Source organism: Seriola aureovittata, chromosome 16 (genome assembly GCF_021018895.1).
Source record: "Seriola aureovittata isolate HTS-2021-v1 ecotype China chromosome 16, ASM2101889v1, whole genome shotgun sequence".
NCBI classification, from domain to species: domain Eukaryota; kingdom Metazoa; phylum Chordata; class Actinopteri; order Carangiformes; family Carangidae; genus Seriola; species Seriola aureovittata.
Window position 1 is genome coordinate 17,659,363 of NC_079379.1, and position 576,716 is coordinate 18,236,078.

At 41.3% G+C, this 576,716-nt stretch overlaps 22 protein-coding genes and 2 long non-coding RNA genes across 33 annotated transcripts in view; 11 read left to right on the forward strand and 13 right to left on the reverse strand.

Annotated features, from left to right (window-relative positions):
* Positions 1 to 1,468, reverse strand: part of LOC130183241 (homeobox protein Hox-A4) — a 3,327-nt gene extending 1,859 nt beyond the window's left edge. Inside the window, exon 1 of the mRNA XM_056398503.1 lies at positions 1 to 1,468. This exon is cut by the window's left edge and continues 178 nt beyond it. Within this exon, the coding sequence (XP_056254478.1) occupies positions 1 to 240 (240 nt within the window). The 5' untranslated portion in view covers positions 241 to 1,468.
* Positions 1 to 3,095, reverse strand: part of hoxa3a (homeobox A3a) — a 20,503-nt gene extending 17,408 nt beyond the window's left edge. For both annotated transcript variants that reach the window (XM_056398497.1, XM_056398495.1), the window contains exon 1: positions 1,748 to 3,095. The gene's annotated coding sequence lies outside the window, so the exon portion shown is untranslated. The remainder of the gene's footprint in view (positions 1 to 1,747) is intronic.
* Positions 3,096 to 8,380: 5,285 nt separating this feature from the next.
* hoxa5a (homeobox A5a) lies at positions 8,381 to 11,736 on the reverse strand. Its single transcript, XM_056398502.1, has 2 exons — positions 10,265 to 11,736; positions 8,381 to 9,631 (listed from the first exon to the last, which is right to left on the reverse strand). Exons 1-2 carry the CDS (start codon positions 10,932 to 10,934, stop codon positions 9,381 to 9,383), a joined length of 921 nt encoding a protein of 306 aa, XP_056254477.1. The 5' UTR covers positions 10,935 to 11,736; the 3' UTR covers positions 8,381 to 9,380.
* Positions 11,737 to 15,124: 3,388 nt separating this feature from the next.
* On the reverse strand, positions 15,125 to 17,960 carry LOC130183242 (homeobox protein Hox-A7-like). The gene is made up of 2 exons (XM_056398504.1): positions 17,484 to 17,960; positions 15,125 to 16,528 (listed from the first exon to the last, which is right to left on the reverse strand). The coding sequence occupies exons 1-2, from the start codon at positions 17,848 to 17,850 to the stop codon at positions 16,215 to 16,217; spliced, it is 681 nt and encodes a 226-aa protein (XP_056254479.1). The 5' UTR covers positions 17,851 to 17,960; the 3' UTR covers positions 15,125 to 16,214.
* Positions 17,961 to 20,956: 2,996 nt separating this feature from the next.
* hoxa9a (homeobox A9a) lies at positions 20,957 to 23,313 on the reverse strand. Its single transcript, XM_056398641.1, has 2 exons — positions 22,494 to 23,313; positions 20,957 to 22,049 (listed from the first exon to the last, which is right to left on the reverse strand). Exons 1-2 carry the CDS (start codon positions 23,044 to 23,046, stop codon positions 21,808 to 21,810), a joined length of 795 nt encoding a protein of 264 aa, XP_056254616.1. The 5' UTR covers positions 23,047 to 23,313; the 3' UTR covers positions 20,957 to 21,807.
* Positions 23,314 to 26,739: 3,426 nt separating this feature from the next.
* Positions 26,740 to 29,527, reverse strand: LOC130183350 (homeobox protein Hox-A10). 2 transcript variants are annotated; one of them, XM_056398664.1, is made up of 3 exons: positions 28,621 to 29,527; positions 27,538 to 27,820; positions 26,740 to 27,381 (listed from the first exon to the last, which is right to left on the reverse strand). In XM_056398664.1, exons 1-2 carry the CDS (start codon positions 29,483 to 29,485, stop codon positions 27,546 to 27,548), a joined length of 1,140 nt encoding a protein of 379 aa, XP_056254639.1. In that variant the 5' UTR covers positions 29,486 to 29,527; the 3' UTR covers positions 26,740 to 27,381; positions 27,538 to 27,545. The 2 variants fall into 2 exon arrangements, with proteins under 2 accessions (XP_056254639.1, XP_056254638.1); XM_056398663.1 differs by having other exon boundaries at positions 26,740 to 27,820; positions 28,621 to 29,522.
* A 4,307-nt stretch (positions 29,528 to 33,834) lies between these two features.
* On the reverse strand, positions 33,835 to 37,295 carry hoxa11a (homeobox A11a). The gene is made up of 2 exons (XM_056399545.1): positions 36,550 to 37,295; positions 33,835 to 35,719 (listed from the first exon to the last, which is right to left on the reverse strand). The coding sequence occupies exons 1-2, from the start codon at positions 37,217 to 37,219 to the stop codon at positions 35,487 to 35,489; spliced, it is 903 nt and encodes a 300-aa protein (XP_056255520.1). The 5' UTR covers positions 37,220 to 37,295; the 3' UTR covers positions 33,835 to 35,486.
* Positions 37,296 to 41,483: 4,188 nt separating this feature from the next.
* LOC130183820 (uncharacterized) lies at positions 41,484 to 65,098 on the reverse strand. The gene is made up of 3 exons (XR_008829883.1): positions 64,981 to 65,098; positions 59,492 to 59,571; positions 41,484 to 41,652 (listed from the first exon to the last, which is right to left on the reverse strand). It is a non-coding gene; the product is annotated as an uncharacterized LOC130183820 (long non-coding RNA).
* LOC130183819 (homeobox protein Hox-A13a) lies at positions 47,596 to 49,121 on the reverse strand. The gene is made up of 2 exons (XM_056399540.1): positions 48,461 to 49,121; positions 47,596 to 47,913 (listed from the first exon to the last, which is right to left on the reverse strand). Exons 1-2 carry the CDS (start codon positions 49,119 to 49,121, stop codon positions 47,666 to 47,668), a joined length of 909 nt encoding a protein of 302 aa, XP_056255515.1. The 3' UTR covers positions 47,596 to 47,665.
* On the forward strand, positions 58,676 to 61,754 carry evx1 (even-skipped homeobox 1). Its single transcript, XM_056399539.1, has 3 exons — positions 58,676 to 59,039; positions 60,091 to 60,236; positions 60,779 to 61,754. The coding sequence occupies exons 1-3, from the start codon at positions 58,676 to 58,678 to the stop codon at positions 61,304 to 61,306; spliced, it is 1,038 nt and encodes a 345-aa protein (XP_056255514.1). The 3' UTR covers positions 61,307 to 61,754.
* A 15,054-nt stretch (positions 65,099 to 80,152) lies between the features above and the next one.
* Positions 80,153 to 104,180, reverse strand: hibadha (3-hydroxyisobutyrate dehydrogenase a). Its single transcript, XM_056398889.1, has 8 exons — positions 104,059 to 104,180; positions 99,761 to 99,921; positions 99,369 to 99,478; positions 99,080 to 99,201; positions 88,538 to 88,671; positions 87,710 to 87,786; positions 82,527 to 82,683; positions 80,153 to 81,720 (listed from the first exon to the last, which is right to left on the reverse strand). Exons 1-8 carry the CDS (start codon positions 104,126 to 104,128, stop codon positions 81,562 to 81,564), a joined length of 990 nt encoding a protein of 329 aa, XP_056254864.1. The 5' UTR covers positions 104,129 to 104,180; the 3' UTR covers positions 80,153 to 81,561.
* Positions 104,181 to 104,365: 185 nt separating this feature from the next.
* Positions 104,366 to 125,528, forward strand: tax1bp1a (Tax1 (human T-cell leukemia virus type I) binding protein 1a). The gene is made up of 17 exons (XM_056398888.1): positions 104,366 to 104,757; positions 106,260 to 106,474; positions 109,792 to 109,894; positions 110,592 to 110,782; positions 111,096 to 111,251; positions 113,981 to 114,129; positions 114,752 to 114,842; positions 114,979 to 115,164; positions 115,356 to 115,607; positions 116,020 to 116,211; positions 116,335 to 116,407; positions 116,857 to 117,371; positions 120,288 to 120,374; positions 121,482 to 121,668; positions 121,761 to 121,969; positions 122,767 to 122,849; positions 123,861 to 125,528. The coding sequence occupies exons 2-17, from the start codon at positions 106,286 to 106,288 to the stop codon at positions 124,069 to 124,071; spliced, it is 2,874 nt and encodes a 957-aa protein (XP_056254863.1). The 5' UTR covers positions 104,366 to 104,757; positions 106,260 to 106,285; the 3' UTR covers positions 124,072 to 125,528.
* Positions 125,529 to 127,304: 1,776 nt separating this feature from the next.
* On the reverse strand, positions 127,305 to 140,378 carry jazf1a (JAZF zinc finger 1a). Its single transcript, XM_056400380.1, has 5 exons — positions 140,069 to 140,378; positions 133,404 to 133,476; positions 131,639 to 131,835; positions 130,048 to 130,217; positions 127,305 to 128,653 (listed from the first exon to the last, which is right to left on the reverse strand). Exons 1-5 carry the CDS (start codon positions 140,181 to 140,183, stop codon positions 128,477 to 128,479), a joined length of 732 nt encoding a protein of 243 aa, XP_056256355.1. The 5' UTR covers positions 140,184 to 140,378; the 3' UTR covers positions 127,305 to 128,476.
* Positions 140,379 to 144,788: 4,410 nt separating this feature from the next.
* Positions 144,789 to 162,655, forward strand: LOC130184086 (cyclic AMP-responsive element-binding protein 5-like). 6 transcript variants are annotated; one of them, XR_008829928.1, is made up of 11 exons: positions 144,789 to 144,913; positions 147,403 to 147,469; positions 148,051 to 148,144; positions 150,113 to 150,222; positions 150,647 to 150,903; positions 153,921 to 154,047; positions 155,512 to 155,583; positions 159,090 to 159,446; positions 160,378 to 160,650; positions 160,740 to 160,941; positions 161,708 to 161,802. XR_008829928.1 is itself a non-coding variant. In XM_056399864.1 (11 exons), exons 2-11 carry the CDS (start codon positions 147,416 to 147,418, stop codon positions 161,842 to 161,844), a joined length of 1,590 nt encoding a protein of 529 aa, XP_056255839.1. In that variant the 5' UTR covers positions 144,789 to 144,913; positions 147,403 to 147,415; the 3' UTR covers positions 161,845 to 162,655. The 6 variants fall into 6 exon arrangements, 5 of the variants coding, with proteins under 5 accessions (XP_056255839.1, XP_056255842.1, XP_056255841.1 ...); XM_056399864.1 differs by having other exon boundaries at positions 160,740 to 160,848; positions 161,708 to 162,655; XM_056399866.1 differs by having other exon boundaries at positions 144,870 to 144,909; positions 160,740 to 160,848; positions 161,708 to 162,655.
* Positions 162,656 to 163,663: 1,008 nt separating this feature from the next.
* tril (TLR4 interactor with leucine-rich repeats) lies at positions 163,664 to 167,053 on the reverse strand. The gene has a single exon (XM_056399862.1). The coding sequence runs from the start codon at positions 166,740 to 166,742 to the stop codon at positions 164,265 to 164,267; it is 2,478 nt and encodes an 825-aa protein (XP_056255837.1). The 5' UTR covers positions 166,743 to 167,053; the 3' UTR covers positions 163,664 to 164,264.
* An 8,569-nt stretch (positions 167,054 to 175,622) lies between these two features.
* Positions 175,623 to 194,131, forward strand: LOC130183982 (oxysterol-binding protein-related protein 3-like). Its single transcript, XM_056399696.1, has 22 exons — positions 175,623 to 175,753; positions 181,519 to 181,702; positions 182,029 to 182,145; positions 182,916 to 182,969; positions 183,043 to 183,156; positions 183,351 to 183,503; positions 183,622 to 183,712; positions 183,906 to 184,009; positions 184,158 to 184,247; positions 184,351 to 184,510; positions 184,661 to 184,785; positions 184,889 to 185,020; positions 185,464 to 185,557; positions 187,175 to 187,410; positions 188,528 to 188,665; positions 189,155 to 189,218; positions 189,735 to 189,813; positions 190,008 to 190,152; positions 191,488 to 191,632; positions 191,744 to 191,870; positions 192,650 to 192,772; positions 193,308 to 194,131. Exons 2-22 carry the CDS (start codon positions 181,640 to 181,642, stop codon positions 193,402 to 193,404), a joined length of 2,451 nt encoding a protein of 816 aa, XP_056255671.1. The 5' UTR covers positions 175,623 to 175,753; positions 181,519 to 181,639; the 3' UTR covers positions 193,405 to 194,131.
* A 7,889-nt stretch (positions 194,132 to 202,020) lies between these two features.
* Positions 202,021 to 210,479, forward strand: LOC130183348 (gasdermin-E-like). The gene is made up of 10 exons (XM_056398661.1): positions 202,021 to 202,578; positions 204,166 to 204,404; positions 204,587 to 204,779; positions 205,076 to 205,253; positions 205,511 to 205,631; positions 205,820 to 205,939; positions 207,057 to 207,178; positions 207,408 to 207,552; positions 207,678 to 207,748; positions 208,133 to 210,479. Exons 2-10 carry the CDS (start codon positions 204,194 to 204,196, stop codon positions 208,364 to 208,366), a joined length of 1,395 nt encoding a protein of 464 aa, XP_056254636.1. The 5' UTR covers positions 202,021 to 202,578; positions 204,166 to 204,193; the 3' UTR covers positions 208,367 to 210,479.
* Positions 210,480 to 210,751: 272 nt separating this feature from the next.
* Positions 210,752 to 216,185, forward strand: nup42 (nucleoporin 42). Its single transcript, XM_056400251.1, has 7 exons — positions 210,752 to 211,065; positions 212,009 to 212,423; positions 212,525 to 212,613; positions 212,736 to 212,812; positions 213,049 to 213,135; positions 213,247 to 213,349; positions 213,878 to 216,185. Exons 1-7 carry the CDS (start codon positions 210,861 to 210,863, stop codon positions 214,399 to 214,401), a joined length of 1,500 nt encoding a protein of 499 aa, XP_056256226.1. The 5' UTR covers positions 210,752 to 210,860; the 3' UTR covers positions 214,402 to 216,185.
* Positions 216,186 to 219,730: 3,545 nt separating this feature from the next.
* On the forward strand, positions 219,731 to 257,740 carry rims3 (regulating synaptic membrane exocytosis 3). Of its 2 annotated transcripts, none has more exons than XM_056399356.1 (7): positions 219,731 to 219,932; positions 232,988 to 233,313; positions 249,609 to 249,750; positions 249,829 to 249,941; positions 250,564 to 250,665; positions 250,768 to 250,907; positions 251,537 to 257,740. In XM_056399356.1, exons 2-7 carry the CDS (start codon positions 233,049 to 233,051, stop codon positions 251,747 to 251,749), a joined length of 975 nt encoding a protein of 324 aa, XP_056255331.1. In that variant the 5' UTR covers positions 219,731 to 219,932; positions 232,988 to 233,048; the 3' UTR covers positions 251,750 to 257,740. The 2 variants fall into 2 exon arrangements, with proteins under 2 accessions (XP_056255331.1, XP_056255332.1); XM_056399357.1 differs by having other exon boundaries at positions 219,731 to 219,925.
* A 965-nt stretch (positions 257,741 to 258,705) lies between these two features.
* On the reverse strand, positions 258,706 to 276,282 carry smap2 (small ArfGAP2). The gene is made up of 9 exons (XM_056399189.1): positions 275,828 to 276,282; positions 266,084 to 266,217; positions 265,249 to 265,413; positions 265,052 to 265,111; positions 264,753 to 264,810; positions 264,203 to 264,360; positions 263,856 to 264,036; positions 262,406 to 262,902; positions 258,706 to 262,286 (listed from the first exon to the last, which is right to left on the reverse strand). Exons 1-9 carry the CDS (start codon positions 275,931 to 275,933, stop codon positions 262,161 to 262,163), a joined length of 1,485 nt encoding a protein of 494 aa, XP_056255164.1. The 5' UTR covers positions 275,934 to 276,282; the 3' UTR covers positions 258,706 to 262,160.
* Positions 276,283 to 276,930: 648 nt separating this feature from the next.
* Positions 276,931 to 282,555, forward strand: trappc3 (trafficking protein particle complex subunit 3). The gene is made up of 5 exons (XM_056399190.1): positions 276,931 to 277,095; positions 278,229 to 278,326; positions 279,384 to 279,483; positions 281,213 to 281,395; positions 281,620 to 282,555. The coding sequence occupies exons 1-5, from the start codon at positions 277,054 to 277,056 to the stop codon at positions 281,737 to 281,739; spliced, it is 543 nt and encodes a 180-aa protein (XP_056255165.1). The 5' UTR covers positions 276,931 to 277,053; the 3' UTR covers positions 281,740 to 282,555.
* Positions 282,556 to 288,657: 6,102 nt separating this feature from the next.
* On the forward strand, positions 288,658 to 319,569 carry LOC130184073 (uncharacterized). The gene is made up of 3 exons (XR_008829924.1): positions 288,658 to 288,777; positions 295,670 to 295,819; positions 318,575 to 319,569. It is a non-coding gene; the product is annotated as an uncharacterized LOC130184073 (long non-coding RNA).
* Positions 319,570 to 347,147: 27,578 nt separating this feature from the next.
* On the forward strand, positions 347,148 to 394,753 carry col8a2 (collagen, type VIII, alpha 2). Its single transcript, XM_056399518.1, has 3 exons — positions 347,148 to 347,912; positions 383,556 to 383,747; positions 389,389 to 394,753. The coding sequence occupies exons 2-3, from the start codon at positions 383,585 to 383,587 to the stop codon at positions 391,290 to 391,292; spliced, it is 2,067 nt and encodes a 688-aa protein (XP_056255493.1). The 5' UTR covers positions 347,148 to 347,912; positions 383,556 to 383,584; the 3' UTR covers positions 391,293 to 394,753.
* A 2,089-nt stretch (positions 394,754 to 396,842) lies between these two features.
* Positions 396,843 to 417,197, forward strand: ptp4a2b (protein tyrosine phosphatase 4A2b). 2 transcript variants are annotated; one of them, XM_056399522.1, is made up of 8 exons: positions 396,848 to 396,996; positions 402,349 to 402,430; positions 412,206 to 412,502; positions 412,845 to 412,953; positions 413,040 to 413,132; positions 413,228 to 413,358; positions 415,070 to 415,144; positions 415,893 to 417,197. In XM_056399522.1, the coding sequence occupies exons 3-8, from the start codon at positions 412,498 to 412,500 to the stop codon at positions 416,002 to 416,004; spliced, it is 525 nt and encodes a 174-aa protein (XP_056255497.1). In that variant the 5' UTR covers positions 396,848 to 396,996; positions 402,349 to 402,430; positions 412,206 to 412,497; the 3' UTR covers positions 416,005 to 417,197. The 2 variants fall into 2 exon arrangements, with proteins under 2 accessions (XP_056255496.1, XP_056255497.1); XM_056399521.1 differs by lacking the exon at positions 402,349 to 402,430 and having other exon boundaries at positions 396,843 to 396,996.
* The last annotated feature ends 159,519 nt before the right edge of the window (positions 417,198 to 576,716 follow it).

The window sequence follows — 576,716 nt, forward strand, 5'->3', positions numbered from 1 at the left end:
GTGATGCCCATCGCCGAAATCATCGAGTCCGGTGGCGGGGACGTTACCGTAATCGTAGCCCGATTCCGTGTAGTTTGACCTCGGATAGGATGGTTCGTCGTGATGGGGGAAGCCCGTATCTTTTGGCCGCTCGTAGTAATCACCAGGGTTGGGGATGTATCCGCTCTGCTGATATTCGTCGCATGGAGGAAAGGAAGGCTCGATATAGTTGGAGTTTATCAAGTAGGAACTCATGGTCATTAATTTGTGAAGTGCAACAATACTAATTTTTATCGCGCTGTCGTTTTTCTGATCTCCACAAAACCCTCCTACTCCCTGTCAAATGTACAAAGTTGCCTGGTCACGTGTGAAGCGCCACCAATCACCGCGTGTCCTGTGGGCATCATGTAAACAGGAACCAATGGAAAGCATGGCACTGGTACCACCAACACTGGTCGGACTGGCTTACGTTGGTGTTTTCCTTATTAAATCACAGTATATAAAGCAAAACCAATCAACTAACTTGTTTACTGCATGAGGCCAAACTTGTGTGGGTGAGGCTTTCCTGCATGTGAGGGAAAAAAATTATGCTGCTCTGAAACAGAAAGTGAATATGAAAATCCAGCCCTGAGAAAATACTGATTTTCCAGAAACAAAAGACTGTTTCTGACCCTCAGTGACATCAATATGTTGTCTGAGTTTGAATTCTAATAAAGACATCAATGAGAGAACTACAAATAGGTAGTGGGTTGTATTGACCATTGATCCTATTCAAATGGTCGAAAAAGAAAATAGTGGAAGAGGAAAAGCTTCCTAACCAAGCACTGACGAGCCGCTGCTCTGCGGCCATCCACGCCTGCATATAAAGCATATGACCTGTGTATCAGTAAAAACCTGCTTCACGCCCGCTCATGACACACACACACACACACTCACACAAACACACAAACAACACGAACAACGCAAACCATTTGCTTCTCAAGTTGAACCACTGTGCACGTGAACATGGCCCATTCTCTGTTCATTTCATGCATATAAATGAAAGAACGACCAGAACATACAGCAACAATTTCAAGCCTCTTTTTCTTCTTTTTTTTTGGTCTTCTGATACCACATGAAACTTATCTGACACTGATCGCACGGTCATCACGCATTATCAGTTTTCTTGTGTTAAGTGCCTTTGAAAGGCTCATCCAAAAACACAAAACTGGACAGACACTTGCAGACATGTACTTTGCATTAAAACCAGATGCCAACACAAACAGTGGGATTTGAAACCAGAGCAGCTCATTTAGCAAGAGATGTCAGAATTACTCTGTACAGCACAGATAACCTCACATCTAATAAATACATATCACTTCATCTAATAATTTTTCAAATTTGAAAACATTTGGAAGAACACAAAAACCTTTACCATGAATATTTTTTCTCTCTCGACATGTCAATATAAATCTGCAAGATGTTGGTAAAGAGAGTCACTGCTGCGCTTCCTGCAGCAGCCATCACTTTACTGTAAACAGCAAAGGCTGCACAGAAACATTGTCATGTGCTGGAACGGTGAAAATATGTTTTGGAGATAATAACGATAAAGTAATAAAGTAATAATAATAATAATAAACGTGAATTTTTTTAGGGAGAAAACTATGCAAATTCAGGATAATCCTTTGTCAGAATCACATATATTTAAATATAATTTTTTTTTTTAAAATAAACTACATTTTTGAACTACATGTTTATAAGGTGTAGAATAAATATAAAAGTCTCTGACCGTGCTCCTCGCCACCAGCCGTCACGTCCAGGTCCTGTTTCCTCTCCATGTCCGAGGTGGCTCACTGTATCTGTGTCCCTTGAAGATGCAGCAGCTCTTCACAAAGCGGATCCACACTGTCCACGTCAACAAGGCCTCTGCCTGCAGAAACAAGAGGCCAAACTTCAGAAATATTGAAAGCACTCTTTTTTCTCTTTTTTTTTCTCCCCCTGGTCCCCTCTATTCTATTCTCTCCCCTAAACAGAGATAACTTCTGCCTGACCCCAAAGTGACACCGTTTCCATTTTGTTTCTGATTAATCTTGCCCATTGACAGTCTTTGTTAAACAACAAGGCGTGCCCCTTCTCCAAAGAGGCGACATTTTCATATCTGTTAGACGCAGTGACCTGGGATTCACCCCGGACTTGGACTTCAGTTTTGCAGGGTCTGTTGGGGAACACTTATAGTGCGGGGGTCAGCATCCAAGGGAGGTCCCCAGAGGATTTTTTTTTTTTTTTTTTTTTTTTAAATGTGCAGAAAACCTGCAACTATCTATAAAAACACACGAACTGTGAAACTATGAAGATCTGTGAAGAATGGAAATCTCACCAGCTACAGAGGCAGCCTATATATTTCATATTAAAAACATTTTCTTTTTCTTTCACTACGTCGAGCTTCGTCTCTGAAATTCGACTTTTTTGGGGGGGAAAATGCTGATGCAGGAGACTTAAAACAGGTGAATTCTTCTTTTACTCAGCAGCCACAGGAAGGAAGGGAGGGCCTCTGCTTTTGCTCTTCAAGAAAAAAAAATGCATTCTTGTTTTTTTTTTTTTTTTTCCATGTTAGCACACTGTTGCTGTGAGGCAGAGCTGCTGCTGTCCTGTGTATCTTACAGGCCTGCCTGACTCATTGTAGATGGCAGCTGGTGTACTGTCTACCATATATCCACTGTATCCCTATGGCCGAGAGACCACCTGAGAGGCAATATGTCAACATAATGTCAGCGGTAAGACGACTTCACATGATATCTAAATTTACAGTCTGCTGCCATTCTATTATATATCGTCCCTGTATAAATATGGGCCAGGTCATCTCGGCTATTATCCACTTACTGGAAGTTATTCTAGCGTGGATAACGGTTCTGTTTTTACAGGTCAGTCTACTTGTTGCTGTGTGGACTAGTTTTTTTTTTTTTTTTTTTTCTTTCATATTCGACTGTGGATAACTTTATTAAAACATCAATAAGATTCACACCTATAGGAAGCGGTTTAGATAACAAGCCTAATACCTATGTTATCTACCAGAGGCCTGGGAGGTGCTGCTGTGTGTGTTTGGATGTAATAAAACATCTGGAAATCTCTCAAACACCTCCGTTTATAGCAAAATATAATAGGACCATAATCATCCAATTGACCGTTAGGTTTGAAAAAAAAAAGAAAAAGAAAAAGAAAAGAGGCAGCATCTGGAAACCATGTTGAACCAGTTTGCTCTATCTGAGTAATTTTCCACAAAATTTAAAGAGCAATTTTACTGTTGATGTTGAAGAAAGAAAAAAAAAACCGTTACAGGATGGTGTTAGACATTTTGATTTCAGGGGAAATCAGCTAACAAGCCGGACCATGGTGTTCCCTTTCATAGCCTGTGCTGTGAAGTGAAGGTCTATTTAAGCAATATACATCATGCTGACAGTTTACTGTAAATTTAGATTATCAGAGAAGTGCTGGGACGATGGTGACAGATTGCAGATGGCTCTCACAAGGTCTCTTGTCTATCCGGAGCCCTGCATGACGGGCGGAATAAAAAATCCCCTCTGCATTCAAGATGTGCCAAGACAACACCTCTCATGGCTTTATGGAAATATTTTCATATAGGTAAACACTGGTAATAAAGTATTTTTTTTCTCTCTTTTACAGTGTGTCACATGTGAGTGTCCTTTACACCACCTGCTTACTGAAGCCAGGCTGAGACAGAGTGGTCACCAGCTCTGACCTGCAGCTGCTGACTTTGATCAGACGTATGATACAGTGACCTTCAGAGAGTGCCAGAGAGTGAAGAGGTGAACAAGAGCAGCCACGTCCTTATTCCTCTGAGGGAAGAGCGTCGCAACTGAAAGTGCTGAGGCTGAATTTTTACATTTTCAGACAATAGCGATGCAACATAAACAACCAATGTTCCCCAAACACTAAAAACTATACGCGCCTGGCTGCTGCAGAAGCTGTGTTTAAAGGATGAGGTACATTTCCGAAAGTTAAATCACTCGGACTGTGGATTTCAAGAGGAGAATATTTGAATATTTGCATTAAAAGAAGTCAAAACATCTGAACTATTGGTGACCGATTTAAAAGAAAAATAAGACAAATAATATGAAACACTGGGACTTTAGTCAGAGCTATTCAGCAGCTTATTGGGCCGCTTCTAATCTTCATTAACTATCTTTAATTTTTAATCCACCAAACAAAGTTGTGACTGAGCGACCGTGTGATTTATTCTCTTTGAATTTTTTGAACATTGTTTGATTGGTTTAAAACTTGTGTCGTTTGCAGAGCGCCGAAAACTCTGCACACATGGACGCCGCGCACTGTGACGTGAATTTCCACAAAATGTGTTGAATTTCTATACAAATTGATTTTCCTGGATTTTTTTTTTTTTTGGGGTGTGTGTGTGTGTGTGTGGTGATTTGGGGAAATAAAGTGTTTCTTTTCAAATGATTTCATTTCAACATGACAATAAAAAGAAGTTTCTAAAAAACGAAAGTGAATATATTGTGATTTTATTGGTCCGTTTCATCAGAGGAGATGTAGCTGGAAAGTTTTATCATTCTGGTTGGAAGTAAAATTAATATATTTCATTTGATTTTTAAAGAGAAGCTTGTTGGGATCTTGTCTGCTGTGTTGCCGCTTCCATTGTATGAGTTTTACGATTTACGGGACACAGTTTTACTTTATGTTTTTTAAGCAAAATGTCGACGAAATTACTTTGTTCTTGGTTCTTTCTTATTTATAGTTATTTTCCAGTGCGCCTTTACACCTCCAACTAAAGGTTCAATATTTTAGCTCGCAAAAAGATATAACTTTATTTTTCAGTAGCGCTTTAAAAGGCCTGGTGAAAAATGAAATACATAGACTACACGTTGACACAAAAATACATACATTTAAACTTTCTCTTTATGGGTCACAAAAACATCTGTGCCATCTCTGTTTTCCTAAAAGGCTTCTATTCAGCTTATCAGGAAGAGAGGGGCTAAATGTTTTTTAAGGGGTCCGGGAGCGCAGTTTGGGGGCTGTGGGCCTTCCCATTACCCTGTGACCGGGTCGAGAGTATCAATCCTCAAAATGCAAATTTTGCCCTCGTCCCTAAACATATCAAATGCAATTTATTCAAAAGAAATTCACCAATCAACCGCCCTAATAAAACGCCAGCCACTCAATCTTGTTGCCGGGGACGGGTGGGGGGTCCCCTCCCCCCGGTTCCAAACGCGAGGTCACCGCGCTTCCAGGGTTCACCTGGAGTGCACCGTGCAACATATGTAATTCAAAGCTATTCTCTCTTTTGTGTGGAGAGTCAAGATCGCTATTATAAGGCTGGCATCAAGCTCCGAGTGAACAGATGACGGAGACTTGTTCAGCGCGTAAACTTTTGACCCCAATTTTTCCTCCTCTTCTGCAGCTTCCTCGCTCTCATCAGTCCCAGCCCAGTGAGATATCTCTATCTCTTGAAACGAAAAAAAAAAAAAAAATCATTGTAACAGTGTGTGCACCTCTTGCCATCGAGATGATCATTTTCACAAATTTCATAATTAGAAAAGATGCCAACACAGGACCTAAAATGCAATTGTGGCTTTGTGATGTTTCCAACGTGGGAGTGAAAAGACAAATCCAACGGGCTCCCACTCAAGACTAATAGGGCCGTAAAATATGCAAATCATTCATTAGCTTTATAGAGCAACCAAAGCAGCCAAAAGTCTTTGTTGGAGGCAGCACCTAAAGTTAGACTGTGCCTCTCTCTCTCTCTCTCTCTCTCTCTCTCTCTCTCTCTCTCTGCGCTGCACAGTCTTCTCCTCCAGTGCAGGGTGTTACCACAGGCGCTCCGTCCTTTGGTAAATTCATTTGTTACTATGCATTATGCTTATAGGCAACGCCATGCAAACGTGTCATTAACGTGAAGGCGTATGTGTGTGTGTTTGTGTGTGCGCGGTGGCGGGCATGTGTGAGTGGTTTTCCTCTCTCCATACAGCAGGGTGACAGTGAACTTGGCCTAAAGCGAGCTCTGCTGGTGGCTCTGAGAGGATGCAGATTTATCTTTGGTGCTGTGGCTGACCTCCAGATGAACCTACAGCGCTCCTCTCCCTCTCTCTCCCTCTCTCTCTCTCTCTGCCTGGTAGCATGCCGCACATGGGGCCCTGTCGAAATTTCTCCTTTTGAAATATTGGCAAAGGGGTTTAATTTCCAAATATCTGCATCCTCAGTGTGTCTTTATTTTATTTTGAATGTGTCAAAAATGAAACTGGAAAGAGGATAAATCTGCATTTTGTCTAACTGGTGACTCCTTTACACAACAATGCACGAAATGTGTTCAGCAATAAAAGCGAGGGGTGCCAGAAAAATGGTTTGTATCGCTCCAAACAATTTGACAATCAATTCAACAGCCAACTTTATTTCTGTTAGATAAAAAAAAATAACCCCGTTTCCCTTGAATGTATTCTCAAAGGTGATCAGCTCTCAGTTAGATTTTCTCTGCAGCTGGAAAGGCTTGATGAATTATTTAAAGTTGCGCAGTGATGGGGACACACAGTTGTGAGAAACAACCTGTTTTGCTTTTTTTTTTTTTTAAATGGTTGGAAAAGTTCGTTCCGGTATATTTACTGTGTGATGTAGGTCTTCGCACCAAAACTGAAATGTTTATATTTAGGTTAAAATGGCAGCGTCAAATTTTGCAAATCCGACAACGGAACAGCAAGTTTACAAAAGGCGGGTTATTGAAGGCCAAAACTCGTGAGACACAAATATTCGTCCTCTGTCAAATTATTTGGTTATTTTCAAGCATATTTAGTCTGGAAATTCTCCGCTTATAGAAACAAACCCACTGATGCAAATTCTTCACGCATGCAAAAGGTCAGGAAAAGAAAAAGATAAGGCCAATGCGTCCCAACAAAAGCTGAGGTTTTGTTTTTTTGTCCCATTTCCAGTTGATATTTTTTGGGTTCAGCACCCTGTGGCAGAGGTGACCGCTCTGACCACGGCTCTGCTCGGACAAGAGGTCACCACAAAGCGAGAGTGACTTTTTGAGAGGTCATCTGAACTTTTCAACCCCAAACACAAAACGACTTGGCTGACACAAAACGGAATTCCTTCTCAGCTGTCTCCCTGCTGTTGTTTGTTCCCATGTTGTGTTTACTTGACACTGTTTACAGCCTGTCCTGGAGCCACATACGTGGTGCCAACGTGTGGAGCGAGCGAGCGCGAGCGCGTGCGCGCAGCAACACAACAACTGCAACTTTTTTCCAGAGATGGACCCATACAACTTCCAAAAGTCATCAGCACATGCAGAATCCAATCAGACGGAGCTAGCTGTAAATCTGTAGGCCTGCATTAGCGCTTAACTTTATCAAGGAAATCTACACACTCCACACACCCCTTGGAAACTTTCTGGCTCACGGTCTGTGAATTCTCCAATGTAATAAAACGACAACAACTAGAAGTTTGTGGGGGTGGAAATGGACACAGAGATAATTATCCAACATGTAAAAATGGATTATGAGTTACACCACAGATGGAGGGAAACAAGTTACACGGGGAAGGAAGCAATTAAATAGCCATGAGCCGGACCCAACCCTGCGCAACATCTGCCGAGACCAGTATTCAGCACTGCACAACTGACAAATTAGTGTAATGGACTAATAGGGACGGATAGAGGGAGCGAATACAATAATAAGGCTGTCTAACACAGGCTGACTGTTCTCAGGCTACCGGCTAGTCTGCAGAAACTTACCCAGAGACGCGGTCCTCATCCTGGAGAGCGTCCGGTCCACACTGAGGCAGACTGAGCAATAGAGACGGTCTCTACCGGTCAAGTAACACTTACAGCCTGCAAAGAGAGAGTCAGACGAAGCCTCGCCGTCAGTGCGATTATATGTTATGTGCAATATACTGTCAACTCCCCAAAACCATAAAACTTACTTTAATGGCTACCACGTGACCGTTTATGGCCAGTGAGCCTATCTGGCCGCGCTCCGGATGATTTTTACGATCTAATTCATAGACAAAACCCCCCATTCATTTAGCACCCAAATGTCAGAGAGCCAGAATCGGCCCTAATAAAGTTTACAGCTTGAAAAAGTCGAGCTGATTCCCCGGGAATAGCCCAGGAGTCTGTGCGCAAGGGGACGGCCCCTGGAGCCTGTGTAGTGGCCAAGGACCCCCCAAAAAAAACCCAGCTCCACAGAGAGGTGAGTAAAACTAGAAGCTTTCATATAAGGGGGACCTGTTGAATTCAAGATTTAACTTGAAGAGACAATGATCATTTTTTGGACAGATCATATGTGGGGCTTAGAGATTTTGGAGAAAAGAGCAAACTGCATCTCTTCTCTTCCACGCAGCAGTCGAGGCAAAAGCGCAAATAAACCTTAGATATTTGACAAAAAGGTAAACTCAGCTGTGATGTTGCCGTTCCAGTAGAAAGTTTATTATGTCCATCATCATCATCATCATTATTATTATCATTATTATAGTATATTCTTGACTTCCAGTCTTTGAAAAACATTTACAAAAAGCTTATCACGATGGAGTTATACACATAGGCAATGGAATTTACCGTGGGAGCCTCCACATAGAAACAGCTAGAAAACAAAGACAAAACACGTTTTTTTTTTTTTTTTTACTAAGATGTTGCGCCCAGGTGAACAACGCAAACAGCAGCTCCTGCAAAAGAAAGTTAAAAAAATTTAAAAAAAAAAAGAATAAAAAAAAAAAGATACAAGGCACAGCTACTGTACATACAAGACTGAGTCGGCTCCTCTGTCCATACATGTGTTCACAACGCACACAATAACCACACAAGGCTTAAACATACTCTGCTGACTCTACTTTTGGAAGCAAGTTATCTGACAAGTTGGTACAATACATCAAACAAATAAATACATACATATACAGTACATACATAGAAAAAACGAAGGCTAAACACAAAGGCAGCTCAACCTCAACCCTCTATTTGTTAGGCTGTTATTGTTCCGAGTGCATCACACAACTTTGACTGGATTTATTTGCGGTAGTTAGGAAGCATTTCAAGCTTTGACTTTTTTTTTTTTGTTGTTGTTTGTTTGGGTTTTTTTTTTTTCGTCTGAACAAGAAATAATTTAAACAAACATTTATTTTGTATCTTTTTCCTCTAAATCTAGAATGAACTGTACATAATGCATTTTTTTTTTACTCACATAAGCATTACCACGGTGGAAATAAAAAGGAAATAATATTAAGGAATATAATGGGACTGTTGTTGGACATACAGTGGGCTGCATGGGGTGTCCACCTGTCCCGCACACAGCCCCGTGAACAAGTCTCTGCGCTTTTTGAAGGAGGAGAACGAGGAGAAGTTGATATGACAATCTTTGTTTTTATTTTCATAGTGCTCGTTATCAGGGAGGGTAGAGGAGTGAATATCAAGGCCTGTAGCCTCCCCCGCCTGCAGCCGCCATGCTCATGCTCTTCAGCTTGTTGTCCTTCTTCCACTTCATCCTGCGGTTCTGAAACCAGATTTTGATCTGTCTCTCTGAGAGGCAGAGGGCATGGGCTATCTCGATCCTCCGCCTGCGGGTCAGGTAGCGGTTGAAGTGGAACTCCTTCTCCAGCTCCAAGGTCTGGTACCGAGTGTAAGCAGTCCTGGCTCTCTTCCCCTCTGGTCCTGACAAATCTTTTACAACAAGAAACACGTGAGATACAGGAGATGTTAATTTAGAAATACATACAGTTCAGCTACTTGAAAAAAATAAAAAAATAAAAATTACATTTCGCAATTCTTTCTACATTGCCTGTGATTTCTGCAGGTATGATTTCAAACAGGTTTTAAATGGCGCCTAACAGAATCCAAAATCATGCAAAACAACAAGTAGCAAAGTCAAATACACACCTTTGATCATTTCAGTTGCATCTTGCGAAAATGAATTAAGACAGTAAAAAGGTGCAAAATGTGGGACACTTGACTCTCAAAAATGTAACAGATTAAACAAGCAAATGCAAACACCCTGTATATCCTATAGATTTTAAACTAACTTTAATATCATATGTTATGTTACTAAATCATCCCGTAGCCTACCTGGTCTATGTTGACAGCACCAAACAGGTGAGAGGCGCATAGCAAAGTACACTTACTTTGAGCTTTTCAGTATATGAGGCGAAATTGTCACATTTAGCTTTGTTTTTCTTGCAGGAACAAAGTCCCAGGATAAGATACAAATCCGATTATTCATTTTCTAAACAATAACACAGTGCCAGGTTTCTAAAATCAATACAGGATCATTAATAAATGGAAAGAAAAGCTGTTTACCATGACTTATGTGAAGTTTTCTCATCCACGGGTATATCTGAGGCTGTGCTGAGTCGGTGACATTTTGAGGAGTTGTCGGTGCACTTCCCGCAGGCTTCTCGTCCTCCAGGGGGGAAGCTTTGGACACACAGTCCCGGCCGAGCAGCAGCGTGCCTCCGTTCGAGCTCGAGCACGGGGTTGAGCACGGGGTCGTTATGGAGTTTTTCACGGCTCTTTGTTGAGAATGATTCTCGGTGACCGGGGACGAGCTGGCGACCGAGGAGCACGGTAGAGGGTCAGGTGGTGGCGATAGAGACGAGGTCCCGGTGCTGCTGGCGGACTGAGTGTACCTGACCGGCTCCACCGAGGGTGTCGTCGCCGCTGAGTGACTCGGGGAGTAGCCCGGTGTCCGCTCGCTGCCCACAAAGTGTCCGGTACCAGCCCGCCCGACTGTTAAGTCCATCCCGTTGTAGCCATAGCCGTACCTGCTGGAATGCATGGCTGTTGAGTCTCTGTATTGCTCGTTTGCCGTACTATGGTCTCCATAATTATGTAACTGGAAGTCCGCGCCATTGGGATAGCGACCGCAGAATGAGTTCACAAAATAGGAGCTCATTTGTTGACAATTCCACCGTTTGCCCGTTGTAGGTGTTGTTGTTGTTGTTTTATTATTTTGGAGGTAAAATAGCATAAACCTGTGTGCTTGATTTGTGGCTCTTATGGTTTAGCGCGTCCTATAGCACCCTTGCACAATTTATGATGAATTATGGAAATGAGTGGGACATGGACTTGATTCTCTCTTACGTAGGCACCCAAATATGGGGTACGGCGGAGAATCACGTGCTTTTGTTGACCAGTCGTAAATCCTGCTTGGTGACCTCCAGAGGTAAACTCGTGCACGCAGGAAATACTGGGTGGGATAAGAAGGGCGCGCGCCTCCATGCGCTCGTGGCTCGGGCAAACTCAGAGTAGGGGCTCGGGTGTTTTGAATTGTCGTGGTGCGCCATCCTCTGGTTCAACTGTTGCACTGCCCGTCTGCGGCGCTTTCTGAGGCGTGGGCTCCAAACACGGGGTCATTCAGAGGTTAACGACCATTGCGGCAAAAACCAACGGGCTCCTAAACAATACAACAAGTGACATGCTGAGAGTGCAATCTCTGCGAGGGTAGTGTACAGAAATAATTCGATCAGACTCTGTTATGCATGTTATGATAGGCGATGAGTGCAAATAGTCTGTGCAGTTAATAGAATAAAAGCCCATTCAAAAGAGGGCTGCGTTTTTTTTCACGTTTTTTTTCTTATAATCATAAAACAAGTGAACAATCGCACATGTGGGAAGAAGTCTAATGAATAAATGTTTCGGGGGAAAGATAAAAGCTAAACATCACATTATCGAGTGATGCCGCAGAGACTGCCATTCAAGGCCGCTCCTCTGCGCCACTTTTAAAAATTAATAACTGCGAATATGGGCTATATATGAACATACATACACCCACTTTACTGCCTGTATAAGATGGTTAAAATTTAACGATGCCAAACAACAAGGCATTTAGATGATATTGCAATTCTTTTGCACGTAACCCGACGTTATTCCGGGTCTGATTCAACGGCGAATCCTCCGTCATGTTAACTTTTAAACAGGCACTCTGATCGAGAATAACATGTCATTCTTTTGACAAGCAGCTGTACGGCCTGGAGCTTTTTAATGTCCCTCTGAAATAAAAAAAAACAAAACAAGAAAGCCAAAAGATAAAATTTGAAATTATTGAAAAGGGAAATATTTGAAACGATTACTTGTTAAAATAAAGCCATTGTATTTGAAATGCCTGAAAAATACACTACAATATTTTAGTAGCTCATATGTTTGACTTTCTCTTTTTTTTGTTGCAAATGTAGCAACAAAAACCTGCATATTTATTGCATTTTGCGATTTTCTTTGTGTATTTAACTTTGTTAACATTGTAAAGAAGTAGAAGCGTCCCTGTGATTTTTCTACTCCTTTCCCCTTGTTAAAAAGAATAAAATTACATTATATGTGATATTAGAGAAGGATTCCAAAAACAATGGTATAATCGGTCATTTACATAGCAAGAAACAAAAAAGCAAAAATAAGAAATTTTGCAAAAGAAATGTTAAAAGCAACCCGTTCAGAAGTCGTTCGTTGCTACATTCAAAAACCTTGACAGACATCTGTCCAGCTTTGCGTAATTTTGTAACCTGGGCAATACATTTATTGAAAAAGTGTAAATCAGCTCTCGTCTACTCTGCATAGCTTCAAAATGTCGCCTCCTCCAGCGCTCTCCGTTTGCTTTTCGTCTTGTGGAATTTTTATGGCACCTTTCTTCTCTTGAAGGCAGTGACTTGTCCTCTGGTTTCCCCCCACATGCAATTTCCCCACAGCAGCACATCCACCCAATACAAGCCCAATCCTGCGTTACTGACAAAAACACTGAGATAGAGATTATTTATTCTGTTCCAGGTATGTGTGCCCTTTGCGCTCACAGACCCCCAGAAGGCACGATGCGAGGAAGGGTGAATACCAGGCTACTACATCCAGTGGGCCCACAATGAGGAGAGTAAGACCTATACGAAGTCCCTGTTGACTTAACAATCGTGCTCCTAACAGCTGATTTATGGCTGGCCAATGGCAACAAAGTTCCCACGAAAATGATTTCCTCGAGCCGAGGAAGGGACACACCCAGGAACTAAATACGGACCAAAAGAAAGGAGAGGAAAGAAGTGAGTGTGCGTGGTGTCAAATATGTCGGGCTGGGAGCGAGGGGGTCACTGCTGCAGGAAAAAGGAGGGCAGTGCACTCTGCAGGCATCCCCGCACACTAGCACCCGTGAGTCCAACAGTATACAGATAAAATCTCATGTTATTTTTTTTTATTCCTTTTCTGCATAAATATCATTACGCACGGCTGTTGCACAACTAAAAATCACAGCACTCACATTCAGGATAGTTATGATATTCTGTGTAAATACGACGTCAACCATATAACAACAGTCATAGTCTGCTCCCACAGAAAGAACACGGTGTCTGGGGCAACAGCAGTCAACGCAGTCAGTGCGCAACTTTTCTTTTTTTTTTTTTAAGCAAAGAAAAAAAATGAAAAGAACTAATCCTATAAGCAGATATGGGATAAGTAAAATGAACAGCTCCTCACAGAACCTGCTTGACCAACTAAGAATTTATGACATGAAACAACTACAGTGTCACAACACAGTAAATTATGCTTCGCTGAGTGACACAAACAGAAATATTTGAAATTGTTAAATTCCAATGTCAGACACTTTCCTGAGCGACAGTTAATGGTTACTCAATCCCTGAAATAATCTTGGTTTGTTCTCTCGCAAATACCCCATTTATCAATGCAAGGTATAGTGAGTCAAAGTCCGCACTCACACATATGAAGCACAAAAGCATTATGCATGGTCACACAAGTACAAAAACAGAGTTGTTTTATGACTAATCTGCACCACAGACATTTGCAGCAAAAGAGGCAGAGCTGCAACAGCAATAACCCCCGTGTCTCCACATGAGGGCGTCAAAGAGCACATCATTCGGCCCAATGGATTATGCAGCCGAAAGCTCATCCTCATTTAAATCCAACAACAAACAAAAAAAAGTCTGGACAACATGCAAAAACCAAAAGGACGACCGACACGAAATTAATACCAGTATACAAAAACTCATGATTTCTTTAATTCACATAGGTTAGATTTACCACGCAGCTCCTGAAATGACAGCAACATAATCTGTAACATGAAACCAGTTCCTCCACAGGATTTCCACCTCGCTCTATTTAAACAGAAACAAATGATGCCCAATGTTTAAATAATGAGCTGGTTATTATTTGTTTAAGAGCTTCGAATATGGAAATGGATAAAAAAGCAAACACGTGCAGCTTACTAACAAGTTTCAGATGTCTTACCTTGTTAAGGTTTCTGCTTGTAAACAGGGGAGGGAGCTGGCAGGTGCAGATGTGCAGTGACGGGGGTAAAAGTATCCAGCTGCGTCCCAGGACGGAAACTGGGGCTCCCGGGGGTCAGTGACGCACCGGGGCTCCTTCCACTCATCTTGCCAATACGTGTCAGGGGTGAGACAGCCGGGCATCCAAACGATCCAGTCATATCCATAACATAAGACAAGCTCCTGTGCGACGACAAAGAAAAAGAAATCCAAACTCCAAAGAAAAACTATAATAAAATAAGGGGAAAAAGGGGGAGAAGTGAGGGGGATAAAATGTAGAAGGTCGCTGGTGAAAACAGCCGCGTGGAAGCTCGACACCGTTAAATGGAAGGCTGCTCTATTCCGCTATTGGAAATTATATATAAAAAGTTCATGTTCACGGCTCCCCGCCACGTGACGAGCCGCGACCAATAGGAGGCCGAGTCGAGTCGTAAAGTTGTATTGCTATGTTGTAAATTTTCATAAACAACAACGGATTTATGACCCAGCGCTGGAAGGGAGGGGGTGAGGGGGGTGGAGGAGGTGTGTGTGTGGGGGGTGGGGGTGGGGGGGTGCGCAGAGAAGGAAAGGGGGCAGGTCACCGTCAGGCGCCATCTTACCGAGGGAAGAGGGAATGCAGAGTTCAACAGTAATTTCCCTTCATCTGTAGCCTGCCCCATCTCGCATCCTCATAGTTCACATTCCCCAACTCCAGTGTTTACCTACAGCCCTCATAATGGACCGCAACATGTTTCATTGCATGCAACCTGATACTGGACACGGCAAACGGCACTTAGTGCTGACTGTGAACAACATATTATTATCAGCCGGCGCCTGATTACAGTGTTTGTCATCATGATTGTGAAGGTTACACAATAGTAAGTGCGCAAATACTGAACGCAAATATTAAATGCAAGCAAATCAGCAGGTGAAAGCTATTTTATTCAATTATTTTATTTTCATTTACAGATTTAAGACATTTCAAAAGGTTTAAGGTTTGTTTATATTCATTTGTTCACATTTTACTTCACAATGAAAACGTGGGCACTGAGCCTAAATATATCACAGTATTTGCACATCGTGGATTGGAGTAGCCTACTCATTTTACACCGTCAAAAGAAAGAACCTGATACTGAAAGGTAATGCTGCCTAAATAAAATTTAATTTATTAGCCTATTGGTGTTCACAAACACGCAGGAAATTCTGAGCCTGCAATTCTTGAAACATGAAATATACAATAACAGTATATAGCTAAGACTTCATAACATTTACATTAGGGTATTCCTGTTTACAGTATAATAAGCACGTGGAAGCATCTGGGAGTCTGAGGTAGATTACATAAATTCAATCCGAAATTAAACATAATTCTGTTCACTCTGGTTTCCAACAATAAGATAAAAACAGGGATATTGCTATTCTAATGAATAAAGTGGTTATAAAGAAACAATATAACGATAAACGTAGGCCTATTAAAACTAAATAAGCACCTAAAACACAGTTGGAGGCATTTAACTAACAAAACATTCCCTTTTAATTAGTCTATTTTCAAAATAAGGCACATTTACGACGAATGTGGTGTTTGTTCCCTTTGGAAAAAGGCTACAAAAAAAAGAAAAAGAAAACTAGGTAGAGCAGATTCATTTACAATCAATTTCAACATATGTTGAATTTGCTGCGTCAGTGTTTTTGATGTTAGCAGGTAAAAAGTTAGGTAGCTTTTCGTTAAAGGAATGTTGGCTCAGTAGTATAATTAGGTTAAATTACATACTGTGGTTGTATATAAAAATAAAGTTTGGATAGGTGGGTTAATATCGCTCTTTCATGCAGAGCTTTTTTTTTTAATGCATTTCGGGTTTTTAATTTTGAAATGCAGATCTCACAGTCTATACTGATAAATGCTTAGTTTATAACTGCCTTCAGCTGTCATTCAAGCTGTAGTGCATGAATGGTATGTCAGTTATATTCCAAACCATACTTATCATAACAAACCCACAATTAAGTGTTTTAATTCCCTTGCTTTACTTTGCAGCGGGTTCTGACTCCAAACCGGAGCTGCCGGTGCCTCCAGCTTCCCCCACTCTGGCCTCAGACACCGCCTGGATGTCACCGTCATTTTCCCCAGGGTTTGACACCGGTTCGTCCTTGTGGTCTTTCTTCCACTTCATCCTGCGGTTCTGAAACCAGATTTTGATCTGTCTCTCTGACAGGCAGAGGGCATGGGCTATCTCGATCCTCCTCCTGCGTGTCAGGTACCGGTTGAAATGGAACTCCTTCTCCAGCTCAAGGGTCTGGTACCGGGAGTAGGTCTGCCGACCACGCTTTCGAGTTGGATCTGTTGGAGAGAAGATACAATGCATGAGCTATATGCAGAAAATTAATTGTTTTGTTTCTTTTTTTCCTCGTGCATGAAATATGATACTGTATAAACCCTTAATTACAGTGGTGCTAACAATAAAAACTTGCAGCAGGAAATATCCTGGGTCTTATTCATTCATTTGTGATTGCGCAATTAATTTTTGCTCATATTTTACATTTCCTTCTACCCCAACACACTCATTCACAGAACACACTCCCCTGGCACACACGCAAATCTGTAGGAGAGACAGTTCTTTTTTCTTTTTTTTTTTTTTTTAAATCTTTTCAAATTCTATTTTATTTTTGGAAGTTCTCTGCGTCTATTTAAAGTAGTCCGGTTTGACTCATGCCCCCCCTCTATACTCTGCATGCCTTTCCAATTAAATGCCAGCAATGTTTTGCGCACCAAAGGAGCCATAAGTAATTAAATTCCCAACACCTCCAAAATTATAACTAAGGTCTACTGCTTGAATTCTAAATTCACCTGACTTTTTTACGCAGCCTACAATACCGGTGCATATTGATGCAGCATTGTGTGCGAAAGAGTTTCAGAAAATAACAGAGGCTCTGCTGTGCCGACCCAATTAGAAAGTAGCTGAAGATTGCAAGAGAACTGATTTACACAACAGGCCGGTGCTTTTTTTACAACCACAAAGGGGAGAAGAGGCTATAAGAGTAATAGGAGTGCAGAGAAACCCCCCCAGCAGCAAGGTCTCTGCGTAGTGAACACACAGAAGCGCTGGCCAAATGAATTTATGGCCGCAGAACTCATTAGTTGCGCAATAAAAGTTTTACGATTCTTTCCATGCAACACCAATGGCTTCACGAAATTAATTGAACCACTAACGGTCAGTGTAAGTATCCCAATGTTTTGTAAAAGCATTGACCTGAGGGCTTAGAAATAGCACATAAGACACAGTATCAGTACATACCTGATGCTCTCATCCACGGGTACATCCGGTGTTGTTTGTCCGGCGGCGAGGTGAGGGGCCCCGGCCCCGGATGGCAGCAGCTGTCGGTGAACAGGCGGCTCTGGTCAAACGGGTTGCAATGCAGTGTGTGTGCGTCCTGCACCTGGCTATAGCCCGAGGTAAACACGGGGCGGCTCTGGAATACTGCATTATTGACGCTGTAAACTGCAGACAGGGACGGTGAAAACGCGATGGCCGCTGCAGTCCGAGCCGAGCCATAGTCCTCTCCACTAGGTCCAATACCGCAAGAAGCCCGGTCTCCGTTTGGGAACAGAGAACTACCCGCCGTATATGTGCTAAGAAGACCGTCCACATAATAAGAACTCATATTTTTCCTCTCTGATTTGTTGGCCCAGAATCCTCAGTGTCGTTTTTACGAGGTAGTGTGATATATGACAGCAATACACCCTAGATTTACACCAAACCCCATTTTTTCCTCTGGACCAAAGAACTCACCACGTGACACAGGCCTGGCCGCTCTCATCCAATCAGCAGGCAGACATAGATTTCATCATGGCGCAGGACTGCAGAGTGGGACTAACGCTTCACACACAACACACACGAGTGAAATTCAGACAATCCACTGAAAAAGCAAATTTGCGCAATTTAACTTCATGCCCACAACTGTTTTACAATTAATCATCGAGCTTCATTCTTTTATTTTCATGCAGCTACCTTTATGGAATATTTAACCGACATGATAATGATAATCATAAGCTCACAATTACACTACTATGATAATTGGTTATAATAGTTATCATAAATAAATAAATTAAAAAAAAATACTGTCCCAACAGAAAGTGATTTTGTTCGTTTCTCTTGCTTTTAAAAACAAAACCTCCAGTTTCGTGTCATAAAATATACATACAAACAGTATTTGGATTATATTTAACTAGTTCAGTCATCAACAGTGCAATTAATCCACGCTCTATAGAACTATAGGCTACGGTTTATTAAGCCTATATATTATTTTTAATAAATAAATAAATAAATAAATAAATAAATAAATAAATAAATAAATAAATAAATAAATAATAATAATAATAATAATAATAATAACCGCCTGTTAATAGTAGTAAATCCTCTAAAAAATGTTCATTCTGGTATTACAGTGTTAGCTAACTGCTCCATAATTGGGAAATAATCTAGTAAAAAGTGCGACTGCAATGCACACACACGCAGGATGAAAAAGCGAATAGTCCGAAATACGTAGAAAAAACTATTATTAATATTATTACCATCATCATCATTATTATTGTTGCCTAAATTCACTAAATTATTTGTAAACATGGAAAACTATTATTGATAGTGACTGTGTCGATTGTGGTTTGTTGTAAAATATATCTCGATAGGACATAATGCATTCATTCGTGTGGATTATGTGGATAAATTGAGGGGAAATGCTCCAGATTTCCTGCTAGTCATAACTCTGTTATCAAATAAATTAATCTAGTTTAAAATTGTTACGTCTATAAAAGCGTACGAAATCATCCCAAAGAGAGGGGCAGCGGTGAACAGAGCGACTATTAGAGAGCACAAGCAGTGATGCAGCAGTCACGGTGTGTGCTGGCTGTTCCACTCTTCTCTGCAGAGCCGCAGGCTGCAGAAGCAGCTTCTGCTCTGAGGCTGTAAATGGTGTGAATTTATTCTGCTGGACTCTTAAAATGTTACTAAAGTGTTTTTCCTCAGTGCAGGTTCATTAGGGAGGAGTGTTGGTTAAAAGTAATGTGTGTGTGATGTTGTGGAACAGTGTCGCCACTCTCTGGTGACTGAGAGGGACTGCAGGATGGGGAGGCAGCAGTGCGCGGGTGTTTTGTCTTTCTGTCGCAATCCGAGAGAAAACACAAGGTACAATTCAAAAGTAAGAGAAATGACTATCAAAGGTAACTTTGTGTTTGTTTGTTTGTTTTTAAGCAAGGCGACGGTGTCCTCCAACAGACTTGTCCAGATGGATTTTGATATAAGCATCTATATAGTAAGGCCTGCTACTCTGCTGCAGGCTTTATTGCTCCTTCTCCTTTAGGTCGAGCCCAGCAGAGGAGCAGAGGGCGGAAGGTTCCCAGGTAGGAACAAAGGATCGCTCCAAATGACCGTGAGTCCTGCGCGTCCCCGTCGGGGAGAATCCAATAAAGCTGATCATTTCCGCTCGGCCTTTTGTCCAGAGCGCAGTCCCACAGAAAGAGAAGAAAAAACAAATGGGTGCCATTCTGGAAACGGCCTAATTGTGTCTGGACGGCCATAAAGCCATTAAAACTGGAATGCCAGACAGTATAGCAGACCAGGCGTTTTATTGCACTGTCTCTGTACGAGTCTTTGAAGTTTGGGTCCATCTGCGTCCCTTAACGCGTCACAACAGCACTCCAGTTCGACCAAAGTCCGACTTAGCCTACCTTCTAATTACAATAATGTATCCGTCTCTGTACAGCCCTTAATGTGAACTAAATTAGGTCTACCTGCTGCATTTGACGGAGATGGGACTGTCTCTGGTCGAGCAGGAGAATTTGCAGCTCTGAAGCCGTATGTTCCATATCTTTGTGCCAAATATTTCCTCCAACATGCAGAGACTTGAAACAGTTTTACGCAGGGAAACCATACTTTAAAACTAGACATAGTTGACCGAAATCTACGCTAAAAAACCTTTTGGATTGTCCATCTGAGCTCATGTTTTATTTTTTTTTTTTACCTTTTAACTGAATCTAAAGTTGTATGTCATCATAATCTGTCACAATGGGCTTGTTGTTATTGTTAATTGTGTGAAGATGGCGCTAATGACGGAGCTTTAGGCTCAGAGGCCTTGTCATATCTGAGCTGAACAGAAACACATCAGCTGCATTATTTTGGGCTTCAGCTGTCGAAGCACTCGGTGTCTTTTTTTGTTTTGTGTCCTCTCGCCTCGCAGCGCTTTGCACCCCATAAAAGGTTATAGCGGTAATTGTCTTTTATGGCTGTATACAGCTAACAACATCCTCTGCCAAGACGCAGCTCTGTCCCCAATCCAGAAACAGAAACAAACACACACACACACACACACACACACACACACACACACACACACACACACACACACACAAACAAACACACACACAAACAAACACAAACGCACACACACAATTATTCACTTATAGGCGTCTGAATTTTGATATGTGTGTGTGTGTGTGTGTGTGTTATAATATTATATTTATAAAAAAAACTATTAAACGACTATTTAACTATTAAAAGAAATGTTAATTTGCACTATTCATGCCTAGTAAAGTATCCAGATATCATATTTTTTTCGTGTGTGTGTGTGTGTGTGGTTGACAGCAGTAACCTTGATCATTTTTGCAATGCAAATTAGCACCGATAAAGACTTTTTGCGCACCAAGAATTCGTGATTTAAAAAGAAAACATTTCGATATGAGGCCAAAATGAAATAAGGATGTAACGTGCATGCATTCGCAGATATAATTTGTTTTATTTAATAAATAAAGTACAAATTACATTTGTGAACCAAAAGTCAGACGGTCAAGCAGACCGTGAGGTATTCATTAAGTAGCCTACAGTGTTTTAAATCATTTTCTCTCACTAACAAACATTATGTTCTTTCAAAATGTTACTCCCTGAAATTCAAACATAGTTCAGTATCTAATGCAAGCAAATCTACTATAATCCGCCAACGGAAAAAGAAGTTATTGTAGGTAGTTGAAAGACATATAGGTAGTCAACAATGTCATGTAATATAGCTTCTATAACATCTTTTAATTCACTAAGCATTTTCAAGAGGCGTGTGAGGTTTATGTACCTACTTCAAAATGCGATCAGTCGGTTTTTCTACGGTTCCAATGTTAGATTCAAACTCATGGTCATCAGTCATAGTTCTAGTAGTAAGGGAGAAACAATAAAATTAACACAGTTTACAAACTAGACGCTCAGGTGACCCAGAGATAGACAACAAATAGAGCTACAAACCAGAGAACACACACAGCTAGAAACATCCATTCACAAACAAGCACAGGGATCAGGCCAACTAACAGCCTACACTTTAACGAGGTATTAATTCAACTCAACATAAGAAAAGAACAAATTAAAAAAAACGAGTGGGCACTGTTAAAATTGTGCAATATAAAGGTAGTCGCATCAAACTGAAGCCCAACATGCTTTTTTTTAACAAGACAATTAAGCCTAGTAGCTTCTGTTATATAGAACAATAAGACAATGAAGTTTAAAAACAAGGTCCAGCAGAATTCAGAGCTTTCACACACAAAGCTCAGCCATCAGCCTAAATACTCTTTATCTACGGTTTCAGTCACTCGTCTTTCGGTGCGCCGTCTTTATTAAACTTCTTCATCTTCATCCTGCGGTTCTGGAACCAGATTTTAACCTGTCTCTCGGTGAGGTTTAACAGCCTCGCCACCTCGTACCTACGGTCCCTGGTCAGGTAGGTGTTAAAGAGGAACTCTTTCTCCAGCTCGAGGATCTGGTGCTTGGTGTACGGACAGCGCTTTTTTCTCGTGGCACTCGCGTGGAGCCAGTTGGACACTGGGTTATCTGAAAAGAGTGGGGTGCGACACTGGTGTGAGGGCCCGGTGCTGAGTGGCCAAATGTTTAAAAAAACAAAACAAAAAAGCAAAACAAAAAAAAAAAACATGCATCACTCATAATTTGGCTCAAACCAAAAAAAAAAACCAAATAACTTCCTATACTGGTGAGAAGAAAATGGCTACAAATGTAAAGGCAGCTACATCCAAATAAAACTCACTTCTATTTCCCTCTCTCTCTGTCTCTTCACGTTCACTTTAAAAGCTGCAAAAGGTTATCTAATATAGCAATGGGAGAGCTGGGCCATTAACAGTCCCCATAAGGAAATGGCACGTTCATGGCACGTAAATGGCATCTGTTCAGACGCGCACCCCCATCACGCACCCCAATCCTCAAAGCTTTATGCGGTATAAATAGGCTACTATAAACATAAAGGATTCTGCAGCCACTTACTTGGATCCAGGCCCGGTTTCTCTTCGCCCTCTCCGCTCATGTCCCCTGCTTGGCCGGACAGGGCGTCCTTTTCAACCGGTGATGTCGTCGCCACCGTCCCGTTGGCGTAATCAGAGAGCAGCAGCGCCGTGTGGGAGCCCGGCAGCGCTCCGTCAGCTCGCGTCCCCAGACCCTCCGGTTTGATACCGTAGTGATGGGTCGTCGGTAATCCGGTCATGGGCAGGGAACCAGACATGGGCTCCAGCAGCCACGACTGATAACGGCCATCTGTATCTGCACCCACCGCGCCTTGGGGATGCCCATAGTGGTGATGATAAACAGAGGAGACGGTGCCTGGAAACTGAGCCGGGACGTGGCTCCATGACGGCCCGAATACCGGAGGTTTGGACGGGAAGGTGCAAGTCCCAAGCTCGCTGTGGTCGCTAATAGAGGCGGGTTGTCTGGCATGCTGGAGCCCAGGACCAGAGGAGTATCTCGGCACGGAGACCTCCTCGCTCTCGGGCAGAATGAGGGAATCGACGTAGTAACTAGTCAGTGTTCCGGATGTCGACATGGCAGAAAAATTATACTTTCACATGTACGCAGTCATTTAGCAGATGCATGCAAAAGTAAAAACGCGCACACACACCACACACACATACACACGCAGTAAACCCAGCCTCACAAAATAACAATGTGGAGAAATCAAGTAGCAACTTGGCCCCACAGAGAACTACAGTGGGCTAGTAATGGGGAGACAGGCTGCCATGCTATTGGGCAGCAGACACACGTGATCATAAAGGCTGAACAATAAAGGATAAATCAATCCCTTTGGTCATTAAATACTCACCCGCTCTCCTATAACAACCTCCACTTTTAAAGCTAAGAATTATCAAGATATGAGCGAGATCTGCTGTTTGTGAGATGAGAAATATGAATGACTGAAGAAAAAAACTTTTACTTTTACAGTGCCTCAGCCAGTTGTTGCTGTTAAAATCCGTCCTATGTTATCCAAAACGATACAGTATGTTTTTGGAAGTCTTATTTTACGATCTACTTTATAGGACACGTAAGCACCCTACCACTGCTGCTCACCAAAACACATTTTAAACACCATACTAAAAAACTTTGCAACATAAAGCTCAAACAACATCTGGATCTCAAATCACGTCCGTACAAATTACGTTTGTATTTATTTTTACTCTGTTTCTGCTGCATCAGACATCTTCTAAAGACCGTATATTTTCCTCTTTTCAACTTCAAATATCAAACATAATTTACAAAGACAAAAGGTCATATTTATAATAGTTTTAGGCTAAAATGGTTATTTTCAGTTCAATATTTATAAATAACACATTAATGTCTAGGCCTGTGCAAACTGTGTTAAAAACAAAGCATATGCTAATGTTTATCATATGGGAATATTTTTCTCCAATAACCTAATTTCTTGATTTAGACACAGATATTACACGTCATCGTATAAATTGGGACTGGGCTACATATCTAAGATCTGAAAATCCACATTACAGCATATATACAGTTTTATCTAAAACAAAACAGGACTATATACATTTCCTATATCCGAAAAAAACTATAAACATGAAATTTTTTTTTATGAAATTTTTTTTTATTCTGAAAATTTCAGTCAGATTAACAAAAAGAAAAAAAAACAGGTTTGTTATTTTGAAGTTTGTTACAGTTTGAAACTATTAAATGTGGCTCTAACTACGGCTCAAAAACCATGATTCAATATAACAAATAAAATAACTAAACATTTATTGGACAGCCTATGACTGCGTGATATGAAATATAACGTAGCCTCATGTGTGATAGAAAATTGTCACAATAGAAAATAGCACAATATCAATTTAAAACGAGCAAAGAAACTGAATGAATTGTGTGTGTTACTGATCCACATGAAGTGCGATAGTCGAATATTTATTAAATATTTTCAACATAACATGTTGATGTCGGATCCCGGTTTCTCGATGCCTGACCTGCCGTTTAACCCGTTTATAATTTGCACAGCCGTTATCACTTGTGTAGGCCTATATGTTGGTTTCATCACTGCCATTAACAAATGAACTCTAATGCCCGCCAGCAGCCAGTGCTTTGGTCTAACGTTACACCTAAACACTGCTACACATACGCGTAATGTGGCCTTTGCGGTTTCCTCCTTTTAAAATGTAATGGTGCGAGGAGTGGTAAACACAACAAGCACATTTTAAACATAGGCTACTGTAGGCTATGTGGTGGTGCTTTAGATTCTAAAATGTATTAAATAAATGCATAAATTAACAGAAGAAAACTGCCCGTTAATACGGTATAATATAAGAAGGTTTATATATAAATACACAGGGTGCATGTTTGATAACCTATAACTGAAGCACGATTAGTACAAATGTATTCAGCCGAAAATGTATTTTGTCAACCAGAGAACAGAATAATCACACTGATGATACTTAATGTATATTCACTGGGAGAAAAACATCAATAACTTAAAATCAATGTGAATTTTAAGGGAAAGGGAGGAGGCTAAGTGCGTATAAATGCACATTATATCCTAAACCTGAACCCACGTTGCCGATGCACTAAGCAGCAACCTTGAGTTCTCACATATTACCCTGCGTGTTTTATTTATTACCAGCAAATAAACGGAGAGCTTGGCCAACACCCCACAAGGCCACAAGCAATTCAACACACAGCTATTCTCAGCATTTAGCAAAGGAGCACAGAAAAAAAAAAAAAGACAAGGTGTCCATAATGTGCATTCTGCTTGCAGACAGACTATCACCTCACTGGTACTTGCACATTATTTGGACAACAAACATCAAACAAGCCGAGGGGGGGGGGGGGGGGGGGGGGGGGGCGGCTGCGCGCCTATTTGTGCACTAAAAGTTAGAACAGACAAACACCTTCAGAGCAGGAAAAGACGCCACTGTGCCAATGGCTCTCAGGCTGTAAACCTAAATCAGGGTGTTTTTTCACCCAGTTTACCGCAGGGGCTATTCACTTCTTTTGCCTCTGCAGATAACAGCCTGTCTGGCGGATCTAAATATCGCCATAAAGCCCTTCCCCTCCTTTTGTCTGAGCCTACTATTGCGCAGCGGAAGCATCCGGTCTCATTGCCCACGGAGGTCGCTGTTGCCCCATTCACCTTCCCCTTCCCCTCCACTGCAGTGGTCGTAACCGAGGCCTTGTCTGGCGTGTCTGCGTCACTACTACTCACGGAAAACACTCACGGCTTAATCCCAAGTCCACGACGCATACTGCAGCTCAGCTTTGATCATGTTTAAATTCAGCACACATGCCCACTCCGGCTCAGAAGACAAAACAAATGTGGAATTCTACAGAAAACATCACAGGAGACAGGAGAAGAATATACACAATAACAGCCAGCCAGCCAGCCAGCCAACCCCTCCCCGCTTTATAAGCCAGGCAGGTTTAGAACATGCTTCCAAATCACCTCTTCACAATTTTCTACAAATCCCATCATCTTTATGTCCCCGATTTGCTTTCCGTTTGGTTTAGATGTATGTAACTGGGGCAATTAAGACAGTTTCATGTTGCAGAGTTAGAAATGGACCCCAACAACATGAAACTACCTAAACCACTCGACAGTCGATCCGGGCCTCAAGTGAAACACAATCAGCCAATTCATAATGCACCGTGGTCGTCGGTTCCGTCATCAAGTGTCCACAAATTCGTCTGTACCGAGAAAGTGCAAGTGTGTGTTGTACACACTAAAGTGAAGCCGCTGCAACAGGGCGCAAAATGGACAAATTCACAATGATGAATAGACTTACCCGATCCCAGAAATGTTAATCCCAGTATTCCAAACTAAAGCCAAAGGTAATCTTTTATCCACAGTGTATCTGTACAGTTCAGATTTCTAGCTGAGAGCCGGGCCTCCTCTCCGTCTGAAAGGCTCTCCCACGACTGAAGCTGCTCTTAGAGGAGAGGGAGAAACCTCATATACCAGCCAGTCATAAAACTCTACAATAGCCGGCTGGGCATGCAGCTAGACGGCTTATAGCCTAATATCTTAATTATTTCCGATGGCCATTACATTAGCCCCCAGAAACATTTCTAAGCTGGTCCACGAAAAAACAAGCCAGTCCCCAGTGGAGGAGCATGTATTATTTTGGACTTTGAATTTCAAACAAAGCCTTTTTCTGTTTCTGTGTCATATTAACTGAAAAACTAAAAAGACTAAAAAATATATATATAAACGCATGGTACAAAAATACAAAGAGCTAGTCCTTAATGCGAGCTGATAATTTATTAAGCATTACACAAAAACACAATGTCATATATACACAGAAATATACAATAAAAACATTCCTCCTACACTTTGCGCACCGTTTTCGTGTAAACGTCCTCAACGTGAATAAAGACTCAATTTATACATTTAGCTCATACATAGAATAGACCTATATGTTGGTGGACTACATCTAATGGTCATAGATGAATTATTCCTCCCTTGGTGAAACATGGGCATTATATTTATATTCCAGGGTGGTTTCAAATTACTAAAAAACAAAATGTAGGAAAACTTTATATCATGCAATTCCAATTAAAAGTAAATAGATTCATATTTGTTTGACTAAATTTAAAAAAGGTTATTTTCCAGCGGTGGGGTGGGGGGGTGGACATTTTAAACCACCTTCTAGGGCATAGTGTGTGTGTGTGTGTGTGTGTGTGTGTGTGTGTGTGTGTGTGTGTGTAACTGCATTGATTTAACTCCACTGACGACACTATCCAACCATACGACAGACGTGACAGAAACGTGTCGACAATACAAAAACACAACATCAGAAAACAATCAAATAGAACCTCTAACATTCATTTTTTGCCTTTTTTTTTCCTTTTCTCCGTAGCTCACAGAGGACGATGGCGTTGAGCGTGTCTGGAAATAAAAGAAAGTTGTAGACCCCACAGTGAAATGAGTCATGTGGACAAAGTGGTGAGGGAGGGTGGAGTGGAGGGGAGGGTTGGCTGGAGAAGTGGAAAGGGGGGTGCAGTAATTGATTTCACCAATTCTCTTCTATTTCAATGTGATCACCTCGTTCATCACGAAAATCCGTAGTTGGAGGTGAGCTCCCGGATCCTGTTTTCCCGCGTCATTTTCTTCAGTTTCATCCTGCGGTTCTGGAACCAGATTTTAACCTGTCTGTCCGTCAGGTGGACGCTTTTACTGATCTCTAGGCGGCGCTCTCGGGTCAGGTACATGTTGAAGAGGAACTCCTTCTCCAGCTCCAGTGTCTGGTGCTTGGTGTATGGACAGCGTTTCTTCCGGCCGCTTTTTGCTGTCAGCCAGTTGGCTGTGTTTTCACTTTTTGTGTCTCCTAAAGAAAAAAATGGCAGATAGATGGTTTTACGCACTGCAACATGACTCACTGTGCTGTGTGTATGTGTGAGGGAGAGACAAGGAGAGGTCACCTGGGAGTGTGTGTAACTATTATGTACATATTACACTAATTGTGTGTGTGTGTGTGTGTGTGTGTCTTATGCGTAAAGTACGCTTTCTTTGTCAGACTCACCACACTTATAAGTGAAACGTGTCAGTAATAATTACAAAAATATCACACAACACTGCATTTAACATTTTACACCAATAGTCCAGTGAAACATTATTTCAGTGTCACAAAAGGAGTCAAATTATAGAAACGTTACGGCACGGAAAAAATATGGAGGCCTACATTAATAGGCTACATATAGGCCTGTGTACTAGTATATTTTACGCAGCGGTCAACAGAAACACTGGCTAAGAGTACATTTAAAATTTATTATTTTGTATTATTTGAAAATAATTACTTAGTGTCATATCACGTCAAAGGAATGGACCACTAAACCCTAACTAAAGCCCTGTATAATCCTTGACTCATTTTGAAATTTTACGCATTCTACGTCCGGACGTATTCGTGCACAAATAAACTATTTTAATGCATTTATACCATAGAAACGTGTGTTATTAGAGCGAAAACAATGATAAGTAAATACAAAGTTTTCAGACCTGTTTCTTGACTTGTCACTGCAGCCAAACCAGTAAAATAAAACTTGACAGGTGTCATTAATAAAGCCCCACTCTACCTGCATGCAATCAAAACAACAGTGCAGGACCACACCTATGATGATCCGTGATTACCTTTACTGGTCTTTGCTGGCCTGTCTTTGTCATGCTCTTCCACCTCGTCAGCTGAGGACGCTTCTGCATCCGAGGACTCTCGTGTGTCCTCGGCCCCCGGTGCAGCGTGAGGCTGCACGTCTGCTTTTGCCGAGGACACGGGCTCCTCGGTGTTCCTTCCTTCCTGCGCCGTGGCTGGAGCAGAAGTCGAGGTTGGTGGCGTGTGGAAGCGAGCAGGAGCAGTGGGGTGTAGGCCAAAATGAGAATGGGAAGGGTTCGGCTGGGGGCCGTTGGTGTTGTAAAGTTTATGAGAATGTGCGTGCGTCTGAGACAAGCGGAAGTAGCCCGGCACAGGCACTGAGCCCCCGCCGCCGCCGCCATCGGTAACTGTACAAGAACTCGACCCGAGGCCGGCCGTTGTTAACCTCGAATATGTAAGATCTTCGGCGGTGGAGGCTTTAGGGCACTTCGGCTGCTCATACAGGCAGTAGGTGCTCTCTTCCTTAATGTTCTGCGGGAAAGAGCAGGGCGCGACCTGGGGACCAACCGGGTGCTCTTGGTCCATACGACATGACCTCTGCGCGTCCATCCACATCTCCATGCTGGGCATGTACGCCCCTGAGGCGGAAACCATGTTCTGGGGACCCACCTCGCTGCGCTTACCCATACCTGGGAAGTATCCATAGTTGTGTAGTCCGTAAGGCACTTCTGTAGCGGTGCTATGAGGCACACACACCGCGCTCCCTGTGTAGTGACCTCCGCCGCTCTCGGTGCGGCCACTGATCAGAGAATCCACTAAAAACGCATTTCCTGACGGGCTGTCTGAACATGACATTATTGTGGTGTATTTTGGCGAAGGGAGAAGATAGCCCTTTCTGGCTGACATTTCTTGTACAAAACATGCTGGATATGATTAGAGGCGCCCCCCTCTCCGCCGTGCGGACTGTAAAACCAATGGAAATGCTGGAAGATGGGCAGTCCCTCCCACTCCGAGGCTACGTAGCAGACGGAGTGATATCCATCATGGAGCTGGGGCAGAGAAAGGGGACAGCACAGCAATCAGTGTGTTCCCTCACCTCGCCTTAATGCACCACCACTACTCCGGACAAGGGGCAAGGTCCAACGCGACACAAAGTTTCAAAATACATTTTTGTGAAAAATCTGCAATTCATGGACGCATTCTTTAAACAAACACCTCAACTGTGCAAACTGCCAAATGATGCCTGATTGTACCTTTGCAACGTGCAAATCAATCACAGCACATACAAAAATATCTGTTAAGCATCAGATTTATAAAACCTGAGACCCATGTGTTGACATATGAGTGACTGGCCTCACATTTGCATACACATGACAAACAAAACAAATCCTTTTCAATACAAAAAAAATAAATTGATTAAAAAAACAGCCTACATTAGGCAGATATAGTCTAAAGGTGGCAAATCAAGTTTAAAAGTAGCCTACAGGGCTGCTGAAACCCACCAACAAAGACATAAAAAAACAAAGCCATGCAACTTAGTGGTAATAAAGTGTTTTGAACTGCGGGGAAAATTCGCCTTTGGCAAAAAAGCCTTGGAAAAAAGCCGTTTTATAAGGTGCACCCTTTAGCCAGAAGACATTCAGAGTTCTTCCGCACTAAAAACAAATATGTTAAGACTGATGTCTGGAGTTTGAGTGAGTAATATCTAATACACTGCTTCGTTCAATTTTAAGATTTTCGTTTGTTTATTTTCCACAAGGAATTCAATCTCTAATATCAAGTTTACACCATTTAACAGTTATTTTTCTGCGCTGCCAAAAATACAGTGTTACGTCAAACATAATCTATTTAAATTTAACAATTTAGACGAATATTGAATTATGTAAAATCCAAGATTAGCACAGCTATGCCCACGCGTAAACAAAAGGCAGAACATTTCCCTGTCACAAGTAAAAGCAAATTAAAGTTACAGTAAAGGGGGAAAATCTTTATACAAAAAATAATTCAGTCAATGTTGAACGGATTATGGCCTTAAATAACCTGCCTAACAGGAAATACAGAGATTCTCTGACAGCACATTCATACCTTATTAGAGGCTGTGTTATACACTGGTTCTCTTTAAGATTTATAAAAAAAAAAAAAAAAAAGAATTATGCGCATGTAATTTTACATTTCATATTAAACCATGAAAATCGTTTTTCATTTATCTATTTGAAATTATGATTTGTATTAGTAGCCTAGTGGTTGTATTTCTGTGTATTTTCACTAACTCAGTAGTCTATCTGGAAATCATCTGTATCCGGAGCCATTACGCACAACGCAAGAAAAGGTTAAATCTGCATTTACTTTCGTTCAAAGGCCATACAGCAAACATATAGTTTTGTTTTACTGCAGCATTAATCTGCATTTCATACAAACATCAGATAATAGAAACTGCGCTCAGTATACAAATTTAAATTAGTGCAACTGCTAAAATATTGATCACGGTGTTGTGAAGGAACAGTCACAGTGTGCCAGAGCAAAGCAGGCATAAAGCTTGCACATACAAGTCACCCTGTCGGTCCAATTTGGGGCAATAAGGGCCACAATAAAACTCTCCTTCCATCTCGTAGTGTCCTTGGCCATGTGCACTCTATTGCTCTCTCCAGGTTGAAGTTAATCTCGGCCAGCTTTGCCATTACCAGGCCCAGGTGGCCGCCATAGCCCCCCGGGTTTGTTTGCAGCCTGTTGTACTGAAATGAGCAAATTTGGGGAAAATTCATAAATTGAGCCCATTTAGGTTTTTCAACCGCTGCTGTCATTGACAGCTCATTTATGTACACCGGCTTAGATAGCGCGTCGACGGTGGACATTTGTCAATCACTGCTGCTCAAAACACACATATTTCAAATGACTTAAATGACTGCAAGTTGCTCGTAGGTTATTTACGTCTATATGGATATAACACAATAACCAATTTTCCATAGCAAAATGATATATTATAGAAATGTATAAAATAAAGCGCATTTTCTGGAGTGCAGGGGTTTTAAAGACAAAAGCCGTACGCCGAGCGTTTGTGCCTGTTTAAGAAATTCCCAAAAACCATAAAATAATTCACTACAATGTCAGCCCAGTAAGAACACACAAACTAACAGCAATAAGTCTAAAGTCTGTGTACTCTTCCCCACAGTGGCCTGTTCCTTATGGGACATATGATCCAGTAAGGAAACTAAATACATCAATTAATTATGTTCGCCCGGTATTAAAGTGTTTTGGCCCTGCACACTCCATGGTCTTGTACTGGCATGGAGGCCTATCGATATCTTTGTGTTACAGTTATTAATTGTAGCTATTAAATCTTCATTTTCACAGCTGCCCGGCTATTATATCCTCAAAACAGTTTACTCTGACCACTGGCTTTGATCAGGCCCATATAATCGTAGCCGAAGAGGCAGTTTGAGTCGTATCATGTTCGTCTCGAGTGCAGTTATGAACAATAATGCGGCGTTTTATTACATCCAGCGGAAGCATTTATTTTTCACGAGAGACAAAGGAGAGAAAGAGACTCGGTCCACACGCATTAAGGTCCAGAATAGCCACTCGCCACTTGGACACCGAATAGCCTCATAGTGCAGATCTATGTCTATGACAGGAAGGAAAAGGGAGAAGGGATTGCTGCCTTATCACAATCAAATCTACTATTCTAATAACTGCCTTTAGACACTTGGCACGTTCAGAGAATCAAGTGTTTTGGAAGGACGTCAAAATGTTGTGAATGGAGGAGGAGGAAGACGAAGAAGATTGAGCATACAAGGCCAGCTGTTGTGATTTAAGATGAGCTGCATTACCAAGAGCTGAAAAAATGAAATCATTTGTTTTGTGCCCAGAACCCATTGCTTATACTGCTGTATCTTCAAGATACTAACTGCATCCATTTTTTTTCTTAAACATTGAGGCAGACTTTCCCAAATCCAAAACATTTGTGGTTGGACTGGAAGGGGTTGCGGATCTCTCCAGGTACAAGCCGGCCATGCTATACTTCACCCATTAAAAAGCTCAAGCTCAGCAAAATGAATAGCACATGCAGCATGAAGGCTTGGCACAGATGTGTTGCCTTATTAGGGCCCCCAGGAAGACTTTCTCTACCGCACGGCCCAGTGAGCACGAGAGCTAGAAATGTGGAAACTAAACACAAAACGGTTCCTATCTCAAACCATCAGACCCCGCGAGCAAAGAGAAGAGTCCAAGAACTGAACACGTACATCTACCGAAGTTTGGTTCCTGCAAAGTAAAGCGAACTATTCAAGCTCCAGACTGTGTTGACAACAACTTTTACCTGCATGCATTTGAGGTGAGCTTGGAGACGAAAAGATCCACGGCAATGACATTGGTCCCAATAGCGCCGCCTGGTGGTAGATGAGGGTCTAATCCTGGTGCAGCTGTTGCCTCCACACCGATTCGTGGTGGATAAACCACACGAGGGGGAAAAGCCTCTCAAATGAAGTAGATGCAGCCAACAAGCAGAAGCTTTTCCTGTGCGTCCTCTCCCTGTCGTTGCTCTCGCCTCCTTGGTAACACAGTTAATAACCTTGGGTCTCAGACGGTTTATTGCACTGCACTCCAATTGTACAAATGCTCCAGACTCTCAGACAGCTTTTATGGCCGCGTTGCTGCGGCAACGGGGAGGATGTCCCGTAATTAGGGACGGAATTCCAGCGCGCAGTAAAGGATGCGCAAGGCAAGGCCGGACTATGGCAGAGAGAGGCAACCATAAACTTCAGCCTCTCTCCCCGCGTTTATGGCCCTTTTGACTGTCATATATGAACGCCAATGCGCTGCGGCTAGCTCCCATAAACACAGTGATAACAACAGCAAATATGGCGACCCTAGCCAAAGGAGAAAGGCTGTTGGAGCAGTGTTTCCAAAGCCAATCAGCGAAATGACAGTTTACACACACACACACACACACACACACACACACACACACATACATACATATATACACACACTACACAGAGAGCGCGAGACAAATAGAAAACAAAGTGTGGATAGTGCAATGTTGAATGTTTGGTAACATTAAATGTTATGGAGATAGATAGGCAAAGTGTGGGCCTATAAGTTACCCACATTGGTTCAATAGCACAGATTTCCTTCACCTGGAATGAAGAGTTGTAAAATAAAATATCTTAGATTGCTCAAAGTATTGTGGGACATGGTTAAATTCATTGGAAACGCAGCAGCTGCAGCATAAGAAGGGAGCATGAAAACAGGATTTCTTTTTTTCTTTTTTTATTGAAAATCATAATTAACCACCGCACAAAAAAGAATATCTTGCATATTTATGTTGATCTACATTTGTGTAGTACCATAATTAAACATTTAAGATTATGTGACATCATTGTTTGACAAAGCTGACAGCTCTAATAATTAATTCGTCACTGTACGAACTTTCATTTTCAAAAAAATAAATATACGTTTAATTTGCATGAAGTAGTGAGTATGTGTGTGCGCGCGTCTGTAAAGTCGCACTGTTCACAATTTGCATGCGAGCCACTCAGCTCTGCCGCACTGTCATGTCTTAACTGTTTTCTACACATAAGCGTGGGTTGAATGTGTTGGTTTGGCGTAAAATGATTGTCAGGTGCGTATTATTCTTCAGCAGACCTACATTTAGAAAAAAATTAAATAAAACAAAAAATGTTGCGAAAAAAAAAAACGAATGACCACGCAGGAACTGATTTTTTTTTTCAATAACCTTTTCATTTGTTTTTTTTATTTGGAAATATAGTATAATACACAATAGATTGGGCAAACCAAGCAGTTGATTCAATGCGGTGACCCTGACCAGCCTTGCCCTGACTGCACACTTGAAAATGTATCTTTTAAATCTTTACACTGCAAGTACCAAAGGATCACAAGTCATGAAGAAAAATATTCTGTTATGCGTATCGATATTAGACCGAAGAGGGCCGCTGCATATATATATACCTGTGTGAACATGTTGGGCGTGTACCTCAGTGCAACTCCACACGGATCCAGTGGACGAGCTTATCTCTCTGGTTTGGCCTGCATCATCAATACTCGCCTGATAGTCTCCAAAAATCAAAAGAAGAGGACAACACGGATTTGGGCATTGAAGGGTACTCAAAATATAAATACTCAGCCCTCATATTCTGCAGGTCACAGGAAAGACGACAAAAGCTTGTTTTGAGGTCAGCCCAGACTCACCACGAATCCCAATGGCTTGTCTGTAATAATGGACTTTGACTTGATTAGACGTGGCATTAAAGGGGATAGTAAACGAGTGGCTACAAAATAAATAAGCTGACAAAACAAACACGTTACATTCTCATCCTGTTCGGACTCATTTGGTCACACCAATATAGATTCAGTCACATATCCGCCATCATCCTAAATACACAACTTTTCTGATTTTAAAAACAGAAAAAAGCAAAATAAATCTTTTGATTACAAAATACACTGAATCAGTCAATTAGTGACTTAATTTTTTTTTTTTTTTTTTTTTTTTTGCCCGTTTGAAAAAAACAAACAAACAAGGCGTCTGTGAGCCACAATAACATTAACATGGGCCTTCGCACGCACAGTCTTGGCTAGGACAAAAAGTTTCCGTTTCTATACACCCCCCACCCCCCCCTCTCAAAAAAAAAAAAATCAGAGTCTGAAGAGCGATATCAAAGTCCACGGACTGTCTTAATTCATGCTCACTCTTGAGGTTATTCAGATCACAGGATACTGTTGTCCTCGAACTTGAAATTAACCATTGAGCAGTGTTGCTTCTGCTGCTGCTGCCGCAGCCATCGTGGTACACAATGTACACAGGGAGAGTCACAGCCGGAGAGTCAGTCTGTGAACGCACTCGGTCCCACAACAGAGTGCTATCTGAGCTGAGACGACGTCGTCTTGACCTCTAAAGCAGAGGATTTGACGTATAATACTGTAATCTATCTCTGTTCAGTTTCTTCTCCTTCATGCGGCGATTCTGAAACCAAATCTTCACTTGCCGGTCGGTGAGGTTGAGCATCCGAGACAGTTGCAGGCGTTTCTCCTTGTTAATGTACACACTGAAAAAGAATTCTCTTTCAAGTTCTCTGATCTGATATTTGGAGTAAGGACATCTCTTCTTGCGGGTCCTCTGTCCATCTGGAAGCCACAAAAAAAAAAAGTATTATCGGTCATAGAAAATATAAACATTTCAAATAAGCCATGACTATGTAACAACAAGATTTATACACCCTGGATGTTGCCCAGATTACGCATGAGCGGATTTCCTCTACATAAAGCATTAATAACATATTTCCCATTTCAACAATTCAAGTGTCATATATACTGATATTATATTACACTGGAAAGATTACCAAACCATTCGCTGTTGGTTCGCTAGACAATACACTTGGGCTTTGACCTTTTCTAGCAAATGAAAACAACAAGCTCACTTTCAAATACAAGCGCCTACCTAGCTACAGAAAAAACAGAGTGTGCTACATTAGACAGTTTATATGAAAATATTGGTTTTATAGAACACATAAAGGGGAAAATGTACAAGTGGGAACACAACCTCCATGATAGCTTTAACACAAGAGCTCATGTGTGTGCTAAACCTTAAACCAGAGGCGCCACCCTCATTACATGCAAATGCGCTTTTAACGCTAAGAAACCGTGAAACAAGCACGTTTATAATAGATGGAATTAACGCAGGTCTGCAGCCGGTAGGAATTCACATTTATAACTGGGTGCTTTTTTGGAAACGTCAGGGAGTGTTACAGAAAAATCACGGCCTGTTGTCTTTCACGGCCAATTTCAATTCCAAACACGTGATCCTGCAGTTTATAACAAAGTTTTGTTGGGAGTGGGGGGTCTACAGGCCCTCTATAAACCTTATATGCTTATAAAACAGCATATAAAATTTTTAACAGCAGCGCGCAAGATTGCAAACTTTCTCTCATAACCAAGGCGCTGACTTTAATACGTACTGCTGCTGCTGGATTTCTCCTCATTGTTGCCGGAAGACAACTCCGGGCTGCTTGTCTCATCCCTGGGCTCCTTTACTTCGGTGTCCCGGCACGACGGAGCTTCCTCCGGCGCAGAGCCGGGCTGCTTGGTCGCTGTTTTGTCCCCTGAGTAGCCATTTGTGGAGGAGCTCTCCGATGCGTTGCCGTACGCCGTCTCGTAAAACTGATCGAAGGCTTGTGGCAGCACGCCATTTCTGCCCACGTTCCCGTAGAAATTGGAGGCGGCGGACCCGGCACTCGTATGGTGGTGGTGGTGGTGGTGATAAGCGGCGGCGGCAGCGGCGGCTGCAGGGCTGTTTTTACCGAACATGTCCCCTACGACGGCGCTTTGCGCCGACAGACAGTCCCGGTGCACCATGTCCTCTGCGCTGGGGTAGCACTGAGGCAAGTTCCCTCGGTGCGGCCATTTACCGGACGCGTCAATGGCTGCATAGTCCCTGAACGTCACCTCTCTGACGGGTTGGACCTGCGGCAGGTTAGAGGAGTAGGAGTATGTCATGGGGCGGGTGGACGGGGACTGGGACAAAAACGAGGGAAGACCGGAGAAATCAGCCCCCGCCGACACGTAATAAGTGCAACTGGGCAAATACATGTTCGATCCGACGGGGACCCTCTCGTCAAAATCCATCATCGTAGTTCACCCTCTACTATAACTCTATGTTGGGGTTTGATTCTTCTATAACCGCCCTGAACATGGCTCTGAAGCGCCGTGCCTCTTGCCTCTTTGAAGCAGGTTCGCTAAACAGAAATTTGGAGACGTAAGCTGACGTGGAGAGCCATCTCCATCCACTCCACGGAGGAGGAGGTCACGTGACCACGCGGCAGAAATTGACAGATTTTCAGGCTGTGTGTGTGCTTGTCTTGCCTCTGTGTGTGTGTGTGTGAGTGTGAGTGTGAGTGTGTACGTGTGTGTACGTGTGTGTGTGTGTGTGTGTGTGTGTGTGTGTGTGTGTGTGTGTGTGTGTGTGTATAGGCAAGAGAAAGAGTGTGTGTCGGAGTGTAAGAGACATGACTGCTGTGTGCCCTAAAGCTTGACATTGGTGGTTTATCGCCATGTCGGCTTAAAAATGAATTCCTGTACATGCAACGAAGTCAGAAGAAGAGAGAACTATAACTGGATGCTGGTAGTTAAAATAGAGAAGAGGGATTTCTATCGAAGCTTTAGCAAAAATATCAATAACTATTTCCCAGATGCTCTGTGCGCGTCCACACTCAGTCTGTCCTGGAATAACACGTGTGCGTATTTTAAGCTTTTCTAGTTTTGCTTGTTTTTAAATGATATATACAGTGCTTGAAAAAGAAAATAAAAAGATTCTGCGTGCTAACTCGTCCGAACCCTACCTGACAATAACATTAACTAAACTAGTATTAAACAGTACATAGACAACACTGACCTAAATTGGAGGATGGGGACAGCCAGCTTATCTCTGAAGTCTCCTTTAGAAATGTCTTAGTCATCATCATTTGGTGGTTTTACAACAGAGCATTTGGCCCAGTGGGCATTTGGTTATCAGGGTCATGTTCAAAGTAGCGGCTAATGTTTCAGCTGGCCACAGCCTTGTGTTCAGTGACAGTATAACTAAGACCAAACTGAATTTTTTTTTTTTTTACAAAATCAATATTGGAGAAAATCTTCAATTTTATAGTAACACAGAATTGCAATTTTAAGAGTGTCGTTTGTCGTTTTGTTGTTGTAATATTTAGTTTTTAGTCCCAGCAACAGAAGAAACCGACAGATTCTTCTCAGAAAAGACCACAGGTTTATTGAGGAAAAAGCGCATGAAGTGAGGGTTAAAGTCTGACGCCTACAATCATTAAAACAGTCTGCTCAATAGTCAAATGTTAGAGACTCTTTAGAAAAATAAACGTATAATATTTTAAAATGATCCCTTTCCCTTGTTCCCCCCCATATTAACATTTAATGGCTCCACTAACATCTCAAAAAAGTCGCGATATTCAAGCTCGATCCACTTTTACGCACGGTTATTTCTTTACGTTTTGGTGCAAATATCTATTCATTTGTGCGTCGTTCAGAAATTTACAGGCACTTTTGTGTTCTGTTGAATAATAAGTTCCATCAGTTCACAGGGTTTTTTTTCTATTTGTTCCCATGACTGATATATAGATACATTTGTAAATCCCATCAAAATCAACACACAGAAATTCAAAGGGCAAAACATTGTTTTAAAAGAATAATGCTGCGTAGGACTTTGAAATGCCTGCAGCTGCATTTTGCAGTCGTGATTTGAAATATCTTAGCAACACTTTCTCCAGAGATCTATTCTAAATCCTGAATGTGAATATAATCCAAATATTTTGAGGCCATAAATGGACATAGGCTAAAGGAAAACGCAGATAATTGTGGACCAAAAGTTTACTTTCCATAGAAGCTAAAGTAAATTATGACAACAAATACAGAAGGCTGGATATTTTGAATTGCAGAGATTTCTTCTATTTGATTTGGTCAACAAGTCACAGTGCACATTCCCCTGCTCTCTGCTCTGAGGCCACCGTGGAGCTGGTTTTGGAGAGGCTGCAACCTGACTCTAATGTGCTGTGAATGAGAGACCTGAGCTCGGATTAAGACCGTCGCGGCTGGCCTGGCCCCACAGCCCGCTGGTGCACATTGGGACCCAAGGGGCTCCTGATGGCACATGTGAAACACAACCTTAAAATATCACACACACTAAGACGGTGCAAGTACCAACTAACACCCCGTGAGTGTATCAAAACAGGAAAAACCATGCAGCCTCTGTGCTATCCACTGTTATGCTCGCAGGCCATTTTATTTGGATAAATTGCAGGGACACAAGCAACTCTAGTGTCTCTGCGACCACACGCTCCGCCTCTCGGTCAATCCAGACAAATTCTACGAGTTGTGCTGAAGCTTTTAAGCTGTAATTGAGCACAGGATGCCCAGGAAAACCAAAGCCAGCTCTGCACAGACCTGCGTTTTTATAGCTGCTATAGTATTCTGCAGGGCTTTTTTTTCCTCCCCGGCCAGACAGACACCACAAAACTGGCCAAGCGTGATAGGAAGTCGCCACCTACACGGACTCAAAGTCAGCAGCTGAGGATTTTCAACGACATAGAAACATTATGTCTGCACACAACTAAGGTAAGATTTCTACTTATAAATAATTAAGCCCTATCTCTGATCATTTGTGCAAAAACTACTTGAATTTAAAAATAATAATAATTGTCCTAAAAATAGAAACAAATATTAAAAGGTTATTTTAGGTCAAATGTGTTTTGTATTAAAGGAATTCATTCTGCTCATTCTCTGACTATGTTTCTTGTGCGGTTTTTCTTCACCAAAACTGCAGTCTGGCGCTGCGTAAAAGCCCTCAAAGCCAAAGCTTTGTCTGTACGGTCGACTTCAAGTTCGGGGGAGGGAGAGAGTCCTTCACAGAGAGCAAAGAGCCCACTGTGCCCCGGATGGAGTTCCTTTAATTGCTGTTGCATTAACGCAGGCTTTAGGTTACAAGATTGGTCGATAATGTGCGCTTGTGACTGTAGGCTGAGGAAAAGTAACATGAACTCTATCTTCGCATTAACAGTGCATCATAAGAGATGTGGGCCATCAGTATTCTCTCTGTTGTGGGTTAGGATTCAACTCTAAATAGTAAACTAGTGACACCGACGACTCATGATTTTACTTTGGAGAATTTTCATCAAACCTCAAAGTCAATATTCACTTCATATTTTCACATTGTGGCACCGAGGTAGACAAAGCAGTGTATTTACACTGACACGGTTTTCTTCCAATTAAAGTCTTATTGTTTTGTTGTTTTACACACACACACACACACACACACACACACACACACACACACACACACACACACACACACACACACACACACACACACACACCAATTTACGTTTTTGGATTAAGCACTTGAATCGAAAATGATATGACCTCACTGATAAACACAATATATTTCACTTGAAATGAAGAGGAACTACTAATCCAGAGTGATAAAAGTGCAGCGGTTGAGTCAGGAAGAGAATGCGACACACAGATTGCCCCATCCTTCTGCCATAAAACCTTGTTAGACAACAAGTAAACAATCAAGCCTGCGGAGGATTTGAAAGTACAGTTTAACGCCACGTCAGGTAGGCCTATAGGCTGTAAAGGAGGCTAAATAGGCGCATTCAGTGTCTTGCAAAGAAACCTCCTGTAGTTTGAGTCTTTAAGTGGAATAAAAAAAGCCCGGAGTTTTAGTACAGGCTGTTTTGTTTTCATTTTATGGTATAGAAAAAAAGAAAGCAGCCACCACACCTGCGCCTCAAAGCATCAAAATGAGAACACTGTGTGTAGTCGACTGTAGTGTGCTGAGCAGGAGGAAAAGATACACGGGCAGTCTTCTTATTAGACTATAAGAAGATGGTGCCAATTGTGTGTGCGCCATGTTCTTATACATGCATTCAAAGGTCACAAAATACAACTTTGCCACACAGGAGTTTTGTGATACGTTAGCAGTGGTCCTATCACCACAACAAATGTAGACCAGGCTGAGCTGAATAATAAATGTATCATTTTTCAACCAAAATCGATTTAGTTAAAAAAATATAAACATATGCTACGTGTTTAGTTGCGTTTTTATTTGACTGCCCGTTTTCAGATAAGATGTTTTTTTTAAAAAGTGGTTTTGAACTTGAATGATAGGCTAAACGGTCTTGGCACAGCCGTTACTATGTTGCTGGATACACTGATACAAGCCTGGAGTTGCTTGAGGATTATAAAACCATCAGAGTGAAACATGAAACAATCACAGCTTGCACTGTAGTTGAATAGGAAGTGAACGAGCAAGAATAATCTGAGTAAATTTGAACCTGATTCAGCGAACAACTGTTGATTTATCCACAGGTGACAGAAATGTGGGCCGACAGCGATGGCGACGACAGAGGGGCCCAGGCGGACCACACAGGGGCCATGCAGGGAAACTGACCAACTCCACGGTCAACGGGAGCAGCCACCGAAAAAACCAGTGGAGACTCACAATGCTGGATTAGCCTGCAGAGGGTATCCTGGGAAACAAGACGTCAGGAGGAGCGGGCCTGGACAAAAAAAAGGACATAAAATTGACTTCAGTGGGAGAAGAAATGAAATCTTACAAAGGAGAAAAAAGGAGAAACAATGACAGAAAGAAATGGGTCGCAATTCAAGTGTAGCGAATGGCTTTGAATTTAATTAAAACAACAACAAAAAAGGAACTCACTGCAAAAACTAGGCTATGGCGTCAGAAACCCGTGTTTTACGTTAACAAAATATTAGAAATTGAATTTCCACTTAGATCCAAGTCTTCTAATTGTGTGCCGATGCTCAAAAACAAATAAACCAAAAAACAAATTTCAAATACTTTAAAAAGAAAAGAAACTTAATTTTAAGGGTGTCTTCTCCAGTGGATACGTTGATTAAGAAAAGTCTATATACTGTTGGATCTTTAGTTTTCATCATCTCATGCTACATTCGGCTTTAGATTGATCTTATATAACAAGATACAAAAGAATATTTAAACAGTAGATGACAACATGAAATTTGGAAAATGTTCAAGTCAAACCCGCGCGACGCTCGCAGACTATTTAGATAAGAAAGTTTGAAACTTAGAAATTGAGAAACTCGCATTGTGTTCATAACTCCCGAGACATTTTTTCGTCTTATTTTAAATGCGAAAATCTCGGTTAACGAGCACAGATACTGCGCCAAATATAGCATTTAGATCAGGTCTATTTGTACTCAGGATAAACAAGTTTATTGAACGAAAACTTCGCAACTGAATTAAATGTCTCGCTCTTTCCTTTGATGTACATCTCATGAGCACCATGTAATATTTCATAATCCATTGTGTCTCACATTTGCTTCATCTAAGATCAAACAATGACGAGCGAATCACCGATCCCACCTGATCCAGACTCTTATGGAGGATGGCCACAAAATAATCAGACAACCGTTATCTGAAAAGATCCAAACGTGAAATTATTTTTTGGAATTAGCCTTTTAAAAAGTTTATTTTGGATTGAAATAGGTTAGTAACCCTGTCATATCCGACTAACATGAGGTGGTTTTTGAAAGTTACACATATTTCCATATACTCTACAATCTTGCTTTTTAAAAATCTTTTTAAAATCAAAAGAAAAGCATGGGTTAGCGTGCTGGCCAAGTGCAACCTATTTAACAAAGGTTTGCTCCACAAATAGGCCCGGATACATGACCTGCAAGTTTATTCTTATTCTGGTTTATTCTTGAACTTTAATTTAACGTGAACTATGAAGGTTTATTTTGTGTAGAGAGAATTGATTTAATTTCTATGCGAAACAAAGGCCACGTATTCGACGCACACACAGCCAACTCCTTGTGCATCTCATTCAAAACAGTCTATACACCCTTCATAAATGAACACTGTAAATCATGTGGCATTTATATTTGAAAGCAAATGAGATGATCTACGGGGGGAATCGGGACATGAAAATCAGGACAGGACTATGGGGGAATAAGGCGCCGACTGGGACATGGAGGAGGCTTTCACATAATCTCGGTCAAGTGCTTCTATTTGACCGCTGTCACGGTCCTGGATAAGCTTATGTCTGCTCCGGTCTTTGTGGTGTATTACGAGATTAACTTCCAAACCAAACTCGTGTTTTTCAGGCTTGACCAGAGGTATATTGCTGAATGAGTGAAGGTTGTAGGCCTAGCCTCCATTACGCACGGAGACAGCGAAGGTCAATGTAAAGAGCAATGCTCCTGTCTGTGTTCAACCGCGGCTGACAGCCAGGCGAGAGACATGCAAGACCAGACGAGGCTCCGTCTTAGATATGTGGTCTGTTTGACCCCTTCACTGATCCGAAAGCCGCCTATGGTATCAGTTTATTCAGTGATTCGGAGTTTCTTCCTCGGTTATAGAGACAGCTACTGTCTGTGAGGGTGGAAAATTGACCCGAAGAGCCGAGTCCTGTCAATCAACTCGACGGAAAGGAACCACCTGACCTGATTGTTCTTTAAAATCAGTCAGGCTATTTTTAGTGTTGGTGTAACATGGTATTGAACTGTAAAACGGCACAGACTACAATATTTTGTTTGAAAACTTGAATAATAGTAATAGTAGTAATATTTTTCCTTTTTACTTCATTTTCTTCACCTGCTGGTGATTAAAGTAGGGAAATTAAATTATAACGCAAGTACAGGTGTGCCTTTTTGCTTTAAAAATAGGTTAATTCGTCCTTTTTTTTAAAGCATTAAATCAACTGTAATTCACTGTTTGTCCTTAGTGTGGCAGCAGAACTCAATTCTTGAGCAGTGAGTCCAGCCTCCTGTGTTTTCCTGCCAGCCGCTGGGCTGTCCCATCAGAGATGGCTCATGATAGGAGAGAGGGATAGGCGGAGCACAGCGCTGTGAGCTTTGGACTGTCACCTTATGCCTCGGGCTGGAGGCGGGACTTACAGGCTTGTTTTGCTTCTGCGCAAACCAATGAGACGCTGCTGTGCTCTCTGAAAGCCAACCAGCTGCCGCTCACTCACGTCACTGCAGTAAACTTCCGCTTTAAAGCTTCAACTCTTCCGTTCTTCTGTGTTTTTGGACTCCAGGATGCGCCGAGCAGTCACACATCTCACTTTCCTCCTATCTCTGAGCTTATTGTATAAGACGTGCGCGCTCCGCGCTCTGCCCTACGTCAGAAGGCAACGCAAGATTCCGTGAGCGCGCGCACATAGACTACTGTATCAGATTTCTCTGAATCAAGCAGCTGGCCACGTGCGGGTCATAAGCACAACATATCTGACTACTCACTGTTTAGAAATAGCTACTCCACAATCAAACCTTTAGCTGACTGCAAACGATCCTGTCGTAAATGCAACTCTCACTTTAATGAGTAACTACTAAAAATATGCTTTAAAATGTCTTTTAAAAATACTCCCATTAGGATAAATTAGGCTATTAGACCTTAAAATATAAATCCAATAAATAAAACCAAGTTTAGTCGGAAAATGATAAAACTGTTTAACTACGATTGAGAACCACAATAGCATTATTAATTCATCACCACTACAACTATTGGCTACTGATGCTGCTAACAGCCCTAATGATGATAATAGAAGGATAATAATAGGCTAAATAATAATAATAAATATTACTACTAATAATACTAATAATAACGGCATTCAATATAATAATAATGACAAAAATAATGTAGCGCCAAGGGTCTGGATAAGGATTTATAGAAATTAAATATTTTTGTTTGAGTGTGCGTAATCCTGTCATAATAAACAAATATATAAACACTATATAAACACTGCAGTTGCCACCGTGACAGTTAAAGATGAATTCAGGCTTATATGAAGAGGGCCCGGAGAGGGACAGGGCACAAAGGACATGGCAGGGGCCCAATGGCAAAGGCAAGGTGAAAGAGAGAACACCATGTGTGTAAAATACTGAGAATCGGTTCAACAAATTCCACTTGTGTTATTTGCCAAATTATTCAAACCAGAGTCGGAAAACCGCGGAAAATCAATCATTTTATATTTCAGTGACGAGGGCCATTCACGTTTAGACTACTTAACCTATAGGCTAAATCTATGCGCTTCAAATTACTGGGAGAGTAACGTCCAGTATAAGCCTCTGTGCTTGAAATTAATGGGACAAGACATAAAATGCATAAAGCTGGCACATTTCACAAAACCAGGCTAAAACCGTTATATCAGCCTAACAGCTGGGAAGGCCAGCTACAGGAGCCGGGGCTCTGAATAAGGACGGATTTGGTTTCATGTCTGACATTTGACTGCCAGTAAGACTGAATCATATTCATTAAATGGAGCCAAACCCAGCATGCTGAGACGATGGGTTTTTGGCTGCAGCTGCGTTACAGCTGTACAGTCACTCAAAAAGAAAATCTTTTAAAAACAAGTAAACATTCACACTCTGCCACCAAGTAATTATCGACACTGACCGTTGCGTCAGGAGCAAATCACTCTCATACAAGCACCGCATTTCAAACAAAACAACTTGCAACGATACTTGGAGAATCAATTCACATTCAAATCTCTTAAATTAAAACTAGGCTACAATTCATCTTAAATAAAACCGCCTATTGATTTCCCAATATTTGTTTTTAAAATATGACATTACCACGACAAACACACATGTCTATGAAGCCACCAGAGGAAGCTCGAATTAAATTCATTGTCCTTTATAATAATTATATTTTCTCATTACATTGCCCGAGAATCGTTTTCGGCTGTTGATACGTTTTGCTTCTTCGTTCTCGTTAGTTTTCAGGGAAAGTGAACTGAAATTGTAAAACTAAAATCAAAAAGATAAAGCGATTCCTACTGGGATTATTAATATCGTTATACATATATGCCTACACTTTAAAAGATAGTAATTAAAAAAAAAAAAAGAAAAAAAAAAAACCAGCAGCACAAAACAGAATGATATTCAACCGCCTGCGCCGTTTGAAAGCCACAGACCAACCAACCAACCAACCAACATGTATAAATGTATGATTATAATTATTCTAATATTTCAACGTTTTACGCGTAAAAACGCAACATATTGTGGCAACGTAAAATATTACAGTAACTTAATGAATGGATACAACGGACTGTATGCATTTCACATTTAACGTGCAATTATGAATTACACAAAATTAAAGCACAAAAAAAATACATATGTTCATGTTAGTGTGACCCTCAAGATTAAATGTCCTTGTGATCACTATTTAATCGATTGTTTTCACTGTACTGTTGCACCAAGAGTGAGGAAAAGATGGAATTTGAGTGTTTATGTTCATTATTACAATTATTAAAAATTATAAAACTTGGCTCCCTTGTCTGTTTATAACGGCTATCGTATTATTATTATTTTGTAATTTTCATTATTATTGTTTAAACTCTGAGTATATCCATGTGAGTATGTCACAAAGTCGTCGCTAGATGGCGATGTCAGCCTACATTTCAGCACAGACCAGCCTCGACCGACTTATTTCCTCTGCTCCCAGAGCCACACAGGGATTCACAATATACTTTCAAATGTTTGAATTTCAAAATAAAATATTTAGGCCCATATAGCAGGCTAATTTTGGATAAAGAAAACTACTACAAACCCAGTGAACACCACTACAAGACACCTTCTCTATTTAAACCTAGTTTGTCAAATACAGCGAGAGCGTGGGCCTTGAGGATTTCAAATTCATGTGCATCAACAATGGAGGGGTCATGTCTTCCAAAAGATAAAGAGGTTGAAACTGAGCTACGGAGCAAACGGGTCCATTTTCAACATAATTCAACCAAGTCCATATTTTATTTGAACGGACTTTAAACACCGACATATTGGACTCACACACAAATAATCTGGATATCATGCCGGAATTTACTTTATATACAACCACATGAATACGCACACATTATAAAAGTTATGATTGATATGAACACATATCCCGGACGATTATCTAAGCATTATAATAAGAATTGCACCATGGGCTGGATAATGAATGAGAGAGCACGGATTCATATGATAAGACAAGCTAAGCATGTGAGTAGGTTTTAAAAAGGAAGGCAGGAGAGGATTAATATTTAACATTCCCAAGGTCCAAATCCGTATCACCGTCACTTCCTGTGAATCTTCGTCTTTATCACTCTCGTTAAACTTGCAGATAAAGGCGTAGCTCGGTGGCGCACACATTTCTGAACTGGGGTCAGTTTTCCTGCGTTGAGAGTGAACATGCCAGAAAAAAAAAAAAAAAGAGGTCACACATACTGCAGCTAGATATATTTTCCCTTTTCAATCCACTTGACTCCTTAAACATTATTTAACAACAAGTGGCAGGAAATGGAGGCTCCAGCTTTCATGGGCCTCCGAAATTTTGTTCCAGAAGCTCCGGGAAATCATTTGGCAACATACAAATAAATCATGTTCAGTTTTGTTATTCCAATCCATGAGTCCAAGTGTGTGTGTGTGTGTGTGTGTGTGTGTGTGTGTGTGTGTGTGTGTGTGTGTGTGTGTGTGTGAAGTAGTAGTAGAAGTTTTATCTCCAACAGATATTGTCCGTTTAAAAAAAAAAAAAAAAAAAAAAAAAAAAAACTAGCTGATGGTTTTCAATTTGTTGACAATTTTCTTCTCCTTTACGCGTCTGTTTTGAAACCATATTGTGACCTGCCTCTCGGACAGGTTGGTCTGGGCAGATATCCTCCTCCTTTTGTCCTTCGTGATAAATTTATTGGCGGCGTACTCGCGCTCGAGTTCCTTCAGTTGCACCTTGGTGTATGGCACGCGTTTCTTTCTTCCACGTCGATAAGAGCCGGAGTCTCCACCGGCGTGAGACACTGCGTCTGAGGCAAAAAATAAGACACAAAAGGAGCTGTCATAAGCTACTTCTCAACAAGTGGCTCTGCCCCACAGCCACTCAGAATGATCTTCATCTACATCTACAAGACATAAAATTATGTTCACACGTGTCCACTTGATTTCAAATAAACTAAAATATTTCAAAGTTTGCTGTGTAGAATAAACAGTTAAATCCCTAAAACAAGAGGAAAAAGTGCTGACTACTGTGTGATAATAACAGCTGATAATATTTACCAGGAAATGTGTTCGAATATTTTATTGTATCATGAATCATCTCAGCGGGTAGTGCTTTTTCTTCTGTTAAGTAAACTGGAAATTTTCAAGCTGACTTTATTCCTTACATTATTTCACTTATTTTGTTGTAAACACATTATCATACTGTTGGCTGTTTGTTTTGTAGGTTGACACACTAACTAACATTTCATTCACCCCCATTCTATAGAATGTGTATCCTGTTTGCTATGAAGTAACAGTGAAGCACGTCAAACAGCTCTGTCCCGTAAAGGCTGAACTCACAGGGATGTATCCTACCTGGTATGGAGGACTTCCACATGTGTCCAGGCTGGGGCTGCTCCTTTGCGCAGTAAACCTGGCTGTTCCAGCCGTTGGCGGCGAGAGTCCATGGTTGGTAGCTCTCCATAGGCAACAGGGAGTCATGTCTGGCTTCTGACGGGGCACTGATAGTTGGCACCACAGGAACGTCCAGGTAACTGGGAACAGGTTGGTATGGGCCTGAAGGGTAGGTCGGATAAAAAGCGAATTCCTTTGCCCGAGAGGTGAAGTCGTCGCCCGAGGCGGACGTGTCCATGTATTTTTCTCCATACGCGGAGGGGGGCTGCGCTCCGCACGATTTTATGCTGCTGTGATGCGACATTCTGCACGGGTAATAACTGCTACCGAAGTACCCATATGGCAGGGACGCGCTGGATGAATTCTGAGCTGCAGAGCAAGGGCTGCACTGTTTGACTGGCTCGCCCATACCAGAGGTGGGCACGTCGCTGGAGGAGTAAGCCGTGCTGGGTGCCAGGGACGCGGGGTGCGCCATCAGATTCCTGCACTGGTTCGCAGCAAAGTTGCCACCAGCAAAACCCTCCATGTTCTTGCTCACTTCATCGGAACCTCCGCCGTTGTCGTAGAGGAACATCACCGACGGGTCGACCCAGCGAGGACGGAGCAGCAGTGACGTTGTCATAGCACGGCATCCAACATTGAAGCTTCTGGCTCTTTTTTAAAAAGCCCAGAGACTGAAAAAAGGAGATACTGGTTCCCAGAGAGTAAAGCCACTCTGACGCGCACAAGAGCGCCGAGATTGCGCCGTCATTGGCCAAGATGTTGTCACGTGATCGGCCTATGCAAAGAGGACGGTAAACATCACCCAGTACAGATAATTAAATGGAGAAAAATGCGGCGAAGTAAGGTGACCGTAACCTATCGAGAGATTTAGCTTTTATCGTGTCTACTTCCTTTTAGATGGATATTGCACCTTCATTTTTTAAAAAGTAAGATCCATATTAGTGTAGGTTTTATTTTATTTTATTTTTTAATTCATAAAAAGGTTACATTTCAGAATCCCAGAGGCTTAAAATAGGACCATTATGGCTTTACATGGCTGCTTTCATATGTGAAGTTTAAAAGAAGGTTGATTATTCAATAATGGTCGAGAATTTCTAAAGACAGGTATGATTCACTATGAACTGATATGCAGCCTGTGGCCTTAACGGACGCACACTGACCTGCCTTTGTCTGCGTCGCAGTAAGAACCAAGTATCATTACACAGCCATTTACCAAAAGAGATTCCCCATTTATAAAAACATAATGTTGAGGTATTGTATTCCGATGTTGCACATGATCTATAAGGAATTAAACACTTATTTTCCCCGCTGGTGCATAGGCCTGGATTCTCTGTAGCATGTTATACTTGTCCGTCTGTATTCTGCACAAACGGCGCATTCAATAGGCTATGGGATGAAGAAGTAGCTATAGAGAGACCGTGTATTCCTGGTAACTCAGATGCATGCAAACATTTCTGCACAACACTTTCATACAAACGGCCTCCTCAAAATAGCTCTTCACCAGTTTCAGGTAAAAACCAAGGAAAATCAAACGTAACGTCGTGTTTAAAAGTGGATACTCCAGGCGCTCGACTTCCGACATGTTTACAATATGCAAAGACAGAAAGCAGCTCTCCACTTGGCAGTGCGTGCGTGGTTTTTACATAGGAGGTAGACGCGGCTGGAGGCCAAGGTCAAGTTGAAAGTTGCTGTCTAGCCATCCAGCCTGTCGGGCTATTCAGGCTTTGAAGGAACCGTCTGAGCTCTTGAAAAGAGCGGAAGAGGGGTGAGAATTCCTGTCCCAATGAAAGCTATTGGAGGACATTAACTTTTACTATCATTTTGTTTTCTGCACCGTTCAGTCTCAGGAGCTAGTCTGTACCCGCTTCAGTTGGGTGGTGCATACCCGACGTCAGAAATATAAAAGGAATGCTAGTGGGGTTTTTTTTGTTTTTGTTTTTTTTTGCAGATCTTTGGGAGTGTTTTTGGCAGATAAGTGTGAAAATGATGTTGATCTCTAAAAAGAGGGGACGGGATAGACGTGTCGTGTGTGGGTGTCCGGTCTGGTGCTTTGTGTTTACGACCAGTGGCTCTTTCTCTATTCTGTGTTGGAGGAAATGGACCTGGTCGAGCTTCCACTAGATTTGTTACCAGAGTTTCAAAATCCAGCATGAGCTTTGGCCTGGCTTGGTGTAGCTGTGTTAGTATGTTATCTGCAATAAAAGAATAAAAATCAGCCAAACAGAAGCTGCCACTCAAGTGCGTAATACGCGGATGCAGATGTTTGATTTCCAGCCTATACACGTATAATGTTCATGTTAAGTCTAAAAGGCGTCTTCGGTCTCATCTGCTTCTTTTGATAGCATATATCACATACCAAACTCCCACGCAGTAAATCTCAGCGCAATGTTGAGTTAAATAACACATCAAATCATTTTAAAGTACACAGGTTCTTTATAAAAATATATCACAAACGAAATGATTTCAAAGCCCCAAATTAACTGTGATATTGATATAGGCTCTTGAGCTTTATAATGTGAACCAGTTTAGGTTTTGCGTTGTTGGAATAGTGGCGCAGGAAAAACAATACTTTGCAACTTTTGATTTAAAAAAAAAAAGTGCCGAAAAGAGCAAACAATGGTGGACTTACTAGGCTATACTTTTCAACAATGAAAGTCTATGCGACAACAAAAAATTATGGGGGAGGTGCATCATTTCTGTTGAATAAAATGGAACTAACTGGATTGTTTGTGTCATTTTATTGAAGGAATGTGTCGCCTTTGATTCAAATAAGAGAAACCTGGTGTTTTTTTCTTCAAAGGTTTTTTATCATGTTCAAAGTTTAATTAAAATGGTTATAAAAAAAAACAAAACAAAGATAATGCTTTTTTAAAGTAACATTCATTAAACACCGACTTGTACTGTTTTATTATTGTCCCTTATTGGAACAAGTGAATGATAACCACGTAAAAAGGCAAGATTAGTAAACAAAGACCATTGTTTCGTCGTTCTGGGTTCAGGATGAGAACTATCTTCCTTTCCACACTGGAATTACGCGGCCATACTCGTTCAAAATGTCTGTTTATTTAAGGCTTTAAAGGACTTTACAGGGACCATCCCCTAGTTTGCACTCAATCAAATCAATATCATGTACAATATATAATCAATATTATATGCAACATTCTTAATAAAATGAGACCGAGTTTCTGTTTTCACAGCTTCCTGCGGCGGAATCTAAGATAAAATGCAAAGGGACGTATTAGAAATAGGCTATGCAAAGTAGTCTGGATTTGACCTTATCATATAAGAGGTTAAGTAATTAAATCATTGGGTAACAACATGCAGCAACAACAATGAGTCATGAGTAACTGTACGAGGCCTAGCCTGTTGCACACTGTCCCTGTGGCGTTTTCTTCGATGTAGATGCATCAAGCTTTAAAATAGGCCTAAATACAGCTGCGGTAATCAATAACCGGCCCATGTGTTGCAGCTGTCATGTAATCAAGTTCGATTTTTACATCTATCCGCATTATAACCATCATATCAGCACTTTTGGTTTCTTACATGCTGCAGCAAGGTGTTTCTATTGTGGATCATTTGCGTCTTTGTGTAAGTTTTACCGTCACAACAACCGTGTGTCCCCGACAAGGTGGCCTCCGGCGCGCACATGTGGTCATTCCAGACACGAGACATCCCAAAGTACAATGAACACACACACACACACACACACACACTACAGGAGGGGCGCACAAATTGTCCCGCCAAATAGACGCACATTCCACCATGGACCTCCACTTAAACATTGTGTGTGCGAAGAAATTTTCCTTGAAAACACTCATGCACTTAAGCATTGAATTCTTGTTAAAGCATCTATGGAAACCCCAGAGAACATGGCAGTGATCAGGCGGAAGCATGATTTAAATACTATCTAAGTAATCTACGTTCCAATGGAAATCACCAGGTAATCCTGAAATTATTCCTCATTTTCATATGTACCTCCCCTGATCCATCTGAGGGATCATTGGAAGTTCCAGGACTCCACTTTGGGACTTGGCAGCACGGCCTGGAGGCTTTTCTCTAAGGTCATTATCAAGGTTCAACCCCCCCTGTTTGTATTGGCATCCAAATTACGCAGCCAGAGAAAGAAAGAGCACATTTATTCGGCGGCCTCAACGCCTGAAGCCTGGGTAAAGTCAGCAAAGGTCTATATAAAGTTATGCACAGCTATAAATTTCTATCGTTAATAGCATAAAATGTGTTATAAACGGACTGCTGCGACAAAGTACATGCAGTCAAATTTCAGTTTTGTTGATGACACGTGTTTAAAGCTTACGGCTGTCAAAAAGTTGTCAAAACATAACAGCCAATATGTTTTTGTGGTCAGAGCAGTGAACCACAGGGCGGTCACACACTTGACTTTTCCATATTTTCTGGACGCTGGCCCGCGGTGTGATTATGAAGGATTGCATTAAAAAAAAAAAAAAAAAAAAAACACAACAAAAACTGAGGCACTTCATTGTGGGACACACACTGGAAACCACCTAAAGGTCTACATTTAACTGCAAGGTTTCACTCCCAGTGTGATCCTAATGTGTGTTTTGTTTGACTGACACATTTGCTGCAAATTTTCGGTCTGTTTCAGTTTCTCCGGCAGAAGTCTTAAATGTTGCGTTAACAGCCTGCTAAAGCCATAGCCTGTAAGCTGCACGTGAAATCATTTACTAGCATACAAGAATCTCAGTAAATATAAAGGTCTGCAGTTTGTTTCACTGAATGTTCCGCCGGTACTCAGTTCCACATATGTTGTATTTTGGCTTTTGCAGCTGCTGGGAGGTAGCCTGTAATGGAGCATCCCCCTATGATGGAGCATAGTGGCTACTTTTTTAAATGTCATCATTGAGCCAATGGTCTGCCTGCAAGAGACTTTTATATTCATATTAACACTAAAACATCATATAAGCACTTTCATTCATTTATTCTCTGGAGGAAGTGGTTCTATGAGACTAATCGTCACAGTATAATTATTATAATCATCATTAATATCATTATCATTATTATTATCAACATTATTGTTGTTTTCTTTGTGTTTGTTTTTTGGGTTAGATAATTACCTTTATTTCCAATGCACAAAAGGCTTTGTGCAGGCAGTATTGTTAAACAAGGCCGAAGTGAAATAACATTTGTGAGCTTTAGTAGCCACGTGCTCCACAAACATACGCTACAAATGAAACTAAATGAAATTTCATCACTTTATGCACCAAATAAACCAGTGTACTGAGGCTAAACGAGCAGAACTGTTGCATTTCAGACGTTTTGTTTAGTTAAGGAAAAAAATGATGCGAATACAGTGAAGTGATGGCGCCGCTTGCATTTCTTTAGAGATATTGTAATGAGTTCAGTTTAGCTGTCTTTTAGCTCTGTGAGGGAAACAGTCAAAAACAAAACGAAAATAGCCGCAAAAGTTAATTAGCATATTCAACATTTAAAGATCAACCAATTATCAAAATATGTATATGAGAAAAAGGCAGCTCTAATCAGTCTAAGCAACTCAACTGGAAACATTTACTTTGCAACTAGCTGTTGAAGATTTTTTTTGTGGAAGAATTAAACAAATAAATGATTTTTTGAATGATTTGTTTGATTTGATTACCTTTAAAAAAAAAACATAATCCATGGTTTCATATGTTTTTCTTAATAAAACGCATTTATGATTTATTAAGTTTTGAGATTCATAATTTTAATAAAGAATTGTTTATTAAATTGCGGCTGTATATTCTGATTCATTCATTTACACTGAATGCGCATACAATGATGCGTTCAAGATTCAAACCCTTGCAGGCTTCACAGGACACAAACTAAATCCAAATTACACGCAAAAAAAAGAAAAGAAAAAAAGATCCGACCATTCGCCGGTTTCACAGAAACTCAAAAAATAACACATTTTCAAGTCCGTTATCTCCATTTCCCGCGGGCCATACTGTTTATATTAGTCAGCTTAGGTGTGGGAAATGCTTCAACATGTAAGTCTATGTACATGAAATACCGAAAAGCTATGATTCAGAAACACTGAGCTCAGTTCACTGTCGGGGCTTATCTGTAACACCTTCAATCACAAGCGAATCAGCTGGAAGCCATCTGAATGCCGCAGTGCACCCACACAACATCCGCACCCGAACTGCATTCATCGCACAAACCCATGAAATTACAGGATAGTTCTAGAAATCCGTTATTAGCAGCTGAAAATTACTAGACAACATATAGAAAACAGTAAATGGGGACATGTACTTCCAGTGGAACTGATGACAACAACACTCTAAAAATAAAAACCCATTTGCAACCAGACAGACTTGTAAATATCACCTTCCCCAGAGATGCCAGGGACGCAGAGACCAGTCTAAAGAATTACATGCACTCTTGTGAAACGTCAGGGCTTTGCACCTGGTGTGTTGCCTTGCTACTGCTGAATTGGTGGTAAGCCATACCCCATGATGTTTCCCCCCTCTTAATGGGGTAATACAGGCCTGATCTCAGTGGCTTGGTAAGCCCTTCGTGTAATAGAACAGGAGTTTCCAGAATGGAGCAGGGAAGAGCGATAAAAGCGGGTCTTACAGCACTTACAGCTGTATAGTCATCAGGACATGTTTCGCTCCCAAGGTCAGCGAGTTAACTCTCTGGTAGCTGCGTCATCCTGTTTCAAGGCCAAGTTGAAGCAACGGAGACGGGAGGGGCCACGGTAATGAAGGAGAGGCTGGATTTTAATTTTCTTCCAGGTTCTGACTCCCTCTGTGAAACGCGGTGCGCCTCAGCCAGCGGCAGACTCAACATCCACCAGACCCATTCATGCGCTATTCTATCACACACTGAAACACTTTTTGTGTTAAAAGCAAGTATTCTGGCAGGTCTGCTCTGCCAGGGCCGTGGATTGGATTACATGCGTACTGCGCAGGCTCCATGGTCAAGTTCAAGTTGGGCTGGCTAGTAAAACTGAGGGGCGCATTCTGCAGTGTCTGCCGTGGGGGGAGCTCCCCCTCTTTGATCTCCCCTTGCAAAACTAGACACTGAAGCAGAGCCGTGACTGCAAGACCGCTTTTCTGTTCTTCTGCCACCAAGAATGTGCAGGTTTTACACATCTTAAGATAAACTGTGCACGGTCATTCTTTCATGTGCACAGGGGGAAAAACGGTTCCACAGTCAACAGCTCTCCAAACCCATCCACTGGCCTTCACTATCTAAAACACACACAATATAAGTGACACTACTGTAAACCCACAAGGTCATTCATCTGTTGCGCAAAAGTGTTATCTCTTGATGATCACAAGATCACATCTGCCCTGGCCACGACCCATTGCACAAGTCCTGTTTAAGTAGCAAAACAATGGGATCTTTGCCACCTTGGGGCGTTCCTCTAAAATACTGCATAGTAACCCATCCTTATGATTTGGAAAGTAGAAGTAGGCTAAATCAACCCCGTCTCTAAAACCAAGGGAAAAAAGTCAATTTTCAGTCGACCAAAGGCTCTGCCCATGCAGCCTCGCATGTGATCAGATTAACTCCGACAGCCTCCTTGTGCACATTTTAACAGGCAAACAAATACTGACTACGCTAAATGTATAAGATTAACCATAACTCATCAGTTTATATAGGCTATAGCATACATCACTAACTAACCCACTAGTAGTTACTGGGTTAGTTAAAATGTAAAAGTTACAGGGGCCACTTTTATTTTTGCGTCTGGACCACAAAGACCACAATTAAACAATTCAAAGTTGCCTTTTCCTTCTGACTCAACATGATATTTATGGATCTGGTACATTTCCATTAATAACTCACTAAGCTTCACATCAGCAGATAGACGGATGGACAGATAGACTTTCAGAATGATATAGAGGCAAAAGCAGGAACAGAGAGAGAGAGAGATAGAGAGAGCGAGAGCGAGAGCGAGAGCGAGAGAGAGAGAGAGAGAGAGAGAGAGAGAGAGAGAGAGAGACAGAGAGAGAGAGAGAGAGAGAGAGAGAGAGAGAGAGAGAGCGAGACAGAGAGAGAGAGAGAGAGAGAGAGAGAGAGAGAGAGAGAGAGAGAGAGAGAGCGAGACAGAGAGAGAGAGAGAGAGAGAGAGAGAGAGAGAGAGATTTTTACTTTTTTCCTTGGCAGGCCAGATGAAAGAGTCGGGGGAGAAAGCCAAAGGAATTTCCCTCACTCCTCAGTTGCCGGGCTGGGGGAGGGGGAGGCCGCTGCTCGGGGCCTTTTCCCTCTTTCGGACAGGCGAGGGCGCACAAGGACAGCGGAGGCTGCTGGAGCTCCGCACTCTGCAGCCTGCCTCCCTTTCCTCTCCGTTAGACCACATGACTCCACCTCTCCACACAATATCAACGTAATCCAAGTCAACACCGCCATGCCACCATGCCCTGTAGCTGCAGACCTCACAAATCACATGAAAAACGCTGAAGTCTTTATGTCGACGCATCAGGGGATGTCAGGCTCTGGTCATTCTCAGCGAAACCTGCAACCTTGCTTTAACTGAATACATGTGAGGACAGAGTGGTGCAATATTCCTATAACAACTCAGTGTTAACAAGTGTAGACATTCAAAATATTTCCAATAAAGGGAAAACAGTGTGATGTTACTTTTTTTAAGTTATAGTTCCCAAGCTAAACTCTTTTCTAATATCTACTCCTGATTATGGCTACAGTGCATAAAATATAGAGTCACTTAGAAATGTGTGAACACCTGTCACAGTCAGTTGCTCTACTCATTTCTGTTATAGGTTGCCAAGTTAGAATACAGATGGAGTGAACTTAATCACAAGTTGAAGAGGCATAAGCTTCATAAAAACATCCAGTGCACACTGTGTAAACTGCATCCTTCAGTTAATCAAACATTAATTAAATTAAATTTGCTACAACTCTGTTAAATCCACATTGTTCCCTGGAAGCACATTAACTTCAAATAAGTTAATCATCCTGCTCCGGCCTCGGGACAAAATACAAGCTCTTTATAGCCTATAGCAGGTCTTCCTTTATCAGTCTTCATTGACTTTTTACTTAAAGGCTGCATAAAACTGCATCAAAGAGCTAAAAGAAAAAACAACCACCACCCTCAACCACTGCAAAGCAGCACCCATCACTGCTCCCTGCTGAAGCATTGTCACAGCACCGAACCACATTTTATGTTTTACTGTTAAAATGTAACATTTACAAATGTAAATAAGTAACATATTTATTTCTTGTAATTGAAAGATTAAGTCAAAATATACCAAATATGGCTTCATACATTTACATATTATATTTACATACATAATAACAGGCTTTATAACTTGTTTCAGAGGCAGAAATAATGAATTGAGATTTCTGCCTAGCTGTCGCTCTGGCCCATGCTCTGTTAACTTTTAAGACTTCATGTCAAATGGCTTTTTATCTAAACTCTGACCACTAGGCTTGACCTTTGAGAACTTAACTTGACTCCACTTAAGGCGAGAATGAGAGGGGCAGGACAGATAAGGGAGGCATGGGATGGGGGTCGGGGTTATTCACCAAATGCACTTTTATTATCATTATTATTATTATTTTATTATAATGTTATTGTCAAAACTTATCATATCTCCACATCACAGTTGTTGCAATCAATTAAAGTGTATTTAAAAGCATTACCTGGAAAATCGAAATTGGATTATTAGTCTATTGTTATTATTAGCAATTTTTCCCTTCGTTTTTGGTGGAATTTGTTTTCTTAAAAAAAAATACTGGAATCTATTGATACTGAACTGCAGATGGATAGACAGATAGATACATATGCTGCTGCTTGTTGTACCCTCAGATACACCCCCTCCCCTACGCATTGCACCCTCTGTTTACCCATATATCCAATCAATGCGTGTCGTCATCAGGGGGGGACCATCATGACGACTGGCCTATTAAGAATGACAGCTCTGGAGAAAGAAAGAGAGAGAGAGGGTAAATGGTGATCCCTCCCAGAGCTCCCTCTCCGCACTCTGGAGCGCTCTTCTCTCAGGGTCAGACCGGATTGCATCCCCTCTTTTCGAGAAGCCTCTCCTTCTCCTTGGGACTCATCCCCCCCGCCCCCCCACACCCACCACAACACACACATACACACACCCCTCCAACCTGAAAATCATCGCCTTGGTTTTGACGGCTCGCACTCTCCTGCGGAGTCGAGATTTCTAAGTCGTGCTTGTGATGGAAAGCAGAGAGGAAATGGTGATGCTGACGGAGGGAGGTCAGCTTGGCAAGAGCGGCTCTAATTTGTCGGAAGCTATCGGGAACCCCGTGCGAGAACCGCAGGGGAAGCCGAGCCACAGGAGCTGTCTGAGCCCCGGCGCTGCGCCCTATTCCCGGGACAGGACCGAGCTGGTGGTGGAGGAGAGCGCACGGAGGAATATGTGTGCCGACATGAGGCCAGTTGGCACGTCCTCCTCCGCAGAGAGGCACCGGACTGATCATCCCCACAAAGACGGCAGCAGCTCAGACACCGAGTCGGACTTCTACGAGGAAATTGATGTGAGCTGCACGCCTGAAAGCATGGACTACCCAACAGCAAAAGGTAGGTATAGGCTATGCCTGGGAACTGCATGCCACTGCAGGTTTTCTGTGATTGCATGGTGGCGCGTAATGAAGTTGATTGAATGCCAACGACTGAATTATGCCAGTCAAAAATGTCACATGCAGCCTGGACCATTCAAAAATTAAATTCATCATATCTGAAAATTTACAGGGGAATCGAAAATAAGAATCTGTGCTCGATGAAATACGGTGTAGCCTCATTGAAATACAGTATAACTGCAGTCGGTGCTGCGCAGCTGTTCTGTCAAGTGACCAATGTGGCTGGAAACACGCTGAGGTGACACCCACAGTCTAACCAGGCATTTTCCCCTCTGAGTTTGCCGAAGTCACTCGTACAGCAAATGTGCCTATACGTGTATTTACTGCGCGAGGAAGAATGCAGGATTTTATGTAAACCACAAGCTAAAACGTGAAGAGAAAAAGGCCACTCACATGGGAATTTTCTGGGATGTCTTTCTGGCGTTTTCCAAGATGCAAAGTCCGAAGACTGCTTGCAGCAGATGTGTTAAATCCTGTAACGAAATCATATGAAAAAAACATTTAAATATTTGAGTAATTTGTGGGTGATGTTTGCCCCAAAATAAAAAGGATGACAAAAAGATTAACGAATGAAACCAGCATTTTAGTGAACTAATATTATGGTTCAACACGTCAACACACTCTGAAATTTTTTATGATAATAAATAAATATTATATACATAAAGGTAGGCTACTAAAACTCCACAAAATGAAGACATGAGCTTCCTGAGCTAAATGTCAGGAAGGCCCTTAATTTTTTTTAAGAGCATTTGAAATAATGAAATGATCAACTTCACATGCCAACTCTCAGGAAAATAGCTTATTTAATATGAAACGTCTCGGTGTGTGTTTGCTCTGTCTATATTATTCTGCTGAACACTGTATGTTAATTCTATAACGAATTATTCTGTACACTGATTCAGGCAGAAATGGAGATTCTCCGGGTCACCCGAGTGATACTGGTGCTGACCCGGGTAAGACTGTCCCAGGTCAGAGCTCTCTATCCTACGCAGCGGACCAGATTCGCCGGTACCGGACAGCGTTCACGCGGGAGCAGATTGCACGGCTGGAGAAGGAGTTTTACCGGGAGAACTACGTGTCCAGGCCGCGGAGATGCGAACTGGCGGCCGCCTTAAATCTACCTGAAACCACCATCAAGGTAAGATAAGTGGATGATGTCCAAGCAGCAGAGCTGACTCAGGCCTCTGAGGCATGAATACAAGCTCATATTGTGTGAGCTTGTATTCGTAAAAAGAAAAAAAAAAAAAAAAAAAAAAAAAAAAAAAAAAGGGTCATGTGTTTAAATAACTGATTCTGAGAGGTAATTTTATACATCATATGAAGGGGGGAAACAAAACATAATCCAGAGACTAAGAATAATCTAAAATCAAATGTTGAAAAGAGACATGCAGAAAACATGCAGACTGACATTTACTGGGAGCAGTAATTTTTTTCATAATTTTTTTAACTGGACCAATAAAAAGTACAAATTGTAACTGCTTTAATTTAATTTTGTCATGGGATTTAGGAAAATTTTACTTTAACATGCAAAACACCACTGTAACTCAAATGCAATTTTGTGCGTAAAAGCGAAACTGTATGAGCTACAGATGTGTTGTTTTTTTGTTTTTTTTACTGTGGTTTGTTTGTCTATAAATATGGGTTGTGGTTAATATTTGACCCGGTGTGTCTCTGTACCAGGTGTGGTTTCAGAACCGCAGGATGAAAGACAAGCGCCAGCGTCTGGCCATGACGTGGCCTCACCCAGCCGACCCGGCCTTCTACACCTACATGATGAGCCATGCGGCGGCCACGGGGAACCTGCCTTACCCCTTCCCATCCCACCTGCCGCTACCTTACTACTCCCACCTGGGTGTCGGAGCCGGCTCGGCTCCGGCCGCCACACCTTTCTCCAATCCCCTGCGCTCTCTCGACAGTTTCCGGATGCTGTCTCATCCCTACCAGAGACCGGAGCTCCTGTGCGCCTTCAGACACCCCTCCCTCTACCCTGGTCCGACCCACGGCCTCGGTCCCGGAGGAAGCCCCTGCTCCTGCCTGGCCTGTCACTCCAGTCAATCCAACGGTATCTCAACCAGGCCCTCTGGCTCGGACTTCGCTTGCTCCCCAACTAGCAGGACTGACGCTTTTGTCACCTTCACACCTTCAGTGCTCAGCAAATCCTCATCTGTGACATTAGACCAGAGGGAAGAAGTGCCTCTGACCAGATAAAACCAAAACAACTCTTGTTCTATATAAGCCTTTCCCATAAGCTTTTTAACCTAACATATTATATGATCAGGACTGAAACAGCATGAAGAGGTAGCCTGTAAGCAGTGAAAGCCAGCTTAAACTTGGGACAAGACAATTAGCCAGAACTTCAGCTATGTGACGCACAACAGATCTTCCATTACTGAAAAATAATAATCCCATTGCAGAGCCAGGACAGTGGGCTGAAATATGATGCCACGGACACAAAACCACATTTGATTTTTAGAAGATTAATTTGATGTGAGAGAGAAAGAGGAGGGGTTCCAGAGAAACGTTTAAATCTCCGTGATGGATGGCGTTAAGGTTTTTATCATTACATGTCGTCTCTTTACGTGTCCAAATCGACCTACATGTATTGTTAGTTACGCGAGAATGATGCTTTCCATCTCTCTTTTTAACAAGGGGATTTGTTAACAGGCTGCGGCCGTCTCATTATAACCAGCTCTCCACACCGGGGCCCTCCACGGCGGCCCGGGCCGAAATGTGCAGATGCTAGTGAAATTAGTAAGTGATGTATATGTACGACCCGGTGAATTTTGAGTGTTGAATTAATGACAATAGCAGGAAGGAAGGGATCGTTGCTGCCAAAAGGTAACAAGGCGCCAAGGGAACGGATTACTACTACAACCCGCACTGTTTGACGAGGGAGGGAGGGAGGGAGGGAGGGAGGAAGGGGGAGGAAGGACCCAGAAGAGGATGGAGAGACACAGAGAGGGGACAATCAAAATGAAAAAAATAAATTCTTAAGGCCATCGAACACACTCTCCTCCAGTTTCCTCCCAGATGATACAAGAGCCAGTTCTTAAAGCGGATGAAATGTGATTAAATTCTGCCTATAGGCCTCTTTAAATATTTGTCTCGCTTTGCACTGCTACAGTGGCACCGGTTTAGTGGCATTTCGTGGAGAAAGCGGAGTAACAAGTAACTGATTATGTTCCATTTTATTTTATTCTATTTTATTTTATTGGTCGTTTTGATTTTTTTGTCTGGGTTGTCCTCAACGTCTAATTTGCAATAAACACTGTCAAAGAATCAATAGAGCATTGGAGTGTCTGTCTTCTAAACACCATTATGATTTGTCTAAACCGCCAATAAGGATTTATTAAACAAAAAATAATATAATAAAATAAAGAAATGTGACTTTAATCAGAGAGAGCAAAATAAAAGATCAGATTCAAACAAGTATCACGTCATCTTATTTCGTTTGATTTCGTTCAGCAAAAGTAGCCTGTTATGGATTGTCTATAATCTGGACTGGAGAAACACCCCCCCCCCCCACCACCACCACCACCACTCCCTCCAATAATAACACTAATTTTGTTCTCAAGTGGCCGGTGTCAAAACACCCGAGTGTGCCCCCATCCCTCCTCATGGGATCACTAGATTGACCGTGACAGTTAAGTGGTCCCCGGGCTCCGTTAACGCCACTCATATTTTTCTCTCCGACCACTTAATAGACATGGCAGAATTAGTTGTCTGGAGATATTAGAAATGCAAAGAGATCGATGATTCAGAGGGGTCCGCCAACCAATAAGCGGTGATCGTAATTGGCCGCATTTGACCGAGGCTGCGCAAATTAGAAGAGTTTTTCTAATAGGATTGGCGAGGCGCTGTGCCCCGCAGAGAGACACACAAATCAAGATAAGGTCGTAGATGGGGACAATAATGTGCGGAAAAGTGGTTGGCATTTAGCATTGGCCCTCAAGTCCAGTTGCGTAATTGTAGCTATAATCTAACGAGCAAGAATGCAAAAATAAGACATTTTAGATGAAATACTGTCTTCAGCCTGTGCACTAACGAATAATTCCCAAACGCACATTTATCCTCACAAGTTAGACCCTCCCATGAACAAAATCGAAAACCAGACAAAAAATGTCTTACAAAGTCAGTAGATTTTCATTCTCCTCTGATGCTTCCTGAGGTAAAAGATTCATCCTAATCAGACTGTGCTGCACCCACACACACCGCCACAAACACGCCAGCACCCCCACCCCCTCCCGCACAGGCGTTTGATTGATGGCCTTATTAACTGGAGTTCTTGTAAGTGTGACCGAGCTGATTAAAATGCATATGTTTGGAATAATACACCGTTTAAGCCACCCGGGTCGGGGCGAAAGCACAAGGCAGATTTATGTAAACTATCAGGCGGTGTCTTTAAGCCTGATAGGGACACGGGTCATGCAGGAAAATGGCTTTGGTTTGTGCATAATAAAATGGTGCCATAAAATAAAGATGAACGGATCAACGGGTATAGCTGAATAGGCCACTCAAATGGCGCAGCCTCTCCAAAATTCTGTTTTCATAGCGGGTTATTTTTAACAGGCTGGAAAAAGCTTGGAGCTGATTCTCATCTGGTTACACAGGAGCAGCAGCACTATACGATCATCTTCTAAACCAGCGTCACACTGTGCCAGAATGACACATTTAAGTGAGGCAAATTACAACCACATTTACCCAGCCACGCATATGGATCTCCATCTCCCCTCAATCCTCACAGGCCTAATCCAGTACCAACATGCCATTTAATCGCAAAAAGACTGCGTATGACTGAGCTTTAAGATATGATGGGCTCATAGACAGCGCGCATAACAGCAATTACATCAGGCTTGTAAGATCCTATTAGTGCGAATTGGCTCAGGGCTCTCCAGCTCCCACAACTAGCACAAAGCATTTTGATAGGGGCGGTGCAGTGCAGCTGTCCACCGACAGCAAATTCAAAAAAAAAAAAAAAAAAAAACACCAAATGGATCTGTGGCTGCTGCAACTGCTGTTTAAATTGGATTACATCCTAATTTACAGGCCCTTGTCGTAACGCAAGGGGCTGGCGGAGGCGTGGACGGACCAATCACACAGTAATGATGATGAATGGGAGATTAATGCGCATACAAGAAAGACAATTTAAGCCTTCATCTGTTTAAATAGGCTTCCAATATCATTTGGAAACGGAGGTCACGTTAAATCAATTGGGGGACGCGTGAAAGTCGTTTTCGGCTGCGTCTTTATCAACATTATTTACGGTGCACCGGAGACAGCTATATGCAGCAGGAAAATGGACCGGCTGCTACGTGCGTATGTGACATACAAGAGCAGCAAAAACAGAGCAGCATGGATTCAGGATATAAAGAGACCCCCTTAAATCCTCTCATTTAGGCCTACTTGTTCAAAATTCAGTAGAGCCGAAGGTGTTTCTAGAGGTTTCTGTGCACAACCATGCTAAAAATTCTCCACGAGAACTGAAAATTAATATCTTTAAATTCAAATACACTCACAATGTTGGGTTTTTGTAACATAGGTTCTGTGGAACATGGCAGCTCGTTGAAGGAAAGGTAGAATTTGAAAATGAAATGGTGGCAAAAAATACTCGCACATTCAGAATTGAATGTATAGGCTGTTTGTGTTTGAGGAGTGATTCATTTGGGCTACAAACCAAACTTATTTCAGAGCAGATAGCATACACTAGGCCTATAGCTAGCTACACACCAGGCTAGGTATATGGCAACACCAACACGCCAGTTCATTTGGTAGGCCTACACCCAAAATCTCACTGGCGCCAAAACAGTTTTTTGGCGGCTACATGAAACAAACTCTTTCCCAAGTTTTTCCCTCGAACATAATAAAAAGTAATATATGCTTACACATGCAGAGGTTGTTGGGTTGACCTTTGGCGGCTGCAACTTTACACGATAGAAACTGAAACGGATCGACTTCGACATTTTTATCGTCTTTTGTGACAAAACTGACTTAGACACCGAAACAGAAGTCACCTGAGTGATACTTTTTATAGCCTACTTCCTGGTTGCAGGTAATGATTCGGGAAACATTACAGCGCAGGTGGAACAAAAGAAACAAAAAGAGTAAAGATTTGCTTAAAAGCAACTCAAATATATATATATATATTTCAGATTAAAATAAATAAATGAATAGCCTACATAAACAGAAATTCATATGTGATAAGTGATGCAGTGACATAAATTAACCAATTTAGGCACACAAATCGATACTATTTCTGCCACATACTCCCCTCTTTAATTAATATGGTCTGCCCCAGGAGCTTTTTAAGCAGGTGTGTGCACCTGCGCACGGATTTTGCCACCAAGCCATGTTACTTGAAGATACGACCGAGGTATGTATTTGGCCTACACCCATAGGTGTTCACTGTTTTTCACAATACAGATGGCAGGTTTTACATTCAGTTCTCACAATGACAAATACTCACAATCTGCGACCTCAAACAGTCAAATATGAATATGTAAAAATTGTGATATTTATAAAAAAGTAAAATTTAAAATAAGTGAAAATCAGTATCTTTGTGTTAATCCGTTTATAGCTCAATATAGGTACACAACACATATTGCATTGAATCATATTTTATTCTCTATTGAAGTGTTAACAACTGAAATTATGAGGCTGCTGTTGTGACAAATAATCAACACCTTTTACATTTATTTTTGAATGTGGAAATATTTGAGATAATGTCATCAGATTTATGTTGTATATCGGACATTAGCTATCCTCTTAAAGGTGGGGGGAAATAGTCCTTTGGCAAGTTCAGAAACACCTAAGGTTGTTGACATACAATCACTTGTCTGCACTGACAGGATGTAATTGTGTTTCTTTTTGTATCACTTGCATGGTGGCACTGGAATGAACCCTGTCCAGACACCCACACTGAACCCAAGTTATTTTCCATGATTTTGGCTAAAATTTGTACGATGAGCTGTAGTCCTTTCAGGCTATTATTATGCATGTTTTAGATTTTTCTGAAATGCTCTACCTTGGTCCCACACCCTGGTTTTTAAACATTTAAGACATTTAAAAAGTGCTGAGAACATTTTTATCTCATTTTATTTTCCCTTTGTATTTGAGCAGAAATGGAGCTCTGAGTGACATATTCCAGATCGCCATCTTCTATCAGTGTCCAGTGGGCCACTGATGTACCGAGAAAACCCAAAGACAGAACACAGAGTACAATGAGATTCCTAATGTAAGTACAGGAAAATATCCCTTTCTGAGGCAGAGAATTACCAGGTATGGTGGCAAGGCTTTGTGCAGACATGTAAAGCAGATGATGAATATATCAGAGAAAACAGTTTAATTATCTGTTGATTTTACTGAAATTAAATGTTTAAGGTGTAAAGAGAGCTGGTTAGAGTGTCACCTCTTATTAAGCAGCTGTTGGGGTGATGGGTAGTGAACCAGAACAGTCTCCTGGGGAACCTAATTTGGGCTGCAGTGTTGATATCTCCTCATTTTTATCCTCTTTGCCATCCTCATCCTTGGAGCCATTTCGGGCTAGGGGATGGCTTTTGTTGTTTTAAAAAACTAGGCAAGGTTGGACGTCCTTTGTTGTAGCACAAGGGTGTGACTTCAAAGGATTGAAATCATGCTCATCCATCATGTCAGGGAGAGTACTTCTCCTTTGTATGTGGGCACACTCTTGAATGCAAATGGGTGTTAATATGTTTTTGTGTTGAGAGAAGATGCTGCATCCTGTGATGCTGCAGGTGTTTTCAGAGTTTATTACTTGTGGGGGTGGAATTTAGACTTTTCCCAATTTATTTCTACAAATTGATCATCTTCATATTTGTTTACATGTCCAGTCTCACTAAACTACACAAAGGAGTTTATTATTATGACACCATGTTGCATATTCTTATGATCGTTAATACTAAAATCCACAGATGAGAAAACTGAACATGCTAATTTTTCTAGTTTTCAGTTTTGGTTGTGGAATAGAAAAGTCCCAACGAGCAATGAGCGAGGTTCTATTTTTAAATTCCTACGTTGAGAAGTCAACAGACCGGAAACAAAAGTTTCACAGCAAGATTTAAATCTGTGATACCAGAAGTAAATGACATGTGCCTCAGTCAGCTGAGCCACATGCATAACTAACACCATCTTACTTTTGAAATTATTATGCAGTAGTGCACACTTTTTGGAATAATAAGCCCAGTACATCTGCCTCTACAATATATAATGTTTCCCTTTGCCAAAATCAAGTGAAACTCAAAAGTACACTGTTGTTGAGTGGCTAATAGAAATATTCACTTTATAGCATCAAGTGATGGTTTAATTGATTATTAAACAAGTAGACTTTTTAAATGGAAGTACACAGTGGTTAATATGCAATATAAAAACTAAAAAAAAGAAAAAGAAAACTATGGGTCCAGTGACCAAAGTAAAAGAGCATGAGAAAGCAGCAAATTTTTTTTTTTTTTTTTAATTTAGTTTCCATCATGAACTAATTGCATGCGGCGCCCTGTAGTTGACAGTGCTGCTTTCCTAACCATTATGCTGCTCATATTGTCTCTTCCTGAACAGCACCACTCTAAAGCCTCTCACTGCTGGTACTGATGCTCACATCCATGTTGTAACAACTGCTGTCAGAGTGACAGTAATCAAGAGGTCCCACTCCTTTATCAGCCCTCCACCGCACTGATAGTGGCAGAAATCAGATCACTGCAGGTCAATGTAGGAGGAGTTTTAATTCACGAGGCAGCAAGTGTGAAAGAAAGATTGTAGATATTATATAGATTAGGACGTGTGTTTTTTGTGTGTCCATGCCCTATAGGCCACCAACCAGGAGAAAAGTCTGTCGAACTTCAGTATCACATAGCCTATAATATATTGTACACAGTAATTGTACATGTACATTCTTTGTGTATGGAGTTCCCACCATCACACAGGGAAAAAAAACCCATCACAGACTTGGTTTAGAAAAACACAGAAAAGGCTATATGCCTCTGCACGTGTGATGTACTGTTGTCACTTAAAGTCCAAGTAATGGCCACATAATGGCCAAGTGTCACTTTGATAGTGCTGGTAGGAACTAAGCCTCCAAGGTCTCCCAAAAGTCTTACTCAGCGTTGTGATGATGATCAACTTATTAAATGTCACTTGATTGTTCAGCTGCTTTCCCCATGAGATCTTCTCTGTTTTGAGGAACCGCTCACAGAGCACGCCACATTGTGCGATATTGTTTAAAATGATTTAATAAGCACTTTGTTTTACGACGCAGCGTTATTATTTTACGACCCTCTCGGCAGCCAATGGCTTTGCAGATCAGTCCAATTCTCTCCACACCTCATTTTATTTTACTGCACGCTGGCCGCTTTACTGCTCGGCAATGGCGGTGGCTGAGGGCGACGGGAAAAAGTTGTGCCCTGTCTTTCCCAGAGAATCAAACAGACTCCAGAGCAGAGTGTAAGAAAAAGCCCGTTCCCACAGTCTTACTGGACTTGCATCACTCAAAATGCAGCATGTTGTCTTTTACAGTGGGAACAGGCTGCAACTGAAACTCATTTGACGTGTTCTGCCACGATTAGAGCTGAAGTTTGATGGCAGTGTGACGTCTGTGTGGGCGACTGGTGATGTGGCTGCACCGTAGGTGTCTGTCTGCTTGTGTATGCCTGCCTGTTGGTGTGTGTGTGTGCGTGTGTATTTGTGCGTGCGCCTGAGATGGAGCATCTCATTGCTGCAGTGATGTATCCTCATTATGTCCCCGTCCCATGACCGTCACACTCAGCCTACTGGTCCTCTCCTGGGGGACTGGGCTGTCTGCATGGGCTTCCCCTTCTATCCACACCTCCATCTCCCAACCCCCCTGTCCTGCTGACTCCGAACCCCCTCCATCCCCCAACCTGCACTCAGTGTGAAATGCTGAGTCGTCCTGCTGAACTCTGACTGTTACTGCTGACCAATAGCTGTGGTATGGTGATGTTAACTGTACATAAAAAGCCTAAATGTCCAAACGTACTGTGGGCTGAACTGAGGGTCATGTGTAGTGACTTCACAATAAAGATTTGAGCAGAAGAAGAATAAAGTCTAATGCGGCAATGGGTTCAACTGCAGTGTCAGTGTCAGTAACATACAAGCTGCTGGAAAAATGCTGTTCATTTCCCTGTACATAGATCATCAATCATTTTTCCTAGGATCTGTTAAGCCTCAGTCTTTAAGCACAGTATAAAGTATGTTTATACCCATCCAGATATTCAAAAGACCTTTATGTTCTAAAACCAAAACAACTCAACTGGAGACATTTAAAAGTCGCCCAACTCACAGAGCTAATGGCCCACGATAGTTTCATTTTAGTTGGCAAAAATCGATGGGCACCAACTAGAGATGAGAGGCCCACCAAAAAATGTAGACAGCTCCTTCTATTATCGTAAACTGCATTGTGCAAGAACGGAAAGCTCGACAGGTGTAGGAGCAACAGCAACTCAGGGATCAGGGCTTGGCAAATGGTCAATTCCCAAAGGAGCAGCTCATACTAAAGATGTGCATTGTGATGCAAGTGCCAGTGTGTACGAGTGTGTGTCCTGAGGAAAGATAAGTTTGGGAGGTAAGGTTACACCATGGGAAAGGGAGCAGGGGAGATAGTGGTACCAGATAGTGAGGGCATCAGAAGAGGAGCTAAGAGCCTGTGCTTAGTGCTTTAATGGATGATTTGAAAGAACACTCGCACTGTTTGGCCGGGAGCAGACCTCCACAAGACTATAAAAACTCTGGTGATTGAAAAGGTAGAGGTCAGGCTTTCCAGGATTTTTTTTTTTCCATAGGACAATTCCATGAAAAAAGAAACATTATCTGCAGGGTTAAAGTTAGGTCGATAGATTGTGTGGTTGTAGGATTAAGGGTGAAATGATCATGATTTGTTGCTTGATGCCTAATTACTAAGCTTGATGATATGATGTACTATGATCAAATTTTACTGTGTCTGTTTTATGTCAGAATCTTGTATACAGTAAACATCTTCCAGAGAAAGCAGCCAGAGACATTCATCCCCTCTGAGGGGCTTTGAAGGATATTTTTTTAAAAATCTTTCTTAATATAATACCCATATAAACACTGAAAGAGTTATAGACTGCTGCAGGATGATGTATTTTTGTAGGTCAACCCAGAAGTTAGCATTACCCTGGTTCTCTCAACAAAAAGCAGAAAATAAGATCAGTGACAAAGCAGTTTGATACTTACACATTCAGCACAATAATCTTCAGAAATGAACAGCGTTAAGATTTTTGAAGCCTAAATACAATCTTCAGAAATAAAAATTGCAAATTAGCTATTGTTTTTTGCATTTCTGCTTTATTTCATAGCGACAATAGAGATAGACAGGAAAGTCGGGAGAGAGAAGGAGGGAATGACATGCAGCAAAGGGCCCATGCTGGACTCAAACCCGGGCAGCTGCGGTAAGGACCCAGCCTTAGCACATGGTACGCGCTCTAACGGGACACCAAGTGCTTACCTCTTCTTACAAAAGCATTTCCTCTTACAAAGTTAGTAATAGTTTGCAAAAGTGAGTACAAACACAACAAGGCTGTAAAGTCAGACTGGTTAGTAGATCGGTTTTTGTGTGCAGCCTGATGATGTTTAACCTCCTCAAAAACCATTCATTTAGCCACTTGTTAGCAACTGGCCCTTTTTTAAAGGCATGTAAAAGCTTTAAAAAAAAAAATCACGGCTGGGGTATTTACTGACTTATTTTATGTCATAGAATGAGATGTGAAGATGTCTTGAGCTTGTGTTAACCACACACCTTATTTTAGTCATCTAAGCAAAGAGCCATTCCATAAACCCATCGACTTCAGGACGAGGGAACCAGAAGTGCTAAAATGCTAACTAATTTCTATGGTTTTAGGATTCATTCTTGCATCTTTCTGTTGGTCGCTATGACGGCTCCTCCTGTTCATTCTGGCTATGGAGAGATCCCTTCCTAACGCAATGAGATGACTGAATTTGATGTCAAACTCTGCAGATTTCTATTGTAACAATATGACCAGTTTATACTTATTACTCTTGCTGGTAACTGACTGTTATAGCCCCGTTATGTTCCAGCTCTTACCCTGTTCACGAAAACATCTGCATTTCCTACGTCATTTAGTGAAAAGCCAGTGTTCCCCTGGCGAACAGGAAGTGAGGTCTTTTGTTTCTGGTAGAAGCCACAGTGGTTTGCTGCTCAATCAAAGAAGAGCTGCTTAGTCAGCATATTGGAACAATAGAAAGCAGGACTGTGAGTTTACAGTGAAGTGAAGCGATGAGCTCATTACCAGAGATAAAAAAAAACAATGCAATCTCAGATTACCACCGTTAAATCTAAGAAATCTCCTCAGTGTGTGTGCACATCTACACTGATTTTGTCACTAATTAATTAAATGTATGTGTGCAAACTGAGCACAAAAGCTTATACTGTGTAAACAGACTAGTTTAGATTTTTCTCTCTTTAGATCAGCCTGAAAGCCGTTAGTGAATAGACGTGGATGAATGGTGAGCCAGTTTAATAAGACAGACATACTGACGCTGACAGATAGGCCTGTGGCGTCTTCAGGTTGTGACTCACAGACCAGGAACCCGGATTAAGGGGGTAGAAGGCGTAACGAGGGAGTCCTGTTTTGGTCAGTCAATCGGGGTGGGGGGGTAGAGGGAAAGAGAGTGTAAACGCTGAAGGAGAAGAGGGAATGGGGAATCCTTGTTTTATAGATTCCAGTTTGTAATGTCTGTGCTGCGGGAGGAACACGAGTGCAATACTGAAGACCAGGAAAGAGAAGAAGAAAGGAGGACATGTAAATGATGAGCAAGAACAAGGCAAGAGAGACTGTGGGAGCGAGGGCTGTGGAGATCAAGAGGAAGATGGAGGAAAGGAAGGAGGATAGGGTTTATGGTGATGCTCTGTTTGTGATGGCTGTCTGCTGGATCAAAACAGGGCCTCTTTAACTCCTCGCGGGTTAATGGAACTTTTATGAGTTTGTCCTGCAATCATGTAACCCCTGGCGTCTCCTTTCCTCTGTTTCTCTCTCGCTCTCTCTCCCTCTGTCCCCCACCCCCATCGCAGGGCAGATCAGAGGTGAGCCGCTCCTGTGTTTTTGTAAACACTGCTCTCTCCCTCTCTGCACTGGGTTTTATGAGGAGAGGAGGTCTAAGACAACGGGTGAGTCACTGCTCTGACTTAGTTTACATTAGGTAAAGACTTGTTTAGGCAGTGGTTAGTATAGACAGGTGGACGACATGGACAGCAGCAGTATAATGGCTTGAAGGCTGTGGTGTTAAGCAGGCGTGGGGCTGTCCAGAGGTCTCTTTTGTCCAACCGTTGCCCCTGCTAGTGTGGGGAATAATTGGTCCCACTTTCCAAAGGGTGCTTCATTAAAAATAAAAAAGTAGTAGCTCATTTGTTTTATTGCAATAACCACATTTGCAACCCCAGACACCAAGACTTCTTTGACACCACTTGCCCAAACCCCACAACTAAAAACTTTCCCACCACTTGGATAAAAGTGGTCAGTTGTCTGACAGCACAAGGTGCATTATAGGGAGAGGGTGGGGGTGGATTGATTGAGATTGGCGCAGAAAAGCGATGAGAACCCGACTAGGTCTCCCATCATAAAGCACGGCTGAGCGATGAACGACTGCGGGCCAGACGCAACTTTTAAAGCCCGACCATGACTCACGCTGACTGTCAGTAATGAGTTTTATTCACTTCCATCATTTGAGTGTCGATTGCGATCATGGGGCTATCTGAGAGGCATGATTGACGGGATGGAGTCGGAGGTGTGGGGCGGGAGAGTGGGATGAAGGAGGACAGGAGGGAGCTGGACACTGATGCTGATGCTGATATGTACCTGCCATTGGTGGCAAGTGTCTGCAGCAGAGAGAGAAAATACACATGATTCAGGGCTCATTTTACAAACTGGAAAACTAATCTACAAGACTACATATCCATATCAGGCGCTTTCCCGTGTGTTTTCTATATCATTTCCATTGACACGTCCACATCCCCTTTAAATCACAAAACCCTCAAATGATAAGCCCAGAACAAAACCCACTGCAGCCTATTTGTTGTTTCTTCATATCCTCAAACCTCCACTCTTCCACAACACTATCAGGGTAGAGGAGCTCCTGGAGCACATGGTCAAAGACAGGCAGTTTAAAGATGATAATCAATATTGATCCCAGTTATAGAGTGAGTGTGGGGTGATGGGAAAGGAGAGGTTGGGGCAGGAGGTGGTGGGGTGGGGGTGGGGGGGTCTTTACTCCATCTGGATGTTGATGGGGATCAATGAGCTTTAGAGGATCCAGAATGGATGGTTCCTTGTGTGTAGGCTCTGTTAGCGGTGACAAGGCCAGAGAGATTACACAACCTGGGCTCCACATCTCGCTCATCATCTCTCTATTTCTACGTTTTTTTGGGGGGTTTTTTTTGCTGGTGACTTGAGATGAAACATCAGCCTTATTTTTCACCCACTCGGGGGTATTGATTTGGAGGCAATAAGGTGGTAATCTGCTGGGCAGTTGCATTAGGAAGACATGACAGACACACACCATCTTGTTTTTTATGGATCAAGGACATTAGTAGTAAATTAAAAGGGGTGCACACAAACACCTCAGACACATTCTTTTGTAAATAAAATTACTATGATGAAATAAATTGGGAAGCACCACATCCTAATGGATTGTTAATAGTACAGAAAAGAGGTGTGAAGGTTTCTTGGATTAGCCGAGGACGACTGTTGGACTTGGCATGGAAGGGAAGATCCATCCCGATCGGTCATGCTTACCCCTGAGAGTAACAGAGCTTTTTCTATTCTAATAAAGCCTGTCCTCGCTATATTTACCTGTTTAGCACAGTCCAGTGCTCTGGGGCCACAGTGACCTGCCTGCCCGTGTGTGTGTGTGTGTGTGTGTGTGTGTGTGTGTGTGTGTGTGTGTGTGTGTGTGTGTGTGTGTGTGTGTGTGTGTGTGTGTGTGTGTGTGTGTGTGTGTGTGTGTGTGTGTCGGAGGCAGAAATAATGGTGACTTAGCACCTGGACACGTCAACGATATGTAGATTTAGCGATGTTGATACAGCATCTGAATTGGCAGTGAATGCAAATTTATTTGTGGCCCAGAGTGTGGGGAGAAAGTTCACTTTGTGTGTGTGTGTGTGTGTGTGTTGTACAGCATGAGAGGAAGGGATGAAGATTCAGCTGTGTGGGTGAGAGTGTTGGATTAGAGATGACAGCCAAGACCGAGGAATCCCATCATTCCATGTCCAGGGAGCGCTCCATTCAGTCAGTGACACAGGCCTCTGGGGTGGGGCGAGAGAGAGAAGGGGGGTGCCAGTTACGCCCTGTCAGGGGGTCTTATGACCTGATGGATGTGGTGCTACGGGACGCAGGGAACACCCTGAATATTGCCTCTCACACACACTGTCATCCAAGAACAGAGATGGGCTCGCCGACATCAGTGCTGCAGGATGCACAGGTCTTACAGCTGTCTCATTTTCACTGTGTCTTCTAGCCTTGCTCCAATTGTGCTTTATGTTCCAGCACAAATGCATAAATGAGTACACACACACATACACACACACAAACTGGATCCCATTTGACAATGTTGAACAGCCCTCCACAACTATCATTGAACTGAAAAGCCCCAAAGTTGCATCTTCTTTTTATTAGAACGGCATAATAACTATCCATCAACTCAGCCAGCCAACCGTGTCTCTCCCTCCTGACGCCCACAGCCAATCGGCTACCTCCATATTTGAGAGCTAATTTGTCACAGTCAGCAGCGTCCCTCCCATTTTTTCCTTTCCCTGAAGTGAGTGTTATTGTCATCCCAAGTCTCTGAGGATGGTTTTATCATTCCTGCTTAGTACAGCACTGGGACATATGAGACAAACGCATAACACACACACACACACACACACACACACACACACACACACACTGGCAGGCATCTTTCCACCCACACCAACCACTCTGCAAGCTTGTGATGCATTTTATGAGAATTTAATTTTGCTCCTCTCTTCTCTGTATTCCTCACACACACACACACACACAGACAATGATGCCAGCGTTTGTGTGTGTGCTGTTTCCCTCCACTCTGCTCTAAACGAACCAATTATGGGTGTTTATGTAGCTTTAATGCGTGTAAGCGTCAGGAGAGAAACATTGCACCGCTCACCACCTAATCAATGAGGCCTTGCATGCTACACCACCCCTCGCTTCTCTCCTCACACTCGTCCTCTATCCCATCACTCCTTCCTGCTCAGGCCCCCTTCATTTGCTCACCGTCTCTTCCTCTCCCTCTCTTTCTCTCTCGTTCCTTCTCTGTTCAATTAGCAAGAGACAAGCGTGAGGTATCAGGTCAATTGGCCATGAAGAGAGCTTTAAACAGAGCAAGATGAGGCCATCACAGTGTTGCTATGCTCAGGGAAACTACTGTAAGTCTTAGAGACTGGATTTCTTTCACATTTCAGACAGGACAGACCTAAACAGTGTTTCAAAAAAGGTTACGTCTTCTTAATCAGAAATATTGTGTTAGGGAAATAATGAAAAAGCTTCTCTAGAAAGTTTCTCCAATACCTTTATGCTCCCAATGTGATCACACCTACTGTTAATTTGCTGCTGTCTAAACCCTGACTTGATAAAAAGTCTTGTGAGACACTATAATTTTCTTACTGTCAACCAATCACATGAAAAGACCAAAGCCAACTTTGAGCTGAGGCTAATAAGTAAAGCCTAATAATAGCTTGCCCCCCCCACCCCACCCCCCTCGTATTTCATTTTGAGTCATAATTTCCTTGTGTTTGAGTAATCTGCAGTGTCCTGCTGCTTCAGTCTTTAGTATTTTGCCCTCTAAAAAACATTGAAAGTATAGGCCTTATTTGTGTTAAAAATGTAAAGTAAGAACAAATGGCCTCGGAGCTAAGAGCCACTCACAGGCCAGGGAAGTAGGAAAGTATTCAGAGACACAATTGTGGTTCTCATTTCATGGGATTTGTTGACAGTAACAAAAAATAAAAAAAATTCACCAGCATTAACCATTAAAACAAAATACACAGACTAACAATGTTTTAATAATCTGCAACCACACAGCGTTGATGTCAAAGATTTCATCTCTTTAGCTAAAAACATTTGTATTCACTCTTTCCAGTAATTTAATTTCATTCACTTTCATTGTTTATACCAATTGCTGTATAAAAGGGGTGACAAAATAGCTCAGCATCAATCAAGACTTTGGCTTGACCGTTAATTCATTTTGTTATTTTCCTCTTTAGACAATACAACAACTGCTGAGTAAGTACCAGCTATCACATGTCTGCTGACATCCATAAATACTTCGATTCTAGGGCCAGTGCTTGGAGTTGGTTCAACAACTCCAAAGTGAGCCATTGTTTAACTGATCCTCAGTTTATTCATCCATGCCCTTATAACACACTGTACTTCTGCTATATCATTTACATGTATTCAGTCACAGCCAGGCCTTACTCAATTTTTAGTGCCAGTCCATTACGTTATATGAAAATGATTCCAGTGAGCATTATACAGATTTTAAACTTGGACTGGGACTGCTGTTGTGTTGGATCAGGATCCGCATACACCTTTCTGGGGGATTGTTGTAAAACAGAAGGTGTTATTCCCTTCTGACTGAGACCCCATCCACTCTGCTCTCACCCACAACAGGTGTGAACCAGCATCAGCAGCCTCTGGATAAGGCCCTACAGCTACTGCGTCCCCCAGCTGTTGGCAGAGATGAATGTGGCTCAGCGGGAGCTGCACCCCTCTGGATATTTAGGGCCCACCCTGGTGGGTCCGATGGGAATGGCGGGGGCCGGTGCCCTGTTACAGACACCGGTGATTATTTACCGGGCCTGTGTCTCTGTGGGAACCGGGTGGTGATGGATTCTGATGGGGCTGATGATCACTCTTCCAATGAGAGTAATTAATATAATGAAGAGCTACTGAGCATGTGCAGCAGCGTGTGATGAATAGAGTGTGTGTGTTGTTGTTACTCACAGGTGACAGAGGGTGTGTGGGGGGTAACGGGAAGACAGAGGTGTACTGTGGAAGAGGATGTAAGGGTATAAAGAGAGAGGCAGTGTAGGAAAGGAAACCATGAATGAATCAATATAATGTAGGAGGATAGAGGAGTGTGAACATCTTAGAAAATCAGGGGAAAAATTGATTAAACTATTTACATCCTCTTGAACACCACACATCCAGCTGGGAGCAAGTAACAAAAGAGAAAAGAAGAGGTTGTGAAGACAGGAAAAGTTGAGAGTAAAAGTGAGTGAAAACCAGAAAAGCAGGGGCAGAGTTTACAGGGTCCTTTTCCCCTCAGATGCTCACTTGTATTGTTGAGATGCACCCTTTTAACCAGGTAGTTGGGTCCATGTTTCACAACAACTCACCACACCCTCATAGATATTCTAATGAGGATTTCATAGTTATAATTAGCTGCCGTTATGTGCCTGGCTGTCATCGTGACATGTTATGTGCTGACCCGCTGTCTGCAACGGAATTATCTTCACTAATGAACCTAAGCGGAGTCAGTGACTCAGGATGGGAGAATGTTGTCTACAAAACAGGAAGAAGACTTGTGTGGGTGTTGTGCTTATGTGCAGACGCAGTGGGTGTGGATATGAGCTGTACAGGCTGAACAGCCCCGACTATTATTGGTGGGTTCATGCAAAAGATATCAAGGCCACATTACTACACAGTGAGACAGTGGCTCGTTACGCACTGCCGAGCGAGCTATTATACCTGCTAGATTCCAGCCACTAATTTAGCCACATGCCACTTAGCGTGCGTTTGATATGAATCACAGGGTGCTTGGAGGAGCCTTGCCCCCCCTCCCTGCGGCGTGACCCCACCGCTCTCACTTCCTTAAAGAGCGAGTCGTTAAACAGCCGAGAGGATCCACCAGCAGTTATAATGGAGAAATAATGAACGCTGTTGCCTCAGGTATTTATCACAGCAGCAACTCTCGGAGCCGAGGCTGTTTTATTCTCAAAATGGCGGGGGGTGGGGGGGTTGGGTTAACCAGGTGGGCAATTAACTTCAAAGCCTGAGAACACACCAGCCGAACAAGATACGAAGCTTGATCGTCTGTGTATGATGTACAAATTTAATTTCAAGATAGTTTAACTGAGGTTAATGCTGGTGCCACGTATCTATGATCAGAAGTTGGGATGCACAATGTTTGAAAAAGTTATGATTCCATTTATCTTCCAGCTTAGTATTGACTGACTAAGACTGGACTTTTCGTCAAATCCCACAAGACAAACACAAGTCAAGCATCAAACAGTGAACTCCTGCTGACACATCAGACTGGTGTTGTGTCCTGGTGTGGACACAGTCAATGTGGTGTGTCTGGTGTCCCGCCACTGGCTGCCTGGCTGAGAGGGTGAGGCCCTCCGGCTCAGACCGGCTGGCTCGGGACTCGGTCGATCCCTCGGTCGCTCATGTCCCCTTCAGACGTCAGCGCAGGCCGGTCTCACCACGGCTCCTTTACAGCCTGCTTTCATGTGTCCTTTAATGAGGAAACCGCCGGCTCAGCAGCCTGCTATAAAACACAGGCAAATTAAAACACCCAAATATGAATCAGCTACGTAGCCTAATTCAGCAGACCAGGCCAAAGGCGTAGCTCTTCTTAAGGACCTCAGGAAGACCAGAGACTGTCTGCAATGGCCAACATGGTGTTGGAGGCTAATGGATGTCAAATCCTGCTAAAAAAAGCTTATTACATGGGAAGATATAGTGTATGTGGTAACAATGGATTCTTAATAAGATTTCTGATCAGATACTAGACCTATAAGTACTTCCCCTCTTTTATAATCAGATGAAGATAATCTTTAAAAGCACACAACTGAGGCAAGTGCATAACTTCCCAAAGAACAATAACAGAGTGAGTCACAAGCCCACGACACAACCCCTGCCACCAACGGCTCGCCACAGTCTGCTACAACTGCGGCTGCCACTTAGACGACAGCAGCTCTATAAAATGTTACGAAGAAACACCAGGCCTCAGGAAAAAAGAGCGTAAAATAAAACAAAACCGCATTTGTTTTTTTCCTCTCATTTCATTGTAATGATGGAAATAAGGGCATCATTCTGAGATTAGTGCTGCTATTTCTCCCCGACTGACGTTAAATGTTACGAGTGCCTGCTGAAGAGCTTTGGAGAAACAATGGAACAACAACCCACTGAAGAGCAGGATGGTGGGATCATTGGCTGGTTTGCACACTTCAAGCTGTAACTGTCTCTGAAACATGGAACTAGAAAACCATGAAGATGTGAGATGTAGAGATATTTGAACAGTATGACACTGTTTAGCCCAATATGAATGTGGACAAACTTAACAAATAAAACTTTATCTGAAAAAATGGGAGAAACTTAAGGAAGAGTAACCAATGAGCAGAAAGGACAAATAGAGTAGATAACAAATGTTAATTTTTCTGCAAACACAAGTCCAGTAACAGTAAATGGCCGGTGTGATTGTATGAGTGAAATAGAAATTTGCTGCTAAATTATGATTGGCTGGTATATGTTGATCCACCACTAGGTTTAAACTGAAATATCTCTATTGGACAGACTGCCATGGTTCATGTCCCCTTCAGGATGAACTGTAATCACTTTGGTGACACCCACGGCTTTTTATCGCTAAATATCACCATGTTAGCATGTTGATGTTAGCGTTTAACTCAAAGCATTGCTGTGCAGCTTCACTGAGCTGCTAGCTAGTCTTGTCAGTAGGGAGCATAAACATGTGTTTTGTCATCTGGGTTCATTTTAAAATAAAGATGGCCACATCAGCCATCTTGATTTGCTGATACCCTGTTTACTTTGCACAAAGACACACAGTAGGTTCAACATGGTTGCATGGCCACTCTCTCAAAAGCGCTGTATTTTACTAAACTAATCACAGCTGGACTATCTCTAACAAATGTAATTTGTAAGCTCTATTTTCACAATGTGCACCTTTGTCAATAAAGCAAACCACTGAGAGGAGTTTACATAGTGTACTTATCATAAAAAAAGGACAAACACCTCATACACAGAACATCTTTTATTTTAGGCTACAGTATGACTGAGGATCTGTTTCACAGAGCAAAGACAAACTGTAGACACTATTAATGGATTTTACTAAAAAAAAAAAAAAAAAAACATTATTTCTTTAAGATTCCTCTTCAATACTACACAACAATGTGAAATATACATTATGTACATTTGCTCATGGCAAGGAGGAACCTTTCCTCACCGACATTTTACACATGGGTCATACACACTGAGAGAGAGGAGAAATATGCAAGGACAGACTTTAATTAAAGTAAAAATGGGCAAGAGAAAGTGCTAAACAAAGAGAACAATATTTTGTAGTGAACAGTATAAAATTTAAACAGTGTTGGTCACAAAATAATACTCCAGTGGCTCAATAAGCAGATGTAGACAGTAAAGAAGAGAGGTCATTTCAAAGAGATTCTGTAATTGTATCAAAATAGCCCAGCACATCGCACTGCGATGCACACAGTGCAAAAATAACCAGATATTTATCTCAAAGTATAGTAGAACAGAACTGGTCGATCCAGTGAGACTTAAATGTAGTACCAAAGACCTGAAACTACTGTAACGTTAGTGTATTCACATGCTAAAAATAATAACTGGATGACTGAACAATGAAATGAACAAGTATGCACGCTGGCAGGAAGTCTCAAGAGGCACCAAAGTGACTGACACCACCTTCCTGCCAGAAACAAAGAGATGTAACAAAACGAGTAAACTTTGAGCCTATAGTCTTGCCAGTTTTGGTTACCTTAAATATAGTACTGAGAATGTAGGACTTTTTTTTTCCACCAGCGAAAGTATCACCCAAACCTGTTATGCACTGCCTCTTCAAAAACATTTCCACCACTATGTGACTCTTTATTGTATCTTGCTTCTGTTTTTTTTTTCTTAATTTTTTGTCCTCTATCATTTAACAGGGACACATCCAGGTTATTTGGGTAGTAGGCAAAAAGCACAAACCTGACAACAACATACAACTTTTAACATTTATGAAATTATTACTCATCAATCATCCTGAAATACATACTTACATGCAGAGTTACATGTAAACCTGCAGCGCTTCATCCTACCTCTCATTTTCCCAGCTCTGGCCTATCAGACCAGACTGGGAAGAGAGTTGCTTTGTCTCTAGATACTGATCTAAGGTCAGTTTTAGCATTTCCCCGCATGCAGAGGGAGCGCCATGAATTGAAAATATGATTCAGCTAATGCGATGAGGGGACACGTGTCGACATACAGTATGTTAATTGGACCGCAGGTCTGTGCCTGAGAGCAAGGCCTTAGTCTCTCCTGAGCATAGTGGGATAAGGGGCACTGGGGTGTGTGGTTGTGGTGTGTGTGTGTGTGTATGTGTGTGTATGTATGGTAAAATCACAGTCAGCTGTGCTCCCCCTACATTCACTGTCCTTCCTCCTCGCGAAGGAATTGGAAGACAGATGAGAAGTCCTTGTTAGCGTAGCCGCGGGAGCACATGACTCGGAAGATCTGGTGGGCGAGGGAACCCAGAGGGATGGGTGTCTTAGTGTTGGTGGCAGTGGTTTGGGCCAAACCAAGATCCTAGAAACAGAAGGGAAGAGAGGCAGAGTGTCAGATAGATGGATCAAGATAATAATCTCTTTGTCTTTATCTAACGGCTGATATGCGATTGTAAGTAAATATTTCTAATTATCAGATTTCTTAAGCTGTGATAGAACTACACAGGCTACGTATCCAGAACAGACATTGTAAGTGATTTAACAGACACCCAGATCCACTAAATAATACACAGACTAACCATTACAGAAGAGCTAATGCAGTGACAGTAAAGTCAAGAGGAACACAATGAGTCACAGATGGACTGGTGAAGAGGAGAGCAGATAGTACCACGCTGAGACAAAAGAAGAGTTAGAAGTGAAACAAAGCAAATGACACAGTTGAGAGACGGACAAAAAAGACACTACATGAAGAAAAGAAAGAAAGAAACAGAGTTGGAGTAAAAGCTGAAATGATCAGTCAGTTGTTCAATTTAGTCAATCGCAGCAATTTTAATGAATTTCAGGATTGAATTTCAGTCATTTATCGAGTAAAAATGGCAAATATTTGCTGATTCTAACTTCTCAACAGAGGATCTGTTACTTTTCTCTACATCAGTGTAAAATGAATACATTTGTGTCTTGGACTGTTAGTTGGGCAAAACAAGACATTTGAAGATGTCACCTTGGGCTCTAAAGTAATTTTTTGTTATTTATTGAGTTTATAGACCCAAAAATAATCAAAAAACAGATTAATTGATAATGAAACAAATCATAATGATGCAGACCTAAGTCACAGCTGAAGATGAAATGACAGCGTGACACAGAGACAGAGGGCAGCAGGTTTTGTACCTTTGCCATTAGTGTGGTTCCAAAGCCGCCCTGGTAGTTGTTGGCAGAGGGGACTCCCTCCATGACCCCGGGGACTGGGTTGTACGTGTCGCTGGACCAGCAACGACCTGAAGACATGTTGAGGATCTTCGCCAGCAGCTTCGGATCCAAACCCAGTCTGGAATAAGAAGGTGAAGAAAATGGAGGTCAGTTTCTCCTTTGGAATTGTTGCCATGGGTAATCATCAGAGTGAAGATCAGACTAGTGTCTGGAGGTTTGACCACTACAATGACCACACGAAGGAAACTTTTTACAATATTAGCCGGTGAAAGCCCAGAGAACATCCCCTTGTATGAAGTGCAGTAGAAATGTCTCCCAAAGAGAAGCATAAGTAATATTACTGACTCTTCTGTGAAAGGGGAAATTAGAAAAAGGGGAAAAGAAGATTAATAATCGATGAACAGATAATTATATTTCCATTTTACTTTATGAGCTAAGTGAATACATGGTAGAGGTAAAAAAAAAAAAAAGGAGAGAGGAATTATGCAAGAAGTAGTGAGGATATAGGACACACAGGGATGGGAGGAACAAGAACGCCGATTATAGAATTCATTTTTACAACAGGGCGAAAGAGAAACATGGAGAAAGATGGGTGTGGGGGCGCCTGGTGATTGTAGTGACCCCCATTGAACCTTATGCCCGGCTGCGACCATTCCTCAGTGTTAATGGCTGAAGGCTTTGTAATGCTGGCTAATGCAGTATTGATGTTTACCAGCACATCTATCCTTCATCATCCCCTCTTTCATGAAAAAAGAAAGTGGAGGAGGAGGAGGAGAAGTGGTTAAGCAACACTGGGGAGCCATAAACCTCGCCGTCACATATAGAAGCGCGTCACATTACTTCTGCTGCCCCATTTTGCAGCAACCTACTTTCATATGCAAGAGGACAAATCTCCAGGCTGTGGCATGAAGAAGCAAAAAGCAAATGAGACAAAGAGAGTAGAGACAGAGAGAAAGCAGGGAGTGAAACAAAGTGCCGCGCTTTACAGTAGGGAGGGAGCCACTATCTGCCTGTGTAGTGCAGCTTTTGTATATTAACAGTTTAAGGGCCAGTGTAAAGCTGACCACATCAAGCCCTGGCTGCCTCACTTCACTGTTACTTACAGGCCTGTAACTCTATTCTGCTCTCAATATGACTATTAAACCATCATAGGTCCTTAAGGCCAGCAGCCTCCCTCCCTCCCTCCACCTGGCTCTCATTCTGCCATTACTACCACAGTTTTTATTAGCTGTCTACTGACTAATTAAGAATGGGAATTGCATTTACACTCTCTCCACGTCTCCTTCCTCCCTTTTTCTCCGTCTCTTTTGTGTCAGACTCCCTCATTTTTTTAAATTCTTTATTGGAAATGTGGCATAAGTGACACTGCATGCATGCATGTGTGTGTAAACATGTGTTTTAGCTCGCAATTTCTTCTCGCAATTTTTTTAATGGCAGTTTCGCTCATGATGGCTTTTTTAGTTTATGTCTATAAGCATCCCTTCGCCATCCTGCTTCTCCTCTCCTCCGCCCCCCCACCATCTTCCCCGCTGACACCTAACTGTCTGAGGACTCTGGGGGACATATGTTTGACATCGCACACAAACCCCCCATCTCTCCTCACACACACACACACACACACACACACACACACACAGACAGACAGCCCCTCCCTGCGTTCTGGGTCAGCAGCTGAAAAGGTTACTGGCTGAGCTACAATAAAGCGCGTCCGAGCGCACAGATCGTTTGTTATAGCGACCAGAGACGCTGACGGGGAGCTGTTGTCCTCTGTTAACGATAAATCAATGAAGTTCCCCTCCTGCTCTCCATGCACACACACACACACACTCTCACACACACATACACAAACACATACACACAGCCATGGTTATTAGCTGACGCAGTGGTGTTGTTCCTCGCCTGCGGTAATTTGCGTGGAGAAGAGGACATGTCACGCTTTAACAAGATTGACATGGATAAACACACAGACACAAACGGTAAAACAAACGTGTTGCTGCTCGATGCCGCTGTTGATTAAAGAAATGTGAGAGAGATGGAAGTGGGGATGAAAATACGAGGGGAGGGTAGTTAGGTGTTTATGTGCTGGGAGCTCGAGCAGGTGGAGTTCATTTGCAGCGCTGATATTAACTGTCTTTTCATTGCGATTAGCTCCTCGTCCTGGTCTGATGCCACGAGAGAAGCAGCCCAACCCGTTCCCCATTTATTATTACATTAAAGAGCTAACGAGCACGTATACACACACACAAGCATTTACTATCCCATTTATAGAGGCAACAAGCACATTTATCACCCAACTTTAATCTTCATCGGAACATATGCTCACAATTCATTTGAGCTACGGAGAGAGGAGGAGGAGGTGTTAGTGTTCCTGTGTGTTGTGGCAAACCTATTTCTGTCTCTCAACACAAAGGATTGTGTCACCCTTTGATTCGCCTGCCGTTCTCCCCACAAAATGAATAAAGGAGCAAATGTGTGCGTTCCTACTTGTGCATCAATGACCGCATGTTTGCATGCATGAATGAGTGCAGGTACACAGTCGTGCAAGGTGAACCGTAAACCGTAAAAGTCTCATATCCCTTCCTGAGCCAGTCGTCTCTCTCCTTTCATCTTCACGTGCATCATTAAAATCACCACTGCCCCTCTCTTGCTACAGTCCCTCAACCCCCTCTTTCACTCACTGGATGGCTGCATACAGAAATTACAGCGGACAGAAAAGAGGCAGATGAAGGGATTAAAAGAACAGGGTAAATTGATGAGGTAAAGCAAATAAGGATGGAGAAGAAAAGCTGAAAGAGGAGGAAAGAAAAGAAGGCAGAAAGACAGGTTGTGTGTGTGTGTGTGTGTGTGTGTGTGTGTGTGTGTGTGTGTGTGTGTGTGTGTGTTGTGTGTGTGTGTGTGTGTGTGCACTCTCTCTCTCTCATAATTGTCATGCGTGGCCATTCCTTGCACTAAGAGAACGTCACGCTCTGTTGGAGACGGCCCGAGCTTCCATCTGAGATCAACAAATTAGCTCCACGAACAGAACTGTGTGTGTGAGAGTGTGTGCTTGTGTGTCTGTCTGCATGTACAGGTAAGGAGACACACACACACACACATATTTGAAGAAAGGGCAGCTCTATCAGGCCCAAGTCCAGCATGATAAAATGTTATTGCCGTTTTCCTGTAAATTGGCTGTGAGTACTTAGTCTCCTTTGTGTCGGACTGTATCGTGTGTGTGCGTGTGTGTGTGTCTGTGTGTGTTGTGTGTGTGTCTGTGCGTGTGTGTCAGCACACATAACGCCTAAGAGAACGTCCTCTCTGCATAAGAGGCCGCAATGCAGCATGGGAGATTTAAGGGTGTGGGCTCTCTTTAAACGATGACAGTCTTTGTCAAACCCTCTAATAAAGCCCCAGAGATTGGCTGGTAAGAAGACGGGGAATCACAGAAACACACACACACACACACACACACACACACACACCACACACACACACACACACACACACACACAATGAAGACTGAATATGGGTCAGACTTACAAAGATATAAAAAATAATTCACATTCAAAGTGAATGGGATGTTGTAGTTATTATTCTCATTTTATTTCATAGGTATACATTATAATTATATGCACTGTGAGTGAAGTTGTTGTAGTTTGGTAGAAAACTGCTGCCTTCAGTGTCTCTAGATGTAAATCTGTGTGTCTAAGTGTGTGTGTGTGCATCACAGACACTGTGGCAATGTGTAAATCTGTGTCGCTCCCTTAATGCCTCCATATTTCAGAAGCCTAGTGGGGGGATTTATGTGCAACTGCTCATGCCAATTTTCCTCCTCTGTCTCGGCGCAGATAAATCAGCCGCACTAACACAGCTGCACTGTGAGAAGAGTGGCGCACGTACACGCACGTACACGCATGCACACACACACACACACACACACACACACACACACACACACACACACACACACAAAATGGGTGCACACACCATTTAAGTTGCAAAGCCCATAAAACACATATAGTAAGATGGTGAACAGAGGAAACAGTCTATTATTGACAAGGGATATGTATAAACAGAGTAGATAATAAATTCACACTCCTAAGGTGAAAAACTAATCTGACGACGCTGGTAATTTCATTCATGTGAAGAATAACTGATGTGTAGGACCACTGTAGAAAAACTAGTTCCCTTCCAAAAAAAAAAGGGATATTCTGAAGGAAATCAGTACTTTAATGCAAGGTCAAGGGGAAAAAATATATACGCATAAACAGGTATAGTTTCCTAAAATGATTTAATTGAAAATTTGGCAGCAATCACGCTGATCAAGAGCTCTATTTTCTCAATCTTAAATTCTCCCATAGTCATTTTGAATCCTTAGATGATTTTGAGCCCTATCTCAGTGTACTGCTTTAATTCAGGGGACTTCATATCCCATCATCCTTAGCCGTCTGGCCAATGCGGCTTTGTGCAAGGATGAGGTATTCTGAATGATGGGATTTCTAGGCGGTGTTCAGTGACAGGGGTGTGACAGGATACTAGTGAGAGCTCAATCAGCAGATGTAAATCAGAGTCTGTGGCTCTGCCCCCTCATCCATCTCTTTCCAGCACAGGCGGCTCCGACTCTGGGCTGGACTGACCCCTTTGCACTTCCATAAACTGCACACACACACACACACACACATGCACGCACACATTTCTAAACCTGTATTGAAGTAGTAAATTACTGCTACAGTTACAGCCTTATCACTGGTATAGTAATTGGTTTTATAGTGATGGCTATATCTGAGGGCGACTTCATAGTAGTATTCATGCAAGGCTAAAATGTAGGAGCTTCGCATGTGCCGCTCATGCTGTTCATGGTACATCTCTTGATCAAATGTAGCAAAACTTTTTTGACTTCACATCTCCACATCCTTCAATAAGAAAAATGAACCCCAATGAACCCTAGTTAACCTAAGGCTACATTTCCATGTTAAAAATTCATTGTCAGGGTTTATATAGGCCAGTTACAGGTAACCCTGTGTCAGATTTTCTATCTGTGCTCTCCTACAGAAAAAATAAAGATGCCCACGTAAATGTAGCCACTAAGAACACGGTTCCATCTTGCTTTTTCCCTTTAGCAGTACAGGTGGGAAAAATGTTAGCGCAGCAATGGCTGACAATACCTAATGCCAAGGTTCATGGTCTCTGCGGTCCCAATCATCCCGATGGCCAGCAGCATGTTGTTGCAGATCTTTGCTGCCTGGTGAGGATTGAACAGAAAGAGGAAAGAGCATTTTATCTGTAAATGAATGGGGTCTGTGAGGCAACATGTAAACAGATAATATAATAAAATAAAGGTACATCAGACATAAATGTGAGATAGTCTGACTAGTGAATAAACCTAAACAGATCTTTAACTGGGACATTTTGCACAGACTAATCCCAGGATTAGTGAGGTAAAATCTTTAGGGTTATACAAATTGTTGTTGGACAAATTGTTCTATAAGGCAAAAAGGTCCTTAATTGCAGCCTTACGTGAAGAATCTTTTAACCAGTAGTGTGTGTGCACAGTTATGTCAAGCTACATTATGATGATCTATAGGAACAGGCAGGTTTAATGGTCTCCCTAAAGAGAAAAAGCTTTGTTTTTTATGTGATTTAAATGAGACTGAAGACAAAGTCCATTCATGTTCATGTTTTACACTTTCTAAACGTTTCAAGTATATTGCTGATGAGTTCTTCAATTTGGATAATTATTAATTCAATACACTTGTATGTTACTATTACCACACTACTACTACACTATTGTATGTACATAATAAAAATATAACCCATAATGTCTGTGTGTATGTTTGAATGAAAAAAAAAACCCAATTAACCTAATTATATATTTGCATATGAGTGAGTGTATTTATGTGTGTGGGGTTATTTGTATGTAAGTGACAGAAATTAGTGAAATAAGGAAAAAGAGAGAAGGCATGTAGTTTGTATGTGCTTGTATATGTCCTTACCTGTCCAGTGCCAACCTGTCCACAGTAGACAACATTGGCACCCATGCAGGTGAGCAGCTCCTGTGCAGCGTTGTATTCCTCCTCTACTCCACCTACCATGAAGGTCAGTTTGGCCAAGCTGGCAGCCCCGACACCTAAACACACACAACATATGTTCAAACACAGGGTTGAGGTTAACTGAGGTGAACACATACTTCATAGGACACACAATTGACATATCAATCCCCAGTATCCGAAAAAGCCCGACCCAGGTCTGTAGGCCTACAACACACGGCAACTTTATATTAAGGTTGAACAGTAAGTTAAATTTCACAAAGTGCAGATGGATCATACTGTAACTCAGCAGAAGTAGGTCTGTCCTAATAAAGTATATGGATTTGCCACACAAAAGAAGACAATATATCAACCTCTTGACTGTTTCAACTCTACCAACTGTGTCTAAAAGGTCAGCTGTGCACTTTTCTGTGTGTGTATGTGAGTGTGAGACTCATAGTGGGACAGGCGTGTTAAGTAGTGGTGCACCAGAGGGACAGAGGCATCTTTAAAAGCCGATTGTTGCCATCATCCACTACACAACTCTCGTGGGAGCCCTTGCCTTTTGTCCTGTCACCCGACTCTCGCTGTCTCTCACACACTCACACACACACACACACACACACACACACACACACACACACACACACACACACACACACACACACACACACACACACACACACACACACACACACACACACACACACACACACACACACACACACACACACACACACACACACACACACACACGAACAGCTGTGCCTGAGGCCAGGCCGTCTCATGGGGGTATCAGTGACAGGCGTGAGGGGTAATTAACTTTACACTTTATCATGTTCAATTAGGTGTCCCTCCCCATGCCCGATGGTTTAAGGAGCGTGCCATGTTGTAGGATGCAACACCCCCCCCACAGGGTCCTTAATGCAGAAATAACCCCTTTTCAGAGTGGATTCCACCCAGCACGAAATGGCACTGTCACTTAAATGCGAGTGATGAGCCCCAAACATTAACACAATCAATTGGTCGTATACACATATACACTTGATCACATACTGTTATTTGAAAAGTACTACAGAGGCCAAAAGTTGTGGAAATTCAGAGAGAAGCAGCTCTTTCAGGAACACGTACACAAAGTGATAGACCAAAGGAGAAAACGAAGAGGCAGAGAGGGAAGAGAGAGATCAAATCTCTCTTTAGGGTGTCGTCAAACTCTAATGAAAGGCCTCTTAATAGTGAAAGCCTAATAATGTCAGTGTTAATAATTAAAAGGGAATTACCAGACACAAAACAGCTGAAACCACATTATCAGACTTCACTGCAGAGGAGAGGAGAGGAGAGGAGAGGAGAGCAACTGAATATTTTCATGACCCATAAACATAAATGTACATCTCTTTTTTTCCCCTCCCCCTTCTTTAATTGGCTGTACTGTTGTCAAGTATATGATGATGCCACTACACTGTATGTGTATGTTGTGTGTGTGTGTGTGTCAGTGATGAGCTGTCAGGAGGTCATTAGGGCCACATAATGAAGCCCAAAGCCCACGCTGCGGCAGCTGCCGATGGACCACAGCAAACGCACGCCTAACATAAGGCCGCCACACACACCAATCATACACACATATGGTCCACAGACCATAGACATCATAGATTTATCACTTTTCTTGTTACTTCATGTCGTCTTTTCTTAGTTTTTATTTATTAGCAGACAAGCTCAGAGATTGTTTAGACTATATTATCTTCATGACCAAATCATTTTAAACACCCATGTAGTGTATAAAGTACAGTGGTGAAGTAGTCCGAGAACTTCTCCTGACAATGTTAACTTTACACTTAGAAGGAATAGATACAAAACTATTCAAGAGTTTTGTTTAATTACAGGTAGTTGTGAAAGTTCAGCCAATAATATCAGCTTTCATCTGATTTTTCCCTTTTCATTTTTTTGTTTTCATGCTGCAGGCTGAGCCCTCTCTCTCTCTCTCTCTCTCTCTCTCTCTCTCTCTCTCTCTCTATCTCATTCATTCACACACTCACACACACACACGCACACAGAGAGAAAGAGCAGTGTGAAAACTGCGCTGGCTCATTAGTGGAGATCACTGTTCGCGGACGACTAAAGAGGAGATTATTGATAACACAGTCAACGTGCTGATCAATATATCTCACTAAGAAGAGAAGGAAGAAGGAGAAGGAGAAATAGGAACGGGGGGGAAGAGATAGAGAGAGAGAAAGAGAAAAAAAAAGAAGTAGAGAGATGTAGATTTGACAGCAGAGAAGGAAAACAATCTTTCTCTCTCTACCTCCCAACTCTCCCTCCCTCAAATTAACTAATCACCCATAATAAGCTCTTATGATCTGTAGTGGATTTCTATAAGCAGTGACATCGGGATGATGGAAGATCCTCTGTGCTGGAAGAATAACACATCATTTGCATAACAATGCGTATGTATGAGTGCGTGTGAATGCGTGCGTGTGTGTGTGTGTGTGTGTGTGTGTGTGTGTGTGTGTGTCGGGGGTATCAGTGAGTCTGTTTATTGTGCAAGGACTAAAGTGCACTAAAGTGTTTGCATATGTGACATGAGTCTATGATAGTGTCTATACTTCTTTTGTGTGTGTGTGGTGTGTGTGTGTATGTGTGTGTGTGTGTGTGTATGAGGGGACGTCCCGTTCTCGAGCTGGTCCTGTCAGAGACGGATTAAAGAGGAATCCTAATGAGGCTTCCTGAACACCGGGTCCACCGGCTCATCCATCCCAGCGGGAGTGACAGTCCTGGATCGTTAGCACTGCACAACTACAGGACGCCCCCTAGGGGGGTAGACAAGGTGTGTGTATGTGTGCGTGTATACGGGGTGGGGGCACCTATGATAGAATATATAGGATAGAGAGATGGAGAGGAAAGAGGAGAGGAGGGATGGAGGTACATCCAAGAGAGAAAAAGTTATATAGGCTATACTGTATAATGCCACACCAAAATCTACTTAATACATTCAGAATAATATAATTATGTGAGCGTGCTAAAACAAGGCATACAGGGAAAGGGGAGTAGACTGAGAGTAAAGACGAAAGTGTCACTTTAATGTCGAGAAGGCAATCCGTCCTCTGGAAATAATTCCCCTGGGAAACAGTCACGCCTCTCCTCGGTCACTTTCTTTCATCCTGCTCCAAGGGACAAGTTTTGGTTGGCTCAGGAGTGGGTGCCTACCTCCTCACCCCCAAATCACCCAGCACAAATATTCTCTGCCCATGCTAAAGCTGGCTGGACTATTGATGAGCTACTCTGCGGCTTTTTCTTTCTAGAGTGTAAGGGTGAGGAGGAGGAGAATGAAAATGGCTCCCACAGTGCGTCATATGACGTATGACGAGAGGCGCCGCGCGGAGTGTAAATATCTCTATGTGTGTGCACATGTGTTGTTGTGTGTGGTCCGTGCTTCTGTTTAGTTGCAGACACATATAGACAGCTCCTTCATCTGATCTTCTCTATTAACAAGATTCAAGTTAATAAGCAAGCAATCAAACGCTATTAGGACAGATGCTTAACAGCAGGCTTCTTACAACAGGCATTAACCATCAGCGTAAGAGGATGAAACTGGTTGTGTGAAGGCAAAGGAAGATCAGAGCAACAACTTTGGTTTGGCCTGTTTGTCGTGAACACTGAATTCATTAGCACTTCTTTCATTACACACGAAAGAATCAACCAAAGCAATTCATGACAACCTTATAACCATTTAAACTTGGGCTCTTTTTGAAGTGGCGTTTGTGCATACAAAGTAAGTGGGAATGTTTGCGTACATGTGCATGCAGTATCTGTGTGTGTGTGTGTCCCTGTGTATGTGTGTGTGTGTGTGTACCAGGGACAGGTGCAGATCCCAGAGCTAGCCGCCAATAAGACGTCAGTTGGAGCTTCTGAGGCTGTGTCTCAGAGTTACGAGCCGCATGTAAACCAGTAGGCACTTTTTATTGGCGGTGGGTTTAAATTAAACTACATTTGTGAATATGAGGCTACACAAACAACACAGAGTCACGGACACACATACACACAGAAGAAGGGATGTTCCCAGAGTTTGGTAATGAATGACGCATTTGACAGAGTGCCACAACCCTGCTTTTTTACCCCAGAGTATATGGAAAAACACTTAGAGCAAAACAACACCTATAATATCATTAGCACTCCTTCAAACACCTCATTTCCTCAAATGATAATGTAACTGCTCTAACTGTGAGAATGCCAGGAAAGATTTAAGGATATGCCAGATTTCATGTCACACCTTCAAGTCCAAATGTAGTTGGTGTAAACAAACTCTGGCCTTGGCAATATATTACCTCGTTTTCTACGAAGTTTTTAACTATATGCACATGTAAGGTTAAAGTTTTGGCTCAGATGCAGTCATCTATAATTCAGACTGAAAGAGCCTTCACACATAATAGTGTTACAGCCTTGAGTCAATGGGAGTTGACTTCTTGCAGTGTAAGCCAGTAGGGGTAGGATGTTTACAGGCCAACAACGCAGCCTCATGTGGTCCACCATTATAATTACACCCAAGGGCAGATCTTTTTCTCAAACAAATTAAAAACCCAAACAGGCCCTGTAAAAAGCGTAACGGATATCGAGTAAATAAGTGAAACAGTAAGAGGGTATGCGTTAACCAAAATCACTCACACACATAAAAACACACACACACAAAAAATCAGCACTCTCAATAGTTCATCTGCCAACTTTGCTAATGCTCCTCTGTTATGTTAAAAACAGACTCTTTATCGGCTCCAGTTAACAAGCGCAGAGCCATGAGAACTCCTGACTCCTGCACACAAACACTCCATGAGAACTCTGAGCGAGCAGACGACCGGAGAAAGTTTGGGTTTTGGAAAAAAAAATGAGGAAAGAGTCAACATAGTTTCTACAGCCTTAAGGGTTTAGTTTGCTATGTCTTTTCATTGACCACTAGACCAGCCCACATCATCATCATTATCATCATTATCATCATCATCATCAGTAACTGCTCTATTCCGTAGGGGAGAGGCTGGTCAATGATAGGTGACAGAGGATGGAGGGAGCAGGAGAGATCCACAATCAATCTGTTCCCTGGCCCAACGAGACTCATCTAGGATAGAGCAAGTTAATAATGATCCCCAATTAGGCTGTTAGCAGGCAGGGACACAGACATACACAAACACACACACAAATACACACACAAATACACACACTCACACGGTTGAGGTGCAGAAACTGTCCTTCATAAAGACAGAATGCTAATTCCCTTTTAGATAAGTGACATGCAGTGTGACGTTTGGGCTACATTTGACGGACAGCGACTTTTTGAATGACTCATACACCAGCTGACTATTTGTCCGCAAACACACTCACATGCGCGCACACACACAGACACACAAACACACACACAACAGATGACATAGGGGCAGAGATGTAAGAGCCAGTCCCCAGCTGCTGTGGGTCTACCTCCATCTGGAGCATAGGCTAGAGTCCCCCCATCACCACCATCCCTGGTCACTTACATCCTCCCACTGGCCCCCCGCACACACGCACACATTCTCCCTCTGTGTCACCAAAACCCGTCAGTGAAAGCCTTGTTATGCTAATCTAGTCTTTGGACCACTGACTCGCTCTAGTGCTGGTTAGCCATCAACATGACAGACTGCGACAGCACCACCCCCTGCCCATCCAAGCTGATTCCTTAACTCAGTGTCACAGAATTATCACTAACCTTCACTAAACTGCCCTCAGGCTCCCCCACTCATCTTGTCAATTAATCCCATTCTCAGACCGGATTAGGTTGGCCTGGGTGCTCTCCTGCTCCTTCCTCTGACCACACATACCAGGGGCAGGTTTCACAAAAACACGTTAGTCTTAAAATGTGTCCAGAATCACTCCAAATCTGCTGCCTAGATCACCAAATGTATTTTCTGCCATATTATTTAGGTTTGAACTTTATGCACTGTAATAAATTCCCAAAATGCAATGAAAAACGTACTATTCAAAATATGTATACTGCTTTGTGCTAAAAATACAACAGTGTAATACTTTGCCTTTGACTGATGTAGAAATTAAAGATAGTATAAAATGATGCGTGTTCAAAATCTCAATTTACTGCTTGACTGTAAACGGTTCTAGGGCTGCAAATAATAAATATTTTCATTATCAATTAATCAGGAAATTATTTTGTCAATTAAATGATTCATCATTTGGTCTATAAAATGTAATTAAAAAAAATCATGACTTCATAAAGCCCAAGGTGACATCTTCACATGTATTTTTTTGCATAACACATAAATGCTAAGTTTGTTATCATACAACACAAAGAAAATCAGGAAAATGGTTGCTTGCTAATTTTCTGTCAATCCATTAATTTATTAGTGGACTAATCATTTCAGCTCTAAACAGCTGAGTATTTATTATGCTGAGAACAATAAGTGGGTAAGGGGCTAATTTAAGTTTGTGACAGAAGCAAAGTGACTCTTTAGGGAACACAATAAGCCCTCAGGAATACTGTGAATTCAGCTGCTGCCACAATAAATGAATTCTCCAAATCCAATGTCCATTTAACAGTTCTTCCACTTCAGTTAGTTCTCCTTAACACTGTCAAGAATTACAAAGTTTGACAATCCCATAATGATGAGCTTTTTACGGAGCTTTCAACTGTATTACAAAGTCTTAATCAGCAGATGGAGTTTGCTCAGTTGTCATTGCAATGGCCGTGGCTGATATGCAAGCTCAGTAACTGTTCGGATTTTATAGCACTTTTAGACTTTTTGTCTATGTTGGCTTCAAAGTTAAACATGAAAGTTGATTCCTGTCCTTTAAATAGTGAGTATACAAAAAAAATCTAATGATGAAGACCATGTAATACAGTTGAAAGTTCTGTAAAACTGAATAACAATTATTTGAATTTATCTCCGTTCTGCTGTTTGAACCAGAGTGAAAGCTAAAGTCAGAGATGATCTTTGTGGAAGGAGCTGCAGGTCCTGTAGGCCTGGAGGGAAAAACAGAGCCTAGATCAGTCAGGAGAGGAGCAGACTGGCAGTGTTGATTGACGAACAAACTGTGCCAGCGTTGGCTCGAACAAGCTCCTGCAGGCTGGAGGATGACGTTCAAACTGTCAGCAAATGACACACTGCAACACTCAGGCTTCAGTTGATGTGGTATGGATATGATTAGAGTGGTGTTGAGACTCAGCCTAAATAGGTAGTTAGCCGAGGATTATAAGGCCTCGCAAACAAGCAACATTAGCCCGAGTGCCCATGGTTCCACAACAGCGAGGCTCCTTCTCGCTTTCATTTGAACCAATAGCTACTTTCCCAGCGCTGGGAAAAACACAATGAAAGGTTTTTTAGGGCCTTTTTAAAGCCATCGTCCGTTAGCAATGTGGCAGCCCACCATGGGCACACAGACACAAACACAGGCATTCTGGGTAATTACTGCTAACGACCCCATCGCTTGTTAGCCAGACCTCCTATTTTTGCCATCGCTGTGCCAACACCCTGGGTCTGTGACATCAGAGCTTGTTTTGTTGTGGGTCAACTTTGCATGCGGACGCGTTTAATGACACCAGACAGTGGTAGAAGTGTGTGTGTGCAAGCATATGTTAGCATGCCTGAAGAGCCAGTGTCTCAAGTTAATATAACTCTGTCTATTCAGGAAAGTGTTTGCATGAAGATTACAACCCTGTGTGGATGTGTGTGTGTGTGTGTGTGTGTGTGTGTGTGTGTGTGTGTGTGTGTGTGTGTGTGTGTGTGTGTGTGTGCCACACGGCTGGGTCATGCAGGGCTAAAGCCAAGACACTGGTCAATGTGCAAGAAAGACAGCCAGCAGGATGCCAATGAGAAGAAAGTGAAAGTTTTTTTTTTTTTGATTGCTGTTTTTAAGAAGGGTTATGACTGCAATTCAGATCCCACGGGTGGCTGCCAAACCTCTAGTGACGCACACAACATACAAATACAGATTTCTGTGTAAAATGCACCACCTCACACACCACACACACACACACAGACAGACAGACACAGACGAAAGGATTCATTTTATATAAAAAAAAAAATCTAAATTAAAAATAAAGACAAATACAGAAACCATAAGAATAGGCTGCGTCTGCAAAAGTTTGAGAGCACAGGAGATCACAGTATGTCTGTACTGAGTGTTGTTATTCTAAATGAACAAAAATACAATTTGAATGGACTGTGTCTTTCCTTAAATCAACTAAATCAAATGTATCCAATATATATTAAATTACGTTATTAAAATATAACATGGATATAATCACATATAACTGTGTCTCTGGAATCCAACTGAGACAATATTGAAGTATTTCCATTTTACCTTTATGTTATATTGTATTAAGAGTGCTAGTGGTCATAGAGCTGAGCTGACACTGATCCATACATTTCTCTCTTACACACACACACACACACACACACACACACACACACACACACACACACACACACACACACACACACACACACACACACACACACACACACACACACACACACACACACACACACACACACACACACACACACACACACACACACATGCAAACTTGGGTAGGGTGCCATCTCCTGGTTGGAACACAGCATGTAACCTCATATCCCACCCAGACATGTGGAAAGTGGGGTGAGGGATTCAAGTCTCTGCTATTTCCCGTTGAGTTGCCACATTCATCCTGGCTTATCAGGTTCACACCATCGCCACCAACTTTCATTCCCTAGCTTAGAGTGGGGCTGAATGTTTCAGAGTGTGCATTTTAGGTCGGCAACCTACCTCATTAATCAATCAGTTGATTATTTTTTAGATGAATTAATGAATTGTTTTGTCTATAAAATTAGAGAGCATGGTGAAGAATGCCCATCACAAGTTCCCAAAGCTATAGGTTATGTCTACAGAAACAAAAGTCCAAACCTCAACGATTTCCCATTTACAATAATATAAAATGCTTACATTTTAGAAACTGGTGCTCGTGAATGTTTTAGCATCATAAATGACTTAAACTGATTATCAGAATTACAACTGAAATTCAAAATTGATCTGAATTAATTTTCTACTATTCTGCACTAAAGTAGCTGTATGCACTTATGGATATGACTTATGGATGCCCAGAGGTGACAATGAGTGGGTGGGTGCATGCAGCATGTGTGCATGTGTGTGTGTGAGAGAGAGAGAGAGAAGAGTGTCTGCAGAGCTAGTTGCAGAGGCCAGAGGTAGCAGGTAAATCATTGGTCATCTCAGGCTAGTAAAAGAGGCTTAGTTAAGAGACAGGAGAGGAAGAACCGTCACAGAGGACTGCACACACAAACTGTGCACTGTCTTTAGTATGTAAACAGTGTGTGTGTTAAGGGAGAGTAACAGGCTTAAGGCGCTGATCTCACTGACTGCAGTCGGTCTGTTCTGTTGACGCCAGCTGGTAAACATGCCCGTGTGGGCCAAGTCTATGTTTGTATGGGAGAGGGAGGGAGCTACAGTGTGTGTTGTACATGGAAGAAAAGACGGTGCAATAAAAAGTAAATAGACTATGATCAGAGTTAGCAGTCTGATACGCGGGAGTATCAGGATGTAGAATACCATAACTGCATGCCTGTATCAAAAGATATGTGTGTGTGTGTGTGTGTGTGTGTGTGTGTGTGTGTGTGTGTTTAAAAGAGAAAGAGAGTAAGACAGAGATAGAGAGATGGACAGTTTTACTGCAGTGTGTCTCCTTCATGTCTTATCTCCCTGCTCTCCTCTCCTGCACTCCCTGTGAGGGCAGTTTCTCTCCTCTTTATGACTCTTTATCTGACATGAAAGGCACTAACATGGGATACCCGCCATTACGGCTCCATCAACATGAAAAGCTCTGACACGGGATTCTCCTCTGCGGCTCAGCCCATTAAGGACGACTGGTGATCCTGTGCTCTGTCAAGGAGCCGTCACAAGCAGACAGCACCAACATAATGAGGACTTGAAACCTTAACCTTGCCTTTAAGACCCCTGGTCAAAAGCAGCAATAAAAATCTCCGAAGGGCACCTACTGGCTGGCCCTGCTCAGTAATTACAACCCATGTCCTAGCACTAACCCAAAAGGTCCCATAGTTTAGATATACAAAAGAGTGTAAGACAGTTCAGAAGCAAGTCTGAGGGGGTCATAGGCCTAACACCATGAATGGTATTCTCAAATGAACAAACTAGCAGTCTGATCCTGCTCTTGACACTGTCTCCTCATTCCCTTTGAATAACCTGTTCAGTTGCAATGCTCTTAGAGAGAGAAAGAAATCCTGACAAACCATTTACAAAAATGTAGTGTCCTCTCTTTAAACACAGCTTGCATAAGCAGCATCATCTTCCATTTTTGTTGAGTCAGGCACTATGACAAATTGCCAATTAACAGTTGCCATTATCAAAAGCTGGGACAGGTTTAACACAGTGTTTAAGGCAGAATCAAATTTGCAGAGATGGGCTCCATTGGTGTAAGACAGCAAATCACAAAGACGCACTTGTTTACTAATTCTTTAGGTGAGACATTACCTCCTGACACTGGAGCATCCATGAACACAGCACCCATCTTCTCTGCAGCGACTGCCATCTCTTTTGAAACTGCAGGGTCAATGGTGGAGGAGTCAATCAACAGTGTTCCCTTCTTCACCTTTCTGAAGAAGGCAAAACAAAAGGGATTAGCACTTCATGTACAGTACAGACAAGAAAATTTGTCAAGCCAAGCCTTTCTGTTTCTACATTAAACACATTTTTATAGAGGTAGGGTTGGGTTGCATGAATGTCACAACTGTCAAAGAGTGTGATAGTAAAGTTTGCTCACTTGAGGATGCCATTTGGGCCTGTGTAGACCTCTATGACATTGGGACTTGACGGCAGCATTGTAATGATGCGGTCTGCTTTCTCTGCCACCTCTGACGGGGAGTCCACTACCTGAAAATTGGAGTCATCATTGCACGTGCATATTATCATCAACATAAAAGAAACACCTTAATTATAGCTCTCGCTTGTAACAACCTGTCAGCTCAGAAACATGTAGTTTGTTCACCTAGCAACTGTTCTTAGAAGTACAGTGAGTTTCAAAGAATAAGTGGGAGAAGGATGTATGTGTATTCATCAGTTTGTTAATACTTGTCAATATTGAGTGTATTCTTAGCTGATTTGGCCTGTTAAATAAGGGTTTAAATGTGTACATGTAATGTGTTACTGCATTACCTGGGCACCCAGGTCCTGCAGCTCTTTGCAGGACTCAGGGAAGACATCAGTGGCAATAACAGGATAACCGTTTTTTAACAAGTTTCTGGCCATGGGACTGCCCATGTTTCCCAGGCCAATAAACCCCACTGGTGTTTTTGAGGCCATTGATCGCGTTGACACTAAGAAAGGAAAGCAAAAAGAAGTGTGAGAAAAGTGGTAAGATGTTTCGTTTATCTTATAGACAAGAAAAAGACAAATGAATTTCACACTAAACATCTTGACCTTCAGAGAAGCTGTAGAGAAATTAAATGATTTGTGCAATAGCATACATAAGTTATCTATAATGACATTGTGTTGTTGTAGCAGTTATAGTTTGATCCTACTTGCCTAATAAAGCCATTTACAACTGTAGTTCAACTATGAAGAGCTTGGGTCTCCTTGGCTAATGACTGTCAGGTAAAATGGCAGTGAAGCAACTGTAAATATGCTCTAATTATGCTGGAAATGCTGTATTTAGAATCATTAACAACAGAGCAAATCTTTCTGCTGTAACATACCACCAGCATTTTGGCAGTCTGGCCAAGCTATTAAACACTGCTGGCTCAGCCAAGGTCCAGCCAGGTTAACAGATACTAAACAGAGTGGAAACTCTGGCGGTGGGCCAACCAGACAACAACAATGGCCAAACAAAAAAGCCCTACCTTTAATTGAGCCAACCTTTCAACATCTACTGCAGAAGGATACCACAATGCTGTTACATCTATGATGATAAACATTTAACACTGACTTCAAGAGAATACAATATTCTCAAATGCTGGCCTAAAATTGCCAAAGCAAATACACACACACAGACACACACACACACACACAGTTAATGACACATCAGCATCTAGTAAGGTGAGTATCTACAACTGTGCAATTATATTATCTATAAAACAAAAACAACAACTGAACAGATGCTTACACCAGGAAGACAAGTGGCCTCAGCATATATTTTGTCATTGCACCCATTTTTCCTAAATTGAGTATCATATCATCCTTATAAAAAATAAACATATCATATTTCATATCACATTGACAATTACACTACTACTACTACTACATGCTCCCATTATCAGAAATTATAGAAAACTTTAAGGTTTCTTACCACACATAAATAGATGACACACAAATATACTTAGCTGTGTCAGCAAACAAGTACAGTTTAATAGACTCCCTGGGACAGTGCATGAAACAAATTAGTAGTTGGGTGTTCCAAGATTTTCTCCAAATAAATGAGGACAAAACTTAAGTCACAGTTTTTGAAGAAATTAAGAAAGACTCTGTTCTCACCATCAAACTGGTTTTGGACTACTGGTTGTTCCGAGTCAAAACTAAAGATGGTGAAGCTGCCTTTAGCTTCTCTGCTGCACAAATGTGGAACAAATTGCCAGAAGAGCTCAGACTTGAGGCAGTGCTGACTACTTTTAAGTCCAGACTAAAGAAATACCCGTTTACCATTGCTTTTTATTAATTGCACTGTAATTTACGTGGGTGATCTATATTTTTTTAATACCTGCACAGCTGATTTCACACAAACTTGCACTTGTTATTATTGTCTTTGAGTTTTCCTACTTCTACAAACTGCTCTATTTATCTTTTGTATTTCCTTGTATGTTTTTCTTGTTTTTACTCTCTGTCTTTTAGTTTGCTTGTTTTTGTGTTATTCTTTGTGCATTTGCCTGTGTGTTTTACCGATTTTATTCTTTGTGCATTTGCCTGTGTGTTTTACCGATTTTATTCTTTATTCTTTGTGCTTTGTGCTTCTGCCTGTGTACTCTATGAAGTTCTTTGGGTTGGCTCTGGGTATGAAATGTGCTACATAAATACATTTATTCTGCTTTGCGATGCTTTAGTATATGATCATTGTTCCTGTAGTTAAAGCTGATGACATATTTCAGCTGTCCAAAATATAATTTTTTTCTGACCATATTTTCTAGCCTGTTCTTTGCATGGCCCAAATATATATTTATGTCAGTCTTGTATAGTCCTTAGTAAGGGTGCAACACTCACTCAGGGTCAACACTGACTTGCACATGGTGAACTGAACCAACAATGGTACAGTGTAAAACAGAAGAGAATACAATACAATACAATAAATACATTATTATTTCCATTCCAAATTAATATGTTGATTATGTTTTGTGATTGTTTAGTCCATAATTTCTACTGTTTCTCTAAGTCCAAGGTGAACAAACAGTCTAAAACTATTCTAAATTTTATTCAGTTTACAAAGATATAAAATAGACAAAAAGAAAAATCTCATATTTGAGACGCTGCAACCAAGAAATGTTTTGCACTGAATAAATAACTGATTTGTTTTTAGTTTTCTGCAGATTAATTACTCTACAATCTATCTGACTGACTTGTCCTTTCAGCACAAATTTTTCAATTTTAGCGTGTAATATAAGCCTAACTAGTGAATGCCTAAGATCAATTTACTTAAAAAAAAAAAAATTAAATATAATTTACTTACTTACTAACATACTGGAGGTAGAGAGACATAATTTTTTTAACCATACTAGACCCACACCAACCAAGACAAAGCATTGAATATAGGGTCATTCCACGCCAGCTCACCCAGAATTCAGAACTTTGCCTGTGTCAGAAGAAAATCATATAAAAACTTTTCACATAATAGTTGTTTCTGAATGTTTGACAGCAATCAAATGAATAAAAATGAATACATTTTTACCTGAACAACAATATTTAACTTTCAAAAATTAATATGTCCACTAGTTTTCACTTTCTTGCAACCAAATTTTGCTTGTGTGTAGTATTAAGTATATTTTGATCACATCTAGAAGCTATTTAGTCCTGCATAAAAACATCATATATTACATACTTACAAATAATATATGTGTATTGAGCAAAGGAACTAAGATTAACACTTTGTCCAGACACACAGAACAAGTTGACATCATCTAGTATACAACAAACCAAGCCATTACAAGCTATAACTTGCAAATTTCCTGGTCCCAATAAAAACATAGTACAAATATCATAACTATATTAGTACTACACAGAATCAAAATTTGGTTTCAAGAAAGTGACAAGTAGTTGAGTCATTACTTTTTGAAAATTAAAGAAAAAGTTTTATTAGGCTAGTTTGATTACTGTAGAACATCCAGAAACAAATTTTTACATGAATACATGTTGCAAATTATCCCTCGGGTTTCTGAGATGTTCAGTACAAATTTCAACCCCATCCAGTGAAAATCTAGTTCAGAGGGACAAACTTCAAAAGTTCATAACTAAAAAAGTATTTGGAGTAGAGCTATAAAATTTTGTAAGGTCCCATGAATTTCTTTTTTTTTTTTTTTCATGAAAATCCATTACATGAACTGGGGAGGTCCACGTGAACTGATATGTACTGACCCAGGCAATGTTGTCAAGTGCTATCTTAATATGTTCACATTAGCATATCAACCAATTTGAGGCCATTGTTGGCATTACTTATTCCAAGTGGACTTTGAAAGTGACTGTACAGGAATGGGATAAGACCACAACTGTTTAGCAAACACACTACTGGGTGAGAGTGGGAAAGCATTGTAATGTGGCTCCAAGTTGTGGAGACTTAAGAGGAAGGACCTTCACTGAAATGATAAACTATAACATACAGGGTTCATAACAGAGTTACGGACACCACTATTTCAACACCAGAGGGTTACATGCAGATGGTTACATGTAGGGAAGCAGGGGCCATCCTGACAGTGGACCCTGAATTTCACTAAAAATCAATATTCACTGTTCCTGATCCAGAAACATAGTTGTGTATTGCACTGTGGGATGGGCAGGGAGGAGTGGATTGAGTAGGGTTTGTGACAGTGTTGCAGTCCAAGCTTAATCCGTGATTTTGTGCAGTGTAGAACAAACTACATTATAGTGATTGGCATCGCTTAAAGCAAACTAATATAATGTGAAACCCTAAACAGACCTAACGCATAGCTACATAGAGGTCTATAAAGAGATCATGTCAGTTAAATTAGCTGTTGCTGGCCATAGCATCATATTTCACTATGCTCATGTCCGTTACGAACAATGTCCTAACGTCCTGACTGACCACCACACAGCAGGTGACCATCTCAGGGACATTGTGTCCTGACTGAAACACTTAACTGACATGGGCAGCAAGTACTCATACTTTCCTCAGAGGGCTAACAAGCTAGCTAATAGGCTTTAGCAGAACATGTTCCGCTTGCATTCCCCCCTCAACACACACTCGTAAAACGGAAAAAACGGCACGAGGAAACTGACAACATAAGCGAATACGTTACCAGAGGCAAGGTTGACATGCTTATTCCACCTTAACAATAAATTTCGTGACCCTCTAAACAACGCAGCCATGCTTCTTTCCCCTTGACCTCGGCGTACAGTGACAGCTGTCAAGCCAGGAAAGCCAAACCGAACTGCTATGATTGACTGTGATTTTCACCAATCGGATCTCTCGGTCAGTTCCGACAGCCAATGGTAATGAAGCAAAGGCGGGACATCCTGTGCTTTTACTTGTTAATGCCCTTTAGCCGCTACTGTCTGTACAGTATTCACTCCATACCGCCGTATAAATGCAAAAATCAATAGAATTATCAAATAATTAACTTTACAATGTATTGTTTGCTTTGCAGTGTTGGAAACTGCAGATGACTTCTACAATACAACTATTTATAGACTTGTGGAATTGTTTTAAGCCACAAGGAGAAAAATATCAGGAACAAATGGAAAGATTTGATTTAAATAATTTCTAGCAAATAATTAATGGAGCCTTTTTCGGCTTTATAGACCACATCTGCCTTCTTCTCGTGAGCATCCTCAGCATCCTCGGCGCTGCTCAGCATCCCGGAAGTTCAGCATCATCTGCTCTTTCAGGAGGAGACGCATCATCGTCAGAGCTTTGACAACAACGGGGACAGTGGCAAAAACATCGGACTGTCCGACAACAATTCTCTCTTTTTGCAAGTGGAATTCATATGAAAAGGGTACTCTTTCAATTTCAATTGAAATCAACGCCTGTAATTCCGTCTCTTGTTTCTCTAGGATAGTGTTTAGCTAGCTAGTGACTTGACACGACATGGCCTGTTCGCAAGCTAATGTTAGCTGCCTAGCCACCGTAAATAAGATTATCCTCTGGCTAACTGAGCCAGTTTTACATGACAGAGCTGTCCCGTAACGCTTTTGTCGTACATTTGTGTGAAGCGTTGGTCGGTGTGACTCAGTGTACAGACAATGATGTGTGAGCTGGTAAGCCTAATCGAGCCCCAGTTATGACTTTCACATGCGTGTATCTTAGTCAGGAGTCCAGGGTTGGGTCACATGGAAATGTAGGGCAGGATCGTTTGTTGTTTTAGCCTCTTTCTCATTAAGGGGATGGTGAACAGAGGCCAGGGATGCAAAGCAGCTGCATCACTTGCAAGTAGCTACACATATTTAGCACTTGCCTTTTTTCCTCCGCTTCTCCCCACCACCAAAACAAAGGCGTAGTTTGAGCAGTTTACAGTCAGCTGTCTTGTTGTAAGGTCCTCAGTTACAGTGGTGTGTTGTTTTCTTGGTTAATAGGTGCAACTGTCCTCAACTGATTCAGTTAGCATTGTATTTAGTTAGTTTGGTGACTTGCAAGGGACAAATTAAAAAAAAAAAGATTGTTATAAGTGATGCCACAGAGATATCCTGACTTAAAGTCCCTTGTATATATCATGCTCCGGGAATACTTAATGCTATAGTTAATGTAATGCAACCTAAAAGCATCACTCCTTAGGCTGTCACTTCCTGGTTAAAGCCCACGTCCTTTACTCTCCATGACATCACCATCACTGAGGACAAAGCACACAACTGTTTTCACAGGCTCACCATGACTAGTAAATTGATTTTGACTAGAAAACTCATGGAGTTCCCCCTTAAGTAAAAGTGCATTACCACACTATAAATATACTCCTGTTACTAAATGTCCAGCATTCAATACCAGTAATCCACTCATCCATTTTGTCCTCCTCCAGAAACCTTGTGGGTTATAGAAAGAAGGCTGAGAAGGGATTTTCGTTCCCAGAGAAGGACAGTGCTTGTCCCCACACTTGTTGCTGTTTTAAGGCACTGCCTTAAAGGAAGACTGAAGTCAGGCAACAAAAGTCTTCTGTGCTTAGTAAATGTCACAAATTACAAGAGAGATTATTCAGTATAAGTGACTTTAGCTTTGCTCTGCAAAATGAACAGTGATATGTGTCCTTGGCAACTTTAGGTAGATCTAGAGTACTGTAAATCCCCATGCCATATATCTTTTTATACACATCACTACACCTCTGCTTTGTTATTGACTTCACTCATACATATTTTCTGAGCTGGTTTAGGAACTTGAATGAAAGAGCTTGATTTCAGACAAATTAAATTTTGGCTTTGTGTGCATGACTCAGTGGAAGAGTTATATATTTCCATCACAAATTTTTTATTCTCAGTGTCTCTTTTCCTCTTTGCTGCTCTTCCCTTACAGACAAATGAAGTGACCAATAGGATACCATGTCGTCGTTCCAGGTGGTGGACTCGTCGCCGGGCAGCAGCGTCAGCGTCATGGAAACGTCCAACTTTGCCCACGTCATCTTCCAGAATGTGGGGAAGAGTTTCCTGCCTCAGGCGCCCCTGGAGTGTCGCTACACCCTGACCCCTTACATTACACCCCACCCCAAAGACTGGGTGGGCATCTTTAAGGTACATCACACACACACACAAACACACACACACACACACACACTCACACTCACACACACGCTCACGCACACTACAGCTGCTATGACTCAGATCATCCTTTCAAAGACATAGCCAAGCATAATCAATTCAGGACCTTAATCTGAATCACTTAAATTACAAAGAGATACTCAGAGATTGGAGCTATTCCCAGCCCATTACACAAGTGTTTTTGAAATGGATTATGTGTTAGGGTTTTATTAATTGGCCATAGGTTTGAGCTTGGCACATTTAACACATACATCCGCCTTGACACTAATGCCTCAGCTCTTCACTACATGCCTAAAACCTCACCGCAAGCTTTGGTGTGGTTGCACTGCTTGCAGAAAGAGGAAGAGTGTACATGGTGGGCTGGTTACAGTAGGTCTCGCTGGGGGGCAAACATTTGGTGCTCTTTATGAACCACTCTGATTCTTATTACGACCTCTTTTCCCCCCACTTCACTTGTTCGTTTCCCTCTGACTTTCCATCAGTCTTTTCTCTACTTCCTGCTAACCAACCTCCCCCTCAGCTCCGCTCTTTTATCAAGGCCATCAAATCTCACACGTAATTAACAGGAAATGTGAACTAGGAAACTTAATGTCTCGTAAAGTCAAAAGACAAACATTTTATCGTTGTTTAAGAACTGACTTCAAATCCACCAGCTCAATTAAAAAAGAATAAAGATGCTGGGTTTATTTGGAAAAGTCAATTGGAAAATTTAATTGTTGTAATCCACGCTAATGAAACCTGTTTGATGGTTAGTGCTCCATGTCAGGGAACAAGCAGACTACACTTCCTTAATCCTTTTAACGTAAATGTCTGTCTTTCTAGAGAGATGTTAGATCTTATTTAATTCTGTGACAATATTGACAGTGTGAGTGTATATATTATATAGGATAAACTAATTTTACTTGTGATCATTTCTCCCTTTAAATCAGAAGGGCATGTATGAACAGATCAGTATTTATGTGTGCTTTTATAAATAATAATCACCCACTTTAATCATAACAGGAAATGAGCTGATACCACCATACAAATGCTTATCCATCTTCTGTTTTGCCTTGGGTGTTTGGAAGCGATACTGTAAAAATAAACAGGTTGCTGTATTATTATAAATGAGTGATTAGATTTGACTTTCTCACCAATGCTCAACATTGATGAAAATGCTTGTCTGCAATGTTTGTCTTTTTTCCTCCGAGAGGCAAAACCTGTGTGGTAGATGACTCAGGGAGAGAGCATTTCCCCCCTCTTACCTTTCACATCTATAGGCGTTACCTGTGTCAGAGAGAGAGAGACAGAGAGAGATACACTGAGCAATAGAGCTGACTTGTGAGGATGACTCAGACTGCTCAGACAGACACTGTTCATTTGAGTTGAGCACAGACACCACCTAGTGGCTGAAAATGTTCATAGTACAATAATAAGGATCCTAGTAAAACGAACTTGCTGTTAGATGGTGGTGCTCTCAAGCAGTCCTCACATGCATTGTATACACAGTAAACATGAACAGTGTACACTCTAATCAAGCTCGTCAAGTTTTCTTTTGTTTTCCAGCATGGTGACTATTTTATTCACATAAAAATTGAAAAACATTGTTTTTACCTTCATTTGTCCTGTGAAAGTTTGGTTTATCTACACACACATGCACAACACACACACGCACGCACACACATACACACACACACACACACACACACACACACACACACACACACAGACACACAACTCCCTCAAAAGCCCTCTGGAGGTTTTTTTTGGTTGTGGCATGTTTGTTGGGTCGGCAGGGAGAAACCCGTTGTGTGAGTGTATAATTAACGTGTCATCGTGCTGTTCTCTCACACCTTGGCTGAATGATTGATAGCTGCTTTGCCTGTGATTATTTTATAACATCACTCCCGTGTTGGAATGCCACACCATACCTAACTCACTGTCAGTCAACTTCACTCTGCAATTAGCAAAATTATTTATGTCTCCTCTGTCTTAAGCAAATACACGTGAGCACACAAGCAAACTTGGCAGCAGTTCACGGCAGCCAAGCCTCTCACTGAGATACTGTTGGAGGTGGAAAGAATGTTCTTGGCCTAGGTTTCCACACTGACTATTACCATTTGCTTGGATAGCATTATGTTCAATGTAATGGGTTGATAGGGCAAACACTGCAATTATGTATCATGCAACAGCATTATCCAACCTGAAATTTTGACAAATGTTTTGAATAGCTTAGTTGATTTACTGTCACTGGTTAAGGCTTCCAAATTCTTTGTCACATATTGGCTTATTCTTATTTTTCCTGGATTGTTTTTTGTTACTTAAATTCATTAAATTGTTAATTTATTCATTGTTTATTTAAATATTTAACTGCAGTAATGGTTCATGGGAACCTGTTGAAAGTTTACTGCCACTTTATTATCAGATTTTTGATTGTGAATTGAGTAACCCCTTCCAGTTTTTCTTGCATCTGTTTAGCATAGTTTCTAAACTGTCTGAACAGCTGTCCAAACGACAAGGTTTCTCTCGGTTGCCACTTTTCCTTTCGTTTTTTGAAATGTAAAAAAGTCCCATAGTGCCACAGGTGGTTGAGTTATCCACAGCTGAAGTGCAGTTATGTAATGTTACAAACATGTGATGTGTGAGCTGAAGCGGGGTGTGTGTATGTACATGAGCGACCCAGACAGGGAGAGTGTGTGGTTGTGTGCGACAGATTTACAACGCAGGACCTGAGTTATGATGTTCACAACTCCCTTTCATCATCTGTCACCTAACAACACATGAAATTCATGGAATTACATCTCCCTTGCCATTTTGTGTAAAATTTTCACCTTTTTCCCCCGTACTCCCCCTCCCCAACCCTTTCCTCATTACCACGTAGGACGTTCTCTGCCGTCTCACCAGTCTGCGCATGTGTGTACTCACACACAAAGCTATGTACAGCCCTGCTTTCCCGCCCCAATCTCACACCTTCGCTCCCCCTCTTTTTTTTTTTTCTTTTTTTTTTGTGAGCCCAAAAGGGGCAGGAAGTGAGGGGAGGAGGAGGTGTGTGGAAGAATGAGGAGCCATGGTTTTAAATGTTTCCATTCTTGCCTCGAACATTGTATCTAATCCTCCAGGTTCCTTTATCAAGTGTGTTGTTGAAAAATGTAATCGTGACGAAATCAGCCTGCTTATCATATATGTTAACGCAAAAGAAATTTGAAATTCATGATTTTACAACATAATATCGATTGCTTCACACTGTGTAGACAGGCACTATTTTTTCTCGTGGATCAACATGTTCATTTTTGTTTACATTGCCTCCTCAGGTCGGTTGGAGCACAGCCAGGGATTATTACACCTTCCTTTGGTCTCCTATGCCTGAAAACTATGAACCAGGAAGTACTGTTCACAGGACTGTTGTGTTTCAAGGTACACACACACAGACTCACACTATGTAAACCACTATACAGACTCAGTGTATTCCAAAGTAACTCCTCCATTTTACGGCACATATAAAAACCAGCACTTTTATTTAATAAGGGAACACAGCCGCAAACGGCGGCCTGGGACCTGAGCACCTCTCAAACCGCACACATACACACACATACACACACATACACATTGAGGGTCTGCAAACTGGTTTTACTGGGTCTGGAACGGTCAGATATTACACAGTGAAAATATGAGAGCATGCTGTGGTGTGTCAGTAGTCAGTAAAACCAGTTGGCTGGCGGATGTTCTGTACTTACTCCTCCGTCCCAGAGAACCAGGCCTAACACGTCAGCAATGTGCTCCAGTGAGCTCTCAGAGTGTAGCTGTGGGCTGTTTGAAATGTTAGCATATATAAATGATGTGTTACCTATCGAAACGTTCAGTGTTGTCTGATAAATTTACTTCCTACTGTGCTGTGTGAAAGAGACCGTGCTCACTGCTTTTCACGCAGTGTAGTAGTTTCTCTCCATTTGAAGCAGAACAGATGTAGATATTGTTTAAATGTTTTTACCGGGTTTACTTTCAATTCTTCCTGATCAACTGAAATAGGTACTACTTGATGAAGTGAATATTAAATCAAATTAGAAACAAAAAGTTGATTTAACACACACACTCTTATCTCTTTGCACCATAGGGTATTATGTACCAAAGTCTGACGGAGAGTTTTACCAGTTCTGTTATGTCACACATGCCGGTGACATCAGAGGAGCCAGCACACCCTTCCAGTTCAGGTCAGCCACGCCCACCGAGGAGCTGCTGACTGTTACCGAGGACGACAGCAACTCAGACATACTGGTCGTCACCACCAAGACCGGTCTGCTAGAGGTAGGCCACAGAAGACGAACATATTTCTTTATCAGTTTTCCATCTTCCTGGATCTTGATCCCCAATAAAGGGTCTTATAGCGAAGTACTACATCCCTACTAGATTCTCAAGTGCTGTTCTGGACCTGACCCTGACCTCTGACCTCACTGAGTAGGTGGTGGATGGGAGGACACATTCCCCTTTTGGCATTAATAAACTATTACATTATTGTCCCTCTAGGCTTCCATAAAAACAGCACACAATATATCATACAACATCAGTTGCCATTCTCGCCTTCTCTCTCTTTACCCTTAACTTCTCTCCTGCTTTATAGCGAGTGGAGGAGGCGCAGCAGGAGCGCAGGGAGCTGCTGAAGGCCATGCGGCTTCTGCAGGAGGAGAAACAACAGCTCCAGGAGGAGCAGAAACGACTGGCCAGGGAGAGGGAGCAGGAGAGGGAGACGTGCTGCCTGCTGCGGACACACAACCAGGTTAGAGGGGGGGGGTGAGGTCACGAGATGGCAGATGCATGAAGACAGAGACATTATGTTTTTTTTCTGCACATATAATCAGTAACGAGGATTTAGGACGGACTAGATATAGTTTAGGTGTCTGCACGTGTATCTGAATAAATAAATAAAAAATAGTTTTTCTAATCAAAATTTAATTTTTTGCGCATTTGAAATTGAAGGTGAGGTAGTTTCAGTGTGTTTGTGCATGTGTGCAAGTGGGAGTGTGTACATGTGCAGAGGTGAGTGCATACATAGACGGTTAGCTTCTATTTGCACATGTGTTTGGAGCCGGTTCCTCACCAGTGATCACAGGTTTGAAAACTTCAAAAGCCCGAATTTATGAATAATCTGTGTCCCTGTTTTAGAGTCACACAAAGAGCCACAGCGCGTGCGTGCTTGAGCGTGTGCGCGTGTGTTTGCATGTGTGTGTATGTGCATGCCAGTCTTTCTCTCCTTCTTTAACGACCTGACTCAGTGGGCCAGAACGGAATTGGGACGCAGTTTTCTTGGGCATCTGGCGTCAGGGACGGTGCCATCGCAACCACAGTGAACAAACATGACGTCAAACACACAAACACACACGCACACGCTCATACACATGCACAATCTGTCCCCCCCCCCTTTCATTCTCACACTCACATTCGGGTTCCACACCACAGGGCCCCTCTAATGTGCATTCACACATGCACAAGCTCGCGTGCACACTCACACACAAACACACTCATTATGCCACCCGCTTGCAAACCCTTTTAGTCTGTGTGTGGAATGAGAGGAGGGTAGTCCGCAAAACCGCTTGCCTGAAAAAAGAGCCCTGCCCAGCCTCAGGGACAAACACCACTCAGTCACGCGATTCAGTGGCCACTGCTTTCTCACTGTCTGTCTCTCTGTCCCCGTCTTTCTCTCTCAATTTTCACTGATTACAGTTCAGAGATACCTATTGGCATGAAAAGAAAATCAATTATTTTGCACAAGCAAGGTAGATAAAAATACGTTTAGAAACCTCTGCCAAAATTTAATAAGAGTAATGAGTCATGCTCCACATTGATTTAATAAACTTTTTCTCTCATTCGTTCACCAGGATGAGTCAGATATCAGATTTTAGTATTTTATGACTTGCTCATTTGATAAGCAGTAGCTTGGCACACACGCCTAAAACCAGTCAACCCAATGAAAGCAGAGAAGGGGGTTTGCAGAGGAAGGGAGAGGTGAAACACTGACACTTGCCAAGAGTTTAGTGAGTTTGAATCTAGTCTCTTATCGCCCCCTAGTGCAGCCCTCAGGTCCGGGCTCAAGAGTAAGAGCAGGCTGCTTTGAGTTAGTCCGCTGCTCCTTTTTACGAAGGACAAAATCGCCATAAATTACGTGGCAATACACACACACACACACACTGTTATTACCGTGCTGCTTTTCATTCAACAGGCATGTCCATCTGCAGATATACGACTTGTGTGAGTAGGTGTGTGTCTTTTGTAGAGTATTTACAGTAGGTGCGTTAGCTCATGCCACGCTGATGAAAATATCCTTTGAGTTTAACATGAAAACATAAGTACATATTTTGTGGCTGCTAATTTTACGACTACACTTTTTATAAGGTCTTTATGCACTGCTAAAGTGCTTCCCAAACGCCAGCCGTAAAAATCATACAGTAATCTACGCAGAGCCAAGCCCAGAGGGAGACAGGCCTGAATGCGTTGTGCATGTGCACTGTATATCTGTTGTGGATTGATGGCTGTGCTCTGTGCTACCTGTCTGTCTGCATATGTCCTTGAATGTGAAGCTGTGTGTCCGTCCTCTTGAGTGTGTGTGTGTGTGTGTGTGTGTGTGTGTGTGTGTGTGTGTGTGTGTGTGTGTGTGTGTGTGTGTGTGTGTGCGCGCGCGCGCGTGTGCAAGCTACAAATAAAAAAGGATGGTGTTTGCAGAGGTATGTTGCTCTGACACAACCAATATTAGTTGTGAGTGATTTAATGTCCTTCACTGCTGACTTGCACCAAGTTCAAACAAGGCATTTCCTCAGCAAGGCGCACCTCATAGGAGAAAACTGACCTCACAGGATCTGTTGTACAATAGCAGGAATTTGAGTTTTTAGTTCACTGATATTAGGCAGGTTATTCCTGCACGCATTCACTCCACACTGCTGCTGTGTGTTCAATTAAGGAACATTACAGCAACTTCAAATGCTGAATGTGTGTTTTGATGCCATCAAAGTTTCACAAGTTGCAATTTGTAACTTTTGATTTCTGATTGATGAGATAAGACTGTCCAGATCCCCAGAGGGGAAATTTACATTCTATACCTGCACTAGAAATATGCTTTGGAGGTAGTAAACAGAGAAAGTATAAATTTATATGAAATAAGATTAAAAACACTTTGAAATAAAGAGCTACATATAATACATGTTTTACTGTATCCTAGACTGTAGACTGTTTGCAGATATTTGTGCAGATATACATGTGCTAAGATGATTAGTCCTTTATATTCCAAATAAAGGGCTGTATTCCAAATACAACAGTGCAACATACATTATGTAATATATGCAACATGAATGTCATGCATCACATGAAATATTACCATATGTAATAAGTCATGAGCATTGCATAAGCTCCTGACGTAGTCCAGCACTTTTACCTCCTCTGCCAAGTTCAGCGTGCTGATTCAGCTGCAGAGATTGGCAGGTCAGTGTGATCCACAGCTGCCTCTCTGTCCCATAGGAGCTGCTGCGCTCATCGCAGGGCCTGTCAGAAGAGAGGGAGGAGGTGAGGAGAAGGCTGACAGAGGCCACGGACCGGGTCCGCCAGCTGGAGGAGGACCTGCTGGGAGTCACCCAGAGAGGCCTGCAAAAGGAGACGGAGCTCGATTGGTGAGTGGAGAATGCTCGACCATCAATCATCCAATCTCATGCATTTCTGTGAGGAGGTGACGGTTTGAATAACTGTGTTTGAGGGGGATTTCTTGCCGGCCTTCTGCTTCCTCAACACCTTCATCGTTCCACTCATATGTACATGCAGCGGACGAAAGAACACAAAGCACAAACTAGGGCCTTGAAAATAGTCTTTGAATGGAATCAGTGCCACTCAGACAGAAGTTTTATAAGATTCATAAACATATTTAATGAAAGGCTACTGTGTTAGCCTTCATTAAATTGGAACAGCTTTCTGTTTTTCTTCACCCCACCCCTGTTAATGTTTGCATGCATGTGCACTCACAACCAAACACATACAAAATTTTGCCAAAAAACATGCCAACCAGGAAGCATTACATATTGCACAGAAAAACAGATGTTACTGTCATTTGATGGTCATTTTACAAATGCAGTACCATGAGTGAGGCCTGCTGAAGTTGCCTATGTAGCTAGTGAACAATAAGCGGACATTCCCTGACATTCCATCTGTGGCTTGACATCCTGTGCACTGTGATGCCGTAGTTTGACAGGTTGGCAGAGGAAAGCCTCACAAATCTTATTTCCATTATTTCTCTCCCAGCCTGCGTGATCGTCTCAAGAAGCTGACAGCAGAGAGGGACAGTCTGGAGAGTCAACTGAAGAACGAGAAGGATGAGAGAGACCTCTACAAGGTGGGAGAAGGCTCTTCATAACTAAAAGGCTGGATAAATGGAAAGGTTCATTTTGGAAATTCAAAGCCTGTGTGATTCTCAGTCTTTATTCTGACCTTGGCAGTTCTCTCTTTCTCCGTGCTGTTTACATGTTTAGGCTCACCTGCGCAGCACTGAGCTGGAGAACACTAAGCTGAGTGCAGAGCTACAGATGTTGAAAGCAGTGGAGCTGAACCGCGAGGTGACCATTGCCCAGTTCCAGGAGGAGCTGGAGAGGCTCAGAGCCTGTGTTGCTCAGCGGGACAGCCTGGAGAAAGAGCTGCTGGCGCATAAGGCCGACAAGGTAGTAGTGGTTGTTTGTAATATTGATGCCAGCATCAAATAAATAGACAGCCAAAGTATAAACACAACTAATAAATCCTTTGTCCATATTCCTGTGTGAGTATCCAGATTCATTACATGTTTATGCACATATATCTCCGCATCCTTTTAGCAAAATCAGTTCATCTATATATAAATTTTAAATGTGTTTAGGCAGAGCTGGCCCGTGTGCGTGAGCAGCTCCGTCAGGCCGAGGAGCAGCTGCAGGCGTCCCGGCAGCAGGCCTCCCTGCTGGCTTCTGAGCTCCGTGACTCAGCCAGCGCCCGTGACCACACTATGACTGAGCTGTACCGCGCCCGACTGGAGGCTGACAAGCTCCGTGCCAGTCTTGCTGATGCTCAGGCCGAGTGCCAACGCATGGAGAGCCAGTTAGACCGCATGAGGAGCACTGCACAGAAGGAAGTGGTCAGTGTTCAGACTTCCTTCGTTTTGTGTCTGTGTCTTTCACTTCCTGTGATTTGGTAGCCCAGGAATGAGGGGAACTTTCACACTTTTCAGTTTTTTATTAAAGGAGCAGCTTTTCATCTGAGAGTGAAGGAGAGCCAATGTGAGGAAGATGAAAATAATTGAAAGAATGACCGAGCGCACCTATTTTTAAATATGAGCTACATTTAGCTCTATAAAGGAGTGCACATGAATGAACCGAGTAATCACAACAAAGAAGAGAAGTATCACAGGTTTTAACAGTGGTAGAAAACAAACTTCTTGCAGCTAAGCATAAGTCCTATTTTTGTGTTGCTTTAAATCAAACTCAAGTAAAAATCCACAAATATTGCATCTTTTCACGTTTTCCTCTCTCTATGTCCTTCTGTTTCAGGGTGTTGGGACCAGTGGGGAGGTGACACCCAGTATGATGGTGGTGTCAGAGGCAGAGGCTGAGCTGCAGAGGGAGGTGGAGGAGCTGAAGCTGCGTCTTCACATGGCTGCTGAACACTATAAGGAGAAGTACCGCGAGTGTCAGCGCCTCCGCAGGCAGGTCGCTAAACTGAACACAACGGAGTCACAGGGGGTGAGTGAGACTAAAAGACACGTCCGAAAAGAAATATTACCTGCTGATGGATTTACACCTAAACAACTACAAGTTAAATTGTGCTGATGTGTTAATGTCGTTGCTGTGTGTCTCCATGCGCAGGAGCCAAAGAGAAATGCATCCACTGAGACGACACAAGAGCCACTGACCCCTAGTCCAGAATCACCCACAGCAGGTATGCATGCATAAAAGCAGGCACCAACAGTATCCTCAGTAGACCATAATGCTTTGCAATTGCCAGACATATTTTGCTGTCAGCGATACGGCTCACTTTTGCATGACTGAACAAAACTCTATGCTATTACAATTGCCCTTTTCACCCTAGACACATCAACGTGCACATCCTAAAACAACAAGCTGATGCAGATTCTCTGGAAATTTTCAAATATCATTCTTGGAAATGGGGGATAAATAAAAGCAGAGGTGGGGTGATGGAATGATGAAACACTAAAAATGTTAATTACAAATCTCTGAAATTACTGATAAAATAAGTCCCAGTGTTTTATATTATATATTAGTAATTATAGTGAAATATGCATAATTAGGACTTTGTAGAAAGTATTATTACTTTAATCAAATCTGGGAATATCCAGCTAACTATGTATATCTTCTGTGTTTTTACAGGGAACATAGTTACCGCAGTCCTACAAGAAGCAGCTGAGATGACAATCACTCCAGACCTCCAGAACAGGGAACCCCCATTCAGTGACACACACATCAGCACAGAAAAGGAAGACGGGCAGAGACAGAACATGCAGGAGGAGAGGGCCGAGGCGGAGGGTGAGGCAGAGGTGAGCCAAAAGGAAGACATTGAAAAAGAAGAGAAAGAAAAAGAGGAGAAGAAGGAGAGCCTGCCGGAGGAGAGCCTGAGGATGACGAGCTGGGTGGAGGTGGAGAATGAGAGGCAGAGTGCCGAGACCATCCAGGTGGAAAGTGCACCAAAGGCAGAGGAAGAGAGGGATGGTGCGGAGGAGCAGGTGCTGCTGGAGATGGAGGGGATGAGCATGGGGGAGGCAGAGAAGGAACAGACTCGCTCGGTGGAGGAAGAGCTAGCGATGATGGAGGAGAAGTGGAGGGAGCAGTGCGCGATCAACGAGACACTCAAACAGCGGCTGGCCAATGAGGAGGAGCGATTCAGAGTAAGGCACACACCTACACACCTACACACGGACACATACACCATATATCTCAAAGCTGTTGTGACTGTGGATGTTGGTTGAACTCCAGCAAGCAGATGTTGTGGCTGGAAATATGAGGTAATGCTCTCTCAATGGTCAGCAGCTGTGTACAAGCCCTAGAGCGAGGCAGCTACTGTACCCCCAGCTCACACTCAGCAGAAACCTTTCCTGTGTTAATACAGGGTAAAGGAACACACATGCTCCAGTGTAGATTGGCAAATGTGACACAGTAGCAGTGTGGGCACAGGTGTATATGAGCACAGTGCTGTGAGTTGGCAAAATTAGGGCTTTAACTTATAATTACTTTCACTATTGATTCGCCTAAACATTTTTCAATTTCATGTTAGTCAATTCGGTCCATAAAATGTCACAAAATAGAAAAAAATCCCATATTCCCAAAGCCCAATGTGACATTTTCAAATGCTAATTTTTAAGAAGCTGGAACCAGCAACTGCTTTTTTTTTTTATGTCTCCGCACTGGCCGGCGTTATATTTTCAGGTTGTCCATACCATGCTGTATCTCAGTAACGCCATGAGGGAATTTCTTCAAATTTGGTACCCAGGTTCGCCTGGACTCAAGTAAGAACTAATTCGATTTTGGTGGTCAAAGGTCAAGGTCACTGCGGCCACACAAAATACGTTTTTAGCCATAACTCAGGGAATTCACACAGCAATTATGACAAAGTTTTATAAATACGATTAACATTTTATATGACTCTAGATAAACAGGGATATAACCTGAAAGTAGTCTGAGCATGAAACCGCGAGGCAGCAATTCTAGTTTCTTTGATGAACTTTGCTTAATAAAGTTACTTAAAAAACTTCTTATCAAATCAGTGTTGAATCATTTTCTCTTTTATATAGATTATATAAAGCTACAAATCTTTTGAAGAGGGTACCATTCAAGGATAAAGGGTATACCATTAGCAGCACAACAGTTTTCTTAATTGGTTTATAAATGGCAACAATAGCACTTTGTCTAAGACTATCAAATATACTGTACATAACAGTTTACTTGAGCATGCATTTAACCAGAGTAACGAGGTCACTGTCTGCGTGAACACATAGCTGCTGTGTCCATGCCACACATGAGTCAATGTGTGTGGTATGAGTGTGTGTGACTCAATACAAGCACTTGCGCTTGCGTTTTGCGTGCGAACATCCGCCAAAGTACCTACCGGCATTTAATCTCCACGAGTGAGTGTGTGTTTATCAGAGCTGTAAATAAGGCTCTCCCCTGTCTTTGATAGAGTCTCCTGTCTGAGGCGAAGTGGCCCGGGCCCAGAGCGGCTCTTAATGGCCCAGGAGACTGACAAGAGAGGCATCCGCAGATCGCCATGCTTTACGGCTGTTTATATCAGCCGCCCAGAGGACGGAGCGAGGGAGAGGAATAAGACAGGGAGAGAGAGAGGAGTGGGAGAGTGGAGCACAGAAATTCACTGTTGCAGACTCCCTTCACCTGAACTTAACCCTCTAATGCTGCGCCGTAAATTTATGAAAGAGGGGGGAGAGCGAGAGAGGACAAAAGGAGATGAAAGAGAACAAGGAGGAAAGCGAAAGAAGGATAGACAGACAGACATGAAGCAGAAAGAGAAGCCGCGGGAGAGGAGGGAGTCGGACCCTTTGTAATGGGATGAAATAAGAGAAGAGCAGGCAACTAGTCATGTAAACTATCCCACAGGGTCAGTCCTGTTAGAAAGTAAGAGATTTACTACGATCCCCTGGTCTGCTCCAGTCCGCCTTGCACACAGGTTTCCGTCTGTGTTTCTGTGGCTTTAGCTCTGTGTTTTACAGTAAACACCGCACATTTGACACAGCTCCAGCTTAAATAAAAATCCATTGACACCCGTTAATTCATTCACTTGCTTGCCTGTGTGTATGCTTAGAGATATTCATCTTCATCAGTTGACACCAGTGGAGTGGAAATACAAACCTGGGAGCAAGAAAAAGGGAAGAGGATCTTATCAGTGCCAGAAAAGATAAAATATGTCCTTTCCATCAACTGAGTGAATCTGTCAGTAATTATTTTTAGTTAGTTATGTTTGGAGCGGGAACTATTAGTTGACTAATCAATTAGTCAATTGGCAGAAAATGAATCGACAGCTACTTTGAGTATTGATTAATTGTTACAGTCATTTTTCAACCAAGCAATCCAAACATTCCCTTCTTTGGAATTTATCAATTTTCTACTGATATTTTATAGATTAAACAATTTATAAATTAATCAAGAAAATAATATTAATCAATAATGAAAATAATTGTTAGTTTAAGCTCTAGTTATTTAACTATTAAACCTCTGCCTTTTGCGTTTCTACTATTCTAGAGCACTGGGAATTTATAATGATGTCCAATGTACTTTCCTGTAACATGCACATCAAACAGCTTGAGCTAATATCTTCTTACATCACAATCCTCTTGAGACTGTCTTTCATTATCACTAATCAGTCAGTCAGCAATTTAGCTTTTTTTTTATTTTACATTTTTTTCTTCATCAGATGTCTGACAGTACAGAGATGAGCGATAATGAGGGGGGAAAGAGATGTGAAATGACATCCAAGAAACCAGATCTGCCCCTAGACCCCCCAGGGGGCGCAGCGGCTTAGCAGTTTTAATGTTCAAGCATTTGTTACTCAATAAATACACCAGACATCACAGAGAGCAAAGACAAAGTTACTGTGGCCGGATAGACTGACGGTTAAAATACAAGAAAAAGTCACAACAGTAAAAACTGGTGTTAACAGAAAAGCTTTGTTTTGTTACTGAAATCTGATTGATTATTGAAATGGATACAATCATTTTAAGGAAAACTATTATGAACTCTGCACTGATGTTAGTGGGGTTTTTTTTTTTTTTTTTTTTTTTTTTTTTAATCTGTAGGTGCAGATGGCAGAGCGAGCCAGTGAGGTGACAGAGCTGAAACGCAACCTTGCCCAGGCCCTGAGAGACAAGGAGCAGCTACAGGAGGTAAAGCATCAGACATGTTCGTAGTACACAGAACATTCTGGCTTCTCAGCAGGTATTAGCTATGTATAAATAAGTTAATACTGGATCAGTTCTTCATAGTTCAAACTGTTTATTTTAACTATTTTTTTAAAAACTATGTAAATTGCCATCTCTGCATAAAGCCTCTGACTGTTGAAATCACACTGTATGTGGATAATGTCGGCCTTTTCAATTGAATTCCATAAAAATATCATCATATTTAAGTACAGTGTCTGAACGCTTTTCTTTCCCTTCTCCATACTCCCCACTACCCACTAATTAAAACATCTATACTTGCTTCTCTCGCCCGTCGGTACAGTGCCATTAGACAGTGCAAATGCCACGCGACGTGTCTGTTTCACCTTCCCAACCCTGGTTTAAATGTTAAACCTGATAGCAGCGCACTAATGAAGTCATCAAGAGAGGAGGTCAGGGGGGGGATAGTGAGAGGAAGGAGGGGGTGTAAAAGAGAGAGAGGGGGCGAGTGCCTCTATCAGCAACACCGGAGCAGAGGGAGCCAGAGTCTGACACCCATTACAGTAATGAGTAGGGTACTAATGCTCTTGCTTCAGATATAATCACAAAGGGCAGTAACAGTGTAGAGGGAAACTTAACTCTGAGCTCAAAGTGCTTACTCTCTGTGTGGTCCCAACAATGAAACTGTGCCATGGAAACGCTGACTGAATTTCTTTCACACAGCTCTCCTGATCAGTCCCTCACTCTTCAGACAGATAAACACGGTGGTTCTGTGCTCATATATACATTGAGCATGCAAGTAAACTACAGAAAAGCGAAGGCAATCTAAACATAACTGTAAAAGAAAAACATGAGAAAGCAAGTAGGGTGAAAAAAATCCATAAAAAAGAATTGAAAAATGATGAGGGGGAGGTGAAAGGGGGCGGGGGGGGGGTTGCAGGACAGATTTGAACTGTGGACATTGCAGTTATGTGGCATGTGCTCTGACCATTCGGCTATTTTCAAAGGTTTCCTGCTTAACTGGAGAGCATAGAATATGTGTTTAAATACATAATATTTGGTTTAGCCCACTGAGGTACCATGATGCTCAGGGATGGGTGCTCTCTCCTCCAGGAGCTGCAGCGTTATGTGTGCAGGCAGAGGGAGCAGGAGGCTGGTGTTCAGGGCGCTGAGGTCAGGCAGCCAATGGTGCTGCGCTACCCCCTGCCCTACCCCCAGGACCCCTCCCCTCCGCCACTGGTCCCACAGAGGCCGGCTGAGCTGCAGTACGGCAACCCCTACTCCACCGACACCACAAGAGGTGGGAGGAATGCAAACCTGCACTTGACTATTCCCCCTAAGTTATATTTTGCTGCTGTCTGTTAACAGTTCCACGTGTTACTGTTTTTCTAGACCGGGTGGATGTCGCTCTGTCCCCGGAGCACATGACCCGTCCACCACCAGAGGCTCCACCCTGCGCCCCTCCATGTGCACCCCCAATCACACCTCAAAGCCCTGACCCCGGGGCACCTGGCTGGGAACAAGAGGTGGTTTGCATCCAGCCCACTCGCAGCACGAGCCCCCCCGAGAGCCTGGAGCATCCACCGGAGGAGCCCCGAAGTGTATGTGCATATAAACACACACATGCAGCACAGAAACACACGCCAAACTAAAACATAGGACGGTGTCTGGCAGGCATTCTTAATTAGAAATTTGTTTGGCGTATGAATTCATGTTTTACATGTATTAGATGATGCCTCGATAATACTGTTTCGTTTACAAGTTTCCTGTTAGTTTTCTCTAAAGGATTTTGTCAATAAATTGCAAGAGCATAATTGATCACAGCATCAATTTGATCTCAGTACAGCAATATGTCTGGATATTTTTAAAGCGGCATAAATACATGACACTAATTTTGATCACAGCGTTTCTTTGCTATCCTTACTTTGTGTTTCGCAGCCAATGAATCCTGTCATGGTAATCCCTTGCTTATTTCGCCTCCGTCTCTGGAGTGCTCCTCCTCACTGAATGAAGGGAAATGCAGTTTGCCCTTAAACGATGAAGCTTTGAACTCATTTGCATAAAGCTCTAATTAACGTCACTCCTTCAGAGCTCAAGAGAGACGAAGATAACAAGGGCCAGGAGAGAGTAATTAGGGGAGATTTTGCATAGGGACAGACCTAAGATCAGTTATTGTCGGATTATATCTTTGGTTGTTTGGAAGCAAACTGAACAGGGACTCTTGAGGAAGGTTTACTGTGTGATAATCTTTAAATAGAAAACTAGCTGCACGTGCATACACATACTAATCTTTGCTGGTTCAGATAATTCTGTCAGCCCTTTTGTTTTGTTTGCATTCATATACAGCTCTTAAGAAATGGCCATCCTCTTCACATTGTGCTTGTGTTGTGTATCATAGGTTGCTGACGGGGCTCAGCCGTCCTGTGATCATCAGTCCAGTAGACGCAGTGAAGCCAGGGGCAGCTTCTGCTTTGACTCCAGGTAGCACACCTTCTCACCGACATAAAAAGTAATGTTAGAATAACTTGACTTTTACAATCAGGACATATAAAGAAGGAAAGAAATTACACAAGCAAACACGAGAGCGTTGATTAAAAACAGACGCCAAGACGGTGGGGGTGGGATTCCTTCCATCCTTCTTGTGTGCTGGTGGTGAGCCAAACAAGGCTAATATGAAAAGACCTGCAGAGCGGCTAACTGACTCCAGAGAGAGGGTAGCTGTTTCTTTTCAAAATTGTGTAGGGCTGCAGGTAATGATTATTTACATTATCGATTAACGTGGCAATTGCTTTCTTGATTTTTCTATTAAAAGTTTAAAGTCTATAAAACAGCGGAAAATATAATGTAATCATCAAAACTCAAATCATGGGTACCGCAATGGATAATTTTCTTTTCCATACATACATCATATATAAAATCATATGGTACTAAACTGGCAGGAGGTAACACAGTTGTTAATTAATACCAGTAACTAAATTACTTTTCTAGATGTTGAAATTCCTTTCATTAATTATATTATGGTCTGTCGAACAAAAGAGTCCCAATCCGCTGGAGAGTCGAGACACTCACAGCCATCACAGCTTCATAACAATGGAGCACAGTGCTGTAGAGCCATAGATTTTATAAGAAAGGGACTTTGTTCGACAAGCTAAGAACACTTCATTGTTATACAGTACTTCCACTTCAGTTGACATTTCCATTAAGTGTCTCTACTGTTAGCAAAAGTGGACAGTATGGGTTGGGTCTGAAACCAGATGTGTGTAAGCCAATCAAGGCCTGTGATTATTGAATAAATATTGATGACTGTTAAGAGGTTTAGTTGTGGGATAGACTGCATGCAGCTGTGCTGTGGCAGCCTGGGCAGCAGTAAATCCGCCATATTAAGGTACAGATTATCACTATACCATATACCATACACTGAATCTCTGAATCTCACATTTCTTTTTGCCTCACCCTCGTCCCCCACCCCACCCCACCCCCTTCTTTTCCCAGTAATGACGTTCACAAGCGCTGCCCACTATGCGAGGTGATCTTCCCGCCCCACTTTGAGCAGCGCAGCTTCGAGCAGCACGTTGAGAGCCACTGGAAGGTCTGCCCCGTCTGCTCCGAGCAGTTCCCCCTCAACTGCCAGCAGCAGCTCTTCGAGAGGCACGTCCTCACGCACTTTGACGGCCACGTGCTCAACTTTGAGCAGATCGAATGAAGGATTTCGAGGGCAAACCTAGAATTCTGTCACACTGTATGGGTAAATGTGTTGTCAGCTATTAGTTCATTTTAATTGGGGTTCGGTTGTCTTGTTAATATACAATCACTAGCACTTTCTTTGCAATCTTAAAGGTTAGAAAGAATGTAGTTCGCCTCTGAAAGGAAGCAGAGTTTGTTCTACTCCACCAAGGTGTTTATTTAGTAGAGTAGCTTTCACTTTAATGCACAGTGGGTAAAAGGATCATTAACACTTGGGAACAGTGCCACGGTCCTTTACTTTTCTATCATGCTCATCTTTATGCTTCAAGGGACTAAAGCACCATTGGAAGTGCATGCATTTATTCTGTGTTCAAAATCAATTCAACACTACAAAATTACAGCTGATCAAGTGAAAAGAGTGAATTGTAGCAGGAGCTTTGAACCAGGGATTGGAAGAAAAAAGCATTCTAGTATCTTAATGTCCCTGTTCTTTCACTACCCTGAATATCTCTTTACAGTAAGTAGGATTCTCTTGTGGTAAAGCAGCCAGGACAGTACTTCAACTTTTAATTCTGATTCAAATCGCGGAAAGGCAGAAAAGATAAGAAACATTTTTTTTAGTGTAACTGCAGAATGATCTGAATATGTGACATCTTAAAGAGTCAACTGATTGTGTGTGCGTGTGCGTGTGTGAGTGTGTGTGTGTGTATATATATAACTGAAGAAGGGTGTGGTGGAGATTTTCTTTTTTTTTTTTTTTTGACTTGGGAAGTGATCTTTGATTTCTCCCGAGCTACTGTACGTATGATAGTGTTTTACGAACAAAGACGTCAGATGGTTTCAACAACAACAGCACTATGTTTTCATGTATCTGCACTAAATAAGGCTTTATTCTGAATGTACTGTACATATGAAAATAAGTATAAGTTGTGGAGAGACCTGTGAATTGCTGTCGTGACCCTGCCTCCCCTCACTGTTACCTCCCTCATGTTTTAGTGATGAAAGAATGACGGACAAACAATGTTTTACTTCCTGGTGTGCACTTTCTAGTCTGTGGTCGGTCAGTAAAAAAGCTGGGCTGGGGGATACTGTACCATGTTCAAGGTAAATAGACTGCAGGACACTGAGTTACAGACACTTTTATTGTTAAGTACTTCCACGTTTTAAAGTTAGAACTGTGAAACGTCATTGCTTTGTGCGCAGCTCCATGTTAGCCCTCATGAGTGAATGTCATTTATACGTGTCTCCCCACAGGGCTCCATACCACCACTTGTCTTTTTTTCTGTCATTACAAAGTAACCCCTGACAGTGTTGTGTTCAGGCTTTAAAAATTGCACATGCCCAGTAATCACAAGGCAAATGTGTGTGCGTGTATGTCCGATGCAGCCCTTTTCACGTGAGAATGTCTGGACGATGGTTTAAGTGTGTACTGCAAAAATCTTTATGAATAAAGTAAGCTTGTCTAAATGCATTTAACTAACTGTTGTATTTCATTTTTTGGGTTGAAAATGGAAGAAAGAACTCCACCATCAGTCTCAGCTACAGAGCTTTATTACTTTATTTTGCTTTTTTTTTTTTTATTTTTTTTTTTTTTATTGTCATTTCGTGTTTACATTTAAGCAGCTTCTCTTTTATATAGAAAGACAGTTTGACATCATTTACAAGTCACTCTGCTCACAACCTGTTGTTCCCCCATACAAAAAGGAAACATTGGTCTCCACATTACATACGAAAATATAATTTAAAAGCACTTGACAACAGACACACGTTACAATACATTCACTGTACATGGTATATTGAAATCCCTCCCTCACCCCCCCCCCCCCACCTGCACACAGCCTCCACTCCTCCTTTCCCATATGTTTAATACTGCAATGGCCCCTGTGTAAAGATCTAACTATTGCCATGGTGACGGCAGTGTCCGTGAAGCAGGGATGGTTTTACGAGTGTGACCACAGACACTCTTCCCCTTACACTGACAGTCAGGAATGAAGCATTTCTATCACACGCACACCATTATCTCAGGGTTACTTCAGGGGAGTAAGCCCACAGATGTACTTTGAAACTGATACCAAGATTTTTACAGATCTTAGTTCACTTATTGGTGCTTCAGAATAGACGTGGATGTCTCTCAGGCAACATTTGTGCTTGCTTGTTAGATAGCACACTACTTCAAGGCATTGCAAGCACAGATGCACAGTGATTACTATAATCAGAACAGGATATTAAAACAGAAATTATGGGGCTAAATCATTTTATGGAACAACTGTTTCTTTAATGTTGTTTCTGGTACCTGCTTTGTAAAGACAATGAAAAATTAAGTCTTGAGAAGAGAACAAACAAAGGTCTCCTTGCCATGCTAACCCAGTGGTTTCCATGGCAACAGCAGCTAGGAGGACAGGAGGGTGTGTGCATGTCAGAGGGCCACGGTACCCACCGAATGAAAAGAAGAGAAAAGCTCACACTTTGAGCTTTCTGCTCAAACTTTGTGCGTGATGAGGGAAATGATGTCATGTGTCTTGGCACGCGGCGCTGCACTGCACCACTCTTGTTTTTCTAGAGGCAATGAATGATCAAATCCCAGTCAGGGGCAAAAACACTACATGACGCAACGCTACCAGCCGGCCAGCCAGCAAGCCGACCATCCTGCTCCACAGGAGTCGAACCAGCGGCCTGGCACTTAAACACACTAAACACAGTAACTCTAACAGTAACTATAGGCTGATGACTTGGATACTGCTGAAAACACACACACACACACACACACACACACACACACACACACACACACACACACACACACACACACACACACACACACACACACACACACACACACACACACACACACACACACACACACACACACGCTCACACGCTCACACGCTCACACGCGCTCACACAGCACTCATACACATCACACATCACACACATCCATGCGTACAATGAACTGGAATGTTGTTGTCTACAACACACACAAATGACAGGTTGTAGGTGGTAATCTCTTGCAAATACAAACCCACCCTCTTCTTTCACACATTGTTTCTCGCGTAACGACACAGAAAGCATGCGCAAAGACATTCCGCCGACGTACATCCACTCATCCGCACATTTCGGAGGCGCGACGAACAAGAAAACCATTGCCACACGTTTGGCGACCTCCTGGTTGAAACCATCACAACTCCCTCCCTCCCTCCCTCCCTCCCTCCCTCCCACAACCACCCACCAACCCACCCCCCTCCCTCCCCCCTCATCAGGCACATGGTATGGTCAATGTTTGGCAGTGGAGAGCTGATGGCAACGATCATGGAAAAAACAAAAAACAACGAAGATATTGGCAACTGGAATACATTATGATGCTTAACCTGATTTCAAGGCTAAGTCTCTTGAATACAGCTCTGGCACTCTGAATGAGGAAACACTGGAGATATGAAATACATGGATGGCTTTCTGTGGGGATGAAATCTTTAAGGTGTGGATTATTGGCCTGGCCTTTGTACAAATACTCTTCCTGATCAACAGTGAAATATCGCATTCAGAGTGTGTCAAACTGAAAGGCGTATTAGCTCCTAATCTCTAGGATGTGTGAGAGAAAACGTAAAGTCAGCCAGCTGTTTGACCTTTGCCCTCTGAGGTGACAAAAACTGGCCGTCTCAGCAAATAGGGGATGAAAGGAACACTTACTGATACATTGGAAAAAAAACACTATCTAAAACACTGACAAAATATATAAAATAAAGCTTGAAAATAAAGTGTAACTATTTATGTATATGCTCATGAATACTTATATATTTTTATGTACACATACATATCTGTCTATTGTTTATATATATCAATATATCTATATAAAGTATAACTTAACTCTCGCACTTAAACCCCCACAAGTTGCTGTAAAGGCACAGACCTAAGCTCAGCAGACTGCATCTCACGGAGGAGTGTAAGAACAACTGAGCTCAGATCAGCACTAAACTCAACTTCATCCCTCACAGACGAGTGGGAAAATGGGGGCAGGGCTTGGTTGCACTTCCTGTTTCACTTTCTCCCTTTACGTTTCCTCTCTCTTCTTCCATTTGTTTTTTTTGTCTTTTCTTTCTGTTGTTTTTTACAGTTAGCACCTTATGTAAGTCAAACAATAGAAAAAAAAATAACGTGATAGCATATACGAATGTGCAAATGTACAATAAAAATACTACAAAGATACTTTTTTTTTTTTCAAAAATACAAGTGATATAACATGGATAGAAAAAATAATGTAACACAAACCAACAAAAAGATGAAAAAAAAAAAATAATAATAATAAAAACAACTTAAAGCATGCACTTGATCCTTTAGTGTATGGGATGGGTATAAAAAGGGTTGGGTAAGGAAAAGTCAGGATAGAACAGGGCTATGTTTGGGGCAGTTGACTGGCGTGACCACAGTCTCTAGCCTTGAATCTTGCGCAGGATTTCGGTGGAGACAGGTGGGTGGAAGTTGATGGTGTGGTGTCTCAGCCCCTGCGAGGTCTTGTAGCTCTTGCCACAGCGACACTTGAAAGGTTTCCTCACACGGATCTGCGTGCGGTGGCCGTTCTTGGCGTGGTACTTGATGCCATTCACATTCTATTGAGATGGGAACGGGGAGAAGAGGGATACGGAGATAGACAAGGAAGGGTGTTACAAAGGGTTACATTTACCACTTTCTATTAACTCGTGTTGCATGTCAAACCCCTTGTTTAACATGCAGTACTGAACATGGATGCAGTCTGGTTATGGTTACAGTTCAATACAAATCACTATAATCATATTCAATAAAGAATACATGCATACTACACACAGGATCAATCCACAATTTGAGTAAAAGACTACTGTCAACCTGTAGTTTATTATGCCCATTAGGTAGACCATTAACCTCATGCAAAATCCCCAATTTGTTCTTAGAGACTGTTCTGGAATTGATCCTAGAGACCAATTCATAAACTGTTCCATCATGTTAGACCCCAAAGCACTGTCTCTAAGTGGTTTAATGGTTTAATGCAGACACAAACTGGGACAGACAGACAGACGCAATCCCAGTCCTCCAATCCCAGTCCTGCAATCAAGTCAGGGACATTACCATTTGCATATTTGCTTAACAGAGTTCACCACTTCTTAAATGCATTAAAAACAAAAAGTTTCACTGCAGTGTTTACACATTTGCACGTTTGAGGAACTTTTTGAAGCTTTTTCTTCTGTCTCCTTTTGAATAATAAACATCAAGTCACATTCAACATACATCATGTTCAAGGACCTGAGACAAGACAAGCATTCTATAGTAACTCTTAAGTTATCACAAAAACCTTTCTTAGCCACATTGGCCACATTAGCAGTGTAGCTGTAAGGATGACGATGTTGGTCTGTTGTTCAATCCACCACTCTGGTCCAGACTGAAAGATCTCAAAATCTACTCAATCAATTGCCATGAAATATTCTACTGACGTCTGTCGCTCCAGGACACTGTGTCCTTATGACTTTGGTGATACCCTGACTTTTCCTCTGGCGCCACCATGAGGTTGACATCTGTGATCTGTGCCTTGGTAGAGCGTCTCAAAGCTGCTAGTATGGCTGTAGACTCTTAGTCTTGTTGTATCAAAGCTAAACAATGTCAGACCATGGAGAGAGGCACGGTGGGTAAACCACGTTAGATAACATATGTGGGCTCATTCAGATCACTAATAAATGTGGCTTTATTCCACGTCACTGTTTTAATTTGAAAAGGGTATTAAAGGGCAACATTCCCACACTGTCCATTCGTTAAAGAGCAGGCACGACAAGCTGAAAGAGGTTTTTGTGAACAGTTGTACATAAATTCAACCAAAACAAATTTGTCGTGATATATTTATCACAGCTTCCAATCATTATTCTGGATTTATAACATGCTTTTTCAAGCATTATGTCCAGCCATGTGATACTAAGACAAAAGCTCTAGTGTGTCCTGTGGGTGTGACTTTTGTCTCTGTCCTCTGGTGTAGCCTTACCTTGTATCTCTTCTTACAACCAGGGACGGGACAGGCGAACGGTTTCTCCTCTCCTCCGTTCATGCACATGGAGCTGAGGATTGACTCGGAGCTGATGGCGCTTTCTGTGGTCCACGACTCGTCACTGTCCGACTCCTCGTAGTCTACCTCCTCCTCATCATACTCACTGCCTGGAGACACATAGAGGATGTAGAACAAAACTATCTAGTCATCCTCGGATGAAATATGTGTGAGTTTTTACCCAAAAGGACAAAATGCCCTGGGACTTTACCAAATGGAAATGATATATGACTGTTTATTAATACATCTCTCTGTATCCTGCTCCTACTTTGATGGATTAGCGGTCCACTTGTAAATGAAAGCACTGCTCAGACAAAACAGCAGTGGTTTGCATGTGTGTATCTGCTTCTGTGTGTGTTTGTGTGTGTGTGTGTGTGTGTGTGTGTGTGTGTGTGTGTGTGTGTGTGTGTGTGTGCCTGTGAGTCAAAACACAGGGATTGGCACTGAGAAAGAGATCATTAAGTGGGAGTGATCCCCATTGCTCAGCCTGGAAAAAGTGCTTTGCTAAGTGCAGAACATTTTCCACTCACATGCATGCGCACACACACACACACACACACACACACACAAGCATCCACATGACACATCACTGAAATGTTCAGGCACACACACACACACACGCACACAAACACACATAAAGGCCTACTGACCCCCCACCATCTCACAGGAAATGCTGCACCTCAGCATGAGGAAATGGATGGCACCCTGGCACATGTTGAAAGAGGGCGTGTGTACGTGTGCATGTGTTTGTGTTGTGTGTGTGTGTGTGTGTGTGTGTGTGTGTGTGTGTGTGTGTGTGTGTGCCTGCGTGCGTGCATGTGTAGCCATGCTGGTGTATAAGCCCAGACCTAACGCTACGTTTGGAACCATTTGGGCTGGAATTGGACATCTGCTTCTGGGCTGTGCAACACACGGCCCCATGCGAACACACAGCGTGACAGCTGCTATGTAATTAGCAGAGTGTTGACTGGTCTGCTCACTGCAGGAGCCACCTAATCTAACACACAAAACAACACACACACATACATACATACATACAGCAGCAGCAGACAGTTGTTGGGGTTTTAGCCTCTTCCACTTTCTACTCTGGAAGAAGATTTTTCCTCATGATTTAAAAAATTGAGGAAATACTGCCATGAAACATTTCCAAGCTATTACACAATAGCTTTTTATGGTTAAAAGTGAAAAATTTGTGGTTTCTATTTACAGGTTAAATTGCTAAATAAAAGGTGAGCTGGCGCATGCGCTCTTGGCAAATTATCTGAAGTTATGTTTTGAATTTTCCTGCTCAGTGACCAGGTATAAAATAAGCTGCATTCCATTTAGCTTACAAACTCCTTCGTTTGTTCATCAGCACTGCCGGAGTTTGATGAATATGCTCCCGATGGCACAACCGTAACTCTAAGCTTTTTCTGTTACTAACAGTAAGGTTCATTTGCATTAGTTTCAACACCTCCATTCACTCAACACATATAAGCAATCCATCTGTCTTACTCTCAAATACACATTTCAACACACACACCTGTCGTACCTGTAGGTGTGCTGCTGCGGAAGGAGGAGGAAGGGGTGATGGGGGGCGTGACAGGAGGCGTCAGGTTACCGCTGGTGTGGCGAGGAGGCGTGGCTGTGCTGTTCCTGGACACCCCACCCGTGATGGACAGGGACAGTTTGGGCGTGGCCTTCTTTTTCATGGTCTCCTGCTCCCTGCGTGCCGCATCCGTCATGAACCTGACAGCACGAATGTGGTTTTTTCAGAAAATCTGTGATGAGTCCCCCTATAATCCAACTGACACTTTTTTTTCTGCCCATTTGATATTTGGGAATTCAAAAAAATATGGTAACAATTTATCGGCTGATCATAATTTTCTATAACAAACACTCTTGATAAGGATTCTTTAGGTTTTTGCTTTTTTTTTTTACATTTGAAAAATCAATTTGTTGATACTCCCTAGTGAACAAACTACCGTATTTAAGGATAATACTGTGCCTACTGAAAGATACTGCAATAAGATAATATCATCATCATCATATTATCAGTCAAGCTCTAGTCCTTGCATCTAATATTATTCACCAACAAACCTTCCACGTGACAGTGATGTTGACGTCAACTTATAAATGGAGGCAATGTTGGTGAAACAAATGATCTCATCCTTCCAAGCCACTAAATATCCAAATGTCATTCCAAAAATTCCCATTTGATCTTTCAATTTTTCTTTCGATTATTGTTTATGACTTAGAGGAGCATTCCGGTTTATTTCAGCTTGGGTCTTATTTTTTTGGTTTTGGCCATCCTTAACAGTTATGATACTGTTGAGATCATGGAACAGACAGATGTCACTACAATGAAGTCATATGGGACATGAAAGTATCCAGGTTATCAAAAACACTTGGAGGTAAAACAATAAGCGACCACACCTGAGATGTTAGCAATAATCCCTACTTGCCACAACTATGGCAAGTTTGCTACAAGAACACTAAACTAAGAAGTCAGTCTTTAAACTGTAATCATCTTACCAATCACCTCTGTTTTCTTTCCTAAAAAGATGCAGGTTTGTTTAAAACCTGATCAACTGTCTAATCTCTTTTTAAAAATGCAGTCAGCAATTTCCTTGGTGAGTAAAATATATTATGGTTCAAGTTATAAATAAGTGTATTTATGCCTTAACAAAGCCCTACTGTTTGTGATATTCTTTATACTTACTACTACTTGTTTGTGTTTGTTACTTTCTATAGTGTCATTTGTTGCTATAATTATGGCTGTTCTGTAGACTGTTGATTTGAAAGGGAAGTCTGAGCTTTACCAAAACATAATTCAGCTGCTGAATGAACTGCCCCTTAAATATACAGTCATCACAACATTGTTCAGTAAATACAGATGACATTTACAACCTCGCCACTTGGACAATTACCACAGAAAACAAACCTCACTCTCTCTTTCTCTCTCTATGTTTTCCTGTTATCTTTCTCAATGTTGCATCTTGGAGTGATTTAATGGGACATTAAGTGGGACGTGACACCACCACCGCATAACAACACACACGCTGTAATCCTGAAGCGCCGCCTTTGGTCGAGCCGCTTGCAGAGCAGGGAGTCAGGAGTGACTGTCTTGTGTGGTTTTTCTGTGCCGGTCTGTGGATGAGTCACTGCTGTGTCTATGGGAAGACATCAGCAACTTTGAGCTGCTCCCCGCAAGCCACATGAACTCTCACACACACCAACAGGCTTTCACTGGTGGAGCAATGCTGCCCTCTATAGACGGACACCTTTGGGTTAAGTGTGTGTGAATGTGTGTGTACCTGTTTATGTAGCTTAGGGCCAGATAGGTGGGCTGCTGTTGCTCCTGTTTCTCCAGAACTCGCGGATCTGTGTCTGAGAGAGAGAGAGAGAGAGAGAAAGAGAGAGAGAGAGAAAGAGACATTCAGATTAATCACTGCTCTCTGTGGAGGGAAAATGTTGTGTGAATACTCTTAGTATGTATCTGACTCATACATCTATTCTTCCTGCCAGACTGGCTGATAGCTTACTGGATGTTTCCCACACTGCATTCTCTGTGTTAGTCTGTGCTACATGGCAGCTTCAGATACATTTCAAATACTTTCATAAGCAGCGCATTATTACACCAGTGCCAAGCCCTCCCTAATTTAGTAACTTAGTGTCTTTCCCTAAGTGACCCAAGTCTGCTTAATCATCGGCAGGGACTGAATGTGGCAAAGAGGAAATTTGTCTGAGGTTGAAAGAGTGACTTGGGGGCTGTGATGAATGTACATAGTGTATTACTCGAAAACACACACGCTCACGCTTTTTCCAGTTGACTTGCTACGCCAGTAACACTACAGTAGGCAACTTCCACTGCCTGAGGGAAGCAGTGTTAACTTCAAAGCCCCACCTTCCCACCCCCTGGAAAACAGGAGCAAGTGTGCATGAAAACACTGCGCCTGGATGCATCTGTGAAGTACCGGTGCCATCAAGTGTTCAACAGGGGAACATTCAGAAGGATACTAACTAAAAAACTTGTAGTTTTATGCCATGGCGTGCATGTCCATGTCTGTGTGAGAGTGTGTGTGTATGTAGGCATAATTGAAGCTGTGTATGTAATGGCTAGCAGATGTATTGCAATTTAGATCCAGGAACTGGATCATCTCTGTGCAACAATTAACAACACACTCCTGGACACTCCCTCCCACTAATCCCAAGTGTGTGTGTGTGTGTGCTTGCGTGCTGGCCTTCTCAGCCCTTTGGTTTTCAGGCTTTCACACCTCATAATTAAAAAAGAATGCAGACTTCCCACAGTGCAGAAGAACACCAAGGAGAGCAGCAAACAAGAAAACAACCCAGGACAAAAATGCACACTACTGCTGCTGTACAGACCAGAGTCCTGAGTCCTGAACACAAATATATACACACACACACACACACACACACACACACACACACACACACACACACATACACACACACACCTGAGGTGGTCCACAGAGGTGGTCTTTGACAGTCTTTTATAGCTGAGACTTAATAATCCTACCTGCTGCTCAGATGTAGAGACCAGAGCTCTCTACATACAGACACATACACGCACACACACGCGCACACACACACACGTGCGCCTCGACCTACAGCATTGGCAAGGCTAAGTCTTGGGACATCACCCACCATCGTCCTTCTGCAAATCCTTGAGTTGAAGCCTTTTTGTAGCAGTGCTAGGGAATTATCTACTACAATGTAAATTATTATTAAACATTAATATAACTCTGACTCTCTCCAGATATTTACAATCAAGAAAAAAAATGAAAGATAGCGTGTTTAACAACAAACAACACATGTTTGACATCTTTATTGTTCCACCTTTTCAAATGTGGGAATTTGCTGCGTTTCCTCATTTTATGATAGTCAACTGAATATATTTAGGACTGATTAATTTCTCTCAATCTGAAGATTAATCAATAGTAAAACTTTTGATGTAGAGCAGGTATGTAATATGGAAATGAACAAAAAGGTAGGCATTCACTGCTCGTTTCACTAGAATGTTAAAACAAGCTCAGAAACTTAGATGTGTTGTTGCTTTGAAGACCAGCAAATTTCAAGATTGGTATCATAAACTAGTGATTATTTTCGTGATCAGTTAATGTGTCGTTTTGTGTGTGTGTGTGTGTGTGTGTGTGTGTGTGTGTGTGTGTGTGTGTGTAGAGGAAGGGGGGGAGGTGTGGTGTTGGTGGAAATAGGGTAAGCCAGGTGCACAGAGAGCGCTGCAGTAAATGTTCACTGGTTTTATGACTTCCGCTCACCTAGCAGGACAGGAAGCTAACACGCTGCTGATCTAGCTAATGGAGCAGGATGGGAACCTCCACACAGACACACACACATACACACACGGAAAAAACTACATGGATATCAACTTTCACTGATTTAATTCCAAAGCTTTATATTAAACAACTTACTCTGTGTGTTTTCACATATTTGCGTGTTTCAGTACATGTGTGCTGCAGGTCTGAGACACTGCAGAGTCTCCAGGGTCTATAAATATCTCCCTAATTAGCATTCCTGTCATTAAAAGCAGCACCAATCAACAGCCCCTCCAAGTATTTCAACACAGACATCCATCTCTCACCGGCGGCACATTGCTGCCCCCTGCTGAATACAATGTGACCATATGTACTGCATGTGAACATGTGTATGGCTCTGTGAATGTGTGTGTGTATGTGTTGAAACCAGGCCAAGAATGCATGGCTTGTTTTGCAGGCTGCTAATTAAGCCACAGAGAGCATTTTAAAGTGTTTCTAGAGCAGCAGGCAACCGGATGGAGGGAGAGGAGAGGAGGGGGAGGAGGAGAGGGAGCAGGGGGGATATGGGTGGGGGAAAAGCAAACTTCTCTGTAATTACACTTCCCGGGGCTTGGTTGGCCGCTCGGGCCCTGTGACTTCCGAAAGGTGATCCGTGTGACTGTGTGTGTGTGTGTGTGTGTGTGTGTGTGTGTGTGTGTGTGTGTGTGTGTGTAGTGTGAAAATAGAAGGGCTGTAGTTTCCAGTTTAGGATGCCAGTCCACTAATTGCTCCACTACACCCTGACAGGTCATTTAGTAAGTATGGTGAACACACTCTCTCACACGCACAAACACACGCCCCTTCCCCTGTCACACCTCTGAAAGTGGGATGAGAAACAAGCTGGCATCTGGGAGTGGAATATAAAGTTTTAATCATTATCATGACAGTATATCTGTGAATTTATTTATTTTTGTGTTTGAGACTATCGGTGAGATAGAACGAAAAATTTAAAGACATCATCTTGGACTTTAGGAAATAGTGGTGGCCATTTTCAATATTTTCTGACAGTTTATAGATAAAATAACTGCCCCATAACTTCATAAGAAAAATAAACACAACTTGCATCGCAAAATGTAAAATAATCTAATTTAAAATCAAAGCAATGAACTGTGACACATGACACCAAACTCCTCTTATGTCTAACAGTTATTTATGTTTACATTTTTGCTCGCTGATTTGGCAAACTGAGAACTGCAAGAGAATATTATGACGTAGCTAGCTAGCTAGCTGTCCATATTCATTTTGCTGTCATGTAAGAGAAAGAAAAGCAGCAATTATTCACATTCAAGATGCTGGAACCAGAGAAAGTTTTGAAAATTTGCTTGAAAAATTACAATTGTCAATTAATTTTCTGCCTGTCAACTTATCAATTAATTGACTAATCATTTCAACTCTGAAAATCATATCACAAAATGATTAATTCTTACCCAGCTCTACTGGCATCATCAAAGACACAAACACTGCACAAAGACCATTTCTGGTAATTCACCTCATAACTCCTTAGTCATGCATTTATATCCTCATTAAAAAAAACTAATAGCAGCTGGAAAGGGGTTTTCCTCTCTGTTAATGTCAGACAGTTAACACCTTCTTCACCATATTGTGTTTGCATTTGCCTTTTCTTTGAGCCAGGGCTGATAAAATGCTACAGCCAAACTAACCCTGTGGGCTGAGTGATTGCGCCTTTTAAAATTACTGCATGTTCATTATCAGCATGCTTAGGCAGACCCTACATTATTACAACACAATGCTGGCTTGACTCAAGTCACAGCTCAGATTCCAGCTATAAAATCAAATCCAGATGAAAAAAAAGAATCTGTCCAAACAAATCTGAGATGTTTGGGATTTCCCTCTTCTCGCCCCCATATTTTTTGTTTCTTAACCTTCTCTTTCAAACCTCTTCCCTACTTTTAATCTCTATCTACCTCCCCCTCCTCCCTCCCTGCACCTATTTGTTGAGGTAAGAGGCAGGTATGTGCTTGTGCAGGTGAGAACACAACGCACTGCTGCCACGCACGCAGGCAAACAAGCCTGACATCATTGCATTCCTCAGACCTTACCTAGAGTCACAGCACAAAGCCTTCGACAACAACCAAACACCACACCAAACACAGTTCACCTAACCCATTTCCTCTTGTATTCAGCAGTGATATAAACAGTGCGGGCATGTTATTGGAGGGCTGCTATCCTATCGTCTGGGATGAGGTCAGAATTGAAGACCCACACATTACCCCTTTTTGTCACGGAAAGGATCATCTGGTCTGTTTGCTGCCAGCTATTGTATGCTGTGTCAGAGCAGGCAGGAGTCGAAATAAGTAACAAGGTGAGATAATTGAGATAAACACGGTGCCAAACCAACGTCTCAACCAAAATCTGATTTTTTTTTAGACTATGCAGCACATGGGATGTCCTGCCAGAAGAGGGCAGCACAGTCTATGATAATGACCAAATGTTTCTGGCACAGGCACACACTGATATCTGCACCCTGACCTCAGACCCACTGACTCACTTTTACCGCTATTTATGTCTGCTATCACAAGCCTGTTATCACCTCTAGATTATCTGATTTATGGGTAGCACCGTCTTTTTTGTAATCTGTTTGCACACTGCAGGACAGAGCACAAATCAAGGCAATCTGTTATCTTCAAATCCTCAAACAGCTTATCCAACATCTCATGAGAAGATGCTAGGAGGATCAAATTAGCTTATCTTTTGATTGATTATTGATCACACCCCATCGCACCACTTCAAAACCAAAGAGGAGTCAAAGCTAAATGCCACTACCTCCCCCCATCTCCCACACTCTCACCTCAATCCCCTCCATCTGTCACACTTATCCCTGTGGTAACTGATCTGCGCGCAGTATTGATTAGACTGTGTGTGATCTTGACACTGCTGATGACCAGCCGCAGTATAAAGCAAGCAGGAGGGCAACTCATTAATTCAAGTGATCTGACTAGTAAACCACCATTCTGTTGAGCTGACGGTTGGGGTCAAAGGTCAAGCTAAGAGCCAGATGGGGGCATATATCAGTGGATGTGCAGTCTGGGTTGTGTGACTGAGAAAGCAATATCTATCCTTGCCTTTCTGTCAGTTTTGATCCTTTAAAATGTGTTCACTAAAGAGTTATGGGAAACATTGTGGTCTACAGGTGTTTGTCAGGGTAGGAAGGGTAAAATAAATAAATAAATAAGTAAAATGGCAGACTTTATTTCTCCCCTCTTTGAATAATTTGGAAGAGATCCCTGGAGCATACGGTAGGATGAAGCGCGATCCACAACAACACCACCACCCACCTATTCACCCACCCTGCTCCACTTTCCCCTACAAGCACAGTCAAACAAAACTTCACCACTTTTTTAAGCATCAGCACATCAGTCCCAGGCCACATGTGATGTGACATCACACGCTGGGTGTCCTCACCACAGCTGGCTGCTTGGTTAGCGCTCTTTGTTAGTGAGACAGCAGGTGTGCAATAGCTCAGCCAATATACTGCCCCCAACCCCTTTAGAGACTGCCAGTTGCCATGGAGACAGGCTCAATGAAGCATCCATTTTACCCCCCTCACCCTGTCGCCTCGCCCCCTTCAAATAGCCCCCTGATGATGTACACACACCACAAATAATGATTAGCCCACATCAACGTTGTAACTGATTTTTGAGTAATTTGATGGTAATCAATTAAAATTAGAATAAATAAAAAACTTAATGCTAATGACTTCAAGTCATACACACTGCTAAGATTTTATTTACTAAGCCCTCATCTAACAGCTATATCTGCAGCTATGACATTTTAATTACAAGTTAATATCAACTTTGTTTTTCATGACAATGAAATGTGATGACCACATTATTTGTCACATTCAGTGATGCTGGTAGCCTAAATATAAACAGGTAAAACTAAATAAAATATATGAATTTAATAAAGCACTGCTGATTATCTTATTTCTTTGCCACGGGTTAAATCTTTTGCATTAGGTTCATATTCCCAATTATTGTGGTGATCAGAGGGTTTACTGTCAGATGAAAATCTAATAAGCAACAAGTTGAAGCTTGTGCATGTGGAATAAGATCTAATTATGTCGCTGAATGTCTGCAGCATCTTGGTTTCATTTGATACAGTGTCAATGGTAATTAAGTGACACCAACATAATCGGAAAGCATTGCAGAAGGTGATGTCTCGACGAGTTGACACACCTGAGGTGACAAAAGCGACAGACTTTTAGGCAGCTCAATACACAAGCAGTGTGAGGGAAGCCCCGGCTGCAATGCATCGGGCCTGGCGACGTAAACACACTCCTCTGCAATGTTAGCTGTGAAACCGCTGCCTGGTCGGGATGCTAGTTACACCTATGAGACCTACGCGGCCCTCGTAGTCGAGTTACCGCTGCAAAAGGTAATTATCACACCTACAGCACAATAAAACAGAAAGACGACCACTTAATTCACAGGGAAGCAGTGTTTTTCGAAAGAAATAAAGTCTCATGGTGCTCAATAACTCTACGCCGACGACCCTCGACGGGCAGTGAGCAGAAGGAATAGCGGAATGCAAACCCGAGCCTGTCTGCGTTTAGCTAACTAGCTAGAACGCTAGCTAACACCAGCTAGCTGCCTAGCTCCGTCTCCCCCTCTGGCCCGACTCACCGATGTGATTGTCCTCGATGTGGACGATGAGCTCGGCGAGAGACTCAAACTGGAGACCGCAGCCCCCGAACCTGCAGGAATTGGAGAAGAAAGAAGCGGCGGCGATGCCCGTCATGTTTTCGGCGCTGGTGCATTAACCGGGTGAGGAGGGCGGGGGGGTTCAGGGAGCCGGGGTGGTGAACGAGGAGGCAGAGGCTTCAGGTCCGGGGTGGGAGCGGGGCAGAGCGCCGAGCGGCGGAGCAGACACCGGGCGGACAGACAGGACAGCGGCGGACGCAGCTGGGAGGCAGGCGGGACAGTGGGGGTGGGGATGGGGGGAGGAGGAGGGCTAGCTGGTGGGAGGCTACGTCACGACCTGCCTACCTGTTGGGATCTGACCTGACTGATGACATCAAACAAAAAAAAAATCAAAGTTAAATCTTAACACACACCAAAGAAACACCTAGCATATATGCAAATCACGGAGTGCTCCAGACTGCATAGGTCTATAAACGTAATCATGTTTATTAGTTTTTTCAGATATTTTCTTTTTGCACATACACACATGCATATATTTTATTTATTTATTTATTTATTTATTTGGTTATAGCTAAAGCAATGTAAATGTTTCATTGTAAATGCCACAATTATCCATATGTAAGGAATAGATATTAGTGAAATCAGAAACGTGTAATATTTCCTTTGATGGATTATTTGATATAAATGCTGATTACCATATAACCAGGTAATATACTGTATTTTTTGTATTACACTATCTGTTGTTTTAACAGATTGACATATTCCTGTTTACATTGAAACAGTGTTTATTACGACCAGAACTCACCAACTCACTGTACACTGAGGAATTAAGCAGCCATCCAAAAATTGTATGGAAAAGTACGAAATAAAATTTATTATGAATTAATCTGATGTACACCATCAATGTGAGGAATTATCATGAAAAAGATCACAAATGTCTGAAACATTTTTTTGAACTGGAAATCATCAACTGTAGAGCACCTGTGGCAGGTAATATACTGTACATTTGTTCTACAGATGTTGTTTAACCTGTGCACCAGCCTGTAATAAAACAATAAATATGAGTCCCATTAGGACTTGAGAGCTTTCCAATTAATAGGCCTGAGCAGTCATCCTCTGTGTCATCTATGTGGATAGAAATCTGGAGGAGGAACCAAGCTCTTGGTGACCACACTCTAGGAAATGGGAGTAGCAGCATCATAGCCCCAGAATAACAACTGGTTGTGAACAGGACAGATGCTGACAATCTACATTCTTCTTTTTATATTCATCGTGGTAAATGGTTGCTGGATTACCCTTTTTCCAAATATGAATTTTTAGTAATATGCTTAGCATAAATGCCTTCTGCTGTATTTCTTTGTTAGTGTCTTTTATGCCTTTGTGTATGAAATGTGCTATATAAATACTCGCCTTGCCTTACTTTTTTGTGCCTGTTTGGGCTGGAGTTGTTTATAAAATATGTCATGCACCCGCTTTGAAAGAGACCTATATGAAATTATGGAAATATGAAAAACATTTGTTGTTTGTGACATTTCAAATTATTGTTTATTTTCTATCATTGGCCTAAGTTAGTTAATTTCACAATGGAATAAAAATGAGGGGGTGTTATATTGCAACTGTAAATGTATCTGTGTGTGTATCAATATATAAATGATAAGTGTTGCATAACCCATTGACAAAAGAATCTATTTTATCCATAAAGTTTACTGATTAATGTTACCCTATAATGGTTCAGTGATGGGGAGAGAACTTTGTGGTGTGTGTGTATGTGTGTATGTGTGTATGTGTGTGTGGCTCCCAGAGAGAGGAGAATGTCCTTAAATCACTGGGGTTGGCTAACCAGGGCCGGCTGGCCTGTGTTGGACCTGTTAATCGAGCGTTAAAATGGCCTGTCATAAACCACTGGCCAGGGACTTCAGCAAACAACTTTAAGACCTGGGAGCACACTCGCTCTTTTTCTGACTGCCTTCTGTTTACCCAACCATATAAAACACAGCAACATACACACAAAATACTAAACACATACAGATTCACTGCTACCAATCAGTATCACACAGACTCAAAGAAACAGCATGACATCACCAGCTTCCACAGCCTCTCATACACATACAGTATAGAAATTCAGTGACTTCATCAGCCTAACACAGATGTTCTCTCTTACACACAAACATGTAGACACACACTCAACATAAACACACTCATTACACACACATGGTGTATCAGACCTGTGACAGTGACGCAGTTCCCAAAACCATTACGTAAATGAGAAGTGCTAGCATGTGTTGTGAAATGCAAGAGAGAAAGGGAGAGACACAGAGAGAGTTTATGGTGCATGACATCATCTGATCTGAGGTCTGTGGGTGGCGCACAATGCAGCAGTTTGGGATACATTTCAAACTAGCATGGATTTTCTGATTATCAGGCTCTTTTCGCTGAAAACAAACAGTCCAACCGGTGCGATGGCCAACATTCAACTCCAATTTACACATGTTGTATGGTGTGCTTGGTGCACACCAGTGGAGTTGCTCGTGAGTGGATCTGCATGCGAGGGCAGAGTTGGATGTAAATTTAACTCTAACTATTACATAATCGGATGACTGTAACTTGTATACTTGGATGCTGTTTAAAGTGTCTGTTTCCATTTACTTTTAAGTCGCACATTACACTTCAATTCAAGGATAGAAGTAGTCAGAAACCACAATGTATCATGTCAACAGCTGAGCCAGATAAATGATGTAGCCACAGTGAGCATAATGCTGCATGGACATTGAGGTCACTAAGTTTGTTTGGCCTTTGACCTGAAACACCATATTTCTACAGCCAAGGTGACATCAAGCTCTGAGCAGGCAGCTCTCTAAAAGCTCCCAGTCTGACTGTTAAAAGCCATGCTGAGGTGAAGATGCCAGATGGTAATGGCTGGTATTGCCACTGAGTTATGGAGGTAGTTGTAATCTCAGTGGCATTGTCTGCTCCAGGGCACCAGCAGGAGACTTCCTGGCTGCCGTCATACACTTTTTAGTGTGACTGTGCACTCTTCACAGACACACACACACACGCTGTAAAACATCCCCTATCTGCACTGAAAACAAAACACAGTGATTCACATCCACACGGGGAAGAGCTCAAAACACAGAGTGACATCACCACAACTTCCTGTTTCTTCTTGTTGCCGCGGCTACCAGAATTTGCATACTTTAGACGATTGGTGGATGATGAGTCAGAAGGGTTCGGTCCCATGTTGCACTTCAACCACAACAAAACCATATCCCTCTGTTCAGCTTCAGCCCGGCTGGAGTGCCGGAAACCCTGACCAAACATGGCAGAGATATTACTCCATGGCTTAGCTCACTGGAGATGTGAATGACTGAAATCCTGGTGTTTTGTATTGCCAGTGGGATTTCATGGCATAACATAACAAATCTCCAAACAGTGGTCATTTATATGTTTTTAGAAACAGTAAATTAAATCAGTGCAGTTTGACCGAAAACCATTAAAGGGGACAAAAATATTTGAAATCTCTAATGAAAACCACCAAACTATACATCCTAGAATAAAAAGTCTTCTTTTAATACAAAACACAATGAATGACAACTAAACTGTGAGAGAGTCCCTGTGTTAGATCTGTGTCCTCTACACAAACGTGCAACTCTTTGCCCTGATCATGACTTATGACATCATATTAAACACACAATGGCAACCAGTGTGTAACTGTGGATCTACTGATGGTAACAATAAAGCCAGTCTATCACAGAGTGTTACACTTTATCAATAGGAATCTTGTCACATCCCTTGGAGATTTTAAAGCTCTATAATCCCTAATGAATTTTATGATCACTGCAATACAATAGCTAGGCCTGTATGTATATAAATTGTATATATTAAGTCTGTTTGTGGCTTGATTGTTGTTTGTCTGACTTAAGATTTGTTATTCCTTATAGGCTATGCTGGTTGCATGGTTGACTGATTATAGACGTTTTTGTTCTCAGGTCCTTCTTGAAAAAGAGATCTTGATCTCAATGAGAGTGTTTGATAGAGTAAATAGTGGGGTAGAGAGGCAGTACAATTATATTGCTTCATTAGAGATTAAAACAGAGGGTCACTGCACAATTTATTATGGTGATGATGATGATGATGATTATTATTAACATTAATAATAAGTATTTTTAATTTATTAAAAATGGTTAATTGTTGTTGTCGTTATGGTAACATTACTTAGTCGCCTCGTATTAGCACTGCCATTAGTTCTTTAATCATAGTTTCATAATTTCTCAGTTTCTTTTATGGGCATCATTTCGAGACAAAGTTCGACCTAATTTTTCCTCAAAGCCTGTTTGTGTTTCGTAATAAGAATTGTATCTGAACTTAAACGCAACGAGATCATAGACTTCAGAAAACTTTTAACAGAACTCTGGGGGCTATTACTCATTTCAACGCATTAACTCGATACAGTCGCTGGGACGTCCCGTTCGCACAGACACTGAAAGTGGGTAGGAAAAAAAAACTGGGTCTCATCCGCCCACCCGGTCTGCCCCGTGTCCCGTCACGTTGCCGCTGGTGTGTCTGACTTGGTTTTTGTGTCGGTCCAGTTCCACCACCATGCTGCTGTCCTGTCCTGTCCCGTCCCGTCCCCCTACCGGCCGGTGTCGTAACCCCGCCCCCCTCAATCCCTCTCTCCGTACGGGACCGCAATGATTTAGAAGTTCAGGAATCCCACGTGACGTCACCGGGAGGGTGATGTAATGCTTCTGTAAATAGAACGTATTGTAATCTCGCTCCAGTCCAACGTGGTTCCTCTCTGGAGCGCCGCTTGTCCCGCTCTACTTGTAGGTAAGCCTCATCTATTTTCATTCACAAAACTTTAAACTGAGCAGCCACCGCGCTCCTAACTCTAAACCATAGTCTGCTGGAATTGTTTTTACACCTAACATTTTTTGAACGGTGCCGGAAAGTTAACGGGGCAAGTTTTTGGCTAGCTGTCCCGGTGAAGTCTCATCACCAGGCGGACGTCGGGTTGAGCGCGAGTGTCTATTTGGGGGGTGTGACAGCACCCTCCATACAGCTGTGCCGGGCTTGTTTATGAGTTGAACAGGTTGCTTTATGGTTGGAGCTATGGGCAAGGAAACACACCGGGTCATGTTCTGGAGACACATACAGGCACTGACCGCCCGCCTGTCGGAGGACTTGCTGGTCAGAACCGCCGCTTAATTTGAGCTGAATGAGCTCCAAGCCGGTTCGATGTTGTTGACATTCATCCACCAAACATGGGAACTTTAGAGAAGTAGTAAGTAACTGAAGTTGTCTGATTTATTTTAAAACTGAACATTGTGTGATTCACACAAGCACAGGGAGATTTTAAAAGTTGTGTGTGTTATGTCATTCATCATCATTGCTGTGATGATCATGAGTCTATAGGCAATGACAGAGGAAGAGGCGGGAAAAAGCCTTATAATTTCGTTGCCCCAAAGACTGTTTTTTTTTCAACAGACATTAATCCGTCTTAAATTGGCAACATGTTGTCTGGTCTGTTGTTGGATTTATGTATTAAGGATGACGTCATTGTGATTGATGTAACCACTCTGACAGAAGGTTTTGCTGGAAATGTGCTGAGTCTGCTCATCTTGTACAATTGCTGCTGAAAGGAGGAAGGAGAGGTCAAAACTGTTGAAGACAGCGATGACTCATTCAAATTATCAAGTTTTAATTTTTCTGTGAAATATGAGATTACGTAATATAATTGCAGAAAAAGGACACACGATAAATTGTAGTTATGTAAAAACTGTAAAACAAAAATCTTTTTCAACTGAGTTTGTAAGTTATTTAAATATTATTGTAGTGTCGTGAGCACTTGATTGCTCATTCTGTCTTATAACACACAAACATACATGCTCACACATACACACACACATACACACACACACACACACACACAGATGAAGTCACCTTGCCTGGGGTTGGAAAATGGGGGCTGAGGCAGGTTCAAACCTGTCAGGAGTAGGCCCAGTGCAGTCCTCCCTCTGCCGCCTCCCACCCTCATTCCTTCTCTCTTCCATTCATTGTGTCCTCCTCCTTCTCTCTCTCTCTCTCTCTCTCTCTCTCTCTCTGTCTCTATCTCACTGCCACTTGCCCTTTCCATTCCCCTCTCCATCACCCTAATGTCACTCCCCCCCTTAACCGCCCCCCCCCCCCCCCCCCCCCCCCCCCCACACACACACTTTCCATTTCTTATGGAAGCATGTACTCTTGCCCCCTCTCTCCTCTCTTTAGCTCTCACTCTTTCCCATAACATCAGGACCCACTTTGCTGTCTTCTCAGGTCTCTCTTTGCTCACGCAAACTCAAAGTTTCAGCGCGCATGTGTACCTGTGAATATGTATCCAATACATTTCTCCAAACCAGTATCTCCACCCAAAAAGACACTTCTTCTTGTTCTTCCTCCTTGCTGGAGCGAAGAGGATGAAAGGTTGTGGATGACCCAATGACCTCTCCGTCTTACTACAAGTGTGTGAATCTTAGTTGATGACATGCAGCTCAGAGGAATGCCTGAGGTCAGGGAGTTGGAGGCTTCTTCCTTTGCACTCAGTGGAAAATGAAGGGCCAGCAGCAGTAGCACTTCAAATAAGTCATAATTACCCCCCATCACTGGCTTAATATCCTCACTGAATAGCTGGCTGGGTCAAGCCTGGGTTAGTGCGCTGCAAACGGGTTCATTTATGTGCTGTATTCTGCGTTTGTGCTGATATTTTTATCCTATGGTGACTTGATTTATATGTATGCGAGTATGCAGCCTTTCATCACACTCGTATTATTAACTGATGTCCCCCGATGAAAGCCTAATTGTAGGCTGAAACAATTGCACTACACTTAGCACTTTAAATGCTGTGATGCTGTAAGACTTTGATGCCCTTTGGTGCTTACATGTTATTAGTAATGAGTAATGAATAGTTAGCAAAACACAAACAAATTGTATGTATTATAGTGCTTGTCCTAATAAAAATGACTACCTTCAGTATACAGCTGGCACCAAAGGGATCATTTTCCCTGAGATAATTTTGTGTCTCAGGGTGAAACATCCATCATCTGTGGCATTTACCTCATTACACATTGCTTCCACTGCAAGATGTGATAATAGGAGGATAACTGTATTGTACAAGCTTGTTGTGTGATTTATCTGAGGAAAGTGTCTCTGTGTAAACAGAAATATAAAATGGAGAACTGCAGGCCACCTGCTAAATGAAGTCATCATACAGTTACTGTACCCTGAGACAGTATGATGATGCTGCAGGTTAATATGTTGTTCTTTCTTCTCCTGTTTTCTAGGCTTGTGGATGACATGAATGACAAACAGGACAGGCCTTATGTGTGTGGCGCCCCAGGCTGCTCTCAGGTCAGTTGGATACAGTAGACCTATTAAAGGCTACAAATCCTAAAGAAAAATAATGTATATTATTATATTGATCTTGACAGAATAAAAAAAAGTAAATGTAAGTTAAATAAAATGCTTTAATGTTGTAGATATTATATTATCACATGGTTATTAATTATGGAAACTATAAGTGAACAGTATGTAATTATGTGAGTTCAATTGGTCTTGTTCTCTGTATGCTGGGAAAAAAGAGTGGGCAAATACTCCCAGGCTGATAATTATAGGATTTTTTATGATCTAAGAATAAATCTTTTATTTGTCACATGATCATTAAATATGTGCATTAAAATGTACGTTGGCATACCATTGAGGCTTTGCCAAAAAGTCTACTGAAGGATAAAGAATTAAATTATTATAATAATAGTAAAAATAAGAATTAGAAAAAAATACAAGGGATAAAAAAATCATATTTATATATGATCATGACTGATGAGTTAGCCAAGAGGCATCAGCTGATTTAACTGAGCATCCCCTCCCATGTGTCATGTCGTACAGCTGCACGCATCTCTTCATATCTTTCTCACTCTGTCGGTGTGCTGCAGCGCTTCCAGTTAGAGGAGCACCTGATCATCCACAGACACAAGCATGAGATGACCCTCAAGTTCCCCGCCATCAAAACGGACACAGCTTTTACAGGTGAGACTAGCACAGAACCATTCCTCCCACATCCACCGGTGTTCAACATCACACTGGCTTTCACTTCATGGGTTTTGTGTGTGTGTGGTTTCTCCGATCCTCTGGGGGTATTTTGCTTTTAATTAGCAGCTTTCCCCCTGATCTTCCCGTAACAACAAATAAGCTTTGCCCTTTTTTTTTTTCACCAGACATGCTATATGTTACTCTGTTCAGCTGTTGTCTGGCTGCATGTGTGTGTTGTGACCTCTGTTCAGGATCAGTGCTTGATGAAAAAATTATGATGCCACGTTATACAGTATGAAATCAGATAAGCTTGATACACGCTTACTTCCCTCACATAGTCTGTGCTGTGAAACAGAGCTGCTCGTGTTGCAACATGTATAGAATACGCCGCCATCAGATTAGACCGAACATACTGATAATGGCATCATTGAAGACCCACCTTGATTTAAAAAAAAATGGGGAGGGGGTCTTCTTAAATATTTTACAGGCAAAAATAAGGGAAGCAGGAGACAATCTACTGGGAGGATAGCACGGATGTAACCATGTATTTCTGAGCAGGGAGACTTTACCAACTAGCACCAAATCCTAATTTGTTGTTGTGTGCAACAGCGTTTGAATGAATGAATTAGATTATTCAAGGAAAGATAAGGTAAAAAAAAAATGTCTGAAAAATGTCAGAAAATAGAAAAAAAGGGGATTAAAGTTTCCACTCAGATACCCTTTTTTTGTCCAAACAATAGTCCAAAATCCAAATATGTTCAATTTACTATCATATCATAGTACAACAAGGAAAAGCAGCAAATACTCACATTTAGGAGACAGGACCCAGAAAATGTTTTGCATTTTTGCTTGAAAAATTACTGAAAAAATGTACCTTTGTTGATCAACTAACTGATTAATCCACTAATGATTTAATCTCTATATTACAGTTGCACAGAAACTTTAAAATTATATCTATACTGTATATATATATATATATATAACCTCTCTTCTTCTTTAAGAGATTTACAAGTTTTTCATCTCCTCCCTTTTCTTTCAAGGCTTATTTTTTTCCAACAAGTGAACAGAGAGGTGTCATCTTGTTTTAAAGGGCTGCTAACCCAATGAGAATTTAATTATCATGGGATTTAGGGGAGTGATTTTGTGTCTTGAATCGAAATGCTTTTTGTGATTGAAAAAATACAAATTTGGGAAAAAATTGCTTTCAAAAACTCAAAAACCATAGTCAGTACTGAATGTAACAATGCATTATTGATAATGCTGTGGTTGTTTCTCCACTGAGAGATTAAATAAAACAAATTTGCAGTTATTTAAAGGCAAAATGAATAATCTTGTAGCCAGTGATTTGAGACATGTTTTTGCTTCAATATACTAATGTAGAGGTATGTCACAGCATTAAGGTTGTAAATATAAAAGCATCTACAAGCTAATGAAGGATGCACAATAGATGCATGACAAGTAGCTTTACTATCCAAGTATTTCTGTATTGTACCACCATGATCCTTTCACTAGTCTCATGGTCGGAACACTGTCTGTAACCATAGAAACAGCTGTCTGTCGGGACATAAACATCAGCATGACATCTAACCTCTGCAGACTCTCTCTGCGTCTTTTCTCTCTGTGTTTCTGTCCTGCAGCCTGTCACACCTCCTGCAGGAAATCTTATGTCAAAACAAAGAACCCAGCTGACCTTTGACCCCTGTTTAGACGGCGCAGAGAGACAGACTGATGTTATCACAGACAGAGACAGCAAGTGAGCGAGAGAGAGAGAGTGCGGCTGAGAGCTGATTTGTTTCTCCACTTGGCATCGCAAATCTCAGCGATAGTTGATTTAGGAAGCAAATAAGCTAAAATAAGAGAGGCTATTGTGGCAATAGGGCAGCGATAAATTAATGTCTGCTCATTTTTTGTAACCTGTCTCTTTAAACCTTTTTGTGTGTGTGCATTTGTATCTAATGCTTCCAGACCAGACACCGACGCCAACCCGATTTTTACAGAACTGTGAAGAGGTTGGTCTGTTCAAGGAGATAGAGGAAGAGTTTCTTCAAGCACAAGAAGAGGAAAAGAGCAAACAGGTAAATTTACAAGAAAATATGAAGCAAAATTAAGCAGAATTTCTCACCTCTGGCTGTGGTTAGACATACACAGACTTGTCCCTTATTACTGCTAGGTGTTTGTCAAGACTGTAAGGTTTGTGTTTTGAGTGACACTTGAGCATGAGGGAGATAAAAGCAGTCAGACCCAATTAGGTGACTGCAGATATCTGACCTGCTGCAAGGAAAGACACACCGCGCGATCACATTCTCCTCTGCAAATGAAACAGCTAGACATCAAACACACAAGCACATGCAGACACACACACCTTAAAAAAATTTATGCATGCATGCACAATTCAAAATCACCTCAGATCACAAAAACGCACACAGATTGAAAATGGAGACTTCCCTCAGCGTTCAAAAAATGGTCCCAGCTGTTTGTCGCTCCCGCTTCTCCCCACAGACGCTTACCCATAATGGGCCACCCTGTATGAACCAGCACCAGCTCAAACCCCAGCTTCAGCTCCAGCACCCACCCCAGCCTCAGCACCCACATCCCCAGCCACCGCTGCACCATCCCCAGACCCATCCCCTGCAGCATCCCCAGTCCCATGGCCCGATGGTGGGCCCAAGCTGCAGCCTGGCTGCCCAGCAAACTCTGCCCTCCTCCCAGTCTGGATCAGTCATCAACCAGGCTCCTTCCACGCTCACACACTCAGGGTGAGTATGAGTAAGGGTGCATACATACATACCTTCATGCATGCAATCACCCAAACACACAGACACACACACACACACACACACACACACACACACACACACACACACACACACACACACACACACACATAGATCTTACTTCATCTATCCATACATGCAGCATCGCATCCCATACACACATATTTCCTTTTAATGTTGCCTTTTCTCACTCTTTCTTCCCTCCCTTCACCCTGTCTCGCCCATCCTGTTTTGGACGTATTATAACTCATTCTGTCTGGCACAGACTGGCATTTCCCCCCTGCATAATTTATCACTGCACTAATGAACTGAGAGAAAAAGGGGGGAAAAAAATCAAACATCAATTTACTGAGAGAACAAAGTAATAGCAAAAGAGATGGAGAGCCACTGCGTAACACCCACTCAAACCCACTGACACTACCCACTCTACCACCCGACTGCTGCCTCTGTTATGTCTTTTAAGACTCAAAGTCTCTCTCTCTCAGTGTCTGGGCAGCTTCCAGGCTCCTTGGTTATCACCCAGTTCAAGAGACAGATTAGAGGAGTTCCTGTCTTTCATCTGACCAGCTCCCAGCAGCTGCTTCCACTCTTCCTGACAGTTCAATTTTGTGGATTTGTGAACTGCAGTAGACACTCAGTCATCTGAATATTAGATTATACAGACATATACTGTGGGTTTAGTGTAAATTTTCACAGCAAATTTAATCATGGCCTACTCTTTAATCAGAAAAAGTGTTTTGTTAGACACTGCCCATGTCAAATTTAAATTTATTCAATTAATAGAATGTAATAAAATTCCATATACCTTCAGGCAATGAAAATAGGCTGGAAAATTGTAATTGATAATACAAGCTGCTCTTTAATCATGCAGTGTAAAAATGAACACCATTGCTTTAATATAGATCACATTTGGAACATTAACACATTTCAAAATTTTGAATCTGACAAATTTGCAAATTCCATAATTCATAGATATCTGAAATTCTGTGTAAGACTGCAATGACAACATGTTTTCCAATTATAATCATATATAAATGAATGAAAACCCCAGAATGAACTGTTTTTCCCTCATTATATTTTCTCAAAATGTGGTGTTCCCTTAAATCAAAACATCAAAGTCAGTGCTTACACTTAGACTGAAGCATCTTGCAGCATGTCTATAATCACTGCCATTTCAAATTCTTTTGCTAATTGTAATTTTAAATATGTCAAATGCACTTTTTCTTGCAGAAACATTTAAATGTAAATTTTGTTCAGTTAAGGTTTTGTAGTTTTTGTAGTGCTGAGTCAAATGCCTAGTCATCGATGAATAAATTAAATTACACTTTTTCACATTTTCTTTTTTGACAGCGTTTATGTTTTTTTTTTCAAATGCTTTTTGGGGCATTTTATTTCTTCATTGGAAAATATAAAGTGGTGACTGACAGGAAATGATGGGAGGAGGAGATGGGCAATCATGCAACAAAGGTCTCCAGTCGGATTCAAACTGGGTGACTGCGGTTACATGGTCAGCACTTTAAATCCCACCAGGATGCCTAACATTTATGAGACTGTTCTTAATGCCTTAAAGGCTAAGAAGGAATTTTGAACTTTTCCCAAATCTCAGTGTTACAAAAATAAAAGACTTTGTATCTCCCTCCAACAAACCTATTACTGATTTCTGCTTTAAACACATACTGCAGATAAACCCAGCCTCTGTCACATCTCTGCAGTTGATTAGATGAGTCAAGGTACCATAAGTAAGTCAGTGACATAATAAGGCCCAAACATCTGTCCAGGACCAGCCAGGACGTGACAGGACAGTGAGAGATCTGACAGTCGATCATGCTACAGTAAATCAGTGCCAGCTGTATCCAGACAGACATGTTAGTCAGTGAAACCAGCTAAGTGTTACTAAATGAACCATGGATCGGCTGTCTGACTGTTTCCCCTTGTGTTTACCACCGGTTTCCATAGCAACCTGGTCTCTGAGTGTCTGGCTGTAGGCCCGGTGAAACTGTTGTGGTTACGTTAGGAAATGTTGTTTTGGTTTGTCTGTACTGTGTTGTATGTTAAACGGGCCGCATAGCCCAGATTCAGTGATGACATCATTACCGATGACCTCAGCGCGGCCACGGAGGCCCACGCTGTCCGATTGGCTGCGAGCCAGAGCAGTTAGGTCAGCACATGGCACCCTGGGTCTCTGCATCCCCCGCTGTGATCCCTTAGCTTCTCTCCTCCCTCTCAAGCTGTCACTCTTTTTTCCTTCTCTCTGTTTTCTTTCACTATTTTCACCTCATCATAGTTTCCCTTGTCATTGCTTCACTTCAAACTTCTGTTTACGCCTTTTTACTCACATACAATAACATTTACATTTTGTTCTCATGTTTTCACCAGACTGCCTAGAAGTATTGGTTCACCAGATAACAAAACCGCATATTTTCTCACTCTCTTATGGAGGTTTGCAGCCCGGTAGTTTCAATTTTGAGCCCACATTTTTGAGATATTTACACTTACTTCTTCCACCCAGTATTTTTAGATTTGACTGACATTAAACAGCCCATTCAGTACCTCAAATACGTCCAATCGTTATAAAAGTAGCCCAATAATTGACCTCCAATTAGAAGATAATTCACAGAACAATAGAATTCTTGGGAACAATTTTTGTGCTAAAAAGTAGTTCCTTTGAAAACTGTTCACAGTAAAAAAAAACAAAAAAAAACTAGATTGGTAAGGTAAAGGTAAGTTTGAGGTTACATTTTTTTAAATAATGTCGGTAAACCAACCTTTTAATTTAAGCCAGTTTGTTCTAGTGGATATTAAACAAAACCCACACCGACTTTTTTTTTTTCATATCCATTTATCTCAGTCTCATCTGTCATTAAAACCCAGCTATAAATGTTTCAATTTGCACCTCTCTCTGAACCTGGATTAGTGAAACTTTAGCTGTGGATAGCTCCCTGGCATGACCTGTCCCTCTCTCTTTCTCTCTCTCTCTCTCTCTCTCTGGCTGACCACAGCCCAGTTCCCGGGCCACTGTCCTCCCTCCTCCACATGCGGAACAGACACAGACAACCGCTGCCAGCCTCTTTACCTGGCACCCTGCCAGACCCCGCCATGCAAGGGGCATCTGCTCAGCACATGACTGTAAGTATGAGAGGCCGGTTACTCACATGCAGTCGCATTTAGACACGTATGCATAATGATTTTTTTCTTCATTTTCTTCTCAAAACAAAGGATTTAACAAAACAAAAATACAAGCACACAGACATTAGAACATTAATAACAATAAATAAAAGAAAGAAAGAAAAAAGAGCCAGAATATTGTGGGTTATTTTGGTATTTTGAGTTGTCATATGAGGGTTGAAGAGATCTGAGTGAGGGTAGGAAGTAGACCAGGTGTTAAGGATGGAGTCAGATTGTTCTGACCAAAGACCAAAACTGTCCAATGCAGAGCCATAACGAATGGAAGTGGTTGTCTATTACAGTGGGAGAGTGTGTGCAGGTGTTGCTGTCTGTGAGGCCCGTATGGGACATTTTGTGAGTAATGGTGTGTACTCTGTGTAGGACATTAAGTTAGTTGGATTTTTGGTGCGAAATGAGTCTCTGAGTTTATGAGTTATGGAAGTTATGGACATCAATTTTTCTTTTTTATGGTTTATTTCAACTGTATGTACTGGTAGTGACAGAGTTGGGGTAAGTTGTATGTTTGTTTGAGAAGATCAAAGGTCACAAAATAATTGCCACTGGAAAGGTGCTCCAGGCTGGTTATTCCTCTCCGTTGTTGACAGGTTCCTTATTGATTTTAAACTTCAGGTTATGCCAGATAGGAGTGAGAGTAGAGGGAGATAGTTTGAGGTATATGTCATTCGCTTTTCACCAGGCAGTGAGAGTGGTATTTATAGTGTTAACTTTGAAGCAGCTGCGGGTTTTAACTGATTTATCTATGAATGCAATATGCTGAATGGGGAGATCTTTACAGATGGTCTGGTCAGTATCAAGTCATGCAGAATTGGAGTTGTTTGTCCAGTGTCGGATATACTGAAGCTGGTGGGAGAGGAAGTAGTGGTAAAAAATTTGGAGCATCAAGCCCTCCTTTTGCCTTTCCAGTAAAGTGTATTGACTGCTGAATTTAGAGAGGAGAACCAGCCCAGGGGAGGATGAACAGCGGTCATGGCAAACAGATAATTTATTTTTGGGACAATCTTCATTTTAACAGTGGATATATAGCCAATTAGAGAGAGTATGAGTTTGTTCCAACTATGCAGTTCTTCTTTGATTCTATGTAGTAATGTGGTAAAAGTTTAAATATATCATTGGGGTTTGTTGAGGTATTTAATGGGTTGAGTTGTGTTGTTATAGGGTAGATATGCATAATGATTTATAGATGCAGGTATAGTGGCCAAAGTGGTCAAGATCCCCCGAGTTAGAAATATTCATGGCTGACAGAAAAATGAACTTCACTCTACTGGATAAATTAATCAAAAGTGTCAAACTCCAGATGGATGTGACCTTGTGGGGAGCTCTTTTTACTTGAGGTTATGTAGGTGCTGATGCTTTTTCTTGTCACGGTTGAAAGGTTATTTTTATGACAATTTTTTTCCTCTTCAGCTAGAGAAGCAGATGTCTTGTCTAATGGGTATACCAGGTCCTGTACACAACCCCTCCTGTTCCTCGCCTCAGGTACTGACCAGCTCAGATATTTTCTTCCTGTCTCTGTGGATTATTCCTTTCCCCTCTGGTAATAACACATTATAGAGTCTGTATGAGCATACCATAAATTACTACTGGCTTTTTGTAAAGTGATACTAACGCCTTTGTTTTTGTCATAAAGATGATTTTGTAGCTTTGCATTATTAAACGAACAGTTCAATATTTTGGGAAATGCACGTTTGCTTTGCAGCAAGTTGATGACAAAAGGGAAACAGGGAAACAGCTAGTTTAGCTCTGCCCAGTGCTAACAATACCAGCCTACATGCATCTCTAAAGCACACAAACTTTATTAGTTAGTACAGTTATATTTTATTGGTTTAATCCATACAAAAGTAAAAATGTGTAGAAAATGAAATTTAAAAATGTAAAAATTACAATTTGCCATTTTAGAGGAGGCCCTGACATAGTCCGACACATAACCCTTCATAAAATGGTGAACTGTTGTTTATACATTTTGGTTTTTGTACAGATTAAACCAATAAAAGATAAGATATTAATAGGCTAGCTGTTCGTATCTGTCTAACTGTCTAACTATCTCACTGTTCCCCTGTTTCGAGTCTTTATGTTAAGCTAAGCTAACTGGCTGCTGGCTGTATCTTAATATTTGAAAGTAGTATTGACCTTCTCATCTAACTCTCTGCCAGCAAGTGAATAAATGTTTTCACTGAAATGTCTAACTTTTCCTGTAACTTTTTATGATTTCACCTCCTTTCACTGGATGGCTCATAATTTAATATGATTTTTCAATAAAGGTCCTATAAGTGGCAAAACCAATTTAGTACTTGTATAAAATTAAACACACGCACATTCTGTCTTTGGCTTATTCTTTTCTAATTAGGATAGGCAGGAAACAAAGGGTAATTCTACACTTTTAACACACACACACACACACACACACACACACACACATACACAGCACAGGAAGTCACAATCTACATGCTCTCCCTGACTTTCTTGGTTGTTTTATTTACCTTGTGTCAACATGCCCTCAATCTCTTCCCGTGTAAATTTTACATTTCCTCTTTCTAGGTGCATGTACTATGAATTGTTAAATATATATGTGCTATCAAAAGCAACTTCAACGGGAAAACTGTGAAATCACCCTGTGTCCACACAATCACTCTCTCTCTCACACACACACACACACAGACACACACACACACACACACACATATATACATAAACACACTCTCACAGGTTATGACTCCATGTGAAGAGCTTGTATATAGAGTGGCAGATGAAAAGTGGTTTCAGGTTTCAGAGCCACTCAGGTCACGGGTTCAAATCTGAACCTCTCTTCATCTCTTGTTCTCTCTCAATCACACGCATGCACGCACGCACGCACGCACGCACGCAGGCACGCACGCACGCACACACACTCACACACTCTCTCTCACACACACACACACACACACACACTTCTCCAGACTAACTTTATTCTATTTTATAGTAATTTAGTCTCATCGGGTGTTGTGTTTTGCATTTCAAGGTGTGAAACAAGACTCTGCTTCTGTAAAACCACAGGAGATATATTAACCTCTGCTGTATAGTAACTCCACACTCAGCTCAAGTCGAAAAGTAAACATTTGACAAGTGGATCAGTGTATCACGTACAGTTTCATGTCTTCATTCACTGATCCCTCCTGACAGAAATATCAGTGTGGTGTGTCATCCAGGCCAAGGCGATCCATGATGTAATCACCAGCCCCAGTGTCAGGGTGTTTCTATGTAGTAAACAGAGAAGAAATACTTGTGTCCCGTCCTGTTCAGTGTGTGTGGCTGAGCGTGTGTGTGTGTGTGTGTGTGTGTGTGTTTGACTGGCTTCCTGGCTGGCTGGCTGGCTGGCTGGCTGGTAAAGCTGGCATAGACAGCTCAGTGACCTCATCCTTGGCAGCCGCTAAATGTGCTCCCTTTTTTCGTCGCTGAATGGTTGCGCGAGAGAGGAAAAAAAAACTCAGCAGCTTCTTCTCTTAAAGAAATATTGTGTAACTGGGAGCAGATAGCAATATTGCCAGAGAGGGGGGGTGATGTCATGCTCCAAACATGACCTCTCCCTCTCTCCCTCTCCTCTGCTGAGTGTAGGAGAAAGGTGAGATGAGGTTTAATTTAGCTCTTACAGTGTGTTTAGTCAGATGATACATGGGAATGATAAAGTGTGAAGGTATCAAGCTGCAGACGGCTGCATTTACAAGAACAAATTATCCATCTCATCCACAGTTGTCTTCACGGTTGTGTTGTGGGCGATTAGGAGAAATGGCGGAGATTTTGACTGAGAGCAATTAGTTAGTGTCCAGTTTATTCATTTCTAGACATTTTGCGAGGATGCTGTGGGGATCTACATTTAAGGTTTGGCTACTTGGGCTTGTTTGACCTGAAGTGACTCAAGTTGGGAGCTTATCTGCTGTTACGAATTTAGCTGGTTCCTGGGGGTCAAAGACACTCTACCCACAATGACATGGAGATGTAAAATGTTTCCGTGGAATCACAAGCTCCTCATATACAGTGTTTTGTTTAAAACATATCATCATATCACATATGATAATGCTTTGTGGAACATAATGAGAGTACTAAGGCAGTTTTTTAATATGTGTTTTGTGTTGCTATTTTTTAATTTGCTGAACTGGGGTTAAAGAAATATAAAATGGAGTTCACACCAATACACTTCTGGAAACTGTTTCATTTTCTCAATTTCCATAATTTTCTAGAGCAAATTATACGTATTAAGATGCTTGATTATACAAACAATACTTTTATAAAATACCAAAGTCGTCTTAAATTCATTAAGACATAAAATGCTTAATGTTATGTTTACCATACAAATTTTTCTTGCCATAAATAATACTCTAGGAATCATTTGCAACAGCCAGCTTCTATTCAGTATTACCGGAGGCTAGGCTCTAATTATCCCAGCATGCACTGGGAAATTTGGGAAAGGCATGTTATATATAAACAGAAATATAGTAGATTTACACTGAAGAGAAACAACTAACAATATTAAGTAAGTTAAGTGCAAGCATATGTAAAGAATGTGGATTAGAGAAGACTTCAAGCAACTTAAAGTGCTGGAGGGACCTGGAGTGCAAAACCTTCTCAAAGCTGCAAAATCAGATGCAATCACTTGTCTTTCTATATTCTTTCTACCCATTTCCAAGGGTGGGCTCCTCCTACCCGAGTTTCTCATATATATCAGAGTGGAGAACTGAATGTTTGCATGTTGTACCTTGGTTTTAGTGATTGTCCAGATGGCTGCACGTGTTGAAATTCAAAGCTCATTTAAGGTGCTCAGCGTTATAATATGCACTACATCAGCTGGACACTCTACATAACTGCTGTCGCTATTTGATGTTTTCTTTAACTTCAAAAGCTTTGCACAGTGCGTCAAATATATACTTTCTCTATATAATGTATAGATATGGAAGAAAAGTGAGCACAAATTAAGTCCCTTTCATTTTTTTTATCTTACTATCTCCACTCAGAGATCCAAACAGACACTGGGCCATCATTTCCAACAGCATCACCCAGGAATGGTCGCCATTAACAACCCTGTTTCATCCATGGGTCATATGATGGAGATGATTTCACAGCGCCACCAGGCACCTCCACTACAACACCACCATCATCCTCATCACCATCCTCATCATCCACAGCTTCCGGCTCCACCCCTCCCCTTCCAACAGCGATGTCATGCCCCTCCTCCACAGCACCTGGGAAGCTCGCACAGCCACCAGCTTCACCAGTCAGGGAATGTACCGCACACTCAGGCTCACCAATCACCGCCTTCACACCTGCACCAGGCCTCACCTCCTGCACCTCCACTGCCTGTTCCAGCACAGGTACGGTGCTTCACATTTACTGATTATTTTAATGATGGTCATAGACTGCACGTAAAGATGGACGTAGCCTCCGTGACGTCACCCATAGGTCTCTGACAAGTGGTTTTCAAGCTCAAAATGGGCTGCTCCGCCATGGCCATCTTGGCAGTGACAGATACTGCCTAACGTTCAGCTTATCCAAAGATGGGCAAAGAGGTGGGGCATATGTAGAGCCAAGACTACAATGCATGCCGATTTAACAACTGTGGCATATTTAACACAGCTGGGTGTCTTGGCTGAAGGCTAACTCAAGGCCAATTCATTTGCTTGCTAATTAGCTAGTTAACAAGCTAAGCTAACAAGCTAGGCATAGCGAGTGCAGACACGGATACCTGCTACTTAATGCTAACATATGAATAAAATAATACTAGAATTTCACTCACCTTAAAGAACAGGAACAGAGACTTCTCCACATCCTGTTAATCAATTAACTGCACAACAAGCCATATTATTTGTCTGATATTTGCATGAAAAATCTAGCAGCTAGACACCGAACGGCTTGCCAACAGTTGCGTCACCCACTCAAAGCAGCCACGGCCTCATTTATACATAACTATGCTTTCATAACTTTTCAACTTTAAACTTTTTATAAGAATTCACCACCCGTACAGTTGTCATAAGGGGGGAAATTCACTATAGAGACCAAAACCATTTTTTGCTCTAGGGTGTATACATGTTTTTTGCTGTATAGTTGGGCATTTTAAAATGGGAGTTTATGGGTCTCAAGTGGCCATTCAAGTTACTGCAGTTTTTCATACTTCAGTGTTGGCTTCATTTGTAAGGCCTGGAGGTTGCTGCTTGGTAATGGTACAAGTAACACCTGACCTCATATTTCTGCATTCAGGCACAATGGTTAATTTGAAAATGTTTTTTTTGTTGTTGTTATTTGCAGTTATCACCAGTTGCACAACAAATGCAGCCCTCGCAACCTTCCCATTCCCAGCATGCCGTGCAGGCAGGTGGTAGCTGCAGTGGTGGTGGGACAGGAGGAGGAGGCAGCAACCGCCGCAGGAGGACGGCAGAGCAGGACCCTGACGAACGCAGGCAGAAGTTTCTGGAACGTAATCGGGCTGCAGCCACCCGCTGCCGACAGAAGAGAAAGCTGTGGGTGTCGTCGCTGGAGAAGAAAGCTGAGGAGCTGACGCACACAAACCTGCAGCTGCAGGTGGGACACGCTTTGTACACAGACAAGTACTCACACACAAACACAATCCACACTTCAAGGATACTTAGCATTTCTCTATGTGTTCCCAGAACGAGGTGACGTCATTGAGGTCGGAGGTGGGTCAGCTGAAGCAGATTCTGCTCACCCACAAGGACTGTCCTGTCACCGCCCGGCAGAGAGAGGCACAGGGGTACCCCAGTGAGTAAAACCCCCATACCCTGTACCCCTCGCTAGAAATATCACCAGCTTTTCCAGACGCCTGACACCAATCATCTCCATCCACCACTGAGGGTATAATTCAGATACATTATACCTTATTTGTGCACATAAGGGAATACCCCATGGTTACCTGTTGTCTTGTTATAACAAACCGACCCTCTACACACAGGAACCTTAAACTTTATCTTACCACATGCAACTAAACAGCACTTAAGAGTCAAAACTCTGCTTTTATCCCCACAGTCTATTAGTACATGCACTTTTATTCCTGTGGAGAACCAATCAGGGGGAAGCACTGCACTCACCATTCAAAGGAATATATTTTTCATTTTCATTCTCATTTAATGAACCAGACCTTGATGGTGTTTAAAATACCCTGGAGTGCAGTGCTGTTCTTGCACTGGCTGTTTTGCCTTGCATGAAGCTAGCATGGAACAAAATGCAGACCATGCCCATCTTGCACTCGAGTCAGGCTGAAGTTGATGTTCAACAATAACTGAACCTGTAACTAATCAAAAATAAAAGATACTGAAAAATTACTGCACCTTGTGGCTTAAATGGAAAGCAGCCATTATGTTTTAAGTGTTGAGCTTTGGAGAACAAAAACGGATGCAATATTGGCATGTGTTATATTCATATATTTCTATTGTCGTCTTTTTACCTGTATGTACAGTATTAATTTGTTAAAATAAAAGAGATATTTTCCTTTAATCTCAACTGTAACGGGTTTTCATTCATTTGTTGCTCATATAAAACCACATGCACACAAACCCAAATCATAGTATGGACAATCCACACAGGATCAGTGACTTTGATTGACAGCTGTCTCTGTGTCCAGCTGCAGGGGTGAGCCCAGGAGGAAGTCCCACCCCTGTAGGTCCTGGGTCTCATCTGCAGGCCATCCAACACAACAGCATCTCCACCTCCTCAACAGCTGCAGGCGACACAAGCCACGACCCCCAGCCTGGACGCTAGCTCTCATCATGTAGGGGAGGGGCTGGGACTGAATGGCTGAATCCAACCAGACTGAAATATCTTTCTGTCATAACTACACTAAAGTCTCACCAAACTGTGGATCCATGTCTCTTTACGTTGTAGATGAAATACTAAACTGGATAGACAACTTTATAAATCCATGTGAACACTGAGGTATTCTCATCTTTTCTGGTTGGAGAGGATACGCCTAGTTTCATTTCCATAACAGGTGCAAAAATGTCCTTTTCCAAAAGCCTTGTGAGAAACTGTGACGTTACATGGCTACTCGATTCTGTGTTTGTTCAGAAAATGTCTGTTTCTGTTCACAGCAATCTGAGCGTTGCCTGCTACCCACTGACTATGCACACAGACCATCATAACTCATCGTTTCAGTCTTCTCTTGCTCTTTTATCTTGCACTAATTCAAAACAAACAAAGCCTATATATTAGTTTATATTTTTAACTGAGCAGCTGCAGGGGCACACCTTATCCCTTCTCTTTGAAAACTAGGTATTTTTCTACACACAATTAAAGACAAAAACGTTTATTTTAAGATTTGAAGTCAAACCCTGTCAAACTCTGTCTCTGAAAAGCCATTTAAAACATTATTGTACAGGTTTTCATTTTATGGCCTCCTTTTTTTTGTTATTACACACAACTGCCCTAAAACACTAAATAACTATAAACTGCACCTCATGTCTAAATCCATGTCAGATTAATTTAATTTACACTTAAATTACACTTTTTGTACTGTAAAGATGTTGACAATCGCTGTAAATCAAATGCTAAAATAAAAACACTTATTCTGGTATTTTCTTGTGAAATCTTTATGATATAGAATCTCTCAGAAATTGTGTGGACACAGTAAACCAGCAGTTGTGAGCCATGAGATTATCAGTGTGATTCTGTACATACAGTATGGTCTAGTCTGCCATCTAGTGACTGGTTTTGTTAGTGGTGGTTGACCACGATAACGTCAGCAAAGCAGATCACACCGTGTTTGATGCTTGGCCAATACTATTATTTCTCAATATAAAACATACAAAGAAGCAGCTGAAATGGGCTTTTCCTTATTCATTTAAAAGTTGAATTTGACTGTATTCATCATGAGGAAAAGAAAGTGTCCCAAACTGCAGAACGTCATTTTCATAAATAACCATCTGTGGTGCAGAATATTACTTTCGACACCTTGATGTTAAAACTGCTATGATGATTATGAGATCTTGTCTGACGATATGAAAATTTTTTTGCTGCATGTGTGCACGCATGAGTGTGTGCATGCGTGCTTGTGAGAGTGTGTAACGTGATTTGAACTAAGTGTGGGAGGCACTCCACCCTGTCTACCCAAACAAAGAGACTGCTTAACTATTGCCAGATCCCATTCTGACACGCATACGAAAGCATGGATGCACATGCACACACACACTTACTTCTCTAACATACATATGCTATTATCTTCCCCACACTCACAAACTGTTTAGGTCTCCTTCTAAAGCACTAAATATCAGTTGCAAAGGAATAACTAATACTATAGCCAGTATTAATATGCTGAAAATATGAACATCTTGCCTGCTTGGCTGAGGCATATAATGACTGTATTATAACAGCAAAAATAAAGGGAGCAAAAACACAACCTGGGGTTCAATAGGTTAATACAAATAATCCTTGTGTATGTATTTTTATATACAAATATATAGAGTACTCTATATATTCCCCTATTCCTAGAATCATAATCCCCTGGTGCTTTCCGTAATCAGTGGATTGCGTAAAAGATATTTGAGCCACAGATATATATATAGACACTCAAATGACAAATCAATCACATTGTTGGGGATTTTACTTCATGTAATGCAAAATGATACAAAGTTCCATATAAAAGTATAAAACATGATAGATGTGATACAAAACAAGTGATTTTTGTTTTCCTGCCAACCAGCAGCCATCATTACATACTGTACAAATATGAGACAATATGATGTCTGTGAACTCAATATTAGCACCATAGTTGAAATCAGTGGTCCATCATTCATGCGTACACACTTGCGCTCACAACAAATCACACATTTAGAAACACTCACAGGTGCGCGGAAATGAAAGAAGGAAGGACACAAAGCAAGAAGAGGAAGTCAGAGGGATTGGACTTCCTCTGGTTTCCGAAAAGGCCCCGATGAGCTCAGCTGTTCTGTTGTCACTTAAACAGTTTTCTTGTGGTTCAAATGAAAAAACCGAGCTCAAAATTGTGGGGCTGTTGACTTGGTTTGTTCATAGCCACAAACACACCAATGTTTTTAATGCGACACTGCACTGTGTCAACTGAGAGTTCTTTCTGTACTCTAAAGGCATGACTAAAGGTTGCAGCACAAACCAATTCACATACTGTTCTGTTGCACAGTGTCAACATTTTCAGACATTTTATTGTCCTAGTCAGAGAATCTCTGCATGTCACTGTCTCTGCGAGCACTGCTGTCCAGAAAGCGGTCACAAGGGAACTCTATGAGATCCCCCTCCTCGAGCGGTGCAAGTCGTGCTGGACGACTGCTCTGGTAGCTGGTGAAGTCAGTGGACACGGAGGCCGTCGCCACATTGGGACGAAAAGGCCGCCTGGTGGAGTACATGTGGCGCACGTGCACGGCCGACTTCCTCCTCTGCAACCTCCTCTTCAAGCTCCGCCCCAGCCAGACTCCACCAATGACGAGCAGCAGCACAGCGTTCCCGGCCAGTGTCGCCACCGTCACCAGCTGGAGGTCAGAGGTCAGCGTGCCCCCACGACTGAACACCTCGGGGAGCGTGATCAGTCCTGCGCAGTGGTCACGAGGGGCGACTTGGCAGACAGATCCTCCGACTACTCCCTCCACGCAGACGATGTAGGTTAAGTCTGAGCTGAGTTCTCGAAGGGTTACAGAGCGAGCTGTACCGCGGGCATAAACATAACGGGGGAAACGCTCTGGAGCCCCAAACCGGTCAAACAGAATCCGGTAGTGGACTTCATCCAGGCCTGGCCCAGGTCCTGGTGTGTAGCGGTGATGATCCCTTGTAGTCCAGTAGACGGTGACAGTACTAGATGTCACTTGATCCACTGAAACATTGGTGATGAAATGGCGGTTGAATACGCATGGATCTGTGATTACAGGTAAGGCCTCCTCCTGATCTGACGTCAGAAGATCAAACTTTTCTCCTGACTGCGCAGAAGGAGTTGCAGTGAGCTCTGTGTTTGAATCAGTGGAGTTTCTGTGACTTGGTGTGGAAATGGCTGGTGGATCCGTTCTAGAAATTACATTCGACCTCCGTCTGCCTTTGGCACGTTTCCCAGCTGCCTCTACGGCAGGCCGTGACCTTGGACTGAGCGACTCCTTCCTTGGTTTCTTTCTTTCCAGTGAGGAAGAGGGTTCTCCCACCTCTGGACCCCCCTCGTCTCCCTGGATTCCCACCTCTTCCTGTCCCTCTCTTTTCCATTTTTCTGCCTCTTTCCTCACCATGACATCATCCATGTTTCCCTGCCTTAAATATACAGTTTGTGTCTCTTCCACCTGGCCTTCTCCACCGTTTTCCTCCTGCTTTATTGCATCCGTTATCTCTTTCCCCTCCACTTTTACCAGTACACCCCCTCCCCGGCTCTCCTCAGGCCCAGCTTGGCTACTACACAAGTGGGTCCAGTTCCCAAGGGGCTGCAGCTGGGAGCTGTTCACATAGTCCAGATATTTTCCCCTCAGAGTTGCAGGGTGATGACATTGCACAAAAACAGTCAACAATTTGCCCTGAGAATGTGCAGCAGTCATCCATCTCTTCAGCTCCTCCAGGCGACAGTCGCACGTCCAGTTGTTGCCATGGAGATCCAGGTCGTAAAGCACGTTGTTGAGGGCAAAAATGTCGCCAGACAGGCTGGTGAGAAAGTTGTTCTTCAGCCTCAGCACCTTTAAATGTTTAAGTTGCGAAAAAGCCAAAGAGTCCACGTTGGAAATCCGGTTGCGGCTGAAGTCGAGCTCCTCGATGCGCTGCAGAGGGTCGAGGAGACCAGCGGGGATTTCCTCCAGTCCGTTGCCGTCAATCAGGAGCTCTCTGAGGCTCGACAGCCCCTTCAGAACCCCGCTGTCAAGACGAGAGATTCTGTTGTTGCTCAGGGACAGTTTGGACAACTTTTTCAGATTTTGGAAGACATGGTTCCCAATGTATTGAATTTCATTTTCAGACAGCAGCAAAGTTGTCAAAGCTTTGAGTTGGGAAAAAGTGAGGACATTGCGCACGGCTGACTGCTTGTTGTGGGCCAGGTTTAGAAAGCGCAGGTTGGCGAGTTTAGAAAAAGCGTTTCTGTGAATATGCTGCAGTTGGTTGGATTCCAGATGGAGATAATGTAGACTGGTCAAACTTTTAAAAACAGAGTCCTGCAGAACTTCTATTGAGTTGCCATCTAGGCGCAGTTTAACGAGATTATCCAAGTTGGCAAAGAGCTCCGGTGTGATTTTCTTAATGTTATTATTATTGCCATAGAGAATAGTTAATTTCTTCAGGGGTTGTAAAGTCCCAGTAGGTACATTTGATAAAAGATTATGTCCCAAGTAGAGCTCTTCTAGCTTGGAAAGTTTCTCAAATGCCTTGGGGTGAATAGTTTGTATCTGATTGTACTGTAAATTTAACCTGACAAGGCCACTGTACCGTGTGAAGTCGAAGGCAGAGATGTTACTGATGAAGTTACCCCCGAGGCTGAAGATCAGCACCTCCTCGGGCACCCGCATGGCGGGTTTGGGCAAAGTGCGCAACCCGCGGTTGGTGCACATTAGGTGCTGCGGGTGCTGACAGTCGCAGCGGTCGGGACAAAAGCTTGTCGCCGGCGAGGAAGAGATGAACCCATTGAGCGACAGCAGGAAAAAACATAGTCCTGCCAGGAAATTGAAGGTATCCATTCCCACAGCGCGGCTGGCACAGCCAGAGACTGACGCCGCATTCGCTTTGTGTTGTTCAGGTGCAGTCGCCCCTCTCCTCACTCACGCTGGAGACCATAATCCACTTGTTGCTGCGAAAGGTGGAGAGAAAAATGCTGTATTGATCAAGCACGCGGCGACATCATTGAGTAGCATCTTGTATAGAGCAAATTAATTTGTGCAGTGCCGCTCTGATGCTGTCTGAGGAAACGCTCACCTCCCCAGTAAAACCTCCATCCCCCCAAGTGGTCATCTGCTGCGAATTACAGAGTTCCGCAGAAAAAAAAGTAGAGTTCAGGCGCAGAGTGTGCTCACACACACACACACACACACACACACACACACACACACACACAGAGTGAAGTAGTCCCTCCTCCGCAACTCTGCGACCCTGCCAAAACCAGATGTGCACAAGTCTTGACGCACGAGATCCAGAGTTTTGCGCGTGCACGCAGGTAATCAAACACACACACACACACACACACACACACGAGTCTGCAGTGAGAGAGGGAGGGCGAGAGAGATTGAGAAACCCTTTGACCGAGTTTTCTGCGCGCCCCCGCAGCCACCGGGGGTCTGAGATCTGGATCGGATCCCTGGTATGGACAAAGCAGACAGGAAGATTTCCTTCCCACGGAATCCCAAGAGAAGCCCAAAGTCTTGGATTCCCTGGCAGGAGGGTGCACGCGGAGCTAACCAGTCACTCATAAAACAAGTTTAACAAAACACTTATATTCAGATTGTCAGTGCTTTTGATGATGTATGAAAAACGATTCATTAAAGAGCTGTTTGGTAAACAGCTATACGACCCAGAGGACATTCAGTCTGCCCTGTGCAGACACTGCATACACAAAGTGAGTAAGTAAAGCAACAATCAACACATCATCATCTAGTCTGTACAGTAGGAACACCATCATTATGCAGCTTAACTACAATTCACTATTCTCTCATTAACGCACCCTGTGTCGCCGGGGCCTTCAGGAGCACAGATGGTTCACATTTAGAGGATGAGGAATTCGGGTCGTCAAGCGTGTGTTAAGACTGAGGAGGAGAGGTGCCAAAATCCGAGTTAAAGATCTCCAACTTAAAAGAGGGGAAATAAACGCAGGGTGAGTGGAGCATGTGAAGACCGAGTGCAGAACTGTGCAGACTGGAGAACGATGCTCTGCAGTGTACATGAAGGTTCCTGTTCCAGTGCAGTGTAAAAAGCATGCAACGTTACTGCCAAGACATCTGCACATTTATAGCACAGGAGGCAGAGTGCTTACCCACTGACATAGCACACACACAGCTTAAATCAATGGCTCCTAACCTTTCCTGTGTCATGTACCTCCACAGCCTTCACTGTCATGTTTCTCATCATTTTGAACTATAGAGATAGATGCTGTTAGCATGTTTAAACACTCTCAATTGCAACGGGTGACGTCAATGTTGATGAATAGAGATATGTCAACCATGGGAAGAGAATGCAGTCATGATTCACTCAAGTACACAAAGTCACACACTCATGCACGAGCACACATTCAAACTTCACGTGTGCTTTTTCAACCACCCTTGAGATTCAAGTGATACAATGGTTTCCAGAGCCCAGCTAATGCACCGCTGCTGTAGCTCATTGCATTTACAGCACTCCCGGATTGGCCTCATTCTCATGCATATCTACTTGGAGACATCATAGTCAGCCATTATAGCTGTGGTGGTGTGTGAGCGGGTGTCTGTGTGTGAGAGAAAGAAAGACAGAGAGAAATAACAACCCTTGGGGAAGCCCCCTCTCTCTGGGAGGTCATTTCCTGTCTGGCCATTTCTCTATAGTATTTCTGAATCTCTTCTCTCCCCCCCCCCCCGTCTTTCTAGTCTCTCTCTTTCCTTCTCTCTGAGGAACACACACATTGAGAAAACACTCAGAGATCTGGCCTCAGACACAGCGGGACCAATCCAGTTGTTTTATGGCAGTCGCCTGGTCTGTGTCAGAGATGAAAAGAATACACAAAAGATTTCATCAGTGTGGATTCGCTTTCACTGTAGCATCACAAATAACTTGAGATTAACTTTAATGTACTAACATTTAGGGCAGGATGAGGGTGAAGGAGCCATTCCCGAGAGTGCAGTGTGGAAATGAGATGGACAGATAGAATGAAACATGGAAAACAGGGTAAGAAAAGAGAAAACAGTGTGAGGAAAGTGAGAGCCCGGGATCAGAGGAGCTGGGGGAGAGAGTGCAATGTTAAACTGATGTTGACAGAGATTGTTGTGCAGGAAAAGTGATCTGGACTTGACCCAGATTCACATAGACTTTGGCACAATAGGCAGCATTGAGGACCCCGCAAAGAGCTGTCTGCCACTGTGCCTGCACACAACAAAGGCTGCAGACCCATCCTTTCATCACCTCTCTCTCCTCTCAGCGGGCCTCTCACTGTCCAATCAGCCGGCCATATGACATTTCAGTCTCTCAGCAGAGAGAGAGAGAGTGTGTATGTGGGAAAGGTAATTCCATCAGGGGAAGGGAGAGAGAGAGAAACTGAGCGAGAGGGAGACAGAGAGAGAGAAGGGCTTGTATATCTGTCTCCACCTTAATGTGCCTGTTCCTTGGGACTGACAAATGTCTCTGTGTGTGCTAATAAGTATGTCTGCATGAAATAAAGAATATCCAGAGCGAGTGCAGGTGAGTTTGTGTGTGTGTGTGCATGTAAATGAGCTGATGTCTTGGAGTGTTAGTTTTCTCCTGCAGTCTCCAGGTGTTGAAACAACAGTGTCTGGTGAGGCTATAGAGCCAGGTTTATATTCCATTAAATGTATCCTTAGAGGAGGTAGAAAGTAACTAAATACATTTACTTTCCATAGTAATTTAGTATTTACATTTTGTAACTATTTATATTTTTACTATACTATAATTAAAACTGAGATATTGTGTCTTTTACTCCGGGTGCTTCTGTATTTTTCGTATTGAATAAAACGTGGAGCATTGCATTGTGGGAGCAGAAAGCTGTGCACGGGCCATGAACTGTACACTCTTTTTTCCAGTGTGCAATAGTGAAAATTGTGAAATTTTTGAAGGCTCTACATAGTAGATACATTTAAATACTCAGAATTCGGACACTCAAATTAAATGGTGGAGGGTTAATATAGTGCACTATAAAGGAAATAGGTAGTAATTTCAGACTCACCACATGCCAAATGACAAACTTCATCTGCTGATGATGACAATGTGACTTAGTCAAAAGCTCCAGAACAAGTGAGTAAGTGGAACTTGATGAATGAGTGGATGAATGAATGAATTTATTTGATGATTTAGAGCATTACAGTCATACTGATGTTGCTTTGAAGTTGAAACAAGCATGGACCAGTTTAAACACATGGAACCATACGATGTAAAAAATGCTGATTAGATTAGTGCATTAATGATGAAATATTCTGTGAATATTATTACTATAAGCTACATTTTATTTGTGACACTTTCTGAATGCCAGACCTAAACTTTGAATTTAGCAATTTTGTATTGAGGTACTGCTTCACTGAGGTACTGAGGTTTGAGATTTTGAGATATGTAGCCCACTTATTCGTGGCGTGCAGCAGCTCTTGCTTAATCCAGATCTTCACTGAAATAAATACATTTAAAAGCATTCAGCCATGGCTGGAATGCTTTGATTTAGCATGACATGACAGATAATGCACACAAACATGCACACAATTACACATAGGACTACAAAAGCACAGAGGACACAGGGGGTGAAACACTGGAAGTGATCATTTAGCATGTATACCACACATACAGACACACAAAAATTCACCAATAAAGAAACACAGCAGGACTCACAGTGTAGGAACTAATGAGCCTCACACACACAGTCACAAACTTGCAGGAAGTTGTGCTAGTGGAAACATGTGCATCCTATTGTACCGCAGAATGCAGAGATCTCTGCGGATCACTTATTCCCTGCGGGCCTAACATGCATCACAGAGACAATCCGTATGGGACACGTCCTGGTAACATAACACTGCATGAAACCAGCACATATCAGGGGCTTATCATAGTAATCAGTGTAATGGATGGCCTGCAATGAATGAAGATGAACAGCATCTTTGTTCAGATTAGCCCTCCTACAGTTCTCTAATCAATAGGAAATAGTTCAAACAAATAACACATTGTCCATGTGTGTGGCCGGGTTAAAAAGCATGTGTGGGTCCATTTGTGAAAATATGTACTTGCGGATGTGCGCATTATTGCCATGTGTAGAAGTACTGTATATGTGTATATGTGTGAACTATAACTTGATGTATTCTTTAGGGCCTTTAATTAATCAGTATGCAGGGATAAGGGCGGGAAGACAAAGCAAACGGCACGAAAGATGGAATGAGGAGGTGGGATTGTGTGTGTATGTGAGTATCTTTGTGTGTGTGTGGGGAGAGTTTACATGAGCAACAGCTGCTGGGATCATTAAGTGCTTTAGCTAGAGTTAGGAATCATAGCTCTAGTCCATGCTCACAGACATTAATGGTGTGTGTGTGCCTGTATGTTTGTGAGTGGATGAGTGAGTGTGTTTATGCACTTAGAGGGAGATGGTGAAAGAGACTCCATCCCCTCTCTGCAACACGTGTCCGCAACTGCACTGACATGCCTTGAGACTGAAGACTCTCTGTTAGACAGAAGATGCAGCCACATTTTAGGTGTACCTAAATGTATATGAATGAGAGAAAGAGAGTGGAGGGAACACCTGGGCCCCATGCCTGCAACCCTCCACATTCCCAAAGCTCCCCTGCTCAACTCCCCCCAGCTGGTTCCCATCTCTGGAGGGAGAAAAGGAGGGCAAGATGGAGCGAATGAGTGGAGGGGACAGAGTCCTAGTTGCAGCAACTGAAAGACAGTTCTCTACAAATCACTGTGCATAAATAATAATAACAGTCACATCAAAATCAGATCAAAAGAGCACGTCATAAACAGCTGGCACTCTGGAAATGCACCATGGACCAAAACGGCTGATTGCAACAGGCCATCATGCAATGTGGGAAATGCATTTGCGCAACATTCCTTTCTGCTTTGGGAGACCTGCAGCCTCTCTTGCCAGACCTCCAGGGGTCACGTTTTGTCTTTAAGACCAACATGTCGAACAAGCCGGGGGGTGGGTTGGGAGCAGACAGAAGAGGAGGAGAGAGAGGGTGAGAGAGGAAAGGAGAACTTTCAGGGTTTCAGTCGACCCTGTGAGAGTTAAGAATGGAGGGAATAGAGCAAGGAAAAGAGGAAGGGAGGTACTCGACATCTGGAAAAAATTACAGAGTATGCTATTGCCCTGTTGAAAGGGTGGAGAGACTGGAGGGGGAGATAGAGGAATAAGGAGGGTAGTGTAAAGGATAGTGTGTGTGTGTGTGTGTGTGTGTGTGTGTGTGTGTACTGGGAGGGCAACCCTTTGATCTACGAAGTCTGATAGAAACTGTCTGCATGCACATAATCATCCTCAATCACATAATGACACTGAAAGAACATAATGCCTTCAGATCTTAAGATCACTGAGCGGCACAGAAGATAACACTCATTCTCAGGAACTCAAACACCCTGAAAAGTGTGATAGGCTGTGCAGGGCTGCACGAGTGCACACAAAAACATGAAAGCAAGCACAAAAATGCACATGTGCACATGAACTCCTGATTAGGATCTCTCAGTCTAACACAATGCAAAACAAGTCACAAACAAGAGTACAAAAGATGTGGGCTTTATGAGTCATTAAGACAAAGTCGTCACTCAGTAATTTAGAGAGCTGAGACATCTGATCTGCAGCTGTCAACTCAGAGTCCCCACACTGCTTTGCTTTTGTACAACGTCGCCCTCTACAGACATGGAATATTACAGCATATGGAAGCAACAGCACAGTAATTTTGTAACCGAGTGCTGATCCGTTCTGAGGAACTTTACTTTTGCTTGACCCCTTCCTCACGGAGAGGCAATTAGTTTGTGGTGATTTAATTGGAAGCAAATTCAATGGATGGCAAGCCACTCAGTCTATCACTTTGCTCCATTCTGAAATATCTGAACAACTATTGGATGGATTGAAATGAAATCCTGTACAGACATTCATGATGACCAGAGGAAAACCTGACTTTTCCTCTAGCGCCACCAGCAGGTTGGTGTAATTAATTAGGAGTGAAATGCATCAGATCAAAATTTCAGTTTTCCCAAAACTAAGGATACTGCGATCAGCCTCAGCTGCACTTTGTGTTTTGAGCTAATTAACAACTGTTAGCATGCTAAGAAACATTATGCTGTACCAGAATTTAGCTGAAAGTGCTTATGCCTGAGTAAAGCCTCACAGAGGCGCTAGCATGGCTGTAGATTTATTTAATAACATATGTGCCACTAAATTATGATATTATTAATAACTTATCTTGAGGCCCCATCTTGTTGCAGGGCCCCAAATTAAAATATTATTTTAAAGCCTTTGTTATTTCAGCATATAATGTGCTTACATGGTGCATTCCTCTAAATAAAATGAAATAAAAATAATCCAGATGAATTACCACAAATTGCTTAACATTGAATACATAGGCTATATACTACTTGGAGATTGGGACACACCTTAGTGGGTTAATCTAACCCAGGATCAGGTTCAGCAACAAAACAGAGACTCTGTCAGTGTCTTGCTCAGGGGCACCTCAATTTCTAAGACCAAGAAGGACACTAAGAGGTCTTCTAGTAGAAGGGTCTTGTCTCTCTTTATTATCCCCTCCTTACAGTTAGAAGTGACCTTCACAGTGCATGTAGCCAAGTAACTTCAAGACCTTGGGATGCCGTGCAAAACAATTTGAACACCATAACTGCTATTCATGTTCTTCATGTTCCTCTTTGTTAAACAAAAGTCCACATCATCTGGCTGACAACCGCAGCAAGGCTCTTGCAGCCTGAATACAAGCTGCTCAGTGTGCAGTAACCATACGTAACCTATAGATGACACTGTCATACACAATCTGCTCCCACAAGATGTGTGTTTGTGTCAGTGTGTGTACTGTGAGTGGCAGGGAGGTGATAGGTGATATAAATAGCTACACTGGCACACCCAAACTTGAAAGCATATGTATCACCCTTTACTACATTTTCTTATTTATGTCTGTCTACACTATCTTATTTATGTCTGTATGTCTCACTGTGTCTTCTTCAGTATTCTCTTTCTAAAATAAGATTTAAATTGTGCTATTAGTTGAAAATCCTTGAAAGTCCGAAGCATCAGTGTATCCCTGGTGCATTTTCATGATTACCACCTCACTGTATCTATAGACAAGCCTGTTTATGAGTGTGTGGCTCTGTTGTCAGGTATGCATGGGTGTGTTCCCTTCGGCTACAGTTTTGCACTGTTTAGGTAAGTGCAGGGGAATCCACCTGGGTTGGACAATGAAAAGATCTGTGATACAAACACTGATAGCAATATCTAAAAATGTTTCCTGTCTGTTCTATCTCTAACATCACACCACATCATGTCAGCAATCAACATTCAGTTTCCCTCAGTCAGTCCTCACGCAGAGACGCATTCTTTTAAAGTCCAAACACTACCATTAGTTTTGTCGGCTCTAAGTTTCTGGACACACCCAGCTCTGCCTCTCCCTTTCAAAAACATTTTTTTCTCCCTTTTTAAGTTTTCCCTTCCCTCTGTTGCCATAGAAATAAGCCCAGGCAGGAAGTGACAAAGTCGTGCCTATGCAAAGGAAGAAATTTGTTTTGTTGGGTAAACAAATCCAAAGCATGAAGGTGGTTTAGAGCGCTACAAGGACAATAGAGGTGGACGGACTGAGCAGGGCTTTCTCCAAAGAAAAACATGAGGCGCATAACTTCAACAAGGAAAGATGGACATTAAGTAGAAGCACGCAAACACATGCTCATAAGTCACCCACATGCTCACTCCGCCTGGGTGCAATCACACAACTTCTCTCACTTACTCATCGTTTCAGAAAACAGTCAGCACTTGTGGCTAGAGCCATCTTTTGCAACCAGAATGTCTGTGGAAAAGCATCAAACAATCTGTCATTGGATTGTGCATCATGTTATGAAGCAATGAGACCAGAGAGATTATTAAGACTGTTTCTCCACACCTACTGGCTTTTACACTGTATATGAACAAAGTGCTACTTCTTATGACCCATAAGTGGTAATAAAGTTAAAGTAATTTGTTGGTGAGCTGAAGCAATACATGGATTAATCAAATGAATTTCGAAACAGTTGGCAACTATATTGACAATCAATTTGTGCAGAAATACCAAACATTTCCTAGTTTCAGCTACAAATTAGCTGCTTTTCCTTGATAATAAACTGCATATTTAAGTTTTCACGATTAATCGATAAAATAAGTGGCAGACAACTCAGTAATAAAAAAGGGTTCTTTAGTTGCGTCCCTACTTTGTTGAAGGCCCACTTTCTGGAGCTTAGAGCTTGTTACATGATGATGGATGGTGTATGAGTTTCTGTGACCTCTGAAACGTTCTCTAAAAGCTAGTTTCAGGCTATGTAGTAGGCCTACACAAGTATGTGTAGCCTGATGGTCAGCATGTAGTTAGTTTGGGTTACAAGGCAGGACGGACGTGAGATAATGTAAAACATTCATGAAATTGAATGTAATATCTTTAAAATACAATGATACATTAGCAAATAGTGCCATGATGAATGTGTATTTACCGGTATTCACATGACTTTACGTCAGTTAGCAACTGGAACTTACCTGACGCTCCATTGTCTGACGCTAACCCTCACCTTTTTTTTTTTTTTTTTCCTTTGACACGTTTGTCGACGTCACTCTATGGTCCGTTCAAAAACGGAACCGCCCTACATTCTGTTCCCGCCCCTTTGCTATAACCTCGATTGTGATTGGCTATGAGGAGCGCCTGTCACTCCTGCCCACTAAAGAAGCCCCTCCCCGTCCACAACGCTCGGGCATTGAAGCGAGGAGCTGAAACCTCAAGCCAGGTTACTGTATGTCCTTAGTACTGGGATAGGATGCGGTAGCTTTCGCCACAGAACCGTAAGTATTTCTTTACCTTAATATTCATAACTAATGTGGGTTTATATCTGTGTTTCTGATGTTGGTGTCTCGCTTCTGTTTGAATCAAGCGGCAGAGTTGACAGCGCTGCTGTCGTGTCTGTAGCTGGACGTTTCAGCGCTGAAGTCTGATATCGCTCTCGATAGAATTACTAATGGACTTCCTCCTGACATTTAGTGCTGAATTAGTATGTGAGTCTTCTTGTAAAGGGTCCCTGTGATGTTTTTGGGCTCCTATTGAGGCTGTGTGAGCGCCGAGTTCACGACCACATGGTTTTTATTGGACATTTTGTCTGCGCAGACAAGTTTTGATTGCTGTGTTGGCAACAGGAATTGAGCAGGGCTGTGCAGTTAAACGGGACACCTGTGTTTTCTCGCCTTGAAGTTTGTCCCCATTAATGACAATCAACGACCAATCTGGTTGCTGTGATAACATCAGCCCCAGCACAATCAGACTATTCTTCTTCTTCTTGTATACAGCAAATAGTTAAATTAACATAAATCAAGAATATAATTGGCCGATTAATCAATAATTTAAACAGTTGTTGGTTGCAGTCCCGCACACCATTAATTAATGAAATATCATGAGCCGGTCAGTGATGTCTTTCACCTCACTGTTGTGGTTCTTGAGTGATTTTGTTTTTATTACACTGTAAATCAATACTTGGCTTTAACACCTCTTAGTCCAGACAGGATGAGTTTGGTTTATGCATGAGTGGTAATGGCAACACTATCACTGTGCCATTCACACTCACATGATTGCCTGTGGGCACACATTGCCAGCCCAGTGCTCAGGCTGATGTAAACAAAACTGTAACCCTGAAGTTTTTGACAGTGGCATGGTTAATGCTTAAACAACTTCCTATTTAGTGTATATAATGACTGAGAGAAAAAAATCTGCAAACAATTTTAATATGCAAAACAATGAATTGTTTACGTACTGTAATCCTTTGATTCCAGCTTCTCTATTATTAGGATTTGTTTCTTTTCTCTGTTTTATATGATATCAAACAGAGTACAGTATCTCTGGGTTTTGGACTAGTGGTCGGACAAAATTAAACTTTTACAGATGTTACCTTGGGCTTTGGGAATTTGAGATATTTCTGACTTTTCATAGCCCAAATGGTTAATTTATTAATCAAGAAAATATTTGTAACACCCATCAATAATGAAAAAAAAATTAAGCTGCAGAAGTAGGCAGAGCAGTAGTAAGAGGAAACTATCCAGCAGCTCAGCTGTGTGGGTTCAAACATATATGTTGGCATTCTTCTGACAAGTTGAAGTGTCCTTGAGCAAGACATTGAGACTTAGTCAATACAAGCTGCAGGTGGCACTGTTCAAATCTGCTCCCCTTCCACTCTAGTGATCCAAAGCAAAAGAGGATTTTGCTGAAGGCATCAATTCTCAAGTCTATCAACCAACTGATCACTATCAAGCCAAATTGTTTCTTCTTGCTGCAATATTTCTGGTCATGAACATCCAGCGTGGCTGACATGACTCACTGAGTTATCTCTATGTCACTTTCTCCTTTACGCAACACCCACTTAAAAGCTGGTAAATACCGAGCACTCCTGCTTTGACTATTACTCCAAGTGGCCACTCTGAGAACAGCGTGCCTGTGATCTCCCATGGTTTTTAAGGTAATGGGATGTTGTGGCCTACTTCCAGCCAAGCTCGCTGGTCGGCACTGAGACTCATGTGAAATCATGTTTCTGCTGGTAACAGCGCAGGTTCTATAAATAGCCCCATGTTTTATGCCCTCAGATTTTCCATAAAGAATAAACAAAGTGAATATATTCTCGCCTTTGGTTTTTTTTGTATCCATAGCAACCCATGATTGAGCGGTACTACAAAGTGTCCCTTGTCTCAGCAGGAAAGAGACAGAAAGAAATCTTTTGTCTTTTTGATGCAGAATGCATTGGTCAGAAATCTATGGACATGCTGATTCTCAAGCCTCTACTCTCTCTGTCTGTCTTTTGAGCGCACGTGAAAATAACTGATGGCTGAATGGCACATTGAGGCTGCTTGTTACATCTTTGATCACTTGCTGATATCCACATTAGTTTTTCTCTGCCCGCATACAGGAAAGACGTGCACTGTATTGCTTTGAGATGAAAAATGCTGTTAAAAATATCTTCAAACAAGCCACCGCTATCAGCTGCTACACTCTGTCAGAGATAATGTCATAGGTCAGATAAGCTGAGTGCTACTGCCACTAACCAATCCAAAACCATATGCTGCCACACATCCATCACACTATTTTGTTATAAAATTTCAGTGTTGATGCATGAAGTAGCCAGATAATATTGCCGGATGTGAGTCTATTTAAAGTAGCTTATGCTGGCTCTCAGTTTGATAATCAGTGGATCATGCACAGCCTTAACTCCATAAATCTGTGAAGGAGCTTTACCGGAAGACTCTGGCGCTTTATTGGAGGTAGAGTCACAGATGGGCCATCTGCGTGGACCTTTTTGCAGTCCCAGTCAGCCAGTAATGGGGAGGATATACAGCTATGCAGACAATCAGGTTGATGGCAGTCCTGCTGCTGCAAGAATGTGTATAGGCAGAAAGCAGATGGACTGGCTGCTAAGTCAACGTCTGTGTGTTTGTGATGCCAGGACTGGAAACTCCAGCCTGACTATTCCTCAGGCTTCAGCCTCACTGCATTGAGATCCTGTCATGGAAACTGGAGAACAACAGACGAGGCTTTGCTTTTTGTAAGCCACAGGGCTTTCTGTAAATATGAACAGTATGTGTTGCCTGTAGTCATGCTCAACTGAAGAAAGCATGTAAAGGTGGACTTAATGACTTTTGAGTGTTGTTTAAGTTTTTGTTGAAGTATGCCTTTTTAAAAGCGGCATTCCTGAGCCGTTTAGTGTATTTACAGTGTGTCTGTGCACAGCTTGTTGCAGCAAAGCTTTGAGAGAGCGCAAGTGGTGAGCGTGGCAGGCCTTTTCAGGAGGCTTGGCACTTCAGTGGTTGCTAGGAATGGAGCAAGTGGAAGAAAAGGTCTGTTTCCCAGTCTCTTCAGTGCAGTGAAAGAGAAAATATTCTGGGTGGAATGAAAGAAAAACATACCCAAGTTAGATTAATTCACTTTACATCGGTTGGTTGGTAGACCGCTCAGCACCTATGTTAGGCAAAATGTTACCCTCTGGTCTCCCATGAAAGACCCACTGTCATCACACTGTCATACATCCAGATAAAACCAATCCCTCTTCTATTTGCATCTGTTTTATCTCTTCCTCCCTCCCATCAGCTGATTTCATGCATGCTGACACAGGAAAAGACAAAAAAAAAAAAAGAAAAGAAAAGAAACGCACACAAAGTAGTCACATTTCCATCACCTTTAAACCTTTTATTTCCTCATTTGGGACTTGTGACTCTGCACCATCGACCCTTGCTGTGAGAATGACCCCTTTCCATCTTAACAGATCATTTACAAGGTGTTGTGTCATTAATGATTGACTCCTATTACGTAACACCGAAGGCAAAACCCCAGCACTTCTAGTCTTACAGTGCAGGAGCTGTCAGTGGTGTACAATACTACAGTAATCACTCAGTCGAGGTAAGTAGGGCACTCAGTGGGATGTTCGGGGATTCACATCTCCCAGTTTCATTTACAGATCCTACAATGCATCTGTGGCAGAGAGATTTATACACCAATACACACAGCAAGTTTTTAAGCTAGTGAGGTGAGGAGGTGTCATAGGGCAGTGACACTTCAAACACATTTTTTTTTTTTTTTTGCAAATGTGCTCTGATTATTTTTGAGGTTTTGCTCTAAGGAAGTGTGTTGTTGCAAGCTTTGCTGCTGAGTTGTATCAGAGGGAAAAATGGCTGATGAATAGAAGGCAGGGCTGACTATGTTATGTAAAGCTGCTGCCCTCACTCACCACTTATTGTGTGTATATAATAATGGTTGTATTCTTTAAAGAATTCATTTAGAGCTGGAAATTTCCCGTCACGGCCCTGATCTCCTACAACATGCCAATACCTAATGTTTTATGGCTGGATGCACCTTTTGTTGTTTTAAGTCCACACTATGCACAGATGTATTAACACAGACATAACTATGCGGGAGTTATGTGTGATGAATTCCATAAAGCTTCAGATGAAGCAGAAGACGCCAGCTTGTAAAGTACAAAAAAAAAAAAAAACAACAGCTTGATGAGCTAATTCAAGCTCCCCGAGTTTATCATCTGAAGCCTACTCAGAAACGTTGCCTGTCCTGCTCCAGAGCCGTGAAGTAAGTGGGCCATCCATGTGTTTCAGTCTGCTTTTAGCCCAGTGTTGACTGTAGCTAGCGGTGTGTTATGGTGTGTCGGGGGTATCGAAGCATAGAGCACATTCTTTCCTGTTGATGACTCACGTCCTGGGCATGGTACTGACTGTAAGCAAGGCCTTGGGGAACTTCAGAACACACACACACACTCACACACACACTTAAAACCACCAGACTGTTTGCAGGGGATGTAGTTATCAGCATACTTAAAAGCCAGAAGTTTACACAAATTTGCATGCGTGCGAGCGCACACACAAAGACCACAGGCATTCCGTCAGTGTGTTAGTCCACCATCAGGCTTGGTTGTGTCCGGCGCACATGTATTTCACACACCCACATAACCACACTTGAATTCAGTCTTTAGCAGCACCAGCATACACAGGGAGTGGCTATAAAACACACATAGGGGGATAACATACACATGCATACAGCCAGGTTGGGGCATGTCATTTGTGGCAAGGATAGGAATCAATGTTGCATAACACTGCTCACCCCATACAACCATAGACATGTACAGTACACCTCTGTAATTATGTAGCGGCATAAGACAAAACTCAAGAAAGAAACCTTTTTAAATTCACATTCAAATCTGAAATCCTGGTACAGGAGGAGGAGGCTGGAGGAAGTTAAATTTGCTGAAAACAGCCAGTGATTAAGGTTGGTTGAGGATTCATTCTTTTCAGTTTTGTAGTATGTAGATGGAATGAGTGCTAAATGTGAACTGCTTAGTGTTAGAAATAGGTTTTGGACATTAATGACTGGAGGATATGACTTATATGTGACTACAAAACACCTGCTGAACTACTGAAAGATTCCATTATTATTATGGCCTCATTTTTAAAAATATTTTTCCTTTTTATTGTGTTTTCACTAGTTTCACACTATGTGGTAGTTACATGCACATGCTAATGGAAGAAGCCACTGGAGTCATAACTTTTTATTGTTATTTTTCACTGACAGTCTTGCTTTGTATGATGCTCTCCACGTTCCAGTGGGAATTTTTGCTCTATTCCCGATGTCCACATGCTTGTTTACAAATAGACTTTTGATCATAAAACATGTATGGCACTGCCATGGTCATAAATACTGACTATGAAACTGTGAACTGTGTGTGTGTGTGTGTGTGTGTGTGTGTGTGTGTGTGTGTGTGTGTGTGTGTGTGTGTGTGTGTGTGTGTGTGTGTGTGTGTGTGTGTGTGTGTGTGTGTGTGTGTGTGAGCTCATGATAAATGTGTTTTTATTCAGGATATTTGTGTCTAGCTTCCGTAAATCAAAGCTGCTTTGGACTTTCTTGGGAATTTCATATCCACAATTAGCTTTGTTCACAGTTAGTCAGACACGGTGACTAAGTAATTCCTCCCTGTTTTTGTCTGTCTGTTCGTGCGTGCTGCTACTCTTCTGTTTAAATTGAGAGTAACCTTTGTGCTGCTCCGACATCAGTTTGTTTTAACCTTTCTCTGCAGTGCTTACTGTTGCGGCGTGGCCTTCAAAGGTCAGAGTGATGCTCCTGGCGGATCCGCTGTGACCTGTGTTACTGCGGTTTCCACAGAAACAAGACAACGGTGTGCAGAAAGTCGCAAAAAGATGACGTCGCCGTCGCCCACTCACAGTGACAGCAGCGGCTCCTCTAAACATGACAGCAACCAGGTGTGTGTGTCGCCGAGTATCTATGTGTGTGTGCGTGCTGTGTGAATAAAAATGGCTTGCAGCCACTGTAAGCATTTCAGCTTTTGTTTTTCCTCTTAGTTAAATTTATCTGACCTCAGATTTGCTTAATTTAATGCACCATGTACCGCAGTGTCCCTAAAGCAATGAAGCAGGTCAAATATTGTAAATGTGTCTTACCTATATGGTGTCTGTGATGATATGTTTACTGTTTACACGGTTAGATTGTGGTATACCTCTTAATTTAAGGGAGAGAATATCACTTGTCTGTCTAACTCTAACAGTGTTGCTCCCGTGTGTCCCTCCAGGACAGCTGGGAGATTGTGGAGGGGCTCAGAGGGGTTCCTGCCAGCATGCAGGAGCCTGACAGACAGGAGGGTTTCCTGCTCAAGAGGAGGAAGTGGCCCATGAAGGGATGGCATAAGGTAAGCCGTGAGGTCACACTTGTTATTACAGTCTCGGTTCTTGTATCAAAAGCAAACTCTGGAGCAAAGCAGACTTTTCCCCACCATGTTCAACACACATTTTAAGGGTAATACTGTATATGGGCTTTGGTGGTACTTTCTTTCCTGCTTGTACCGAGATTGGACCAGCAATACTTTTAGTCCTCCCTTAATGTCTAACTAGAGTTCTGACCTGCTGTCTTTTAGTACCTCAAGCTATTTTTACATTTTCCTCCTCTTCACCATTATAGTCCTCTGTCTTTCCTTCATTCCATTCTTTTTTATTCCCTACTGATTATACTGTAACCCTGACTCATCTTCCTCCCCCTCTTCTCTCTGTGAGTGTGCTCATGCATACCTGGAAACTTCTGCCTTACAACACGAAGGAATTTCCACTTTAACAGGCAACATTTAAATCACATGGAGGCTTCAAAGTGCCTTGTCAGTGTATTCCTTTTTATTGTAAAACTAAAATGAGCAAAGTGTACTTAAAAGCTTTGGTTATGTCTCTGCATGGTCATTATCCACACTGCCGATTCATTGCTGCTGTCGTAAAATTTGAATGTCAAGGTCAAGGGAAAGTAGTGTTATTGGTGCAAAACTGCACAATATTTGCAAACCTTTTTTATTGGTGTTTTTAACTATTGTATAACCAAAAAGTGCAATACATCTATGATTCAAAGGTGTCAAGAACTGAAAATGGAGTCAATTCTTGTGCTGATTAAGTTTGATTTGTTTGACTTCCCACCCAGAGATACTTTCTGTTGGAGAAAGGCATCTTGAAGTATGGAAAGCGTGGAACTGATGTAAGTATCACCGCAAGAGCACCATCTGTCATTCTTGCATACAGACACATGCTAACAAAGTGTTTTTGCACAGCTGAAGAAGGGAAAGCTTCACGGCTGCATAGATGTTGGCCTGTCTGTCATGTCAATCAAGAAGAAAGCCATGTGCATTGATCTGGACACAGAGGATAACATCTATCACCTAAAGGTAATTCTTGACACTGAAATACTATATGTGAGCCAAGCTTAGTTGAATCCAGTGTGATTCTGTGTCATACACAAATGCCTCGACACCTACAGGTTTTTTTTTTCCCCTTTCATTTCCTGTGTCTGTTTCATGTTCAGACACTCACAGCAGCTTTCTCCAAGTTGCTGCTCCTAATTTGACTTTGTGGCACCCAGGTGAAGTCTCCAGAGCTGTTTGAGGAGTGGGTGTCAAAGATGCGTCATCACCGTGTGTTTCGACAGAATGAGATTGCCATGTATCCCCATGAGAGGCACCTCTTCCACCCCCATGCCTCTTCCTCTCCCTCCGTCAATGACTCTCTGAGAAAAGTAAGTTGTTCCAGTGCTTGCTATTAAGAAAAAAAAAAAAGTCTCTTAAATTTGTAGCAGTAGGGATCTGGTTATGTGATATCACCTTTCTTCATCTGTATCTTTCTCTCTCAAAAAGAGGGCTACTCTTACCAAGCAGGCGTCAGTCCACCAGGCTAAATTCAGTTCTTGGCTCCATTCCTCAGAGGACATGGACAGGTGCTGCAAAGGTTGGTTGCTCTGTGCTGTTTTGTCTTTTTCTCTTGTGCTTATCAAACTGTCATCCTCGCTTGTCAACAATTTTGATTTTTTTTCTTTAAGTGTGTCTCACTGCAGCGAATCTCTCATGTTCTATTCTATCTCTCATTACTTCCCCTGCATGCATCCAAACTTTCATCTAATAATAATCCGTCTTTCACGCAGACTTGGAGGAGTGTGAATCGTATCTGCTCGAACTCAACCTGCTGCTGAAGAGCATGGAGGTCCTCCACCGCACGTACTCGGCTCCAGCCATCACTGCACTACAAGTAAACAAAAGCACACAGATTAAGTTGGCCGTGGTGTAAAATATGGTTTTGCTCTTTGTGTTTATTAAAGCTATTTACAGTGATGCCAAAATGAAAATGCAGTCATTTGGTTTCCTACCCTGTAATACATTTTTTTGTGGTGCCACAGGCATCTACTTATGACATCCCCAAAAAGGAGAAGAGGCCAAGGAGGTGGCGATCCAAAAACAGTGGCAAAGAAACCAAATCCACGCTACAGGTACATGTACATGTTGCTCATGATTATTGCATATTGGCATTCAACGATGAGAATGAAGGGAAGATAATGGCTAATATTTCATCTTTCTCTGTTTGTCTCACAGGTCCCAAGCTGTATCTCCTCCAAGTCTCCTCGTCTCCATGCCTCCAACCCCAACCTCTCCACCACTGAGTCCAACGCCCAGGAGGTCTGTCCTGAATCCCCAGACTCGCCTACAGATGCGAACCGTCTTCAGGAGGATTTCTGCAGGCTGGCCAACAACAGTGAGTCCTTGCCTAAATCAGCACAAGATTGGTCAAGAGATCTATTTATTTCAGATAGAAAATGTTGCTTTTTTTCTTGTTTCTATATGGTGTAATGGTTTCCATGACAACTCTGTTATTGCCCTCTTTGTTTCTGTCTCTTCTCTCCAGTCCACACCACACTGAAATCAGCCTTTAGTTCTCTGGTAGCAGAAAGAGACAGACTGAGGCACACCATCGACAAGCAGGCACCGCAGCCTGTGCAGGTCATGGGCTTAAAGACTGCCTATGCCTCAGTGAGTGAATCTGTGATTCAGATGTAATTATGCACAATTAGACCACAATGACGTTATACCACAGGCCCAATTTCTTTCAACTGGCTTCTTATCATCTAAACAGGAATGTTCAGGCGGCTCCCACTCCTTGGTCCACCAGGTTTCTAATGAGAGCAAAGCATCTATCCCAGAGTCCATATCAGAGTTCTTTGACGCTCAGGAGTATCTTCTCTCCTCTTCCTCCTCTGAGAACGAGGTCAGACACCATCTTTTACCTCATCCTCTTCCCATTCTTCACGTTTAAAGCTAAATGCTGTGATATTTTGATAGACTGATTGAGACTGAGTTTATAAAATGTGAGAAATTTTGAAAAATCATTTTAATCACTATCACAACTTCCCAGACTAAAAGGTGACACCTTTTTTTTAAATGTTTGGCTTTGTCCAACAAACACCCATAATCCAAATGTATTCAGTTTAGAATTATATAAAACAGAGGAAAGATGCAAATTCTTACATGTGACATAGAGCTGGTTTTAACAAAACTTATATCTGAAGGTAACAATTATGCAACAAGTACAGCGGGTGCCTCATTTGTTTTTCTATTCTGGTGACTGAGGACTTATCAGTTTGTGTTTTTGTCTTTTGATTCTATGTTTGGACGCTTGCTGACCTTTCACCATTGATTTTCTGTCTCCAGGTGTCCGACGATGACTCGTACATCAGTGATGTCAGTGACAGTGTCTCCATGGATACCTGCAGCAACGAGGGAGGGAGTGAGAGACACAACTCTGGTACGTGATACAGTAACAAGTTACGTGTCTGTGTATGTGTGCAGGACACGGTGTAAAGAGACCTTATTCTGTCAAAGAGAGGCAGGGCTTGCCTGTCTCTGTGCACTAAGCCTCTGCGTGTGCTTTTGTGTGTCAGCATGAAATAAATTATAAATGACTGGAATCAGAAAATGTACCCACTTGTTCAGAATATGTGTTGAACATGACCATGGCCAACTTCCAAAAAATGTTTACAAACTCCGTGCAATGTTTCATCTAACAGTATGTGACAAAGCATCTGTGAACAGGCATCATTAATTCACTGCTACAGATGGTGTTTGCTTTATGTTTTCACTGCAGAAAACTCCAGGTAGCACAAAATAGAAGAAACTGGGAATTAATTAAATGCACAATATGTGATTTTCTGTCGCTAGGGGTCTTTCGATCGAAACAACAACAAAAGACGGAGTTTGGTGTCAGTGTGAATTAGCATGGGATTATTGGAGTTGTTCTCTTCACCAGCGTTACTGTCATTGGAGTCAGCTTGTCACGGTTAGGATTCCTTCAATCATTCAGGAGGGTTTAAGCAGGAGCTGAATTATCCACAGTTTCTCCAACACACAGGAGGACTCGGAGGGGTGAAAGCTGACGCCAAAGTTCACTCAGCATGTTTTTCTGATAACTCAAGACCCAGATGACTAAAACCCTTCACCTGGTTCAAATATATAGTTTAAACAACCAAGACCTAAAATGTAAATTGTAAAAATGTAGTTTAAAACTAAATTTTAAAAAAAGTCAATTTTGATCATTCAGACAGACAAACACAATGCTGACACATGTGTAAAGGGGCTATGATGTCATTGCAATAATAAAATGCACGCTTACCTTGATTAAAGTACACAAATTAAACAAATATATAGCATAGGTTTAGTTGTTCTTAGACATTTTAATAATTAAAAGTTACATATTATACCTTTTTTTTAAGTTGTTCAGTTGCAAATAGAAATTGGGATAATCAGGTTTGGATTGTATGACTCCAGCTTGTGCAGAGGAGGGAGTAAATGAAAATCTCAAGACATTTGTGGTTTAATATCTTCTTTTTTGTGTGTTAATACATTTGTTAGACTACGACTAAATCGGTTTTTGAATGCATGTGCCAGAACAATGAGTATTCCTGAACTGAAGCTGATAAAAAAACAACATTTGTGTTGATATACATATTTTTTGTTTACTTAAATTTGACCATTTTCCTTCCAAAAAACACCTAAAAAACACATTCAGTCAAACTGTTTCATAGCTTTTCCATGAATTTCCTTATTTGCTTTCATGAAAAGCCTCTCAAAGAGCATTTAGACAATGACAATGACGGGACACCAGAATTCTCCACTGAAACAGTTATAGTTAGAGCTTCTCCACAGTGGGTGAAAAAAGTTTTAGTGCTGGCTTTAAGTGCCACCTGAAGCTACAATATATCCTCATCTCCATCAAATCAGCTTTTAGAATCAGAGACTTTACAACATTTAATTTTAGACAATGTGCACATTGAAGCTCTCACACTGCTCCGTCTCACTTGTTACTGTTCTAAATATAATTTTCTTCCTCTTGTCCCACCGCTCCTCTCTCATTTCTCTCCTCCAGTGAGCAGCGTGTTGACCCTGACTCGTCGGCGCTCCACGCTGCCGTCTCCATGTCCCACCAGCAGCGTGAGCCTGTGGAACATCCTGAGGAACAACATCGGAAAGGACCTTTCCAAGGTGGCCATGCCAGTACAGCTCAATGAGCCAATCAACACCCTCCAGAGGCTGTGTGAGGAGCTGGAGTACAGCGAGCTGCTGGACACTGCCAACCAGACCCAAGACCCTTACCAACGCATGGTGAGAGGATACGATAGTACTGCATTATAAATCTGGAGGAGCAAGGTGGAGCCTTGTCAACAAGTACTAAGTCTACCTAAAAACTTGAGATGTCATCTACACGCAGACATTTATACATCTACACACATGCATAAACTAGTCTCACTTGGGCACCGACTCATACACTGATAAGCCAAAGAAAATGAGAAGATTTTTAGCTTGCAGAAGGTTGAAATATTTATTAAGTCCTCTGATGTTCACGTGAACAAAAGCACACAGAGAGAAAAAAAAATCAATATCACAGTAGCTGTAGCCAAATATAGATAGATGTGTTGTGAATTCAGCACTCTTCCTCAATTATCTTTATTTTTTGTTTCTATCTGTGCCTGTTTGGCAGAACCTGAGTATTTTAAACACTTTTATAGTCAAATAGACACCCAGTAGTTTAATATAGACACATACTGTACACACACTGTACAGACATGTAGTATTAATCATATTTAGTTGCACACAAACACACATTTACATGCACCTCAATTGTTGTCATGTATAAACATATACACACACACACAGTTTATACTGTATGTCCATACATTGGTTCATTTAAAACCGGTTAGTATCTGAAACACATTGTGGCATCATACATACACTCAGTATTATCTTCACAATATTAGGTACAGGTATGTTTACAGTCACATACATGAACAGCTAGAGTGGCACTCAGTAGAGGACATATCTCTGCCAAGACCAAACAATCCTACACGTCTGCTGTTCTCAGGTATAGCTTTATGTATTTATTGTCTTCAATCCTTACGAGAGATAGCTGTATAGTTTTACTGCCTGTCAGCAAAATGACATCATCATTATACAGTTCATTCAGCTCTAAAGCCATATGAACTGTGTCACTGATATGTCGCAACCGCTATTGTTATTATGTAATTTTATTACAGTAGTTGTGTGTTGACTTTAAATACTGATGTAAGCATTCCACAATGCTGCTGGTGCCATTGTTACTTACTATTGATAATTACAACTCTGTGTGTTATGCAGATCCAGCATTTTGTTCCACCTGCTCTGGATTATTATTATGTCGATTTTCATTTTCATTTTCATCTGTCCTCTCTGATTTTCTACACAGGTGTATGTTGCTACGTTTGCAATATCTGCCTATGCCTCCACCTACCATCGAGCAGGAAGCAAACCATTTAACCCTGTCCTGGGAGAAACGTATGAGTGTGACAGACCCGACAAGGGCTTCAGGTTTATAGCTGAACAGGTAGAGGTCACACAGTTTACAGCACGCAGCACGATTCACCGCATGGGAATACACCCCCTTCTCAGGATAGGCTCAAATACACATTTTGAATTTGATATGTGAAGTGATTGAGATAAGACTGATTTTCTTACCAATTAAAGGTACTGAATGGCCATATGTATTTACGTTAAAGTTGTTACATTTAGTAATTGTCACACCCTGGTTAGGTCTCATGTCAGAGCTTTCAAATAGGACATTGTGCACTGCAAGAACAGCGCCCTCTTCCTCTTGTAAACACTAGAAGTCCCACAATGACCCACCAGTCTTTGTGTGTCTGTGATTGTGTGGTTTGTTTACAGTAATTATACTAAACTCTCAAAATATATGTAGTAATACTCTATAGCTGGCAGCCTTTCCCACCTTTTGTGTTCGACTGATTGATTAATACACCTTTGTGAGCTACAATGAGTATTATTATCTCATCTCCTATCTCTTCTCTCCATTTCCCAGGTGAGTCATCACCCACCTGTGTCAGCATGTCACTCTGATTCGAGGAACTTCACCTTTTGGCAAGGTGAGCAGGAGAGGACATGACTGGAATAAACATCCAGTTCGCCCTCTGTTTGGCTGGGCTTACTTGGAGACTGCCTTAGTGCTGCCACACCTTTATTTCTGAGAGTCTGATACGTGGTGTAGGTTATATTTAAGGTCAAAGCTGGTGTTATGCAAGATTAAGTAACCTTGTTGAACTTCATGTGGCCTTGGTGCTCTCTCTGTAATTTTCCATTGTGTGATGATTAGGCACTTTATACATATTATAAGAAATTAGTGTGTAGCTTATACTAATGAGACCTCATTTGTTATCTCTGCCACTTTAAACTCAACAACTGAACAGCCATTGGTAGTCAGAGAAACTGCAGACCATTGCCTTGTTTGCATTTTTGCCCATGCACATGAATAAAGACGCTGATTTATAAAGAAGAAACTATTGTTTGTTGAATTGACCAGAAAAAGAATGTTTAAGATCAAAATTAAGATATTTCCATTGTCACAAGCGCACACATCCATTGACATCCATTCTCCTTTTTAGATGTCCGATGGAAAAATAAATTCTGGGGCAAATCCATGGAAATTGTTCCCATGGGAACCACACATGTCACACTACCTGCGTAAGTCCTTCACTCCTTTACTTGCTCTGTGTGGGTGGGTGTGTGTTTGTATGTGCATGCGTGTTTGTATTCTTCTGTGTTTAACACAAGGTTTCACAACACCATGCACAGCATAGGCTGTGAGTGTAAGTATTAGGAATGAAACCTTACATTTTTTGGACTTATTAAATACAGTATGTGTGTGATTTCTCCAGTTTTGGCGACCACTACGAATGGAACAAAGTAACGTCCTGCATCCATAACATCCTGAGCGGCCAGCGCTGGATCGAACACTACGGAGAGATGTCCATCAAAAATATCAACAGTGACGCCTGCCAGTGTAAAGTCACATTTGTCAAGGTCAGGAAACATAAATGTTTAAATCGCTGTCATGTTTCAAAGCATAATGATGTAGAAAAACTTCAGTCTCTGTGGGAAGTCACTTGCTCCTTCTTGTGTAGTGCTATTATAGAGACAAACTAAACCTAATTGTAAAATAACTTACTGTTGTTTCTCCTATTAGTATGTTTTGATTTGTCACATTCACATGAACCTCTGTAAGTGACTTGTCATCATTAGCCCTCTGACATTTAGCACTAGACTTTTAGCTTCATCATCCTCTGAGCTATCAAGAGCAGACAGAAAAGAAAGTAGTGCTTTTTTCATGCAGTGCTGCCTTCTCAAACAGACTCACTCCCTCTATTCTGTACCATCAACACTATCAAAGCACACAGCGCCCTCTTCTGGACAAAAAGAGGAACTGAAATATCAAAAGATAAAAACATGAGAAACTAGAATGGCACTCAGTAGAAGACATACCTACCCCAAGGCCAAACAATCCATTTGTTCTCAGGTATAGCTTTAATTATTTATTGTCTTTAATCCTTATGCAAGACAGCTGCATGGTTTCATTACCTGTTAGGAAATTATGACGTCAGTATCATACAATTCATACAGCTGTAGAGCTGTATGAACTGTCTCATTGCTATGTAGCTACAATCGAATTTACCAGCAGGTATTGGCATTACTTCTCACATCACATAAAGTACTTTATTCATGGCTCGGACGAAGTTGCTCGTCATTAACAACTCTGCCTCTTTCTCATGAGTCAACGGACGGACGGTCTTAGGCTCAGTGGAGCCAGATAATGAAAAGATATCCTGGGTATGTTGAACTTGCTTCGTAGTACAGGCCTCTGATGTTTTTTGGTGTTTGTTTATGTAGCCCGTCTTGTTTAGTGATAATGTACTTTGTGTTAGAAGTTGCAGTAGAGCTTCAGCAGCTTGCAGTCACGGTCCCACAGGCAGCTTAGTAGTTAGTTTTTATGTTGCTGTTGACAGTGTGGTGGCAAGAATAAGGATACCCACAGTGATGATGCCAGTGGGCAGAGCTTTTTCCGTAGCCATTAACCACAGCTAAGCCACAGAGGTTCTGCAGCAGGAATCTCCTGGAGGCTCTCCACTTCGTACCGCTCTGCTGCCCTCAGACTGTCAATCTCTCCTTGGTTTCTCTCTGTCAGATTTACAAGGAGGGTAGTCAGTGTGGCACATGTTCGTCTCACTTTCTGATTTCTTATTTTCCTGCCGAGCATGAATTACTGCCTCCAGACATTCAGCTGCAATTTTTGTGGTACTCTATTAGACTAAATATTAATGTTTTAATTAATATTTTTGCCTCTGTCTTTTACTCTTTCAGGCAAGATCATGGAGCTCCACGGTGAACGAGATAGAGGGAGTGGTTACAGATTCAAATGGAAAAGTTGTACACTCCATTTTCGGAAAATGGCATGAGTCTGTGTTTAAAGGAGACCCACCTTCTGCCACGTGCATCTGGAGAGCAAGTGAGTGATTGGTCACACACCTTTCGCACGACAGCAGCTGGATCAAAAAACAAAACTATACTGGACATGACATGACATGACAGCTGCAAATTTGTATGTGTGTATATGTAGACCCCATGCCAGTGGATCAAGAACAGTACTATGGCTTCACCCAGTTTGCAGTGGAGTTGAATGAGCTGGACTCCACCCTGAGGCCTCTGCTTCCCCCAACAGACACACGCTTCAGGCCGGACCAGAGGTTAGCACTCTTTATTTGTCTGTAATGTTGATTTCTGTTAGTGTTTCCACAGACCTCATCCCTACCCTCTACAGAAACCTTATTAGTTCAGTTACTATTTATCTCTATATTTATTTTCTATTCTAATGCCCTGCACAGATGACCATGTTGTGTAAAAGGATTTAAAGCTACCAAAACTGACCATTTAGCCCCAAACACTTTTTTTGCGAACATGATTTTGTCGACCAAGTCCATGTGGTGTAAAGTACTACACTTCAGAAATATGACCATAACCATGGCAACAGTCTATGAGAGTTTAGATCCATGAGCATGAAGTCACCACCATCCACTCATAGAAAAAGATTATATTATATTTACAGAACATAGTAAGATTTTACTAAAAAGCTTGGATAAAAACATACCATAATTTGTCCACATAAGCACATGAATGAAAAAAGTAATAGGTGTTTTTCTTGTTACGGTGTCACTAGAAAATGAACCTTCAGAATGTGAATGCAATCTGCAGATGATTGCATTTACAATGGTACATTCTAAATGAGACTGACCAAGGCTGAACACTTTGAAAATTAAGTGGGATAAATTAGGAGCTATACTGGGACAGATACATGAAGTCAGCTACATCTACTTCTGCTGCTACTGTCCATTAGGAGGGAAAGCACAAAGTTTTCCCGTTTGCGTGGGAGGAAAAAGTCGGATAAATGGTGGCGGTGCTCTAATAAGACCAATGTTCTACTGTTCTTCATCCTGACTCGCTCACTGTCTCCGTCCTCTTTGTCCAGGCTGCTGGAGGAGGGGAACCCAGAGGCAGCTGAGGAGCAGAAACAGAGGATAGAGCAGCTCCAGAGGGAGAGGAGGAAAGTGCTGCAGGACAACAACATGATGCACCAGCCACGCTTCTTCAAGTATGCGGCTCTATATGTGTTTGTGTGTTCTCTGCATATGAGTCTTTGTGTGCAATCAGACACAGTGTTCACATGTTTTTCCATGTAATCATTCTGTCCCAAACGATAAGGGACCGTTGGTCAGAGATGAAATAATTGTGACTAAATTTCAAGCTCATCATGACAAAAAAAGTCATTATTACCCTTTTATGTCATTGTCCATTATGTCACATCCATTTCAGAAGTATTATATGCAACTCATCAACTCATCAGATGCTCTACTCATCATTGTAACTGTATGTTACACCCAGAAAATATACAAATGCAATCCTCCCTTATGTTTTGAATCAGACCTTTAGTATGAAATTACAGTGGATACACACAAAGTTAATATTGATATTTATGTTTAGTTTCAAACAAAATAATTTCAGTGTAGCTAATATTATTCTGAAAACTTAATATGTCGTTTAATATGCTGTGCGTTGGACAGGTGAGTGATGTATCATTCAAAATGTTTCATTGATAAAAACAGGTTTCATTCTTGTTGTGTCAACAGGAAGTCTAAGGATGACACATGGGTGAGCAACAACACTTACTGGGAGCTGCGTAGAGACCCCAGCTTCAGCATAATGGATTTCCCTGTGTTGTGGTGACCTCTGGATTTGACCACACTTCTCCACTATGACTTCTCATATAGAGGGAAGTGTAAAACAGAACTGAGACCAGCCTCCAAGAATCCTGACTTGGTTAACATGAATCACTCCATGTCATGGTAACCTAAACCAATATGGACTTCCTGCTTCCACTTTTGGGACAGAGCCTGTAGAACTTCTGTTGTAGTTTTTATTGTTTATTATGTTTCTCCTAAAGGGTACATTTTCCCCACTCATTATTGTAACTGTACATTTACACAGTGTCAGAGTAGAGTAAATATTAATATCATTATGTTCTGTTGCATCTCAGCATTTACCAAAGTGCCTTCTTATTGCAGTGCTGCACTCAATCAACTGCTTTAGCAGTTATGCAAAAACACTTTTATTAAGAGACTTTTAAAACTTCTTGTCAGAAGATGTCGATAATATGTGGACTTTACTGGAGGAAATCGGATCAGGGTTGGAAGTGAACTTGTTCAAAAGGTCAAAAATTGGTTGAGTATTCCACATCCAGTCAGTATCATGACACCAGGATTTTCTGATTGCTTTCAGCCAGTGGCTGATCATAGCAAAAGAGGGACTCAGCCTTATTTCAGTGTGCTGCCTTGTTGTAATCAGTCATGACTGTCATAGGACTGTAGATACAGTTTTTTACTGCGGGGGAAAAAAGCAATAATACTCCATGTTAAAAAAAGACAATAAAGTGTACAATGGATAGACAAGTTAAGGTGTGTCACATGTTGTTTGTCTTTCTATGTGTGAGGGATGAGCCACAATTGTGGTTACTTGATTTCTCATGCTAAAAATAAGTGAATCCCACCCAAAGATAATGATCATTGGAAAGTGTTTTTAGACAATTACACGTGAAAGACTGATTGCAGATCAATGCATAATTTCCAGTTCATCCATTATCTATACTTACTCATCCTTTGCAGGGTCATTGAGGATACACCCTGGACAGCTCTCCAGTCTAATACAAGGCATACACGGATACACAGACAGTCATTCCCACATACAGGCAATTTAAAGTCTCCAATTATCCTGCATGTCTTTTGGACTGGGCAGGGGGGGGGCTGAAGCATCCGGAGCAAACCCACACTGGCACCAGCTGGTCGACAGGTTTTTACCAAAACCTTTTTCCTGTGAGGCGACACTGCTAATCATTGCACAACCTCCATGCCAGCCTAAATTTGATGTTTTCCACATGTCCTTGTGTGTCTCCATCACTTCCTCTTTACTGCCTCATCTTCCTCGAAATCTTGTCCAAGGGGCAAAAAGTGCATTATCTTGTTCCACAGGCCCATAAACTCCTTTTGTTGGATAAGTCCCTGGATAATCTTTGCCCCTTGGTTCCTGTGCAGAAATACCTTCTTCATTTAGGGTACCAAAACCTACAAGGTCATAAGATTTTAACTAAGATTGAATGAAAAGCATTTTTTTACAGGGGCCACCAACCACAGAGATTATACAAGTCTTGGTAACCCACCTGACTTCTATTGCAGGATTCAGCAACATCTTACTAACAACACAAAGGAAACCCACTGCGAAGCTCTTCCCTGCTGTCAAGATTTGATCCTCCTCTCGGAGAGGATTCTGGGCTCTGTCAAAGAGCAACTGGAGGCTGAGGTGAGGAGACGGGAGCCCCGCTTGATGCAGGGCCCCAGTCTCTCCAGAACAGTGTTGCAGTGTTGGCTTAGTGTGAAGCACACAGCCCCTCTCAGTGTTGAATTAGCACAGCTGTCATAGCCCTTTTAGCTCTGTAGATGTCCAGTATCCTGGACTTGTTGCTGGAGATGCTCTTTTTACTGTGGCTGTCAGATCGCTGTGAAAAAAATATAGACATCATTTTATCTTTAAGTTATTTGAGTCAATTGGTAGTTATTACATAAATTATAGTGTATTCTACTCCAATAAAGATTATATACTGTATCTCTACAGCATACTATACTATATTATACTACATGCACTACATGCCTATACACACTGTACATTGTATAATATAGTAATATAAGGATGGCACTATTGGTTAGCACTTGTTCCTAATCAATACACATTAAGCACAAAAGTAAATAGCAACTTATAAAATATATTACTGTATAAAGCTTTCTAATTCCCTAATTTCTTTATTTCATTTAAGTATAAAAACCTTGTTTTAGAAAGATATCATTGCTGAATCGTGACTTATGTTAGCATGTATGAAAAACCTGAGGTTTACCATCCAAATATACCAGACACTAGCCAGATGTCTTTGTTTGTTGGTTCACTCACGTATTATTTAGCCACCAATGATCATGAAAAGAGGCTCTACGCAGCTGTTTGTGAAAAAGACACATACAGCAGTATCTTTCACTTACAGTTCTTTCAAAGGAGTTATTTAGAGTTAATTATTTATGGCAGTGAGCAGGTATTTTACAGTATAGTCTACATTGTTTGTGACAAAAATTTATTGATATGGCAGTACTTCATTTTTGTGCCAACAACCTACTTGTTTTTTAATGTCAGAATAATGTACAGAAAAAACATACTCAGTTGTCTTTTTATGTTTGATATTTCAGATTAAATACTGTCTAATACTGTTTCAGTAAAACAATGAAACGATGCAAGAGCGTGTTTCAGTTCCCACTTACAGCTCTATGATTTATTGTGAAAGAAACTTTTGAAAAAGGATCCAAAGTGGCCTGTGTAATTCTATAATATAGCCTCAAAATGAGATTTTTTTTTTTTTTTCCTCCTCTCTTTTTTTCTCTATTTGGCACAATATCCTCTGTTGTGCTGTTCCTCTTTGGGCGTGAAGTTTTCCTGCTCGTGATTTGATCACACAGGTTAAATTCTGATGTTTATTCTTTTGCTAAACCTTGTGGTGAAACGTCAAGTACCGTTGCTATGGTTACCTACAAATAAATAGGGGCGCATTCATTTCAAACAGCAAATGGTATGTGTCCACTGCTGTCTGGTTATGAAATGTGTCAGAACTGAGGCCTTTCCATGTCACTTTATACTTATTACTCCACAGCTGGAGTTACTGAATTAAGACACAACAAAGTGACAATCTGATGAGATGCATACACTGTTTTATTAGATTAAGTTATTGAACAGTGCATAGAATAATTAGTATTACAGTTTTTGCCCGTTGCTTGAACACATTTTGCAAAACTTCGCTCATTGTGCCAAAACTCTACACACAAGTAAACATGACACAACACTGGGAAATATACCATTCACATCTGTGTCAAATTGAAACTCTACTATCAAAACCTAAACTCTGCTATCAAAACCTAACAATCCTTTGTCAAAATGTAACTCTGGTGACAAAATGACACACACTTGCATCATATGCATACACTTTCAGATCAGGGGGAACACACTAGTCTACTTTATATAAAACACTGCAGTCTTTGATTTTCACTGTTTATTCAGAAGCCACATTTTCAGGAGGCACATTTTCAAACAACCGAAAAAGCAAATAGGCCTACTCAATATTGTACATTACAGCACTGTACATTGCAGTAACATGAATTCAGATAAAGCAAAAAAAAAAAAAAAAAGTAGAAAAAAACACTATACTGTAAACACAGAAAATCATGGCAATTGTGCTACGTGGGCTCATGGATCCCGCTGTCTGTTGGGGTCTGGCCACAGGACCTCATCGACATCGCAAGCAATGTCTTCTCCCGCTAGGCACCGGGGAAAATATCCCCTTGCATGTCGAAACCATCCATGGATTGCTGTCACCTGAATGTTGCCGCAGGCCTGTTCCATTGCCTGCAGAAGAGGCATGCGGGCATGTGGTTGGCGGTCATATACATGCCATCTCCAAGCCAAAAAGAATTCCTCTATAGGGTTTAAAAATAGTGAGTAAGGGGGCAAGTATAACACTTCAAATTGATTGTGGTTGGTGAACCAGGCCTGGACCAGAGCAGCCTGATGGAAACTGACATTATCCCATACCACCACAAACCTGGGCTGATCTGGTCTGTTCTGTACAACTATATTATGGAGAGCATCTAGAAATATGAGTATATGTTGGGTATTGTGTGGACCTAGTTTTGCATGATGATGCAGTAGCCCTCGAAGGCTCATGGCGGCACACAATGTGATATTTCCCACGCGCTGCCCCGGGACGTGCACAATTGCCCTTTGGCCAATTACATTACGACCCCGTCGTCTTGTTTTGCTCAGGTCGAATCCAGCTTCATCAATGAAAATTAATTCTTGAGGCTGTGCAGCTCCATCCATGGCCAAGATTCTCTGTAACAAAAAAAAAAAAAAAAACATGTTACTAAAGTGCTACACATACAGAACCCCCACCCCATCACACAGGTACCTGTGTAGCTCTCCGAATGGATCCATGTGGTACTGATATGGTACATATTCAGCTGCTACTGGATTTCACCAATACTGTATTGTAAATGTAAAGGACAGTTACACTTACCCGTACATATTCACGTCGAAGTGACCCTGACACTGTTCCTCTCAAATGGGACCCTGTAGAGCTGCTTCATGGTGATGTTGTGTTTTCCCAAGATGCGTCTGATGGTGGTGATGCTCACACGGTTTATGTTGTTGAACACTTGCCTGTCTGCAAGTATTTTCTGTAGTAGCTGGTGGAGACGGATGGCATTGTCTGCCCTCACTAGGTCCACAACGGCAAGTTCCTGCTGTTGTGTGAACAGGCGTTGGCGTCCTCCCCCAGAAGGTCTTCTAGTCATTCTAGAGAACCACAAATTGTCATTGGTTTGCTTCTTTTTCTTACAGTACTATATATACTGTACTTTACTGTATATATTGTATCATCCACTGTACTGAAACATCTCAATATAAGTAATCATGGTATGTTTCACAAAAACTACCACTTTGGCTGCAAAAGGAGCATTAGCACCCTGCAATACCCCGTACACGTGATGTGGTAATGTGATATACTGTAGTACAGTACTGTAAATACATTCTGAGTAGAGTAGAAGGTAGAGAGGTGAAGACATACCTGTTTTCCAGTAGGATTGTTCTTATTACAGATGCCACTGTGAAGCGGCTTAGATGTGGGTGGACTCTCTGCCCAGCTTCCCTCATAGTCAGGCCATGGTTGATTACATGGTCCACCAAAGTTGCTCTTATATCATCAGAAATAGGGGTCCGTGCATGGCCTCTTCGACCTTGACCTTGTCCTCCTCCTCCTCCTCCTCTTCCTCTTCCTCATCCTCTTCCTCTTCCTCTTGCTCTACCTCTGCCTCTCGCTCTCCCTCCATCCATGCTTGCAAAGTTCTTGAAATGGCTAAACTGAGGGCTTTTTGTAGCTGGCTGATTGGTGTTCAGTTTTGCAAGTAAGTGTCTTCAGGTGTGTATTTGAGTGGTTGCAATTACCCGATGTGTTTTGTATTTTGGATAGATGTGTTTTCCAAATGGCACCCTGAGATTTCATTTTTGAACGAAGTGTTTTATGTATGAAATAGAGTGTAGTATGCAGGACCAAGTGTGTTGCATAAAGGAGTAAGTGTGTTGCAGAATTGCAACTAGAGTGCAAAGCAGCGCTTTTGTTTAAGGTATGGGTACATGTGTTTGAGGTATGGTAACAAAAGCTTCAAGTTGTGTTACTTTAGTCTAAGCATGGGTCTATAGTGTTCAAGCAACGGGCAAAAACTGTAATTTAACCTGAAATTACGTTATAGAAATTACTGCAGTGAGGGTTTAACCTGCAGTTTCTGTTATATAAAAAAAAAAAAAAGTTTGTGGTTATGGCAGTTTTTATTTTTTGCATTCTGGCTCATTTTTTCATACACTCATTCAACACATTTACACTTAGCTGTGCCAACACAGTAAAAAAGCGGCATTAATGTGAGATTGCTTGTATTTTCAGACAGCAGTGGAGGGTAACTAGGTACATTTATGGGGCAGCTGTGGCTCAGCAGGTAGAGCACCACATCCTGTAATTGCAGGGTTGGTGGGTCCATCACCAGATCCACGTGGCTTTGAGTGACACACAGACCCCAAAATTGGTCCTGATGACCTTAAACAACGCCTTGTATGGTTGCTTTTCTGCCATTGATTTTTGTGTGTGTGTGTGTGTGTGTGTGTGGGTACCACTCAGTACAGTTTCGAGGTGCTTGCACTTTACTTGGGTAGTTGCATTGTATGCTACTTTATACTTCTGCTTCTTCACAATTCAGCAGGTTATGTTGCATTTTTATTTTATTCCACTTTCTACTTCCTATTTACTTTGGAGATTTGGCCTACCTACAAAAAAAATGATCAGTAGCAGATTTAACAACCACACAGTCTATTAAATAGTTAAAATGACAACATTATATTTCTTTTAATACATGTAAATAATAACTCTCTTAAAGTGCTTCTGTGCTGATTCAGTTGTATTGTGAAATTATTGCTTCTACTTAAGTAAAACTTGTGAATATCTCCTGCGTGAGCACCAACTGTGGTCAGAGGGCCCTCAGCAGACTGCTACAGTAGTCCTGGACCAATTATGACTCTATGGTGTTTATGCATATGGGTGCATCCATTAAAAAGCCCTTAAAAAGTTACTTATCACCACCGACAAGTATAAAATGCACTCACGCACTCACTCACTCCTAAACCTAATCTTTACAATGTTCAACTTTTAATCTGAATGCCCATGTTAAATATGGGCCCCAACAACAGTTACACAGACTATAATGTTCTTCTGTCACATATACAGGGGATTGCTATACCCAAACCCTTTGCCACTCTTTCAGCTTCATGTTAACCTCTGGCACTGCTCCATGGAGAGTAAATAATTTAGTTGGCTTGTGAGATATTGTGTGATTTAAAAATAAATAATATTATAACAGATTTTTTTTTTTTTTTTTTTTTGTTATGTTCTACATTAGAAAGGATGTAGTGTGGTCAGTGGCAACCTGTGTCAGAAAGCACTTCTGCATTCCTACTTTCTGTAACATAACTGCATTGCAGGTTGGCAGCAAAGTGAGAGATATGAATGAATCAACAAGATCTGATTTGGAAACATTTAACAATATTAATTTACCGATAAAAACAAAAAAAAGAAAATCATAGAGACAAGTCTGCTCTTGTCCTGAAACACACGCCCACACACACACACACACACACACACACACACACACACACACACACACACACAGAGAGGAGTTCATATGATCATAATTAAGGCTCAGTGAGAGAGGGAGGAGGAACATGTGGACAACTGTACAGCCCTACCACTCAGCCACAGCTCTGACCTAACACTGTCAGTATCACTGGTTTCCGTCGCTGTTATCGTTGCTCTGCCTTCTACTACTCCTAGTGTTGTAATTAACACCGTGAAAGAGGTGTCACTGAAACCCAGAGGACTCCTTCTGCGTTTGGACACCTTCGTCTACTTTTACGCATGGCAACCTGGCTGACGATCCAGGAGTGAAAACAGGATCGCAGTTCGCACGACGTAAAGTCATCTTCATAGAGTTGTTTGTTATCTTATTTGAGGTAAGAGAGATCTTTATTTATACTAACAGTCATTTACGACTAACAGAGACTCCACTGTTAGTCTAGTTTACTCAAGCTAACCAACATGGTCGGTTTGTTATGCTTTTGCGGTCAAAACATGATCTTTACTTTAATAATATTCACAGTCCGACCCACAGGTTCTCCTTAAGGCTCGTGCGCAGTTGATGTCACCGTGCTGGCACGCGCGGTGCAGCCTGGTATGTTGGAATAAGTGGGCTGCCGGGAAATACTCGGACTCTGTCTGGCACACACACACGTGTGTGTGTGTGTGTGTGTGTGGGTACCACTCAGTACAGTTTCGAGGTGCTTGCACTTTACTTGGGTAGTTGCATTGTATGCTACTTTATACTTCTGCTTCTTCACAATTCAGCAGGTTATGTTGCATTTTTATTTTATTCCACTTTCTACTTCCTATTTACTTTGGAGATTTGGCCTACCTACAAAAAAAATGATCAGTAGCAGATTTAACAACCACACAGTCTATTAAATAGTTAAAATGACAACATTATATTTCTTTTAATACATGTAAATAATAACTCTCTTAAAGTGCTTCTGTGCTGATTCAGTTGTATTGTGAAATTATTGCTTCTACTTAAGTAAAACTTGTGAATATCTCCTGCGTGAGCACCAACTGTGGTCAGAGGGCCCTCAGCAGACTGCTACAGTAGTCCTGGACCAATTATGACTCTATGGTGTTTATGCATATGGGTGCATCCATTAAAAAGCCCTTAAAAAGTTACTTATCACCACCGACAAGTATAAAATGCACTCACGCACGCACTCACTCACTCCTAAACCTAATCTTTACAATGTTCAACTTTTAATCTGAATGCCCATGTTAAATATGGGCCCCAACAACAGTTACACAGACTATAATGTTCTTCTGTCACATATACAGGGGATTGCTATACCCAAACCCTTTGCCACTCTTTCAGCTTCATGTTAACCTCTGGCACTGCTCCATGGAGAGTAAATAATTTAGTTGGCTTGTGAGATATTGTGTGATTTAAAAATAAATAATATTATAACAGATTTTTTTTTTTTTTTTTTTTTGTTATGTTCTACATTAGAAAGGATGTAGTGTGGTCAGTGGCAACCTGTGTCAGAAAGCACTTCTGCATTCCTACTTTCTGTAACATAACTGCATTGCAGGTTGGCAGCAAAGTGAGAGATATGAATGAATCAACAAGATCTGATTTGGAAACATTTAACAATATTAATTTACCGATAAAAACAAAAAAAAGAAAATCATAGAGACAAGTCTGCTCTTGTCCTGAAACACACGCCCACACACACACACACACACACACACACACACACACACACACACACACACACACACACAGAGAGGAGTTCATATGATCATAATTAAGGCTCAGTGAGAGAGGGAGGAGGAACATGTGGACAACTGTACAGCCCTACCACTCAGCCACAGCTCTGACCTAACACTGTCAGTATCACTGGTTTCCGTCGCTGTTATCGTTGCTCTGCCTTCTACTACTCCTAGTGTTGTAATTAACACCGTGAAAGAGGTGTCACTGAAACCCAGAGGACTCCTTCTGCGTTTGGACACCTTCGTCTACTTTTACGCATGGCAACCTGGCTGACGATCCAGGAGTGAAAACAGGATCGCAGTTCGCACGACGTAAAGTCATCTTCATAGAGTTGTTTGTTATCTTATTTGAGGTAAGAGAGATCTTTATTTATACTAACAGTCATTTACGACTAACAGAGACTCCACTGTTAGTCTAGTTTACTCAAGCTAACCAACATGGTCGGTTTGTTATGCTTTTGCGGTCAAAACATGATCTTTACTTTAATAATATTCACAGTCCGACCCACAGGTTCTCCTTAAGGCTCGTGCGCAGTTGATGTCACCGTGCTGGCACGCGCGGTGCAGCCTGGTATGTTGGAATAAGTGGGCTGCCGGGAAATACTCGGACTCTGTCTGGCACACACACACGTGTGTGTGTGTGTGTGTGTGTGTGTGTGTGTGTGTGTGTGTGTGTGTTTTATCATCTGTTTATAATCAGTTCATTTCAGTTCAGTAGCTAATTTGAACTGATAATATTTGAGGTCACACTTGCGTTAAACGATGCTTGTAATGTGTATTGTTATGTATTCTGTAATTCTGTATCTATTATTGAAAAGCATGGGTATTACTCCTCTAAAAGGTGTTTGCTTTACAGTGAACAGCCTTAAACAACCATTATATTTGCCTTTACATAACTGGACAAACACATGTTACTATACCTTTGCTCACACATACTCCAAACCTGGTGAAATTTTTATGCATGCCACCTTGACCACATGTACTATATGTTTATTCAGAAATATTCCTCACATGTTAAATGCCCCCCCCCCCCCCATCTTGTTTCCTCGCTCCAGATCACTCTAAACAAAAGAGACATAAAATATTTAGAAGCAGCATATTTGCGCTTTGGGAATTCGAGTTTGGGGTTAGAGAACGGTCGTCCTTAACGTTACGACAACACTTTAATTATTCAAACCAACTGACTCAACACACTGAAACCATGTCAGGGGGAGTTTGTGATGTTGTTCAGAGTGGGTGGTGACATTCTTGATTTCATTCATTGGTCTTCTGTTTTACATTTATTTCCCCACTAACTGGCTGTTTTGTCAGTCCCTCGGCCAAGGTTTCATTCTTTTGTTTACCTCTAACATTACCCAAACCAGCAGGAACACAGCTCAAACTTTCTTCTGTTCTCTCTCCCTCTCTTCCCTCACAGCACAAATCCCCCTTACGCCTGATTACTTTAAATATTTAAGCTATGAAAACTGAGCCAGCACAATTAGCGCACTGAGGTGTGTGTGTGTGTGTGTGTGTGTGTGTATGTGTGTGTGTGTGTGTGTGTGTGTGTGTGTGTGTGTGTGTGTGTGTGTGTGTGTGTGTTTGTGTTTGCATATGTGACCTATCTGAGGTCACTCTAATATGTTAATGACATGCAGGGGGACTTCCTTTGGTCCTTGTGAGTCACTGCCTACAGTTGGTTGCAGTACACAAAACAGAGGTTTTGGGGTTATGTGGTGCTCACTCACACACCCATACAGGGTTTGCTTAGCTGGGACTTGTCAAACCTTCATAAACTTTATCATGAGGGGAAATATAGGGAGAATACCAACTGGAAATCACCCTTAGTGTTTTAGCATTTCAGTGAAAGCACTTCAGAGTTCTTGTCTTTGCTCTCAATTCTTTCCAGTGAACAAAATAAACTCAAATTGAAGCCTTAGAAGTCTCTCTCTCTCTTTCAGCTGTCTGCAGTTTTCATTTACTGAAGCCATGTTTTCCAAGGCCACTGCCAACTTCGTCCGTCAGATTGACCCAGAGGGAAGCCTCATCCACGTGTCACGAGTAAATGACTCCCAAAAACTGGTTCCCATGGCACTCGTCGTCAAGCGCAACCGCCTCTGGTTCTGGCAAAGGCCCAAGTACCACCCAACAGATTTCACCCTCAGTGACTTGTTGCTGGGTGACAAAACGCTTAGTCCTGGTATGTAGGTGTGCATGCACAAAAAAAATATTAAAGCTTTATGACCATTATATATATATATATATATATATATATATAATATATATATATATATACGTATATGTAACATTTTTCACAAAGTATATATCGTCACAGTGCATGGAGCATTTCTCAAACACATCTTACACCACATGTCTTGTCAGGATTGTGTGAGACAGAATTCCTGACCTACAAGGGGACGTTTGGTGACAAACTCTCCGGGAAGCTGAAAACCAAGGCCGGCTCTGTTAGTGTCGCGCTGGAGGGGCGGGGCACTACCATGCTCCAATCATGTTTTGGCAAGCTGAAAAAAGAGGAACTGGATGTGATCAAGCTATTACGTGACTCCAGAAGCAGGTGATAAATAATTCCCTTTCATACTGATTGCACACTGCGGCTAATCAGAAGAAGGTAACAGGATGATGACTTTATCATTGATGAGGTGAACAGTTTAAAAATGTAGTTAGACATTAGACATTTGACCCCTCAGACCAGTGTCATGCAAAGACTTAACCACAACTAACAGAGATCAGTAGTGTTATAAGCCTTGAATACACTTCAGTGAGTCTCTACGTGATCTGTTTCATACCTGCCCCTTTTCATAAATGCACACTTTGCTTTTGTAGATTAAGACCTGTTTGTCTCTTTTCCAGGTTGGTGGACATGCAGCACGTGCTGGTGCAGCAGCTGGAGAAGCGGGCTGATGTGCTCGCAGTCGTGAAGGAGAGGATTGTCACCACCAACTCCTGCTCCATCACCCAGACGAAGAAGGAGCAGTGCATCTTTCAGGGCGTGGTCGGGCTGCTGGACATCCTGGGGAGCTCTGTTAAGGTAGGTGTGGATGGGAATTCATTATTACATATATGATTATTTTATACATTTACGTATATTTGGTAGGTTGATTTCATAATTGGGGGAAACACTGAATATCTGTATTTTTTTGTTGCTGTAAAATTGTTAAAAGTCTATTTAAACAGATACCAGAGCTTCAACCTCCAAAATAGTGCAGTCAATATCAGTATCTCTATAATATCAGTCTCTCTTTAAATCATATGTGTATGTGTATGTGTTTATATGTGTATCCTCAGGTGTGTGTGAAGGACACCAACAACATTGAGATGGACAGTGATGTTTCTTTGGAGATCCCCTCTGACACCGTCATTGCCTACAGCATCCTGGAACTAGAGATTAAAAAGAATGGACACTATAGTGAGTGTATGTGTGTGTGTGACGAAAGAGTGACTCAAAGGATAATTTCTCTATTATGGGTGTTACAACAGGCTAATGTTCATTTCGTCTTTGCTGATATGCCTGTGTACTGTGCTTGTGTTATAGGTGCATGCATCCATTTGTTTCCTCCTCTCTGCGCTTACCTGTGATGTTGTGTGTATTTTTAGATATATGCCTACAACCTGGCACTATAGGAGGTTTTGTGTCAGACACCTGGCCATCCCAAGATTCCTTGAATGTGGTGGATGGCAAATGCAATGGAGAGAATGTTCCAACACTGCAAAATGGTTTGTATCCATTCACGCAAACATTTTCTTTATTACTTTTTCAAACAACCAAGACATGTCATACACAAGTATGACAATGGATAAGCTCAGGAGAAATACTGATAAATTAAAGGAGAGGAGAGAAACAAGGGAAAAAGAAAAAACAAACAAACAAACAAAAAACAAAAACAAAAAAAAAAAACACACATATGTGTACACATACCATACATACACACATATACAGCAAAACTAAATCACTAAGTAAATAACAAATGTTTCTCCTATGACTTGTAATAACCAGTGTCCAAGTCAATCCCTCCATACAGTCATTCACTCAAACATTTAGCTAGTAACCCGGTGATGACAAAGAAATTACGGTTATTCAGATTCCATTTACAATGCCCATATTTAGAGGAAGTGAAATAACAGACCTGAAGCAGGTTCCTTTTCTCCCATACACACATCACAATGCGGATTCAATGATCTGTTGCATCAGAAGTTGCAATTGTAATTTGTTCTGAAATGTTAGTAAAAACTGGGACTAAACTGAACTATAATACACACCATGGAATTATCAATTGTTAGTTAATCGGCATTTGGATTTGGATCTGCATCAAAATCAATTATTTTTATTTTTTATTATTAAATTCTCTATGTTGCTGTAGCACCACCTACAACTATCTACCTAACTTATGGGCAGAAAGTCATCAAATTTTGCAGGATTTGTCAGAATTGATATGCGCATGTATCATCAAATTTGGTTGCATAATACGTTCAATAATTATGGTAACAGGTTGAGTTTACAAGACCTTGGTAAATACTTGTAGGTAAAAAATTTGGAATATCAAAAACAAATGGGAATTATATGTTGACCAAAATAGACATGGCCTACATGGATAGATGTATGTTGAGCATTGTTTATCTCACTGTTTAGTTTATAATGAGCAAATACCTAAAATGCTTTATGATACCTTATAATAAAAAAGTCAAACAGTTGTGAGCGAGGTTGTTCTCTAAACCATCCTGTGTAGTGCAGCTGTCATGTCATAGGAAGATGACTGAGGCTAGTACCAAGCAAATACTGTGTCAGTGTAGCCTCAGCTTAAAATCTGATGGAGTATCTCCCGCTCTCTGACAGGATCACAGGAGATGGACTTGTCTCCACTGGCAGAGCTCAACCAGTCAACTAGATGCGCCTTATTCAAGAAGTTACAAGAGACAATGAGGGACAGAACTGCTCTGTCATACCTGCAGTGTGTGGTGAGTGACATAATGGCATTACCCCAACATCAAGACAGCGCACCAGGGTTTGGGTTAATCCCTACAGGGTAACTGTGTGACAAGTCAACTAACCCAAAGGGACACTTTCCCAAAACCACTGTTTATTCTCTCCTAGACATATTGAGGCAGAAATCTCAAACCATTCCTCTGCTTTTACATTTTCTGTTTTCTCCATTTTCCCGCTTCTCTGTGCCTCTCTTTCTGTCAGCTGGAGAAGTTGTGTGGTGATGACACACTCGATATGGCCAACCAAGATATGGATCGACTCAGCTCAGACATTCATAGCGAGTGCAGCCAGGCTGCCAGTCCTGCGCACCTGAATGCAACTCACCTGTTGGTCAGTGCTATGGAAGGTGAGAGGAAACTCCCGACTTTGAGGGCTGTAAACATTTTCTTCACTGTGCTCTGAGCAACACATGGTGGTACGCTATAAATGATTTTCTATAATTTAATCTTGAGGTGTTTAATGTTGTTTTAGAGTTGCCTGATGAAACACTGAGCCTTCTGAGTGAGAGCCGGGCTGATTTTCTGGAAGCCTTCAACACACTGGTTAGTTAACTTGTTTCACTCATTACACATCTTTAAATTGTTAGCTGTTACAGATGAGAACGTTCATTTGTTTTAAAGGAATGGTTCAGTATTATGGGGAATATGATTATTGGCTGTCTTGCGGAGAGCCATACTAGCTCTTTCCATCTGTTTCCAGTCTTTATGCTAAGCTAAGCTAACTAGTGGCTGTCTGTAGCTTATATTTAATGTGCAAACATGTGGGGGGTACAGATCCTCTAATCTCACTCTCTGCAAGAAAAGTTAGTAAGCACATTTCACAAAATGTTGCACCATTCCTTTAAGAAAGATAAGATTTAATCCTTAAAACCAAGACTTTACAACAAAGAGTTATTTATCTATTTGTCCATCTAAATGTTTCACCAGATGTGCAGGTTAAAGGAGAGCAGCGGGACTCTCTCCATCCAGCATCTTCCCATCCTGCTGCAGGACAACCAAGCTTTCCAGCTGGCAGAACAGCTGCTCAGCTCCACCAATGTAACACTGAAGAGAAACGCTGACAGTCTGTGGACGGAGACAGGAGATAAAGCAGAAGCTCTGCCTTTGATCCTCTGCCTCAGCACACATGGATTGTCTTTGCTGTGCACTGGGCTGAAGTAGGAGGAGTTTCAGCATGCACACTTGTTTTTCTTTTTTTTTTATGGACTATATTCTGTCCATTTCTTTCTTTATTGTAAAGTTTGTTGAGTCGACGCTTACAGTAGTTAATTTCCTAACATCTTTATATTTTACTATTATTGTTTTTTTAATATTGCTTGATATTTGTTACATTATTATACAGAGAATATTGTTATATTACTTTTCCTACATATATTTTTGTTACTTAAAGCACACTTAGAGCAAAAAGCACTTCATTTTTTGTATATTTAAAAAAAATCGATATATATTTTATGTAATGACTTGCCATACTGTAGTGCAGCTCTGTCTCACTGAGACACATCAATGAACCGTGTTTGGTACTTGATCAGGCACTTTGGATAAATATTTCCAAAACTTTATTATTGTTTAGTATAAATTCAGTTGTTTTTATTTATTCAGTTTTAGCTCACATTCAAATGAATGTTGTTGATTAGTAAATTGAGAAAAACCCGTGATTAAGCTGAAAACAGTTCTTATTTCTTAAGAAAGATTCATACGTCATAGATTTTATGTTTTTCACTTAACAGCAAAATGTGAAATTTGATGCTTGCCAACGGTACACAAAATCAACATTTCTACAGTGTGCTGAAAAGTGTTGCTCACCTCTTCTTGCTAGGATTTTGATTTTGAATGAAACTGCATTTTATTGCTGCTACTGCTTATAATCAGATTTTTATGAAACTATCTGTATTTAACAGAAACATTATCTATTGAATACCAAAAATATCATATTATTTTAAAATGGAGAACTTATATTTTTTAATGAAGTCTATGTGTGTTTATACATGAGCAATAGTTTTATGAAGCTATCTTTTCAATGGCATGGGCCACTTTCCTATTTGACAGTAAACATGTAATTTATTGTAACTTGAAAAAAAGCTTCACTTTATCCTATATGAAGGCATACAATAATTAGTGTCATACCTAAATTGCAAATAAAGTAGGCTAAATAAAAATATTCAAGGAAAATGTTTACTTTTGAAGTTAACTATTGTGCTCTGTGGTGAAAACAACAGACAACTGAAACTCTTATTAAAAATCTTGTCTCATTTTAATATTTTTATTTTTATTACTAAGATCCCAAAGAATAGTCTTTTAGTGCCTGCGAAATTATTATCTAGTCTACATGAAGTTGGATAAAAATGAGTGAATAATTAATCATGACAAGGTGTGTAAACCTTGATGAATGGTGTGATGCTGCCCTGACTGGATGGACCCCAATGTAGTTATTTTACAGCACTTCAGTGCAGTTAACACTTTGACTTTCCAGGAAGTTAACTTCTTTATTCAAAATACCAACCATTTCTCTCAAGTTTTAGGTATTCCGGACTCTTGTGCTCACTTCTGTACAATTGTATGTGTTTTATGCTCATACACAACATGCCCACGGGTGTTTTCACTTATGGCTGATTACAGCTTTTGTCAGTATAGTGAGTGTATGTGTTCACAGACCATGAATCATTTAAATCTCTGAAGCTATTTGCTGCACCTGTTCGGGCGGGACAACTTACATCGCTGTCTGTTATTATTAGTTTGTTCATGCAGGTGCCAGTTTATTAGGTACACTTACTGAAAAATACAAACCATTTCTGAATTTGATAGAAATGTTACCAATTTGCATCAGTAAATTATATTGGCAAATACATTGTTACAACATATCTTGTTGTTTAAAGATCTTAAATAGTATATATCAGTGTCACATGACGCATACAGTATTTCTAAAAGTTTGTGTTTAATCAAATTACAATAAACGTAAGACACAGGAAACCTGGGTTCTGATCTAATGTCTGAGCATGTAATGGAGCTGTTATATTTCAAGGGAACTTAGAGGTGACGGGGTATCGATGTATGGTGTGTGGCATGGGGAAAAAGTGGCCGACACATTGATGGATGACCAAATGGGCCTATTGGGCACAGGACCCGGGTCCTGACAGGTCAGGGGGCCCCTGGCAAGATCCTCTGTATGAAATAGCAGTTAATATTTCTTGATCAAAAGTCATAGAGCTCAGTTAAAATACATAACATGACCACAAATGACCACAAAAAGGACATAAAATAACCAAAAAGCGTATGCTGCCAGCCCATGAAGTAGATAGTTTGTCACATTTTATATCTTCTGTGGTGCGAAGTATGACATTTAACATCTATGCGGAAACTCCTGCTCTTGCTCCTGAAAACATTCCTATGGAGGAACTGCTGACTGGATGACGGGCCTGTTGTCTTTTTTTCCTGACATCAACAGCTCCAGTTACTGAAAATGAACTCCACTGCCACATGGGGTCGCTGTTGTTGCTGGTGCTTTACGACGGTCAACGCTGACGTCAATCTGCTGCGACCCGAGCGTGTGCCGTCGCCTCGTCGTGAGTCTCATGAAAACATTGTGGAGAGCGGGAGGGAGCCATTTGTAGCTCAGAGGATAAAGGCTGGATTTGACACAGACAACACTAAGTGAAAAATGACAGTGTGCAACTTTTTTCTTCAGGGTCGTTGTCGTTACGGCGAAAAATGTTGGAATGAGCATCCGAGGGGAGGAAGCAGAGGAGGAGGAGGAGGAGGAGGTGGTGGTGGTGGTGGTGGTGGTGGTGGTGGTGGTGGAGGAGGATACAACAACAACAACTACAGCCGCTCTTCTGGTCAGCAGCAGTCCAGAGGAGGTGGAGGTAACGTTAACGAGAAATAAATATGAACTTAATCTTCTCATAGTGTTGTTTTTCGGTAAGCAGGTGCGTTGTGTGGTAACAGTTACAGACCAAGTGGTTGTTAACTTTCGTTTCTGGACAATTGTGTGTTGTTACGTTAGCTAGCTAGTCGACTCAAGCATTTTATTTGAACTTAACCTCAATTACCATTTCAGTAAAGCTAGAGTGAATAGTCGAAACAGCACCACAAACTACAGCAGGTTAAACAAACGAACAAACAAACTGAACATTATAACCTTCATGATGGTAAAGTTAGTATTTCCAGGTAGTCGCACGAGACTACATTAGTTGCATATACCTTATAAAATGGTAACTGAGTGTAAAGATGACTAATTTTATCAGCATCAGCCATCAAACATGCCCAGTGTTGTGTATAATGTTGGCTGCATTGGTGACTTACAGAGACTTTGTATTCTGGTTTTATTTTATGTGAAACAGACAGAGTCTTACCAGTGTTGTGACCAGTTTGAATTCACAATGTGAGGACAGCAAGCAATGCTAGTAAATATAAATAAACAAGCATTACTGGGCAGCTAAAGATAGTGAGAATTGGGAAGTAAGACAGAGTAGAAGTAAACAATATTTCCTGTTTTCTGCTCACAAATATAATGTTCAAGTTCATTTTATTTATGAATGCCAAAATCACAAATATATCTCAGGGATTTACAATCTGTATAACATATGGTATTCTCTAGCTTTAGACCCTCAATTCTCCTAAGGAAACATATGACTCACATACACAGCACAAAACACACACATGCAAAAATAAATGTATTGGGCTGTTAAAAAGGAGAATCAGAGGAAGAATCCCTCTTTCAGGATGGACAACCATGCTATAGTTATTGTATATGCAGTGGAAATGGAACTTGACATTGACTGGTATTGGTTTGCATGCGTGTTTCAGGTTTTGGGAACCGAGTTTGGGTTAATCCTAACCAGCAAAAAGGAGGGTATATCCAGCCTTCATCCTTCTCATCTCATGGAGGTGATGACTGGGGCCGAGGAGGAGGTGGAGGTGGCGGTGGAGGAGCTGACTGGGGTAGAGGAGGCGGAGGAGGAGGTGGAGGAGCTGACTGGGGTAGAGGAGGCGGAGGAGGAGCTGACTGGGGTAGAGGAGGTGGAGGAGGGAATGACTGGGGTCGTGGAGGAGGGGGAGGAGGAAATGACTGGGGCCGAGGAGGAGGTGGAGGGAGAAGAGATAACGTGAAGAGCTCAGAGTTCAGCTTCAACAGATTTTCAGCGCTGAACACTCCCAGCAACTTTGACAGGGGAGGAAGAGGAGGAGGAACAGCTGGTGATGAAGATGATGACAAAAAACTGTGAGTCTGCTTGTTTTTCAAGATGTGCAGAATTAAAAATTAATGTTTATCCGTCATGAGAAATTAATTTCAAGTGTGATGTCTGTTTCATGATCACCCAGGGAGATCATTCAGATGGACATAGAGGTTTGGGAGAGTTCACGGCAGTGGTGCTTCTCATGTTATTCTAACTCCAAGGCACCTTTAAGTGGTCTGTATCAAATATACATTTAATTACATGATTTCTGTTGTCATTTGTAGCCCTACCACTAGTTGTAAATGATGGGTTTATTATATCAATCACCAAGAAATTTTATTTTTTATCTTCTTCAGGTTTCACTGATCTCTCACCAGAGGAGCTCAGGCTGGAGTATTACTCCACAAGAGCTTCAGGAGATCTGCAGGGCTATGTAAGTGAAGTGTTACTAATTAATGTTGTTCCTAATATTTGTCTTCAGGCCAATAAGAAAGTCAAGAGGGCATTAGCTTCTGTGAAATTCTTATTCATTTCAATAAGATTAATGTATTTCAATATTTTGTCACATGATCTTGAATTAATCCAGTGTTTGTTCAAATGTAAAATAATGAATTGCAGGAATTTTAAAATTTGCAAAGTCTTAAGAAAAACCTGTTTCATGTGTTTTAGATTAATGGTGTCAATCAGTTGCTCAACCAGTGGAGAAGCAGAGTCCAGGAACTGAAGGTTATGAATCCAGCCACACGCGCAGCTTTGGTAAAACACTCATACAGTCACTGTAACAATATTCCTATATGTTTTTCTGCATGGCCTTTTTTAAATACAGTGAACATGTTTTGATATTTAATATATTTATTTTCCCTGCAGCTCACAGAGTTAAACAACCCAGCACCTGAGGCATCTTCAAGTGGCTTTGGTTCAGTGACAGCGACTGGATTTGGATCCTCTACATCTGATTTTGGAAGCAAAGGTTAAGATTAAACTTGCTTAATGTAACAGTATAAGAGCATAAATTCAACATTTTAGGAAATATTCTAATTTGCTTTCTTGCTAAATAATAAAGGAAGAGACTCTTCACAGCCCAGAAGTAGCCCCTCTTAAAAAACAAATTTAAAAAAGATGTAACATCCGGTCTTTGTGCTACACTAAGATAGCTAGCTGCTGGCTGTTGCTTCCTATTGAACAGACACATATGAGAATGGTATCATTTCATTCTCTGCAAGAAAGAACTATTGCATTCAATTTTCCCTTATCTGTCATGAATCCAGTGCTTGAGCAGATGATTAGACTAAATGTAGTACAGTGTTTGAGATTCCAGTCAAGTGGCTGATTTGTGTGGAACCAATCACATGAATGCATCTAGATTTGAGTTGAGCAGATTTATTGAAGAAAATGCATATAAAAAGCTTTTTGTCCTATCAGAATACACTGCTGAGGGAATCAAATCCATAATAACCACTTCTCCTGTTTTATCTCTAATGTCTGTCTGACCATGTAGACTTTGGGGCTCCACCACCAGTGCAGCCCAACAGTTTCAGCTTTGCTGCTCCAAGTAGCGGATTTGGTTCCTCAGCTGCACCGTCATCTTCAACAGGCTTCAGCAGTGCCATAGCAGCTCCTACACAACCTCCTTCAGGATTTGGTTCTTCCACTGCTTCTTCAGCTTCAACTTTCTCCTTCGCTGCCCCGAACACCAATAAACCAGGCGCCACTTCAGGATTTGGCTCTGCCTCGGGCTTCAGCTTCTCCTCTACAGCAAATACCGGAGGAGGATTTGGGAGTGGTTTTGGAGCTGAAGCACAAGCAGGAAGCAGCGGTGCTTTAGGACAGATGAGTGGAGGGTTTGGGGCAGCTGCTGCTGCACCTGTAGCAGGAGCTGGGTCTGCTGGTGGGGCGTTGGACGGTCTGTTTTCACCTGAGAGCAAACTGTCTCCAGAGGAACTGAATCAGTTTAAGGCTAAAAGGTTCACTCTCGGTCAGATTCCTTTAAAACCTCCTCCAGCTGACATGCTGGTGGTATGATATGGGCGGAAAGTTTACAAAATTTTTGAAATAAAGACTTATAATTTATACAAACATTTTTTTCTGCATAGATCTTTTGTTAAATCCAAATTCATTAATTTGTTGTTTTTAACATACAGCTGATATTGAAATAATTAAATCAGCTCAATCCTTAAAATACGATCAATTTCAGCTGGGGAAACTTGCTTTGGTTCTATTTTGTACAAAGTATACATCATGTACAGCTGCAGTATATATTTTTAAATTGACTCATCATAAAATACTATATTAGTGTTATTGACTGTCTTAAAATACACAGTTTGGATGCTGTGAGGCAGGACTCTGGGTTTTACATTTGTTGATATTAGAAGTTGATGAGAAAAGTTTTATCTCCATGATTATGTAGTGTTCATATTCATGTATGAGTATGTGTTTAGTATACATATACTTGCATACTCATGGAGATAAAACTTTTAAAATATGGTTATGACAGCAAAGCATTAAAAACATGCCTTGAACTTGGTTGCAAACACAAATCTCTTGCAGCAATTCAGACACAATGTCTTCTTACCTACAAATGTATTTCACCGCGTGCTTCATCTGAGAATAAAAGTCCTTTAACACACATACTGTAATCCTACATCAGTAGGGTTCCTTTTGTGAAGATTGTAATTGCACAACTCTGCCAGGAGAGGGTGTTGGAATACAAGCCCCAAAATACCTCTGGCTTTACAACATTTGAGCACAAAGAGATACTAGGCAAGTGTAAATAACTGTGTATCATAGGACTAAATTGAAAGGTAGAGGTGGTTTCTTCAGGGTAAATATTACTCTCCCTCTGTTTATTTTTTTTACTCAGACTGCAATGTGAGACAATATTGAAACGACTGAACCGAGGCCCATCGTCCACCACCCACTCAAACCATCCATCTACATCAGCTTGTCGGCCTTAATCCAGTAGAAGAGAGGAAAGCGCGGTAGAGCGCAGATGACAATGAGTGAGTAAGCTATTCAATGCGTATTCATTAGGTGTTGAGAACCCAGAGGGACCACAAGGAAGAGGAATACAGCGACAAAGAGACGCCACTAAGCTATTTTGCTGCTATAGGGGTTACAGCTCTGCTGACTGGAGCATATTTTCAGCTGATAGGGAATTTGTGATATCGGCAAGGGGTGCAACTGAGCTGTGTGTGTCTTAGTGTGTTTTTGTGTGTCGAATCATCCCAAGTCCAAGTCTCACGGTTGGGGCAGAAGCATTGTGCACACAGCTAATACAATTTTATGCCTACCTATAAATGGTAACACAGCATTAACTGCCAGCAACAGTGTGCAACATAGTAATTTTCTTTCCTACTTCTCAGTCTGGCAGCAGTAACCTCCCATCCACCCCCTGCAAGCAGATAATGCATAAATAATTCAACAGATTAATGAACGATTAAAATAGAGACTTGCGTGCTCATTTTAGTGAAACTTGCTTCAATTGCCATCCGGTGACTCTTAAATTCATCTAACTGAGATACTCTAGGCATTTCTGAATCCTTATTTCCAGGATATACAATATATTCCAGTATTATACAACAGTAAATAAGCAGATCTAATCAACTTGTGAGTCTGCCTGTGTTTATGTAATGTGTGCATGAGCTGCACAGAGCAGATCACAGCAATATTAAAGATGAGGGATGGGTCTTTGGATGACACAGTCAAACACAGAATATTTTACTGGGAACATTTAATCACTCTGGTGTACATTACTACCTGTGTAAAGTTGTGCAATGAAATTCTATAAAATAAATGATCAAATTTCACTCATCTGACCTATTGTGTTTAATAGTGCATTTGTGAATGAAGTCTCTTCCTCCTCTTTCCCTCCTGGGGATTGTTCAGTATTCCCAGGAGGGAACCTGGATTTAGAGACACTGAACCACACGCACACACACACACACACACACACACACACAAACATACCTGTCATCTACTGTGCACACTCCTGCTTTAATCCTCAACCTGCCCCACCCTCCTGTGATATCATATCTTACACAAACCCGGTCACATGACCATAATACGTACTGTAATTCAATGAGTCTGACCTGACTATAGCAAGATGGAACAGACATACACTGTATATGCTGCTCTAGTACATTTAACACACTTTTCCATAGGGGAAATAGGGGCAGTCTGTCTTGTTAATTCCCCATTTAGACCATGTACTGCAGCTGTGCATGTATGTCGGAGTGCTGAACCGATCAATCCTTTGATTTATAACTTCTGCCTGCAGCTATTGAAATCCCCCCCCCCCCCCCTTCCCTTGCTGGCTTCTCCAGATCAGTGTTTTTTTTTATGACATACAGTACTTAAACACACATTGTGTTCATTGCTATTACACGGCCATTTTGGTCACTACATCAGCTGATGACAGCAACAGATGCTCCTACCACCACTTGAATCCCCCCTCTCTACAGAATGCCGATGAGCTGATTCGGATTCAGCGCTGGTATTAATGTTTGATGGGGGCTGATTCCAGTCGACCCTCCTTACTGTTGCAGCAGAGAACGAGGCTTAGTAATTGGAACAATGAATCCCAGGATAGAATTGATTGTGTTGTGCCACAGCGGTTCGCCTATGGGAAACAAGGCATTGATCCAAGGCCTCTAATTTGTGCCTATTTGAGTGGCTTGCTGCATGGGTGACTGAGTGGCACATATTTCACCTGCAAGGGTCTGGACCTGAGTTTCTGTGCTACACATGTTTATGGGTTTATATTAGAATCAGAGCACCGCGTTGACAGTAATAACCTACTGTAGTGACTGAACACTGTCAGGACGGAAAACATATCGACACCCTCTTAAAATAATGGCCTAAGTCATTTTTTCAGGTTTTTCAGGAAACACAAAAAACTCAACAAAAGAGTCACACTTTTGACATAGGCCATTATACAACCGGGGGTAGAATTGCATGTTCCCCTCAACTGAGGATTCAGGCGATTTTACCAGAGGTGGCCAGCATCATGAGGGGGTGATTTAGGCAAAAAAAACATTTTTGTCAAAACATGACTTAGGCCATTATTTTAGGAAGGTGACGATATATGTACTGTATTTGAGACCAGATTGGGCGAGGCCTGGATCATTTGAACTAAAGTGGCACTGAGGTGCTGGGCAGAAAATTACATTACATTACATCCAGTACATTCATTTTATCTGTGAATGCAGACTGTGCTGTATGCTCCCTGAGCAAAGAAGAAAACAATGAAGCACTGTGTCTGTGCGCATGCATCTGTGAACCGCATCAGACAGGAATAGACCGTGCTTTGAGTGTTTTAGTGTATTTCATTTTTTTTCATTTTTTTTTTCAAAGTTACGTTATTTGTGGTGGGGTGACCGAGCTACAATGATGTAACTTTGACAGCAATAATGTGAGGGATGACTTCTCTAAAGCAAGTTTCAAGTCTACAACTGTATTGTATAAAATACCGAAACAGAAAAAACATATCAATAGCACATCCCGTCGATAAAACTGTGAACCTTAACACTGGAGCCACCCGAGCCCATGATTGCTTAGCAGCTATCTAGGTTAGAACAAGCAAACTTCTCACTCTTGCACTGGGCTATAACTACCACAAATTTCCACTCTCACTCTTTTTCCATTCTTTAAAATCCCATTTAGTGTAGTAATGTGTTTTGTGAATCATTCTCAGTTGCATAAGAAAAGCAGCTGTTTCTCTACACTCTGCTGTGAAGTGATCCAGTTTCTCAGAATGTCAATTTTCATAACTTCACAATGATGAGATGTTTGGATGAGATAGCTTTACAGTAAGTCTGTTGATTAATAGAAGAAACTTCACACTGTTAGAACTGTTGGATACTGACAATCAGCAGGCACTACATATAGCCTACATAAAATTTTTTATATCAAGTATTCTTCACCTCTGCAAATCTGGACTACCACCTGTGCAATGGGAGCCACAGACCCTCTTTATTGTTTGGCAGTTAGTTTGGAGTGATTTGATTCACTCATGTTTTCTTGCAGAAATGCACCAGTAAATCGGAGTCTCTCAACTGGTCAAGACTATAAGAGTAATTTAAAAGAATAACTTGACATTTTTGAAAATATGCTTATTTGTTGTCTTGCTGAGTATTCAATGAGAGGATTAATCAATTTATATAATTAATATAACTCTTAACCCTACACCTGTCGTTAACTCTAAAGAAGCTATTTGTAAGATTTGCTACTGCTATACATTAGCATTAACAGGTATTTATTTACCAGTCTTGCCAAGAGCTTCAGCCATTGTTGCGTTTACAATATAAGAGGTTATAATTCATCCTCTGAGCAGTGTTATGTCGTCAGGCCAGACTGGGAGCTATGGTAACTCAGTATTAGAGCTGGTTAGCATGCTATCTTCAATAAAAGAAAAGAAATGATACAAAAATAGAAGCAAAACAAGCTCTTGGTGAGTATAGGGATGAAATTTGATGCTGGACTTGCAACGTTTCTTCTCAACTGATAAGTAAACAGCTGTTAATACTAATATTGGCTATGTAGCAATAGAAAAACTTACAAATAGATCCTTTTATACCAAATATGAAGCTACATACAGCAGGTAGTTAGCTTATAACTAACTGTAAAGAAACAGCTTTGTCCAATGGTAAGAAATCTACCTACCTAAAGCTCACAAATTAGCGTGTTTTATCTTATTTGTTGAATTATATAAAAAAACAAAGTTAAAGAATAATAATTGCAGTTTTGCTGAATGTTATATAACAGATTATTTCTTGACAATGACTTTTTGTTTATGATCAATTAAGATAGTTAGCTGCTAACCTTTACTCTAGCTTTATACCTAAATGACAACTAACTCAAACTAACTAAGCAAATAAGCATATTTTCCAAATTTGCAAACTATTCCTTTAGCGCCACATTTAATGCTGCCTTACACATATTTAGGCTACATTGTGCAGTAGGGACCTACTTTTTTGCCCTGGGGCCAGATAGCGGATTGATCCCGGTCCTGTACCTCTGCCCTAATCAGGTTTTGAGCCTTGCTTACAGGTGCTATGAAGACTAGGCCCACAATAGCTATTATTGTCAGGCAGAGGATGACGTGCATGTGCAAGTTCTTGTTGCGGACCAACAGAGTCTAACTCATGCACTGATCCATCCGCCTTTCCTTCACACAAAAGAAATGTATGTTTACTCATGCTTGCCTCATACGGCCACACGTTGTCGCTGCTTGCCATGCCGCTGAAAAGCACCCAGGCCCAGTAGTAATCGCATCTCCACCCCCCCCCCCTCCTCCCTCCTCCCTCCTCCCTCCTCCCCTCCCCTCCCTCCTCCTTCCCTCTCCTCTCCACAGCGCGTCTCTCACCGCGCCTCGGATACAGTGTGACCAGCCGCGCCGAGCAGAGAAACCGTCCACAGCAAACCACCGTCCGCACACCAGCACAGCAAAAATAAAACCCAAACGATGACATTCTTACAGATACGACAGAATCAAGCAATTATTTGACAACTTCCGACCCCCCACACCTTGCCTTCGCCGCTCCTTGCTGTAAGTGGTAAGTGCTCTGATTCCTTTTTAATTGCAGGGCTCGAAGTGCTCAATTTCCGCACAGGGGCAATGATAGCGCCAGTGGACCGTTATTGTGAATAATGCAATTAATAGCAGAGCAGATTATCAGTGAGAAGAGGAACAGGTTTAAAATAGGGGGCAGTCATCTGAATTTGTCTAAATTTGTATTTATTGTTACAACGTACAGGCCAGTCAGAGGTAATGGTAACCAGATTAGATGATTACTATCAGCTGGTAAGACTTAGTATCCTCTCACCTTTGTTGCAGTAGAAGCTTGGCATTGCCAAAATGGCTTACAGTTTACAGGTTTATGTCTTCTCACAATCTCATTAACTGTTTAAAGGGATTGATTTGGTTACAAGAGATGACATAAGATAATGCACATTAAGGCTGAATGGAGTGATTGTAATGTGACCTAAATACTTATAGATGTAATTTTTCTTTATTTTGTTGATTTTGTTTTTCCAGTTTGGGCATTTAAATTTGGTCTAAAGGGAATTTTACCAATGTTGCTTTAGAAATAACTTATTGTCTCTATTGATTTAGCCCAAGTAAGGAGAGAATTCAGCCATGCCAGAGGTCAACTGTGTACTTTAGCTGGTTATCTGCATGTGGGAGGTTTGTGTGGGGGGGTCAAAGATGTAAAAAGGTGCCTCAGGATATGTCAGCTATGCGCTCCTGCCCCTTTTTGATTGTGTTTGTTTGTGTGAGCGCATGTGAGCAAGGGTGACAGTAAAAGGGAGGGGGAGGAAGTGAGGGACTGTGGGGGAGAGAATAAGCATATTTTTGAAATGCCTGTCCTCTGCCAGCGCTCAGGTCAAGCCAAGTGCATGCTGAGGTGTGAGATAATATCAGATGGTCGCACGCACATATATGTACACACACACAACCACACAACAATGTCCGGATCTCAGCTCAAACTGCGTTCCCCACCTGTGGATGGGGGACAGAAACCAGTGCCAGGGCTCCAGAGATTCTGTGTCTTCGGGCTCATGTGATTTCTCTGAATCTTGCTCAGAAAATCTGGCAATCTTAAAGCTGTTTGAGATTTCTGTCATGTGTAATTGTTGGTGTTAAACAGTGTGTCTGAAGTAGAGTTACTACATTAACCGGCACTAAAGGAGTGGGCTTTCTTAGGTGCTATTTAAGGAGAAAGAGAATAATTATCCATGTGCTTAACTCTTGAAATCCTCGCCTGACTCACGCTTGATCCTTTGAATAATCCATTGAGACAGTAAAAACTGGAATAGAGACTCAACACTGACTTGGGAGGCCATGTATGTATGCAAATAACTCCAATATTTAAATGAAGAAGCCATTTTCCACATATTCCGCATATTATACAAGTAGAAAAGATGGAGAAAGAAAAATGTCATCCCATTTTATGTCCTCAAACAGCTCTCGCAGCTCACATCTCTTGCATTTGTGTCACAGCTTGGTAGCCACACCCATTTGCATGGGTGTGGCTACCAAGCAGCTTTGAGATGTCGGGCACCCGAGTTCAGAGGGCAGAGAGGTCCTTGCTCTTCTGAAATATTCACCTGAAATATATGTGTATATGTCTGCGAGTAAATGGGTTTGAGTCTGAGTGGTAGAGAGAGATGCGTCAGATAGTATCAGGTAAGCTGGCTACTCGAAAGGCCAGCCTGACCGTTATGCACTGTATCATCTTCCATCAAAGAGCCTCTGCTCACATTCGCACACACACACACACACACACACACACTTCAAAATTGATACCTGGAAAAGGGCAACGGTAAAGTCCAGTGCAGCACGCACACAGAGAAACACTCACATATGCACTGACACATCTGACCACACTTCAGATCTATAGCTGGTCCTGGTCGTCTTTGAAATGAAAATAAAATGAAAACAACCGAGCGGCAGAGCAGACACTTGTCATGGTGATGAGCAGGCTTCAATGTGTGCGTCTGGGTGCATCTTTATATCTGTGTGTTGTTGTACCTGTGGACAAGAATCTGTAATGCACTATTCACTGCCCAACTGGTATGTATCATCAAAGAGAGTGGCTCTGAGTGGTTGCAAGTGAATAGCTGGTTGGTATTATGCTGCTGGACTTGCTAATCAGACACTATAGTCCTGTATAAGATTATTTTGCACACTCACACTCGGACTGAATTGCATCCAGAAAATGGGTTTTGACCTATATTTTTGAAATTTAACAACATCAGGTGATCATCCAGTTGGCAGCCAGTATATTTTTTCTAAGCCATGCTGGTCTCTGCAACAGCAGTCCTCAGAAAATCAATTCTACTCAAAACCTGATATGTGTTTTAGGCTGCTGCCGGAGAAAAGGTGACCTCCATTATATGTATGTGGGTTACTTGTGTGCGAAACCAAATACCTTTCAAGTAGACAAAAGTCTGCTATTCTTCCTGCTAAAAGAAGTATCTAATAATATGAAAACAAATGTGTGTTTTTCACAGGGTTTTTTTTAGTTCACTTTATTTATAAAATATGCAACCAGCCAAAAAACTTACGCATCAATGATGCTAATCATGCTTTTTCTCTGATCTATTACAATTTTTTTCATGCATATCACTGGACATTGTGTCTTGCCTGACAGTATGCCTTTAAATATGGCCATTTAGCAGGATGAAAAAACCCATTTGTTCCAAGAAAATGTCCCTATATGATAAGATAAGATGTACTCTATTTTCCCTGAGAGGAAATTTGCCTAAGACCTTTGTGCTAAACCCCTTAAAACAATAAATACTGAAAAAGATAGAATAAAGAATTCACTATTGAGATAAAGTGATATATACGCAATTGCCTACATAAGATGCGTAAATATTGGCCGTCTTATAAAATAGAATGTAATAAATAAGTGGACATTATAAAAAGGAAGTATGAAGTCATGAAACCATAAAATCAAATTTACAGAGCATAAAAACTACACAAGTCCTGAGTGAGGGTTGAGTTGGTGTTTGTTGAGTAGTTTTGAAGAAGGGGGAAAGATAGCTTGAAACAGTTGTGTAATGTCTCCCTGAAGTAGTTCATATTCAAAGTTTAGAATGTGTGAAGGGTCTTTCAGGATTTTGTGTGCATGTCTGATAATCTTACATATTAAAGGACTTCATGCACATTTGTAAAATGTATATCATCAAACATTAAAGTCATGTAGGTCATAACCATACATAAACAGTGTTATCAACCTGCATCTGCTGGGATTGAAATTCTGTAAAAGAGAAGAGACATGATAATAATTAGAAGACCTCTCACTATTGTTATATATTAGAATATCAGTGGTAATTGCAGTCACTTAGTGTAGTTTGTGTTCCTCACAATGGACTGCGTGATAATTGCAACAAGTCATTCTGGCGGAAATCTGGCTTAGTAATTACTTTGTATTTTTAATTTAGACAACATAATTGCATATTATGATTCACAATATTATAATATAATATTACACATTGGCAAACAAATCAGACTAACTGCATATTGTACCCATAAACACTTATCAGTCTGACAAATCATCCAAACACTCAAACATGCAAGCAAAAAATTAGGTCACATATAAAAGCCTATGATAGAAGTCGTAAAAACATAAGTGGGCAGAGAGATAAATATACAGCTCTTATCTTGTCCTCCCTCAGGATCGGACTATGTTCCAATGCACACATCCCTTCTAGGGGTTTAGAAGTAAATAAGACAGAAAGGCATGCTTTGTTTGACCCAGGCCATGTCCTTACAGGCCTGTTGCAGCCCCAACTCCCCTTAGCACAGCACTACCCGTGCTGTCTAAGCTGTGACTTGGTGATCCGAACATGGTAAGTAGGATGAGATCCCGTGTGTTACTCCGCCCCAGGCTGGCTACCAGCATCCCAGGTGGGATGGAGAAATGGAAGGGGGTGGCTGAGGGGTAGTGAGAGAGATGTCACTGACCACATTAGTCACCAGAGAAAGCAGGCCATGAGTCAGGAAAGCTTCCAGTCTCATCTATCACGCCCCTCTTAACCCACTTTCCTTCTAGCCAAGCCACTCCACCTTTTTACTTTTCTATTTTCTGCTAGCTCTCCACCCCCCTGCTGCCTACAGAGTAACTTCACCATCCCTCTTTTGGTGGTGATGAAAAGGAGGAGAGGGCGCAAAGAGAATGGTTCAGTGCTGGACAGACTGGTGAGAGATGAGAGCGAGAAGACATTTAGGGTCAACCTTTGTAGTGCACCAAGAGCAACAGCTGGGAATTGGGCTCAAACAACTTTTGCATTTGAAGAAAATAAATAAAATAATTAGAGGGAGTTTGTTTAGTCTGTGTCACTGCAGGGACAAAAAGAAGATAACATAGAGACAGTGGCAGTGGCTCATTTTCACACCAGATTTCCCATGGTGGTGTGTAGAGAAACCCTGTGAGCTGCTGAGACGGTTGAGGGCCGATAAGTGATGATATCAGAGAGGTCTCACTACTGCAAAAGGCTGTTGGCTCAAATCCGGGACAAGGTATTTGATTCACTGCTGAGAAGAAAACGTGTTGCTAGCTCAGCTGTAGGGGGGGATTAGCGTGGAATATAGGGGAAGCCGGGGATGAGTGAATGACCTTTTGAAATGATACTCCACAGGGTAGTGATTTAATAGCTATCATTGTCTGGCTTCATGCCGGCACTTGATAAAGTATTTTCATGTAATTGTTATTGCTATTAACAGGTAAGCACTTACCCTCCAAAAAGTGTGTGTGTGTGTGTTTTTCCTGTATGTCAGGTTCATGAACTCCAAAAAGAGGTGGAGGGTAAAACAAGCTAAGCTTTGTTGTCTTTTATTATTTATTACTTTATTTAGTACATCTCAGGTTTTATTTACATAGGTTTGGCCATCAGTTGCACATTGTAGACTACACAGTACACACTAAATCAATTACTGAAATTTTGGACTAGATCTCAGCAACTAGTTTGGTGAGTAGCCTACCACATTTTCATAACCATTAGAATTGACTGTGATCTAAGTTGTAATAAAACATTATTATCCTTTAATGGTTAACGTGTTAGTGTGATAACAAACGTAAAGCTTTTATGTATGTAAATTCATACCAAGCTATTTTTTTGCTCTAATACCAAAATATTAGCAAACAGCACGGTTACGAGTACAGGTTTCATTTAAAAAACAAACAAAAAACAATAGTTTACTGGAATATTATTTTAACAACAAGAATTTACAGAACTAGCATCCTGAAGCACTAGCCGTGGTCAATGTTTTGCATGAACGTAAAAGACTGTTTTTTTTATGAACATGCTCATGTTTTTGGTGAATGGTGAACTGAACACATCACTTTGCAACTGATGAACATGAACGTGACGCTGATGCAACAGAAGGTGGTGGTAATTCACCAAAAAGCCATTTGCCAAATGCCAATAAATATTAGAAGAACAAGAACAGTGTTTTTTACAGCAGCGCCCGGGGGTTTCACGGCACCCAGCACGCACACTAAAACCATAATCCTGCTTTATGACACATTGTTTAAATGGAAAAACATTTACTCACATTGGTAAAAGTAATCTCTGCCTGTGATTCTGTAGTAGTATACGGTAACGTGGCAATGATTGGGGGGCTGGGGGTGGATTGGGAGGAGGAGGTTCTGCTGACAAAGAACAGCTAGTTCTTGTGAAATGAAGACTGGCCTCAGTGGATGCCAGTAAGCACAACCGGCAGCTGCTAGTGTCATACTTAATTCAAGCGTGCATTGAATAAGTACTTTAATTCATTTTGGTTTTATGACAAATGGTTAGTAAAAAAGATGACTGTTATTTGCTTATGATAAGAAGATGTAACAGCTTATTCCCCTGTTTTATTTACTGCACCATCACCGGTCACTGTATGTGTGTTGCATATTTTAACTGAGCATTTCAGTTCTCTGACGGGCTAATATGACCCTTTAATTGTAGCTCTGATAGAGAAAATCTAAACCCTTGCTTCCCTGACGTGGCTCACTCAACGCGATTCATGCAGTTTGTGTGAAAACATGGTGTGACGGATCGGATTTATGTCTGCTGTCACAAGGTGATGTAGAAGGAGTGACTCAATGACTCGCCTCATTAAAGATTTTATTGGATAAAAATGGGATTGGGCCAATGGGAGAGGCAAAGTGAAAGCTCCTTATGAACTCCGTTTTCTGTTCATTTCACGCCTGTTATGGTTTGATTCAGATGTTTGTGTGTGTGTGTGTGTGTGTATATGTTCTCCAGGCATAATATTGCTCTGCAAAGTGTGAAATAGGAAAATTGTGAATATTTAATGGTGCTGTGACCGTATCTGGTCAGTTTGTTTCTGATGCGCCGAACTCTCTCTCTGTCAACGTGATAGTGAAATCTAATCTGTGTCAGAGCTGAGTGTTTTACAGAAGATTTGGATGTAAATTCAAGTTCATCAGCCAAGACATCACTGTCAAGGCTCTCTGTCATTCAGTATTTTGTCTCTGTCTTCTGCCTCATTCTGGCACATACATTCAGCACAGCATATGTGTGTTTGCACTATGCTGGGTTTCTCTGTGTGTGATTTTGTGTGTGATCCATTTGGCTCTCAGTCGTCCCACAGCCTGGCACTCTTACTGTCCTGTGTGTGTGTGTGTGTGTGTGTGTGTGTGTGTGTGTGTGTGTGTGTGTGTGTGTGTGTGTGTGTGTGTGTGTGTGTGTGTGTGTGTGTGTGTGTGTGTGTGTGTGTGTGTGGTGTGTGTGTGTGTGTGTGTGTGTGTGTGTGTGTGTGTGTGTGTGTGTGTGTGTGTGTGTGTGTGTGTGTGTGTGTGTGTGTGTGTGTGGGGCGGCAAAACCAGCCTTCTGTTTTCTCGCCTTAAGAGACCCCTTATAATCAGAGAGATAGATCAGACACACACCAGGCCAAACACAATTGCAGCAGGCGCCATACAGTATCATAACCTGGGAAGTTTCCATGGTAGCCTCAGCAGGAAGTGCATTACAGCTCCTGCCTGACCTTGCTCACTGCCGGTGTGATGTAAAACATGCAAACAAAATGTACAGATGTACACAAATATGACGTGAAACCCTCACCGATTTGATCTTTTCAAACGTGCTCCTTTGTCGTGTTCTCACACCAGAGTTTTTCAGCTTTCACTGATAATTTTCAAAACCATGCTTTTAAATATGTTCATTATAGTGCATGTACTGTATCCTGTAGTTTAGGTTTTGATACCAATTGCCTGGGAGAAATGAAACAAGCAGACTTGGCCTGTAACAAAAATATCAAATCTTTTAATTTAATTAAAAATACGCTATCATGTTTCAGGCAGGGTGACCTTTATCAAATTAAGAGGGACACTCTTCATGGTAAACACACGACATTCAGGCAACCACACATGACAACTCAGTAGCCGAGACAGCTCATTCAATAAGATAAAAATTGTGATTATTTGGAATTTTTAGATATCTGATGACATTTCACTGATAACAAATGATGACCAACAGAAAAATTACTGACAGACATTTTTATCTATTTATTTATTTACTGCAGTTAATTTAGCTGTGATTCAGCTCATTTCTCCCTTTACTGTCCCACATGGGAAATGTGGCTTGCACCAGACAAAAACACTTGGCAAATACACATCCAGTCTCGTCCAGCAACGAACACAAAAAAATGATCAACTAGAAGCAGTAGTATAAGTAATAAGTGTATTCAATGAGTAAAAACGGATTAAAAAATAAGTTAAAACAATTAATGAGAACAAGTTAAAAATGACAATAAGACAGATTTTACTGTTTGTTGGTTTGTCGTTTCCTGACAGGACTCTCAGACCCACAGTATCTCTTTACCATCTACTTTGCAGCTAAATTGTAGGTTAATTAACAGAGCAGCAGTGGCAGTGTGGCCTGCATACCAGAGAGCAACTTTAAAGAGACCATTAATGGGAGCGCTCAGCCATATCTAATTACAAGGTTGTGGCATTTGTGTTTATGGGAGAAACTGAAAGGAGAGATCATGTTTTCACTCCTGTGCTCCTCTGCATCACCTTACAAGTAAATTATACTGACTGTAGACACTCAAGCTGGGCTGAAACACACTGAAGTTCATGCTTTGGTCCTCTACACTGTAGCTTGCAAAGTGTTTTCTGCTAGAAAGTTTTAAATCAAAGCATACTCCAACCACTCGGGGCATTTGCTGGTCCTTTTTTGGCTTTTCCAGTTTAATCTGTGAAATATTAATATCTAACTATGTCCGTCTTTGCATCTTACTGAACTTAACACCACCACCCCCCCCCCCCCCCCAAGATCTGGATTTTTCTTGCTTTCAAACACTGACAGTAAAAAAACATTTAGAGGCCAGATCTTACACAGCAGGCGTCGGCGTGGGATGGAGACGGGTGCTGTCGAGGTGCGGAGGAGGAGCTGATAGTCACCAGGCTGGGGGGGTGGAGGGGTGGGGGGGCAATTTGCTGACGAGAGGAGAAATAAATGAGCTCTCAGATGAGAAGTTAGAGAGCACAGAGACATATGGCAGGGGAGCTGTCTAGCACAGAGATGAAGATAGATGGGCTCCATGTCTACCTTTAGGTCCAGTAAAACAATGTGTGGGGACAGGTACATGGTGGCATCCTCAACACTGACACTACAGATTTTACAGATTGAAAGACTTGTAAACGCACTTTTAGGTTTGGTGATTGTTTTAATTCAAACCCTATTCATATTCAGCAGTTAGATACCGTCTGCACAGTGGTAAGAAAACATAAGTGAACCCTTTGGAATTCTCTTTATACATATAAAGATTTGTCCTAAAGCTTGGTCAGAGTCCAAGTTAAAATTATAAACAAATTCAATCTATTTTAACTTATACCACAATCATGATATTGTTCTTGTCCATCCAAAAAAATTCAAATATTCACAGTGTAGGCTGGAAAAAGCATGTGAACACCTCGGCTAATGGCATTAACAAAAGCTAACTGGAGTCAGGAGATGTCAAACCTGGAGTCCAGTCAATCACACAAGATTGGACATGTGGGTTAGAGCTGCTGTGACTATGAAAAACACATAAACAACACAATTGATATTTTGAGTTTGCTGTTCACAAGAAGCATGTTGATGTGAACCATGCCTTCGCAAAAAAAGAGATCTCATGAAGAAGTAAAATTGTGGGGGGAAAATGAATCCCCAGGTTTACCTAGATATCTTGCAGGATAATGTCAGAATGTCTGTCCACCTCTTGAAGCTCATTAGAAATTGGGTGATGCAGCAGGACAAAGCAGGACAATGACCCTAAACATCAAAGTAAATGTAATACAGAAAGACCTGGAGAGGAGCTCACACCAGACATCCTAAGAATATGTGTGAACTGCAGCAGCGCTGTTGGAAGAATGCTCCAGAATTCCTCCTGAACATTGTGCAGGTCTGATCAGCAGCTACTGGAAGAGATGTTTGAGGTTACTGTTGCCAAATGAGGTTTGACCAGTTATTAAATCCAAGGGTTTACTTACTTTTTACTAATTTTCTTGCCACTGTACATAGAACTTCAAATGTTTGTTTTTCTTAACTTCGTATTGACAAGGCTGCTCCATTCCCCACATCAAATAAAATATTCAGGCTTGATTTATAATCTATGGAGTATACCGCATAAGATAAGAAACTCTTAAAAAGTTGAAAAATGCTGTTTTAAAGGCACACACAAAAACTCAAAAATAGCTGTGCTAAAACATGATTGGGAAACTTCAGTACTCAGAATCGTAATTTCAACTTTTTCGACTGAGTCTGCTGCACAAGAATACATACTTCATAGTTAGAAAAGGGATGCTTACTCACTGTTCCAGAACTTTTAACTGCATCAAGCTGTCTTATAGGTCAAAAGCTCCACAATTTCAACAGGAAGTAGAAGTTGAGTCAAGATAATATAGGTCATTTTTCTTAGCCTTCAACACTGATCATTAAAAAAATAATTCATATGGATATTCTCTAACTAGCTGCCACTAATGCTCATCAATGACTGCGTTTTACAGTTTATCGTACAACAACCGAAGTCTAAAAGCAACAACTTGTGGTTTTATGGGGGGGGGGTTATGTGCAGGACAAGTCTTCTCTTTTCGCAGTGAGGTTACTAGGCAACCAGCTGAGACTTCCGGAGGGGCTGGTAGTCAGATTTTAATAGTTATGGACAGAGCCAGTTTAGCTGTTTGCCCCTGCTTCCAGCCTTTATCCTATGTCGAGCTCAACTGTCTCTAATTGGCTCTAGCTTCATAGCATAAGTAAGCAAGTAAGCATATTTCACAAAATGTTGAACTATTCCTTTAACTGGATGAATCTCTCTATGTCAAACTCGCAACTAAGCAATAAAACTTTAGCTCTGCGGATATGAAACCAGTACACTTATCAATGTCACTTGTCAGTGTAGTTCTCCTCCGGGTCTCCTCCGAAACATATATATAGTACACTTCAGTTCATCCACACCCACAGTTCAGTGCACACACACACACACACACACACACACACACACACACACACACACATAAAGACAGGGGATCTCATCATTAAGAGGAAAAGAGAAATGGATGCATGTCTCAGTTGTTGTCACTATCAGTGTCATATTCGTCTCCTTCTCTTGCCTTCACTCCATTATTCCCACAGATCAGGCCCCAGCTTCCTGCAGTATTTTTCTCTGTGTCCATTCATTATGAAGCATGCTCTCCTCTGACATTTCTCCCCCTGTCCTCTTTCCTCCCTCACTCGTTCTGCTCCATTCTCATCGCTCACTTGTTCTCCTCTGTCCTCATGCCTCTCTGAAAGCAGAAATTTTTATTCTGTTTATCTCCCTTCTCTTGCAGCCTTCACTATCCCTCCCCTATCCTCATTTTCTCTTGCTCTGCTTGCTCTGCTTGCTGTGCGTTCAGCCCCCCCCCCCCCCCCAGAGACCCAGAGAGGACTGCACATGGACTGGAATAGAAAACAGAGGGAAGAGAGGGAACGGGAATAAGAGAGGGGAAGAAAATAAGGGCATATACACTCACCTGAATTTCAGGTTTCAAGGCCCTACCTCCCTATCTCTCCTTCTTTCTTTGCACTCAGTCACCCTTTTCCAGTCATAACGAATGTCCCTGCAGAAGCTCTGTACAAAGCATGCAGTGTTCCCTCCTCCTCCTTGGCAATTATTATGAGTTTCATTGCAAAATGTCAGAATTTGCCTTTTGCTGCATCAGTTCATAGTTCTTCAATAGCAGCTCAGTTATTGTGGTAAGACTGAATGCATTGCTTCAAAAAGTGCTGGTCAGCAAAGTTTTTTAAGCATTAAAGCATTGTGGTTATGTTGATGTCACAAAGCAGGGCAATAATGGTGGTTTACTGAGACATTGGAGGCACAGTACATTTACGTTTGAGTTTTCAATTCTAAACATGTATTAAGGGCAAATTCACTGTACTTTATATGTATTATTTATGATTTCCAGCTACGGCAGCGAGTGTTTTAGTAGAATAATGAATTTGTACATCATTCCCTGTGATCTCTGGCTGAGTGCAGTTTGTAAAATTAATGTCTTTTAGCCAGATGCTGCTAGTTGTTTGGTCTGCACATTGGTCCAGACTGAAATATCTTTTGGGTGGACTACTATAAAATTTTGTAGGGATTCATGGTCCCCAGATGTTGAATCTCACTGATCCAGTACTTTGTTTTATGACCAGATACTTGCAAAACGTTCCCCTCAGCGTTAGCTGTACCCATGCTAACGCTAACTAGCAGCGTTAGCATGCTAACATGCTAAACTAAGATGGTGAACATGGTAAACATTGTACCTGCTAAATATGTTAGCATTGTCATTGTGAGCATGACTAGCATTTGCATTTAGCTGAAATCACTGCTATACAACCTCACAGAGTTTCTAGCATAGAAATGGTCATGCATATGATGTTGTCAGGGTGATGAAGCATGTTTACCAACTGAGTTGGACTAGCCATAAAGAAAGGGCACTTATTAAATAGGTTCTGAGACAGCAAAAGACTGCATTGCTGTACTTTCTGTGTAAAAAGGTGAGAGGAAAAAGAAAAAAAGTGATAGCAGGGGATAAACCAAGAGAGAAAGCAGGTGGAAAGAGAAGAGAGATATGCTGTGAAAGAGATGCTGAATAATAATAATAGGCCATTTTTTTTACTGAAGACATTTTCACATTATTGACTGTAGGAAAAGCTCAGTGTAAATAGATAGAATTAAAAATGGCTGAATTCTGTTTAGCAGCTTTGGTTTCAGGCTGCTGGTATTGCTCATGCTGGCTCACTGTCATGCTGTCATGGCTTACTAGGACACCCTGAATAGAACTGATTTGTTGTTATTGTTTTTAGTTTTTAGGAACACCTGTGCTTTTCCTTCTATGATAAGTCAAACTGTCTGCTGTGAGAGGCCTATAATGACAGTTTGAACCTCCGTGGGCAAAGACTGCTGCGTCCATCGGTTTGATATTACAAATTTTATCAAAGTTCAGCAAGTGTATGCGCACACACTGGTATCCTCTGAGGATACGGCCAACCAGTGATGATTTGAGCTGCAGAGTTTATCATCTGTCACTGTTTAAGGTCAGACATGAAATAAGATTCCAAAAAACAATACACGAGACAAATACCAGCTGACAGGGTCACCCCTCAACAGCAGGCCAGCCCTGACGTGTGTGTGTGTGTGTGTGTGTGTGTGTGTGTGTGTGTGTGTGTGTGACTGGAGATATTTCTTAACTCACTTGAACAGTGTGCTGCCATCTGCACTGTCCTCGCTTGCTGACCTTTATGTTCTTTGTTTTCTCAGTTAGCAAAACCATTGGAGATCAGAAAGACTTTTTCAGAGCTTTTCACTTTTTATTTGGCTTTTATATTGTAGGAAGTCATTTCTGCTGCCGTTGCAATAAGTGGAAAATTTAATTGAAAACCAAACTGTGGTTGAAATTTAAACTCAGTGTCCTTCAGCCCTGGAGAGCTACTGCAGCTGGAAGACAAGCTATTATACTATATTTCATCAGACACGCTTTTTATTTGAGCTGTTCTTCCCACCTTCAACCTCCAGTCTGTACTTCTACCCTCACTTTATCGTCCTTTTTTGTCCTCTCTCATCTTTTTTCCTCAGCCCCGGTCCAACTGTCCGGTCCTCCCCTCCCAGCCCATCGGCCCTCCTGTCCAGCGGGACCATGATGCTAAGCAGCTCTGTGGAGGTGCCCAGCCCGGGCGGGATGAGCGGCCTCAGCGGGTTGAGTGCAGCAGCCCGGAACGTGGTGCGCTCCTCCAGCATCTCGGGGGCCATGTACAGCCTGGAAAAGAGTCCTGGCAGCGGCGGCCCGGACTCTGGATCTTTGGCTGGCAACAAGAAGCGGCGCTCCAGTCTGGGCGCCAAGATGGTGGCCATTGTGGGTTTGTCGCAGTGGAGCAAGAGCACGCAGCAACTCAACCAGCAAGGTCAGTTTCGAGTTTGAAATGCTTTTGTTGGATGCAAACTCTGAAATAGACTTTTTCCCACTCTTCTGTATTTCTTCTCATTTCATTTCTGTCTTTTCATTAGTTCTGTATGCAAATTTCTTACATCTAATTCTCTTTATCCCAAGATATTTTTCTTTTCTCCCTTTTCCCCGTTGTCACCATTTCAGCTAGGTCAATGAGACTTCAAACTCTCTTTGTTCCTTCTCCCTCTTCCGTTCTTCTCATTCTCAGCTTCCACGGTTTTCCTCTCCCTTGTCCTCTTTCTCTTTTTCCTCTGTCTTCTCTCTCCTTGGCCTCACTTTGCTTTTCTTTCTTTAATCCTAGTTTCTAAAGTTTGTGGATATCAATCATCTGTTTCAAATTGGGTTTAGATTTCAAGCTGCAAATCATATTTTATTTCCAAATGAAGACAGATTTTTTTAATAGGTAAGATCTTTAGTCATCTTTATCCTCCTGGCTTAGTTTTAAGATTACAAAATATTCCACGTACCTTTTAAAATTATTAAATGCTTTTCCGCTGCAGTTAAATTGTCAAAGTCAATACTAATACTGATCTAACACAACAGTGATTGTTTTAGTGTATGCACAATAACATTAGCATAATCCACTCCAAAGGGTTTTTGGTAGTGCGCTGCCTCAGTTCTGATGCCTATAATACTATAATATGTTATTCAACAAGCTCTCAGTGGCTTTACCTTTTGTGGTATTATCATTGTAATGAGTCCTTTTTAAAAGGTTGCAGCACCGTTTTGAGCATCATTGTGTGCTGAACTCTGAAGTGGGTTTTCTGCAGTAGCAGCTAGTATGCACGGTGGCTGTAAGGCAATGATAGTGGCGTTATGTTCTAATAAGTCTCCTGTAGGGCATAATTACAGATACTGTGCAGCTGCAACAAAAGTCTTTCTCTCTTTGCGCCTCAGTGGCAAACACAAACCCACTCTCTCCTAGTGGGTAATAGGAAAAACATGTCACACACTGAGACTTGGTAAAGGCTGAGAGGCAGGGCCAGGAGGGCCAGAGGATGCAACTCATTTCAATGCAGTGAATATTTTCTCCATTCTTCTTCTGTCTGCCGAAGAAACATGTTGTTCATCCCTCCACATCCTTCTGAGCACATTCTGTTTCTCCTTCCAGTACACTGAACTGCAACCTTTTCAGAACAGTGTGTCCGTGACTGCACGTGTCTTTCTGCTTCCCTGCGCACTTTGTGGTTCAACAGCATGTGTGTCTTAATTCTGCGAAGATGTTGAGTTGTATTGCAAGAGCTCTGTTGCAAGGCTTTTCTTTGTGTGGTGAGCTGAGTACCTTTTGAAATGTATCATTGTATGTAACACTGTTACCATTAGCATATCTCTCTGTACTGAGACTAGAATTATACTTCTTCAGTTTCTTAGTTTGAGGTGTATATAAACATTATTTTATTTAAAAATTGATTATCGATGTAGCTTTGAACATTTTTTTTTTGTTTAACAAAAATCCCAAAAATGTATTTATGATAATAAACTGAATTTCTTTAGGTTTTTCATAATTTTTTCATAATTCATAATTGAGAATGAAACAATCGTTAATTAAAGCACAAAATTACACAAAAATACACAGTCCAGTGTGACAGGGTTTATAGGGATTATAGCAGGGATTATAGCTACTATCCAACAAACTAACACAATAAATATTAGGGGTGTAACGATTCTGAAACTGAGACCAAAACAACATCCACCATCTTGTGTATCGATACTGGAAGACAGAACTTCGAACTGCGGTAAAAGGAGGGTTAGTTAAATTAGCTTAAGATGGATAATAACAATGACATTGCAACCCCCCCCCCCCCCCCCCCCCAAAAAAGAAAATAGTTCACAACCAGGCCTAGTTCTAGGATGTAGCCCATCCTCATCTGTTCTGCTCTAAAGACAATTACACACAAAGCAACTCTGTCTTCATCTCACTGAAATGAATTTTCAACATAATTTCAATCCCCTTGGTTCTTTATCGGACTGTGACTGTATGAAGTAGATATAACAAGACCAGACAGGTTTGCTTTAGTCTCTTACCCTCAGCAATGACATCTGTGAATTGATGTCATCAAAGATAAGTGAGTAGAAAGTGACTGTTTTGGAGGAAAATGGATGAAGGCATCACATAAAAAAAAAAAAAAAATGATAATGAAAGTGTGAGTTTATTTCATACATGTTCTCATGCCAGCTCTGACGTGGTCACCATATAGCTAATAGGCAATGTACACAGGGACACACATAGTCCTTCACCTGCACACACAATCTCCTAAATCCTGGATCATTATCCTGTATCATTACCTGTTTTTGGCATCCATCAGTACACACACACAGAAAGAGCTCAGCGCGCTCAGGCACAGCTGACACTTGTCTGACACAGGCTGAGCTGTCGATACTTTCACCACAGGGGCTTTCATGTCTCTGCGTATGTGGTGATGAGGAGAGCACAATGGAGGAGAAAGTGTGGATGAGGGAGGCTAGGAGGGGCTGAGGATGTAGAGAAGAGGAAGGGGAGACGAGGGGTGTGTCTAAATTTAGATGTTCTCAGCTGCCAGAGGAACACATCGCGCCTGGAACAAAAACACAGTATCATGCACTGCTTCTTCTTCTTCTTCCATCCATACCGCATCTCTCCTTACTATAGCAGCACCATTTTCAGCTCCACCTACATGATAGTTTCCTCTTGGTCACAACAGGTTATGTGATGCACAACTGCCTCTGATGAACTGAGCTTGAGAATGAAACAAAACTGAACAGCTCGGTATCAACCTTGTAGTATCAACAGTATCAATCTAATGTTTTCAATTCTGCTCCATATATTTAATGCCATGAGCTAATTTTGATGAGTTAAGCCACTGCTGCTCATTATGCCTTGCATGTGCCTCATAATAAATGTATACATTTTAATGTGAGGGCAGTGGTAGCCACCATCCAATCTTTCTAAAATGCATTCTTAGCACTTATTAACAGTGGTTTCTTACAAAGCATGGACACAGCACATAATTAAAGGAACAATTTTTTTTTTAAGTTTTGTTTTTGCTACATAGCCAGCGTTAGCATTAACAGTTTATTAACTGTTTACTGACCAGTAAACCAGCTTTTAGCTTTTCTCCTGGAGACAAACAAGGTTGTTTACTCAGTGACCCAGTGAGACATAATTGGGCTGCCCTAATCTGTTGTTTTCAATACCTCATAATTTACACCAGCTAGAGGCAAGAAATGGGGTGCATATAATTAGACAGGTGACTGACACTGACGGACAGACTGACAGAAGGTCACACAGACAGATGGGCAGAGTGACAGGCAAACATTCCTCACTGCTTGGTCAAGTTCGATTAAGGTCGTCTCTTTGCTCCTTCCTGCCGTTCATTAATCACCTAATCGGGCCAGCTGTCAGTGCTCCATGTTCCCAGTGACAAATGCATTGATTGGCTGATGGGGTGGGTCGGCCCAGGTGCTGGCCCCCTGCTTCACTTGGTTGGTCACCTAATATCCAACAAGCCACAGGTTGAATTGGTCCCCAGAGAAGAGGGAATGTGTAGGGGAAGTAAATTTGGGGCTTTGGGTGCAGGAATGGCAAAAAGAAATGGAAATTAGAAAGGAAAACCAAGGCAAACGTATCATCTATTGATTGACATTTTAGAACTTTTAATATCAAAAACTTAAGCACTGTTATATTTAGTAAGTAAAATCTGTTTCTACTGTTTTTTTTTTCTCTACTCGAAATAATAAAATGTACGGGCAAGGACGAAACAGAATGAAAGGTGGTCACAGAGGAAGTGACTTGGCACTGAGGTGGGTGATAGGGACACAAAGATGTAAAAAAAAAAAAAAAAAAAAGACAAAGTGAACGGAGACAGCAGGAGAATATGTCAGCGTCTCACCATTAAAGCACTATTAGGAGGTAATGTGGTTATGGTGTTGTTATTATGTCAGAGTTTCTGCAGGGTATGTTCTAGCCGTGCTCCATTTTGTGAATTGGATCTAGTCAATTCTTTTCTAGTTAACTATCGGCAGAATCTGTCCATGTAAGATCTTATGCAAGCCAGGTAATGTTCTTGTAGATGTGTCCAAGCAAGAATTGGTTGTTATTTTTTAAAATAACATCATTTCCAAATAAAAAAACGGCCGATGGTCAGTGTTTCCTGGAAAATAGATGTTTAGACTATTTGAAAATGAGAACTGCTGTTTTGTATTTCAAAGTGCAGCTGTTATCTCTTCAAAATTATAAAAGCCTATGTCATCTGAGGGTCTTAGTGGGCTTAGGACTTTTGGGAACTTTGGCTTGATTACTGTTCAGTGATCTTGCCTTTTACAGTAGTCATCATTAGGGGTGTAACAACACAATCTGCTCACAGCATTTTGTACGATAAACACCGCAGGGTTCATGGTTTGATACAGTATTTGTAACAAGGATGGAATGAAAACAAACTATCACTCACTTTGTATGTTTAGGGTGAATTCTTTGTGTGCCCCTGGCTTCCATCAGGCTTTCACCAGCGGTGGTCATACAGTCACTTGAGACTTCTCCTGCATGACAAGAATCTACTGATGGCAGCTCCTCGTAGTTTCCAAAACAGAAACATCATTAAGGCGTGATGGTGTTAGGGCCACACCCATCCCCCTGACCTGGAAGGGCCGGTGTGCTGTCTGTCGTCAGGCACTTTACCTGAGACCAATCCAGCTTTAACCTGCTGGAATAGCTCTCAAGATTTTTCAGACACACAAGCTTTAATGAAAGCAAAGAATCACTGTCCAAAATTGTTTTGAGTGCAGAATGCGAAATGAGTAATGAGAGTGGATGATTCTATGTCTAAAATAGGACAAGGACATTTTAAAGACGGTAGCCTTGTCAACAGCAGCTGAGACCTCTGACAGTTCTAAGTGTTAATGATGCCATCTAATTGTGCCCTCTGGTGTCCACTTTATAGCTCAGATCCACTTTTTATAGTGTTCCACAGCGCTGCAAAATATTGTGACATGTCTAGTCCAGATTAATATCCAGCTGACCTGTCTCTGCACTTATTTGCCAAAGATAACCATGTGAATAAAGGCGTTAACGTTGGAGATGTAACAAAATAGAGATGTAGAACACCAATAAAATACAGACAGCAGAGAGGATACGGTTAGAGAAGTTCCTTCAGGTGGTAACAATCTAGTACAAAACCTTGTCATATAAGGTGTTTGTCCATGTCTAAATCCCTCTAGATCCTTGATATAGGCTATTTCCATGCGTTCCTAGATATAATCTATGTTTTTCTTTTATAATGCTTCTCGGTTTTCCATTCATAGCCCTAACTCCCACTGTCATTGTCTCATTATTCTTAGTTTTGTAACAGGCGAGTGTTGGGGATGGCATTTTGGTTCTGTCTGTGTTCTATTTATTACCTGCTATTATTAGTACCAGTGTGGAGAAAACACACACACACACACACACACACACACACACCACACACACAAGCAGTTTCCCAGGTTTAATGGGTGACTCACTCCTCCGCTGAACACTGTCTTAGCTCCTGAGCAGGTTTATCCACGACTGTGAAAACAGAGCTAGCAGAGCAGCTCCCAGTACACTGTCAGTCTGCATGGAGGGACGTGGCTTGCAGAGAAACAAGCGCCACTGATGAGATGCAGTGCACCAGGAGAGTTAGATTAAAGGAAACCAGGCATGGATGTGTGTCTGTTTTTGGTGAGCGTCCCAGTGAAAGGCTTCAGCTCCTCCAGCTTATATATACAGTATAAAGTGTGTGTGTGTGTGTGTGTGTGTGTGTGTGTGTGTGTGTGTGTGTGTGTGTGTGTGTGTGTGTGTGTGTGTGTGTGTGTGTGTGTGTGTGTACGTACGCACGCGCGTGCATGTTAGGTGTGTTTGGCTGGTGCACATTCACACTCAATCACCTCACTCTTTTCTGCTCCATTTAGCTCTCTCAACCCACTCAACACCCATCCTCTTCTTTTCTCGACCTTGCTTTTCAGTTCCTTCAAATATTCTTTATTTAAATCTTTCTTCTTTCTGCGTGTTTATTTCTGTGATGCTGTAGCTACTGCTGGAAGTACACCAGAGACACAGAAAAGAAACAGACAGAGGAGGAAGAATGTCTGTTTGACACAGGAAGAGTGTTAGTTTGCTTAATAAATTGATTCCAACTTTGTTCTGAGACCAATAGCAACCACATTTCTGTGTTGTACTATTGTACACAAATTACTTTGAGTTGGCTGACAGTAACTCTAGCTCCAACCTAGGAGTGAAGATACGTGCACGGGCTTTCAGCATTGTGAGTAATGTTACACCCATTTTCCACTCTTCTGTTTGTCTTGCAACAGATTAACCCAGGTGTTTCTGTTTCATTCACCTCGCCTATAAAAAGCTATAAAAAAAAACAAAAAACCCTGTGATTCTGTGGCACAAACTACTGTACAGTGCTATGCATTTTTATTTAGTTGTTTTGTTATGCCAAAATTAAAAACTTTGCAAGCTTTGTAACTCTGTGCAGAGCAAATTTAATTGGTATTTATCTCACTATTATCTCATTATTGTGGATGAGGGTCAGTCAGTGTAACCTACTCGAACAATGTATGAGTGTGATGCGACTTGGTTTGGTGCTGGTTTGGTTCTCTGGCTTATGTTTTTGAAATTTTCGTAGTAAATTTTAGTTAATAAAAAGTATGTTAACCACTGCTTCTGTTAGCAATGCGCCGTTAAAATATCTGTTAGCGTTCTGTTTGTTAGCTAATGTTGGAGCAAATTGCACCCACAACATCCAGCTAGCAGTCCTTGTTAGTGTGAAGCTTATACGACTGCTGTTTCTTTAGCAAGTGTTAGCGGGCAGTTCCTGTAACTACTAATGAAAAAGAGCAGTGCTGATGCTGTATATCTTTGACTGTTGACAGGACAATGTTTGGCTAAAGCTTTACTTCAATCAGTTAGCCTGTACTACAGTGTACATAAAAAGTCATTTTAGTTTTATGAATACATGCAATGGGGACATGTGCTCCCCCACATCGAGATAGCTCTGCGGGACAGGCTGATGTGATGCAGAGGGGAGATAGCTATGAATAACATTTTCTTAGTGTTTGTTTCTATCCCAAAATAAGTCAAACGTGCTGGGTTATCGGTTCTAGACACAGTCCACCACCAACTCAAACACAATGCTCCAAACAGTACTACAGTTTCATACTGTGTGTACAGATCCGCCTTTTGTTTGAATTTGTTTGTATACAATAACTGAAAAGTTTTTTTCCAAGACAATTTTTTAATTCCAGTCTCTTATTCTTCTTCTTCGCTATTATGGCAATTGTGTATCATGTTTTGTATGTTTAGTCAAGACTATGACCTGCTCTGGTTGCAATTCTCCTCATAATGATAGACTGATTTCATCATTTTGAGGAAAAGTAAAGTCATTGTGGATGTTTTGGCTGGAGAAAAACGCCCAACACAATAAAAGGTCACAGACTAGTATGTCCACTGTTTAAAGGAGTCGGCCTCTACATGTGTTTTACACTGTCTTAAAGTATACCAGAGAGTAGTCCTGGCATTTTAGTACTCAGGGTGTTTTTGGGGTGACTCACTCATGCCCTACTTCTAGCTCTGTTTCTGAGTCACAGCTAGGAAACACACTTAAGGAATTTTGGCAGAGACATTTTGGAAAGCTTACGGTGATCGGATCCTTCGAGGGAAAACTCACCCCTCAAGAGAAATTCTTACACATCAAGACAGCTCAGAAAAAACCTGTGAAAAAAAATGAGCAATAGCGGATAGAAAAGCTATGAATTGCTAGAATAGTAACAGTGGGAGCTGTTGAATCTCTGCAGCATCTGAACTATGGTAACACTTGAGCTGCCCTTTCATAACAATAGCTATTTTACTGCATGACTACACATGATGGCTATTCATATCCACTGTGACTAATCAAAAAATCCTCCTTGTGTCTTTCGAGCTGCTATTTCAGGTGAGACCGCTGCTCTGTTGTCTCCCTCACCTCACCTCCTGCTCCACCACCGCATTTTTCTTTTGAAGTGTATTGAGTCACTGGCTCTCCTGACAGATACAAACTGAAACCTTACTCATGTCTCTAAAAGCTTTCTCTTCCCCACTGGTGCTTTTAGAGGCTACCAAACACCAGCTAAGCTGACCGGCGATCACTTTTCTCTCCGTCTCTGTTTCTTATCTCTGCACTTGCCATACTCCCTCATCGCGCTCTTTGTGTCTCTCCCAGCTCACTGACATCTTAATTTTCCCTCTCCTTTATCTCTCCTCCCTTCATCTCCATTTCTTTAGCTCTCACTTTCACCCAGAGCTTCTATCATGTTTTCTCAATCTCGCCCACAGATTTCTCCATGCTCAGTGCTCTATTCTTAGCAAGACAGATTGGTGAACCATTCGAATGGGAATCTGTCTTTCTTTGTGCCTGTATACCTACTATTGTGTATGTATATATGTGTAGCTTCTGCATATAAAACAATGCCTCTCAACCAGGTGTGAACTTATCTGAGATTTAAAGCACTACACCTAGAATCTAATGCAGCCTTTATATTCAAAGGCATAGCTCGACATTTTGGAAAATACGCTTATTTTCTTTCTTGCTGAGAGTCAAGAAGATCAATACCACTCTTGTCTCTATGGTAAATATGAAGCCACAATCAGACTGGAAGAAGGGAGATACGTCTAGCTCGGCTCTGTTCAAAGGTAACAAAATCCACCAACCAGCGCCAGTGGTTTCCATTGTAAGGTTGCCTGGTCACACTAGCATTTAAGATGGCGATATTTCATCGCAATATTTCAATAGAATTGCCGCTGACTATTTTTTGGTAATTAACTTTGGTGAACTTTGAACAAAAAATTTGTGCCATTGACAAGTAGCGAGCCTTCACAGTGCTGAGCTTCGACAGACCTGAGACCCGGAGAGTCCAAAATGGAGTAGGCTATCGTAGCGTATTAGCTCAATTGCACCATCCACTTTTATTTGCCATTTTCTGTTGAAGTATTTCTGGTGTGACCAGGCTTTCATTGCACCCTGACCAAGAAATATAATCTTCCGCATAAGTCTCACCGCAGGTTGATGTTTTCACACTTTGGTTCTTGCACAAATGTCAAAATGTATATTTAACACGTTAGCTAGTGAGTTTAGAGGTAAGAAAAAAATGACTTAAAGCGCAACAAGATGCAACAACAAGTTGTTGAATTGTATTGTATTATTGTATTAAATGGCATATCAGTGTTTTCACAGAGCAGATCGAGCTGAGGTGTTATTTCCTATATATACTGGAGGCTGTTAGCTGATTTGGCAACCTGCTCTAATAGATTAAGAGCTCTCAGATTTAGCAACCTGGGTCGAAAATGAGCAAGAGCACTCAGTGGCACCCCAGCAAGGCTTAAACGGGCAGTAAGTTGCAGTGTGTGTCACCGAGCTCAAGAGTGTGTGTGGTGAGTCACTGTGTTGTGTACGTGTATGAACGTCTGTGTGTAATAGACCTATGATTAGGGTGTCATCACCACTCATCTCGACATAGAGTGCTGTAAACACATACTTGCACCGAATGTACACAGGTATGCTGCTGTCTGCTGTACGACGCTGTGAAAGAAAAGGTGGACACACACACACACTTATAGTTGCCTCTCAGACAATGCGAACATGCAGTTGATTTCTAAATCAGTTTCATGGCACAGGGAAGCTGCTTTACTTGAATCTTGTTTAATTTTGACACCACTAAATGTTATTTTCTCACAAATCAGAGCAAATCTGCCAAGATGATGGTGATATAATTTCTTTTCAGCGCAATGTAAGTGAATTCATCCGGGGGAATTTTCTTGACCTCAGCGTAATTTTCTTCACACAAAAGGGAAGTGTTGGAGCAGTTAAATTAGATCAGACGGAAATGGAAATATCTCATCCCACTGGCAGAATTTCGATTTAATTCATGATGCGAGATCTTGTTAAGATTAACCTTTATTTTTAATTTAGCAGATATTATCCTGTACTCTCTTTGTCTCACTGGGTATGTTAGTGGAAAACTACGTTCGGTGCTTAATGCATTTGAAAGTTTTGTGAAATGTATAAAAATTTTGTTCGTTTCTGGTCATCTGAAGTCATCTGTTCTTCTCATCTCCTTCTTCCCTATAAATTGTTTGGCCATCTTGCATCATTTGGCAATCAGCTACAGAGTTGAGTAATAAAGAGGAAATTACATCTGAATTGGATTACTGTTTTCCTCATTGTAATTAATTGTCACGAGACAGAAGCCTGTGTGGCATATTAACTCACTGACAGACTTCCTGCCATACATGAAGCTTTTAGATTTCAAGAAATCATTTCCTATGCAACATGATGCTGTGAAAGGCTAATCGCCTCAAACTGACCACTCCCTGGCTTATGCCTGAGCTGTTAATGTGATTCTCACACACACACACACACACACTCAAACAAAACACAGGAGATTAGTTTTGTTTAACTCCCATGCATTATCATTAAAGACAGAATAACTCTTGGCATACGAGGCTACACTTAGCTCTGCGCTACATTTATTTGTTTTTGCACGCCCTCTTATTGTTAAGTAACTGGTTTAGAAAATTGGACTGCTGGCAGAGTCTCATAATGGTTGAATTATAGTGAAAATGGTTTTAGGAACAGCACAAACACACACTCATCCAGACATAAATACAACTAAATCGACACACCGAGATTCAGAAGCCATGTTCATCAACCAAACTTCCTGACCATTTTATGCTACAATGATTCTCCTCACGCTGTTGATGTGTCTTTAAAGGAACAGTTTGACATTTTGGGGAATATTCTTATTCAGTTTCTATCTGAAAGTTAGATGAGAATATCTATACCACTCTCGGTAAATATGTAGCTAACGTAGCTTAGCATAAGGACTGGTAACGGGAGCAAACAGCTAGCCTGGCTCCTTCTGAAAGTATTAAAATCTGCACACCAGCACCTCTTAAGTTCCCTGATTAAAACGTTCATCCAACCTTCAGCAAGAAAACAAATAATTCCCAAAATCTTGAACTATTCCTTTTAACACTTGACTGTGTGTGTGTAGTTTGGTCGTCAGATTCTGATTCGAATGTTGCTAAATCCATTATCACTTTTTCATCAGATTCATCACTTTTTCTCAGTTAAGCCCCGTCAACTTCAAATTAGTGAGAAGATCACAGTAAAAAAAAAAAAACAGGAATACAGAAATCTCCTCGTGAAAGAACCAAACCTTTTCTAACTTTGGTCAAAAATATTGTGTTTTTGTAGAACACCATCGTACATAGTGAGAAGCCAACTGAGAAAAGTTTTCAAGGCCTTTTTGGCCTTTTTATCCTTCTAGCTGAATTGTTGCCATTACTTTTTACTGTGGTACTATGCAGGGGTCTCCTCAGGCTGTTGATGTACCCTTTAGCAAAGCACTAGAACAATGAGCTGATTTCTCAAACATAATGAATGTGTTTACAGGGTTATATTGTATTTTAAGCAAGGATGTCCCGGAGGGTAAAACCATTAAACTCCTTCTACATAAGTTTTGAATTTGCAGAATAGAGTTTATTCTGATATTATTGCTTTTGTTTGAAATTCCAAGAGCCTGCCATAGAAAGTAATGTAAACTGTTTAAGGTTATATACTTTGTAAGATAATCATAGTTTATATCTGTCTATACTATATATACACTGTGTTAACCACTGAATCAGTCTTACATAACTGTATGATACATGATTATGGCTCTGAATCACAGATTTTATATATATAATCTCTTGTCTTACTTAAGCGTCTACCTTGAATCTTCCTTTTGTCCAAATTTAGCAGGGGTCCGGCGGTGAAGATACCACAACAGATCTTTCATCTCCAACACCCATGCTTGGTTACTGTTGCTATGCATGGTAGATCGTTGCCGTCACCGGTGCATCCAATAGGCATGTCAGCGCAGCCAGGGAGTCTAAAAACAGCATTGTGTATTACAGCATATAATGAGAAAGGCTTCATCAGTGTTCTCTCCAAATGTCAGAGCAGCTTTAATGATCTACTGAGCACACACACACACAAAGCTATACTTTATGTGTGAGTGTGCGTGCAGTCACAGTGTGTGGCTCTTTTCTGCATTGTTGGCGTTTTCTGTAATCCCACCTTTCTTTATTTCCCTCTCTGCTATTAATTCTCTCTGCTCAAGCTATTAATTCTTTCCATCCCCACCACTTCATTCTCTCTCTCTCTCTCTCTCTCTTCCATCCTAATCTTCTTCCCCGTGACTGGATCTGGCCTTATCATGATTATCAAACATGTGGCTTGCATAAGTAGCTCCAGTGAATACCATGGTTTTTACACGCAAAAAAAGAAAGTTTTGAGTGTGTGATTGCTTTCCTCCTTGCTTTCATGAGTGTATCTTCAGGGACAAAGTATTACTCATCATAGTGAAGCCAACAGGAGTCACTTTAACAAGAAACCCTCTCCTGTAGCACAGTGAAGCACAACAGCTTATGTAATGCTGTTATTTTAGCTGCTCAAATGGCATATATGTCAGGCTACCTCTAATTACTTCTTCCAGGACGTGTGTGTTTGATGTTACCACTGTATAACAAAAGTTAATTCAGCAGAGAGAGAGCGAGATAGAGAGAGCGAGATTGAGAGAGAGAGAGAGAGAGAGAGAGAGAGAGAGAGGGGAGAAATACCCTAAATAATTTAGATGGGATGGACCTGGAAAAGAGATGGGAGTTGTGAGATAAAGAACTAGAGAACTACCAGAGAGGATGAAATGAAAGTGAGGCTGATTTGGAAAGGCAGTCAAAGCAAACAGAAAAAAAGGTATCAGTGCTTAGGGAGTTTGTGTGTGTGTATAGAAGAAGGGAATAGATAAGAAAGAGATAGCAAGCAAACAAAGAGCTGAAGATAAAGAGCAGCAATAAAACACAGAGGAGTGTTGGGAGATCTGATTTAAAGAGAGAGAGAGCAGAAAAAGACGTGCCGGCTGATTAAGGAATGAGACTGGCGGAGAGGACAATATGAGCGAAGAAAGACACAGTGAGAGGGGAAAGGCTTATGAGCGAACATGCCGGCCGGGGCTCTTGGTGCAATGCAGACGGCATTGCCATGGAAACGAATGTAGGGAAAGCGCAGGCGAGGAGGAGGGGATTAAATAGGAAGGAAGAGATCACTGCTTCGCACCGTGGGGAGAGGTGGGTGGGGGGCTGTTTTGATGAGAGGGGAGGGGCGGGCTGACACATGAGCAACAAGTGTGGATATGAAGTTAAAATAATAGCGACTTGATAGTTGAGAGATGGATTTATACTGGAGGTGTCCCACTTGTGTATATGAACTCACGCTCAAGAGTGTTTTGACAGATTCACCATCATCGTAGAAACATTTGACCACCATGATACATAAATCATACACACTTGTAGCCTAATGATATTTAAATAATAAATGTAAACACTATATTCTTGAACAGCAGGCCTGTCAGGTCAAGTTACTGTTAGCAGTGGCAGTGTTAGTCCAGATTTCCGTCTGATGTACAGGAGTTTCCGTGAAATGTTGCTTCAATAAATTTAATTTTTTTTTTTTTAAGTGATGGGGGATGAGCCTGTCGCCATGGCGCCAGTTGTCTCAGGTGGCATTGTCTGGGTCCAGATCTGAGGGCGGGGGTTGTCATGGCAGCTGGAGTTTGTCTGGGTGTGATGCTGCGTACACTCTCACACACACACACACACACACACACACACACACACACACACACACACACACACACACACACACACACATATTCTTGACTGCAGGATTATAAATAGAAGGCAGCAGAAGGCAGCACCCCTCTCCTCATCTCCAGCGCCCATGGGACCCCATCATTCTCATCTTTCTCTTCACCCACCTCTCCTTAACACTGACATCTACTTGTCTTCCTTCTTCTGTAACACTCCATCCTCTTGTTAAATATCCTGTTTTCAGGCCCCTCAAAGTCTCATTATGTGGCTTTGTTTGCAGTCTGCTTATCTCCATAGTGATGGTGGTGATGCAGGGTGTCTGTGGTTGTCATGGCGATGAGAGGGGCACAGTGAGGATGCTTAATGAGCTTGGAGTTGCTCAGGCTAATGAAGTGGGACGGCTGTACCTGGGTGTGCGCTCAACTAGCAACTATGAGCGACTGCTTGTTAAAAGTCTCCTCTGGTGACTTCACTGCACCATTCGACTATCCGGGCTCCTATAGAGGAGAGATGTATGAGTTTCTACAGCAACCATGACTGCAGCCATAATGAGCTGCACAGATGCAGCACTAAAACAGAGGAAGTTCACCAGTTTGTGCCTCTCAATGTCGCTTTGTTAATCTGTGATTTTCTTCCACATTAACAAGTTCAGTGAGGGACAAAACTTACAGGTGTGTGTAAAAGGTTTAAGACATTTTTAAGAATCCCAACTGCAGGATTCAGAAAACTGCCTAGAAAGCTCCTGTCAAAGGGAAGTCCCACAAATTAGTTGGACACTTTGTAGAGGTCTTTATATAAAGCAAGCTTTGCTGACACAACTGCACACACAGGCTTTCTCATCCTCCCATCTGACTGAACTGTCACCCTGTAGCCCAGACTGCTTACGTGCAGACACTGTGCATGAAAGTGTAAATGTTGCTTGGAGGTGTGAATGTACAAACACCAGCGCTGTCTAGTGTCAGCATGACATGTCTCTACAGATTATTGTGTTAAATAGCTTTGAGAATGTAAAGTTTTATTGTTTACAGTTGTGGACATCAGGGAGAACTAAAGTGTTTCTGTTATTCTTTTATTATTTGTTCTCAGCCTTTAATGTTTTAATGTAAACTCTCGTTAGCATCCTCTTAAGAATACTCAATCAACGTAATATGGTGTAGATCTAATTAATGACTCCTGTGTGCACTGATAATGGGCGTGGAACTAATGATTATTTGCACTCATTTCGTTTATTAATCTGTGGATTATTTTCTTGATTAATCTGTTTTGTCAATGAAATTTCTAAGTCTGAGTCCAAGGTGATGTCTTCGGATTCCTTTGGGTTTTTCACCACCAGTGCAAAACCGAAAGAGATTCAATTTACCAGCGTGTGTGACAAAGAGAAGCAGCAAATCCTCACATTTTAAAATCTGAAACCAGAGGATACTACTGCTTGAAAAATTACTGAAACGATTGGTCTATTGATTAGCTAAACGATTAATTGACTAACCATTTCAGCTCTAGTATATATGTGTGTCTGTGTGTTTGTCAGTGGTTGTGTATATATCTATGTGCAGTCCCCTGAAAGGCTCTGCTAAGATGTGAGCTTGCATTGACGAGCTGCCTCTTTTCACTCTGAGAACAGATAGCGTTACAAAAACGAGAGCACGGTAGTGATAGGAGGGATAAGGGAAGGGTTGACTGCTAAAACTGCGTGAGTGCACAACCTTACATGTCACATGCTGAACCCAAATCACCTACGACTTTGAACTCAGCACGTCAAGATAGTCTGTCATTACAAGGGATGATGTCCTGAAAGCTTCTTCTGGGGTTAGCAGCTCTCCAGCTCACTCTGTTCTCCTTGTGTCAGCAGAGTTGTGAAGCCTAAATACCTCGCCTACCTCCCTCCCCTGCCCCTCCCAGCTCAGCCTCCTGACTCTCTTTCTGCCCCGACACTCACAACAATCCTCAAGCCGCCAGTTTGTGTATGTTTCTACCTCGTAAGTGAGGCTCAGAAGTCCCCCTAAAAGCCCATCGAGCCCTACCCGCAACAGCCATTGTAGTGTTTAAAATGCGATATAGTAATAACCTGCGAAGTGGAGAGATTTTCCAATAGTGCAGGGACATCCCTGTGGATATTAGGTGAGATTGCCTTCTTGCCTGAGTGAGCTCGCTTCAAAACAAAGAGTGGTGAGATGGGTGTTCTCAAGGCTAACCTAAATTCCTCCTCATTTCTAGTTTCAAGTTTTTAAGTGAATAAACCAAACAGTGTATTGAGTCGTTTTGAAAAAAAGCAGACAGCCTGGATAGCTGATGTAAAGCCCATCTCACAGAGATTTTTGCAGAAACATCTATCCACTGTCAGTTTCAGTTACAAATAGATTTTGCCTGAGGAAATGTATACCATAATATTAATATCTGCAGAAAAAAAAGATGTGATGGGGTTCAGATCTTTTCATAACACATATATGTGCCTGGTGCTGGCCCTGTAATAATACCTGACTTCCTTATCCGAGAGCGCAACGACTTCCTGTGATTATTATGCGTTAGTGGATTATCCTGCTGAAATTTAGGCCACTTAAAGCAGGAGCTGTGACCTCTGTGTTTTCCAGACGGCGGGACAAAGAAACTTCGCAGCACCATCCGACGGAGCACAGAGACTGGCATCGCCGTGGAGATGAGGAACCGAGTGACACGGCAGGGCAGCAAGGACTCAACCGACGGCAGCACCAACTCAAACAGCTCCGACGGAACGTGGGTATCCAGCAGGAAGTCATCCATCCATACACAGTATCCATCCATCTAACGTTAGCTCTGTTCTGTCTCTCTCAGGTTTGTCTTCCCTACCACACGCCTGGGGCCTGAGAGCCAGTTCAGTGATTTCCTGGACGGACTAGGCCCTGCTCAGATTGTAGGCCGGCAAACACTAGCTACACCCCCCATGGGTAAGCCAAGAGTGACATACACCATCCAACTTTACGTGTCAGTCAGTTTAGCTCTGGTGATTCAAAACCCTGTGATTAGAATGTGCTTCAAATTGTCTTTGCTCTCATGTAGGAGCAACATTTAGGTGTGAAACATCAATTTAACATTGACAAAACAGCACGTTACTCCATGATCAGTTTCATTCATCAGCAATGAGACAATCACTTCTATATAAATAAATCTGTAATACCAGAGTGTGTGAATGTTTTTGGACTGAATACGTCGATTAGATACAGCCATATGCAAACATACAAACTGTTGGATGCACAGCAGTGTCTAAAAATACTACACAATACTAGTGTTTTCACTCAGCACGAATGAAGTTATTCTTGCATGAGATATAAATCTTTCATGCAAAGGTCACTGCTTGTGGAAAACAACAGAGGAGAGAGCAGTGTGCTCCACCATTCCTGATCGTGATGACAGACTGACAGCTCTGCGTCGCCCCCTGCTGTTAGATATTTGCAACTACAACATAACCGAACGCCACAAAGCTCAACTGCAAACAACGTTTTGCTTCTTTTTTTCTGATTATTAAGGTTATTATAGGATTGTTAGAGAAGGTGTGTTCTCCCTCCACAGGGGATGTCCATGTAGGCATGGTGGACAGAGGAGGGCAGCTGGAGGTGGAGGTCAACCAGGCCAGAGGGTTGATCCCCAAACCGGGCTCCAAGAACATACCAGGTACTTTGAACTGACTTCATGTGCTGGGAAATTTCACTGACTTTGACGCTGATGTAGCAGCTTCACTGTACTGTTTTTTGTTCATGTGTGTTGGGTCTACAGCGACCTACGTAAAGGTGTATGTCCTGGAGAATGGAGTGTGCTTGTCCAAGAAGAAAACCAAAGTAGTGAAGAAGACTCTGGACCCCACCTACCAGCAGGCTCTGTTGTTTGATGAGAGTCCTCAGGGCAAAGTCCTACAGGTAAGCGAGACCTGGACTTTTTCTTCTTTTCTACCTTTTATCATTTTCTTTTTGCTTTGAGTTAATTCCCACACCCAATACACAACACAACTTTTTGAATTCTCCGTCCTTATTTTGGATTAAAATATTTGTCAGAAGATCTCCTTGCAACACTGGGGAGAGAATTTAATTTCCTGTCAGAGCAAGCAGACTTGGTTGAAGAATTTTCTTTAATCTAGTAATGTTTTCTGTAGCAAGGTGCCTTATTCAAGACATTGACCATATCACTAGAAGATTTATTGAGGAAGTGACAACAAGTAAAATTCCCTTTATAATGAAAGGTCCATTTATAGTGTTAAGATCACAAGTTTAATCAGTGATTTTACATATTTTCAGGGTGAAGGAATGATCTGCAGTTTTTTTTTTGTTAGAAAGTTTTGATGCTTTGCAGAAACAAATGCAGGTACAGGTTTAATATTAAGATATATGAAAACGATTAAATATTTTGACAAATAGTTTCATTGACAAATACCAACCGAGCAGCACACAGTGACACAAAGTCACATTCTCATGGTATCTTTAAAAACATGACGTACGACTTGTATCATAATAGGCCTACTGTATTTCTTCATGCCTCATCTTCTCTGTAGGTAATAGTGTGGGGAGATTACGGGCGTATGGACCACAAGTGCTTCATGGGAATGGCCCAGATCCTTCTGGAGGACTTGGACCTGTCTGCCACAGTCAGCGGCTGGTACAAGCTGTTCCCTACCTCCTCTCTGGCAGACCCCAGCATCGGACCCCTCACCAGACGGCTCTCCCAGTCCTCTCTGGAGAGCGCCACCAGCCCCTCATGCACCTAGACCCCCCCCCCCCAGTAGACACCCACATGCAAGGACACAGGCAGGAGTCATGCAGACACAGACACACGTACTGTATATACACAGCGACTGTATTTGAAGTACAAGACAGGTAGACATACACACACACACACATATATACCCATGCGCATCTGTGCAGGAATACACATGTGACACATAATAACTGATCTCATCCACGTGAATATACACACTTGAGGCGCCGCCACATCCTTTACTGGACATTACACTCTACTGAACGTCCATATCATCACCCACTGATCAGTGTTTTTAGTCGACTAAGCAGTGAGCAAATCCAACTTGAAGTAGGCATAATTTACCAGAACATGTAGCATTTTTCACCCTCTCATTTCAACATCTCCTGCCATGACACAACGATCCACCAGGTGCCATATTCTGCATTCCAACGTATCAGATCTCCGTGGCACGATTCATCCCAGGGCCATCCCGATGCCAGTTTCTAAACTCTCTATGCCAAACTAAGAAAAAAAAACTTTATTTTTTAAAACCAAAGCAATTGTTATTGTTGTTATTATTACTATAAGTAGTAGGTGAACTAGTATACAATATAAAGTATGGATATGTAGCAGAGTCTATGACTTAGATGTAATGCAAAAAAAGAAGATACATTCTACATATGTGAGCTGAGAATGGTAGGTCAAACACGTAAACATACCTGGGCAGCAGGCTTGGATGTTCACATAATGGCTATTATGTGAGGTAGCAACACTGCTATTCTATAATTTTCACAGGGCAGAGTTTATATATAGATATACATATATATACAGTATATCTATATATAAATAGATAGATAGTTAAATACTTATTTGTGTTTACGTATCGGCTGCATTCTGCATGTTTGCTTGCAACCCTTAGTAGAGACATTTTAAAGTGCTTAAATCTTTTCATTTAGCTTGCCTTGGCCAATGTAACAGGAATATAGTGCCACTTTATTTTGCGATCCGTCCCGAGAAGAGAGCACTGCACTGAAGTTAGGGAGAAGGATGGGGCTTTGGTGACAGGGAGAGCGCTATCATTGCCACCCGCAGAAGAAGAGAACAAATTAGTCAGCCAGCTACACATTTCGCTGAGAAACAAATTTCTGATCCTGCCTTCATCTTTAGAGCAAAGGACTGTTGTACCACACGGCACTCAGCACAAAAGCTCTGGTCTGGGGTTCTTGTGTTCCACATCCAGGGCGGTGCCGCAGTCACACTCCCTCTCTCTCTCTGTATACCAGCATCCTAGACTTTGTTTGGACTTGCTGTTTGATTTCCCTGTTTTGATGTCATCTGTTTTATCGGACTCTTCCTAATTGACGAAAGAGGCAGGGAGGTGGCGAGCATGCCTCTGTCTCCTCTCCCCGTCTGGTGACATCACAGCCAGACATCCAACCACAGGCAAACACGCACACACCTGATATCAACTACAACCTTTAACCCTCCTACTTTCTCTTTCGGTCACTCCTCTCCGTCACACTGACTGTAACTAAACCTTTTGTAAAAGTGTAAACATGTTACGCCAGTATTATTTTGCTAGCAGGGTGATTGTTAACCTGCCATATAAGGTAGTTTTACTTGTTTCAGGTGCAATATGTCAAATCTAATCCATCTTTCCTGTCAGGCAGTGTCTGTGTGTGTGTGTGTGTGTGTGTGTGTGTGTGTGTGTGTTTAAGATAGCACTTTACTGTAAAATATGTGTTATGTTTGAATTCTGAACCTGCAGTTGTTGACCACTTGTTAATTTATTTTTTTATTTTATGTGGTCACACTGCACTGAGCATCTCTGAATCTTTTAATTGAACGCCAGCATGCAAAGTGTAACCTGAGCGCGTGATGAATTGCAGTGTAAGGGCCCGCTAAAACAGCGGAAACAGGTCATATTTGCCTATAGCATTTACATGTAAATCTGAGCTCTCATGTAAGTAATTTATTTCCATAAAAAATATATGCTTGGAGAAAAATATTTTTGGGTAGGAAAAGTCAAAATAGTGTTTTAAGTAATAATAAGCCAAGACATTTACTGTTGCATTTGCAGTTGTGTTTGATTGATTTAAAGAAATGGTTCAGCTGTCAAATGTCTTTCTCACAAAGGTAAGACTGACCTGTTGGCTGTTTTAGTTAAATGTGCAATGGTTGAGTCTTCACTGACAGCAGAGGAGTAGCTACTGCTGTTTCCTGTTTTCTTTAAGATGAAGACAAATTTATACCTGTCACTTCAGTGACTTTTTTTTTTTTTTTTTTTAGAGTCTTTTGAATCTGTCTGTCTTAAGACCAACACCTAACCGTGTTTATGGATAAAGACACTAAACACAGTCGTATTTCAGTAGTGTTACGAGAGCTGACAGTCTCAAGCTATAGCCTATTAAAAGCTTGTGTGTGTTTACGAGCTCGCATTTGGTTTTATTACCTCCATATGTTCTATCGTCTGCTAAGAACTGTCATTCCTCTTTTCATGGTTCTGCAAAAAAAAAAAAAAAAAAAGGGAAAAACTGAGGTATTTTATCTTCTCAGCACCTCAGACCAACAGAATTCACATTTCAACGCTCTTTGAACTTTGCATAAAGGGATCTCTGGCAATCTTGAATTTTTGGGAGGAGGGTGATTGTTGTTTTTGACCCTCTCATTATGTATACCACCCTTTTTAAAAAGAAAAAAACTTTAAAAAAAGACCCATTAAGGTCTGAGTTCCAATTTCCTTTATAGTTTGGAGCTCTTCCTTGCTGGATCTTTACTTGTATGGTCATGTATATGAAGTAATTTTATGTACCTTATTGATTTGTATCTATCTATTTTTGTGGACAGCTGGCATGATGTAAAAAAAAAAAAAAAAGGACTTATACTCTTGGTATTTGCACACGTTCTCTTCAGTGCGCGCGTTTTATGAAGACAAAAAAAACCTTGGTTGACGAGAGAGAAACTAAGTGGAAAGAACATAAAGCTTAAAAAATAAAAAAAAATAAAAAGAAACTTCAAAGGAATTTCTAAACCTGTATAACTTCCCTGCTGAATGTTTAGTCTTTGGTAAACTCTATGAAAATACTGTTAATATTTTTCCATGTGATTTCCAGTATTCTGGAGCTTGTATGAGACTGTCTGTGTCCCTTTTGCTGTATTGAGAAACCCAAAACATTTAACAGTTCTGACTATAGAAAGTAGAAAAAGACACAGACATGTATAATTATCCTATAAGAAGTGTATTTACAGAGAGCAGAGAGCATTTGCCAAATTTTGTCCAAAATCCTTTGATCCCTGCAACCAAAAAGCAAAAGTTGAAATGTTGCCTTTCTTCAAAGTGTAGTGCGGAGGTGTGTGTCCTTTTAATGAGGTGCATTTATTGTACTGTGTGATGCACAATGAGTGGCAAGGCAGCAACATGAGTGAGTGAGAGAGAGATTTTAAACGTGTAGATATTTACTAAAAAGTCACTTGTAAACTCAAGTTGACAGTGGACCACAGCGAGGAGAATTTAAGGGATCAGGGTTTTCAGATATGAGCATTAACACCTTTTTTCTGTCGTCATGACATTTAACACAGATTAGAAAAATGTACTGTAGTGTCACATTATTAACATGGATTGTCTCACAACATGATCATTTTATTTGGACACATGTTTTAAGTCCCTTTTTAAGAAAATTATTGTAAAGCTGCAAAAGAGGGCTTAAAGAGAGTTTGACGGTTCACAGGCAGCAGAGTCGCAGCAGGTCGTCTGAGAGTTTTTATGGTTTTCTTGAACTGAAAGGCTTTTTCTTTTTTCTTTTTTTCAACATGAAGGAGCAGGTTGCTAAATTGTGGGACACTTGAGAGTATTTTATTTCCAACAAGCACGGAGCATGTAGAGCAGATAGGTAAAGATAGTATTAGCTTGACAGTATTTGGCTCTGCGGAGATTTGAATGTAAAGTCTGGATGATGCTTGGAATGTAAACCCACACACTTGCTTGTTTCCCTGTAAAATCCACATTGAGCATTCTATAACCCAATTTTATTGCGTGTGAAACTTTTTATAATGTAACTTTAATCAACCCGAATCGTCTCTTGAGTGCTATGTTTGAAAATGTATTTTATTTTTGTAAAGAAAGAGAGGTATTATTCAGAGAAGGAGGAGGGAGAGTCAGAGAGGCGGTGTGGGCGAAACCTGCCTTTTTTTGATTCTTGTGAAAATGAGGGCTTGTTCAGTTTACAATGGCCTTATTTTGTGTAGGAGACATTGCTTCACTATTGTAGCACACAACTGAAAGTTTTGACAAATGTATTTTGCTTGAAATATTGTACTGAAGTTATATATGTGTATATGTATAGTTTTATGAATGTATTTCTTAATCCTTACACCAGAACCGAGTGTAATCTTTTTCTCATCTTGTTTGCTACACTGTCTCTTTGAAGACTTTCCAGGGAACCTCGCCTGCATTCATTCAGGTGGCCCCCAACTTTTACTGTACTGTATGTCTTATTCTCTGTGTATTCATTTAAAAAGAACAGCTCTGTGGTTGAAACAAGCATGAATTCTGTCTGGCTAAATGAATTTTTATTTATTTGAACTGCCACGATGGGTTCCAAGCTAAAGGATTGCTCCCCCCCCCCTCACCAATTAAGCTATCGATTTAATCTATCAAGCTGATGGAATTGTTTTTGATTTTTGTACTTTGCACTAGAAAATGTTTGCCGCATGGTTACTCTGATGATTTTCTCGTATTTAATCTTTCTGATGGTATGATAATGATGATAATTATTACGATACTAACAAGTGGCGATGATGATGAAGTCAGTTAGACCCAGTACCACACTGATGGGAATTTAATGAGATGCAAAAGAATTGTCAAATATGCTGTATCTTAAAGTAGCATGGACTTAGCCTTCCATTTTCTTTACCTTTCCTCTGGCAATAACCATTGGCTGTAGCCCCTTACTGTTGCTGTTGCTCACTCTTGGCTTCAGCCTTTTCATCTCTCCTAATATTTTTGGGGATGTGGTATCAGTACCAGCTGAACTACCACGATGACAAATACGATATAATGTCACATTTGCAAGAGCTAGAAGAAATTTAGACTTGACAGAGCATGCGGTGCATTGTGAGTAACTTCTATTTCCACGATAGTCCCCCAAGAGCAACAGCTATTAATTTAGTTTTTTATTTCTGCTTTTCCTTTTCTAACGAAGCATGCATTCCATATGTCTGTTTGCCAATGTAGCAGGTGTCACCGAGAGCGAAAACAGACATCACTGCTGAGTTGATGGGCAAATTGGTTGGAGTTTTTTGCTGCTGAATACGCCAGTTTGTCCTCATCCACGTCTATAAATGTTGGTAATCACAGCACAAGTTTCCTGAGTAGCCATTCAGTCCTTTTAGATGTCTGTCAGACTATATGAAGGCCACTGTAGCTTCCCTCCCCCACTGTTAAGACAACCATTATCTTATCAAGCCCAGCAAAGCACAATGTGTAACCCCAAAAATAAAGCAAATCCCTGAAAGGTTTTGATAATATTTAATGGACCACAATTATATTTTTAAGCACACGTTGTAGATCGATGACTTGGAGTCAAATGTAGAGATGGATGAGAACGTCAAAACGTTTAGCCCAGTTAAATTGGATTGCTGGTGTTGGTAGATGAGCGGTTGTCTTTTCTTAACTGGCCTTAACCTTTCCACCAAGGAGTGTTCACAGAGTATGTTTTAAAGGGCAAAGCATAGCAGACCGTCTGATGAAAGGATGCAGTTTATGGCAAAGAAGAGAAAGGGAGCTGTAATTTTATACCTGTGCTTTGTAAATGTTTTCTATGTGCAGTATTTGATAATGTAAAACTGGTATTTTTGTGGTTTGTACGCTGCAGAATTGATTACTTAAGGTGCACGTAGTTTTGTAAGAAAATAGAACCAAACTGAGGAACAAAAAGAACAATTTCGGATTCAGAAGCCTGTATTTGCATGCCCTTTGACATCTGGACGCAAAGTCAATAAAGTTTATTTGAATCACAAACGTTTCTCAAGTGTGTATTTTAACATCTTCAGTCCCAGGTGGGCAGTAGTAGTTTTTTTTATTTTTTGGTAGGGGGAAGCAGAAACAAGTTTAAAACACAACATTGACATATTATCACCTTTTAAACTGATATGTAGAACGTGTCCTATACTTACACATTGGTTCAACAATAGCATTTGTTTGTGCCTCTGGCTATCTGATAAGTTTAATATTCCCACTCTGTCTTTTTGTCTCCACCAGCTCCTGAGGAAGAAAATCGGCTCTTAAAAAGCTCGACTATGTCCAGCAGCCAGTCACTAACCTTGTGTCCGTCTGCCATTTGGTGCTGAGCAGGGTTAGCATTCAGCAGATTTTTAGAGCTTTTCAGTTGGAAACAGCTGGAAGCTGGAGCCAGAAATGTCACTATAAGAGCCATGAGACTTAAAACAAACAGAAGTTGTGACCTCTAAAACCAAAAATATGGGCTAAAAGAACCTAAAATCTTCCATAGACCTGAGGGAAACTGCAAAGTCAGATGATGAATCTCTGTGGGTTCATCAGTTCGCAACCCCTTTGACAGTACATCATCCATTATTATAAAAACATTGATTGTAGCCACTTAAAAGCCTCTCATTACCTTCAGCTATGTATATTTTGCACACAAGGGACGTTTAAACAGTTTGCTGAGAAGAATTGAGTTACAAAATGTTAAATATGACAGATCAACACAGAACAGTAACCCAACTCTTACAATAGGATTAAAACCAATAAGTAGCTGCAGGCAAAAATGTATTAAGTGCATAACGAATTGATAACATTCTCAACTACTTACAGAGTGACACTTTATAGCCTGAGGCCTTGCTTCTGGAGAGTGGGAAATAACGTATCTTGACGTGTGTGAAATGCAGCCCAAAGCAGCAGAATGGCTGATAGTGTACATCTGAGTAGGTGCAAGGATGGTTAAAAACTTAAGTCAACACAACATATACAATATAATCAAAACAATATTTATTTTGTATGTTTTCACAGGGACATGTATCATATGTTACATATTGTCATATTTAATTGACTAAAGTGTGAACATGAAATCAAAAGAGGCATTTGAAGCATATGGGGAAAGAAAGAAATGCAGAACTAATATACAGTACATGTTCATCAATCTTGTTTAAGAAGCATAATATATTCTGATAAAGAATAAAGTACACAATGTCTTGATTGACAAGTACATAAAAAGATACATTCCTTTATTTGCTTTTATTTCACAGAAAATATACCAGACAAAAAAAGGAACTGAGTACAAGCAACCTAAAGTTAATCACAGATGAGAAAAGCTCAGGTGACGCCTTGTCGCCCCACAGAGATGGATTTTTACTCCTTCTCCAGAAACGTCTCACGGCTAGCTGACAGATCTGTTGTTCCAGTGCAGAGACGACACATCCTCTTATGGTAATATTGGTCTCAGCAGAGAAGGCGACTGCTGCTGTCAAAGTATTGCCTCAGCTGCCGCCAAATGAACTCAATTTGAAACAAATGCCTGTGAGGAGTAAATGACAAGTTGCTGAGATGTCAAGGCTGTACTGCTTGTTGTTTTTGGCAGCAGTTAATAAAAAAAAAAAATTGTTATGCCAGAGTATGTTGATTTGTTTCTCCATTTACATTCTTACCCCGTCAAATTAAAAGTGACAACACCAAAGTGCCTATTTTTAAAAAAAAAAATAAAATGGAAAGACTGAGATTATTTACAGTAATGGCTTCATGCAGATATAAGAATGAACATGTTAAGAAACGCTTTCAGAGAGATCAGGACTGAGCTCATGTGGGAGAGGTGTAGAAGGGTGAACTAAAACATTGAGAGGTGACAGATTATGGTCGTACAATCGCTTTTTTGCTTCACAATGTGGTTTGGCCAAATTGTAAACGCGTTAGTTACGTCACAGTTTGCTCCTGACTTGATGGTAAGACATTTTATAGTAAATCTTTTACAATTCACCAAAATCTGGACGGGACGCCGTAGATCACAGGACATTTAAAAGACACAAGTGTACGTTGCTCGACAGAGTCAAAGAATATCAAAAACAGACACACCCCAACAATACTGAGGTGTGCGTGTTTAAAACGAGTCCAGTACAATCGTGAACACATTCAGGACACACATTCATTGAGATTTTTTTTTTTTTTGTTGTTGGTCTTGGTCAGAGACTGATGGAAATGTATAGTAGAGAAACATTCAGAGATACACATTCCAGAGACACATTCGGATATCGTAATAAGCATACAGTACATACACAGCTAGATAAACATTCTCCTCATGCAATTCAGTAGAAGCATCTGTTAACATGACTGATCTGTACCTTAAAGTTTTACTTGTCTCCGTCCCGACTTCTCTCTTTATTTCTCTCTTATTTACAGACATTCAACATTATTTGAGGCCTCTATTGTACAAGGTAGATTCTGAACTTGAGGTGTGTGAGCGCTTACATGATTACATTTGCATGCAAGTGACTTTTTTAAGTGTCCCACCGTTGCTCGGGAAATAGCACAGTGAATTGTAGGAGCAGGTATGCCCAGACAGACTGTTAAAGGACTGCTGAATTGATTTTTCTACTAATCACTAGTTAAGTGGCTATACAGTAAAGCATATTGGAACACTGTACAACCATAATAAAGCTAGCGTTGATCTTTGGTCTCCTAAAATGCAGTTTAGGACTTTTGACGCTTAAAGTCGCAATTAGATATTGATTCTAAAAGAAGCTCTCTGTAAATTGAGTAGAAGACATCATTATTAAGGGCTGTTTAGGTTTCTGCAGCTCAACTTATCAACACTTAAAGGGATTTCTGAACTTTTAATATTGTTGGATGAGTAGAATAACTTACTTAGATAGGTATATATTGTTTATTCTAGGATTTTACTAATTTTCCTACTTTCAGAGCCAAACAAATGCATAATAAATACCTTTCGCTTTATTGTGCAGCTTGAAGGTGTGATGACTGGGGTGACTAGCCTAGCCTAGCCTAGCCTAGCCTAGCTTGATTTCTGGATTTTTATATGGGAAACTCTTTTTTGGTTCACCACTGTATGCTTGAGAGGTGAGTGACCAAAAATAGTAAATGCTCTTTTGCTGATATGTTTGCAGCTAAAACGAAGCTAATGACTAATGCTAATGTTCACTAAACCTGAAGTTCAGCAACTCCAGCCTCTGCATTATTTGAGATGCAGAATTATTTGAGTGATACTTTGCATAACACATTAGTCCTCATCCTTAACAAATTTTCTCTAGTAATGTTAAAAATCATACAGTTTGAAATTATGAATAATAAAGAATAAACCAACGTCTGTGTTGCATGTCAAAGTACTGTGTAAGCTAATTGAGCAAACAGGGTTATGTTGGAATACAGTCTGATCTTACATTTTCCCTTATACATGCAATGTTTGGACTGCCTGACTAGGAATGAAAAGGATTTTTAGCCCAATATGGTTTAGCATGGTGTTATATGTAGCTATCAACTGCTTACTTAAGGTTCCTTTTGAGGGTTCTCATTTTAAAATGGGTCAGCTGGTAACAAAAAATTTGCCGGAGACAGGGTTTGGTCAAACTCTTGTTTGAAAAATAATAACATTTCCTTATGGTAAATCTGCACCTGTTAACATTGTTAGCACCATACGTGCTGTGCGGACTCGGAAAGCTCGACAGGTGGAGCAGCAGTAACTGAGGAGGCCAGAGCTTAGCCAACAAGCAGTTGTTGTGATTCAGTAACAAACAGAACCATTTGTAATAGATCGGCAAATTAGACAATATTAAAAAAAATCCTGATTAGCCTTCCAACAGCAAATATTTCCCTACTTTGAGAGGATATATTACTTGTTCCAATAAACATCAGTATTCAAGCACATCAACCAGTGAAGCTAAGCTAGGCTAACCTCATTGTACAATGCACCTTCAAACTAAACAAAGAGACAGAAAATGCATTCATGCTTTTTTTCTGACTCTGATCAGGTAAGAAAAACTGTAAAATTCTCCAAAAAACCAAACTATTCTTTTAAGTCGAGCAGTTAGTTGACACCTACATATAGCAGACGTGCGCACACTCTCACATACAGGCTAGGAACAAAGGAAGATGTGTAGTCCTAACCAGTGGCCTCTGAACCCTGTTGTCTTGGTCATTATACCAAAATGTTTTGAAGGCAAGCATGGAAATCTGCAAAAACATGGCCATGGACGAGACAAGAAGAGGAAGCATGGGCAGAGAGGAGAGAGAAAGAGAGGTAGTAGTGGTTTCCCAAACCATCCTTCTTCACACCTGTCTCCTCCTTCTCCTCCTCTTCCTCCTCCCTTGCATTAGAAAATGTCTTATGGAGGGTCTAATCCACAGATTCCTACAACTCAGTTTCCCCTCTCTTTTGTGGGTTATTGGCGTTACATCACTTCTTGGATAGATGAGTTCATTTCCAGATGTGTGCTGTCATGTGCGCTGAACTTGGAGTTGTTGAACCTCCCATGTGTTGACTGCTGTATCCCATCATGCCGTTGGTGTTGTAGAGATTCATGCCGGCCATGTGCTGAGTCATCTGAAAGCCACAAAACATACATTACTCTGTTACTTACAGCGCTTTTATACTTACATTATATTGTCAAAGAAATCAATGTGAAAATCTAGTTTGAACAGTGTAGGTTCACAGTAACACACCTGGGTGATGTTCCACTGTAGCTGTTGGGCTTGCTGCACTCCATAAACCTGCTGGTGGGGTAATGTGGTCAAACCTCCAGCCTGCTGCTGTCCCATCATCCCACTCTGCTGCTGTCCCATCATCCCGCTCTGCTGCTGTACCATCATCCCGCTCTGCTGCTGCCCCATAATGCCATTCTGCTGCTGTACCATCATTCCACTTTGCTGCTGTCCCATCATGCCCTGGGTCATCCCCGTCATGTAGGGTGACGCCACAGCACCGCTAGGCTGAGCCATGACACCCTGGGCACCCATTATGCCATTCTGCTGTCCCATCATGCTGTTCTGTTGTACTCCAATCATGCTGTTTTGTTGAACCGGCATCATGCCGCTCTGTTGTTGTCCCATCATGGCCATCTGTGATGTCATCATGGTCCCTCCCATTCCACCTGCCTGGGCTAAGGAATGGTACGAACCGTACGGGTGTGTCGGGTATCCCATTTGGTTCATGTACAAGCCTGCCGAAAACAATCACAGACAGAAAGTGGCCGTTTAAGTCCCTGGTAACCAATAGCGTGCTGCAGACATGGCGTACTTTTGTAGGCCAGTGAAGTTAGCATAGCCCTGGTTCCCTCAACAAAAAGCCAATGGGATTTTTCTATTGGCTTTTGGATCATTGCAGAAAATAAGATCTGTGGCAAACATAAGTTTAGGATACTTACACATTTTCTTCAGCAAGATAATCTTCGGAGGTGAATACCTCTTTTATTATTTTTGAAGCCAAGTTGTAATTTGATTTAGCTTGCTTACCACTTCTACAAAAGCGCCTGTATAAACACAATGACGCTGTAAAGGCAGACTGGTGAGTAGATCAGTTTTTTCGTGTTCAGCCTGTTCCAACCAAAATCCCATTGACTTTGGGACGAGGGAACCGGAGGTGTCTGACACCTCATGAAGTTGTATAATGTCTCTCTTTGCAAATATTTGTCTATTTACAGATCCAGGAACAACGTTAGGATCCATTTGCAGTGGAGTATCTGTAAGTTTAATATTCACTCTTCTTTTAGCCTTGTTTAATCTCCACCAATTTCTATGGGACACGTCTGGCTCTGTAGTTGCTAGATGCTTTATTATGCTCACTAGCTTGTTCATCTGATTGCCATTTGGTGCTGGGCATATAGCAAACAGTGGGTTTTTAGAGCCTTTTCATGGAAAACAGACTACAAATAGTAAATTTACAGGCCGTAAAACCTAAACAATTAGCTAAAAAGGGGAAAAAGACTCCATGGAGTTGAGGGGAACTGCAGAGTTTGGTGGTGATTCTCTAATTCTAATTGTCATTACAACCAAATCCTCTCAATTTACACATGGTTATTTGATCCATTCTTAACACAACAATATTTTTAGTGCAGCTTTAAAGAAATATGGAAAAAAAAAAACAACCCGTGACAGAAATTAATATAGTTCTCACCGTGAGCAGCCATACTGCTAGCGTGCACTGAGGGGGTGGAAGCATACAGGGAGAGAATAGAGTCCTTGGACAGCTTCCTGACAGTGCCCTCCTCTGCTTTGGGTGTCGGATCCAGGAACAGACTGAGGTTTTCAGGCACAGAGGCAGTCACTCTGCTCTGAGGCATAGAGTTGAAAACAGGCTGGGGGGATGGCAGGGGGCATGGGCAGAAAGACACGGTGGCAGGACGCAAGCAAAGGTGACAAAAGAGGCGAATGAAAACACAGGTGTAGGGGCAGATTTACAAAAACATTGGGTTTCTGCGGAGAGCATACAGTGTACAGTATGCACAGCGTTTTATCTCCTACCGTAGTTTTAGTGGAGGAAGCGGAGGAGGGTGTTGGCAGAGAGCTGAAGAGATCCAGGGCAGAGTGTGCCAGAGGTGGATTAGACACCGCTGGGCTCTCATTACTGTCTGGAACACATCCTCCACCATTAGACACCACAGCACTCGGAGCAGGGGCATCTAATAGAGTGTAGATGGAAACATGTTTATGATAATAATTGTGTCAAGTATAACCCATCCATTTCCACATCAATTTATGTAATCAAACCTCAAATTCTCAAACTTAAACTTGGTATTTGTTAGTGCTTGCTTGCCTTTTATGACGCAGACAAGCTTGAATTTAGCTAGATTTGAGATACATTGATAATAATATGAGGGTCCAGGTGGAAATGTTTTGCTCTTTGGCTGCTCTGATATTTGGAAAGGTCACTGCTTTATGTTCTTTTGCTATGCTAATCAACAGGCTTCCCAATTTACTGGTAACGATCCATCATACAGTTCTACGCATTGTACTGCAAATAAGCGTCGGTGTGTGTGTGTGTGTGTGTGTGCATGTGCATGAGGTAAAATACCTAATCCCAGCAGGTCTGTAACGGACTGCGAATCTGTCTTCGGGCTGATGTCTTTTTTCTGTCACAACAGACAAAGTGGACACCATTTATGAAACACATCTGCACTGATGAACGAGCCTGAGTACAGAAATTTTTTTCTCTAGAGTGAGAACAGAAAAGCTACACCAAGTTTTTTGTCTGTCGGCTGAAAACTCATATCTTAAGGGTTAAAAATCAAACAATTTAAGGACAGGACGGGGACAGTTCCACTCTCTTAATGTTGTGATACAAGCAGTAGGAATATACAAAGATGCTCTCACCAATTTCATCTTCTCAAACACAACTGGTTCCTTGGGTATATTGTCGCAGCTCTTTTCTTTCTGCAAAACAAATGGATTTTCACAGTTTTTTTCTGCCTGGATTAAGACACAAGTAAAAGCTTTTTCTGTGTGTGTGTGTGTGTGTGTGTGTGTGTGTGTGTGTGTGTGTGTGTGTGTGTGTGTGTCTGCAGACTCACTTTCAGCATCTGGATGTCAATGACCTTATCTATGTACTTCTTCTTATCATACTTGTCCCTGATGAAGATCTCTGCAGACTGGTCTGTCTCCGGGCGCTGGAAGCACTCAGGTAAGAAAGCCTCATAAAGACGCTTGGCCTTGGCATTTCCCATCTCCTGAACACACTGGGGACACCGACACACAACAAACCAAATCAAATTGTTACACAATCTAATAAAGGAAAAATACAATATTCAAGGCACTATTCCTTTTACGGTATCAGTGATATAAAAAGAAATGGACTCCTGCTTATAAAACAGTGGGAATTTTTTTTTGGTGTATGTAGAGAATAGAGAAGAAGAAGAAAAATGCTGACTGTAGGATATTATCACACTAGGAAGCATAATGCTGACTTCCTATCAGGCCCAGACAAGATGAGCAGCATACTAATAAGACAGTGTTGACTTGATCTACTGTATGTGAATGTACAAATATTAAAATTACATCCTGTCCCTCCTTTCCTGCTCAATCATGTTCAGTCCTTGAAAGATACAGCTGCAGTGATCAGACTATCAGAAATAGAAGTATTGATCCAACAAATGCTAATTTCTGATGTGAGGTCTTGTGTCATAATACTGGTGGTACAATATAAAAAAAGTAATAAAGGACGAGGCAGTTTTTTGTGTTGAAGCTTATACATACAGTATATGGTTCAAATTGGACACGTAACTAGGGATCGAGATGGATTTTATAAAATTTTACATTCCAGGTCTATTATATGTGTTTTGTAGAAAATCATACTAGTTTGTTAAAAATTCCCATCTTGATATCTGTGTCTGCAGCGTGACCTCTGACCTGGACCTGCTCCTGCGTCCACTGATCCAGGTTGACGGACTTGACCTTGGAGATGTGAACCCCCAGGTTTCGATGGATACCAGCACAGCGGATGCAGATAAAAATGCCCAAGTTCCAAGACGCCCATCTCGGACCTGGTGAGTGAAAAGAGACGGATGAAGGGGAGTTAATATTTAGAGTAGAGAGTCTTTAGAGGATGCCGATAAAATAATTGGGCAATGAAACTAAAATTGAGGAAAAAAAGAGAAGAAAAGTGAATCTTAGAGGTGTAATAGAGAAGTGGAGTGAGGGTGGGGTGAAGAAGCTGAAGAATGATGAGCAAAGCTCTGATTAATTCCAGTCCAATTATAGAGAGACAAGCCTGAAACCTCAATTATGAGTTTGAATTCAGCTGGGAACACATCTAATCCCATGTAAGTCATTCGGTGTCCTGACACATAATGGGATCCAATAGGAGGGTTAGCCTACATAACTGAGACTAAGAGGAGAGAGGGGGAGTAGAAATTTAAACAAACACACACACACACACACACGCAGGCAATCACACACAGTCAGAGCCTGGATACCTGCAGGGATGATTACTCATTTGGTCATGAGCCTGTGTGTGTGGGTGCAATGTTATCTGAGTGGGCCATTTTGTCTGTCTTACTGCCATATGCCATATCTTAATGGATGCAACTGAGCTTTATGTGCCCTATATTCACCCCTTTGCTGTATAGGTTTAAGCTTAATATATTGCGCTGTGTTTGCCTCTGCGTGTCTTCTTTCTGTCTGTAGAGCTGTCAGGCTCCTCGTCTGAACAGGCGACTGAGGGGGGAATAAAAACAACACTGTCAGGCTATTTTTCTGCTCAAATTACGCAACCGCCCTCTTCAGAGTACAGTCAGCTTCAAAGAGAGTACTGGTGCTTCTCTCCCCATCTCTCCCTACATCCCTTCTCACCCCTCCTACTCCTCCTCTTCTTTTTCCTCCATCTCCTTCCTGCTGCCCCTCCTTCCCTCACTCTAGTTGGCTGAACCACTCTCTGCCTCTTGTCTCCACCTCTCCACTCATCTCCATCACGAGTCCTTGCTTGCAACCTTGCTACGAGTTGATGCGCTGTGGCCTTTACACCACTAGGTGGAAGAGAAGCTTTTAAATTTGAAAGTGTTATCCCCTGTCAGCTGAAGTCATTGTGCAGTGTTTAAGAAAGGCCATTCTATGCAAATGAAAGAGGAAGCTGAGTTTCAGACAAGAAAACATGCAAAACCTTCCCGTTTGCGTCAACAGCGGAAACACTGCGTCTGGGTCCAGAGGCAAATAATAGCTCCTTGAATTGGTTGCATCCTGAAGTATTCATGCTAAAAGTAAGCATTATACTATTTGCATTATTAACAGGAAATCATTGGACTGGGAGTGATTTTTCATGTTTCCTGTTCGCTCAGTTTTTGGACTTCATTTTAAAATTGAAAAAGGGACAGGCACAGTGAGGCAAAAATGCAAAAATCCACACAGAGAGCAAAGCCAGTAAACATAAGCAGAAGGTTACCAGACAGACAGCGTATGTCCATCATCCTGACCGTCTGGCTGCAGCATTAGCTGTCATGCTGGCTAATAATAGTAGAATTACTCCTGCAAAGCCAGCTTAACTGCTGTAAACACTGGCACCGACACAGAGAAAGCGAGAGATTGTCAATTGTGTTGAACTCCCCGAACACTGGAATTAGTTTGTCCTCCTCATCTTTATTCTTATGCTCCCCCTGTGTCCCGGCTGCCATTTCTTATCTCTCTCATTCACCAACACCACTGCTCCTCCTCTTCTCCCCTGTCCGTTCATATCTCTCTCTCACAGCTATAATTCTGTTCCTATTACATTCTCCACCCTTACTGTCTGAGGATTCGCCCAAATGCTGTACTTTGTGGATATTGTACCAACTTTATTCTCTTTGCGAATTATGAATTAGATAAAAAAAATTCTAAATCCTTCAAATTGTACAAACTTTCTTTAAATGATAAGAAATGAAACTACCATAAATCTAATACTTGTTTTTTCATTAGAAATACTTCTATTGTAATAATAATCTCTCAAATCTCATGAGCAAGATTTCTTGGTGTTTTGTTTGATGACAAATTAAGTTGGAAAGAACATACTCATCTGGTTTGCAGACTGATAATCAGTTGCTACTGTCAATAAATGAGGTAGTTTGGTTCATCACAAATGTTTGTTTAAGTCTTTACTATAGATTAGTTTACCATCACCTCAAATAGTGCGGTATTGTTTGGGCTGCTACTTATTCCACTGACTTCATTGAGATACTTTCTTTACAAAAAAGATTGTCAGACTGAACGCTCAGCCCCGCTCTTCTGTGAATTGAATGTTCTTTCTATTTTCAATATGAATGTACTGTATTTTTTTATATCTACAAATGCATGTACCAGCCTAATTTGGATTTTCAATAATTTAATAGATTCAGTCAAAATTAGTAATCCAGACACATGATATCAGACATGTGCATCATTTACATTTTCCAAGATTTAGAGCATCTCACTTTCAGTACAGTAGTTTGAGGAAGGATGACAGACTTGGCTGTTAGACATTTTAAAGAGAATCCCACCTGCATTCTGCACCACAGTAGGATCTTTGGCTCCAATCAATGCAGTGTTTAAGTCAGAAGCCATATACAGTATGTCTGTCCAGCAACAGTGCACACCTCCAGGTACTTTGAACAGAGTTAGTAGGAACAGAGTAGGAGGAATAGACATCTAAAAAAAGGCAGGAAAGGTTGAACAAACAATATCTACAAATCAGATTCCCTGTGTTGCAGGGTTTGCATTGCAGTGCACATTTCTCCACTAGTGAGTTCCTCTTCCCCTTTTGTAATCAAAGATCAACTGCACACACCTTCTTTGATGTATAATTTAATACTCCAGATTCTTCTAATAAAGCCGTCCTTTGTTTTTTATAGGGCAAGTCATCCAAAAATAAAGGGTTTGCATTGGCGATTGATGAATCACCCTGGCTGTGGTTGTGAAACATGCAGTTTGAGGCACATTAGGGGAAGACAAGTCAGGGACAGGACGAGAGCCAAAAACTGAGACAAACAAGAGTGGATTTTTTATATTCATCAAATGGTGGACTTCAGCTCTTTGATAACCTGCTGGGATGTACGGAGGGTATAACAAACAAGAAGTGCAAACAGCTCTACGATGAAGCCCTCTGCCACTCACCCAAGTTTGCATTTATTTGTATTAAAACACTTACTACATGTGTTCTCTATCCCCTTACCCTAAACACATCTGTTTAGTTCACTTATAATATTTATCCTTTGCTTAAATAAAATGTTAAGTTCAAAGGGCCATATCAGTGAAGTTTTATCCATTGGACTATCCACTTATATCTATGAACACTGTATATTCTTGTCGACCATTTCTGAATACATGCTGTTTTTGACTTTGTACATAGTTTGAGCAGTTTTTTGTAGTTTGTTGATTGGTTTGACAAAAAATTAACCCTAGCCCAGACTATCATAATGATAGTGTAGAATTTAGTTGATTTTCATTGTGGTGAATGACTCATACATCAACATCATACAGGAGGAAATGAATGGCTGCCTAAAATGTCTAACCCTACTCCTTGAGAGATTGCCTCTCAAACTACTGATCATCTTAAATATGGAAATACAACAATACACACCAGTATGATGCACTGACAAACAAACAAGTATGAGTATTATCCTAGATGGTCAGATTTCTTCTGCCAAACCCTGTCTGTTACAGATTAATCTGTTTTGAGGGAGCATCATAGCAATAAAATCTCCGGGGAAAGTGAACAACAGACAAAGCTTTTTGGCTAGAAGCTGATTCAGTTCATAAAGGAAGTCTTAGAGTGTGGGCCAATTCCTCTGCTTTGAGCTGCTTTGACTGCTCATGCTCTGTTCATGGTTTAAAGGTCTGTGACAAAAGCAATTCCAACAGGTCTAACAGCGCATCGCTGTGTAGTACATCACATTCATAATAGAGCTCATGGGGGGAACTCATGCCCGGCAGACTAGAGCTAGTGTTGCCCACCTGTGCTTCCCAGGGTTCAACACCAACATGGGCACCTGTTTATTTAGGTCCTGTGGTGCCAGCAATTAGTTGCTTTTGCGTATTAAAATAATAAATAACAATTTAGAAAGAAGGTTATATTATGGCTTATGGGAAAATTGGAATTATTAACTTACCATCCTAGTATAGTATAGTTTGGTTTGTTTTTGGGTTTTTGTTTTTTGGATGTTGGACTTGGAGTAATTTGATGTTGATGACAGAAATTATTGTGTTGGTTTGGTTCATGGTATGAAGTGTAATGATGTGACATTTCTGTAGTTTGACTTCTCATAATGTCAAACAAACTAAACTAAAACGTAGAATCATACATTAACATGCACACCATTTTAACATCCCCCTTCCCCAGGGGAGCTTTTTTTCTGATACAAGGTGACACACATAAATGCAGCATGTCATACAAACACATTTGTTCATATACACACCCATTAACTTGCACGCACACGTGCGCAAGCAGGTGCATATGGTTCATTAGCCTATATCCCACAAGGATAAACGTCTCTCTCTGCATGCACCCAGTTAATCCCACAGAGCCTCAGTCATCAGTGGGTTCTACGCCCTCCCACACCACCCACACAAACACACACTCATGTCTACACAGTTGTCCCATCCTCAAGCCCCTCAGCATCTAAACCGATCCAGAAACCCTGAGGCCACGTGGTGACCCAGTCCCTGTCTGAGCTTAACAGATGGACCTCTATTGATAATTTACTAATACACCCCCACCATCTGTGTTACATTGTGGATGTCATGACTGTGATGCTGCAGGTGAGTCATTGAGGTTGAGTGGATATTACATCAAAAAATGAATAAGACGCTCCATCGCTGTAAGCTTTAGATTCTTCTCAAGAATTGTTTTTATGCCTCATTTTGTCCTTTTACTGGCCCATGTGTTCACTTGTCCTCTCTGTTCCGACTGCTGACGTCCATTTGTTTCGGTATATAATTTGCTTTTGCACATACAACACCTCCACAGCACATATACCACTCATCCATGCACTGCTTTCATGACTAAACCAGCTGATTTCCACACCTCATTGCTTATTTGTCTTAATCAATGTGATCTCCCTTATTGTCACATTCATTGAGCCATGTTTGTGACATCATAAACATGAGAGATAAATCTATGCCATCTCCTGAACGTACTTCTACCTTTGTAAATATGTTGTGAGTTGCATCAACTCTATGGTCATTTTTGGCTGGACCACAGCAGCAGGGCCAGCCCTATTAACAGGTCTGTTGCTGACTGACTGAGTGATGAAGTTACACCATTGGTCACCCAAATGCCACGTGACTGAGTGATAAGGTTATACCATTGGTCATTGCTCTTTCAAAATGATTTGGCATGAACAAGCAGAGTTGCCTTTGTCTTTAGATGAACCGAGTTCTTTAGCAACGACTTTTCAAAAAGGCACCTGACGACAAATCGAGCAAATTTTTGGACAAACCTTATCTACCTTCCATAGAAGAGAGTCGCCAGTATTGCGCCGGGAGCACAAAGTCGGACTCTCCCTCCACAGGCACACCTCTCAAACCTGGGACCATGTAATATTCCAAGAATAATGTCCACACTACACACAGAGTAGGAGGAGCAGGGATGTTAAATGGTGATCTTATTTTACCCAGGGGCCCCTAGCAGATTAATCCAGCCATGCCAGTGTATTAGACAACTGTATAAAATACTGTGTACTCTAACACTTTGCCACCCAATGCTTTGTATTGTGCAACTCTGAACTCTGTGCCAGCCAGGAGACACAACTGGCCAATCACCTCCTCGTGTCAAAGGAAATCCCTGCTGGCTTCTGATTGGATGAGATTAAGGGTTGGAGGGATAAGGCATGACATCGACAGGTGATATCTCCACAGCAACCAGGGCCCGGTATGTACGTAAACACAAGTACAATGGAGACAATAAAGGAGGCAGGCTTTTATACAAGCGCAAACACACACACACACACTCTCTCTCTGATACACACACATACAGCCCCTTGAGACTGAAGCCAGAGGTGGAAGTGTTGACTACATTATGCACCTGCCTCACCCTCTCTCCCCCATTTCTTCATTATTTCCTGGCAGTTCTGAGAATTTACTGTACAAGTGTCAGACCGTGAGGAAGTGATTAAAAAAAAACCCCAAAAAACAAATACTAAAGAACACCATACTGTACAGAGGAAAAGAGACAGACAGGAAGTTGGGCAGCACAAATATAGTTTCATTGTTGCGGTAACGCCACAGTAAGCATAGGTAGGGATTGCCTGTTAGCAACAAACACAATCCGTGTGTGTGTTTTTTCATGGGCTGTTGTAAACGTACTCTTTGCTCCATGCATCTCGTCGCTTCCTCTTTCAGTCACCCAGAGGGAGGAAGGTGATAAACACACAGTAATCTGTGTCAGAGCAAACAAGATTAGACCAAACCTCATCACAGGGCAAAAGCCTGACTTGAGAGAAGGAAGGAGAGGGGACAAAGGCATTTAGCGTGTGCTCATGTGTGTGTGCACGTGCGTGGTTCTTGTGGGAGTGTGTGCTTGTCATGGCAATGCAGGAGGTAAAACATCTCTCTTCATACATCAACCTACATCACAGTGTCAGTTTATTTATTAGCACAGTTACATGAAAGAAGGTGAGAAATGACAGTGATGTGTGACCTTTCAGAAAACACGCTTCTGGGTTGTACTCACCACTAAATAATACAAGAAAAATGTCACTTTTATAACCTTTACAGCTAAAGCTTTAGCATCTTGGTGTGCCTGTGGTGGCTATTTTCTCCAATAACCCCTAATCTCATCTGCAGTCTAATTAGACGAGTCTTTTGCACAGTCACGCCAATCAAAAAAGGGCACCAGCATGCTTGATGACTGCATGTGTTTTATGTGTGCGAGAATAAGAAAGAAGACAAGCTACACGTGAGATGCAACAGGGTATCAAATTGAACTGGATTCATCCTTAACAGCAATCAAACTTATGCAAATGATTTAAATGTCCTTTCCCTCTCGACACGTCCCTGTCTTGGATCAGAAAGGTCAACTGCATCAAATGCAAAAATAATGCCTTGCTTTTTATTGTCTGTGCACAGCCACATCTATGGATAAGCTGCAAGGGCCTGATCACACTGCTTTTTAAAACTGACTTCTGAGCAGTCACAAGTGTGTTTTCCGGAAATTTAACAACATCTGCACTTCTATTTGTGTCTTATTAAAAGCCCATCCAACAGGCATATCCACAGGAACAAAACCTGGTATTGTAAAACTAGGCATTCGGAGAGTCCTGATGACGTCTCTGGTTTGAATCCAAGCGAGACCTTGACGTCACATGTCATCTCAACAAAGTACTGTACAACCTTGCCATTGTCTATGTACTGTGTTTAAAAGAAAACTTAATGAATGTTTGCTTCTTCTTAAGAGCAAATGAAGAATCGATCATAAAATAAGTATAAAGAATAAAACTAAGAAAGACTGCATTGAATTTGTATTAGCATAATGGTGTTGTTTTATGTTAAGTGAGGTTGCATATCTATAGAAAAAGAATTGCATCTTTGTTTTCTTTTTTAACAGCCATTCACTGTGTCTCATGAAATATTTGTGATGCTGCATCAGCACGGATCATTTTTACCTGCATTTGGCAGATAAAGAAGCTGAAAGAGATACAGAGATGCAGACACTGTGATACAAAACAACAGAGACACAAAGGCAGACAGAGAGTGAGAAATATAAAGAGAGACACAGAAAGAACACCCAGATACTGGCATTAATACAAATGAACAAAACTCACACACTAAGTGGGAGCACTGAGACTAAGGTTAACTCATTTTCTGAGGTCAAAAAACTGTCTTTCTGTCTGTGCCACCTCTCCTGTCTGCACATGTTTGCACCAAACATCAGAAATGTGCTCTCCTGACATGACAGCCTTGTACATAAACCCACAGAAGACTTATTGATTTCAAACTTTTTTTTTAAGCCGTGACAAAACTAAGATACGAGCATGCTTTGTAGACTTAGTATTTCCCTGGCGCTGTTTGCCGGCTAATTTGTCTGCCTGCTTGTCAATCCCTGTGTCAGTCAAAGAAACAAACACAGCTCTAAACCTTTAAGCTGCATCTACCACAGAATACATCTTACTCCCTGTTAAATATGGAAAGCTGCTTACTCCTATCATTCATAAAGTTTTCATAAGGAATCCCAAGCCTGTCCCCTGCATGACAGCGTGCAGGGATTTACGTACATTCAGGGCCTTCACTTGACAATTTATGAGTGAGCTGGGAGCAGTGCCGGTGATGTGGAAGCATACGCTGATTGACATGCAGCTGCACTGTTGAGTCATTTCTCCGACCACGTATGACGTCATAAGGCCAGTCTCATCAGTCTCAACACCAAGTTACATCAGAACAAGCTGGGACTCCAGCATTCCCTTGAAAGCTGAGATGCTACACATAACAGTATCATATTGACCATGGATGGTTCTCTTCCTTTCATTTACCCCACATATCTTACAAAACAATCCAACTAATTTTGCATTGAAAAGATGTAACATCCTTCTAATAAAGATAATTACAATCAGATGACACAGGAGAGCTGGCGACCAACTGTGGTTGGGAAGTGGTTTTAGTGCGTGACAATTTACTTGTCGATGTGTGAATCTGCTGTATAGTATGCACGTTTGCTCTCAGAAATTTTGAGTCAAAGATATAGTCAACTTTTTTGAGGCTGTTGATCCTGACAAAAAAAATGAAGGCAAAATGTTAGAGAATCAGTTTGTTGATTCAGCCCCAAACTCAGTGTATCTGTGAGATAAATAGCAATGTTTACCCACCAGTATGGCAAAACAGGTTCAGCAAATAGGTGAGGACATAGTTCAAGGCCTGACTGAGGCTACAAACATACAAACAGACTGGAGGCTCAGTAGGCATGCATACACACGTAAAAACCGAGAGTCTGGTTTTAGTGATTCTTGTATCCAGTGCATAAAATAATTCCCAATACATTTCAGAACTACACTGCAGAAGCACACTATACCAACATCCAAATAAATGAGGAAACCTGAGGGACAGTATGACGTCATATCAACCAAATCACTAATTAACTTTAAGTATTACACAATAAGTCATTACTGAGGACCATTAGCCTTTGCATTAGCCCTGTATAATGCCATTATAACATGAAAGTAATTGCAGTGCCTTTTTTGTAAAGAGTTGGCCTTGTCGGTGTCCCATTCTGCACTCAGCCTGCAGGAACAGTCTGTTCAGGGTGACTCAAAGTCAGCACAGGTGTCTCTGTGTCTATCTCAGTGTCTGCTACTCTACTGGTTTTCAAACTGGGGCTCATGGAACCCAAAAACGTCTTGCAAGTATTCCAATAGTTACTCATTTCATAATTAGTAACAGAATCCGTCTTATATGGGCGTATTCCTACCTGGTGATTAGAGATAAACTATTACTTGGAGAGTAGGGGGGCATGGTATGGTGTAGCTGCATGCCATGCTCCAGCCTTGTGAGGATGTGGCCCCGTGTCTTGCACCATAGTACAATGTAATTGGCCGAGAGATGATGAATTGCAACGCCGCATTTCCAGGCGTAGTAACTGAGACTGAGGGGTCGATTCACGCGCTGACCATTCGCAGGCTGTACTCCATGGACAGACACTGACACAGGACCAAAATCACCTACCTTTTGATTCGCAGTCGGCGCAAAATTTATTCTCCTCCAGCGCCAGCAGAGAGTTGAGGACAGCCTGGTATCTGTCAACGTCTTTCACAGATTTGCCCGTCATCATTGCACTACAGTCCGCCTCCTCCACAGCCCCTACAGCCCGTGCCGGCTATTTGTTAAATAGCCTCTTATATCACAAAATGAAGCAAGTGTGTGCAGAGGCGATGCGCTCCGTCGCTCTTCCTCCTCCTCGATGTGGAGCACAGCGTGTTTGTTTCACCACGATGGGATGATTGCCTTTCAGCCAACCAGCATGCGGGTTAGTCGAGGCGCAAATACCCTAAACAAGACGTAAGGTGTAGAAAAACACCATGTGATAGCTAAGATTCAAAATGTGGTGGTGAGTTTGAGGCGCATCTGTAACCTGAGTCTCCTTGCTCTCAAATTGTCATCTCTCTCTCCCTCTCTCTCTCCCTCTCTCTCTCTCTCTCTCTCTCTCTCTCTCTCTCTCTCTCACTCTCTCTCTCACACACACACACACAAACACGCACGCACACACACTCACAAACAAGGATTCAAACACCTTATTAAAACATAGTTGCTAAAGTGCGAGTGGTTATTCCATTTATAAACAAACTATGTTTTAAAGTTGTATTTTCCTGCTTTGTAATGAAACGTAAGGTCGTGTGGTTTATATTAGTGGCAATATATTACGTATACTGCCATCATGTGGTCAATCATGAGAAGTTTATGAGCAGTAGGTCTCGCTGTGGGTTTCTGTTCCCCTCCAAGACGCAGGACGGCGATAAAAGTCACCTGCCAAGAGTAAAACAGCAGAAGAGAAGTTGATGAATCAGCTGATGGAAAAACTGCATGAAGCCAGTAATGATGTACTGAAGCAACACCGGAAATTACATGCTTTGCGTTCAAAATAAAATGCTTAATGTGTCTCTGCTATACGCAAGAACAAGATAACAGTCGCTTGTTTTCAAAACTGAATGTATTTTTTCACTTTTCTCAAATTTTTCTTCCATCTCCGTGCATTGTATTATTGACTACTTTCCCTTTATAATTATTTTGGTCTAAAGTAAGACCGGAAGTTTATAATGTAATGTAGCTAACTTGACATTTGTGGAAGCGTGTGACTAAACTGGTGATTACGGAAATAACTGTTCAGCCAGAATCAAATAAATAAAGGATTAATATCGAGTGGCCACCTGTGTAAGCCTATAACACTGTCCACAATGTCCAGGCAATCCAACCGAACAACAGACAGCAAGAAGATGGTAGGCGACTCCCGCAGGATTAACATCAGGCGAATCTAGCTAGCCTAGCTAGCAATATGCTAACCGTAGCCAAATAACGTTAGCTCACTTAGCAGCGGGCTATGTTATACCTTGGATAAATTCCTTGTCAGCTATGTATCTTTGTTCGACGAGCGATATATTAAAAGCATTTGAAACAGCCGAAAAAATACTAAAACAATTGTTGAACATTGATGGCTTGGCTAGAAATGTAGTTTGTTGTAGCGCAGATGCTAAATAGCTCCGCTTTGTAAATGTATATGATTCTCCTAGAACATTCACATTAATACAGCCTGAAAACTAAAATTCATAATATATGATTATAACATTATTGTCGAAATGCATCTTATCAGGGCAAATAAAAAATGACTCGACTAATCTACTGAGGTGAACTACACTGCAAGTCAAACTTTCTAGTTAAGAACTTATTATTTAGTGAAACACTTTAATAGCCACAAAAAGGAGCCTGCACCACCTTTGTGGTGGGTCAGTAATTACTTTTAGAATGAGACCAATTTTTGTTAGCACTGCTAAAGTGGGAGGTATTATTGTTTTATAGCTGCTGTGATGACACTGCGTGAAAAATGACTATACATCAAGTTAATGAATTATAAAGTGCATAAGAATAATTTTTATTATGTGTTAAAACCTTTTCTTTCTTTCTTTTTATTAATGCTATTAGATGTCATTTCAGCACCAGGAGCTGTCCATATCTTGACCTGTTCAACCTCCTGGTGCAGGAAGTAGCCCTGTGTCTGTTAGCATGCCTCTCTACACTGCCTTTTTTTTTTTCTTCTTTACCTGACCTGTGCCAAAATTCTGGGTGTATTATAAACTTAACGCAGGCAGTGAAAGTGGTTACGTCTTGAAAAATGTGGAAGCTTGCAGTTATTTTAACCCCTATATCACCAGGAGCCACTCGCCACTATTTGTGTGTTTTATATAACTTTACCTGGATGCTTTCTGCTGCGTTCAACATATTCTTTAGGGTGGCTTGGTGCTGTCCTATGCAAGAAGAAAAACCACATATATTGGTCTTAGGACTTTTCCCAGAATCATTCATTCAATTTTGGGCAGCACAAATAATAAGTCAATTTTGTTGTTTATGCTTGTAGAACTCTGAGCTGTTCACACTGACTTATGGGGCCCTGGTCACCCAGCTTTGTAAAGACTATGAGAACGACGAGGAAGTAAACAAACAACTGGACAAGATGTGAGTATCCCTGTCTACTTACATTATCTTCACATGAAAACATTACAGTTTACAAATAGTGTAAATGCTGAGCAAGTTCTCTCAAACTTGCTGGTGTGAAACAAATGGGGGAATTTTGAATAGTGCTACATTAGTAATACATCCTTAAAAACATCTTTACCACTGATGTATGTCCACAATACTTCACATAATTCACATAATTTATTTTGTTTTATTAATGACATGGATCCTTTATTCCTCACAAATATAAACTAGTTATAATCTAGTCTTATAGAGGCTCTTAATGCGGAGTTGCTTCTCTCCAATTTGTCAAAATTTAGCTCGTTTAATCAAGGGAAGAAAGGGAATGTATCTGACCTCTTGGGTGTCCCCCGTTAACTTGTTGTTTCCTACCACTCTGACATATTCTGCTGCCCTCTATTCATAATAAACTTGGACACAAACCGAAATACAGAGGTGACACAATGAGTTTTCTCAATGGCTTTCTTTCTCACATTTCTGTGTCAGAGGTTCCCTGTACTCTTGTTATTTCAGAACATATGGAAGCCTCTGAAGAAGAGAACAGTGATATGTGTTTTTTAAGACAAAAAAAATCTCTGGAAAACCGTACTGGACATAATGCTCCCACAAAATAAGATTAAGAACAAAGGATTGGTTTATAACTCAAAAATGCAAAATATCCTGTCATGCTGACAGGTCTTTGGACTGGATGTACTTTGCTTTTCTGGTTGTGCGGCAACCTTAAGCTCTGTGAGATGAGGCTTGTCTTACCTGGCCTTAGAAGGCATTGAGTCTGCGCTGCCCACTCTGCCAGTTGCCAGCCAACTGGTCAGAGACAGACCATGTTAGGATTGGGATGCATCAGTTGGCTTCAGACTCTGCAGTTAGGATAAGTTGACTTGACCTTCTAATCACAATTATCATAATTTTCCAATTGTATAACTGTCTTCTATGTCTTTACGGTGAAGTGCAGTTGAGCCTATGAAGACTATGAAGAGGCACAATGACTTTATCTCGCTTTCTCTTACTTCTTTCTCCGCCTTCCTCTCTTTCTTAGGGGTTATAACATCGGAGTGCGTCTCATTGAGGACTTCCTGGCACGCTCCAGCATCGGCAGGTGTCAGGATTTCCGAGAAACAGCCGATGTCATTGCTAAGGTAATTGGAAGGTTCCAGGCCAATCAGAGCGTGACCGTGGATTTCTCCCAAGATTGAGGGGAGGAAGGAGGAGAGGGAGAGAGGACAGATTAGAGAGAGAGAGAGAGAGAGAGGGAGAACTTGATGAAACACCCTAAAAAATGATGAGAGAAAGTGGAGAGGCATGGTGAGAGGAGGAAGAGGGAAATGCTTGTGATCTAGCATATGAGAAGAGTCCCAGAGAGCATTACTCTGCATTTTCCTAAATTTTAGGCCAAGATCACATTCCTCTTTGCTTTGTGTGACAGTTACAGAAGGTGAGGATTCACTTACATGTGGAATGCACTGTAATCTCATCCCTCAGAGACGTGCTCCATGTTCACTGATACTCCTTCTCTTCTTCACTGTCCATGCTCATGTCCTCTTGGTAAGGCTCTGAAACAACTACAGCATCTTGTAATGCGCCTTTCTTGAAAGGAGTCAGTCATCTTGTCATTTACTGATCATCTTACTGTTGTGATATGTTGTACCTCAGTCTTCATCACTGTATTTATCCCTGGCCTGGGAGACAGAAGAACAGAGGAAGGCTTCATCAAAGGCCTGATTGTGTGTTCAGCACTCCAGCTGTTTTCAAGGTGTTTGCTGCTGCTGCTGCTGCTTGCTAGGGAAGTCCTGCCGCAGATGTAACCCCACACTAGCTCAGGGAACTGGCTCGTGGTCATGAAGTGAAATGGAGGACCACTGTGGGACAGCGATTTGGAAAGCACAATGTCAGCTTCGCCTCAGGTTATCATGTGACCTGTAGTCAAACTCTGAAATCACTTCAGTCATTGTTCAGCTAAATATATCCAGAAGAGGCCTACTATGTGGTTAGAAACAGATTTTCTACAGTTATTGATCCAGAATAGTTTCATTGTTGTTCTGTTTTCAGTGTTTTTAAAAGGTTATTTGATTAAGGCTGGACTACCAGATGCAACCATTTTATATATACGAGTAAAAATCTGCCCAGTGCCACTCTTACTATTGTAATTGATTGGACTGACAGTTGGAATTTTGCTAGCTCGATCGAAATTTGATTGGTCAGTGCCTTCCTGGTACAAAGTGCTGCAGAAGAACAGGAGCAACAGACAGCAGTTACCAGAAAGCAGGTGTGCACAGATAATACTGTTAGTATTCCAGTAACACAAACTCACTGTAAAACCTTCCAGCAAAGAAAAACTGATTATAACTTTTAATGTGTAGAAACTGCAGGAACTGCTGAGTGATAGTCAGTGGATTTGGTTAGTGGATCCGCCAACCTGCTTTGGCAGTGATGTGCAGGCTCAGTTGATGTTCAGAGAGAAGCCCAGATAATAAAACCTTTGAAAATTTGGACAGGACAGAGCAGAACATTGGGCCGAAGTAACCTCTTCCACCTGCGTCTCCGGAGCCCAAAAATAACACTGGACTCAGAGGACAGATAATAATCTTTTAGTTCAATTTAGCATGCGTCTTGAGTAATCGGCAGATGTAATATGATAGAAGAATCTGGCACAGTTCATTTCGGCACTGCAGCTAGTTTATTTTGGTGCAAAGAAATTTGTATTGGAGCCGTAAAGCTGTTGCTGAAAAAAATCAAAAAATGTATTTTTCTTATCTTCCATGGATGGGGCACCTCAGATAAACTAATGTACAGTGAAACACAACTGTTTTCAATTGGGTAATCCTGCACTGTGTTTTTAACCCACTCCTCTGTTGTGGTTGTTGTCAGGTCGCATTCAAGATGTACCTGGGAATCACGCCCAGTGTGACCAACTGGAGCCCAGCAGGAGATGAATTCTCCCTCATCTTAGAGAATAACCCGTTGGTAGACTTTGTGGAGCTACCGGATAACCACAGCACGCTGATCTACTCCAACCTGCTGTGTGGGGTCCTCAGAGGAGCCCTGGAGATGGTAAATTCAACACTTCCAAGTTTTTACACAGTCTGAATGTGTGTTGCTTCTTTCCAAAATGTTACACACAGTTATAAATATTAACAATAAGCAGTTCGGGTACACCAATGAGATATTTGATAAATAAAACAGAAGCGAATGAGGATAAATAAATGGCTTTCTAGCACATGTATGTGTTAGTATTTTTGTGCATGGAATTGTAACTGATTATAAATCTGTTTCAGGTCCAGATGGCGGTGGATGTGAGATTTGTCCAGGACACTCTGAGAGGGGACAACGTTACAGAAATCCGAATGAAGTTCATCAAGAGAATCGAAGAAAACCTCCCAGCAGGAGATGAGTAATGGAAATGAAGGAGAAGTTACACAAGGCAAGGAACACTTTCACCTATAGACTGACAGGATGAACAAACCAAACTCAAGACATCAAGCTGAGTGGTACATCTCAATCGTATGTTCCCTTTCCTTGCAATCTTGAATATTGTCAGTGAGTTGAAAGACTGTATTAACATCATAGCTTGGATCTCTCACATTAAAAGTTTGAAAGGAGTCAAGGTTGATATAAAAAAAAAAAAAACTCCTCAATTTCTAGTATCTTCATCTCCTTTTTATTCTATCTGTGTTGTTAGGAGAAGAATGCTAGGAGTTAGTTAGGCGAGACTATTGAGATTCATCCCGCAGAAAAGACACACTGTACACTATTGAAACACCACACCAAGATCATAACACGGCTCCGCTACCTTGAATATTTTATGAATGACAAAAAAAAAAAAGTCTTGAGAGATCTGCAGTGCAGTTTGAGAGTTTCTCCCTAATGACAGCTGTCAACGTAGAGGGTAAAAGAACTCGTCCCGGACCATTTATCTGTCACCACCCCACATGAAAAGTCACTTTTTCTTCATTTGACGTTAAAATTTCTGTCCTGTTTCGCAAAAGAATGATGAGTTTTGATTTGGCCATGTGTTGGCTGTTTTTTTTTTTTTTTTCTTTGGTGCAAGGCTGGAAAGCCCTACATTATAATGTTTATAATGTTTTCATGTTTGTCATGATTCTTTCTCTTTTTTTTGTTAAATGAAATCACATTCTATATTCCTGCCAATTGTCTGGCATGATAATTTATGTAGATGCATATGTCAAATAAATGCAACATATTTGAAATGATGGTTTTCTCTTGTGTTTGTGAAAGGTTAGAGTTAGGTGACACTTCACTTCACTTTAACATGCCTGTTAGGAGACCTGGAATAGTTTTAACTACACACACACCCACTCACACACACACACACTCACACACACACATGTACACATGCACTGAGTCCTCTGAACCACCCTGTGTTATTCCTTTGGAGTACCACAGCCACTCTACAAAGGCAAACAATAACAGACCAAATTTCTCTCTTATGTTTGTTCAGGGTACATGGAAGTAATCTGTGCATATGTGTGTGTGTGAGAGAGTGCGTGCAAAAAAGGAATGGAGGCCTAACTAAGTGTCACCAGTGCTAGGTTCTGGTTGTCACACCTGTGAATGGCTTTACATCAGCCAGAAGTAACGAACACAACTCATTTAGGTCCACCGCACACCTCGTCAATAACTAAAAGCACAGATGGCCATTCACGCACACATGAACACACACAAACAAATCATCCCTGCTCCTGCTTTAGAAGCAAAAAAATCTGTTCTGAATACTATGAGATCATTAGCCACGTTTTTCTTATTCTTTTGTCTTTTTTGATTCACTGTGTAACAACACAAGTGTTTGTGTGGAAACTCATGAGTCTGCTGAAAGCACTTAGAGGATGAGCTTGTCAGACAGGGATTTCCTTTTGGGGAAATCTGTCAGCTATTAGCTGCTGGAACAGGCTCTTAACATCCTACCATATAGGATGCTGTTTTATTATAGCTGCTATTACATGACCCAATTTCTGGTTTTATAGTTAAAGTATTCATACAGCTGAAGATATATTCTCCCAACGGCCACCAGAGGTTGCTCTGTACATTATGTTCCTCAGCTGCAGGCTGCATTGTTCTTTTAGAATGTGGCTCAAGTTATGTACATTTAGCATTTTTTGGCCAAAGATGGATATTGTGGGAGAAATACATTCTCTTTTTTGTGGGAATAGAGGCCATAGCTGCCAGTAAACATAAATAAAAGGTTCATTTTCAGATTATGACTATGGAAAGTGCAGACAATTCGCAGTAGTTGAGCTGAGTGACCGATGCCAATTTGTGGACCCTAGCTTTGATTTGGCTCAAGATTAGAGAAACGATGACAACATGCAGTCTTTGTACTTTGTAATCCTGGGGAAGATGTATTAGGGTGGGATTTCTTAGTATTATTTACTGTCTTAAGCCTCTGCCCACTTCTGTCAGGGGTAGTGCTCATTTAAAAGGATAAAGAGTGGAAAGTGGAAGCACCGCGAGGGCCGTCAGCATGCAATAAGCCCAGTGGGCCATTAGGCAAGCTCTCAACACATTACGTGCACATATCTATGCACCCTGTAGGCCCGTGATGTGGATGTTGGATGGAAATAGTTGCAGGAAATAGTGTTTTTTGTGAAGAAGCTCAATGTAAATGACTTGGCAGAATTAGAGCTGTGTACCGGAGGGGTGGGGGTGGGGGTGGGGGGGTGGACAGCTGGGTGTGTGTGTTTATGTGAAAGACTGTATCACTTTGCCATATGTTCACAAGAATTTAACTTGACAAACGGACACACAGATATATACACATATACTATACACGGAGGCCAGAGTGAAGACGAATTTATTACCACCACTGTACTCACAAATAGGTGTTAATACACACTAGAAGGACCTTGTCCAAACACGCAGATAGGCCATTTTCTGTTTCCCGGCCCCTTAAAGTTCTACCAGCATGTCTAGTGAGAGTTTTGTGTTGATTGTTTCCACAGTTTTATCCATTAAACAAGAAAGTATGAAGACTACAAACTAACTAAAGCTCTGTTATGACTTCACTCCTCATAACCTGTACATCTGTGATTTCTATTCCCTTTGCAAGATTGCAGATGTTGTCACAGAATGAAAAAACAAGGAGACAAAAAAAAAAATGAGTTGTTGGGGCACTTAAGACTTTCCCTGAGCCATGAGGAATTGCTTTGAAGACACTATTTATATCTATTGTTTTCCCCCCTTTCTTATTTCTCTCCCATAGTTGTATAAACCTCACATGTGAACATGCACTCTGGGAGATAAACATTTCCCATCACTCATATCTCACACACAGGTTGTTCACTGTCTCCCACTGGCAAATCCTCCGCGTTTACTGTATATTTTATTTTATGTTATTATTATTAATATTATTTATTGCAGCTGACTACATTTTTTAGAAAACTTTATTAGGACAGTCCTGGAGAACAAGTAGCAAATGTTACGGGCCCGAGACAACGTGCGCCGATCTGCTTTAAGCCAGCTAAACGTTTCCATGTGGCCTTTATGGGAAACAAATGGTGAAAGGCACGCTGTGACAGTAAAGCCCAGTGCACAGCCTGGTATTGACCTGCACTTATTGAATACTGCATCCCTTTCTTCTACCTCCACTTCATCCATTACCACTGACTTGGTTTTCTCACTTTATTTTCTCAGTCTTTTTCATTGTTGCAGTCATTCCATCTTTTTCCATTTTCTTAGTAATGTCTTGCTGATGTGCTCAAGGTAAGCCAGCGGTCTCTAAATCAAAGAAAGGATATGTGATAGTCAAAATTTTGGGAATGTCCTCCGTCTGATGGGAAATGTGTTGTCTCTCAGGTGAGGTAAGGGCTGACTGAAGATGCAGTCACCCAGGATTTCCAGAGGTTTCCGGAGTGTGTGTTTTGTGTCTGGTCAGTGGAAAGAGTGGAGATGACAGCAAGATGGACAGCACTCTTTAAGAAGAGAATGCAATGAGTCAGCAATGAGTCAGTGTTCATGGTAAAAAACAAAAGCTCCAGACAGCCTGAGTAATGTTCTTAGGCAGTGAAGCGGTGGGAAGAGGTTGTTGATTTAATGAGCTTGTCGCTGGTGTGCACCTGAACCTGCTCTCATGAAAACAAGACTTGTTGTTGCATTATTCACAGGCTCTACACTTGTCCGCTGAAACCCTGTGAAAGTGTGATTTTTGTGGTTCCTGCGGATGTATCTGTGGGATTTATGTGCATAAACACCTCAGTAAATAAACGTGGATGTGGTTTTGAGAGGTAATTATGAGTTGATTTGGTATTCAGTCACAGTATGTACCCACTGAAATCTGCTGCAGCATCTGCAAGCCATTTGGAATATGAATCATCACCCACTTCCAGACAAACTGTTGAGCACTTCCTATAAATCTAATAACTCATGCTTTGTTCAGCTTTTTAGCATGACTTGTACATCCAACAGAAAGTGAAAAGTTTTGAGGCCTCCCGAAGTTATGTTTGGGTCATCAGGAGTGTTGGCAGGAGGGGTGAGATGAGAAACAAAACTGGTAAAACACACCTCTGAAAGCTTAAAAACAAAAGAATGGATCAGATCCGGCTAACTCGTACAATAAAATCCTGGATCACCAGTGTCACAAGGGATTTGTGTTAACAAAGAAAACATATTTTCAGCAGGAAGACATGTCAGGTTGAAATCGGTTCAAAGCTGGGTCTCTTTTCTGTATTAGCAGTGACCTGGCTGGTTCCAAGAGGGTTTCAGTCGGAGCCCTGGACGACGCCGAGCCATTTAATGCCTTGTTTTTAGTTTTGCCTCCTTCCCTTTCTTCTAGGCTTTTTGGATGGGAGCTGCTAAGCTGCTTTCACTCTGCTTCCAATTTCCTCCTGCTCTTTTTGTTCTTCCTCTTTTCTCCAGGATCTGATGAAGAGGAGTTTTTAGACGTTTCTGATGATACAGATTTTACCCGTTCCAGATCCTCTTTATCTTTGTGCCTCATTTTCCCACAATACACTCAACTTTTGTCTTGTTTTTCTCTCTCCTTCCCTTTTTCCTGACCCCGCAGCCGCTCATATTGGAGTTTATGTAACAGCGGCAGAACTTTCCAGCTTGGAACGGCCTCACTTGAAGATGGAGCGAGGAGAATGAGAGGGGGAGAAAGAAAAAAAAAAGTGTCATGTATAATTTTACACTGGCTAGCCCTGAGGGCAAACGGCACCTAACCTTAGACTTCATTATTCCAGGGCCTTTTCCTCCAAATGCACATATGTAAGCATATATTTATATCAGTCTCCCAGGCAGTAACAAATACGTTAATTCCAATTGAAAAGCAGGAATGTGAAAGTCCTGGTTTGCCCTGGACTAAAATCAAACCAGGCTTCCCTCCCAGAGCACAGGGCTGCCTAGAGGCTGCACACCAGCTGCACTGGACGGGATATCTCCGCTCACCACTGCCAAGCATGAACCGACCGTGTGTGTGTGTGTGTCACATTAAAATCTTGGAGTGACAAAACACACACCATACACTGATTGGAGAGAAGCACTTCTGATGACGCATGTCTCCCAAGCAGGCCATCTATCTAACTTTTAAAGCATGATATCTGAGATAATATCACAGCATAAATCTAGACACCAGCTCTGAGGCTTTATGTCTTCAGCAAGTCATTTATTATCCGCCCACTACAAGCACCTCTCACACCAGTCAGTGTGATTGTAAAGGGTCTGGATGTCCTATTATGGAGGCTAGACATTTCAGGTCTGTGAGTATGACTTTCCATATAAAACACCTCAAGCTGTCACACTGGAAAACGAGACTGGAATTTGAAGGGTGGACTGGGATTTATGGCAAATCCCCAACGTGAGAGGCGCATGATGGGGCATCATTAGGTATATTTCCATGCAAATGTTGAGTGAATTTTATGGAATCTTTGAAGTGCTGAAAAAGTAAAATGCTAATTAGGTGTGTTTACAGGAAAGTGAATATCCTATGTTAATCACGGTTAATCAGACATACTTACCTGCAACAAAGCAAAAAACACTTTTAAGAAGTTAATTATATCAGGTACTTTGTTATTGTCCATTACTGATTGCAAATGTTACTGATGTTTCATGCTTTTATTCAAAAATGAAAATGCACTTAGAAATGGCCATTCAGCTATTGGATTGGGATATGGGTATTGAATCTTGAACAAATTACAGCTAACATATGTTTGAATTAATTCAGTCTCAGACCAGGTAGTTTATGTTGTAGGATTATTGTGGTTCAGTACATTCATGTTGCTCCATTGTGCCTCACTTGCAAGCCAGCAGCGTGCAAAGAGGTAAGTACAGATTTATTGCTGCGGTAAATGTTAATGTAAGGCAAATGTATTTTTAAAAAGCAGCAAACAGCCTTATTTTATCCAATATTTTTCAACTGTGTTGTTGAATTATTACACAAATTACTTCTTAGATGGTTTATTTTCATGACTATCTGGTCAGCACTGATTGCTAGTTTCCACCTTTTTGTGACAGCAAGTGGTCAGATACTTTATGAACGACCTCTCAAGAATGTTTATCTGTTGTTGTGTAATGGAACTGAAACATTCAGGTGGTAAAACATGCCAAACCTGTCACTATTTATACACCTAATGAATTTTCTTTACCGGCCATCGTGCCATTTACTTTTCAACAAGGATTTCTCTGCTCCTAGCAACAAGACTTTATGGCTGTCTACAGCCAGGCCAGCAACTCTGTATGGCTCTACAAAGACAGCTATGAGCAAAATGCTAACATCAGGATGCTAACATGCTCACAATGTTAACATGCCAATGTTTTACACATAAGCATGGTCACTAACTTGTTATGATGTTAGCTCGTCATTATGCCGAACATGAAAACATATACTCACTGGTCCGCACAACCTCGTATTTATACTCGTTCTGTAAACTCTTACAAACTTTGTAGGAGGAAAGGCTTTTGTAGAAGAGGTAAATGTGCTAAATAAAACTACAAGTTGGAAGTTTAGTAGTGGTGTCGATTGTTGTGTTGTGCGACTGATCGTTTATATTAGCTTTTAACTTCTGGCAATTATGTTTAGGCTTCAAAAATCATAAAAGTGGTGTACATTTGTGAAGATTATCGTGCTGAACAAAATGTGTAGGTATCATAAACTTTTGTTTATCGCAGAAATTATTTTGTGCAATAATCTAAAAGCCAATGTAAAACTCCCATATGCTCTTTGTTGAGGGAACCAAGTTGAACGGCACATGCGAGAAGTAAAGCTAACTTCACCCACCAGCCATGGGCATGGAGCCGGGAGGCCCCGTACTGTCACTACGCAATATGCGTAGGGTCCCGCAAATTACGCAAGCGCTTCGTGTTAAAGCAGGTGTCAATGTTTACAATTATTGAGAGGAGGAGGTATCCTTCTAGTCAGGAAAAAAGAAAAAAACAACACCAGGAAAAACACCAGGAAAATGGATTTCGGGAACAGCAATCAGGTAAGGTTTAATGTTATCAAATACCAGTAACATTAAGTTGATGTGCATCTCTCTAATCTTGCTAACCGAGCTGGGCAGGGGGTCTGTTGGTCTAGCTGTGTCTTGCTCACCAGCCACTTCAGGGCTGTTCTTTGACTTTGTGGATGACAAAAGTGAGAGTGAAATACAAATATTTGTTACGTTTCATAAACGCAAACAGGCAGCGGTGTTTATAAACTGCAGCTCGGGGAAAGATAGCCGCGTCACATGTTTTTATACGTTCATATGCGCATGCATGAAATGAAACTAGCACTTTACAACACCAACCTGTGTGGGGACAGACCAGTCTAGACAGTATATCATGCACATACGTTTATAACGAAAATGATTATCTAGACACTCAGTCAAGGTTTAGTAACAACTCTGGACAAATGCAAGATGGAAAAGCAATGGACTGACACTGACTATTGATTAATATTATTATTGATTATTTGGACATACTGGGCAATATGGATGCACATCTCTCAGCAAATAATAACCATACATGAGGAGTGGACCAGGCAGCAGCCAAATCTCAGTGTTATGTTTGATTGTTTTCCATATTTTCTGTTTTCTACAATTTCTTATTTATGTTAATATTCTATAGATTCTATAGAAATTATTTTATTCATAAATATAGTTTGTTTATACCTCATTCTGTTTTGCATAGGTCTATTCATTCTTAAACCAACAGATGGAACAAGCTGTTTAAAAGGAAGCAGGATTGTAGTGGGAACACTGGGGTATTAAATGTGACTGTATGGCAATGGCAAATGGTTTACATGGCTCATGGGTCAGGTGTGAGGGCCTCTTAGCGGAGTTTTGCTTATAGGTCAGGGTCGGCTCTGCATGGGGAAGTGCAAATTCAATGAAAATTGGCTGTTCAACCAAGATTTCGTGGCATATAAGTCAACTAAGGGAGTAGGAGGTATTTTGCCAGACTCAGACATGTTTGCATTCTGAATTGATTTTAAATTTCATTACAAGTGGCATTAAAAAAGTCTTAAATCTGATTTGCCTGAAGCTGCAGGAACCTTGTTATGAACCTTGTTAAAGTGCTGGTTTGACTGGCACTTCCAACTCTAGAGCCACATCACTAGTGTTGTTAATAAAATAATAAATTTGCCCTATCATGATTAACTAAACTAAGTAAACCAACGCTGCTGCTGAAGGCATAATACTATCATCTCTGCTCTTTAACCTTTTGTTATTAATGACATGGCAATTGTTCACATTGTCACTCAAGGCATTATTTTCATCAGGTGTAGTGTTTTTCCATCACAATATTGCTGAAGTCTGTGGTGAAAAGTTTGCCCAACTGTAAAGTCTTCAAAGTCTTTCTGTTGTTGCCAGGTTCAAGACCTCTTGTTCACCTGCTGGGCACAGACACAAAGGCCTCGGGGGAGATAAGAGATTTATGTAATGGGCCGTATTTATCGGACAGGCTAATATGCACAGAACGTGCTTCTTTACTGATCCATGATGGAAATCAAAGGTCAGATGAGATTATGAGATGCAGTAGATTTAAAAACGCTTGTGAAAGATACAGTGCTAACACATCCAGCACAGGAGACGCTCCGTGCTTCTGGGTGTATGATGTTACAAAATGTACAGTTTTTGGAAACATGCAGCTATAACAAGATGTAACAACAATATGATTTATGCTAACAAAGTGGGTTTTTGAGCATCCCATTAGCACGAGAGAGGATGTTTTAATACAAGAAAGGAGTTGTACTTGAGTTTACTTGTATCCGAGAGAGAACATGAGGGCACGTATACCTGCACGTATTTATTGTCCATATATTTGCAATGCTTAATGCTAGCGTATTCTCAAATGACAATGTTCATGCCAAACATGTGTAGCTTAATGTTCAACTTTTGCCTTTCCCATTTCCTTGCTCATGTCATTCAGTAATGTGAGCACTATGCCAAAACTTCTTAATTTTTAAACGTAATGCTTGTGCCTGCGTGCGTACTGTACATGCTGTACTGTAGATAATTTATCCCCACACACGTGTACACGAGTGCATCTGCTTCACCTGTGTGCCTCCCCGTGAGATTTCGTTGCTCATTCAAGGCGGAGGTGCTGAAAGCGCTCTCCGCAGGCCTCATAACGTACGAATCTTTTTCCAATTAGCCAGCCAGGTTGGGCTCAGTGGTGCTTAGATCTACTGTAAATCTGGCCCAGACAAAACACCCACTGGGTCCTGTTCCAAAGGGACAGATAGAGAGAGAGGAAGAGGGAGGAAGCTGTCAAAAGCTGTGTAGCGTTTTGTTGGATGGTTTCCGGGCCTCTCATGCTGCAGGTCAGTGTCTGGCCCTCTGTCTGTCAGCATCCACATCAGTCAGCCAGTTAAAGGACTGTCATATGGTTTGGTTTCATGCAGGAAAAAATTAAAAAGCCACACAGGTTTTTATCTCTGTTGCCAAGTTACAACCACACACATGGGCCACAAACAGACCCACGCGCAAATATAAAACTGACTGGACCACAAGCATGCCTCATGTTAGCAGAAGGGTCACTTTTTTTCAGTAAACAGTGATTATCTGATTGTCACCAAGTGAGATTCTCTTTGTGTTTGTAAGTCTTTCCCGCCACTGTCATCTCAGCAAACTGCGGTTTATGTTTCACGGTAACCATGAACCAAATTTGTTGTTGATATGTTGTGAGACCATGCAATTATTTCCTATTTCCCCTCCTTTAATTCTATGAAAGTGTTTCTTTGATTCAGAAATTCAACCATAATCAGTTCAACCAAAATTGTATTGCAAAGAAACAAAGCAAAGTGAAACATAATCATTGAAAACAATCTGTTTTCAGAAAACCACATTTGGTTTCTTTTGCACTCGGTATGCAGCAAACACCATGACATTTGAGACATTTTCAGTGGACATAAAAGCCAGTGGAGCTGAGTGAATGAAACCTGGATGTCCTCTGAGATGTGCTTTGGAAGACAAAAGCATGACTCCAACTGTGAGGGAGCATCCAACATTCAAATTTTTTCTCTTTACTTTTATCTCTCCTTTGTCCTCTGTTTTATCTGCTTCTTGGCAGGTGTGAACCAGTGCAAATAGATGATGCTGTGAGAAAAATGAGGACGTGCGTTTGCCAAGACGAAAGCGATGACACTTTCTTTTCAGAAGTATGTTCATCTGGCATGAGTAACCAGTTCATGACTTTGTCAACACAGCAGTGATTCCAAATCTTTTCTTCAACACCTAATAGTCTTACCACAAACAGAACATTAAACACATGTTACTCTATTGAAAAGTGTCTATAAAGGCTTTTTATTATTTATTCGTCTTAAAATCTGAGAATCAGTCAACGTTTATTTAAAGGTAGCAAATGGTAGTATGAAACATTACTAATGCAAAAATATAGATGATAAAAACACCAACAGCAGCACAGTCTTTACCACTTTTACCAAGGTTTTAGCCATGCTAACAGTGTGGCTCTAGAGATGGAAATGTTGGCCGGTCAGTGTCCCACCACTTGATCCAGACTGAAAAATTATAGGATGAATTGCCATGAAATGTACAGACATTTATGGTCCCTAGAGGATGGATCTTACTGAGTTTAATATCCCCTAGCTTTTCCTGAAGCACCACCATGAGCTTGACATTTGTGGTTTTTATCAGCCATCTCTACAGCTATTTGATGGATTTCCATGACACTTTGTGTTGCTAAAATCCTGAACATAGGTGGTGAACATTTGACCTGCTAATGCTTAGCATTGTCACTGTAAGCATGTTAGCTTTTAGTTCAAAATGCCACTGTGCAGAGCTGAGTCAGACTCTTTGTAAATTATATTAAGGGACTCCTTTTTAAAGTAAAATGTGAACAGCATCGTCTTGCACACTAAATGGAACAACTTTTTGCTTTGTGTTTTAAATGATCCACAGCTTTTACAGCATTCTCTTAGAAGAACTTCAGCTGCTGAACTTATGTCACAATAATTTGATCGCAATGAATTTTGCCACTTACGTGTCACAAAAAGGTTCCTATCCCTGCTTCAGGTACAAAACTGTAAATCATAAACTATCTCACTGATGTTGCTGTAGTTTATAGTTATGTGATGCAATGAGAATTTGATTGAAACACTAAATCTACTCTTAACACCTGGGGCCAGAGGCACCAACCATCCCAGTGGCGACACCTCCACCATGAATGCTCGATCTACCAGGGTGGACCTGGTTATGGAAACTCAAAGAGCGGACTGTTCAGAGACACAACCCCCCCATTCACACCCAGCTCCGGTGCTGCATGGTCTGGTTCAACTTTACAACATGAAGGGGGGTCTTAAAAACATGCCCTGTCACTACTCAACCTCCAAAAAATGTCACTGATTTGCTCATACATGCGCACACACACACACACACACACCTGTGTAGGTGGGGCCACAGTGCTAGCAGGGTTAGGGTTATATTTATGACATCATGACATCATCAGACCAGGTAATGGAGTGCTGTGTCATGCTTTGTTTGGTTTTCCTGCGCTAACCGTATTAGCAATAACACCAGCTTTGGGAAAACATGTCAGTGGAGGATATAACGGAGATTGGTGCACAAGTGTGAGGAGAGGAAAAAAAAACATAAAATAATAAACCTGGGGGGGGTCCAGAAGAAATCTGGGGTTGAATGTGAATGTGTAATTATAACAAGGTGCCGTCAATCACAGTCTCAGCTCCCTCAACCAGTGCCCCCTCTCTACCTTCACGCCTCAGTGACATCTCACCCCACCCAACACATACACACACACACACCCCACAACAGTAACACTGTGCTTCTTGTGACACGAGGCTCCTCTCAACACCGTCATACTCAACATACTGTATGATGGTCACAATACATTTAATATAGAGCCGAATACACACATATAAACCTGCAGGTGCATTTGCTTTAAAGCACTGTGCCAGTGGTTCAGAATGATTTAGACCGTTTTTAACTACAATGTAAACACAAATCGCATATACTGTGTAATCTTCCAAAGCATTTCATATGTTTTTAGACTAGATTTTTAACCTGTGAGGCAGCCATTGGTTTGTGTTCTTTTGTGTATGCTGCAAAAGGGACTTTAAAAGTTAATCTGTCACAGTCAACATTTATTTATTCATTTTTGACAAAGTTTCGTGCCATAATACTGTGGTTGCAAGCAGGGCCTGTTCATGGAAATGTTAAAATTCCCAAACAACAACAAATAACCAAAAACAACCAAAAATGTACATGATGCCTTCCATAATTATTGTTTGACTTCTTTTTAATTTCACGGTAACATTATTTTGATGCTTTTTTGCATATGAAGCCGTTACCAATACATTTTTATGATGTATAACAATTAAAAACCAATGGTTACTTTTAAAGGTAGAAATTTGATGTGGTTTTTAGCTAATGGGCTAAAACATCCAAACCACCAGTTTCTTAAAATTCATGAACAGGAAGACAGAACAAGAATTGCTTTGGATTATACCAAGTTCAGTTTTTCTACAGCTTACAGCAATGAATATGAACCCAGAGGCTACCCAGAGAGTACAGGCTTAATGCAATTTGTAGCTAATTTGCTAAAACACATCCCAAACTACTGGTATGGTTCTCTAAAGTCCATGAACAGGACTCTGAGAGGGTGGAACTGGAGGGAGTGAAGGGCTGTTGGATAGAGTGATGAATGAATGGATGGATGGATGAATGTAACCTAGTATTCTCTTTGAGCCATAATATCATCACGTCACTTCTCAATAAAAACACTGAGACGGTGAACATAAACAGAAATATTTATGAATACGATGAAAACTGCAGAGTGACTGTAGACAGTGGCCAGTGGTGCAAGGTGTGGACACTTGAATCAGCAAGGAAAGACGTAGTGGATGGTTCCATGAAATGTGAGTCATTCATCAGCACCTCTTTATAGAGTTTTGTACCTTTTTATTTTGAAAAAAAGGTACCCTGTACCTAAAAATAGAAGCAAGTGACATGCTTGGAAAACAGCATGTGATATTTCCATTTTTACATTTTGTGCACTTGCGTAAGCCATGTGACGTGGTTAAAACTGAAATGATGGTGTGATGTGTTCAAAGACCCACCCTTGCTACTGTTGGTCTACAAGCCAAGAAGGCCTGTAGCTCTAACCAGCAGCTCCAAGGAAAAGCATAATTATTTCCACCTCCTGAAATGACTGAAATTATATATGTCTTTTTTGTGTGTGTGTTTTTCAGTGATATGGAATAATTAAGATCAAATAATGTGAATAAAATAATAAAATGTATTTATATAATACATTTAAAAATCAGAAATTACAAAGTGCTTTACAAGGATAAAACAACAAAACAAGCAACAAATGCATGCAGGCAATTTACTCAAAATGAAAACAAAAACAAAACAAAACAAAAAAAGTTAAAATATGTGAAATATTTAAAAGAAATTATTCAAAAGCTTTGTGAAAGATGTGTTGTACATGCAGGTTGATAGGGGGCAATTCATTCAGAAATGTAGTTGGGCTAGGTCATGAAGCGCTTTAAAAGTCAAAAGTAGAATCTTAAAATGGATTCTGTAATGTACTGGTAGCCAATGTCAAAACCTTGAGAGGGGAGTGATATGATGACTTTTCTTAGTTTTTGCTAGTAGTCTGGCTGCCGCTTTTTGTACTACTTGAAGTCTATGAATAGTTTTCTGATTTATGCCGGTTAGGAGACGATTACAACAATCTAATCACAAGGAAATGAAGGCATGTGTTGTGGTTTCTGCGTCTCTGATACATCTGCAGTATTTAATGTACTTGAAAGCTATCTAGCATCAATGAACTTTGTATTTGCCAACAGACACATGTAGGAAGGACAGTGGGATGGTAACGGTGCTTCCTGTCGGATGTTTCCTTTTTCAGGGCACCCAGAGACTACGCTGGGTGGAGTGTCGATGTCCGCCACAGCTGACAGATGAGGTCACTGCAGGAAAAGGAAGTGGGATGCGCTTCTGTGACCTGTCAAGTGGGCGTAGGAAATGTGAATGGTCATCTGGGTCCAAGTCAGACAAGGTCAGTCTGTGTATGTCTTTCATGCCTTGCAGTAGCCCCCTGCTAAGTGTTGATAAATTTGGAATCCGTTGAGGAACTTACATAGTGCACAGGGCCAATCTTTCCTCGAGTTGTACTCATTTGTACAGTAGAGATGTCACAGTAATTGAGATGAGTTAAAGAAGAGAGCTGGAGAGAAAAGTTAAAAACACTGCTAACTTTCTTATCTCTGAACGCCTGGCAAATGTGAGCGTGAAAGTCAAGTTGTTGATTTTGGAAAGTTACACAAATTGTTGTAAAAGAAGGATGAAACTGTCTGGCACTAGCCAGGTCACCATGGTTGAAGGGTATTGTAACCCCCCCCCCAAAGAAAAAGTAATAATGAGTCCAGTGGTGCGAGATAATTATCTTCTATTATCCTTGTCTGGATGAGTGAGGGCAAACAAAGCTGTCCTGCAGAAGAGGGATACAGCTGTCATCCCTCTGCCCGTATAATCTGAGGTGAAACTGGAGAGGACGTCCCATGCTGTGGAAGAACTTGGGATAGTTGTGATTTAGGGGTTAAAGAAGAGAGTATAAGAGACAGCATTTGGCATGATTATTTAATAAAGGTGACGCACATATGGTTAGTGGATGCAGGATTCAGAGGACGGATTTAAGAGTTAAATAGACGAGGTTTGGCTTGAATCCGTGTATTTGCAAACCCCTATATACATTAAGTCATTCCTGAGCTCTAACCACTGATTCATTTTCCGTCTTTCTGATATTTTACTCCATCCTCATCTCCTACTCACTGAGCTTCTCTGCATCATTTTCTCTTCATGGTCTTATGGTTTCAAAGTGATAATTCCAATTTACCTTCACAACATAAATCTCTTTCACTGGTCTCCAACATGAACTTACCACCGTGTAGCAAGGCCCAGCCCAAACACATTTTCCTTCATAAACCTCTCGGTTCTATTACCCAGATTATTATGCTTGCATATTTCAATCGGCATGGAGTGCAAGTGAGGGGTGGAGGAGGAAAGGGTGAGAGGGAGGTGGGAGAGGGGAGGAATGAAAAACACAAGGAGGTCAGCGAGAGAGACATTTCTTTCTTTCACACCATGTGTTACTGTAAGATATTCATTTCCTCTGCGATCCCTCTCCCTCCCTCCAGCCCTTTGTTTTTCTTCTCCATCACTGTCAGTGTGCACTGGCTGAGGTAGTCCAGGTCGCATCAAGTCCACTGGATCCCGTCTCTATCTTGGATCCATCCCTTTCAAATCGGTTTCCCAAATTGTAAACCGTGCAGAGTGCAGCTGTGGTAACCCGAGAGCTTTTTGTTGTAGTTCTGAGCCGCCAAAGTCCATTAAAAATGAGCATGTTTGACTTCTGAGCCTGGTTTTGTGATTGAACTAAAGGGACAATCTTATTTATCAAATCGAATCTAGATAGAGATCTGTTGACTTCATGTGAGATTTCTAGTCAGACTTGGATTGACTGGAAAGCAGCAGCAACAAGACCTGGTAACAGGGCTTCGATTTGCAAGCCAGGGAAATGTTATTGATTTATGTCATACAGTAATTAATAGATTATTTAACAATCAAGGCAAATGGAAAAAGGGATTCCCCTCCCTCATTTCTGTGTCATTCATCTTCTTTTTGTCTTTGTCCATTTTAACCCCTTGCCTGTACTGCGCACGCAGTAAGCTTGAAGTTATTATTTAATAGTGCAGTATGGCTCTGAGTTCAGACGCTCTCATCATAAGATCATAAAAACACGACTGTGGTTGTACTTCAATATGCAAAGCGTTCTGGCTCTCAGAGACCGAATATAAGTCATTCCATGTGGAGGGGGGGGGGTTGCTGAGGATGAAAGTGTCACATGCAGCTCTTTGGTTCTCATGCACAGTAGCCAAGGATCCTCATTAAATGGTGCATTTTCATTTTAGTGTCAGAGTGCTGTCTCCGTGCTGTCGCTAGTCGTCATCAAGCCCCATCAAAATAAAAGAAAAGGATGTTTTTGACATGCAGCATGATCCAAATATGATCCATCTTTGTACCAGATGTACTGTGATAAGCAAATCAGAGGTTGTATAGACACGGGTGTTCACAAACACTCGCTCATTGGTTTGGTATGCTGACAGGAAGCTGAGCTGTTACTCAGCGTAACTGTAACGTACCATACACCTCTGTCCTGCTTGTGAATTATCTTTGCTTATAGACTTTTTGTGGTGTTGGTGAGGCTCATGTCGGCACCGAACGAATCCACCAGAGCCCTGCAGTTGTCCAAAAAAATCTCCATTATTCAGGCTCCACCAGTTGCTCTGTTATACTTCTCATTTTCTCAATCCCATTTTAGAAACATTCAAAAACTGTAGTTTGAGGCTCAGTTTTCAGCCCTTGATGTGTTGTTTTTTTACAGTTAGTTCAAAATGGGCAATGATTTCACAATCCCACAACTGGCCATTCACTAAACCTTTCCCCTAAATAGTATTTGTCCAAAGTTAGCTTAGCAACCATAAGTAGGCATGTCAGTTTCACTCTTGCATATGTTATAACTCAAGTATTGTACTTCGCTACATTTAAAGTTGAAATCATTACAGACTTAAAACAAAGGTCACATGAAGTTATGATTATGAGTTGTTCAGCAGCTGCAGCAGAGAAGAAGCTGCTGGTGAGTCTGCAGCATCCTTGTCCTGATCCACTCTCAGCCCATGGTCTACATACATACATGTTCTAAATGTTTACATTCGCCTGGGCCAGGTCTAACTATGCACATATATATATATATATAGATACAGTATATATTTTAGATAATATTAATTATATAAAACTGCATTAATTAATATTAATATATTTTCAGATTATGTAGGACTTTGTGGTGCGCAAGACATAGAGTGACTGTCAGACAGGTGTGTGCAACAAACAACTGATTGTTGTAACTCACTGTACTGTACAGAGGGCATCAGCAACTATATACTTTTACTTTTTTAAAATGTAATGTTAACTTGGATTTTAACCGACTTACTTTAAAGCCCTGCAACTTGCACATCTACTGTGTTTGAACAATATCATGTATGTAGTCATTAAGTTCTTAATTAATATGCTAATGTTTGCACAAATGTTCGCACAAATGTCAGGTGGAGATGGAGTTTCCAGCCCTCTTATTGAGCAAGTGTTAGATTTATTAGCTAGCTAGCTGCAGCTGAGGGAAATGAGAGTTTCTGGCTAGAAATGAGAATTGGTAAATCTATTACTGTCATCATTGTAAACTGAGTATATGTTGCAGTTTAAAGGAGCACAATAGTGAGCAGCTCGTCATTAATCACAACAGAGACTCTGCGAATACAGTCGTGTTTTCTGAGGACATCACCAAAGCATTGCTGAGATAATATTTAACCAGGTGCTGAATGTGGATCGGGGGACGTTTATAGAGCTGAGTGCTTTATGGAATCCATACCCCTCCTCAGCGGGCCCTCTTTGGGATCAGAGCAGTAATACAGAGGCCTGCCTGCACAGTGTCCCCCAGAGAGGGACAGAAAGGGAGAAGAGGGAAGATGGAGTGAAGAGGAAAAGAGCAGGACACAATGATGGAGAGAGCGGAAAGCAAGAGAATACCAGATACAGACGGAGACAAATATCCCCGTGTCTGACAGTGACATTTAAATCCAATACCCTGCAATGGTGCAAATCAGGCCCTGTGCCCTTGCTGTTCTCAAATAATTTGTAAGACAGATAATCACATTTCGGATCGAAAGAGCTCTACGCCGCAGTGAAATAGAACTAAAGAGCTCTGCTGAATTCCTGCCTTTGGTATTTGGATTCCTGTGTATGGAGACATATACTTTATATACGAGCCCTGGACGGGGCCCGCGCACTGCTTTATTTTCTTAACCAGACACCCACTGGCATGTAACGTAACTGTGGTCAAAAACAGGGAGAGGCTTTAGCAATGTCCAGACCCCACCCCGCCAACCGACGTCCGTGCACGGTGCCTCACCCCACGTGTCCGCCTCGCTCGGTATCCGTATCCGTGAAAGTGCGAAGGGCTGAGAAATTCAGGAAGGAGAATAGTAGGATTTGGACCCTACCAGAGGGCCACCTCGGCGGCTAGGGTTTCCTCCGCTCATTCTTCTCTCCCCTCTTCCCTCCTTTTTTCCACATGAACAGGAAAACCCTGGCTCTCCCTCCTCTCTGAGTAGTGGTGTGTAACTCTATGTGTCTATGAGAGAGAGGTGGGCCAGGCTGGATCTGCTTGGCCTTGGGAAAACCACATAGAGTGTGCCCAGCCTCCAACACACTTCCCACTGAGAAACGCACATCAGGGACGTCCACATCCCCCTCATGAAATCTGCACCCCTCTTTCATCTCCCCTATGTCTTTCTTTGTTTCTTTGTGTCTTTCTCCCCTTCTTTCTTTCTTGTTTTTCTTAGGTTTCACCAAGTTTAGCATTCTTTCTTTCCTTCCTTCTTTTTCAAACATGCAAACATGTCAGTGGTAATTCATGTTGATAGCGGCCTTTTGTCCAAATATTTCCACTGTAACTTTAACCAAGAAATCAATGGTAAATCCTTTTAATCGAGCTGTTTGCTGAGGTGGCCACAAAGTCCTGCTTTCCTTGGCTAGTTGGCAACGACCTGTTTAAACATACGCCGCTCCTCTGTTTAGAGTTGAGTTTTGGATTTAACCCCTCAGCCCAACAGTCATCACACCTGATGGGAACAGATAGGCTGAATCTGCTTAAGCTGTCAGTCAGAGTTGGTCTTGGCTGCAAGTGCAGCATGTGTGTATTATGCAGTGGCTCTACAGTGTGTCTCCGTGTTTGTATTGTGCATATGGATTTGTGGGTATGGTATGTATGAAGGCAGTGTGTAGGTCATCTGGACGTACAGTGATTAGAGTGTCAAGTATGTGCTGTGTGTGTGAATTGAATGTGCAGTTTGCATATGTGTAGGTGTGTAGGCTTCTTGTGACGATACAATATGCTCTGTTATTACAGTGTGTATTGTCTGGACAGTGAAGACTTAGGATCTTAGTATGAAGTGTATTTTCCCACAACACCAATCCAATAGCTTTGGTTTGTCAATATAGGTTGTTTGTCTCATATCAGCTTTTTATAAGCTGTCACCAGGTTAGGTTATGTTTGGGCAACTACAAATACTATTAATGTTGAATTGTCTGATGAAAATCACTATGCACTGCTCCTTCACCGGAAACCCATGTTGAACAAAATATTAATCATAGCAGAGAATTTTTAGTAGTTAACGCTTACGTGATACAAACTACAAACTGCCTCCAGAGACTTTGACAGTAAAAAACTGACATCCCAAGTGTGTAGTGTGTGCTGTTATACGATGAACTAGTCTGTGTTTTATGTGTTTTATTTTATTGCTGGTACTTAAAACTGAAAGCAGTATGCAGTAAAGGGAAGGCACAAAAAAAAAACGAACAACAGAATTAATGTTTCATTTAGCTGTGTCATTTGTTCTTTGACAGTACTGCTGATGCTCCGAAAATGTGAATAAGGAGTAATAATGGCATCAGAGGGACACACACACCCCCCTCCTTTTGCTCTCCTCACACATATGATCCCAATTACAGAATTATATACCCTGAACAGGCGTACTTTCCCTAGTGACTGATGACTGCTGGGTTTTAGGGAGTCAAAACTGTACTATTTAATGGCACACATGCATGCACACATGCACACACACACACACACACACACACACACACTGCTACAGCGACACACACTAATACAGTAATACCAGTAATTAGGTGTCCACAGAAGGACTTATACATGTTATACATACATAAACTTAAATGCTATTTGACATAAATCATAACCTACCCACCTATTCATTCAACCACACACAACCACAATCTCTCTTTCACACACAGGCGCACACATACACACACATACAGCGCAGTCTGTTCTCATCTGCAGCCTGTCCCAGCCCACAGATGTTCCCTCTCAGGGTGATCTCCAGGATTTGGGGAGTGTTTTTGAAGCGTTGGGCCAATGACGCGCTGCAAAGCCCTGGAGATTTCAGTGGCGGGCCCTAAAAGAGTATTTGCCCTACCTGCTGAACTCCCCAGAGATGCTGAGCTGGTGCTGACCATGGTATCTGGAGGGACATAAATGAGTGTGTATTTGTGTGTATGAGTCGAAAGGCACATGAATTTTCAACTTTACTCTTTGGAAATAAGTGTTGCACAGGGGTCCTGTGAGCTTTCATTCTTGAAGTCTGTAGACCTTTTTGGCTGGACTGCATCATCGAGGCTGACTGACTGAGTGATCAAGTTACATTATCAGTCAGCTGAATGTCGCTGACTGACTGAATGATAAGGTTACACCATGGGCAGGCCGAGTGTTGGAGTTTGCCCATTGGTTGCTGCTCTTTCAAAATGATTTAGTGTGAACAAGCAGTTTTGACAACTCAGTGCCTTTATCGCTAACTGACTTTTCAAACGCCTTTGGTGACTTTTTTCTTCAAAAAAGCACCTAGTGATGAATCTAGTGACTTTTTGGACAGACCTTAGCAACTTTACATGGAAGAGTGTCACCAGTATTGCCCCCATAGAATGTATATAAAGATGGATGTAGCCTCTGTGATGTCGGCCATAGGTTTCTGAAGAGCAGTTTTGAAGCCCAGAGTGGACTGCTCTGCCATCGCCATCTTGGCAGTGCCTGACTTATTTTTTCATGGAACCTAAGGTTTCTGCTTGATTGCCTCGAGAGCGTGAGGTCGGACATTCCCTCTGCAGGCACACTGCTCCATGCTAACCATACAGCTGACATGAATGAGCTTCTAACTTTCTCTCTTACTGATAATTTTATAAATAGATATCGCCGAAATCACAGCACAGCCGTTGTTTTTAACTCATACGTTTTTTGATTTAGTCAGACAATGTAGCGATAGTAAAATCAGGATTTTTGCAGCAGATCGGCAGTTTGGAAATGTGACTGCTGGTTAACGTGTAGTCTTAATGGGCTGCGTTTCAGTCATTATTGTTAATGTTTATTATTAATTAATGGTGTCTGACAAAAGAAAGAAAACAACTTTGTTGGGAATTGAGCTGTATTAAAGTACTGTATATTTGAGCACAGAGAGTAGAAGAGAAGCAAACAGAAAAAGGGCTGAAACTGGCTGACACTAGGCAGAATGCAAATAGGACATGGTCCAGCCATATACTAGGTTTTTACCTGGTCTTGTTTATGTACAGATTACATGCTGGCAACCTTCCTCTCATACACATGTTTTCTATTCTGTAATTAGAGAGACTCTACATTGACCCTATTTACATCTTTTTCTCCCTAATAGCTGATATATTTTGTAGATTCGGCCTCTCAATGTGAGGGCCAACGGGGAATGTTCCCAATAAAAACCTGAAAAACCATTTGTATAAAAATCTGTGCCTCAAATGTTTGTTTTGGTCTGCTGCACACTTTGAACTTTTTTTCATATTCAAATGTTTTTATGATAGTTTCCTGACCAGTGAGCATGACATAGGGCATGCTTGTCCTTTATTATACACTGGGATAGTAACAGGCAGTTTCACTGTGATTTGTCATGCTTGCCTTGAGGGTGGTGGATGAAAACATTTAACCAGTCAAAATTTGCACCATATTACCATTTAGTTTTTTCTGACATCATGTCTACACAACCAAATAGTTTTGCTTTGATAAATGCCACAAATAAGAAAAATAGAATGATAAGAAAAAACATAAAACAAGTCCAGATTCAGCACACTGTCATAAACATTTCACTAAATTGGATTCTTAAGGAAAATCTGTGAATGATTTTACAATTTAGTGCAACACAGATTTTTATCAATTTTTGGTTTCTATAAAGTATTTTATAGTGATTGCGCAACAGGCGGTATGTAACAAGCCTGCTTTGTCAACAAGACTGAGAGTCTCCAGCCACACCAGCAGCTGTGTGACACTGCACTGAGTCACAGCGCTGCTTTGAACTGAATGTTAAATCATGCTTATTTGGTACCACTGAACATGCTCAAACGTAGCAGGTATAATTTAGTTTTAGTGTGTTTGCATGCTAACATTAGCTAATCAGATGTAAACACAAAGTAGAGCAGAGGCTGATGGGGAATATCATTAGTTTTCAAAAAATTGGTTTTGATATGATGATTGCACTACAGAGGAAAAGTTTGAAAAATTCATATTATTCAGCCTGAGTGGAGCAAGAATGTCTGTACCAAAGTTCATGGCAATCCATCCAGTAGTTGTTGAAATATCACCACAAATGTAAACCTAAACCAATCTCGGGGGCCTTAAGGTGTCGTATACTGGGAATCATGAATGTACCATGATGTACCAATCCATTTGTAGATGTTGAGATAACATTGACCTGCTGGTGGCACCAGAAGAAAATTCAGGAGATCACTAAAGTCAGTCGGTGTCATTCTCCTAGGATCATGAATGTGTTTAAAAAATTTCAGACAATCCATCTAATTATTTTGTGGTATCTAAGTTTGGACCAAAGTGTTGGACCAGTCAACAAAATGACATTGCCATCCCTAGAGCTACATCACTAGCATGGCTAAAAATAAAAAACAAGAATTACCCTGTCCCTTAGTCAAATGTATTTCGCCTGTACCCATCCCCTTGATTTTCCATCGATCCCCTGTTGAATGCAACATGGACTCCTATGATGGATGGTGACATAAAAATGAGACATGTTTGGTGTTATTGTGATTCTGCAGTACGGTAAAATCATTTCTGCTCTGACTTTATGGTTTGATTTTATGCAGATGCAGAGCAGAATATGCTTGTCTGCAGTCCCACTTTGGGTTTGCACAGCCTGTGGTCAATTTGGCCTCCTTCCCTTTTGAATTGAATGCTGAAAACAGAGGACATTAATAATTTGATCATTCCCACCATTACCATGGGAAGGCAACAAGACGTGGTCGGTGTCCAACTGTGGCTGTGGGTTCACAGAGCCAAACTGGCGGTGCAGGGCCCATTCCAGACCTTGATTATACACTGCTCGCTCCCTAAAAGGAGCAAAATATCAAGGCAGATAATAGTACTTAAACACCAGAAATACAGTGGGATCTAAAAGTCTGACACTGTTTTCCCACTCACTTGAATCGGACCCCACTATATGTAAGAGTTTTCTCACAGCTGAAAGAACTAGAATATCTTTAAGTTCTCATTTGGACTCAAAGCAAGGCTGTCACACAACTGAGACGACCAGGGGCATTTTGTTGCCCTGAGTCTCAAGGTTTCGCAACTTTTGTTATGTAACTCTCTCTGATTCAGCAGTGCTCACAGCCGATGAAGAATGTACACAACTAAAAGAGAGCTGGATATGTACCGAGCTTTCAATATGTTTCCATTTTGATCCTCAGAACCCACACTGGAAACACACGGCTCCAGCCAAGACCATTTTTGAAACAAGCGCATATGAGTGAATGTTACAACTTACAAACACGTTTTCCTCTTTGTAACATACAGAATGGAAAAGGAAAGAGCAGAGCACTGTAGGACTTACTACTAATGACTGACTTTAAATAGATCAACTCATAGGAGGGTCAGGATTTGCTTTCATGAAAACAACACTGCTGGCCGTCAGACTACTGGACCATTTTCTCAGTAGTTTTTTTTTTTTTTTTGGTTATGATCTGCGCAAAACTCTGTCAGGGGTTCATCTATGTTGACATAACAACATGAATGAGGCCATTTTGCTTTTAGTGGACTGTTTCTAACACCTCATATTGACACTGAAGTTGTATTTACTAATTTTATACAAGATAATCAGCCCGGGAGATAATTGTTTTTCAAAGATTTCTCTCAAAATTTCCACATTGCACTTCATGATCAGGACATTGACATATAAGTCAATGAATTAGTAAACAACACTTCACAACACAAATATCAAGTACATCCTACCTAAATGTGTCTCTAGCTGGTGTTCAAACACAGCCATGTTATATTTGAAGTTTCTGAAATGTCTACATCAATAATGATCGTTCAAGGACCAATCACTTCAGGATTTTATATGTATAAAATCCTATATGAGTTCTATTCTCCGATTGTACCAAATGCCTTTGTTTCTGTGGTTCTGAAATTTTCCACTGAGTCGACATAGAGTGTAACTATCTCTCCAGGCCATGGTGTGTGTGCGCCTGTGCGCTTTTAAGGGATGAGGATGGGATTCATTGAGGTTTGAAATGGGAAACAGACTAGCAGAGACTCTTCCAGGGGTGATTATATCTGTGGGATAGTGGGGTCCATCCAAATGTGTGTGGCGTCTTTGTCTCTGCTTGGCTCTGTAATGCCCCTCAGGGGTGCAGAGAAGCTCGGGGCTGAAGGGTCCTGCTTTATACCTGCGTCTCTTCAGACTCAGCCATCAGCATCTTCCATGAAACGGGCCTTTTTCTATGGAAGGACTGGTGTTCTGGCATGTCCATGATCAGACCCATTATTTACAAGAACAGATTATATGTGTTTTACTATGCCAAGGAAAACAGATAAAATACCAAGAAGCACTCCAACAGAAATCATGAAATCCTAACTTTAGGGCAGAGGTTGTCTTTGCAAAAACTGAGAAGATGATAAGCGTTTTGTAAGGGAATATGAAATTGAACATTGTGTATCTGTTGTCATAATTGTGTTACTAAGGGCGTGATTTTCTCAGCATGTCCTTTTCCTCTGTCACACACTAGTCATAACTTCCTCTTTGTTTGTCCACATGATGCTCGTGGTCTTCTTCTGGATGCCGGTGCCTCCTTTTTGCTTTGAGTTGGAGCTTGGAGTCGGAATTTTTTGTTTTGTTTTCTTGAAGATCAGAAACAGGCCCCGTAATAGTCCGCGTACACTCTGGCCTCTATTAGGAACAAATTCAGAGACTACTTTGCTTTGATTGCTTCAAGATGAGAATATGTGCCTAGTCTCTGTTACCTGTTTATCAGTGGTGCATTAAGACCGCAGAAACAAAAACATGGAGCGTTTGTGCAGGAAGAGGTGTGCCCAAGCCGTTACTCTTTTTGAAGTTACAAAAACCATGAAAGCAACCTTTCCGTTGCCTAATTGGCATGAATTGATTACACATGATTAGAAACAATGAATAATTTGATGTTGTTTTTCTGTATACTGTTTGCAAATGACAGCTGCATTTTCCAAACAGTTTATTTAAAGTCAGATGTATGCTGACCTTTTGCAATACAATGGGGAAATGAAAGGCCTATGGGGGAGTAAACAGTTTTTGTTTGAGTGTGTAAATGTTGTTGGTGAGAGATGTTCCCCCACAGGAAACAAATAAATGAACCTGTGTGCTGTTTGCGCTCTGTTGTACCATGCTGCCAGTGGTGCAGAACGCTTATGCCCCCTCAAATACCTCCAGCCACACATTGCCAATTTACTTGGATCAACACACAAGCTTCTCCTTTTGGGATGTTCATGGCATCGAGTCATAATCTGAACTGCATGTCGGAGTCTTGGTTCCACTCGCTACCATCTTCATTCCTCCTCTCTTTCATTCCAACTTCCTCTCACTCTCTCTCTTCCTGACCCTGCAGCTGTTTGGGGGAATATTTCCTTTCTTTCTTTCATTCTCTATTTGATCAGTGTCTTAACATATAGTACCTGGTTGAAGAGGGTATGTGATGCTTATCTCTTACTCTCTGAACCTTTTCCTTGTCTAAAACCTCCCTGTTCATCTCCACTGGCAAGTGGATGTGTGTATGTGAATATGTGCACGTGTGTATGTTGTGTACTCCATCCATCCACTCTATTCAGCACATCTGGGCCGCAGCTGAACGCTCCTTCGGGCAACGTCTGCACTGTTTGGTTTTCAACATCTTGTATGTGTGTGTGTGTGTGTGTGTGTGTGTGTGTGTGTGTCAGTGTGAGAGAGAGAGGATGTGTGTGAATGTATGTATGTATATGTGAGTATGTGTGAGTGTGTGTGTGTGTGTGAGAGGATGTGTGTGATTGTTTGCTCTATAAGATAAGATGACCCCAAATGGGGAAAAAGGATGGATGGATGTCTTTTATGTCTCAGCGTGTGCACTTGTGCTTTAATCATAATCACAGTGTGTGTGTGTGTGTGTCTGTGTGTGTGTGTGTGTGCGCATGTACATCTTGCATGCATGTATGTAGAATACAGGTGGATGTCACTCCTTTATGAACTCAGTCACCCCTACTTCTATACAGCTTCCATACCGTTCCAGGGCCCTGCAGAGCTAATATTTTATTAGGTAACCGAACACAGCCAATACGGGGGAACTGCACATTGCAGACATTGCATTCTATTTTATTTTTAGCTTGAGAATCAGACCAAGGTCCACAGACAGCGCTGATGGCTTTTAGAGAACGAGTCATACACACCGCAGCCTTAAGACTCTCATGCAAGGTTTGAGTCTTTGGCAGGCGTCGGGGCCTGTGTGAGCCGAGCCAGGTGATTGTCTTTTTGCCTGTGTATTTTCTCTCTATTCAGGTATAAATATTTATTATACGGAGAAACAGAACAGAAGAGGCTGTTTGTGTTCACTTCCTCGGCCCCCAGATGAATTTCTTTGTTCATGTGTTATGGATTTTGGTTGATAATTTAGATTTGCTAACATAGCTTAAAAATGATAGTAGCTGTACAGAGCATGGGGGCTTTTGCTTTGTGCTTGTCACAAATGAAATTGTGAAAAATGTGAGAACTTTAGGGCTGATTTGGGATTTAGTTTCTAAAATTTGGCTGGCTCATACAAACACACAAATGCCTCATTCGTTGTTGTGGATATTCAGATGTCCTGACTGAACTAGTGAAACGTTTTGCACATTGACCACCAATGCGTGATTTTCTGTGATTTGTCTCAATTTTCACACTTGTGTTGCCTTGTAAATGTAAATGTCTGTTTCCTGGCGTCATTTCACTGCTTACAATACAAGGTGGGCGAACAAAACAAAGCTGCAGCAAGTACATTTGTATGTGGCAATGTTTTAATCAGGTTTGCCGTCATCCAAAGTATACCAACAGTTTTTCAGTGTAATCTAATGTGATTGTTTTTTTGTCTAACCTAAATCACCTGGTATTAAAGTCAAGGTGGAATTACAGTATATATCTTCTTGACTTACATTGTCATTACTTTTCAGTTTATTCTTTTTTTTTTTTTTTACTTTTTTTTCACACTAAAAAATCACACCAGGTTTAAAAAGTAATCCAGGGTCAGGTCAATACAGCACGTACACAATACTGGGTTAACTTTACCTAGAACCAGTGGGTTGTTGTGACCCAGTGTTGATGATATTTATACAGAATATTACCATTGGGTCACGGTTTTTCTACCCATGGGCACTGGGTAAAGTTAACCCATTATTTTGCCAGCGCTATATTGACCAAATCCTAATTTTTAGGGCGTTTCTACGGTGATGGCGCCCCCTACATTAGTGTTCTTCAGGGTGCATAAATTTGTGGTTTCAGCTCCCATTGTCAGTAGTGGTAATGTGATTGGTGCAACATCTGTGTGCACTAAGACAGACAGCTAACCAGAGGTGGGCAATATTGATAGGTGTTGTTTAGCCCCATCCCTGATATGAGCATGCACTATGTCATTCCACAACTCCGTATGTTACTCTGTGTCATGTTTCAAATCACGGTGTAACATAGAGCCAAATTCACAGGACTACTTGTTGCTCTGAGTTTTGATAGTCTGGTCATTTGCCGTCACAACTGGCCCCCACGAAAGAGGGATTAACGGCTAACATTAGCTCAACCCTGTCCTCCCCCTGTATAACGTGGGACTGACACAGCATTCATTGCAGCCAATGGCTCACAAGGTGTTATAGCAACATGAATGAAAGGAACATCTGATGGAAACAGAGTTAATGTTAGCAAGCTTGGCTAACTAGTTAGCAGAGTTTGCTAACAGTACATAACCAACGCTGCATCTGCTGTTTGAAAAAGAGAAAGTAACATCTTGTATCAATACTTAGAATCTATAGCTTACAAAATTGCATGCTCCGGTCAGTCACGCCTACAGAAGTTAACAGCATGTCTCTTAGCAACCCAAGCTTCGACACTGTTTCCACAAATATGTCCAAAAACAGTTTTATCCTGTTTTGAAGAATTGAAAAATTAGCACGACAGCTGAACTATCATTATATTTCTTTAGAAAATAGTTAAAGAGTTCAAATTTCAGTTTGACTTCAACAAATAAACTTCCACAAGTAAGTGTTAACTCATTAACAGTAGAGCAAAGACTGTGCCACAGAGTGACATGCCAATCCTGGTTAGAATGAAAGCTCAGTTAAGGCTTTTGTACATGCAGGGCATTTATGACCATGTACACACTGGGCACATGTTTTCGATCTGCAGTGCTGTGTGACTTGTCTTGTTTCTAACATGTCATGCATACTGTTATTCCTCAATCTAGCATTTCTTGCTCCTGTGGCAAAACAAACTGTGGAGCGACGGATTTGAATGAAACGTAGATAGAGGAACAAGAGACAGAGCTGAAGGGAGCAGGGGGAAAAAAAGCACAGTGAATTTCCTGAAATGATCCCTTACACTTTCTGCACAGGATTCCAGTGATTAATGGGCAGGGAGCACAGTGATTTGGTGTAATCGAGGTGGCAGGGATTGGTGCTATATACATCCAAATTGAGATTAATGGAGAGGACTGTATGTACTTTGCTGAAAAGGTACCCTGCACTACCTCACAGGGTGGGTGAGACGCTTGCCAAGATTATGTATGAAATTAAGTAATTTGAGTGTCTGTAAAAGCAGATATACTGTGGGGCCCACCACAAAATTCATCAGAGAATGCTTCTCACAACTGAATTATTTGCATTGAACCCTCTTATTTTCACATTTGTTAAAATATATTTTGTTTAAACTGTGTGTAATATTTCTAAATGGCGTTTCACATTTACTTGAGTAATTTGAGTTACTCTGACTCCCACTATGGTTCATTTTTAAAATTTATTCTCCGCTCTAACCTCAACATGTGCAGAATTTCTTAATGGTCCATTTCACAGATGGATTTCTGTTCATTTCTCTCTTATCAAATGTGTATTTGTGTAATCTTTTAAAAACTGTGGGAATAAGAAGAAGGCTGATTGAAATTATTGACCTCTAAGGCAGACATACACACACACACTGAAGTTTGTCCTTATCACTGTCTGTGTTTGTGTTGATAACATGCTGCTGGGGTCAAGAAATACACCACTAAACACTAGATTTATGACACAGCGGGTTTACTCTTGTCATATCAGTCAGTCCCAGGTGTCAGACATTCATTGCAATGAATGTCACAGTATCACACACATGCATACAAAACTTTCAACACGTCGAGCGGTCATAACATGGGAATGCAAATCCAAACGAAAAGAGGAATTCTTGGAACAAAAGGGAAAACAAGCCAACAAAGCAGTTAACTGTAAATCAAGAGTGTGTTCTGACCACTGGATGATGGATGCTGGCTGCAGTGTTTGTGTTTACTGGGGTATCGAATGCTATTTATGAGCACAGGCGTTACCATGGGAGCAGACAGACCATCCGGGGGTCGTGTGACGGAGGCCTCGGGCACTCCGTCATCACCGAGTGGAGCTCTCTGCTTTGATTTCCTTTATTAGGTCCCTCATGTTTGCCTCTGTGTGCATGTGTGTATTCGTGTGTGTATGTGTGTGTCGGGGTTGATTCACTTAACGGGTGCTCGCGTCCCTGATGATTAATTTAACAGTGGAATGTTACCCATAAACGCTGAGTATCATATCAGAGCGTTGTTAAGTTTTTTCAGTCGCAGCACTCTGGTTTCGTACAGACTATCTGTCTTTGATCACACATATAGTGTGTGACAGACCAGGCCACGCATGACACATACTGCAGAAACACAGTAAACTGTTTGCTGTGGTTAGTACAGTACATGGGCCAAAGTCTTTAACAAGCTCAGTATTGCTGTTTTGGAGTTAGTACCTCTGTGTTGCCTGGTGCAGGCTAAAGCCAGACATGAAAACAACGGGCTGATATTAATTCATTTCAGTGGAATCGCCCCTAAAATTTCCCTATTCTGTAGGGTTCAACTGTGCAAATTTGCACTGTGCAAATTTGTTAACAATCCTGACCTTTATGGGAAAAGGAAAGTCCTAAACAAAAGAAGCTATTGTATCAGATGTGTTGCACCATCCAGTTTTTATATAAACCAACAATACACAACTCCAGCACCTGCCCCTATTTTCTGTAGCCAAGACTCTTCCATTTTGAAATGGTAACTTTGATCTTAAAAGAGTTGACTGAGTGGAGACTTCACATATGTATTGACATGGTTAGAAAAAGCATACGTACGCTCTATGATACAAATGCACTCTGGACCTATCACCATCAAAGTTTTAAATGACTTTGCAGCTCATAAGCAAAGCTGCAGAAAACCTTACTGAAAGATTTAAACACTGCGGCAACAAGACCCTCAGCTTCCAAATGTTGTTAAAGTCAACAATCATGGTCTTCACCATGAAATACGTCAATTACATCATTCGAATATGCACATTCCTCTGTCATTGGCTGAGGCCTCGGCTAACTGCGAAATGGGAGGACACCAAAAGAAAAAAAAAATTGATTTATCATCACACTAATATGAGGAACATGGCCACACAGTTATTTTGATTCAGACATTAACTCAGTATATCTGTCTACTGTATCTGTCAATCACTTGGCAATGCTAAAAGAATTTGGGGAAAATGGAAAACTGAAGCTCACTGAATATGAGAGCTGGCAAAGGAGATCTTAGCAAATATAAAGAAGTCTAAACATTTTTCCTACAGTGACAAAAAAATAAAAAGCCAACACCACAGTTATATAGTTTACTTAATTAGTTAAGGAGAGGCTAGCCACACTATTTTCCCTGATTATGAATTATGGTAATGAATGAAAGCAGAACATCTGGTATATTTATTTACTGCCTTTTTTCTATTTTCTTCCATATGTCAATATCTTTTACTTTCTGCCTCTGATAAGATTTTCCACTTCGCAAATTTGCATCGAAAAGCAACAGTTTGACTCTTTAGCTCCACCTGTTGAGTTATAAGCAATGAGATCACGTTTGCCTCCGGAGCAGACTCTGACTCTGAGGTGTTTGTGTAACTAAATGTCCAGGCTGAATGCAGACAGGATGTTATGATAGGCCCACTTTCACAAACAGGAAGCATTTTAACCCAAGCGACAGTGCAGTTTGCAGTATTTTCATTATGATTTGTTTAGACCCCAGCAAAATTCCCCCCCAATAGTATTGTATCCAAATGCATGATTTATTTTGTTACACTTGCTTGCTGCTGGAAGTGATGAAACATGGACGCTGGATCCATTTAATGCGATGAAAGCTTTTTTTTTCTTTTTTCTTTTTTTTTTTTTTTAACATTCCTTATCAGGTGATGTTTGGGTTTTTTCGAGCTGATACGGAATGTGGGAAGTTCATTGTTTTGCAATGTCACTCAGGCCAACTAGAGTGGAAATGAACACTGTTGGCTGTGGTTTTATTTTGAAAAAGAAAAAAAAAAAGTTCATATCAGAATGTTAGCTATGAAAAACTATCCTTGAATAGTTTTGCTAAAATCTATTATTTTTTGCTCCCTCTTTTGTCCAATACAGTTTTATATAATTACTTGAATTTATGCCATTACACCCATGCATCTCGTGCATGTTTCTCTTTCTGATTTGCACCATTGCAGTAAAATTGATTTCCTCAGATTGTCTGATCGCGCAGTAAGAGCAGGAAGCAGGAAGTGCTTGTTGCCATGGCACAGCGTGAATGTTATGCTCTGACAAACACTGCTCAGTGACACTTGGCAAGCAGCGTTGTTACCGTCTGGACCGCCCTGCGAAATGTGCAGACGCGTGTGCGTGTGTCCGCGTCTGTGCGAGTTTTCCGGCCTCCTTAATGCGTCGCTTCCTCCGTCTATTTGTCTTCTCACAGACGGGCGGCTGACTTTGCACAGGAGGCTCACGGGAGATAAGCCTCAGAGGTCACGGAGTGCTCATAAAGAACTCCGCTCATTGACCAGCTCGTTGTTTACAGAGTCTCTCGACCTTTACATCGATGAATGTCAGTCCAGCTCGTAACAAAAATTTAATGAATACTGGACAAATGGAAGGAATAAATACAACCTGTCACATTTCTGGCTCGAAGAAGTATAATCATTGATGCTAAATCAGTTGGGTCTCAACCTGAAGGCCGTCAAGAGAGGTCAAGAGAGATCTGTGATTTACAGCATTACTGAGCGGGAGTTTGGAGGGGGGGGTTACAGGCGCCCCAGGGAAGATGGATTAAGTGTGGGCCCCGACCTCTGCCTCCCTCTCTCCCAGGAACCCTCTGCTCTTTATCCCTGGAAGTCACCCCTGACAGAGGCCTTATTTGTCCAATTCACATTTGCTCTTTGTCAAAAACAAAAAAGTAATGATAGGATGAAGGACAGGAGTGTGTGTGTGTGTGTGTGTGTGTGTGTGTGTGTGTGTGTGTGTGTGTGTGTGTGTGTGTGTGTGCGCGCGCGTGTGCGTGCGCGTGTGTGTGTGTGTGTGTTACGTGACAGCACTTTGATAGCTATACCCACAAGCTTAATGCAAAGTGGTGGGCATGTTCAAGAACACATGCAGCGGACTGTCAAAAAGTGCCTTTGATTGCACCAAGGCTGGCTAGTGTCATGTACCCCAGTGTGGGTATATGTGAGGTCGACAGTCTAACTACACACTGGGGAGCAGAGACTTTATAACCGACCTGTAATCACCTGTCACCCCGCAATCCTCTAACTACCTCTGAGGTCACGCGAGCATGTGTGTGGTTTTCAGTCTGAGAAAAGAGGCAGACAGACACATGGGAAGAAAGAAATACTTAAACCCATTTATCATCTTAGTTACAAGACAAATGCACAGAGAGAATTAGTATTAGCTTGAAATTTCTTGCTAGACATTAGAGTGCAAAGTAAGTGAGTCTCTTAAAGCTTTTGGAATGTATAACAAATGTTTCGGGCGCCGTTTTTCAGTGTTTTTACATTCCAGGCATACAGTGATGAGGGTCATTTGTCTTATGTGGTCATTTGTGTGAGTGCATGCGTGCGTGTGTGTGTGTGCAAATGTGCGCGGGCGGAGCACATAGGATGGGAAACAAAGCGATTTTGGCCAAGGGATTAGGTATAAATGGGTGTACTGCGAAAGACAGCAAAAACAAAGTGAAGATAGATAAAGTGAGAGGGTGGAGTGAGGCGGAGAAAATTAAAGGAAAATAAATGGGAGGGTAGAGAGGCAAGAAGAAGCGGAGGAACGGAATAGGGTGGAAAATAGTGGAAAAAATAAGGAGGGCAGGAGGAGGGCTGAGGGCCTGAGGGAGTGGCAGCGAGGGTCGTTTGAGTTGGAGCGAGAGGAGAAGGGGCTTTGGGAAGGGAAAGGGAGAGAGGGACACTGTGAAATGTTGAAAAACCTCACAATTGATGGTGTTTGATTTCCACAGTAATTACCATTCCTCTGGCTCCGTGCATTCCCAATCTGGGCCTATCTTATATCCACGCCACATTCCGCAAATGATTAGCTGGCCCACTGCTTCTCCCTGCTGCCCACGGACCGAGTCTGCGAGAATAGACAGGGAGAGTTTGGGTTTAGATGCTCCTTGGTGCAACAGAAACGGGGGGGAAAATTTGCACAAGTACCTTAAAAACTCGGCTGTCGCGTCATACTAAAAAAAATACCCGTGACATGAAAGGTGCAGGACCATTCCTAACAGCATTGGCCACGGGGGTTCGTAATATCCTTGCCCTCATGTTGAGAAAAAGAAAGAATGAAATGGAGGAAAAAGAAAGACAGAAAGAGAACACGAGAGCTGCTGTGCCAAGCTTATTCGCACACAGCTCCAACAGCAGCCATGCTTAGCTGTGTGAAAAGAACTGGCTGCAGTCGTTTAGAAAAACGTCCACTTCACTTTTCCCTGTTGATAATTCTTCACCAGAGCAGAGCTGGTGTGTGTGAGGCCAGTACATTCAGCCCATCAGAGCTGACTGCTGCCGGATGATCAGTTTAGTGTATGTGTGATATTTGTTTGTGTATACAAGCTCTTGCAGTGTGTATCCTCTTGTGGTGTTTGTGTGCGACTGCACAATAAAGAGTTAGTGTGTGAGAGATTTAATACTGCCACATGCAGAGGAGCAGACTGTAGATCAGCAGGCCCCGAGACCCACGAGCACCTGGAGGTCTCCGGCCCCAGCCACTATCCCATCAACCCTGTCATCAATCACTGCCCAGTTACACTACAGGGGGCTTCATTGTATGTCCCATAAGCCTGCAGAGCAATAAAGTGGCCCTCATAGTTTCCAATATTGCACAGGGCAGCATGAGAACGGGCCCATACCGTAAGCTTCTGTACGCTAAGCAGAGTGAAACTATAAAACAGACGTACACATATGTATGCAGACCTGCACCTCACATGGATATATCAACTAGGCGCAAACAGGATGACCTTCTCGGATAGCAATGTTCTACACCCAGGGGTGATTCTGCACCACTGCAGTCTAGACAGAACACCCCGAGGTACCCTGCTCTGTTACTTATTTTCCCCTTCCGTTCTCACTGACGGCCTCTCGGGGACTGTGGACTGAACTGTTATCTAATATAACCAACACGGCGGTGTTGACGGGTGTTTATTTATTTACTTATTTATTGTCTTCTCCTGGGTCTTGGACTATGGATCCATTCTCAGTGGGGGTGGGAAGCATGTGGGCCAACTGTGCTTACGGTACTGTGAAATTTTGTAAATGTCTGGAACAATGCTTCTGCTTCCTGCTGCAGTGTGAGTAACAGGGTCACAACATGCAACTTTTTAATATACACTGTTGCCCATAAAGTTGGAATAATTTTGTTTTCAAACACAATCCTCTGGTTATTCCTATTTAAATACATCTGTAATCACTTTTGACCAGGTGCAATGATTACATTATGTGTCCCAATTACCCGGGTGAAATGAAATAAATCACATTGTCACAATCATTTCATGGAAAGAGGTATAAAATATTTTATTCCAACTTTACAAGCAACAGTCTACATGTTAACATATATGTGTTGTTGGAGTATTACCCAGTTCTTATAATCAAAGCTGCTAGCAATTAAAACAGCCTGATCAACTTTTCATGGTGTTTTTAAGCCTGAATTGCACTATTATTTCTTTGGATTCAAGCCTCTGTTGTGCTTTGTTTATTTTCGTTTTCTTGTGAAATGAAATGGAAGGGGTAATCCACCGACAGGCTGAACAGATGGATGGAAACTTAACAAAATTTTTGATGTAAAGGTATCCTGCGGAGTTTGTGACCACTAGTAGCGCTTTGGAGCAATGGTCCCTTGTTTTGTTTTTATTTTGCACACACGCACATGTACAGCACAAGCCATTCCGATCCTGCTGTCGGTGTTATAATATCCAGTTGATTGACAGATGATGGCTGTAACATGGCAACAATGAGAGTGAAGAAGATTGTTAGCAAAGAGAACATGGGTGTAAACAATGCATGATTTAAATAGATTTAAAAAAATTGGCTTTGCAGATGAGGAAAGGAAATGCATTCAGTATGTTTGTTGAGTGTAGGATACGCACATTGGATTTTGGTGAGAAACGCTGAATGTAAACAAAACTGTTTACAGGAAAGCTCCTCAGGTACCTGAGGATAGACCAGTGAGAAACCTTCATCTCTGAAACATATTTTCATCAAGTTTGAGGATATATGTGTGTTTTCACAGAAATGGGGACTTTTTCCTTAGAGTAGTTTTATGCTAAGACCATACATGGAGTTCGAAAGTCGCTTGTAGTATTTCAGATTACAATTTTACACTGTTATTCAGTATTTTCCTTTGCCAAAACTAAAGAAATCATTGTGGTAGGAAAATATTTTGGTTTGTTTGTCCTTGAAAGAGAAGCCATGCGAATTTCTGCATTAAATAACAATGGAAACACATTTCGTGAATAAATAATGACACACCATTTATAGCAAAGTGTTTCCTGATGCAGCTAAGTTCTTTTTATCGGCCCTATTTTCTTTGCCAGTCAAAGCACACCTAACTCACATTACATTGTTTAGTTACATGTTTATGTAAGATTGCCTGCACAGCTGGGTGGAAACATGATTATGAATTACATCTACCCAGACTCTTCAAACATCTCTGCAGTGGTTTTTGTGTTGTTGATAATTTCTGACTGAAAAAATGACTAAATATGTTTATTTTACTCTAAAGAATTGCACAATAGAACTTTCTACAACATGTTTAAACAGGCCCAGTTAAACCCAAAGCTGTGGATTCCTGTATAAATGGGAAATGACGGATGAAAGAGATGGGGCTGCTGCTGTTGGAGAACTTTCGGGCAGATTATCAACATTTCTTCTCCCTGAGACATTGAATATTTGGAGAAGTGACAGTTGTGTATTTGGGTAAGGATGAGAAAATTCGTTTAAGCCAAAATAGAGGAGGGAAAATGAAAGTGAGAAAACAAACAGTGAATTCGGTTGCACACTTCAGTTGTGCAATGATTGCAAATATGAAATACATTTTCCCTCACTCTGTCGTTCAAGGACAAGCTCGCGCTTTCCCTCTGCCTTGAATTCTCTCTCTTTTATCCTTCTTTTATAATCCTTGCTTCAACCCCACAAAGCAAGTTTTTTTTTTTTTTCTCCACCTCTTCTCCTGGGAGCTAGGGTAAATATTTAGTGTTTCCCTGTTCCATGCTTGTGTCCCACTGTATCACATGCTTTCTTTTACCGCAAGTGGTCACAGGTGTAGCTACGCTCACAGCTTTGGAAATGTTTTCCCTCTACTAGGTTTGATCGATATATCCGGAAGAAGCTCGGAGCGATGCCACGGTCTGGGATTGCACAGGATTTTGGAATTATCCGCTGATGGGTTGCAAAGGGTCTGGTGAAACACTCGTCAGCAACAGGCTTTGATCAGGCGTGCCGGGAGAGGACAGGAGCGACACTGACCGAATATATTTTGACTGGCCCGAGTGAAAAAAGGCTGGCAGCGAGTGTTAGAACGGGCACAGAAAAGGAGAAAGTGTAAAACTGAATTTGTCAGACCTGACGGGACTTTTCGGTTTCATGCCGTCTGGGTCTTATTTTATTTTTTTTGTTTTGACCATCCTTCCTGTCCATATTCATAATATTTTACTAAGTTAACTGCTAGGATGTTGAAACATGGAGACTAAAGCAAAAAAAAAAAAAAAAAAAAAATCAAATATGCGGTAAAATTATTACCAAAACTGTAACCACTATAAACATAAATCACTATTAACAAACTGAAACTTGTATTGAAATTCAACGTACTTACCCATAGTTTTTGTCTACAATGATGGGTCATTACTAACATTTTTGGGTGTGCTTAGTTTTGGTTTTATCTCCAAATAAAGTTTAAATAATGGTTTTTACACACAGGAAATTTGACCTCTACATCTGAAAGTAGTGAACACACACACACCTGGAGCAGAGGGCAGCTGTGGTGCAGCGCCCAGGGAGCCATTGGGGAGTTTTGTGCCTTGCTCAAGGGCACTTCAGCCATGTATGTTGAGGGAGGGGAAAGTACTGCCCCGCAGCTGCCCCCGTGGTCTAGAGGTTGTGTTTATGACCTCATGTTTCCTGCCCTGTCAGGTTTGATTGTAGAAACATCGTCTTGTTTCCAGATTGGAGCAGTTTTTTCAGCGACGTCACTATTGACCAAAACTATGTAAATGCAACCCAAAATAATCAAGAGAGATTTGACTTGAAAAGCCAATCCACCCATATCACCCCTTGTGGTAGCCATTGAGATAGTTTGATTTTACTTGCCATGGTTTTGAGCTACCCACCAAAAATTGGGACCTGTGAAGGACCAAGCAGCAAAACACAGGACACAAAGTTTTGGATTTTTTTTGTTTTTATTCGCTCAACAAATGAGAAAAAGGCAAGGCAAAAGTAATAGTTGAACTTAGTGGCTTAACTTGACCTCAACAAACATCAAACTGAAGTCATCAAAGACAAAACTGACCTAAACGAGACATGAGACGACACAGTTTATACTGGCTGAACCAACATTTGGTGGTAAAATGAACTAAATATGTGCACTTCATCTTGAACCCAAATACAAAATCATCAATGTTGGTTCTTTAATCATATAAATGATGCCTGTAACTGTAGGTAAAATCTAAATGACTACAAAGGTAAAAGTGAAAGTGAGGGTCGGTGCTGGTGTGACCATCACAAGGACATTATTTAGAGAAAGACAAGCTTGATGAAGCAGCACAGACAAAGTTTCACTCTTCTCCATTGTACTGAGATAGCAGAAGAATTCTGGGCACAAGAAACTGAAAGTATGTGCACAGCCGGATACACAACAGGTAAACAGAAAAATATCTGTAATTTGGGTGATCTTACCCTTTATCTGGTGTATAATGAGGAATGTTCAGTAGCAGATTTGAATGTGTTTTCTTTTAGTAGAGGAGGGATTTCTGTCACCACTTCACCTCCTTCCAAGGTGAGTGGAGAAGTGGAAGTGTCTTCAGATGTCACTCACTTGTAGTATAAAGAACAACATCATTGTGAGACCAACACATTTGAGTTTGTGGTTTTAATTAGGGCCGTTGCATTCGGCTTGGTTTGGAGCTGCGGAGCTTTTGGAGCTTGTTGTTTTTTTTTGTTTTTTTGTTTTTTTTTTTTGGAACAATTTGTTTGTTGAAAACTTTACTTGTAAAGCAGGCGTGTGCACTGAGACGCTGTATGTCCTTCCTCACAAACACCGAATCACATTGGCTAAAGTCCTCTGTCTTGCTGTGTCACTCCCAGCATGAAGCAGTAGTTTCATTAAGGAAACTGAGTTTACATCATTGCAGTGATAAGCTGTGTTTTGCTCTCATAGGACACATTTATCATTTAACTAGACAGCAGTGAAGCAGTCACCTCTCTCTTCTCTTCATGAGCGACTTGACAGCAGCCAAATTAAGGCTGGTGGATGATTATGTTTATTTCATTAAGCAAATGCTGCATTCTTCTGTCTCTCTTTACACTCGTCTTTTCATGCACCATCGCACATGCACCTCATAATCCTATCTTTTACAAAAACTATCCACTGTAGCCTTTCAGGTTTCTTTCCTCTATTCTGAACTATGGCAAAAATGTGTCTGTGTTTTTCCTTTTTAGGAATTGGAAAGAATTCTCCAATCATTCTCTCGCTTGTCTTTTTTTTTTTTTTTTTCCACCCACCTTTCATTTACAAAAGCATCAGCAGTGACGAGGAGCATGTCTGGACTTCTGTCAGGAGATAGCAGTCAAAATAAACCCAGGGGAGATGCGCTGGACCAGATGAAGTGGAAAGGTACGCCACTGAGCGACTATGAATTGCTCTGTTGTGAGAGGAATGGGCAGTTAGGCGGCTGGAATAGTTGGCATTGTTGAGAGACTTCATGGGATTCTGGGATGATAAAATAATTCCCCCAGCCACCATTCATCTGTTTTCTTTTTCTCTGGCAAATTATGTCATCACCCAAACTGGACCTGTCATCCCTCCATGACTGGTTAAGCAATGATGCATGATGGATTTGTTTGCCCCCCCCCCCTCATCAGACCAGTGGCATCCAGTGATGCTTGACTGCATATAAGTAAGATTTGCAGAGAGCAGTGGAACAAAAGTGAGAGAGGACATAAAGATGAAAAGGAAACTCGCACGTGGTATCTGTTCGTTTATTTGGCCCAGACAGAGAGAAAGGGAAAGCTGTCCAGGGAGCAATATGTGTGTTTGTTTTAACTGCCAGGTCAAATTCAGGGCAAGGGTCATATGTATTTAAGTAGCCCCAAGGCTGTTCTCACTGATGTGGGAGAGGAGGAGAGAGATTTGAACAGGGTGGAACGGCACCCCCAGTGATCTTTTATCGCTGGATCCTCCGCCAAAGTGTTTGACCTGCAGCTATCAATCGGGGACTCTCATAGGTAGTTCAGAGGACATGGGGATGGTGGGGGGTGGGGGGGAGTCATAGAGTGTCCATGTGAAAATAAAAGAGTTTGAGTTTTCACAACTTAGATTCTGCATCAAATGTTGACTGCGCTCTCTGTTCTCCATGTTTATAAAGAACGATGTGATGTTCACCCTGATACACTGTACATACTGTAGCCGCCCTTCTGAGTTACATTAGGTGTAATCCTCCACTGTGCTTCGAGGAAGATGCTATCAATGGCAACAGATTCCAGTCTCACCCCCTGCACTCTCCAATCCAATCACAGCGATTCCTGCAACATTTTCAGCATTCTTTGCCCACACTGGCATACCTCCTGAAACTTGGCCCTTTGACACAGACAGCGAGGGGAAAAGCCAACGAGCGGTCACCCAAAGTTGGGAACGATGAGCGTGTTATTCAACAGAAGCAGGGACGTCTGGATATTACAACATAATGGCGTGTTAAAACACAGGTTTATATGAGATCCCTGATGCACAGGCTCAGACTTATGAGTCACAGACCTCGAATAAAAAGTATAAAAATATGGACATTGTTTCAAAATGATCTAATGCTTCGCATGTCATTTTCTGCCTCTGAGCAGGCAGGTATTTGCCATAGAAAGGTTCACAGCTTATATAAGCTAGATGGGCCTATAAAACTTAGCCTAAGGTGTATTATGCCTCCTGAGTGGATACACCTGGCCGGGCATTTGCATGTGCACATGCCAGCGTGTGTGTGTGTTTGTGTGTGCATATAGTACAGTTAATGTGCTTTAGAATTTTTTCACTCTGCTTCTGTTTGAGTTGCTGGTTGTGTGGCTAAGTCAAGACGCAGTGTCAGTTTAGTCTCAGTTTTGACATTTTGACATTAAAACTAATCACCTCTTACTGAGACCAGGCTTCTAGCCACACTTCATTAAAAGAGCATTAAAGCAAAACCAAGTCAAAACCCCACTGAACATTCACAGGGCACAGTCATTTTGTTTTTAAAGTTAGTTTAAACTTTACCTTTTCACTGGAGCAATTTTTGATGAATTCCATTTTTTTACGAAACAATTGCATATAAAAAATAATTGTACCAACAATAGGGTTGCAACATTGAGAGGTACTGTACAGATCACAAGTAGAGAAATACAAAATAAAATGGCCTGGAAGATGTTAAATGGAGCGTCCTAATGAACATTATAAACACAAAATTGGTTTGACAAACAAACTCTCAGCCCGTCCACTCACTAGATTTCCTTTGGAGTGCTTTGGAGTTTGTAAGTTCATTTTAGTAAACTTGAACTTGAGTCAAGTTCAACTCCCTCCGCATTAGCATCCCACTGAGCCAGCACAGTGTTCCCATTTAAATGAATTGGATTTTTCACGCAGTGTTGTTGCTTGTCTGAACATGGCTTTTAAACTTCTTATTGTATTACCCCAATTTAAACCATTTGGTGAAATAAAAACTAAAAACTAGAATATTTCCCTGCTATTCACGTGTGTGGGATCAACCATAGAAGGATATTTCTACTTTGTCGGTCCAAAATTGAAGAAGCTTGAAGAACTTTTTTCGGCGTAGGCACCAGGTAAATGGTGTGGTGATGTGTACCTAACCCTCAACATTTTAAATGACAAATTGTCAAAGTATGACTTCTGGACGGATTGTATGCCCACATCTTTAGGAGAAACACAATCTCAAAAATTACACTGGATTAATGGTGGTGGGCAGAATTTCGGTTTAGCTCAGGTGAAGAGCACGTTAAATGACCTTTCAACTTTTAGCTCCCAAGGCCATTAGTCAGTCCGTATCTCCTTCAGATATTCATCTTTTTATCTGTTTCTTGGTTTGAGGTGGTGATATGTGTGTCAGTAAAAGCTGACATGCTTGGAAATGTTTTCTCTTGCTTTCCCAAGAGCTGCAGTTTGATGAGCTTCCAGCTCCTTCTCGTGTTCTGAGGCAATGATACACTGCGATGGAATGTTTTCATTCAGCATTGGCCTTTTGCAGCGACCTGACAAGCATTTAAATAAGAATAGGATTGGGAGTTCTACTTTTGGACTCCGATTTTTAAATGCAATTTGCAGATATTTTGTTGTTCCCCGTTTGTAATGAAAGACATGTACAGAAAGACTAAAGACGATGTGTGATGAGAATCTGATTTTCCTTTATTGAGACTTGGCTACAGAAGGATCAACAAAGCTGCTGTTTGAAACTTTCTGACGAGTTCAAGTCGGTTGCTGGCTGATCAGGACAAGATCAACTGTCTTTCTCGGAAGTCACACATATGACTTTTATTTTCTTCTGAAAAAGGGAACTCACCCAACACACAGAATAACACCTAAAGCAATGCGTCTTTGGCACTCCGACTGTTTCCTGTTACATTTTAAATTGATGATAAGGCTGTTTCTCACCTCACACAGTGTGTTTTTTATCCCTGAAAAGATATGCAGAGATGGAAGCAGAGGAGAAAGGGCCCCCACAACAAAGAGCCGACCATAAACTGTGGGATTCTTACTCATATTATGGTGTCGAGTGTCCTCTCGGTGGCTTTTGATCAGGGGCATTAGATTATACTTTTAGCTCCTCTCTTTGCAAATTCCAGTTGTGTGACTCGGCCAGTAGTGTCTCCTTTAATATTTCCACACACGCAGGCACACACACACACTCTCTCAAAAACACTTCATCAGCATCAGCAGATATCTGGACACGTTTGGCTTTGTATTTCATCGGTTTAGTGTTTCTTTTGTTCATTTTACTGCTAATCAGACCTGAGGCATAACTCACACAAAGAGGAAAACCCTGCCACTTTAGTGTGAAATGCTGCACCAACTCCCGCAGCGAGCGCAGCTTTGGTGGCCCCATCCAAATAAACTCAAATCTGCAAGCCACGTTTTTTTCGGCACATCTTCAACAAGAACCCTTGACGTCTCCTTTGTGATTTCACCTCATGGGAACCCATGAAACACCTGGAGCATTCCTCAGAAACTATTCATAGAGAGAAGACATGAAGAAGGTATGAAGGTAAAGGTTGCAGCTGCAGGCTGTTTCTCCTGCTGAAATACAGCGCAGTTCCTCATGTTCCACCCACTCTGTCTCTCTTCAGGTCAACAGTAAACCAATCCCACTAATGAGCAGGCTAAAGACAACACGAGGGGATCGAAGCTGAGAAAAATCAGCTCTGTTGCAGCATAAACTTGAGAGGGAAAGCCATCATATGCAGTGTATGTATGTGCGCTTCTGGCTGCATGTCCGTGTGCAATTCATTCATCTTTTATGGCCTTTACAGTCAAGTGCTTGGTATGTTATATGTGTGTTTTTAATGTAGCTGAGCCCTAATTTATGCGCGGCCCAGTCTTCATGTGTGGTCTCCCAAAAGCACTACATGTGGCCGTGGTTAAAAGTGGATTATTTCAATTGTTCAAAAAATTTAGCAAATATCTTCATCCCCCTGCCCTCCCTCTGCTTGTCACCTCCGTGGAAAACAAATGGAGTCTAATGGCATTCTTTGCATTCTTGGTGCGCGGAGCTGCTGTTTCCGTATTTCACGGATCTGAATGGTGTGGCCCAGGCAGTCTGGAATTCCTGGCTGGGAGATCAGAGGCCTTGATTTATCAGGATGTACTCTCTGTGAGGTGTGTGCACGGTCAGGGGAAACTCGGATACACACACCTGCTCGAATTTAGAAAAAGATCTTTTGCATGAGTGTAAACTGGAGTGAAGCACCCGTCACTGATTCATGAAGTCACAAAATCGGGGGTTCGGTGTGGTCTGGTTAGCATTTGGTAGAATTTGTGGTAACATGCACAAAGAAGTGGCGGCACTGGTGTGGTATTTTATGTCTGGATGTGCACTGTGTACTGGAGGGTAAGGGTGGGATTATGAAAAATCTGTCGTGCATTGCCAGTGGGTGTGATGGCCTAGTAATAACTGTGGCAAATCAAAACAGCTCTTCTCATCTCATTTAAAACAGCGTCCCTTTTCACCAGTGGAGATTTAACTCTGTAACTCAGTGCTGATGGATGCGTCATCCAATCAAAAACATGCTTACCAAATAAAATAATTGCTGCCTTGATAACTTTTGAGCGATGTAAAATTCTTCCTCCTAATATCCTAAACTGGTGTGCAGTGTTTTGGCATCTAATAAGCCTTCAAACCATGGATCTGTTACTCAGACTGAATTGTAGATTGTATTTCATGTCTCAGCGGTAAGTAAAACCACACACAGCCGTTAACGCAGCCCCATGCATTTTCTTAACTCAGGGCAGAACAAACCTCATACATGGTGATGGAGAGACATGAACTTGTCAATGGTCTTTAGTCTCCTCCTGTATAACACATACTGTAATTCATGAGCTAACGTATCCCTCCTCTCCCACAACGAAGCAACTAGCTGTATGATGTTTTCCTGCCTTGTTCTCTGATGACCTAGCAGTGTTTTTCTTCATGTGACAGTGCGACCTTTGTGGCTTTACAAGAGGATTTTGTTCAGTCCTAAGCATTGGTCCACCCCAAATTACTGTACATGAGCCAATCAGTGTGGTTAGCACACATGGCACAATACCAAATATGCTACAAAATCTGCTAAAAATAATAATGACTTAGGGTCTTAGACTGGCCATATCAGACTACGATTGATTCATAAGCATACTGTATATACATGTAATTATATGTGATTTTAACTGATTTTATCTTTAGATTATATCTGCCACATGCAGTTAATTTGTGTTAAGTGCTTCCAGAAGCACTAGTTTAGAAACTACAACACGTTACCTTGTTTTATATTAAAGTAGGTAAGTCTGTCTTTTGTGTTTGGGAAATTAAGCTCCAACAGAGAGAGGAGAGATGCCATGAATAAAATGAAGAGATATATACAGTATTAGTGAACTAACAGTGCAACCAAATGCACCCAACCTCTCCATTTCATTGAAGAAAAGCTTGGCAATTTGCTGTAGAAAGCCCTCTTTGCAGTGGGAATGTTACACCATTCATTTAGACAAGACCAGCTTGGATATGTGTCCCTGCAAGGCAAACACAGTCAACACAGTTATGATGCTGGGGGCAAAATTAATCACCAAGTTTTCCATACAGGAAGCCGCCTCATTCACAGAAGTCATGAGGTAAATGCCCAAAAGGTTCTGGCTGGTTATTTTGGGAAAGCACAAGCTTTTAACCTTTTGAGGGTTGGCGTGGAAGAAAATGATGAGGGTAGCAACTGCACACTTTGCCGAGCTGTTATTTTGAAAAACAGTAACGTTAGGCTGAAGTGGCTCGAGCAGAGTCGTAAGTGGTATTCTGCCAAATTTGCTTGTGTTTGCTCATAATGTCAGTGACAGTTTTGACTGTTGAACACATTCCCAATTTGACAGCTTCATCATGGTGAGTTTTGTTTTTCCTCCTCCAGAGTGGGGGCCATTAGGGAGTGCTGAGTCATGGCTTTGAGGTGGCTGGAACTCTGTAAAAAAAAAAAAAAAAAAAAAAAAAAAAAATCAGTTGTTCACCAGTGGTACCCAGGTCCCAAGCCCAGCACTTTTACTCAATCACAACCAGCTGTCCACATGCCTGAAAACACATAGTAAGCCACAAAACTTTGTTAAAATAAAGAGTGAACCTGCTTTAAAAGCCCCAGATGTATAGCTGCCTGCTGTTTTCGCTGAGGACTGGAGCCATTCCTGAAACACCTGCAGCTTTCAGGAGAGTGCTCTTCTGAGGCCTCTTAGTACATACTTACCGTAAATGATGCTTTTTGCACATTTTAGTGGCTGTAAAGAAAAATTAAAATGTTTTGCTTCTGATCTTATTATTTATATGTTAAATGTACGAAAGATGTCAAAACGGCAAGATTTTCTGTTTGAAATATCGAGGTGCACCAAATATATAAATTGTAGCAATAAATTTTTCATTTAATTGGCAAAGTTGAAAACTCTGCTTCATGTCAGAGAACAGTATATGTTTTCATTAAATTCTCTCATAGTTGTGTTTGAATGTAACAGTTTTTCAGGTTAAGGCCAAATACTTACCGGTCTCACTGCGGTCAAACTTAGCTTGTGTTCCCCCGCAACCTCAAGGCCAACACCAACGGCACCATGAAAATACCAGACGGGTGACAAACCAAAGGGAAAAGACTGAATAAATGAGCAGAGAAACATAATGAATACAGCTGTTTCCACACACTGCATGGTACAATTAAGCAATTAACATCCAGTCATGCTCTGTGGCATGTGTAAAAATGCCGAGCAGACCCAGCTGATTCTCATTTTGTTTTAAGATGGCAAGAAGAAAAGAGGGTTCGTTGTTGGGGTTCGAATGGCAAGAGCTCCAGTCACAAAGACTGCTCAACTGGCCAGGAACAGTGATTAGAGTGACATCTGTATTTAGATCTAACTCTCAAAAAATAGGGTCGGAGGTTGTGGTCGACAACGCACGTTTAATGGCCGTGATGCTCATGCGATATATAAAAAGAAACAGGAGACTGAGAATTGATGTGACAAGGCTGAGTTAGCAAGAACAGTCCATCAACGGTTACATAGAGAGGGATGTTTATGCTAGGGTTGCGGTGCCTAAACCTTCAGTACGTATACAAACCATTGGCACTGGTCTACAGAGATGTGTAATGATTTGATCAGATGAGTCATCCTTCACCATGATCTCCACAAGCGGGCGAGTGTATGTGTGGCATACATGAAGAGAATGATACAGACCTGAATGATTGTGACCCCTGCAGTGAGGGGAGCCAGTGGCTCTGTTATTCTGTGGGAGGCATTTTGCTGTGTGGTTAGTGTCCAGCTGTCCGTTTAGAGGGACGGGTCACTGCAAATCAATACAAAGTTGTTCTGAGTGATGACCTTTATCCTATGATGAAACCATCTAACCTGATGGGAGTCTTCTCTTCCTGTATGACAAAGCTCACATCCGTAGGGCAACAGGGGTCGCTTAATGGTTTGATGAGTGTGAAAATAAGCTAACCAAACTGTCAAACTACAGTAATCTTACTTTTTTTTAACCAAAAGAATCAATATGATTTTTCCATCATTATTGATACATCATATTTTTGCATTTTTAGTGCCGGAAACCTACTGTCCTGTACATCGCAAAGAAGGCTAGTCAACATCAGCATCAGTATGTTATCCTTGGTAGAATAGAACTGGGAATCAGTCACAACTGACGATGTTTGACACCAACACCAGTAGTGCTGTTGCAGTGCATTTAACACAAAAAAGTTAATGCAGAAGCTCTAAGGCCTTCACACACATCCTGTACTAGCAGTAACATGCGAATTACTGACTAAGTTATCTGAGTGCACACAAAGAACAATCCGTACACCTTAGTTACACATCTTTATTTAGTTGGAAATGTATTCTTTTAAACTTTTGCCTGTTTTTTCTCAGTTCCATTTGAAGACTTTTAATAGCTACAAGTGCTACATGCATGAATCGTAAACCAGCTTCTTGAGTTGAGGTCATAGTCTGAGGTATTTCTGAACACATTTTTGGATATAGCCACTGAAAAGCCACACACGTGCTTAAGCATGGGAGAAACTCGGCGGGTCTCACAGAAATCATACTGTCAGACACTCAGTCATTCAGGCTAACACACACCCACACACATGCACACCCACACACACATCATTCCACAAGTTTAACTCTCTAGCTAACTCAATAATGACCTTTAAAAAGTATTCTCATTATCCCTAAAGCAAACAGGCATCCCTATAAAAAAAAAAAAAAAAAAAACGGTTAAATGAGATTCTGTAAAGTCAAATATACATGTATTTTACGGCCTGCTATTGGATCCACATCCCAGGGGTAATTTAGGAGAGAACACACTTCTACTTCTGTATCCCTATGACTTTTTGATTGTTACAATTACATGTGCATGGCTCTTGTTAAGACTCCTGACCGTTTATGGTTTCCGGCTGAGTACACAGGTTCAGATATTTTTTTCCTCCTCATTCAAGCAGGAACATTAAAGCCCGCCTCTGAGACCTTGTCGCAGATGGTCCGATGATCTGTACGCAGAGGACCCCACACTAAAATATTTGTACCCTTTGCCTTTCTTCTCCTCTTCCCTTTCCTGCGCCTTCTCTGCATTTTGTCATTTCTCCTGCCAACCAGTAAAGCTCAGCTCCCTGAGAGCTATAAAACCAGTGTTTTAACAAAAAACACTGGCATGCCTTTGCACTCCTTCAAAGGCGACTTTTCTGGCACTGGACACAGTACAGAGACTCCGCTCATGTCTCGTTGGATACTCTCAGACACGTTCTCAATCGACAAACACAGAGGGGTGGGATATTTGCATGGCAATTCCAAGCATCACCACAAACTTCAGACACATGGTGCACAGAGACAAAAGACGAGAGTGACAACTTATTAAAAGGAACTAAAACGCAAAAACCTCCAATAGCCATACATTTATACCTGAGATGGCCTTGAGAGTGAGCGTTCCCAGGACTCTGATGAGTGCTGCGCTCTGGCGCTGCGGTTCCCAGGAGGTTGTGTGCTCCAGTCTCTCTAATGAGAGAACCTTCCACGCTAGACATTGTGGGCTCTGGCTCCAGCCTCCAGCCCATGCTGTTCTCACCACAAAGAAACAAGCCAAGTTATTCACTGATTCCTCTCTGACATCCCTGGCCAAAATGTCTCCAATCCCATCCTCCTACTGCCACCACTCTCAGCTTTCCCTCTAACACTTACCCTCATCTTTCTCTTCTCTCTTCTTTTTCTTTCAATTTCTCTTCTAAAATGTGGTTGAAGTTGTTATTATGACTCAGAGAGCTCATACTCTTATATTAAAGAGGGTAAGAGACACACAATTTGAAAATGTGAGGGCACAAATCCTACATGGGCAACTCTCAGGCAAACTGACTCACACATTCAAACTCTTACAGGAGTGCTGCTGCTGTGCTTGGCATGTTCAGCCAGCGTCAGTGTTTACACAGCATGTGATAGCTCTGGCTAACCGGAGGGAGGAAATAGCATCTGCAAAAAGGGTGGCCAGTTCTGAAGGAGGAGGTCCATCTGTGCAAACAACACCTAGTTAAGGGAGTTATTAATTACCCCGGGTCACCGGCCAAACTTTTGGCCCGGCACAGGAGCAGGAGCACAGGGAGGGAGAGGGGTGACGTTAAATAACAAAGGGAGAGGGAAAAGCAGGGGTGAGGACAGTGGAGTAGTTGATGTGAGGAACCATATTCTGTGGTGTTCCTCAAGATTTTTTCTTCGTTTACAGTGATAAAAATCAACCACAAAGAGAGCAAAGTAATCAAAAGTAAGTTGTAAACTTCTTTGGAACATTTGGCACACCTTGTCTTATCCTACAACCACATGCCCTCCTTTCTCCTTCACTTTCTATTCCTCTTAAATTTGGGAGAGAGGGGTCAATTGCTCTTTTTTTTTTGTTGTTTTTTTGCCCCTCCTTTCTGCTTTCAAGAATGTCCGCAATGCTTCCCAGGAATCCTGCCTTGTTGACTTTGGTTTGGGATAAAAGGTATAGCGTTCTCTGTTCTCCGTGCTGATCCGAAAGGTGATTAGGCCGGGCCTCAACATGAGCCCATGCATAGCCCAGCACGTTGGCCCAGACAGATTACCCTACGTTCCTGTGTGCTCCTGTTATTCAGGGGACCCAGGTGAAGAGATAGATGAGAGGGGGGAAATTAAGGGAAGAATGTTGGTATCTTGGTGGTGGTAGAGGGGGACACATTTTTTATGGAGAGTGAAAGTGCAGATGCTAATTGTATTGTGTTGAGGTTCTTGTGGGTCATGGCTTTTCTTTTAGTAATAGAGCTGATTCCCTGACTGACCACATCGCAGCCAGGTTACAGGAGGCTATTATCAATCACTTTGCTGATAGATTGTTTTTCACTCTGCGTAAAGATTTTTTGTCACTGATGGTATAGTTTTTTGTTTATGTATTATTTCATTACCATTTAAATGTACATCAATACAGATGTACAAACATCAGGATACAGTTGAATCTGATTGTTGCTTCTGAATCTTCTGCTGAGTTTTGGATTCTGAGCAGGTTCAATCTGTTGCAGGTTGTAACTGTTTTGTCCAATTTAGTGAAAGACATTCAAAATTCATATACCTGCCTCTCTTCACCTTAAAGGTTTACTCTTAAACACGTATCTCAGTTGTTCAAAAACCGTTCAAACTGACAACTTCTTGAGTTATGCACCTTTTCTTACCTTAATCCTCTTCATCCCCTGAGGGACTGAAGACCGCAATGAGCTCCCTCCTTGGTTCTCTATTTTTGCCAACACTTAAAGCTCCCTAAAATTAAATTCATTGTGTCTGGTTCACCCGTCATAGTTCTGTACCAGGCTATTTTTGGTCATCCAGGTTTTCTTTTGCCTGGAGGAGTCCATCCGAACACAACATAACTCCCCAACCCCTAACCCGATCTGCCTCAATCAGAAAAAAGAAAATCTTCTTTAGTCCTGCAGAAGTGAAGAAGCCTCTTGGACAAGAGGTGAAACGTCTACAACCAAGTCCAGTTGTCCTCAATTCAACTTTTCTTTGATAACCATGACCTGGATGACTGAGAATCTTCACAGACATCTTGCTGAGCATTTTGGGATGAACGCCCTCAAATTGGTGAAAGGATAGCCAGGAAAAAAATACAAAAGCGTCTTGGACGAGAAGCGAAACGTCTTCAAGTATCTACAACTAAGTCCAGTTGCCCTCGATTCAACTTTTCTTGGATAACCATGACCTGGATGACTGAGAATCTTCACAGACACAGTCCTATCACTCATACTTTTCATGCAGAGCCAGTCCATCAACACTTTCTTATTGCCACTGTATCAAGGTGGTATTTCTTCATCTCTCTGAGAACTTGTGCTGTCTTAGATGTCAGACAGATGCTTCGGACGTTCCATGTTCCTACACGGATCTTGTTATTTGTTTTTTGTCCCAGCAGGTACTCTTTCACACCCCAGGCTTCCCGCAGGTTTTCACCTGGGGTCATACAGTTACTGAATACTTCCCTTTGATTCAATGAATTAATCATTGAGGTTTAGAGGTGTCGGTAGGTGCATGTATTTTCAAATTTTAGACGGAGGCAGGCGAGCTGTTTCTCTCTGTTTCCAGGCTTTATGCAAAGCTAAGATAAGCTAATCACAGCATGGATGCAGGTATCAATCTGCTAATCTCACTCTTGGCAAGAAAGCGAATATGTGTATTTCCCAAAATGTCAAACTATTCTTCTAACCACAAACTATGCCACTGACATCATAAAGTGTGCATTGATTTCAGGGTGAACCAACTTAAACTCTTTGCTTTTTATTCCTCTCTCCTGTGCAACACTTGATTTTGGAGAAGTATTGTTTTTATTCCCTTGCTGCTTCAATATTCCTTTCCTCTCTGCACTGTAATTACCGTCTCCCTCCTCCTAACTCTTCTACCCAAAACTACCATCAGGAAGCTGTAAGTAACCGGTGTTCTGAAATAAGGGCTATTTCCACATGCACTGTACTCTGACGCATGGGTGAGAGAAAATCGTGATTAGCTTGCATGGGCCAACAATAATATTGTGTTTAATCTAGATATCATTACATGCAAAATGAGCAGGAGAAATTCAAGGGCACCATTGTTTGCCTCGGCCAGTTTTTCAGGGGTCCATTGATGGAGTGTTTCCTTTAGAAATCCAAACCAGGAAAGAGGTGGAGGTGCCACTTACAGTATTTGAGCAAAATGAAGAGAAAGACCTAGAATCAGAGCGACGGGAGGGGAGAAGGTGAGGCAGAAAATGCCTTGAAAGCAGCACAATAATCAATTACCTTCTAATAGCACTTTCATACATGTGTTGACAGCATGTATGTGTGTGTTCTGCGTGACAGCATGGACGACCACACACCCAGTCTTTCGGTGCACTTGAATTTACTTCTACATGAAGTTAATCGTTGCTATTTTTGCCCCTATTGTTCAGAACCAATGTCTGAACAAATATTTTCTTGCTGGGAATTAGATGAGAAGATCAATGGCCTAATTAATCAAAAGAGACTAACAGCGTTGTGCTTACCATAATGGTACTAAATGGTGTGTGTTTCTCTAGAGAATGGCCAAAATATTAAACACTGACAAACAGGGCAGTTTAACTAGATAACAGCCAAGTTTGTAGTTTTTACAGCTCATGTTATTGATGCTAATTATCTACAGCTAATAAAATCCACAGTGACAGTTGTTATTTCAGCCAACAAATTCAAAAGCTAACCGCTAAAACGGAGCCTGGGCCTGATTTTTCTCTATTTAAGGTTTTCAGTTGCCAAAGGTCAGGAGAGGGAACGTGAAGTGGAAAACCCAGTGCTTCTACTTGGCGAGGGTTTGTCCTCATGGATGAGGCACTGGGACAGAGGCAATCCTCTGCCGCCCCGTTTCTCATCGCCTCTATCCAAGAGGACGAATCAGGGCCAAGTGCAGCAGTGGAGAAACAGGAGGAGGAAACAGAGGCAGGGACATCTGTAGGTTCCCCAAATTGAGCCAGGAAGACTGACAGAGACTTGTTGGAGCTTATTAGGAGGACACTAAGTCCTAAGGACCAATCGTCCATTCACCCCCTTTTGGAAAAACATGTAGAAAAATATTAATAGCTGCACAAAATGTGGAAAAAACATATTTTTTTGGAATATAGCTGCAATATTGAATATTTTCTGCATCTGTCTGTGTTCCTCCTTGTTAAAAGGACTTCACTGAGTTGCAACACATCAAAAGACAGATTCTTACATAATCTTCTTATACTTTTTCCATTTCTGCCATTGTGTGTAGAATTTGAAAATGTCTGACTTTGGCGACTCCCAGTGGTAAGTATCCAAAAAGACACTTAGACACACAGCAATGCACACAACACTGCAACACACCCACATAGACTGCACATACACATCAACTGCCTGTTTATCAGGTACACCTAGCTAAAACTAGCGCCTGCGTACGTGAAGGTTATAATGTTCAGATTTTGTTGGAACTGTTTTACAGAGGTATTGATTCAACTGTATGATCATTTTTGGAGGTTGTAATTTGTGGTGCTATTGAACTGCTATACTGACAAATGTTTCTATTATTTTGTCCACTCCATTTGTGTGTACATAATAAACTGCCAGCTAAGTGTATTGCTACTGGGTTTGAAAGATGCTACGATGAATTTTAAAAGGGTTTAACAGCATCCGCTTGGAGCGACACTTGAATGTCGGTCGAACCTGATCATTTGTGTTACTTGGGATCTTTAAGAGCACCTTGCTGCTGAAATATGTCATAATAAAGAATTCATGACCCAAACACTCTGTAGCTATCCACTTGAAAGAAGCACTTCGGTGGTATTTGTGATCAACAAACAACATGTGAGAGATTTTTCCTCATCAATCATGCAAATTTAAAGACTTTTGTTCAGATTCCACCAGCATGTCGTGATCGCCATAAAATATAACAAGTAGCTGGAAGAAGCTAAAACATCCCATAAAAATTGGAGGAACTGCAGAGTCCGGTGATAATTACCGTTGGCTTCATCACTAGCAACCTCTGTTATATTACACTTTTCATCCACTGTTAATATCAAAATATCGATGAGTGGAGTTTAAAAAGTTTATTGATCTGCACACACTTGGTTTACTACTCTGTGTGCTTAGTTAGACAATAATCACTTATTTTCTTGAATTCATTAGATATTTGATATTATGACCAAAACTTTCAAACAAACATGGAGACGAAAGTGATACTTCCACCACCTGACTGTTGTTAGAGTGTTATCACATACTCACTTGTTTTGAGGGAAGATGTGTTTTCATTTGAAATAGTACTTGTGTGTGATTTTTCTTTCCAGTCCATTTGCAGGGCAGAAACAGATTTCTCTCCCATGTGTAGTGTATTGCAGACATTCAGCTCACACCGATTAATCAAACTTTAACCATAGCCATGTTCAACATCCTTTTGTTGGGAGAAATTTGGGGTATAGCAACTGCAAAACAGAACAGCCCTTTTATGCACCTAATCCTTAACATTTGATGTATTTATGTATTTGTGGAAATATGAAACACCTTTTCTTTGGGATTGGAGGCAGAGGATCAGATAAGAGAGAATATTTGCCAACCACCACAATCTGATCCTTGATTTCCACAAGTGATTTACACCATTATATTACACAGGAAAAGAAACGATAAGATCAGCTAATGCTCTCGGTCTCCCCATGCCCTTCTTAATAACTCCTCAGAGAGGGGCGAGAGGAAGAGGAAGAAGGAAGAGGGAGCTCAGAGAGGGTGAGAGTGCCACGGGATGTGATTAGGCTGGACCTCCCGTTTATGATTTCTGTATTACAGGCGCTTGGTGCCAGACATTCCCTCCATGGAAGGAATGTCTTCCTAACCAGTTCCATGTGAATGGTTTAGGAGGGAACCACAGCCCACTGGTTGGGTTGAGGGCTCAGCCTTTAAAACACACACCAAGAGAGAAATATGTAGAGGATGCAGGGCAAGAGGCTGGAGAGGAGGGAGAACGAGAGAATAGAATGGGGAGAGATGATGAACAAAAGGTCAGAAATGAGCGGAGGGATCTAACTTGTTATATACCACATGCACATACATACTTGTTTATACAGTATGTACAGTATTCAGTTCACTTTGTCCCCAGCTTTTTTTCTTTTTTTTTCACCTAAAACTACTACCCACTCCAGCTGCTGTGGGCATGAATTAACATGGAGTGTTGAATTAAACGATATTAGGTGGTAGTGGTGATTCAAATAAAGTTAGTGATGTGGCTTTAGGTTTCATACATAACACAGACTAATATCTTTTCCAGGATAGCATGACTTCAGCTTTATGAGGCATATATGGGGGGGGGGGCATATTTATAGGCTACAAAATCTGTTGGCTTTCTATAGATGAGATCATTGAATTTATTGTGTTAAAATTGTTTTGGATGAGGCATCATTTACTGTCTCCTCTATATGTAGTAAATCTGATCCAAAGGTCATGCAGAACATACAGCGATTTTCTCTGAATTTTCATTATTGTAGACTTCTATCACACAGACATCTAGACACTAATACACACTCAGACATTAAACAAAATTAGACATCATAAAAGCTCTGCCCGCTGTCTGTGTTTAAATGTTGGACTTCATAAATTCCACTGACTGCACTTTGTGACAATTTAACGCAATTGAATTGTAATTGCAACACTAACAAATCATTATTATGCTTTTAAAAAATGTTGTTTCCTCTGCAGTTCACATTCTGCTTCTCTTCCCACGAGAAAATGGCCTGGAGAGAGCACAAGCTCAGCTCCGTCCCTCTGCAAATTATTTGCATTTTACGGCCTGAGAGTAGCACAGTGTTGGATGCAAAGTGTGAATGTTTGTTTGTCCTGGAATTTGTACTGGGCTGGATTAATCTCCTTTGTGACTTTGGCCACGTGTAACATAGTGATAACAGTGGCGTTGTTGGGACCGGCTGCAGTCACTGAGCAGCAGCTAACAGCAGGAAAAAGCTTCACAGAGTAAAACTGTTGCAAAAAACATTTATTTGGCAACTTAAATTAACAATAATGTGCTATAAAAAAAAAACAAAAACAAATGTACAACCTGATACATAACTGTACAGGTGCTGTTAATAATGTATGTAATGCCTGATTTGGCTCTTCTATTCCCTCTCACTTATTTTCTCATTTCTGTTATTCCATGCATTAATACAGCCCACCCTCTTTGTGTCTTTCTTCAACACACACATGCATACACAACTGACAGATGTCACGACCTTGTCCTATGCAAGTTACTGGCCTTAGCTCCAACAATAATGTTTATTCGTCTGTCTCAGGAAAGAAAAGACACGCCTGCCGCTAGCAGCTAGTCAAAGCAGGAAATCTACAAGAGAAAATGAAGATGTCCTGCACATGTCCAAGCCTCTACATTTCATGCACATAAACACTAGTAGGTGTGCAAACAGACAGACACAAGCGTGCAGAGAGACAGGCTGAAGCCCCAAGCCTGTGGCAGCCAGCTGTAATTGGTAATTGAGGAAGGTGCTAATTGGTTAAGTGGTGGTGAGTTGCTTGGCCATGTGGAGGGTCTGGAGGCATGTTAGTGAAAAAGACTGCAGAGGATAAAGACCTTTTCCAGGTCTCAGCTGCAGTATGCAACCCGTACACCAGACACCGATTCTGTAAACCTTGGATTCAAGTTTTTAGCATTCAGTGTCAGTGTTCTTTTTCTTCCTGCGATATCCCATGCATGAAAGTATGGTTGCAATAATGAAAAGATTGTACTTGTGGCAAATAAACAATGGTTAAAGCTAAGATTATCATGAAACCAAACCCCATTTTTATATTATTTGTGGTTGTTCATTCTATTTACATTCAGTAATTACCTCTCTGTATAGTAGATTTATTGGTAGTGGTGGAGCCCGCCATTCCTACACTGCTTTCAGATTGCAGATTGAAGGTATTCACAGGGAACAATGCAAGCATGTAATCCGGCAAATCCAGCAGTAAACCATGCTGTTTATGGTTTAGTCTCTTAATGCTGTATCAGAGCTTTATCAAGTAATTACTTCTAGAACCCTAACATTTCCTTCCGCTGCTGCCTCACATTAAAGGAGCTACTTGTAAGTTTTGCTATTGCTACATAGCCAGCTGTTTGCTTACCCATCTAGAAGAAACATTGTGAGTTCATCATCAAAATTCATTCCTCTATTTGCTAAGAGCTGTGTCCAACGGTGGAGAGCAACACCAATGTTAACTCTTGTCTCTATCACGTCTTTTCTTCTACTGAAGTTAGCACGCTAATCAACTAGCATTGGCCCGTCTCGTCACTTTCTGATAGTGACTCACCGGGCAAGAAACAAATTACCAGCAGAGAAAACGTACACATGCCCCCTTTAAAAGTGTTGAGCTGGTGAATCACAGGATGGCTTTTATTTTGAAGCAGTCACAATGCAATGTATTTGTCACAGACGTCATCATCATTCATCAAAAATGCAACAACAAAACAAGGCAACAGTCATTTTCTGCACTTTCTAACTGTGAATCAATTAAACACTGCAGGGGATAAACAATAACGGGCCACAGTGAGCTGTTAGATGAAGAATCCTCACGCCATTTGCAGCATGAAATTAGATCATGGCTTCAGTTATATTTGACTGACATCTTTATTAAAACAAGCTGAATTTGTTTGGCTGCGTTATAAACAGATTCACTTGTTGCTCCTCTGTTGTATTTCTGACATAAGTGCCTCCTCAACTAGTGTATGCTGTAGTGTTAGACCACACTTGTTGTTGCCACGGTAACCATTGCAATTCCTACGCCTACTGGGCTTCATTATGACATGGCCACATTTCCATTTACTCCCTTTTCTGTCCTTGTTGGTTTTTTATACTTTCAGCTGTTTTTGCGGCACATCTGTATCTGACTCTTTATCCATCCATGCATGTCGTGCTCTTTATCTAGTAGCACCCTGATCCAAGATGCTGGTTTTGGTCTTGGTTGCTCACTTGCCACCTCCATGGGTGGTCCTAGCTGCAGTTTTTCCTGCTGTGGTGTTTGTACAGTTCGCAGGTCTTTGTTTTTCTGGCATGTCTCTCCATGCTAACCAAAGCTGGAGAGCCTGCTGCCTGTTTTCTTTTGCAGAGCTACATATCTGCAGGCTTTCGCAGAGAAACCGGGCAAAAAGCAAAAAAAACAGAAGGAGGGGAGAGAGGCAGAAAGGCAGAGAAACACAAATGCTTTGCCTTCAAAAACCAAGTTGTCCCCTTACTCCCTGTAGGTGTATGTGAGAGCAAGAGTTATCCCTGCTCCGCTGACATAAACTGTGGTTTGTTGGCAAAGGCCTGGCACACATGTTGACAGCCTCATTATTTATACCCCATTTTGACAGCTTGTTTTGTGTCATACACACACACACACACACATATTTCCATCTTCGCGTGGCCCTGTCTTCTCAGTTTCACAGGAATAAGTCAACTAAATGAATTTTGTATGAAAAAACAGTGTTTCTCCAAAGGGTGCGTTATGGATCAAACAGTCACTCAGTCACCAGCGCTTAATGGCTAATTCCCCCGACTCTGAACAAAGTCATATTGTTCCCTGTTTATACTCCCAGAATGATCAAAGGTGAAAAATGATCCCTTCCGACAGTTAATATTTCTAAATGTCTCACTGAGAACTAATTTTGTGTTATTCAAACTGGTTTCCCAGATGCATTTATCAGGACATATTACCCATTCAGAAATTGAAATTCATGATGTGATATGCACAGACTGTGTGTGAACAGAGCTCTGAGACAGTGACTACAGTGTAATTTCTCAGTTTCCTTGTGTTTGGAGGATGGTGGGTGGTGGGACACGTGGAAACAGCTGTTTAGGGAGGAGGTTCCTGTGAGCATCAAGGTCAGGACACATTCACAAAGCTAGACAGGAAGCCAGGTGGGACAGGACGCCAATATACTGTATATGAATGTGTGTGTGTGTGTGTGTGTGTGTGTGTGTGTGTGTGTGTGTGTGTGTGCCCTCTCACAGACGGTACCAGTGACAGCTTCACAGTTAAAGCTCAGTGGGAATATTTGGCTATAAAGGGGCTGTAACACAAAACAAACAATACTAGAAAGTTCCCCAGGGTCAGCAAGTGGTCAAGTGAGTAAATGAGTTTGTTATAATAGGGCTAAACTCACAACAGCGGGTTTGAGAGGACCGCACTGACCTCCTGAGGCATTTGCAGCGGGAACACAGAAGCTACTTAGTGTGAACACAGAGGGTAAAGGTTAGGAAAAGGATTGCTTCCCCTCAAAAGGTCATAACCCAGGTTGATGTAGAGCCCTGAGAGAGCAGGACCTACAAGTGTAATACAGCTGGGAAAATTATCTCAGTGAGACATTCCAGCTGTAGCACTGAACTATTGATGGAGAGTTGATTAATCATTTAGTTAATTAATAAATCAGTCAATCGACGAATTGACAGCCTTTTCGGTGATCGGTTAATCAGTTGTTTATTCAAGCAAAAATAGCAAACGTTCTCCGGATCCATCTCCTCAAATGTGAAGACTCACTATTTTTATGATTTTTGAAACTTGTCATGAGCATTTTTCACAATTTTTTTCTCATTTCATAGACCAAATCTTTGATTGATTGAAAAAATAACAGACGGATTAAGAAATAATTAAAATAACCATTAGTATCAGCCCCTACGTAAAAGTTAAACTCATTTTGAACCACTGAAAACGACATGTGATCAGAGAGTTTCACTCTGGGAGACTCATCTCTGTTCAAGTCTTGCTGAACTACAGAAATGACGTGTCACTACTTAGCAGTGTTTCTTTCTCTAACAAATAAAACAGCTTTTGCTCTAAACAGTTTCTCATTGACATGTCCTAAGATGGTAAGACGCGACAGACAGTTTGAGCACACCTCACTTTGCTTAAACTCGCTGACAGTTAACTGTAGCATCTTCTCATTGTGCTTATCATGCTTTTGTTTTCAAAATGGAAAGTCAGCTGTGGCTGCTTAGCAAGCTTGTTTGGCCTATCGAGAGCTTAATTACCTTGTCATCAGTATATCATACTGTTTTCTGATATACAGGACTTAATTATCTAATTATCTACACAAATGATATGTATATATTGTGCCGTCGGTTGTCCTGGGAAAATAGTTTATATCATTATGTTGAGATATAAAATGTTATTGTCTCACGATTAAAGCTAAAATATCTCATTAACTTGAAATAAGCCTGATTGCCCCAGTAATGTGTCTTTTTGGACTCTATCCATCAGACTGACAGAATAGACTATGTCAGTGGGAGTGCTAACACCACGGATCATTTAATACCAACTCATTTAACCTTTGTCTTACACACGCAGAAATGACACCAGGTCTTTCTGTTGTTTTTAGGCAATACATCTTTGTCGAGTCTCTGTTGAATATATATATCAAGTGCAACTTTATCTGTTTCCCGGCAGTTAAAATTAAATTTGTCACTACCATAACATAACGTATACATCACAGTGATTTATCCAAGTGATCACAAGAACACAACACCCTGTTAACATGTTTGACATCTTGCTATGATTAAAATGGTGGATGTTAATTAATGGGTTTACAAAATGTAACAACTGGCACAGCAACACTGCAAGCTAATGAGATAATTGGGTCATGATTATGAGAAACAGTTTGTTTTGAGAGTGAATGATATAATTAAGATGTGATCTCGAGATAAAGGACCTAAAAAACATTTGGAGCCAACTTTGTCACTCTGGGCTTCATTACATTTTACCTAAAATAATAAACCTCCTGTACTCAGAAGGCTTAACATTTTCCTGTCTTAACATTAATTCTTGAGGGTTAAGACACTCATGAATGAACTTTGCCAATCCTTGGACCACAGTGCCAGCCCCTCATATCTGACCAGGGCGGAGTTTTGGATGTGCCGCTGAGATGTCTAAACTCCGGCAGTTGACTTTATTTATTTGGACCTGATTGTTTGGGTTTGGAGATTCTGTTGCTGCTGCTGTGAGGGGAAATTGCTCTCGTGCCTGCTGGTCCTGAAACGGAAAATGGTTTTTAAAAACTATAACAAAACAAACCTTAACGTGTCTCCGTCTCTCTCCTCCTGTGTTTGCGAAATGACCGCCGTTCTCATTGCCCCGTCAGGGCCCGGCTATAGCCGAGACGAGTCTGTCGACAAGAGGGAGGAAGAAAATAGGATTTGAATTGTTGAATAGCTGGTAGAGCGATGAGCTTATCAGTTGAGTACAGATCTTTGGGTGTGTTTGTTTTTGCATGAGAGTGTGTTAGCAGAAGACTGGCAGGATATTGGTTCGGGTAGTGGCCAGGGAAATTACAGTTGCAAAGTGCGTTTGTGTAGGTATGCACATTTGAGAATGTTACATTGAAAGATGAAGAGAAATAATGAACTTAGTTTTTGGGACTCACCAAAACCTCACAATAGCCTCACATAATATGACAGGTTGGCTTAACCTCAAAGCACTGACGCTCCTTTTGGATTCCTATCACTGGGTTTTTCTGCTAATGCACGTATCTCACAACCTTGACTTGTGCTACAGTAGATGCGTGTTCGTGTACGCACACACACTGCAATGAAAGTTCCTCTGTTTGAGATAAAGCAGCACTGTTGCACTCTGGAAACAATTACCCGGCAATAATCTTCACATTCTTTCATCCCACCACCAGCTCAGCTGATTGGGATATTCACTGGTACGCAAGGCTAACCTCAAACACGCTCACACACACTTGCACATTTTGAAGTTTCTTCCATACAGTGCAGTACAGTAGGTGAACTCGCTCCCTCATTGGTTACTGACCAACCCTCTTCTCTTTCTGCTCACACACACCTGACATCTGATTCCCGACTGATGATTAATGACCCTAGAAGTCTTTCAGCAGGGACCACCCAGGGTCAAAATAACTCGCCATAAATACAGAAGCAGTAAATTACCACCAGTCAGTCTCCACTCTTCTATTTGCACGTGCTGCGGCATCTCGCATGTGTAAGCGTGACCACGCGCACACTGTAGGTGTGTATGTGCCAGCGCAAGAATGGTGGGAATTACTTTGCTTACACCTTTCAAACCGCACCGCCTCTTCTTCATTTTTCTCGCTTTTTTCCTTTTCTCTTCCCCCCCAGTCTCTTCTTGCCCCTTTCAACAGACGGAAGAATTGCCCCGGCTGTCCTCTAATCTCTCCAGAGAGCTTTTTCCCAAGGTGGAAACACTGCCATCCTTTTTCTCTGCACTGTCCCCCCCCCCCCCCCCCCCTTTTATCGGTGTCAAATGATTACCCGAGGGGAAACCGAGCTCGGCAACAATACACGTCAGGTGAGCCTGGGAAATCCAGCCAAAAACTCCCTCGCTCCATTCATCCAACCATCCATCCATCCATCTATCCGTCCATCCATCCATCCCTACACCACCCCTACTGCTCCTCTTGTGCCCTCCCATCACCCCACCCACACTCTTCACCCATGTGCCAGCCGAGCCCAGTGGCAGAGCCCCAAGTCCATCTCACAGGAATTTCCCTGTTGAAATTTATATCAGTTTCAGAGGCCTCAAGTTTTGTCCACAGCGTGTGAAAAACTGAAACTCCCTTCTCCCTCTGTCATTCACTTTCCATCCCTTCCCTTCTTCTTCCTGCTTCTTTTCTCTTCCTGATTGTCCTCTCCTCATTCTCCCTCTTTTCTTACTCTTTTCTTCACCTCAGCCGTGCTCCTCAACTATTTATCTCTATAAAATTCCCTTTCCTTTTCCCTTTCTCCTTCACCACCTTTTTCCACTCACCTTAACAGCCCTGTGTAGGCACAGCCTGGTGAATGCCAGGCATTCCTTTGTAAGGTTAGAACAGACAAAGGTGGACCACATCACCTGAGAGAGAAAACGGCCCTTTTTGAATCGTTGCCTGAGGGGAAGAGAGGCTGATAGCGAAGGAAAGAGGGACTATAAAAACAGAGGAGCAAAGAGAGAGATGGAAGAGAGGAACACCTGTCCTCTGCTGTCCTCATGTGAACCTTCAACTCTGACTTTTGTTACGTGATATCGATGCCTTGTTCGAATAAAAGGAGCTTAGCTGAAAGGAAGTGCTATAGGTGCAAGCTGCCAGTCTAGTACTGAAAAAATAAGGTGTTTAGGAGCTTTTAAGGGGTTTTTTGCATCAGAGCGATGAGATTAAACACTGTCAAAACCATATTAGCTTATGCTATCAGCGTAATAACTACCATACAATACTTTACTCAGAGAGCAACCACTGACTTGAATAAACAAGGTCATATTACAACCTAAAAGTTAATTCCAATCAAGCTCACAAACACAAACAGCTCCACCCTTCAACACACTCCGTCCATTCACAAAACCCACTCAAGGAACATACACGCTCAATGCTCCCACAAATAAATTCACCCCACCACCACCTTTGACTAGAACAGACCCCTACACGCCAACACATAGTGGGTCTATGTTTGGTGACGCTAGGTGTGGTGTAGGGTGGAGTGTATCGGTGACGCCAACCTGCCTTTTCACAGCTTATTTTAGGGCTTTCTGACGAACATCAAGGGCAAAGCCTGTGTGATGCAATGCAACGGTTTTCCAGTCAGTAAATGGCTGCTGTTTGTTTTTGCTCTTACTAATGGAATGGAGCGAAGGGGAAAAGTGGAGTGAAAAAAGAGAAACTTATGACAACCAGGTGTTTTTTCCCTCTTCTCGGGAATGTTTCACCTTGTAAAAGCAAGCGAGTGGGAGGGAACTTGTGTACCGTGCTGAAGTGAATGGTTTGGGGATTTTTCAAGGGGTGTGTGCTGACCAAAAGGGGTTATGAGTGAGAATGAATGTGTGTTGTGTGAAAGTATTAGAGGGTGAGCTGAGTTTTTTTTTTTTTTTTTTTTTTTTTTTTTTTGAGGAGCCAGAGGCAGAATTCTTCAGTGGAACTGTACCATAGCCACGACTGGAAGAGGCAGAGGCTTTCTTGTGTTTGTGTGTTTGTGTGTTTGTGTGTGTGTGTGTGTGTGTGTGTGTGTGTGTGTGTGTGTGTGTGTGTGTGTGTGTGTGTGTGTGTGCGCGCCTCCACCAAGGCCTATTGAGCTACAGAAACCTGTTGCTTTTGTGGTAAAGGGTGTGATCAACAACAACACAAACACACATTCTCATACAGAAACACACACCTGGGGGATGAATGAATGAATGGCAGGCCTAACTACCACACAGGGCTGCTATTGATGACATCATTGCTGGGCATCTGGTCACTCCACCCTTTCCATGTTCAGAGAGCCATTCAGTCAACCTCCACTGCACCATGGCTCTTTCACAGACATGACGCCTTTTGCTTATTTTTTTGAGATTATTCAATTAAGCCGGCTCCAGTTGTGAACAGAATACTTTTCTGTTGACTCTGATGGCATAATCAACAATCGGCCAAGTTTATGACCCTCCATCAGTACAGTAAAGACATCTGTGAGTAGAAAGAAATGAAATGAATTCCATGCTTTATTACTCTAATGCACGATTAATCACTTTGCTATCTTGATATTGATGAAATTTGCCAAAAGCAAACAAAAGAAACACATAAAACCCCATCTGCATTGTAAATTTTGCCATAATAACATTCTTCAAACGGCGGGACCCATTAAATATAGTAGACATTATCCAAATACGTCCTTATTGAGATGTAGCCGATATTTCTCATGCGAGGCAAAGCTGGGTTCAGCCTGACTTTGGTTCTAATGTTTGGTAAATTACACAGTCTGGGGACGTTTATTAGTCTTCATGAGCGAAACATGAATGAAAGGAGTGCAGCGGGACTGCCAGCTCTCGATAACTAGCTGGAATTTATGCAGTGATTGAAGTAATGAATCAGTGGATGTTACTGACATGACAGACCTTTTAATAAATTAGTCCCAGCTGGCACAACGTGATGATGAGCGGAGCCGCAAAAAAAAAAAAAACTTTGGACAAATGTTGGACACTTGCCTCTCTTTCTCCTCCTTGCTGCAGCGTTTCAAGATCCACTTGGAATCACTGTATCTATCTGATCTCCAACTCCAACCAATGGCTTAGTCCCAGTAGGTCTTTCAGGAAAAGGCTAGGCCAGCTTCCCTCCAGCTCGTCCAATCACAAGCCCAGAACTGCTTGCTCTTCAAGGTCCACTACCATCGCACAGGGCCAACTAACACTCTGCCAATTAAACACTGAATGCTAAGCCTGTGCTGGTCTTACTAGACCTCTGCTGTGTTGGAAGTTACCTGGTGAACGATAAGAAACAACTGTAGTTCGTCCAGGTTTTTAGCTAACGTCCAAAACATGATTTCCAATTACCCATGCTGATGAGAATTTATGCATTTTCCCAGCAAATGCTTGGCACGTTTTAAATGTAAGGTCTATTTGATACTTGTAATACATCTTGTAGCAATGAATAGCAGCGCTGTAGCAGTGAAATATGAACCGATGTCATTTACTGCTGTGCTTTGGTGATTAACCCCGAGAGAGTGCTATCATGTAATGATTATACGCAAACTGCAGCAGGTTTTAGGCGACGACACAATGCTCCTTTATGTATTACACTTATCCAGTGTTATGTCATGTAAAGAGATTATTAAATTGCTGTTGGAACTACAAGACAAGTGAAGAGAGAAGTTTTTTTGTGGGAGACTCTAGGATTAAAATCTCTGTGGTGTTTCATGCCAGTATCTACAGGTTAAATTCGATTTGATGATTCGATTAGGGAGCTTGTCTGAGAAGCAAAAGGATAAAGGGCAGGGTGATTTCTTGGAAGGTGAGTTTGGGAAGGAGAGGAGAGTGGAGGGAGGCAGAACATGAGCGAGAGACGCCTGCCAATTCCCCTTTTCTCGTCTCTTTTCGTTCCCTTCCCTCCTCTTCATCCCACCCCACCCCTCTCTGCGTGGCTGCTACCCCACCCCTTCCTGCTCACTCCCCCCTCTGTGCAGCCAGCCACAGACACTTGCTTTTTGTATGAAGGGGGTTAACCCAATGAACAATCCTGTCTGTCTTTCCCAAAATAAGCCAGTGGGAGAGGGATCGGCGAGTAAGCCAGGGAGATTGGAGCAGCGAGGTGCACAGCCCCTGGTTATAAGTCCTGGGAGTGGGAGTGCAGCTTGCTTGGACCCACATATACACTGCCTTGCTGCCTGCCTGCCTGCCTGACTGACTTGACTGACTGACTGAGTCTCACTCCACTGTTACTCACTCTCTCTCCCTCTCTGTCCTGCTTCCTCGCTCTTTCCCTCCTACTTTCCACCCTGAAGAGCGAGAGCACACAGTTTGGGAAGGTGCTCTTCAGACCTGCGTCTGGACAGCGTGAAGACGGCACAGAGAGGATTTTTCCCTCTTCTCTCATCTTCTCCCTCTCTTTCACCGTCTCTGCCAGACAGCCCATGGATGAACTTTTTTGCTTTTTGCTGGCGGCAGAATAATAAAAGTTAAACAGACAATTTGCTCCACCTGCAGTTGAAAATATCCAATTTTTAACTTTTGTTTTTGGGTTTTTTTTTTATTCCTCTGCACTTGTGAGCAGCACTGGACCAGTTCAGGGTGCCAGGTCTTTGCCCAGGAGGACACCACTCCTCTTTTTTGGCTGCATGTTCATTGAATATCTGATGCCATTGCATCCCATGGGAGACACGCGTGGCTGAAGCAAGGAGGGAGGTAGAAGAGAGACCCACCTGACGCTCACACCTACCGCTTCCCTTACCCGGTGCATCCACCTGCCCTTTAACGCTCTGAGGAGAGAAAGGTAAGCCCTACCTGCCCTCAAGTTCCCTCTGGCTGTGTTAGCATCCTCGTGTCCTGTCATCTCTTGTCTTTTCACTTTTATCACATGTCGCTGCAGTGAGCAGGGCCAAAAGAAACAGAAGGAGAAAACAGGAAAGGAGGAAAAATATAAAAATAAAAAACAGACGGTGCAATATCTCAGTCATGGGACCTGCATAATTCTCCTCAGTCCTAAGCTAGTGCACAGAGTAACAACTTGCAGATTTAAAGGAACTGGTACAGTTTGTTCACCGAGCTCCAGCCAAGACACCGTATGGTCACTGATTCTAATATTTAAGTTGTAGCTATGCAACTTCTGTTGATCTGCTTTGAGTGTCCTGACGTTCTCTGCAAAGACAGGGACGTTTCTCTGCACTGAAAAGTGGTGTTATTGATCGTGGATTCTGCCTCGTGTACATGAATTTTCCAGGTGTTTGGGCTAAGACACTGTCGATGCATCCATACCCACACACATCTGGGACTTTTGCTGAAGATGTTGAGGTGGTCGTGGTCTGTATTTGGCGTGTGTTATTGAGGCGGAGCGGCGTGTGGTAGTTGGATATGTACAGCGGGTTTGGCTCTATAACAGATATGCTGATTATCCCCTGAAGAGGAGTGTCCTCCATGCGGACAGATCCTGTGTTTGTATCTGTGAACCATGAGTGACCAAAGCCATGACTCACTGTCACATGCTCTGTTGGCATGGACTGCCACTAGCTTGATAGTTTGTGATAAATTTGGTAAACAAACATATTGTGACGTGGAGGACTACTGAAAATGACCGCATGGTCCTCTTGTTTTTTCTCTTCTCTTCTCTTCTCCTCATCCCCCCGTTGCTTCACTCTGTCCATCCACTGTGACGTCTCTGGCAAGCGACGCTGCATTCCATTGTAACGACATCCCTCCATCGCAAACAGAAAGAGAGGAGAGATAGCCGCGACTGCGAGTCCTCAGGTACCCCGCATGACAAAATAAGAGACGAATAGGAAGGGATGAGCAAAAAGTGAAAAGGAGAAGGGAGCAACAGGAACACATTAGTGAAGCTGAGAAAACGTCCAAAAATAAAGAGAAGATTCCAAAATGCATGCTTTGCTGAGATGATACACTTCTCGATCACATGTGTTTCAGTGCAGCAGCAGCAGGCTTTCTCAGGAAGGAGAGAGATAGAGGGAGACAGAGAGAGAAAGAGAGAGAGAGAGAGAGAGAAGTATAGCTTGAGAGAAAGAGAGAGGGGGGAGAGAGTCTGGAAAAGACAGTGGGCTGGAGTTCTGAAATCCAAAAACATTTGGCAGCATCCCTCTATTTCACTGGCTTACGGCAAGAAAAGTCAACTGGATATGTACCTGTGTGTGTGTTGGTGCACGTGTAGCCACACATGCTTGCTCTTAGGTGAGTGAACCTGTGTGAGTATCAAAGTGCGTTACACAATCTTCAAGGGGAGTGGGTGAATGGATACACACTAAAGCGTGAACTCTCCCCCCCTGGCAGCGAGGTTCTACAGGAGTTCTGCGGTCTGCAGAGCTGCTGCACAGCAGCGTGTGCTTTACTGTTCAAAGTCGTATCTGCTCACAAGGTTCAGGCCCTCTCATACAGATTTAGTGGTTTCCAGTCAGCTTCCCACCCCCTCTTTGTTTCGATTCAAGTACCTGAAGTTTGAGAAGATTTATGCTTCCCTTCTCCTTCTGCAAGCATCACTCTCCGTTTTTTTTTTTTTTTTTCATGGCATGTATTTCAATGTCTGGCACAGGCGTGATGACAACATTGTGCGGTGACCACTGCAACCCCCACGCCACTGACTGGGGTTCTGTGTTCTCAAGTGGGTGGCGACTGGTCAGCAGTTGGTTGACTGGTGGTTACACGCAGCTCAAGTGTGTATTTGTGTGTGTGTGTGTGTGTGTGGTACATTATTTAACCACAACTAACAGCCTCCAACCAGCTGCCCATTCCAGTCTTTTGATCCTCGCTGCCAAAGCGTGACCAACCATACACAAACACCAGTTACGCTGGATGCACATCGGCACACACATGCAAACTTTATGCCCTGTGCAATGCAAACATCTACATGGATTTAACACTCCTTACAGACATACACACACACACACACATACACACACACACACACACACACACACATACACAAACACGCACACACACATCTCAAACAGATGAACACGCTCACACTGTCCGTTGCCAAACCGCCTGCTCATATAGTGCTGAGCTTCTCACGCCCCACTGCAGCTACTTTATAGGCCAGAACGTGTTGAAGTTGAGACTTTTAAGACTCCAAACCTGACATCAGCTCTTCCATTTTTTGAAAATCTTTGCAGATAATTCCTGCTCTGATGTCAAGGTCAAAGAACAAGGGCTTCTCTGTGGATCTCTAAGCTTTTTTGGTGGAGGCTTTCATCCTCATTAGAGCAGCAAAAGAGAGGAAGAACTGAAAGGAAAGAGCACTTGGATGGCTCAGATGTAAGACACTATGGATGTCTCTCTACTCAGTCAGGAGCCTGATTGTGGTTCCTTCTTGCTGATTCTTGCTGAAGAATGTCTCACTTCTACTTCATCAGAGGGATAGAGGCTGAGTCGATGCATTTGTAGAAGCCGAGAGCAAAAGAGACCAAAGGAGGTTGAGGGGATTTTAATTGGACTTTGTATCACTCTGTGTCTGGCTTGTAAAAGAGTTTACACTTTGCGGCCACAAGGAGGCAGAATACCAGGCAGTTCAACATATAGAGAAACATAGCATCTTGTAGTGAAGAGAACCTGTTGTTGTATTTGTGAACACTGGGACTTTATGAGTGTTTTTACATTTGGCAAATGTAACGCTCCACTAACTACGCTCTCTCATACCACCCATGCTATTCAATGTAAATGCTCACTGTTCTGTTTCCAGCTGTCACACCACAACTCGAGTAAACAGATCGCTCAATCTCACCCCTGATGCCTGATCACTTTTAAGATGAGCTCAAAACGTTTATGTTTGGTTTGCTTTGGTTCATCTTTGTGTGTGCTTTTGCATGTGTGTGGGTCAGTCTTATGCCATGCTAGCAGGAAATGAAGGAGAATGCCACTCATTCTCAAGGCAAAGTAAACGCCCACTTATTCCTCAACTTCCCTGGACACACACACACACACATGCACACACACACACGCACACACACACACACCTTTTTCCTTTTGTTTCATACATACTTTGACATAAAGAGGAAAGAGAGTGAAAACAGGGCACTCCTTTAAGGGTCTCTCCAACAAAGAGTGTGTTTTCTTCAGTGCTCTTTTCTGCCGGAAGGCCGTGCCTGTAATTACACACACACACACACACACACACACACACACACACACACACACACACACACACACACACACACACTGTACCTGCACACACTCTTCGGCACATATTATAAAGTTTGCTAACTGGTGCTGCTGATATTCTGAATGAGGAATTGCCGTGACGGGCGGTGGAAACAGAATACAGGTCCTGGTCTTAATCATTGCCTGGACCATAACATTCAAGATTAATAGGCCGGATTTGTTTTTCAGATAAAAGGAGGGGGGAGGGGGGAGAAAAAGAGAGGGAGACAATAAAAGGCTGAAGCATTTTCGCAGGCACTTGCACGAAGATTTGTATGTTGTCTCCCTTTACCTCCTTTTGACTCTTCTGTTTATTGTCTCTGAGCTGTTTATACATTACCAGTAGCCGTTTTGGCCTGGACATGTAGCTGATATGTGATAGTCAGTCAGCTATATGGCAGATAGGGAATCTGCATGGCCCTCCACAGTAGATGGAGGAGCATGTTATTAATCAGGCCCTTGTATTGAAGGACATTGTTTTGGCTCTCTGCTCTGTATGAGCTGTGAAGAAACAGAGTACAGGACAGGCGGAGGTGGAGGAAAACAAAAAACAGTAGACAGTAGACTTTTCCATGATTCTAATTCTGTTTTATTTGTATTAAAATTCTGGCAATTTAACTTATTTAGGTGTGTGTTTGTGTGTGTGTGTGTATGTGTGTGTGTGTGTGTGTGTGTGTGTGTGTGTGTGTGTGTGTGTGTGTGTGTGTCAGTCTCTGATTCATTTGTCTGTCTCCCTTTATCTGTGTTTATCTGTCTCCCATTTGCACTTTCATTCTCTCATAACAGTGTCTGGACCAAAGGGAGTTTTTCCACTGGGCTGGCAGCAACAGGGGGACAGAGAAAGAGAGACAGGGAGACCGAGCAGTGGGGAGGCTTGGCAGACGCCCCTTGTTATTTTTCCTCCGCCTCCCATTGACTCTGTCAGCGGCGTCTCAGTCTTAGAAGAGCCTGCAGGCTCAGAGGGGCTTGACAACATGCCCTCTTCAGCTATCTAGAGGAAACTTATCGCAGGCACGCTTACGAGACAGAAGCAGGAGGAAGTGGGGACTTACATCATTGCATTGCCACTTTTTCCCCTCTCAACATTCCCTGTCCTTCTTGAATTCATTCCAGTTGCCCCTGCTTCTTCCCTTCTTTCTGTCCTTTTCCATCATTTTTTACTGATGTCGACTACAAATCCTCTTGAATCAAACCCCCATTCTTCACCAGGCTCAAACTAAAACCCCTGCGGTAAAGCAACCTTGTTCTCCAATTCCAGACATTGCTTTTAGTCAGCAAGGCCTGAACAAGGCGCAGTAACTAAGCCACGGACAACACACGCATTAAGCAATGCTTCCTGGAGACAAATCTATATTTTTCCAATGTGTGTTGGAGTTTTTTGGGACGGCAGCTTGTGTTTTCAAAGAGGATCCAACAGGAACAAACAGGAACGAGAGCCTGAGTGCTCATCCAGCAACAGTGCTGTTGCTAGTTAATGGGATGTGACATCTCGCGCTCTTCCGCTGAGGCTGAGTTTTCCCTCGCTCATCGCTGGATGCAATGGAAGCGAGAGTTTCCCCGTGTCTCCTCAGGATGTGTGTGACCTCCCCACTTAGTTTCTGTTATGGGGAAGAAAAGGAGGGGGGGGATCCATAACACTGAGCAAAGCCAAATGAAGATTGTTTGATGTTAGTATGTTCAGGTAGCTGGTACAAATGAGCATGTGCGCACAGTGCATATGGGTAGGTTTATTTGCCTTTGGCTTTTGACTCTGCTACCTCTCATTCATTGCCCCTCAGTTCACCGTCTGGCAAGAATTTTGTTTGGGGCTTCCAAAAGCAGGACGTTGGGCCAACTCTTAACAGGGGTCAACTCCGCAGTATTAAACTCGCATTATCCCTCTTTTCATCTTGTTGCAGATGTACTTCCCAAGCCAACTGTTTATTTTTATTATTTCACTTCAGATGCGGGATGGATATATCTCTCTCTGATGGGTCAATATTGAGTAAAGGGTTAGAAACAGCTCTTCTGAGACCATTCGAAAAGCTCCAGACTTTGTTATTGTTCAGTCTGAGCTTGATTTAGACGTGTGCGTAGGTGTTCGGTAAAAAGAGAAAAGAGACCGGGGTTATTGTGGTGTTATGGTCCCCTCGGAGCAGGATAATAAAAAGCATTTTATTTCACAGAGCCAGATTTTCTGGAGTAGGAAATGGATGCTTACTAAGTGACACATGTACTGTACGCTCAGACACAGCAGAGTTTTTTTTCCTAATCCTCAGTAGCAGACAGCAACCTCATTTCTACCATGCATCAACAAGTTTTGTTCCACCAAATACCTCATAGTTGAGTTTGCAACTGTTAAAGGAATAGTTCAGCATTTTGAGAAACACTCTTATTCACCCACATAGAAGATCTATACCGGGTAACCAGCACCTCTAATAAATTAATTAATAAATAAGAAATAGATCCAGACTGAATTTTTCCACTCGTATGGATTTCTTTTTTCATCTAACTCTTGGCAAGAAAGTGAAAGTGCATTTCCCAAAATGTTGAATTTACCACACTGAAATTTTTTCTGCATGGTTACATTTCTGGCAACAGTTGTATTGTTGCAGAAAATGTTGGTCAAGTCGGTTGATATAAAATAATATAAAAAAGAGCAGAAACATTTATAACACATTTAAAGAAACATTAAACGATTTCTTTTTTTTGGCCACTTGGGGGCAGCAGAACAAGCCGTAAACACACTATTAATGTTACTGTGTTATGGAGTTGATGGTGAACATGTGAGCACAACCTTGCATACTTACACATCCAGTGGAAACGGAACCACACGAGCATTCATTCTTTTGTGTTTCTGGCCACCTGAGGAATGCTAAACTCCAATATTCACTTCTAGCTCTGTTTTGGTCTTCACCAACTTCTGAGAAAAACATCTCATTCTTTAGCCGATGAATCCCACCACTATGTGGGCGAGTACCGAAGTACAATATTGATTAGTGCAATGAGCGTAGTGCAGTCACCAGAACTGAATCTAAGATATGCTTTAAAAGTTAACAGTGGGAGGTAATGACATGAACTACTTCGATATGAAATGGAAACATTTAAGACTGTCAATGCGTTTCCTATGTCCTTTCACATATTAATCACTGTGGCGTCTCTCACTAGCAGGTGAGGACAGGTGCCCACCACATGGCCACAGACATCTGTGAGCTCTCTTTCTTCCAGCCTTAGACAAACTGGCAGGGGTTGCCAGTTTCTGCCCAGATAAACACCTGAAGTTTGGCTTGGCTCTCACTGTTCCTCAAAAAGATGGATTTAAGAGGACTTATCCCCTACAGTGGACCACCTTGGGCTTTCGGTTTGTTTCTTTTGAAAATTTTGTTATGTCACACTGTATTATGCATCCCAAGAGCATAAATTACGCCTCAAGTGGGTCATACAGCCTTTGTGTACATTGATATATGTTTACCTTGGCTTCAATCCCATGTGAAGACAGCAAATCAAAACAACTAATTAGCCAGAACACACAAATTTTGCTCGAGCCATCACAGTATCCCATGATTGTTCAATGCAGGGTGCCGGTTCACTCAGACTTTATGTTTAAATGGCTTTGGCTTAGAGACTTAATCCTTTCTGTACAGACTTTGAGCTCATTGGGCAACATGTGTTTCATAATGCAACGCTCAGAGGCATTAGGCAGCATACAACACAACCAGGCCTTCAAGGCTTTTGTCCTAATCATTTCCTGTAATCAGCAGCAAAGTAGTGAAACGATGAAATGAAAAAGCGACTTTGTGCTCATTCCAGCTCGTTTTAGGTGAACACTGTGTGAGCTTTACTGACTGCATTCTGCGTTTTTTGTGTGTGTGTGTGTGTGTGTGTGTGTGTGTGTGTGTGTGTGTGTGTGTGTGTGTGTGTGTGTGTGTGTGTGTGTGTGTGTGTGTGTGTGTGTGTGTGTGTGTGTGTGTGTGTGTGTGTGCGCATACGTGGTCTTAACTGCAGTTCTCTTGTTTCTGTTTATCCCTGCAATATATGTAATGCTTCCTGAAGTTCGACAGGAGAGAGCAGTGCAGTCTGGCAGCATTCCTACGCGCTTAAAGAAGCTGTTGAAGAAGAATTATTTTGTTTCATGCTCACAAGACAGGAAGGGTTATTGCTCTGCCTCCAGTAACAATTTAGGAGGGATACAAGTGGAGTAGAGTTTCATGGAGAACATTTGAGATGATGTACAGTGAAGACTAAGATAAACAAGCACAAGACTAATCGGATGACAGCCTCGCTGTTTGCCTCTCCATCGCACATTAGCTCGGTTTTGTCTGTCAATGTGACCTTAAGTAGGTAACATAAGTAAGCATGCGAGCAACTATGGAAAGCTTTTCCTTATAAAACCTGGAATTTAAGTTAGTGGTGTCTCATTCACCATATATAGCGATGACGCTAAGTATATTTATGTAGATCAAATACAATACTCAGCTCATTCATCCATATGAGTGAATTGTTTTTTACCCTTTTCCATGCATGAGAAGAAGATTAGAGGGTTTAGGAAGCTGCTGTTGGCTGTAAGAACACAGCTGTCGTTGCATAAAGCACCACAGCAGTGAACTGTCTCGTTAAAAACTGAGGAAGGTCAAAGATTTACATGAGCTTAGTTAAAACCCGGACGTTCTGTGGATGATAGATTGCAGAATGAAAACATCCTTTACCTGACATTAACCATGCAAGTCTGCAGTTGTTTGGACAGTGAACGCTACAGAAGTACAACCACTTCTGGGAAGATGTTCATTGGCCAACCAACATAATACTTAATTAGAGAGGGCTTTGAATCAATTACCACGCACTTTCATGTGGTTTGCAGATGGCTACACAATCTCTGTTCCCCACTTTTTCTGCTCTTTCCTCTGCGAGCTGCCAGCAAAAAAAAAAAAAAAAAAAAAAAACCCTGTTGCGTTGCCTCATTGCTAATTTGAACCAGAGAAGTGGTCATTTCCTAACAGTGGGCCCCGGTCTGCTCCACAAGCCGAACCGACAACCAGCCCAATGGAGCCTGAGCTGGAGTCCTCCCAAAGCTGGGCAGAAACCACACAAACCCAAGTCTTCCTGACATGTGGTGAAAGTGTGATAGGGATATAGGAAACATCAGGAAGGGTTAGGAAAGAGCAATGGCGATGGATCCATTTGGAAAAGAAGGAAAGATTCAAGTGAGACACGATGAAAAACGGGGATAGAGGAAAGTGGAAGGGGCGATGATTGTGGGAAAGAGGCAAGGGGAGGTGAAAGCACAGGAAAAGATTTGAGGGTAGAAGACGCAGAAAAGAGAAAATAAGCTTGGTCTGAGGAGCACTCGGTTTGTAGCAACCATGTGGCGTCTTTGATCTGGCCGAGGATTTGAACCAGTGTCAACAGAAACATGCAGGGGCCGTCTGTTTGCTCCCAGACACAGATCATTCCTCCATGAATTACTCTGCTACAGTTTGCCGCAGCCTCTTTACTACTCCAATGTTTGTTTACCCTGTCGGGAACACCCGGCCCATTCCTTAAATTGAGCAACAACCTTGGTAATACCTCAGAACTCCTGCAATCAGCTAAATTTTCTATGCCGTTAATCTTTAGGGGGAAGCAAAAAATCTGGGTAGTTTTGAAGATTTAAAAGATACATTCGAGTCAACAGTGCTGCCTTTATATTCGGTAGTTTACTCGGCAACAGAGTCATTTCTCATTTAGCCCTGTAATACAGGATCCATTCATACTACTCCAGTCACTGTCTTCCATCATAGGGACGAGGCATGTTCTGTATCCCTCGTAGTCTGGAAGGAAGAGGGAGGGATAACAAGGAGGCGGAGGAGGAAGACGAGAGGATGTGTCCTGAATGCTGCATCCCTGCCATATGACAGCCTGCTGATTCAAACCGCATGTTGGGAGCAGAGAGACAGAGAAGAGACAGTAGAGTTAGAGGCTTGTTCATGGTTAGATTGCAATGTCCATCTAGAGACGCTGTTGTAGGAAAGAGAACCTTTTTGTTTTTAAAGCTGCACTCTGATATGCATCGATATTTTAACATGAACATTGGGTCAAATGACTTTGTTCAGTGTGAAAGGGGTAAAACCACAGAGTTATCACCCGACTGTGGTTACACTCAGCTCCACAGACCTTCTTAGCATCTTTCAGCTCATTGTTTTGGGTTTATGGCCAAAAACTTTGGCTTTGGACTGAGCTTTCTGAAGTTGGCTCGAGTTTGCAAAGTGCAAATTTCTAAGAGAAAGATCAAGAGATGTCTTTGAGTTGGATTATGGGAAGTGTAGGATCCAGTGTTTTTGGATCTAGGCCATACAAGTGGCTAAAAGTCAGGATTTTTTGGCATCTGCTGCATTTATTCTTTTTTTAATCGGCCTCTTGCAAATCCCCCCACATTATGGAAGAGCAATCATAAATCATATAATCTTTTATATTTTATGATTTATGAACATACATAAACAGAAACAGTTGCTCGGATATCTTTTGATGGTATTGTCCCGTGAAAGCAGGAAGATATGCAGATATGAAGAAATTCTATTTCAAATTTTAAGTTTGAGCCCTGTCTTTGGTTCTTGGATTTTCATAGTTTTCAGTATAAAAACAGACATCAGTGTTGAGTGAAAATGGTTGAAATATCAGAGACATAAGGAGAACCACATATCCGTGTGCTTAGTCCCTCTCTGGGAGTGAATCAGCCAGGACATCTTGTCTTCAGGGATGCTGAGGAAGGCCAGCTGAGACAAGCCAGGCGCAGCGAAGTAGGGAAACGCACAAGCAGCCATCCTCTGTCACGTGGAGACAATGACAAATCCAGACCTCTTCAACACTTGCGGGGAATGTGCGTAGACCCCCTCCAAGCCAGCACAGTACACGGGGCCTTTCCCCCGTGGGCTGTATACAATATGTCTGTGATCCGAAAACCAGGTTCGCGAACATTTCTCTCTGTCTTGTGTCTTTTTCTGTTCCCATGCATAATGCTGTCGATCACACGTCTTGCTGTTTTTCTCTGGAGTTTTGCTTGTTGAAAGACGTCTCCCAGTGAGCAGAAAGTGATGATAGTCAGGTTGTCATAACGCAGAGCTCATCTCGAAGACATATAATACTTCTGTTCTCCAGCGCCATATTACTGTGGTCCAAGAGCTATTGATAGTAATGGAGAAGAATCACTATCATGCAGGAGGCTGCAGTTTATCCTCAATCACAGACCTGCAATGAACTTTTCCCTTTTTACATACTGTGAAAATAATTAACTTCAATTTAACCACACCCGTAGGTGCCATGTGCAGAAGTTATAGAAAGTGACCCTAGATATTTTTAACTCTTAAAAAGTTGACATTGTCTATAAAATAACATTAACACCCCCACCCCCCTAAAGTAGTGCTAAGACAATTATTTTAAACTCATGGTCCCACCCACACACACCTCTAGAGGCGCGTATACTGTATACAGTGGTTGCCAAAGTCTAGGGGGAACAAAACTTAACAAAACAGAAGCTGCGTTGTGGGGTTTCTCACTGCTGCTCTCCTCCTTGAGCAGTGATGCATATCAAACAAATGGGAGAACAACGTTGAGGTATGCACTCCATGGAGTCTGCATCGATTAATCTGCTAATCTACTCCATGTGACAGTCCTCCTGCCTTCGTACCTACCCATTACACTGCACTCAATACGATTATTCAGAGAGGAGAGGAAAAAGAAAAGCATTAGTTGTAATGCTGCCAGGGTCCAAAAATTGGCCAAATAGTTCTCAGGCCTGCCAGACACAACAGCATATTCACAGTCTCGGCCTGTCTGTGGATTCAATTCTGTCTGGCACATTTTGATTCTGTCCTCTGTTGTGTCCCTTTGCTATTTTGGCAGTTTGCTAAAATACTGCCTACATATCTTGCCTGTCTAGTCTCCAGAAACAGCAGTGAGAGTGCTGCATAAGCATGAGCCCATGTTCCCATGCAGAGACTCAAACTTTACGTCTCCTCAGTCCATTACATATCCTGAGCTCCGGGGAGGAAGGAGTCTTGTCATGCCTCATCTGTAACCTCAGATACACTTCATCCTATGTCCTCTCTACATCTTCTCTCGCTCTCTATGCTTCTCTCTTGGTCCATCGTTGACTCCGCAGAGGGCGTGTGGAATGTGTCTGTAATCATTTTCAGTGCATTTTTCTGCAAAAAGAGGGAAGCTCAGACAGTAACACAAAGTGTCTGGTGGGTGGGAGCACATGCAGAGATTCAGACAGCACAGACAGGCAGACAAAGTAATGGATGGTGACGTTTGTTAGCTGAGAAAATCATCTGATCTACAGATACAGAAATTAAGACTGGCCAGGACAGAACAAAAAACATCTTTGTTCTGTTGACTTATGATGCTTTGGGAAACACAGTTTTCAACCCAGATGGTAGGGTTTTGTCTCCACTATCAGTCTAGACTCCATTTATTTACACATCTGTGCTTGTGCGATAAGCAAATTGTAGCCATTATCTTATGAGTGTGAGAGGGCAATTGTGTTTTTCCCCACGGTGTGGATAAAGAATCAGAGGCAGAAGGAGAAGGAAAAAAAAAATGCACACAAGCAAAAATGAGTGTGACCACTGTGGGAGATGTGGTGAACATCAAGAAGTGGGGGTGGAGGTGGAGGTCTGGGGGGGAGGGGGGGGGGGGTTGGGTGGGTGGATGGGTGGGTGGGTTGATGGGTGAAAGAAATTTGGCATCGCCGATGGAAACGGGGTCTGGAGCCGGCGCGCACACTCACGCATAAACACATACATACTCACTCTCAGAGGACGGACACCAGCACCCATCATTCAAACAGCATTTTAAGGGCCATTTAAGTCATTCCAATAAAAACCTCAGCCGTTATAATACGTTGTCCAGGGGAGACAGAGGGAGAGAAAGTTATGGCATGGGCAGGCTAGGGGTAAGGGCTAGTAGAAAGAAAATGCAGGAAAAGTAAGTCAGACAATGTTTGTTTTCAAGTCTGCACTTTGAATCTTTTTCATGTCATTCTCCCTCCCTGCTTTCCTCAGTGAGAGGGGAGGCAAGTTCTCCAGTCTGGGAAAATGATTTAGTAATAAGGTGCGAGGGGTTTATATTCCTGTCAGTCTTATCAGTAATCACTTAAGTTCCTCTGTTAAAGCAAGTGTAGTTCTTGAATGTAGTGATTTATCCAAGGTGGCCAAATACTGACCCCATGTTGACCTTTTGCTACTTGCTACTACCTATTTACCATGATGTGTAATAATCCATCTCCAATGTGCTACTGTTTTTTTTTTATTCATTTACCCCCCCATTAAGACCCTAGACTACCTTCAGACAACAACCTCCTCCAAAAACTAGCAGACCAGACCAGCATGTAGCAGAAGAGCAGGGGGAGTTTATCTGTCTGCCTCACGACCTTAAATCTCCATCCAAGGCCAACAACCGCATAAGCAGCGTTGCATTCCGACGACTGTTATTTCGGCATTATGTCTATTTGCACTGTACTCAGTTGAGGGGCTGTGAGAAGCCGTCTAAACACAGCTCCCTCATACCACGCAATCCTGGCCAGTGTTAGCATAGACAGCCGAGTGCAAATATGGAACAGGGCGATGGAGATGTCGGATAATTGCTGCTCCTTGACTTCATGGGCTGTGTCTTGATCCTTTTTCTTCCAACTCTTCTTTTATCCACCTGTCCAGTAAGTCTCTGAAGCATTCAAATCCTCATGCCTCTTCACCCAAGTTACAAAATACTTTCTCTTACATACTTCCAGTGGTGCCTAGTCGTTAAGGTAATTTTGGTTCTGTCCAGGTTTTGAGATTTCCATCTTTTGAGGTTTTTGACTCCACTCAAATACAGTGCTGGTGGATATAATTTTATCTGTGGCGTTTGCAGCAATAAAATAATAATAGTAAAAAATTCAACTGCAACCTGACTTCAGCTGAAGCCAGACTCCGGTCACACATCTGGTGATTTTAGTCTTGACTTGACAAAATGGAAAAAAGACTTGCAACTCTACTCCAACACTACTGATTCATGACTTTTAGACCTTTAACTTGGAATGACTTGATATTTTTGCCAAGCCTAAAGATTTTTAAATGATGTTATAAAAAGTGTGTGGTGTCTGACAACAAATACACTTTTAATCAACCGAACAGCATCCAATCATGTTGCATGAGTAGGAGGGATACAGATGTTTGTAGTGCAGACCAGCAGACAAACAAATAATGACTTGCAAGGACTTGAAATACAAAGTTTAGGACTTCACCTTGACTTGGGACTTGTTGGTCTTGACTTGGAACTTGACTTGGGAATTCATAACCAAGACTCTAGATGTATTTGTGACTTGCAAAACAATGACTTTGTCCCTCCAGCTTGTTAATCTGGATAATCCAGAGAACCAAATAGCACAAGTTTTCCTGGGAACATTTCTTTGGTAGAAAGCAGTTCCAATGAAAACTGTTCACAGCAACTTCTGTTGGCTATCCAGAGTAATGAGGACCATGATATATGAGAGCGTTGTTGATATTGAATTTTTTAAATGTAATTTTTCAATTCTGCAACACCACAAATAAAATTTCATTACCTTCATTGTATTTAATGGCAGCAGAAATCTATCCTGGATCTACTTATCAGCTATATACCACTACAGTTATTTTTAATAACAACAAATTCAGTGACCAACCCTTAAAACAGTTGGTGCTGTTATATTGCAATGGACTCTGGCTGTTCTTTGCACTCTGAAGTTTGGCCCACTACCATAATTTATTCTTCTCTATTTTTACTTAGACTCACATGTCTGTGATGCATATGTATGCACACACACACTCACACACACACAAACATGCACATTGCACGCGTACAGGCACGTATGCACACCGCTGACATGCTAAAGCCTCAGAGCATTTTTACAGACCATTCAAAAGCCATTACCCCTGATCTACAGTACACGTATTAGCTCGTTCTCCTTTAAACCCACCTACCACAAACCTCACTCTCGACATGCACCACCTCCACCTCCAACACACAAAGTTTTCTTAAACTTATGGTTTGAGCATGAGTTGATGTCTCCTGTCCCCATCTAGTTTTGCTTTGCATATAAAAAAAACACACACACACACACACGAAGAGTGTTGGGGTTTTCACTCCTACCTCTCCAGACCTAAGTAAACACGCCGGCTTCCAAACCATACAGAGTCGTGCTAAAGAGACGCGTCAGACGGGGGCCGGGGTTATGCTTTCTCAGCAGTGGATGAATGATTTGAAAGGAAAGAGAGGTTTTGTGGGCAATTTACATACGCGGGACTTTGAGTCATTTCGGGGTCGTTTGCGGGCTTCAGGCAGCCATTTTTCTGGCTCTGGACGGAATATCATATCACTCTGTGATGGCAGTCATTCACACGTGCCCTTTCACCACTCAGTTATGATCGCACAGATGATTGCATCTGCAAATAAACAGACAAGGGAAACAAAACAGAAAAACCTAGACACACAATCAGTTTCCATTGCGCAGTGCATGCCCTTAAAGCACAGATTTCAGATTTGGTTGATGAGTCTTTCACCCACCTCCCTCCTCTCTGCGTTGCCCGCTAGCATGATATTGCTCAACTGGAAAACAATGGCAGAAGTCTTCCATCTGGTTGCAGTTTGTATCCCGTGCCAGTTTGAACGGGAGTGATACAGAGACCTCCAAGGGGCTTAAAACAACAACAGTTCGCAGTCGAGAAGACAAGTTGCATATTTCCAGCTACTGTAGCAATAAACACACACTCACACACACGCGTGCAGACACACGTTCATACACACAGAGACTCAAGTGTATAACTATTAAATTGATATAATTTGAAAATCTGGTTACTGATTATGTTCAGGGGAATGGCAGAACGGTATTGAAAAGACATTAAAATCATGGATCGTATGATGAGACAGAGGGATAGAAAGTATGACATGTATTGGGCCCATGGTAAGTGCAGTGGTGGAATGTCCTGGGGTGTTTTAATGGAGTTTGTCTCTCCACACCTGTGGAACTAATAGCGTGCCACTGAAGTCAGATGTCCTATGAAAATATTTGGTGGAATGAGAGAGGGGGAGAAGGGGGCGTGGATCAGTTCGGAGGTTCATACCTAAAGACAGGCGTGTAGTTTGGCTAAGGCCTAGGATTTCCATTAAACGGCAGGTTTGAGGAACAAGATAATTGCTCTAGCAGAGTCTCCAGACTGAACCCCATCTCCTCGTCTGTCCCTGTTTCTCATAGAAGCACTCTGATCCATGTGCTGCAGAGTCTCTCAGAGGAAAACACACTGTTTATGGGCAGGATGTTGTTTTCAAGTTTGTTTGTTTTTTTTCTCAAATTAATTAAAATCAATGACTGGTTAATAGGCATTCTTGCAGTATACGTGTGTCTGTGGAAACTGCACTAGCCGTGTAGATATGCACATATTGTTATGTAAATATTCTAATGAATATTTGCACATTAAACTGGATTTAAAGCTCTTTTATGGATTGAGCAACACGTTTCCTCAGGGTGCATGAAACATTTTTATTGCCAAATAACTTACTTCAAAAATGTAGGCCTTTCAAGCGAAAAACACTTTTTCTCTTCTTTTTGTTTTTACCCAACAACAGTGATATGCCTACAAAGGTTTTATGAGGTCAGTGAGGATAAGAAGCCAGAATGTGGTATGGAAATGGGCCTGGTAGCATTAGGGGATTGGTTGAGGCTTTCCACTGATGCAACCACTCCCTCTGTTGCTCCCTCTGTCTTTCTTTGAAGTCAGTGATGGGAGTAGTTATCTCAAATGATGGTGTTCCCAAGTTCCTTTTATAACTGGGGAGTGAGTTGTGGTAAGCAGTGCAAAATATGTATGTTATGACTTATTTTTCTAAATATCAGCCAATGGAGCGAGATATTTTCATGTGCAGTTGAACTTATTTTGAAAAAGATTCTCAGATCATTTTATTGAAGCCAGTGATGTTAGATAGCCTGCCTTTTAAACCGTTCTAGTGGCAGGGCTTTAGGGATGGCAATGTCGGTTGGTCCACCACATTCAGACTGAGATATCTCAACAAGTATTGGATGGATTTCCATGAAATTTACAGGTACAGATATCCATGATGCCAAGGTGATGAATCCTAATGACTTAGGTGATCCCCTGACTTTTTCCCTCTGGCGCGACCATGAGGTTTATGTTTTTTTGTTTTTGACATTTGTGAAATGTTTCACCACATATCTGTGTCTCCCTCAGAATGAACTGTAGTAACTTCAGCAATCCATCTATCTACGTAGCGCCATCATCAGGTCAAAATGTTAATCTGTTCAGTACTGTGGTGTGTGACCAAATGCTGAAGTTATACTTTGTGTTTACTGCTAATTAACAAATGTTAGCATGCTAACACACTAAAATTAGATGGTGGAAATGATAAGCATTATTCCTGCTAAACATCAGGATGGTAACATAGTCATTGTGAGCATGTTAGCATGCTGATTTTATGGAGTACATGGAGCTGCACCATGGCTCCTCTTGTGGTCTTGTTGTAGCCAGTGATGTTGGAAATTCTGCCTTTTTTTCAAGACATCAAAACAGTTTCTCCCCCAAATTATGAAACTCATTCAATAGGATTATTACATCTGTTTTGGATTTTTGCTGTTCCTGTAAAATGACCCTCTAAAATGATGTGTGAGACAATACAGGCCAACTGTCACAATTTGTATTGACTTTTTTTATGTTCCAGCCCTGGAATTGAGACTACAGTGAAAATGTAAATAAAATGAACTAATTTGCTGACTGTGGAAAGAAATAAGATTTGTCTACTATTGTGGACGACCAGTAGCACATGTCAAAATTCCTGCTCCCAGTTAGGGTAAGGCCACTGAAAGCATACCATACATGAAAATAGGAATGCTATCGATATTAATTTGAGTGACAAACACTCAATCCTCAAATTACATGATAAAGAGAAGGCCTCACAGTATCTCAGGAAATCTTAATTCACAAAACAAAGGCATGATATTTGGATGTTGAGATCTTGCGACCTGAAGAGACTAAATTTTTACCTGCATCGTCTTCATAGAAACAAACAACGTAAAGACTAAGAAAGCAAAGGATCACAGTGTTCTGCATAGTCATACAAAACTACTCAAAAAAGTATTTAATACCTTCTGCAGACAGATACAATTGAAATACTATTTTCTGTGTATGTGCTCAAGAACTAGCGCAGGTGAACATAGAGTGACAAGGGTAACGAACATGATCCTTAAAAGTGACTGACATGAGATCTGACCCTATGACTCTTTCTACTGCTCCATAATTGGTGACATTTCCGAGGTCACGGTGGGTCACAGTGGGTGCACAGTTGGAAACGAGGTAGAATTGATGGTCTGGTGGCTTTTGACGGACAGGTGCTTAGCTGGTGGGCAGATGCTGGTTGATAAATGTAAAAAATGGAGAGAGCAGACAGGAGGTTCAAAGGGAAGCTTAGCCATTGCTTGCTTTTACAGTGCTATAGGGTCACATTCCACCCAGACACAGACTTTTAAATCCTTCCAGAGATGTTAGAGCACGAGGTGTGAATGGATAATGGAGGATTTTGCTCAAATGAATATATCTTGAGAGGAAAACCGATGTAGCGCTGTCAAATTGCGGTGAGTATGTCAGAGGAAACAAAAGCCCTCCTTCATTTGCCAGCCATCTTCGGTCACCAGAACAGTGGGCAGACAGAGGGCGAATAACTCCATGGATCAAGCCCCATCTAAAAGCTGTGGCAAAGTGCCGGGCTGCCCCATACCACACAGCTCTTCCCCTCACCCAGACTTTAATCTTCATCCCACTTTGATATCAAAGACAGAATCACTAATGTGGGAGGAATGGAAGAAGGGGGGAGAAGAGGTAGAAAGAGGGGGGAGTAATGGGGGAATAATTGAGGAATATGGTTTCCAAAGCCGTGTTATTTTTTTTATGAAGCTGAGGGACGTATTCAAGTCTGGAGATCAAACGGTGTGGTGCTTTTTATGTTCTCAGACCACAGTGAATGAAGGAGCTGAGGTTTCCCGCAGCGGCCTGCTCTGTGTCATCTGAGGAACTCGAGCAGCTTTCTCTTTCCCTGTCTACCTCTCTTTCCTCCTTTCTCTCTCCACCGTCTCTCCAGTTCTTGCCATTAAGCTGCTGTGTCAGTTTTTGGAAGTCAGTCTGGACTTTGCTTGGTTCGATGGAAGCCATTCAAGTCCCTTAATCAGTCTGCAGATGATATCTACTATCCTGACAGTTAAAATGGCATACCATTAAACCTGTCTGCCATGTAGGTCTGCACTACTACCTTTTATTTCAAAATAAGATACAAAGCTTAACTTTACAAAGCATCACATAAATCACTGAAGAACTGACTAATTCTGTGTAGCTGTATCAGGTGTTTAACAGAACATAAAGCCTGCTGTGTGTAAAATTTGACAGATCATTAACAAGGGTGTATCCCAGAGGAAATGACACATTCTCTCATGTATGATCTCACTCGCACACATGCACATAGGTTGAAGGCATCTGCCTGGGCAGGGCAAGATCACACAGTCAACCTAATCTGACTCACTGTTGCCGACCTGCGGTCTTCCGACCACATTTGGCCCGAAGCTCCCTTAGCTTTACTTTGCACTTATTTGCCAACTGACAACTTGTAAACAAACTTGGTGAAAGAGGCCGCTCAACACCCACTTCTCCCTCAAATCCCCTCTTCATCCTTGTCATTCCTTATTTTGGCGGGTCAGTCATTTAGGTTTGTTTGGAGTAATAACACTGCAGAGACTCCCACCCTTGGAGGGATTAAGTTCACTGGAAGGACTGAATATGACTTCATGAAGGTATACCTTTCACTCTTCCTTATTAATGTTTCATGTTTCTCATTTGACCCTTTATGTGTCATACTGCACAGAAGAGTTATTGTGCTACAATGAATGTACAGTAATTAAGATTTTTACAACTTCTTAAATCTGCAAAAACTGATTTTTTTTTTTTTTGGCCGCTTGGGGGCAGTGGGAACAATTTGTGAACACAGCACTAACATTTTATCACCTATTAAATATGGCCAGTTTGTCAGCAAACACTTACATGTTTGCACATCCAGCAGATATAGAGCAAAATTAGCATTCATTTGAAATCATGTCCTAATCCAATCCTAAGGGAAATATGTGGCTTTTTAGCTGCTAAATGCTCCTCTATATTCCCCCGGCTTAGTCTTTAATTCAATATGTCTATTGTTTGGTTCTGGGCAGGTAGCATATAGGTAGCATTTTTAAAGCTTTTTCTTACAAATTAGCTGCCTGTTGCAGTTGAAAATGCTGTTATCAGTAAACAATAAAGTTTCAAACCAGAAGACCCAAACAATGAGCTGAAAATCACAAAAAAACTGAGAGTAACTCCAGAGCTGGGTGATAATGCTCTGTGGGTTTATCACCACAAGTCTTCACATACAAATAGTAGCCTAATGCTATTCATGGTTGGTGTAAAAGTAATGACCTTTAAATAGGAGAACTTGTAAAGTTCAGGCAGTACAACAGCTGCATCACCCAGATGTTTCAAAGTTACAAACTATTTTTTTGAAGAACACGTGCACCTCGGGCTTCCTGTAAAGACAACAGCACCAGTCTCTGTGTCTGTTTGAATTTATTTGCTCTGGATAGGCTCTGTTTAAGGAGCCTGGCTTCCACCACCTCTCACCATCTCTCCATCCTCCCCCACTGCTCCTCTAGTGTCCAAGGATGTGTCTCATTCTCATGTCTGTGGTGTAAGTTTTATTCCTCTCTAACTCTCATATTCCTCCCACCAATCCTCCCGTCCCCTCGAGCTGCCAAGTGGAGACAAAGAAGCTGCTTCAGCCCTCCTTTGGTCTGGTGATTATCTAAGCAAGGGCCCATCAATCTAAACTAACTCCAGACTCTCAAGAATGTCCCCTTCTCCTAGCTGCCAGGTCGGAGATAAACACATATCTGATCTTGAGAATCAGCCCTTAATGAACCATTAGAGTCATTAGATGCATGAGGACTGATGTAGCCTCTCCTAGCCTTATCATAACCTCCCAAACTGTGCTCCGTCATGCTGGATGCACTGATATAATCTGATTGAGGCACTGAGCACAGATCCCACTGTTCAAAAACAGGAAAATACTTACTCAGTGTTGCTTTATTTCCACTTAATTTCGCCCATTTGCTACATAATGCATAATGAGAAGGTTATTATTGCGTCTAGCATCGCAGAGGTTGAATGTGCTGTTTTATTGGATCTTGGCAGCCCTACAGGAATTCCATGAGGCAGGTGAACAAGGAAATGGAGTTCATTCAACACTACACAATTATCTGAATGTTTGTTGTCATTAAATTCTCTTTCGTTTATTTTTTCCTCCCCCCTTCCTGATGAACCACACTCAAACTTGACATTCTGGGGAGCAGACCAGACACTTTTACAGCCCATTAACCATAAATTTGCCCTGATTTTGTTTTGTTTTTATGGCAATAACAGATGTGCAATTAATTCCTTCTCACTAAATTAAATCATACTTAAGATGCACAGTCTCTCTTATAGCATGCAGACATTTCTTTTAAAGTCACATCCAGATTGTATAAATTTGCTGTATTGTTACGCACCAAGCTTTCTGTCCCCCCTAAACTGTCCCAGACTGACACTGTCGCCCGACGCCGACTTTGATCTTTGTCATTATATCTTGTCTCATAGCAACTGGAACATTCCATCGTGTGTCTCTGATCACCTCCTGATGACTGGGCCTAAGAGATAAGAGAGGAAAAAATGAGGAGATCTGGTTTTAATATGAAAAGGAGCCCTGATGAAATCAATCACAAAAACGGGAACTGAAACAGGGAGTCACCCCGATCGCGATTAGTGTCGAGAGAGCGGAGGGGTGTTGACAGGACGGGAGGGAAGGTCAGAGGGAGAAACAGTGTCAGAGAGAGAGAGAGGGAGAGTGAGACAGCGAGATAAAGGGGGAAAAAAAGGGACGTCTTCCTCCCCATCTGCGTCGTAAGTTTTTAGGGAGGAAATATTGAGTTAACCTCTGTATCTACGCGGCACGCTCCGCCTGTCCTGCTCCAAGCTTGGACTGATTTATTTCTCCTCTCCTTCTTTGTCTCACCTCCCATACTCCATACTTTTTTTTTTTTTTCTGTCCCTCATTCTCCTGGGTTCAGCTTAACAGACAGGATGATGCGCAGGATATGATAGATGAGAGGGACAGCCAAGACAGGTGCAGTGTTAACATGAGATGAAGTTACACAGTGACGTTGCTATAGTTATAGTGGAGCTGATACAACCGAGTGATGTTGTTCTCAAAAGAAAGCACATTTTGGGCTTTGTTTGCATCACTGACTTTATTTTTGAAAGTGAATCCATTATTCTAGCTGTGCTCTTTGTGTTGTCTTGGCCTGGCTGCAGATCCACTTTTTGTTTCCTCCTCCTCAGTGTACGAAGTGTGATTATTGAAACAAGGTGCAATGCTTCTGGCAAACCAGCACGTCTCTGTCTCCCTTCCTTCCTTGATATTTAACAAACACATCTGTCGAGCTGCACTGGATCACAAGCAAATTAGCAGACAGCATGCCCAATTTGTCCTCTGTCTAAAATCAAGAATGTTTCAGCTAATGAGTATAAATAGCCTGAATATGATTTCAGATATTTTAATGAATACATTGGCTGTTGCATTTGCCTTTTTTTTTTTTCTTCTGGAAAGGTTATTATCATGATAATGCCAAATTTACATGTTGGCCTATTTCTAATTGACTGAAGTTGAGAACACTGTGTACTTCCACAAGGAAATGTCTTTATTACCTCTGTGAGGTAAGTACTGATGACATTTTTAGTATCCAGGGATTATCTTTTTATTATGGGATTTTCAAAGAGCTATAGACTGCAAAATAATACCATTCCACAGTTTCATAGAGCACCATTGTTGTCCTGCATTAACAAAATACTATTAACAATGTGCTACATCCTTGCACTGACTGTCATGTTCCCTCATTATAATGAACATGGGCACTTTGGTTTATTTTGAGTCAACACCACATACACTGTTCTAGTAAACATTCACTAGTGCACCAAATGTGTGTTAATCTACAACTGAAAATAGTCCCAATAAATGCAAGTTTGCACATAGTTTTTGTATGAACCGCAATCCCCAGCTGTATTAGTATTTTTAAATGAATCCAGGCGAACTACACAGCAGAGTCTAACACTGAAACTTGGCATTTTCCTACATTCAAAGCAGTCAGGCAGTTTAACAGTGAAGTGTCCATATTCATCACCAAGGTCTAAAGATAAAAATGTATCTGTTTGCTTTAATTTAGGCAGACCAGCCTCAAAATTGGGGTGAGCACTCCTCAGCTGGTGGCAATGAGCAGTAATGTTTTATTGGATTTTGTATTGTAAATCATATTTAGATTCAGAAAATACCTGATATCTTAGTTTTATTTTGACATCATTTGCAATATCTTAAACAAAATTGTCTATCTAGACAGAATCCATTAGTCCGTAAAGCTTATTAGTTAAATGCAGCGTCAGTAAGGTGTGTTTAAAGAAAATAGTCCTGATCAGTGTTACTGCATTTCATGAACATGTTGAGAACTCTTGAAGTGATCTAATGAAGCCAAAACTATTCACTATTCATTTTATTTATTTCCATTAGCAGAGTGATACAGTAGAACTGAAATAACTCATAATCTGTGCATCAGTGTGACTTCTTCAATATACACTGCATAGAATAGGTGTGTTCATGTAATTATACATGAATGCAAATGTTGCTTGTATGTGCATGTACTGCTGGATGTATACTTTAGTACACTGTGTGCATGCGATTTGTGGGCACACGCACACACACACACACACACACACACACACACACACACACGCAAGACTGAATCTCACTCAGTGTGAAATCACAGACTACATCAGACATGTAGTAATATGCATGTAGTGTCCAGACATGATCCCAACCCTCCACTTGTCCTCCTCCTCTCCCGAGTGTCTGACACTTCCCAGACCTCCTAATACTGTCTGGTCTGACCTGTGCTCCCCTCTGGTGGCTGCTAAGGCCTTCATGGGGCCCAGCGTGGGCCGACAGTACACTACTCTAACGGGACGTATCACTTGGCTTTCTCACAGCTTTTACATGACCCTATGGGTGCAAGTCTTCAGCCAAATAGCTTATTTTATGTGTTTCATGCAAGAAAAGCAGACTGAGTGTGACTGCGCAGATGTAGCCACAGCAAAAGTCCCACTTATCACATGCTTGCTCCACCGACACTAGAAACTGCTTGGAAACTCTTAAAAATTATTGAATTATATGTGAGGGATGATATTGGGATATTATTTTCTGTGCTGTTTCCCACATCTGTTTCGGTGCCTTTACATTGTTGCACTGCAGTTTTTTTTTTTTTTTAAATGTGTTCTCACTCTGATGTTTTGACAACTACCTAACATTTTATTCTCATTTTCGAATTTCCATTTCTCTCTGTGCTCTTGCTTTTTAATTCTTGCATCTTCACACCATCTTTACAGAACTATAGACAGAACTTGTATGCACACAGACACACACACACACACACACACACACACACACACACACACACACACACACACAGAGCCATGTTTATTCAGCCCAGCGGTGGATTTTGGGAGGTGTGAGGCCAGAGCTGGCAGGGTCCTTTTACACAACCAGCGCTCTTAGCCAGCAGCTAATAAAGACTTGCATTGATCCTGATGGGTGGGGTGGGCTTCAGTGAGGACCACAGACAGAGGGGGCTATGCACTGTACGCTGGTGGTCTGGTTACTATGCATGGATGTGTGTGTGTGGGTGTGTATGAGGCACTTTGTGGGTTCTTTTCTGTTGGCTAGCCCTGGAGACTGAAACACCCAGCTGGGGTCAGCGGTGTTTTAAGTGAGTGATCAATCAAGCAGAGGCCAATGAACAGTTAATGTTCCTCAACTGGGATTCATACCATCCAATGAATTTCCATTTCAAACATAGTGTGAGGTGGAAGAGGGGAACAAGTGATTCCTGAGCAGAGTGGGATTCTGCAGATTTTATTGTGCGCTCTACAGCAGAGTGAAGGGTAAAGAAGTAGAGGGAGTGTCACAGTTTGACTTAAAATACTCTTCATTGTGCTAAATATGCACAAGCAGTTAGCTGAATGCACTGTTTGATCCAATCTCAAAACCATGTTACAGTAGCGCTTATATAAAGATTCCCAGGTGCTAACACACTATACAAACACTACACAAACACACACACACATACACTATTGGGAAGACAGCGACATAATTGCGATGGTGTCCAAGAACTCACAGCACATCACTTTGTGTCATCCCATCCCACCTCCTTATCCTCTGAAGGCCCTGTGTCACACTGTCTGAGCCCTGGAGCAACAACAGCAGGATACATGCCAGCTCATTTCCTGGTAGCTGCTTTGTTTTTTTTCTCATGATACATTTAGTCAATCCCATTATTGTTGATTTTCAAGAGGAGTTGACACTTTACAGAGAGATCGGAAAGACTGTTACTCGAATTTAGTGGTTTTGTTAAATAGTTTCCCTGATGTGTATTTTTTTCTTCCTGGTTTTAAAGTCAGACTGTGTAACTTTTGAAAGACAAAAAAACACAAACACTTCGTACAAATGGAAGGCTGAATTCATAAGTAATAAGACACGCTGACTTTGCACAATTTTGCATGTCACGGATAAACATTTCAATAAGTACAAGTTTGTGCACTTGTTTCACTCGCTCTCAGTCCGGTTGTCAAACCACTGTGTTTTTAATAGAAATGACTCAAGAAAATCCTCTCAAAAAAATAAATGGAAATTCACTGTGCCATTAATTTGCAATGGCCACCTACTTGTGGCCACAGTGGCAGCTTTTCAGCTGTTAGGCAGTCTCACTTTTTCAATCGACATTCAGTGGTGGCATCCTTGGTGCTAAGTGGTAATAACAAAACTGTTTTTTCACTGCGCTTCCTAGAGTTTCAATCCATGTTTTGTTAACATATACTCTAAACCCATACTTCTGAATTTAAATCATAATTCTGCCGCTTTTATAGTATTTTATTTTGGCAAACATATTGAATGGTTGCTTCCTTTAATACAACATTTACTGTGTTTGATGAGTTTGGTTTGTTAAATGGACAAACCATAGAAAAAGTGTTTATACTCCCTAAAGTAAGGTGTGGAAAAAGTAACCTTTTTGTAATAAGTATTGACCCTCAGGTATCATCATATTGACACCAGTATAAAACTATTTCAAGCAATAATCAATCATAGACGAGGTAGAAGCTAAAACTGATGCATGAAAATGTGTGGAGTTTTTAAACCCTTGGGCACCAAGCCTCATCCACTTACATGCTTCACACAAAATTCATCAGTGTGGATCCAGCAGAAATCATGCAGCTGGATTTACAAATTGCTGGTTTGATATTTCTTATAGGAATATGGCTCCAAACCATGGTAGGGTGGGATTTCTCTCTTCCTGGTCTATTGTCTGCTTTTTTAGTTGTCCGCCCTGTCGCCTGTGCCAGAGAAGCCCATTCAGATGGAGCCCAGTCAGTCTATAGTCCAGTAGCCTCCAGCACGGAGGCATTTCAGCTCCTTCAGGTGGATTTGACCAAGATTTCCTGCCCCTTATTAAATTATAATCTCCCTTCTACTTCTCCTTCTTTCTCTCCTTCTCTCCATTTCGGACAGAAAAATAGGCCTCCCCCTCTGTTTTGCTGCCAACTGATGTGTGTGTTTGTGCGTGCGCGATGCGTGCATGTACGTGTGAAGCTGTTTCGGCTGCCAGCGGAAGGAGTGTGCAAGATGATTGGCGGGGCACGCATCTGAAGTGGGTCAACAGAGAGATCAAGAGCTAAAGCTTTTACTTTCTGCTCCCTTTCATTTTTCTCGTCCATCTCCCTGTTTTTCTTTCTGCCTGTCGTATCGACTTCATGTCTCCTTCATGGCATCTTGCTTCCTCCTCCTCTTCTGTTACTTCGATTTCGTTTACGGTCTTAAGGCGCTTTCCTCTTTTTCTTCCTTCTTTCTCTGTCCCTTGACACGAATTTCCATCTCCCTCCATCGCCACCAGTGGTAGCCTTTGACAATGTGATCTGTAATAGCTTAGTGTTTTCATGGAGTGTCAAACTGTGGAATCCTTTGATAGAAACAGACTACGAGAGGACTTTTCTGGGCTTTTCCCTCCTGGAAGTTAGCCCCAGCTTCGTGCAGCTTGGGACTTTTTCCAGTCCTGGCAAAAAAGAATGGAACAATTGATGGTGTGCGATTGTTCCTGGTTTAGCCCCCTTATTTCAGCGCCCCAGAACATTTCTCACCTTCAGACCGCTGAATCTTAAATAGACCCATGCACTCCCTCTCCACATGGGCTTTGATTCCTCGCCACAGTCAGCTTTGCCTTAGGATGAACTGCCACCATGAATATTTTGACACAAAGCCAGGAAATAACGAAGCTGCATTGCAAAAAGGCTCACTGCAAAACCTGATATGGAAAAAAAAATAGTGGTGGCTTGTTTTGAGCGCTTTTCTTTGTTTCGACTTTTGTCAGTTTTCTGTGTGTTCCCTGGCCTGTGTGTGTACTGCACATTTCAGAGGCCCCATTCTGGCAGACTCAAAGCCACCCACCCAGTGAAGGGAACAAGGTAACAGCTACTTGGAGACATGGCACAGAAACTCAAAGACATAACACAGACCAAACCAAGCCCAGTGCATTAGAGCCCCATGAAGTCCTGCATCCAATTCCTGATGCTGGACAACACCATGACCTGACTATTCACTTAACCCTGCCCCTATACAGTGAATGTCCACTCATAGCTTTGCAGCTCTATCTAGACACAACAGGCCTGTCAAGCTTTGGACATTTCCAAATGCCAAAATCCACGTGGCTCTAATAAAAGTACAAGTGTAACAAATGTGTAACAAAGTGTAAGGAAAGGATTGAACTGTGTGTTTATCTGTTTTTATATGAGCTGCAAAAGTTAGAATGCTCAACCAACTAGCCTCCTACCTACAGTTAAAGAATGGCAATAGCTAACTAGTTACATTTCTCATGGGGTTATAGATTAGGTTTGCAAAGCGCCAGGCTAGAACATCTACTGTGTGATGCTAGCTTAAAGAAATTATGATACCCTGCTCTTCATTTTGTGTGAGGCAGTATAAACTCAATCAAACGTATTAGATAATACCAGTGATAACTAGTGCTACCCTGCAATACAAGAACAATGCTGCTTTATTTGCATGCTTCTAATTGGATCCTCAACTGGTGATGATGCAGACATTTGCCAGAGACCTGTTAGCTTTAGCATCTTTTAGCATGATTGAATATATGTGGGCATTAAGCGCATATTTAAGAGTTCTCCCTCTTAAAAAACTCAGTTTGAGATAGAGTCACAGAGTTTTAGCGTTAGCATTAGGTTGTGCTAACTTCATTTGATAAAATCTGCAAGGGGCAATCATTGTTTCAGCCTACGAAATCCATGCTCATCGACTAGAAATGTGAAGCTGTTTCTGTTTACTTGTTGGAAACCCATCGTTTAAAAAAATTAATGACCTTTAAGTGATGAATGTGTCACTGTTACTTTTGTTAACTGCGTATGTACTGTGCTAGAGTGGAAAGCGTCATTTTCACTCGCTGTCCCCTCTCGCTTTCTCCTGTTTTCTCTTTTCCTCTCCAGACCTTTACTGTTATGTTAAATTAAGAATAACAGAGAGTTGGGTATATGTCAGTACCAGTGGACTTACAGAGGGGAAAAAACGCCTTGCTTGGTCAGGTCTTGGCAGCAAACAATAAAAGTATTCACACCAGCAATGAGCGTCACAGAGAGCGGGAGGCTTAAGGAGGAGAGAATAAGGAGAATCGAGGAGGAGGAAAGAGCTGGGGCTGCCAGTCGAGACAGAGTGATCGTTCTGATTTACAGGCGATTATATGACCAGGGGTCTTTGAAGTTTTCCCTTTAGAGGTGAGGTCATCTCCACTGTGCCCTCTAACACACAATCTACTGTGCAGTTATATATCCCAACACATGAATCTCTATGTTTGTGTTAAGTTCACATTTTTCACATGATGAGAAAATTATACGAAGCCAGGAGTGTCAGATGTGGATGTGTTCTTTCAGTGGCCTGTCTTCCTGGATTGAAAAGCAGAACATTTATTGCTCTGGAAAGGTGGAAGCAGATTGGCCTTTATAAGATTATTTTTTTTACTCTTTCCTCTCGATTACCTAATCAGGCACTCATATTGGGTTTAGGTGCACCACCGGGTCAGACGAAACGGTATAGCTGTGTCTTTCTGCCGACAGAATCTTGCTTTCTCCTGTTCTCAGCTCCCCCATACTGCACTGTAACCGGTTTCTTGGCGGGTCAGGGGTTAGTCTGGATCTTTTACAGACTTTCAATCTGTCTCCCTTTGGCTTTATCCTGAACTTACATGCCTCACAGAAAGATGAGGTGATAGAGCATGAATCGGTGAAGCAGCAGGGGGCCAGTCTGGCAAATATATTGTAATTAATATCCTTTTACTGGCCTGAAAAGGCGCCTGCTCGGGGCTGAAGAACAACTGACGGTCATCTTTAACCGCACATGCAACTGTACATGTGTGAGGTCCTTTAGGTTAATAATCCTGTGACTAATTAGCCTCACTTGGACTGCTTCACCCTTTGTCCCTGAGTACACGTACACTTTCATATGCACAATCCATCACCCCCTCATTCATACGATTAGCACGTCTGCTTCTGCACTTAAGTTAAGTGCCCAGGGGTATTAAACGTGCTCCTCTGAATGAAGTCATCAAGAAGTGAAAACCCTCTATCTGACCCCTTCACTCCTTTCCTCTCCCCATGTTTTGTTCACACCCCTCTAACCTGCCTCGCCCTCCACAATTTCCCACCTTCACCACCACTTTGTTCTACTCTTTTACTTGTTCCCTCTTTTACCACTTCATCAGCATAAACTCACCCCTCTTAACATCTCTGTCCTTTTCACACCCACTCTGACCGTCAGGGATTTAAGGAAAACACAGCCCGGCTCCACAGATACCATGTCCTGAACCGATGACTCTCTTTTCCTCCATCTCCTCTATGTTTTATTAGTTTTTTTTTCTCTGCTGAAGCAAAATTAGGCCTTTTTCAATTCAGTCTTCAGTTCACCCATTGGTAAATTGATGACTGTCATCTTCTGTTTTGCTTCTTCCAATAAACAAGGTGGCACAATCATATCAGTTTATACCGTCTCAGTGGATTCCCGGGTTTCAACAGATGACGGACAGAGGCAGGCGTGACGGATTCACAAAAAAAAGGAGGATATGATTGAATGTGCATGTTCTCGCGTTTGAGCAGGCAAGCGTTGCATGTGTAAAGTTGAGGAGTGCCCTCTGTGTCATCTGCAGCACAGATATACTGTAAATCATCATTATTCCTACCCAGAAAGAGGAGAAAGAGGGGAGATGGATGAAGTCTGTGTGCCTGTGTGGCTGGATGAAGAGACATGGCACGAACACACTTTCTCTCTTTGACTTGCCATCATTTTCTGTCTCTCTTCTGATGAATGAACATGTCACGTGCTGTATGCTACTATAACTGACGCTAATATTCTTGAGATTTTGGAAACTTTCTGCAAAGACTTTCCCTCATACATTAGTGAGGTAGGGCACTGATGGTCTGACCTTTGCTTTCTCCTTTTCTTATGGACTTCACTTTGTGCATGGGGGCAGTGTCATGTAGAAACAGGAGAGGGCCGTCCCCAAACTGTTGTCACATTGTTGGAAGTAGGGCTGAATGATTAATTGAAATATTATTGAAATCGCAACATGGCCAAGTGCTATATCCAAATCACAGGTGCTGCAATTTTTTCGATATAGGTAAAATGCGGCACAACATAGAAGTAAAGCACCCGCTACAGAGACACCCTAGCCTACAAATCATGTCCTCCATAAGAGACATAAGAGAACGTGTTTGTAAGTATGAGCCCATTTCAATGAAAGATGGAAAATTTGGTGTGTCTGTATATTATAGAGTTGTACTGTGTACTGTGTGTCGTAATTGTATGTGAGTAAATGTGTGGTTGCACACATGTGAATCAGCACGTTACAGCAGAAGTATACATCACGTCTCGACATTAAAAAGAATCATTTATATTCCTTCTCACGGCTGCTCTGTAATTTACTAATGATTCAGTGGAAACGAAGAGAACATAGGGGCTTTTATTGTGGCGATGCAGAGGGAACTTTTTCCTAAGAAGCAACCAAACAAAACCTTCAACACACTTTCCAGCTGGTGGCAACTGAAGTAACACATGTTAATGGCTCATCGCATATGCATTAGCTTAGTGCCCACTTTTATATACACACACAGGGACACTTTACGTTAACAGCCACACTGTTTCCCCAGTGCTTATTTGCACAGTGTTGAGTAATACAGGATGTGTTCAAAGCCACCAAAAACTGTGACCACCACTCAAATATTATGCGGTTTGCTGACACCGGAAAGGTGTAATGGCACAAGTGCTTCTCGGGCAGGAGGAGGGATTACCTCATTCAAAAGAAGGTGATTCTCTAAATAAAACCCCACATGCTCCGTTCCCTCTTCCCTCCCCACACACACACACACCCTCAGACTCAATAAGAGCTGTATGGCTCTGGCTCCCACCATGTTGTGTAACTTCTGCACTTACTTTCTCCCTTCTCTAATATTTCCCTGACTCTCTCATGTATGTATAGAACATATACTCAGGTCAATGGTCAGTGGAGTGCTGTGTTGCCTGGAACCATAGTAGTGTTTAGGCCTGTTTGTGTATGTTTGCCCAACGTCTGCAAGTGCATGTTTTTTATACTACAAATCTGTAAAATCCGTTAATACTCATATGTCTAGACTACAGATTGAATAATAAACCACAGATGTATGAATTGAATTTAGGTGTATAAATTGAATTTGCTTTTAAGTGTGCCTTTCTTCCCCTCTAGTGATGGAAATTCATTCCTGCTGTAAAAGGGTAGTTTCCAACATTTGCTCGCTGAATTTACAAGAAAGGATTTTGGTAAAGGAAGTCGGCTGTGGTTGAATAACAGCTGACCACTCCTGTGGCTTCATGGTCACCGTTAGGAATGGTTATGGTCATGGTTGTGGCTTAGGTTTGTCAGAATTGGATGAGTCAGCTAAAATATGTGGTTGGGCTTTAAGTGCAGTTGTCTGCGAGACCTGTGGTTGTAACCAAACTAACCATCATGAACCTTGGTTATTGTTGAACCATTTGGTGTTTTTGTAGAAGTAGGCATTACGCGGTACATGATGTTCAGGTGATGATTCCTCCACTCAAGGAGCGGCTCAAGTATTCACCACAAAAACAGCCGCCTCCTCTTCCCTGCATGACATTAAATCCTCGCACTCGGTCTACCTATAATCTCTCTGTGGCACGTGGTTTAGGAAATGCCTGGTAGTCTGGATCCACACATGTACCGCGTAAGGGAAGTGGAGGCAGAGCACCTTCAACCTCACCTCCCCAGTGCTGTTGATTTCATTAGCGGGTAGACAGAGCAGTTAGGGAAGTGTGTGCTTGGCGTGAGCTCAGCTGCGGTGTCTGTGTCTCTTCTGCCTGTCTGAGCAGGCCACTTGAGATGCTGCTGAGTATGGGTTTGGAGGCCGACGAGTCTGCTCTGGCGGCCCGAAGCCTTTGCAGATTAGCATTTCAGCTCTGTTAAAAATGGCATACAGCACATGTTTGAGAAAGACGACGGTTGCAAGTTTCGAGTGTAGGTTTGTGTTGGTGACTCAGATTACCAGGTGGTTTGGAGACAGATCTGTGAGGTGTATCGTGTGTGGGAAAGTTCTGTCTATATTCTTCATGTGCACTTTCCAACGTGTGTCTTTGTGTTTGACGTGGGCATGGATGGATTACTGAACAGGCCTACCAGGCAAAAATATTCTCTGTCAACCAATAATGACCCAAATTTGTTTTTCCTTATTTTTTCCTTCATATTGCCGCTGCATACTGAAGCTACAGCAACAGTTCATTAAAATACAGTTAAGTTAGCCTCTCAGGCTTTTCTTTGATGCTTTCCTATAATATTTGTAAATAGTAGGAGTGTCAGTGTGGATCTGCTGTGGCAAGACGAAGTGGTTCAGGTGCAGTTTTCCTCATTAGATATTGCGCATCTTTAATTTACCTGCAAAATGTGTAAGAGATGCAAAACAACTGCAAGAAAGAGACAAAAAATGACTTCAAAGAGACAAAATGGTCTACTATTAGATGCAAAATGACCACAAAGAGAAGAAAAACAAGTACAGACACAAAAGCAACAACAAAGAGATGCAAAATGACTACAAAGATATATAAGATCATTTTAAAATCGAAGCAAAATAGAAAAAAACTTAAAAAAAAAAAATGCTGTGTCATTCGGTCACTTTGTGTCTCTTTCTCTTGTAGGGCGGGTTGGGGGGAGGTTGGGGGGGTCGGGGGTGGGGGGTGGGGTTACATGCCTGTGACCAGAGGCGTATTTTCTCACAGTCCGTCCATGGATTTGGGCGTCAGACGTAGCATTCAGTAATTTGACAGCTGTCTGGCAAAGCGCTGACTGTAAGAATGCGATGGTGGAGCTGGCGTTGCCCTTTTACACCCGAGGGTCAGACTCGCTGCTATTTCCTCATTAATGCTACTTTTCTGTTCTGCTGTTTCTTCCTTTGTGTATTTTTGGATCTGTTGCCGTAATATGTGTGTGGTGATTTCTTTCTCAGTAAAATCTGTTTTATATAAAGTGTCACTGGGCCTGCCAGATGAGGCTTTTTCGCTGTAACTTTGGATGCTGCTCACGTTTAATGACTGAGGGAGGCTTTGATTCACCATTAGCTCCTCTCTCCTCTCGGGCCCAGGGTTTTGTTATGGTTTGTTTTGAATGGACCGGTTTTATGTGAAAATGGAGGGAAGTTAACGAGTTTGAGTGTTTTCAAGACACCCCGTGTAACCACTTACCAGAGGTATATTGTGTTCTCATGCATGCCGAGAATGTGTGTGCGCGCTGTTTTCGTGGGTGTTCTTGTGTGTGAGAGCATGTAGGAGTCTTGGTCCAGCAGTTGCCCATGGTGGCCAGCCAGAGAGGATTGCGTGAGACTTTTTAACAACGTCTGCAGAGCTTTTCAGCAAAAACATTTGATAAACAGATTGTGGAGGTCTGTGAACGGCCCGTTTGTGGCTGATCCCTGTTCATGCACAGCTTCTGTGTTTTAGTGCGTGTTGCTCCGGTTCTTCAGAGAGTTTGACGCCTGCAGAATGGTGGGCATCCAGAGCCGCCTGTTAAATTACATCTGCACCAAAACCACAGACCCCCATACCAGACGAGCCTCCCTGCCAGCCAGCCAGCAAGTCGGCCAACGACCAAACACTGCCCTCCCAGTACTGGTCTCTCTTTCTCCTGTTTATTTCCCTTAACATCTTTGTCTTTGCTTTCTTCAGTTTTGCTGGGTTACACTTCAGTGTGAAAATTTTAGAAGTGTTATTTGAGTCATCGTGGCAAAGACTCACGCGACGCAAACATGCATAAACAGACACCGCAGACACACACACGTATGACTAATTACAAAAAAAAAAAAAAACTCAGAAACCTAGAGCAACACTTTGGTAAATGGCTGTAAAACAAGAATTTGACTGCCTAGCTATGTGGTTGCTAAACAATCACAGACGACAGCGAGGCAAAGCTGTAAAACAGACCTGATCTCAGCACACATGGTGGCAATGAACACACCTTTTTTCTAAGTACTTGTGATTTGAAGTCTGCTGTGAACTCCCGCATTACTCCCAATACCTGCTTCCAATTAACTGAAGTGTGTTTGATTTGATGTAATTTTCAAATTAGAAAACGTCAGATCATTTTCAAATTAGAAAATGTCAACTGATGTTGGTGTAACTCCTCCTGTGCCTCAGAGGGAAAATCTCCTCTACCTTGCGCAATCCAAACTGAGTCCATCTCTGCAGAGACACGGAAGCCTGTCTCTCACACACACACAATAACATGATGAGTACTATATAAAGCAGGAGAGATTAAAGGATGCAAATGATACTTTTATGTGATCAGATCAGGTCTTGATGTGGCTGGATGCCTAAAGGCAATATGATCAGGGTCTAACAGGGGAAAATAAACAAATTAAGTCTCTGTTGTTTCTTATTTGATTTGCAAAATGTCACCAAAACCACAGTTATCCCTGTTATTACTGTGACTTTGCAGCATCGTCCTGTAGACGATACTCTATGTCAATTAAATCAGTAAATCCCTGGCAGGTGAATGGAAAGAAACTATACAGTTTTTCACAGCTATGCACCATTTCATCCTCATCCTTCGACAATTTCCATGCCTAATATTAGCGTGACATTTCTGGCGTTAACTCCTGACAGTCATCAGTCCACAGAGAGCTGTTGAAAACAGCTCAGGGGAGACCTGCAGTTGAAATTTATGCCATTTTCACACATCACTCCACCAGTTAAAGCCGGTCGTGGACTCTTACAGTTGCTCACTTATGACACACAAACACACTGTGGCGGTTTCCTGTTCGCACCTGACCACGGTTGTGAAAATATTTGGCAGAGGGCGATGTGGTCATGTCTTCCTGTAGTAAATTAAAGTCAACAGATCTGCCTGTCGCAGTTGCTTGAGGGCCATCTAGACCAAACAGTGCCCCAGCCAAGTACTTACCACACACTGTACCTGAGCAGCAGCTGACAGCAGGGACATACATAAGCAGCACGCTTTCAAGTTATATTTGTGTGCATTTGCATCTTTTATTTGCACATATAAAAGTGCACCACTGCTGGAAATAGTGTGTGTCTTTAACAAATCGGTGCATAGAAGGACACACAGTTATGTATGCTTTTGTAGATGCCAGCCAACCTTTTATCCCTTTATATTTGTGCAGACATATCAAGCACTTCCCATGCTTTTGTGCAAGAAACGTGCTTCCTCGGCTTTCTTGGTTTGCTTTGGCCAACTGTCTGTGGCTGGCTTGGATAGGACATAGAGGATGTAGAGAAAATGTAAGGGCAAATCTTCACAGCAGAGGAGATTTGATATCACGGTATGCCTTCAAAATGCTTGGAAGTAGATCAATTCAGTCATTTCAGCTGATAAAGAGTAAATGCATCTTTCAAAAGTCTTTCAAGTATTTCAAATGAACCCAGTGATTTCTCTGTGACTTGTTGCGAACTCCAGTCCACAATAAAAGGCAATGAAGCCCATAATATGCACGCACATGTTGCATCTGGTCTTATACCCCCTACCCTCTTTTTCTCTTACCTCCAGTTCTTTGTGTGTGACACGTGAAGCCTGGGATGCTGGTGACCATGCTGTTGGCTCCTGTCTGTGTGCTACTGATGCTGGGGGGGCGTGCTCTTGCCGGAGGCTATCCCCCCATACCCCACGTGAAGTACATGCAACCCATGATGAAAGGGCCTATCGGACCTCCATTTCGAGAGGGCAAGGGGCATTATGTTGGTGAGTAATCCCTGTGGGTTTAGTATACGTGTGTGTCTTTCACTCAACAACTCTGCAGGCCGAAAGGTCCACTTACACACTTTAGCTACAGTCCACTGGGTCAGTGGAAGCACTGATACTTTGAACTGATTCAATGTGATTTACCCCTGTGTCTCTCTGTCTCTCTTATGTTAACTCAAGCATTCTGAAATACATTCATAAAATAGGAACTGGCTCAAAGCCATTTTTCTGCAAACATTATATTTCCTTGTAGTATCCTGTTGGCAGTAACCTTAGAATTAGATATTTTTCCAGCTATTTGAACCAAAGTGAGCATGATAATTATCATATGATAATGATCATACTGTACAAAGAGTTCTCCAACATTGCAGTTTAAAATGTAATTGATATGGAGACCACCCCATGAACCGGACAGGCTGAAGCCACTGGTTTAGTTTGTCTTCAGTTAAAGGGCTCAGTGTGAGTCTTCTTGCCCTGTGGGTCCAACAGCATTTGGCCTGAGTGCCCACTGGGCCAGTTATTCCTCCTGCCATCTGGATGCTGTTATCACATGTTTATCACATGTTTCAGCTGTTAGATGGAGGAGAGAGAGTGTGAAGTACATAAAAATAGATTAAATAAAAGACTCGGGCAAGGGAACTTAGAAAAGGCAGGGGGCACTAATCATCCTGCAAAAATGTGCACGTTTTAATTGCCATCATTATCAAATTTGACTCAAGCTACAAACACGAAATCTGGATCAGATGAAATGCCTTGTTTTATCTTCTTCAAAGCGAAATCCAAAGCAAATGAGGGGCACATTTTTATTTCAGTATCATAAAATGATGACAATGAAATACTCCAGAAGCTGGATTCAGATCAAATTCAGGCATGAAATTCATCATTTAAATTCCTCACAGAAACATCAAAGATCTGCTAGAATAATTCACCCAGTCCTAAATTATGCTTTGTGGGATTGGATGAGAACACTACAAGTGGTTCACAAGAATACAGTGCTTTTACTGCCCCTCAGTGGTCACATGTTAGTTGCAGCTCACCAGAATGTAACTGTGTGAAAAAAGATATTCCATGTATGATTTCAGCTTTTGATTTCAAGTGATTTTAGTTAACCATATACATGTCTGTGTCTTTAAATATAGTTTATGATTGTCATAAGATCTGTATTTTGTCGTTGTCACAAACAGGGTAGCACAGCCATGACAAAAGAGGGAGATAGCCAGAGACAAGCCAATTAACAAATGTTTTATTTAAAAAAAGAAATTGGCAATAAATGTAGGAGAAGAACCTCAACTAACAACGGCGTGTGTAATCTGTAAGATCAGCAGTGTAAGTGAGTGCATGAGTGAAAAAGTGTGTGAATGCAATGTTGTATGGTGCAGCAACATAAACAACAGAAACCAAATGCCAACCAAACCAAATGGGCGACTCAGGGAGGAGAGAGAACCAGAACTGAGCTCCAACATGGTTTTAAAAGCACCAGCACACAGGGCACAGCTGTGCTAGGTCTGCCGATGAGCCCAGGTACTGACAACCCTTTGCCACACCCACCTCTATACCTCTGTAAAGGAAGCAGCCACACACAGGAAGCAACAGGTACACAGGTGGAGAGAGTTGTCACATTGGTGCAGAATCAGAATCCTGTCATGTGTTTTAAATCAGCCTTTACAGAAGTATAGAAACATTTATTGTGCTGTTACAGAAAATAGATAAAGATGTAACGCATTGGTATCATACCATCAAAAAGACCATGATTACAAAGCAGATGCCAGGATACTGATATTTATTGTACCACATGTAAAAATTTTCCTACTGTAATAATTTGAAGATATTTGTTCTGCATAGGTCAGTGAGAAGAATGCACCCACGTTAAAATGTGATCAGTATGATTAATAATAGGTGTTGAGAGGTTAAGAGAGGTTAAAGCCTAAATTATGACTAAACTTCAAAAAATGTCAAATGTTTCAATGAACTACTCATTTCTCCTCCACCGTTAGTCCTGTGGGAAATATCAAAACATCAAACTAGAACTTTACTTACTGTATTCAGTCACATTTTTAAGCTGTACTTGTTTTTACTCTGCAGTCTTTGCTGCATTTTCTTTTTTTATAACTATTGAATTTTTCCTGCACTCAAGCACTCATGTGTTTCAGGTTATATATCAATATTATATATCTTGTAATAACCCTCTAGCCTGTTGGATATTCCTGTTGCCTTGCTCTTACAAGAGCATATTTCAATACAAACGTATTTGAAAGCACAAAGCAAGTCCTTCCTGGGGAGCATCACAACAAGAAATCAAGAAGCATTTATAGCCTCTGAAGTGTGAAGCACCTTATCTTTCCTCTCTGAGTGATATATTAAAGTGGTTTACAGCAGAGCTACATGACAGGGAACATGAAAGACTACAAATGAGGCCATAATGCTCATTGCACATTTGAAAACAATGTTTTTGATGGATGGATGAAAAATGAAGAAGCAGCCTTGCTATTCTTAGATCCAGTAGTGGTGAAATAATATAGTTTGGCCAGAAGGTGGCACCCTTACTTAGGTAGACATATCTCATTATTGTACATCTGTGGTAAATAGATCAAAGTTAAAGCTGGGAGTCAGTCATTGAGTGAAATAATGGACATTGGCAATGCACAGATGGGATATTCATTTAATGGCTGCCATATTTTCTCTTCTTTAAAAGTACAGTATTTTTGTTTAGTCTGCCTGACATTCTGATCATCCACAGGTTTTTGCAATAAAGTTGTGAGGTTAAATGTAACAATAAACAATAGGAATAATGGCCACAGCCCCAAAAGTAAGATTCCGTCTGTGGGGACATATGATCACTAGATATAAAATGTGTGAGTGTGTCTTCTTGAATTTTCCATATTATTTTTTATGCTTAAAACTACATGATGCAGACCTACATAACAAAGGTACAGCATGCTGCTCACATACATGACTGTTACAACATAACTGGAATCATATAATACTATTACCCAGATACAGTTGAGGATCAATAAGCTCTTCTTACCGTTGTGTTTGATTTTATTTGTTGATCATAAAAAGGCTGCATGTCTCATTACTTGCCACTAGGGGGAAGTAGTGGCCTATGGTTACATTACAGGATGGAATGGGAACTTCAACTTGAATTTCTTTGCACCTTGTGACAAGGAAAGGAAAAGAGCAAGTTTTTGCTATCTCTCATTTATTGCTAATGAGGTGCTCTTAAATAAGACACCTGGGGCATTTTGGTGATCAATTAGAAATAGTATATTACTGTGGTTGTATTTGCAGGTGCCAGGTTTGAGAGGCCATGCATCACATATTCTAATGCATTTATTGGGATATGGTTGTAAAATGCAGAGGAATTATTCACACACAACTGAATCTTAGCCTTCAAGCTTTCAGTGGGGGAGGATGGCAGTGGTTAGCAGGATAAGCTGTGTCTTCTGGACATATATCCCACCTTGAAAAGTAACATTCAGACACAGTGTTGCTGAGATGAGGCACTGGAACAACAAGTCAATTTATTAGTTTTTTTTTTTTTTTTTTATGGTATACTTGTTTCTCTCTGTTATACAATGAAAACATATGCATTTTACAAACACTCTCAAACCCAATAGCACCCCCAGATCAGTCAGTTGGAAAACAGAAATGTTAACTCCTGTCCAATTGTACCATTACATAACAACTGCTCAACTCAGGAACGAGAGTACTGTTTTATATATGGATTTACGACCTGTGCAGAATATGCTCTGCTTTCCGCTCAGTTCCTGAACAAGCAGTTATAAAAAAGAATGGATGAATGACCTGAATAGTCAAACATCATCAACATGATCATTCCTTTGATGGAAAAGGTATAAAAGTGAATTCAGAGGACCATTTCCATCATGTTTTGAATTTCAAGATATCAGTAATTCCCAGGCTTTATTTTGACATGACTGAAGTTTGAATTTTCATTTCCCCAATTAAGGATGTTGTCAGATGTCTCTTGTATGTTACTCCTTAATTCGTGGTGGTTTTTTTCTCACATTCCTTCTGCCCTGCACACCTTTTTTTCCTTTACTATGGACATGAAATCAGACAACCCCAGGTGTAGTTTTTAGGGATTTTCCGATTAAGTATTTTTGGCCGCAATCTGAGTCCTTTAAATCTGCTTATAACGAGTCTCATCTGAATATTAAAGTAGTAATTTAGTTAAATATAAAGTTTATAAACTTAAATTAATGCCACCCCACCGCAGTATGTGTCACCATCAGACTCAATTCACTTGCTAAATTGATGAATATTTTGAGCTACTTTTGTTGGTCAAAACGAGTCAGAAAATATGTCAGAATCTCCTAAAGATTACACACATTGCTCTGCTGATTTAATTTTGAGGTGGAATGCATGGAAACTAATCCAGGATGATAAAGGAAACCTTTAGGCAGTTATTGTAAGGCACCTACCAAGGAAGATGGAGGTAAAATAACCTAATGTTGTTGTTTCCCCCAAATGTATCTACAGCAGAGACATGTATGCACTTATAAAGTATCCTTTTCATTACCAAATGCAATTTTGGGTCAGAAGATCGTCTTCAAAATAACAAATTGTTCTTATACATCAATACCTCATGATATGGGCTTTAAGACCCCAATAAAAACATTTACATTCAAGAAAAAAGGCATTGTTGGTGAAATTTCTGACCTTATTGTTTTTTTTTCTTTTTTGACCCTGTTTAAAAACTGACACTCTTATCACTAAGTAGTAGTAATGTGCAAAGTCCAGTGTTCCAACCGCTTTTAATTCTTACATGAGGAAAAAGTCATGTTGCCTTCTGAGTAGAAAACAGGTGGTGTAACTGCACTACTTGCACATAGGACCACTGTAACTCAACACAAATGCAATATCATAGCTGCTTTTTTATTGCATAATATTGTTTTACATCTTATTGTTTTATAAGTTACAGTAATGTATACATTTTATATTTTATTTATATATATTGAATTTTAAATAAGTGTAGTTTGAACTCTTATATTTTTATTGGGGCTATATGTAACTATTTTAGTTTAACATTCAACATTACATTACATGATCAGATTGCAATGTCATCCTGTATGGAAAACAGCATTCACCAATACCTGCAGGTTTGGCAAAATGTCAACAACTGTCCTCTGCTGAGGTTAGATTTATTCATGCTAATCTTCTCTCAACATAAGGTTATGGGTTGAAACTTGGTTGTGAGTGTCCATTCAGCCCCTTCACTGAACATACAGGCAGCACACTCTCATGCACACCCAAGTAACAGGCACACAGATATCCCATAGTGCTAGTTCTGGACTGGTGCTAGTGCCAGTTTGGAGTTGGTTCAACTTGTGAACCTTCTAAGAGCTAGTTTGCTTTTCCACAGGCTAGAGAGCCACCATAGAGCAATGTTATCATGTCACTGTATACATGTGCATATGTGTGAGCCTTGCCAGCAAGGTGCCAAGCACAACAACAATGATGAAATACATTGTCTCTTCACAATTATTTTGCATCAATTTCACTTCCATTCTGAAATTCACTACAATACACACATACAACTTTGTCCGACTTTTTGTTTTCTACTTATTTTTTGTTTTGAAATACATTATACTAACAAGATGATCATCTTCTCTTTCTTTAGATATGCCACCCATGATGGAAGTGAAGGGGGAACCAGGCCCCCAAGGAAAACCTGGACCAAGGGGCCCACCTGGGCCACCAGGACTTCCAGGAAAACCTGGACTAGGAAAGCCAGGTCTCAATGGCCAGGTAGGCCCTCAGGGGCCTCCTGGCTTTCCAGGAATTGGTAAACCTGGACTACCAGGTCTTCCAGGAAAGATTGGGCCAAAGGGGATGTCAGGGTTTAATGGTGAGGTTGGCCCTCGTGGTGAACCAGGTCCTAGAGGTCCTCCAGGGCAGCCTGGCCTCCCTGGCCCAGCTGGCCTGTCTCTGAATGGGAAACCTGGACTTCCAGGCATCAGAGGCCCCCCTGGGTCTCGTGGAGAGCCAGGAATAAAGGGTATTTCTGGTCCACCAGGTGACCGTGGGCTTAAGGGCGAGAATGGAAATGGGAAGACTGGGCCTCCAGGTATAAGGGGTCCTCCTGGGCTGAAAGGCAGTACAGGACCACCTGGTATTCCAGGAATAGGCAAGCCAGGACCAAAAGGTTTGCCTGGACTGCCTGGTCTTAAAGGTGATTACGGACTACCAGGGGATCGTGGAGAACCAGGAGAGGGTGGGGCCCCAGGTCTACAAGGTCTCCCAGGGCCAGTTGGGTTAGGGAAGCCTGGGCTAGATGGATTGCCAGGAGCACCAGGTCCACTAGGACCAAAAGGTGAGGCAGGAGGTAGGGGTCCTCCTGGATTTCCTGGGACTCCTGGCTATGGAAAACCTGGTCTGAGTGGGCCAAAAGGAGAAAAGGGCCATGGTGGGTTGCCTGGACTTCCAGGGGACAAAGGAGATCAAGGAATGGTAGGCCCAATTGGGGAGCCAGGGCTTGATGGGCAACCTGGGCCGGCAGGACTTCAAGGCCCAATGGGACTTCCAGGAAAACATGGAATGCCAGGACAGAAGGGAGAGCTGGGGCCCCAGGGCCCTCCGGGACTGCCTGGCCTCAGAGGTGACCAAGGCCCCAGCGGACATGCTGGAAAACCTGGCATCCCTGGGGAAAAAGGCATCCCTGGACTTAATGGTCCGTTTGGAAAACCTGGACCCAAAGGTGAAGCAGGTCATATTGGCCTACCTGGAAATCCAGGGCTGACGGGTGCTCCAGGGTCTAAAGGTGAGACAGGGTTCATAGGGACTCCGGGCCCCAGGGGCCAGTCAGGCATTCCTGGTCTTCAGGGGCCCATGGGTCCCATGGGGCCACAGGGTGCTCCTGGCCCAAAGGGTGAACCTGGACTTCCAGGGTCTCCAGGACTGGGTAAGTTTGGAGAGAAGGGGTCTATAGGTCCCCAGGGTCCTCCAGGAAAACCAGGCCCTGTTGGGCTTAATGGTAACCCTGGCCCCCCTGGGCTACCAGGGCCCCCTGGTCCTCCAGGAAACGGCCAAACAGTTGTTGCAGGGCCAACAGATACACAGTTGGAAGGGGATGAAGTACCAGGGGACAGGAAGGGGTCTGTGTACAGTCAAGTTCCTCTCTCTGCCTCTGTAGCACCAGCCTTCACTGCCATCCTCACCACACCTTTCCCTCCCTCTGGTATGCCAATCAAATTTGACAGGACCCTGTACAACGGGCAAAATGCCTACAGCTCTGCTACTGGCATGTTCACTGCTCCTTTATCTGGTGTCTACTACTTTGCGTACCACATGCATGTAAAGGGAACTAGCCTGTGGGTGGCACTGTACAAGAACAATGTACCAGCCACCTACACATATGATGAATACAAGAAAGGCTACATGGACCAGGCGTCTGGTAGTGCTGTCCTAGAGCTGAAGGAGGGTGACCAGGTATGGGTCCAGATGCCCTCGGATCAGGCAAACGGCCTCTATTCTACCGAGTACATCCACTCCTCCTTCTCAGGATTCCTGCTCTGTCCCACATAACCCTGTCCTTTCCTTCAAACATGTTCCTGTATTGGCACCTCAGAGCAGCCCTAAACCTAAAATACCTGCAGCCATGATAGAAACACCACAAAACCCATAAAATTCTCATTATTACTGCCAACATCTTTAAATGTCTCACCCTCAATATCATGAGTGAAAGAGAAAACAAACTTTGTGAATGAAATATGGAAAGTTTTAAAAAAGCAGGGGGTGGAATTTCATACTGTGTTCTTTGTTTCAGTGTCCTTCAACTGTGTGTTTTTGGGTTGTATTTTATGTTGGTGTTTTTTTTAGCTTATATTATTTTAATTATTATATTGTCATAATTTTATTGTTATTATTTGGTCCTTGTCATCATTGTTGTTGTTATTGGATTCAGACTATTAAGTGCCTTACTTTGTAATGTGCTAGTAACAGACCTTCCCATGTGACTGCACATCCTGCCCACATGCTCTGACATCATAAGGACAACATCACCAGACCCTGGGGGGTGAGTGGTTCCTCTGGCTGCAGTCACGTCCCCCTTGTGTTCTTATTTAAACCGTGAATACTGACATAAAGAGCAACAATACAACATAGAAAATATAGACAAACAATAGCAAAAAAATGCATTTGGTGCTGTAATACCATTACTTTTAACTTTTCTTTTGTTTGACCTTTTTGGTACTTTAAAATTATTAATGGGATTAAATCTTTGTTTTTAGCGTGAGATATATATTTTGACATTTAGCATCTGTTGGATGCTTATTTCTCTACATCTTTCTGAATTTAGTAGCTGACCATTTAAAATGATGGGTCTTTGTCTTTTTTTTTTTATAATTTACCGAACTGTCCAGAAATGCAACCCAAAAAAATACAATCCAAGAAAATGGCCTCACAGTATTAGAATTATTAAATTTAAAATGTCCATTTAAAGAGGATCAGCTACATCATGCAAGGACAATGCCTTTTTTTTAACTTTCAAGACAATATTAGCTGAGGATGATATGTATGTATACAGTCAATGTTTACATGTCATAGAATAGATACTGAGAGCAACTGCAGATGGATTGTAAGGACACAACTACAGTATGATCGATAGCCTGTTTCCTTGTATCGATCTAGTTTTTCCCATTTGCACTGCAAACCCCATCACTATGTTGTAGGCATCCTCTTCACATACTCTCACCATGACATCACTGCTTTCTATTGGTATACTACCTATTAATAAATCAGTATCGCATTAACATTACCAGTCAGTAATTTGTAATTCCATAACATGGAAGTTCCATGCTGACCACGTATTGCAAAACCTGTGAAGGTGCTATAAACTCAGTTTTGCTTATAAATGAGCAACATGGATAACAAGTTAAATACATCAACTTATTCCTTCAATGCAAGTCTCTGTGTAACTTCTTGCTGGACAAATGAGAGCAAGTCTGAAACATTTGTAGTTCTGAATGAAAAGACTTTTTGTTAATTCCCAAACACTTGTGTCAAAAATAGCTGAATTATCATTCAGCTAAATGGAACATCCGTGGCTACAAGGACAGGATGTTTCAGAACTGAATAATGTCAAAGTATACAGCTGAAAATGAGAATCAATCTGCATTTACTGTATGAATAAGTAAAGGGACTTGACTGAGGCCCACAGGTTGTGAAATACAGGTTGTGTAACTTTTAACAAATTCCTGCCAGATTTCTGGGAGAGGTGGTGGGCCAGAGGTGAGAGCTGTGTATTTACCCATTTCTGTTGGATAAGGCATTAAAGACACGCTGTGTGTGTGTGTGTGTGTGTGTGTGTGTGTGTGTGTGTGTGTGTGTGTGTGTGTGTGTGTGTGTGTGTGTGTGTGTGTGTGTGTTGTGTCACATTATCCCCCTCACATCCAGGTCATGAACACTTCAGCAAAGATAATGATAAACTCGAATGAAGTGACAAAACGTTAGGAAGAGCCAACAGGTCCTGTCAATGTTCCACAAGAAACCTGACTTTAGAACGTTTCAGCATGCTTTAGCTTTTTAAAAAAAGTTCCACACTCTCTAATGGTGCCTTTGCAAAGTAAGGGAACAGGTGATGAATGTAATGGATAGATTATGGGAGACAGAAAAACCTGAAATTAAATTGACATTATGAGATAAGGAGATAACATTTCTGGTTAGCACTGAATGGGCTATTTTGCGTATTGTTCCAATGAGTGGCCTAATGGTGTGCAATAAATCTGTGTTGTACCAAGTCATGAACAAAAAAAGAAGACATTCTGGGAAGTGTGTGAGATCTTTATTTAGTTGTTGCAGTTAAAGAAGACAGAAGATAAAGAGGTTTGACAAAATTGTTGTGATTTAACAATGAGAAGTTGGTGTTTATATTACCACCTCCGTGCCTTTACATGCCTCAGCTCAGACATGATCCCAATCTAAACTTGTACCGCCCGAATGCTATCATTACACTGAATTTCGACTACCTTACACCCTGATGGAGGAATGTCAATGTACAGGAGGATTGTGCCAAATTTTGATCTTCGCAATCAGAATGAATGTATACTGTTTGAGTGATTTTCAATAGTATCTACAAACCATGCTGTGCTATTATACATGAACAGTAACTTTTCAAGTTGCTCTACAGAAGCAGTGCTAGGATAAGGCCTAATCAGTATTTTACATCTATATAATGCAAACAATGCACTTGCTCTTGCCCTTTCTGTCTAATAACATGAACACACCTACAACTGCTATGTGTCATTATTGTTATGTGAGTCTACAAGACAGTCCAAGGCTCGTTATGTACTGTATGTTGCCTTTTTTTTTTTTGTCGCCTTCTTTTTTTGAACATATGAAATGGTGATGTGAGTTACATGTGGCTAACACTCGCTGTCCTTATGTTTTCATAGACAATGTCACTTGCTTGCAGAGTTTGCCCTGTGCGCAAATCATTTAACAAGTGTCAGTAAGATCCATGTACCGTCTCAATCACAAATTGCTTTGAAGTGTTTTCTGTTTTTCTTTATAAAAAAGAACAAAAAAACAAAAAAGACAAAAAAAAAACAGCCTTGCTTCGGTTCTTAAGGGATATTTGTTTGTTTTAGTTTCAGTAAATACAAACGGCCATTCCCATTTGCACATGAAATTAATGAAGATGTATTTATACATTTATGATAATTTAATAGGGATGCCAAAACCGACCACCGAAGCCTAGAACGTATAAATGGTATTTAACAGCATTGATGAGTTAAGAGCATTTACAACATGTAGTTAGCATTCTAGTGTTGTTTGTGAAGGATTATTTGTGGACTTTTATTTTCTATTTGTGTAATGTACAATGTATCAGCGTATAGGATTTTTGTCATACAAGGCTATTGCGTGCACTCTATGCAATAGAATTTGGGTATAAATGCACTCTTTTTGATTGAAAATGTTTGTCTGCTTATACAAAATCTACAGTACTTGATTGTATTGATACCACATCAATAAAAAACTTTCTTGTATGTTGGCGTCAGACTCCCATTTCTGTTTGCTGTAACTGCATATGGATACTATAAAGAAGATGTAAAAATCACTGCAACACATAGGAGTCACTCCCACAAAATGTTCATAATAGTAGGATTGGTAGTGTTCGTACCCACAGAGTAGTAATTAATCTTCAGTAAAGATACCTGCGTGGCACATTTGGTGCAGAAATCTGTTGCAGGTAAAGGAATGGACACTAGAGGGAGATATACAATAATAGGAAAAACAGTGTTTCAGGCCTCTAATTTATCTGAAAGATCCTTGTCAGATCTGCCAGTAAGCTCAGAGTGGTACTGATAGGCTTCCGCCTATGACTTCCAATCACTTACTGTAGATAACAAAAGTGTTAGTCAGTTACTTGAAATGTAATTTCATTACAGATAACATCACGTGAGTTGGCTTAAAATGAAAACATACACACACACTAAGCACTTTATTAGGAACACCATACTAACAATAGTTAGGCTCTCCCTTTGCTCTCAAAACAGCCTCCATTCCTCATGACATGAACTCCACAAGATGTTGGAAACATTCCTCTGAGATTCTGGTCTATGTTGTCAGCTCCACATTCATACTGCTAATCTCTCGTTCTACAACATCCCAAGAGTGTTTTACTGGATTCAGATCTGGTGATTGAGGAGGCAACTGAAGTTCACTGAAGTCATTGTCATGTTCAAGAAACCAGCTTGAGACTGAATAATTGATCCATCACACTGGACTGTTGATACAAGGCAGATTGAGTCCATGGATTCATGTTGTTCACACCAAATTGTGACCCATCTCAGTGCCTCATGGTTCACCTTGTTGTGCATTTTGATAGTCCTAACACAGTTGTAAAGAGTGGTTATCTGAGTTCCTGTAGCCTTTGTGTCAGCTCCAACCAGTCTGGCCATTCTCCTCTGACCTCTCTCATCAACAAGGCGTTTTTTGTTTTCTGCAGCATTTTTGGTAAACTCTAGAGACTGTTGTATGTGAAAATCCCAGGAGATCAGCAGTTTCAGAAATACTCAAACCAGCCCGTCTGGCACCAACAATCATGCCATGGTCAAAGTCACTGAGATCACATTTTTTCCCCATTCTGATGTTTGATGTGAAAATTGACTGAAACTCATGACCTATATCTGCATGATTTTATGCATTGCACTGCTGCAACATGAGAGGCTGATTGGATTGCGTCAATAAGCAAGTGTACAGGTGTTTCTAATAAAGTGCTTGGTGAGTGTATAGACAATATCAATCTTTATCTCAGTTTGTGTCTGTGTTAAGCCATCCCAAAGACTGCTTGTGGCAAATTACTTCAGGGGGACTTATGGAACAGAGTTAAATGTGTGTCTAATTTTATCGTTCTAGATTGATGTTATTTTCTCTCCTGTTTGACAGGGTTGTCTTGTTTTAGATTGGGTGAAATTATAGACCCCTTGGGTCTATAAAAGGGGTGCCTCAGTTGGCAATTGGAGCTACTTGAAATTCGATTGGATTAAGACATTAAATTATAAAATATTTGTTACAAAACAACCCATGAGCACATAGATAATAGTGTACGCTTATTTCATGGATGTATTATAAGACCTTTTCTGGAACTGTCGTCACTATGGTGAGCTGTCATCACGCACCCGGATTCTTCTTACGTCGTACTGACGCCAGACCCTCCATGCTGCATTCGGGTGATCTCGGTAAACTCGAACATCTTGTCAAACTACTTGAGAATACGAGTTGACGAGCGTGCATGTGCTTTTGTAGAGAAAAATATCAGCAAACGTTGCAAACAACCTCACACACAATTCGGAGAAAGACAATGTCGTCGGAAACATCTGGAGAATGTTTATCCATTTCTTTGTTTTACTGGAAATGTATTGCCTGTGGTCACATTAGCCTGCATCTCGCTGTGTGTGCGTTGTAAAAAAAAAAATACAAATTAACAATTACACATTCAAAGAAATTAAAGTTGCTCTTACAAATGAACATTTCCCAGTAAAATGTCTCTAATTTCCTACGGTGTTACCTTGCCAACAACTTGGGCCGCCTTGAAAGTCACATTTCCGACAGCGCCTGAGGGTGTCGGCAAACTGAGGAGGCTCCTCCTCAACAACAGTTCCGACCTCCGACGAGAACTCAAGCTGCCACATTGAAGAGGAACAAAAAGGCGACCTGACAGCGCTTTCTGCACTCCCTCCACTTTCTCCGGGGTAGTCACGGGATTTCAATGTTCAGCTTGCTCTTTGTAAGTAGCTAATAACCCAACTAACTGAGAACTGACCTGTAGAAACTTGTCTCTGATACGATCATACACGATAGCAACACCACAGACCCGCTAGTGCCCGATTAAAAGTTGGGTTACATATTGTTGGATGTATGGTGATTAGCATAACACAGGGCAGCTAAAGTAAATTTCATGAGAGTCTGAGAGTCATCTGAGTAGTTGGACCAGTGTGTAGCCACGTTAACGTTAGCTCGCTGAGTAAAGCTTGGACGGTGGAGTGTTGGCTACGTACACTGTTAAATTGTGTTAACGTTTATTAATAACGATCATCATTGTTTTTGCTAATTGCTATCACCCAGCCTCATGTTAGTTGACTCTAATTTAGTGAGTGTTGACGTCTGGGCTGGTTACTAAATGTTGTTGGGAAATGCAAAGTACGGAGCTGAGCTAACCAGCTAGCTAATGTAGCTATGTTAGCTTGCTATCAGGGCTAAGGCTATTTCCTAGAAGGAGAAGAAGCATACGAAAAATCTTTAACGTTGCGAGCATTAGGTTATATCACCATGTTCCAGCTGGCTTTTATTGTTATTTTGGAACACGGCACATTAGGTGTCGTATTATCCCATGTTATTGTCCAAATTGTACGTCGACTGCAATTTCATAAAATAAGAGCTGGCGTTACCCGTAGCTGTACAATGAGCCCTGGGTATATCAGTATAGGTAGCATTTCTCTTGGACAACATCTAGCTTAACGTTAACGAATGCTTTGGTTAACATTTTAACAGCTGTCTTGGCTAACGTTCATGCCAATGGCTTCACGTGGGTGTTTAAAGTATAACCTGTGCTTGTTATTTTCGGTATTTTCATCTTATCTTGGTGTTAGGCTGTGTGGTCTCGACAGGCTTCGGTAGCTGGGAAAAGCTTGGCTAAAGGTAGATGGCGACTGAGCAATCTGCTTTCCGCCCTTTGTGACAAATCTTGACCCACAGTATGGTTGACCCATTTATATGAAGCCATATGCCAGGCTAACGTTAGAACAGCAAAGCAAAGTGATCGACAACCCGATATTTCCTGTCTATTGGTTGCTATGCTATCTTGGGTTTCCGCTTTTGTATTATCAACTGCTGCCTTCATTGTTAACTAGCCGGTTTGACTCAGTAAATTCGATATGCTTCCATGTGGAAATGTAGCTAACACTGGGGTTAGGTCGGTCTATAATTTAGCCTTGTCTGGTTTCCTAAAACAGAAAGCACCCAACCATTTAGCCATGTGGGCTGAAGTGAAATGAGGAAATGCACTTGGGGAGGAAGTTGACTAGAGCAGCTGTGACACTAAAGGCCTCAGCACATTCCCATGCCTCTCAGTTTTCAATTTATGACCTTCCAATGGTTTCAGCCTCCACTTTGGTAGTAAATTCTAGTGGCTAGCTAATACAAAAGAAGAGCATTGATCACACCTACCAACATGGGCGTATGAGTCAATGCTTAACTGGTGTAACAGGTAAGCTAATTATACATTCCTGCTTATGAGTCACTGCAAGGTGACCTAATTCGCTTGCAGAGTATAAGAGATGAGATGTCTTAATGCAATTAGTTATCAAAACAAACAGAAGCCATAACAATTTATAGTGGAAGTAATGGAAGTGATTGTTGTTGTTGTAATTCTTTAAAATAAATATTTTTAATGCAAATCTCGTAATTATACTGCTTTGAGTATTGCAAACAACAATGACATACACTTGCTTCTTAAGCCTAGGATTTCGCAACTCTTACAGAAGACTGCTCAGAGTCTTTATGCGCTATTCACATTTTATTGTGGAAGTAGGTCAGTCGTACTTGTGACCTGCTTTATATTATAGCTAATTGACACATGATGCACAGCCTAATCTAGAAATAGCATAGCTCCACTCTGTCCACTTAGAGCACAGCCTGCAGCGAAAGGCAGGCCTATACACTGGTAGGCACTCAGATACTGCACCTCAAGCCAAACTCCCATTACCTGTGGGTCCACTCTCTATGAGTAGTGTTTATTTTTGTACAGTACAAAACTTCTAGGCTAATCTGCAATTTCTGTCTGTAACTCTTATTAAATAAGCATAAACATACATTATTTGGTAATATTTTTGTTTGGAAAAAAAATCATAACTAATATGCAGCCTGTTGTAATTTTGGCATTGTATGCTTTGTGTTTGCAACACGCAGTTAAGAACCTCTCTTAAAGATCTGGCTGATGGCATATGCTACATCTAAATAGAGTTGAAGTGTGATAGTAGGTATAAATATAGCTGGATGCCGACATGATATTTTACACCAACAAACGGGTGGTTCCTCTGTCTACAGCCAGCATAAAAAAGACAATGTGACAAGTGAGGAAGTTCTCAGCCTTGGTTACCGTAACTGTGAAAGGTGAGCCCAGTGTACAGTAACATGACGCCAACTTGCCAAGGAGGGTTACTGGGGGAGAAGAACACCTATGTTGTAGCCTGCTGGCATTCAGCCCATCTAACCACAGGGTGGCTGTGTGTGTTGAAAGGTAGGGTTGGAGAGGTCTGTTCAACAGTGACTGGCTTAACAGATTTGGCCAATTTAAAATCCAGTTATGCCCCTGGGTGTCTGGCTGTGGTGAGAATGGAACACAAGCTTTGGTTTTACTATGTGTTAGCTTGCTAAGATCCCTGGCTCCAAAGCAATTTTGTTGTTTTGAAATCAGCCCAAAGTGGAAAGCTAGGATTAGATGCCCACACTTTTTTCTTCTCATTTCAAGCCATTAAATGAAAACCCATATATAATTATGCATTAGTCGCCATGGGCACCTTGTGTTTCTTGTGCTGTGTGTTGGTTAATGAATCATGTCCTGGTCGGCACGGTGTTCGTTTACTGTTGTTGCCACAGCGCTGGGATAAAGCAAAGGCACAAGCTCTGTAGCACTGGCAGTATCTGACAGATTGACGCCTCTTCTAGATGCTGCTGCAAGGCTGCCTACTGAAACTATAGCAACAGGTAGGAATAGGATCTTCCTTTGTTATTAGTGTTTTCAGCTACCTTGTCTAGCTACAGGTGCCAGAGCTGCAGTTAGCAGGGGAAAACACAGTCCTTTGCCAAAACATGCTATAGTGAAGGGTGGTGTTATTGTTATTAGAGCTGTTGTTTGCAGGTGTTTGTAGCTGCTCACTTTTGCTGATCCAGAAAGTGTTATAGTTTTGAAGCAACTATAGTCTAGAAAATGCTGGGTTATTGCACATAAACAAGCTTGCTGTGTTTTCCTATTGCCTAGGCACTGTGTTGTTTCTCAGTGGAGCTTGACTTTTCCTTCATTTCTGTAAGCGGTTTATTAAACGCATGAAATGTGTGACTACCTCTCACAACATGACCTCAAACTAATGTGTTCATTGTGGCCATAATCTTAAAAAGATGGATTTGCTACCAGGGGCTAATCTGAGAACACAGCGTATACTTAATTCTTCTGGGAAGGAGGTTGGATTTCATTGGTTAAAAAGTTCCTAGATCAGTGTATAAGTGCAGCCATCCAGTCTGAACCCTGACCCTCTTCAATACTGCACCTCCTACTGCTTCTTTGGCTTTGCCTGGTGAATGTTTAAAGAGAGCACCATTGCTCTTCTCTGATCTCTTCACAAGGAACAGCAAAAATCCCTACAGGAGAACTTGTTGCTACCGCTGAGAGAATTGTTGATATGGCAACAAGCATCCCCTGATGCTGCTGTCAGAAGGCCATGTTAGTTTCCAAATGTCAGAAGAATTGATGTCGCAGTGGGACTCTGCACCTCTCGGCAAAAATGCGAGCAGACATTCTCCTGTCTGTTGATGAGTGTCGGCCTTTCCCCAAGTTGTTTTCTGTCTTGGTGAACTTGTTCTAAATTGACACTAGTGCATATTTCTGACATTTGGAGAATTAGTTTAACACACAATCCAGACGCACCTTCATACCTTTTGTCTATATAGAACTAGTTTTGCCTCAGTGGAGGTGCCTTTCAATTATTTGGCAGAATGGAAGTAATTGTGAGCTGGAATGTGGAAGGAACACCTTGTATTGTGATTGACTAATCAGCTCTATAAATGTGCAGATCTTTGCTCTACCTGATAATTTCTTGTGAAAAGTCAGTTTTATTCGTGTGTTGGCCAACAGGTAGAGGTGTCACTCACTGCCATGATGCATGTGTCTGTCTAGGCTGGGAGACGTCGTCCTGGAGCCGATTTGAGGATTTTGACATGAGATTATGACTTATCAAAGGAGCTCAGAGACGGCCGAATATAGTCCATCGACCCATATTCCAGATCGGTAGAAAACTTTCCTCTCCCATCTGGGGAGATGTAGTGGTATTGAAAAGCAATCAACAATCTTGATGCACATTAATGCAGACAGATATGTTAATGGAACATTAAAACACATTGGTAAAAGTGCAGGTAGGTACTTCAAGCACTTGTAGTCTGGTGAAAAGTGTCCTCTTGTCAGATTCTTTCCTTGAAATTTTGAATTTATTATGACTTTGTATCTGTGGTTGTTTTGAATGAATAAGGCTCAACAGTCATTTAGTGATCCTTTGAAAATGTTCCAATAACTTAGGTTCAAACAGTTTAATGTTTCCATCATAGAGGCTCTGACTAGGGATGTCGCAATTAAGTTTCTTTTTTCAATCCCCAATGTAAACAAGTTGTTTCATAATAGTTGAACTGTATAGGTATGGCATAAAATAATTAAGTTCCCTCTACAGTTGTAAGACAAGACGACAACAACTGGTCCAGCTTTCCAGAAACCCTGCATCAGATTTAAACTAGCCTCTGCCTATCACAAATATAGTTGACATTTGATATTGTTTAGCCTTTGTTGAAGCATATTTTTGGCAAGAACACTTGTCCATGTTGAGAGCCTAACCTCCTTTGATTCCATTGTCAGCAGATAATCAGTTTTCCTGTGTTCTCATGCTCGATCCTTATTCAAATCATAGTCAAATGTCAGTGTTATGTCTGGCTTTGTTTCTCTTTCAAATGTAATTTTTCCGGTGCTGGTGTTTAATTTCGTGTTAAGTGTGATTAAAAGTGCAATTAGGCCACACTGAGGAAAGAACAAGGCTTTGTTCAGATATGTTTTCCCCTTTTCATTTCCATTTCTAAGGTACTGAGCCCTGGTCTCTTTCAGCCCTTTCCAGAGACAGATCAGTCCTTGTCTCAACCTCCCCGCCCTCCCACTAAGCGCTATCGTAGGCCTTTGATCGTCACACTGTTTATCTGTACTCACTCAGAGGCTGCAAAGCAGTGTGATAAGTGGGCTTTGCCATGTGCGAGTGCATGTGTAGGGGGAGTTCGTCTGTTCGTGGAAATAGGGGGAGTTTCATATTCTCTCACCTCCTTTCTCCAGCCTGGTTTACATGGACACAAGAGACCAGAACAACAAGTACTCCACTGGAAGATTAGCTCCTGTCCTCTGGGAGCACAGAAAGGTAACCTGTTGTGCTGAATAGGTGATAGAATGAGGATGTCCATTCATCAGGATGTCAACAACACTGAGTTGGACAATGAAAAAATATATATTAGCATTTTGAACTTTTGATATTTTCAGCAAAATAATTAGTTTTTTGAGATTTGAGACTACAAATAATTTAACACAGTCTAATGAAGCATTAAATATAGGCTTGGCCTAGCAACACAAGAAGCACTAAAAGTCCAATAACACAGCAATATAATAAGCCCTGTTAAGGTGGACGTGTACTCGCAACAATATCACATACTGCGCTACCATCAACGCGGCATACATTAAGTAATAAGTGGATCTAATCAAGAAGATGCAAAAATAAGATTACATTACAACAGCAGTAACATCTCTGTCACATGGTTTAGCAAACTCACTTCTGACAAACCGCGGAACAGAACTTTGTAATACGCTGATGGAAAGTTTTAGGACTTTGCAAAAATGTTTGCAGGCCTTTAAATACCAACAGCGCTGAACTCAACCCAAAGAATAATTAACTCTGTAAAACTGATAGAAGAAACAGACTTAACAATCATGTTAATTTTATTGGATTGCTTTTGATATATGTATCATCTCTGTTGTAAGGTTATGTGACCCATGTGTTATTGGCTGGTAGTTCAACTGTTAAGCAGCAGGATATCGCAAAATCTTCTATCAGATTTTGGTGGATAGATGCAGGATCATAATTTTTAGCTAGCAATTGCTTTTACTGGCACATTTTTATCAGCTGTAGCTAATTAACTCTTAATTAAGTTGTGCAAAGAACAAAAAGAGTTTTGACTGGGTTCTGGTTAGTGTGTTCTCTGCAAGGCGGTGTCTATGCTACAGTATCTATATGACCAAATGGTTTCCAGAGAAACAAACACCACTGTCTACTGTTTTGAGCTTTGGAATGAAAGCTAGTGAATTGTTGCTGGTAGGTAGAGTCACAAGCCTTTCTTAGAGAAACAGTCTAGTAGTTAAACTTACAGTTAACTTTAAAAGCATTATGATATTTTGAGCTTGTCAATTTAAAAAAATCTCTGTAGGTACGGCAGAGTCAGGTTATTCCCATCTGCCTTTATTTACAGCCATTCATATGCTGTTAACCCTTATTCCAACCAGCTGGCTTTAAATTGAATGTACGCTCTTTTAAACTTGAATTAGCTCTCTACTATATTTTGGGGTTTGGTCAAAGCAGAGTGCTTAGATAGGAAACTGGGCACTGATCATTTCTGCCCCACAACAGCGTTCCTTATTTAAAGACAAATTCACACCTCAATACAGCATTCCTGTAAGACATTTGTCAGTACAGTGACCATTGATGCTTTTCTCTTTTAACTCTATTCCTACTTCATAGACTTTCACTTTTGTTTTGAACAGATAAAAAGCCTGTGAACAAGGCTAGGTGAGAGATTGTGGTGAACCTATAAACCCTTCAAAGAGGTCTGCTCTGGCTGGAGGAATAACTTGTGGGCAGCCCTGAGGATTTTTGTGCATCTGTTGGGTTGTGCTGTTGCATTTATAGACGGGTCATCCTGTACCCCCAACATATTTCTAGGCTTGATCACAGTCCACCCACACTAAAACAAGAGGAATATTTGTCTCTTTACAAGCAAGTGCGAAAAGCCTTTTATAAAGTTTTTTTTAAATTTTTTTTTATGTATCCTCTGAGTGTTGCCATTTCAGTTTACATTTTGTCAGCGATGCAAGATCTTTGTGTGATTAAGTGTAAGTCTGTCACCAAACCTTTTGGCTTACAGGGTTTTAAAGGTATTTCCCAAGCACACTGCTAAATGTTTGTGGCTCTATCACCACATTTGAATTTTGGACTTAAAGTACTATTCTCTCTTCCAACATAGGGATGTCTTGCCCTGTGGTTTACTTTTGAGTCCATTTCAAAGTAGTACTACCCACAGTGGGCAGTCTGTTTATCTCGTGGGTCTGCAGCAATAACTCTGAAAAACAAGGGTTTATTATATTTCAAACCGAGACAACCACAAGCCTGAGTCAGAGTGTCTGTGCGTGGTTCTACCTTCACACAGGTAAACACAGACATGATCAGTTGTGACTCATGTCCCAATTATAAGGCTCTGATTAGATGACCCGGTACAAAGGGCGGGTAGTGTATTATTTTTTCTTGTATTCACTGATTCACGTTTTTGCACTGTCCATACAAGTACAAATATATTGAAACTCCCGTGAAAATGCACAAAATATCCAGTTTAGACAGGCTGCACAACCACATTCACTGTACATCATATTTAGACCTGGGCTACTTGTAACTGCTTCAGTTAAGGTAGTATTTACGTAATATTTTTCAAAGATGGAGGACACACCAAATAACTTTCACCCATTTATTTCTAATATTAACCGAATTAGTTTTTAAGCATGTGATTTTTTTTTTTTTTTTTTTTTTTCTTAATTTTCTTAAGACAACTTGAGCTGCAACTAATAATGACTCCTGTTATCAATTAATATTTCCATAATTATTTAGTCCATGGTATGTTAAAAAAAAAATTCCATTTAATATTCTCCATGCATGTAGTGATGCCTTCAGTTTTTTTGTGTTACCCACTTAGCAGTCCGAAACCTAAAGATATAAAATTTACAATCATATACAACACAGAAAGGCAGCAAATCCTCATGTTAGAAGCTGACAAAGAGTAATTTGGATTTAGTGGTTTGGTCAGGCTGCCAGTAGTAGCAGCAGCATTCCCCACATAGCTATAATTGCGCTTTGCCGCAACCATCCCTCTTCCCCTACCTGCATGACAGGTAAAGTAAAGAAGCTGTTCTCAGAAAAGTGTTGAATGAACATGTACCAGTTCTTCCCCGATCCATGACTACATTCTTAGAAACCCATAGGTGGGCACGTTATCAGAATTCAGTCAGCAAAGCAAAAGGGCCACACAGAATCTACTGATTTCAAGTATCACTTTCAGCCTGAGGCGCTTGTTTGCAAATCCCAGGAGTGTGCAGCTCATGGGAGGCACAGCAACAGTTTGGGATCGCTGCTGGATTTCAGTTTTGCATATAAACCTCCTCTTCTCCATCTCTCAACACTGTCTTGTCCAGGCATGCCTTGGGATTTTGGTGTCTTGCACGTTACACTAAATAAACTGGTGAGGCTCAGAAAAAGGAGTAGAAGCTTAACTAGTGTAGTTTTTTTTGTAGGTTTGTGTGTGTGTATGTCTTTGCTTTCTTGCTTGTCTGTTTGTCTTTGTGTGTTTTCAAGTATGACTGATGGTGAATGAGGGCTGTGCACACTATTTCCTTTATGTGTGTACTGTTTGCTGAATGCTGTGGTGACCTGTCACCATACCCCACATTGACAGGCCCCTTCAGTCTTGGACTGTCTCCCGGGAATCTGCAGCGTGCATTTTTCTTTATTAAGCATGAAGTTAATTCTCTTATGTACTAAGAGCTTTGAATGTTACATTAAGAGCTTTTTCAGACCTCTAAGATGCAAAATACTTCAGTTAAAAGCAGAATTTGTTTGGTAGATGTTACTCAAGGTTTGCTTTTGTATGTGACCTGTGGACTGATTGTGCAACAGGCGTTCATGGCAACAGAGTAATGCCAACTACGTCACACTTGCAAACACTGAAAACTTAAAGACACTTTTCATTTTAATGCCTGTTACTTCGGTCCAGCTGACATGCAAAGAAAGATGAAAACAAGTGTGTGGTGGGTGTGTGGCATTTCCCAGTGCAGCTGCACCTTCACACTAGGCTAATTTCTTGTTTTTCATAACAGTGCAGGCTTTCACATGACATGTGTTTTGTTCTGTGGTCTTTCTGCATGGACTCAGACTGTGAAAGTAAACTCATTGCATTGTGGTCTTGGTTTTCCTAATAGTTTCATGCTGTCGGTACACTGTAGTGCGGATGACTGTAGTGTGACACTTGAAACCAGTTATGATAATTAGCTTTCACTGCGTGAAATGGTTGTCCTTCATATTTGAAAGTGGACACTGCTGTTGGTCGTGGTCACCCATGCCACCTTTTAGAAGTGGACCAGAGACTGCTTGTGTGGCCAACACCCAAGTTTGACACCAACTTTCACACTTAACTCAATGTTCCTCAGTCAGCGCAAGTGCCCTCGGGCCCTCAAGAACCTCCCCTGTTGGCCCATGTGTGAAAAACACCCCAGAAGTTGGGGTGTGTGTGTCAACAGGGCTTTTCTTATAAAGTTGGCCTCTGCTCAACTTTTCTCTGTCACTAAGCTATCTCAACCTGCCGCTGCTTTTTCTCTGCATATCCCAGCACTTGTTTGAAATGAATAAAAGGTTCCTTCATCCATTGTTGCTGTGAGCAGAGTTGGATTGAGTACAGCTCCAGTTTGAGGTGAAATCCACCCACCCAGCCTATCAACAGCATTGACGTCACTGCAAATAACCAGCTGGACCTATGTTTTATCTCAGACATAGTCACTGCCAAGCTCTTGGATTGACTGTAGTTTTTTTGCTTTTACTGTCTTTTACTTTCTTTTTTACTTGTTTAATTTTGCTTATCCATTATGTCCTCTTGAAGGTTTTTCTCTTACCAGCTTTCTTTGTTACTATTCCTTTGTCCCCGACCTCCTTGACATTACCAAGCCTATCAGTTATCTCTTATTTGGCACTCACAGAGGCCACAGGAATGGAGACATGCTTCTGTGACACTTGGCCCCATTTCTGTTCCCACCGATTTATGGTTTCTGTAAGTTTAAATGCAGCTGTCAGTGTTTCCTACTGACTCTCCTTGGAGAGTTTGAGATCAGGCACTTAAAAGAAAAAACATTTCTCTGACACCTTGTATTTATGTACGTGTGTATTTTTGTTTATGAAAGCGTGGAGGATGAGTAAGTAGTCTAAATGAGACACTAAAAGGAGAAGTGTGTGCTGTGGGTGTAGCAAGCAGGTGGTATCTGGGGCAAGTGTATCTGCGCTATTATTTTTCTTGTGCCGTCCATGCTGCTTTCAGTGCAAGGAGAACAGGGGCTTCCTCCCTCCTCCTCTCACTGTCCATCCTGCCATGGATGACAGGCGCTCCCCCTGCTCCTTGACTCGGCTCCCACACAGCAAATTAGCCCTCCAGCTGCTTCAAGGCAGTACAGTCTGGTCATGCCCAGTCTGGCTCCAGACAAAACATCAGTGAGACTCGGGCACAACCTCAGACCACCAGACAGGGTTGGATGTAACACTAACATCTTTCACAAGGGGGGGAAGTAGATGGACTAAGACATTCCACATTTTGCATAAAGGTCTGACGTTTTGCCACCTTGCCCTTCCAGCATGTATATGTCCAGACATTTTGCTCCGTCTTTTTCTTTCTAATTTTAGAATAACACCCCTCGCCTTTGTGGCAAATGTATTGCCCCAGCCAGCTTGTGGTGGTGCAGTGATGGAGATAGGACATCTGACATCTATCAGGTGTCCACACAAGATGTGCACAGCCTCAGCTCTACAATTATAGAGTCCCATGGCAGTAAAATCCTTAACACAGTGAAAGGCTTTCAATAAGCACTCCCACTGTAGCAGTTCAGTTTCTCCCCATGCACATTAGCTGCGATAACTTTACAACTTTCACCGACAGTGTTCCAATCTTTAGCTGATATTATGAGCTTAAAACTGACATGTCTTTATAAACTGACACACTGAATCATCCTAAAATGATGAGTTAGCAGTTGTAGAATACCCATGTCCCAGTTCTCATTCTTTTGCCACTTTATCACCTGTTTAGGTTTGCGTGCCCTTTTCTGAGCCGAGATACCACTGTCCTTATCAGCTAGTACTGCTACTCTCTGCTCTCTCGCACCCCCCCCCCTCTCTTTCCCCTTCTGTTCTTTCTCCTTAGTCACTGTAGGAGATTTCTGGGAGAGGCCAGCTGATTTGGGAAGTTCTCCCTATCATCTCAGTCAGTCCCACTCCCCACTCACTCTCCCTCCCTCCACTTGCAGCTCTACTCCAACATTAGAACATGTGATGAGGAACAGGGCACCAAGGGAGCTTTCTCTGGGCCACTGCGTGGGCCTCTGCCTTTACTCCGTGACCTTTCTCCCAGTTTAGTATATATACTTGTACATAGACACACATGCACAAAAGGCCGGATGTAACCCAGTTGTATTTTAACAGAAGTACATTAGTGTGTGTGTGTGTGTGTGTGTGTGTGTGTGTGTGTGTGTGTGTTTTTTTTTTTTTTTACATCCACAGCTGGGTAATTAATCCCACAACAACACAAGCAGGCTTTATTGGCACCTGTCACTGTAACTCCACCACCATCAACTACAGTATGATGGGTTGTGATCATGATGCTTTGGTTGTCAGTTTATACAAGAAAATGATTATTTAAGGTGGGATTGGTAATTAAAAAGGTGTTCTGACAATATAGTTAATACCATGACTGTAGAATGGAAATGATGAGTCTTATTAACAGTTTAAGTAATGGCTAGACTGATATTTTTTATGGAAAAAAAAATGAAATGACAGTTTTTGTTGTTCCATTTTGTCAAATGTGAATATTTGTTTGAATCTTCTATTATTGTAAACAACAAAACAAGCAATTTATAAATGTCAGTTCGGATTTCGGAAATTGTGAGTGGCTATCTCCTTATTTGTGGACATCTAGGACCAACTAAATAGTTGTCAATTGTTGAAATAATTGTTAGTTGCAGACAGTAAAGTGGCATGGCATTTCACCCATTCATGTTTAAGTCTAGTTTTCAAGACTTTTGTATACACTGCTTCTTGTTTCCTGTGTGGTTAAACATGTTTTTGCTTCTACAAACAGATTTGGTTCTGCATGTATGTGTGTTTGTTTTGTCCTTCCTGCATCTGTGCAGTGTGTAACTGCAGAGCGAGTTTGCAAATTTCTGAGTGATTTGCATGTATTCTCGACAGTGTTGTGATGGCAGACTGTGTGGCAGGCCAAAGTTTACTCACTTCTCTATTGAAAAGCTTACTCAAGAGGGCTAGCTTTCAGTCGTCTATTGTCGATGTCTCAATATACCTGCTTTCAGTTGACCTAATACATCAAGTCAATGTATTGTTTCTATTGTGCCCATCAGATAGGAGAAGTATGTTGTAATTTAACCTTTAAACATGATGGAGGGGAGGGTGACAACCAATACAGGTGGTCCAGTGCACACTGCATGCATTATAACTGTCGTGTTCCTTAGCCACTTCTCAGGCTTCCCACCTAACCCTGATACGCCTCAGTTCATATATGCCAGTGTTAACTTTGAAATGGTGTTTTGGTGCCTTTTGCGTCTCTTATTGGCTGCATTTAAAACACAGACTGTATGAAGTCACTGTGTACATCTGGACAACCCTCTGCAATCCAGTTGCTTTTCATCTTTTAGCATAAGCTGTCATTGTGGTGACCTTGGCGTGTCTATTGGCTATTTCGTTCTTCAGTTTTTCCTCCATGTTTCAGTCTGTCTCAACAGTCTGCTCTCCTTTCCACTGTCCAGTTTCACAGGTGAGAAGCACATGTTGATTTCCCTCCCTCGCCCTTTGTCCATCCATTTCATCTCTCGGGGGATTAGAAGCTGATTGAAACGAGCCTTGAATGTCTGTTGCACTTTGTCCAAGCTTCAGTTGTCTGCATGCAGCAATGCCACACTGTGTTCAGCACTGCTCAGAGGTGGTAATTAAAGGCGTCACGAAGGATCTCAGCCATCACACAAGGGGAAAAAAAAAAAAAAAAATCAAGGCTGTTTTGAGAGCCCTTGTGGGTACTGCCAAGTATAAAAGATGGAGGGGAGGAAAAAAATTTAGAGACGAGAGTGGGTTGATGCATCTTTTTGTCAGTGGTTCTGAGGTTGGCAGTTAACTGAGAGGGTAAGTGACAGTGGGTTAGTGAGTGGGAGCAAGAGGAAGAAGGAAAGAGTTGGTGTCGTTTTGAGTGACTTTTGTAAAATGAAAAGGTTTATACTGTCATGCAGTTAAGTTAAATATCCTGAGTAAATTGACGGAGTGAAATAGGAATGGAGAGAGTACAGAGAGTCTAGTGTCAGTCTCAAGGAGGTGAAAAGAGGGAGCGTGGGACTGAAATACTTAGGCTGTTTGAAGCTTTGCCCACCCTGTAATCCTCACCTTGTGACTACTGCCTGTGACACGGTGCTAAAGTCCAAGCCCTTTCTCTCTGTTTCCCTCCTACTATCGTTTATACATGGTCGGCGTAGTGACAGGCAGCTCTCGTCATCCACTCTCCCGCTACTCTCCTTCGTCCCCCTTCCTTTCCTACCTCCCTCCTATGTTGCCCTGAGACGGGTTCCAGCCAGTCTGTGGCGGCTGAGTTTAGACCGTCATGGACTTGGCAGAGTTTGACTGCTCCCTGGCTGGTTACAGACTAGACATTACCTGTTCTGTAAGACACCCTTGTGTGCTTATGTGTTCACTCCATACTGTGCATATTATTAGTTTCCATTTTGGGGACAGGTGGTGAATTGACAAAGTGATGTAATCCAAAGGTGTAGTCAGTTCACAGCACTGTGGCTGCAAGGTAGAAACTGTCATGATGGTACTATTTTAAGTTTCTGAGCCTAGTTTTATATATCCAGAAAGCTGAATTTCCTAAATCAAGGGGTCTAATCAAACCTGCAGCTTTGAGCATACTGCAGATTATGTTTCAGTCAATCAAGACTTGAGTAAATACAAGTTGGCAAAAGGATTGTTGAAATCAAAATTAAATTATGTTGAAAGATGAGGGAAGAGTGCAAAGATTTGAAAAAAACTTTTCATTGCAATTTTTTGACCAATATTGGGATTTGAATTGCAATAATTTTCTAAAAATTTAACTCAAGAAATTTGTTTAGTATTTATGGCATATTAAAAGTGTCAAGCATAATCAGAAACTTGCTGTGTGTCTACTATAATAGGGTCATATGAAATAATCCAGTTACTGTTGTCAATGTCCTCCCATGGTTCAAATGAATCAGTCAGAGAAAAGCCAAACTCCAAATAAACTTGGTGTTCTTTGGGGAAAAAAACTGACAAATTTTGTCCCACATTTATTAAGATATCACATTTATTGTATAATTAACATTACTCAAGAATATTTAAATATAATCATGACAAATTCTATTAATTAACAGCTGCAAATTTGGCGAGCTATGTTAGTAATGACAAAGTGCTGGTAGGTCACATCTGACAGTGTTTTCACACCTAACCCATACAACCCAACGTTACTGTTGACAGGTCTTTACTGTAACTGCTTAAGCTAATGTTATTACTTCCGACAACTCTTTTCATTAGCTGTCTTACCATTTACTTGACAAATACCAAGCGACCTGCTAGCTACCTAACCCAAAGTGACACATGGCAATCATCCAGAGTGTTCCATGTATGAAAAGGCTTCCTGATCTGTTGGTCCTTTATGAATAGCAAAAAGACACGTCTGTTTTCATCAACAAACCTATTATTGGTCATTTGTAAATGTACACCAGCATACAGAGAGCATATTTACCAGACAACAGGCAACACTTCTTTTTTTTAATTTTTTTTTTATTTGCTAGCACACAAAATTAATGTTGATGAACTACAATTTACCAGTTGTCATTTTTTTACCTGGTGAAATTGCTGGCTCAAATGTGCCGTTTTAAGACACTGGTGGTTATGCAATTAAAATAATGGCTCTTCCAATTTGAAAGTCGTTAAAATCCTAACTTTGATTTATTAAAAAAAAAAAAAAAAGCATATAATAGTTTAGGTCTGGGTGTGTGTGTGTTATTACAATTAAAAATGGCATATACTCAGTCTGTTCTTTCTCCTCTCTTCACAGGGTTTCTGTGTTAACTTGAGCCGTACCTATATGGCGTGTGTGAGCGGAGAATTTTGCCAGGCACAGCACCTCACCTCTGTGGAGAAGTGAATCGGCCGCCCCCTGAGGGACTACGCTACCCAGAAACCCCCCTGACTGCCAGCACATTAGGAACTGCAGACTCTTCTTCCAAAGGCCCCCCTGGGATATTGCGTAGTCCTTGGCCCGACTGCCCTGCCCTGTCCCAACCAATACGAAAAATCTTTGCATTCTACTTTCTCCTTGAACAGCCAATCACAAACAGCTCTCCTGAATGGGGTAAACTGATTGGATGACTCCTGGATAGTCTCTCCATCTTTTTTCTTTTTTTTTTTTTTTTATTCTTTTAAATTTTTGGTTTTGTATTAATTCATTTTTCTCTTTTTTTTTTACATCTCGGAGTACTGTGGACTAGTTTATCCTTTTTGTTACCCTTCTCTGTGTACATCATCCCATAGCTGAACACTTGTTGTCCTCCTGACCCATCTTTGTCCACGTGTTGTCATTTTTATTTATTCTACCCTTTCCTCAATACATAAATCTCCTAGCAGTCTTTGCTGACTTCTGAGCCAAAAGTCGCTTTTGTTTTGTAAGAGTATTGTATTGTAATTGTTTTTTAAGCCGTCTCGCCAACATGAACCGCCCCGCTGCAGTCGAGATTGCCTACGAGTGCATGAGGTTCCTCATCACCCACAACCCCACCAATGCCACGCTTAACAAGTTCACCGAGGTATGACCTCATCTGTCTGTTTGTATCTCTGTGCGTCCTTTTGTAAGTCCTCTACCTAAACTCCTGTCTCTTTTGACATCTGCCAGGAGCTGAAAAAGTTTGAGGTGAACACACTGGTGAGAGTTTGTGATGCCACCTACGATAAGGCTCCCGTAGAGAAGGAGGGGATACAGGTCCTGGTAAGAGTTGACTCACAGCCACATTTGCAGCAGCCTTACTTATTTTACATTAATCCCTCCCAATTTATATTTTTTTGTACTTTTGTCTGCTGTAGGACTGGCCCTTCGATGATGGTGCCCCTCCTCCCACCCAGATTGTGGACGACTGGCTCAAGCTGCTCAACACCAAGTTTCGAGAGGAGCCTGGCTGCTGCATCGCTGTGCACTGTGTGGCAGGGCTTGGCCGGTGAGTGGCAAGCTGTGTTTGTTTGTCCAGGGATGTGACAATAACTCAGAAGGCAGAGCTGACTATTTTGTCTCATCTTATGACTGTTGTATTGTTTACTGTTGCTAAAACCTCTGCTACTCTGCTACTAACAGTTCTGAGTCATGAAAGATACATTGACTGTAATATGGATCAGGTAGGGACATGAAATACATGATTGGACACAACAAAAGAGGTGGGCGGTGGCAGGTGTGTGGATGTGTTATCCACAGATGTTTTTTGGAGGTTGGAAACTGTAAACTTCTCCCTGGTGTAATGCATCCCATTTGAACTAACCTCTCAACCTCAGGGTACACCAGGGTCTGCTTTATCTCCACTAGAACAAAGAGTCCAAGGAGATGTGTGCCACCTGTAGGAGTCGGCACACACAAGGCCACAAAAAGCAATAATTAATCAAATGTTACAGGTGTCTAAATAAGTATGTTTTCTCCTAATCTTCCAGTCTTTAACTGTCTTCTGACCCTTCCTCCTCCTTGTAACACTTGTTGCTCCTTCAGCATTGGTCACACAGTTAAGGCTGGCTTGACTAAATGTGCTACATTGTACCTATATTTCCTGTTCTTCTGTATCTAATCTTAAAAACCAATGATTCATTCAGTATCTTGAATGGTCATCCTCTCTTCCTGCTCCTGTTAATGCTCTGTAAATAGATCAGCTGGTTAAGTTACTGTATCTGTCATCTGTGACGACAGTGTGTTGCAGTTGCTTCTGCAGGCTTGGAAAGGGAAGGCAATTACATTTGCATGTGATCTGTCTGTTGGTCATGAGGTTGCACAGGCGATGTGGAGATATGCCTAGTCATATTCACAGGCCAATGTGACAGTGAATTTACAAATGAGTTATGCAGAATAAACAACATAAGTGTGAAAACAGAAGACAGAAGCACATGACGTGGGCAAGCTGCTGTGAAAATGTCTTTCCTGACCACAGACGCACAATAAGCCAATCAGTTCCCAATGGCTTCCAGCATTTAGCATTGCTGTGGCATTCGGGAGGTTGTATAATTACAAGTGTTGGTTGGACTGGCATTTTCTGAATCCATCTCCTCTTCTTCCCTGTCCGGTGTTTATTGCAGTCATCCTGGTTTTCCATCGCCGTACGGTCTCATCTGCTTTACACCAGTCAATATTCTCTTAAGACCCTCAGTGTGGGAGGCTGCAGCTATTTGCCTTGTTGTTGTTGTTTGTCTTTTTTAAACAATATTTCACACTATTGCACTGTTTTTCTTCTTCTCATTTTCTCTCTATCCTTTCTTTCTCACATACTGTCCCTCAAGAATTTTGTGTGAGAAAAGCCACTCAAGGAAATGCTCTGTCAGCACTGGATTTGACCTGCCAAGTTGTCTACAAAGTTTTTATATTTATTTTTTCCCCCTCACTCTATCTCCTCTGGTGATAAAGGAGAAGGTTGTCTTACTGTAACTTATCAGAGTTATGTGTGTGAGGCTCAGGGTGTGAGCACAGGGCCCCAGCAGGGCAACGGTGAACTTGTGCACCCCTGTTGATTTCCCAGGCCTGTTTCCCAGATTTAAGCACCCCCCACCCCTACCCCTCCACAATATTACTATGGAACCGTGTGAACCTTGGCATTTAATCTTCTCTTCTCCTTCTCTCCTTCTTTGATTCTCTCACTGTCTCCTTGAACTGGTCTACTGGATTTCTTTACCTCTCAGAGCTCCAGTCTTGGTGGCCTTAGCCCTCATTGAGTGTGGGATGAAGTATGAAGATGCTGTGCAGTTCATAAGGCAGTAAGTACCCTCCCTACTTTTCAGCTTTAAGGTTTAAATAAAAAATTTAGCATTAAGTCAGTAAATGGTGCATAAATAGAAACAGGGTGCATGTGACAAAAGCAACTGGCCCAGCCAAAGATTGACATTGTTCATGAGGTTATTCCTTTTGTTGACAACTTATTAATTAATTAATTAACAATTTAACAGTAATTCCAGAGTCTGCTACTTAAGAGTCTTTGGATTTGTTTCTAGAGTCTGGTAGTCCCGCTAGAAACAAAGCTGTACCTTGGAAGATGTCTGTTGTTAGAGGAATCCTTGCAGAGACTCCAGGAAGTTGCTGCTCCCAGCCAAGAAATAGTCTGGCACATAAACCTCCTGTGAAACCAGCAAATTGTCGTTTTTACACTTCAGTTTTAGTACAGATTAGACAAACAAGTTATAATGTGTTAATTAGTGAGTTTAAGGTGCTGGCAGGTGGATTTTGTTGCCTTTGGAGAGAGCCAGGCTAGCTGTTTCCCCTTGTTGCCAGTCTTTGTTCTAAGCTAAGCTAACTGGCTGCTAACTGTAGCCTTGTATTTAAAAGGTAAGAGTGGTATTGATCCTCATCTAACTCTCTGCCAGCAAATACAAGTGAGTGCATTTCCCAAAAATGCTGAACTAATTCTTTGATCACTACAGTAAAGACAGTGTGTTGAGTGTAGTGCGGTCTATTGTGGATAGCATTGTTTTAATCATCTGTCCCCCTTTTTTCCTATGCTTTTCACAGGAAGAGACGTGGAGCCTTCAACTCCAAACAGCTTCTTTACCTCGAGAAATACAGACCCAAAATGCGTCTGCGGTTCAAGGATACCAACGGCCACAACTGCTGTGTGCAGTAGGCTGCCTGTCAGTGCATCTTTCTTATGCGCATCTAGTGGGGAATCTTCCAACAAGGGGAGATTAAAAAAAAAGAAAAAAAAAAAATGGAGAGTGCTATCAATAATTATTGTGATGATTTGTTAACACTGAGTCATGGTTAATTGATCAGAGAGCAAGCGAGTGATGGAAAGAATGAATCCAGATCTGGGGATCCACCAGCTGAACCAATGAATGGAAGGTCAAAGCACACAGATTGGCCCGCCTCCCGGTTATACTGTACAACCACGGGCCAGAATTCTTTCAACTTGAGTCCATCCTGTGTTTTTTTTTTTTTTTTTTTTTTTTTCCCTCCTCTCTCTCAGTTGTAATCATGGGATAACATTTTCCATTTTGTGAATTTTTATTTTTACACAAACAGTGGTGATGAAAAAATGTATTGTTAAATGATATTCTGATTTTTATTTCCACTAATTATTGATATTATGATTAGGCCAGAATAATGTACCTTTTAAAAACATTTTTAAACTTTGAACACATTGTGATTGTCCCGTTTGGTATTGGGTGTGTTTTTTTTTTTTTTTTTTCTTTTTCTTTTTTTGCACAAAAACTCAAAGGTTCACCTGAAAATGCAGTAATGTTTTTCTTTTACCCTTCACTTGCTTAAAGTCACTTTCAGTTTAGGGGCTCACTGAGTTTGAATATGTCTGCAATATTTATTCACAAGATATGCTATGTGTGACAGTTATGCGTTTGGCAGGGGCAAGGACACTTTGTTATCCAATAGTTTTTTTTGTTTGTTTGTTTTTGTTTTTTTTATTAGCCTTCAAGAGCCATGTCTTTCTTTTTTTTTTTTTTTTTTTTTTTAAATCTTGTTGGAGTGCAATAATCAGTCCACCTCAGATAAGCCCACCAAACCTTGCTGAGCATCCTACACACATGCACACATACACATACACTCTCATCCAGGCAGTTAAACAGGAAAAAAAACTTAACTCCTACAACAGGTACTTCTCCTGCGTTCATTCATTCTCCCTAAGGGGGCTACAATAGGACTTCCCCAAATATGCATATTTTAACTCATACACAAAGATCCAATCTGAAAGACAAGGTGGAGCAGAATGAAAATGGTCAGTTTTTTATCATTGTACCCATTTTGAAAACATCCCCAATTCGTATTGGTTCTTACAAGATAAATAAATTGAAATAAAAAGCATACATGTCTTTTGTGTCTCATTTGCACACATTTTAGTGGTACACAAGAAGTTGGACTCCACGCCCATTAACAAAAAATGAATATTGCTGGATATATAGCTATAAACCTTACGTGTCTGTGCTAGCGGATGCTTTTTATATTTTAGTTGAAATATTTTTGTTAGGCTTTCTATACAGTGTTACATTCATAAAAAGGCCTCAACAAAAAGGAATTTTCATCCTGTGTTTGAAAATTAGTTAAAATGTTCTCACCTTGCACTAGGTGATAAACACACTAAGTGTTTCCCCGACACTGCTCATTGTCAAAGGCTGCCCTACATATCCTTTCCCCAGTGGAGAGTGAGTCAGCACCATGTGGAATGCACAGGACAGGGTTGTACTGAGAAATGACTCACAACCTCAGCTGGTAATCACAACTACAGCCATTACCTGAACCAATTGAACGTGCCCCCTCTGCTGTTCAAATCCCGTCATGACGAATGCAAGTCAGAAAGCACATGTTGACAATGGGTACTAAAATATACTAAAAGGTAAGATTGACAGCACAGTTATGTAGAAACAGAGACCAGACACAGTAAGTAATTGGAAGCTGCTACAAAATGATCAGTCATCCCAGTTACTCTAAAAGAAGCCTTAAATTTATCCAGCTCATGTCTTTTGGGATATAGTTGTGTTTTGAGTTACAGCTGGCTAAGTAACAAATTCAAAGGAAGGTGTAATTATAGACTTACAGTACATGAACAACAACTGATACACTTCTTAGTACATTGCAGACCGCCGCTGTGCCATGCTCCCCACCAACATGTGGCAGTAAGAGCAAACAGGGTTTTAGTGGTGCTGTAATCGATGAAGCCCAGTAGATAAATGACTCACCATGTTGTAATTGCTGGGTAAGATAATGATCAAAGCCATTAACATGTGCAATGGGTTACTAGCCCAAGACAAGGCAGTGGCCTGCTGAGTTTCTTACTTGGCAGGTAAAGAAGACTCATCTTAATGAGAAGTCCACCATCTTGGCCATCTTGGCTATCTGACTTGGGAAAATCTGCCTTAGAATCATTCCTCTCTGCAATAAGGAAATAATATTTGCAGTTAGGCTGATTTCAAAGATCACATTTATAAAGATGGATCACAGGCACCACAGTTTTTCAGGGCCACTTATATTCCATGACTCAGTGAAGTTGGTCGCCATGGATACCATTGAGCACCATAACCAACACTTTTTATCTGTGCAAAAATAATAATAATACACTCAGGTTACCTTGACTTGAAGTTGGTCACATCTGAGGGACGCCCACACAGATGCTCAAACTCCATACATCTAGTGGATATGAACCCAAGACCGTAGTGCTGTGAGATGAAAGTATCAAAGTATCAACCATTGTTATCGATACATGTAACACAATAATGATGAATTAATGTTTATAATCTGTCTCTATATTTCTTGTATAAAGGACTATGATAAATATATTAGCTTTCTCTAAGTAAATATAGGACATCAAATTTTGATACTCCTTTATCACAGCAGACATTTTCAGGCAAGCACAGGCATAACAATGACAGCATTTCATTTAGCTGCTTCAGTTTCTGGCTTTTTGGACGTGGACGCAGTGGCATAATCAAACAGAATGAATGTTAATGTTAGTAAATATTACAAGTCCAAAATGTCTGCTGTAATAGCCTACAGATAAACAATATCATTAATACATCCTGTTGGCATCATTGTTCAAGACCAAAGTTTATTCTCCTTCCTAACTTGAAGTTCATCAAGTCATTTTTTGCAACGATACATATCTACATATCTACATACATATAATAAATATATGCTTTCAAATACCAACATGACTTTGATAAAGCCTGCATGGTGCTGGATAACACTTGTAAACATTTTAATACCTTTCTACATTCAAAGACTATCCAAATGCAACTCAAAACTAAAACCTTTTTGTCCAAGTTGTCCATCTGTTTTTAGACCAAAAAAGATGGCAGCCAGAATGTAACAAATCTCCTTGCTCCTTTTAGATAGATAGATACTTTATTTATTCCATACGGGAATTTTGCGTGATTCAGGGAAAATATGGGATTAACATAAATAAATTATCACCAGAAGAAATATTTATTTTAGTTATACAAAAAGATACTCCATATGAGTTATGTCACTTCCTGCAGCCATCTTGGAAAATACTAACTATTTCGTCGGCGCCACCTCACCTGCCATTTTTTTTGTTCTTGCCCGACAGAAGAATCCTAACGTCGGCTTAAATTTATCTGAAACCGAATTAGTATTATTCGTAGTATTAGTATCATTAAATAAAAGAACTTGGCATAAGTATCAAAATCGTTTGAACGTTCTCTATTAAACAATTTAATGCTTTGCCACCTTAAATTAACAGTAGAGCAGCAGCAGTGCTCTTTTAGCAGAACGCATAGCTAACCACCTGCACCGGTGCTAACATTGGTACCATAATACATCCATGATTGATACATGGAAATTGACATTTTGAAGACGAGGAGACCCACTACTTGCAACTACCTGTCGCCCCACACAGTGCTAGCAGAGGATTGTAGGATTTTCCATTCAAAAGTAATCTGCACGGACCTATTAAAGTTTCTGCTGTTTGAAACCAGCAAGTACCTGTGAATGTAAGTCGGAGACTCAGACAGGTACAGCGACATTTTCGACACAATGGACATAACTTTTACAAAGAGGAGGCGGACTTATGCGACGCCGCAGGAGACTCACACAGTCCAAAAGTTCGGCGCATGGTTTCGATCTGGTCCAAGAGAAGTTGAATCAACAAACAGTAAGTGTAACTTCATTTTTATGAGCTGTGTTGTGGTGTGTTGGCCGCCGGGCCGGGCTATCTCTCGAATATGTGTCTTTTTAAGCCTGATGCTGTAATTGATTTGCTTGGCCAAGGGGGCTCGTGTGTATAAATGTCTGGATTTGGGTGATTATTAGTGTCATGTGGTACATGTTAGGCCTGAGGCATTTATATATTTTTAGTTTGATTGAGTAAATGCGCTATTGATTTGCCTGTATAATTGTTCAGAAATCTCATTTATAGAATAAGTATGGTAAAGTGGAAGATAGTTAAATGGGGGATGTGTGGAGTTGTATGTAAAAAATTCATTTATTAAACTGGAGCAGCTCTGGATCTCAGAACCTGATTCTAAAGACTAAATCTGATCATCACAGCCTTCATGAAGGCAGGTTTTATCGCAGGACTGTTGGACTTTTTTTTTCTTAGCTACATGTTCCTGGCAAGTGTAGGTCCAGGGTCTTAGTGGCATTTGTTCAGATCATTATAACACTTGAGGCATCTCCTCTCTGCATCTATATGAACAAGAAACGTGTTTAAACTGTGTCTACATGTCTCCATGGCTGAGATTGGCAGTGTGTAATATTAAACCTTATGCTTGAAGCTTGGGATGATTTCATTTTAAGAGTCATTAAACTGGCAGATAAATTTATACATGAGATTTCTTAGAACGGTTTGTGACTCCTGCGGCCATAAACATGTCACTTGCATTACAACATCTAATCTCTTCAGTAATATCCTCATGGGATCATTATAAGCTACTTGAAGTCTTTGTAAACCTGCTTTTCTGTAGTTTCACCACAAGTCTGCAGTATGTAGTAGTGCACAGTATACTCTGAACAGAGACATCCTCACTCGATCTGTCTCCATGCTAAATCTGTGTAAGACAATGTTTGCTTGTGCAGACATCATGCAGCATTGCCCATAAATATCTTCATCATGTGTCATTTCTTATGTAAGAAAATGTCCAAGTCATTTTACCTTATTATAGACACTAAGATTATTTTCAGTCCTTTTACACATTTGTCCTCTGTGGTTCCACAGATCATGACAACATTCTTCCTGGCATTGTATTTGATATGATATTGAACTCCATAGACAGAACATATAGTAAGGAGCTGCTTGAGACCAGTGCTACATTGAATCAGATCATCTGCATGTATATTATGGTTCACTAAAGTACCATGCATCAAGTATTGCACGGTTTCTAATACTTGGACAGACAATCAATATAAATATTACTATTGCATTGCTAACCCCAAATGGATCTGAGCTTAGACACTATTGCCCCATTTTACATGCATAGTCTGGTGTGTGTACCAGTAACCCAGAGTTCTCATAATTTATGTGGGCACCCCTCTTTGACACAATTTAACAAACAACTTTCTTTGATTAACATGATCAAAGGCTTTGAAAGCATAGATAAAACACATGAAAACGGATGGGTTTTTAGCTCTGTATTTGCTTACAGTTTCCTTTAAGGCATATGCAATTCAGTGCTGTGTTTTGCTTTAAAATCAAACAATGGACTCATATCTATTCGGCAGAATTCTTTGTAGTATGGGCCTGTCTGGGCTGCTGACTTTACCTGCTTTGTCCTTAATGACTGGCATTAACAGAGCAGACAGCACTGAGTCTGGTAACAAACCATGAATCATAAAGCCAGTAAAACAAATAGCAAGGAGAAGAGCTATTCTCATACTGGCATATTTAAGATGTTCAGCAGAAATATGATCTAAGCCACTTGTTTTGTTGTCAGACAGCTTGTTTATAGCTTGGTACACCTCGTGTGACATAAGCACAGTTGAATCATTACTCTCAATATTGTTTGCTGCCTTATACAAATCGCTTTGGACAAAACTGAACACAGGTCGCTGATGCCATAACTCCGCAACCTTGTCTGTTGTGGAGATTCCACCTACAGCGCCGGGTGGAGATATTTTGCAGTTGTTCAGAACTCTCACTTCCTTCCCATAATCAATATCATTGTTACTTAGCAGCATCTGTGCCATGGGATCAGCGCATATAGGTTGCTAATTTTTTACAGTTGAAGCACACTTATGTCTTGCATTAGTGAGCTTCCTGTACTCAAGCACAGGTCCCTGTCTGGATCTGCCTGCTATGGGACATGATTTAGTGGCTTCATGGGCTTTGAAATGATACTAAACTACATATTTGTTCCAGCCAGGCCTGATATTATGTCATTTTGATGCTTCTAGTAGGGCTTACTGTCTTCATACAAAGCACTTACTATATCATTATACATGGCGCATATATCTCTCCCATGCATCACATCCTTACAATTAGCATCATTACACATAATTTCATCTCTAAGTAGAGGAATGGGACTTGATTTATCTTAAAGAGCATAAAAGGCTAAGATGTCTTCCTTTTGTCAGGGCTGACCAGTCTTGTTTTTCTATGTTGCGACTATTTCGATTTCTTGAGAACAAAGGAATATGTTCAACATTTATAGACATAGCAACAGGTCTATGATCAGTTGTTGTTGCCCCATACAGGATGCTCCAACACCCCAATAAAGCATGCACATCAGCTGTACTAATACAGTAAAGTAGTAAAAAAGTACAGCATATTCATTGACCTGAGAATATTCACCGTTGTCACTAAAGGCATCAGAGTAATTGTGGCAATGGTGGGTATATAGTTTAAATTAACTTGTAAATTTATTAGGCCAAAGCTTCTCTTAACTCTCTTAAAGAGCTATGTCAGTCCTCTCTTTAACCCACTAACTGGACATCAAGAGCCCAAGGATTGCTTGGGGCAGGAGAAGGCCAAACGGTTTACATTCTTCTACAATAAGACCTTGATCTCATGCAACACTCAGCCCTCTGCATAGCTGATCTGGGCCACACTACTAAGCAGCCAACTCTGTGATATGCCATTGTGAATCGTGGCCCTTTAAAAATGCATGTTCGCTCTTGGCTCTGTATCTTTAATGAGGTGTGTCTGAAATATTTGATAGCCTTGTGCTCATTTGAAAAACAAATACGTTTATTTTCATTAATATTTGATACGGAAATGAATATATGTAAAACACATACATTAATTAGTCTGTTTTGATCAATTGTCTCCGTCTAATGCAGACCGAATATTTCCGCACAGTAACTCCCCACAGGCAACACTGGTGCATATCATTCTCTGGTGCTTCAGAGCAAAACCATTTAATTTTCAAAGTGGGATTTAGCATCTTTTAAGACTATGCACACTCAAAGAAATTATCAATTTTCACTCAGCAGTGCGGCAGATTTGTAAAATGGATGTTTGTCACATTAGAATGTGTTGCTTGAAGGATGAATGAATAGGAATGTGAAAATCACAAATGTGGCATTACAGATATAGTACTGTGACAACTAAGAACTGATTTTCCCTCAGAGGCCCAGGAACAAGGCTATAGTGTCAAATGAGGTTACTGAAGTCGGGGGAATCTTTTGCAACTAGTGATGTTATATTGTATAAAAAACTAACATGCTGGGTATTTAGGCCGATTACAGACTCTTGTTTATTTAAATCTGACCACTTGTAGGCCAACAAATACTACCAGCATTCAGACCTTCACATTGAAGGGGAAAATTAAAAGGAAAGTGTAACTAATATGGGTTGACAACAAATAATTAAAAAAACAGACATTTGATTGTGGAAAAAAAGCTGCTGCCTGTCTCTCGACTTTTCACACCAAATGCGCTGGATAACAGAGAGTTCACAACCCAACTCAGGCCCCAGAGAGAGTGAGTTGCACTTCGAGTTAGGTAGTTTGGAAATACTTTGGATTTTGGTCAGTAGATGGCAAAATTGTGGCACCTTGAGAAGTTGCATACAAGCTGTATAAGCTAGAGTTAGCCTAGCCAACTACACCAGCATTAGGAACCTGATTGGATGCCCTCCTATGGACATTATGTGCAAAAATAGATGTTTTTTCTTTTTTTTAGAATGAATAATCAAAAATTTTGGGCAAATTTTGACAACGCTAGTAACTAATGTGTTTATCACATTACAAATATTAGGAAAATCCAAATAGTATTTTTCCAAAAACTTGAGTGGGGTGTGTGATGTTGAGGAGCACATGGACTGTGAACATATTGGAATATTATTAGTATGCTCTCTTTCACTGATGCAAACTCAGACTCTGTTTAACAACAACAACAAAGAATGTGCACACACAGTTCACTCTTACTGCTTTCAGTGCTTACTTCAGTCAATACTTTAACTGACATCTTCATTCAATTTATTCAATTTATACTTTTGAACTTGCACTAATTTCTCTCGGGACTTCTGCCTCAACTGACACTTTGAGCTCAGTTTGTCACCTGAGCTTCAACTCCTATAAGTGCTTTGACTTTGAACTGAATCTTCAGCTTCTTTTTGCACTGACATTTTAATTGCTCATTCAACTTCTGTCAGTATTATTTAGACGGCAACTGCAAATTTAACCCTTTCATTATTTCATCTACTTCAAATGTTTCAACTGAAACTTTTCAGCTGTAAATACCCTTGTCTAGCTTCATGTTGTCATTGCCCGTTATTCTATTGAATTCAGTTGACTAATGGCCCATATTAAAGACAATCAAAGTATTTAGTATCAGCTGTTAGTGGCAAATGAATGAATAAATTAATACACCTCTTGGATTTCCTCATGCCAGTATAAACAGCTTTGAAGCACAATGTCTGTACATCACCTCTCTGTTTCTACACTCAAGCACAGAAGGCCTTTGAAATCAAAAAGTGTAATGTCTCCACTCCCCACCGGATGGTGATGGAGACCTACATGAACAGCACAGTAATACACGTAATGACCACTAGAGCGCAGTGCTAATACACCCATCCCTCAGATGCCACTGGTGGGCTGCAGTGTTGAGAAGTGTGATGTATTCTCTCTGGCAGCACCTTGGACAGCGCCAATCTGGTGAGTCATTCTGCCACTGTATTCAGGATGTTTGGATTCAGCAGCAGAGGCTGTGCAGTAATTAATAGCCACATATTTACTGTTTGTAGATCAAGGAGAGAAGGAAAATGGAGCATGTTTAACTTCTAAGTGACTCACTCTTACCTAACTCAGAAGAGAGACTTCAACAAGGAAAAATGTGCTTCAGATTGTACGAACTGAAGTTGGTTGCAGGTTGACTTGGCACGTGGAAATTTTCACTTCTTACAAGTTGGAAAATCTGCAAATTTCTTGCAGAAGCTTTCTCTAAGATTGCAGCTAAATTAGTGTTTGTTTGTATCAGAAATGGTTGACACAGCTCTCAGATGTCTTGCCAGAATAACATGGATGCTTATTGAAAAAGAGCTGAGCAGGGGCAGGGAGTTGCATATTTCAAAAGCTCCTTTTATATGCGTTGCAGCTCTTTGGCATAGAACAGCTTTATGTGGGTGACTCTTATTGTGCAGTGCTGCTTTCTGCCCTTGGCTCCATCGCAGGGAGCCCAGCCAGTGTTGATGCGTGTGAGTGGATGGTGAATGACAGGCCGAGACACTGCCAGTCAATCATCAGGGTTGTCTGGACCCTCTCCTTCACTCTCTAGGGGATAAGATATATGTCATCCTCCCATGAGGCATCTCAGTATGGCGCTGCCTCCATCCTCCCTCTACTGTGCCAAGTCCTCCCCACCCTACTCTGCTTCTCCCTGCTAGTTTGATGACAGTGTTCACCCCTTCTGTTGTATCTCTGAGTTTCTTCTCTTCTCTTCTTTAGATACCCATTTGCTTATTACCCCAGCTCTCATCTTCAACTCCAGCTGCTTCTTTCCCCTTTTACTGCGGATTTGCTGCTCTGTGGTTGCTTCACAGCTTCACCCTCTAACCACGTCGATCTCTCATTCACTGTTCAATTTCTACCCTTCAAGCACCATCTCTACACCCTGCCTTCCCCTCTCAACTCGTTCCCTTTCTCTCTAAGCTGGCACAAGACAAAAACTGAAGTAGCAAGTACACAACGGATGAGTGGTTTGTGGTTGCCATTTAGCCGACTGACCTTCATGCAGTTGATTCAGATCCCCGTCAATTTTTTCACATTTTGTTATGTTGCAGCCCTATGCTAAAATAAAATTTTGTTTTTTTTCCCCTCATCAATCTACATTCCATTTTCTTTTGATCATCTCTGCGATGTTTCTACACCTTGGTTGGAGTCCACCTATGGTAAATTCAGTTCATTGGACATTATTTAGAAAGGCACACACCTGTTTTTAAATTTTTCAGCATAGCATTTTAATTTTAGCATAAGGCTGCCATACACAAAAATGTGAAAAATTGAAGAATTGAATTGAATACTTTCCAAATGCAATGTATATTTGCTCATTAAAAATGAAGTAGTTATTCACAAAAGAATACCACAACAGAGAAAGGGACTTGGTTAGACCCAAAGACTTTTTTCTCCTCTCTTAATGCACTCGTTAAGAGCCATATCAATAGCCCCAAAGCAGCCATGAAAGGCCAATCTATCCTGACACAGCATGCGTTAAGCGGCCGGTTTAACAAGCACCACTACTAATTGGCTGTGTTTGAGCTCTCTATTCATTAGCAGTGAGGGTCATGCCATTCCAGTAGGCAGGTGTGCGCGTTTCTTTTGTTTTTAATCTCTGTCTTATCTCTCTCTGTCTCTTTTTCCACTGCTTAACTTTTGCTCTTTCGCTTTCTGTGATAAGCGGGAGTTCTCTTGTGCCACCCTGAGCATGTCGTCTACTTGAGCACATATCTGATTAGCTCTGGATAGAAACAATATGCAAAATGTGTCATGTGGCCACACACATACACACACATGAAATGCTGTCTAATTAGCAGCCGTTCATCATTCCTTCCCCACCTGTGAAGAAATAAGACAGTGGGAAACCAGGTCTGACCTGTGCTTGAAACAGAAAGCAGAGGAGAGGAGAGAAACACGACCGTATGGCAGCAAAAAGCAGTAGAGACTTTAAAATGAGCAGTTTAAAAAAAAAAAAAAAAAAAAAAGTTTGTATTTTTTTGTGGACGGGCAGTGGTAGGGGAAACACCGCAGTAAACACACAATATATGAATTAATTCAAAATAATACATAAGTAAACAAGCATATGTCTTTTAGATGCGGAATTTATTTTCATTATTGATTAGTCAAATATTTTCCTGATTAAGCATTTTGTCTATAAAACTTTAGAAAACAGAAAAAAAAAATGTGTCGCAGTGTTGTAGAGCACAGGATCCAAATATCCTAAATATTCAGTTTATCCAAATTTGAGATCAAGAAAAGCGTTGAATTTCCACATCTGAGAACCAGGAACCAAAGAAAGGAATGGCGGGAATCAAACTTTTGACATTTTTCCTTGAAAAATGACTTTAACGATGAATTGACCATCAAATTAGCTGCTAACTGATTAATTAACGTATCATTGCAGCTCTAATAATCAAGTAGAGGAAAGCATCTTAATGTGGATTGCTTACAATTTATTTACTGATCCTTCTGTTCGCTGACAACATTTTTTGACCAGTCAGGCTTGATGAAGTGAATCAATACAATCAGTTTGATGTAAAAAGAAAATAATTTATTAATGCTCATGTTTGAGAATACAGTAATAAAGTTTGTCCAGTGCCACACACTCTCTCAAGTACCTCCCAGGATTTAATGTAGCATGAATTTGTATGCATCCATACCCAATTGTCACACCTCAACCAGTGTTCCACCTAGTATGTATTAACTCTTTGGTACACTGGTGTTTCCAGGAGAGATCACCTTTTTAGGGTCAGCTGTCAAAACACTCTCCGGAGATGGCGTCAGTATCCCCAGTGTAATCTGTTCTGGCAGACAGCTGATCCCTGCTGAGTGAAATGGCTGCCAAGGAATCCGGTCTGAATGCCAAGCCTCCCCTCCAGTCTCTCACTGACAACGAGCGAGCCAAGACCATCTCTGGGGTCAAACTGCTAATCAAAACAAAGGCATTAGTTATTCTTTTGCAGCTTACAACAAACACTCCTCTCGCTGACTTACAACCTTGCTTCACACGAGTGTGTCTCCGGGATAGTCCTTGTTTCGACTTCGCATTGAACCACATAATTTAAGTAATGTTAATCTCTCATTATTGGTCAAATCGAGTCAATAATGCTCTCTTTTTAGTGCTGCCCTTTTCCACTATTGACTCTTAGTACAATGCGTTGCTCATTGGCTACTGCCAGAGTGATATTCCAGGGAGTGGATGATAGGGGGTTGGAGAGGTGATCATACCATTATCTCTAAGCTGCTCCTCCATTGTGGGCAGATCAAAGTGGTATTTATGCTAGGCCTCTGGATATGTGCATGCCACGCTGCTTTGGAGAAGGTAGATACTCAAATGTAGTATCAAAGCTTCTCCGTTAATGGATGAAAGGCCTAAATCATCAGATGGAAGTTCAAAAGGGCTAATTAGGCCCTGAGCAATCCAGTGAAATGTTACTGTTGCATAGTATCAGCCACACAAGGATGTTATGTTTTAAAGGAGTAGTTGGACATTTTGGGATACTTATTTCTGTTGTTGCTGAGAGTTAGATGAGAAGATTGAGTCCACTCGCACGTCTGTGTGGTCAATGAAACAGCAGCCAGCCGTGTGTTAGCGTAGTTTAGCACAAAGGCTGGAAATAAGGTCACCAACACCTCTAGCTAATTAACACGTTATGTTTAATTTATACTAAAATCTAGGGGTAAAAATTCAGTGCAACATTGTTGTTTAACAGGGATTTAGGTGCTGGAATATTTTGTTGCTTTTTGGTTGCCAGGAAACCATCAGCTGGCCAATAAATTGCACATATGTAAATTAGCTTTGCATAGATGTTGGAAAGTTGGTGAAACAGCTACTATGGCTCTCTCCAGAGTTAGCACATTATATCCTGTTTGTTCAATCCGTACAAAACGGAAGTGTAAAAAAGACGAGTTGTGGTTTAAGGAGCTTAACTTTTTGTTAGCCAGGTGCAGTAAATGCCTGGAGTCTCTGTTGGTTGCCTGGCAATCAAAAAATAATGCCAAAGCTACAGGAAATTGTTACGCCACGCCATTAAATAGTCCCAAATACAACTCTTCAATTGGAATCAAACAAAATAAGATGTGTTAAAGACACTCAGAGGTGATGATAGGTACATTTTGTTAGATTTGGATAGTCAGTTTCAAGTCTTAATACTAAGCCAAGCTAACTAGCTGCTGGCCAGTGTTTCATGTTTACCCCACAGATGTAAGAGTGGTAACACTCTTCTCAAGTAAATCTGTGTAAGAAAGAAAATATACTTATTTCACCAAATGTCCAGTTATTACTTTTACGATCCTATGTATCACCAGAGTGTTCTTTTTCAGCACTTCTACAATATAGAGGATCCACCTTTCACAGTTAAAATTTATCAATGAAGGAATTAAGTCATTGCTTTGACTCAGATACTTTCATCTGGTGCTCTCTGCTTTCTAAGAGAAACACACGCAGTGAATGAATCGCTTAAAGAACAGTACACTACACTAACCTAAGTACACTAATCCACTCAACTGTGAAACTTTGCTTCAAAGTTATTTAAATGTAGGCTCGACTGTAGCCTGCACAGTTGGAGGTACATGTGTAGCCCATCAGTGTGTGAGATTGAGGCTTCTGTAGGAGCTCTGAGCCTCTTGTGGTAGCTGTGATCACTGGTGATGTCTGACTTTTCACGAGATAAAAGTGCAGGTGCTAATGTTTTCATTAAGTGACAGACAGCATGCATCTGTCTGAAAAGAAGCCTTTAATCTCTGCAGAACCATTCCTCAAAAGAGGGTTAGACAGCAAACTTGTGAACCTGTCAAGAAACGCAGCTTTTCTGTAATTCTGCAAGGATTCATAGAGAAAATGTACAAATGGCTGTTAAAATTTCAATAATGAAGCACTGTTAACTTTTAAAACTTTAAATGCAATGATGTCAAAGTCAAACTTTAATGAGTGCAAACCATCTGTGGCTTGGGATTTCTTTAAGTTAATGTAAAATGTAATTGATTAAATATGATATTCCAATGTTCCTATGTACTCATTGTGTAGTGAGATGACAGGGTTTTTCTTTCATTTTAAGCACCTGAGCTGCAATGACAGGTGTGTGTGCCTTTAATTGCATGCCTCAATGTCTGCATTCATTGACATTCATTGCTTTATATACATTTTTCCCCTTGTCAGTGTTCAGTTTTCTGTCTGTTTGCATGTGTTAGGTTTTTTTTTCATCCTGTCTGTAGGAAAAAGGAAAGAGACGGTGGCATTTGCTGATTGCTGATAGCGAATGCACCGCATGCAGCAGGGCTTGCATACTTAATGCCGGAAGCCTGGAACTCCGACTGCAATCAGAGGGACTGAGCATAGGGAGGTGGTGGGAGGGAACAAACAATAATACATCCAAATTCAACAAGTGCAGTTGACAGAGTGCACCAGAGACAGGGAGAGGAGTGGGTGAATCGGAGGCCAGCATAATTGACAGCTGATTCTACATATCGGACCTCCGACCTATTTTGCTTTGTTTTTCTCTTCCACTTTTCCTCTCCACACACATTCACAGCGATCTCCAAATGCATGTATAATTCAACCCTGTTTCTGCAGCAGAGCCCGTATAGAAGCATTGTACAACCCTATTTAGTATTCCAACCATTTACTGCGCTGGCACGCAGGCAAACACCCGTCACTGTCAAGATGTATAACAGGTTTTCTGTTGGTGGAGGTAATAGGAGTGGCCGGGGAGGAAATCAGAGGGTGACGAGAGGTTGAGAAACTGATGAACTTGTCTTCATGCAAATGCACTAGTGCACTATTCTGTGTGTGTTTCCTCAAATGCATTTGTGGAGCACCACCTTGATGGTAATATGCTGAGGCCATGTTAGTCTTGGAGGCAATTTTCCCAGCAAACAAACAGCAGGATGTAGAAATAAACTGGAGAGGGACGGAAAGTCAGGAAACGCATGCCTGTGGGGCTGTTTGTATGTATGTGTACAAATATATATATATATATTTATTTACATGGAAAAGTTGATGCAGTGTGTCTGCAAAGTAGAGCTCCATAGTACCACAGTGTTTACTGTTATAATATTATTATACATTCGGGGCCAGGCACCTAAGGCTTTCTTTTTGCCTGTCTCTAGAAGCCAGTGAAGGAAGACAGGAAAAGGTCTCAGAAAGGTCTGCCGAGGGCTTGGCCTCTTGTAGCTAATCAGACTCTCTCTCCAGGCTGCTTGTCCATTCAAGGCCTTTGCCTCAATCTGACTACATACAAAGACTTGTTAGGACATGAACTACTGGTGACAAACTGTGTCGCCACCCTCGGCAAGCGCACATGAAGGGTTGTGCATAGTTTGCACACAGTACGCTCAGTCATGCAGAAAGGCAACAGGATAACCAGTGGACTTTTTCTTTTTTCTCACGCTACCTTTTCTTCTTACCAACCTTTGAAGCATCCCTAACTCTGCCTGAAAAGACTAAATTCTCCATTCTCTTTACCCATCTTTCTCCCTGAGGCTGCAGTCTATCCTCTTGCCCTATCTCGTGTGTAGCTAGAGTGATGTGGACTAATCTTGAGTGACAGGACTCAGAGCCTTATGTCCTGGAATGCCCTTTGCAGAACCTTCACAAAGGGGTTGCACAATGTTGATGTTGACTTGATTGAGTGTGGCTCTGACAACTGTTTTTATACCACTGACAATTTGCAAATCAGTGGCTTTAAGGGACAGACTTTTGAGGAGAATGTTCAATTCAAGCTTGGAATGTGATTATATGTTTTGCAAAGATATTCAGTGTTGTGGAGAGTAGTGCTGCGTTACGGGGAAGTCACACGATGGCTATCTTCATTTCATCAAGCTGTGCGAATGAAGTCCAGATCCAGCTCAAATTAGGAATTGCGGAAACACAAAGCACAAAAGTCTTCTTTGCTGCTTGCAACGCCACCACTGCTTCCCCGAGTGCTGCAGTTAATAAATATCTGAGACAATCTCCCCCTTCCTCCCTTATATCAGGCAGACTCTAAATCCAGTCTGGGTTGCATTCACTGCTATCAGATCCCTTCTGTCACATTCCCTGCAACACAAAGTCACACACATATATATATACACACACACACACACACACACGTCTCAGTGCCAACACAGTACCTACCCAGCTTGCATGGTTGCCTCTATATTTCATAATGCGTCATGTACCAGTGTGAGATATGGTCCCTGATTTAATTTCTGTGGAGCAATGGTGGATCTCTTATCTGTGCTGGAGTGAAATAGCTGTGGATCAATGTCGTTAATATGTCAGTCTCAAACTGATTGAGTGTTTACATGCTGTACAGAGCTACAGTGAAGCATTTGGAAGCTGCGCCAATACAGGAATGTGTCGGATAAATGCAGCCGTTTCTTGGCTTTTCCATGCTGATGTTCACCCTGGATTTGAGTTTGACCCAAATTCTTGATTCAGCCTGAAACTGTGACTTCTGGATTTGGTTTGTTTGATAGTAAACCAAGATTATGTGAGAAGATTTAATCAGTGGTTGATTTTCACATACGCAGATATTACTCGAGGAAGTCCATTTACATTCTCCTTGACCAATCACCTTTGTAGCATGTTTACTGATGAGATTGATGATGACAAAAGCAACGCTATGCGTTAAAAGCCAGCTGAATGTCACTGAAGGTTGCAACTTCAGCATTCAATGGATTACAGTATTTTGTTTAAAAATAAAAATGTTTAACACATTTGCAAGACTCTCTTAGGGACACAAACATTTGATTCTGAAACTAACTCTTCAGATTTGTTGTGTTGTAATTTTTGTTCTGTTTCCACATAGAAGCACAACTAAAGGTCCGGTGACAGCTTTTACATGTCCTTTTCATCCCAATTTTTCCCTCCCCTGATTAAAGATATGTCAATTTCCAGCAGATTCACAGAGACAAAATGCTATTTGGCTCTAGCTGTGAGTAAGAGCCTGTCTTTATTTTTTTTTTGTTCAGGCTTTCAGACTGCTGCAAATCATACAGAAATAAAATATGATAGAAAGATGGATAGAAAGCAATCATGATATTTTTCAATCAAAATACCTCATGAGGCATTTTCCATTGTCTTAGAGTTTTCTTTTCTTTTCTTTTTATGAAATCATTATTTATTTCCATCCATTATTGAATACTGTGGTTTTGTGCTGCTGTGGGCTTTGTGCTCAGTAATTGAATCTGATGGTCTGGTCCAGATGGAAACTTTGTATTCTGAGGAACAACAAGCGGAGCTGTTGGCTTAGGGAGATAGTGAAAAGAAAGCACAGACATCCAGCCAGCCAGCCATCCCAACCCCGCAAGTATAACGAATCATCACACAGCTTACTGCCTCCCATCAAAGTAGCAGAAACATGTAGGGATTTTTAAGATGACTGTAGTTGAAGTGTTTCTCTGTGAGATGTGTAAGCATCAGTGTGAATTCCCAAATATAGAGTGGTGCTGCGTATACCCGCACTAAATCAGTCAGCTAAAATCTCAGTTCCAGTCTGAGCTGGAGCGCCATGCTGCGAATATAAACATCCAGACATGTGCCTATCTGTCAGGATCGGCACTAAGCTCACAACTAGATCAAAATCCTTACAGTGCCATACAGTGAAATATGACAAACTGTCAATGTGCATGTTGAGCTAGAAATCACTTTTGCCTCACATGGACACTGTGTATTCGTAACACTCCATCATAGCTCAACTTAAAAGACCTCTCTATGAGACTTCCTGGTTTCTTGCCATAATAAACTCCACTACGTTCACTAGTTATCGTTCTTGTTCTACAAAAGCAGTCCACTCATTCCCTAAGGTTCAAGCAAACCATATAATAATGAATACCAGATATGGAGTTTTAACATTTGAAATTATTCCATAATTTCTGACTAATGCGTGACTAATAGCTTTCTTGCTCTTTCCGTCTTCTAGCCTATCTCGTCCCCTCCCCTCCTTCCTCCCTCACTTGGCTCACAGTTTCTAATAGCCTTCTTTCACTGCTTCTTTCCTGCAGTTTGTTAAGAGATGTGGCAAAAAAAGAAAAAGAAAAACATCGCGAGGGATAAAAAGCTGCCACTTTGCCAAAGGAAGTTTTAATTGGGGCCCAGGGGAAAAGAGCTCCTCCTGTTTTTGCAAATTCTCTCTGCACTTTATGGCAGAGATGAGCAGCGATCTAATACCCAATAGGGATGCAGTTACACTGACAAATAATTCAAAAAACGGACGCCGCTGCGCACGTTCATAAGACGCCTTCTTGTGTTTGTATTTATAAAACAGCAGGGCTTTCTTTCCCTCCCTAAATGATGCAGTGCTTTTGAAATCGGCCATGGTGTTCCACTGTCACTCAAAATTTCATCATGTAGTCACAGACGTCTCGGAGGAGTTGGACGAGGCTATCTGTGGAATAAGATGTTATGCATGTAAATAGAAATTAAAAGACATTGGCATGAATAAACCATGGCTGAATTTCACTACAACCCCCAGAACAAAGATTTTCTATGGGAGCCATTTTTTAAAATCTGTCTCTCCCTCTGTGTCACTTCTAAAAGCTGTTGTCTCACTCCCTCACCCTCCATTGCATTCTTTCCTCCTCCCTTCGTCTCTTTCTCCAAGTTCATTCATACAAGTACTGGCCTGTATTGAGTTTCTGTCCAGGCGCAGCCACAAACTGCCAGCAACGCTCGGCCTAAACTCTAAAGAAATGTCTATCAAAAGTCGGCCGAACGGGAGGAGCAGTGCATAACAACAATGGCGGCGGGAGTGACCCCTTGACAGACTGACATCACCAAGAGTAATTGCCTGTCATGTGCCGTACTGTTTCACATTTCACATAAAAGCCCCCTCTGTTATTCATTTAAAGTTAAGCCGGGGTGGCCAAGGTCGCCGCACTCGTCCTGTAAAGAGAGGGATAATTGAACACCCCACCTTCTCTCCGGACTGCCACAGGATGGATTGACGGCCGTGTCAAGAATGACTAGAGGTTAAGAAGAGAGGCATTTGAATTTGAATAAAGCTGAGATGTGTCGGTGTCGCTGGAGTGTTTACACCCAATGTGTGTGGGCTCAGGATGACTTTTTATCCTGCTTGTTATTTTCTCTAACTCCCTTTCTCAGTCCCTCATCTTCGCTCTCTTTCCCATCCAGCCCTGCTACTGGGAAAAGTGTGTGTGTGTGGGGTGTGTGGGGTGGGGGGTTTGAATCTGTTTCTTAACTGAGAATTTTATCATTTCACAAGGAAGGAGATCCATTTCTTCCTTTTCTTCTTTAGGCCAATGCCGCTGTGTTTCTTCTGCCTTAGCCATAACCCTAGACAGGCTATCACGTAATTCTGTAGCTGTGTCACTTGCTCAAGCACACAGCTCTATCGTCTGTCATTGGAGTTCCTCCAATAGTTTTGGTTGTTTTGCTGTCTGAACTGGACTTTGTTAAAATTATACATTGCATATCAACAGTTGAATTGATAGTGCAGCATATCCCTATGATCTCTCAGCTACATGTATTTCTTATTCATCTCCTCCACGTAAACATGACAGGCATGAGAATAAGGTGTGAAATACCATACATATGGTTCATTAAAATTTAACAATTTGACATGCAGTGTGCCATAGATCCATACCTGCACAATAACCTGCTATAGGACAATGTGAATAAAAATCAAGTCATTAAGGAATGTGTATTTTCATATAATGAAATGATATATCATACCCTTTTTAAGACGTTCATTTCACGTAGGCATGTTTTATTGAAGTCCATCATGATGAAAAATGTAATTAACTGTTGAGTTTTCTCATAACAGAAGTCGTGCCCAGCTCAATACCTCCCCATTGCAGTGATATACTGCAGGTTAAAATATATAATCAAAAAAGTTATTTATCTCTTACATAACATTTATAGGTGAGGCTTAATTTCTCATTCCAGGGCTATTTTGCTGTTTGACAATTTAAGTATCTTTACTGATTTTAAAGCTTGCGCTTTGTCTATACAGGTCATAGTGAAAGTAGCAGCAGCTGCAGTCCTGTGTCAGAGTCCATCTAGGAGGCATTCAGTCAGAGCAGCTCTGTCAACTCAGAAGTGTTTTGGCAGTGAAATCAATACACAATCGATGTAGTTACTGTACAAGTCGGAAGACAATGGACTTCAGTGTTTCCCCATACACAGGCTCTACTTGGACGGATCGCTCACGTAGACTAAGACCTGCCCACTTGGTTTCAACTGAATTGCATGCTTCAGTAACTGACGCCAGGCTTCTGTATATGCAGCCGCCTAGCTAGTGTCTACCTGTAGGCTGCATGTGAGGTGTTTAAGGAACATTGGTAAATTGTAACATCTACTGATAGTCTACATGTGTGGGAATTGGGAATGGGAATTGATAAGCTTTTAATGATAGCATTGCATTATTGATTATGCTTATCGAGCCGATTCTTTATCGATTCCCTCATCAATCCCTTTGGATTTTCTGTGTGGAAAAAAGTAAGCCTTATATATAGGTTTTCAGTGTCAACGCAAATTTTATTATGAGTCCTTGAACACTGAACAAGATAGATAAATGCTCTGTAGTTGTTCAATCCCTCGAGGAGGGGGTGCTGTCTTCCTTGTATTCATTTACTAAAAAAGAAAAAGAAACGGCTCTCGGACGGCTCCCATCGTTCACTTAAAAGAGCAGGCTCGTTTGCAACCGACACATCACTAATACGTACCTTTACTGCTCTGCTGAGACTGGGAAGCACTCGTTGACCGGCTGCGTAGATCATCAAACACATGGCACTCCTGATACTTAATGCCGTGCTGAGTCGACAAATGTTTCAGCATGTTGCTGGTGTTTCCAACCTTGCTTGAAATCTTAGTGCCACAGACATTCTACGTTGCGCTGTTAGTGTCATTTGTGTGAGCCACACTTCCTGCACTCCTTCGTTGTCATTTGTGCTGAGTGTCTCTCGTGAAAGCGTGGTGTTTTTGTTTCGCAAGACTAAGTGGAAGACATCGATAAGTGAATCGTTAAGCATAATGGCAAATGATGTCGATGAATCGAACCAGTTGGAACCGGTTCTCGATTCCCATCCCTACGTTTAGGGAACATCTGTACATTGAAGCAACAGAAAATGACTGGAATACACCCTCCCCTTCTAAACTGCATGAGTCTTTGCATGCATGTTGGTCACACGCTGCTCCACCCACCACCACAAGTAAAGTCTCACCCTGTGGGAAACACTGGACTTGTAGCCTAAAAAGATGCTTTGTTTTCCGGGTTGCTCGCATAAAGCGCAAGAGAAATGTGAGCCTTTGCATGTCAGGCTGTATTGATTTATAATAAAATCATATCTGCTTCATTGGACAAACATGACATCAGATTATTCATCCCGATTATTATTACACAATTATTTTAAGGAGAAAATACTTTTTCTTTTCACTTTAACATTTAAAAAAACCAGCACTGTTTTCACTTCCAGGCTTTGCTACATTCCTGCTAATGTACAAATCTTTGAATCAAAATGAGACTTAAAATAAGGTTCTTATTCATCTGAATTCATCTCCTTGAAGCAAAACATAAATAAAATTGTGCCCAAAATATAGGCTAATTAAAATGAATATGCCATATCAAAACACAACCAAATGCAAGAACATTGCGTTTACAGGTTTTTGGCATAAAACACAATTCTGTAAATATTTTTCTGGCATGAGAGACAAGTGAGTGCAGCTCACTTTATCCCCCCTCAGTGCTAATCACCCTCTCTGAAGGGGAACTTGTGGCCAGAATGTGCAAGTACTTTTTTTTTTTTTTTTTTGCCAGTTTTAAGAGTCGTGGGTAGATTCTCTGGTGTTCCCAGTCCATAGGGTCCTCCTCACTGTCAAGGTTGCCTAATTGTAAGACTAATCTCAGAGACTTGTTGTTCCTGCTGGGGAGAGGGTCTTGCTGTGGTCCCCTCAGCGGTCTTGCAGAAGCTCTCCAAGGTCTTCTATTTTCTTTGAAGTGGGTGCATCCTCAGTAGTCTCAGGTTGGAGATCAGTCAGATCCGTGTCCTTGAAAAGAGTAGGGTAGATAAAATATGAATACCAAATTCAATCTAATGAAACATATTTAACATCCATAACCAGAGAGTAGATTACAGCACATTTCAGCACTTGATTTCATAGCACATTTTAATCCACTACATTTAATTAATTTATAATAATTTCTGTATCTGTATGTAATCACAATAATTACTTACTATGATGCCCGCAGGCACAATCCTTGCCATCTCAGAAGTAAGTCCTGCTTGGATTGGTGCAACAATGTCCTCACTGACATACCTCACCTTGATTTCCTACCTGAATGAAATGAAGTAGTAGAAGTATCTTAACTGGTAGACATACTCTCTAAATATTAAGGAATGGTGATTCAATGCTTCTTTTCTTATCTCCTTTATAGGTTATATGGGACCATCCTTAATGAAAGCTGATAATGTCGTCCCACAATTCCTTGCAACAGTAACATTTAAAGTGACACACCGTTGTAGTTTTGCCATGGCAAACCAATGTAAATGTAGAAACAGACCACCAATTTTTTATTTTTTTTAATGCTTGGCACACGTTTCGAAACTCATGGAAATCCTTGCATGATTGGCTGAACTCCAAACCAATAATATAGATTTCTTCTCTTTCAAATCCGTCCCATCAGGAGTCATCTTGAAGGACAAGCATATTGAATGTTTTGTTAAAGCATAAAGTTTCCTGCCAGGAAACTCTATATACTTAAGAATATAATTTGCTCTGGCCTCTTGCTCAATTCCTTATTTTTATGTACCCTAAGTATAAATTGACAACATCCTTTCTTAGGAAGTGTGATTCTGTTTTGGACAGGAAACCTTACTTGAGTTGTGGGCATACAGCTTTGAGTTTGTCACTGTATTTATCTTCCATGTTTTATAAATAAATAAAGTTGCAAGGCTCTCTTGCACTGCATTTGTCTTTTCCTAAATCCTTATGAATTCTCCTACACATCTGTCCTTGACCTTGTGACATTCTCAATCATAGTCAAGGAAAAGTGGTTAAGAAAGGAGATCTTTTAAAAGTTTTGACCACAGCCCTCATATTCTTCCTTGTATTCTAGTCTTGATGGTGCTTGTGTAGTCTGGGACATCATCCTTCACTTTCAGGATAGAGCAGCTGAAAAGGTGTTGGATTGGCTTTAAAAAGGAAACACTGACATACTTGAAAGTGAAGTCAGTCAGGAGGAGGGATTTGTTGATGGCCTCTAGGATGTCAGTGGCCTTCCATGTGGGGATGAACTGTCGGCCTTTCTGTCAGTGGACAAGACATGAGCAACAGCCCTTTGCTGCTCCAGGACTCTTTCCATCATGGCCTGCCTCGATCCCTACCTTGTGGGGCAGTCTGTCTTCAGTGCATGCTCTGGAACCTCCAGCTCCGTTTGTGCCTCTGCTAGTCCCTTTTTATGCCTTCAGCTGTAGGAGAAACTGCTCCCCAGCTTTTTGCAGAGGCCCACTGCACCACCAATCTGAGGATCTCTCAATGCATTCTCTAAAAAAAAAGAACATTCATATATAAAATTAAAGCACACATTAACAGAATCAGTACATATTGCATACAATGAATCATCACATATTACACACAATATTTCAGTTAATTACATGCACTTTTTTCTTTTTTATTTGTTTTTTTAATATATAATGCTACTCACTTAGTCTCTCATAGCCAGACCTCTAAAGGTCTATGTCAGTGCTGGAGAATGGTCTGTCTGCACCCATTGTCATTCTTCTACTGCAGAAAAAAACACTTTGGATTTTAAAAACGGCAACAGGCAGGGGAAGCGGAAAGAGAGGAGAATGCCGCCAGAAATACGCGCTCAATGGCAGGCTTATACCTACAGCTTTCTGGTGAGTCAGACTACTACTCGCCTAATGGAACCTGTGGCCAAAGCACTGGAGCCTCATCCATTTATTCAGAGAAGCTGCCTAAACAATGTTTGATGTGTTGTCTGTTGGAATGCAGACAAGTCTCTCTTCCTGCAAACTCCAAGAGGCCATCACTTCCCTCTGTCCCTAGGCAATTGACTCTCCTGTGTGGTCTCGTGGGAAAAATGAAGTTTGGAAGAATCAACCCTTCATTGTTAAATCACCTTCTGTGTAATGAATTGTCTGGCTCATGTTCGGCTCCATTGTTCTGCTTGACCATAGGTCAGTGGTTGTCGTGAAGTACTCGACAGCTGTGACATCCCTCTCCATTTCCCCTTGGCATTTTGCATACAGCGCAGGTAATTCTACTTTGGAGAAGTAATTGCATGAGGGGATCACATGTCTGTAGTTCAGTGTGTTGGCCTTTTTTCCGAAACGCCTTAATTGCTCACAGTGTTTATTAGACACGCATCTTTGCCAAATGGAATGTGATTGCATGGATTATTTCAGTCTGTCTTTGGTGGCTGGATGGACACGGTGATGCGTTGTACAGTGTTGCTGTTGTGTCTGAGTTGACACTGTACAAAGACAAGGATTCACTGAGGTAATGTTGGCAAAGTTCTTCTTCTTGGCCTTCATGCATTCATCACACTGCAGTTTATGGTGTTTTTTTCAGGTGCTTGAACAAATTAGTTGTGTTGGTTTGCGGTGAAGCCAAAAGCTCTCGATTGCCCCGCTGGTGGTTGGCTGTTAGTTGAGGAAGTGCTTTATTTGATATGTAGCAGGGTTTTCTATGAGCGGAGCATGCATTCTAAACTTCAATATCGCAGTCAATCACGTTCATTTAATTATGGGAAAACTAAAACCGTGATTGAGATTAATATTTGACTAATTGTGCAGCGTTAACATGAGACAGATTGACTGAAAAATACAGCTGAAAATCATCCTTTTTGCACAGTACAGCTGTTATTAATGAAAAATAAGCAAAAGTGATGACCCTTGAAGCTCAGCAGAAACGGAAATCATAAAAACAATAGATTTAATGCAATCAACTATTTATATTTTCGTATACAGTCAGTATTGTTGGGGGCAGAGAAGTATGAGAAGGACATGCATCCATATTGTGGAGTCCACCTGTTCGGTGTCGATTTATTTGTTTTGTAGGGAATGAGACGGATCTGCCATTTGACCTCATTTACACCTGGCATTAACATGTGATCTGTACGTGGATACCCTGGTTGGAAAAGGAGAAATGCATGGTAATGCAAGGCATAAATTCACGCAGAACACATTGTGATTGGAAATGCAATCGACTCAGACGGACCACATGTGGAGGTGGTCTGACTCGCATTGTGATCAGATCTCAGCAAGGTGTAAATGCAATCTGTAAAGCGTGACCACATTCTTAAGAAAGAAATCTGCCCAACCAGCTGAAAGGTCACCTAACTCTGCCTCTTCCTGCTGAATTGAGCCACCCAGCAAAAGCTACAAGGTAGTGGCTGTAGCTAGCATGTCTTCCCTTGCAAAAAGTGATTTTAAAATGAATTTGCATATTAAGATCCTATCACTATGTGGGCAAAATCGAGGCAGTGCGAGCGCTTACCCATAGAGTTCAAGAGGCTGATAGAGGTTGATGGTCGTCTTGGCAGTGGTGTCAGTTGTTTATGGAAATGAAACTAATGCCTCATCATTTATATGGTAATGATTTATTAATGTTAAAATGTTGCAGCCTTTTATATGGTTATTTTTGCAGTGGGATGATGAACAGGAAGCAGAGACGGGGAGAAGGGAGGGGAGGGCAGAGTGGAGAGAGCAACGGTTGCAGAGGTGATGTGATAAAAGATTCATAGCGCAGCGGAGCCCAGGTCAGCAGGGGCCTCTGCAGCCTCTCTATATCACCAGCAGCAGCTTATCCAGCTCTCCATGCAGCGGCAGGGAATTTGTGTATATGTGTGTGAGTGTCTGAAAAATATAGACAGAGACAGAAATATAGATGGAAAGATACAGGTTGTCTGTTGAGAATCAGTTTCCGCCTGCAGGAAGGTGATCTGATTAGCTCTTAATACTTGGTCATTTTAGTCATAATGCCATAATGCCAACATTAAAACAACTCTAATGTATGTTTGCGACTGAGCTTCAGCTTCGAAAAATCGTCAATATTGTTTGAATATGCAAATGATATATCAACTCCTCCGTGACCTGAACGCCTCCGTGTGAGCATCTTACACAGCTCTCTGTGTGTGCTGTATGGAAATGCCAAAAGTTGCACATGGGTTTATTCAGATAAGAGCATGTGGCAACACTCCCCACCTTTAGCCCATAAAGCAGTCTGTCTGACAGTGCCAATGAATATGTTACCGAGTCTGTGAGATTAAGAGGGACAGGCAGTGCGTTCCATATCAAATCAGGTGGAAGCCATTTCCACCTCTGCCATACATTTATCATCCCATGTCAGGAGTTTTTTTTTTTTTTTCTTCCCCATCGTACTCTGCCGCTCTCTCACACTGTCAAAACAACACCTTTGGCTCTTTCTTCACTCTCCAGAGAGAAGCAGAGAATTAGAGTTGGGAGCGAAATGAGTGATCTTGTGATGAGTTAGGTGTGATTTATAATAAGGTGTTCCAGTGCAAAGTGCAAAAAAGAAGTTTCATTATTCAAACTTTTTTTTTTTCCCCAGGGATTCTGTAATGATGATGTATCACTGGCATTACCTTCTTGCTCTGATTTGACGTTGGCACAAGCGACCGTATTGAATTTTGTTTTCAGGTTCTTTTCCTGGTGGTAGATAGAGGAGAAAATGTACTTTACCATCGGTGAATTCTCCTCGCCTTGGTGTTATTTTTAGGGCGACAAAGACTTGATGGCATGCAGGGGAAAATGTCATAGGATTTTCTGTTGCTATTTTTCCAGCAGGAAGAATACAACGTCAGGCTTCTCATACGGCAGCAGAGCATGGAGAAAAGTTAAGTTTGACATATTTTGATTAGAAGGAGATGCAATACTGCTGACTACTATGTAAAAATGTGTATCAAAATGTTTCAAAATGTGCCTGGAGTTTTTTTTTTTTTTTTTTTTTTACATGATCCTCTTTTTTTCTTTTTTTTTCCGAGCTGGGTGGTGGTGCAGATTCACAGTCCCAGAAATAGAATTTATGGTAAATCAACACTTTTTGAAGTGTGTTGCAGAAAAGTTAACTGTGTGTGTGTGTTTATGTAAATGTTCGCCCGCTTGTATTTGTTTATTTGAATTTATCTGTGTGCACATGTGTGTGTGTTCCTATGAGCGTGTGCATATTGCATCTCTGGCTATGATCAAATATCCATAATGCCGGTGTAGTGCCGTCACTTCTGATTATGTTGAGAGCTCCTAACGTTGCCTGAAGCCTTTGTGTGTTTTCACCATCGCTCTGGTTCTTCTGTTGCCTGCTCCCACTCATTGTCTTTTTCTTCATTACTTTGAATATGGTGAGAATTTTTCAGTAGATCTAACATTGCTCATGTTTTTCCATTCTTGCTTGTTGGGGAGAGAGAGTGATGGAAAAGGGATGGAGAGAAGGGGGCAGAGAGGAGAACTTGGTGTTGTCTTGTGGAGGACAGGAAGGATTTAATGTTTAGAATGAGGGTATACGCAGGAAATATGGACACACGGACAGACGGCGTTTAATCATCCCTGCTCCGTTGGCTGTATATAGTTCTGGTACAGGCTTTTAAAAGGATTGCTTGCTTGCTGTAGACACCAGACAGCTAGACAGCCAAATGAAAGAGGGTACATGAATTGTTAGAGATTCACAAGACAGTGTTATTGGAATAAACCTGTGGCCGGTTTACTGACAGAAATGTATTGAACAGGAGTAGCACCGAGGCTCTGCTGAAGGACGACATGGCATGTCACAGGTTCAGAAATACAGCTTTTATCATAGTGTATTATGTATACAGTATATTGAGTGATAATTTGGAAGTGGGTTATTGTTGAGAAGTGGCCTTGAAAATTACCCAAAGATGTCTATTGAAATTGGAACAAAAGAAAATGATTAAGATCTTGCAGGACAGACACACATCTTGGTGAAACTGAAGTGGTTTCATATCACCTTCATTTGTGCTGTTTTACTAGCAACGACAGCGTGTGTCTGGAACTCTTTTCCACCTTGTGAGTCTGTGTGTGCGTGTGTGTCTGTGTGTGTCATCATGGCCAAATGTGGTCCTGGAGACACCTACTGTAGTGGGAACTACCACAGAGGCTTTTGAGTACTTTGGCAGGTGTTTACATGTCTGTGGACAGATTTTTGTCAGCATGATAGTGTCACAACTGTGCAAGATGCAGTCACAAAATTTTACAGGTGTGTAGTTGAGATCAAGAAGAAGCCTGGATTCAGGGATGTTTCTGGTCTGACCCATGAGTATAGAGTGAGTACTTGTGTGTAATAATGCCCAAGGTAATGTATTTAAAAAAACAACATCCAAAACCCCAAAATAAGACCCAACATTTATACAAATTCTCAGCCAGATGCTGGTTGCCTGGCAACCAAAGAAGACACATTAACCCCTGTTAAGCCACAATGTTGCACTGCATCTTTACACTACTTTTCATTAGATTAAACATTACGTGTTCACTTCACACGTGTTGGTAGGGGGATTTTGTTACTTTCAGACAGAGGCAGAACAGCTGTTTCTCTGTAGTAGTCATTGTGTTTAGCTAAGCCAGCCCGCTGCTAGCTGGAGCTTCATTTACCGTACAGACATGAGAGTTGCATCAATCTAACTCACGACAGGAAAGCGAATAAGGTTATTTACCAAACTGTCAAACTATTCCTTTAATGATTACAGCTGGAACTAACAGTTATTGTCATTGTAAATAAATTGGCTACATATTTTCTTGATTAATATATGAATCATTTGGCCCATAAAATCAAAAAATAGTAAACAGTGCCCATCACAATATCCTACAGCCCAAAACGGCATCATTACATTATTTACTTTTTGCAACATATATTCAGATTCCTGTCACATAAAACAAGCCAAACAAACAAGTCTTTCTAATTGAAAAGCTGGAACTAGGGAATGTTTTGCTTTTTGCTTGAAAAATTACTTAAAAGATTAGTTATCAAATAGATTCAGATAAATTTTCTGTCAGTCAAATAATCGGCTAATAGACTAATTGTTTCAACTCAAAAATGGTTGTCATTCAGTGATCAGAATTGTTAATTGTCTGTTTTCTGCAGCAAAACAAAGCATTTAAATGTTTATTTTTGCCCATCTGGGGAAAAGACTGTGGTTGCAAGTGCTGAATTTTAAGAAGTGTTTGTTTGGTGCTTTCGATGTAGAAATAAGCCAGAGAGAACTGTAAATCTTGTCTTGAGACTTTACGAGTGCAGAAATCCTGCATGTATGTACGATTGATTACTTTATAATAAGTCTAAGCAGCATCCTCTGTAAGCGTAGCCTTTAGGGGAATGTACAAACAAACAAACACATTCACAACAACAAGTTGGAATCAAATACATATGCGAGCACCATTTCATTTGTTCTGCTACTGAGATATAAAACCCCTTTTTATAGATAAGTTTGACAGTGAATAGAGACATAAACGACAACGGCATGTTTCCCTGGTAATAAAAATCACACTCTCTTCTGGATGTGCCTATGGTAATTACTCTTCATGAGACATAAAAAACCACTCTGATATTGATTACTCTCATATTTCATTTTCATCTTATGAGACATCTCTACAGGGAGAGAGTAAAATATGCTGGCAGATGAGCACTGCGTCCTGAGCTGAATGTTTTTCCCAGCAGGCTTTGAGGTAAAAGATTCCTGCTGCAATAATTAGTGGAAAGGACCAGGCCTCATGGCAGTGCTCACAGTAATGCTCACACAAACTTTGGCATCACCCACAACTATTAAAACATTTTCTAAGGATACACAGACAATACTACAGACAATGTTGTTGATTTGCTCTGTCTGGGTCGATTAGGCAAAGCAATTCCTTCTGTGAATATTGTACAAGGCAAACACTCGTGAAGACAGAAGAAGTTTATAAAGTTGAGAACAGCCTTCTTGTTCAGCTTAACCAGAAATGTGCTTTTTCAGTGGAGTTGAAATAATTGAAGATAAAATGATCGATTGATGAGAAAATTCACCTGCAACAACTTCTGCAAAATGAATAGGCCCAGATACTTCCTTTAGAAGAGTTGGTTAGACAAAAACATTATTTTATTTAAAAAAAAAAAAAAAAAAAAAAAAAACATTCTTGACTCTAGGTCCACTTAGTAGCTTTTTCTGGGAGTTTTGGAAGACATCTCAGGTTTTATATCTGGGAATGGAAATTGGTTCAGTTGTATCGTGTGTGTGATAACTAATCCGTCTCCATGACATCTGAGCCAACTGCAGTTGACTAATGAAGACCATGAGTTGGGGTTTAAAGCTCTGGAAAAGCTAGTAAGTGAATCATGAGTAAAGAAAATGACCAACGTCAAGAATGAACTTTCACTCTCGAATAGCAGGCGTTACGGTTCGCAATGAATGGATATGAATTAAAGAACCTGCTCCGATTCCCTCTTCTTTCTTTCTTTTATTTTTTATATTCATACAATACATTTACAATTACAAATTGGATTGGGACTTGGGAGGAGTGGGATAAGTGGCAAGTGTGATCCTCAAGCCGAAATCTCTGCAGTGTAAACAACACAAGTGTCCATGTCATCGACATGTTAGAGTCAGGGTTCAGGGTTTTATCAAAGTCATACAGATTAATCCTCTGGAAACCATGAATTTTTGTTAAAAAATGTAGTGCCAATCCATCAAATGGATGTTGAGATATATAGTATTTTAGTGAATATGTGAAGATTTTTGACCTGCTGCAGGCACTGGATAAAAAGACAGGGAATCACCAAAGTCATTAAGAATCATCTTCTGGGCATGATGAATTCAAAATATCATGACAATCCATCCAGCAGTTGTTGAGATATTTCAGTGTAAAGAAGAGTGACAGACAAAGACATTGGTGTACTGACTGACTGTGCCATCCCCACGAGCCATGGCAGCTAAAGGTTCAAAAGTTTGATTCATTTCTTGGTGCGGACTCCAAAAGAACGACTCACCAACAGTGTCAGACTGCCCGGTACTGCGTCAGATGAGATGAATCATCCAGACGTGAAGTTAGTCCTCATTACAAACCCCCCCCAGTTACAAAATGGCATGCGGTTGTGATTGAAGCATTTGGCTGCACACTTATGAAAACCCATGTTTTTCAATGAGACACTTGTAATCAAATGAGTTCCATGATTATTCCGCCACAAAACAACCAGGGAAGATAAGACCATGAGTCTAATTTACAGAGTGGCTGTTCTCTCTCTCTCTTTTCCTCACTCTCTCCCGCTCCCTCTTGTTCTCTCTTTCCCTCCCCGTCCGTCTCGTTCTCTCTCCGGTCCTTTTTCTCATTTTGCATCTCAAAATTAGCCACTCCTAATATATCTGAGGAATCTCACACTCACATTTGTTTTTCTTTCCTGTCCATCTGTTTGTTGTCTCTCTGCATCTCTCTGCCCCCCCCCTTTCCATCTCTTCTTCCATTCATCATTAATTCATGTGATGCAGCGCAGCAGAGCCTTAGTGAGTGATACACTTCAACCATAACAAACAAGCCCAAATATCTGCACTCAGCAGGAATGATCTGCATCGACCATGACTGATGGGAGGGAGTGAGCTGGGCATAAAAATATATTTTCAAACTTTTGTTTTTGACAGTCAAAAGCAACAACTTTTGCCTGCTTCATCAGAACTTTTGATCTTTAGATTAACTGTCAATTTGATGAGAGGAATTTTCATCATATTAGATTTTTTCCAGCGCTATAAAGGATATTCAAATGTTTTACTGAATACCAATAGCCTGAAAATCACTACTGCTGTTAAAGTAAATTTGCCCTCTTTTGAAAAAGGAATGAGGCGCTTTGTTAGTTTTACATGAAAATCATCAAACTTCAGAAGTGTTCTCACTATCTGCCACAATACCAACAGCATCTTATGCATAAAACCTATAACTTAATGACTGAGAGCTAAATTAATGAATAAATAAGCAGAATGTTAAAAAGATGAAAATAAATTGGCTAAAAATATTAAAATGATAAAGAATAGTTTACAATCTCTGGTTTTCCTTTTAAATAAACCATGCAGCTTAGTTGACCATTGAAGCTAAAGTAAATGTTTTGTTTTCCCATTCATATGAATCATGTCTCTGTTTTGTCATGGCAACCAGCATGCCCTTTAATTTTCCCAGTAAAGGGAAAATAAGAAATAATTGTCAGATCAATAGGTCTTGACACTGCCCCACACACACACACACGTTTGTTCCACTTTCCTGTGGGGACTCATTGTACATTCCCTAAGCACTTACTCTAACCTTAATCATCACAACTAAATACCTAACCTTAACCTTAACGTAATTGTAAGCTGAACCCTAAAAACAAGTCTTAGCCCCTATCCAGGGAAACCTAAATTTTTTTCTCCATGGTGCATCCCCATGGGTTTGTGTGTATACAGGTTGAAGTCCTCACTATTATGTAAGAACAAGTGCACACACACACACGCACACATGGACACAATACAGTCACATCATCAGAGAGTTGGACTCTACAAAACACTCCTTTCCAGATTTTCGATTAGCAGTCCTTGTAAAATTACTGCTCCAGTGAAAAGCCCTAATTTGAGTCTATTTTCTGATAACTGCCTCATCAGCTTATCACGGCCTCTCCCTGACAGAGCCCTAATTTTGTGTTACGGATTTGTCCACAACAATGTTGAAAGTTCGGCTTGACAGGAGCGGCCTGAGCACTCGTGTTCAGATGGAGGCTTGTCCTTGAAGTTGTGCAGCCTTCCAGGACATTGAGCAGATTTCATCCCCAGAAGAGAACGCTGCCCCTGAGCACTTTCTGCTGGCTCATGTCCCCCCTCTGTGGACAGAACAATTCTGGCAGGCTGTTTGTCAAAATGCCACAATATTGAGTGTGCCTATAGGAATGTGTTCACCCAAACCGAGTGCCTCGTCATTAGTGTCAAGACTGCACCGCTCATGGATTAGTCTGTCAGATTTGCGAGTACGTCTGCATGTTCCTGCTTTTGTCTGTTTTTATGCTTTTTGTATTAGTCTTAAGTTCAAGTGCTGTCTCAAGTCTGCGTCATGCTTACACACAGTGCTCTGCGTCTCGTTTGAGGAGTTGGTGATAAGTATTTACCTCCTTCAATGGTACAAAAAAGAAGAAAAAAACTGAGTGTTAAGATTCACAGACTCAGCCTCAGATACAACAAATCCTGCTGCCCACATCCATTAATATTGCATGGCATTTTTATAACATTACCCCACCTTAACCCAGGCTCATGCTCTGGATAAGCCTGGAATAGCCCTTACACAAGCATTCAGAAAGGCGATGTAAGACCAGGATTGCGAAAATATTGCTTTTGAATGCGGCTTCACCTCTTCTCCATTATTGTTTTCAATGTTGACTTGCATATTAACAACTGGACAAGTGCACCACACTGTAATGTGTATTGTAATGTTTGTTGTTAGGTGCTTTCCTGCATTGATACCTCAGTATTCATCTGTACAGTAAATATGAAGCTACCGCCAGCAGATGGTTGGCTTAGCTCAGCACACAGACTGAAGGCAGGTACAACTACAGCTACTGTACGTCTCTTTCTTTTGTCCGTTTTGCTTTTACCCAAGGTTACCTCACTCAGATAGTTTCATGGCAACCTCAATAATGTAACACTCTACATCCTTTGAGCTCTTGCTGTCTCTGCACACAGCTGAACTCTGAGCTTGAGCAGGAAAGATCTACGCCCTATGTTCAGTGCCCAAGGTAACACAGTGGATGTCTCCATTCCTGTTTAAAATGCTGATAAAATCTGAATGATTGACTGTACATATTCTCGAGTCTTGAGCATGTCTTTTGTTTGATTCCTATGAGTGCTGGGACTATTTCTGGACAGCATCTCTAGGCTTGAGGTATGTTTTATTTTCCACTGGCATTTGTTTGAAGTATCATCAAACATGACTCGCAGGCTGAAGAGGGAAAAATACTGAAGATAGACGGTGGCTTTGTGAAAAGATACTTTTTGTTTGCTCTATATCCGTTTTATTTGGGAGAGAAGTTTAAATATTGCTATTTTATGTATATGCAAATGAGCTGCGGAATCAGTTGCATAATTAGTGACCGTAACAAGTCCCTGGAGTGCCACCAGCCCTGACATGAGAGATTTCCCAGTGAGGAATTCACCTATGCAAACTGGATGACCCTACATGATTAATATGCTCACTGCTCTTAAGGTTTGTGTCAGAACTTTGTTCCAAACTTCATCTCAGAGTCCATTTTATCACTTTGGGGCTCCTTTGGGTCTTTGCAAGTATAGCTTTAACTTTACTGCAGACTATCTTTTTACCTTGTATCCTGACTAAAATATTTTGATTAAAGGTCACATGTGGCTACACATCTCCTGTGATGTTTTAACACTGTCGCCACATCCTTCTTAATTATAATGGGTATAAGCACTGTTTAAAATGATATTGACAAATGAAATGATATGGCTTACTTACATTTCTTTTAGTCTATTATAATTGACGTATGTTTGACAGTTGATGCACTTGAATTACTATAAAGAAAAAAAAGAACTGGTTTATCTACACTGAATGTTTTGACCTTCTCTACAGAGGTGTGAATGTCGTGCAGTAATGCCCAGCTACTGAGAATGAGGCCTGTGATTCACTCTGCAGTCCTTGTAGTCGATGAAGGATAAGCAGCGTTTCCTACCGAAACAGCCTCCAGGCCAAATAGTGAACTTTCATGTGAACTTTGTTTTAAATATTGCTAACCTCATCATTAACTGAACGCTGGCAAGGAAGATGTGGAGTACACAGTTGTGGGCTGACCTGTTATCTTTAAAACATTTGTCCTCAGGTCCATTACCAGGATCATTAATGGGAGATTGCCATCGGAAAGTGTACCATAACAACACCATTAGTTTTCTTCCACTTTTTGTTTGTTCCTAAACACACATATTTTTAGTTAGCAATTTGCTTAATCGCCTGTAAACAATCATTGTCCTGTCCCTTAGGAGGGTTGAACTCTGCACAGTGTGTTTGAACAGTTATTGTTATGGCATGGCTCCAAAAAGAAATGCTCAATTATCCAATCAGCACTTTACCCCTCCTCCCTCTGTTTTTTATCCTCTTTTTATCCTTTTACAAACAGCATGCACAAGACCTCCCCCATCCCGTCCTTTTACTCCCCCCCTCAACACATCGTATTCAATGCTGCATTACACTTGCAAATAATCACATTATTGCCAAAGACACCCTCTGATAAACGGAGCATGTGTGCATGCCAATGAGTTTGTGCATAAACAGTGTGTTATTATTTTAATGAAGATCTGTCACTGTTGTCAATTTTGTTAAAGTGCGTATGTGTCTTTTTGCAAACTGCCTTTAATTTGCCACAACAGTGCCACTGGGGCCAGTGACAGAATAATTGAATGAGATAGAAATAATGAATTAATATAAATGCATTAAAAAGATCCTTCTGTGGAGAAAAAATATTTTGAACAGCTTGATTAGTCAGGACTAATTTGATTGAAGGGAAAACTGGGATGAAGGGAGACTGTAGTTTATAGCAATTAATATTCAATATTCAGTCAAACAACTTTCCCAGAATTATTAAGTTTTTGCAGCTGTATGCATAGCCAGTGATGCCCCTTCTTCATCACTCATCACACAGCCACAGTGCTAATGAACAACAAACTGGATAAATCTAATTTCTGCTTGTCACTTATCCACTAGTCATGTTGCAAGTTTCAGCCAATGATGCAGAAGAAAGAAAGGATGGTGAAATGGTGGGCTAAGAGACATAAACCAATTGTGACAACTAATTAGCCACTAATTATCATGAAGAAATAAGTGAGATTCAGACAGTCGTGTGAAGAGCACAAGTATTTTTAGTGTAACACATGGAAGCTATTTACTCACTTTTATAATGGTTTGCCACAGCAAATTGTTATAAGGTAAAATATATGCTCAGCGAACACTTTTTTAGTATCACCATGCTAATACTGAGTACGACCTCCCTTTGCTCTAGAAATGGCATCAGTTGTTAACTGTATTTACCTTAACTATAATAGCACTTGAAATAACTTCATCACAACAGTATTTAATTTGACTTAATTACAACAGCACTTTATTTACTAGATTTACTAATTTCTTTCATTAGCATGGCTTTAAGAGAGAACCAAGGGGTTTATAGCAATGATGCTGCTGAAATAAAACTCGTGCATTGTTTTTGGAAATATGACTCATGATGATGTCTCTAGAAGTGTATTCTCCCATTGTCTAGTGTTAAAAAAAAGTACACAGAAATAACAATAAATTCAAATATTGAATCATGATACTTGTAGAATCTTAATACTTAAAAATTGCAATACATGTCAAATCAGCGCCCAAGTAATGTGATTGTATGAAATCAGCAGATGAACATATGATCCCAGCCCTAATGAATTCATGCTGTTGATGGCTCAGCAGAAATCCTGATCAGACCAGGCTGAGTTTTTCCAGTCTTCAGCTCTCCAGTGTTTGGTCAGTCTGTGCCCACTGCAGCTTCAGACCTCTGTTCTCTGCTGTATGTGCATCATTTTATGCATTGCACTGCTGCCACATGATTGGTTGATTGGAAAATTGCATAAACAAACAGGTGCTCCTAATAAAGTGCTTGGTGAGTGTAGATACATTCATTTTGTCAGTATAAATGCTTATATACTTTGCTGCTACATCAAACAATGATTTTTCTGCTCCCTGTGGTTTCATGCTTTTACTTTGAAGGATAAATCCCTTAAAAACATTTCTCTCTCTATCATGTATTTTAATGCTTGGGGGTGTTATTTTCTCCTTGTGGCTTAATGTTGTGGTAGGAGTTAATACTGTCTTGACGTGTTGTTTGCTTTTGCTAAATCTCATGTTCCAGACTGCAGCCATAACAGCTACTTAATACAATAATTTCACATTTAACATGTCAGTTTTTCTTTATCCAGTTTCTGGCAGCATTTGAAGAACCTTTCCAGCAATAGATGCATAAAAAATTCAAAGGAAGTATTTTATTTATAGTAAGTTACATAGATAATATACACTTCTTTATGGATTTGGACTTCTGGAGCCTTAGTGATTGTTATTTGCTTTGGCTCTGTTTGTTGCAAGTGGGACGGTCACATTACAACCATCTGATTGTAATACACTAAAGATAATGATTTTGACGCTGCGTCTCTGGCTCCTGAACATTACACTTGGTCTGTGGGGATGCCACCGTGTGGAAATTTTCCCACTGCGTAACAAAGTTGTGTCAACACCGTTGTTACCGACATTTTACAAGAACAGACGTGTTGGCTCAATATCTGCGGATTAGAAGTGTTACTTCCAGATGCTGCCACTTTCATCAGACACAGTTTGCAGATTGCCTCATTAATGCTATCAGGTTCCCTTTTGGCATTGGGTTTACATCTGAAATATTAGAAATAGGCGCTTTTGTTTTGCGCTTTGACAAAATATATAAAAAATAATAATATTTAACAAAATACCTAAAAAAAAATAACTGAAATGCTCCAACGACATTACAATGAAGCCAAGAATTTTGTGTGTGTGTATTTTTTTTTAAAGTAGACAAATTGATGTTTATGCCCCCACTTGAATTGACTTTTATACTTTCAAGTCAGACTTCAACTCTTTGTGTTGGAGTTCAGGTCAAGTCTCAAGCGCTGATTTAGAGCAGATTTATGGGTAATTATCAATGTGGATATTAGGTAAGGTGATCAATAGCCAAACTTCCAAATATTCATTGTAGTTATTTAATTTAAATCTCAAGTGACTTAATAACATCTTTTTTTTTTTTGTCTTTGACTCAGCGGAAGACACAGATTGTTTTGTGACCTTGGAAAGACTTTTATGTTCTTTGACTTCTGTTTTCAGTGCTGTAAAAAAAAAGAAGAAATAAAAATCAGCTTTCTTGGAACAATCCCAAAGAAGGGATGGACTTTCAACTTGATGAGAGACACTGAACTCTTTCAGTAACTGAAGCAGAGTTTGACTCCTCCATTAGTCCCGGGCTTGACCGAGCTTGTTCTACAACTTGGGTTGAACATTTGGCACTGACAGTTGACCCATATATTTCTTATACACTTTCACAACAGGGAATGAAAGAAGAAAACTTCTCAGTTCAGTCCGTGTTACATTTGAAAGGGTAGTTATATTAATGTAGTAAAAACCACAGAAAAAGGGGCTTGAATTAAATATATCTGCAGTATATTTGTGTAGTTTCTGTGGCATTGGGTATGTTTGGAGACCTTTGTTACTGCTGCCTCTCTATCACCAGAATCACACACAGCCCTGAGTGTACCTGGATGGAGCAGGGAATCAAGACCTGAAAACAGCCTCTCAGATAAAGAGCTGAAGGCGACGGGGGGCTCACGGTTGACGAAAGGAGAGAGAACAGAGGGAAAGAGAGAGAGAGATTTTTCTTTTTCTTTTTTTTGAGGTCTGCAGGCAAAATGACACATTTCAATCGCAGAGTGATTCTGTTAGAGGACATTGTCATTGCAATAGCTTAGAGTGTATTTGAGTTGGAGTTCTAATGCTTGGTGCTTTTCTATATGTTCAGAGTACAACATAACAAAGTATAATGTTTAGTTCATGTCCTAATGTGTGTGTGTGGTGGGGGTGGGGGGGGCTGACATGCCAGAGAGGCCACGTAGGTGGGAGGAACGAGGGTCGGGAGCGCAGAGGGGGAGCAGTGAGCGAGTATTTGTGTCTCAGGTGCACTACAGGAAATGAAAAATGAAAATGAAAAAGAAAAAAAAAATGGAATACGAGGAGCACTTGTCATAGGAGGCGGGTGCCATTTCTGACGGGAAATTAATAATGTATTCTTGCAAATTTGCCGTGTTACTCAGGGTTGGGAGGTTTGGTCGAGGGCTGCTGCGGACTAGAGGAGGGGTGGAATGCTGATCAACTGAAGGAAGACAGATATATACACACACATGAAGTGTAGTGCATGACATCACACATACAACAAATTCTGACATTATTGACTACTCCAAATTTATATATGAAGCACATGAGCTGTAGTTGATAGGATATGTATATACGTATATCATTTTCATTCCTGTGAGCTACGTACTCAGCATTAATTGACTGTAACTGATGTTATGTTTTGTGAGTGTTTCCAATCAATTGAAAGTATTGATTTGCTAAATGCAGCAGGTCTCGAAGGGCAAGTAAAGATATTGAGAGTGATGGGTTGCAGGAAACAAAGAGAAATTGATTGACAGAGACGTGTAAATGCTTTCCTTCATTTTCAAGCATCTTGCAAATGAAATCTCTCGAATAAAACTCTCACAATCTCATTAAAATCGACACTTTAACTCTTTACCTTCTCCAGAAAAACGAGACAAAAAGTATTATGAGAAAAGAAAATTCCAAGAACAAATCCATCTCATGAAGCCCCCCCCACCACCACCACCACCACCAAAAAAAAAAACAGACATACACAAGGTACACACATATTGACAATCCCTGGGCTTATTGCACTTTCATTAGCTCCTAAATGTGTCTGGCGGCGGTCAGCTGCATGCACACAGCAGTGAAGTACAGCCAAATCAGTCATATAACAGATGCCTGAATAAATGGAAATGTGCATGTAAGCACAGCTGAAGCTGCCCAGTTATTACCGAGGCTGTGGATTTGCATTCAGCTCTGTGTCAGTTGGATATTGCTTTCCTGAGCATGGAAGGTCAGCTCTCATTGCTTTACTAATATCCTCAGGTCCCTTTTTCATCTTTTTAAGGCATCCTCTTGTCCGTCCCGAGTGCGTTTGTGTGCGTACATGCATGCAGGAGCAGCCGCCGTGTCTCTAAGTGCTCTTAAGGCCTCTCTGTTCAGATTAATTTCATGGCTGGCTTCATCGCAGCTTCACGCCGCTTTACATACATGAGCTACGCCGCAATGTAGTCGTATGAATGCGGCAGTTGTTGTCGACTTTTGCAGGCTCTCATGTGGTAGTACAGTTTTCACCTCCCGCCTCATACATGCAGGTTCATGTTCGCTCTCCCTTCTTGGTTGTGATTTAACTGTATTCATTAGCAGCTCTGGTTTTAAAATCCCATCAGGCAATTGTCTATTTCTCTGGGTTTAGTTTTTTCTCATTTCTCTCTGTTGCTCTCCCACTCCGACTCCCACTTTCAGTTCGATGCGATCCATCCCTCAATTGACTGGCTAGGTGTTAAATATTGAGTCTCACTGTCAGATACTGGTTACTTAAGGGCATGGTGAGTCAAGACTCCCCTTTGCTTTCGGCTAAGTCTTCTAACAAAATACGACCTCTGTGATTTAAAGAAAAGCAGTATGAGAGGGAGATGCAAAGAGCAAACAAGACAGATGAAAGGGGTTACAACATCTTATCACTCTTTGACTAAATGGACACATTCATTAATTATTGACACAGGCGCCTTGTCCCAACATTTTATAGTCTCTTACGTGTCATAACGGATGACTCAATCCGCGAGGCAAAGAGAGATCAAGGGCAGGGCAAAGTGTGACTCTCACTTTGATATCACCATCAACACAGTCATGTAGAGCGGAACATGGAACTCAGCCATCACATGAGGTTTCAGATAAGACCTCTTAGATCTTATAATTCACAGTAACTCTCCATGAATGTCTAGTTTGAATTAATTAGGGTGGGTTGATATGACCAATTGTCTTTTCAGCTTCAGGAGAATGAGTTTTAATTATTTTTCTGTGCAGTGAATCCCTCATGAAATCTTTCCTTCATGTCCTTTGTTCAGTTCTTGTCTCTGCGTCTCGCTGTGACACAAAAGGCACTGGCAAAGAAAAACAAAAAAAGGACAGATGTATATGAATGCGTAATACCATAGCGATGCTGTGATAAACAAACAAACAAATTTCTTTAAATTTGGCACAGGCATTCATTTTGACTCGAGGATGAACTGATTCGATTTTTGTTGTCAAAGGTCAAGGTCACTGTGACCTCACAAAACATGTTTTTGGCCATAACTCATGTGGCACAGTTATGACAATTTAACTCAAGTGTGTCTAAGGATAAAATGAAGTGATGACATTTTATATCCAAATGGTCAAAGATCAACTTCACTGTGGCATCATAATACAAAAACACGTGCAGCCATTATTCAGTGCTCTAACTTAGGAAGGGGCGATTGTGACCATATTTCCTGCAACTTGGCTGGTGGGTGGAGGCATACAACCACGAGGCGGTAATTCTAGTTCTTGACTGTGATGAGGTGACCTCTGTTAGGCGATCATAAATTCTTGCCTTGACCGGGCTGTGACACATGGCAGACTACACATTGGATCCCCACCTGTAATAGCTCGCCCCCTTTACGACTTGCACAGGTGCTCACTGGCAGCACCAACAACAAATGTTTACGTATGTAATCACAGTTTTTATGAATGAAAGTGAACCTGGATCATTGTCACATGGAGGTCTATCATTTTATTGGTAGGAAGCGGGCGAGTGTGTGGGTGAGTAGCATACATATGGTGTACAGAGGGTGACACCTGCCTTTATGATTAATTTGGTATGATGCTTCTGACCTTGTCTCAGGCCAAGGGATAACTGTTGGGCTAATTTAATATAGTCTAATCTTGACATTAAAATCCTATCATTTGTAAAATGGGTAAAAACAAGTGGCCATGGGCTGAGATGATTTCAATTTAATTCAATACTTTTATTTAATCTATAGGAAGCTTGGTTAAAAAGTGTAGATGGCACCACAAATATACCGAGAACACCACTGGAGATAAAAGGTGTCAAACGAAAGGCCAGCCGTATTAATGACACTTCTCTGGAATCTTCTTACTGGCTCCATTAGCCAGCAACCCATTGATTTGATTTCACCTCTCGCGCATGGAGTGCATCCCAAGGTCACATGTGGCATTTGCCCTTGAAATATGTAACCAGTTTTACAGATGGAGCATGCTGAGAAGGTTTGTCCCTTTGCTTACACGTGTTGCCTGCAGAGAGGAAAGGAGGAGAAAGAAGTGGTCATGGGTGATTGGTTTGGTAATTTACAGCGAGGATTGCTATATGGAACAAAGTGAGTTCGAAATGTCATGTGTCATTTTCTTTGATTGCATGGCTGGAGCTGCTTTTGCTTTTCCACACATATTCTTAACCCTCCCCTTCTCTCTCTCTCTCTCTCTCTCTCTCTCTCTCTCTCTCTCTCTCTCTCTCTCTCTCTCTCTCCCTCCCTCTCCCCCACACACATAAACAGGCCGACATACTCCCTTTTAAATAATTGGCTGTTTAAAAGTCAAGAGAAGGTTTTGTGTAGTGCGTCACAGTCTCTTTTTAAAGGCTGCTAACCACGTGAACCTTTCAGCTGAAACCTTCTCAGAATCACAGATTGCATCAGTAAAACCTAATCCCAAAGAATTATTCTTTTTCTGACCTTGACAGCAAGCACGTAGTGTATCTGTGCCTTACAAAGACTGAAACAATTCATTACAAACATTACAAACATTTCTCTATTCCTTCTTTTCTCCTTAGATCTATGGAAAAAAAAATTAAGGCAAATGTTCTTTTCCTGCAGCCTTTGATTAAGACATCACAGTTCCAGGCCTTGCCTCTGTTATATTTTTGTGAAACTCAGAAGTAAAATGAACTGAACACATACAGAGGGTCCTTGAGTTTCAATGAATACACCTGGCATGAATGCAAGCAAATTGACTAAAATGTTGCCTGTAGTCACTTGAAAGATTTGTTCTCTGCATTCAGAGAAGGTGCAGTGTATCAAAGATGTTCAAAAGCAGCGAGACATTGTTATTCCTCTGAGATGAACGGTTAAATGCACTTTTAGTGTTCAGATTTTACGGAGCACAAGCATCTGATAGGATTACACTGTGGGACTTTAGTGTTCCCATGTGTGCGCTCTGCAGACCTTGTGACATTCACACTGGAAGAAAATGGAAAGTGCTGTGACTCAACTGACTTTGTGTTAGGTCTACAGATATGCAGAAATGGGATATACAGGAATACATGTATTCCTAAAGCACAGGCTGGGCTCCGTTTTTCCACCACTATTGTGCAGTGGCATTACTGGTATTAATGTCAGCATCCTTATTTAGTTTCAGCTACGAGTAGTAATGTATGTTGCCTCTGCATACCAGGTGACTGACTAAATTTAAACTCTACAATTTAACTGAGACAAAGGAAAAGTAAAGTAAAGCCCAGCTTGAAACAAATCTATGATGGCTGAATAAAGATGAAGCATAAAAAAACCCAATCTATAACAGTGTATAGCAGCAGGTCATAAATTCACCATTTTGTGAAGCAATCCTCTGATCCTTTGAAACTAAACTTCAAAGCTTTCCTGAACTCTCAGACTGGACCTCAGATCAGATGTCACTGTATTCATCATTCAAAACATTGTGTTTTTTCATGTCTTTTCTCCTAAGACTTGCATTCAAATGCATCATTGAACGACTACCTATTAGGGTTAGCAACATTTATTTTGGGGGAATGTCAAACTTCATTTACTTGACTTTTACACAAAGGATGTATCCTTTTGGAAAACCTCCCATAATTCAGTTTGTTGACATCTTTCTACAGAAATAATTGGACATTTTTGATGTTGCGAGTTAATGGGGAACATCCTAATACATCTTGAAGCTAGACTGTCCACCAAGTCAAATTAAGTGATAAAATTTGTTGTCTGTCCTTGTTTGTGTTTCGTTTGTCTGTGCCTCCCAAAACAATTATAAATATTGGCTGAAAAAATCATGTGTTATGATGTGACAACATTAAAGTTAAGGTTTGGTTTGGGGATTACACATCACCTGGGAATATAACCATCCTGACCAACCAAAAGGATTTGCCAGAGCACTGGCAACTGCATAATCCCTCACCAGGTTCCCACCCAAAACTGCCAGTCGTGTTCGTATATCTAAACCAGAGGCATCACTGTCAGGAATGGAACACAAATCCCTGTGGTAAAGGGCATTAATATTCTGCCCATATCCCTTATTGTGATTTTGGAGATACATAGGTCCCTTATCCTCTCTACTGTTGTTCAGTAAAAGTTGTATTTCCCCTGATGTACAGTGGTATCTCCACAAGCTTGTCTTCATTGTAAAGAAAATTCAGCATTACTTAAGATACACTGTGACTGGGAAGACTGTAAAGATGATTATTATAGATAACAACCTGTTACTAACATTTACAAATCAAGACTGTAGAAGGCTTTGGGGATAGAGAGAGGTCAGTAATTCCACTACCTCCCTCAAAGGTTGACATAACAATAAATGAAGGGATAGTGTGTAGTTTCAACAAGGGGTGGGCATGATTAATCGATGATTGATAATTAATTGTTAAGAATTTTGTCAATCACATGGAATCTGATAGATCTAATGCGTGTATCAACATTTCACTACGTGGCAGCAACCAGCCAGGGCGCAATTTAAATTTTCAACACAGAGAAAAATGAATACTATGCTGCTGGTGCACAGGCTGCCCTAGGCTTCGCAGGAAGAGAGCAAGGCGAAGTTTGGCATGGGAACATTTTGAGCTGAAAAAAAACCGAAGCTCATTGTAAACATTACAATGCCGTGTATAAGCGCCATAGCGTTGGCTTGTTATTTGTGAAGAGATTTGGCTCAGAGCCTCGGGCTCCGCTGCCATTAGGAGCGCCGCATATCTGTTTTGTTCTGTTTAATAGTTAAAGAATTAAACTTTAACTGCCTTGTTTAAGAGGATTGTTGTTGGACTACAATTTCTTGGAATAAAGATTTCATTTAGGAAAAAGATGCTTTTTTTTTTAGTATTTTCTGCCATAGGCATTTTTAATATAAAAAATGAATTGAATTGAAAATCAATTAATAATTGATTTCTTAAAGTGCCCATCCTTGGTTTTAACCAATCACATCGCGTGGGTGAAACTACATACTACGTCAGTCCCCGTGTGGTTTCTCTGTAAATGCTTAGAGAAACGTCAAGGATCTTGCTGAGGTATTAGAAGAGCACCACTTGAGTCAACTTAAGAACAAGATTGTATATTCAACAACAGTGTATTCTGGAAGACTTGTTTCTTTGATTTTAGTCTATTTCATCTCTCATGTCCCTCTTATGTGGTTGTAATAAAAGTACTAATTTTTTCTTGTCATAAGCACATCTTGTGATAAATTATGTAAAATAGTCTCCCACATTTTGAGATCCATCAAGTAGATTTAGACTTTTAGATTTCACATTTTAGCCATTTATCTGATGCTCCTTTCACGGATGAGCTACTGAAGCAATTAAATTCCTACATTACCAATATTACCAGCAATCTGCAGTAGAGCCACACAGCCCTTGTAATGCAATAATGATAAAACATTTTGGAAGAAATGGCGCCAAACTTAGATATCACAATGTTGACGTGTGTGTCAAAGGATAGATGATAGTTTGAGTGCAATGCTGCAGATGGTAAGAGCTAGCTGGGTTAGTTACACCTCAAGGGAGAAGCTGTTGTGATTGGTTAAACCGGGGCACACCACTGTGAGCTGTAGTGAATGATGCAATGCTAAAGGTTAAGGGGTACTAGATACTTGTAGAGAGCCATCACGGAGTCTGAGGCAGGTTAACCTTTGCTTCTCCCTATTGATTCACCCCACCAAAGAATCCCTATTGATTTGGCCCCTGAACCTCCTGGAATCAGTGACTTTTTCTGTAAACAGAACTGGGATGCACCACGCACACACATACACCCAAGCAGAATCCAATTTTATTGCATGACTGGATCGCTCCAGTATGTGATTATTACCCACGGAAAATGAGGAGGCGTTTCTTCTGACACCTCTTGTTAGTTTTTCATGGAATGGAAGAAGACTGCGGACGAGGTGATGGTGCTCCTGTGGGAGGCAAGACGTTGGTGCAAGCATGTGTTTTGGCCTGACATAAGATTGACAGTGTGAGTGGTTGCCTGAGCTGATCGGTGTCAGTCTTACTTTTTTTGGCCTGATGCATCTTATATCTCACAGTGGAACTGTGACAGAAATAAAAAAACAAAATAAAATGTAAATTGAAGGCCAGAAAAGCTTGGTATCTCATGTTCGCAGCTTCTGCTTTTAATGCAACCTATAGCCAGTAACACAACAGTATGAATGAGAACTTGATATATTTGAGTGCAGTAGGTGTTTTTGGCTTTAAGCTGTTGAAACATACACACACACACACACACACACACACACACACACTCCGACCAACTGACTGGCATTTAAGCAAAGCCCTGTGCCGTTAAATAGGCTTCGTGTCTTAGCTGTTGTTCAGAAACATTTGTTGTGTGTAGGTGCCCTTCTGATGGCACTGAAATGGAGCAGAGGATATCAATAGGGAGACGGAACACGTAACTGAGTTAAGTTTCTTATTTTGCTTCCTTTTCGCAGTTACAAATAAAACTTTATGCCCTCATTTCATTTCCCCCCAATCCACAGACAGAAGGGAAATGACAGGGAAATGAAGGGACATAGAGGGGGAGAGAGAGAGAGAGACGGACCATAAACATCTGTTTGTACATTCCTCCAGCTGATTTTGAGTGTTTATTGTGCATGCTCTGATTAATAAATGCAAATAAATGACAGCTTTGTTCAGTTTAAACATAGCATAGCACATTAACATAAAATGTTAAAGATATGATTAACAATATTAATTAAAAAAATAATCATTAATGATTATTATAAATATATAACAATTATGTTCAGAGCCAAGCCAAGTCCTGCTGTGCAGCACGCTCTGCGCACTCTGAATGACAGACACAGAGAGGGCTGGTAAAGAGACGGACAGATGGTAAAACTATGCATTTTTTGACAGTCCATCGGCCCAGCGATATGGGGGGATTTCTCCCAGTGCTTCTGGCTCCTGATGGCCAATCTGATTTAGAGATGGGAGATTGGTCTGTTGTCAGTGTGTTTGTGTGTGTGTGTATGTGTGTGAGAGAGAGAGAGAGAGCGAGCAGGCCACGAAGGGGCTCAATGAATCAATGTGCTGTGCGCAACTCTGATAACATAAGAGTTTACCCATTTTAAATGGTAAAAAAAAAAATGAAATCAATATGAGGTGGTCTATGACGATGATGTATGCATCAGCGCATAAAGTAGCCTACTGGGTCTTGGCAATTTCACAGGGTGACAATATAGGACGATCTGACTATGTAGACTTTTGTGCTTGTGTAGTATTGTATAATTTTCCTTAACCTCTTGTGATAAGCTGTCACTGACGAGATTTCTCTGTTCAGATGAAAGATGGACAAAGCGAGAGAAGTGGTTGGTCCAGGAAGGCCGACTTATTCATTGCATCCACTCGCTGCTCTCTTCAATCTAAAGAAATGTCAAATACCTCTCACTTTTTTGTCGACTGAATGAGATGCGTAGGTGCTGCTCACCTCAATATAATGACATACTGCAGAGGTTGGACAGCCGATGCTCTGTGATAGGCATCAGTGGAAAGGGCCTGGGTTGCCACTTTCCTAGGTTTCAGTGTTTAGTTGCTGAACCACAGACCACTCAGAAGTGCTGAGTTCCAAATGGCACATCTTCTTTTCAAAAATGTCAGCTGTCACTGCTGCTTGTTGCTCAGATCCACAACAGATGCTTTTTTTTGCTTTAGTCTGGAAAGGGCTGTATCAACGGCTTTCACCTCGAGCCCCTTGTGTACTTCCAGGTTTAGCATGTGGGTCCAACAGGGTACATTTAATGAGTCCTATTTGTATTTGCCCTTTCAGAGCACAGGAGATGTTGAATTCATCCAGTGTGCTGCCGATGCTTTCGGCAATGTGGGCAGCTGTGTGCTTTCCTCTCAGCTCCTAAGTACACAAAACATAATTGTCAAGTTCCCATGAGTCTCAAATACAGTGAGCTGTGACTGTTACATAAACATGTCCAGCGATGTCCATCTGTCTGTTATCCTTTGCTATAGTCTTTATGTTTTCCTCGTGTTGTATCATGTAGTTGTATTATGTGTGTTGAGTTTATGGTGCTACTTGGAATTTTATATTATGGCTCCATTTTCCATCATGAGATCCCGAAACCCTCAGCAGAGGCAATACCAATGGGCTGCGCATCCACAGCTTGCTATCATATCAGTGATGGAATTTTGATTAGCTTCTGGCAAGGTGCCTCCCGAAGCTGAGTGTGCTGAATAGTAGGCCATCAGATGAGGATGTTCACTTGATGTTGCAGTGCTCGTCTGCAGTGACGCTGCCTCACTTAGGTGGCAAACAAGCAAGTGAGCAAGTTTATCGTCACCGTAGAGTAAAATAGCCAGGACGGCTTTGCTCGCTCGTGTCATCCATCATCCAAGCATTACTTTCATAGTTTACTAGTCGAAAGGGCAGGCCATAGATCAGGTGAATAGTTAAGTGTTAGAGCGCTCTCTGCTGAATGACAAGGCAAACTACTTGTCTGCTGTGTTTATAGGCTGTAAATTTTATATTTGTCATTCTTGTATTGACCCAACTGGGAATGTGTTTTTTTTTTTGTTTTTTTTTCATTTTGGCCACTTGGAGTCACTGGAACAAGCTAAATACACAATCATTCTGTTAGCCAATAGCAGCCTATGTACACATCCAGCAGACTCAGAGCAATGATGGAGCATTAGCATCCATTTGGAGCTTTGTGTCTGACAAATGCAAGTCCAACATTCACTTTTCCTTAAAGTGAATGTTGGTTTGGTCTCAACCAACTCTGGAGGAAAATATATAGCTGCTAAACATTCCTCTATGGTCACCAGCTGTTTGCAGTAACATGGCTGGGAAACCAAAAGAATGACCTGAAATGGGCTGAAGAGCTCTGTAGAGCTGAGGGGAACTGCAGAGGTGGGTGGTAAATCTGTGGGTGAATGATTATTTTTTATATTACATCCAGTCATCTGATACATTGTTAATACTGACTGATGTAGCTTCAAATAAAAGATGACAATAGCAACCGTAACAAAAACAAAAAGAGGTAGAACGACAACCACATCCACAACAACCTAAGCTGTTACAGCTACACCCAACCACAACTGTGTACATCTCCCCTGGTGACGAGAAGGAGAAAGCACCCAGTTTCCTACACTCCCTTCAAAGCACCACTGAAGTATTTGGCAATTTATTAGATTAATGTTATTAGTTCTACTTAATATAAAGTGTTAGGAGGACATTTGAGAGTAATCTGTTATCCAATTTCACAGGCAGTCTAAAAACGGCTCTTGGAATCTCTAGTGTCTCAATCTGCTCCTCCCTCTCGCTCTAATCTCCTCTCCTCCAGCTGGAGCCCAGGGAACAGGGGAGCTCCAGTGCCACTCTGAGGAGGGGCTAATCTGAGCATGGGCCGCCCAGGATTGCTGCTCTGGTCCTGGGCCAGTGCTTTTGGCTAGCTCCCTGCTCCAATCATGAGGCCCGCTCTGCCTGAAGCGTGCTTTTTCTAGACAGCATGTCGACGCAGTGGTGGATGGAGAGGTCAAGAGGAGAGATGTGGAGGTGGGAGACGGGTGGGCTGGTGGTGGTAGTAAGGAAGTGATAGATGGATGATGAGGAAAGGCAGGGTGGTTGTTATGGAGGAGGGACTATATTAATCTAAGGGAAAATGTGGATGACGCTGTTCAAAGGGAGGTAGGTGAGAGACAGGCAGGGAGAGCATGAGCAGTCACGGCTGTGTGGGCTTACTAAAGAAGAGAGAGAAAGGCGTGCACTCATCTGTTTTATCAGCTCATTAATTAAATCTGTTGACCACTGGCTGTATTCTAAAGAGAAAGTTTAGGCTTATGAATTCATATTGAATTAAAAAAAATAGAGAGAGGACTTTTATGCTGTTCACAAATACTTCCTTTTGTGGAACAATGCTCGTGTTGTCAACTTAAAAGTACACTTAGAACTGATGGCAACATATTTGCACAGTTTAATGGGTTTTATTGAAGCTAACCATAGCTCACACTGCTACAGTGTTGCTGCAGCTGTTGACAGTACTCTTTGGTCTGTGCCTTTGAAAGTGAAGGCACATTGCAATTCTATTAAAAACACAGGTCTGCAGTTGTAGAATAACAAATGTTTTCATGAGGTAATCAGTTTCAAAATCTGAGTCACTCCTTTGCACACATCCTTTGGGTTTTTCAGAATTTCTTTTCTGCAACCAAATGAGTTTTAAAATGTAATTATTTGTCTCTAAATGCACATCATCTACGACATTTCTATTACTTGTTTTGGAAAATATTCATAAAATACAAAAAAAAAAGAAAAATAAATGGTAAAAGTAAGAACCACACTTATTTTAATGGCTTATTTGTGAACACACAAATAAAATCTCACAACAAAGACTAACCAGTAGCTGCTTTTGATCATCATTTGATCATCACACAGTCTTCCTCAGGAGTTGCCCAGTTGTTATGGAAATGTGGGTGTGAAAATTTCTTGGCTGCTTCTAATATTTTTCCTCAAACATAATATTGTAGCTCCAGCTTTTGATCATTACGCCACTTTTCAGAATAGTTGCATTCTTTTCTCAGCTATCTAAGGCTGATAAAAGATCACAGGAGAATTTTGTGAAATGAATTTTATGCTGCGTGCTAGATTAAAAATCAGAAAAGGGTTGAATGTGATGTTGGTTTATGAATGGCTTTGAAGCGAGTATGAGGTCTTTGTGGGAATTGAAATTAAATTCCATTAAATATCTGTCAGCCCCGATGAAACAATGGGTGTTCTATGTTTAATTTACCATATTACCCATTAATTTCACTTAAACTAAAAGGAATCTCAAATTTATTATATGTAATATAAAAAAAAACATATCAGAGTGACATTTGTGGTGCTGACTTTTCTGGTTTCTGTAAGGGGAAAGTGGAAAGGAAAGGAGGAGGAAGGAGATGCTTGAGATCTAAATAGAAAGTGAAACATTGCCAAACAGAGAGGCAGAGGAAAGAGGAGATGCTCAGAGAGGTGACAGAAAAACAGGAGGAAGAATAGGAGGAGGGTCTCAGACAGATGAGAAAAGTTTCTGGACCGAAATGAGAAGAGGACAGAACAAAGTATAATGAAGAGGTGCAGATAGTGAGGTGTCGGCGTTGGGGGAAGAAGTGTCAGTAAAAGATAGAGAATACAAACAGGATCCCCCACTGTCTGCATGTCCTTTTGTGATAACAGAGCCAAAGGAAGGGGGTGCAAGTGCACAAGTAAAAGGGTAGACTGCCTTTCAAATAAGAGTTACTGGAATAACTCTTTATTCTTTCTCGCTCACCAAAGCCTCTTAGATTAAGTGTTTACTCTTAGCTTCCATAGGGGAAGCAAGATTCAGTCCCTGCTTTTTAAAGAAAAAGTAATTACTTGCCGTCTACCTCAAAGTAGGAATGCATAAAAAAAATGGGATTTTCCAAAGCACAAGTATGCAACTATTCTTATGAAACTGGTCCTGTATACACACATACACACACACACACACACACATTAGACCAGCTTTAAATGTGTCTCTGTGAGGCGGCATTTCAGATTATGACAGGCACTGGCACTGTAAGCTTAGGCTGGCTGGGTAGCTGGCAAAGCTTAAAAACCTCTACAGGTGCTTGGGCAGATGCCTGTGTGTGTGAGAGTGTGTGTGTGTGCGCTTTATCAGGGTGTGAGGCAGCATGCATTTCCTGTATTACGATGAGATTGCAGCAGGTGGTCTGTAGCGAGGAAGGCTCACACACCCTTTCATCATAATGTAGACTAATATGATAATAAAAGCAAGCACTTCTCAAAAAAAAAAGGTAGTCAAGCAGAGCATCAGAGACATGGCACTTGAGCATGTGAATACATTACAGCAATGATGAAAAAAAAAAACCAAGTACCTCATTTCTGCTTTCTGCTTTTTGCTTATGCATGTTATTTATTTATTTATGGGGTTTTCACCACTAAGGCAGTGTCGCTCTTTCATCATGCAATCAGCATCGAGCAGCCTCTCTTGGTGTGTCTTTGAGATCTGGTAAACATGAATATCAATACACACCGTTACAGATGTCATTAGAGATGCTGTTACTCATCTGTGCATCACAGAGTGCCTGTCAAAAACCCTAAGCTTCACAGTCACAGCCTGCATGAAAATGTTGTTTTCATGTGTTTTTTCCTGTGTCAGCCTGTATGAATATTTTGTTATTTTAGAAAAAAAAATCCATAATGAAAGTAGTTTTGTAATAATGAACCCACCTGGGTTTTGTTTATTTGTAGTTATTCTATTTGTGCTCTTAACGTATTTGTAAAATGTAAGATTATGTCAGCTTCTGGCAAAATATAAGTATCATTTTTCTCTTTTTTTTTTAAATAAAAAAAAACCTGGAATTAAATCAGGATTGGGTTCCAATCTGGAACAGTTTATTGCGTCTTAAAAAGTGATTTTCTACTATTCATTTTAAAGTAGGATTGGTTGCTGCTGAACTACGGGGGGGCCATGGCTTGGGTGGTAGAGCAGGTTGGCTGCTGATCCCTGAGTTGATGGTTCGGCTCGCCCACACTCTGTTTGCATTAGGAAGGGCAACCCCAAAAAACCTTTTGAAAATAACATATGCAGATGCTGATCCGCTGTTGCAACCCCTCACGGGAGCAGCCGAAAGACTACTACTACTTAACTGCTACTTCCCGGACTGACTTTAACAAGATTAATTTCAACTTTTTGTAGTCCATAGTATTTACACATCTCACTGGCCTGACAGCATTCACAAAGTCCATAATTTGGTTAAACTTTAAAAACATAGACTAAAGACATGAGAACATGTTCATGAATACTTTGACAAAACCCATAAAGTCATCATTACTTGTAAAGGAGGAGGTAAAGGCTTTCCTCACCGCCCATCTGGACATGAGCATCCACTCGCTCTATTTTTGAGTCTGCATTTTCAACATTAAAATGTTCTTGGAAACGGATTTCATCACAATTATTGACTGCATTGCTCCTGTCAATAAGCACTTGCCTGGCTGGTGGGGCTCACTGTTCTTCAACGAAATTGAATGAATGGGGTGACATGCAGCAAAGGGGCTGGAAGTTTTCTCTGACAGACGTTGTCGAGGTGCCATGCACATAAAACACGTCTGATCCTGAAGACATTCAACGGTGAGACGTCGCTCAGCAACCCCACACCCACCTCACTGACATGTATTTGTGTCATCATCATCAGTATTATTATTATTTTACTGTTGTGTTACACACCACTCTCCTGGTCACCGACAATAGACCTATCCTTTTTTTTATATTATTTCGATTGAGGTGGTTTCCTATGTTCTGCACAGCGTCCTGTCAGTAATCTTCCTGTAGGCCTATTGATCTGTTGTCTAAGCTTTGGATTGGATTCAGACAGCCTCTTTAGCATGGATTACATAAAATTCAAATCTAGATTTCAATTGCAGCAGTTAAAAAGTGTGGTTTTGTGATGATTGACAACTCTGTGCTGTCTTTCTTGATATCTATGCCATTTTTTATGATTCATATTTCATGATTTGCTACATTAAATTTGAACGTAAATTGCAAATACTCTGTATGAATCTATCTGTCCCTGAATTCTTGAATTCTGATTTCCAATATTGCTGAGATGAAATGGAAACATTGACAGTATTTTCCTTATTTCCCATCATTGTTTTCATTGATCTAAACTGCAAATAAAATGGGGCTGATCTGGGGAATTCAGATGCCTGTTCAAGATGTTTTCTCTGGCTCCCTGGGCTGGAGTGTTTGCTCTAGTCATAATGACTTGACATGTTTTGGTTCACCTACTAGCTTTTTGATAGAGCTTATGCCTCATTTACTAGAAGTGTCATTGTGGTTCTAAAACAATGTACCTGTTGTTTATTTTATAACCAACACAAATATCTTTTTGTGTAATAGATGCAGTTGCAAAGAAAACCCCTGAGTCTAACCCGCAGGTTCACTACCTGACATTCAGCCCAAGCTTGGTTGCCGCTTCTTCTTAATTTCCATAATTGTTTTGACATTTTATCAGCCCAGCAAAGCACAGGTATCATTTACACAACCTTCTATATATTTTTTCTTTTCCCCAGGAAGTCGGTATGTGGCTCTAGCACTGTCCGCTGAAAAAGGGCAAAGTGAGCGTGAAATCATGAATAATCCAGCACCCAGCTCTGTTAACTGTTCCCGTCTGATTTTGGTCAGTAGGCTAAAAATGGTTCTCTCCCCTTAAATGTTAAGTGTATCATTTAAAAAATAATGATTTTTGTTGGTCATTTCAGATATTGTGAATCTGGCTGTGTCTTCGGTGCTGTCATCCACATTTTGCAGGAAAAAGAAAAGCAAAATAGGACTTGTGACTGGACCTTTTGCCGTCCAATTAAGGACACATTTACATTGCTTTCTGGTCAAGTCATTGCCACATTGGGTAAAACTGAGGTGGGCCTATTTAAATTTTGTCTTCACTACTCTAAAAGTTAGGACCATGACAATGTGTCAACAAACATTTTCATGTTTTCCTTTTTTATATATAAATGTGTATATATATATATATATATATATATATATATATATATATATATATATATATATATATCCAAGTCAATACAGAATGTACAATCTAATAAGACAGAACCTAACCTTAACTCTTCTTGTTCCAAATCAATCTAATTATCACATTGTCAATCATGTTGTGTTGTTCTTCATGGTGGTGACAATGTATGAACTTGGGAATGAAAAAAAAAAGTGCTATGGTGATGGGAAGAGGACAGAAGTCCATTCTTACCAGCTGGAGGTGTCAAAATAGGAAGACAATGTGAAAACAGAACGTAACAATGATAGAACTCATACTGAGCATGTTGTGAATTGGTATTCGCAGCTCAATTACCATTAAGAAACAATCCTTATAACTATTCACCTTGTCATCAAAGTTAGATGAAAGAAGTTAACTTTTCCAGGTGTAAAACCGTGACATCCTTTAAGGGGATGATGTCAATCTAAGCCAACGTGAGACAAGTGTTGAAGGAATTGTCACTTTCTGTGACATTCTTCGCATTCAATGACCTTCATGTCAGCATGTGGAAAAGACTTATGAGCAAATGTTCACTGGAGGAATTACTTTTTTTTTTTTTTTCTTCTCCTCAAGGACACTGTAGCTGTTAAGTGTCATCAATGTAGTCAATTTGATGCATGGATTGCGCAACAGATGGTGGTGAATATCTCAGATCCTGTGCTCAGCAGTGGTTTATGCGTGGATGCACAAGTGGCTGATTGTGGCTGCATATATGTATGTGAGTGCACAACTGATATTTCATTTGCTACACAGGTGTATGCTAATCACCTTGTATACAGTAATTACCAACTGCTACCGGAGCATCGTACAAGCAGACACGGACTTCATTTGCATGTTTTACCATCCTTAACCAAGGAACAAATAGCTACTCCATTACTGAGGATATGAAGCTCTAATGGCAGTGATTAGCTCTTCTTTAAATATGAACAATATATTGTTGGATCTCAACATGATTATTGTAGTTTTTTCTGTTTGATTCCGTGGCCTCCTCGGATACTTGCAAGGCAAAGGACGCAGAACGACTATCTGTTATGTGATGTACCTAACACCCTTTTACTTCTGTCAAAGTCCCTGCTATTATTGTGGGCTCGTGTTTAAATGTGGCATCAGTTTTTCACATTACTTATATCTTACGTATTCTTTTAAGATCTTCAAATGTAAAAAACTGCTCCAGCTGTTAGGCTTTGATGATGATGTCTTCTGTAATCCCTCTAGCTCCCCTCAGTAAATTCTGTTTTGGTAGAAATAGGAAATAAAAATAAAACGGTTCACTGTTTAGATCTCTTAAAGCCTCTCAAATGCCTCATTCCCCATTAAAGTACATGGCATCTAAAGCATTGCGATGCAGTAGTAGAGAGTCTTCTTCTACCTTAAGAACATCACTTATTCTGGCCTGGTCCAAACGATTTACCATACATCACATTCACCAGCCTAGTCTGTAAGCTTCTAGGTTTTACTATTAACTGGAAAAAAGCAGGTTAACTAACAGTTATTTTCATTTTCAATTAATCCGCCAGTTAGTGAATTAATCATTTAGGCTCTAAAATGTCTGAATATGGTCATCGTATTGTCAGTGTAATCTTAAAATTGCTTGTTTTGTCTGACCAACAGTTCAACACTCAAAGGCATTCAGTTAAAAATCACAAACTCTTCACAGTTGAGAATAGTGAATACTTTGTCAGTTTTCCTTGAGACTTGACTGAAAGAATGAATAATTTATAATTTATCAGTCTAATTAAGCTGGCCAATCGATTAACTGACCAATTGCTTCAGCTCTTTAAAAAAAAAAAAAAAAGCACTTCCAGCAAATGAGTTAGACCTCACCACAATGGAAACCCGGCCCTCACAGCCTTTCTAGGTAGCTGTTGTGGATGTGGTGCTGAGTGTGGAGATTGTAGCTCACCTTCTGCCCTGTATCTGAGGCTCACAGTGTAGTTTTGTGGTGATTGCTGCACATAAATTACATTCGCCAATAATCCTCAAGGCTTCGGTTTGACTCAGGATCTCACAAATAGTGGATTATTATAGCTGTCCATCTAGCCAAGGGAGACGTGGCCCGTCAAAGTCTTGATGGAAGGAACGCTGGTGAGGAGGAAACTCTTTGTGTCAATATTCATGGACACCTTCCTGACTGATGAACCTGCATAATGAGCTCAGCAGGTGAAATTTAGACTCCAGAGGAGAGTTGCCACATCGACTTACTGGAAACCAATACAGCTTGGTTAGAAAGCTAACACTTTTGATCAATGGGGTTGAACTACGGACTTGGGTTAAAATATGTAACCATCAATGGTGTGTGATAAATTATTAATCCTTTAATTTTCTGATATCGCATTTCTACACCAGCATCTATATCCTATGATCTGCTGTAACACCACCACTCACGTGGTAAAAGGCAGGGTTTACAAATGGCATATAATCCATAAATTATGCATAATTATACATATGTGATTGATATCTGATTTGTATTCAGTGTAAAGACCCTGGAAAACCCTGTATAGGCTGATTTCCTATCTTGGTTTCTCTCTGTTTAGCCTCTTTTTTTTTTTCTACCTACCATCTTTCAGCCATCGCGTTTTGTTTTTCTTAAAATGGAAAATGTTTCTGCACAGCCACAGATGCTCCTATTCCTGTAGTGTGTGGAGGATTTCACAGAAGCAGAGACATCTCAAATGTAGACACTGACAGAGAGGAAAAGCCAGCCTGCAACTATCTGTGTGGGTATTTGCATCTACACAGTTGAGCAAATACTCTGAAATGCAGTGTCCCAGTGTGGAAGACACAGTGAAGAACGTATGTGTATATAACTGGGGGCAAATTGCAATGAGTTAATAGGGGCAGCTAATGGCTCAGTCAACATCACTTGGGTGTGTCTTTGATCTTTTTGAAATATGTGCGTAGTTGCACTGTATCTTTCATCATCTATGGTAGAGTCAGCACTTTGATTGACCCATTACACATCATTATAACACTTCGGTTTAGTGTGATTAAGACAATTTAAAACCACATTACACATCACTGCTGCTGAATTACACACAGGAGACGCACACACCGCACACACAAACATAGTCAAGGAAGTGAATAGAAAAGCAGAAAAACAGATACATTTTCCATTTTTGTTCTGCTTCATTTAATCCTTTGCTTTCCCAATGTTTGAATAGTAGCCAGCTGACCTATTTGCTGTTCCATGCCCCATCACATGTAACGGTGCCGGCTATTGTTACCCTTGATCTATGTGATCACCCTTTGAAAAGGATTCAATTGCTTTTTTTTCTCAAGCGATCGTGTGTTTATGCTCCTGAATTAACACTGCTGAGGCTCGTCCTTAACACAATTCATGCTATAAAATGATGCGTAAAACAAAAAAAAAGCTAAACAATTAATTTGAAAAAGAAAACAACACTTAATAATTGGTAGAGAAGCTTTGCGAAGCCACGAGATTTTCATCCAGCAACATTTTTTAACGGGAAACTGTAACCAGGAGATGGTTGAATGGTAGGCTTTGGTTGGAAAGAGATATTTTCCCAAAAGGTGCCCAGAGCCAGAGCTTCTACTGCTCCTGATAAGATGAAATAAAACCTTAAGTGACTGAATCGACAGTTCTCAATTTGTGAAGCCCAGCTCGCTTTGTCTATAATCCTTTATTCTCTCTCGACTGGTCTCGTTCTGTCTCTCAGTCTGACTGGAAGAGGAAAGAACTGTTGGATCCGCACTCTGAACAGTCAGCAAAAACTCTTATCAAGCTCTGTGGGGAGTTTCTAGCCAGAGGTCGAATATTTTCCCCACAATCCTTTTCTGTCTCTGCTGGGGAGGGGAGGAGGTCAGCAGAGCTGCATCATTCACTAAAAAATAGTGTATACTCAAAGGGCAACAGAAATGATGTTTTTTCATGGAAAGCTTGAGATGATTCTTACCTAATCACCCAACATGAATAGTCAGAGGCAAGAAACAAAAGGAAAAAATGGAGGTCAGGCTCACATAGATGGTAGTATTCTTGAACAAAGATGGATTCATCATTGGATCAATAATATCATGTTTCTGATGCCATGTAGCAACGAAGCTGCTGTTGCGTCAGTGTTCAAGCTCTGTGTGCTCAAGGCCAAATAAGAGAACTTGACAGAGCAGAGTGAACATAAAGATGAATTTTCATTGAGAATAGCACCTGACAAGTTTGCAACACTAGCCATTAAGCGATAGTACCACTACTAAAAACCTATTAATACTTTATGACCAAATACCTGCAAAGCTAATCACATTCCCATCAGCCTCAACTATATCATTGTGTTTAATGCTACTAAGAATTAGCTTAGCATTTGCTTATAAGGTTAGCATACTAACAGGTTGAACTAAGATGTTGAACATAGTAAACATTTTTACCTGCTAAACATCAGCATGTTAACATGTGATGTTAGCATTTGACTCAAAGCGTTGATGTGTACAGCATCACATGCCGCTAGCATGTCTATGTCTTGTCATCATTATAAATTGAACATTTTTCTATTTTGGTTGGTCAAAACAAGCAACAAACAACTTGGTTTTAAGGAAATGTAATGATTAATTGCTTCGACAGAAAAATCAGTTATGAAAATAATTGTTAGCTGCAGATTTTAAGTAATAAACAAACCAAACCCAATGTATGAAGAGAAAAACATTAAAAATATTTTAATTAAATATGGCTAGTCAGAAATCACAACAACAATGCTGCGAAAGGGAGCAATTTAAGTTATTATAGACCCCAGCAATCATCTTAAAAACTGCAATTTACTGTTGGTTGCCAAAATGTGATTTCATAATGGTCCCTTGAAATTTTCCTGGCAGACTGAATGTCTGAATGATGGTTGTTATGAGGAGCACGCATGAACAAACACATATAGACATGAAGTGGCATTTCCAACAAACAACTCTACCTTTCCCCATCATTCCTTCCCCGCATGAACTCCTCTCAGCCATGCTCCTTGTCCAGTTTTCACAGTAGAGGGATAATCCAATGACAATTCACATCAAGCCCCATGGTGGGTTAAAGAGGAAGGAAATGGCACTGCCCTTATCAAATTCATCATGGAATATGGCTATCAATTCACGGCAAGATTGCACTCTCAACCATTGCTCAAAATGGCTGAGCGCTAAGCACCTAGGATATGGTGTTTTGTGGACAATTGCTTGGCAGTGGGGAAACCAATTGTGTAGAACTTCGGAGAGGAATTTAACTGTTAAAACCAGCCTTAAATCAAATTTGTAAACTTTGTTTTTTTCACAGCCTGCAGAAGCAAAGGAGAGATTCAGAATGGATTATTTTGCAGTGTGTTTTGATGTTGATTACTACCATACACTTGCCACCCACAAAAAATAAAAGAAAAAAAGAAGAAATACATAATGTAATATTTTTGATTTTTCTGTCTTTGATCTGCGGCCTTTTTCACAGCCAGATTCATTCAGTCATTCATTCATTCACTCTGACCTGGAGTGACGGCCTCTGGGGAGAGTCTGAGCCAAGTGAAAGTGAGATAGAATAAGAGCAGAGGAAATGCAAACAGCAATTTAGGTAAATGAAGAAGAATCTGTATGGTAATGACACTAAGTATCCCTGTTTCTTTAGGGGTGGCTAGCTGTCTCTTAGCAACAGTGGTGTTGTTGGTGTGGAAACCATTGGCAGATTGAAAACATTATTCACCAGGGCTTAATTAGAGGGGTAAAGATTAGGCCAGGGTTGTCTTTAATTGAATTGTGTGTGTGTGTGTGTGTGTGTGTGTGTGTGTGTGTGTGTGTGTGTGTGTGTGTGTGTGTGTGTGTGTGTGTGTGTGTGTGTGTGCGCGCGTGTGCGTGTGCGTGTGTGTGAGACTGCGTACATAAACCTAGTCCTTTCATAGTTTGCATCAAGACTATTAAAACAGGTGTATGTGTTTGTGTGTGTGAGGCTGTTCTTTAAAGCAACGACATTGCTTTGAATGGCACACACACACACTGTGTACCCTATCATGTTCTAACCTGACCTTGTTATTCATATTTAAATTGGGGACACAAAAGTCATTTTGGATTCACCTCAATTTTTTGAACTACTGGCTCGCAATACTCAACCTTACAACCTAACATTTCAAATGAGCTGGAAATGTCCCCCCCCTCCCAAAAAAAAAGAAGCTATTTTCAAGAGGCTTCAAGTGGCCAACTCACAAATCCAATGCGTCCAAAACATCCCAGTGTTTCCCCCCAAGATTATTTCGAGCAACAGCTAGATCCGAGATGGGGGGGTTTGGAGGTGGGGGTGGGGTGGTATTTGCCTAAATCCCAGACTACACCTATATCACTATATGACACGTGGCTGGAGTTGCGAAGGTTATGTAACCACTGTTCCTACGGTGGCAAGTTTACATTTGTTCGTCAAGCTTAACTGACCACACTGTCAAATCAAGTCAAATCAATGTTGACAATATTACAATCACTCTTTCATTCCCAGCGGGCACAGTGGCTGCAGCACAAGCTGTCCATGTTTAAAAGGCTGATGTTTCTTTTTCAAATGCATCACAAATAAAGAAACATCAGAAGAAAATCTATCTAAAAATCTAACTTAATGATAGCTGTTAAATCTTCCTTTCACTCTCTTCTTTTTCTTTCACTGTTCTTTCTCTCTCCCCATCGCCGTGGCCGTGGTGCGCCTTGGTGTCACTTTAGCCATCACTTAAAAACCTTCTGCAGAATTGTGTGATTGTGGCTTTGTGACATTGCGCAGCGCCTGCAGTGATTTTTAAAAAAACGTATGTTGAGAAAACACTGAATCTTTCATGTGTGAAGAACAGTTCTCACTTTCTGGTTTTTAGTGGAGAATCATTAGTTTCTGGCTTCACAGGAGAGAGTAAGCCAAGACAGACAGGACAAAAATGGTTTCCTGTAACCTCTCTATGTGCTGTATCTGTGCCAACTGTGCGTCTGGATCGAAATGAACGGACTATACTTACCAAACTGGGATTATGTTGAGTGTGGACTTTGTGGAGTGTGGGGAAAAATTGATCTCTCCAAAGTCTGCTATCAGTCTTTGAGAAACAGAGAAAGATTTTAAGTGCCATACAAATAGACAGTGATTTAGAAGGTGTGTATCCAGAATGTCAGCTGCACTGCACCTGTAGAAGATCTGAAAGTCAAACCTCATATTTTAAGGAGGTTCAACCTAAACGACCTTATGTAACTATTTGCTGTGTTATAAAAAGTATAAATGTTAGCAAGACCAAATGACATCAAGGGGTAATATTGAATAGTGAGCTCATGTTTACTTTTCCTCGTCATGTTTCATGAAATGATCCCAGTTGAGATGCTAAGGATGTGACAAGTTTTCTGTGATCAGATCGCTCACTTGTTTAAGGGAGTAACTTTCTCCCTTCGAGCCAGACACTTCCAAACACGGTCTATGCATTACATCACACATGTCAAATGTTATTTCACTCTAACATAACCACAAAAGAAAATAAACATACTTGAACAAGCAACACAGAGATGTCTGGGTTATTGTTCATATGTCAAGAATTTTTCACTTACATATGATAAAAGCTTTTAGGATGAGGACTAAGATTAAAGGGCACCAAGTTTAAATGTAGTTCCTGTTGTGTAACTTCAACTCTTGCATAGTATTTTGGCTCCCACAAAGATGTGGATGTGTTATTTCTGAATGGAGATTTTTGACAGGTAACCTGGAATTCTGCTCTTAGCTAATGATATGTTGCTTGGCTTTGGAAGTAATGCTAAATTACTGTGGGTAGTGAGCTTGTTAGCCAGACATGCTAATATTTGCAGCTTACATTATAGCAGACAAATGCACTGAATCCTTTCCATAAACTTTTTCTGTTTTGTGTCTTTGGTCGTGAAACTGTGATAAAAATGACCCTCTATACTTGTCAAACTGGAAAACACGCATCATAAAAATCACACAAGAGTCTTCCTAAATATGTATAGAAATCACCTTTCTTGATTTCACATGTGGGGAAAGCAAATGACGCTGTATTATTTTGAATACTTTTATTTTTTGATATTATTGGACTCATCCATTTAAGCCATTTTGCACAGGTGGACATTCACTTTCTTTCGAACACGAGTTAGTCTCCCTTTAAGACACAAAGATAAAGTAAGAAGAGAGTAGCACTCTCTGGCATTTCAGCCATGCAGGTTAGATATGCCTCGCCTCAACCTTTCCCTGTTCAACAAAAAAGAAAATGACAAGAATCTAACTGGGCCACATTTATGACCTGCAAAAATTCTCCTCCTCTATCTCCCACTCTTAGTCCCACAATCCCAGTCTCACGCACCCAGAAAGTAGATGACCACAGAAGTAATGCGGCATGACCGTGTCCCCTCCACACCATAATTATAGAAAAAGAGAGAGATGTTGACCTATAACAAGTGCTGATTAAAGCCAAAATATAAGGATACATGTGTGGGCTCTGAAATACAAAGCTTACTTTTTCTCCTGGGTACACACTTTATGCTTGCCTCTCTTTCATGGTGAATACTTTTGTGTTGTATGAGAGGAAAGTGAAGCTAGACAACTTTTTTCAGTGGGGTTTTTTTTTTATCAGAGAGAAAGGACATTGACGAAAAACAAAAGCGAGCGCACAGAAATAAAGGTAGGCTGATTGTCTTCGTGTCAGATACCTGTAGAGGTTATATTTTTCTGATTCTGGTTTTCAAAGGATGTGGGTTCATTATGGCTGCCTGAGTGGCCATAACTTCTCATCTAAACCAAGTTTTCATCTCGGCACATATGCCCAGTTGTTTGGCAGGTTCGGTTGTTTTGGATCAAAGACAAGACAGGACAAAGTCGAGACACGAAAGAACATAAGGGGAGAAAGCAGTTATTTGCCATTAAACATAGGCATACATAATAAAAGCTAAAGATTAAGCCTCAGCTGCTTACGTAACCTCACCTTGAAAGACTCGCTGAGATTGGAAACCCCTCAAGCCTCGCCTGCTTCAAATGAACTTACGTAGCACAAAGACGGAGATGTGCCTCTCACTGAAATATAAAATAGAGGAAATGGAGAAACTAAAAGCACCTTTAAGAGATTGTTCCTTTATTATTCAAATCCCTAACAGGCAAAAGAGAAGGAGCTGGGAAGTGTCACAAATTCTGATCAGACGTGATCAAAGTGCATTATACACCACAGCAGCTAAATGCAGTCTCATTCCTTGGCACTTCTGGGTCAGGGAGCATTTTACTGTAGATTTGTGTGTGTGTGTGTGTGTGTGTGTGTGTGTGTGTGTGTGTGTGTGTTGTGTGTGTGTGTGTGTGTGTGTGTGTGTGTGTGTGTCTGTGGGAAAGAGAGGGCAAGAAGGAAAGAGACAGAGAGGCGTAACATAAGGAGAGGGTTGGCAAGACTTCTGCGAGTCATTAACAAGTGTGCTTTGACTCCCATCTCTGCATTCTTTTCCATTTGTGAGTCTCTTATTGCCTGAGTGCTAGTTTCTTTTCTTTATTATGAAAGTCTTTCAGACACCTGAGCTTCCCCGGCTTCAATTCAGCTCCTTGATTGGCCCCAGATGTCCATATGGAAATGATGTCAAACCATGAGTGCACAAGGAGCCCATTTCCCGCAATTTCTCTGCTTGCTCTATATCAGCTTCTCACTGCCAGGAAATGGGCACGAGGACAGATCACAACAAACAAGTCAGCAGGAGAAAAATAACCAGAGAAAATGAAGGCAGTGACGGGGAAACCTTAGCTCAGTGAAGGTCTTGCTGTATCACTGAGCCGAATTAGGGATGAACAAAGTGGCTCTGGAATAATACGGCGCAGGCTGACACAAATTTAGGTGGAAATGTTGTAGCTTGGGAACATGCACGGCAAAACTGCAAAAATCAACACTTGGCCTTGGTTTCTGTTCAGCAAGCGCGCTATTGTTAGAGGTGACATAGCACTTTATATCTGCTCCATGAGACAGTCGAGACTTTTTCCACTGCTGAGTAACACTGCAAATGTGCTGTGTCAGGAATGCTAAATAACATTAAAGAAAATAAAAAAGAAATATCACCAACCAATGAAAGAGCTGCTGTGATTTCAAGCGTGGAAGCAGCGGATGTGTTAAAGCACAATGTAATGGCTAAAGCTTGATTACAGCTGACAAAGTAAGGATTTAGGTTGATTCATGCCGGTTAATGACGGGACAAATACTGTGGGCTCATAGTGGACAGGTAATTATAGACAGATACTGACCCCACAAATCACACTAGAGAAATCTCCCTTGCCAGTACACGGTGTGCAGACAAACACAGTTTGCACACACATAAATTCCACATTTTGTCCAAGACAAATGGGTTTTAAAAAGAGAAAATGGTTACTTAAAAGCCTTGTGCTTACTTTCAAGGGCATTTGGGGTCAAAACCCTAAATTTTCCTGGCAGCTGTTTGGGTTGCTGAGGTGTTCACTGCAGTATGCAGCTTGACCCCCTTTCTCTTTTTGACATTTCACAGTAATAATATTGATGTGCCATTTTCTTGGCTCTTTTCAAGAATTGATCATACACTATCTCTTATGAGCTACAGGAGGAATTGCTGCTCCTACAATTTTATAGTAGTGGCAACAAAAACATGCATTCTAGTCTGTGCCTCAGTTCCTTTGCATGTTGTTTGATAGTTCAATAAGAATATTAGAGTCGAGCTTGGCTCTTGTTCAAAACCTTTTTCCTCCCATTTTGCAGACTTTGATAAGTAAGACAGCGTGGAGGAGGCAAATATTGTACAGGGTGAGTTGAGTAAATTCTTAGTCTCTTTAGTCCAAGTCTTTAGTGTTTGCATCATATCATTTAGCTGAAGTCAGGCGGTTTTATCGAGCTCCTGAAGTGTAAACATCATAACATAACAACATAAATAAAATATCTCAAAGTTGAATCCATGTATATTGTAAATTCTCAAATAGTGCCTGGACAAAATTATAATTTAAAAAATCTAATTCAGACAGTCCTATTTTTGCAGGACAGCTACTTTGTGTGTATGGCGTGTGTGTGTTGCATGTCAGCCAGAGCAGTAACCATAAAGCTTTCTTCTTGAAGCGGACATGTAAAATGAGCATGTTATCCCAAAAATAGTACCTGTTAGGTTTCAAGACATGTTACAAAAGCAGTGCAACAGACTGAGCAGCGCTTCTCACAGTGCCACCTCAAAGAGGTTCATTTTGTCTGACTCTCAGTGCAGAGTGACGTAAGGGAAGGATATTAGTTTGTGATGGCTCGATCAAAGTTTCTGTTGTTTCTTCCTTTTCCATCAGACAGCAATTCACCACTCAATCTATCAGCAAGCCAAGAAGTGTTGCTTACTGAGCCCCCCCCCCCCCACACACACACACACACACACACAGACCTGACACAGAAGTCTGCTGTGATATGTATGAATGTGCATGTGTGTGTATAAGCATGTGTTTCCTCCGCCTCAAAAATAAACCCCAAACATATCTCTTGGTGTGCTACTTTCTATGGTACGTTCTGTGTGATCTCATTAGACCGGAGCAACGATGATCTACCAGGACAAAAGAACAAAGTGCAGCAGAGGTGAACAACACAACACCGCCACCACCAGTTCCCAGTCACAACATTGTCACCTCCTATGGGCACGTTCTAAAGGTTGAGAATGATGAAAAGCTGAGTAACACCCCCCCGGGCCACCCTCTGAACACTGCCTAGAGGCTAGCAGAGTACTGCACTCTCAGCAACTCAACTAGAGCAAAGAAGAATGCGGCCTCATGCCTCAAAATAAGAAGAGGGATTGAAGAGTTTTACTGCAGAGTGAGATACGCAGCAGTGGAATGCAGTGACGCCGATGTCTATAAAAGGATTAACTGAACAAAATATGCAAATATGTATTATAAAAGTTTGAAACTTACATTTCAGAAGACAGGGAAACATCTCACAGACTCCTGCAGTAAGGGCGGGCGCAGCTGGGGGCGCAAAGCGGAAATCCTCACATTGGCCAGACTGTCTCATTTCGGTTCGGTCTTTGCCGTATATGACGGTGGCTTTCGTCAACGTTATCTCAGATCAGTAAAATTTTAAACTCACCATTGTTTTGTTTTGTTTTGCTCAAACTGAGACTGTTTGATTTCTACAGTAGTGCATTGTCTTGTCTTTTACTGACCTCTTGTGAGAGGTCGTAGGAGTATATCACGTCTAATGGGACTGTTTGCCTGAGAGGAGCTTAGAAAAATATCTGCCGATATTAGTACACTTTTCTCAAACAGCAAATCTGTATCTTATATAATTTGGATGTATAAAGTAACTCCCTCTTCTCCCCGCTGTAAAATCGATGCAAAGCAATTTGGAAATGATGTTCAATTATTAATAGCTAATGCATGCTAATTCATTCGAGTGATTTACATAAATGACAGATTTATAGATGTGCAGAGATTCACATTGAAAACCCCCAAATTATTTAAAAACTGTCATGTCCGCACATTCATTGCACTATTACGCATATCCAACACTTTACACTGTCAGGAATAACTCTCTCTCTCTCTTCTAGTCTTCTAGTCTCCCTCTTCCACTCACTCTGCCAGGATTGCAGTGTTTTGGCCTCTGATGAAGGCTTTGGTTGCAGCGATGACAGAGTAATTAAAGGGATTGATTGCAGCGCAGGGAGAAGCATTGCAACGTGTGTACAATATACACACACACACACTGACTCACACATGCACACAGTTTTTCAGGAGATACATTACTTCCACTCTATTTCGCAGACAGTTGAAATTACAGTGCTAAATGTACCAAGTCAATCCAACATAAATCCCATATGGGATGAAAAGCCTGAATTAACACCATGTGATAGAATAACACAGTGTCAGGGTGGCAAGTTTATATGACAGGGCTTTCAAAATTACATGAATAGAGTGTACAGTGTGTTGTGTAATTAACAAACTTGTATGTACTAGTAATATCAGTAAAAAAGTTGACTTTGTGAAGCACTAATAAGAGTTTTTAGTGCTGACTTGGTCTGGTATAACCTAAGTGTATGGTGGCTAAAGTTAGCTGATGTTAGCAAACTTCATTTTGATCATAACTACACACTTGTAAAGTTTCGTGACTGTTGCCATGGTTAAAAAGAGTAGGAGGAGATGTCAGTTTCCCTGCACTTCTTTGTCGCCACTCTCCCAACAGTTTTCTTACAATTGTGACCCACCAAGTGATCAGAGCTTTTTGCAAGTCTGCTCAGATCCACTCATGTATTTGACACATTGACATATGAGACCCACAGCAAAAAGACAGAGCCCTACCTGGATGTGATCACTTTGAATACACGGACCTGGCCCGACTCTGGTCCAATTAAGGGGTTGAGTGTAATGGTAAACATCCTGATAAAACCTTACTCAGTTCAGAAACGCCAGTGTATGTTACAGGAGAATACTGTCTCACATCCTTTTAATGCATTTTAACAGCTGCCACCGTGTGCTAGCTTCTTGTGGGTTTTCAGTCTGAGACAAGATTATAAATGATTACAGATATCCCAGCCTTAACATGTAAGGAAAGTGTCAGAATGACTTTGTATGAGTAGATGAATGCAATGAAACATGAGTGATGCTACCAAGACTGAAAATTGAAGCCCGTGGCGTAACACTCTGACCTCACATTTTACAGGGAATAACGAGAAATAAAAATGTACTTCCTTGAAAATGTTATACAAGTGGCTTCCTGATTAAAAGGCTATGATGAGTTTAAGGTGCTACTTTTATTTCCAGCACAGTTTATAAAGCAATCTGAGTGAAAAGCATGACCAGTAGTTTTGAAAGGCTGCAGAGAGGTTAGGTTCGTGCTGATGACACAGCAATGAGAAGGTTATTTGTGGCCACGAGTTGAGCGTCGTGTGCACTGTGACCTGAGAGAACCGTAGCCAGCTGTTAGGCCAGAAGTGGTCGTTATTGCTGAGGCTGGAATTCATAAGTTGTATAATAACCCTGTTTTTTTTTTTACTGTAACTATTAAGTTATGTAAGGTGATTTTGAAAATGAAATGTAGTCGTTATATACTACTTCATGTGAGCTACAATACCCTTCAGAATTTCTGCTGGACTCGTAATAGATTTAACTCTAGAGGGAGGACAGGTGTGTGCATAAAAGTGTCATGATTTTCAACACCTTTTAGTCCTAGGTGAAAAGTCGGCTTATTGTCTACATCATTGTTGATTTGTAGCATTAATTTAGTCTAAAAAAAAAAGGCAAAGTAGCTGGAAGAGGAAAGGTCTGGGGCATCACCCACTGAATTCATCATTGACCTGAAAAACAACTTGACTTAATTGGAAACATCTCTGGAAGAGAAGCAGAGGTTTGGGACTCATTTAATTCAGCCCCCATTTACCTTCCTATCTGCTCCATGCAGAATCTGTCATGACTCTGATGTCAGGTCAAAATTCTCAAAGCGATACTTGGAAATATGAAGTGGTACCTGAAAATAAAGAGGCCAAACTGTGATGTTTCTGGGTTGTTGGCAAAAGTTATTGGATTTCCAATAAAACGCCACAAAGTGACTCCTCTGTCACTTTTTAAAAGCTGAAATCAGGACCTCTGTAATTTCAGTGCTGTCATGTTCTTAACTATTCATCTCATGAAGATGGGGGGGGGGTAAAAAAAAAACAAAACAACCTTTCAGTACATTAACTTAGTAGCTCCTGTTTGATTTGACAGTCAGAACGATAAGAGCAATGAATTAAACCATGAAAGGGGTGTCACTGTCCAAATAGCATTAGAAGATCAGTGAATACTGCAGAGCATTAGCCGGCGCCTGGCACACATCCCGTCTTTTGAAGGTGGAAAGTGAAGTGACAGCGAACATGCAGCATGAACCATTCATCATGTCAGTAAATACCAAGAATATTATCAAAGACTTTAACCATCATTTATATATCAAGATGCCTCAAATCTCGGCCCAGAGAGAGCTGTCAGTCTCGTGAAAGCCGAAATGCCAAGAACTGAAAACAACCGTGATGTAGCCACGTCTCACTTCTGTCAACAGGAAGAAAGAGCTAAAAGATCAGATGTAAATAACTTGTAGCACAAACATGCTTCAACATTGATTACTCTGCTACCTCTATTGTCAGGATGTGAAAAAGACACAATTCCCACGATGCTGTTACCTTTTTTGGTGACTGCTGGAGCCGCTGAAATGTCAGAAACAGTTGAATTCCCAGGAAGAAGGTTGTTTCACTTCTTTGTATTTTCCATTCGACTGTATCAAAATTTGTGACAATCCATCTTGCAGATGTTGAGACATAATGGAGTTTTTTTTTTTTTTTCCTCTACAAACTGATAGGCTTTTCGAGCTTAAATTTATTCATAGGCTTTTTCCAGTCACACAATTTTGCTGTATCTTCACTAAACAGTTGCTTATCGATGACAGCTCATCATAAACTGCGAAAGATGGGTCAAATTTGGCAGTATTCCTAATTTCAAGAATATACTTCTCAACAGTAAGCTTCTTTTTTTCCCCCCTGTGACTGTTCAGTATTCAAACATTTGTACGTTCAATTGCCAGTTATCACAGTTGTTGCCTGAAAAGAGAAGGAAAGCTATTTTCATGCTGAATTAGGATGTTGATTAAGTTTCACCAGTGGATGATGATGTTTTCCAACTTCGCTTGACCCTACGAGTGGTTGAAAAACACTGCACAGAAAGCTGGCAATTCAAGGAATATGCAAATACCTGGGAAATGGAAAGAATGTCACTGTTAAGTATTCTATCACAAGGTGGCAATGTTTACAAGTCTTGTAAACACACACACGCACACATTGATATGTAAAATACTCAGTGCATGCCCTCCAAGAGATAGAGACAAACAGAATAAAACCTTTTGACATTTCCCGGCAAATCATCCCCAAAACATTTGTCATGGTGTTCTCTATGCAGAGAACACAAAGATTCTGACAGCTAAACTAGCATGAAACCACTGGAGACTCACAGGCTCAGTTGGTGTTACAATGAAAACTTTGTCAACCCTGGAACTTAGTCGCCTAAGTTCCAGGGTTGAGTTAGGGGGGGTGGGTGTTGGTCTAGCCTGGAATTAAGTTCCCTGGAACTTGGTCCCCTGGAACATAATTTAGATTCCCCCCGGGATGGTGCTGCTAGCGGTTGCGATGCGACCGGGCTTACTTTGTGTCTGCGGGTGGCTGTGGAATTTGATTTTGTCTTTACTGCTCTGTTCTGTCCACAGCATTGATTATTATTCTGAGTGAAAACCATATCTCAGGCTGATACATATTTCATGCTGCTTGTGTGTGCGCGTGTGGAGCTCTCATTTGTGAATGCATGAGCCCATTCAATAATGTGCTTCATTTTTTGAGGGTAATATATTTTATTTCTAATCCCAAACAGTTAAAGTGGCTCTCTGTCTGCACACTCACCCACGCACCTCAGTGTCCTTTGCACTGTTATTCTCTCTGCATTTTCTCTTACTCACTCTTTCTTTCCTGCCTATGGACAGATAAAAGCGTATGTGTTATTGAAAGAGGGAAAGGTTAATGCAGGTGTGAATGCTAAGGACCTGACATCCTGGTGAGAGAGGTGTACTGAGAGAAACCAAAGTCAAGATGTCTGAATCCAGATCACTATTTTTACTCATATGATGCACTTAAAAGAAATAACCATGTAATTGTTGTGATTGTGATGTCACACGGTCGTGGAGGACACTTGTACATCACTGCGGCAAGGTGAGAAGTTTTAACACCGGATTAAATATTGATGGCTAAATGTGCAGCAATCAAACATAAGGTTCAGAAAACATCAACCCACTTTATTATTTAATAGTAGTTTGACACTCAGCAACAGTCTACGACCAGGCTGGCAGCCATGTGGATCTTTTAAAAAATGCTTACATCAGTATGCTAACATGTTCATAGTGACGGGTACAGGGCTGTAAACTAACGGTCGCCACTCGCCAAATGCGACTAAAATATTCCCCTGGCGACTTAATTTTGGAGGGCGACATGCCATGGGGCAGGTAAGTGTTTGTAACAATATAGCAAAACATTGCTACGATAAAATGCCTAGACATTTTTGGAGGTGCACGTTGACGGACGCAGAGGCTCTGTGTCGGGGGTTCACGTCGACGCAGAGGCTCTGCGTCGTGACGGCGTCGACTTGACGCAGTAGTATAAATCAGCCTCCACGCGTCACCACCAGCCCGCGCAGTGTTGTTCCGGCGCAGCAATGTGGAGGCACATACCCGGTGTGAGTGACCCAAAAAGAAAGAGTATAGAGGAGAAAGCAGCGCACCAATTAATTTGTGGTTGGCAATAAAACGATGAAACTCGAGACCATCCGAGAGCACGAAGGAAGAAAAATGTCACGCTGTTTGCAAATCAGTGTCTCGGGCTCAGTCCGAGCATCTCTTCACTCAACCTGCCGTGACTGCTCTGACGTCTTTATCAGAAGAGACCAAAGATCATGCACTGATCCACTTTGTTCTGTTCTATTTTTTTTTTATTTTCCTTGAATTTTGTTATTATCATTTGTTATCAGAACAGGAGGTTAACTGGTACTGGCACTGCCCATGTTCGCAATGTTTTGAATATTCAAAATATTAAAAATGTATTTTGAATAATATTTTGGTCTCTTTCCTAATATATATATCGCTATATAATACTGTTATCTCAATGAAAAGTACTGAAACAGATGTATATGTAACAAAAAGAGGCAATTTATTACTTGGCCGGTAAAAAATTTACTTGGCCGGTAGATTTTTTCATCTACCGGTCCCCTTGGCAGGTGAGCCAAAAAGTTAGTTTACAGCCCTGGACGGGTATAATGTTGACCATGTTTACCATGTTCACCAGGTTAGTGTAGCGCGTTAGCATTTCCTAATTAGCACTGATGGAATTTATCGCCAATCTGACCAATCAGGGGCCAGTAACGAGATGCAACACATCACCTTGGCTACATTTATGTTTGGCATCTGGAGATGCTGCTTGCGCTGTTTTTTAGTTTGGAAACTAGTCTGGATGGGCAGAAACTGAGACAGACACAATGAAGCAAAAACCCACGTTCGCTGTCTTATCAGTCATGACCTGTCCTTCCCTGATTTGTCACACTCCTATCACATGACATCACATTTCCAGACGAAAACAAACTGCATCAGCCTTGACCACCAGTGATGAATGTGTGAATGAATGTATAATGAATTACAAGCGTCGCTGACCTTGTTGTCTTTGCAAGCAACTGTTGTGCTGTTAAATTGGGCATGTTTTTTTTTTTTAAAGTTAAGAAATCTCTGGTCTTACTTTAACGCCATTGCTGTTCCTCATGTAGTATTTTCTGCAGCCAACTGCAAGGTAGATGATCTGCTTCCTGTTTACACTGTCATGCGCATGTACACCGCACGTGACGGGTCATGTGATGTGTTTTCTGCTGTCTTTTGCTTGTATGGATGGCGCTCTGATATGGAGCTAAAACACTTGTCTGGATGGAGAAGTTTTCTATTTTAAAAAGCTGTTTCATAGTGTGGATGTACCCCAAGTTAAGATCCGTTCTCAGTGCTCATCCCTTCCTGCTAGGCTGAGCACCTTCACTAAGTAATCCTCTGTTTTACCTTCTACATCAAGTTTATCTGGATTTGAGAAGACGTATTCATTTAGTGGATACTTGACATGTCTAACCCATTAATTATGTTGGTCAATAACTATACCAGGCTGACTATAATTGCATTGACCCAACAGTCTAACCTCATATATTCAGATTTACTGAATTAAAGACTAAATTTTCATTTAGATCTAGTCAGTGAACTCTTGAGTGTAGCATCTCTCTGTCTCACTGCGTTAGATTTTCAAAGTAATTGAACAAAGGCAGTGTTAACATTGATCCCATTGTAGTCCAAATGGTATCACACGGTGAATAATATTGAATAAGACATTATTTTACAAGATGCCTGTTTCTCCTGCAGGGTTTCTTGATTCTCAAAGAGTTAGTTTTGTTTTTAAGTCTTTAATCTCTGAAAACGCCACAGATGAGGAGGATTTCTGTTTAATCATGGGGCATTTTCACAATTTAGCCGAACTCATAAACAAAAAAAAAAGATTTCAGTCAACATACATATTCATTAACTAACATTTAACACCTTTCCTTTTTCTCTATTCCTTTTCTCTTTTTTCTTCATAGCCTCTTCTCTAAATTCCCATTGCCTCTCATGTATTTTATCTTGTCTGTTGGAGAGATCGTTTCCAGAGGTAAACAACAGCTTTTCTGCCACCACCCACAGGTACCCATTTTTATCGGTGGTCAGCAGGGCACTCTGCCCGCTCAAACACCCCCCCCACCCTCCCTCCCTTGGCACTGTTCTCCTCAACCCTCTGACCTCCCCCACTCCCACTTCTTAACATCCCATCCTACCCTTGTCAAGCTCCACGCTGATTTCATCTCACCCGATAGCTGAGACCAGCTCACAGTTGTTCTTCTATCTCTCTATCGCCACATCTCTCCTTTAGCCCATCCATCCCAGTGATAGCACCTGCCCACTGGTCATAAAATACCTTCCAAAGCCATTTTCCAAACTTAAATGGGGCAAAGTTTGTGGGGAGATTCAAGGTTAAGCCTCCTCGTCTAAGCTGTGGTGCTGCTTCTTCTCATTTATCTGCAGTAAATTTTTTATTTTCTCCTATGCCGACAGTGAAAACTTTAGCATTACTGTCAGCAATTTTCTCATTATAAATAGCCTAAAAGTTAATGTAAAGACAAGACATTAATACTGTAGTTGTCATGTTAGAACAAAGATGCAAGCCGGAGGCATTATGTTTTCAGGTTGTCCGTCTGTCCGTCCCATCCTCGTGAACGTGATATCTCAGTAAGGCCTTGAGGGAATCCCTTCAAATTTGGCACTAATGTCCATTTGACTCGAGGATTAACTGATTCAATTTTGTTTTCAAAGGTCAACACATAAACATAACCTCCTTGTGAAAAAAACCTCAATATTTTCACCACTTTAGGATTTAGCAACGTTTGAATCAAAACCTGTTGACATTTGTGGGCTATTTAATCAAAATCAGTCAAGTTTTCAGTATTAATCTCTTTATAAATTAATACCTAGATATGTATTTCTTTTTTGATCATTGCTTCATGAATATTTAATGTCATGGAAAAAAACGTAGGATATTAAGGCCAAGTGTTCACTACATTCTCTCTTTCTGAGCAGTGGCAGGAATATGCTGGATTCACAGTAAGACAGATGAGAGTTTATCCCAGCTCTGGTAAAAAAAAAAATGAACAAAGCACCTTGAGTATTCTGTTAATCCGAGTTGACATCGCATGCAAACATCTTACTTTTAGTTCACACAGCCTTGTGCAGCATCACTGTAGTTGTAACCAGCTTATTTTGCGTGGTAAATCATTGGCAGGAGAACACACAACAGGCAGAAATGTTATCTACTTTTAGGTACATGCACGCAGGGAAAATTTTAGGTTGGGTGATCAAAAGTGCTTTTAAACATCTAAACACATGAAAGGCCTCCAACAACAACTGGAACCAGGATTTTAAGCTGCATCTTAGAATGCAGTGTGCTGGAGTGAAATCATAGCCTTTTCTCCATTTGCTACACTGCTGGGGCAGAAACTTCACGTCTTCACTGCTATGCGTAGTTTGTATCACTTTTTATTCCATACTCTGAATGACCCCACATACACAGCTGTGTTTGTCTCCTGGAGCTGCTTCAATACTTTCCAAAGCAATCCGTGATTTCCTCTCTGGTTCCCTTGCACCCTGATCCTGACCCCACCTTTTCACCTCAGCTCTTAATAACCCATCACCTCTGCCAGCTCGTCCCATTGCCTATTTCAGCTGAAGCTGCTTTCAGCAAGGGAATGTCTCGGGTACTGGAGCCACTTTGCTTGAACTCCCAATGCACAAAGTGAAAAAAAATACATGACTACACATTCGGATACACACACATACAGGGGGACTCATCGATAGACAGGAGCAGAGGCATTCCTAAAATGACCCTGCAACCTCTATATCCCCTCACAGCCTCCGTCTCCCCGACTACTCACACTGACAGTGGAGGCTGCCGTGGAGAGTGATATTAGGATTCAGCAGCAGGCCTGATGAACACCAGCGAGCAGCCCGGGAGGTCACTACTGCGAATTAATGAAATATACATCTTCTCCACTGCAAGGCAGCTTCCATCTGAAACTACAGCCCCAGGATTGGATTTGCGAAGGCACTCACACATGAGTATAACGCACACTTTCGGAATACACGCGCTAGCACGGGGGATGCGCGCATTCAAAATCACACTATGTAGTTGTAGTTGGTGCTGAAGTGCATGGATGTAGTGCCCTCCTCTTTACTAAACTTCCTAATGCTTCAAGCTCAGATAGAGCACCTGATTGTTTATCTACCGACACTGTCAGGAGTGCAGTTCCTCAATCTTCATTACAAAGAAAAGGCCCCAAATGCTGTTTTAATGGTATAGCTTTTATCGGCCTTCTCCCTGTGCAACGTGTCCTCGGAGCTGCAGAGTAAATTTACACATGGGCTTATGCCTAGGATCTCCAACTGAAGGGTATTTAGCTGATAAAGCCTCCAGGGGTGCAGTAGGATATGTATTATAGATGGGGAGAAGGAGATTTGTTGTTCTCAGACACGGGAGGGAAGTATGTGACATTACTCTCAATCGGACTTGTTACTCTCTTTGGAGTCTCAATACTCACAGTGGTGGTTTATGTGTATGCAAGAGGGGGCACAAACGCAGACACTCCCTCTTCTCATGTGCCCCCGGCTGAAGACAGTTGTTATGGAGTGATGGGCATTGAATGGAAGTTAGGGAACATTCAGACGTGGGGAGTTAAAGGGGCAATGGCACAAACTGAGACGGGGCGTTGATGGGGGTGAGGAGAGCAGGGAGGCTTTGCTTTGCTTTTAATCTTCGGTAAAGTGGCAGAAAAAGGAGCACTTAGGCGGAGAGCACACAGAGTTGATATTAATGTCTTAATGCTTGAGAAAGTTTTAGTAAAATCGAGACACGGTTACGCGGGGGAATGGATGAGGTGCTCTGTAATTAGCTCCTCGTATTAGTTTGTGTCTTGTCTCTTTCCATTTCTCAGGTTTATTTTGTAACGGGCATTAACAGTTCAGTTAAAACTCTGGAGGATGAATTTGGATTTTTTATGTTACTTCTCTGGCACGTACAAATTGTGATAATGAATTTTAATGAGCAAATTACCTAATTTGGAATTTCACACACAAGGCGCGGTGTTAATGTTCATCAGGGCCACCGTCATTTTCCATCATGAGGAATCTCATAAAGTGCATTACTTAATTGGTGCCCGCAGGGATTTGACAAAAGTTTGTCTCAGCTGTATTAAGATTAAAAATGGCCCCAAGATGCACCAGTATTAATCTCACCAACAAATAAAAAATACTTTAGCGTGCAGATGTGACAGATAATGAATTACAGAGGACAAAAAAAAAAAGTTATAGAGCTAACGAGAGCCTTGCAAAACAAACAAATCTTCAGCGTACACTTCAGTAATGAAAAAATAACAACATGAATAACCATCTCTGTAACGCTACGCTGCTAATGAAGATACAATACCTACCCACAGAGACACAAATAAACAAATATTGACTGGAGTGGATAGAAAATTGTATCTGACTGAAAATAAAACTGACCAATGACCTGACGTTCAGCCTGTGATGCATGGCAGGGCTGTCCCTAGTGCAGCTGACCTGCATGAGTGAAAGAGCATTGACTTTACTTTGTGTAAGATCAGTGGGTCATGGAGTTGTGAGTGAGAGCGTATGTGATAATGCATCATTGCACTGTGATTATTTCAATCTGCAGGTGGAGTTCAACTCTTCTGTTGAACTGTTGAATATTTCTCACTTTTCCTAACTTCCTACAGTGCAGCTGATAGATATTAATGGCAATAAATATGTTTTGCTATAGGTTTTAAAAGACTTTAGGTCCCTCTACTTACCATTTATAAACACTGTATGAACATTTGATAAATGGTTTATTGCACACTTAAATGCAGCTGTAAGCAGATGTTTAGGCTGGTTTATAAACAGATTATAGGAGAGGTTATATGTTGACATACTGTACATTAATAAACACTTAAAAATGTCTGCTGAAAAGGGGGACATTGAGGTGCTCTTTATTTACCTGCATAGATGTGCTAAGTAGAAGAGAAGGTTATTTTAGCGTGTTTGTAGCAGGACTACCGTGTAGCTATAGTTTACTGTTGAGCATCATTTTTTATGTGCGTCATAAAAAATAAAAACCTTTCCTATTGTTTTTTATGTTTATATTTGGCATTGATGCACCAGGAGGCACTAATTTGAAAAAAGTGGAGGCAGAAAAGATGCATCCCAGCCACTGTAGCTAGACTACCTCTGTCTGTCTGATGTGACGTCCCCAGTACGAGTTTCGCTTAATTATTCTGTCCACATTTCTAACCATTGTAAGTTAATAGTCAGAAATGCACTATTGCTCCTCTGCAAATTTCTAAATGTTGGTAGATATCAGGTGCTTTGTGGCTCCATACAACTGTTTGACAAATTCCAAATCGAAGTAAGAATGTTTTTAAGGGGTTCATACAGTATGTGGTCTGGTTGGCTTATGTCGTGTGTCACTTACCATTTTGATTGCCCATTAAAAGATATAATGAGATTTTATTTTGCAAGGATTTTAAGGATTTTATCCTCCAATTTGAAATGAGTTAGAGGTTGGAAGCTGTGTGTTTGTGCTTGTGTGTGTGTGTGTGTGTGTGTGTCAGAGAGTGTGCAATACACAGAAACAAAGCGAGAGATAATATACTTGAGATCCTCCCTGTCATCATCTAAAAGTCAAATAGAAAAGTTACACAGTAAAATGGAGAAACACATGTAGTTGCACAATGTCACAGACAAATACAGACTCACACTTAGACACACACACACACACACACACACACACACACACACACAGCACAAGATCCAGCACCGCTGGACAGCCAATTACATGAGCAGCCTGAGGGGGAGGAGAACAGAGGAAAGGTGGAGAAAGATGAAGAGTGCTACAGCAGAAGAGAAGGCGGATGAGGGTTGAGGGACCCTGATGCCCATCAGCTGCTGATGTAAAACTCAGAGTCTGATCATTGCCTCTCGACGGGCCCAGAGAGAGAGCCAGCGTGGGTTTTTTTTCCCCCCACTTCTTTTTCCCCCTCTTCTTTTCCTCCTCTTTTTTTAATGGGTAGCCTGTTCTTCCCTGACTCCGTCTCCTTTACTTGCAGTGTGTTGGACTGCTGTGCACAGCAGAAAGACAGCACTTTGATGGACGTCCTCTCATGTTCCTCTCTGTGTCTCTCTGTTGTTGTCTCTCTCTCTGTCTCCCATCCCTCTCTCTGCATGCCCCATGCTCATAACATCCCACATAATGCCCTCCCTTCGTTCCTCACAGCTCTCTGTCCTCGTTCCGCTTTTGTTTTTTTTTCCCCTTATCATGCTGTTCAATAACATTTGTCTTTACGCCTCTTCAATCTCTCCTCGCTGTTTGATATCCAAGAGAAAAAATAGTAAACCCAGACTGACCTGCCATGTACAAAATGTTTTCTATCCACCGTTTGAGGATGAGTATGAGCGTTGTGTGAGAGCGCTGCGGCTTCCCTCGTTTTAGGCAATATCCCTCAATTTCTTATCTTCTTGCACCATGGACCTTTTGTGATGCTTCCTCTCGTCTGCTTTTTGTGTTTTTTTTTTAATTTTAATTTTTTTATTATTTCTTTAAAAAAAACAAACTTCCTAAACTCTTGCTGCCTCTCTTGGCAACTGTGGTCAAGTACCGCAGAGCAAAGATCCTTTTCTTGAAGGAAACTGCCATTTTACTACATGAATGGATATCCGTAATTGCAAACCAGCAGTGAGTGAAAGTGTTTACAGTACACATTTACTTGTGTTTACTTTGCTCATTTGGTGTTAGTGCTGATATGCCTTAGAGAAGGGTTTCATAGCCAAAAAGAGGCTCAGAGGGCAGAAGATCTGCGGCGCCTCGGCTGTCACTCTCAGTAGCCTGTAATTTTGCTTTCCCCCAAAGCATAGCTCACAGGAGCAGTGAGCAGCTATTAACTGAGGTGTTACACCTCATGTCAGACACTGCAATATTACACCACACAGGCCAGAGGTAGCTCATACAGAGAGAAAGTGTGGAGGTGAAGGAGAGGAGGTGGAGGAAAGGTACAAGGTGTCTGGCTTCCCTTGGCACAACTTTATGAGCGTGTGCTTTGGGAGGGAGAGGTGGAATGTGTGCAGACGAGAAGAGCAGCACAGAGAGTCATATTTAGATGGAAAAGATGCTGTGACTTGTGTGAAGAGCGTGTGTCTTTGTTGACTGGGCAGAGTTGGCATGTAGGAGAAATCTGAGTGTCCTTGGATGTGTAAAGATAAATGTCCAAAGCTGTGTGAGACTTAAAGCTACAGGGTTCAATTGACATGGTTTTATCAGCAATGACTCAAACTGGTTCAATACATGGGGGAAACCAATACAAAGAGACAGATGAACAAAATAATAGTCTAAAATGAGGCAGCAGAAGCTGAGGTGTTGCAATGTTTAGTATCTAGTTATTGGTAAAGCACCAAAAACACTGGATCCTACACTTCCCATAATGCAACTACTCCCAGCCTAATAACCCTCCCACTCCTTTCAAATATCATGACCCAGGCTTTCCTAAATAATTTTGTCTGCAAGCCCATTACAAGACACGATCTGGATTGTTTTTCTGTGACTTAATAAAGCTCCTCCAGAGCCACAGAAGACATCTTACAACTGTTATCGCTGGCTGAGTAGTACTTCTCCTGATGAGTCAACCGATCTTCCTGTGTAAAATCAGTGGAGTGCCTCTTTAATTTCACTTGGCGGCACCGTGGTGTCTGCTCTTGGATATAGATAGGGCTGTTAATAGCAGGGGAGAGTATGTACAAAACGTGTTGATTGGTCTGTGCGGTCTTCATCATCATCACAATGCAGTGAAGCGAGTTGTTGACGGAAGATGTAGCTGAGAGGAGAAGCTCATGTCTCCTTGGCCACTGCATAATGAGGCACCCTGAAAAAGTAAAACTTTTCAAACAAAGAGACTTGATTAATGCATATGTATTGTAATGTGTGTGTGTGTGTGTGTGTGTGTGTGTGTGTGTGTGTGTGTGTGTGTGTGTGTGTGTGTGTGTGTGTGTGTGTGTGAGAGAGAATGCAAGCCTCAGTCATACAGACCTCACATGGCTTCACATGTTCACACACCCCCAGCAGCTGTGGAAGGCATGACGCTGAGTGAGATAAAGGCTGGTGATGGCTGGTTTCGACAGACCTTCTGACACAGACACAGAGAGACAGACATCCAAGCAGACAGCCAAACCGACAGGTAGGCACAAAGGCACAGCTCAAGGAGGTGCTAAGTGACAGCTTGGGATAAAAATGAGTGACTTTAGTGCATTGTAGCATTCATGTTCCCGCCTGTCAGTGAAACAGCCCCCTTGAGACACGGGTGTCGTGACAAACGGTAAAAGATAGAAGAGCGGGAACGAGGGAAATGTCCAAGTATCTTGCAGTTTCATTACCCGCACAGGTTAATGTTGATGTTTAATATCATTCCACATGACACTGAACGTCAAGGTGCATTTTGTTCATGTCAGAATGAGCGCGTCTTCCTTATTTGTGCCTTCGTTTTTACCATAGCTCTTCTCCGAATGTTTACCTACTCAGAGGTGCCCCATCCTCGGGGACCCAATCATGAATTGCCGACGCGCAACCACCAGCAAGCGAGAGGCAAGGCAGAAACAATGTGCTGGCATATAATGAGAGGCTAAAGTTAGGTTGGTCCTCCAGAGAAATATGATGCACAAAAGCAAGAGGAGAAGAATGATATTTAATGTTTTGAGGAGCTAGGAAGAAAAATGAAGCAAATCGAGAGAAAGATGCACTTGAGAAAACTACGCCATGTACCATAAAGAGCTGGCACTTTTTCAATGAATATGCTATTTTAGATTTCATCACATTTAAAGCCAAATTTGCATTTTATCCAATTAAGTAAAATCTGTCTCTCTGTCTAAACCACCTCTGAACTTCTAGGATAAGCAATCATAGCAGCAACAGAAATGGCAAAGCAGTGGCAAATTGAGACAAATCTCTACATCCAATCGACCGGCGCGCAGGGTCATATCTTGAATAGAGGGATGCATTAGTCATGCAGAGTAAATCTACATTTCCACGCTTCTGGAAAAGAGCAGAAGGGTCTGACCTTGAGTGTTTTTCACAGTGGTGTGGCGGCAGTGGAATCACGTTCAACTGTGACGTTAATGGCATTCGCACTGTATTCACATGGATGATGTATGTGAATAAAAACCGTGATGCATGATGGAATAAAGCGTCCATGCTGGATGTCAATGGTCTCATTAATGGGTTCTCACCCACTGCGGGCACAGGCATATTAGAATTGTGTGTGTGTGTGTGTGCGTGTGTGTTTGTTTGTTGATGATCTGATTCAGATGTAGTCATATATCATTGATTGTGTAGCCACGTTCTGTTAACCCAGCAAACAAACTGTGTTTGGCTCTTTGCTGCACTTATTGATTTTGATAAAGTCTTTTGCTTCAGTCAGCCTATTACAAAGTCTCATTTGGCTTTATAATACGCTGTGACCGCCTCCTGAGGTGAACGCTATTCGCTCATTAATTTAACATGAGCAGAAACAGACAGCTCAGATACGGTCAACAGTTGTACGTGTTATAACTCTGGGGGGTTCCATCAACTGCACATTGATACGTGCACATGCGACCACACACACACACACACACACACACACACACACACACACACACACACACACACACACACACACACACACACACACACACACACACACACACACACACAGAGGCAGCGACACACATTCATGCACACCACCTACTGTTTGAGAAATGGTGATATTAATGACAAAAGAAGTGCTGTCCAACGTTCATCAAGCCAAACTCTGGCAGCTGGAGCCTTGAGTGGAGAGATTAACCTGTTTTTGTGTGTGTGTGTGTGTGTGTGTGTGTGTGTGTGTGTGTGTGTGTGTGTGTGTGTGCTTTATGTAGAGCAGTGGCCCCCCAAAAATTTTAAAGTACATTACCCGTATTAAAATCTATTAATTAATGTCAATATTAATAAGACACATGAGCTTATTCTGAAGGAGTCAGCTGTTTGATGTTGCCGTGCAGACTTTCAGATAAATCTTGAACTTAAAACAAAGAAAATTATGTATACTAATTGGTTAAATGTACGTCTTGTCTTTCATTCTTTGCAAAAGTAAAATTGGCTTATGTTTTAGGTTGTCAAGACTGAATGCATTGATTCTGCTTTTTTTTTTCTTTTAACACTGCACAACTGCTTGAAATAGACAACCATCTTTGTCTTTAAAAGTCTCGAGGGCTACATCCTGTAAATCCTTGCATCCTGTTAAGCAGATAAGGAATTCTGGTTTTGGAGGAACTTCTTTTCTCTTAGGCTTCTTGGGTACGTCTCTACAAGCTTTGCACACATGGATTTGGGCTGATCCTCTCGAGGTCTGTCAGATTGGATAGTGTTTGTGAACTTCCATCTTCAGGTTTCTCCAAAGGTTTTCTGTGGGTTTTAAATCTGGACTTTTGCTGGTTCAATGAAGGAAAGATTGAGACTTGAGGCCACTCCGACCTTGTCATGGCTGTACGCTTCAGGTCATTGTTGTGCTGAAAGATGAAATGTCGGCCCAGTCTCAGGTTGGATGCACTATGGAACAGGACCTCTCTATATTTGGCTGCATTCATCCTTTCCTCAGACCAGTCTCCAGAGTAGGGATGGTATAAGTCATGGAGGTCTCATCATGGAGGTCTACAGAGAGTGTCTTGGACTATATGGCTTGACATTATTTACACATGTGGGCCTTTCTAAACTATGTCTAATCAATTCAGGTATTCAGAGGTGGGCACAGGGTATTTAAAGCCAATAGGATGCAGCTGACAACAGTTTGGAGTGCCACAGGAATGGCTCTGAAAACTTTTGTAAATGAGAGATTTCAGTTTTTGATTTTTAATAGATAAGCAAAAATTTCCAGAAATATGTTTTCATTTTGTCATTATGGTGATTGATGGGCAACGGCAGGTTAGGTTAAGTCTGAATACAATATGAAGCCACTGTGTCTGTCCACATGTCGGTGGCAAGTTTCACTGAAAAGCTTTTCTTTGACAAATATATTAACAGTAACACGCATTGGTTTAAAACTTAAAATATTACGTTTAGTTGTAGTTATTAAAAGTGATTTTCTTTTGTGCACTGGACAAATTTGGTGTGCATGTATGTGGCTGTTGAGGCTGGTGATTGAATAGCTCACACATTCTTTATGACACAATCTGATTTTTCTCTTCATTAATCCCATTTTGTGAAAGTGGTGATAAGAACTGCCATGCATTGCCAAAGATTTCCGCTGATATGTCTCTACTTGCGCTCTCACATTTGAAACTACCAGGCTCAACACACAAGGTCATAATTAGACACGCTCTGAAACATACACTCACACGTGTAGTCACACATGTAGGAACAAACAGATGAACACATATATGTGTAATTGACAAATATGCAGTAATATAATGAGGTGTTTGTTTAACACAATTTCTGAAGAATACATATTTATGTAGTGTGAAATTTGATATTTAAGAAAATATAAGGGGAACTAACTTTGTCAAGACTTTTAGTGTTTTATTTATTTTTTATTTTTTATTTTTTTTTACATTTTCACTGAACTGTACAATAAACGTGTCCTATGGTGACATTAAAAAAAATTAAGAAAAAGTATGTTAAAAAATATAGAGATTTATCTTCATTGTTGGGCATTTATTTTCATTTAATGTTATCTATTTAATATCATTTCATTATGAATAACACTTTTGCCCCATGACTTATTGAACTTTTGCAATAAATACGAGACAAACTTTGCTATCCTTTAAAAACTTTAGAACTTTAAAAATTATACCAATTTAAAATGAGAGGTGAGATTACACTTCCTCTAATGCTCAACACTCAACTCCTTTTTTAAGATATTTCAAGATTTAAAAAAGCAAATTTTAGTGTGAAATAATATCTTTTGGTGTGATACACATTAAAGGATGAAAATGATAGTTACTGCATTAAATTGAAATTGAGAAGTATCTTGTTAAAGTACTACCACTCATTTCTCTCCCCCAATTATATATGTATATATATATATATATATATATATATATATATATATGAGAGAGAGAGAGAGACATAGAAGAGGCTTAAAAGCAAGCACAAATGCACATCCTTGTAACACACACACACACACACACACACACAAACACACACACACACACACACAGACAGAGAGTCACCGGGGCACACAAAGATAACCCTGCCACAGTGAATGATTCAACAGTTTATCTGCAGCTTCTTTTCTCCATCTCAGCTGTGGGAGGAGAATGGACTGTTTTCTATTGTGAGGATTTCACCTGAGAGGCTCTCCACAGCTTCATAACTTCCCTCAGACCCTCCTCGAGTCCGCAGCTCGGTGGCAGGAGAAAGCAACGGCCATGAAATATGTATGACTTTGAAAGAAAAAAAGAGGAGTAGGAACAGGGAGAGGGTTGAGGCGGTACGGAGGGGATGGGGCTGGATGACACAGCTATGACTGCAAGCATCAAGGTGACATGGTAGTTATTCAGATTAGATCACACTTGATCAAGATTATGTTAGTTACTTACATTAGATGACATTCGATGAGATTTTCTGTGGCATAGAACAAGGTATACTTTCATCTCTGCTTTCATTGCAAGTGACATGAGTTTGACATACAGTGCATTCATATTCAGATCCCTTCACTTTTTTCACATTTTATTTTGCAGCCCTCTGCTAAAATTGTTTAAATTCATTATTCCACTCATCAATCTACATTACATTAAGGATATCTCTGTAATTTCCCATCAGATTTCCCCTCAACCCTGATCAGTCTCCCAGCTGCTGAAAAACACTGTGCTTCACCGTTGGGATGGTAGTGGACAGGTGATGAGCCGTGCTTGGTTTCCTTTCAGACATGACGCTTAGAATTGAGGCTGAACAGTTCAACCTTCATCAGACCGGACACTCTGGTTTCTCACTGTCTTAGAGTCCTTTAGGTGCTTCTTTACAAACTTGAAGCAGCCTTCATGTGTCATGTGTCACTGCTCAGATTGGCGGAGTGCTCAGCCAGAGTGACCATCAGGTTCTTGCTTATCTGTCTTACCAATGCCCTTCTCTCACAGTTGCTCAGTTTGGCTGGGCAGCTGTGGGAAGAGTCCTGGTTTCTCCAAACTTCATCCATTTAAGAATTATAGAGGCCACTGTGCTCTTGGGGACCTTCAATGCAGTAGAATTTTTTTTTTTTTTTTTTTTGTAGCTTTCCCCAGATCGGTGCTATGAAAGTAAATTAGCATAAAGCTCGGAGGTTTATTATTTATTCACTTTGTATGTGTTTCTGCTACTCTGTATGCCTTTGTAACTGTACTGCTTTAAAAATACCGCACACTTGCTGTTCAGACATCCTCAGTGCATTCCTGAGAAGGAGCCCCCAGGAGTGACATCTTGTCTCTTGTGACCTGTTGCTTGTGGTCTCTAGAGGTTACCATAAAAGGTGATGTTGATGTTGACCCTGACTCTTGCTAGAGTGTGGCAGTTTTCCAATGGATGACTATCTTGTATAAGCAACATAGTGCTAAACGTGTGATTTCTTTTTTTGCAAGAATACTATAAATCAGTGGGGAACCCTCAAGGCCTTCTAGGCCTTCAGAGAAGGCCAAACATATCCGCATTTTAAATGTTATATTTAATCTCTCTTGCTGAATGATAATTTTTTTCTCATTCTAGTTTGCTTCAGAAATGAAAGGGTTAATGTCCTAAAACCAGAAAAATAGAGTTTTTCAATCAGATTTTTCTTTTCTGTCGGCAGAGAAAAGGTTTGCTGGCCCACTCATTTGTTGGGACTTCATAACCAATGAATTAACCAATCACATTTTTATTCATAGTGGGTGGGACCAAAGTCATTGCTCTAGGCCTTCTGAAGGCTCAAGGCCACAGCTATTTCACAGGGTTTACCTGTCCAGGGGTTTAAGCTAGCAGTTCAGCAACTTCAGTCAGTCAGGCAGACAGCAGTCACAGCACAGCTGGCAAAGTGATGGGACAGTCTACATTGGACTGCACATGACAATATTCACAAAAACTTTTATGAAAAACCCTTTGATTGTTTTGATCGGTGGACCCTCACGGACTAAAGGAATATAAATAATTGAAGAACTGACAGACAGTCGGATTTCAGAACTGCTACATTTCCCCGTGTTGCTGGTTTATTATTCCAGTAAATCTGAATTAATTATACTTTTGTACTCATGGTCTCTGTGAAATGATCTGAACAGTTGAATCGTGGATCAAGTTTAAGTTTAAGTATTTATATCACACTGGTATAACGGATCTGTCACATCTCATCCTGCTAATTGGTAATCCTGTAAGTGTCAGAACCTCTGTGTGAGACGCTTTGGTCAGTGATTGTGTGTTTTGAAAACTTATTTAGCGTAGGCCCTGAACACGGCTCATGCTCAGCAGAAGGTGTAGCCGTAGTGTTTCTGGTTTAACAGCACCGTGCTGGGCAGGCGTCAGGTCTGTCGACAGCGTTTGTGCTCAGAAAGACGCCACAGCACCAAAATGAAAACGAAGGCCTATCTCTGATACTCACGGTTTGTGTATAGTGGAATTAGTGCTGTCGCAATAACTGCAAAATTGAAAATCTGTGCGATAGACAAGCAAACCGCTCTCTGTCTCTACATTGGCAACGGACCCGACTGCCATAGTTGGACTAGCTAAAAACAACAATGCATAGCGCACATGTTTATTTGCATATAGAGTGAGAAGTGAAATACGATCACAAGTGGTCACTCAGGGCCTAAATCACCAGTCGACAGTCAAACTACAGTGCAGAAAAAAACAAAGATAACTCCTCTGTGATACTCACACGTGAAGGCGGATTTTCATTTTTAAGATTCAGAAACCAGAAGATACTAACTGTACATATATTGGAAAAAGGTGAAAACAATGATTAGACGAGATGCGGAGAGTTGCTGGCTCAGCGGTGGAGAACGCTGGGGCGCGCTGTCCTGACAGATTTCACATACACTGCATACCTTGCTGTTAAGCCATCCTAAATCACTGCAGGGGAAAAACCTTCACCGCAACAACTCTAAAATATATTTTTCTGGAAGACATATCCTTCTGATTTCTGACTTCTCCAAAGTATTGTCTCCGTGTTGTACAATATATATTTTACTCTTCACCCCGACAGAATCTTCTGTGTTATTTCATGTGTGCTGAGTGCTCGCTGGCAATTTCCAGCACAGTGCGTTGACACAAGGCTGTCTCTGAGCTCTGCAGGCTGTTCCTTCAACCTCATGGTGTTTGCTCTCATATGCATTGTCAGCTGTGTTATGTAGACAGGCGTGTGCCTTTCCAAATCATCTTCAATCAATCGAATTGACCACAGGTGGACTCCAATCAAGGTGGAAACATCTCAAAGATGATCAAGAGAAATAGGAGGCACTTGAGCTAAATTTCAAGTGTTTTTGCAAAGGGTTTGAATTTGATACTTGTGTTAATATGATAGTTCAGTCTTTTTCTTTTAAACAAATTTGAAAAATGTCTGTTTTCGCTTTGTTTTTATAGGGTATTGAGTTTAAATTGATGCGATGATAATGACTTTAACTGATTGCAACATAAGTCTGCAACACAATAAGATATGAAAAAAGTGAAGGGGTCTGAATACTTTCTGAATGCACTGTACAGTAGGTTTGCAGACACTTCAGAGAGCAGACAACCTTTTCTCTCGCACTGTTCTGTAGTGCAGTGCAGCACTCTGCAGCTAGCCTGCACTGAACATACACTGACTCAAACTAAAAAAAAAAAGGCCAAAGAGAAGTTGAACTCATGAGCAGACTTGTTTGGGAACATTACGAAATTTCATTTTGCAAATGAAATTTGTGCCTTTGAGGGGCGTTCAGCACTCTTATAAGTCAAGTTGAGCAGATAACACATTTTAGAATAATTTCTTTTGTCTAATTTGCCTAAATAACAGCTGTATTTTAACAAGCTGACCTAAAAGCATTTTTGATGTTTCAATTTCATTGTTGATTTTTCAATGACACAGGGAGACACAGTGAGTTTCTGGGTTTCCGAACTAGTCGGCTGTTCAGCTGTGGAAGCTCAAAACTTCAGACTTACCATTAGTTTCAGTTTGACTTTGGTCTCACCTGTTTGAGATTCAAGGACGTAGTGCCACGAGTAACTATAAGCAATGTTAATCTTTCCTTTCATCCCTCCTCACTGTTATGCAAATGCACACAAGCAAAAAAGGTTGAAAAATGACCTGGGAAACCATGTAACAAGTGCAGGGGTTGTAATGCATTCATTTTATGCCTTTTTAGGTGGATTATTTTACCCCAATAAAATCATTGCTATGGGCCAGTCATTGCTGTTGTGTGTTGTTGTGTCAAATTTACACAAAAAGTGTGTAAATTTAGGTTTAGCTGAGACTAACCAAAGCTAACCACACCAAATAGCTTTGATATAGCTTACTTGCCACTTTGAGGTTTAGCTTGATTTTAGTAACATTTTCTTTGTTGACTGGTCACTCCAGTCTTCTGATTAAATTTTGGCTTTGGCCAGTACACATGGCCACACCCTCCGCTCGAAATCTACCTGTGTTAACCAGATTTCTCTGAAAATCTTACCATGATTGAGAAAAACAGAAATCTGACAGTAATCAGATTACTTAGGTGCATGTAAACACAGTGATTGTATATAAAGCCTTCATGCTCGCTGTATCTACGGCAGTGCTCTCTGTTTAACCGGAGAAGTGAGGGAAGAGCCAGTGAACATGGGGACGTTTCCATTGCTTGTAACGTGGAGGAAACTTCCCATACTGATGGACAGAGGTGCCAACAGCTTGAAGGCAGAGGAGGGTTGCTTTGAAAAGCAAGAAAAGCTCAGGCTGGCTACAGCATTTGTCAAAATGCTAACAAAACATGAAAAATACCCTGACAAAACTCTCAGCCTCTCTTTTGTTTCTCCCGTCTGTCTCTGAAACCAGATCTCCTTGTCTTAACCTTCACTTCACAGAGCTACCTGGTTTACCTTGACAGGCGAGTCGACGGATAAAGTGAATACGCACTGGCTTATGCACACACACATATACACACTTCTTGTCAGGACTCCCCAAAGGCCTGCTGTCTGTTGAGGGGCAGATGAAGGTATAGCAAGAGTAAAAACCAAATGTGTGCCCATGCGCATAGGTCTATGTATGTGTGTGCGTGTGTGTGCGTGTGTGTGTGTGTGTGTTACCCTTTTCCTCTGAGTGAGTCATTACGCGGTTTTCCACATTGGGAATTGACATTTTCTTCCTTTGCTTGCCATTTCACAGACAGAGCCGTGACTTTCTTGTCACAACACACACCCCACTTCTCACTTTAAATGTCTGCGCAAAGTTTCCACACGCTCGTGCATGTTCATATTCACACACACACACACCCAATGCGCACGCTATCCCTGTAACTTTTAGTAGGTCAACCCCTTAAGGGTGGCCCAAACTTACACTCAGGTAGGAACACAATGCATATTTCTAGATACATGCAGCCTAATTAGGCAAAGAACAAAAAGATCACGTACTCATGTACCTAGTGTTTCTAATTAAAGGAAATACCTCATTTTCCTCTCATACCTATTCATGACTAAAATAGACATTGAAGGGGGGAAAAAAGTCTCAAAGTACAAAGTAGAATTGTACTCTGCCTCAGGTGATTTGTCTCTGCCCCAGGGCTTAGGCCCTCTCACTCTTTAGGAGTTTCACAGATTTTTTATTTTCCAGAGTCATCTCTATCGCACTGTCTGTTTATATTAAATAGGAGAGTGGATCACAAAGAGAGAGAAATGAGCAGAAACCAAAGTCCTGTGCTTTCTCAGAAATGGACGTCTGTTTGACTCAGTGTTCTTGGCCGCGCTGGCTTACCGGACGTTTTTTTTATCACACACCTGTCAGCTCTGGAGAACTGCAGAGTGAGTACCGCCTGCGGGGAAGATCACACAGTCCAGCAGGCCAGCCACCGGTGCACAGAACAGGGCTGGAGGGCCTCGAGGTGGGGTGTGGGGTGTGGGGTGTGGGGTGTGGGGATGCTGAGAGGCCGGGGGACAATAGATGGAAAGCCCTGTTAGCTTGTAGTGACGGATAGTTAGCTGGCGTTCACGTAGCTCGGTGGGGGCACGGAATGTGTCGAGGGAAGGATAAATACGCCACGGCACCTTTGTGATAGAAATCCCATGAGATTATCTCGCCAGAGAACCGAGGCCTGATGTGTGCGGCAGATTTGAGAGGGACTTTTCACACACAGTGATACCACTTCACTGCTGAAACATTGCAGGACTTAAAAATGATCCAGAAGGTGAACTGTGACTGCCTTTGGTGACGTGTTGTGCTAGGAATATATCTCCAATACAAACCCCACACCCTGCCATTTAATATATCCTTTTACTTTTTAATTACCTCTTGTTGTGGACGGAGGAGTGCAGCTATTTTACCATACGCTGTGGACTTTTTTCTCATATGTTTTATATATGGATGAGGTGAAGCCAAATTGAAAAGCGTCTCATTCTCCACAAAATCAGTTTCAAAATTTCTTTCGGGAGATTCCACTCCAGACCTGACCAAACTGCACATTCTCTTCATCCCGTAGTCCCAGTTTATTTCTCCCTCTCTCTTTCCTGCTGCTGCCTTTCCTTGTCTCTCTGCCCGAGTCTTTATCGGTTTCCGACAAATGCCCACTGATTGAAAGACTGTAAGCTACAAGATGCAATTTGAAAAAAAATCAGCCCGGCGCATATGCCTCATGCAGATAATTCAAGAAAGCCAAACACGGCAATCTATCCATTTCAATTTGGGCAAGGCAACCAGCTCAGAAAAATCAATATCCCTCTGTTCAAGAAAATTAAACAACACAACATGAAGTACTGGGAGCCTGTCAAAGACGTAATTGTAGTAATTACATCTATTAACGTATACATACGTCCAACACACTTGTATAGCTTGCTATGTGCCGTGAATAGTAAGTGGCTATTCCTGTATGTTGGGATATCTTTTTTACCCTCTATAAGTCGAAGTTATGTGAAAAGCACATTTGCTTTTAGAGAAATTGATTTGTAAGTGATATATGGAAACAAATGGATAAGAGTTGTGTTTTCTTCCTTTTAAATCAAGAGTCAGCTTTTATAATTACAAGAGAAGATGTCTTTTAAAAGAGGAAAATAAAGGGAGGAAAACACGGATGGGAGAATGGAAACGATTGACTGATTTTCAAGCAGATCTTCAGCGAACAGCTTCAGGAGGGGAGATATCACCATTGTCTCACCTGCACAGCTGACAGAAACACCTGAGAGATCAAGACAAACGGGGAGGGGAGTGGCAGGTTTGATGTCGTGTTAACTCCTGCCTCGCTGAAGGCAGTGTTCAGGCGCCTTGTCCTTGAAATGACTTATTGATGACTCACCTGATGCAGAATTCCAGTCAGAACTCATTCCCAAAAAAATCATCCTCGCTTTCATGAACGCGGCGTGTTTCATCTGAACGAGCCATCAAAGCTCACTCTTGGAAAAAAAAAGAAAAAAAGGTCACTCTAATTTGGGGCTGCAATTCGTCTGCTTGTCTGTACCACCTTCTCTCATTAATTACTACATAAGGGATGTAGACAACAGAGGAAAAAAACAATGATGCAATCAAACATACCCTTTTTTTTTTTTTTTCCCCTCTCTGGCGGACAATGAGAACGTGTCCCAGGTGAGTGTGCTGCAGACCAATAGAGGTGTATCGATACAAACCTTCTCTTATGTGCCCATCAAGGATTTCTGTCATACTTAGGCATGTCAAAGAGGGCTTTGATTTCTGGGATGTCTGTGTAAGAGCTGGCCCTATATCAAATCTACCCGCAGTCTGGCTTCAATATCAAACTACCCCCACTTAATTATTCAAAGTTTTCAGACTAGAGTCCTTTATTCTTTTGCCGCAACCAGGATGCAATCGAAATAATTTCTTCTTTTGTGAGATAGTACCTCAAAAAACAACAGGCTACAAAAAAACTCTGTATTAAAATGCTTTTTTCAGGCGCGTTTTCGATGGGAGACCATCTCTTGAATTGGCAAATTTCAAACGCTCAGTCTTTCACTTGCCACCCTACATACACACACATACACACACACACACACACACACACACACACACACACACACACACACACACACACACACACACATGTCTGAGCTGTCTGTTTGTTGTTAAATTCCAGCTGTGAGTATGACAGTGAATCATTGATGGGTGAATGAGATAGTTGATTCTTCTTGGAGCTCAGTTTGAGGAACACCAAGAGCCCAGCAATGAATTTTGAAATGCGAAGTCAGAGAAGGAGAGAGAGAGAGAGAGAGAGAGAGAGAGAGGGTGGGGGTGGGGGTGGGGGTGGGGGGGGGGGGCTTTACTCTCACACAGCGAGGGATCAGAGGACTGTATGAATCAGTAATGCTCCACATACACAAACACACACACCATGTACTCTTCTTGCTACTACATCATTCTCTCTCATTCTGCCTTTTATACTTCATTCTGTCACTTCCAAATCCAGCGTGTAATGCACTGTTTTCGAGAAAAAATATCCTCCCAGCGATCTAAGAGGCCGAGATCTGGCTCTGCTTGATTGGTTTGAACAGCTGAGCGCCTTTATAGTATGCAACGGAAAAGTTAGCATCATCTGTTTACACTGAAAATGTGTGGAGAAAATATGAAACACCGTGTATTTTTGCTCTTTTTTTTTTTTTCTTTGATACCGGAATGTGTGTGGGGTACAGGAGAAAAGAACAACAAAAGCATAAAAAGCAGGCAGTTTAAGCAGAGTGGAACACAAAAGCAGGAAAAGAGATGTGAGCAGAAGTGAAACAATAACAAACAAGTTTCCTTTTCGGATGCGGAGAAAGGAGAGAAATGAGGACGGGAAAACCGACAGTAAGAGGAACTTTAGTGGGAGAGTAGTAGGAGGTCGGAGGTTTCACTTAAAAGTCGACAAGACAGCTCATTTAAAGTAAGAACACGAGGCAGTGCTCTTGGGAGCTGGTTGCCTACGCGGGAAGTGTACACAGGAATTCTGTGCTTCAAAAGCAGTTTACACAGAAGTTCCTTGACTCGGGGGAATAAATTAATTACAACCTTGTTCAGTCCTCACATACTTTCTCTCAAATTCAGAAAGTGAACATTTGTTTTAATTTCATAGGCATAGTTCATGTTTTGTCATGAAGCTAAATGGCAGAGGGATCTGTTGTTCGCTGCCTAAGCTCCAACTTTCATCTTCCATCATCATTTTGTTTCCTGCAACTGTGCAACATTTGTCATCATTGAAGCATAACTTGAAGGGGATTTATGTAGACAACAAACCTCTAAAACACACTGCGCTTTGCAGTGGAAGAAACAGGAGAATTAATTTCTGCCTCAGCCTGAAAAAAAAGAAAGTTTAGTATTCCAAATGTATTTGTAAAGAGTTAAACGGTCTTCTTTTCATTTCAAGTGTGAATGGGATCTCTGTAGAAGACAATGGATAGGTGACTGCTACCAGCAGATCCACTAGTCTGTGAAATATCCGAACCATCTGTTCCACCTGGAAGATGTTCACCTGGCATAAAATTTGGTGCAGACGTTCATGGTTCTCAGATAATAGTTAGTCATAACTTTTGCTGATCTCCTGACTTTTCGTCCATGGCCATCATTGGGTCGGATTTTCAATTTCCATCAGCTCCAGCTTCTGCTTTGTGCTAATTAGAGAGTTGTAGCATGCTAACACGCTAAACTAAGATGAGCCCAGCATGTGAACAATGTCGTTGTGAGCATGTTAGCATGCTGAAGTTAGCAGTTAGCTTGATGCAATATAATACAATTATAATTAATATTCAATAAATAACACCCTATAATGTAGTTGTAAGCAGATATAATAATAGAAAATATGTCTTCATAGGAGAAGTTATAATTGCTGACAAATACTGTGCATTAATAAACAATTAAAATGTTGTTATTGCTGCTTATAAATCCATTATAGTTATTAATAAATAAACCATTCATTAAATGCTATATGTTCTATAAATGCTCAATAGGGGGGGGACACACAGGATACGTGTTCGGCCCTCTATGATGTCAAAGTGGAAGCCGGAGGAGTGGGGATAAGAGAGCCAAAGATTAGGGATGAGTGGCTGAGTAGATGAGGGATAATGGGTACCAGTCCAGTTTCGGAAGCCATGGGATCGCATGGGAATTCTGAAGAGGGCCGATTCGGGCTGGATGAGAGAGAGAGAGAGAGAGAGAGAGAGAGAGAGAGAGCTGATTATCCACCCTCCTTTTGTGTGTGGGATCAGGATCAGCAAGCAAATCCTCCACTTGGAGAGGAGAGTCGAGTAATGGGAGAGCAGGGCAGGTGAGGTGAGGCGAGGAAAGACAATGAACAGGAGAAGAGATGGGAGCAAAGGAGATCACAAAGGAGTTAAAAAAAAAAAAGAAAGGGAAAGAAAAGAGAGGAGAGGAAATGAGAGGTTAGAGCTGTGGCCTTTGTGCCTTGATTTGGCATATACAATGCAATCAAGTTATCAGGGACGCAGTTTTCACCTGCCATGCATGATTATATGCATATATACTCTCATTTATGTAGTCTGATTTTGCAGCCTTAGTCCTCATTAGCCACTACATTTTATTGAAATCAGCTTTGTTCCTGTTCCACTGTGTTTTTTTTGTTTTTTTTACACACCTCACAGTCTCTGATGATTAAATGAACTCAGAAATATCTTGCTCTAAAAACCTGCACTGTTCCTGTTCGCCATGGGAGCAAGAGAAGCCAAACTAATTGCATGCACTTCTGGATTTGCTGGATACTCGGTGAGGCTGAAATGTAAAGTGTGCGACTGTGTGTGTGCAAGTGCTAGTGTGTGTGAGTGTTATTTGTCTTGGTCCTAGGTTCTGCTTTCCTGTGCCAGACATCCCTACCTCTCACTGGTACCTGCAGCAATACAGAAGCCATTAGACACTCCCTGAGTGATGAGACGAAGCAGTTTTCATTAAAAAGACATTTGGTGAAGACTGGAGGCCTTGAATTGATGTGAAGCAAGAGACAAAGGCTTGTGTTTGTCTTGGGGGGGGGGGGGGCTGAGTGACTCATATGTCAGTGTTTCAGACTGAAAAATCGAAAAAAAAAATTCTGCCACTCAAATAAACATCGTCTGAAAGCGAGCCAAGGTTTGATGGCGATGAGAGGGAGGCAGGTGTGTGGAAGTCTGTGTGTAAGAGTGTGTGTGTGTGTGTGTGTGTGTGTGTGTGTGTGTGTGTGTGTGTGTGTGTGTGTGTGTGTGTGTGTGTGTGTGTGTCACTGTTTCTGTGCTGGAAGGAGTAAGTGAGGGGGAGCGAGTGAAGGACGGTGTGAAATCATTTGGAGAATTTGTAGAATGCTGTAGAGTCAAACGGAGACACTGCTGCTAACTCCTGTCAGTGAACTGTGGATTAACAAGAGCGTATGGAGGGAGAACTCTACAGCCCTCCACCCTGCTACTGAACACACACAACCACGAATCCATGCCTCCCCTGGGGTAGGAGCCGCACCCATGGCACGATTCATTGGATCACCAGCCCACCCAGCCAGAGTCTATTATTGTCATCTAGAGACAAATGTGAAGAGCAGAGAAGCTTTTTTTTTTTTTTCCCCTTTCTACAAGATTTCAAGACATTGACACGAGAAAACTCCTGAAGCCTACTTCAGTCTAACATTTCAAACATTATGACTGTAACTCGCCCCATTGGCAACAGTTTCCACTAGTCTGAACGATGGAGGAGAGAGTGGAGAGATGATGGAGGAGATTTATTAGTCACAGAGATGGCATGTCTGAAACATCCATAATGCTAGATAATTCTCTGGATCGCTGCAGCCATCTTCCCAGTTCATTTAAGGTGCCCATTGACATTTTGTGATGTGCCTGAGAGAAGGACTACAGGTGGAGCTAAGTGTAGAAACGGCAAGTGGCCCCATTAGGCTGTACATGTGCATTATACTGTGCAAACTTGCACACGCAGCACAAACCCATCTCTCCATTATACAAGAATGGAATGCTAAGAACTTGGCTTACCTTGATCATGTCTGGGAAGTTTCGTGTTAGAGACTAGAATGGCCTTGATGTCGGCAAAAACCACCCGTTGTTTACAGTTTTTTTTTTTTTTTTTGTCTCATACAGATGAATTGTATTAGAATAAGGTCAAATTTCTGTGAAAAATTTTCCGTTAAAGGATTTGTTTGTGGTCTGGAGGATTTGTTTGTATCCAGGGTGTGAGGTTAAAGGGTCCAGACTGTAAAGCCCCTTGAGGTGACTTGTGATATTGGGCTCGACTTGATCGGCTGTCATTTGTCATTCTGTGATCTGATTTGTGATCTGAGCTTGTTCTATCATTATTATTATCATTGGCGAACTGTAGTCTTGACTGAGACTGTGATGTCATGCAGTTTAAACTATACATCACTGCAAAACATGTGACCATGCCGTGTGGATAAGTGGGTCCATATTCTTTTTTTCTTCTTGCTCTTTAAATTATAGTTGCACAATTATAGCTACTGTAATTTTCTATGGGTAAAAAAGTGATTGTGATCATGTTCGGCTTGAGCACCTACTCGTTGATTGAGCGCATAGAAGTTGTATATTTTAGCCGCGCTGAAAGGGTGATTAAAATGTTTAGTGAGAATATGCAAAATGTGCAAGATTGATAAAATTGTCCATTGTCTTTACCTCTTCACCTTTGTCTACATCGAGTTTTTTTCAGTCTTCGTTTGGATTATTTGAAATCCTGCCAAAAAAATCTATACACACTACATTCAGTCCAGACCATAATTGTTTGGAACTGCACTTCCTTCCAGCTCTTTATTTCAAGCTTTAATTTGAGTTGCTTTACATCAATATAGAAAAAACTGTGTGGGAGATGTAGCACCTTTTCATACACAGTGCTCAGATTGCAGATTGCCAGGGTTCAGCAGCAGTTGGACACTTCGTCTTGTTTGGCAGCTGGGTGCTGTGTCATCGTTAGCTCGTGGACAAAAGCACTCGCATGTGGCTCAGAGGTGACTGAGAAGTTGATAGTTGTCATTATCATTGAGGTGGAGTTGTCCCATGCGCACTAGCTGTCGAGACAATTACGGTATGGACTGCATGTGAAACTAGATTCACTATATATCGTGTGTCACTAACATCGGTGACTAAGTCAACATGCCTGCAGCAACTGGAGGAGCTTCAGCAGCGACAAATCTACTGAAAGCTAAACATAGCGATGACACCTTCCTTTTAATGACCACATGTTGAATTTATGCCGCCACAGATCATCGGAGGTGGGAGACCCTCGGGCTTTTGTCCTGGTAACCTGGGACAACCTCTTGCTGTGAAAAAGCAATAGAAGATGCAATAGAAATGCAAATGAGCTTGATGCTGCGCTTCATGACGCAGTTTAAGAATGCAGTAACATATAAGTTGGAAAAGGACTGTCTTTAATTTGCCTGGAGGCCTCACCACGGCTTAGTCTGCTGTGACAAATGACAATGCTTTTCATGTTTCACAGTGTTTAGTGTTTTCACATTTGTGAGGCAAACAAGCTGACATGATACATCAGCGAGTCTCGGCAGGAAAATGTCTGTATTTCTTCGTCAATATGAATGGCGTCAAAATGGTTTTAGTTTTTCTTGAATACATAGGCGGCTTGTACAGATAGGACAGGCATGTGATGAAAGAATGGTCTTACTCTGCAGACGCCGGATATTGAAAAGTCTCTTTACATGTGGGCAGTGGGTGAGAAAACATTTTGCAGACAGCTTAGGAAAAAGTATGTGATGAATCTGTCTGATAAATGGGTATACATTGAGGTGATGTGCACAAATGAACACATATAGACAGAGCTCTAACTGAGTCAGAGAGATGCCCCAGAGAAGGAAGGTTAGCCAGTCATGAAATTACTAAACAAATAGAGGCTTACAGGCTTCCCAGCTCAAACATTTAAGCGGGTGTTGAGACCTGCTGATAAGCTGGGAGTATGTATGCCTGATGGATATAAGAGAATAGTTTGATGATCTATGGTCTATGATCATAATCATAATGATGATGTTGGTGAACGTGAATTAATTGCTTAATTACTGTAATGCCTATATTCAAATGCTAAGTCAGACTGGCATTTTTGTAGCATTAGTCATTCATTGTATTGAGGTTCATATTGTTGCTTAGGTTAATTTCCTTCTGTGGGTGAAAATCGGGCGGTTAACTTGGCTTACTTGGCTCATAGTAGCGTGTCAGTGTTTTATGATGTTTAATTTAGACGACAATCAGTTTGAGTCAACTAGTGTTTCATGGAGTCGACAGTACCTCGTGTTAGCTGCTTGACAAATAGTAGCCAGTCCTAGTTAGCTAACCTGACAACTCTCAGGGGACGGCTACAACCTGCTCGATAAAGGTGGAGCACAGCAAGCAAAAATTGCTATAATAACCAAGCCCAACAATGCTTTTAGCTGCCTCCATCTATCATGTGACCATCAACATGCAGCCGATTTCAGAGTAGTTGAGCAGTCACAAAGCATACAGGGAGGGACAAAGATTAGCTGCTGACTGGGTCACCAACATTGGCCCCTGAGACAGCGGAAGCTAACGGGAGAAACGCATAAGGCCAGACAGTTTAAGACTCTCTGATTAGCTCAGTAGTTGCCCTGTCTGTCAGCAGGCATTGCACCAGCTAGATGAGATGTTCACTGTGCTTGACAGCAGCAGCTCAATTATGTGGGAGAGCTCAGCTCCCGTTGTCATTGTTATCAGAGATCAAATATACCAGGTTAAAATTATTTATTAGCTTGGAGGCTAACGGACTAAAACTTGGAAGCAGCTCCTGTAGGCAGCAAAGAGACGTGACCCGGAGTGGAAAACATCTGGGCAAGAGAAATCCAAATACATCCTGCCACAGAGATAGTAAATTATTTAATATCTCTAAGACAGTTCAAGAAAATGGTTAAAGCTAAAAATTTATGACTAGGTTAAAGAAAGGATTATATCTGCTATATACATTACATTTCTAACAGTTTTATAAATCTCACTCATTGAGAAATTGTGCGTGTGAATTTTGTATTTTCACTTCACTGTAACTTGCATTGCTTTGGAAAACTATGTAACCATGGTCAAAGGAATGCGGGAGGTGTGCACATTCTCACCGCACATTCTGTGTTCATAAATACCAGTTTTTGTATGTATGCACCATTTTTGCATCTGGCCCCAGGTGTTCACGTAAGTTAGTACACACTGTATCATGGCAACTCCATTCCCTGCGGAAGGCCATGAGATATGGTAGAAAACAACAAGTAAGAGGGACATTGAGATGAAATTTTTCTTACAGAATATAATTAAGATAAAAATATTATAAAAAAAAGAGTTATTCTCCCTTCGTCCTCCACGTCCACTGATTTTCTGTAGGCTTTCTATACTTCTCCTCCTCCATCCATCCCTGACTAATTCCCCTCCCTGTAGAGGAGCTTCCAGCCTTTGTCCTGCTCTGCGGTGAGCAGGTCTCAGACCCTGAGCTTTAATCCCCTCTGTGGCCTGCGAGGGAAGAAAGGGGCCTTGGATTTTAGCCTCTAGAGTTTAGGGCCTGGAGCTAAAGCAATTATTCATTGTGAATGACCCTGGTGACAGGTGGCTGTGGCCTCAGAGAGCAGCACAAGACCTCTGGCCTTTCTCTCAAACAGAGGTGAGAAGAAAAATTAAATTCCAAAAGAAAAACAATTAATATGCGAGTCAGTAAACAAGACAGTTAAGTTGCATGTGTGTGTTTGTGTGTCATGCACAGTGACCTTAACACTCCACACGCTCAATTCCCACAACTCATTTCAACATCAAATTACTGTCTGTTTATCATACAGCACATAACTGCTCGCAACAATAAGCACATATTCTATAGAACAGCGGTCTCATATGGGCGAGTTCACATGAATTTGCTCCCATGGGAGAGGTGAGGCTTAACAGGCTAAGTGGGTACACAGCTTAATTGCGTTGAGTGTTCAATCTCTGAAAACTGCGATCAGGGAAGAGGAAAGTAATCACAGCGATCTGGTTTCTCTCAGGTGTGAACAAATGGGTCAAGTAGGAGCACTAGTGTGGCTTTTATGCTTTCCTGTTTGTGTAGGCTGTGTTGGTTCTTTTTACTCGGACGAGGATAGAACTATTTTTTATTTGTTTTCATTACAAGACAACAACAAAATGAAAGTCCTAAAAAAAAAAAAAAAGGTTGTCTCTTTTGAAAACAACAAATGCATTTCCTCCAGTTCAGCAGGAGCAACTTTCTCCTGGAACTAACAAACCTGTACTGTATTTTTTCTCATCACGCCTCAGTGTTTTACTCTCAGCAGGACGCTTTGCACTTGCAGTCAACACATCATCTATCATTGACTGTCATCTTGAAGTGTTGGAGCTTTTCTAATCTCCTCTACCAGCCCAGCAAGTCTCTGGCAGAAGACAAAAGTTAACAAAAGAGAAATACAAATGAATTATTGAGTGATGCGGGGGGGGGGGGCAAACGAGAGCTTTATGTGCTGCTCAAGTGCCCATTTAACCTTAAGTAATTATTTGGCTTCCGCTTTTAATGGGAGGCGTGAGCAAGTGAGATAAATCACCTCTCACTTGGGAGATACTGAAGGATCTGGGAGTGAAAGACAAGTTGACAGAGTGAGTGCTGGTGAGGCTTCTGAGACAATTGAACTCGCACATGATTACACAAGGACACAAGCACAAACAAATGCTTCTGTTTCTGTGTAACTGGACTGGACTCTCTCTCTCTCTCTCTCTCTAACTGGTCGCACTGGAATTAAACGCGATGCTTAATTCAGCATGGTCAGTGATGTGTAACAATGTGAATTAAGTAAATGATTCATTGTGATGCTCACATGTCCTGACCGCCAATCGGGACAGCAAATCGATGTATATGTGTGTGCAGCTCGTTGAACCTATTGTTAAAACCGCAATTTGTGAAGCATTAAAAAGGGCACACACACACACACACACACGCATGCATACACACACACACACACACACACACACACACACACACACAGAGGCAGATACATTTGTTTTGAGTGAATTTGATTCATGCTCAAGTTGTTGCTTCCAATTGCAGTTACTGTTGCTGCGAGTGGTGAAGAAGAATCAGTTTCTGGTAAATAGAGTAGCGTTAGCCTTTGGCTGAGGTTGCTAATGAGGTGGACTGTGGTTCGGGTCCCGACCCAGATGCTGTCCTATTCAGACTTGGACGCATAACCTATAAATTATTGAGAATTATTACATTTAGATGAAGTGTTTCTGTTTTAACCGGCACAACTTTTCTAGCCTTTAGGCCACTGATCAGGTGATGCTACTCAGCCAATCGTTGTGGCTCAAGTCAGCGAGTGACATACACACGTTCAGACGCGACACAGTCGGAGAAATAAGTTGGGAGAGCATGTGGCAGCTTGCAATCGAAGGCTACAACATTTCAATTGCCACAAAACAGTAACAATTCTTTTTCCATATGTGGTCAAGTATGAAAAGACCCAAAAGGAACACCGTCAGCGGACTAGTTGATTACCTCAAGTGAGTTATTAAACAACATTTGTATAGGAATGATTCTGACTCAAGCTTTTTGATCACTATAAAAGACAGCGTTGATGTAGGATCTGTGCTCTGTATTGGCATTGGTAAGGAAAAAATGCGATCGGAACATCTTTAGTTCAAACATTAAATCTGAAGTGTAAAAGTATACTGCTACTACTGATATAATACTTAATTTGGTCATTTATTTTTGCGGTAGCACCTAAGGATAGCTAAACATAAACAACATGCCTGGATATTACATGATATTTAGTTTGGGTATTCATAATCCAAAGTGCATGAATTGATTTCAATGACTCTGCTGCCTTTCCTTTATCACCACGTTCATAACAAAACATGTCATTACAATGACTTATGCTGATATCCGCAGATCCAAATTAGCAGTTTTGCACGTGGCTTTCACGTCTCTACACTTTCAAAATTTGTTTTATATGGTGCTTTTTACAGTGGGTGCAGTAGGTCCTCTTGCAGTGAGGACAGCAGACAGGAAGTTGAGAGTACAAGGACAAAAAAAAAAAAAAAGAACAAACGTGTTTTCACCTGGGGCCACTAACAGGGACTTTAGATTTTTAGTCTTTTTAAAGGACACATGCCTACTGATTAATTATACACGACCTTGGTGTATCCGAACATGTTCATGTGCTTGTAAATGCCCGTGTGAGTGTGCCTGCATGCACATGTACTTGGCTGGCATTGCATCCTCCCATTAAATCAGATGTGCTGGCATCAAAGTCAGGACACAGTCGGCAGAGTGGGAGGAGGATGGCAGGAAAGGGAAATGAAATGGCGTTTCAGCTGAAAGTACAGATGTGGCAATATTGGCTGTGTAATGAAAATGTGTTGTTTCATCCTGAGGGGCACGAATGCTATTCTACACAAAGGGCTGATATATGTTTGGGGAAAGGAATGACAATAAAGGCTCAGTAAAGCATGGTAATGTCGCCTCACAAATCCTGCTCCTCCTGAATTATTGTTTTCCTTCTCAATTTTTTATTTTTTTTTTTGTTCCTCTCTTCTTTTGCCAGGCTCAACTTTTTTTGCCAAATGGTCAAATGGTTTTTTCTCTCCAGCTCTCTGCATTGGCAAACGTGCTGCGATGCCACACAGCTTCCATTTAAAGGAATGGATTTTTCTTTCATCTGATGAGATCACGTCCACACTAGGTCTGCTAACTGGCATCTTTTTCTCTTTGGTCTTCAGACAGATATTTTTGGGGACTGTGAAGCTGTGATGTTGTATATGTGCAGCAGTAAGGTCAGGAATGAACTTTTATGCTGAAGCTTTCTGACTGATTTGAGTGCTCAAACTCGGTTGGTGATTTGATTAACATCTGCAGGTATCATTTGCGGGCTGCGATCAAATCACCTTTTTATGCCTGCTCAGGTGTATGGCAGCGAACACAGAAATGTATGTAAATGAGGACAACAGATCAGTTTATCTCATATATTTGTTTTATTCTGCGTTCACCCGGTACAAGGTTACTTCTCTGAACTGCTCATCCCCCCTTATTCTGGATCTGCTGACCAATAGCTGCTCTGTAATGGCGGTGGCTCCTACAGGACCTTGTGCCGGCATATTGATTGCGGTGGTAGATGATGATGATGGTGGTGGTGGTGATGATGATGATGATGATGATGGCGACGGCGGCCGGAGAAGGCTGATGGGGATGAGGTGGCTTGCCTCAGGCAGTAGTAATCAGAGATGTCCTCCAAGCCCCCTGCTTCACTCTCCTTTGATCAGGGGACTCAGATGGATCTTAACAGTATTGATGTATGTGTGTGTGTGTGCGTGCGCGCGTGTGTGTGTGTTTGTGTGTGTGTGTGTGTGTGTGTGAGTGTGTGAGTGTGCGAGTGTGCGTGCGTGCATGCGTGTCAGGCTGCGATATAAAGACCGAATCACAGAGTTGTACACACCAGTAGCCCAAGGCAAGAAGCGCACTTTGAAGGATGTAGCTCATACAGGCTCCCTGCTCCAACGGCTGACTGACAGCAGACAGAGGAGCACACAGCGGCCGTGTTACGGCATGAGAAGAGACTGGGAGTCTGTCCGCTGCCCTTTTTATCCCCTACACAACTTCTGTCCTTCTCTTCTGTCTAGACTGGTCTCATTTTACATCGTCTGTGACATTTGAGATCATTTACAGAAGGATTTTCTCAGTATATTGCTGTGAATTTAGCAGACAGAAACAAAAAGGAGAAAATCACCACAGTGATCTGTTTGAGCTCTCAATTTTTAATGTTTCCATAAAATCCTCTTGTGGAGGCTGATGAGATCAGCTGTAAAAAAAAAAAAAAAAAAAAAAAAAGTGAAGAAGCTACAACTTATATAGAAGCTGTTTTGGTATTCAGTGAACACTGTGCACCCACATATAGTAAAACTGATATTTCTTTCACTTTTAACACAGAAATAAAGACTTTAAAGCATAATGGTTTTGTTCCTAGCAGCGTTTCATGTCACTGTAATCAGTAACCAGTAACACACAAGTGTCGGATTTTCAGTAAGGGCATTAGATTCCTTGCCCTGCTGAAAATGGTGGTACTCCCTTCTATGTAAAATTTGTGTTTTCACCTCCTTTTATACACATAAATGTCATCGCTTGACTGTTTGGCTGATGTGCATACCAACTGTAATGCTGCTAGCTAGCTAACAATATATGCAGCGACTCTGTGTGTCTGTACATCTGTGACAGTACAGACTCAATATTCACCCCAAAACTCACCAGGAACTTTTTTTTTTTCCTCCTCAGAAAAAGACTGTGCAGGGTGAAACAGGGACAAACGCTCGCCTCTGCTTGATATTCCAGTTGTAGTATCTTGTGTTAAACACAAGAAATTTCTGCACAAAAGCATCAACGTCTCTTGTGTGACATACTTTTTCTCGCCGCCTCTAAAATTCACTATGCATTCAGTCTGAACATGACTTCCTCATTAAAGTTATGAATAAAATAATGTGATTACATAATGTTTGGAGGGATAAGGATTATTTTACTGAGTAACTTCATGAACTTTGCTTGTGCCACATATATTCATAGATAGACTTCATACATACAGTATGAACATAAGTAGAAAGACAGATGAGACAGTTCTGTGAGGATGTAAAGGAAAAAGAAATTAAACCATCACTGAAAGACTGAAAGGGTTAAACTATGATTTTTAAGGAGGATGACCCTGGTACAAAGTCGACTTTTAAGGCTAGGGAGCCGTTTCACCTTCAACTTCATTCTCAAGTAGGCGAAACATGAGAACAACCCTAGAGCGTGTGAGGATTAAAAACGTTTTATTTCTTTTTTTATTTTATTTTATTTTATTTTTTTACATCTCTTGTAAAAAGGTCTGCCTCTTGATAAATAAGTATTGCCGCTCGGGCAGGAGGTTATTTAATTATTATTAAAAAAATATTTTGCAGTTATTCTTGGTTGGCTTGGTCTGAGTTTGCTTGAGGGGCCTTTTAAACAACTGGCTAACAAGACTTTGTCGAGTCCTGCTTTTCACTGTAGATAATTAACCATGTTGACAAGGCTTAAGCTTAGGGCTGCATCACAAATTTTAATATGTATTTTTTTTAAAAAAAAATCATTATTCTCAGGTAGCTCATTATTCCCACTAGATGTTCTCAAACACTGTATTTTCTTATCCTGGAGGAGTGATACCCAGGCTTGTTTTACAGGATGCCTTGAGAGCTGAGTTAAATTACAGAGGGAGGGTGAAACTGAGAGAATTGGCTGAGCCGCTCTGCCCTCGCCACTTTCCCTTTGACCTATTCCATCCTCCGTATCGCTGCCTCTTTCACACTTTCTCCCAACTCAATCCCTGCTTCTCCTCCATCTCATCAAGTAAAGGGAGAAGAGGCCGCCTCCACCAGAGAAATGCCATTTCCTCTGTGGATGTTGCCACTGCTCTAAGCCTTTCTTTCTCACACCATTTCACTCACAAGTGTTTTTCTTCTTTATTTTCTTTTTTCCTCCCCTCTTTCTCTCATCTCCCGGGAGGAAGACGAGGGGAGGAGAACATCCAGCGGGCAAGCCAGCGGGTAGGAAAGCTGGAGATGTACTTCTCAACTTGGAGCTCATTTTCTTGTTTTATCTTCATGTCCTTGGCTGGCTGACCTGACAGCCTCCCTGCCATGTGTTTATACTCTCCTCTGCCCCCCCCCCCCTTTTTCTATTTCCATCTCAATCTAGTGTCTCTTGAGATGCAGGAATAATGAGCGGGATCAACAGGCAGATTTTGTGACTCGTGGGTTTGTGTGAGCGTGCCGCAGTTCATTCAGTCACATCCACCATCACAAATGCTTTTTTTTTTTTTTTTTAACAGTAAATCCCAGGTGGAGCCTCGCTCATCATCAATGACTGACAGAAAACCATTAACCCTCTGCTCTCCCTGTCTCTCTGCTGCCTTTCTTTCTCTACATGAACACACTGAAAAGTCGTGGCGGAAATTACAGTCAAGCCCCCCCCTCTTTTGTGGCAATTAGTCATAAAATGTGACACACGGCACATGTGCTCCGCCGCGAGTCGCCGGCATCCTTCTAGCATCATCACTCCAGTGAAATTGAGCAAGGAGAACGGGACTGCATTAGCAGCATGACTGAGATGGGAAAAGTAAATGCGCCTGTGGGAAGTTGATTGATCAAGCGGATAGTGTAATATCCTTTGTGATTGTGATTACTTGTGTGTGTGTGTGTGTGTTTGTGTGAGAGTGAGTGAGAGAGAGTCCTGTGAAGAGGGCCAGCTGTTTCCAGTATTATAAGTTTGAAGGATATTGGGGTCACAGAGTTTCTGCCTGAGAAGAGACAGCTTTTCATTATACAGCAAGTGGGAGGTCAGGCCAGGTCGTCTCACCTCCTACTCACACAGACACACTCTCACACTCAGAGTGTGATGGTCAATGGTCGACAGAATTCCCCCAGAGAGCTTTCATCCCCTCGTTAAGTCAGCTTAATCAACAGGCGATCAACGAGCGCTGCATTGTAATATGAACAAATGGTGATCTGTGATTTAAAACACCATGGGGCTTTGATTACTGATTAACGCTTGGCGAGCTTGTTTCTGTTTACTGTAATAGGATCTGCCCACACGTTCTTTGCCATTTCATAGTTGATGGAGTGACAATTACCTTGGATGAAACAATTTTCTGATGGAAGGACCGCTTCTTGTTTTTCCCTTTTAATGACATTGACAAACAAACAGCGGGGCCGACACAAAAACAAAAGACACATGCATGAAAAAGTTCAGCAAACTGTAAATGACAGGAAAGGGGGGGGGTCGGGGGGGTCGGGTGAATCATCTCCAGCTACTGTCTCCACCCTCTTTGATGATTTCTCGCTTAAAAATAAATAAATAAAAGAGAGAGGAAGACAGAGTGAAAGCCGCACCCAGGAGTCATACGGGGACACATGTATTTGCTGTGCAGGTGGAGCAATATACCACTAATTCATTATCATTAGCTGGAGTTAATCGCCTGTGCAAACACTTTACTCTCCGAATTGATTTTTCTAAACAGCCAAGAAAAGAGAGAGACAATCAAGATTGGTGTTACTTGTCTAGCTTCTGAGTACTGATTACTGTGAGCAGTGGTGTGGCCGGTCCGTCACGGCGGCTTATGATAAAGTTTAATTCGATTTACATGTAATCAAATCCCGTCTTTACTATATACCCACCTAAAAGTTCCTGAAATCATTCCTCAGCCTCTACGCATCAAACGGACGCTTTCTCAAGTGTGACATTTTGCTCAATTTCATTCAGATATGTGGATGATGCGTCACACACCCTGTTGCCTTATTCATGCCGGTCACATGTAACTGTCGGTCGTCATCCTGAAAGCAGCCGCATTTAAACAAAGGAAATGGGGAAATCTGATCGCTGAGACTTTTTAAAATTTTAATACGTAACATCACATGTATGGCTTTCCACATATTTATTCAAGTGCAGAAAATTCACCCGAGTGTGTTTGTGCGCTCGCTTCATGCATAATATACACATCACGACTCCAAATAAGAGGCTTTCACAGTGTAACATTTTGGAAGCAGCAGCCATAATGTTTGACAGTTAAGTTTATTTAATATGCATGTCTTAGCTGTGTTAGTGATTGTCTTATTGAAACCAGCTCTGTGCAAATGTTTGTCATATGATGTGACTTTGTGTAGTACCTTGGCACACACTTGTCTGCCCGTGTCTGTGTGTGTGTGTGTGTGGTAGAAGAGCTAAGTCGGGCACTGTGATTGCGATCCACCATGTTGTTGTTGTTGAGCAGAGGAGACAGGTCTGAGCCTGCGGTGTCGAGGGCTAGATGGATGTCAGCAGTGTGGGTTAAAATGTGTTTCTGCCTGCTGTCCTTGGGTGATTTCCACAGCACGCTGAGCAGAGCACACAGTCCTGGCCAGGGGGCACCATTACTGCCGCCGTGCGCAGGAGAGTAGTGGCGAATGTACCTGGATATGATCCACAGCGGGGCTGCAGAAACAACATGACCTCCGCTCTCTCTTCGTCGTGTTTCCCGCCGAATTTGGTCTTGAAATCTTAAAACGTATGCATGATCAGTGCTCAGTTGTCTATTTAGAGACTCCATAATCCACATTCAGCATTATCTGTATGTTAGCGGTCGCATAGGCGGTTTTCCTCTGCTGTGGAAGTTGTGAAGGACAGTTTTAAGCTTAGTGAACAAAGCATCACACATGGCGGCCCACTACGTTTCCTCATTCCACATTCAGGGAACGAAAAGCCCTGAAGGCACTGGATGCAGTAATTGATGCATATCATTGGACACTTTAAATATGATGTTCTTTTTGGCCGAGTACAGATGGAGCATTTTAAGCATCACACTTGACACCTGTTTTTCATTACTGCAGAACTCATTCCAATTGCACCACATTTCTCGCACTCCAGCTCAGTCTTCTGAAAACTGAGGTATTTGGACTAATGATTATTCTAACGTTTCTGTATTTGTACTACTAGTAATACTAATGTACTAGGAGCACAAAAGTCTGGTGTTTCAGTGTTTCTCCAAAAATGATTATTTCCCTCAGATTCAACTTTAAGCACCCGCAATTACTAGAGTGAAATCAGAGTGGAATTTTGTCTATGTGATCACGCAAGCGTCCCCTCCCCGTGTTTACCCACAAGTGCTTGGTGAAATGCCAATAATTAACCTGTTAATAGCGGTATCATTTTTCCTGTCATTATCATTTAGGCAAAATGTCACAGCAACTACAGCTGGTGATCGAAAAGACTCTAAAGCAGCAGACTCTCAGTGACTGTGAAATTGAAACTGCATAGTAAGAAAGTGGAGGGAAGTATAGGAATGAAACGACATGGTTTGCAGGTCTGGGACGTGGTATTTGGAAAAAAAAGAAGAAGAAAAGAGGGTCACTGATGCAGTTAATCATATAGGGTCTGAGTTCTGCATGCTGGAAGAAATAAAGGAACAGTGGGCTGACTTTTTATTGGGAAGGCAAGAAGCACATTATTGCACATAGAAGCAGTGTGTTCAGAATGAGACTCAGATTTATTGCAACTACATGGGAGCGAGATATTGTTCTCCTCCGGTGAGGTGGATATGGCGGCCACGTTAAAAAACACACAGATACATATTAAAGAGACACATTTATGTGCCTATCATTGTCATGTGTGCGATGTATGATACAGTAGCTTAGGCACTGGTATGTTTTAAAGTGCTGGTGCAATCATGGCACACTCCTCTGTGATATGATGTCAGCGGGAGCATCTGAAAGGTGTTAAGAGTGCTGATGGCTTTGGGCAAGAAGCTGTTGCTCTGTCTGGCAGACTTTGCATGGGTTCTCTGGAGCCTCCCTCCAGAGGGCAAAAGTGCAAAGAGGTGGTGGTATGGGTGGGAGGGGTTGTCATTATGTTTGTGCAACTGTTTGTGTATATTTCAGTAATGGTGGGGAGAGACACACCTAAGTTTTACCACTGGATTATGGCTCCCATCCTTAGAGACACGCTGCTGCGTGAACTGTAAGAAACTGCAAAGAGACACCAATGAAAATGCAGGTGGATATATCTTAACTTTATTTAAAATAACAATATACTCAGAACAAGTTATGTAACAACAGACCTCAAATGTCCGTCTCCAGTTTTGTCTTAACACAAACTCAGTTATGTTGTTGTTTTCACCGGGTCTGGCAAGTCATAAAATGTTCATACTGGATACGTCATAGTGACCAAAAATGTCCCGCTTTTCTCCACAGAAGAAAAAAAAACACTTGTTTGACTTGTCTGTCTCTTCACCGATAACTATCATGGCAAAAATGCCACTGTCTCCGATGTCAGAGAGACAATGAGCATGATGTCAATGAGATGTGTCAGTTGACACCTGTAGCTGGATGTGTTACAGTGACAGAGCAAGTTGTCAAGGTATAGCAGTCTGTACGTGGCCATTCAGGGAGCAAATAAAGTAAAATTGCTGCTTCTCTGAAGAGTTGGCATGTGTTAAGTGCTGGAAAATAGCACAGTGACGTTTCCTGGTGATATGATGTGCTTCACCCTGCTTCACACTCTGTGTTGGCCTTAACATTGTTAAAGAGAAAGCACATATTCACACACACACACACACACACACACACACACACACACACACACACACACACACACACACACACACTAAGCCCTCTCAAAGATCTTCAATAAGCAAGAGATTGCCTGTCAGAAAAATCAGCGTCATCTTTTGCAAGGTCTTTCGTTCAAGGCACTGATGTAGCCATTACACGCTGTTTGTGACAACCATTATGGACAATTCTATACAGAGGCAACTCAAGTTATTGCTTATATGTGAAGACAGTAGAAGCAGCTGGTTTATGTATCTGTCTTTATTGTGGTGAAACAGAAAGCCATAATTGCCTCTTGCATTAAGAAACAATTTAAGGCTTAAAATAAAAAAAAATGGCGGCATCAGTGTTCTTTGTGACTGAAGCGTCAGTCAAGCGCATACAATAAGAACAGCAATCCTACTCGAAAATCTCATTTTATTGTGTTTGTGTGTGATAATACACTTTAATAATAGTAATACAAAAACACTTGACAAAGATTACCAAGTCAACTCTACTTCCTGAGGAGTATCAGGCCTTTCTATGTTGTACCAGTCGGTCTGCAGCACAGTGCTCTTTGCATTCGTGAGCTGGGTAGGAAACATCAAGGCAGGGGCTGCAGGAAAGACATCCTGGTATTCTAATAATCCTGGTGAAATAACGGATAGCTGTCTTGTTGAGCCTGGACACCCTGGAGGCGGAAACAGATGGGGAGGGTCGGGACTAAAGTGAACTCCATCTTGGACAACACGGCCCTACTGTTTGTGCTGTGAGGAGGTAGGAGGGAGGAGATAGGAGAAGACACCCCTGAGGTGTTAAACCATGTGCTTTAGGCGCTCTCTTTGTGTCAGTCATCACATTGCTCAATGCTTAATGCTGACATGGCCCTGGATTCAGACAACAATTTCATCATAGGTTACACTTAATACATTACACTATAAACATTTTGTACACATACTACTTTATGATTTCCATTAGTACAATGATTACATTGTGTATATGTGCAGTATAAGGCATTCTTTAGAGTTTTTAAGGTTCCTCTCCAGACATGTCTTGTAAAAATGTAAAAATATGCTTTGATACATATTTTGTTTAACATGGTTTTCACACATTAAAAAGTGAAAAAAATCCAAACCTGAGGCTGTTAGAGGAAACATCAGAGACACTCAGCCACATGTTTGAGCCTCAGTCAGACCCAGACTCAGATGAGGAGTGTGTTGTGCACCAAAATCGCTAAATAGCGAACGTATCAGAAGGGTTAGCATGGCTAGCATCTTTTATTTGTTTATGTTGTTTGTTAGCTTGTAGCTGGCAGTGGCTGACACGGTGTTAGTGGTTGTGCTAATGCAAACTCTCGCTCTCTGTATGCAGTTCCAAGGTGGAAATGTGCAGTCATGGTGCTGACTGCTTGTATTATATAAGGAACATCATATGGACATGTAAGCAAGGTTAAAATCTTGATTTTTAATTTCTTTAATATACAACACTGAACATGTATTTTATTCAAGTTTCACATACTAACTGTATTTATTGGTATATCTATACATGATGGCATATCTATACCTTTTAATATAGCATGTATGTTGTTTATTTTATTATTAATTTCCACTAGCATGAGGCACAGCTATTATAGACTTTGTTGGTGTTCAAGTGCTGTTTTCATATGGTTTTCTCTCATTGCTTATATATTCTTTTTGTCATTTTTCATGCTGAATTCAAATACTTTTGCAACAGTATCTATCAACATTCCCAGCGGGAATGCTTGTATGATCTTATCCTTATCTGAGAGAGAGGTTTTTGGAGAGACAGCATTGTGCCTGAAGATGTTGTCAGGACCTAAACAATGCCTTGCGAGATCCCAAAGGTGACGTATGCTGAGAAGAGCGCTGCTAAGCTTTGTTGTGACACAGGCTTGTTTGGTTGGGATCTGATATGAACTTGCTCTGAACTGGATCTGAGATACCTGGCTGTGTTTATGGTACTAAGTTAAAATTGCACAATCTGCTGATGTAAATGTTTCCATGTGGTCTGAAGGGGTTAGAGTTGAGCGTCTTCTGCCTCTGTTGTTCAGAGGACGTAATCAGGCTTCATTACATGTATCTCCACTGATGCGCTTTTAGCTGCTTGCTTCTCTTTGGCATCATTTTCTAAGTGAAATTCTGGACTTAAAGGAAAATTCCACCCTAAAATACCATTGCTTCATTTCTGTAATTGCTTGGTGATGAAGTGTCATATTTTACCATTATATACCTGCTATCAAGTTAGTTTTCATACAGAACTGAAACCTGTACTGGAGTATGAATACCATCAGACTGATAGATCTTTTAGAATAATTGATACTTTTTTCTTTAAAGAAAAAAAAAATGTATGTGTGTAAACTACATAAATTTGATGTGTTTTCTGATATTCTGACACCATTAGTTATCATAGTGCTTGCGTAGTAATTGTGGCCAGTGAACAAGGTTGCAGCACCAAATTATTGGTCCCCTTGCTCATCTTCCTGGTATTAGAAGCATCAGTAGAGTTTGCATTTCTACCCAGCACAGAGATACATAGTGCAGCCTTACTCTCTGTCAGTCCCCATAATGACAGAATTCTCCAGGAATTGGTTCCAAAAAGGGCAGAGAGTGAACAGTTTATGTTTGTGGTGTTTGTGAAGAACCAAACTATACATTGTCCCCTCCCAAAGTCCCAGATCTTCTTCACTTGGTCACCATTACAACTGTGATTGTACTGTATATGTAGGTATGGTTGTGGACAGAGTGGTATACACTGCTATGATAGCAAATGAGACTTGGGACTTAAATCGTTTAAGGCGATGGCCCGGTATGATTAACAAAAAAAATAAAAATGTTTTCCTGCTTTACTAAAATATTTTCTGCAATTTTTTGATTGCACGTTTAACTTTCTAAAATGTCAAGTACACAGCTTTAAGCCAATTAAAAGTTGATGCAATCTTTTTCACTTCTTCCTGCCACTGCAGTTAAGTAGGTCCATGTCACCAAAGCCAAAGTAAGTGCAAAGTACTTGATATACAGTGTTGTAATGGCTTTCACATGCTGAATGGGAGGTTTTTTAAATCTGAGACATGTTATTTATCTATTTAAATTTTATTTTGCTTGTCAAGTGGACTAGCTCTAGAAATGTTTCAAGGTCAGATGTAAGTCAGGGACTATAGTCATCACCAGCACCTGATGAAAGGATGATATTTCAAGATTGGCAAGGCAAGGTAGGACACATTTATTTATATAGCACCTTATCATACACAGGTTATTAAAAGTGCTTTACAGGCAAAAGATAAGAAAAAATAAATATAATTACAGACAGGTTTAATAAAATACAGGCAAATATTTAGCCTAGTTTTATAGTCACCGTTATAGTGCAACAGTCAAATGCAACTGGGGTTCTTTCAGATTCATAATTGCAGATACTGACAATATCTCCCCTTCCTTCTAAATATGAACCAAACCTTTTCCTTTGCTGATGTGGGGGCTTGCTTGACTGTCTGACTTAATTTTAACCATGCTGTGACATTCCCAGGTCATAGGATTTAAAGGTGCCCTTTGTAGTTTAGCAGAGTATAAACAAAAGGTTGCAAAACCAAATTTTTCATATTTTAAAGTGTTTACAGCTTACATCCATGCGTACTTGCTTGCAGTCTTCTTTTTCATGACCTTTGCAATCACTTCTTTGCACAATTACTGCTGTCAACAGTTGATCAGTGAAGTAGCTTGAAAATAGTGACATGAGTATGTATCACATTGCCAACACGAGCATCACAAACTTTTCCTCTGTATAGCAACTAGAGTTCAAAAACTTCACAGGGCAACTAACTCAGTAGGAACTATTGGAGTGATGGCCAAAACTAGAACAAATAATTAATCAGACTTAACTCAGTTATCCAATGTAATAGTTTTTGGAGGTTGTGTTTTTACAATATTCTTATTCCCATAGATACACTGAAAGAGGTAGTAGTGTTCACTGTAATCATTCCTCCTCTTCAAACTGAATGTGAAGTGATCTCTTCCTAACTCAACTACACTGTAAAAGATGGGAGTGGGACACTGGAGTCGTGGGAGGAGGGGATCACTTCCTGGCCAGTATGGAGAGAGAGAGAGGAATGATTACAGTGATCGATAACTCTTTAAATGTACATATGATCCTTTTGAGTGTATATATAAAAGAAAAATCCTACCTCCAATAGCTGATCAGCCACCATCTATTCAAACATTACTGAACAGTGTTCTGAAATATAAGAGTAGACGTTGCTATTCAAAGCACTAACTTCTGAGTTTTGAATATCATCCTCAAACAAATGAATGAACGTATATTTACCGATTGTACGCCGATGAAAGTTCAGAAGTGTACACTGTTGTAGAGATGTACAAATTGTTTATTAATGCTCCTGTTGTCTCCAGAAAGTATAGTTTTATCCCTCTCAACAGTGATGTATGAGCTGTGTACCGTATGTGTGTGTGTGTTTGTGTTTGCGTGTTTGTTTATGCATGAGTGAGTCATGGTGACGGGGTTGCTCGTGAGGCAGGCGTTCTGGCACTATGACAGAATGAGGTCGCCCCGCTGCAGAATGACATGCTCACCATGTACGCCTCTCTTTCACGCACACACACACACACACACACACACACACACACACACATACACACACACACACACAACACACACACACACATACACTCACCATGTCCCTGAATAAGTCAGCTTGGATAATGTTGATGCCTTTGGCTGTGAAACACTGCCCCACTCTCAAACACACACATAAGCACATAAGAGAGAGTGTGTATAGGTACACAAAACAGTGATAAGGTTATGCATGATTCCTAGCTGAGTCACAGTAAAGAAAGTCCTTGTGGGTATTTTGGCCTCTTTACAACTGTTACCAAATTATATGCAACGTCAGAAGAGTTTTATTCAAACTAATATGCATACTGTTCGTTGGAATAAAAGACAGGACAGAGGTTGCCAGGGAGGTCCCATTTCCCGCAACATTTGGTGGCTCTGTAGCTTGTGTTGCATCATGGGAACGATCGAACAGGTGGGATGAGCCTTTTCGGACTGCTATGCTGACACTACACGTGTATCATCTAACGCGGTAACAATCTACAGGTGCAGGTGGCGGCAGTGGTGCTGGTGGTGTGTCATTTCTTGAACAGCTACAACACATTGTCAACTGAAAAGCACAAGGGAGGCTGGATATGTGGAAAATAACAGCTACAGCCTCTGCTGAAAATAAAGCTTTTTCCCAGCTACAGCAGCATGTGGCTGAAATTGTTTTCACCTTTCACCACCTGTGTCTGTGTGTGTGTGTGTGTGTGTGTGTGTGTGTGTGTGTGTGTGTGTGTGTGTGTGTGTGTGTATGATCATGGCAAATTGTGGTCTGGAGACACCTCCTGCAGTGGGAGCTACCACAGAGTCAGTTTTGAGCAGGTGTTAATATGTCTGTCTGTCTCTGGACAGATTTTGTCATCACCACTATGCAAGATACAGTCCCAAAACTTTACAGGGGGGGTAGTTGAGATTAAAATGAAGGCTGAGTTCAAAGATGGGTGCGGTCCAGCCCTTGAGTACTGAGCAGGCATGTAATATTGTAGCAATAACTGCTGAGTCCACATGGGTTGGAACGTTTGGACTGCGGCTGGTGTCACCCCATCGCAAAACGGTCTCTAGTATTTACTGAGCATCAGGCTCACAGCAAGAAACGGAACTTAAGAGCACAAAATTTCACAGGATCTCCTCAAGGTGCTGGTGTGCTGGCAGTCATTTGGCATTAGTTGTTTCAGCTGAAGCCAGCTCATTTCCATTTTTGGACTACCCTTTGCAGATAAGGTATAGAAAAACAAAAAATGAATGCAGCTGTTTTGTTAGTATATCGTGTTCACCATAAAGCTATATTAAATGCTATATTAACAAGCTTATAGCTTTTGTCAGTCAGTGTTCCTGTCTGTTCTTGTGCACTTTTGAAACATCATCAATCACAGCCTGGTACTGTCCTAATTCAGAGTCTGCTTTCAGCCAACCATGGTCCAAATAAGAAAGGTTACAATAACACATTTTCTGGAAAACGCTTTGGAGCTGACTTTACTTTATTTCCCACCATGCATTTTATATCATCCAGAAGCGATGGTGGAGGACATGATCCAGAGATGCAATGATTACAATTTTCATTTTACGACTGTATCACAGAGTTATGGTTTGAGATTTTTTTTTTTTTCTTGACTTACTGGCTAGAAATGAGAAACCTGCTTCTGTCTACTTCTGTCTGAAATCAAGGACGCATCACCAAAACTTTCAACTGTAAACCTGCAGCTGTTATTAATGTGAACTGCATGTGTGCCGTGCGAGAATACAAAGTTTGACAGATTTGAACTGTTACCTAGCTGCACCTAGCTGTTCTGCATGCTCCTGTTCTCTGGATTTGGACTCCAGTGGCTCAACTTGCCAAGTTCGAAAGGATGCAACTTCCAACTTGATGGACTCTGTCTGGAAAGTATGTGGAAGCAAACATCAAAGGCTAGCTGTTGGTTTGTAGGTTGCTTGTATTTTACCAGACTAATATATTTGAGCTTTTAAGGGATGATACAGTACATTGTATGTCTATTCTAAGAGAAATGCCAGCTTCTTTATAGTTGAGAGATCTTGATTCCAGTTTATTAGAGTGTTTGCCAAGACACTCACTGCTGGCTAGCAGCTGAAAGAGGTAAAAGACTTTAGTGGTATCATAACCTGATTGCTCTCTAAAAGTCTCATAAAATGCTCTTGAAATTCTTGCTGTATAACGTAGAAGACCTAGTTTTATAAAATCATAGTGTACTTTCAATATTGGAAGATTGTTCCAAGTTTAACAGTGACTGTTGAAGCTTTGGTTGGACTTCCTTGCCCTTACAGTGTGCCTTGGTGTTTTTTTTTTATTGTGCTGTACTGCTCTTTGGGCCTGTGTAGTACTGTTATCAAAGGGCCTCTGAGATTGAGCCAAGTTCTGCTGAATAAAACATTTAGCAGCTGATCCCCAGCATATACTGAGGCAAAAATGAAAAAGAAAGCAGAACTTTCCTCTCATACTTTTTTGTATCTTCTATTTTCATTAATGTCTGTGTGTATTTGTGTGTATATGTGTGTGGCAAAGTTTGAAGTTCCCTTCAGGTCACTCTATCTCTCTTATTGGCCTGTGTAGCCCCGCAGCTCTGCAGAGTGGAGTTGTGCCCTGATTATTTTTACTTGTAGCATCTCCGCACTTCTGCACACTGTCAGAGTAATGCATAGACCTTATCTACGTCGGATACCTCTCTGCATATGAACTTGGCCTTGGGCAAACTACAAAAGGATATCACTATAGATTAGGGCGGGGAGGGAAAGAGGGATGGCAAGAAGAGGAGGAAGGGAAGGGGGGGAAAGAAGAAAGGGGAAGGGATTAGGTCACCTGAACAGTTGATAAGGCCAAAAAACGGCAGAGAAATTTTCCCTTATAATTTAATAACATTATTCTTTGCCCTTGTCTCTTAAGTTTTGCATTTCATTACAAAGATAGGATAAAGTATTGAATAGTAATACATTGAACAGAAATGGGATGAATTTTAATGAAATGAATGAAGATATTCTTTAGAACTTTTAGATGCTAATAAAAAGGGCATAGAGGCTGATGATGCCCTGACAGAGCAGCCGGAATATTTAACATGACTTTTTTTTTTTTTTTTTTTTTTTGGGGGGGGAGAGAGTGTTTACATTAAGCTCGTCGAAGACCGTGCTGCTCTGTGGCTCTTACATCCCACTTTGGTCACATTTTTCAGTTGTCCTTCACACTCACATCTGATGGAAGAGATATGGATCTACTTAAAGCAGAACAGCTGTCTGCACAGGCCGTGTAACAGCTTGTACTTTAACGTTACCGCGACCTGAAGCGTCCTCTTAGGATCCTGGTCCCGGCACGCACAGTGACTGTGTATTGGGTTCTGCGCTAATGAAATGCAGGTGACCTACACAGCTGCACTGTGCCTGAATGCATCCTGTCGAGACACTTGTGGAAGACAGAAGCTGATACTGATGTGCTGCTTTCACTCTGCGGCCTTTGCAGACACTGTGATACAAAACTTAAAACCTAAGGATAATTCTGGTTTATAACAACCAGAGACTATTGGTACTACTATTTCTATCGGTTAAGGAGAACAACACGCTCCCTGAAGTAATCTGAATAAAAACAACAACGGTGCTGAAACAAAGTCCAATTGGGCGTGAAACGAGCGGTCAGACAATGAGACAGGTTGTAAACAACTAAATAGTCCGCCAGATTTTCTGGACTACTTTATTTGGAGGTAAACCCTGAGTGCACTCATCCGAAATTTTGCTAATCATCTAATCACAGAATCAAGGGCTTGATCGTCCGACAGTCTTTTTTAATGAGGCAGCCATATTCCTGGCGATGAACTTGACATGGTGAGAAATAGTGTTAGGGTGAAAATCGAAGAGTTTTAATCAATTGGAATTATCCTGTTAAACATACAGTATGTGTGGGGGTAGGGTAGGGGGAACCCTCCACTCCACTCCAAAATACAGTTCTTCTTTTATAGGGCCTTGGATATTTTCAAAGCAGACACCATGTAATTAAATTGTAGATTTGTTTGATTCTCTGCATCTGCTGTAGTCATTAGATTGGCTCCTTAACTCAGTTCTTGCCTCCAAAACATTGTCGTCCAATAAGAAATGCCAGCAACACACGACTGGTTAAAAAAAAAAAAAAAGAGAATGGATCCTCACCCACTTTCTCAAACTTTCACCGAAGCTTGATACTCATACTTGTATGATGTCCACATTCTTGCACAGCATCAAAGCACCATTCAGGTGCAGTGTCCTGCCAATGCACACAGCACATCCATCCACATGTACACAGCATCCTCTTTCTCTCTCTCTCTTTCTAATTCTCTCTCTCTTCTCTCCCTGCAACACACACACTGTGTCACACGGGCGCACACAGACACACTCCTCATACTGCCAGCCCTAATCACGGTCCTGTGTGCCAACTGCTGCCCTAGGATATGGCCGCTACACTCCTCAGATATTTTAGATAATTGAACAAATTATGTACGCCGTGTTGTCATGTTCTGGGGTAAGTGTGGCTCCTAGCAATAAGTACTTGCCCTTATGTCTATTATTAATTGTGAAAGTTGTTGTTTTTCGGTTCTGTTTTGCTGTGCAGGCATCATTAGTCACCAGGCAGACTTGCCGTAGGCTATGCTTGCTACCAGTCAGCCAACCAGCCACAGGGGGTAAAAAAATGGCAGTAAGAGGGAATTTGGGTGACGGTCCATGTGCATGAGTGTGAACATAAGTAAGTGTGTGTGTGTGTGTGTGTGTGTGTGTGTGTGTGTGTGTTCAATGTGTTACAAGGCAGTTGCAATAGTTGATGTCAAAGGGGTTGCTGAAGATAATTGTTATTCTCTGTTTTAAATTACTTTCAGTGTATTAGCACTTTTGTCAACCATAGAAATTTAAATGAAAATGTCAAAGTTCAACCAAAGTTCAGTCTTGTTTGGGATTCAACCACTTAATGGGGAAATTTAAAAAATTGAATTAAAGTAAAAATCATAAGCTCCAATAACTTATTTCCCCGCTAGCATTCATCCTGATACATAATCAGCAATCTGAAGCATGTAAATACACCTTTAAGACACCAAAGAATCGAGCCTTGACGTACACAACAACATAATGCAGCAGGGAGCATTTACATTGTAATTCTACTAATATTATAAATTTGTGAGAGCTTCTGGGGAAATCCTCAGAGGATAATTCATTCAACTCAAAGTAATCCTCCTGTCAAACAGAGGTGAGTTCGATCCTACTTTGTATATGACCTACATAAGGTGTTGAGCAGTGTTGTAATGAGTGTTACGATTTAAATATAATCCTTACAGAGAGATGTAAATGACTCCCTCTGATGTGCCGGCTACCTGACACTCCTTTAGGACCTTTGTGTCCTTTTTTTTTTTTTTTTATATATAAAGCTTTCCATAACCCTGACTTCTACATTTAAATTACATCAACATATGCTGCTGTACGCCACTTCAGTGCATTTGTTGGGTGTGTATAATATTTTTCTTTTAACTTTACTACCTTTTTAGGAACTGTCCTCATGGGCTACTGCTTGTCTAGATGGCTTTATGTAATGGAAACATGGCACGCTTCATTCATTCAAACAAGACTCTACAGCCATGCTAGCTGCTCTGTGAGACTTTCTTGGATTAATAGACAGAACGTATCACTTACTTCAGTTTCTTAGCCTGCTTGTTTTTTCGTGGGTGTAAACAGGAAAGTGAACGGACAGAAAGACAGAGAGATCTGCGAACCATAAACAGCTGTGTATTTGTGATGGTTTTAAGTGAATATTGCGAATGCTCCGATTTATAAAATGAAAATAAGTGATACTATGTTTGTGATGACAACTGTTTAGTTTTAACATAGTCGTCCTACTGTCATCACTCAGGGTGTCTGGGATGAGCGCTTTCTCTGCTCATTGGGTATCCTTCTAATTGATGACTATTTTTTAGCTTCGACTGGGTGAGCACCACTTGCCCTGCTTGCCCTGACGGCACGCCGCTGGGTTAGAGCTGCTTTGACAGAACATTCAAACACTTTGTTGTTCACATGAAGCATCTGCTGCTGTGAACAATGCCTCACAAAAAAGAAAAAAAAAAGAGAGATTCATCAGGCCACAGTCTGACAAGCTGTCTATAATACTCCTCACAGAAGTGGGTGTCCAGTTAAGATAATTACAAAGTCAGACACATTCTCACTCCAACTCACATACGGATGCTTTGTGGACCCTCTGTGTCACTTTTTAACGCAGAATGCTCAATGAGGTAAAAAGAAGCCCAGAGAGACAGCTAAAGGCTTAAAGCAACCATTGGAGCTGGCTGACATCTCTGTTCACGGGTCTACCACGAGTTCACTGCTATATAATATGCAACAAAGCAAAAAAAACCCCAAAGAAACCAAACAAAACGGACGTTGCGGTTCAGTAGAGCGCTCGGCCATCAGATGCCCATTTTGTTAAACCTAGTATCGACTTCTGAATTTACTGATCTACTGAAGCCTGCATACATTTTGCATTTATTCTTAACATTTGCTTAACAGAAGCTGTAGGGATCAAAGTAACTGGATTTTGAATGTTTAACACAATGCATCAGTTTGCATTGATGAATCTTCACAGGCCTGTAAAGATCTAAAAGTTTTGGTCTGACATTATAGGCGGTAATTCAAAAGAGTAGCTGCTGTAGCAATGCTGTACAATGACTTTAACACTGTACAAAATACTAAAACATAAAATAGTAATGGGTGCCATTAGGTATGGCCAGTGGATAAGAAACGTTTATTGAACTTTAAAAATTCATAAGGAACCACAGGGGCACCTCATAGGGACTGCATTATTTAAGATGTCTCAGTAGCTGAGCAGAGGTCCACTAAGTCGAGAACAAATGTGATAGGTATCCCCTCACCATAAGTCTGTGTTTAAAGTAGAAAACATTTAATTTAGTTACACTGAGTGCTGTGAAAGGATATGGAAAATTGAGGGTTGTATTTAAGAGGTGTATTGTTTTTTGATGGATCCCAGGTGCTTGGAACTTGGAGTTTCTTGCCCATATTCTGTCCCATTTCTTGTCCCAGGACTAAAGTAGCAAAAATCCCTTCAAGCTACATTGATAAATGCCTTTCACTTGATATGAATAAGCTTTAAATACAAATACAGATAAACAAAAAAGACCATACTGGGTACATTGAGTCATCAGTGGGAGTAACCACATCACCCACTGACCTCTCAGTGGATGTTTTGGAGATGGGTTTACCAGTTGCTGCCAACTTTTCTCTTTTCTTGTACTTTTCTGCCAACGTTTCTGTTCCTGGAGCCAGGGAATCCAAATTTGAGCACACACCGCAGTCTGTATTAAACAGAGGTAGGGAGGGCAAGTAGCCACCACAGCAATGGCTGACACATCCATCATTCAAGACAAACTAGTCCCCAAACATACTTGTACATGTCAGTTAGTCTTAATGTAGCTTTAATAAACTACCAATCTTCAAAATTAAAATTAAATATTAAAAAATATTAGAACCAAACCAAATGAAACCAAATACCAATTTGTGGTTGTCCTAAATTTCACAAGCACATATGGCTTTGTCTCAAGGCATGTACTGTAGCTGTCCTTCCATGCCTTAGGGGCAAATAAAGTAGTCCTTCAGGATGCTGTGTAGCTCCTTGGCTTAAAAACACAAGGTGCCTTGCCCAGTTTCTCTGGCATGGGTTTTCACACCCAGCCCCTTTAGCTTGAAATTGATTACCGAAATAGTTTTTAATAGCTTAAAGGCGAATTCAGCAGTGAATCATATGGCAGAAACCCACTGCTGCACTTTCCAAGGGTTTAAACTTCAGAGCAGGTCTGGCCAGATCCCAAAAAGTTATGTCACAGCAGGTATTTACGTCAGCTGTCAAAGGCGAAAGATATCAGCTCTGACATCTCTGACTGGGGGTTCGTTCAGAAGTGCAGCTGCTTGAAACTTTCAACCTGTGGAGAATAATGCAGAAGCTGTTTTCGATTTTGTTTTGATTTACCCTTTAAAAGAAAAATCATGTCTACACTGGTAGAAATGCAAACATCTATGAACAAGCCTTGAAGATCGAGTAAGCAGAACAACACTTGATACATCATTTTTCATTCTGCTTGTTCACTACTTCACCGGTCACAATCACCACACCGCAGGTGCAGATACCACAAGCAACAAGAAAAGCTTTCAGACTGTGCAAACAGTTTCTCCCTGGGCATGGTGTTAAATGCTGCAGACCTTGAAACCTTAAAAGGGTTCATGTAAAAACCCAACTGGGCATTGTGCCAAAGCTTTCAATCACCACTTAAGACTCGCTCTGTGGATGCCGTTGGATTCCAATATTGATGGAATATATGATGGATTCCAATATTCAATTTCAAGCTTTGCTGTTTTGATGGCTAGTGTCCAGAAAGAAGTTTTTTCTCATGCAAACAACAGCCGCCCCTGTTAGTCACAGTCAGAGGAAACGGCAGGTTTGATCACTGTCCACGTCCACAACTCACAGGAAGAGGGCATGGACATTTCTATAACATAACTATAAAGCCAGTATAAAAATATCAGTAGTCTGCACAGGGATAGTGTTTTCTCCTTTCACACCACAGCAATAAGTCACCAACATGAAACAAACACACCATAGGAAGTGATCTACATAAAAATTAAACCTCAAGCTGACTTTCATCTCTCTATAACTCTGTCCTCTGTCACAACATCAATGATATATAAGAAGCTACACAGTAAGCATATGAGCTGGAATTCAATGAGAGATAATGAATTTTTTCTCTGCGCATGCTCACTTCATACAAATCTCTCTCTCCCTCTTCTTTTCTATTTTGTGAAGACAGAGCAAGGGATCCCTTAGGAAAATCACATGAGGCCGAAGGGCTGATTGTGCTATTCAATAGAAGCGTTATTATAATCAGTCCATGGCTGGCAATGCAGACAAATTACTGATACAACGTCTCAAAGAGAAGGGGAGAGCCAAATAAAGGAAACCCAAGGAGATGCTATCAAAGCCTATCACAAATCCTGCCACCACTATTGAGAACTTTTAATTTGTTCGAACTGTCATGGCTGACTAAATTTCAAAACCTTTGTTTGTCATCAGAAGAAGTGCAATGCATTTGGATTCCCTGTGATACCCAATACAGAACATAGATGTGGGAAGTGATTTTCTTTTCTTTCTTTTTTTTTCTCAGTTTAATATTGACTCAATGGTGTATCATAGCAGTTAGTTTGGGTGATGTATACAGAGCTCGACTCACTCTGTGTGTGAGTGTGAATGGCATGGGGAAGAAGCGAGAGGAGAAATTGGACTGTCTGGCAGTATTATAGCAGCTATCAGACCTTGCTGCTGCAGCAGTGCTCATAATCAGAGCTGGGGAGGAAAATTGACTGCTGAATAGATTTGGAGTTTTGCCTCAGTCAAAATACCCTGTCCAAACTGAATAGGATCCTAGCTGGAGGCTTGTGGCATCGCATTCTTTTTCTTGTGGAAATGATTCACTCATAATGGGGTGGCTGACCTTTGACATTGCAGGGATGTGTCATTCATTTACGCTAATGGCCTCGTCCCGAGTCAGAATCTGTGCTCATAAACACTGAGAGTGCGCCAGACAGAGACGAGACAGAGTGAATCCATTACCTCATTTGACATTAACCACTGTAAGGGGATATTGCTATTAATTCAAATTTGTTTTAACAACTGGAAATAGGGCTCTGCGTCACGGTGAGAATGAGGAATGAGCCCGCCCCGACACCATGAAATCACAGTGGTAGCAGCCCTAAGGGTCCTCGGTTAATTAAATCACCAATGTGCATGCCAAAGAGTAGTAACCACATATGTTTATGCTAATGCACGCAACATATAGCAATGGGAGGTCTGATTTTTACTAATAAACCCTGACACCAGCTTGAAGGGCTGACGGGAGTTCAGTGCTTAGACCACAGCTTCCCGTGCTAAGTCAAGTAAATCTGACTCAAAGAGCACCTGTGGGCTTGGTTCAAATCAAATCCGAGGTTTTCTTACACTCCAACATGTTAAGTGGGGAGAACCAGTTTGTTCCAAATAGCACTGTCACTCGTCCTCAAACACCTGACTAAGCCAGTTAAAGGGCCTGTCTTTAGATATTGAATCTGGCAGGATTTAAAAAAAAAAATGTATGTCAAAATTAGAATGTTTCTGAGTGGCCCTAATTTCCCTGGATGACACTGTTGGTTTTCTACCTTGGTGGGCAGTGCTGTTTAGACAAGGAAGACAACCTGCCACGGGACATCGTGGGTAATAACGCATTGGCATTGCACCAACTCAAAGTAGATCTGACAGCAAGGGCACAGAGAGCCATTACTGCTTGTCTACAGGATTTATGGGATATTTAGGAAAATGTGATGGGTGCTTATTGCTGCAAAATTATGTCTGTCAGAGAAACAGGCCAGAACAAGAAAAAGAAATGTTACATGCTGATGAAAAATATAATATGAAAAACCAAAATTGTTCCACTGATTAAAAAAAAAAAAGGAACATATTTACCATTGAAAAGCACCTGTTCTTTTAAACCCAACATATCAGTAAGGAATAGGGAATTGTATAACAAACAAACCATTATTATGGTTGTAGACAATTCTCCACACTCTGCTATTACAAAGTGTTGATTGTCCTATTGGATCACAGATGTCCTGGTTGCCAATTCTAATCAAGCTTGTTAAAAACAAAGCCAGCACACTGGAAGTGACATGATTCATACCGCATTTGTATTTTCACTCATCTAAATCAGCAGCTCAATCAAGCCCGGTAGTGTCAGACTACTAATAACTTTAATGAAGGGTGATTAAAATAAACAACACACAACTTTTCGAAACAACTTTGCCATCTTTTCTGTAATGGGAACATCAGCTGAATTGTTTCTTGCCACTGGAGAGGCTGAATATGTATTGAAAGTCGTGGGTTTCACTTACAGTCACCACAAGTGCCATTGTATTGTCTATTTGCCTCAAAATTACCCAATATGTTTCCAGAAAGGCCCTGAATACAATACAAAGAATGTGGTGTTGGTAAGCTCTACAGGCTGTTTCACAAATGTTACTGCTGAAAATGTGGGCGAATCCAGTCTGCCCACTTAAAGGATGTGGTTGGCAATGTTATATATTTTTGTTAATGCCAAAAATTTAATGAAAAGACCAAAATCAGCAGCTCATTTCTTCATATGTTTTTATTTTGTGACTTCCGTCCCCCACCTATGTTTCTTTGCCCCAAGCCCTTTTCTTCCAACGGAGGATGTAAATCTTTAAAAACTGGTCAATATATACTTGCATGTAAAAAAACAAAAAAATATTTGGGAACTGTACTTTTCAGCCAACATTGCTCAAATAGGAGTAAATAATGCATTTAATGGGGACTACTTTTAGTGGCGGCTAATTTGTGCTCTACTGAGTTTTTACGGCCTCAGGACTGTGCATGTGGAATCCACTCAAAATAAACCACAGTGTCCATGTTCGCAGTAATGAAGAAATACGTCATCCAGTGCAACATTGTGGCTCACTGGTGTGTTTTTAAATAGTTTTTGGACAACAACGGAGCTCTATGGCATAGATATATAAGGTATTCAGACTTTGGCTACACAAACAATACTTTTTAATGAAGCAATATCCCAAATGTAGACCTCATTTTATCTTTTATATGTTTTTTTTTTTTTTTGTGCTGATTTTATATCTTGGTGAGCAAAAGACTTCACTCCACCTTGCATAGAGAAAGTTATATTCTATTCCCCAAGCCTGTGCTTTGCAGTCTCCAAATGCGTCCTTTATGCTCTTGCCATTTTCCGTCCTCCTCACTTCTGCGCTTCTATTTCTGTCCATATTTCAGCCTCATCGGATGATTTCCAGAGTCAGAGCTCAAGTATATATGAAGACATTATGATACAGGCAGAGGCGGTATTGGCTATATGTTCTCCCTGGATATTGTGCAATCTTGACACAGCTTCGTGCACTCAACGTTTACGTCCACGCGCCAGTGCTTCTTCAATTCGTTAATCACTGGTCCTTAGCGGGGCTGCTGAATGCCATTACTGGCTCCTCTGAGCCACTGACAGACACATGCTGGGGACTAGGAATGACACGGGCCCCAAAAAATCTCATTAACACCAAGTCAAATATCTGAAAGTGAAATGGGATGTCCAGTCTTGCACCATCCTCATTACATACCCCGCTGTGTCACCGCACCGCCAAGTGTGCAAACGGTTTGAAGAAAAATGGTCGTCCATTCTTCTTCTACTTGTCAGTCCCATTATTAAAGTTCAAGGGAGTTTTACCTCCTGTGAAGAGCTAACTCACACTCAACTTTGAGAGAGTTTCAGGAGTATTTTGGTCTTTGAATGAAATTTAAAACCCATTCTATCTCTTTGAAGGATTATATTTCAACCTCCTTAACTTCAACAAGTAAAGAATTTATTCCATTAACCTGATACAGGAGAACGTGTTCACAAGCTAGTGGTTTACTACTGTTAAAAGACAAAAAGTCATCATTTTGCAAATGCAAGCCAGTGTTGTTGGTAATTCTAGTTCAGGGATGGGGTCAGTGCAGGTGTTGCATTCAGCATTGATTGCTATTTAATTCACAATCAGAGCACTCAGCAGTGTGTTGACCTGTCTTTGTGCTTCAAACGATGCCAAGAAAGTTTGATTTTATTACAAGTAAAACTTTTTGAGCCACTTGAAGAAATGAATATTTTACCACTTAAATAACTGCTTTTGATTATTGACATTTATCAAAAATGGAAAGCAAGAAAATATAAAAAAGTGAATCCTGGCAGTGGGGTCATAGGAAACATATTAGCAAAGTGCTCACATATGGCAGCAACCCTGTGGAGTTAAAGGAGCTATTTGTACGTTTTGCTATTGCTATATAGGCAACGTTAGCATTAACAGGTGTTTACTGACAAGTCAACTCAAGCCAATTCACTTTAGCCTCCAATCTGCTCTGAAGTCGTAGCACACCTACATGTAAATGCAATAATGGCCGAAAACTCTTGTTAAGTGACAGTCACTGCCACCTGTTCCCGGCAAGAAACCTGTTTAAGTTTTGCTGTTATTTCACCGACATGTACGAACCAGCGCCAGAGCATATTATTTACAGTTTGTCTAATCCATACAGAAAAAGAAATGTAAATACAACAAGTTGTGTTCTGACTGGGAGTTGCGTACTGGAACGAAGCACATCGTCTCTTGACTCTAGCTTGATATTTAGCATAGAGACATTAAAATGTAATACAATGTTTTCCCCAAAATGTTAACTGTTTCTTCAAGAAGATATCTGTATCAGTTCCAGCATGTGATACATGTTGTGTTTAATGTATGATGCCTAAAAGATTTCAAGCTAGAAACAGCTAAGCTAAGCCAGGAACACCAAGCAGAGTCAAACGTCTATTTTAGTGTGGAATATTATTTTTGTCTCAAAAAACATTATTGTCTGAGCTAAAACATGAGGAAGGTAAATAAAAGGAGTAGGAGGGAAAGCAAGCGCCTTGAAATGTGTGAGGTGAGAACAAACAGATTAAAAAGAAGAGGTCGGATTGAAATGTGAGAAAGGGATGAGTGTCATTGACATAAGATGAGAGGAACAAGAAAGTAAATATTGTGGTGGATCTTGAGAGACAGAGGTAGATATAAGTAGTTTATACTGACATGAGTATGGATGGCAGAGGAAGATGTACTGGGAAAACAAATTGCACAGAGGCAACCCTGGAGTATAACAAATAGCAGCTCCATATTGTCGTGTGTCTCCTGGTCATTGGCTCATCAGTTAAAGTCCAACCAAGAGCAGAGCACATGATTAAACCGGGACAAATGACCATAAGATTGGAATAAAGTGGAAAAAGAAAATGTGCATGGTGACATTTCTAATGCAGCCTAATGTAGGTACAGTACAAACGCTTTAAGGACATCATCTTACAGTTTTAATGAATAACAATAGGAGTCGATGAGATGTGCGTATTGCTCATTCTTTCTTGGTCAAATGGATGCAAACAGTCCACTGTAACACCAGCACGCCTGTAACGTGAAAGTGTGCGTACATCACAATCTAAATGAGAGCTAATCATTATGTGAATGCAAAAGGTTCTTAATTACTATGTGTGCTCATTAGCCGACCAGTTCTCCCGCAGTCCATGCGGTCTCACACACATAAAGTGTCCAGGTGTGGCTTTGATAAAGTATTCCTTAGGAAAGAAAATGCTAATGAGCGTGTTAATCAGACCTATTTAAAGCAAATCATGGCTTAATTAATCTTGAGTAGCTCTGATCAAAAGAGAATGTGGGTGGGTTTTGCCTGTTGAAGGGTGCTTTGGTACATAATGTGGTGATGGAGCAAACCAAAGACGGTAAATGATTACAGTATTCGAGAAGATGATGGCAGAAAAATAGAGAAGTGCTGATGAAATGTGATAGTTATCAAAGAGATTTCCTCAATGTTCTCTGTGCAGTCCACTGGGATTTTTATGCATTTGTTATATTTGCTAACTGTAAAGACAATCTGACAGCTTTTTGTAAACCTGCTGTTGGATATGAACACACAGTGCCTGTATCATCTAAAGAAAGCAGTTGTAATGTAACACATTATTGAATTATTTAACTTTAAAAAAGTTCAAAAATATTTGTCACGGATTAGGAAAAGGTCATGCTTTGGGTTAAAATAAGTACTTCATTAAGATTAGAGGACCTTTGTTGTCATGGTTATAATAATAAATAAACAGTCAAGGTTGTGGAATTGTCAGAGATAAAAGAAATCGGTTTCACACAGTTAACAAGCGACAGTCTCCTCAGTGAAAGTCCTGTCCTTTGTCCACCCATCCATCCACAGACTTTGGCGTTTCATTACCTGACTTCATTGGTTGGTTCTGTTGTAATAACTACGGCCGCTGGAGGTCTCCCAACAATAAATCTCAGTAATACAGGCTGGACTCAAACATACAATACTTATGTTCTTTCTTGGCCACTGTGTTCCATTGTTTCCTCTAATGAATGTCATCTGGCTTTGACATCCCTGCATACAAGGTCATCACAGATTGTCTGTGGTTCCCCAATGGCGGAACAAGCTACCAAATGAGATGAGTCTTCAAGAATGTTTTGAAGGCTCAAATCCTCACTTCACCTCACCTCCTCTCCTAATTCCTCTAACACCCTAACATCTCTAACTAGCACTTACTATGCACTTATTTTTCTTTACATGATCTCCTTGCACTTACTGAACAGAGGTAGTACTTACACCACAGTGTCCTACTGCACTCAAGCTTTACTCTTTTCCTCACTTATAAGTCGTTCTGAATAAAAGCGTCTGCCAAATGAGTGAATGTACATGTAACTGTCGGTCATAACAAGCTGCATGCACAGTCGACCTGTAAAGGACAGTCTTTCAAACTCCACGCAGCCAGATGATAACACAGGCCATGTGTCAAAAAATCTGAAGTCTTAAACAACCCGATTACATCAATGGGGGTATCAGCCTGCATAAAAGGTCCTTTCAGAGCCACAGATGACATTTTAAAACTTGTTTCGCGGACTGAGTAGTACTCCTTGTGCCAAGTACAACAGATATTCATGCCTAAAATGAGTGGTTTGCATCTTGAAGTTTAGTCTTACTATGGGAAATCATTACATACCCATGGTTAGAAGTAGTAGTATCTTGTAAATTTAGCACGCAGTGAAACACATCAGGCGTTATCATTGGGTATCTCTGTGTTCTTCACCTGCTATTGAACTGTTTACTGTACATTTTCAGTCAAACTTGGGAGTGAAATGTACAAAATAGCAACTGCATCGTCCTCTTTGTCTGTCAACAAACGGCAGCTGCAGATAACTGCACCGAAAATGGCTTTGAATTGACTTATTTATCCCTCTTTTTTTTATTTTTGAATGTCGCTGGTGATCACATAAAAATGCAATAAAAGTGGTTTAAAAGACCTGCCTGTTTCTGAATAGTCAGTGTGTTACTTTGGAGCAATTTTGCTAAGTGTTATCTGACATGGCAACAAGACAGCAGTTTGCCAAAGACTTCTTTTATCCTCGCAGTCATTTTAACGTCACATGCGATCTCAATTTCTTTCTTCCCCTTATGTGCTCCCGTATGTCCATCAACATTCGCGGTACATGTGTAGAGGAGTGGATGTTTGAACTGCATCTTTATTCATTAGGGAACAAGTTGACCTCTCTTTGAATAGTGCTGCATTTGCATGTGAAAGGGAGGTTTTTAGAGTTCAAGTGAAGATAAGGAGCGAATGAGAAATGCTCTCTTTCCCTCCCACCATTGTGCCTTGAGGCGTCTGATCTTATTGCTCTTTTTATTTTGGCCTGTAGTAGTTTTTTTTTTTTTTCTCTTCTAACTTACACACACACATGCACAAAGACAATGCACACGCAGCACACATTTCCCTCCATTTGACCTCTCGTGAACAAACACATACACACACACACACACACACACATGCAAGTTCAATCCTATCCCGCTTCATCTCCAGCTAAGCTCTTGAACTCTCTAATAAGCATTTAGGAGTTCGACAGAGATTTAAACTGTGCTGTGCAGTGGCTGTACAGTAGCAAGGGAATAATGGTGGATGGGAATGAGAGGAGGAGAAAGGCAGGAGGAAAAAAAATCTCTGCAAGAAAGCCAGAGTGCCCTGGCAAGGGATCAGGGCCGAATTCACTGCTCACATCATCCATCCCGGGTTGGTGCTTGTCATCCGAGCTCTACATCAGGTTGCAGAGAAAAGCCTGGAAGAAGAAAGAACTGAGTGGAAATGTGTGTGTGTGTTTGTTTTAAATATATCTATACTGCAGATTTCTTGTACCTATGTAGAGCTGCAACTAATTAATATTTCTTCACTGATTAATCTGTTAATTGAGATTGGTTAGTAAAGTGTCAAAAAGTTTTTAAAAACTTGCTTTTCACAAGTTCTGAGTGCCAAATGTTTATCCTCAAATTGCTTATCCGGGGTATAAATTTACATCATTGTCATAAAAAACAGAGAGATGCAGCAAATCCTCACATTTCAGACTCTCAGAAAATCTGCAAATGTTTGGCTTTTTTTGTCTGAAGAATTACTAGGAAAATGAACTGATTATCAAAATCACTTCTGATTTCTATTTTCTATCATTCAACTAATTGTTTCAACACTGAAATACGCACCACAGTTGGTACATGCCCTAGTGTACTAATTATGTAAACACTGTATGAGTCCAGGGCAGTGCAGTAGCTGTTGTGTTTGTTTAGCACTGTCGCTTCACAGCGAGAAGTTCCAGAGATTAAATCCACCACATGGCTGGGGCCTTCTTGTATGGAGTCTTCATGTTCTCCATGGTTTTTATTTTCCCTTCTGCTGCTTCGTTTTATTTCTGCAGCCCAAAGGCAAACAGGTTGGGTGAAGTGTTTGTGACTTTCCAAAACTGACACACTGCTGTGCTCGTTTTCCGCTGCAATTGTCCAGGTTTGCGGATGTGAGAATGTTAGATGGGGTTAAGGTCTTTTTCAAGCTATCGAGCTGTAGAAACTGAGTGCAACGCCATGAATGCCTCTGAGGAGAGGCTGTCCAAAAGTGTACACATGAAACGAGGCAGCATGATGTTGCCTTGATGAATCAATGATGCTCAGATTTTTCTCCCCATATTCGAGTGTGTCTGTTTGGAACAGGTAACATTTTCACCTTCTAGATGTAGTCAAAGAACATGTTGTACACCCTAGTTGGTTTCAAGCTTAAGGAACCTTAAAAGAATACTCCATACCGCTCTCCTATCTGTCCGTTAATTATTAGCTTGGCATAGCACAAAGACTGGAAATGACTGACCTTGGTGCGAAGCTAAGCTAACCAGCAGCTGGTTGTAGCTTTAATAGCTAACAGACCGATATGAGAGGGGTGTCATTCTTTAATTGTCTGTATGTTTGAAGTGGCTGTCCAAATCATTGCAGTCCTGATGGTACAGTTTTTGATGGATGAACAGATGTTTACAGTGATAAATATGCAGATCGAAACCTTCAGAATTTGCCAGAATCATGGCCATCATCATCATCAACATCATCCACCTCTTCTCTGTTCTGTCTACTATATCTGTCTCTGTTTTCTCATTACTTTACTGTTATAAGTTTTACGAAGAAGCTCTTAGAGCTGACCTCCAACCCCGCGGAGCAGCACAAATTAACTGGCCCTCAGTATTTTATCTGTGAGAATCAATTAGGTTTTCTGTTTTTTAAGAGCCATGCACTCTCAACCCAATTACAGCATTTTACTCGTGGGGAGCTTATTGCATCATGATCGTACCATGATCTGAAATTTAAAGTGCCACAAGCTGAGGAATTTGCGCTGCTTAAAATTTATGATGCCGCATCAACAGCCTCTGTAACTCATTCAAACTCCACTCTCATTACTCAGGAGCCATCAAATCTTCCGGTATGCTCTTGCAGCAATCTGTCATTGTTATTCATAAAATGTGTAACTATGAATCGTAGGGTGTTAAGTGAGTGACAGTTTAATTTTCACTGTCTGCATTGCCCCCCCTACCCCCCCCTCAAATCCTCTCAAATGTTAGCGAGTGCACCATCACCTGCGAGGGCGTCGTTGTTGCTGACATTTTCATTCATATCAATATATCAGCTTCCTGGACTTAGGTTAGACTACTCTAAATTTATGTTTCCAAATTGACTGTTTTCTGTTGTCTTTCTGACTTTCTCTTCTATTCATTCTCTGTTCCCTAATTAATTATCTGTAGTCTATTTTTATTTCTTGTCTCGTTTATGTCAATACATGTGATCTTATGGGGAAAAAGGAGTTGTAATCTGGCAGTCAACTTCTCTTGCATTGGCTGGCTGTCTCAGTCATCAACAATCAAGTTTATTTTTTTGTCAGCGTTGTAAACCATTTGGTCCAGTTACTACTTTTTCTGCAGTTTCTTGTTTTTCCTCCAACTCATCTGCCAAAGTCCTGCTGTAGCAATGCCAGGGAGGTCAAACGACAGATGATTTTATGCTGTTATGATGGAATGCGACACAGCATGATAAAATACAGCTTGACGTGATGTCAGCATCCTGATTTTTATTAGAGTTGAATATCTTAACCTTGACTGTAATTGCAGGGAGGAACCTGATAAAGATTGGAGATGGAAAGAGATGGAAAACAAACAGGTGGCTGCCTCTTTCCACTGTCTCCACATCAATCTCCCAGTGTCCTGCCCCAATTAGACTGTGTTTATTACCCACACCTGCTAAAATACCGCTGCTGTTATTCTCAAATCATCTTGTTTGTGCAAGCAGTCATTTGGTGTTAAAACACTTAAGTTTTGATTGCTCATGCCGTTATGAAATGAAAGCTGTTTGAGGGATTTTGGAAAATTGTTGTTGGTTACTCTGAAAGAATGCTGGAGGTGATTGAAAGTTAGGCAATGAAAACACACATACACACACACACACACACACACACACACACACACACACACACACACACACACACACACACACACATAGATATATATCTATGTGTGTGTGTGTGTGTGTATAATAAGTATGATATATTTCGACATAAATTGCTACAGTTAATTTAGTCAATTTTTTGTTTGATGTACTCCCGCAGCTCTGTCCGATGAACTCAAGTACCTCCTAATCAACACCACCTGTATTTAAGTGAATATTGGTGATGTTATATTTAGGTTATTTGGTCAAACGTGCAGTAGCACTGTTACCACTTGTGTGGCAGAGGCTGGACATTTCAGCCATTCATTCATTATTTTTAAGCATTGATTAATGTGTTGTAGCTATCCTTTTCAACCATTTATGGATTACATTTATATGGATATATATTTTGAATCAATTTTTTATACATTCAGTATCATTGGAGAGATGCTGCAATTTTTCGAAGTACCCCCTGGCAGCTGCAAAAGTACCCCCTCTGGCGTATAAGCGCTCCTGGTTGGACATCACTGGTCCATAGTGTCATCAGCACTCTCTGTTACTGTTCTCTCTGCTAGTTCTCAGTAATGTTCTTGATATCTGAGCTGCATTCAAAAGCTGCTTCAGGAGCAAGGACAAATAGTTGAACTATCAGCCTTTTGATCCAGCGCAGCTTGAATAATATACTGTGTATACCCTGCATAAACATCATCTTAAAACAGCGCTGCCTTGCCTCCCTAAGATGAATCGAGCTGGGAAAGTCAGACACTGGGTCTCTGCTGTGACTTTGGGAAATCATGCTCATTTGTCACGTAATTAAAACCTTTTTAGAAGGTGTTATTTGTGCGCATGCATGTGTTTGAAGTTGTTGCCAGCATGATTCTTGAGCAACACCACCGTCCTCCCACCTTTTTACACACCATGGAGGTGCCATGGTGACATATTCATTTACACACCAAAATAATGGACATAGCCACCAGGAGTAATGCCTGCAGTATACATTTATATCTCGATGGACATGCATTATACATCATCCAGTAAAGTGTAAAAAAAAAAAGACGAAGCTGTCCACCGCAAATTGTTGGCTGAAAGATGTGTGCAGAAATATGCGCTCCTCTTTGAATGAGATGTCGTTGATTCGTCTCTTTCTTTATGCCAAGATGAAATTGTGGTGATGGCCACCTCTTCACCCAGAAGAATGTGCAATTCTAGATACAACAATTAAATCCAAATGGTTCTCATACATAGCAGCAAGGATGACAAGGTTGGATGTATTTTCCCAGCCATATGTATGGATAAATATAAATCTATCCCACATCACTTTAATTTGCCCCTTGTCCTTTCCACCTCTCCTTTCCCAACCTCCTTTTGGGATGCACCACAGAGGACAGGGGACAGCGGTAAGACAACGGCCTTTAACTGGAGCTTGTCAGTCTTTGCACTTGATGTCAGAAGTCCTGAGAGAGGCAGCCACAACCGCAGAAAACGTTCATCATGACTCAGGCTTGTTTCTAAACCCCAAGTTGTGCTTTGCATTCCTGTAGTGAATGAGTCAATGGAGCAGCTATCTGCAATCCATCTCTTCTTCCCCTCGCCTCCACTTGTGTGGGGAATAAAGTGTTTTGTCATGGTGTGTTATGCAATAGATCTAATTTTGTAGGACTTTAAAGTGGACTGCAGTAGGTCAAGCTTGCACATGTAGCTAGCTGCTGTTTTTTTTGTCACCCAGAAGCAAATAGAGGTTTGCTCTCATGTCCAACTTTGATGCCAGAGGCTGCTGCTCCATTACCATAATTTCCTTAACCTTAACCCAGTCACTGTTAGCCATGCTAGCAACCTGGCTCTAGGGATATCTGTATGTTGGTCTGTTGCTCAGACTGTCAGTCTGCCCACCACTTTGGCCCCAGACATAAAAAATCTCAACAACTGTTGGATGGTTTGCTATGAACTTGGTTAAAGACATTTATGGTGTCATGGAGAGAGAAGCCTACTGACTATGGTCCTTGACTTTGTTGGAGTTTTTAGTAAAGAGTCTCACCAACCAGCTGCAATGCTGTGAAATCTGGTGCAAATATCCATGGTGCCCAGATGATAAATCCTACTGACTTTCGTAATGCCCTGTTTTTTTCCTCTAGCATCACCATATGGTTGATGCTTGTGGTTTTAATGCTTTTGTGTTTTTCCTAAAAAAAAAAAAAAAAAAAAAAAAAAAAAAAAAAGTCATTGTTAAAAGTTTCACCAAGTGCTGCACATGTTCATAGTCAGCATAACCTCAGCTATTTATAAATGTCACTCATTAAAAACTTCTGTACAGTATGATAGGGGTTAATAGCTCATTAAAAAAAAGAAAGAAAACGGACCTTGAATTTTTCCTAATTTTACAGATGTCAACCATATTAAAGAAGGAAAATTTCAACAGAAAGTTGGACTTTTTTTGTTCGAGTTGTGCTAGAGGTGATTTGATGTGATCTGTTTTCAGTCACTACAATAAACTCAGACCAGTTTCTCTTCACTTTGACCTCAGAATAAAACAGTACTGCTCCCATTTAATTTGGGTATACGGCCAAGGCAGGCCAAGCCTCTAAATAAGACAGTATGATTGGCTGTTACAGCACCCACCGGAGACAATAGGAATCTCAAATTGAGTGATGTGACCCAAGACGTCTCTTGCAAAGAATGCGGATGAGACTTGATCAATAAACACACGGACAGAGAAAAGCAATGCGCCAGAAAAACGGTAGGATTTCTCCAAATATTTTCAAAATTTTAATGTCATTGTATCGATCAAAGTCAGTGACTCACCGGTAACAGATTAATGACGCTCTAAAGACAACACGGAAATTTGGAAGCGTATACGCTCCCATTGGCATAAGGGGGTAGATTCACAGAGTTTTTGTTGCCTGAACTTAATCAAACCTTTATCGTAGAAGACACTGATCAGAAAACACACATATGCATTATATTTTCATGATCATATTCTTTTTATAAAGCCTTGACACAGAGAAAAAACTTCATGCCAATCGGGATTTCAAATCGGAGAATGCTTATGAATCGATTTCAAAGGCAATGAGAAAGGAGCCCTAGTCATTTCGACTGATGGACTTGTCGGGCAGATTTCCATGGTAACATATGCGGCACAGCCATGAAATGTCTCCACTTTTGAACCAGCCATGCTAAAAACAAATGCGAACCCGAAGCAAAGTTCTCTTCATCATTTCTTTCATACATTCATCAGAAGCAGCACAGACATAACAAAAATCGTTTTCAATACTCTGAACATTTCATATCCACTTCAAATGAGACTCACTAAATGTTCGCTTCTTTCATCTCAGAGGAGGCCAAAGCAAAGTAAGCATATTATAATGAATCTTTTCTGATTCATTTTGTACTAATAAAAGCAGCCAAGAAGGAACTGTGCAATTTTAATAGGCCAGCAAATCTTCAATTGTAATCAGTCTGTTTTCCCTTACATGCTGCATGTGGCCCTGAAACTCCTGACAAAAAGCTGGCTGAAAACATAATCACATGTACAGATTCTCAGAAGAAAAATCATTCACTGTAATTATGTATTATTTTTAAACAGCACCGCAATGACGAATGATGGGAAAGCAAAAGAGGCCTTTGAAGGTGGACAGTATAATTCACTGTTTAAGATTTTAGGTTTAAAGTGAAGGGAGCCTTTGCAATTGACAAATTAATATTTACTTCACCATCAGATTCAAAATCCTCATGCCACTGTCCTAGTCCTGCACCTTGTGTTTTTAGGTTGTTCAATTTTGGCAACATTTAAAAAAAAAAAAAAAAAAAAAGTTTTATTATGAAGCTGGAGCAAATTACAGAATACTCCTGGAAAGAAAATAGTGACAATAATTTACTATATATTATTGGTTTAACCATATTTTACTTTCTCACTATCTCTCACTATCTTTTTAGCCTTATATATATATATATATAATAAGTATTCACAGAGAAAGAAAAAAAACAACTTAATTTCAAATATAATGCCATTTTATTTTCTGTTTTCAAGTACATTGAACTACCCCCTTAGTTGAGTTAGAATAGCAAAGTCATTCTCCATCATCTTGTTTAAGTTTGAAACTCATCTCCTCAAAAAGCACCTCATATTACCATATCATACCATACCATATCATATTGCCATCTCCCCTCTGAATCATTTTCCGTCTTCTCTAATTGCTCTAAAAAAAAAAAACCTATAACTCTTTACATAGCCACTATTTTATTCTTCTCCCGGCTGTTCCGTCTAACAAGATTATTTACAATTTCTGGAAAATTATCAGGGAGCAGCTCGACCTTTATTGGTTGCTAAAAGGGTGGTGTATTAATATATCGTAGCTCTGTCGCCTACAGATAAAGAGCGAGCTGTCTCTTGAATTTTCAACACAGTTTTTGGATCAGTTTGACCACTGGAGCAGTTTTGCAGTCTCTGTCTTTTGACCACAGACAGACATGTTTCTGAACTGAGAGTACGGGTGTTTTGTATGGTAACAAGCACCAACTGTGTATGATGGTTCAGAACTTAACCTGACTCTTCACTTTCACTTCATTTCCTGCTACTAACTCTACGGCCAAAACCCTTTATTCGGTTTGCTTCATTATAAATGATGAGCAAAATATCGATTCACAGTATGATGACGTGTCATGCAACTGGTTTATTTCAAGCATGCTAAAGCCTGAAGGGAACATTTTATACCATATCTCATAACACTTTCTGTGCCTCTTTTTCTTGTCGTGTTGCTGTGCCAAGTTTGCTACGGGTTTAACTGTTTGCTAACAACGTGATGTGCAACACGTCCACATAATGTCTGTTGGAATGGCATTAAAGCAGTCCGGTACATCTTCCACCCATTGTGTAAACAGCAAATCAATATCTCTGTAATAGTCAGATTTTCTTTATTTTCCAATTTAAGCTCAATTAATCGAGAACAGTGTATAAGAATCATCAGTATTTTTATTACGGTTATCAAAATGACTGGATTCACTCTTGCTTTGGCATATAAGGGTAAAAAGAAAGGGCAGTTACCTTGCTACTTGTGAGGCATAGAGACATTACAGGCCAAAAGGTTATGGCTGAGTGGTTATGGTCCTCTGAAAAAAAATACTATAAAGCCAGAAATTGATATGAGGAAGATGTATTGTGAGGGGAAACAGAGGAGGGAAAGTGAAGAAATACATTACTTTCACCCTGCTGATAAGGGAAAGGACCTTTTTTGTATACTTTGCTTTTAGCGTTATAAACCCACAGTTGGGAGTGTATTTAATTTGCATGAAATAAGTTTAAAAAAATGTTACAATACCTGAATGAAGCAGTTTTTGGAATTTCAGTTTTAGAATGATGTAAACCTTTTACATGATAAGCACCTAAACCTGAAAAATGTTACTATTAATACAGCATCTGAATGTCAGTGTGGTGAAATTGTTTACCTTTGCCTTGTTTACTCTTTAAGTTGAACAGGGTTGTCAGGGCTCAGCTGTCTGCTCGACAGTCAATATGCCATGTAATGTCATCACACTCCTGCTACCTCTGTGAATCAGATGCATTTATTGTTTGTGGGTCAACTTTATGAAAAGAAATATACATTTTGCATTTTACCACACAATTTGAATTCAACTTATACAACTTGTAAAGCTTAGCAGTCAAGTATAACTGATATTTTTGTCACTGTATTTTGTATCTTTGTTTATTGTGCCTTCATGTACAAACCCTCAGATTACTGATTATATTTGCGATGAGGCATAACACATATTATATTTTTTACTCCCCAAATATCGGTTTTGATAATTTGATATGAACGGCAACTTCACAGCTTGGTCTGTGTGCAACAAATGGAAAAATAATATTTTAAAGCCATAACATTATGAAGGCATCACATTGGTCCTAATCGTGATGACCAGGTCAGTTTCCCCCTAAATTAGTTCCTTTTAAATTATGTGAACTCTTCAAGGATGAAAGTAAATGAAATGTATTATAGCTGTGGAGAAAATTTCCATGCTTTCCTATCTGACACCGCAAATGATGTTCACATTATATAACAAGAAACTATAACCAGTATCTTGTATTTTTACCTATGCTGCAGGATATTGGACCGTGACTTTGTGACTTATACCTCCCACAGCAGCTCTGTACAAGCTTGACTGCTAAAGCCAGTTTTTGAAGCCTTGGTTGATGTTACAAGAGATTGTAATTGTGGTGTGTGTGTGTGTGTGTGTGTGTGTGTGTGTGTGTGTGTGTGTGTGTGTGTGTGTGTGTGTGTGTGTGTGTGTGTGTGTGTGTGTGTGTGTGTGTGCGTGTGCGTGCGCGTGTGCGCGTGTGTGTGTGCGCGTGCGTGCGTGCGTCAGAGTAGCAATATCCTTGCACTTTCCTCTAAAAGAAGTGTGAGTAAAGGCTCTATAGTGGAGACAGTTGTAGTTAATGTGTCTAGTGCACTTTTTTATAGCATCTGTGCTAATGCCTTTAAGCAGGATATGCACATACACCACAACATCTCATTGTTCTTTTATTACCTCTTTAATGCTCGCTGCACACACAGTCCCTTAAACCGGGATGAGGCGTGAAGTGATGTAATCAACTATTTCAATTATGTTGATTAATACGCTGTGGAGAGACCCCAGAGAACAGTGAGAGATCTGTGAGGAGGGATTTGTGAAGAAAGTGGTGATTAGTTTTTAGTGTGTGTGTGCGCGTGCATGTGTGCACGCGCAAGCGGGTGGGGGGACGGCCAAGAGACCGTTCGGAGGATAGTGCAGCTTGTTGGAATGGGTTAATGCTTCAAACGCATCGTTTCCATGACAACAGCAATAAAATGTAAGTTTGATCAAGGAGCTCTACTCGATCGGCTGAGTGACACTTTGTTTGTGAGGTTGGAGGTATTTTTGTGGTTCGCCTCGGTTTGATTCTCAAATCAAACCAGTGTCTCAAATCAAATGACCGAGATCAGATCTCTGTGTTTGTGCGAGTGTGGCTGAGATTCAGACGAATATGCAAACATATCCAGCAGAAATGGGCGGGGGGGTGGGGGTGGTGGCGGGGGTGTGGGGGGCTACTCAGAAGCTTCTGGAAAATGAGCTACTCTGGTCTTCTGCAAGTGTGACATTTCTCAAGAACACGTCTTAGTGTACTTTGATCCTTGAAGGAAATCTGCTCATCTCCATTCTGTAGGATCATGCACAAGGAATAAGTCTATATGTAGCTTAGCCCTGTGTGCATGCGTCTAAGGCTGTATGGATTCATCTGCCAAGGCAAGGCAGGCTGAAATGGAGCTTGTTATCCAGAAATGGGGGTGACAGGCAACACCAGGGAACAGAGTGATAAGGGACACTCATTCTCCCAAAAGACACTCACTCCTCTCTCTCTGTCCTTCTGTCTGATTTTCTTCTTTCCCTCAAACTACCTATGGCTGTCTCACTGTTCTCTTCTATGCTCGTCCTGACACACTTATACACACTTCCCTTATACACTTTCTTTTGTTTCCTACCTCATCCTCACTTGTTCCATAGACGGTATATTCCTGTCACTAGATCTTTACTATGGAGTCAGCATCTAAGTGATCAGGGACACATTGTTCTTACATGAGCGCAGCATGCAGACATTCAATTTCTGGTCAACTAAATGTTAAAATGAACAAGATATGTGACTTTCAGTACACTGCGCTCAATATGCTGCTGGTAGCATTACAGACAGACCCGATAAACCGTATAGTTTACCGAGAATGGTGCAATGACCAAAAAATACCCAGTTAGGTGTAGCAGTCCTGGGGGGGTAAAAATGCCATTTCGACGCGAGAGGTCACAGGAGAGTGGGAAATTTATTCAAGCGAACACGCAGGCCAATAAAAAAAAAAATGTAAATAACGTTTCTGTACAAAAGTGGTGCACAGAAAGGGCATTTCAGGGCAGACAACTCAAATGTCAGTCCTTGAGGCAGATGGCCTATATGCTGGGCTCCACTTTAAGATAAAGATGCATTTAATATCCAATAGAGGGTAACTGAGGAGTGAAAAAAATGTTTTCAAAATGGTACATATAATGCCTCTTCAGAAAGAACCAAAACCTTTTTTCCCCATCTTACATGTTGGACTGAAACATATTTTCATTATTGATGTATCTGACAGTTATGTTCTCTGTTAATTGATTAATCTTGCAGTTGTTGTAGATTTCCATTTACATTTACTGATTTGGCAGACACTTCTCCAAAGCGACTCACAAGCAAGGGATAAAGTGAAAGCTTCAGTGCAGTAGGAGACCTTGCTATAAGTACTAAGTACTACATATGTTCAATCAGTGGAAGAAGATCAGGTAAAGAAGTGCACCCAAAGTGCATAGTAAGTGCTAGTTAGACATGTTAGAAATGTTGGGAGAGGAGGTGCTCTCACAAGAGATGAGCCTTGTGTTTTGAGCCTGACTTTTGGATGGGTGGACAAAGGACAGGACTTTCACAGAGGAGACAGTCGTTTGTTACCTGTGTGAAACCGATTTCTTTTATCCCTGACAATTCCACAACCTTGACTGTGTGTTTATTATTGTAACCATGACAACAAAGGTCCTCTAATCTTAATGAAGTACTTATTTAAACCCAAAGCATGATCTTTTCCTAATCCGTGACAAATATTTTTGAACTATTTTAAAGTTAAATAATTCAATAATGTTTTGCATTTGGGTGTTACATTACAACTGCATTTCTCTAGATGATACAGGCGCTGTGTGTTCATATCCAACAGCATGTTTACAAAAAGCTGTCAGATTGTTGCTCTGATAGCATCTGGTAGCTTGTTCCACCACCACGGGATGGACTTGCTCAATTTATAACACATCACTAAAAATATGGAAATATTGACCAGAAGTTGTTGGAAAATTCCCTTTGTTGCTGACTGTGAAGTACGATTGAAAGCTCTAAAATAAACCAGTAATTGAACCTTGATTTAAGATCATTTCCGGGGTGGCACTGTGTCCTAGTGGTGTTACATATGATGTAATCACAACCTTTTCTGGAGTGTTTCTCTCTTGCTTTCTCCCTTTATTTCCTGTCAGTCTCTACAGTAACCTTTCGAAATAAAGGCAGGTAATACCCCACAAATAATCCCACAAAACTCATAAACTTTCTAAACTTTCCAAGGCAAACAAAGAACTTTCAAGCTCATTGTACGCTTTTATATTGTCATATTGATTTATACAATGATACACCTTTTGGAAACTCAATTGAGAAACAATTTGTAGATAAAATAGTCTGAGGAGAAGTCAGTTTTTTAGTTTTTTTTGTGGGGGGGGGGCTAATTCAGTGAATTAAATACATGACGAATCAAGGCACTTCATCACATAGTTACAAATCTTGTAAATCCAATATAGCCGTAAAACAGACTTGCTCTGCATTGGCCTGATTCAACTGCAGTAACTGTATTAAAAGTATAGCTACCTCTATAGAAACAATACAATCTCTGCTGTTGACAGATCTCTATCGCCTCATGGTATATATCAAGATATCACCCAACCCTAACACCCGATGTAGAGTTCCATACGTCTACGCTGTTGGCAGAGAGATTGTGTGTCCAGAGCTGGATAAATACACCTCTCACAGCTGCCTTATCATGGTGGTTATAGACCCCAGCTTATTCCGTTCCCTGACAGCTACCTTTAGAGCTAACTAATAGCCCTGCCAGCCACCTTTAATTGGAAATCTATGGCTGCATTTATTTTAGAGCACAACTGACAAGCACAAGTCTCTACGTTTATGTATTATCAAACTGCAAACAATCAATTATTTGTAGACAGGGCCTGATATTTCATGGGCAATACCTTTATCAATACATAAACAGTCTGAGGGGACGGGTCTGAAGCAGAAAGAGAGTGTGGAACCGATGGTATAGTCCATCAGAAGAAAGCCCTTCTTTAGCCGGGCAGTACCAAGAGGCATAGCTTTATTCTGTGCTGCTAGCATGTGAGAGGGTAACAGACAAGGACTCTTGTCTTGTTGTCTCAGAATAGATCTAAGCAATTGATTTCAGGACAGTGGCATTTGCAATATGTATCCTAACCTTGTACAATAAACAAGACAATTCATTTGTGTATGTGTATGTCTGTCACTCATTCTGAGGTGAAAATAGGAGAAATTTCAATGTATTTTTCATCATGTTGATTTAAGGATACTTAGTCTTACAGGTCTGTGGGGGTACATCTGAAAGAATTGGATGGAATCCTCTGTTTTAGAGTGTAAAATAAAGGCAGTCCAGAATAATATCTGTAAAATTTTCCTTTTAAAAAGGCCAGGAAGGAGGGTGTTTGCGTGTAGGTGTTCTACATTCATCTTCACCCGCTGATAACGATACACAAGGTCACCTGTGCCTCAGTGCTGTCATGGGGAAAGATCAGCAGGTGTTTTGGCCTAACTTTGTGATTTAATGCATTGTGGAGAGGGGCTTTGACCTACTGCGTGTACAGTGTGTGTGCACTTGTGAAGCTGTAGATGCCTGCATTTGCATCTGAGTGGGTGTGTGTCTAGGACTTTGTGATTTAAAGCTGTGCATTCAGGGACCAATTAATCAGAGGGTGGTGTCACTATGAGAGGGGCTTATGAATGTGTTGCCCTCTCCCTGGGAAACAGGATGCAGCTCAAAGACTTTACCTTAATTCTAAACATGTTGAAGCCATCCAACTCCTGCTTTTCCTCTTCCCAGCTTCAGATCCCTTTGTTCATCTTGTGTCGCCATGCAGTGTCTAATTTGTCCAGATTATTAAATACATGCACACACCCATAAGCACTCAAATGCCTTTTTTTTTTTTTTCAATCAGCCTGGCACTGCTCGTTAGACCACAAGGTTTTCTGCAAGATAAAACTTCAATAACACATTGCACTTGAGCTGCTCCTGAAAAGAACAAAAACAAAACTCCTAATCTTACTCTCCAGTACCTTTTGTATCCTTCAGCCTTGATTTAACAGCACAGCACAGACCAAAATTTCAGAAGGCACGCATGCGTTTCACTCGCCCACAATTTGAAGGAGCAAAGTCCTTAACAATAGGTCATCACTTGAATGGTGTTTTCTTTTTTCTTTTTAACTTTGACATGCAGTTCGTCAGTGGGGGCATGGACGTTTGTCAGGCACTATGAGGCTTTTGTGAGGGAAATGACGGTGAGTGATGAATTAGCATAGTAATTGATAATTACTCAAAGATCAGTGGGGCCATTGTTTCTTAGACGGCTCAACATGTTTTCCCTCAGGTTTAGGTCAGCTCTAAAAGGAGAAATATAATTGAGTGCCTTGTGGCTTAATTAACGAGCTTGCACTAATTACAGGAAAATGAATGAGGAAAAGGGGCAACTCACACATGTACACACACTCACCTATTAAACTATTTTTAATTATTTTTCAGTCACATTTTAACGTAAAAAAGAAGTCAAGTAAAAAAAATCAGTTTATTGACTGATTTGTTGATAGACGATTTGCTGTTTTTTTTCAGTTTTATATCATTATAAATTCCTTAGACAAACCAAGCGTAAGAGAGCTTAACTGAGACTGGAACTCCCAGGTTCTGTCCCACAAGTAAGAAAACCTGATTCAAAAACAAACCGACATTTGTAATAATGTAGATCATGAATACTATTGCTTTGCAACATAATTTACTCAAGAAGATGACATGTGGTTCACTCCTTCAAGACTGGGTTGATATTTGTCTTTATGAAACAACAAACTAATATCTTAAACAAGTCTTTACTGAACACTCTTTCCCATAAGCCCAAGATCGTCATAAACATCCTGCTCAACAGACGGAGGCGAGATCATGGGTGGGTTGAGTTGCTACCAGTAGTACTAGTTGTAGGCTCGGCTCGATCAATAGCAGGACAAACCAAGTCCGTGTACATGGTTTGTAGACAGAAAAAAGTTGACGTTAGAAGTGAGTGTTGATAGATATCATGGAAGAACCCAAACCACACGGCTGCCGCACTGGGAAATTTTCATGGGAACTAGTTTTTCCACAACAAATTCTAGCATTGTTTAACTGTAGTAAGATCATGGTTTGAACATCTTACAGCAGGTGCTAGGTGATCATTACCTTAGAATACAGATAGTAAATCTCATTTGGAGATTCAAAAGTCAAAAGGAATAGATCCATTGCATAATTTACACTGGTACATCAGTATGTCTCACTGATGAAACAAATAAACACAGAGACCCCCAATAATTAATCACAACTATGTTTCTGAACCTTGTTTACATTACACTAGCTGTCAAAACAGGTGTGTGTGTGTGTGTGTGTGTGAGTGAGACACTAGATTGTATCAAGAAATGTCACTGTAGGTTAGGTCTTCCAAGCTTCACTTGACCCTCCATTCTTAAGAGACGGTCCTCCCAAGAAAAACAGCATCAGCTGTTTCAGCTAAAGCCGAGTAACGATATACAGTATTGTATTATATAGGGAACTGTGACTCGTCCATTGGGGTCAAAGTGGAATTAGTATGCTACTGATAGAGAGCCACAAAGAGAGAGGTCAGGATGGGTGAATGAGTCATCACAACATTGGACTTTTATCACACGTGTTCGCTGTTCGCCTCCAGCACTTCTGACAGCCAACATCCAAAGGTTCCTTGACTTCACAAATGTATTTATTGGATTTAGAGCCCCAAAATCCCCCCCGGAGAGAGGAGGTTGAGATGGAACGACAGGTAAATAAGATGTTGAACTTTGACATGGGAGCTCACTGCTCAGTTCTGGACTGTCAGCATCGGTTTGGTTGTTTCAATCATGAAATCGAAGGTCGTTTAACCTTTACCAAATAGCTATTTTAACCCAAACCACGATCTTTCCCTAATGTCTCAATCTGGAGGGCAATTCAAACACGGAATTTTGTCTTGTCTCACAAAGTCATGCTTCTGCACTTCTACACACAAAGACACACACTAAGATGAACAAACGAAGGGCCATGTCCTAATTTCTCGGAGATAAGTTTATCTCCTCTCCTCTAGTTTTACCTCCCGTCTACCCTTGTCTCGTATTCCATAGGTGGTGCTCACTCTTCATCTCTTTATTCATCTGTTTGCCTGTATTATTTGAGTTATTATATTTTTTGCGATTCAGAGCTTTTTTCTGTCTCGTATCTTCTCTCTCCGTCTCCATCTCTTTGTCATCCATTTCTCCATCGTTGAAAGTAATACCCATCCTCAGTCTGATCCCCTGGGTTCTTTCCTCCTCCAATCAGGTCACTCGTCCTTCTCGTCTGTCATCTAATCTGGAAGAGGTGTTATCCAGCTAATGACAGACGCAATTTCCTCTGCCTCTAATGACGTGTAAATAATACCATCACATCAAACCGTGAGCCAGATGAAAGCGACTCCACTGCACACATAAAAGAAGAGAGGGAGACGATGCAGCTGTTTGTCAACTGAGGACAGGGGTGGCTGTCTATCTTTCTTATCTCTGCCTCTCTCCACAACATGTTTGTTCTTCATGTACCCGCCTCTGCCTCTGATGTCAGATGGAATGAAACCTGGGTGTTCGTCATCAGGATCCAGGAGACCGTTGGAGTGCTCACCAGGGCCTCCCATGTGCACAATTTCCATTTCAAAGCCATCTCCTTTTACCGTTATAATTCCATCTAAGGCAATTGTTAAATGAACATTCCTAACTGCTGACTAGGACAAAGATATTTTGAAAAAAAGAGGGAGATGTATGCATCTGTAATGAAGTGGAGAGAAGGTAGGGCGAGCGCGATCAAAGGTATGGTAATGCCTATGGTAAAAAGGATGGGAACGTGCAGGGCCTCTGGAATAAGAGGGGGGGGGTTGGCAGAGGAGAGACTCAGCAACTGAAAAGGACGTCTTTGGGGGATGGTGTGAGGAGGCAGGCGGGGTCGGAGAAGGAGGAGATATTTATACAGTCAGGTTGCAAAGGGGCTATAGATAGGCCGCTTTAGAAATCACCTGAGAAATGCAGTCCCACTGTGGAGATGCACCTGGGAGCTTTTCAGCTACTTCATTCCCCTTTGCTACAACCTCAACCACTTTGAGCGCGCAGTGCAGTTCTTGTCTCGGATAAATCATTGATACTCCAGTTGGCAAAAGCGGATAAAAGTGAAGCAATGTTGTTAGAGACGAATTCTGACACCATCAAAGGTGGTGACTGGGCTTTATATACTGTAAACCTTCATAAGAAATCCAGCACTTTCAAAAAGTTTGACAAGAACTGCCAAGTGATTTAGGAAGAGACTGTTAACGTTTATAGTCTCCCTCCTCCTCACTCGTCTTATAATACCAATAAAGTTTGGTCACCTCCTCATCTGGCTTTCTCTTTCTGTTTTTTCTCCTCGTAAAACCTTTTACCTCTCCTGGCTTTATTTTCTATCATTTATTTATCGTGTGCAGACGAATGAGGTTGGGCCAAGTCCACAGAAAAAAAAAATTGAAGTTGATGAAACATTGACAACTGTATAAAAAAAAAAAAAAAGATCCAGAATATAAGACTGAACAGGAAATATTGAGTTGCATCTGTTGAAACAGAAGTTGGTTAAGTCTGTGATTTGCAGCTCGAGGAACAATGAGGAGTGTCAGAATAGTATTGTTTGATTCAGGGTCACAGAGCATGTTAATAAGTTCTGTGAGAAGTGGTTTGTTTGAGTTTTGCACACGTCTTTGGGTACATAAACCAGAACAATGTACAGTAATGTATCGTTCAGATTTCGAGAAATGTCACTACAGATGAAAATAACTGATCACACATCAGCGCTCTTAGGCAATATCCAGCAGCTCTACATTAATGTTTTCATAACCTCTGACGTGACAATTGCGAGGCCTTTCATCTCTCTCAGCTGGAGTTATTCTCAGTCAACAAACACAATCTGTTTCTCTTCTCCTTCATCTCCATCGTTCTTCTTTCATTTTTCTCCCACGTCTACAATTAATGCATTTCTTTCGAGGCTTCCTCTTGTTCTTCAAAGACACTCACCAGGGACACAGCTGTCGCTCCAACCATCAAAGTCCCCCTGCTCTCCTCCTTCTGCCCTCTCTCCCTCCTTTCTACCCACTTAGGGCTTTGCGTTTCACTTTTACAATGGCAATGAAACAATGACAGCTTCTCTTAGTTGTCACTGTCTTTCCCTTAATTTTTATCCATCCCAAAAAAAGATAAATGGGTAAATAAATATAACACAAAATTCAGTCCTGATGCAAAAATAGGCAAGGTCAGTTTCTCTGCTCTCCAGGTCTCAATTTTGTCTTGGTGTCTGGAATCGTCCTTTCATCTTCCCCTAGGATGCTGGCTGAGTGATATAGGTGCACACGGCAAACACTTATTCATCTCTAAGTTATCATTTCAGCCATGATACCTGACTCTCCAGCACCACACCGCTCTCCAGAGCAGGGCACTCTGGGATATGAATAATGCTTTCTCCAAGCGTTGTGATTTGTCTAATCTGCCCTGCCTTCTGGGATGTGAGTAAGACTTCCCTGAATGTTTCCTGAGCTTGCTCACAGCTGGTTTCCACCTTGTTGGCTGGCTGATATCTCCCCACCCTTCCACGTTATATACAGCTTCTCTTTTTCTCCCTCCTCCCTGTGTTTGTACATGGTTTCCCTCTGAATCGCTCTTGCTTCATGGCTTTAAACACAAATGCAGAGGCACACCAGTCACAGCTGCAGAGGTTCGGAGTGAAAAAAAAAAAGGTAGTTTGAGGAAAATAGAGAGAAACATTATTCATGGCACCTGGTAGGAGCAGCACATCATTATCACTAACAACCAAGGTTGTTGTTTACTCTTTCTGTGTATATTTTGATAGTTGTATAATAGTCCTTCCTTTTTAAACTTGTTATTTTCAAATGAAGAATACATTAATCTTCCAGGTACAAATGTTTGTCTCCTAGGAGATCCCTCCTTTAATTCAACCAAATATAGCTGCTTAAACATGTTTTCCTTCAGGCTTATTTAGTTAATCAGGGAAAAGAAATTCTATTGTCAAGGGGGATTTTTTTATGAACTTGAAATGTTTGAAAGTTCAAGTTCCATGAGCACACACACACACACTCACAGCTATTCGCACACCAGGCAACACATACAGGGGAGGACGCAAAAACAGGGACACTTTTATAAAGAAATGTAATCTAGTACAGTCTTGAAATATATACCACTGTTTCTGTAACTTGTGAGTTGTGTGTAGATTCAACTGGATACTTTTTGTTGTGGTTTGAAACTGTATTTTACTGGATTACCTAAAGAACCTTTTTGTCTTAATAAACTCAGGAAGTACGAGATCTTTACGAGTCTACTCAGTTTCTGGTAACGGAAACTGACCCGAGGTTTCTTTTTTTCTGTAACTTTTCCACGCACCTGTTTCATATCAGGTCCAAAATTATGGACCAATGAAACCACTAGCAGGAACTGAAAGGTTCCAGGAACTTAAGTAAAACATGAAACAACTTGAGAACTGAAAGTCCGCTTAACACATTGTTATGGCACAGATATTAATAGAGAGATATTTTTTGTTATATCCAAAGGAATTAATTAACACCAAGCACTGCAGCTACTAATAGGCCACAAAATATACTGAATGCCGTTGATTACCAATACCAAAGAAAGGATGCATCTTTTATTTCAAACACTCAGTCAGGGTCAACTTTTGCATCGCCAACACGCCGAACTCTTCCTCTGACAGGCTCCTATAAGACCTGCCTTCTTGACCTTCTGCAATCAATGAAGAAGACAATTTCAAGTATGTGAGCATGGCGGCATATTTTTGTTTCTGTGCCTGTAGTACCAGTAAGATTGACCAAAATATACCAATAAGAATTTTAAATGTAAGACCACTGCCTGATAGTCTTGCATGCAAGGACATAGCGGCCACCATATGGTTCTTATTAAATACACTTTTGTGCCATTGTGTGTGAGGTAGAAATTATACAGAAGATTCCAGTCCGAAAAGTAGCAATGACTGGTGCTACTGCTTTTTTTTCACTCTTCTTTTTTTAAATACCATTTATGCTACTTCCACCCAAATAGTCACCTGGCAATTAGAAGGCAATAAACCTCCAAAGGATGGACTTTTTTTGGGGGGGGAGCACTGCCCAGGAAACAAAACTGGAACACTCTTTCTGTAAATACTCAGTATGCATTTTTTTTGTCCACTCCTGTTGTTTTCTTTGTTTCTCATTATCTCCGCCAATGAGGCTGCAGCGCTGTATGAATTGTATAATACTGTACTTTCATCATTACACACAACAGGTAATAAAACCATACAGCTGTCTTGTGTAAGGATTAAAGACAATAAATACATAAAGCTACACTTGAGAACAAAAGACGTGTAGGATTGTTTGGCCCTGGCGCTCTACTGAGGGCCGTTTGAGTTGTCGCAAGGATTCACTTGCACGTGCCACCTGACTGAAATCTACACAAAACCAACAGCAGACATTTGTTTGCCTGCAGCGTGGACACAGCTACTGTATTCATATTTTTCCACTACAATGTAGTATGGTAGTATATGAGTGTGAATATGAGGATGTTTGCTGTGTCATCTGTTTGCAGCCCTTTGCTTGTGCATACAGGAAGGGTCACAGCAAATGACCCATGGCATCCCTCCAGGGAAGTGGGTCATCAGCCATATGCACGCATGCACAAACACAAACATAAATACACACAGCCTCTAAAGACATCCAGACTTGTGTGCCTGTGTGAAATCATGTATATAAATCTCTCAAACGCCCGGACCTCAACCTGGATAACCAGATCTGAATTTACGCCACTCAGTGGAGCTTTTAAGGTACAAGCCTCTGCGCTGCAGCAACACCATATGGCTGCAGCGCTAAAAGCTTTAGGATGTCTTGCTGCTAAAAAACAATCATCTGAGAGGAACAAAAGTGATCTCACAGAAATGTGTGAAATTACAACACCCTCTCAACACTGCATTTCGTGGCACGATGCCAATGGAAAGGATGGTGGTTGATGTTGTTTTTTCTTTAAAAGCTTTATTTCAACCCACTCTCACAACAGTTTGTGAAAAAATCACAAAATGTAATGAACATGATTTGTGTGCATGGACAGGAATTTTTGATTTTTCCACCATGAACCACCTTGTACTTTCACTTACTCCCTCACCAGGCCACTGCCAAACACACATTCATCCTGGTACCTCTCTGTGTCCCTTTAGTGAACTCTGTAATCCCCTGCCCATACCTCTAAACACAAGACAACACAGACTCATACTGTCTATGCTGCTCTACTGGAAAAAGCCACAGGGAGCCCCCTGACCTCATGCCAACTCATTTCATCCTGCAACTGAACTGCAGCAGGACACAAAGTCACTTAGGTCACCAAGGCCAATGTTGCACCAACACTCTTTCTCACAGGCGCACACAGGCGCGTCAATACCTCTTGCCTGTGTTCAGTATGGGGGAATTTTAGTGTATGCTGCCAAAATGCCACTCAGTCTCTTATGACTACCTCCTCCTGAAGGTCATCTTCAGACTTTTTTGCAGTGTGCAAAAAATCATTAATTTTTCTTGTTTTCTATGGAAAAATTTAAACATTGAATCTTGAAGGTGTTCAAACTATTTCACTCTTTTGCATTTAAGAAATTTTGTGGTGTGAGATTTCTCAATTATTTAGCAGTAATACTTTATAGCACAAGACAGATTCCTTTATATGACAACATATGTTGCTTAAAAAAAAAAAAAATCATCTGGGAGGAACCAACCTGATGTCACAGACATATGTGAAATGACCATTTCTTCTGATCACTGCATTACATGGCACGTGCTGCCACCATGGAAACAATGGCAATGGAAAGTCAATTAGGATCCTTTATCATGGTAAACACACAAATGATCTGGTTCAACAATGACAAGTGCCGGTCTCTGTTGTGACAGTCATGTGCTTTGTACAGCCGTCATCCACCCCAACCACCTTGTTGCGCCTCCACTGCCATTGGAGAATGTAGCGCTTCATGAGCCAGCATGTAACTGAACAGATTCCATGCTACCACCATGTAATGCTGTGTTAACAGGTTGTGGTAGTTTGAGATCAGGTTTGGAGGAACACAACATATAGATATGAAATACTGTTGGGACACTGGTGGAAATCCATCCCTGTAACTCTTTGTAGTCGTGAAATATTGTGTGATAGTATCAAACTGCAAAGAAATACAGGTCTCGGGTTGGAACAGGAACCATCCATAAAGAGATGAAATGATTCAGTTTTGATGATATCTCCAAGCAAGTGAGGAATAGGCAATAATGTTCAACCCCAGTGACGGGGGGTGGGGGGGGGTGAGAGATGATATCTTTATCTTGAGATCCAGTCTCTTCTCGGCTTCGATGCTGAAGCTGACACATAATGGCTTTTTTTTTTTTTTTCTTTTTTTACTCCCTTATTCAATCATTCTACAACAAAATGGTTAAATACAAGTTGAGCTATGAATGTAAATATTGGCCAGAAGCGTTGAAAAATGAACGTTCCACAATGTTGCTTAACCTTAATGCTACACGGGTGTTTTCCTGTAACCTGAGGGGTCTGATTTCAGTGATGCGCTCCTGTTGAGTGATTACCCACTCTAGCTTGACCACTCCTTTTCACAATGGCTTGCAGGTACAGCAGCATTTCATTCATCAAACCCCCCCCCCCATTTCTTTTTTTTTCCCATTAATCTTTATAATGGCATTGGAAGCGTGAGCTGTGATAGTGTTGATTTGAATCATAACCTTTTGTACATTTCTTCTGTTCACAGTGGGAGCTCATAATGGTGAGTTGGTATCCAGTGATATATTAAGTAAAATTATTTTTAGCAGGGAGATGAAGGGTTTTATATCAAAGACGACAGTGGCGATAGTGAATGTTGTGAAAATTATTAACTTTATGTCCATAGGCCACAGGATATTATTATTCTTTATTAAAAATCTTTTTTTTTTTTACCATTTCTTCCTCTGAATATCTGTTTGTTTTCCCTATAACCTTTGTAAAAGTATATTTTTTGTGGTATGAAGAGTAATTATAAACTAAAGGAGTACAGAGAAGTAGACATTTTAAAAGAATATTTATTTTACTCAACTGTGATGTATTTCGTTCAATGTGTAGTAGTAGTTTCTCAAAGGAACATGTTCATATTTAGCAATCAGAGGACTGTAGTGCGTGGAGCTTGTCTCAGCCCAGTCTGGTCTCAACAGAGTTGATTTTGGCTTTAACCCCCTTTGGACTCAGTCTTGGCTTGTTCTTAGACTTCTGTTGGACTGTACTTCAGGGATCTTGACTACAGCGCTGCGCAGTGAAACATCTCAGTCCATAATGTTGGTTTGATGTTGAGATTTGATAAACTGTGTGTGTGTGTGTGTTTGGGCAATATGTGTTTCTGAATGTATGTGTGAGTGCAGTCACATGAATTACATGAATGCCTGATTATATCTTTACTGATACTTTATGTGTGTGTGTGTTTGCTCTCTGTCGGTCTTTCTCAGTGACCTAAGCGCTGAAAAGTAAGTGAACCCTCCCACTGCAACCAGCAACACTGTTTTTTACCCTGCCATGAACCACCTTGTACTCTCACTTACTCCGCTGCCAAACACACATACATCCTGGTACCTCTCTGTGTCCCTTTAGTGAACTCTGTAATCCCCTGCCCATACTTTTTAACACAAGACAACAACACAAACTCATACTGTCTACGCTGCTTTACTGGAAAAAGCCACAGGGAGCCCCCTGACCTCATGCCAACTCATTCCATCCCTCAACTGAACTGCAGCAGGACACAAAGTCACTTGGGTCACCGAGGCTGATGTTTCTTGCACCCACCACTCACAGAGACAGACACACACACGTCAATATTTCTTGCCTGTGTTCTGTATTGTGGAATTTTAGTCACGGCTGCCAAAATGCCACTCAGTCTCTTATGACTACCTCACCCTGAAGGTAATTTTTGCTATATAGTCAGTGTGAAAAATATCATCCATTATTAATTAGTAACATTAAATTGCATGAGGCAAAATTAGAACATTAAATGTTTAAAGTGTAAACATTTACATATTTTTGCATTTGAGAAATTGCGATGTCACAGGTATTTAGCTTCATAGCACAAGGCAGATGCCCACATAGAGTGTAGTAAATGCAACACTATCGTTTTGCACCTGTGCCAGTTTGGTAATTTTGGTGCTCCAAAGAAGTGTTAAGTGTCGCAGCTGAGGTTACATTTATGCAGATCATAGGGTGCATTGCAATTTTTGGCACTCATTTTGGCATAAAACTGCATTTGTATTTCATTCCCGCCTGTTCAGACCACCACCTCTTATCACAAACAAAATGCAGTTTCATTTTTGCCTTTTTCTCTTTCATAGATATTTTTCAGGTAGTAAACACAAATCAGGTTACGGTAGCTTTCACTTCAGTTGAGTCAAAGTAAACCTGTGTGTGCTGCATCTGTGGTCTAAGTATAGCGTATATAATTACGGTACGTGACATACTGTGCTCCCCTTTATTCCAGAGAGGTAAACTGCTCCACCCACATTTAAGTTTATACAGTAATATAAGTTTAAATAGCAGCATTCTCAGGATGGATTCCAGGATTAACTCTGTATTATCGATATGCTATTTTCTTTTTCTATTTTCTATTACTTATTTATTGCATAGATACTATTGTCAAATTACTGCACATCATTATGCACAGACATGTTTCATGTTTTGTGCACTGTTTTGCTCGTTTCCATCAAATTTAACAAAATCAGTTTTTCTCAACTGCTGAGGCACTCGTTTTGAAACACTAAAAAAAATTTAAAGTTTTACTTGAAGGTCATAAAAATTTGTATCATGTGCAGTGCAGAACAAAGAACAAACAAACCAAAAACAACAAACACATCCTGTCTAAGAAAAATTGAAATAAAGTAGATAAGAAATAAACAAAACAATCCATGCACCTGTGCAACTGGGCCCTCAAGAATTTCCCTCTTAAAAATTGCACCATATTTCGTCAAAGATCTGGACTTTTGACAAAGGATACACAACCGCAGGATACACAGTTGTGCACCTCTTTGCCTTAAAGGTGCAAATGTAAGTTTATGCTCTTGCTACATAGTCAATGTTACCATATACAGCTATTTACTTACCAGTCTAGAAGAAACGTTGCGAGTTCATCATCAAACTACCTGCAACGCCAATGTTAACTCTGGTTTTGCTTCTATTTCTTTCACTCCTTCTCTTCAGCTAAAGTTAGCAAGCTAATTAGCTAGCCCTGGCCTGTCTTGTAACACTACATTAACATAGTGAGTCACAGTAGTGTCGTCTGTCCTCGCTTCAGCATGAGATGATGTAGAAGTAGCGCTGATCAGAGGGCGTATTGTAACCTCTTGTCTTGTAAAGGCAGTGAGGGCTGAAGCTCTTGGCAAGTGACCATTATCACCTCCACCACCTGCTCCTGGCAAGAGACCACATTCGAGGGCAGAGAAAACTTTAATATAGCACCTTTAACATAGCGCGTCTTCGCTAGACAAAGTTTTGCAGCGTTCCCCATTAAAGATTCCAAATATTGAGGTTAAAAGTCCCAGCAGTGCAGGGAAGCCGGGGAGGATACAAGCTGTTTGTTTGTCAAAGAGCTCATCAGGCACAAACAACGGAGACAGACGATCTCATTGGGCCCTTCAATGCAGATCACAAGGCCCGAGTGTAAAGAAGAGAGACAGAGACAGACACCCTTTCATAGTGAAGAAAAGAAACAGCTGCTGGTATAAATGGGGCATTGTGCATTATCTTACCTGGCTCTGCAGCCCTGCACCCAATCTGAGTTTTGACTAATTATGTTGTAACCATATTGTGGATGATGACAGCACTGACTCAGCTTCTCAGAAAGAAAACTTGAAGTCCCTGAAAACATATATTAAGTTTTCTGCCAACATTAGAAGAGTTTTTCTTGTTTCAAATGTCAGTCAAACCTGTTCAAACCACACCAATACAACCACTTGATTCATGTCATGAATATTGAATCACCCATTGAAGAGCGTAGTCTGTTTCAGTAGTTGTAGAAAAAAATCATCCAATAACATGCAAAACAACCTTTTCTCCAAGGAATTATATGCGTATACTATTAATTTGTTTACAGCCTATGTTTCTGAGAAACAAAAGGCCATTTTATATCAACATAATGAGGAAACATGTTTGAAGGTTGTAGAAAATTAGATTTCCTCGTCGATTTTGATTATAAAGCAGGTTAAGGTACTTTATAAACACTGATAAAAAATCAGAAATGCACACAACTAGTCTTCAGAGACGGTGCCTTAAAACAAGCCGTCAGGATTTCTGGGTTTTTTTTTTTTTACAACTATACTGTCACTACCCTCAACTTTTCCCCCCAGCACGGCCCACCCAAACTCACTATCCAACCTTTTCTTGTTGCTGTTGTTTTAACCCATTAAGACCTAAGGCGGCCTCTAAAAAAGCTTTCTAAAAACCTAAGCATTGTTTGAAAATAACCCCCTAAAACCTGAGGGTTTTCTGAAAAACTTGACATTCACTAAAACCTTTATTTCTCAGCCTCTGAAGCAGATAGAGACATAAAATAAAAAACATTTGAGAGCTTAACCCTTTGGCATTTATTGTAAATCATTGCCTTCACCTTGGAAACTGAATGTGGCAAACAACAACATAATGCAAGCACAAGCGCATTTGTCAACATTTTCAGTTTGCTCAATTTTTTTTATATTGTTTATTGATTTAAAAAAAAAAAAAAAAAAAAAAAAAAGATGTTGATGAACATTAGTGCCAAAGCAATGGCAGACAGACAATCAGAGGAGAGGCTCAGAGGCTGGCACAAAACCCATTTGTCTTGATAGAGCTCCAGACAGAAGTGTGAGAGAGGAGATTGATGGTTTTTGGTACTTAAATCCACAAATACATCTTATGGACATCAAATCTTCAAATAAAACGTGACTGTGACAACTTGTTTTCCCTGCAATGTCTGTTTATATAGGAACTAAAGCATGGTCAAGGTTTTCATGGTTATGTTTAAGAACTCAAAGCGCATTGCCTAAGGTTGGGGAAAAATCATGATCTTGGATAAATATAGAAAAAGTCTGAGCTGACTTAAAGCTCTAGTATTAAACAGTAGTGTATGTCCACCGTCCACAGTGACCTCCTGCAGTATTAGAATGTGGCACTTTGTTGATTGAAGGAAAGAATTCCCACAACGAGGCGGCAGCTGTGTTTCATTCAAAACCTACTTTGCGTTATAAATATGTAGTTTAAACGTAAGTACATGGAGACAGGGTTGTGCCTGGACATTAACCCTGTTGAGCACAGGAAATTCCTGCATATGATGAGTGGTATAATGCTTTTTATTAATTCCACACATTTCAGCCTTTTTATGAGCGAGGCGGGGAAGACATGCAGACAACGTTCAAAGCCAGAATTCGTTCAGGGATGTTATTTTTAAATGGTACTGTATACATCCACACTAATACATTTTAGTTTTAAAATGGATCACCTTTGCTACGTTTACACCTGGTGTCCATACTACTCCAGAATTTTCAAGCCCCTCAGATGGAGACTTTTGGAAACGCTGCTGGCCCCATTTTAGTTTGAAAACTCTGGGGGGTTGTGTTGTCAGGATGTAGTCTGGACGGCAGGAACTTAGACTTTTGGAGACTATAAAGCAGACACCCACGATCACTTCCTGATTTGGTTATGAGTTGTAATGTATCGTTCGCTGATTTGTGGATTCAATGGGTTTAGCTCCGAGCACCGCTCTAATATGTCGCTGTATTTGCTTTGCAACGAACCCCAGTCTATGCTTTCTGCCAATATCCCTCATACTGGTGAGACTTTCAGTAACAGTTCCACTTCACTGTCAGTTCAAGCAAAGGAATCACTGATCTTTTTTTGCTCTATTGCTTCTGTTCCTTGTTTGCAGTTTTTTGTGCAACTAAGCGACCAACTGCAGGGTAGACAATCCGCTTCCTGTTTACACTGGCACACACATACCCAGTGTATGTGAATGGTCACGTGATGTGCATTTTCAGGTGTGTTAGTATGGATGGAGATATATATTTTACATATATTTCTGATACGGAGCTAAAACGCTCATCTGGACAAAGATCGTATTCGTTTTAAAACCGCATTTTAAAATGAGAAGATCTTTTATAATGGCGTAGATTCAGACCACTAGGCTATACGCCTTGTAGTGATGTGTATGGAGCAGCAAAAGCCTGGTAATTTACCAGTGATCGGTAGTCTGGTGTGAGATGTCAAGTTAAAGTTGAATGGATGTTTATTATTTCCTGTCAAATTCTGGATTTGTGTGAGAGATGAAAGAGGAAGAGAGCGAGCCGGTTTGCCCCCCACGCTCTGAGGTGGCTCAGCCAGAGGTAATTCATTGTCCTTTTTAATTCAGCACTACATCCCTTAGGGGCCATTATTTTGATGCAAATTCGACACAACAAAGTACTCTCAGTAAGGATTTTTTGGCAAGCAACTCTGATGAACAAGGAACAAAGTGTAAAGTGCTGAGCAATGTTTTTTTTTTTTTTTTTTTGCTCGGAGCCTAATTGGGAAGCACAAAATGACAAAGCTGAATGAGTGACTTCATCTAAATCTCGCTGTTTCGTTATTGATTCCCTAATAAGTGTGAGTACAAACTGTTGAATAGGCTCCATAGGTTCCAGTCCACAGAGAAAGCTGTATCGACTGTTTTCAAGCTCCAATTTGGATTCAGGTACAAGCGGGTGTTTTATTAATAGAGACAAACTGACAAGAAAAAATAATTAACTAACTCACACACCTAGTAACAGATAAAACTGTGCTGACTAAGAAAGATTCAATCCAATAAATGGACGACCAGTTTGTTTGTGTCTTGAAAATAGGTCAGCTGCTACACTAGAGTGATTTATGACTCTTTAGCACAGTCGTAGGCAGTTATAATTCCTCTCTGTAGCCTTTTTATATGCTCGATATTGAAATATAGCCTCTCACCAAGCACAGTTGGCATTATTTACATTAGCCCAGGTTGTTTATTCCTGCCCATTCCTCCTCCTCACCTCCCCTCCCCTCCCTCCTTTTC

Excerpts from the sequence above, each read along its gene's own strand:
- hoxa5a (XM_056398502.1), bottom strand. The coding sequence starts at position 10,934 with ATGCTATTTTACCTCCAAAATAATAAAACAACAACAACAACACCTACA. Across the intron at positions 9,632-10,264 it reads AAAACTTCACATAAGTCATG|ATTTGTCAGGACCAGAGGGG; the intron begins GTAAACAGCTTT and ends TTGTTGTAAAAG.
- LOC130183242 (XM_056398504.1), bottom strand. The coding sequence starts at position 17,850 with ATGAGTTCTTATTATGTGGACGGTCTTCTTAGCACATATACGGCGGGT. Across the intron at positions 16,529-17,483 it reads CCCGTGGATGAGAGCATCAG|ATCCAACTCGAAAGCGTGGT; the intron begins GTATGTACTGAT and ends TCTCTCCAACAG.
- hoxa9a (XM_056398641.1), bottom strand. The coding sequence starts at position 23,046 with ATGTCGACATCCGGAACACTGACTAGTTACTACGTCGATTCCCTCATT. Across the intron at positions 22,050-22,493 it reads GAAACCGGGCCTGGATCCAA|ATAACCCAGTGTCCAACTGG; the intron begins GTAAGTGGCTGC and ends CACTCTTTTCAG.
- LOC130183350 (XM_056398664.1), bottom strand. The coding sequence starts at position 29,485 with ATGTCAGCCAGAAAGGGCTATCTTCTCCCTTCGCCAAAATACACCACA. Across the intron at positions 27,821-28,620 it reads GCCAGCAAAGACCAGTAAAG|GAGACACAAAAAGTGAAAAC; the intron begins GTAATCACGGAT and ends TTTTTTCTTTAG.
- hoxa11a (XM_056399545.1), bottom strand. The coding sequence starts at position 37,219 with ATGATGGATTTTGACGAGAGGGTCCCCGTCGGATCGAACATGTATTTG. Across the intron at positions 35,720-36,549 it reads GGAGAAATCCAGCAGCAGCA|ATGGACAGAGGACCCGCAAG; the intron begins GTACGTATTAAA and ends TGTGGCTTCCAG.
- LOC130183819 (XM_056399540.1), bottom strand. The coding sequence starts at position 49,121 with ATGACAACGTCACTGCTGCTCCGTCCTCGCTGGGTCGACCCGTCGGTG. Across the intron at positions 47,914-48,460 it reads GTGGAAGTCCTCCATACCAG|ACGCAGTGTCTCACGCCGGT; the intron begins GTAGGATACATC and ends TTTTTGCCTCAG.
- evx1 (XM_056399539.1), top strand. The coding sequence starts at position 58,676 with ATGGAAAGCAGAGAGGAAATGGTGATGCTGACGGAGGGAGGTCAGCTT. Across the intron at positions 59,040-60,090 it reads GGACTACCCAACAGCAAAAG|CGGACCAGATTCGCCGGTAC; the intron begins GTAGGTATAGGC and ends TATCCTACGCAG. Across the intron at positions 60,237-60,778 it reads TACCTGAAACCACCATCAAG|GTGTGGTTTCAGAACCGCAG; the intron begins GTAAGATAAGTG and ends TCTCTGTACCAG.
- hibadha (XM_056398889.1), bottom strand. The coding sequence starts at position 104,128 with ATGGCTGCGTTGTTTAGAGGGTCACGAAATTTATTGTTAAGGTGGAAT. Across the intron at positions 99,479-99,760 it reads TGCAGGACCTGGGTGCCCAG|GTAGTGGACTCCCCGTCAGA; the intron begins GTAATGCAGTAA and ends TCCAATTTTCAG. Across the intron at positions 88,672-99,079 it reads GGATGCTCCAGTGTCAGGAG|GTGTCGGGGCTGCCAGCTTG; the intron begins GTAATGTCTCAC and ends GTGTGTGTTTAG.
- tax1bp1a (XM_056398888.1), top strand. The coding sequence starts at position 106,286 with ATGTCGTCGTTCCAGGTGGTGGACTCGTCGCCGGGCAGCAGCGTCAGC. Across the intron at positions 106,475-109,791 it reads ACTGGGTGGGCATCTTTAAG|GTCGGTTGGAGCACAGCCAG; the intron begins GTACATCACACA and ends TTGCCTCCTCAG. Across the intron at positions 121,970-122,766 it reads CACCGGAGGAGCCCCGAAGT|GTTGCTGACGGGGCTCAGCC; the intron begins GTATGTGCATAT and ends TGTGTATCATAG.
- jazf1a (XM_056400380.1), bottom strand. The coding sequence starts at position 140,183 with ATGACGGGCATCGCCGCCGCTTCTTTCTTCTCCAATTCCTGCAGGTTC. Across the intron at positions 133,477-140,068 it reads CATCGAGGACAATCACATCG|ACACAGATCCGCGAGTTCTG; the intron begins GTGAGTCGGGCC and ends TCTCTCTCTCAG. Across the intron at positions 130,218-131,638 it reads CCGCAGCAGCACACCTACAG|GCAGTGAGTATGATGAGGAG; the intron begins GTACGACAGGTG and ends ATGTGTCTCCAG.
- LOC130184086 (XM_056399864.1), top strand. The coding sequence starts at position 147,416 with ATGAATGACAAACAGGACAGGCCTTATGTGTGTGGCGCCCCAGGCTGC. Across the intron at positions 147,470-148,050 it reads GCGCCCCAGGCTGCTCTCAG|CGCTTCCAGTTAGAGGAGCA; the intron begins GTCAGTTGGATA and ends GGTGTGCTGCAG. Across the intron at positions 155,584-159,089 it reads CCTCCTGTTCCTCGCCTCAG|AGATCCAAACAGACACTGGG; the intron begins GTACTGACCAGC and ends ATCTCCACTCAG.
- tril (XM_056399862.1), bottom strand. The coding sequence starts at position 166,742 with ATGGATACCTTCAATTTCCTGGCAGGACTATGTTTTTTCCTGCTGTCG.
- LOC130183982 (XM_056399696.1), top strand. The coding sequence starts at position 181,640 with ATGACGTCGCCGTCGCCCACTCACAGTGACAGCAGCGGCTCCTCTAAA. Across the intron at positions 187,411-188,527 it reads AAGACCCTTACCAACGCATG|GTGTATGTTGCTACGTTTGC; the intron begins GTGAGAGGATAC and ends TTTTCTACACAG. Across the intron at positions 188,666-189,154 it reads TCAGGTTTATAGCTGAACAG|GTGAGTCATCACCCACCTGT; the intron begins GTAGAGGTCACA and ends TCCATTTCCCAG.
- LOC130183348 (XM_056398661.1), top strand. The coding sequence starts at position 204,194 with ATGTTTTCCAAGGCCACTGCCAACTTCGTCCGTCAGATTGACCCAGAG. Across the intron at positions 204,405-204,586 it reads TGACAAAACGCTTAGTCCTG|GATTGTGTGAGACAGAATTC; the intron begins GTATGTAGGTGT and ends ATGTCTTGTCAG. Across the intron at positions 205,632-205,819 it reads TAAAAAGAATGGACACTATA|ATATATGCCTACAACCTGGC; the intron begins GTGAGTGTATGT and ends GTGTATTTTTAG.
- nup42 (XM_056400251.1), top strand. The coding sequence starts at position 210,861 with ATGACAGTGTGCAACTTTTTTCTTCAGGGTCGTTGTCGTTACGGCGAA. Across the intron at positions 212,813-213,048 it reads CAGGAGATCTGCAGGGCTAT|ATTAATGGTGTCAATCAGTT; the intron begins GTAAGTGAAGTG and ends CATGTGTTTTAG. Across the intron at positions 213,350-213,877 it reads ATCTGATTTTGGAAGCAAAG|ACTTTGGGGCTCCACCACCA; the intron begins GTTAAGATTAAA and ends CTGACCATGTAG.
- rims3 (XM_056399356.1), top strand. The coding sequence starts at position 233,049 with ATGATGCTAAGCAGCTCTGTGGAGGTGCCCAGCCCGGGCGGGATGAGC. Across the intron at positions 233,314-249,608 it reads GCAGCAACTCAACCAGCAAG|ACGGCGGGACAAAGAAACTT; the intron begins GTCAGTTTCGAG and ends TGTGTTTTCCAG. Across the intron at positions 249,942-250,563 it reads ACTAGCTACACCCCCCATGG|GGGATGTCCATGTAGGCATG; the intron begins GTAAGCCAAGAG and ends CTCCCTCCACAG.
- smap2 (XM_056399189.1), bottom strand. The coding sequence starts at position 275,933 with ATGATGACGGGCAAATCTGTGAAAGACGTTGACAGATACCAGGCTGTC. Across the intron at positions 265,414-266,083 it reads GGACGCAGGAGCAGGTCCAG|TGTGTTCAGGAGATGGGAAA; the intron begins GTCAGAGGTCAC and ends CGGTGTCCCCAG. Across the intron at positions 264,811-265,051 it reads TGTTTGAGAAGATGAAATTG|AAAAAAGACATCAGCCCGAA; the intron begins GTGAGAGCATCT and ends CTGTTGTGACAG.
- trappc3 (XM_056399190.1), top strand. The coding sequence starts at position 277,054 with ATGTCCAGGCAATCCAACCGAACAACAGACAGCAAGAAGATG. Across the intron at positions 278,327-279,383 it reads AACAAACAACTGGACAAGAT|GGGTTATAACATCGGAGTGC; the intron begins GTGAGTATCCCT and ends TCTCTTTCTTAG. Across the intron at positions 281,396-281,619 it reads TCAGAGGAGCCCTGGAGATG|GTCCAGATGGCGGTGGATGT; the intron begins GTAAATTCAACA and ends AATCTGTTTCAG.
- col8a2 (XM_056399518.1), top strand. The coding sequence starts at position 383,585 with ATGCTGGTGACCATGCTGTTGGCTCCTGTCTGTGTGCTACTGATGCTG. Across the intron at positions 383,748-389,388 it reads GGGCAAGGGGCATTATGTTG|ATATGCCACCCATGATGGAA; the intron begins GTGAGTAATCCC and ends CTCTTTCTTTAG.
- ptp4a2b (XM_056399521.1), top strand. Across the intron at positions 413,359-415,069 it reads TGTGTGGCAGGGCTTGGCCG|AGCTCCAGTCTTGGTGGCCT; the intron begins GTGAGTGGCAAG and ends TTTACCTCTCAG. Across the intron at positions 415,145-415,892 it reads GCTGTGCAGTTCATAAGGCA|GAAGAGACGTGGAGCCTTCA; the intron begins GTAAGTACCCTC and ends TGCTTTTCACAG.